We start from the raw sequence: 549,690 nt of genomic DNA on the forward strand, positions 1-549,690 counted from the left end.
CAGCAAACTCAGTTCCAGACCTAATGGGGCAAGCACAAAGTGAAAGCAGGAAGAAAAAAATACTTTTCATGGTCACATTTGGGGTGTGACTGCAGGAACATCTGAGCTGCCATGAAAAGGCAGCATCTGTCAAACACTTTCTTCTCATTTCCTCTTTCCTGCTGCCAGATCTTCTGTCTTCTTCCCTGCTCTGCCTCCCCTTTGTATTGAAGCTGCTGCTTATCAGAGTGCTCTGGTCCTGCTTAGCTTGTTGAACTATATGGAAAACTGTTCATTTTCCCTGTTTTTTTGGAAGGAGGAGTGGAGGGAAAGGTTCATTTTTTGCCAGGCTAGGGAGCCGTGCTGGCCCTCAGCATCATCTGATGAATTGGTCAAGTATATAAAAAATCAGCATGTGACCAGAGATGGGAGAAAGAGAAAAATCTGTGGAATGGGAGATTTACTTTGTCCTGTGCAATTTTAACTTCTGATTTGTGGATTTCCTCCCCTGAAACTGTATTTACTGCTGTGAGGCTCCTTGACTTGCACACAGTGAAGCCTTGGACAAAAGGTGAGGTTTGCCTTTTCCATCTGCAGGTTCTGATTAGCAAAAGCAGTTTGCCCTCAGAGCAGTAACTGGAACAGATCTCCATGGAGAAGGTGGCAGAGCCCTCAGCAAAAGGACAGCAATTAGGCTCTGATCTCCCTTGCTTTGGGATGAGGTCACTTATGAGCACTGATGAAGATATGGACACCACCATTCTCCTAGAGAAAAAAAGATTTGTCCTGATTTGATGTTTCATGCCAACCAAAAGAAGATGCATGCACCCTTTCTGTTTGCTTTGGGGTTTTTCCTGTGTTTGTTTCATTGTATGAGTGTGTGTCAGGGGGGTTTGCTTTGGTCTGGGTTTTTTGGGGGGGTTGTTTTTTTGCCAATGCATCATCAGCTGTCTCAGAGATTGGATTTTGGGCCCTGTCTGTAGGAAGGAGGTGGCATCTGGATCCCAGAGAAAGCTGGAACCCATGCAGTTCCTCTCAGGGGGCTGACACAGAGACTTCCTAAACCTTTTTAAGGTAAACTGTAAAAGCTGATTCTTCCCACATTTCTTAACCTCACATTTTCCTGTTTCTTTGCACCACATTAAGGAGCCATTCCTAGTCCTACAATGCTCCATGGAGTTGCACACAGCATTCCCCATCCTGGCAAACCAAAGAGACAAAGTTTTTACTCAACAAAGTTCATGTGAAAAGAGAATTTGCCTGTTTCTCTGTAGAATGGGACTGGTGGCAAGCTCTCCCTTGATTTACATGTGCTGTACCCAGACAATCCTTCCTGGAGAATGGGAAGTAAATTCTGATCAGCCTGATACACTCTCCTTCCTCTCAGACTGGATACCCAGCTCAACAGGAGAAAAAGAACTGGCTTTAAAATTCAGCAGGTTGTTTCTGTGTTTAAATTGGTGATTTGGATTCCGGTTTGGAGCATAAGGAAGCATAAATTATAACACAAATGAGAATGTGGGAGACAGTGTAGGAAAATTCTGTATTAAAAAAAAAAAAAAGAAGAAGAAGCAGAGAGGGAGCAACATTTGGGGAATAAAAAGTAGGGCAGATTTTGAAATATTCTCAAAACCATTTAACACCATCTGTCAGGGGTTTGTGTTGCTAGGGATTTATCATCTCCTATCTACAAAATCCTCTGGCTAGTGAAAACAAATTTGGGAAAAGATGATTAAACTTCTCCTACCCTTGGATTCCCAGCCCCACACTGTCACCAACCAACTCATCTTCCTTCATGTGCTGGGAGGAGGCATCCTCTGAATCCATGAGTAACCCTATGGAACAACCAGCAACTTTTAGAAAATCCTAACTGATGGTTGCAGCCTCTTTTAAGTTGCCACAGCGTACCTTGATTTTCAGTCCTTACAAAACAACCCCTTCACAAGCCAAGGGTCAGCTGAGCTCTGAATAAAAATGTCCCTGAGGCAGAGGATTGATTTACAGAGGGGAAACAAATGCACAAACCCAAAAGCTTTGGATACAGAAACCTCCCAGGCAACCCCCAGGGAGTTTTTAATGCACATCCTGGAAGGATTTTGACCAAAACCTGCCTTGTATATTTTTAAATCCTATTGATCTCACTCAGTCTGGACGTTGCCTTTTCAAAAGTCCAACTGATGGCAGTCTAAAGTGCTGCTCTAGCTGTGAAATGATGATGTTGTGAGCAAGTGCTCATATTGCACCCATATTGCAGATGGGTGTAAGGTGCAGGAATAACCTCCTTGACTAGAAATGGTTAAATAAATGCAAATTTCAATACCATTTTTATTTCAAATAAGCAATAGAGTCAGTTCCTAATTGCTGTAACACTGCCTTTGGGGGTGAACTAGAACATTATTTGCTTCCACTCTGCAGGTTTCCCTGCACTCCTATATGCCTCAGGATAAAACATGAGGTCTCCTTACAGAAGAGCAGAGAAGGAGCAACGTTTGGGGAATAAAAAGCATTCAGTGGAATCCCAGCCCTAACAAGCTGTAGGAGATGTAAAACCCTCCAGGTCTTCTTTATCCGCAGACAAGAATGTAGAGACAGCTACACTAAATATCCCACAGGGGCATTTCTGCAGAATAAAAGGAAAAAAAGGTAATTTGTATTCTTGTACATTTCAATGCAATGGAAAATAATTAAAAATTAACTGGATTTTACCTTTGTGAAAAGCTTGTTTAAATAATCTAGTTTAGAAAAAAAGTGTTTCAATCATTTTTTACAGACTCTGCCATTTAAGCTGTTCTAATAAACTAGTTATTTCAACTCCTCTTTAGGCATTTAGTAGCCTGCTATAAACGTCTTAGAAATGTGCCTTTAGATTGAATGTTGTTCTTGATGTCTTTTTTCCTTTCTGAAAGCAAATTACAGACAACATGCAAACGCAATAATCAGAGAGGGTTTTTAAATAAAAGTGTGTGTGCTGAGACAATTAAATTGTAATTGTCTGATAACAGAGGCTCTGGAATGCCAACTGAATCCCGGGAAGTGCAATGAAGGGAGCAATACTGCCATTAATTATTCTGTGTGCCGGGGAGATGGGCCACAGCTTGCCAAAGGCTGCATGTTGGTCTGATTAGAGTATGTAAAGGGGGTCAGATCCATGCTCTGTGGTGACATCAGCTCTTCCAGGGACTTGTTTTTAGGGAAAATAAGGCAAAATGTTTGGGATGATGCCGGGGTCTCTCTCTCTCTAGCTGGTCAGAGTGACCCCGAGAAAAGTTGGAAAGTCTCTTTTCCCAGGCTGGTGCTTGAAGGAGGAGTCAGGACTCTTCATTTTTTCGGTCTCAAGGTTGTTTATTGCATCTTATCTATAAAATTCTTTCTCCCTGTCCAGCCAAGGTCCATTCAGCAGGACAGTCAGAGGCACTCCGCCTGCCCCCAGGGCGGTGTTATCTTTATATACTACAAACTACCTGTACAATATTTACAGTTATTTTCCAATACCTATCATCTATACTAGACAGTGAGTTTCTACTCTAGACCCATCTAAAAGTGCCAACATCACCAGACAAGATGGAGGTAGAGAAGAAGAAGAAGAAGAAGAAGAAGAAGAAGAAGAAGAAGAAGAAGAAGAAAGGCTAGACACACCCAAATCCCTCCATCTTGTCCCCAGAAACCCCTATACCAAAAATCCTAAAACCTACATTTACACTCTGTAATTATTTTATTTTTTACATTATCTAAACTGCTGTGGCTTTTATCTCTTCATGTAAAGGTAGTAATTTGTTCCATGGCTCGTAATTGAACCCACTGGTGTTCTGGGCTGTGTGCCAGGGTCTCCAAGCCCCCTGGCAAGGGTCCCAGGAAACGCCAGACTCCCAGAGGGATGTCCTGAGTTCCAGCAGGATGAGGAGCACTGGTAGGTAGAAAGGGCTTTAATTTGAGGAAGGAGTGAGAATGGAAGTAGAAAACTAAAAAAAGTAGGAGCACAGCACGTGGTGGAGAGGGCTGATCTAAGAAGAGGTGGAAGTGGGAGTGGGTTTCCATCTCTAGATGAATTAGGGACTCTAGATATGATTTTTATTGATGTTGTCCCCAGCTAATTTGGGTAAGACCTATTCTCAGTGCATGAGTGTACATTGCTATTTCTGGAGATACCAAAACCTTGCACCCCTGTCTTGCAGTGTGGCCAACAGAGGTTTTCTGCCATTTGGAACCTGAATGTGGCATTCTTGGCTCAGCTGTGATGCTGTTTTGACACCAATGCAAAGGATGAAGTGGTGTGTGTTTGCTTGCCACAAGCCAGACACTCAATGGCTCATTTTCCATTCATTCTGTCTCCAAAGCAAAGCAAAGCTCTGTGTGTGTCTGCCAGACCTTCTTATTTGGGTATCCCTGACAAATGACTTCAACACAGAAGCTCTGTGGTCTTTGGTCATAAACAGAGCTACAGCAATGACACATCTCCCAAAAATGTTGTGCCAGAGTCCACTCAAGGCCAAAAGACAAGGGCCCCAGGGTATTTTTGACTCAGGTGTGCAGTTTTTTTGAGAGCATACCATGCCTGTGACTGTAAAAGACCACAGCCCTGGACTGGAGGAGAATTCAACACCTGTGTGCAGATAAAATAAAGCTGTAGCTTATCTAAAATCCAGAAAGTGAAGGTGAAATTTTTCACTGATTTCTGTGGCCTCACAATGAAATCTGCAGTTCTTTCTTGAGTTAAATGCCAACCAAAAAGCAGGAAAACGTTCCCCAGTGTTTTCTTGCTGCAGAGTCGGCAGCAGACACCTGGATGGCTGCAACCACCCAAAATACCCATCCCTATCTCTTCATCCTGCAAATGATCAGAGAGACATGGCAAAGAGAGAGCAACTGCATGTTCTGCATGGCCACCTCTACACACATCCTAGCAGCATTTGTCCAAAAAGTGAAAGCAAATGAAACAGCTTGTCTATCCCATTGTTTACAGTTTGGAATGCTAGCTCCTAAAATCTCTGAATTTGCTGAACTAAATGCTGGGCTCTGCGTAGCTGTGTGAACTCACAGGAAAATCACTAAGGATGTAGTTTTAATCCTTTTGGCTCTGATGGCTCAACCCTATTATCTCTAGAGGGTTTGGAATTTAACCTTGAGTTCAAAAGCCTGAAAGAGTCCTAACCAGATGGATAGTGAAGAGGTAGACAGATAAGTGCCAATATGGATATAAGCTTTTCTTTAACTTCAAATTGGGGCTTTATGAGGAATGCACACCTTAGCAACCCTTTACTCCCAGAAAGGGAAGGGTTTGAATGCTGGCTTTTAATAATTCATGCAGTGATTCTTGCTGGATGACATGTGGGTATGAATTTGCTTTTCTTCCTTATAAAGCTTACATTCAATTGGGAGAAAAAGATCTAATATCTACATGTGTGAGGATTAACTGACGATGGTGTTTCTGAGGTGAGAAATCTTATTATTGCCACAGAAAGCATTTATCAAATGGGTTTGAGCTGAGGATTTGAAGCTCCCCACAGCTATGAGAACACTGCACAGCTCAGAAAAATGCTTTTCTCTGCGACTGCAAAGTAACTCTGATTCATATCTGAGTCCATAACTGTGCTTGGAATATGCTCTTTAAATGGGGCTTTCAAGTTCCTCTGCTCACCTTACAGAGATCCACATTTCAGTGTTGCTCTGACCCAGCTGTGGCAGTGACAAATCAGTTTCCTCAGTCACTTAAGGGAAACTCTCAGTACTGGGCCACTGGCAGACAGAGCAGCTGTGATGCCTTTAACTCAGAAGTAATGGCTTTTGTCCACTGAAAACTGGATCAATGCACTAAATCCTTTTCACTAAAAATCAGAGGATTTCAGTTACTACCCAGCTAGGCAGGAGCTGCTGGCTCCAGTTTTGCATCACTAAATACAGAGCCCAAAATGCTTCCTATAATTCTGTCTTCTACCCCACACTTGAAATCTGCCTTCAGAAAAGGGTAAATAAAATCATTAACAGAAAGGGTCTGATCACAATAAAAAAACTCTAAAGTTTCCTTCTTGTACAAAACAAAACTTTTGTTTTCCTCTCTCTCAATGATGTGCCATAGGAGAAATATCAACAACTGCTTATATGGAAAGACAAAATGCAGAAACATGGACTTTCTCTTACATGAGTTTTTCATGATTCAGTGTTTTTTGACAGATTTGGTAACTGAGGAATGGAAAAGTTCTGAGGAGAGGTCCCACCAAAACAGTTAAAAATTAGGAAAACATTTAATTTCAAGACTCAAATTGCTGTTTCTGATAAGGCCTGGCTATATGGTTCTCACTAAACCAGGTCAGTTATGTTACTCAAAGGCAAACAGGGTTTCTCCTCAGCAAAGTAAAGACATTTGATAGGAAATCCTAAAAGCATTTTGGATATTCTGAGGCGTGGCCTGTTTCAGGAACTACTTTGTGCCGTGGTTCCTGTAATAATTCCCATTATTTTTCTGCCTGGCCACTCTCTGTTCACTAACACCTTTTTTTCATGTCTGATCTTTGAGTTACATAGAAGTTGTCCAATTTAAAATTATGAGCATGACTTCCAAAGTCTGAAGCTTCACTCAACAAAGACCATGCAGTCCATGTTGTTTCTACAGGAGCTGGATGAGGAATATCTCCGTGGATGTGAGACTAAGTGAATTTCCAAGGGCATCCCTGTCAAGAAGGGATTTGAAAATGGCTATCTGGATGTCCAGCCATCATGGTTATCCTTGGATTTGCCTTCCCAGCTGCATCATCCATGGTAGAAATGGAACATCCTCAGTGCACTGGGGGGATTGGACTAACCTGCAAATGAACCCATTTGCCCTTGAATCCCTGATATTTGTCTCTGAAAATGCAGACTTACCTTGAAATGACAACAATGATGCCTCGGGTTTTAGCTTTTCTGTTTTTCACATTCTGTGCTGCTTTAGTGTGTGGGTCTGGGCTTCCTATTATGGGATGGTGAGCTCTGTGCACAGAGCAGGGAGACAAAACAATTCCTGCTCCAGCTGGGCACCAAGGACAAATGAGCCAAATCCCAGGCCAGGAGCACAAACCCCGTGGGCTGGAGAGAGAAAAACAAGCAGGGTGGGAGTGCCTGGGCTAAAGCTGGGCTGGGACAATGAACTGCAAGGTGGGAATGGAGCAGAGCTGATCCCAGGGAGAGACCCCGGGAGCGCTGGTGCATTTTGGGGCCATTTTGGGTCATCTTGGGGGCAGCCCTGGCTGGGCTCTGGTGCTGCCCAAGGTGCATCCATGGAGGAGATCCTTGGAATTAATCCCTGCTTCCTTCTGGAACTCTGCCCAGCCTCTGTCCTAGCTCAGCCTTCACAAGGCATCAACAGAAACCAAACCTGGCTGGTGCCTCATTGTGCAGTGGGGACCTTTCGAATCATTTCTCCCCACACATTTGTGGGGACCTTGAAGCATCTCCAGTCATTGGGTCAGGTGGACACAATCACATGTGAGTTGCAGGTAAAGTGGCAGATGGAGCTTCTATGGCAGAGATCTTATATTTTGTTAGTGCATATGAACCCTCCCAGAAATAGCTCTTCCCAACAAGTCCACCCATGTGGGAATTCCCAAAGCTTGAGCACTGATTTCCTACATGACCTCATGCAGCATCATGTCTCTTGTCCCTAATCCACTTGTGCTTTGTTATTTATCTGATGTGCACCTAGACAGCCAACACAAGGGACTGCTGTTAGCTGAGAGCTGTAGGTAACCATGGGACAACCCCAACTTAATTAGGATGTATTTGTGTATTCAATTTCTCATGTTCAGAAGTTTATGTAAGATCAAGGCTTAGCGTTGTACCCACGGCCTTTATATTCCCTGCATGGGTAGTAACAAAAAGACAATACTCTTTGTCCAAGCTGCAAGGTTTCTGCCAATATTTGCCATCTGGGACACATTCCCTATCTTTGCTCTTGCCTTTGTGTCTGAAGTAGCATCATCTAAATGGCAAGACACGTTGCAGTCACACATGCTTAGTGTTTGCTGCTTGGCTGATGTTCAGACTCCATGGAGAAACACTCATAAAAGTTGTCCTGATCAAAGGACAGCAGCAACAAAACACTGCAGATGTGCTAAGGACATATCTGGGGCTGGGCAAAGAGTTAAAGTCATTTGAAGGCAGTGTCTTTAATGGATCCATTCTGTGTGGATGCTGGCTGGGATGAATCTGTTTCCATGAACACTTCAAAAGTTCAAATGATTCATTTTCTCTTGCTGGAGCACGCTGGGATTATATTTATGCAGTTGTATAAAATTTCTGTGGGGAAGTTCTTAGGTTGAACCTCTCAGTTTCACATTGTTACCTGTCCTGCAGGCCCTGACAATGCTCCTACAGCTTTGTGGAGACCAGGAATTTATTCTGAGACAGAATGAAAAGTATTGGGGTCTTCTTAGAGGCCAAAATTTATATATTTATTAAAATCAGGTGTTTTTTTTCTCCCTTGCTCCTGTCTAGCAAGGTCCTTCCTCTCTTGGAGCAGGTACAAGGGGACACACACCAAACCCCACTGCTCTTCCCAGCACTAAGGATGCATTGCTGTGCTCCTAAGGTACCCAGAGCAGCACAAGGCCATTGCCAAGAAGAATTAGGTTTGTTGTCAAGAAGAATTAGGTTATTCTGGTCCAGGACATCAGCACAGCAGATGCCACTTAAACTTTGCTCTGAACCCTCAGGAGTGAAAAGGAGCAATGTGATTTGCAGCCAACCTCTCCTGCATAAGTTTGCTGCAGCAAATCACAGCTGGAGTAATATTAAAGTCAAATAATAAGAATTAATTTTTATAGCATTGCAATGTTTCATTCCACCTGCAATTCTTCTGAAGTTTATAGCACAGTTGTCCAAAAAGTACCTCTTTTAGGGAAATTGAAAGTAAAGCAAAAAATCTTTTCGTAAAAGACCTCATTGGCTTCCTTTTTGGTTGAGATCATCCCCTGAAAACTGAACTTCCTTGGAAGCTGGCAGCTCTCTCTGGTTCATGTGCATTCTGTCTCTAACAAGACAAAAACCCTTCCTGTAAAACCTTGCACCCAGTGAGGAGAATTGCCCAGGTGGATGGATAATCCACAGGGGAGCAGCAATGCCCATGGGAGTGCTCTGGTCTGATGTGGTTGTTAGAGCTGGCAGTAAGAGAGACAGGCACACTGTGTCTGCCTTCTTCCAACCCCACTTATCTTATGCTAAACACTCCTCTCCAGTTTCCAGATTCTTTCCTGACTACTGCTTATGAATCCTACAGTCAGAAATTAAGTGAAAACCACAATAAAGCCCTTAGAAAGCTCATTGCTTGAATTCAGGTGTTATTTTTGGGTGTGTAGAGGTTGAGTGTGGGAAGAGCTTTTCCCTTTCTATTTCTTCTTTTTCTGTGGATATAAAAAAAAGATAGAAACAACATCTCCTGCCACCCAGTCCTCACCCATGCTAGATACACTCCATCTTTTCAAAAGCCATCTCATAGCAACTGATGATCCTCTTGCTGGCTTTGAGCAGCATTTCAGGAGCAATTAAAATGCTTGGAGATGTGTCTGGGGGAGAAGAGATTCCTCTGGCCTCTCTTTAAATGAAGCTGCTATTCATTCACCAACATTTCTAATCACCAGCACAATAATTGAAATACTGGAGTCATCTATTTGAGGAAGGAGGGCAGGGGCCAGAGCGATTTTATTAAAGCAGGGGGTGGGAAACTTGGTGCCAATGACAGCTGAGCAAAGGTTGGACTTGATGGATCTTGAAGGTCTCTTCCAACCCAGGGAATCTGTGATTCTGTGAAAGACAACTCAGCTTGGAGGGGTGCAGGCAAAGATGAAGAGGAGACAAAGGAATGGGGCAGGCACAGCCAGGAAGTGGAGGGAGGTTTGAAATAATTCTCTTTATTCCACAGCAGACATTTGGGGTCACCTTAGCCTGTGAAGCCTCAGGGACACTGGTTCCTTCACAGGGATGTCTGTAACCCAGCTGGGCTTGGTGGAAGATGCCATTTCATCAGAATGAGAGATGGAAGAAGGGGTTCTGGATGCTCTCAGTTCTCATGATCCTGCTGGCAGTGAGGATTCAGGAGCTACGGGTCAGGGACAGCCCCTTCTTTTGTCTCTCCACTGTTCTGTTCCCCCCACCCCCTAGACAGGCTGGTGACTCTAAGGCCAGTTCCCAAGGCTCTTCTCATGAGAGAAACAACAGCACAGACCATTGGTGGAGGTTTGACTGTATTCTCTTCCTCCTCCTCCTCCTCCTCCTCCTCCTCCTCCCAGGTTTAAGTTCTTCACAGTCTTCTTCCATGTCTCTGATCATTCCAAGGCCCAGACATCCTCACACTAAACACACAGATGTGTGGGTCTACAGCCAGCTGGGAAGAAGGACATTGCTGGTGGGATGTTGGGTAATGGTTTCCCCTTGATTTCTGGGTGTAGGATCCATAAAAAACAGTCGGAAATCACCCCTGCCCTGGAGAGACAGAGCAGAGGACCTGGGAGCAGGCAGCAGACATGACAACTGCATTGTTGTCACCCTGGTATTACTTTTATTCACAAACTTTTTACACTATTTGTCCTTTTTGTGGTTTTCTCTATGACTCCTGTTGAAACTGAGATTCCCCATGGCTGTTGCTGCCTCTTTTTGCTGCAAAGTCTTTGACTGGGTCACATGAATGTCATTCCACAGCAACAGCAATCAAGGATCTGCTGCAGAAGGTCAGGATGAGGTTGAGTTCATGAAATCAGACATCAAGCTTGAGAGGACACTAGTGAGGCAGAGTAAAGACAGCCTGTAGTGAGTCTGGATGAACAGATGTGCTGAAGAACCAGCAAGAGTGGAGTTTTTACCTTACCTGATTATTTCACCTCTCACAGCACCACCTACACAAGTTCTCAACTTTTATTCCCAGCAGGGAAGTCACTTCTGGTCCAGGTAAAAGGTTGTGTCAGTTCCCATGTCTGTGTAAACTGGAGGATTCAGGACTTGTCACTCCATGAACGAGGTACAAGGCACTGACAATGATATCAAGCACACCTGCAGGGGCAACTTGAGATTTTACTGCCTGCCAAGATAAGGCCCAAATGTCTCACTACACACAGACACTGCTCCCCCCTGCATATCTTACCTGGGTCTTAGCCTTGAGCAAACTTCAGTCTTCTTCACTCATTGAGGCTGAAACCCATGGCTGGAAAGATTTGAGTTCTGAGAAAGGCTTTGGGTGGTTGTTGTAAAACCAGACTGACATATGTACTCCCTTTCTCTAAAGGCTTAAATTCTTAATGGAAACACAGCAGAACAAGAGGCTACAGACAGAGACAAGAGTGCTGTGGATGACAGGCTGATTGAAATCTCTTACAGGAATAGGTTTTGACAGCTGATCTTGCTCATCCTTCCCTTGAGATGTGTCGAGCTGGTGAGATGAGAGGTTCTCAGGTGGATAGTAGATGTGGCACAGTGAGACAGGAGTCACTTCACAGCAACATGCCCCGAGGCCATGCCCTGACTGTGCACACTGACAGCAGAGCTTCTCTGAGCAGCCAGAGACATTTTCCCCGTCATCAGTAATACCAAGATAACCATTAACCGTGGCCAGGTCCTAACCTTGAGAGCAATCATGTGTCTGTGTCTGTTCCCATGGTCAAACTCCAGGCCTGGCATTGATGTAGAATATAAGTCTTTTTTTCCCCCTCACATCTTTGATTGCATTGTTTTCCCCCTTTCCCTGTGTCAAAGCAGCTATGCAGTTGTAACCCCTATTGCGACAATCTCTCCTTTTTTTTGGTAAATTATTAAACTCATACTTGTGTCCAGCTCTAGAGTTTAATACTGCTTGAATGGTAAATGCCCATGAAAATAGCCAGGCCCCTTCTTTAGATAAGAGCCAGCTGTGAAGTCTGGATGTTGCTCCAAATATCCCCCTAGTTTGGGTCTGTGCCAAACTGGGGATGTGGTATGAGCTAATCACTCACAGAAATTAGAGGCTGCTCTGAAAGGCAAGCGGTTGTTGTGCTGCATGCACAATATTAAGATCTTATCTTGCTCTACAAGCAGACTAAACCCAGAATGAATCAATTATGAGATTAGAATTAATCCAATAATCCTCTGTTCTTGTGTGCCTGGAATCAGATGGTGCATCTGTAAAGATAGTGTTAGTTACGGCAAATGAGATCACCGCTCGTCCCATTTTATTAAAAGCCTTTCCCAAGCGTTAACAGCTCGGGTGAGAGGTTGAAATGAAATTAAATTGCAATCTCTTCTCTTTGACTGATTGCCATTGTGCACACATCCTTGGCCTCAGCTGCCCAGAGGGGATGGCCAGCACAGGAAACTGACTGTTGGAATGGGATGCAGAAGAGTTCCTCTGGGGGATATCCACCCCTGGATGTGGCTGCCAGTGTAGCTGGGCTCATGGCAGGGAGGAAGCCTGGAATCATTGCTGACCTCCTTAATTTCCTCCTGCAAACTCCTCTTCCAATGCTGCAGCTCGGGCTCAGGGCAAAAAGCTGAAACGTGCCTCCCTGCCCACCACTGGTGCCTCTCACCAGCCAGGCCTTGCAGGACTTGTCCTCTCTCCCCTTTTCTGCATGGGTTTTACATTCCCATTTGTCCTGGCCTAAATCTGGAGAGGTGCTCTCCTGACTTATATTTTGCATCAGAGACCAAGCACAATTTTGCCATTTACCTGGTTCTGCTATTCAACTTTTGTATTTCAAAGCCAGACTTAAGCTTGAGTATTCCTCACAATTCCCTCTTTTTTTTTTTTTTCTTTTTTTTAAGGAACCAAAATAAACCAAAAAGAAAAGGGTAGTCCAAAGTAAACCTGCTGCATGCAGCTCTAATCACTTCTTATTTGGGACATCAGGGCTTGAAACAGATATTTTTAGTGCTCATATGGTTCTGCCACTGGATCCAAGACATGGGAACTGTCATGAATGACAATAAGGATTCCCATGAAATGCACAGCACTATCATCCAGGGGGAGAGATGTGACTTCAATGAGGGAAGAAGAAGACGACTCTTTTATCCATGGTCCTGCTTGTGTGTCCTTCAGGAAGATGAGTTTGGTCCAGGCCTTCTGCACTGAAGATGATATTCAAAGTTTGGATCCTTCTACTAAGTGCTCTCCCTCTATCACCTTTCAAATCCTATTTCCAACAGAAGCACTCGGAAAAAATTAATAGCAGTGAATTTTCCTTCCATTCTGCTGAAGGTAATCTTGGTAAATTTGTTTAGACTTTTCAAAATAACTCTGTCTGAAGCAGAGATACCTGGATAATCCCAACTTTCACAACTAATATTGTCAAATCTATGTGCAACTGAAAACAGAAGTTGAAGAAAAGCACTTTTCCATGTCTTTAAGGCTTGTTTGTTGGAATGCACAACTAAATAGCAAAAGCCAAATGGGAACAGGAAGGTCAGGATGAATTTTTCAATATAGATAGCTAAGTAAGCAAATTTACACCAACAGAGGATTTGGTCCACTGTAATCAACAGAAATTGAAGTGGAGATTTCCAACTAGTGTGCATTTTAAGCTGTACCCTTGATCTAAATCCCTTCTCTTAGCCCTATCTGGAAAAACAAATTGCAGTCCCCAACAGCAAGGTATAAGCAGCAGCCCCATGAATATGTAAAGATCATTCAGATGGTATTTTAAAACAGCATTCAGTAACCATTATCCACAGTTAACTGACTTCACCAGGCTTAAAAACAGGAGTCTTTAATTACAGTCGTTTATATTTCCAAAGATAGACTATAACATATTTATAAACAATCTGTGCACTTGGTGAGTAAATGACACACGGCATGAATCATTCCCTAACAGTTCTTATATAATATTCAAAGTGGGCATGAATGTTTCATGAAGGCACTTCCAGTGCTGAACTTCATAGGAAACTGAGCTTTCCTCCTTCCGAGGCTGCTTCTTCTGCTCATTTTCCTTCTCCGAAAGCCCTGAAAGACTCAATTCCTGCAAGAAACCTTTGGATTTGCCCAGCTGTTTCCAGTGCTTGGACTGATGCAACTTAGATTTGGAGCATCTGTGCCAGGAGTGCAGAGAGACACACTTTATCACAACAAATTCCCTCTAAAATACCAAAACTCTTGTGTCTCATGATGTAGCACCAGTCCCTTATGTGTCCCGAGGAAATACTGACTTAAACATGTGAGATGCTTAACATGGCACTGCAGAGATGAGAAAATCAAAGGATGGGAGATGAATTTACAGCCACTCAAGGAGTCTAAAGGTTTATTCATGACTGGGAAACACTGAGGTGAAACTTTTGGTGCAAAATCACAGAGATTTAGTAGTAGCTTGAGTGGTAGATAGGATTGGACCAGGCTCCCTCAATGCTAGACATGAAGAAGCCTCCACATAAACCCCAGATCAGGGTTAACTGTGTGGGACAATTTTTGGGCAGTTCAACTCCTCTCCAAAACTTCTGCAAAGAAGTAACAGGCAGCTGCAACAGCTTTGTCACAGGCCTGAAGCAAAGAGAATTTTTACTCTGTCTGTGTTTGTCCAGCACAAAGGGAGCCTGTCTCTAACTGGGGCCTCCAATGTGAGTTGATGCTATGATAAATATGTAATCATGCTTCTAGAAACCTTCTGCTTTGTCTGTTGCACTTCAGATCCCCATGACTATGGATGCTCACCTCACTGAACTTTCCAGGCATGTTGGATAATCATTCTTTGTGTGGACAGCAGGGAACATTGATGTGAACAATCCGTTGTTAGGTGAGTGGCTTTATTGATACATGACAGCTTGGACAGCAGGGGTTACTGCAGTCATCCTCTTCTGGTTTTGCCATTTTAATTTCTCTGCAAGCCCCAAGGGCCAAATGAAAGCATGAATGAATAAGTAAGAAGATATCCATTTGCAATATGTCCACAATTGTTTTCCTCTGAACATTTCCTACCCATAGCCAAGTGTCCCAGAATTACACCAGGCAAATTTCACTGACATCTATTCTTCCTTGACTTTCATTAAAACATGCTGTTCATAGCAGCAATAAAGAGTATGGGTTGTAAATGGACCTAGATTTGTATTTTGCTGCTCAGTTGTTGTTGTTGTTGTAATAAATGACACAGAGACAATTTCAGATTGTTCTGACAAAAATCAGGACTCCTAAGGGGAGTCTGTCTCGTGCACATGAAGTTGTAGCTCTGAGCAACCAGCCAGGAAGATGCAATTAATTTCCCCCTCGTGAGTAAAGCCATTATATAAAATACCACAGCTGCCTTGAGGGCCAAATTGAAGGCACTGAATTATGTATTATCAAAACTGACTTTACAATGATGTCTTCATGGGCACTGCTGCTGCTGGTGAATGGAGAGGGAATGGCAGTCAGCTGCCAGGATCTTATTTCCCTCTTGGTCACTGTAAACAATACCCTGCTCATGTGAAGACCTAGATGAGATGCAGTGACATTGCTCTTTCCCTTGAGGGAGTGGCATGGAAAGGAGAGGAAATCCTGAGAAGTCTGCTTAATTATATGGTGTGCAGTCATAGTTCAGCCCAAGTCCTCTGGTCCTCGCTCAGGACCCAGAGATGCAGAGGTTTTCCAGCCCATTCTCTCCTGTAGGAGAAATGAGGAACATTAAAGACATAAGGTGAGCTGCCACTTCCAATCTGTTGGAGCCACTTTTTGTCTGGGATGAAGGTCTGAAGTCTCAATATCTCAATTTTTGCTCACGGAGTTCTAGAATGCCCTGGGTTGGAAGAGGCCTCAAAGCTCATCCAGTTCCACCCTCTGCCATGGGCAGAGACACCTTCCACTATCCCAGGTTGCTCAGAGCTCCATCCAGCCTGGCCTTGAACTCTTCCAAGGGTGAGACATCCACAACCCCTCTGAGCAACCTGTTCTAGTGTCTCACCACCCTCACAATAAAAATTTCCTCCTGATATCCAATCTAAACCTGCCCTCTTTCAGTTTAAAGCCATTTTCCCCATCCACACACGCTCCTGTAAATGCAACATGACCAGAAAACAGCCCCATTAAAAACTGTGTGGAATTTCATCTCCCTTCCACAGCCACCACACTGGCAAGCAATGTGGAAGATTTCCTTCTATCCCATGAGGAAAGGAGGGCAGGAACAGGGGGGTTAAAATGGAATCAATGCATGTGCCAGCCAGAGCAGAGCCTGTGAGATGAGCCAGAGAGCAGGTGTAAAGTCCAGCAGGTCACACCTGATCAAAACGGGGTTATTAAGGAGCATTTTCAACTGGGCATTCACAAGATACATTTCTACACAGAAAAACATCCTTAGCATTTCACAAAACCAACACCCTGCATGTTATATTTATCCTTAGAAGCAAACAAGGAACAAAAAATTGCAGTGCCTGCAGCAAGATTGGATGGTGGCTCAGTGATAAGGGGGAAGTGGTTTTCATTTTTCATGAGTGTTTTCCCCTCTCCCTGGCTTCTGATCTGAGTCATCACACTGCTGCTGTGAGGCAGGTATTCACATTAAAAGCAATAACAACTTAATTAAACTTCAGGTACTCTGAACTGTTCAAGCACACATAAAAATGGGAAAACATACATATTTCTTTTGGCAAATGGTTGTCAAACATTCATCTGTGATAGAATACATCAGCAGCACAGTGAGACAGGACACATTTTGCTTATCTTACAAATGATGAAAAGCAAATCAAGATTGCTTCTTTCCCTTCAGTCTCACATTGTGCCAGACTAAAAGCATCCAGGAAAGGGAATGAATGTCCACTCCAGGAAAGGGAGCAAGGAATCTTTCCTGGTCTGACTCTGAACAAGCATAAGACCTTTCCAAGCTGGAAATTGTCCTGAGATTTTCCAACAGAAAGCCTGTGACTATTTAAAACATGTACAACTACCCCATGAAGGAAGCAATTATTCATAACAGAGGAAAAATTATTAAAATATTTTCGACAAATAATTTCTGACTAGGGAGATTGAGGAAACTTAGGATCAACAAAAAATCAGTTAATGGAAGCCCATTTCCTCCAACCTTGTCCCTCTTGCATATGGAGCAGTGTGAATATGGAAAAAACCTGAATATTCAACTCTCTCTGAGAGATTCCCACTTTAGTTTCTAATTCAGATTGTCTGGGCCATTTGCCAGCTTCCCTTTGTGCTGCAAAGGCAAATCCAGAGCTTGCTGCCCTTTCTTCTGGTCCTGAGCTGTTCCTGTAGTGCCCCTGTGAGCTGGGGACAGGTGTGACCCAGTGGCACCTCCACACTGAGAGCAAGGTTTTTCCTGTCTGGGCTGGAAAGAAATGCTCCTGTTCCCACTTCATTAATCAGGCTGGGAAAATATAGGCCCTTACCAAAAATTTAAATTGACCTGGACAACAGATGAGCAATTCTGAGCAACACTTTAAATGGCTTTGTCTGAGCCTTTTGGATATAATGTTATCTGGCATTTTCTGTCCAGGATCAAACCAATTTATTGGAGCCACAGGCATGTGGTTTTTTTCCTACCCAGTAGCAAAAATGCCCTTTTGAACAGTGGGAAATAAGAGCACAATGAAAATTATCCCCTGGGTCTCCTTTAAGGATCTTGTTCCAAACAAGAACATGATGGTTTGCAACACAGGACTCTCCTTTTCATTTTTTAAAAATGAAAATACAGAGCAATTTAAAGCTTGAACAAACCTTTGAGGCATTTCTGCTATCTACTCACTAGACAGAAAATTTTCATACCAGGCAGGAAGTTTCACTGGGGTCACTGCATTTTTTAGCACATCCACCTGCAGGAGAACTGACACTGCAGAATGGCTGGTACCCCATGGACTTGGTTTACTGGTTTGGGGCAGTAACTGAGCCAGAATTTAGGGAAAGACATCATATCCCAAGATTTACAGCAGCTTCCTAGACAAAGGCTTGCAGAAACCTCACAGTCCTTAATCCCAGTTTTGCTGCTGTGTGAGCCAAAGGTCTTGGGAACAAAACTCCCCCTGGTTTTGTACTCTAGATGAGAACTTGACCCCATCTGATGCTGGCTGCCTGAAAGCTCAATCTCCTCGTGGCTCATGACTCCCTTTGTAGTCATCTGTAGGGTGGAACTCATCTCGTACTAATGATATTTTTAGATAAAATGCATGAATCACATGTATAGAAGTATTCTCCTCTTTCCACTGGCAATGTAGGTTAGACAACCAGCTCAGATGGGTCTGCCAACGTTGTGACTGGAGGTATGGAAGCCAAATCCCACGCCTTTTTTCCTTCCTTCAGCTCATGAAACAGAGGAAGGGGGTCTGCAGGTGGCATTTAAATGATACAAAGAGTTTTGATTGACTTAACTGAAATGTCACCCTCTGAAACTTTAGCCTTGCTAAGTTGAAAGATGTGGATCAGTCATCTTAAACTGCTGGGCTCACCAAGAACTGGATTCACAGTTGTCTTGTAAAAACATCAATAACTAAAGCAGCACCAAAATTAGTCGTGGAGATTTCCTGCTTATTGATTATTCTTATTGTATTTCATGTTGGAAATACACCTAACCACAGGGGAAAAAAAGGAGCTTAAGATGCAAAAAGGCTGTTGAACATTTCTCACTGGATGAGTGTTCATCACTCTTAAACTTCTTGGATTTGCTTCAGTTCATCTAATCATAATTTCTCTTAAACAAAAGCTGTATTCTAAATTTCTTTTTCATCTTCCAAGTCCCCTTACTCCTCAACCACCCTGCTGGCTTCAGTCAGCTCACCCTAAGAGTGGTGTACTATGGGAAGGGAGGATGCAGCCTGCTCAGAGTGACTAATTTGGATTTCCAACTCCTTTCCTGAAGCTTCATTTTTATTTTTTTCTCTTTATTCCATTATTCATGTCTCAGTCTGTAGCTACTCCAAAGGTTGCATTGTAGTCCCTGACACAGAGATGTATTTTTGAATGCAGTGGGGTCCTTTCTGGGGGATGCTGAGCTGCCCTTTGGAGTTCTGCTATTCTTTGATGATTTGCTGAATCCCATCTCCTTTTGTTCTTCTTTTCTTCCAGAGTGTGCTCACTTCACAGCTGAGCATTTTTGGAACAGGGTGCCTTTCCTGCATAAATCCTGCTCCCCAGATGTGGTGCCCTGGCATTTTCAGGGGTTGCTGTGGGCACTCAGTCTTTTGTTCTGGTTAGAAATTCCTCGCAGCTGACCACTTTGTACCATCACCAGCTCCTTAACTGATAACTAGAAGAATTCCTGAGATGTGAAATGAAAGTCCTTTTCTCTTTAGCACTGAGAGCACCCTGCCCTCTCCATCCTCCATTTCCACAGTGTTCCCTTTTTGAAGCAATAATAAATTTATTTATTTATTCAGAACAAGTTTGTCCTTTTTTTTTTGTAGTGATCCATGCTATGACCCAATTCTGGATGAACTTCACCTACTTCCTTCCTGACATATGCCTGTCTACTCTATTTCAAGGAGTGATATGAGGAGTTGGAACGGGAAAAGGGAAACTATTACTTTGAAGGAGATAAAAAAGGATTTAAAACAACCTGCCTTGGCTCCAGCCCAGTCCTTCTTTGGTTTGTGGATCAGTCAGTCCCCACCAGAGTGCATCACTGTGCCTCTGCCTGATAGCAAGACAGCAGGGCTGGGGTCTTATCACTTTGAACTCCTCTCTGTGTCTTTTTCATCTCAGATTTCAAAACCCCTTGAGGCTGCACCACGGACTTTTTTGACAAGTCAGCAACTGTTAATGTCTTCAGAAAGCAGCCTGAAAACCTGCAAACAGGCACTGCTGCCTCTGACAGCGAGGTGCAATCACAGTAACACCCTTCCCCGAGCCTGCAGCCAAGGCAGGAACCCTCTGAAAGTCAGGAGACAGGCAGCTCTCCCTAACCCTTGCCATCCTCTTCCTTCCCTCTGTGCTGGAGGCTCTTCCCTCCCCTGTTTGTCTGACACACATTTTGCACAGGGAGCAGAAGTTAATGGTTTAGTTCCAGAACTGAGAAGCAGTGATATTTTTAGCGTGCCAAAAAAAATTCCTGATTGAATCGCCCTCTATGTGGTATCACTTCAGCATGTGGGACTGAAAGCCCTGAATCCAGGGAAGCTTTTTCCTCTTCCTATTATTTCACCATCCAGTGTGAGCAATTCCAAGTCTCAGGGTACATTTTAAAATTGCACACCTCGGTGCTATGGATTTGGTAGGAAATTCCTGGCTGTGTGGGGAGAAAGGATCTGGGTTTGCCAGCCAGGAGCTTTGCTGGAGACACACAGCAGTGGATGCTGCTCTGTGAAATTACCTGACTTTCTAAGGGAGTTTGCAGTGGTTGAAAGAGGCAGTAGAGTCTGGCAGCTGTTCATTTTTTGGGCCCAGAAGCTTCTGTCACACAGCATGGACATCTGAGCACCAGGGAGTGAGTGTGTTTTGACAAGATGTTCATGGGCTGTGGCTCTTCTGTCTCTCTGGATTTGTCAGGTCCTTGTGGAAGGGGTTTAAATGGAAATGAATTCATTTTTAAATACAGGATCCAGGGAGGTTTATCTCCACCCTGGGGTGTACATGCAGTGTAGGGTGTATTAGCAACACTAAATGTTGGTGAAGACAAACTCAGCCTGTTCTTTAGCCCCAACTCCACCACTTGCACAACAGAACAGGTGAATTTCAATGTGAAATAATAGGAAAAATGGATGTGTTTGCATTAATCCCACTTTTCAAAATGTGAGAGAACTTAACAGAGAGTCCATGATTAAATGAACAGAGGAATAGAAAAAATACAGGATTTAAAAGAATGGTTAAGAGAAACTCCTGACAAGATGAAAATTCTCAATATTTGCTGTTCCTGTTATGGCAAAGGGGTTGTGGATTTGGAAGGAACAATGAGTAGAGTTTGTCTTCATAAAAATCCTCCTTTGATTATCACATGAGGGAACATCCTCTTGACCACAGGAGGAAGTCAGTCTGTGGCTTTCTATCTTCATGTCCAACTCACTGAAACAACCATCTCAATTTTTCATTGAGTTTATTTGATCTTGACCTCCTCGGGTGGTCAGCACTCTTCAAAAAAATTGCATCCCTGAGATTTCCAGGGGTTTTTTCCTCCATGTATAGTGTGAACCTCAGAGTGAGGTTCACACTATACATGGAGGAAAAATCTCAACCCTGGTCATATCTTTAGAGACAATGGCAAGCTTCAGCTGGAATGTTGGAAAATTCCATTAAAATTGTCTGCAGTGAACACATAAGCATTGAAATACCATTTTTATTTGTTTGCCATCAGCTCTTCACCATTTTTGATGGGACTGGAACCATCTGATCACCGTGACAAGAGCTGGGAGAAGGGGCAATATTTTGGGATCCCAAAATTAGGGATTTAATACCTCTTGGAGGGCTCCTTCTCAGATGAAGGATCATCCAAATATCTTTGGTGATATCCTGTCTCTAGTGATATCAAGAAAAGAACAGTGGTACTTTTTTTGCAGGGCAAAGCACTCAAAATATTTTAAAAGCTTTCAGGTTTAATATTGTTTGTTATTTTATTCATAGAAGTCTTAACAAGATCAGGCCTCCTCATTTTTAAAAAATAAAATATATTAACTGCAAAGCTTTTGGCAACTTAGGAAAACAGTTCATGGTTTAGCAGATGGAATAACCTGGGAAGATGTCCAGATGCTGCAGAAGTTCTTGGTGCTGCTGCTGCTTCTGTGGACAAGGATCACTGATGAAAACATTTCGTAAAAATGTAATAGTCTGCAGATCATATGGCCTGCTCATAAATGCAATGAGGCATTAATTATATTAATATTATATATTAATTATAATATATAATTAATGTCATTGAGGCATTAATTATACTGTTTTGATAAATCAAAACAATATTTTGCATGGGATGAAAATTTCACATAAAACCCCAGAATACTTTTTCCTTAAGCAGGATCTTGCAGATCTGATGGTATTAAAAATGGAGAGGACATTCCTAGGGGGAAGTGAAGTCCTCCACTCTCCCTGTGCCAGCAGATCCTTCAGGCAGCTTCATCCACTCATCTGACAACTTTAGAGTGTCCAAAAAATGCATCTTTTTTATATGTCAGCCTTGGTTCTCTCATAGAGTCAGGAAAATGGAGATCCCTGGCATTTTACAGCACTAAAATGGATTATGGGAGGGAGGATGAGGAATTCTTACTGCTTGTCTTAGAATGTAAACTCTTTGCTGAGGCAGCAGACTGTTATTTTACTTCTGTTTTGGCTATTAGCTCTAAAATTGCATATTTGTGAGACTATCTCTAAACACAGTGGGCTGGGTCACAAAACAGATAGAGAAGAATCCCTAATTAATCAGCCATCAGACTAATAATGGGCCTTCAGTTTTGCCAACAAACCTCGCTAACTAAATCGCACCCTCATTACCAATAACCACCAATTTAGAGTCTGTGTTACTGCACCAGTTTTATTAGTGTCACATTCAGGAGGGTACTCCAGCAATAAACTGGCATAAGGCTGTAAAAAGAGGGTTGTTGTACATATTTATAATGTATTTTACAGGGCACTTTAATATTCTGGATCCAAGCTGCCTGGCTTTATAATCAGAAGAGAAAAAGGCAAGTCAATCAATCACCCTCACCTGATCTGCAGTGGCCACCTAACTCCTCACAGTGATAAATATGGGCATCATATCTTGTTACTAAAATCTTATTATTAAGCAACACTATTAGTTCTGATTTGTTATAATGCCTTATAATAAGCTTGGTAATAAGTTTCTAAGTGATTTATGGGGTGTTTTTTTAAGCAGGCGGTGCCTGCAGTCTCTCCAGGAGATGGGTTTGGTGGTGGATGAGGAGCTGGGAGGGAAGTGGGGGTCTCTGAGCAAGAGGAGAGCACCATTTTAAAGTGGACTTAGTCCAGGGCCCAATCCTTCTTCCAGGTCTTCTCCATGTGGGAAAAACACCTAAAGCTAAAACTTCAGAGGCCCATGTTGAACATCAGAAAATGATTTCTGCATTTTCCATTTCTGCCACATAAGACCCTTGCTTTCACCTTGGATGAGAGAGCTGAATCCCAGTTTAAAAACATTGAAAATCTGTGGGATTTAGGGGTTTAGGGATCTCACTGGTTTCAAGTCTTTGTAAACCAGGCATATTTTATAGCATTTCCCTCCAACACCAGAGTGGTGAAGGAAGAGGAGTTAACACTTGCAATATACTCATATGATGAGAGAGCCCAAATAAACACTTGAAAGGAAGAGTCCTCACCTTTCCTCCATGATTCCATGGCCTTCCCTTCCTCCCTGCCTGACCAGGAGTGGTCTGAGTTTAGCTGCTATTAAATAGAGCTGACTTTGTGTCCTCTGGAAAGGAGGAACAAAGAGCTCATGGGAACCTTCAATAACAAAGAGGCTTGGACACATTAAATGGCACAACACCTTTCTCTGACCATCCCTGGAGCAGAACTTCTTGGGAGCTGGGGTAAGGCACCATGGAATTAAGCCACATCTCCTGACCCAGCATGGTTAACCCAGCATGGTTAAGCAGCAGCTTCCCTTTGCTCCAAATTTAACTTAAATTCGACTTAACTTCAATTTAACTTTAACTTTTTTGCTCCCCTTCTCATGGAGGGATCAGGTGGCTGAAGCAGTCCTGCTAAATCCTGTCCATGACTATGCTCTTCACCTTCCAGTTCTTCCTAGCTTGGGAAAAGAAGATCTCTGGTTCCACTGCCAGTCACAGCTGCAGCATCTGTTCCAATGTGTAGTAAATTGTAGGTCAGGGTGATCTGTCAGAGGACAGCTGACCCAGCAGATGAACCACCCAAACCACCAAAAACACCCAAAGAGTGAGGAAGAAAATGGTCATCCTTGGGGGAGGTACATGGCTCCCCTCACTGCTGTTGCTGAGCTTCAGCTGGGGGTCAGAGACACGAGGTTGGGAGGAGCTGGCACAACCAAGCTCCATGAAGGGTAAGTGTGGATTTGCACTTAAAACCTTGACACTCAGCCCAGGGTTTCATTTTCCCCATGGTGAGATGACTGTTCCTGCCTGCTGTGGAACCAATGGGCTTTTAACTGTGGCTGCAGCCATTAATTTAACACAAAGAACAGCATTTCTGTTCCTTTCCAGTGGAACCTGTCATTTGAGCCTAATGACTCTGATTATGGTCCCCTCTAGCTGGTGATGGACAGGGCTCTTCCCCTCCCAGCAGGCTGAGGAGCAAAGCCAGGTGGCTCCAGCACCAACGTGAATAAATAACTCTGGTTTCATTACTGCTGTGAAGGTTTCTAACCTGGACTAGGTTTACAAGTAAATTGGCTTCTAATTGTAACCTGGACTAGGTCTAGTTTATAACCTGCACTAGATCTTCAAGTAAATTGGTTTCTAATTAGAGAAGGGCAGGAGTAAAAGATGCCAGGAGTCAAGTCCAGGAATGGACTCTTTCTTGGTGTAAAGTGATGTGGTGTAACTTCCATTTGATGGTGTTTAAGGCTCTGTCCTGGTTAAGGACTGCAGAATTCCATGTATGACTAAGATAAAGCAAAGCCCAACTATGACAGGCCTTGCCAAGTTTCCTAGTGGCTTGGCACACTGAAATGTTTATGGGAAAATTACAGATGTCCTAATAAATAGAGTTAAAAATCTCTGCTTTATAGTGGAAGTTTGCTGTCCTGTTGCAATGGCACTGAGCAGAATCTGGAAGAAAAAATTGCAAAAACATTAGCCTGAGGAAAGTACCAGATAATCACCCTGTTAAACGTGTGCTTTGTACAACAGTTTAGCTACTTTACACATTAATTTCCCAAGTATTTCTTAACTGCATTGGATAAGTCATGAAAATACCACTCTGAGTGGCTGCAGAGATCACTTCTGTCAGGTTTACCATAATATATCACCGTGCAGTTGGCTAAAAATAATTCCCATTCAATTGGCTTGTTTTAACTGAGTAACTGAAGTTTGTCTTTTCTAGGTTCACATTTCACTGAAGCTCAGATTTCAGGAGGGACAATGGTAATGTGCACCAGAGCTGCTGAAGATCTTCTGTGTTTAGGTGTGGACAAAACAGGAAAAGGAATGTGAACACAAAGTCATTGCTTGCATGGAAATATTTCATCTTCCCAATTCTGTGCAGGTAACAGTGCAGCTTCCCTGCCCACCTCCCATCACTTGCAGTTTGCTTGGGGCTGGTGACTTTGCAGCTTTGTTTGCTCCATGAGTTGCTAAATCAGGGCAGAGCTGAGTGCTGGGAGGTGATTTTCCCGTGGGAGATAGGTTTGTTCCCACAGGGACAGACCCTGTCTCCTTCATGCTGCCAGAAGAAAGTGAACCAGGATCAAAATCTAATTTAAAAGGGAAAAAGAAGAAGGCTGTGCTGTTATTGAAGGCAAATCCCTGCAGATCCCTGGGAATATAGCTGTTGTCTAATGGAAACCACTAATAAACCAAAAAAAGCCACCTAAAGGGAAACAATCCATTATTTATATGACAGGTAAACCACATAAAGACTCCTTATCAAGTTAACATTCCGGGCCAGGTACCTGCTTTTGTAATCTTCCAAAAGTGGAATAGGTGTTCAGCCAGGGGTGTGTTTTTATTCAGTGTTTTTGTTAGCTGAGTGAGCACCTGCCATTTCCCAAGGAGTCGTGCTCTGCATGATTTACTCTGCTGCTGGATTGTTTGGCAACATTCCTTCTCAGAGAGGCTACCAGCAATAAATTAGCTCTTTTCATGATTTAGGCATTTTTAAGTGTTCCTAATCTTCCTCCCCGCCACCTTTTATTGTCAACAAATTCAATATTTGTTGCGCTGTCAACAATCTGGTGCTTTTCTTTCTCTGTTGCTGTGCCTTCTGTATTTTACAGGAATGTTTAGTTGCTGTGCATGTCACACACTAATAATACCTTGTGGTAGATGTGGTACACCTCTCAGGATCTCAAAATGTTTTGTAAACTTTCATTGCCTCCCAAATTCCACATGCTGTCATGTCAGTGTCGTCCTTCAGGTGTTTTTTCCAAGTGGTCTTGAGATATATGCACTCAAGATTGATAAATCTGTGTGGGAAGAAAAAAAAATCACCCACCCAGTTAAGTGCTTATGATCTCAGGATTTTGTATGTAAAGATAACATAAAATTGAGATTTTTTTTTTCAACTTGTTTTTAAGAGGTTTTCTTGAATCTGATTTATATTGGGGCAAGTTTACATATTTGGTTACTCACTCATGGGGCTTTCACCTTGCAAGTTCCCTCCTTGGATCTCAAAAAGATCATATCCTTCCCTGCAGTGAGCAAAGGAGTGCCCAGCACAATGGAAGAGGGTTGCAGGAGAGCCCAGAGCAGATCCACAGCAGAAACAGGGGCTGGAGAAAGTCCCCAGGGTCACAGGCCCTGTTAGTGACCGACCCTCGTGTCCCCTGGGATGGTGGCAGCCCGTGGCAGTCCCCGTGGTGACCCCTGCAGCACATCTCAGGAGCAGATTATTTCTGATCCACGGCCCAGAAACTCTGGCTGTCATTTCCTGAGCTGTTGTGGCAATTCTCAGGAGACAGGAGGGTGACTCTGGTGGTGATAGAAGGGTAATTTGGACTGAGAGCTCAGCTTCCCTGGAGACAGCTGAGCCTGTGAGACACTTGGGCTACTTTTTGTAATAGACAAGCTCATAGCTAGAAAGAAGCTGTAAAAGAGCAGGACCATAAGAATCAAGAATAAGAGGGTAAATAAAAACATAATAACACTTAAAATGGAAAAAATATAGTAACTTTTAAGCTATTACTATAACTTAGGAGCTCTTAAGTTTTGAATACATCAAGAATAATAAATTCTTTATTGTGATAGCAAAAATATTTTCTCCCTGGCAAATACCCCTGCCCTAAAGTGCAGATTTATTTGTAGAGTGGTTTCATAGTAGCTCCAAACTGTAAGGTTTTTTCTCCTTGAGCCTCTAAGCTCTGTGTGATTTAGTGCTGGGGGAAGAGATCACTGTTTAATTAATTTTTTTAAACAAGCAAGTGTTAAATTTAGAGAGACAAAAAATTCTCCATTCAAGCTCTTTAAGGATGAGCTGTCATATCAACTAAAACACTAAAACCAAAGCAGAGGTACAAGTGGTTTGGAGTTTAGGAGTACAGCTAATTTAATCCCCTGTGTTTAGTTTAGGGAAAAACAGCACCAACAGCTTGATTTACATCTAATTCCTCCTGATGTAATGCAGAAGAACTTCTGCCAACAGAGCAGCACTCAAGGACATGATGCCAACAATTAACCAGTCCACACCATGCAAAGCACAGGACCTGAAATTGACTCCAACAAATGCACAGAACTTCAGGTGCTCTGAACTCTGTGGACCAAATAATTCTCTATTCCTTTAGAAACTGCAGGTCTCATCCCCCCGTATTTTCTAGGTGTGTTTTGTATTTTCCTGTGCAGCCAGGCTGGCTGTGCTTGTATTTTTTTATTTTTCATCACCAGCTCTGCTTTGGTGATGAGAAATAAGAACAGGGACATCAGACCTCCATACACAAACATGGAATAAAAAGGCCCATTTACAGACATCCAGTCCTCAGGCTGCAAACATATCTATCACTACACAGAGCCATGTGGTGAAAACACAACATATGGCAATGTAACCATGGCAGTAAATAAAAGAAATTCTGTGTGTCAGCAGCAGGAGAGGAGCCACCACACATCATCCATTTTTGTCTCACACCAGAAAGGCCAAAGAAGACAAAGGCAGCTGCAATGGGAGCTGATGGACTAAGAGGCTCCAGTGACAGATTTTCATCTTCTTCTTAAGACCTAGAAGAAGAATGGGCAGCTTTTCTGATCTTTTCTGTCTCAGACCAGAGTCTTTATGAGGCTGTGGATGAGGCACATCCATGACTTCCCTGTGGGAGACAAGGAGGAGATTTCTGGAGATGTGTGATGGAAATTGTCCCGAGTCCCACCACTCCACATGGGGTTGCACAAGAGGGGAAGAGTCCTTGAGCCCTGAGAAAAAAAGCAATGACACCTCTTCCATCAACCCATGATGCTCCATCCCCTCTTTTCAGAAGCTCCAAAGACCACACCTTGTGTTTCTCCAGTCACAGCCCACATCCTGCAGGTCACAGCCCATGAGATAGAGTTTGGTTTCACCTCAGAAGCACAAAGCTTTTCACCTTACAACTATTCTGCAGCTGAAAACCATTGGCCTCTTTGCTTCCAGCAGGCACAGGCTGGTTTTGTGTCTTTTTCCACTCCACTAAGATTTTCAGAAATGGGTGCCTGATACTAAACTCTTTAAACACACTCTAACTATGCATATACCTAAAATCTCCTGATTTTTGAGATTTGAGTAGATTGCTTTTAGTTTTCACTGAGACTCTCTCAACTTTGATTAATTATGAAGCTTTACAATGGGGTTTTAGGAGTTTATATTCAGAAATCCAGTTCTGCTTCCAGGGAGGTCCATGGACCATCATTCAAGCAGGACCCTCTTTGGGGTCTCAGTAAAATCCAGTCATGAAGGCCAGTAGATACCACAACAAATTGGAGCTGACAGATGTTTTCTCCAGGGCTGAATTTGCACCAGAGGATTTAGGTAGAAATTCATCACCTCACCCTGAGAGAAATGACTTAAGTATGAAAGGATTAAAATAACCCTGAAAACTCAGAGGAAAAGTAAAGAAGCTTTTCATAAACCTTCTTTTTTTGGTAGAGAATGGCATAGGAGGGTTGGAACACCCCAAAGAAATAATGACATCTCCTCTCTCTGTGCAGGGAGCTGAATTTAGGGCAATCTGCATTATTGTGTCAACCCCAGCTCCATGGGATGGGATGGGATGGGGTGGGATGGGATGGGATGGGGTGGGATGGGATGGCATGGCATGGCATGGCATGGCATGGCATGGCATGGCAATTGAGTGGTCTACAACATTCTTCCTACCACAGAGACCTAACTACAGTCAGCATTTCGGGGGTCACATTAATTGGCCCTGCACAATAGTCACGACTACTTGCAAAGAAATGTTAACCAGGGCAGATCAGGGCAGCAGCTGACATCAGGTTAACATCTGCACTCACAAACAAGCTTTTAATTAGGTAAAAACCAGCATTTCCAGGCCATGATCTTTTCAGATGAACTGAAAAAAGGAAGAAGATAATGTCACAGAAGGAGATAACAGAAGCAGAGGTCCAGGATTGTTGGTGTGTGTGCAACTCAGCACTGGTTTAGCGATGAACCCGGCAGCATTAATGGCTGGACTCGATGATCTTAGAGGTCTTTCCCAACCCTAATTTTTCTTTAATTCCATGATTCTTTGCCCCGAATCCTGTTCCCCGAATCTCAACCTTTTCCCTGGCCGTGCCAGCAAATCCTCATACCTATCCATAGATGGCAGCAACTTTCCAAATCTCCTGCAGATGCTGAGGAGCCGAGATGGGCTCTGCCTTCCCACGGGCAGAAGTGTTTCACTGCAAGAAACGGGGAACAAACTGCACGTGGATTTAATGGTAAGTACAAAGAGCTCCACTCACTCCTAAGGCGGCGTGGGGGGGAATATTTTCTTTTATGTGCTTCTAAAAAGGTTTGGATTGACAGCAGAGACACGCACGGGGGTGGAGGAGGCAGCTGGGAGAAGTGGGTGGATTTCTTTTTTGCTGCTATGAACTGCCAGCTCAGAAATAGTAAAAAAAAAAAAAAATTAAAAAAAAAAAAAAAAAAGTACACCCTGACTGTGATTGTTGCTGGCTCTTAACATATGTCAGGCTCTTATCATTTCAGAGCAGCTGGCAAGTTCATGCAGAACCACCAGGCGGCCCAACGTGGCCAGTAATCAGTTAAGTACAGATGTCCAAATAGATGTAACTTCCATTAAACTTTAAATAAAGATAATTTATGCTGAGTAAACAGACGAGTGAGCACATTTGCCCAAATACAGATGGCACTACCTGATAGCAGTGCATTAGAGGGGTCATTAAACAGGGAGGTTCAATAGCATAGTGCTCAAAGATGGTCTTCTGCAAGGAAAAATAGCTGACATCAGGGGTATAAAGTCTACCTCTGCATTTATATTTTTTGCCTCTGCTTCTTCCTAAATAGCTTAGCAAGTTGGGAGTCTAAATGGGGCATAAAGAGAAACAAATTTTCTCCTGGAGGGACACCCTTGCACCTGTCCAAGGGGGAAAAAAAAGGCATTGTGATCTGTCTCAGTTGGAAATCAGGATGAGTGTGCACAGTTGGAGGGAGGAGAAAAGTCTGAGGATGAAGGCCTTAATCCAAGGCCTGGTGACTTAAGGGAGGGACTTCCCTGCAAGGGGCTTTGCAATTGCCCTGCATCCCCAGGGCAAGGGAGGCACTTTTGTCACATCCACAGTGACACATTCTGCCCTGGAATGGGATTAGATGAGCACTGAACACACACCTTCCTTCCTTCCTTCCTTCCTTCCTTCCTTCCTTCCTTCCTTCCTTCCTCCCTCCCTTCCTCCCTTCCTCCCTCTCCCTCCTCCCTCCCTCCTCCCTCCCTCCCTCCTCCCTCCCTCCCTCCTTCCTTCCTTCCTCCCTCCCTTCCTCCCTTCCTCCCTTCCTTCCCTTCCTCCTTCCTCCCTCCTCAGTGGGGAGGAGCTCAGGGAATTCAGCTGAGGCCCCAGATGTTGGTGTTTAGGCACCAGATGTGGGGGTTTGGGCCCTCCTAGGACATTGGGAAGCTTAGTGAGGAATTAAAAAGTGGGATCACCTTTAGTATGACCAGAGCCATTGGAATCACCTTTCTGATCTTCATTTATTCTGTAATAACTCTCCATCTCCTTGTGTGCAATCACATTATTTCAGCTTTGGGCAGATCATGCAATGGAACAATGCCACCCACCACCTCTTCTGATCACAGCAAGCAAGGGTGGGACTCTTCTTGGCTGGTTCCTGCCCGTGAACAAGTGGGTTTCCATGCTAATCTTGTTATCCAGGCTCCTTCTGCAGCTGGTGGAGCTTCCCAGGGCAATTCATGCTCTGTAAAGAGCTGTGATGGATCACCTCTAGAGCTGCTTCCCTCTACTGACTCTTGAGAGAGTCCAGATGTCTGCACTAAGCCAGATGCCTCATTTTCAGATGGCTAATGTTAGATAAAATAAACCCAGCTCTAAAGGAAGCATCAGCCTGTCTTTATTATTTTTATTTACTGTGTTCTTCTCTTTGCTTCAACTTGCTCCTTGTGGAATAAGGATAAAGATACCTTAATGCTAATATGATGTCCTGCTTATCAAATCTCCTCTTATTTGTGCTAAAGGTGCCCCTGGGACACTTTCAGTGGGACAGCAGGGGGATGATGTTTAGTTATTTCTGATGCATTTTCAGAAATTAAAGCAGCTGGGTTTTAAGTCTTGCACTCATGACCTTGCCTTGGTTTTATTTGCTGCAAAATAAATTATCTTCAAGTATCTGTAGGGTAAAAATCCCTTCTCTCCACATTACAAGATACTGTCTTTTCTTTGACTGCCTCAGAGTTCTCCCCCCAGTGACTCTCATTTTAAACCAGGGCTCTTTTCTAAAAACTCTTGGTCTGTTTTGATCCCATTCATGAAGTTGACCTACACAAAACCTTTCACCTCCCCTCAGCTTTCCTCTCCCACCATTTTAAAATCATCCCTGTTAAAAAATCAAATTTACCCATCAAATTCTGTAACTCTTGAGGCTGATGGTGAGATTCTCTAGCAAGAACATTCATGCTGCTGCAGGCGCTGTTGAAACCTTTTTTTGCCCTAAATTCTCTCAGCAATATTTAAATTAATGGCAAATGGCTGGGAGAGGCACTGAACAGCAGAATCCAATGCTGCCTTGAACATTTCCAACATCATGTGTTATTCAAAGTAGTTCCTTCTTCAGGGTGATTACTTCATTTGACATTTCCTGGCCTCATGCTCATGTCACACCCCAGTTCCTGTGGCTGTCAGATTAAACACTGCTTTATCAGAAGAAATGCCACTGAATTATACAATTTCTTTGGCCATTTAACACCTTTATCTCCACCTTGCCTCTGCCAGGATTACTGGCACAGATTTGCCCTGTCCTTGAAATCCTAGAAAACTCCTCAAATATAAGTAGGACTTCCTGGGGAATATTTTAATTATTTTTATTCCTTTATCATGAACACAAAAGCATGCAAAACCTGAGGTTTTCATCTTTGAAATTACTTAAAAAAAAAAAGTATAGGGCAAACTTTCTGAATGGTGCTGATTTCTTTCCCATTAAACACAAGTGGGGTGAAACCCTTGTTCATGCAAACCCACCTGAAAGCTGCTCCTTGGAGCTGATGCCCTCTTGCTGGAAGAAGATTTAAAAGCACTAACCTTGATGGAGGTGTCACCTGGGACCAGGTAAAAAGAAACCAAAGCCCATCTGTGTGGTACTTGCTGGGGTCCCCAGGATGAGGGAGGAATTGATGAATCTGACTCCATGTTCTTAGAAGGCTAATTTATTATTTTATGATATTGTATTATATTAAAGAATGCTGTACTGAACTATACTAAAGAATAGAGAAAGGATACAGACAGAAGGCTAAAAAGATAATAATGAAAATTTGTGACTCCCCAGAGCCTCGACACAGCTGGCTGTGATTGGTCATTAAGTCAAAATAATTCACATGAAACCAATCAACCAACCACCTGTTGGATGAACAATCTCCAACCACATTCCAAAGCAGCCAAACACAGGAGAAGCAAATCAGATAATTATTGTTTTCATTTTTCTCTGAGATTTCTCAGCTTCCCAGGAGAAGAATCCTAGCAAAGGGATTTTTCAGAAAATGTGACAGTGACACATCTGAATGGTGCAGAGCCCTCAGAGCATCTCCTGCCTCACCCAGGGTGGTTTTTGCTGTTCACACATACCAAAACAGGATGACACCCATGGCAGGCAGAAATGATGAGGAGGACTCTATTGATATCAGAAGGCTAATTAATTACTTTATTATACTATAATATTTTATATTATATTACACTATGTTACATTACATCTAAACTGAATCTGCCAAGCACTCAGCTCTGCACACACTGCACAGGATCTCATGACTCACAGCCTACAGTCCTGACACACACATCCACAAGGAAACAAAACACCATCACTTTGGGCAAACAATCTCAATATTGCATTCTACTTTTGCACAAACACAGGCACAGCAAATGATAAGAATTGTTTTTCCTTTCTCTGAGGTTCAGAGAATGTGAATCCCAGAAATATTCTTGGGAAGAAATGTGCCTTGCTTTTCTCTGTGAAGAGAAATGTGGCGACACACACCATGCACAAAGTCACTCTCCGTGGCTGGAGGGAGCTCAGCAAAGCCACGGGGTCACAGCACGTGGCCACCCCTGTGTGTAGGGTCATTTCAGCCTTGGACAGCCCCTCCTGAGAGGGGTGACAGAAGGTGACAGGCTCTGCTGGGAGCAGGCTGTGCCACATCAGCTGCACAGCTTCTGGCCAGCTCAGAGCGTGACCGCAGCAAATGGAATCTGCTTAGAGAGCATCGTCCTGAGCCTGGCAGGAGGAGCAGCAGGGGCTGCCTGACCTGGGCCTGGCTTTGCTGTTCCACAACCTCAGGCAGCAACCTCAGCCTCCCCCAGACATGAAAAATCGTAGATTCACAGAATAATTTGGGTTAGAAGAGACTTTTTAACATCACTGTCCTGTTTTCAGCTCAGGGAGAGTTAATTTCTTGTCAGCAGCTGTTCCAGTGCTGTGGTTTGGATTCAGGATGGGAATGGTGTTGATGGCACACTGATGGTTCAGGTTTTTGCTTTTGTGTTTATCCTAAGTCAAGGACATTTTTTTCCCCCTGTGTCACATTCTGCCAGGTTCACAAAAGAAATTGGGAGGGAGCATAGCTGGGAGAGGTGACCCAAACTGACCACAGGGATATTCCACAGCACTGGAAGATGGGTTTTCAAAACAGATTTCTTTCTGAGCCCTTGTTCAAGCTGTGATTTCTGGATCTGGCTTTAGGCATTTCTCAGATACAGCAATTATTACCCCTGAAAGGTATTTTGGTCTTTTTGCCTGTCATCAGCAGTAATTTTTTTCCCCTTCCATGTCTCCTTAGGGCCAGCTTGTGCTAGAAATTGTCAAAATATTTACTTGCTTCTCAAAAAAGCAGAGATAAAATATCATGAGAGAGCTTAGCCAAGATGAGCTGTGTCCCTGTTCTGCAGCCAGCCCTCTCAGTCCCAGCCATTCCCACCAAGTGATCCACCTGCCAAATGGGATTCCTTCTTCTGGCTGCCATGATCATTCTGCTTCCAGGAACAACTGCTGAACAGACAACTGAGTCACTGAAGGACAGCAGGCACAGAGAGACACGTGGGAGAGAAAATCAGGGGTTGTTCACAATCTGCTCCTCCTGTTTGAAACCACAGCTAATTGCCCTGGCTTGGCACAGCAGCCTCAGCTCCCTGGAGCACAGCAGAGTGTGGAGAAGACCCTCAGGGACACATTAATGCATTGTTCCATCCATTTGCTGCCTTTTAGATGTGATTGTTGTTCTGACACCTTAAATTCAACCGCACATTCAAGCAATGTGACTGCCACCCTGAGAGCTCCTCTATGTAAAATGTGAGTCCGAGGTGACATTTTTAAATTACCTCACTTAAACTGGTGCAGGATGCTGATTTTGGTTTCAGTCAGGACTTATTTTGTTATTCTCTCTGGTTTATATAAAGCAAGTGGCTTGGGCTGCATTAATTAAAATGGCTCATCCTTGTGGAAGAAAAGCCCAGAGTTGTCAGAAGGAGCCAAGAAGCACAAGGGCAGCTCCATCTCAAGGATGCAAATAGATGTCATGATTTGCTTTTCACTTTATATTAGTTAATGTCTTATTTATTTTATTACTTTTTCAGGCCAGAAGCTTAGGAACTAAATAGCCCATGGCAGAGAAAATCCTCCTCTTGTTTTTAATAGGGGCAGAGAATCATAGAACAGTTAGGGTTGGAAGGCACCTTAAAGATCATTTAGCCCCAGTCTTGAGGTAAAACTCTTAAATTGTTCTGCCAGGATGAGAATCTTTCAGTTCTGAGAGAAAATATAATTTTGAGTGTGACCAGATGCCTCAAACCATCTGACTGATTTAAAATAGGAGGAACAGCTTTTCCAAGAAAAGTTATTAGGTCAAATCCTCCCCTCTCATCCCACTCTGCAGCACACTGATGTCACTGATGCTGCTGGTAAAGGAAATGTTGACTGACACAGCCTGTCAGGAAAAAAAAAGGCTCTAAGAAATGGGTTGAATATTTCAGGCTCTGATTTCACAACCATCTGAGTTAGCAGCAACTTCTATATTGATGGCAAGGAACTCTGAGTGCTTGCAGAGCAGGGGGAAGGTGCTGATAGATCAGATGAGCCCAGCCACAAAGCACTCTTAAAAATGCACATATACATGGCAAGGTTATTCAGCTCCTGCCTTTGGGTGGAATAATTGCCCTGTGAAACATTAGTGAATCAGCATGAATGTTTCATAAGTTTGAATTTATAAAATATTTCTGATTCTCCTGTACACATGCCTTCCAAAGATAACTTTCAAGTGCTTGCTGTATTATGCATCTCACTTTTCAAGAGAACAGCATGATTTCCTTGAAGACATATCCGTTTAGAGAGTTGCCATGGCAATTTGTTCCCACCCCCCCCAAAAATGCTTAAAAACAGATTTTTCCATTGTCTTCTGATTTCTGCAGATTACAACATGCTTTGCTTTTCTCTCTTCCCTAGAGTGGCTCTAGGTGAGAGTACAGAAAAAAAAGAAAGTGAAATCTTTTTTTTTATTTAAATTACCTTCTGATGGGAGCAGAAAGCTTTTCCTTCTAAAGTTTAGTCAAAATCAAGGCAAAATCATTTTGCTATTTGAAACAATCATTTATTAGCATGATTTTTTTTTTTATCCCAGGAGAATCCTGATAAAAAATTGCCTGTGCAAACATAAAACCTCTTTTTACATATGCAAGGTAATTATTAATCCAATTAACCATCTGCATACCAGCATATTTAATTAGTTCTCAGAATTACTCTTTCCCTGTTGTAATTGAACTAACCACCTCATGCAATCTGTAAATCTGACCCAATAAGGTATGTTTTGGTAAAAATGAGATTAATTGAAGAATTTTCCTTATTTCATCATTATTTTTGAGGGTTTTTTTGTTTCTGTCCCCAAAGAAAGGCAATCAGTGATGAGGATTGTATTTTCAAATGCTGGCAAATTATGGCTTTATTTCTGGAGGGGAAAAAAAAGCAAAAAAATTAATATAGTGATATTTTTATCCCTATTAACTTTTTAACAACAATTACCCTCTTTGATCATTGTTAATTGCTTGGTCCCTGAGCAGAATCAGAATATTTTGACTTTAGAACAGACTGCCTTGCTTGTAAACACTCCTTCTTTCCCTCTTTTATTGAAAAATAAAATAGAAAACTAATAGTGTTTGACAAGTCCATTCTTGGTGCTGTTTCATATCAGAGACTGTGCTGTGTTTTTAAAATAATATTGCTCTTTCACAACTCTGCTTTTAATTGCTCTGCTGGGGCAGGTGGGTCAGCACAAAATTCGTGTCCTGATGCTTCTCCTTTGTGCAGGAAACTCTGAATAACTCCAGGAAGCCAAAAGATGTGAGTGGATTTGAGCAGGGAGAGAGAGACCTGAGCTAGTTCCACTGATATGGGGAAAACAAAATAAGGAGGAAAAGGGATGAAGGAAAAAAAAAAAAGGGCTCCTCTGATACCATCTGAAATATCTTGGAGGCACCTGAAATATCCTGACAGGTCTGGTGTGGGGAGGACCTGTGGGAGTCTGTGCTCTCCTGGGAACCAGGCTGGACAAACCCATAAAGGGCTGTGGGTGGTTGTGTTGAGCAGATTGGGCCAAATTTCTGTCCCCTACAGACTGTACTGAGGTTTGATTTCCAGCCCAGGGCTCCTGGGTGGGGGTATCATCATCCATTTGTGTCTTTGCAGTGGGCTGAAGATTTATTTCTTTTCCTGTCTCATCCTGTGGTGGCTCAGTCCTTTCAAGCCCTGCAAGAAATGGTATTTTGCCCATTCTGCCTGGCCTGCAAACCCTGTCCTGGCTTGTCACAGTCCCTGCAGAGGGACATAGTAAATTCCTGTTCCCTGAAGCCAGTTCTCCAAGCCTTGGGGGTCCTTCCCAAAGGGAATCCAAGAGATGACCCTGGCTGATCACTGTACACTTGGAGGGAACACTGATTTTGGAAGCAGCTCTAGAAAACTCAATTCAGTCACCATAAAACCAGTATTTGATGAATTTTGGTGCAGAATTTGAGAGCATCTGGACCAGATATTAGGAATTGTTGCTGAATCTCAGATCCTGATGACATAGCCAAGACATTATGTAGCTCAACAAGTGTGGAAGACTCACAGAGTGAAAGATTTGGTGATTTCAGGGACTCTGCAGCCTTTAGGTTGTGACAATTATTTGCTGCTTTCCCTGTTCCTCCTGTTTGAACAACTTAAGCTATTACTGCCTCAGCATTCCCATTTGCCTCTGCTATTATGTGTTCTGGAACAATGAACACAATCACCCATTTCAGAGCAGGATTTTGACTGTGTGTTTGTAAATAGGCTTCCAAGCAGAAAGGCAGAGTGGGGAAATGAAAGAATTGCTATCTGCTTTCCATATATATATGGAAATACACATAAATTTATATACACATTTATATATATACATACATTTATATAAATATATAAATACACGTAAATAATGAGAGCTTTCTGATGTTTGCTTCTTCCTAGGATGGGTTACAAAAGGATAAACTGGAGTCAGTGGGATTTTCTCTTTTGCCTCTGAGATATATCTCTGGTTTAATTACTAATAATCTGCCTACAAAGTTGATCCAACTGAACCAGACACAATGTTCATTTTTGCAATGCAATGTGCATGTAAGTAGAGAGGAGTTCTGAATGCTGATTTCCTCTCTGCCTCATCTCCATCTGAAGAGGAAAAAAAGGCAAAAAAAAATGTTTGTAATTAAAGATCACCCAGCTGAAGTGAATGAGAAGCTGAGAAGTTGTTGAAATATTAAAGACAACTTTGTGTTGTGCTTATTTTTACCCCGAGCAACATCCTTGCTCTGTCCTTACCTGGTCTCAAAAGGCTGATTCCACTCAGAGCTCTTGGCTGGAATGTGTCTGCAGGGACTGGAATATGGATAGCACAAGAGGAATAGGTGGTAAGGCAAGAAAAAATGGCTTCAAGTTGCACCAGAGGAAGTTTAGGCTGGATATTAAAAAAATAACTGCTTCACTGAAAAAGGTGTTGTCAAGCATTGGAACAACATGCCCAGGAAGTGGTGGAGTCACTGCTCCTGGATATGTTCCAAAAATGTGGGAATGTGGCACTTCAGTGTGGTTTTTTTCTGAGACCCCCATTATTGGAGGAAGGAAATGATGAATCTGACTCCATGTTCTTAGAAGGCAAATTTATTATTTTATGGTCTCTGTTACACAAAAGAATACAATACTAAACTATACTAAAGAATACAGAAAGGATACAGACAGAAGGCAAAATGATATTAATGAAAACTCGTGACTCTCTCTTCAGAGTCCAACACAGCTTGGCCCTGATTGGCCAATAAGTCAAAACAATTCACATGTTGGATAAACAATTTCCATCCACATTCCAAAGCAGCAAAACACAGGAGAAGCAAATGAGATAATTTTGTTTTCCTTTTTCTCTGAGGCTTCTCAGCTTCCCAGGAGAAGAGTCCTGGGCAAGGGGATTTTTCCAGAAAATGTGACGGTGACACTTCAGGACATGGTTTTGTGGTGGACCTGGAAGTGTTGGGTCAGTGGTTTGACTCAGTGGTCCTGGGGGTATTTTCCAACCTAAAAAATTCTGTGTTAACAGCAGATGGCTTTCTGTACATGTACCCCATTGGATGAGCAAGCTCAAGGAAGTTATTGGAAGCAAAGGGTGCCAGATCCCAAACTTTGCTGGTGAATGTTGCCATGAACTTGGGAGAGTTGCATAAAACAGGAATTCAAAATTGCCATTAGTCCTAGAAAAATGAGGAGCTGCCAGCCAGCTTCCATTTGAAATAAAATGCTGTTGTATGTCATGAGCTGGCCCATCTTCTTCCTCTGGCTTGTATCATAAGAGCAAGAAATGAGCTCACCAGGGCTTGTGCACAGCCTCATTCATCTTCTGTTTGACATGAGGATGTCCCAGGAAAAAACAAAATCCATTCAATTATCTCTCTTTGTAGCAAGAAACGAGAGGGAAAGCAAACAAGTTTCTACCTGCCTGTGGATCCTGCAGGGGGTTTGGCTGAGCTTCCCTGGAGCTCCCCAAAGATGCTGTCACCAGACCCTGTAACCCGAACTGATAGCTCCCCATCGTGATTACAAACCTGTGTGGGATTTCCTCTTTAAATTAATTTAATTTTCGCTTCTGATCCTTGAATACAATCAAGAGCTTATGCAGAACCAAGCCACCCTTCTAAAAATCAGCCAAAATATTGCAGTGCCAGACGCCTTAGGCTGGTATGTGCTGATCCTCCAGTCCTGGATTCCTCCAGCAGTGGTTTTTGAGAGATGCTGCACCAGCCAAGCTGTCAGAGCAGCACAAAACTAATAACCAGGCTGAGCTACGTCCTGATGATGTGACAATGGTACTGATGGTGCTTATTCTCACAGACTACAAGGCAGCATTTCTTTGATTGCTTATGGGAACACTTTACAGCTGAAGTATAATTTCATTTATTAGAGGCAGACAGCTTATAAAAATGTGTGAAACACAACAGGTACCAAAAGGAAAGCTTGGGAAGACTAATGAGGCACAAGGCTCGTGCCTTTAAAGAAAACAAAGGTTTCTACAGACAAACAGCTGATGCAGTTTGTTTTTTATAGACATAAATCAATCAAAATATTCAAACCATGTTATCCTGAAGGGTTACAGCAAATGTATTTCATCGAAAATTATTGATGACCTTGCTTTTAAACAGAGGATAGGACCAAAAAGAAAACATGGAGAAAAAAAAATAAAATCTGTCACATTCAAAGAAATATAGCTGGAGTGAAAGCCAATCTAGAGGGGAAAATGTGTGCAAGTAAAATGTTAATAGCATTGTCACAAAGTCTCTCTTCCTCAGAACAGTCTCCCACCCTGCCTGAGCACTGAATTACAACAAAATGCGATGCAAACATCTTCAGAATACATCCAGGAGTGAAAAGTGGTCCAAGAGTGACAGAACTGCCCCAAGCAGCCGCAGGAGGGTTTGCAGATTTGTGTCCCAGCTGCAGAGGGATGTCCCTGCTGAATGACAGATGTGGAACAAAGGTCAAAGGAGCCACTTTCCACTACACCAGGTTGCTCAGAGCCCTGTCCAGCCTGGCCTTGAACACTTCCAGGGTTTGGGCATTCACACCTTCTCTGAGCAGCCTGTGCCAGTTTTTCACCACCATTATTGTAAAAATACTTCTTCCTTATACCTAATTTAAATCAGCTCTCCTCCAATGTAAAACCTTTCTCCCCTGTTCTGTCACAGCATTCCCTGCTGAAAGGTCTGTCCCCATCTGTCCAAGGCCTCTGGGGGAACTGAAGATATTCCAGGTCTCCCTGCAGCCTTTTCTTCTCCAGCCTGAACAGCCCCAACTCTGTTCTCACAGAGAAGGTGTTCCATCACTCCAATCACCTTTGTGGCCTCCTCTGGCTCCACTCCTACCTATCATTATAAGAAATCTTTGGATTACAATCCTAATTAAGGCATTAATGAGTTGAGCTTTGCCAGTTCCTGTTAAGAAACCAACCAAAAAATCTCCTGTTCTGTGAGAGATGAGAATCAGGAAGAAAAACGTTTGTTACCCTTCCCTGTCTCTACCATCATCTCATTCCTCTGATGACATTCTTTGTGATCCATCACACAGACATCATTTCTCATCCAAATTATTTCACATTTTGTGGAATCCAGGTAGGGGTCACGGATCCAGTTCAGTTCCCATGCTTTTGGCTGTGTGGCTGTGGGTTTTGGCAAAACACAAAAGGAAAGGTTTGGGAGTCTGGCAAAGCCCTGTTTTCTTTCATGTGAAAGCCTTTTAGCACCATCAGGGAGGGGGCCTTGAGGGAAGAGTCAGTACCATTCACCTTGCTTTGAAGCCCTGACATGTTCTGAAGAATAATACAGAGACCTGTCTGTAATAAAGAATTGATCTTATGGATGGGAATGGAATGGAATGGAATGGAATGGAATGGAATAGAATAGAATAGAATAGAATAGAATAGAATAGAATAGAATAGAATAGAATAGAATAGAATAGAATAGAATAGAATAGAATAGAATAGAATAGTTTGGAGAAGCTCTCTAAGATCATTGATTTCAACCATTAATAGTGTCAGATCCATCACATCTCTGCAAATTTTGAATACCTGCAGGGATGCTGTCTCCATTGCTCCCCTGGACAGGCTGCTCCAGTGCTGGTGAGTGCCTGAGCTTTACCTCCCACCTCTCTGCCATTGCACCTGGAGCTCCATCTCCCACTGGAATTGAGCACAGCAGTTACAGGGATGCTGAGTAAGGCTAACCCTGAGCCATTCCCATGCCCTGACACACCCTGTATTTAATCCCTCTCACTGATTCCCTTATCCCAAACCTGGGGCTTTTCCATGGGATGCCAAACTCCTTTCCATGCCCTCAGGATGTGCTGAGCGCCTTACCCCTGCTCTGCCCTGACCACCCACAGTCCTCCAGAGTTCAGCTCTTCCTGAAAACAAGGTGGTTGCTTTCATCATGAACCACATGAAGGCTGCACTGACAGACAAGTCTGAATCTGCTTCTCCCCTCTGGATACAACTTCTGCCCCAGAGAACTGAGCACATCTTTCAGAGAGCTGTCCCACTGCTCTGCTACATGAACTCCAGGCTCTCTCAGCTGATGCCAGCAGCAATGAAGATTTCTGGGTAGGGAAATGCATAATCTCAGCTCACTTCTTAAATGCTCTACGGCAGTGTGAGGACAAGGGAAAGAAATTAGATGACCTGGCTGCATCCTGGAGCAGGATGTACAACATCACACCCCTGGTGCAATCTCAGTGCTGAGCTGTGCTCACTGGGAATGCTTTGTTACTCCTGCTCAGTGAAGCCATGGCAGCAGAATAAATGCCATGCCAAGATGGCAACTATTCTATTCTATTCTATTCTATTCTATAAATGCCTGCTTTGCTCCTGCTCCCTTCTCTCCCATGCATGATGAAGAGGAGGTAAAGGGAAGGAAGAATATCCTTTGCTAGTGTAGTCTGGCAGAGAGGGCTCACCTGAGCAGCTGCCAGCCAGCCATGGAATTTCACCAGAGCTTCCCAGATAGAATCTCCTGTTTCAGGGACTGTGTTTACTCAGTGTGTTTAATCTGACAATGAAAACTCCACACACACCAGTCTTTTAAATAATAATAAAAAACCCCTCAGCAATAAAAAAACTCACAGGCAGCCTCATAAGTGGAAAGTTCATAAGTGTCAAAACCAGAAGATAAAATTCTAACCAGTAAAGCAGAAAGGGGGCATTTTACAAATGAAAGAGCATTAAAAAAATTGCTCTGCTGGTTTTCATTCACCTATAATGTTAAATATTGCCATTCAGGATCTCCTTGCCCACCTTCCTTTGGGCAGAGTGCCTCCAAAGAGGGGAGCACTGCTTTGTGCATGCTGGATTTGGACCAATTTCAAGACATTTTGTTTCAAGAGTTCCTTTGCACCCATGCAGGTGTCTGGCAGCCTTTTTTTTTCCAGTTAAGTGAGAAACTTTTGTTGAAGAGAAGGAGAGAAGGAAAGGAAGAGTAAGAGTGGAGAAGGAAAACAAAGGGGCAGAGCCTGTTTTGGAGGTGTCTTCATGTGGTTTTCCAGGGAGATGGGAACCTGAAGAGACACAGCTGAGCTGAGCTGATGAGCTCCATAGAGGCTGTGAAAGGTTGTACTTGGTGCAGTCATGTCACTGCTGCACAGCCTCAAATTTGGAGCTGAAGAAATGGCAGAGTTGAGAGAACCTGTCAAAAAAAAAAAAAACAAAACAAGAGCTGAATGTGGGGCCCCATTAAGAAATCAGTCACAGAGTGGTTTGGATTGTAAGGGACCTTAAAGACCATCCAGTTCCATCCCACTGCCACAGACAGGGATGACACCCACTAGACCAGGTTTCTCACCCTGGGCTTGAAAATCTCCAGGAATGGGGCACCCACAGCTTCTCTGGGCAGCCTGTTCTCTCCCAGTAAAGAGTTTCTTTCCTCTTTAGCAATTCTTTGGTAAAGGATTATCCCTTACCATCAGCTCTGCCTTAAGTGTGGACAAGCCCAGAGACTCACTTTTCCTGCAAAAGCACTAAGAACAGGAATGAACACCCAAATAATCTGTTCAGAAATGCCAGGCTGATGAGGGACAGAGAACTTTGGGACTCCTGGGGTGAGTTATCCAGCAGCAGTCTAAGGAGACAGAGGAGTGATTATGCTTGTCAGAAAAATGCAAAATTAGACCCAAAGCCATACTTTCCATGCACCCTGAATTACTGCTTGCAAGTAACAGTTCATGATCCTTCTGGGAGTCCCCTATTAAAAGCAAAGCATGTGAGGCTGGCTAACAAACTGATCACAGGCTGCATTATTGATTGTGCTATTAAGGTCTTCGTTTGAACCATTAGCAGGGTTAATGAAATGGTCGAACACTTCCCCCAGCACAACCAGCACTGTGTTTCCTTCCAGCTCCACTTTCAGCATCCAGGCCAGCTCACATTGAACCCAAGAGGGACCAGGCTGCTGCCTGTTGCAGAAATAGGCTGGCTGAAGTGTGAAATAAGCCTATGGATGAGATATTAGCAGGGCACTAGCCATGGAAGAGTACAGGAAGGTTACCATGTACCAGTTCATATATAATAGTTTACTAATGAAGTCAGAGGCTGTAAATGTGAGTGTGTTTAATTCCACATCTTTCAGCCAGCTGAGGCAGCTGATGAGTGTTTTTTCTCCCCATCAACCTCAACAGATAAGAATAATTTGTCTCTGTTACACCAGGAAATCAAAGTTCACCTGGACCCCCACCCAAACAGCAAGATCAAACAGCAGGAACATCATCTCCACTTTTGGGTCTTTTTTTGTCATCTTTGTAATATTTTTTAATCCTCCTCAGCACTGTAGGCAAACTGGAGAATGAGGGCGAAATAAGTTGTACTGTCCTGGTCTGGAAGTGGGAATATTCCTCTCTTCCCAGCTACTGGTCCTTTCACTGTGCCCACTCCCTGTGCTCAGGTCCCCTCTGTGTCCCCACAAGGTGACACAAGTCCCACCAAGAGGTAACTCTGCACCCCTGGGGTGTCACAGGCAGGGCTTTGGGTCCAATTCCAGCAGCCTCCTGAATCCAAGAGCTGACCCTGCCTCTCCTTCTCCACGGATATGACCATGAGACAACATCAGAGTGAAAAATCAGCACACACTGGTTTGTGCTTCGCTGCCTTTTAACTTCTGGTATTTTTCTGTGAAGATCCTCAAGAACCACAATGTTTTTTACATGTAATGAAACCTTTTCCACATTGACTGGCAGATCAGTTTAAAAGAAAAACATTGTTTCAAAAGAAAAACTGTTTAAAGGAAAACACTATATCTTTCTCATGCCACTGCTACCTTCAGATTTTAAATGTTCCATCCCAAAGTCATTCTGTATCATGTGTTTAAAACACCTCAAAAGAAATTGAATTCACAGTGCTTTGTGAATTTCCATCAATTGCTCATTCATATATATTGAAAGGGACCTTAAAGACACTGCCACAGACAGGGATGACACCCACTACACCAGGTTTCTCACCCTGGGCTTGAAAATCTCCAGGAATGGGGCACCCACAGCTTCTCTGGGCAGCCTGTTCTCTCCCAGTGAAGAGTTTCTTTCCTCTTTAGCAATTCTTTGGTAAAGGATTATCCTTTATATATATATGTATTTATTTTAAATTTGATTGATTGATTGATTGATTGATTGATTTATATATAACTTAGCCAACTGCAAATGTAATCTCCCAGACAGTCCTTTTCCCATTTGTTTCCTCTGCATGCCAGTAGCTTTTATTCCCCCAATTTCCACTGCTGCCTGTGCTGTCCTCATTCCCTTCTCCACATGTGTTAATTGCCCACAAGCTGGCCCATTTCATAAACCATTTTATCTTCTGTGCACACTGGGTATCTCCCCCACTGGAGATTGTGGAAGCTGGGATCCACCTTTATCAAAGCTAAGTACACATTCCCATTTTAGGAAAAAATATCTGGTACAAGGGGTTCTAATGCTGGTTGTCCATTTATTGGTGGTCACAATTCTTGGTTCCTGAGGATTTGGTGCATCATCCTCAAACAGCCCCTCAAGAGAACTGAGAGGCTCCATCACTCAACCAAATCCTACTCCACTCAACTGCCATGGTGAGAAAACTCACCCCTCACACTTTGTATCAGTTTTTTCTCCTTCTGGACTGAAAATCCTGGTGAAAATCCAGTTCCAGGTTTAAATGGCTGGAGCTGTGAAGAAGTTCAGCTCCAGTGATGGCCTAGGAGATGCTGGTGAATGGACACTGATGATGAGGGGAAGTTCTTCATCTCTCTGCCACTGCAGTGCAGGGACACACAGACATTACAAAGGGCCATGAGCAAGTGAAAAAGGTGATGTGAGGGAAGTAAAATTTTTTGAGGGATTATTGCCCCTCAGCAGAGTAAATGAAATATCAGGATTCATGTGGCTTGGGGTGGAATGGGCATTGTGAAGAGGACAAGTTGAATTAAGGGATGACAGCACTCAGGTCAAGTAACCTTTTTTTTTAAGAAGGAACTTAACAAATTATCTTCTTGCTGACCAGTTCCTCATGCCTTTTGCCTTTTATTTCAATCCATTTAAATTGCAAATAGCTTACTCCCAGGGACTTTCTGCTGACAGTTCACCTGTTGGGAATCTGAGCCCCTGGGTCTCTCTGGGGTCTCCTCTCTGCTCTCCTCAGGGAAGGGGAAAGGCAGCTACATCCACTCATATCTCCATAATTTCATTATGCTTTGTAGCTTCTTTGGCTGCCATTCCAACTACTCCAAGGTCACTTCTGCAGTGAACACAGAAGCCTGGGGCAGGATCCAGAGTTTCACCTTGGGAGGATTCAATCCAGTTGTCTGAGCACTGGGGGAAACTGGGGGTTTTTACTCAGCCCCAAACTTCCAGGAAACCCTGTAGCTCCAAAGTGGCACTTCCCAAACCCACAGGGGTTTCTCAAGCAGCATTTTGTCTGCAATGAGGCTCCTGTCTGCTGGCAAGTGGCTCAAATCTTTGTTGGATTATTGCAATTACAGCAATCAGTGACTACTTTAAACAGCCTTTATTTGAGATGGCACAAGCCAATGGGTTTACTCAACACTGGACCATCTGGCAGAGGATTTTGTCCTACTGCTGGACTGATGCAGGTAGATAAATCTGCACCCCTTGAGCTTTTAATCAGTTAATCAGCAGAGTTTCAATAAGGAAAATATTTATTGTCCCTACTCCTAAAACTACTTTTTTTTCCTCCAACTGCTTTTCTTGATATATCTTCCCTTAGTCACTCAGAAATCCTGTTCACACAAGGGAGAAAGAATGGAATTTAATAGTTTGGCCAGGATTTTTGGATGTCTAGCAACACAGACACAGCAGATTAACCAAAATTACCTCTGTATGTCCCAAAATGCCAGAGATTGATGTTGTCAGGGCAGTGCTTCAGTGCAAGTGATCTGTGTCCTGCAGATTTTGTGCAATGTAACAGATGACCTTGATCCCCACTCTTGGAAAATGCAAACCAAGACCATACGAGTGCATGGATTCTGGTCCAACTTGAGCTGAAAATTCAAATGTTTCTCTCAGAAAGAATTTTTTGGGGAAATAAAAAATACTGTGAAATGAATTCAAGAGGTTGAATGGTTTCAGTTTTAGTTTTGAGCAGGTCAGAAACTTTTCACTTTAAGCAGTCAAATGATAAACTCCATTTTTTAATTTATACCTGGGCAGTACCACCCCAGACAGGGATGTCACTGCTACAGATATTTTTTGTCAAGTATAAGGTGTTAAAAGACAGGAGAAATGTAAATCTTTCAAGGTAAAAGGATATGAAAATCAACCTCCTGTCCCAGTTTCTACAAGCACTGGAGCTTACTGGGATGTTTTGGGTTTTACTGGTCTGTACTGGTACCATCCCTCCCTTCCTTGCAGGTAAAAAAATCTGTGTTACCTGCTCAGGACCACAATATATGTGATTTATTAACTCTGTTTGGAAACAGCTCTTTCACAGAGCACAAATTCTCCTGGATTTATCAGTCAAACCAGAGGCTTTGGAGAGCAATTATTTTCCAGGGAGAACAGGTATGGATGGATGTACAGTGACAAAAGGGGTAGAAGGCTTTGAAAAAGCCAATTTTAAGATGGAGTGTTTCTTTCTGTGGTTCAAAAGAGGAGCTGGATCCTAAAGGAGAAGGGATTATTCCTTAAGAGAGCATCTGAGTTTTGCTATTCCAGCAAGATAGGAGTCACTAGCTTAGCTCCAAGGAATTATATTAGCAGTCCAGCCTCTTTCTTTCCATCCTTTCCTGTGCCTCTTTATGAAGTCCTAAGTACTTTTCAGTGAAGAAAGGAGAGACATGATTTTAAGATGAGTTGGAGTTGAGCCTTGAGGCAGAAACAATGCTCAGAAACTACGTTTTAATGAATACAAAATATTACACCGTGAAAATCAGTGGCTGTTGCTGCTGCTTTTTCTTTGAAGGTATGTTAATTTTTGTTGCTCTTAAATACTCTTGTTGCTGGGAAACCACCTCACACACTGTAATTGAAATTGGTTCTTCATATCCCTTTTTGTTCCTGGCAGGTTTGAAGTATTCTTAAAAGCTAAAAACTCTGCTGAGGAGAGGCAAGGTGCAGCTGATGGCAGATCCATGGGCATTTCTTTGGGCAAAAACACATCATAAAACACGTCCAGAAAAATTAAAGATTTGGGCAGGGTACACACTGGAACTGGCAGGGGGTTGTGGTGAATATATTGTGAGTGAGAAGACTGGGAAGGGTGAGAAGAATATTTAATGGACTGTGGGAGTTAGAGGGTCTATTTCACACAAATCCACCTTGGTTTCAATCATTCTGGCACTCAACATTTCCCCATTTAGGCATTGTAACTTTTGCTCCCAAACTTTTCAAGTCTCTGGTACACAGACACTTTGCAAAGCTCTGACTGTGTAATTAGTTGTATTCTTCCTTTGCAGATCAATTTGGTCTTACTTATGTTTTAAAAGATATGTCACTTTTCCATCTTTTTTTTTTTCCCAGTGACTTGTTTAGCACCTTCTGTTATCTTGCAGGATTTGTACAAGTAGCTGAGCAATGTGGCTTCAGAGTAAAGATCAGCACACAGCTTAACTCTATTTTAAGATGTTTAATATGCACTCTTGTACCAAATCATTGTGTCTCTGAGATGAAAATATACTGGCTGTTCCTCTGACATAAATCCCTCTTTTATCTGCTTTGTTTGGCTCCTCTACAGGGTGAAACTTGGCCAGATCTGAGAACTGGGTCCACAGGGAGAAAGTTAAACAAGAAACACTTCAATGTTATTAAAGACAAAGCTCTTGACTCTTCACCTCCTTGATTAATGCTGCTTGTAACTGTGCCTTATGTGAGGAAGAACAAGAAGCTCAGAGAAACAAAGGCTCTGCTGAAGTTTATGGACTGAATTGCAGCAACACACATCCCATTCCCTTTTTTATCGTGCTCTGCTCCAGCCTTTCCTCTCCCTCAGCCTGCAGACTCCTCTCTGCACAGCTCTGTTGTGCTCAAGTGCTAGTCACATCTTTCATCCCACATAAATAATAATACATCACAGCAATAAAGCAGCTGTTGTGAGTTAATTCCAACCAAACTACAGTCTACCCCCATGCAACAAGATGTCTGCACAATCACTCTGAGTAATAAGTCCTGGGAAATGCTGCACAATAATCTCAGTGCTTGATTAATTTTTATTTCATAACGAGCTGTTATTAATGGGCCAGATGCTGATAGGTTTGCTCATGGTGAAGACTGTGAGAGATGTGGCATTAAGAGAAAGGAAAGCAAGTGCAACTGAGCTAGCTCAAGGATATTTTAGTGCATCACTGCCAGAGTAAAACAGCTAGTGAGTCAAACAAAACAAGATCAGCTTTTAGAAGCAAGTACAATGACTTGCTGCCTCGAAGAGATAATGTTCCTCTTTTAGTTTCTTGTGTCATGCAATAAAAGAACAGTGAAAAGTTCCCAGAATATCTGCGCAGGGAGTTAACATTTCCAGGAAAAAAAAAAACCAACAAAAAACACACACAAAAAAAGCAGCCTTTACAAAAGAGGTTTTCTTTCTTCCAGGCTCTTCAGAGAAAGGCTGTGTAAAAGAAAAGAGCGAGGAAAAAGTCCAGGCGAAGCCAGAAGAAAAACATCAAGTCTTTTCAGCAGGGAAAGAAAGCACAAAGGCAGGTCCGTGGCAAATGTCAATATTTACATGAGTCACAAGAGAACCACTGGCCAAGGGGTAGAGCAGGGAAGGGTGTTCAGAGGAGTGACCCTCTGGCCAGCATGCAGGAGGTTTCCTTTGGCACTGCAGGGTGTGGGGTCAGCATCCACAGTGACCGGAACAAGAGCCACGGGTGTAGCAACAGTTCTGCAGCACTGAAACAAAACCACCCAGCACTGAAAAGCCCCAGCCTCTGGGTGAATTGATTTGCACAGCCAGCAGTTCTCCTAAAAGGGCAAAGCAACGTGAATTGGGTGCAGGGTGTTGAGAATGAGGGATAGATGGGTTTTGGGGGTTGCAGTTCTTGTCGGAATGAGGGAACTGGGCAGTGGTTTCTGCCTCGTACAAATAGGAATGGGATCCTGGGAGGAGGGAACTCAAACTGCCCATAAAAACTGAATAAACCCATCCTACAATTAGCTAGTGAAGTGAAGCTGCCTGGAATTTATCCTGGAAAAGCCCAGGACAAACTCAGGTCCTGCAGAACTGCATTGATCAAGACAGACGAAACAGCCCCTCCTCAGTCATGCTTCAGATATAATCACCCTGACAAACCCAATCCATAATTTCTTCTGAAAATCATTAGTCATCATATTAAACCAGATTATGTTAACAAATTGCTTCCATCTTCATACTCTTCAAGCAAACAGGCAAGCAAGGTTTGGTTTGAGCAAATGTCTTGGCCAGAGCTGATAGCAAATTGTATGCACTAATTGAGATTCTAAATTAACACCATGTAGCACAGTTTGGCTTAATAGCTTTAAAAAGAGTTTTCCAGGGTAGAGCCTTCTTGTTTCCAGTGTTACACTGCCAAAGCTATTCTAACTTGTGAAGTGGAGGAACAGGTTTCAGGGAAGGCTCAGGTGTTCCCTTTGCCCACATTGATTTTCCTCGGTGTTTATGATAATCTCTCTCAGCTGTTGCAGAGCTGCTGTGTGCTTGCTCCCAGGAGGATGTTCTTCCCTGAACACAGATGCAGATCTAACAGGGCCTGCTAATAACTTCATGCCTTATAGATCCAGCCAGGATCAGGCCCTGAGTGAGATCTGAGCACATTGGGAATGGCAGTGCTCTAATGAGCCCCACGCAGGCAAGAGGAACAAGTCACAGAAGGAACAGGGAAAAATCCCACTGCCCTTTTTGCAAAAAAATACAGCTAAAAAAAAAGAGCTGCTCCTCTAGATAATTGTTGAATCCTAATTTAGCCACAAACCACAGATGTGCAGTGACAATTGGAAAGTTGCTGGGAATCAGAGGTGCCCAAGTGAGACTGAGAGATGCAGCTGGGATTTAGGGGAGGTGCTCACCCTCAGAGTATTGCTGGAGGTCAGGAGGATACCCCAGACCACCAAAACCATCATTAGACCCCATGCACAGACAAGTGGATGCCATCACACATTTGCACAGACTCCCTTGGGAATTTACAATGAGAACTTGCACAGAAACACATCCATGGAGACTCTGAGATTCAGATGTGTTAACCTGCAGTGTCAGGCATCCACTGAAAGCTCAAGAAGATTAATCCCACCTCACTGAAACAAGCTCATCATCTCCAGGAACATGAGCAAGAAACACCATGAGCTAAGCTTGGCTTCAGTCTCCAGAGACTCATCTGCAAGTCTGTGTTCCTCAGAGCAAAAATTACAGGTTCCAGGTTGAACTTCACCAATGGAAGTTTGAGCATTAGATTGTGGTAAAATACAAAAGGTTAAGTCCAAATAGCAAATTATTATGGACATGTTTGTATTTCCACAGCTGAAACAGTTTAAAACTTCTACTTCTACAGCTCTATTTCTGTAGGGGTGGTTCCAGGGACATCTGCTCTGGCTCAAACAAAAAAATAAAATAAAAAAAAAATTAAATTCCATCTTAAAAAAACATCCAAATGGAAAAGGGGGCTGTTTCCAAAGTACCACAGATGTAGATATGCCTGCCTTAGCAGGAAGGTTGGATTAGATGATCTGTCTGTCCTTTTGGCTGAGCTATGCCTGCAGAGTTTTTGGGCCCTTCTAATCAGCACCTGCACAAATTAAACCAGGTCAGAGTAAATCACAGCTCCAGGGTGGCAACTTAACCTGCTGTGGCTCTCCCATGGGCACATCCTCCAGCAGGATACCAGCAGCTCACATAAATCTCCTCTGCCTCACACATACTATTTGCTGAGCCTGGTTGTTTCCACATCTGAGCAGACACCACAGGACAGGCAGGAAGCTCTGAGGGCACATCCCACACTGATCCTCTTCTCCATGGGGCTGCTCCTTCTCTATGTAGGGCAGTCATTCCACCACCCAGCACTCTGCATGGTTATTAGCTCCAAAGGCAACACCTACATCCCCCCACAGATGTTTTACCAATTGTACTCCAAGTGCCTGGCTTGGAGATGCTGCAGGAGAATGAATTTATTTGGCACAAGGGCACAGGTGAAGCTGTTACATGCCAGCTGTGGAATATGGTCTGGTTTGAACTCAGCATGTTCTTAAGGTATATCATCAGTTTGTCAGTATCTCAGAGAAACAGGATCTGCAAAAACCCCTGAAGAAGGGCTTTAAATGTTTTAAAAGTTACCCTGCATTATGCCAGGCCAGGAGAGGGACAGGAATAGAAGATTTCATTTAGATTTCAGTTTCCCTAGAGAAGAGGCTGCTCTGACCATGTTTCTGTATGGTTCCTCACATAATACACTCTCTGAATGCACATCTACAAACCTGCACACAGAGCAGAGAGTCCCAAGTGAAAGGACAGGAGCCTGACATGCTGGTTTTGGTGCTGTGCCCTGGGGTAGAAATGACCCCAGGAATGTTTTACAGGTCTCAATTACAGAAAACTACATCAGGAAGTATTTTTCCTAGTCCACAGAGAGCAATGGACATTTCCCAAGCATGATTCATCTGCACTAGTTCAGAACAATTTCTCCCCAGAAAGCCTTATTTCTCTCTTCTGACTATAAAGGTGGAAATGGAGAATTTTACCTCTTACATGTCTACGTTTGGTCACACCAATACCATCAGCTGTGGCAAAGGCACTGTGTTCAGAATGCAATTAAATTTCCCAGAGACAAAGAAGTCATTTGACATTTTCTTCCAAAACCCAGCACAGTTATTGTAGCAAGGTTGAACATGTGCACAATGCCCAAGGTTCCCACAGATGGTGGTGGGCATTCTTTATGATTTATATGAAGGATTGAAGGTGGCTGAAGAGTTCCCAGATTCTACAGATGAATATTTCATCCAGAAGTCTTATTTCCAAAAAAGAGAGGAAGGAAAAAACCTCTGGAAATGAAGGACCTCTAGTTTTAAGTAGAGTGAGGCGGACATTTGTCCTGCAAGAAGACAAAGCCAATGTGTTCCAAAATCTACATCTTCACAGAAGAGTCTTCAAGGTGTCAGGCTGAGTAGTCAGGAGAGTGTTAAACTGGTAAAGATGGAAGGCAGAGAGGGAGGAATGAATGAGCATTCATTTAGCTCGAAATTAAGATGTCAAGAACAAAATTAATCAAGGCACCAAGGGACGTGAAGAGAAGAAATTCTTTAATTGCCTATACTCTAATGCTGGGAGCCTGAGTAATAAACAAGAACTGGAATTGGAGGAGCTCATTTATGAGTATACATCAGACTTCGTTGGCATTATTGAAATCTTGGGGGAAGATTTGCATGATTGGAATATTAAAATCACTCATTATAATCTATTTAGGAAGGGTAAAGTGGGCAAATGCAGAAGGGGAGTGGCATTCAACATCAAATGCAATTCTGTGGGAGTCAGGTGCCTGAGCACTTCTTGTGAAGCTTTTCAAGCATTTCTCTGTGTTTTGCATCTGAAGACACTGGAAAAGATGGATGGCTGGGATTTGCAATGTGGGATCTTTTGGAACATCAGTTGTTGGAAGGTGCTCAATGTTTGTCACTCTTGAAAGACTGTGTCTTCAAAAATCAGACTCCTACAGAACAGAAGAACATTCTGGGTAAATCGTTGCTTTTTTACTCTTCACAAAAACTCAGAGCACTGCTTGAATGGCTCTGAAATTTGCCATAAATAAAATGAGACATAATGAGCTCTGGTTAAATCCTACAGACATTTTGTGTACAGAACCACAGAAACTGAGCTGCTCAGAATGAGCTTTCCTACCTAGGCGTGTTTGACCCTTCCTGGCATGACACACAGAAGAAATCTGGTCTTTTCTATTTTTCAATGGCGTAAATTATCGCTGTGCTCTTGGAAGATGCAGCCTTGGCAGGTCTGCAGAATGAGAGGGGCTCTAATCATCACTTATTCTTCTGCTGTGATTTCCCTGACATCACTTTAGAGTCTCACTCTCACTATACATCCACATGTTTTATTTCCTAGGTAATTTTCATTATTCTCTCTTACACATTTTCAGATGAATGAGCTATTCCCTAAGTACACAAGATTCTCTGAGCCATTATCTTTAAAGCTCACCTTTTCCCTCCCTCCTACCCTACTCAATCCCTATATCCAATCTGACTTTGGCAACAATTTAATTCATCCTAATTGAAAATCCTACGCAGTATCATTGGAGTTCATACTGCCAAGCTAATTTCATGCCCTCATTATTGTGATCTTTATTCTGCTTCACACTACAGAAACCCCCCTCCACTCTGCACCATGCTATCAGAAAACATCTCAAAACCCAAATGCCAGAACAGCTCCAGTTTTTCTTCCCATATGTCAAGAATTATTTATTTTTACCCAGAAGTTCAGAGTTAAACAGTAATAACTTTGAATATGTCTTGATTACTCTGAAAAGTTCTTTATGAGAACTATGTGTGTGTGTTGGAAGGGGAGTAAAGCCAAGAAAAATCACAGAATCAGACTGTCCTGGGTTGCAAGGGACCTACAAGGATTATCAAGTCTAGCTCCTGGTTCTGCACAGGACACCCCAACAATCCCACCCTGTGCCTGAGAGCATTGTCCAAACATTATCTGAACTCTGGCAAGTTTGGTGCTGTGACCACTTCCCTGTTCAGTGCCCAGCCACCCTCTGGATGAAAAATCTTTTCCTGATATCCAGCCTAAGCCTCCCCTGGCACAGCCTGCAGTTGAAAGAGATGAGATGTGCTTGCCTGGAGGAGCAGCTCTGCACAAAGTGGATGGATCACTGTGCTCCCATTCAGGAGCAGTGTCTGGATAGGCTGGGACTCAGGTGTGTGGGTCAGTCACAACTGGTTGTGTGTAGATTCCTCTGTTGTGTGTAGATTTCTCTGTTTTTCTCCAACAACATGTGCTTTTCTGGTGTAAAGAAAAAAAAAGCATGCTTGTGCTGCCTCTGTTTGAGACAGTGACTCATTCTGTCTGTCCACAGCAAAGCAAACTGAAGTCACAGCAGAGCATGGAAGAGAGATGTGATTCAGACTTCACTCCTGATTTTATGCTTGAACAATATTCCTGAGTACAAAGTAACATCAGTCAGCCCCTTGTGCATGTAATGCTGGGATGAATGGAGACACAATTGGGATTAACAAGGTTCATGACTTTGCAAAGCTAAATATATATATATTTTTTTTTGCCCTCAAAACTAGGGTCAGTTTATAAGCTGAATCCATCCAATACAATAGAGAGTTCTTCAGCCAATTAACTAATTAGTGCATGGTTTCCCAGCTCCATCTGAAGCTGAGTTCAAGCTGCAGCAGGCACATTTCCCCTCAAGACAGTACGAGATGTCCGTGGTTGTTACAGCACGGTGTGTGCCTGGATGAACGGGCATCTATTCATACTGACACAGCTCCAGAGGCACTTCCAGCACCTCCTGGGAAATCTCTTTGGAAGCAAAACTCACTGGAATTCATTCAGGGGGAAGCACTGTTCTGGCTGTGGGGCTGTAAACAAAAGGCAGTGTTTGTCACTTAAGACTGGAGCTAAAAGGAGATATTCTGGAGATGGTGTCGGAGTGGAGAGCAGCAGATCTGGTTTCTGCTCTGTAATACTAAAGAAAATAACAGGGGCTGCTCATAACCAAAGTGAGGAGCAGTGGTGAGGGCAGAGAAGTAAAAACAAGGGAGGGGAGGAGGTTAGGAATACCAGCTGGAGACAAAGGGTGAAGAAAAACAAAGTGGGAAGGAAATTTGGGGCCAGATCAGCAAGGTTTCACACTGGAATGAGGCATATGAATGGGATCCATGATATGCAGTGATATGCATGATATGGAAGGGAGAGGGTCCAAGAAGGAGAAGAAATGGCCTGGAAACCAGCAGAGCTGCTGTGAAAAGAAAGACTTGGAAATTCATGTATTCCTTGTCTCAGAAAAGGGGAGAAGAGAAGAAATACAAGAAGGGACAACCACAACTTAACCAAAGGATCTGAACTGCAGGGCCCAGGTTTCACCCCCCAGCTCACAGGGCACTGCAGTCACTCACTCACTCACTCACTCACTCACTCACTCACTCACTCACTCACTCACTCACTCACTCACTCACTCACTCACTCACCCTCACAAAGGCCATTTCAGAGGCTTTGCCAAGGGAAGAGCTGAGAACAAAGCAAAATAGGTCTAAATTCCAGCACACCTCTTGCAGCAACACCAAGACCGAGAAAGAAAAGACATCAGCTCTTCATGGTCATGGCCACATTGGGCATGGCTACTTTGGACTCACAGCTGTCCCTCATGGAGCATTATGTCCCTCCTCATTCCCTCTGGATTTCTGGCCCTGTGCACTGAGCTCTGCTGCTTTTCTGTACAGCACCTTCAGCCTCAGCTGCTGCAGTTGTTTGTGAGGGCCCCACAGTGAGGATTTTAAGACTCAACTAGACAAGAGAAGTAGGAGCAGCAGCTGAGGGATAATTCAGTTTTAATGGAGAGATGCAATTACTGATCTCCTGTTTGGGCTTTTTCCCTGGCTTAGCACACCTATGTCATTTATATTAAGCCATTCATCACTGCAGTGGTACATCCCTGCTCTTAACTGATGGTCCTGCTTAACTGTAGTGTTCCATTTAATTTATTTCACAAAAGACAAGCAGTAACATCTGCCCTTTCCTGAACCCTCATGGAAAGCAGAATTCTTTAATATATACCCTTTTATTAAATTATGCTACTACATTAGATAAAAAGTACAGCAATATGTGTGTGTGTATGTGAATGTACATGTATACTGTAGTTTTTGTTGAAAATAGGGAATATTTTTATGTTTAGGTGGACACATATCAATTGGGAATCCTCTCCTTGGGTTCCCAGCTGTTCCTCTTCATGATTTTAAAAAATATAGACATTTCTTAAAGCAATGGCTGTGTACCAGGAGGTTGCAACTTGGAAGTCCTTCAAATTCAGAGTCATCATGCCTAAATTTGTGTGGGGATCTGAACTAAATTCATTTTTTATCAGTACTCACGGGTCTGATTTCCATCACACTGACAGTGGGAACATCCAAATCCCAGGTGAACAGCTGAGCAATGTAATAATAAAACAAAATTAGTGCTTTTTGGGCAAAGGAGAAGAGGTGTCCCACCAATGGCCATTGTACCTTGTACATGTTTTCTTTCATGTGGAGAAGGAAATTCATTCATTTCCCTTCATTCAAGGAGAATCCTCCACAAAGCCCCAGTTTTCATTTAAGGCTGGAAGAAGCTTTTGTTTCCTGGGAGAAGCAAGCACAGCCTGGCTATTTAAACTCAGCACCAACCACTGCACAATGACATTTCTGCTGCACTCACATCAGAGACCCCTGAAGAGAGCACTTCCTGCAGCAGCTGAGAGGAAAAATAACACCAACATGAATAAAGCACAGCGTGCTTGTCAAGCTGAGCAGCCACATCTCTTCTTGTTCTCAGTGGACACTGGGAGAAGTGGGCACTAAAACAAGCAGGGTGGTGACAGGGTACCAATCCCTGCTCACAAGCTGGCAATTGCAAGAAGCCAAGGTTGGACTTGATGGTCTTGGAGGTCTTTTCCAGACATGATGATTGCAGAGCTATGATCAGCAGCCCTGCCTTTCTCTGCTTGTTAATCCTCCCTGATTTTACTTTTTATCCTCCTGGTTCAAGCTCTGGATGTGCAGTGAGCATTCTGAGGACCTCAGAGGTGCTGCCATTCTCTACACAGGACTTTCATGACTTTATTTGCAAAAGGAATGGATAAATTTGAATGGCAATGGAGTAGCATGGTGAAAGTCTCAGGAAAGCTGTGATGCACCTTAAGGCAACTCCCTGTAATTCCACAGGCTTTCCCAAAGCAGCATCTCTCTGGTATCTGAACACCTCATTGATCTCAGGGGCTGGACACAAAGATCCTTCCTTTTAGGCCAGAGGAGACTCCAGTTTTGGGGTAGAACTCCAGTTTTGGGGAAGGTCTATTGTGCTAAACAAAAAGGAAAAAAAAAAATTGTGTATTTGCATACCCTTGGCAGCAAGACCACAAACCAGTCATGACCAGCTGGCCTGAGAACCTCAGACTGGCCCTTGGATCTTTTTAACCAGGAACTCAAGAGTGTGTGTGGCCACACAAAGCTGGGTGCAAGGATCCCAAGGAATTTCATGGATTCACAGATGGAGAGAATGCACCCATATTAACACAGAGACTCCTCAGGGTAGGATGGGACTCAACAACAAAGGAGGAACATCATGGTGAAGTGATGGCTGTAGGATGGCCACCCTGAGGAGGTGCTGCTTAACCCCTAGTCCAGATCAGGTGCTGCTGGCCCACACAAAACTGCAAAGTGTCTGTCTGTCCTCACCTGTACAACCTAGAGCTCTTCTCCAGTTTGCCATGAGCAGGATGTTCCTCTAGTGCCCTCATGAGAGATGAAAAAATCCCTCAAGAGACCAGAGAGGAGCTGAAACCAATCCATCATGCAGGAAATAACTGCAGGGAGTGTTGCAAGGCTCCTAGCATTAACTAACCCACTACAAACCATGTTTCAGAAGTGATTTATCTTTTCCTCTTAACACTTTTAAGCCAGTTGCCATTATAATTAGCTACAAGAGCAGCCAAAAAAACCCAAAAAAGTCAGTAAAAAAAAACCCAACAGCAAAAAAAAAATCAAAGAAAAACCACAAAAAACCTTCAAAAAAACCAAAAAACAAACAAACAAGCAAACAAACAAACAAAAAACCAAAAAAACAAACGCAGAAATTAAAAATGGGGTATCAATTCTTCACAGTAAAACAGCAATAATTTAGATTTACATTGCTCTGATATTGCTGCATTCAGGTTTGGGCGTTTTTTTATTTTCTTTTTTTCCCCTCTTTCTCTTCAGTGTTTGTCTTCCTTTCATTGATTGTTTGAAGGAACCAAGATTGATGCACCTAATGCTTACAAATGGCTCAAACTTCTGGACACTCTATTTTCCAGTGTAAACTAATAAGAAATTGATTTGTTAGTTGCTGGGTCTTTGCCTTGTTCGATGCATTTTAAAATATTTATATATGTATATTAGTACTAATCAGCCTTGAAAATGATGAAGTGGATGGTTAGAATTCTAATAAACTGAAATTTTGATCAGGCAATATCCAGTAGAAATGATCAATCTAAAATTTTTGTGTCTTTTACACACATATCTGGGAAATATTTCTTAGTTAAGGACTGCTTTTCAAGAATAAGCAAGAATTTTATCACTTTCTTCTGTGATCATCTGTTGTCAGTTCTGTATCCCCCAGGCTTTTGTGTTACTCTTGTTTTGATTTATCATTTGATCTTTTTCATTTTGTCATCTTTGAACACGACTGAAAACCAGCAATGAGGATCATATGAAAAGAAACACATTTTTGCACACATTAAAAGCTGAAAGAATTTAATAAAATGCATTCCTCCCTGTATCTCAGAAGGGAGCATTTACCTGGTTTGCCTAGCTGTTCCTGTGGCCCACTGAAGTCTAGCTCATAACTGAGGCAACAATGAAGACTGATGGGATTGGTAGTCCCAAACGTGGAATAAGCTTCTGGAAGGATCAGTCTGAGGGAAGATGAAGGGCTGGCTACTGGATGGGGCAGCCACAGCTTCTCTGGGACACCTGGGCCAGGGCTTCACCATCCTCACAACCAAGAATTTCTTCCCAATATCCAATTTAACCCTGCCCTCTGCCAATTTAAAGCCATTCCCTGTGTCCTGTCCCTCCATGTCTTGTCCCAAGTCCCTCTCCAACTTTCCTGGAGCCCCTTTAGGCACTGGAAGTAGCTCTAAATTCTACCCTTCTCCAGCTCTCTTACTCTGTCTTCACAGCAGAGATGTTCCATCTCTGAGGATCTCCATGACCCTCACCTGGACTCACCCCAACAGGGCCATGGATCCTGATTTGATCTGACAAATGCCAAGTGAAAATAGAATATTACTCCCCATGAACTTCTGTCTCTATTTAAGCCACTATGAACCAGTATCCCATTCACACTTCAGGCTGCTGAGGGAATCACCTACCCCAGGTGCTTTTCAGACTGTCATAGGTTTCTCAGCAGAGTTTCTAAGGCTGAACATGCCAATACACAGCTCCTGGATTATTTTTTGTCCAGCGTAATAAAAATATGACCCACCCTGTAAACACTAAAACCATCTGGAGAGAGCACAGCTTCTATCTAATGTCGACAGCTCAGGCTGAACCTCCTTGTCCTCAGGATGGGTGGGTTCCTCAAAAAGCCTTGGGCTGCTGGAGTTTCCTGGGCTGGAGACTGCCTTACCTGAATCTGTCACTGCTGCTTTTGTTCCCACCCTGTTTCTGTGATCACAGCACTGCACGGAGCAGCTGCTCTCTCCTCAGCAGACTTCCTGACAGGTGATTACTTTACAATAAAGATTTAGGATAAAACAAATGTTGAGTTGCTGGTGACACCCTCCTTTTCTCCCTCCAGCATTTCAAGTCTGGGTTCATTATCACCTCTTTAATTGGGTAATTATAATAGAGCTGACAATCACTCTGTGCCATCCAACGGCATTTTTGATCTCACCTTTTTTTAAAAATGTGTATATATAGTTATATATTAAGAGAAGAACCATTAAACTTCTTATCCTTTGTCACATCCTTTCCAGGAATACCAGGGAGCCCAAAATCCCTGGATACATGCTAGGAATGACCCAGTCCTCAGCCAATACTGAACCCAAGCAGCACCATGGCAGCACAGATCATCAAAGAAAGGAAGATGAGGGGGCTCAAGGTGAGCAGTATTTAACAAATCAAGTGAAGGATGCTCAGCCTATCACCAGGACCAGCCCAGGATCAGCTACAGTTCCTTCCAGCTTGGCTGTGTTTAAAGGGATGTGGTGGATCACTTCACCAGTCTCACCATGGGAGAGGGAAAAGCAGCAAGATGAGGAAGCTCTTGCTAACAGACTCTTAGTCCCAGGAGTGAGTAATATTAATAGACTGCCTGCAATCTATTAGGAAAAGGAATTAATTAGTATCTTTAGATGAGTTTGTTGTGTGTTTGTTTAATTATGCACACAGGGAAAAAAAAATACCATCTGCCCTTCTGAAAAAGAATAAAAATGCAATCACACAGGAGCAGATGCCCAAAGAAGGCAAGTGGAACTGCAGCACACACAAAGCTGATGGCAACAGAATCCTTAAGCATCGCTCCATTTCCTGTAAACACATTTTAAATGGCCAAAACTTTCTTCTGAGTCCCCAGAGAGATAATTTTATTGAAGAGAACTTTTCTATAATGCAGGGAAATCTATTAATGCTAGAAAAGGGTCTGTTTTGGTAAGAGTGCAGTCCATTTGGGATCAGCTCTGCAACCCTCATAATCACAGAACCATTGAGGTTGGAAGAGGGCATCCATTCCAGCTGCCCTGTTCAGAGCAGAGTCAGCTACCACAGGTTTGCCCCACACCAGGTCCAGCAGTTCTTTGAATATCTCCAAAGATGGATATCCAACCTCTCTGCATAGCCTGTTTCAGTGTTAAATCACCCTGACAATAAAAAACAAACATTTATTACATTCAAACAACTTCATGTTTTTCAGTTTCTGCTCCTTGTGTCTTGTTTAGTCACTGGGAAACTCTGAGGAAAACTGAGCTCCAACCTCTTTATTCCCCTCCTCACAGGTTTATACACACTGATGAGATCCCCCTCAGATTTCTCTCCTCCAGGCTTTTTTTTTTTTTTTTTTTTGTTTTGACAGATGCTGCAGACTCTTAATCATCTGCATCTCTTAATCATCTGCCTGGCCCTTCAGTGGCTCTGTGGCTGTTTCCTCCCACATGCAGGACTCCCCATTTACTTCTGTTGAATTTCATAGCATGCCCCCTGACCATTTTTCCAGCCTATCAAGATAATTTAGAAACCAACACAACCATTTTATGCATCAATCACTCCTTGAAGTTTTGCATCACCTTCAAACTTGCTGAAAGGGGTCCCTGTCCTGTCAACAAGGTCTTTGATAAGGATGGAACTTTGCTGGCTTCAGTACTGGCCTCTGCTGCTCACCCCTTGTCCTGGGTTACAAGATGTGACCTCATCTGTCAGAATTGGGGCAGTTCTCTGCTGTTCCCTTGTTAGTTTTCTTTATCTCTCCCACAGCCAGCCCTCCCTCCAGGAGATCTCTGCTGTCCATGCCCACTGAGTGTCCCTGCAGGGCTGATCAAATTCCACCATCCCATGGGGAGATGCTCCGCCCAGGGGAGGAGCCAAGCATTCCTACCTGGATCCAATCTGCCCTGGGAACAGCCCAGCAGCCTTTGCCCACTGCATTCCCAGAGGAGCAGCTTTCTGCTGCCCTGCATTCCCAGAGGGAGAGCAGGCCCATCTCCAGCAGCCCTGGAGCTGCAGAGGAAAACTCCCCCCTTGTGCAGGATCCCTGCTCCAGCAGAACCACAGCTGGCACTGCAGGAGGGCTGAGCCCCCCTGGGATGGGACTGTGCCACCACCCTGAGCCCCCCCTGGGATGGGACTGTGCCACCACCCTGAGCCCCCTGGGATGGGACTGTGCCACCACCCTGAGCCCCCTGGGATGGGACTGTGCCACCACCCTGAGCCCCCTGGGATGGGACTGTGCCACCACCCTGAGTCACCTGGGATGGGACTGTGCCACCACCCTGAGCCCCCCTGGGATGGGGCTGTGCCACCACCCTGAGCTCCCCTGGGATGGGACTGTGCCACCACCCTGAGCCCCCCTGGGATGGGACTGTGCCACCACCTGACACACAGGGGGCCAGGGCCTGTTCTGACTCTGGCAGTGTTATTTTGTATTACTGCATTTTTTATTTTATTTTTATTTTCTTCCCTAATAAAGAACTGTTATTCCTATTCCCATATCTTTGCCTGAGAGCCCCTTAATTTCAAAATGATAACAATTCAGAGGGTGGGGGTTTCCATTTTCCATGTCAGGGGAGGCTCCTGCCTTCCTCAGCAGACACCTGGCTTTTCAAACTAAGGCACCCCTCGTGCCTGATCTCCAGCTGATCTCACTTCACTGAGACCCTCTGAGTCCAGTATTTCACTTAGTTTTCAATCCTACTCACTGTCCACTTGTTTAGCCTGTATTTCATCAGCTTAAAAATCAGGATGTTGTAGCAAACAGTGTCAAAAGCTTTGTTAAATTATGGAAATAATCCCTGCTCTTCTCTCATCCATTGGCTAATTATTTCCTTGTAGAAAGCTTTGATCAGACACAGTTTCACCTTCATGAATCCGTGCTGACTTCTCTCAAGTGCTTTATTGTCTTTAGATATTTGGAAATGACTTCTAGAAGAACTACTTGAAAGCAGGATATTTTCTCCCAGCCCTTACAGTCCTGTCTGGAGAACACAAAGTATTGAAAATTCCCATATCAAAAGAAATCCAAGAGAAAACTGAGCTCATGCTTTTCCCCAAATCATTGGTGCTTCAACTGTTTCTTTCCCAGGATGGCTCATCTCTCTGTCCCTCTATGGGCACCCTTATGGTTCATAAACAAAGTCCTAAACAGCCATGTTCAACCTGAGAAGATGTAGGAATGGTGACACCCCAACCCTGGAAGTGTTCCAGGCCAGGTTGGATGGGGCATGGAGCAGCCTGGGTGAGTGGAAGCTCTCCCTGCCCATGGAAGGGGCTGGAACTAAATAATATTTAGGGTTCCTTGCAACCCAAATAATTTCATGAATCTGTGGCACTTTTCTTGTTTGAGCTTACTGGGTGCTGAAATCCCCATTTAATGTCACTGCTGTTTTAAATGGATTTTGGAATTATGATACACACTACAGAAATGGTTGCTATATATATTTAATGTGCATTATTTATAAAGAGACAATTCCTTAAGGCAATATGGAGACATACAGGAGCATATATCAATATGTATGGGTTTAACAAAAAAAGAGCTGGAAGGTCTGGACTCAAATAATCCATGCTCCAAAAATGTCTATTTTAAACAATGAAACAACAGTGGCAGCATTTGTCTTTGTTTTAGGATCATGCTGAGTGGCTTAACTGTGCCAGATGGTTTGTTCATGTCTTACGAGTGAAAAGAAATGTCTGTGAGCTCACCCAAACTTGAATTTCCCTCGCTGAGACACTTCTGACATGAAAATAATGAAGATGCTGAGATGAAAGTAACTTATAGGACATTTATTCGATTTCATACTAGATGTACAAAGAATAAAGCAGACAGTGTGTCATGGGAGATAGCAGCAAGGAAGAGATGGAAAAGAAGGAATATCTGGGATCTATACAGCTGCTGCAGGAACACACAGGGTGGGAGCAGAGTTATTTACCTCTGCATCATGTGCCCAGAAAGGAAACACAGTTCCCCAGGATCACACTTGCTGCTTTATGCCCTGCTCTGTGCTGCAGGCTCAGCTCAGTGCCAGTCCTCTGCAGGTGTTGGAGAAAGGGGTATTTTATTTCAGCCTAAGCTTTCTCATGAAGAGCTAAGTGAAACTGAAAAATGTCCCTTCATGGCAAACCCCCTAGATATTTTTGGTCTGTGTTTTCCCCCACATCAGGACAAAAGAAATGTGTGGTTTTATTTTTTACAGAATGGACAAGGGAATGACAAAGAAATTCAATTTGGAAAGGTCAAAACACAACAGATGTCAAATGCTCTTTTTGACATTTTCAGCTGAAGAGAAATGTTTCGACATGCCTGAAATCAAAACCTTTCCATTTGGGTTGCTGAAAGGTTTTGTTTTGAGTCATGTCAACATTCAACTTTGTTTTCTCACAGCAGCACGTGGTCTTGTGGGAACTGTAGTTAAAACAGAAACAGTCACATTTCCCCACTCTCCTAGAGCAGGCTTCCTGCTCATAATAATTACATGCTAATTACTAGTTAATGTAATGTCCATGACAAACCACATTGCTTGGCTGGTGGGAAGTCAGCACAGCTCCTTAGTGGAAGCACAATCCTCTGAGGAGATTATTTTATTGGTGAAAATGAGGTAAAACTGCCAGTCCCATCAGGCTGTATAACATCAGGAAAATGCAGAATAATAATAATAATTTGCTAAGGTGTTTCCAAAAGAAGCACATTATGAGCAGCCCAAAAAGAAAATACAATTATTTAACAAAACTCCCAAAATGTTTCCTTAAAAATGCATTTATATTTAGAAAAGTTTTTAGATTGGAAAATCTTGTTCATCTGTCATTAAAAATGCTGGGCCCCATCCTGGAGAGACACAGCCCTTACAACTGAAATGTAGAATAAAGCTCAGTGTCTGCAGGAGAAAGAGTGTTTTAGGAGTGACAGAACACAAAAATAAGAAAAATTATAAAATTTTAACTTTACCATGTAATGGAATAAATTATTTAATAGCCCCTCCTATACAGAAAAATAATATTACAAAAAAAACCCCAAACTGTAAAGCACCACAGCTGATCCCAGGCTGAGTGACAATGATTATAATGTACATTTGTGAGGGGTCAGTCATCCTCAAAAACTCCCAGATGCTTCCTAAGCCATAAATAAAGAGATCCTTTACCAGATATTGGGGTGGGAGGTAACAGCCACTCTGCATCAGCAAATATACTCACTGGATTTTTTGGGGATGATTTTATTTGCAAGTACAATTACTACTCTAGCAGCAGGGACACAATTCAGGGATAAAATCCTTTCATCAGGATTTCTAATCTAGGACTCTTCTAATCTAGGAATTATAACTAGGGTCTAGAGATAGCCTCATCTTTGACACTGATGTACTCTGGAAACATTCTCTGAGCTTCAATAGGACCTCAAATCCCTCAAAATCCTGAGAACACTTAGCCCCATAACAGGACTCAGATGCTCATAAAATGCCCCTTCATTTCCAAATACCACTTGTAGATAGTGGAATGATCCAGAACCCCATGTCCCACCTTCTCCTAGGGACATTTACTCCCTGCTTTAAGGTCTTCTGGGTGGAAGATGATGGATGCATAACAGAAAATACAATTAGCATCAGGATTTTAGGTCCCAAATTTAGAAGCAATGAGAACACCCCAGTTCTGGCCACAGAATGAGAGAAATGCTCCTTCCAGGAAATTTTAGGAAGGCAAATGGAAAGATGGCAGTCAAAAGAGATAACAAAATTTCCCTTCCCTTCCCTTCCCTTCCCTTCCCTTCCCTTCCCTTCCCTTCCCTTCCCTTCCCTTCCCTTCCCTTCCCTTCCCTTCCCTTCCCTTCCCTTCCCTTCCCTTCCCTTCCCTTCCCTTCCCTTCCTTCCCTTCCCTTCCCTTCCCTTCCCTTCCCTTCCCTTCCCTTCCCTTCCCTTCCCTTCCCTTCCCTTCCCTTCCCTTCCCTTCCCTTCCCTTCCCTCCCCTCCCCTCCCCTCCCCTCCCCTCCCCTCCCCTCCCCTCCCCTCCCCTTCCCTCCCCTCCCCTCCCCTCCCCTCCCCTCCCCTCCCCTCCCCTTCCCTCTCCCTCTCCCTCTCCCTCTCCCTTTTTCCCTTCCCTTGAGGACATTGCCTGAGTTACTGTGAGACACACATAAATATAAAATAAATAAAGAGGAATGTAAAATCACACCCAGAACACAGATGCTGTTCAAGGAGAAAACAGACATCAGTTTGTTTGTGCTGGTGCTCTCCAAAGGACAGATGAATATTTAGGTGAGCATAGAAAAAGAAGCAGAAAAGGGAAAGAAATGTAAAAGACTTGGGGGAAACACAAATCATTGGACACATATAGAGCTTATTTATGGATTTATTCACAGAATAAGTAGAATAAAGGGCTACAGGTAACAACAGAGGACAACTGAGTGAGTGAATGTGATGATGTAAGCACACACATCCTTGAAGGTTCACCTACTAATTCATAGTAAAATCCTTACAATGAGTAATTTTCTGCATTATGATCCTATAAATTACTCTTTTCTTGGAAAGAAAAGCACTGGAGTGAGGCAGACAAGAGAAGAAGCCCGCTGAAAAGATAAATACAAATAAATTCCCTTTTCCTAGCAGCTTTTCTTTCACATTGACAAGCAGAGGAATAAGATGCTGCACAAATATCTGTAATTACATGATTATTACAGAGCATGTTCTGAGTGAGCCATGGAGTCTCACAAGCCTCACTAATGCACTTGGTTGTCCAGATCCTGTCATGGAGAGGAAACTCCTCTTGGATGTCTTGACCCTTGGGTATTAGGTTTTGCTCTTCAAAATGTGTAGCCAACGGTGTAAAATAAGGCAATTTTCACTAAACTACAGTAACTATGGTGATTTGCACCAAATTTGGGACAGGTTTATCAAAGCCACTTTTTCTCCCCATGCTGTCTGTGGGCTGGAGCAATTCACTGGCATATTTTCTTTTTAGGTTTTTGTATGAGGTGATTATAGTGTGGCCTCAAATTCCCATATTCACTCAACTCATTATTATAATGTTAGTAGCATTAACTTTGCTTTCAGATAGACTAAAGGGGCTAATACACAAAATCCCCAGTATTTAATGTAGGCAAACACAACTTTTCCTTCCTGTTGTTTCATTCTGTGGAATTTTCCATGCCTTCAAGTACACTTGGATTTACCTGCAAGAATAATATTGCCATTCTAGCAGGAATTACCTGGCCCCAGTTTGTCAGTCAGGTCTTTCCAGGTCAGCCATGATTTTCTAGAATCACAGACTAGTTTGGGTTGGAAGGGGCCTTAAAAATCCTCTCATTCCAACCCCCTGCCATGGGCAGGGACACCTTCCACTGTCCCAGGTTACTCCAAGCCCCATCCAACATGGGCTTGTACACTTGCAGGGATGGGGCAGCCACAGCTTCTCTGGGCTACCTCTTTCAGGGCCTCACCACCCTCACAGCAAATAATTTCTTTTGAAAATCCAATATAAACCTACTCCCATGTCTCCATTTTGATATTCAGACAATTATTAATTATTGATTTGGGGTGCCTTGTCTTTCAGACAGCTTGAATTGTTCATGTGCACTGAAATACTGCTTAGAGCATAAGGGGGTTGAAAATCTATATCTGAGAGCTGGAAACACCAAGTCTATTGTAGGATAGAGGGAAGGAAAGAGAAATTATCTTATGCATCACAGAAGCCTTTCTAGTGGCTACTTACCTCTAATTTTATAATAGACAAAGCCCAGACAAAAACTCATGTGTCCCCAGACTGTTGTCCCCTCAGGATTTCCAGAACTGGTACTTCTTCCCAAACAAGGAGATCCATGAAAAAATCATACCAATTTTTGGGAGTCAGGTGGCCTTCTTGAATATTGAGCTAAATGAAGGTATTGCTGAAGCCAGGAGAACATTTTTTTCAAGGAGTTTGACAAAGGTTTCCAAATGTGACAAATTTTTCTAAGCAATTTTGTGCAGCAGCTGGAGCTGTCACCTTGTCATGCAGAAGGGTTGCAAGGACAAACCTGTTCAGAACAGCACAAGCATCTGCTGGAATGGTTTATGAGTGCACAGCCTTGAGCAGAGGTGAGGAAAAGTGATTTTATCGTTTCAGAGCTTTGGCTGTAACAATTTCAAGTGGACTGTAGCTTTTCTGAAACAAAAAAGAAACCCTATTCCCTTCCACTGCTTTTTAAGATGATTTAGTCTTTCTTCATTCTATTTATTCTTTTAGGTATGAAAAGATGTAAACTTCCAGCTCTTGTGCTCAGAATTTTGTTATGTTTTCTTGTTATACAGAAATTAATCTCCCCTTGATGTTTTTGCTTGCTTTCAAAAGCTTATTAAAAATAACAAGGAACAAATTGGGTAGAAAAATGAACAGCTGATGAATCATCCTTTTCTGTGTCAATCTGAGAAGACTGAAACAAACTAATCTTTTTAATTGAACTCTTTCAGGCTTTTGGACAGGATGGACAGAGAACTTTGTCTTGGCTGCAGCTTGAGGGCATCTCCTTGCAAGGTATGCAGTTTAAACATCTTAACATCTTGTTCCTTTGGAAGGAAAGCATAATGAGTGTTTGGAAAGTTTATGGACCTCCTAAAGAGAGCGCAACTGCAGCTAAATGCAGCTTTACTGAAACCAGAGACACAACCTCAAATGGAAAATAATTCTACTGTTTTGTACCCATGGTGATAACGCCTTGAGCTAAATATTGTATTAATGGGGTTCATCAAACCCAAGGCAAAATTATGTAACCAAGATATCACCATGACAGAACAAAACATAGCTCCAAAGACATAATTAGACTGCTCACAGATTTGGCCAACAAATTATAAAAAGCAGAGTCAGTAAAAATTCTTAGAAGAGAATACATCTTGAAGGAGATAATATGCCAGGGAGAGCAGTCTCCTTTGCCTCCAGGAAGTCCCTTCTCCTTTCTAGAAAATTCTAAAGTAGATCTCCAATATGGGGTATTTTTTCCCCAATATTTTAAGCACTGAAGCAGTTCCCATCAGAATTCTTATAATGTTTTTGTGAATACCCCTCAGGATGATTTCCCAGACTCTCTGCATCCTTGTGCAGCTGAGGTCCAGCATTTTCCAAGTGGATCATGTTATGTGGCCACTATCAGAGCAATGGAATGGGCTGAACAGTTTCAAAACTGTGAAAAGAAACCTCTACACATATTCAGTAATGAGCTAGAAGTTACTTAACTTCTTCAAGTTAAATAGTAATTTAAATAATTTAAAATAATAATTAACTAATTGAGCCCCAAAGCTGTGAGGAGTGTTTGACTTGGATTGCAGGGAAAGGCATAATTTGCCCAACAGTCAATTGGCTGTTCCATTATGTTCCTAATTCCAGCTGGTTCCTTTACATAACTTTCTTTACATAACTTGTCTTTGTGATTAAAGATGAACTTACTGAGATGTTTGTGTAACTTAGAACTCCCCTCCAAATTTAATGTATGTAAACATACCTTTAGGGACAGGCAATAAAACAACTGAAAAAATAAACCCATCAGTCACACCATCATAGGCTGCAATACCTCTTCTTGCAGAGAAAGAGGTATTTGTACTAAGGAGGTAAAATAATGTAATGAGAACATGAAAATCCTAATCCAAAGTCATTGTAATGGACTTCAAATGCAATTCAAAGGCTTTTTGTGGGACTCAGTTCTCACATTCCTAGGAAAAGTTCAAAGTAATGCAAAACTCCAAAGAAAATAAATAGAATTTTTTTTATGTTTTGCATTTGGTTTTTAATTTATACCCCCACCTGACACCAGCTTCACCCAACCCCCACATCAATGAATAATTTATTCCTAATATCTGATTTAAGTCTACCTTCCTTCACCTAAAAGCCATTAATTAATGGTCTCAGGCTCTCCCTTTTAAAGTCATCATCCATATTTGTGCCCTGTTCCCCCTCAGTACCTGCCTGAGTAGGAGTAAGCTGGAGTTAACTGGAGTTAACAGACTCATCAGTGAAAGATCCATCTCAGGAAAGAAGTGTCACTTCCCCAGCCACTCTGAGTTGTCCACATCATATCAAAATCTTGGCAACAGCAGTGCTCATCACAGATCCTGTGGCTTTTTCTCTGCTTCTTTTCCTCAGATTAAGGCACGTGCCACAATATGAGAGCACACAAGGAGAACAGAGTAATTTGGGAAGCGTTTGCTTTTTGGGGGTTTTACGACAATGCTTCTGATGAGCTCCTGCTCTGCACGCCTTGCACCCTGCTCCTTGAGCTGGCAGCGTGATGGAGAGCTCCCATTACCAGGTCCAGCATGGGGAGGGGATTGCTTTTCTCCATCCAGGCCCAGGAGCAGCTATTCCTCCTGATGTATCAGCGGGAATGCCAACAAATGCAACACTGTAATCCTCCGACAGGGAGGAATGCTGTGCGCGCCAGGGCAAACGAGAATGGATGGGGCGAGTGTGAGTATTCAAACAATAAAATCTGTGTGAGTAAATCATCTCTTATTGCTCCATACATCTTCTCCAGGGATGCTTTCTGTTTCTTAACCAGCAAAGCCTCCCTGGTAATGCTGATTTTCTTTCTGCTGTTCCAGATGTGTTGATGTCATTTTATGCAGCTGGGGCTGAGACAAAAAATGCTGAATGTTCCCCCCTCCCGATGACACACCTCCATCTCCTCCCCATGTTTATTTCTTGAGATACTTTCTCAAAATAAGAATAAGTGTATGGGAAGGAGTGAAGGAGAGAAATATCCATGAAATGGGAACTGGACAAAACATTTCAGCTGCTCCCAGCCAATGGAATTTTTCAGCAGTTGTCATTATTTTTGTTCTGGTGTGATGCTTCACAGAGGCGGAAGCTATTTCTCTTCATCCATTTGGTCTATGTTGTCTTCCACCATGGAGGAAGTTGCTAGGTTTGGTGTCACATTTTGTGTTTAAGAGGACCAGGAACATCAGGAAAATATTCTGTCCCCACCATCCACAGTTTGTGGTTTCATGTGCTGCATGGTTATAGCATTATTCATAACAGTAATAATAACAGTAATAATAATAATAATAACAACAACAACAACAATACATTCTATAGTTCTCCTAGCACCGTTCCAAGAGGTTTAGCCATCCTAATTTAGTATATGATGAACCTAATTTAATATATGATGAACCTAATTTAATATATGATCTCTAATTTAATATATAAGATGACAAACCACAATTTCTTGGTTGTACCATGGAAAAGCTAAATTCCAGACCTTTGCAGACTGGTCCAATTTATAATCCACTAATTCCTATTGTGTCTTATGGAGAAACAGCTGTAATTGGATGGCTTTGGTAGTGCCTTTCTGATATAAACATCAATTCTTTAGCAAAGCTGGTAAAGTTTAGGCCAAGATGTTGATCTATACTGGCTTAGGATATAAAGGACAAGTAAAAAGGACCAAAACTGTGAATTTTCCTCTCCCTGGGACATAGTGTTGCATACATACAGGATAGTATATTGTGGTAAGGCATGTGCACAACCTGCTTTGGAGAGCATCCATGCACTGCTCTTTGTACTGGCTGATCCTGCTCTAATCCATTCATTTCATCATTGCCCTCATTAAACTGGCAAGGAGAGTTGTTTGGAAATTTTCCTATTTAAAATTGTCTCCTTTCAGCTTTTCCAGATAGAGTAACTGACAACAAGCAAGACTTAATCAATCTCACACTCCCCTGGAACAGGATAATCATGTCCTGACATGCTTTACAGCCATAATAAGTCTTTCTCTACTTCCAATTTTTTCCACATTATTTACCTGAATATTAAGGATCTTTGCCTGGGAGCTGACAGATGAAGAGCCTTATCTGTGTCCCATTTACTAAGGTGCTTACATTTGCTGCTTCAAGTATTTAAAGCTGCTTTAATAAATTCACCACAGTTTCTGATAAATGCAATGTAATCAGCAAAAGTTACTAGGAAACTTGAATTTAGCGTCCCCATTTGTCCAGGTAGCAGGGAATGGACTGAATGGTCCCCAGAACCTCCTTTGCTTAGAATGCAGGGTGTCAGAGGTTGCTTCAGGCTTCACTAAGATTTGGGCATGTAAAGCCACAGTACCTCAGATTGAAGTGGCTGTGGTTTGGGGAATCTTGCTTAAAACTCAGCACAAGCCACAGACTCTGAAGGTGCCTTTAATAATCTGGAAAGGTGTTCTTGAAGTTTTGGCTGGCCTCTGCACATTGGGAGGGCAGGGAAGAGGGGCTGTGGACTCCAGTACCTTCTTAGGAAAGAGCTCCCTATGACTTTGTTCCCACTCCAACACAGATCCCACTTTGCCTTCCCAGCTGGAGAACTATCTTCTTGGAAGTTCAGCCACGCCAAAGTGGGATATTGGTGGGGACAAAGGGACATATTAATTGGGGAGCACTGGGGAATGGATTGGGAGGAGGATACTGAGGCAGGTGGGGATGAAGAATCGAGGAGCAGACAAGGCTGGAGCCCACAAATGTAAGATTAACAAAAAAATTCCAACAGAAATTGATTACAGTGGTGAGAAATAAATGCTTATTTCCCAGTCTCATACAGGAAGGAGCCAAATGGTCCTTTATGTCTTGCCTGCCAAGACCTTTCAACAAGTAATCCAGTGCTGTCCCTACTCCAGTACCCTGTTCCCTTTCTTCTCTTTGGACTGATTGTTTCCAGCTCTGTAAAAGCCACTAGTGCCTAAATTTCTTGCCTTTGGGTAACAAACACCCAAGTTTGGCCTCACAACTGCTGTGGCATCTCACTGCAAAGCTGGAATGGGCTCCTGAGCTTGTTCCTCCAGGTGTCTGCCAGAGTTGACGCCCCTGGGGAAGAAGACAGAGACAAAACTTCAGAGCTTATTGCTTAGGTACTGCAGGTAGAATAGATACAGCCCAGTGGATTTCACAGATTTCAGGAACTGCAGGAACACTGAAGAATGCAGGGCCAGAGAGATCTCTCTGGGATTCCTCTGAAAGTACACTTGCCTGAAGACAAATTCTTCTTTTCTTTTTCACCCATGGAGATCAGACAGGTGCTTCTCTACCTCTTTACATCCCAGCCTGGTTTTACACCCTTCTATCTTCTTAACTAAATATGGTCCTGTCCCTGTTAAGAACCTTGCAGACTCTGGATTTAATGTATTACAATGATCAACAATAGCAACCAGGTTTAAAAAGAATATTTAAAAAGGATATTTAGTGAGTTTGTTTGATCCTATCATCCAGGACCAGCAACACATCTGGACATCAAAAGTGAAAATGTTACAAACTATTTTCTTTTCAACAACCTGCACATCATCTAAGCAGTATTGCAGCATGCAAGAATCATGGGGAAGAAAAATTCCCACGCATGGCACAGATAATTAACAGGGTATAGAAGGAAGCAAAAGGAAAGGAGAAAAGGAATAAGGAGAAAGATGGAATAGTGGGGGGGGAATAATGCCTCGGGTTTTAGCTTTTCTATTTTTCAGATTGTGTGCTGCTTCAGTGTGTGGGTCTGGGCTTCATATTATGGGATAGTAAGCTCTGTGCACAGAGCAGGGAGACAAAACAATTCCTGCTCCAGCTGGGCACCAAGGACAAATGAGCCAAATCTCAGGCCAGGAGCACAAACCCCGTGGGCTGGAGAGAGAAAAACAAGCAGGGTGGGAGTGCCTGGGCTAAAGCTGGGCTGGGACAATGAACTGCAAGGTGGGAATGGAGCAGAGCTGATCCCAGGGAGAGACCCCGGGAGCGCTGGTGCATTTTGGGGCCATTTTGGGTCATCTTGGGTGCAGCCCTGGCTGGGCTCTTGCACTGCCCAAAGTGCATCCATGGAGGCCTCCTGATAAATCCCTATTTTAGTCTTCAGCTCCATCTAGTCTCTGTTCAGCCTTTAAGGGCATCAGGAGAATGGGGGGAACACAAGAGTAGTACCAGTCCTTTTAGTGCTTGAGTATCTGCAGGCCTGTTCACTTTTACACAGGGGACTCTTGCCCATCTCCCTCTATCCCTCCTGCATGTCTCACCTGATAAAAATGAGAGCAGGCTCCCGGTACTAAAAGCTGCTTAAAACGAGAGCAGACTCCTGGTACCAGAGTGATTTCAGCATTTATTACAATAAAAACAAAGGCCTAAAGCATAAGGGGGCCCAGGCTGAGCAGGAGCGTTCCTGCTGAGGCTGCTGCAAGGCCTGTAGCAATGTCCCAGATATTCCAGGTGGAGCAGCACAATTCAGTGGGTCAGAAGCCCCTTTTTATCCTGTTTTTTGTCCCTTTGAGTTTCTGTTTGGATCCTTAATTTGCAGGAAGGTTGAAGGCGCTTGTTTGGCCCATTACAGTTCTGTCCGGGCTGGCTGGTTTCACTTAGGGGTGCTGCACTTTACTGAGGTGTAATTTCTTATAACTACCATTTTAACCCCTTTTACCATGTCCAAACTAACAGTACATGTTAAAAACGAGAGCAGGCTCCCAGCACTAAAGTGATTTCAGCATTTATTATAAGGAAAGAAAGGCCTAAAGCGTGAGGGGGCCCAGGCCGAGCAGGAGCGATCCCTCGAGGATGGAGCAGCGCCGGCGCTGGGGCTGCTCAGCAGGGATGGCCCAGGTGTTCCAGATGGAGCAGCACAACTCAGTGGGTCAGAAGCCCCTTTTTATCCTGTTTTTTGTCCCTTTGGACTGGTTTCTGTTTGGATCCTTTATTTGCATGAAGGTTTAAGGCGCTTGATTGGCCCATTACGGTTCTGTCCAGGCTGGCTCGTGGTGCACTTTACTTAGGTGTGTTATTGGTACATTGAGCACCCTATTTCCTACAACTACCCTTTTAACCCCTTTTACCAGATAACAACCCAACTAACAGTACATGCTTAACGATCTATCAACTATTTTACAACAGTTTCTGACCTATTTTTAACATCACCGGTCTGTCCCACCTTTGTTTTGGCCCAACCGAACACCTGCCCCACCACAGCTGCCCCATTTCATGCATGGCCTCCAGCTGCTCATGAAGGTGAGTTTCTCTTGGAACACTGGGCTGTGAACAAACATTGCTGGGACAGGAGCATGTGTTTGCTCCAGCTGCCTCTGCTGCAGGAACAGGACCTGTGCTGGGGAGGAGACTGGAAACACCTGGGAAGAGCTGGTGGTAGAGATATGAGTAGCTGTTAATTGTTAAAAAGTTGTTTATTATATGAATATATTAGTTGAATATATTAGTTAGGTCGATATATATTGTATGTTGTTTATTGTATGGGTATATTAGTTTTGAAGGTAAAGAGTTTAAGGTATTAAAGTTTGTGTTAAAGTATTAAAGTCTTTGTTAAAAGTTTTTTAGCATAGAGTCTTAAGGTTTTGTGTAAGAACAGTAGTAGTAGTAGTAGTAGTAAGAGTTGTTTTTTTGTATAGAGTTTGATGTTTGGAATAGTAGTAAGAGCTACAGGTTTTTTGCTTTTGTTTTTCTTTTTCTTTTGTTATTCTTTTTTAATATTTTTTCTGTTATAGCTATTGCTTATACTTCATTATAAAGTATTTTTTATAAAACATTTAATTAGTTAAAATTCCAATTTAAAAACATTTTTAAATTAATTTTAAATTAATTTGAATATATGAAAAGAGCATTAGTTTTTACTTTAAAAGCTATGTAGTTTTTACTTTAAAAGCTATGTATATATTATTTATTTACATAAATATATTATCTGTTTATTTATTTCTTTATTATCTGGCTGTTTGCTTAGCAAATGCCAGTCAAATATCCAATGGTGAGAAATGATTATGCCCCAGTGATACCCATTGTTCTGGACTTGCATTTGTATCTCCCCATGACAGGTCAGTGTTTTGTCCTTCCCTTGGCAACCCAGCACTGGCTCTGCTCTCACAGAGTATTTCTAGGCACAGACACACCTGAAAGTCACAGAGATCACAGATGCCTGAGGTTCCTGGGGCTGGTTTTGACACTAAAGGTATTGTCATTGGTTAAATATATTTGTTACTGCTCTTGTTCACCACTTCTTTATAACTTTTATTACCTATATTGTCATTTTTGCTACTTGACTGGGATTTTCCAGCTCTCTGGAGACAGACCTTTGTTTAACAGCTCAGTAGCATCAGTTGCTCAATCAGGCTGCAAACATTAATTGTTTCAGTTCTTTACCTCCTTTCAGACCACATGGGCCATGCCTGTCAGGAGCCTCATCTGCCCAAGTGACTCTGTACAGAGAGATATTTGATAGGCAATAATTTCACAGTTACTCAGAACTCATACTGTCACTGTCCAAAGACAAATTTCTCCCATCTCATCATAAAAACAATTCCGTTTAAATCTGAGTGGATGGGTTTAAAGTAGATGGATTAGGTCCTGCAGTGAAACTGGACAGGAAGACAACCCAGTTACCAGATTAACTGCCTTTCTCTTCTAAATAGAACCAAATACACCCATACAAAGTAGGAGAGGCATTATTAGAAATCTTCTATTTTTATGGATAGGAATGAATTTTTATGGAGCTGATAATGCAGATAGAACACACAATTGGTCCAGTCAAAATGAAAGATGAATACAAATTGCAAATCAGCTCCTGAGCTATAAAAATTGGTGTAACCTTCTCAGCAATAACTGATTGTTTAGGAGGCTCAAACAGAGTCACAGTGATGTTTCTTCCAGCCTTATTAAGCATCACAGTTGTCATATTAAACCAATGATGTATGAGTATTTGCTTATTGTAATGAGTTCTGGAGACAGTGGCTGGAGCAGCAATACAAAAAACCTCGGGCTGAAGATTTTGGATATCTTTTTCTCACTCCCTGAGGGAAATATTTCTCTCTTTTATTTCACTAACATCAAAGACTGCCTCAAACCCTGATATAGGCAGAACTCCTCCCAAAGCTAAATCTCTGGGATCTAATGCCCCTTCCCCCTCAATGGACTGTAAATATAACTCCAGATGCATCTGATGTTCTTCTGTATTTTCATTTCCCTGGGAGCAATGGGAAATTAATATTCCTTTGTATATAGTAGGCTAGAGGATCCCAGATTGCTATCCAAGCTTTAGCAAAACTCTCCTGGGAAATAAATTTGGAGGTGTTAGCAGCCATGCTGTTTGGAGGTCAGATTCTTTCAGCAGGGTGAGCTTTGGAGGAATTTAGAGCAGAGTGAAATGGGGCACTCCAGGCTCACCTAAGGGACATTCAAAGGGATGAAAAAAAGACATGTGCTGTTGAAGAAAGATTGGAGGAGCCATCAGTGAGGAGAGGCAGCCAGGTGATGTGTGATTATCTGATATTCATGTGTTTTGTCAGCTCTGGAGCAATTCCACTGGCAGGATAGCAGCACACCAAGGGATGCTGGGTGTCCATGGTCAGATTCTTGGCTGTGGCAGGAGCCATCAATTTCTATATTCCAGCATCTCTGTTAAAAGAAATCAGGATGGGAAGCACACTGAGCATTCCCCTGCTTGGTGCCACAGCTAATGGTGAGAGAATCAAAAAGCCTGTTAATTTCTTGATGAAATTTAGTCCATCATTTCTTGTTCTGCCCCCCACAGGCACAAGTAAAAGTTTATTTTCTCCTTCATAAGAGCCTTACTAAAACTTCCCCTTAAGTCTTTCACCTCTGGCTAAACAACTCCAGCTCTTTCTCTTGTTCTTGCAGACCATGCACACCACACTGATGATCTCTGCTGCCCCTGGGAACACTCCCATTGGCCCAACTATTTTCCTTGAAGGCTGATATCAAAACCAGACATGGGATGCCACTGGGGACAGACAGGAGAATGACTTCCATTGTCTTGCAGGCTATTGGCCAGCTGATAGAGCCAAGCTGTTGGAAAGAGCATGAGCACATATATGCTCGACTTGTTCACCCTATATTGTGTAAATATTGGCTTGCTCTGCTCTGGAAAGGAAGTTGAAGTCAAACTGAATTATCAGCATTTCCTTGTTGCTCCCTTTTTTTCTTTTCAGCAGCCAGGCACTTTTTGTTCTCCCCTAATCTTCTGTATTCACATCATTACAGGAGTTATTTAAGTCCTATCTCGTGCTCAAGACAAATCCCCTTTGCCTCAAAATGCATTCCACCTGCACAGGGGAAGACAAGGGGAGCTAATTCAAGTTGTAGACTCAAACATAATCTGGCCTTCCTTTTCCACTGCTTGTCTTGGCAGCAAAAACCACTTTTACAGAGCTGTCATATGTCATTATTAGAAGAGTTGCAGCCATGAGCTGAATTAAAGCTTTGCAAAACTGGTGCATTTATTCCATATATTTTGCAGATGGGGTCTTTGTCCTCAGGGAGATAAGTGATTGCCAGGATTATATAGGCTACATCCATACAGTGTTTGGGATTTGTCCAAGGAACAGGCCATGGTCCCCAGGCCATGTGGTGGAAGCCGCTTTATGTCTGCACTGTTCAAGTATCAGCAGTCTTTGGAGCTCAAGGTGTGTCATTGCAGGAGAGTTTCAGAGATCTTCCTGCTGTTTTTCATGCCTAGAGAACATGCAGCTGCTCCCAACCCACTGGGGGAAACTTGAGGATGGCTGGAACAGTCTCAAAAGACAAAAATGGCCTGAGGAAGCAACATCTTGTGCAACTTGAGTGCATGCTGTATGTAAAATATGGATTTCAGCATGAGATATTTTCTAGTCTGTGTCATTCATTTTCCAAGCAGGAAAGGAATAATTTCACACTGGAGTCAAAATTGGGTTGAGCTAACATACACACAGTTACAGTTGTCATGCTAAATGAGGCAGTGTTCATGCTGCATTTAATAGGATAACAAACTTCCTTTGAGTGGAGAAGGGAGAGTGGGACAGTCTTCCCTTCTCAAATTCTTCCAGATCCAACAGGCATTTCAGAGATATCTGGAGTAGTTATACTTGTCATGGTGTACCACTGTCCTGCTGAGAGATAAACACCAACCCAGGCGCTGCCAGGATGTCATGGGGCTGTTAATGGATATCAGGAGCTGCTCCCTGAAGTCACTCCCAGTTAAGTACTGGGAGTGTCTTAATTAGTACTAATGAGGGTGGTCCTGAGCAAGGCCAGGAGCTGGGTTTGATAATCTTTGTGGGGCCCTTCCAGCTGGGGATATTCTGTGACTCTGAGCTGCAGGTTGAGGGAGGGGATTCTGCCCCTCTGCCCCACTCAGATGAAACCCCACCTGCAGAGCTGCCTCCAGCCCTGGGGCCCAACAGCAGAAGGACTTGGAGCTGCTGGAGCAGATCCAGAGGAGTCCATGGATATGCTCCAAAGGCTGGAGACCCTCTGCTCTGGAGCCAAGCTGTGAGAGCTGGGGTTGTCCAGCCTAGGGAAGAGAACGCTCCAGGGAGAACTTTAAGCAGTTTCCAGTACCTAAATGGGCTCCAGGAGAGCTGGAGAGGGACTTGGGACAAAGCAATGTAGTTATGGGAAGAGGAGAAATGGCTTTAAACTGACGGAAGGCAGGGTTAAATAAGATATTGGGATGAAATTCTTCCCTGTGAGGGTAGTGATGCCCTGGCACAGGGTGCCTAGAGCTGCTGTGGCTGCTCCTGGATCCCTGGAAGTGTCCAAGACCAGGCTGGATGGGGCTTGGAGCAACCTGGGATAGTGGAAATTGTTCATGGCAGGGATTGGAAGAAGATGATTTTTAAGATCCCTTCCAACCCAAATCACTCTGGATTCTACAATTCTGTGAATGTACACCTTGCCCTGACAGCTGCCATACACTTAAACACACCTGGAGAAAAATGGGATTTGTTTGGTTTATGATCCATTTTAGCTTTGCTCAGAAGGATTTTCAGGTATCATAACGGACTTCATGAGAAGTCACAGTGCTTTCCTGGGTGAAAATGGGCAGCACTTGGCAGAGCTCTTCATCGTGTGTTTTACAAAGCTGGGTTTGCAGTATTTTACTGCTGCAGTGATTGTTCACAGAATGAGAAAGTTATGATCCTATTTGCCTACTTCTTGACTACCAAAGAATGCAGTATATTTTCCATGCAACAGGCTATAAACCAGGTTAAAGATAACATGAGCTTGCATTTGAGTTCCAGACCCCTTTCAGATTATCTCAGAGGGAATTTCCATGACTCACAGCACCAACAAGACTCAAAACATGAAAGTCTCAGTCAGCTTTCTGAAATAAAATTTGGGCTTTAGAAATGATATGATTTAAAAATAATGAAACAGAAGGTTTTATTTCTGTATATTTGCAGCCAGGTGCTCTAGGTTCCCACTTTTCAGCTTTTACCTGTAATGAGAAGGAACACAAGGAAAATGGAAAAAAGCCACTCTCATCATTTTAACACTTGGAGATCTACCAAAAAAAAAAAAAAAGCCCTCACCAAATTCTGTAGTCGTGCAATATACCCCTGGGAATTGCCAAGATCATGTCAGACAGGCAGATTAGAGAGCTTTTGCTGTCACCCTCCCTGGCAAATATTGATTTTAAAAGTGAGCTGAACCTTTGTGAGGGCCCAGATACATGCAAGTTGGTTTATTTGGACAATTAGCAGAGTTGCTACATTAAAACTGAGTCACCACCTGCTCCCCTAGAGTCACCAGAGAACAGGTGACCCTCTGAAGAGCACAGTGTAATCCCTGATATCCTAATCCAGCCCAAGGGGCTGTGTGTCTCTCTGTGATTTCACAGTAGGAGTTTCAAGCCCTTCTTTGAGTGCCAGACCCTGTAGATATTTTACACTGGAGACCCTGAGCAGCAAATTCCCACCTATTGACTGCAGCCTGGCTTTCCCTAGTTGTCTTTTTGGGTTCCCTGGGATGGCTTAGAGGTGGCCATCTCCTCCCTGCCAGCATGCCCAGGATAATGAGCTGTGCCTCTGTTCATTGTGCAGGGTTATATGGGATCAATCCCGAGCTGATTGCTCCCAAAAGGATGCTCACTCTGGCAACCTCCCAGGGAGGCCTTTTCTGGGAAAATTTACACATTTTTGGATGCTCTTCAGTGACAAAGCTTCTTTCCAGACTCTGCAGAGCCAGGAAGCCTGGAGCCAAGGAGATGTTACCAGGCTGGATTGTGAATGTTTAGGATGATTTTGACTTTGAGAGGCGTGGATGAGTTATGACAAAGGGATACTCATGTATCAGGGGTGAGAGGAGAGGTCCATCAGCTGTGGCTGTCTTGGAAGTCCTCTAGGAGACAAAGTGAGAGTGCATAAGGGCAAACGACTTTCCTTGGTTAGGGTGAAATAGGCCAGATTATAGCTAAAATTGGGAAAATCACTTTTTTCCTTGTTGTGTCTGGAGGAAATAAACCAGCAAGGCTTTCCTTTTTGGAGGAGAGGGAGAGGGTTGAGTTCTATTGATAAACATGATAAAAATCTTGATACCATTGACCCCTAAGAGTCTGGCCTTGAAAGAGATGGAATTTCTTCAGTGTTGGTGAAATGTTTCCCTGTGCAATGCCTGGGAATTGTCACTTCAGTGGCAGCTGAAGTGGTGCTGAACAGTGGACTGGAGGCCAGGGACAAATCTTGCTGAGATTATCTCCTCTAAATACAGCAGGTTCCTGGAGGGGGAAAAGGTCAGGATTTCAGTCATGTGCTTTTTTGTATAAACCAAGGCTAAAACAATAATAGGACCTGATAAGGAAAGAAGTTGTGAGACCTGACAGCTTAATTCTTGCCATAGCCAGAACCCAGCAAAATTTTTTAAACCCTCTGCTTTTGTTATTAAATGCAAATTTTTCATGGGCAATCAGTATAAATATGCTTACAGAGGCTAAGAGGCCTTACTCTTGTTTTACTACCTCAGCAAAAAGGTGGAAAAGCCCTCCAAAGTTCTCTGAAATTACTGAAAATCTTACTTTTTCACTCAAAAGATCAAAACCTTTCAGTTCCTCTTGAAGAGAGTCTGACCTGCCTGAAATAAAAGCTCCGGGATCATGAAACTTCACCTAAGAAATGCTGTTAGCTCCTCTCTGACCTGCCAATAATCCCATTCTGAAGTGACTTAAATAAAAAAAAAATTTAAAAAATCAAAGGAGTAAAAAAGCCATAAGGCAATACAGAAAGTGATTTGGGTTTATTTTTCAGTTTGTATCAGCAAACGTTTTGTTGTTGTATTAACCTTAGGGTAAGACTCAGATCTCTCTATTGACTTTGATACTGGGTATTGGGTTGATATTTCTATATTTCTATATATATTTATATATTGTCTTGGGTGTGTAAGAACAAGTTTATCTTCAGCAGTGCCATTTGTTTTGGTTTCTTAGTGGAAGATGTTCTTTGTCAAGATGAAAAAAAATCAGTGAGGCGGACACAAGAAATTTTCAAGACTGGGAAAGTAAATATTTTGACATTCACTCACACTTTTGAGAAACACACATCTGTAGCTGGAGCAGCTGTGGCAGTCTCTTTGGATGGCACCACCTCCCGGTTTTCAGTCTGTTCAATAACTCTCAGATTTTAGAACGCAGAGATTAAATCAGGAGTTTGGGAGAAGTGGTTCTGTAAAGCAAAGCCACTGCAAATATCCCCTTTGCTCCTCCTCTGGGGCACACAGGGGATGGAAAGCAGAGAAAAGGCAACTGACTCTGCAGCCCTGGCAAGGTGGGAATTGAACTGTTTGGCTTTTAGACAGCCAAAATATTCATTTTTTCCCTCATCTATTTCCCAGAAGCACAAAGCATGGTAGATGAGAGAAAAGCACTTTTCTAGCTAGTTTAATCCAAGCATGACACCTGGAAACTTCTCTGAACAGTTCATGTTACACCACAATTCCTACTGAAGATGGATTCTGAAATCCTTTGCTTTTCATTTTTGTGTCCCATCAACAACAGAACAATTTGCTTTTTTTTTCACCTCCAAGCCTCTGCAGTGTGAGGGTACATTCATCCACGAGATCAGCACAGTCCAGCAGGATTATTAAGTCTGTCCAAACTCTTTTGCAACCACTCATATTTGAGGAGAGGCAGGTGGAGGTTGTGTTTTGATTTGCAAACTCTAGGATGCAGCAATTGATTTAATAGTTTAATAATTAATCAGGGAGAGAAGACCGAAGGCATTTGTGAAGGGCTGATGGGAAATCAATGGCAAGGAGAGCACGTTGCTGCTCAGAAATCAGGAGTGCATCAGACTGGGCTGGGAAAAATAATCCTGTGAATATTTAGAGAGACTGGAAATATTCAGTTTCACTTAGAGTAGGGCTTTGGCTTTTTATCTTTGCGAGCAGAAGTGGCTGAAGACACCTCTGGCTTTGTGAGGTGAAAAGAGGAGGACATTTGGCTCTCCAGTGCTGGTGATGGAGGGGAGCCATGGCAAGGTTGATCCTCTCCCTTGATGTTCTCTCTTTTCTGTGCTTGATACCCTGAGACTGCTCCTTCCCAGGGATCGCATAAAGCAGGTTTTGTTAGAAGAAAAAGATATTTTTTAACTTCAGGAAATGGACTCTGCACTGCCTTTTTGGGTGGAACTCACAATCAAATACCTCTAAGCTAAACTTCTGCTAGCCAGTTGTGATTGGGGGAAGAGATTATTAATTAATTTAATTTAAAAAAAACCCAATGCCAAATAAGAAACACAAAGGAAATGGCTTTATAATGTGCTCTGATTTTTCCTCTGCCCAGAGAAAATGTTTTTATCTGACTCATCTGAGCAACTTCAGCTGCCTCTTGGCAACTGAGATTGACTACAGTTAAATAATTTTATTTCTTTATTTTGCAGGTTTGTTTCCAGTTGCACTTTTTGGGGTTAAACACCAGCCAATGAATAGAACATGAGAAGCAGTTCCCTGGATTCATTGTCATTTGAATAAGACACCCAGCAGTTCTTACACTATAAAAAAAAATGCACCAAACTGTTAATTGATTTTTAAAGGAGAATTATGGTGCTTTTAACAAGCCACTTATCTTGCTAAGCATTGCTGGGGTAGTGTATCTTCCCCCGAAATGGCTGTTCCACAATGTGAGTCCCTAATTGCTTATAAAGCACACTGTTTATTGAGTATTAGCTCTGGCATAGCTGTTTATTACAGGAGTGCATTGCTCCATGCTTGTAAAAAGCCATCCAACTTAAATATGCCCTGCCTTGTCTCTTGCCCTCTGATGAACACACGCTCTCCATCCCTAAGTTTGCAGTGGGAAGGTGTCGGGTTTGTTGTTGTTGGAAAAGCTCCCAAGGTATTAAAAGTCTTTTTTCTCAGCCCTGTGCTCAAAGAAGAAGTTGGGATTCCTCCACTCTGGTTCTCAAAGTTGTTTATTTTCTCTTCTCTATGACATTCTTTTTTGGACCTGTGGAGATCTCTCCAGCAGGTTGGGTTGAGGTACACTGACCATCCTTGGGGCAGTGTTATCTTTTTATACTAGAAACTATATGTACTTTAGTTACAATAATTTTCCAATATCTATCACCTATTACAGTCTGTCTCTATTCTAAACCAATCCAGAAGTGCCACCATCACAGCAGAAGATGGAGGACAAGAAGAAGAAGAAGAAGAAGAAGGATGGGACAGGCCCAGATTCCTCCATCTTGACTCTCGAACCCCCATTCTAAATCCCCAAAATTCTACTTTTTCACCCTGTGCCAAATTCACTGTCATTCTACTCAAACTCTTGTGGCTTGTAACTCCTCACACAAAGTTGGGAATTGTTTCCATGTCTAAAAACAAAGGCACAGGTGGTTTTGACTCCGTGCCAAGGTCTCTGAGCCCCCTGCCAGGGTTTCGAGTCCTCCAGGGCAGTCAGAGGAATGTCCTGGGTTCCAACAGGGAGGGAAAAGTATTAGCAGAGCTGTGGAGAGCTGGAGAAGGTTGCCTGGTAACTGTGAGGAAAGGATCTGACTCGGGAGCGTATCGACTATTTATTATCTGCCTGCAATTAACAGGTCAGTGACCCAGGGAAACATTTCAGATGAAGTCAAACCATCAGCTGGACAAATGTGCCTCAAGTCCTGCTGTGTGCTGGACCCATGCAGGAGGGATGAATCAGTGGCAGGCTGGTCCTGCAGCCTCTTGCTCCTGGGCCACGTGCTGTGTTATCATCATGAGACGTGAAGCCTTCGGCTCCTGTGATCTACAGGCAGCAGGGATGCATTTGCCTTCCTATTCCATGGGGATTTGTCACTCCTTTTCCTGGGATGGGTGGTGTTTTCAGCTGTAGGGAGGAAAATGCCAGCAGAGAGAGAACACAAGGGCATAGATATGCTGGCATTGTTTAGTTATAGCTTGTTTTTCAGCCCTGGAATGACTTCTCCGATATGCTGCTCCTGTGAGGAGTGAGGAAGTGGATTTATCATCCCCTGGTCTCCCCTGTAAAACTGAAGCTGGCAGGTAGGAGGATGGTCGAGTTTGACACTCAGCTTCTGATTTCTTCTTCCCCATAAAGTTAGAAAACCTGTTTTCCTGTCAGCAGAACTGCCTGGGCTGTCAGAGTCACTGAAGAAGTGTTTTCTGGGTTTGACTGAGATTGGCCAAACCCAGAAAACACAGGGCAGAAAAATTGAGCAGTGGGGTGGGATTTGCTGAATGAACAACTCTAGTAATCATGTTTTATTGCCCTCTTCAGTTGTTTTTCTTGATCTCAGGATTCAACTTGCACTGGTTTTGTGGTGTTTTTATCCGTGGCCATGTCCCCAGACTCTTCACAAAGGAATGTAACAAGATGGGTTTGGCCTCTTCTCACCTCTTCTCACAGCTAGAGACAGAACAAGGGGAAATGGCCTCAAGTTGTGACAGGGAGGTTCAGGTTGGATATTAGATAAAATTTCTTCACAGGGAGATTCAGGTTGGATATTAGATAGAATTTCTTCACTGGAAAAATGGTTAAGCATTTTAGGCTCCATAGGGAAGTGGTGGAATCACCATCCAGGAAAGTGTTCAAAAAACAAATGTATGTGGCACTTTGTGGTATGGTTTAGTGGGCCTGGTGTTATTTGGTCAAAAGCTGGAGTTGCTCTTGAAGGTCTTTTCAAGCTTTAATAATTCTTTGATTCCCAGAGATCAATCCTCAGACAAAGAAGATCTTGGGGGACTTGGCACTGGAGTTTAATTTTGCATCTTAGCATCTGTGTGCTTCTTGCAAATACAATTTCTCCATTCCTCTGTCCACTGAAGCCATTACAACATTTTGTTGGGAAAAGGAGAATTATATGAGACTGGCATGTCATATTCAGATTTAAAGGCATCCAAGTGAGGTTTGCATAGAGATTTCTGCTGTTTGAGATCTAGTTAGACCTTTGTTGATGAGCTGGATGAATTCTTAGTGTTTCATCTGTCTTGTCAACCTATTCTAATGCAAGATTTCCCCCTGCTTAATCTCTCAGACACTTTATTTCGTTAGCAGCAGAACACAGTATCGTGTTCTTTTGCAGTATTCTCAGGAGCTTTATGAATCCTCCAAAAGACCTTTAAAATTAGAAATTACCAGCCATCTTTGTACCACCAAAGCTGTGTAACAGTCAATTTCCAGACTGTTTGAAATCAAATACTGTTGCCCCACTTAATGCCATGATTTGGATAAGTTGATTTCTAAGGGAGCTCAGGAAGCTGCAGCAACTTTCTTTTAAGTGAAAGTGGCTTTGAAGGAGACCATTTGGGATTTCAAATGGCCTTAAATGGAAAAATCCAAATCCACAGTAAAACTAAACAGGAAGGTCTCTGGAGATGATGTGCTTCAGTGAGCTTCACTCACTAAGCTTATTAAGAAAAATGTCAGCAAATACGACACTGAAAAATCCACAGCGTATATCTGCTACCATCAGAAATGTTACAGTCTGAGACTGCACTGCTCTGTATTTGTATCCACTGGTTAATTAAATTACACAGTGTTAGTTTAACTCACTGGGAAAAGATTTTCCTTTGGTACAAATATCTGAGTTAAATGCTGTGGCTGCAGCACAGAAAAGGCATGATTACGCAATTTATAAATAGAGAGAGATGCATAGACAGATATTTAATTTCAGGTATATATAATTTTTATAGTTTTACAGTTGATCTGCTCCAGATCAACAAGCTGTGCTAAACTACATCTCATTTTGCACACAGATACCAATTCTTGATGTTGGAATATTGTCAATATCAGTTTAATCACTTTATTAAAGTGAAAAAAACAAGTATTTGACTGTGTACTCTCAAAACACCATAATTGTAAATATTTTAGCATTTATTCACACCTTTGTAACATTTTAAAAATTAATTAAATGCCTGTTTGTTGATCTGGAAAGGATTACAGGTTAGGTTGAGTATGAAATCAGCCTGGAGAGGTCACACCAGTCTCAAGGAAGATCCTTCCAGTACCTACAACCAAACTTCTTATCTAGACCAGTTTTACAGTCAGTGGGGCACTGCACTTTCAGGAAATCATTCACATCATTGTAAAATAATTGTCTACAATCAGTCACATGGATTCTAAAGGTGAGTATTTGTGTCCATTGGCTCTACTGGGAGCTGGGTGTTGACAGCTCAAATGTGTGCTGTACCCTGCATAGGTGGAATTAATCTAACACACAAGGGGTTGCATATCTGATCAGCTGAATTCTTACCTGTGCCATCTGCAGTCACTGGAAAACAAAGGGCTCTTCACAGACACTCAAGTCAGCATCTGCTGATGCAACCACAGCTCGTTGCCTTGGAGGTTCAGGCCTGAAAGAAGAAAAGTAACAGAAGAAAGGTGGTGAGTTATCTTTGAGCTTGTCTCTTTTGCACACTCTGGCCTTTTTGCAACTGATTCCTGCTTCTGTTCTGACAGAATCACCAAAGACTTTTGAAGCAGAACTCAGAAAACTTCAAGAACCTAAGTGGTTGAAAACATCCAGAATAATTTATCCTTATTGCTTTTCCCATCCACACCTGGTCTCCAGCTCTTCTCTCTTGATGCTGTGTTGCTTGGGCCCTGCTGTCCTGTTTCCTTCTGAAGACATCAATTGTTCCTGACTAAAATCTTCAACAGGATCATGAGCCAAGTAGGGAAGGACCTTTTAGATCAGTTTGGTTGCATTCCAAGTTAATTGAATTGATCTATCACCTCCACTTGTGTAAGGGTGAAGTGAGTAAAAGAGGTCAAGAAATAGATTCTGTGGGTTATCTTAGGTCACAAGACACTCTGATTAGGCTTGGATAACTTGGATAACCTTGGTGCAATTACTCTGATCTGCCCAATCACAGTTGGATGAGCAGATAATTACCAGGAAAAAAATTAATTACATGGATTTGTTTGAGCTGTGGTCATAATAAACACTGTGGTGATAATAAACTTATCTATGTGATAAGATGTGATAAGATATTAAAAAAAAAAAAACATAAGCTCAACAAGATGAGTTGGGATGGGCTGCAGGTGCTTACAAGTGAAATAGGTTGGAATTATTTTCTTCCTAGATGTCACTTAGCAGAGTACCTGTGGCTCTACTGAGAAGCTCTTGAAGCCACTCTAAATATCATGAGCCCAGGAAGATATTTGGTAAGCAAAGGAACATCTTTGAGTGCCATGGCAGTACAGGTTGAGTTATGATATATTTGCCTACATCCTACCCTGGGTGATCTTTAAAGTCAGTTCCAACCCAAACCATCCTGTGAAACCAATGATTCTACTTTTACCAGAAGAGCATGGGATTTAAACCACAGATCTGGGGTTTTGTCTTACCATTCCTCCTTAAAAATGGCCAGTTCCAACCATTCCTGAAATCCTGTCTGGATTAATTTCCACTGAGAGAACAATAACAGAGGTTTCTTCATCTGGACTGGTCACCTATCCTCTTTTCTGAGTGGAGGCAAGGAGATTTTGTGCACCCCTCATTTCCTCCTAAGGTGACCATCCAAAACAGTTCACACCTGAGGAGTATTTGATTCCTTCCATGATCTGTAAGAGCAGGTGCCATTTCAACTCTAGATTCATCTTCTATTTCAGTGCATGGCAGCCCTGCAGTATAACCCTTTTAGTCAAATCCTTACAGAACAATCCTTTTCCAGCACAATCAGGTGAACAGAGCAGATTTACCAGCTCCAAATAACTTTTTCTCAAACCAATCCCTCCCTTCAGCAAGGCCTTGCTCATGCCATGGGGCCTCCAGCCGAGACTCTCCTTCTTTTCTCTTTTGCCTCCTAAGGAGTTGCTAAAATAACTTGTTTAGTGAGTCTGCTGTCAAAATCATGCTTTGATCTGCCTGTGCTTTCCTCCACAGTGTTGGTATGGATGTAATCAATTTGTAAGAAGGTAATCATGCTGCTTTGCTTCTTTTCCTAAGCCTGCAGTAGATAAATGTATTAATGCTGTGATAACAATCTTGGAGCTGCTTCTAATCCAGTATTAACTCTCCCATTGACCTGTTTGCTGTATTATTCATGGTTTTTAAAGGAGGATATTGAAGCCCAAATTACCATTACTTTGCTTAAATCTGGACACACATCACTGAGAAAACCATGAGACAGGGCAGGGGAGTTGGTCATGGGAGGAGAAGGAATGGTGGGATGACCACAAAGGAAGAAATCCTCACACACAGGGACAGAAAACAACCAACCACATAAACCCAGCCCCAAACTCATCCAACAGAGGACCATTTTTAAATGACCTCAGAAGTGGTAGAAAGGAAAAATTGGTGGGGCCATCCTGAACCCATCTTATCCCACCTGAAATGTTGTCCCTCTGCATTCATTGAGATGTAAAGCCAGAAAAAAAACCCCTTTCTATTTACAAAGAGTAGCTTTTGTAAACACACTTTTCTAGTGATGGCTATTTTATTGTCTGACTGATGCACTGTGGGGAGCACAATTCTAAGTTTTCCTGTAGGCTACATTTTTTTATTTTACAGCCAGATGTCACAATAAAATTGTATAAGAAGAAACGATACAAATAAGATGTCAAATTGAGAAAAAATAATCAGCTCAGGGAGGAGAAAAACACATTTCAGTCTTCAAAACATCAGCAGAAACTCTTATAGTTCCATTATAAAAATAGATTACATTCTTAATGTAAAGGTCTGATATGCTCTGTAATATTATATTGTCCTGCATAGAGTTATTTTGTGAAAAAGCTCTATTATAAATATTCTCTTGCTAAATCTTTTCCACTGTACCTTATAAATACATAAAATCTATTTGCAACTCAGTTTTGGTTACCACTTTGAGGCATTTTGAGGAAAAGCACCATAAGGGTTGATCGTTCTCCATCACATTTGAGGGGTGACTTTTATGTGTTTACCACATATTTTGATAAAGGGGGCCCCAGAGGCAGCTGAATTACTGAAATTCTGCTGAAGTCAGAGCATTAAGAAGGTGCAGTGTTTTAGGCTTAGTATGTGATATTTATATAATATTTAAGATATTGAAATCATTTAAGGTGGGTTTTTTGTAATCCAAAAAACCCACCTTAAATGGGGTGGAAGACCAGAATTCAATTTCCTTGACCTGCAGGAATTTGTAATCACATTCATCCTTTTTAATGGAAACTTTGAGGTGTAACACAAGGAGGAGTTTTGCTCTCTCTTCTTGGAGCCATACAATGCATCTTGAAATCTGTTCAAGGGAAGCAAAAATAAAAATCATATAGGTTGCTAAGTTGGGGATTTTTTTTTCTGGAGCCCTAGGCCACCATGAAAAGTAGGTCTGATGTTTCTTTATGCTATATTTATATGCCTCTACCTGACTGTAGAAAAACCTGTTAGAGGGAACTACGGAGAAGGGAGTGTCCCTTGTGCTCTTGAGTCCCTGCCCTCCAGACCACATCTGCAGCCCCTCTCCAATGCCTGTTTGAACATATTGTGCAAAGCAGAAAGAATCAGACCACAGAATTATAGAATTGTCTGCATTGGAAGGAACATTTTAAGGCCAGCTAGTCCAATCCCAGAATGCAGATGCAGAACATCACCAATCATTTATGGTGCTGGGTTAATGGTTGTACCTAATGTCCTCAGAGGTGTTTTCCAAAGCTAATGATTCTATGATTTACATCCTCCAAGGCAGAGAAGGGCACTGAACAACATCTGAGACTCTGGAGTCTCCAAAACCTCAGCTGTTCTCTTCCCCAGTGGATAAAAATCACCTTAGTCTACTCTCCTATTGTCACAAATTATCAAAATATAAATTAACCACTTTGAATGAAACCTCTCTGCTAATTCATAGGAATGCTGTGTTAGGTGCCCCCCAACCCTCTTTTTTTTTTAAATTTATTTTTAGTTAATATGAAAAAAGTTTATTATTTTTATCTTGAATCAAGTTGAACTGGATGTTTGCATTACCTTCAATTTTGAGGGCGGACAAGGGGCCAGCCCCCAGACAGTTTTTTATTTTGCACAGCCACCAGGATCAGGCACATGGTGCGAGTTTATAAACCAGTGTCATAGCAAGTTCTGCATGAAAACCTGTTCTGAGAGAGCAAGAACACATTCCACTCAATAAAAGAATAATAAAGTGTCAGGTAGGAAATAAATATTGAAATGCATTTCCCACCAGGGAAATCTCTTTGCAGTAACTAATTTAGATGGAGAATAAAACAAAAAGGCCCCATATCTCAACCTTGGCAATAACCCGTCACCAAGCAGCACTCACCTCTTGTCTCTGCTCAGACCTGATGCCTGCATGGGAAGAAGAGGTGACAACTGCTTTGCTGTCTCCCTTTATAAATCAAATCAAATCATATAAATCATAAAGAAAGGAGTTCTTACAAAATAATAACAGTGCATTAGGGTCCCTTGGACATTCTTGAGCAGCAAGGACAAGGTTTTTCCTCTCAGTGCTGTCAGTAATTATGTGAGATACCACAGGTGAAGGGATTGCTTTGGAATTCCATTAAGAAATTAAACTTCTTTCATGGTGAAGGCAAAGCTTTTCAGTTGCTGGTGGTGGTTTTCTTGTTTAAACTTCTCTGGAGATTAAACCTGGGGCTGGGTGAACCATGCAGAAGGGATGGCAGGGTGTTAACCTGCTGGGTTCTGTGGTGGCATAGGCTGGAGACCATGACAAGATGAGTGATGTTTGACTTCTCTGGAAACAGCAGCAACAAAGTGATGGCTAGGACCCACACAGACTGTCCGTGCTGTCCCCTGTGTCCTTGTCCTTCACCTTGTGCTCCCTTTCAGGGACCAACTTCCCACTGTGTCCCTGCCTTTCCCTGCACCACCTCTCGTGGTGGCTTCGTGGGTCTGGCTGGCACAGATACATCTGTGGGGTTACACCTATCCTGGGGATGCATTCTCCACCTGGGATGGGCTGGTATTGAAACCTTTCCCTGGAAAACCAGATCTTTGCCCCTCTGTGATCACAGGGAAGGTCACAGCTCTCTTTTCTTGTCTCCATTCTCCTGGAAGGAAAAGTGGGGTGAGCAGCACAGTGCCTTCACAGCAAATGGAAGGAAAACAAAGAAAAAAGAAAAAGTACAAAGAAGAAAAAGCCACCAAGGATCACTGTTCCTGCCTGCAAAAGCCCATGTCTGAGTTGTTCCCACTCTGGAAAATATTTCTTTCATCCCTGACTACCTGGTGTAAAGAATCAAGGTCTACTCACAGTCCTTCTCTGATGTCACCTGTCAATGTGCAGAATCCAGAAGATTAGAGTGACCCTTTCTGTCACCATCGCATTTTCTGAAAAATCATCTTTACCCAGGATTTCTTCTTCTGGAAAGCTGAGAAGCCTCAGAGAAAAAGGAAAACAATATTATCTCATTTTCTTCTCCTGTGTTTTGCTGCTTTGGAATGTGGTTGGAGATTGTTTATCCAACATGTGAATTGTTTTTACTTTGTTTTTACAGAGTCCAGCTGTGTCGGACTCTGAGGAGAGAGTCATGAGTTTTTCATTAGTATCTTGTTAAGCCTTCTGTAAATATCCTTTCTCTGTTTTTTAGTTTTAGTATAGCAATATAATATAAGAATAGAATAGAATAGAATAGAATAGAATAGAATAGAATAGAATAGAATAGAATAGAATAGAATAGAATAGAATAGAATAGAATTCTAAGAACCTTGAGTCAGATCCATCTTTCCTCCCCATGATAGGGGACCTTGATAATACCACACATTTCCTAAAGACTTATAAGGGAATTTTCTTTAAACACCAATATCTACCCTCCCATATGCTTTGTAACCTCTGGGTAAGCTCTTCCTCCATCATGCCTCTTGGATAACCTCTCCCAACCCCTTCAGTGCCCATTTCTGTGCTCCACAAGTCAGTCCAGGCACAAGGTTGTTGCTCTCATAGACCTCTAGGATTTGGTTGTGCCCTCCTGGGATGCCTGAGATGGCCCCTATGGGGCTGATGGAGGACAGAAAGGAAAGGTTCATTTTTGGAGCAGCACTGGTAGTGATTGGTACATGCTTGCACATTTGAATATTCTGTTTTCTGTATTTTCCTTAAAATATTAATAGAGATCTTCATATACCCATAAATATTAATATATTCTTACATTAATAAAAATATCATTATGCTTATAGAATAGCTTCTCGCTGATGATGCAGGCCTGAGTTTCCACAGAAAAGAGCACAGCTCATCCATCCAATATGAGATAACATATATTTCTACAGCCTGAAAAACAACCTCAAAAACTTGGTGTGCTCTGGAAAGGGAGGAGAATATGAAGGAAAGCAATTTTACTGCACAGGTAACATCAGTCCAGAAATGTCCATGACTGTAGGTGGAAACACCTACACTGGAAGTTGTTACAGATATGCTGTTGGCTACCATGAGAAACAGGGAATTGTAAATGGACCATTATTGATCTCACTGATTTTAAACTTCTGAACTAGTGCAGGACAAATCATTCTATTGGAAATGTTACATGTCTCCAGTAACTTTTTAAAAAGTACAAATATCCCCATCAAGAAAGAAATGTCCTGTCCATCCCTGAATTCCCAGTGGTAATACATAGCAAGAACTGCTCTCACCACTCTCACCCTACACCTGCAGTGAGAGATTTCTTCATCTCATGTTCATTTTGCTCAGGCATCCCATCAATATCTCCTCAGAAGTCCCAGGGATAAGGAAACTTGTCTTCGTGCTACAACTGTAAAGCATGATGTAATTTTATGTGAATGATGCATTAAAATAAACAACTGTGTGTTCCTGTGTCTAAGGGTCTCAAGCCCAGAAAATTAATTGCCCATCTCACTTTACAGCTTTCCCATTGGCACCTTGAAGAAGTGGCTCATTAACGAGTGAAGGAGGATGCAGAAGGGGGGGAAAATCCAATTTCTAGCTTGCAGTATTTTGCTAAAAACGTTGATAACAATTTCTACTATTAGTCTCTGTCAGAAATGCCAGAGTCATTACTGAGCTGGTGTGGCCAGAGGGCACCCTGCATCACAGCTCACTGTGGAGTCTGAATAAACATTGCAAAGCACTGAAAACACTCTGTGCTTGAAAGTTTTCAAGTCCTTAGAGTACTCTGCTCTGTTGGTGGAAGGCAGTTGAGCTGGAAGGAAATCTCACCTTCTGCTTTCCATCTCTGAGCTCAATCAGTGTAGTTTTGTTGTTGTCCCAGGCTGCCTCTGTGCAGGTGTGGCTGACTGAGACATACCTGAGTGTCTGATCCAGGCAGCAAATTCCATCCACACAGGGTCCCCTCTGAGCACATCCCCTTTGGGGAGGGGAATTCAACAAGCTTTCTCCATCAGGAGGTCAGGACTTGGATGTGAAGACAGAAGAGTGCTTGGCTGGCATGCACTGAGCTGTCAATGCAGATCAAAACCCTTGCTGCCCTAAAGCACAGTAATTGTAAGTTGTGAGTGGCTGCCTGTGCCTCCATCAGGACCACATACCTGAGAGGAGCAGGAAAACATCTTTGAAAGTGTTCCCAGTGTTTCAGACAAATCACAGAATATTCTGAGTTGGAAGGGACCCACAAGGATCATCAAGTCCAACTCCTGACCCTGCACAGACACCCCAACAATCCCACCATGTGCCTTTTTCTGCCTTTTGTGGTTTAAAATCCTAGAGCTCACATTGCCCAGGGATTTCCATAGGAGCTGGGTGCTGAAGGGACATCGTGAATCTGGCTTTACACGTTCCTGAGCACAAAAGTACCCATCAGCTGCAGCATCCAAGAGGTTTGAGATCTACTGTCTTTCCTGCTGACTCTGCTCTGTGTAAGTGAAGCAATGATTCACCTTTTGGACATACTGCAAGGATTAGTTAATGTTTGGGGAAGCGTTTTAATGATATGAAGTGTGGTAAAAATGCTAAGTATTATTATTGTTCCACTTTGTCTTCCACTTAAATAGAAAGAGGGATTGTACAGCTACTTCCCAAGTGTCTCCCAAGGGTGTTTCTAAAGCAATTATGTTGGCTGACACTTTCAAGCCTCAGAAAATGGAAACGATTCAGAGGCTGACCAATCAGCCCCTTTACCAGCAGATGAATCTAACGACTTCAAAGCTATTCATTAAGCAGTCCTATGAATTGATTACATAAATTAGCATGCTGCTGACAAGGCAGGGAAGGGAGGAGAAGACAGCAGAGGAGGCCAACATAACACATCCCTCATTTGGCAAAGACAGTGGTTATTAGGAGCCCAGAGCTAATGAAAGAGACAGATCCATTAGGCACGTGTCGCTGGAGGGGATTGATTGCTCCCCCTGAAAAAGGGCTGCTCCTCTTGCTACTGGAGGAATATATTTGTTCTGGCTTGTTGATCCAGGGACAAGCATCACATTTAACAAAAAAACCCCTGTAGTTTGTAAAGAGAGCGAAAGGAGATGATAAACTTGCATCAAAACCCTTATTGAAACCTTCTAAGCCCCGACACTGCAAGGCAGGTTGGTTCAGTTGTTAAAAGGGAAGATGTGTGAAGAGGATTTCCTGTCTGAAGCACCTGTATTTGGGGGAATTACAGTCAGAACTACTGCAAACAGGAAGTTTTTCAGTGGAAATGCTGAATGACAAAATCTGACCGGTGCAGAACCCTGCCTTCAAAGAAAACTAATCGTTCAAGTCTAGCATAATGCAAAATTCACTGCATGGTGCCCTAAGTTCAGTAAGTCTGGACCTAAGGTGGGTCAACCATGAACTGCCAGCATCATCTCCCTGGCAAAGCAAGCATCACTTCACAGAGCAACTGCCTCCCATGGAGAGGGATTGAATGAAACAGTCTGATTTCCATGTGTTATCCAATTTCTACATTCAGGGCTCTCTGAACAGTCCTGACAGTATCTCTCTGTTTAGTTCAGCCCAGAACATGCCTGTGTAACTCTAACCATAGGCATGTCCTTGTATTTTTTGTGAAAAGTAGGTTTTTCATGCATTGGAGCTGCTTTTGGCTCTGCTTTAGGGGAAGATGAGTTGAGTCATGATTTGAGTAATCTCTAATTAGAAGGGCACAAGTGTGTTGTTCAGCCCTTTAGACCATCAAGTATATGCTTAAATTAAGCACATGTTGAAGAGCTCTTCTGAATCAGGAGCCTGAGCAAGCTCAGGCTGAATTTTCTGCTGCATGTGAAAACTGCTGCAATCCATTATTCCAAATGAAGCTCGGGCAATGAAACCAAACAAAAGCTCCTGGAAAAAAGAGACTCAAGCAAAACACATGTTCTGCTTGGTGAGTTTGATGCTGCTGTTTGTCTGCAGGAACAAACACCTTGTCATTTGGTGACTGATGTTTGCTAAAATATTTTGTTCTCTTCAAAGAGGAATTGATCTTTAAAGAAGGAATTACTCGGCAGTTTCATTACCAGAGACAGGAATCCTGGGTGTGACATCCATTCAGATTTCTTCCAAATTTGCAGGAAAATGTGGTGATTTAAAAAGGAAACCAGCTACAAGCTGGAGAGCAAACCTCCCCACAGTTCAGGGTGGCTTGCTGGTTTCAGCTGGAGGAAAACCTGGGTTTGATGGATCACCAAGAAAATCCATTATGGCAACTGAATGCTGATGGCAGCTGCACCAATTTAGAACAACTGACTTCTCGTGTTGGAGTAAAGAATTCAGCAAGATCAGGAACTACCAGAGCATCATTAAATCTGGATATTTAATGGAGCAGCTTTGTGTAACAATTGAACTTCAGAAAGGATTTTTCTGTCCTTCACCATTGAAGTAATTTGGTGGATTTGCTATTAACCAAGGAAAAAAAAAAAACAACTGGGATAGAATATTTTGCTAAGTCAAACTACCTCGGGGTTACACACAGCCTGCTGCATTATGCAGTTGTTCCTTTGCATATTTCATTGGCTCTGGGGAAATATTAAAATTTGTAATTTCCATATTGCCAGATTATCGTACACTCTCCAGTGATTGTTCTCTCTATTTTTTATAATCTGTCAATTTTCACACTATTTAAAAAGACAATTTGGCTGCCTTAATGCCAGAAAAATCTCACAGGGTATTTTCTTTCTTTTTCTTTCCTCAGCCTAGGAAATGCTATTTTTAGGACTAGAAACCTTTCATTACCATTCACTGAGCACCTTGCTTTGCCATTGCAGATAAACACTGAGCTTAACAGTTTTTAGCCCTGGAAAAAAAAAATTAAAATTTTGAATCTGCTTCCAGGAAGTTTTTGGTAAGTATCATGTCACTGTGGAGTGCCACATTAATAGAGAGTGTGAAATACAAGTGTGAAGTCTACGATATATCTATACCCTGTGCTTTGATATGTCATAATATTTAGTTATCCACAGCTAAGGAACTCACAAGATTCTTGAAGTGCAGTAAGCAACACTTTGCACATTTTACAGACAAGGAGATGGAAAAAATACATGAAATAGATGCAGTGGCTGGCAGGAGGTGAGGCAGCTCCTCAAGTGCAGCTCCTGGTATTGATTTGCCATCTTCCTTTCCCATGAACAGCCCAGTGCCTCCAGATTTTACTAAAATATGAATTAAATAATAAGGCTGGATGAGGTAAAAGGCTTGACAAGGGGAGATGCAAAGCTTGTCCACAGACACTGTTTGCACAATAATTAATTGTGGGAATGAAAAGTGGATTTTTCAGCTGCTTTTTGAATCTCAGTGTCAATATCTTCTCCAGGTGAATTGCCCTTAAATTTATTTGCACAAGAACCTGCTGTTGGGAGGCAGAACAGCAGAAGTGGGTGTCCTGAAGACCTGTTTTGGTATGTCCTGCTCCATCCCTGGAGGTGTTCAAGGACAGGCTGGATGGGGCTTGGAGCAACCTGGGGAAGTGGAAAGTGTCCCTGCCCATGGTAGGGGGCTGGAATGAGGGGATCTTTAAGGTCTCTTCCAACCCAAACCACTCTGGGATTCTATGAAAATAATAGCAAAATCTTGAGGAATACTATGGAAGAAATTGAACTCTTCCCAGTGATGTGCCCCTCTGGCATGGTGAAAACACGTGGAAGGGTCAGAAGGTCTGAGCATCCTTCTAAACAAAACTCAGTGGAAAACTCAGCCTGTCCCTGCTATGGAGGAAAAAAGTTCTAGAGCCAGAGAATAATACACCCATCCAAGCTCTTTCAAGGTTTCATTAGTTCCTAATGGAAACTTTGCAGATGGAGTAGGCAGCAATTAACAATTAACAGCAATTAACAATTATTCCTTCAACTTGCTTCCTGCTGGAAAAGGGAGACAATTAAAGTCTCTTCTGCTGTCCTTGTTCTTGTCCCTCTCTACCTTGGGAATTGCATTATCAGGGAATCATCTTATTTAGCAAAGGACCTGTTTTGTCTTGTGGTAAATAGTTGCTCCCTTAGGGACAGCTTTTTAGAAGTGCCTGAAGATACAGCTGAGAAATCCCTTTTCAGGTTTTGGGGAGAGGAAGAGGGAAATCTCATTTCAAAATCATAAAGTTTTTATTTTTAATAGAGCAAAACTATAGTGAGCCAAGTTTCTATCTAAGTGAAAAGTGTGGATGACTGAGCCGTGTAAGACACAATTCTCCTGCTCTGCATGTGGTGTGAAGAAGTGTCTGCCCTTGTCCTTAGGACTGTGGCAACTCCTGTTCCTGATTCCAGTGTAAATCCATGTGCAACTGAAAAAGATGATGAAACTGAAAAAGAATCCATGTGAAACTGAGAAAAAAGGAAATTTCTTTCCATCCCAAGTGCTTCTTCCTCCCACACCAGAACACTGATTGAAAAGCTTGGACATCCAGGTAGATAGACTGGGAAAATGAGCCAGCTGAGAGCTTTTCCATGTGGGTTAATCTTTAACCAGATGAATTTCCCAACTGCAAAAATATTGATGTGAGCATGAGAGAGAAAGGAGGAGGAACACAGGATGGGGATGGGACCACTCAGTGAAGCAGGAATTGCTCCCTCTAAAGCCACAGAGTAACCTTGGCTTGTGGGTTAAGAGCATTAAATTCCTCCTTGTTTACTTTGAGCCACAAACCTATATTTAGGTAGTTATGACAAGTAGAAAAAGCACAGAAGTCCATCCTAACTCTTTCTCCTTCTTCACATGTCTCTGCCCAGAAACTACCAACCTGTTTCCATCCAGGACAGGCTGACTGAGGAAGAGATATTGTGGGATAATACTGGGTGACTCAGTAATACTGATCTGTGAATGCAAGAGATCCCCTGCAATTAATCATTTAGAAACAGCCCATTAATATTCCAAAGTCTGTAATTTATACAACTTCTGTCAGATTTGTTATCCAGATCAGAGGATAAAAGATAGGGGTTGCAAGGATCTGAGAAGGAAGCAGCCCACAAATCTTCACTGCAAGCCCAGCAGTGAGAAAAGCAGAATTAAACTGCTCATCCATCTTAAAGGAGCTGCCTGGACAAGGGTGGTTATCACCCCTCACATCCCTTCAGAGACAGAAACAACAAAGGGAGTGTGAATCTTGCCTCTCCCAGAAGGGACAATGGAAGTCTCCATGTCTGGAGGTATTTCAGTGTCTATGAATGCACCTGGTACAGCCAGGGAAGCTGCAGAGGCAGAAATCCAGGTGGGACATGAATGAGTTGACACAAAATAAGTCTTTACCACTGTCTGAGAGACCTGAAAATGCCACTTCTGCTGCTCTAAGAGGATGTGACTGTTCCTTGGCTTTGCCATCCCATTCATGTCTTGGATGTCCTGGGGTAACACAATCTCCAGCCTTGGCTGGAATCAGGTGAGAAACTCTCTTTCAGGCACCTGAAAATTAAACAATACTTAAAATTATTGCCCAGCTTTGTAGATTTTCTGAAATGTCACCAAATTTTATCATTATTCCAAAATTTATCATTTATCATTATTCCAAAATTGCAAAGTCTCTTTCTGTCCAATTCTAAAAATTACCCAAATATCCACTCAAATATCTGAACAAAACCTGTCCTCACATGCCTGTCAATAATACTAATAAAAAATTCATCTAATGCTTTTTTTGCTTCACGTCTCTACTGCCCTATCAGTAAAAAAATTAAAGATAGATTTGTCTGAAATAAGTTATAATTGAGAATGTCTTTTCCTATTCTACATGAAGGAGCTCATCTTCAAAGCAATCTGCACAAATCCCATTAACAGCAATAACAGAATTTGTGCAAGTAACTCCCCAAACACCACTTTGAACATTAAGCCCTTTACTTAATTCAATATCAGATAAAAACCACGATCTAAGGCAATGCAAAGACTTGATATCCTGGTTTGTGTTTCACAATGGACTTGAGACTCTCACACACAGAGACACACCCAGGCACATTGATGCCACAGCTTAACAACTTTAAGTGAAAACAGAAAAGCTGCTTCTTATTAAAGGAACTAAATTGGAAAAAAAAAAAAAAAACAAGAAAGAAAAAAAAAGCCCCCAGCATCAACCTCAAATAGCAACTTCATTTCCAGAAGAGAAATAAGAGAGAGAAAAGAGAGAGAACCTTCTTTGACTGGTTTTACTTTCCTCCTCCACCTCAATTTTAATAAATATTTGGGTTTGGACTGGTTCTTTTCTACCCTGCCCTCCCACACACAAATGGAGTTTACTCCCATAAAAATTCAGATTTCATTGAGAAATGCCATGAGCAAGGTACCACCCAGCCTCCCTTTTGGGGACACTGTGTTCTCAAGCACTTGAAGGAGAGGGACAGTTATACATTGACTTTTTAAGTGTGTTAGAGACCCTGGATCAGGGAGGAGGAAAGAGATTCCCAATTTTTCACTGCAACACAGCAGGATCATCCTGGCCTGCCTCAGAGGCTCCTGTGACAAGAGAAGACAGCAGGACTTCCCCACTAAAAAAGGATCTATGAATTTATTCCAAGTTCTTGGTTGAAGATATTCTCTTTAATGTATTTATCACTTGTAATAATAGAGGTTAAAAATTAAGTCAAGCTCCAAGGCACCAGCAGTTGTAGATACTGAGCCAGCACAGAACAAAATGAGGGGTTTTTTTCCCTCAGTGAGATGATATTTCAGAGCTTTATTCCAGGGTTAAGTAGATCTTTGGAGGCAGAGAAATGCTCAGATGGTCCAGGTTCCTGTTTTTCTCTCCTTTTGTGCTTCTCTCTATTGCCCTCGTGACATAGCACAAAAACAAGGGGTCAAAGCCTGGCACTGGTGTCTGTGGATGGGGACCCCCTCTGCTCAATCCCTCCTTGGCCAGGGAAAGTCCTGCTGTGGAGGCTCTGAACAGAAAACTGCCCTGCTAGATGCAATTTGGGTCAATCATAAATCCAGGAGCTCAGCAAAGCTTGCAGTTTTCCTGCAAACCTAAAATTTCACAGTTTGGATGTTTGAGGTCCTTCCAGCTATGAACAACAGTGAATTTCAGAGGAATGTTTGCATTTAAATGTGGTGATCTCCCATAGCACACTCCTCCCTAGAGACAAGTGTGATCTCACCTTAAACCAGTGGGAACACAGTCCCTGATTTCTGCAAGGTCCCCAGGTCTTTGTGACAAGTCCATGAAAGTGATAATAACACTTTCTTACCCTAAACAGGCCCTTTTGCTGGCTGTCATCATGGGAGGCTGCCTTGGCAGGGAATCCTTCCTTCCTTCCTTCCTTCCTTCCTTCCTTCCTTCCTTCCTTCCTTCTTCCTTCCGTCCTCCTTCCTTCCTTCCCTTCCTTCCTTCCTTCCTTCTCTTCCTCCTTCCTGTCCTCCTCCTTCCTTCCTTCCTTCCTTCCTTCCCTTCCTTCCTTCCTTCCTTCCTTCTTCCTCCTCCTTCCTTCCTTCCTTCTTCCTTCCTGCCTTCCTCCTCGCCTTTCCTTCCTCCTCCTTCCTTCCTTGGCCTTCCTTCCTTCCTTCCTTCCTTCCTTCCTCCTTCCTTCCCTTCCTTCCTTCCTTCCTTCCTTCCTTCCTTTCCTTCCCTTCCTTCCTTCCTTCCTTCCTTCCTTCCTTCCTTCCTTCCTTCCTTCCTGTGCCTTCCTGTCCTTCCTTCCTTCCTTGCCTTCCTTCCTTCCTTCCTTCCTTTCCTTCCTTCCTTCCTTCCTTCTTCCTTCCTCTTCTTCCTTCCTTCCTTCCGTTCCTTCCGTTCCTTCCTTCCTTCCGTTCCTGGATCCTTCCTTCCTTTCTTCCTTCCTTCCTCCTCTTCCTTCCTTCCCTTCCTTCCTTCTTCCTTCCTTCCTTCGTCCTTCCTTCCTTCTTCCTTCCTCCTCCTTCCTTCCTGTCCGTCCTTCCTTGCCTTCCTTCCTTCCTTCCTTCCTTCTGTCCTTTCCTTCCTTCCGTCCTTCCTTCCTCCTTCCTTCCTCTGCCTTCGCCATCTTCTGCTTTTACTTCTATTAATTGTTACATTAATCACCACTCAGACTGAGCTTTTCAAAATTAAATGACCACTCCATGGCAACATCAGCTCCGTGGTTTTTCCTGGGAATATCACATTTCATCATCCAAATGCCATCACTTTTTTTGTTTTGCACGCTGTGGAAGTGCTGGGGAAGGCTTGTTGCTGGAGGTCTTACTTTGACACCCATCTGAAGGTCAGGTTAAACAAATGCCAAATAGGAACAAGATTTGTCTAATTGGTCCTGCCTTGCAGAGGGAAACAGTCAACCTGACACCTCAAGGTGTCCTGCAGCACTATTTTTTCCTCTGGTTTTAAGATTTTATGACATATTAGAGAAGACAGCATAATTACAACTTCAGCTGAGATGTAGTTATAAAATCAACTTGCTGTAATTGAGTACAGACACTACAGCAAGAGGTGTATCAGTCTTAAGTAAATATTGTAGCAGTAGAGGGACTTGGAGAATCATTAAATTTCACAGAAAGGCATGAATCTTGAAATTAAAAAAGCAATAAAACTGCTATCAACAGCAGCAGCAACAGCAACAACATGGTTATTAAAAACTATAATTATTTGCCTTGAAAGTCTGTCTAGAAACCTTGGGAATGAAATATAACTACCTGCTTTTGTTCATTCTGTATGCAGGAAATAAAATGGTGTTTCCTCAGAGACCTGAAAATATAACTTTTGTTTTGTAGGTGTTTTTGTTGTAGGGATGGTTGACTATTGTTGGTGTTCATACTTCCACTTACGTGACTGCTTGATTGTGTCAACAAATCAGATCAAGTATCTAGAAATCTTTCACAAATTAATTGCACATGAAAAACACTAAAAATGGATGTCTTCAAAGTCTTGGTCTGTGATACCAGAAGCAAGACTGGTTGGTAGGTATTGTTCCCCTCAGAAAACGATATATGGCAACCATATTTTATGTGTTGGTCATTAATTTTGAGGAACTCAGCTGGAGTATCTTGCCAGGGTTTGACTAAAATCACTTCATATTCTTCAAAAATTAGCTCCTTGCAGAGCTCTGAGTCTTGCCTGAGCTGGTACAGAAATTTAAAAACTAGTGTCTGACCTTTGCATTACTTTCAAATGACTATATAATGGGCTATGGGGAGATACATGGATTTATTTTCACCTATGGATCCTTAAGAATATCATAAACAATTCAAGTTTTTGCTCTTTTGATTTTATGTCGCCACCAGATTCACCTCAGAATTGTTTCCTTTGATAAATCCTTCCCATTCTCTGTTTCATCTTTCAGTGAGCTCTTCTGTGTCCAGCAGGCCATTTGTCAGCAGCCAGCAGTTCCCACTGGTCTGATGCTGTATTCCCAAGGCTGTCTGCACAGGTCACTGACCACCTGCACTTCTGTCCCTCCCAAAGCCTGGGCTTTAGGACAGCGTCATAAGGAGTCAGACCACAGGATTATCATCCCAAGACTTGTTGACATTGTAAAATAACAATTTTTCAATGGCTTGATTCTATTTTAAGTCACTCTGCCCCCACAGGCTTGCCCACGGTTGTGGTTTTGTGTGATAGACAATAGCCAGTCTTGATGAAATTGGAGAAATGATGGAACACAGAGGGAGAAGTTTTGGTTTTGCTGTATCCACAAGAGGCATTTAAATAAGATTGATGGAGTGTCACTGTCATATTTCCTGAAAAATCCCTTTGCCAGGATTTCTTCTACTGAGAAGCCTCAGAAAAGAATGAGAACAATAATTATCTGATTGCTGCTCTGGAATGTGGCTTGGACATTGTTTACCAACAGGTGAATCTTTGATTGGTTCCATGTGAATTGTTTTTACTTAATGACCAAACACCATCAGCTGTGTCGAACTCTGAGGAGTCAGTCACGAGTTTTTATCATTCTTCTTGTTAAACCTTCTGTCTGTATCCTTTCTTCAGTATAGTTCCAGCATTCTCTAATATAGTATCATAAAATAATAAATCAGGCTTCTGAGAACATGGAGTCAGATTCTCAATTCCTCCTTCATCCTGGGGACCTCACAAACTCAACAATGGAGCAAAACCAAAGAGAGTCATCCAAACTCTTGTTAGCCAATTCTGTGGACTCTGTGCTCACTTTCTCCCATGCACACATCAGTGGAAGCTTTGGGGTGTGCACCACCCTGCTTTCACTGAGGCAGAGAGGATGGGGAAGGACACCACTGGCAAAACCTTGGTAGCCAAGCCAGACCAACAGAGATCTTTTGATGGCATCTTCAGGCTGCCATTGAGAGGTATGAAAGGTGTCAGGACTTGCAGAGCTGGAATTTAAGCTCAGCACAGCCTCTAAGTGCAGGGAAAACATCACACAAGGCATGTAACACACACAAGGTTTTGTCTGGCAAAGCAGGTATGTCTGAAGCCCACCCTTTGGAATTCACAAACAGCTATTTTTTCCCCACTGCAGAATGGCTTCCCCCATCTTCAATGGCAGCTGTGCACCTGGGGAGGTTTTATTTTCTGTCTCCCTACTCCATGTGCTGCTGTAACTCTCGTCCTGCCACCATCAGCTCTTCTGTGGCTACACCCTCCTTTCCCTGTTGCTCACTGAGTTATTTTCATTCCCGTCTTTCACCCTGCTCCCATCACTTTCTTAAAACGTGCTTGGATGCTGTTGTGTCTCCTCACCACCCACCACCTTTCCTGTTTCATGTCCTGCTTCTGGGAAGAACTTCGAGATGCATAAACCCAAACTACTCAGGTTGGTGCCTACAGAGGGCTGAGCCAGGGAGGCTGTGTTGTACCTCTGGAAGTTTGGGGGCTCAGTGAAGGCAAAACTGATCCAGGCAGTTTGGACACAAAAATACATCAAAACACAGCCCTGTCAAACAAAAAATAACTAGCCTGGAGAGATATATGACTTATTGTTACTTTATTAACAACGTGGCTTACAACTGTTTCAAGTAAAAAGGGATTTCATTCTGAATAAAAATTAAAATATAACTCTGAATATAGATTTTCACTTATTTACATGGAAACATATATACAGAATAGAATCTTACAGCAAACTGACAACATGCCCTTCGCCCTGGGAACTTGAAAAAGTAAAAACACCAGCATTGACTGATTGATATGTATATATATATATATATATATACACACATACATATACACGCACATATATATACATATATATATACACACATATGTATCAACACACCAAAGGGATTATGTACACAAACTTGGAGTCAAAACCTTCAGTACAAACTGGAATGCAGAACAATTCAAAGTTTTCCAACATGCACCACCACGAATGGAGGGTAACTGCTGGTTGTGGAGCCAATTCCTGCTGGTCCATGAGGGTCAGGTGGGCTTAAGTGCTTGCCTTGTCCTACACAAGGCACATGAAAAGACTCAACTGCCCTCCAAGGCTGCATTTGAGGCTTTCACCTCCCTTGGAGCACACAGGGCACCCTGCCTGAGCATGTGAAAGTGTCATGGTACCATTCCCCAGGTGTTTTCAAGAAAGCAGGTCCCTGAAGGTGAAGGCTGCTGGAACAACTTGGCACATCCTGACCAGGTCTGGCAGAACAGGGATTGGGAAACGGAATGCACACATTTACAACGTATAAATTACAGACATTTATATGTCCATAATTTCCAGTGAGGCTGGGGCAACAAGAAGCAGGTGGGGTGCCCTGGGAATGAGCATTTTCATCCTGTCACATCACAACACAGAGCAGAGGGTTCTGCACATCCACAACCTGAACTCAGGGCAGTGTCACCTTTTCCTGTGGGAGAGAGCTCAAGTTTTTGCTTGGTATTTCCTATGGAGGTCTGGAAGGTGCAAGAGGAAAGTCTTCAGGTCCCAAACTCCAGAAGACACAGAGGAGTTGGGTACAATGAAGAGGGACTGATTTTCCCACCTATCCAGCCAAAGAGCCTAGAGGTATCTGAGTCAGATTTCTCTATCTTCACTGGGGAAAAAAAAATTAGAACCTTTCAGTACTGCAGCTCTGAGTCTAGTGCCAGCTTCCTTCCCTCTTCTCACCTGGCCCCTGCTGGGACTAAAAAACCATCTCTGCTGTGAAAAATAAAAGCTTTCAGGGATGATGCTCACAGAACCCAGCTGTGCTCCCATTATGAGAGGTCCCTCTCCACAAAGACAACTCAAGTCCAGAACTCCAGGCTCTCTCCTCTTGAAGGCCTCTCTCTCCTCTCCCACATCCTTGGCAGTGATCAAGACTTACCTTTTTCACTGCAAATTACCATGATAGACTGAAAAAGAGAAAGGCCACGAGTATTTGTAACTATGACCCAGGTTTGTGCAGTTCATGTGTCTTCTGCAAGAGAATTCCTGTGCATGGCACCAAATCACTACAAACCCACTCTTATTCTGCAGGACAGCTGACATTTAAAGCACTGCTGGGCTATAAAATTCTCATCTTTGACGACTGGCTCATATTCTAGATGCAGCCATTAACAGCATTTACACTTCTTGCTGGAGTATTGTACCAAAGAATAAATGAGACCATTAAAGGCTTCTGCTCCTTTATAGGGAGTTCATGAGCACCTAAGGACTTAAGCCCTCTCTCGTGAAGTCTGACAGACTGCAGCTGCATTTCTGCCTGCTAGGAGAAGGAGGCATTAAATTTTCTGTTAATTAAGTCAAGACTTTTTAACATCTATGTGAGAGAAACTGGTGAGGAATTGGTCCCACAACCCACACGTCTTGAGGGCCCTAACACTAACCTCAGTTATTCCTGGATCAAATCCTGAGTAACAGATTCCTTTACTTCTGGGTCAGCTGATGTGATGAAGAATATTATTGAGGGGGAAAATATACATGCATCCACAGTTTGAAAGAATTTTTACATAAATATACTGTATAAAACATCTCCTAAACACCCAGTATTGTGAGTGAAGGAGTATTTGTTGAGTGTATCCAAGTTAAAAAGTGTACAGTCACAAGAAGGAAAAAAAAAAAAAGAAATCTAATGTTCAAGATGTTGCAGATTACAGAAAATATTTCCTGGAGTAAGGAATCAGCTTTGCAATCCCAAGCAATGGAAAATACAGCGTGACATATCTTAGCACCAAAATGGAGCCCTTGGGACTGCATTTATCCATGCATAATAAAGCTGGTTTTAATGGTGTTCAGTTGCAGCATGTTGTTCTTTTTTGGCACTTGAATTTGAAAATGAGAGGAACACTCTGAGTTCAGAGTTTTCCACAAGAACTGCACCAGAAAAGCACAAAGTATTTGAAGTGCCCTGATTGTACAGAGCTTGTGAAACACTGAGATGGCACAGCAGCTCTGCCAAATTTGATTTTGTGCCCTGAAAATACCAAGGCAGGCTTTAAGGTGACTAAATTTCGAGGATGGCAGCCCAAAATTGCCTGGTTTGCCTTTAAAAGGCTGAGATGGGGACACCACACAAACTGGGACTGCAACAAGCTGAAGGTTAAAGCCAAGGAATGGTGACTTTCCAGTTTAAGGCAAATCAGCTGTTTGCCCAGAGTAAAATAAAGGAGTTCAGGTGTCCCACTGAGAAACTTTTTAAATCCCACCAGGCATCCAAATACATCTGTGAGGGTGGGTCAGGCCATCTCAGCATGGACATGCACCTACTGAGTAATTCACTAAGGACAGGGTGTGCCTGGATTTTGGTGTTTTCTGAGGGCACACAGCATTTTTAGGTGGTTTCTGCACCCTGCAGGACCAAACTATCAAGGGTTATGGAATATGGATAACACAAAAGAGCTGGAAACCCTGAAATCCTCCTAGAGCTGAGAAGCCTTCGTGCCTCTGAGAGGTAGGAAAAGCCAGGGTTTGGTCATTCTGGCAGTTGTGTTTGTGAGCTGAAAATTAAGAAAAGCCCTGAAATCAAATACCATTTTTCATGAAGAGCATACATGACAGCAGGAAGAAGGCAGTACAAGTACAACCAAGCAGGAAATCATGGACATTCCTTAAGTTAATGATTTAATCCAATTTCAGAGATGGATGCTTTGGGTCTGAAAAGTGGGAACTGGCTGATTCTGCCAAGGTAAGGGCTGTGAAGGGAGCAGGGACCTGCCATGGATCTGTTCAGCCTGACTGAGTGCAAGCTCCAAAGAAGCCAGTGCAGATCAAGGTGAGCAGGCACCATACACTCTTCAGTTCCCTGCTTTTGTTCCCAAAGAGAGTCCAGGAACACCTGCACAGCCTTCCTGTGGCAGCAAAGTGTCTGTGTCAGTATGCTGAAGGTCAGCATCCAACAGCCCAGAAATAACAGCAGGGCTGCTCCCCAGCCCTTGGCAGTGGCCTGGGGATAACCATGAGTTCAAGAGCTTCTCAGCAGTGGCATTTTGCAGCTGGTAACACAACAAACTTCAGGTCTGGATGCCAAATTCACAACAGGGAGGGGAGATGTGGCTTTACTACTGTTATTAGAGCATCTGTGGAACTGTGGCAGCTCTGAATTTAACTTAGAATCAATCAGGTCTGGAACAAAAAATCCCACAAACTTACAGTGGTTTGCACTTGTACACTGCAAAGTAAAATGGCATTTTACTGCAGCAAGATTGGATTCCCATCCTCTCATCTGAAGTACATTACTCCCAAGCTTTACTGATGTTCCAGAATTGAAATTAAGTCCAGGCAAAGGTAATTAATTCCTTCTGATCTCTGTTCAATCTGAGCATTTTGTCCAGTTAAACTCCACACCACTCATTGTCCACTTGTGTAAGAAATGGCCTAAGTTCAGCTCCAGCTTTTCTGGAAAGCAACCAATGCAAAAGACAACAATATCCCAATCCTATATCTCTTCCCAACCTGCAGGCTAAAAAGAAATAGTAAAGCATTTACCATCCAAGGTACTTCTAGCATAAAGATTTCAGGTTATCAACTTCTCTGAGAGGACAGAAAGTGAAAAATGAGGCAACCTGAAGAGGAATAAAGTGAAAGACAAATAGTGAGAGAGAAATCTGCAGAAATAAAAGAGCCGGCGCGAGATAAAATTGAAACTTTTTTGTTGTTGTTTAATAGTTTGAGTTTTGAATATGATTTAACTTCCCTGAACAACCAGTAAAGATTCCCATGTTCTTGGCTCAATGCTTCACCCATTCCTTGACTGGCCAGCACTAGAGCTGGTTGCTCTCAAGAGTCTGTGTGTGTCTGTTCCCCAGTCATGCCTCCACAAGGAATTAGCTGCCATAGGAATATCTACAGTTACAAGGCTGATGGAGACAAAAAACGACATTTTTGCAGTGCATCCCAGAAGGCATGAAATGTCTCTGACAAATCCCAGAGGCCAGAAACTCCAAGAACATCAGAGCAGCAGAAGAAGATGGGTTTGACAAGTAAAGGATCAGTGCTGGGATGCTGTTTAGCACACAGCCCTTCTGCTTCTCTTCCTTGGAATGTCCTCATGCACCAGTTCTCCTGACAGAATCCTCCCAGGAGCTGTCTCCTGCTGACAGATGTAACACCAGGACTGGGCTGAAGTGAGGAGGAGCTGGGAGAAGCAGGCTTCCTTATTTTCTCAGCTGTTCTCTCACTTTTCTGGGTGCAATCCTTCAGTCTTCAGAGGTGAAACACTGAGCAACACTTTCAGGGGACCCTGAGAGGGATCCAAAGTAGTTACCAAATCAGTTGCAGTGACACATTTCACTATCACCAGGAAATCCAGTCTAAACCCCAGTTTTTTAATATCTGCCCCACTACAGAACCCTGTTTCTGAATTTCTGAAGAACAAAACCACAGCATTTGATGCAGAGGCAACCAATACTGCCTTGAACCAATTAAAACTTGAAGAAGATCATCAGAACAAAGCAACAGCTGAGAACAGATCCAGTCCTGCTCATCTCCCATGTAAGAACATTTCTGATGAAGTCTCAGCATCTGGTCCAGCCTGCAGCAGTTGCACCAATCCCATTCCTCAGTGACAAATCAGGAAACTTGCTGAAAGGCAAGCCAGGAATTCCCAAGTGATGCATGGCAGGGTAAATGCTTCTTGCCTAAAACACCCTTTGGGCAAGATCTGGATATATTCCAGAGTATTTATATCTGAAGGTCCTCTCTCTTCTCCACAGAATTTAAGAAGGAAACCAATGAAGGAAAAGTAGCGGCTGCAGCCTGGTGTTGGTCAGTAGGTTCTTCTGAGCACAGGGGTCAGCAAGAGTCCCTGAACCCAATCTGCTGTCACCATATGGCTCAAAGACAGGTCTTTAAATTGACTTGGAGTTAAGATTTTTGACCTCATGTTCCTGTAAAGAATGGAGCACTGTACAGATCCCATCACAGAGATTTTCAGCTGATTGTGCAGAGCCAGCATGGCTCAGGGTGTGTTGCTGCCCCACCAGGTCTTGTGTCACCCCTGTCAGTCCACTGCAATTTTGTCTGATATCACAGACACCACGGGTTGAATCCCCTTTCAAAATTCAGCCAGGAATAACCATTATATGCCTGGTGTAACACCTTTTCCTTTTGTAAAACCAGAGAGGTGGGGGGAAAAAAAAGATCACTGCAAGATCACCAAGATCAAACTGGCAGTTAAACCCCAGGTAATGCTACAAATGATGATTTACATTTCAATATGAAAGAAGAGTGTCAGAGCTGTCTAAAAGAAATGTTCATGTCCAGAAATTGTCCTAGACAAACCCTGGCCACCTGGAAACATCTGACCCTTCTCCTTGGGAATGTGTCTGCCACTGGTAGGTTTGGTTTGGTGACAAATCACCTGATCCGTGCTGGCCTTGCACCACTGGGCAACGGGTGTGAGAGGCTCATGAGGAGAGATGCCAACAGTCTTTCCATGTGCTTTACAAGTTCAGAAAAGTTAGTTCCATTTGTAGCTTGTCTCTTTCTGTGTTTGTTTTTCTTCCCCCCATGGATTGCTCCCAGTGCTTCCAATTCCACTTGTTCTCAGGAAAGAAAAAGGATTTGGGGGAAGAAAACCTCTTGAACAAGCTGAAATGGTCAAAAAGACAGGGAACAAGAAGGGGGACAGGAAGGAATGCAGAAGTGCAGTCAGTTGGCATATTGTGCATAGAAAGCAACTTTTACTCTCTCGATCTGGTGGCACAGTTTGATGGCTGGGCCCAGCTTCAGCTCCATGCACTCCTGCACCGTGGGCAGTGTCAGCAACAGGAGGGCCTGGCCATCGATGTCCTGGGGAAAGAAACACAGGGAAAATGGCTTGGTTTGTGGACTCTGGAGGGCAGAATGCATAAGCACGTTTAGAGGAATAAAAGGGGTAGTTTGCCCTAAAAATTAAGTTCTTTTATCCTCTGCTTTTTTCTCCCACTTTGATACTGCCCATCTCCTTTCCCTGACATACAACATGATTTTTCAGAAGTTGTCTAGTGTCTCTGCCTAGGTTCTCACCTTAACCCCCAGCTTGGGAAAAGCCTCCCAGCTGCTGAAATGAGGGATCAGCTGAAGAACCTCTGCAGAGCCAACAGAGACCTGATCAGTCCATTTTATGCCTCAGGAACTGAAACAAGGGGCAGGCTGCAGAGAGACACCAGGAGACACAGGAGGGAGCTGAATAGAGAAACTGATGCTGGTCCCACTGCCAAGTCAGACCCTTTCCCCACCTCCTCTGGCCCACGATTTACTCAGCAGAGGTTTATGTCTGCCTTGCTCCATGCCCTGTACCCAGGTACACCCAGGACCTGCCTTGTTCCACTGCTGAATGACCAAGAGAGGGGCCTAGACCACCCAAAGCCCTTGCAATCTCTTATGTCCCACAATCCCTGAATGGTGCAGGCTGCAAAGGAACTCTGCAGGTCATGTCTTTCCCTCAAGCATAACTATGCACCAAACTCCATGAACCAGTACCCCAGACGAGCACTTTTATTGGGAACCTCTGTTGGCTTTATGATCCTCTTCTTAATAAAGAGCTCAAATTCTCTTTATTCTTTAACAGACTGAGATGATCAGGCCACAAAACTGCTTTTAACCCTTTAGGGAGATCAGAGTCTATGCACAGCAACTCACAGCCAACATAACTCCCCAGCACAGCCCTGATTAGGCAGCATTGAACACAAGGAGGATTTAGACACCTGAAGTGCTGCTTTGATCAGACTGTCCACAGCTCAGGTCCATCCCCCACTGAAGGCTGATGGCACAGACCATTGCACCAGGGCTTCACAAGGAAAAGCTCCAGTGATCTGTGTTTGATTCAAGCCACTATAAAACTCTCTGGCAAAGGAGAGACAGGGTTGGCTTCCAAGCCCTGGCATTGCTTCAGTCTGGTTAACAAATGGCCGGAGCTCGAAGTGACACAGCAACTGTAGCATCTTGCTCTGGGGAGTTTCACTTGCTCCAGACTCACCCTCCACCTTCTCCCAGCCACAGCAACCAGAGTCAGCCATGGTGAAGAATCAGAGACAGTTCAATGAGCAGCTGGTCACACCACTAATTAACTACACTTGTTTTTTCCTAACTTCAGCTCGTTAGTGCTGCCCTTTACCCTCGGCAATGGTTGCGACTCATCTGCCAAGGAATGGCTCTTTCCACATAAACTGTACACACTCACACTGGCTTGAGATGAAGAGCACCGGCTTCTGCTCCTGCAAACCTATCTGCCTAATGGGGAGAAGACTGGCATCTCCTAAATTTAGGTCATCCAAGGCCTGACTGGCAGATCTTCAGAGGAATGTAGTCAGGAATTAGGTGTCTACACACTTGGGACATCTAGGTATCAATGGCAATATTCAGACAGGCAGTTTGGGCTTCAAGCAGCACTTTTCTGCTTCTCAGGCCAGTATTTTAGAACAGGATGGAACCCATGTGGCCTGGAGAAAGCCTGGTGTGTACCAGGTAACTATTATCTGTTTTTACACTGAGGTTCCTACCTGTGGGACATCAGTATAGCCCCATGGACCTTGACATGAAAGGACTGAACCTCCTGCTTTCCACAAGGGTTCTTCACAAGGCTACTGAGTTTCTGGACTCTCTGAGGATCTGGCAAGGCTCTGACTCAAGTTTCTAAGAGTTTTCATGCCTTGACAAAATGGGTGTTTTAACTTGGCCTGATGAACCTGAAGTCTGGTCATAGTCTCTGTACCAAATCCCCAGGCCCAGCCAGCAAAGTGGGATGTCCTGTAACATGAAGAGGCACCACAGACATAAAGGGACAAGTGACAAAAGGACTTCTACCTGCTCCTGAAATATTTTGGCAAGGGGTGCACAGTCGGTGAGTTTAATAAACCTCACGACATCAGTCACAGTCCACTCCAGTGGGTTACTGTCCAGGACGAGCTTCTCTTCCTCTTCTTGCTTAATTTCCTGTGAGGAAAAAAATAACAAAGAAAGGTTTTATAATGTGGATGCCAGCCAGCCAGGGAGAGAAAAATGGCAATCATTTCTCCCAGTGGCTTGTGACAATTTTTAGGGAGTTGTAGGAATGTGATATCTTGGTAGTGTAAACAATCTGCAGGTGGTGTTTTTTCACTTTGTTTTCCTGTTCTTCTCAAGGACGGTGCATGAGAAATGTGGTTTTTATTAACTAGCCAATCAAGTGGAATGTATCCTACTGGTCTATAAAAACTGAAGAATCCTTTGTAATAAGCCCTTCTTTTCTTCTCTTGCAATTGGGTCTCTCACCTGTTCTTGTGTCATTCTTGGCTCAAGGGTAACATCATAAAGCAAACTACCTCCTGTGGAGTCTCGGAGTCTCTGTGGTCAGGATGACCCCAAGATATGTCAGAGAGTCTCTTTTCCCAGCCCGGTAACCAAAGAAGGAGTCAGGATTCTTCTGTTCTGGTTTTCAAGGTTGTTTATTCTTTCTTATCTATAACATTATTTTCCTGACCTGCTGAGGTCCTTTCAGGAGGTCAGTCAGTGGCCCACTACCCACGTTCAGGGTGGTGTTACCTTTTTATACTATGAATGTGTACTTTATTTACAATAATTTTCCAATACCTATCACCTATGTTAGACAGTGAGCTTCTACCCTAAACCAATCCAAAAGTGCCACCATCACCCAGAAGATGGAGGCTAGGAAGAAGGAGAAAGAAGGACATGGCACGCCCAAATTCCTCCATCTTGGGACCCCGAGCCCCCATTCTAAAAACCCTAAAATTCTACTTTTCACCATGTGACAAACTAACTACCATTCTACTTAAACTTTCGTGGCTTGCAGATCCTCATATAAGGTTGGTAATTTTTCCCATGGGTCAAAATCAAAGACACAGGAGTCTTGGGGTCTGTGCCAAGCTCTCTGAGTCCCCTGGAAGGAGTTCTGGCAATCCAGGACAGCCAGAGGGATGTCCTGGCTTCCGACAGTGGAGAACCAGAGCAGGGATGCCCTCCTCAGAGCAGCAAAGGCTGGCACTGAAGGTCGAGTTAGGAGGAACCGTGCTACGAAACACACACTCACTTCCTTGGGTGGCGCGCCCTTGTCGGCCTCGCTGCAGGAGTGGGGCTGGGCTCTGCGGCTGCGGCGGGCTCTCTCGGTGGCAGGAGGCCTGTCCAGCTCGGTGCTGGCGCGCAGGGTGACAGCTCTGCGGGGCCGGGCAGAGGGCACCTCGGCCGAGGACGTGTCCGTCTGGTCATCGCGCAGCTCCGAGCTCGTCTCCTCGCTGCCCGTCTCGTCCTCCATCGCGTCCGCCTCGTCCTCCTCGCTCTCCTGCAGGCACAAACAGCATCCAGGAGATGGACACAGCAGCAAATCCAAAGGCGTGGATGGGGGCACACTGCACTCCCATGGCTGTGCTGGTGCGGGGTAGCATTTATTTTAACTGAATTATCTAGTTTTTGTTACAGCGCTAAGTGAATTAGCCCTCCATTTAGGTTTGTTACAAAATGCAGAAGAAAAAAAGGTGTATGGCAGGAAATTCTTCTTCTGCCATACCTCCCAACCTAAGCGTATCAGGTGAAGCCTAAAGATAGGAAATGCCAAGTCATGGTGAACAGGCTAGAAGCCCCTCTTCTGCTTTTTGGAACCCCTCAGTAACCCTACAGGTCACTTTCCTTTAACCCATGCCAACAGACTATTTCTGATCTCCCTATACCGTATATAAAGGGCTGTTTTAGCCTGGTTATGGTAGAAGAGCTGTCACTGGAACCCTTCTCAGAAGATTCAATAACGACATTGCTGTGAAACAGCCTTCTCCTCTCTCTCCCTGTGTCTGCCTGCCTGAACTCACAATGAGCTGATAACCACTAAAGAGGTGATATCACTTAAGCTTGCTAAGGTTGCCTGGGGCTGAGAACTGCTTGGGAACTCAGACAGTCTGTCCCAAAGAGGACTGAGCTATCTGGGCCCTGCAGCCTGCTGGGGACACCCTGAAACCCAGCAAAGGTGCATTACTAAAGGTCAACAGCAATGACTCATCTGGCACAAAATGTTCCTACCCTGGGCTGGTACCTCAAAACTTGTGGCACTACAGATGCACAGGAGGAGAAATGGAAAATACTAAGAGGATAAAATGAAATTCAGGTTGACTGACATGAAACAAAATCAGAAACTTGACTTTAAGCTTTCACATTGCTTCACATTGGTTAGGGTGTTATTGCTCCTGAATAAAGGGAAATTTTGGTGCCTTTTGAAAATGGCTAGATGTTTAAGATAGCACTCTTTTAGTGACACTTCTGCAAAACTCAGAGAGAGAGGATTTTACCCAGATTTTCCTGCTTTCAGCCCAACACTGAACTGCTGGAGGTGAAGCCCTAAGTTCCATTTGAAGTATTATACCAGATTCTTGTTATTTCTGTCACACAGGGCTTTACAAGCACTCACTACTGATGGAAACAGTGCATTTTGAACTTTATATATGTAACTAGCCCAAATGGCTTTGACAGCTTATCTGTGATCCAAGTGTGAGCAGGCACCCAAAGCCATATGCTCAGGTCTTGAGTGAAAGAGCAATTTAGACAAAGATAGTTGTATTGGCTGAAAGGTTGAAAAACTTGTCTAATGGTTGATTTAGGCTTAACATAAGTTTAAGTTCCTTTGAAGCAGGTATAATCTAAGGAAATGAAGCAGAACTACACCTAAATGAGGACCAAGCCATGAAGATGCAGGCAATCAACTGAAAGCTGAATAAAATAACCTACTCTATCTGAAGTGAAGGGAATTTAGGTAAACCAATTTTATTTCACATTGCACAAAGCAGCAATCACTGGCACTCAGCTGAGGAAGTGAAACCACACATGAGCTCTGTTATTGCCACCATGGGAAAAGCCCCCAGAAAACAGCCCACACAGAGCTAAGTCTATTCCAGGTTTGATTTGGACATGAATCTTTGCTGGTGCTCAGAACCTGTTGTATCACATAGCAGACTGGAAAGACTGAGCCCTCTAATTCCATGTATTTGGGACACAAACCTGTGTGCTAAGGCTTGATGTTATGAGCCAAAAATATCAGGAATAGTTAAAAAATATATAAAATTTCTTGAAACCACAATGGCTATGAGCTATTACTGTTTGTTACAATACTTGGAAATCTTAGACATGTATCACAGAGCTCCTTCACTCTGCTAAATGCTGTGCAAAGCATCCAACAGGCTCATCTGCCTGCTTTTAAGGAAGGAAATAAAATAAAGAGATATTTGGCAGCAAGTCAGCCAGTGAGCATTGGAAAGGTGGGAGCAAAAAATTCTGCTTGCTACTTCTGAAATAGGCAAGGTAAAAATCCCCAAAGTGCCCCAAAAAAACCAGTCTGACCTTAGAAGAACAGAGCAGCAAGGAAGGATCCAAAATAGGTGTGCTGAGAAGCCCCCCAAAAGGAAAATGCAGAATGGGGAACCTGAAGAAGGCACCAAGGGGTTTTTGTTGATTTATCCAGTGTGACACAAACCTCTGCAGAGCCTGCAGCATTGGAATCCACAGCTGATGATCTCCTTTTCTTCTGCACAAAGATGGATTTCCGCCTCTTTCTGCGTCTGGCTGGCTTGACATGGCCACTTTTCATGTTGTTATTTTCCCCAATTGGTGGCTTAATGATTTTTTTCCTCTTCCCATAATAATAAGCTGGAGAAATGAAGCACAATGCCCATTAAAAACTTTAACCACCCAAAGAAGGGAACCTTGGCTTGCTCCTTGCTACAGGCTTAGGACTGTACTCTAAGTGCAATTTAAACTTTAAAATACATTGATCTGGGAAAAAAAAAAAATAGTACAGCATAAATAGGTCATGTTGGACTAGCACAGATTGTTACAGCTCTTATGTATCCAGATTTATTGATGATGAATGAAGACTTCAGAATTTAACAATGTGTTTAGGCAGAGCTCAGCAGTGATTTAGAGGGAAAGAGGCCAACAAGTTCCAGATTTGATGCAATACAGTTCTGTGAGAGGTAATGTTCCTTAAGTTTTCAGCAGAGAGGGGAGAGGGCCAGCTAGCCTCAGTCACGTACAAAGGAATGGGTTTTTATTACTTTTAAGTATTTTGTGGTCTAGGTTGAAATTAAGTCCTCTGACCTCACATTAAATGTTTGTATTAAATGCCTTTTGACACACTATGGGGATGAAAGACACTATGGGGATGAAAGACACTTTGATGAGCAAGAGTATCCCAGGACAACTAAAAAGGCCCGTGGCACCCATGGCAAAGTTCATAACTGAACTGAGCCTTTCAGCAAATCAATGGAGTTTTGAGGAAAAATTCATCCAGTCACAAAACCATCAACTTCTGTGATGGGACAACCTCAGTTGGAGCTCCTCCAGCTCTCCATTTGCTACCAGTGGGAGGCTGGACTCCAGCTCAGGTGTAGATTTCTACAGAAACTCATCCCCAGGGCTCTCAGTATCCCCCTGTCTACTGGCACCAAACTCAGGATAATTGCTTCAGATCAATTACACTGCTTTTTGCAACCTTTGTGGAAGAAGGACAGCTCTCACTTCCACTTTCCTGACCTGTTTGACAGTCAATAATACCAATAATACTGACAATAAAAAGCACTGAACACTAACAACAACTTTCCTGAACAGGTAGGATGGTGTTTAAGTATTAAACATTCTGAGTAGAGAGTCAGTGTTCAAACCTGCCAGCACCTCAGCACTGTGGTTCTGGCCTGTGCTGGTGTGTATGTCAGAAACTCTTTACGAGGAGGATTCATCTCACCTAACAAAGCTGTCTCAGATGTAGCAGGTTAAAATCTCTGCTTCCCACTGCAGGTTCCTTTTATGTGCTCCTTGTGTTGACTTTAGATATGAAGAAAATTCAAGATTTCCAAAAAGTGATGACATTCAAACAGATGTATTAGGATGGAGTGAGAAGGACAGTTTTTTGGTACGGGATTCTAAGGGAACCTGTGGTGGCCTCAGGATTAAATAACTGCTCTAAGATGAGATGAATCCTCATCAGTATTAACATACCACACAACTCCTGTTCTTCACCACACACCACCTAACAGATGCATTAGGATGGAGTGAGAGGGACAGTTTTCTGGTACAGGATTCTAAGGGAACCTGTGGTGGCCCCAGGATTAAATAACTGCTCTTAGATGAAATGAATCCTCATCAGTATTAACACATCACACAGCTCCTGTTCTTCACCACACACCACCTCCCACTTCTCTGGTTCCCAGCCAGCACCATTTTTCCAATACTCACTGTACTTGGTTTTGGTGTGGATGGAGCAGTTCTCGGGGCAGACTTCAGCCACCAGCACAGGGCTGAAGAGGTTGGGGCAGCACTCAAGCTTGGCACAGACCCTCCTGCAGAAATCTGCCACCTGGTCCGACGTGCGCACGATCTTCACGGTCGCCCTGTACGTCTTCCCCCTGTACCTAAGGAGGAGTACAGGACCTCACGTCACCCATCCAGCAAAATCCTGTGGTGCTGCAGACCAGACTCTCCTCTGCCAGGGAGAGATCCTCCCCAGGGACTTCTGGGAGAGTGTCTCTCTTGAAAATGCAGGCAGAACAGGTCTACTTTTTTTAGTGGCTCCACTTCAGATGGACTTGAGGAAGGAAAGGGTGTTATAAATTGAAGGTGTGGACATGATTTGGGAAGGAATCTAAGTGCACACTGGATATATCTGTAGATATGGCAAGAGAAGGAAAAAAATCTCAGTAGGCTTGGTGAGGATACTACAGAGGACAGCAAGCCCTTATTGTGAACTGATGCAAAGGTTTTGGGAGAGAGATGCAGCCTCTCTTCATATACTGACCCATGATCAGATGCTTATACACCTTGCAGAGCATTCTGGTCACCACCCTGTGTCTGGACTAAACTCTCTAAGTCCCAGTGTACTTTTGGTTTTCTCCAATGCCATCTTTCCTGCTCTCATATCATGTTCCAGCTCCCAACAATCCCCACGACTCATGGTGCCAGGTGTGGCTATCAGGACACATGCACTGTGAAGAAATATCTGGGTGAAACAACAATCTCTGTCACCCCAGGACCAGATGACTTCACCACTCTGAGACATGGGCACTACAAAACCCGAGGAACTCATCAGGAGTATCTGGAGTTATTTAACAGGGCTGCAGCAACAGGCCCTAAAAACTGATTCCTACAGGGAATGCTTGGAGCAGAAAACCTGCAATGAAAAGTTTGTCTGAAATTTGCTACACCACTAAAACATTTATTTCGGTGTTTCATATGAAGTGTTTCTGAGTGATAAATGGCTGAGAAAGATACAGTTACATCCCTGCTGTACTACATTGTAGATGTGAACCCTGGAAAACCAATTATCCCCGTAATTTATTAAACAGCAGCAGCAAGCTGTTGTAAACAGTGAGATAAGGTTTTTAAAACATCTCTTACGCATGCTGAGGAATGCAACACGAGAAACAACTGAGCCAGAGCCCAGTGCTGGCATTACAAATGTGCTCAGAGGAGGAAAAAGCAACACATAACGAAAGAAAAAGAGGGAACAACGGTGGAAGAAAGATTACTGGATGGGAGGCAAGGAAAGAGAAAGATACAGGCACCAGGAAAAATGAAACAAAGCATTTGTCAGTGTATTAAGATCCGCAGTTTCCTAGCAGCTGCTGATAGATATGGGAGAAGAAGAGGAGGAGGTGGTGAAATAAAGATGTGACCAGAGAGTTAAAACATTCAGACAGCTCCTTCTGAAACAAAGGGGTGTGGGAAAAGGGCTTGAAACTGTGGCACATGAAGCGTTATAAAGGGGAAACCCAAATGAAACTTGGGTCTGAGAACAGCCCAGTCCAACCATGCTCAGGCTGCAATCCAAATTATCACCTCAGCATAAAACCTGAATGAGCATTCCTGCAAGGTTCCAGGCTCTGATACCCCTTTTGGTGCCAGGACAATCCTGGATTCATTCACCTGAATGCATGAATGGCTTCATGAGCCAACTTTTCACACACCCTTAAAGACCTGGACAGATGTAAAAGGAAAAATGTTCCTTTCAGGTACAGAGCACTGTTATGATCCCAGCTTCCCTATGAAACAGCTGCAAAGGCAGGCTGGCTGAGCAGGGTTTGGCAATACCTGATACACCAAAACCACTAAATGCCACAGGCATTTAAATTCATCTACTTATAAAAGTTTTATATTTCTTTTCAATGTGTTTGAAAAGACTCCTGCACTTATTACTTCTCCAGGAGCCATTAAGTTTAACGACAGCCTGGATCGTTTGGTCAGTGAGTCTGCTCTCAGAGATTTCACTGGGCTGCTTTCACCTGGACCCAAACAACTCTGCTTGGACTAAACCAGCACTTCCAGACAAGCACCAGCCTCGAGGGTCTCCCCAGTGGAAGAATCATGGCACAGGGAGCAGCTGTACCTACACCTCATTTTATGTCTGGATGCATCTGAATTTAACTCACATTTATTTGTCCTTGTTCTGACTTTCAGCACTGGGATGAAAAAACTGCATCTGGTTTTGTTTCCCTGCAAAAGCACTCTAATCAAATTGCCTCTTGATCTTCTTTCTTATAAGCTAAGAAAGCTGCCTGATGGGTATTATTCAAGGATGGCTGACTTTTTCTAACTGTGTGCTTCCTATTGTGTTTGGCTGCCCAGGAAGGACCCATTGTACTACAGTGCCTGCTGAAAGGAAAAGATGAAACTAGGAAAAAAAAAAAAAAAACAACTGACTGATTTCATCGTCTGCTTTGAATGCAACACACATTTTAATTAACAGAGAGGATGGCAAAATGGAGATCTCCATGACTGCAGCAGTCTCAATAACCCAAGGTGTTAGCACTGGCCACAGCAGTATTTTTTACATCATTTTGGTCTTGGCAGCACCTCTTTCAACTATAAACCAGGTTCTACTAACATTTTCCATATTCCTCACACACTAAAGATCTTTAACACAGGCACCACCAAATGTAATCTGAGCTGTTTCTAGGACAGCCATGTGGTAGGAGCTCCTTTGTCAGAAAACATTTTCCATTAGCATCTCTCAAAAAGTTACCAGCTACTGATGCTCCTATTTATGTTTTTATACCAGGGCTCCTATTTATGTTTTCATACCAGGGCTCCTATCTTCTCAACCACTTGGAAGCAGAAAGTATCTACATGCACAGCATAGCAGTACTGGAGACTTGGAAAATTGCTGTGTCAAGGATATTATTTTTGGTTTTCTTAGAATCACTGTTCTTGTAAAAAAATAAAAAAAAAAAGATTTTCCAGATAAAACCAAAAGAATTTTTCTTTCCTCTTCCCCCTTCTCTGCCCTCAGATCCCAAACTCAGAGAAAACCTTAAGGCTGGAACTATTTCCATTAAAAATACACTTGCTGATCCATGAGCAAAAATATTAAATGAACAGCACTTTGCAATAGAATTCTTCTGCTGAAGCTCCCTAAAATAGATTAGAGGCTCATGAGAACATAGTGCCTTCTAGAAGCTCCACTTAGGGACTGCTGTGTGATGACACAGAAAGTATTTTGCTGAAAAATTTCAAAAAGCAAGAACATTGAGAACCTCATTTTCAAAAGTCCCATTCTAAGTAAGGTGTTCTGACAATTCTTGAGACTAATTTGAACAACTAAAAAGTCTCCATTTCCTTTTGGGGGACTGAAAACTCCTTTCTATATAGAAAGTAAGAAATTTCTATTTTGTCTGTCTGCCTTGAAGTCTGCCAAACATAAGGAGTTAACTTCCTTCAAAGCTATTTAATCTTCCAGTGGCATTTTGTACTCTTGAACACAGGATTCAGAAAGGGCACTGGAATGCTCTGGTTCTAAGGCCTTGTCTCATTAAGTCTCCTGATTACAGAAATAAAAGGTTTAAATCATTCCACTGATCCTGGCTTGTAAAGCCTTGCTCAAAATGAACACAAATTAATTTCCACTGTTTCTTCCTCAACCCCAAACCAGTTACCTCATCACATCAGGCAAAACTCACCCTTTGCTTCTTGCCAGTCCCCTACTGGTCCTGCATGTTCTCAGAAATGGCTTCCAAGAGGATTTGGCTAACAGCCCTTCCAGGAAAGTTAAGCTGACAGCCTGTAGTTACCTGGGTCCTCCTCCTTGCCCTTCCTGAGGAGGGATGTGATAAATGCCTTTTTCCAAAATTAAGATTCTTCCCTCATCCTCATCAACTTCCAAACATGCCAGCAAGTGGCCTTGCAATGACATTGGCCAGTTCTCCCAGGCAGAGCTGGCTACATCCCAACTGCTTCCATGCACTTGTGCACATCCAGTTTGCTTCCAGGGTTTTTAGATTCTTTTCCACCTACTGTGGGTAACACTTCACTCCCTCAAACAGGATCAGGGCCCTGGGAAGCCCAAGAGCAAACCCTCACTAGCAAAGGCTGAGGCAAAGATTTCAAACACCTCACCTATCATAAGTTAAAGGCAGTCTTCTAAAGCAGCTGCAGTGAAAAGGCTTTCTTTGAAATGCAGCCTCATAAATAAGCAATGATGTCTGGCATAGGGGTAAATATTCCTAGAGTTCAGCTACTGGATTTGAGCAGCTCTCAGAATTTCATTTAATGAAGGAATCAGGAATACTCATCTTTATTATTTTGATCAACTGGACTTCATACAAGACCCAGGAGACAACTTTGTGCACACACTGCTTTTGTTTATGTCCAAAGCTCTGCAAAAATGGGTAAATCCAAACAGTCCCATTATCAGCCCTTAGAAATGAAAACCCTTGAAAAGCATAAAGTCCCTTAAGCATTTTATGTAAAATTGGGAAGGCAAATCAAGATGTAGGCACTGCACTTAAGAGCATCAAAACTATAAGGGTTGAATGCCGACAGCTTCAACTGGCCCTCATGGGAACTGAGGAGGATCAAGCCTGACATTTCTAACTCATCATCACCAATAAATCAGGTTTGACTCTTCTCACATGGAGCCAGCAGCACTGATGGGAAGCAGCTGCCATCACACACTGCAAACACATCTCTCTGGACAATCTAAATTGCTTTATCTTCTTTGCAAGGTGAGCGTAATTGATTCCACAGTGGTCACTCATGGCAGCAGAGTGAGCTAAACACAGGCTGCCCCAGGACTAAGATAATGCATTCCTGGCAGTGCAAAACCTGGCATTTGGAACAGTGGGAAAAGCAGCTTTCTCTTCACCAATCCTTTTGCTCTACCCTACTGCAGGCACTGCAGACAAACAGCACTGCCAAGATCCAAGGAGGTGCCAGTCCACATCAGAAAGAAAGTGACAAGATTTGTCCCATCTCAGCTGGCTCTGGAGATGTCATCCTTAGCAACAGGCAACATCCAGAGCCCATGGAGCTGGAAGTTGCTCTTTACAGGCCTCTGTTGCTCATTACAGGTCTCTGTTCAAGATTCTGGAGCACTGTCACACCTGGTGAAAGGTGTCATGTGCTGTTTGTATGTTCCACAGTTCTTTTTTGCCCCTGAACAACCAAATGCAATTAAAACTTCGGGATGGAGCAACTCAAGCAAACTAAAATGGAAAAAAAGAAGTCCTAGGGTAGCTGACAGTCTTGGGGCATATCAATCCTCTGCCATCCACTCTTAAGAGTACTCAAACTACCCACAGACAAGGTGGCACCACCACCAAGCACTGCTCTGTGAAGAGATCAGCCACAGAAGTCAGAGAGCTGCAGGAACCAGGTGCTGTCCAGCCCCACGAGCTTTGTCTCCTCAGGAGCCAGAGGGCAATGCCACACTGGATGAGAATCCATTGATGCTCTCAGAAGGCACTTCAAAACTTGCTGTCAGGGCTCTGAGCCTGTGATGATCCATTCTGTGGCTTAATAAAGTTGAAAAATGCTGCCTGACTCCCTGGAGAGTTGAGGTGGATGCCTGCTGGGGCAGCCAGCACACAGGAACAGGAACATGGACTGTGACTGGGGGAGCAATGTAAAATACTACCATGGATGGTCAGTTAAACACTTCCCAGGCTGTCTCCCATTAGAAACATGAATTGCAGCAGCCTTAAGAAATAGGTATTTCTGCTTTTGCACAAGGCAGATCCCCACACTCAAATGAGAAACCCCAACACAATCCTACTCAGGATACTGCTGATAGGAAAACTGCCTGTAAGCTCAGTTCCTTGCAGGAGAGGATGTTAAATAATATAGGGCATTACAACTTGATTTCACAATTGCTAAGTACCTGCAGGAGTGAGTTATCTGGTATTTGTAGCACAAGATGTGGGATCCTGGAATCAATGAAAACCAGGTCATGGACAAAGACCTGTTTTAAATGAAAATCTGCATGCACAAAGCTGACTTTTAGACTTCCATCCACAACAAACACAAAAGCCTTACATTCTACATGGGTGAAAGCAGCAAATTAAAAATAGGATGTTTCTAGTAGATTTTCATTTCAGTTTGCAATCTTCCTTCAGAAAAGCAGTTTAAGTGTACACAGAGTAAAAGTTTCTCAACTCCCTCCCTCGACCAGAGAACACATGAACTCTCTGCAATATCTGCATGGGCAAAGAGCAAATACAGCAGCCATCAATAGTGCTGTGTTTGGCAGCTTTTCATATCAAATAACCAAGGGAAAATTGCTTTTCTTTGAAAAGGAGTTACAGAGTTCAGTACAAAGGGTGAGATTCACTGCATTTAACTACAGTACTTAAAAAGTCAAGGTGACCATTAGTCAACAAAGAAAGCTTTCTTCAAAGAAATATTTATTGAGATCCATCTTCAAGTGGGAAGAATTATTCTTCAGAAGGACTCTGGAGAGAGCTTAGGTAAGACTCCCCTCTTTCAGAAAGACAACAATTGTTGAAATACATCCTAAGTATAGTACCCATTACATAAAGAAGACATAAACAGGTAGATTCTAATGCTGGAAGGAGGAATTCAGTATTATTTGGTGCTGTTTAGAAGAGAATTGAAGACTATATTCTAGAAAGGCATCAAATCTTGACCTGAATCTCTGATTTGCCCTAATCACACTCCTGCTAATAAATGTGTCCCTGCTAGTTTGTTTGAACTTTTTTTTGGAGCCATTCATTCTCACCAATTTTTTCTGCATCACCCTGACAAGTTCTAATTTAAAAGCAGCCATACTGCTCCATCCAAAAAGCCAGAAATTCAGTTCATTCAGTAATAGCCAAGCTTATAAGAACAGCTTATCATACAACTCAGGACTTGACTTCATCAAAAACTGGATGGCTGCTTGGAGAAAGACAACAGAAATGAACTGTTCAGGTGAATATTTCATTTCTGAAGTTGCTACGAATGAGTCAAATAATTCAATGAAGCAAAACGATAATTAGAAATGTAAAACTCTCACAATAGAAAAAAAACCTTTTTTGTGGTTTTTTTTCCCCCCCCAGTCATTTTCCTTTCTGAAACCTCCCAAATAAAAGAACACACACTGAAGACCTACTTTGCTTTAAGTGTTTCCTCCTGGAAATTCCACTGAGGGTCTTCCACAAGCTGCAGTTCTCGTAAAACGCTCCCTGGCTTGTAAGCTGCATTGATCACCATGCTGAGAACCTATGGGGAGATAAAACCAACAACAATGATGGCTTTAAAAGCAGTCCTTGACCACACAGGTGCTGCACAGACAGGAGCAGCTTGCTTGTCTGGTGCTTGTTTCTGTCCTGGCTGCAGAGGTTAAGTGCTGGATGCAAGGAGGAGGGGTCCCAGAATGAATCATTGTTGCCATATTATAGGTAACACCTGAATTTGAAAAGGTAACTGCATTAAATGCTGCTATTTAACCCCAAAAATCTGCTAACCAGCGATTTTGTCTTTGTGACAGACCCTCTCACTCAAAGCAGATTCCACAGACTACACCCATCATGGACCAGTTTACTAAAAAAAAATGAAAGCAGAAATAGTTCTGAAGGCACAACCAGGTACAGGTCACGTGCACCACCACAGAGTGAACACTGAAGGGGAAATTCACAAGTTTGAGGTCAGCAATGTGCTTAAGAGCCTGAGAGTTGTGTGCCTTGACTGTATGAACAGAATAGTAATGAAGTCTCCACAAAAAGAGTTTGCAGGAGGTGTGCCTGGAAGGCAGTGTGTGTCCACTCTGTACAAGAGAACACATCTGCCAATCCTTTTAATCCAAAGTCACTGAGAATAAAAATGATTCTTGCTATTGGCTCAGGAAATCCAAGCTTTAATAGCCTACACTTGGCATAGGGAGATAAACACAAGGAAAACAAATCTCTTAACAGCACCAGACCGTGTGTTTGAACACTCTGCATTGTAGCACATGAGTGATCCCACAGTGAATCTGGATTGGTTTTCATCTAATTTAGCTCGTTACCTAACGCCTGTTCTTAATTCCTTGGGGGCCTGCAAATGATTTCAGTATGATGAACATTGAGTTTATCCAGCAACCATGAACAGAGTTCATCAGAAATGAAAAAATAACTAGGTCATACTGCAGTGACCAATGTGTTTATCTTTGGTTGGTTGGTTGGTTTTCTCTGGGTTGGTTTTTTTCCCCCCTCTAAATCCAGCAACCTGAGGATTTGCGAGCATTTTGAAAACCCTACAGGATTAATCATTTTCAGGCAAGGACCTCACTTAATGCTGCAGAGCACTCTGTAAAATGGCACTGGCTGGAGTTGCTTGGATGGTTATTTACTAGAAGCAAAATTTAATTTATCATTGGGCCCTTGGAAACATAACTCAAACACTCTTCAAAGAAGTCCAATTAGAGACACCAAACACTGACAGAGGGTAGATTTAGACTGGATAGGAGGAAGAAATTCTTCCCTGTGAGGGTGGTGAGGCCCTGGCACAGGTGCCCAGAAAAGCTGTGGCTGCTCTTGGATCCCTGGAAGAGTCCAAGGCCAGGCTGGACAGGGCTTGGAGCACCCTGGGATAGTGAAAGGTGTCCCTGCCCATGGCAGGGGGTGGCACTGGATGATCTTTATGGTCCTATACAATCCAAAGCATTTTAAAATGCTATGAAAAGACAGTTTCTGACTGAGCCCTTCAGGCTGCTCACCCACGTCTCTCACCACACAAATGGAGGGGCACTGGCCTGTGATACCTGGTGTCAGGAAGCCAGAAATGGGTTTTCAAAAACATCAAGTGGCTGGGGAGCTGCCACACTCATTCACAGCTCATCAGGTGCCTTGATCAGCAAATCCAGGGAATTATTTAACCCCTGTACAGGAGTTTGTTTGAAAAGCTCTCCTTAAGCACACCTCTACACCCATCCTGCTGGCTGCTGGGGCATCTTGCTGACCAATTTTCTGCACCAGTGAAATGGTGCTTGTATGAGTTGTATGAGAATAGCTGGGAAATGAGCAAGAAAAGAAAAGAAAACCCTGCCCTGCAATACCAGTGTGGCCCTGTCTGGGCGTTCTCCCAGACACCTAATCAACTCCAGCCCTGCACAGGCACCCACAGTGCCAGGACTTTTCTCAAAGCTGGCTTGTCACCAGCAGGACTCTGTAAACTTCTAAACTCAGTTCAAAAAAATGAGTGTTTTGTAAGAACAAGTATTTCCTTTTCAGGGAAGGGAAAAAATATTTAAAACCTCTGGTTTTAAATATTAAAACCTCTGGCTTTTACTCTTCTTGTATCTCAAGTGAGTCACTGGGTTTGTCATTTTACCCTACAGCAAAGGTCCATCATCACAGTAACAGTGGTACCTTCTAGCAACAGTATCACTTCATATTGCACTCTATTAAATGAAAACAAACAGAATTTTAGAAAAAAATTTAACTGTGATTTAAACAAAACCAGTGAAGAAACCCAGACCAGTTTCCAACTTTCTCTGGAGATGGAAAATTACATCAACCATCTCAGACTGGTCAAATTTCCTTTGGCTGGAGCATGACCAATCAGAGATTTTAGTGTTTTAATTTCAGCCCTCTGTATCAGGAATGGTTTGGGTGCAGCCACCTGTGCCTTGGAGCACAGGGGGAATTAGGCAAGCTCAGCCTTTGCTGTTATCCATCAGTGAGGTTTTATTTTGATGCTGCTGACCTCTGGATTTTCAGAGCTGAGTGAGCTGGAGTCACACCAGTGAACATGATCAGGCAGCCCCATCACAAGTCTCTGGCCCACCTCACAAGCACCTGACATTCATAAAGCTCTCCATGTCATGTATTTTCATGTGCACAGGGGCTCTTTTTTGAGTATATCTGGTGTGCCTGATGCCACGGGCAGTTCAGCAGTTTTCTTCCCATCACAGCTCTTTGGTGTTCACACATTTCCCATCTCCATTCCCCTTGAAACAGTCTCAAGTTTTGAGATAGATGAAGTTCCCTTAGGAAAACTCCTAACTTTCTTCCTAACTTTCACTGCCAAGGTACAGCTAAAAATATGATCACAACTCTTTTCTCCTATTCAAGACCTCAATGAGCAGCATTCTTATGAGGAGAAACTCAATTTCCCTCCTCTATCTGAGATATAATCCCACACTCCTACCTAACAAGAGATGCTAAATCCCAGGGTGGCCTCAAAGCAGGGCAGTAAACTTATTTATTTTTAACTTGGAATACTGATGTGTCTGTGGGACAGAGAAAGAAGAGCAGAAGTTATCTGGGATTCTTTCATTAAATGATCAAGGATCTAAAAGGCATCACTTGTCATGGTCCATTTTCTTTTTAAATAGAGGAAGAGCAAAGTGTCTTAAAAACAGTAAAAGCAGTAAGCAATGAAGCCAATTAATCTTTACAGCGTATTTCTCTAAAATATGGGGGTTATAGATCATCTGGAGTCTTAAGAAGATACCTTGTTTTATTTTACAATGTTGCTGAGGAGTTCTTGGCACATATGAAGAACTGTTTGTGCTTCTTAGATATACTGACCCCAGAACTAAAACTAAGGCTGACCATGTATTTATTTTAATTTAACTTCAAGTCAGCCTTTATTACATAGAATTACCTTACAGTCACCACTTTTCAGCCCAGGTGCAACGGCTGGATGGCACTAGCTGATGTCTCCACTGTATTTGGCTCCAGGTTTCAACTTGTTTTCCAACAAAGCACCTCAGAAATGGGGCAAACTTTGCAGCTGATGTCAAACAACAGGCATTGCCACCTCACTTGCCTCTTCCAGTGAAAGAAACCATAATAAACCAGTGATACCAGCAGAAAACTTGTGCTGGCACTGGGAATAATGAACAGTGAGGCTCTAAAAATAAGTTTGGTACTGAATTACACAAGAGTTACTTGTTACTCACCTAAAACTTTGGGATTCAAGGGTACACACAGAGGATGATGCTTCAATGCATCAGTGGTGGAGGTAAGGACAACACCTTGGGTGGAAAGGGCTGAGGAGCATCAGGAACTTCAATTGCGCTGCAATTTTTTACCTCCATCCTGCCCATGGCTCTCTGTGCTGCTGGCACCTCTCTCATCTCAGCAACAGCTACCAGGAATCAGGTCTATCTCCCCTACAGCAACACTCTGAATGTTTTCTTTTCACCCTCTCAAGAATTTGGAACTGGTTCCCATGGTCAGAATGAGCTTGAGTTTATAATAAGCTTGATTTTTTTCTGCTAAGTAACATGGACCAATGCTGGGCCACTGCCATTGTCCTGCTCCTTGGGAAGCTGTTTATGTCTCCAAAACGAGATGCTCATGTCTCCATGACACTTCTATTTGCTCCTGTGTTGATGGCAACCCACACTGAAGTTGCTTCCAACCAAAAGAGCTCCCCATGTTTCAAAAACATCACCTCTCCCATCAATATCCAGAAGGCAAAACCCGCCCCTTCTTCCTGGCTTGCAGTTTGCCTCATGGAAACCACTCCAGGACAATTTTAGCTGCATTGTTTGGAAATTCTGGGTCTGGCAAGCCATGATCCATACTTTCCTCTGAAATCCCCCCAAAAGAGAGCTGGGCCATACCTCCTTGAGGACCAGCACACACTTGCCAGGCCCCACAGACTGAGGTAGCTCTGCAATCCTGCCTTTGTTTAAATATGGACCTGAGAAGCAGCGGTGGTTGATGTAGAGCTGGGGGCAGCAATACCTCCCATTGATGGTGCCTGCAAAGAGAAAGCAGCAGTAAGGTGCCTGCAGCACTTTTATACCATAAATCAAGGGCATTTCTTTATTATTATCATTGTTTTAATGGAAGGGATGGGACTACAGTTGGGTTAAAAACGATTTATTGTTTAAATGAAGATTAGTCTTAGAGGCTGTGAGATTTAAGAGAGTAAGGAGTCAGCTATAGCTCAAAATGGTCTCAAGTTTTTCATTACAAGATAATATATAACTTTCTAATATAATGGATAGCTGCCACAAATTTTATTTTGTTTTTTCTAATTTATCACCTTTACTTACTTCTACTGTAATGTGTATATTTTCATCTAATGGGTTACTACCACAGGTACACACATATGCTTTTATTATAATTTCTAAACTCTTAGCTTATTCTATACAATTACACCTTTACATTATAAATCCTTCCCAATCTTATCAATACAGTTTCTCACTTACTTAAGGCATATTCTTACTTATAACTATCGAAATATAGGTTTATGAATTTTCTGTTTAATGTCTGTGTACTTTATTTTTACATCAATTCAAGATTCTTCCAAGGCTGCAAATTTAACCCTCCTCTGTGTGTGTAAGTTTCTGGTTTTCTATTTTCCACACTTCTTCCTCCTGGATGTGGGAGGAAGGGGAGGAGAATAAAGGAGGCACAAAATTCTACCCTGGGATAGAGGGCAGGGAAGCCTCTGCTATTCAAATCCATCCAGCATGGGAAAATGAATTGTTTTTTATAGTGACTGATTTGGCTGCACACCCTGCTGAAAGGAGGACTGGGAAAAGAGTTAATCCATGACATGAGCCAAGGCACTTCCAGAACTCACACTGCAGGGGGACATGAGCAACTCACTGCAACCTGCCAGGAGGGGATGCATGAGCTGAGCCTCAAAGACAGGGAGTCAGCTCAGGGACACCATTCTCTCAGTGAAGAGCCTTAGAAACCCCTCTTCAGCTCCTGTCCAACCCCACAAGTCCTGCAGTGCCAATCCCTGACCCTGCATGGGTCTAGAGAGCAGTTTTCCCTGTCTGGGGTAATTACTCTGGGATCCTTTATAGACCATGGAGAGAAATGGGAACTTCTGGATGTGGGTCACAAGTGGTTATCTGCTTTATTTGGTTATCAAACCCAAAAGGACTGTGATTCTCCCCACTGGACTGTAATGGGGTGATGGCTGCAATGTCAACATGCGTCCCACAGCCTGCTGAAATAAAGTGAGTTAAATCCTGTCCCTGCTGCTGGCTGGGTTCACACCATTAATTGGATGAATATTGCACTCAGAGCCTCCTACCACTGCTAAAGGGGAGAGGAATTTGCCTTTAGCAGAAGCAGCAGCCACTCCACACAGTCCTGACACAACAGAGGGGACCCATCAGGTCCTGCTGTACCCAGTTTCATCGGTGTCAATTAACAACCTGCACCCACCTCCACCAGAGAGATTCATCAGCCTTGTCTTAACATCATCAAGCTCCAGGGAACTCTGACAGCACCAGCAGGACAAGTGGAGAACCAGACCCTCACCTGCTGTACATCAGGTGGGTTCACTGCACCTTACTCCCGCTGAGGATGTGGTTGCATCTCCCCACCCCTATGAGAACTCACTGCCTTTTTGGGGTCCTCCCCTTCCATACAGGACATGGGTCTTTGAAATATGGATCCCTACCTGTTGTGTCTAGCTGAGGAACTGGGCAGAGGTCATGAGGTATTTTCTCAACAGGCACTGTGGATGGTAACCTGTTAAAAGAGAAATGAGGTGTATTTAATAGAATATTTGGTGTATTTAATAGCATCAGACAGGACAAAGGGCCAGAACCAGTCCCCAGGCTGGACCAAAAGCTACACCAGCAACAGCCTGGGATGGGGAACAGAGACACATCCAGTACAATTCCACTTCCCCATGGCTGATCACAGACCAGGGTATTGCAGATGAAGGAGACAGATCCACCCCTTCTCTAAAAATATACTCTGATGTGTCAGCTTTATACCTCCAGGCTCCAAATATCCTCCCTTAAACCCCTTAAATTCAAGTTTCTACAAACTGCAAGAGCTAGACAGGGAAATACCCTCCTGGTATATGTCCATCTTCCCTAAGCATCCCTTGCTGGCCATCAGACAGGGGCTGTACAGCCCCAGCCAGCAAAAAATTGCTGTTACAGAGACTTTCTAATATGTTAACAAATATTTCAGACTTAAAAGAATTCTCTTGTTGGCTGTGCTGCAGTATCTGAGCAGTAGTTACTGAGCCACACAGCTGCTGTGTATTATCCCCCCTGGAAGACCTGATGCATTCTTGTGAAAACACCACCTTAAATAACTAAAAAAACCCCAAACAACTTACTGTTTTTCTGGTTGCACAACTGCAATTCTCCTCTTCCTTCGCACTGCAAAAATGAAGCAAGAAAGAAAAAAATAGTTTTGTCCCCTTCTGTCCTGGTTAAATACACCCAGAATGCATAAAAAGCTGTGTAAATGCACTGACTATAAAATGACTTTGAACACAATGAAATGGTACTTAATTACTATCACCATCTTTTCTTGGTATTTTTTAAGTAAGTCACTACATCATTAAAACCTACTTTAAGGATGTAATAATACATTTAATCTTTCCTCTGGAATGCTAATATTGTGTTTTATGGGATCAGCATAAAAGAAAAAAATTAAAATAAAAACACAAATATTTTTCCATACAGAAACACATATGGATAAGATTACATTTTACAAGCATGATTACCTCCAGCATAATTTATCCCCAGCAATAACTTGTGATAAGGCTGCATAATGTTGCCATAGCAGTATTCTCCTAAATTAGGCTCTGGCTGCCTGATTTTTAACTTAAGCATATTTAACTCTTTGAAAGGGATGATACATTTTAAAATTTGCCTTTTGGATGTTAATTAATATAAACAATGAGGCAAATTTTTCACCTGGGGGCTTGAGACTGGAACAGGAGAACAGCACCAAGCCACTGAATTCTCATGAACTGCCTTCAAATGCAAATAGAAAGGAAATTTCTCTTAATATGCACTGGAGGCAGGACAAAATACTGTGGGCTTAATTGTGCTGTGGGGGGATTTAAACTGAACACTGGGAAAATCTCTGAGCTGGCAAGGGCAGTGAAATAAGGGACAGATACCCTGGGAAAGGGCAGAAATTCCATCACAGAATGGCAGCAATTATTTCTCCATTGAGATGAAGCAGATCCTGTTTTGGAAAGGGGCACCTAGATGCCCTCTGTATGTCCATTCCACCTGACATTTTATTGGGGTTTTTTTTTTCAATTTGAGGTCTTTGTCCTTAATCCACTCAGCTGCCTGAGTGAACCTGGCTCAGCACAACAAAACCTAGTTTCCCTCTGACAACCCCCCTGAGCAACAACCCCTCTGCAAACCCACAACCCCTCTGCCATCCCAAACAATGGAACAGCCTTCCCCAGCACAGACAACCCCATTTTTGGAGGGGCAGATCACATAGAAAAATACAAACCGCATCATTCCAGTCTGGTCACTAATTAGATTTATTACGATTTATTGCAGTAGACTTCCAGCCGGGTTATTGGTCTGCTGGGTAGGTTGATAGTGTCAAAATGGAATTAGAGACCTTAGGAAAAATCCCTGATATCATCTGCACTGCTCAGGTCTCCTTGTACTTACACACAGCTTTGTGTGGTGGGGTGAGGTTATAAGCATTTGCTTCACACCAGCCAACAGGGAAAATGTCCATAGACTCCACATCAACAATACATTCTGGAGAGGGCATCTGTGAACCTATAAACACAAATTTATTATGGGATTTAGGCATGGGAACACCAAGCTCAGAGCCACCCAACCATCCATCACGAGCCTGGGGAAGAGAATGATGGAACATGTAAAAATAAATCTGCTTCCCTGCACCCAAATTAGGCACCATTTCATCTTCAGTTCTGCACAGACAGCAAGGATGGGGCTGCTGCATTTACAGTGCAATGTGGTTCAGAGGAAAACCCCATTAAGAGCACTTTGAGGGTGTGCACTGAAGCAGCTAAGAGCCAGGGAGGTTAAACATATATACCTTCCCTCAACAAGACAGCCTAGCTGACCCCTGGATATTTTGTGATGTTGCATAACTTACTTAGAAGGACTTGTTGAATGCTTGCTCTTAATGGTAGGAGAGTGTATCCAGGCTTTCCCAGGCTGGTAGTAATGTGAGAGAGAGGCTTTTATGTTCCAGTGCTTCCCTGAAGCTTTTTTGTGCAGCTCTGACCTGGAGTCCCATTTTTTAAGGGTGAGTGGTGGCCACTCTTCTGTCCAGAAGTGCCATGAATTCTCCTAGGGTTCCTCACAGGAAACAAGAGCTGGCCACCCAACAGGAGAGAAGCAGTATAAAAATCCCAAGTGGGACACATGCACCAAGGTCTCTGGCATGATGCTAACTCCAAAACTCCACCTGAAGTCTCTATTTGAAGCAATTATCTCCCAATTTGGTTATTACACCTCCTTTAGAAGACAACCTCCTGTCTTCATTGGTGTGGGTCCCACTCACAGAACCAAAGAATTATTTAGGTTGGAAAAGACCTCCAAGATCATCAAGCCTAACCATTAACCCATCACTATCAGGCCCACCAATAACCCAGGTCACTCAGCATCACATCTATATGACTTTTGAATACTTCTAGAGACAGTTATTCCACCATTACCCTGGGAAACTGTGTTCCAATGCTTGACCACCCTTTCAGTGACGGAAATTTTTCCTACTTTTTTTTCCTTAATTTATCTGATTTCCACTCGAAATCTAATGAAGATATTCCTGCTGGCTTTGAGTTCTTTCCAAAACAACTCTTGTGTCCTGAGTCAAGGCATTATTTAACTACTCCAATTCAAGTTCAAGTTGCTGGTACAGCTGGGCCAGGAACTTCACCTCCTCCCTCTGCCAATTCCACCCCAGGAGAGAGAGCTGCAGCACCAGCACGAGGTGATCTCCTAATAAAAGGGACCAAAGGATCAGCAGCTTCCCCTGCATCACCCTTGCCTTGGCATCTGTTAAAACATCTTTGCCTCCTGCTAAAGGCAGCAAGTGTTTGACTGTGCACAGCCAGATGACTCCAGGGAGCTTCCCACTAATGTGTGCTCATCAAGGGCTTGTGGTGTAATTGAAACAGTAATTGAACTTTGTGATGGGAACAGCACTGAGGCTGAGGTGCAGCATTTTATCAGTAATAAGCCTGCTGTTCTGAGAGTGTGTGGCTGCATGAAAAACCTGAAGGAGGCAGGGAAATAAGTGCTGGTGATCACACTGCTGGAGGAAATGTTTCTGTAGATCCATGGATGTCCTCATGGCGCTTCTCTGAGCCCTGCATCATGTTCATACACTATCCATTGAAAATACACACTGGAATATGAAGAAGAGAATGGGATGAAGGCATAGGGGAGGGACACAACTTGCTGAATACAAGATTTCAGCTGCTGAAACTCCCTGAAAAACCATTTCCCTCCACGAGATAATACCACGTGGTCACTGCTCAGTTTGAACCTGATGAAAGCTCCAGTGGGGAGCTCCATTTTCACCAGACACCACAAATCCAGGCAAGGAGCCCGTGTGACAAGAGTCAGTCAGTGGCAAGACATCCACACAGTGAGCAATCCATGGATCAAGCCCTAAACAGAGCAAGAAATCAACACAGACCCCACTGAAATGTCACCAAGTCTAGGAAAACCAATTAATTCATTAGTGTAATGGTGTTCCTCTAACAAAACAGACTCAATTATTTTGGAGGTCCTTTCTGATCATAATTATTCCACAATCCAAAATTATTATAAAGTAGCCATATGAAACGTATTTTCCTGCTTACAAGCAACTATAAATGAGACATGAAGGGTCTTTTCCAACCAAAATGGTTCTATGAACATTCTGGATCTGAAGTTTACAGCTGCAGCCACCCTGAGGAGCAAGAAAGCAGCACAATGCCTGTTCTCCTGCAGCACCTTGTTCCTCTTGTACGACACATTCACAGCTACTCTGTCCTCCCTGGCACTGCTTCTGCCCTCTGGCAATTGATAACCCTGCTTTCAACTTCCAACATCTTACTGCTTCCTTTGGCCTCACTCACAGAAGTGGAAAACAGCTTTTTGAGACTCATTAGTTTCATCTTTTGCGTTTTATGCCGCTCTCTTCTCAGAGCAAGAAATGTCCATGGGAATTGGGAGGTTAAAGGGGAAAAAAGGAGACTAGAAACAGGGTGAGGAAAATGTCTACCATGAATTTTACAGGATGGTAGAACAGAGCAGCAACTCTAGAAAACTGTAAAAGGGGAAATTACAGGAAACCTCCCTGGAGAAGTGATTAACCAAAGGGTTTTCCTCAAATTCCTGGGCTGTGCAGGGAGCGTGCATTATTACTTGTATAAATTCACACCAGAAAGCTTCAAGCTCTAAAATCTAAAATGAACCAGTAAAAATTAACAATGCAGATGATGAGTAATAAAGTAGCAGAGAGCACAGAGCATCCCATCAGTCCTGAGCTTCTCCTCCACTACGGGGGAACCGCACTGCTGCTCATTAAATGCTCGCCTTCGAGTTTAGGGTTTTGCTACTGTACAAAGTGTGATTTATCACACAGTGTTCCCTCATGTGTAACTCAACCCTGCTTAACTCCTGTGTTCCTGGTTTATGGCTGCAGCCTGGGCTGTCAAACTGGGAAACTGGGAGGGCAACAATGAAAGCTGCAGAGGTGCCTGTGATAAATGGTGGGACCTGAGGTCTTCAGTGAGGGGCTCCCATGGAAGCTGGGGAGCCTTGCTGCTTCCAGAATGTAAATAATCACTCAGAAACAATGCTATATTAATGGAGTCAAAAAAAACCCATGCCACACTTCAAGCCACATTTATTTTACAACTCTGCAAGCAGGGCTTGTTTGGTTGTGGTTTTTTTTTTTTTTTTAATGCCTGCTTTTTTGCATAACACTGTGCATACTGTAGTGATGTATTCCTAGAGCAGCAAAGATTTCTTTCTATTTTCTGCAGCCTTTTGCATCTTTTCTGTTTACGACAGATCATTCAATTCCTGGAATTGAGATATAAACCAAGCTTAAAGCATCTATATATCAGAACTCAAAAGAAAATAGATGTACACAGGGGTTTTTTATGGTAAGCTGTAAAAAAACATCCTTTAAAAAATTAAGAATAAGGGGCAAGAAGAAAGAGATGAGGGAAGGAAGCAAGGTGGGAGTGTGCTGACCTCCTCCTGCATCTATCCACATCTTTGGCATATACAAGTGAAGGCACCTGGTCATTTAAGAAAAGAAGTTCCCAAAATGGGTCAAATTCCTTGATCAGACGGGTGTAAATTCAACAACAGCCTTAGTGAGAATGAAATTTCAAACAACTGTTGATTCAAGCAATTAAAAAAATATATTTGCCCTGTGTCCAGACCAGGCTCCAGATAAGCTCTTGCTACCTTGAGCTAGAAGGCAAACAATTACCTTAGAGTTAAAACCCAAAACCTGCCATTGCACACAGCTCTACCAAAAGCAAACACTTGGGAGGATTTATAATCTTTTGGGTTCCCTGGCAATGTTTCTACCAGCTTTAAGAGTTTTCATTAGAGACCTCTCCTCCTGTACAAACTGACAGGTTGGAAACTGCTGTAGAAGTCTCAGCTGCACAAGTGAGGCAAACTTCTATTCCTAGGAAAGATGATGATGGCAGGGAGGAGGTTGTTATCATAGTGATAAAGACTACATGGATGGAAGGGTGGAGGAACTTGCAGCTCCCCCATAGAAAGAGCAGGTAAATGTAATTCCTCATGACACACAACTGGTCAATGTGTATAAAACTGAAAAGCAGGAGAGAGCAATTTTGTGCAGAGGATGAAGGATAAAATTAAGAGAGAGAGAGAGAGAGAGAGTGTGTGTGTGCAGCAGACAATCAGCCTTTAGAGCATGTACCTTCCAGGTGCAGCCACATCAGCCGTCCTTTCACTGAGGTGATGGAAGCCACACAAATCTCTGCAGGATTCCTGGGGTTCACTGCCTCCAGCTTCATGTTCTTGGTGAAGCCACGGCTGAAGGATGTCTGAAAGAGGCAGGAGACAATGCTGAAACATGGCACTGCAGCACTGCACAACTTCAACCAGACTGTCTGCTGGGAAGCATAAATTTAGCATGGTTTGCTTTCTGCTGGAAGGACAGGATACCCTGAAGAATGCAAAGGCATCCAGAGCCAAATCAGAGCTGTGCTGGTGCAGCCCAGGGTGAGGCAGCTGTGCCCCTGCAGCACATGGGGGTCTGGAGGGGAGTAGAGACCCATCTGCTGCCCCTGGAGGATCCCTGTCAGAGGAGATGGATACCCAGAGGAGGCTGTGAGCCTGGAGAGAGGAGCCCATACAGGAGCAGGCTTGCACCAATGCCCATATGAAAACTCAATGATGAAACGCATGTCATGTTCTACTCCTATTCCTGACCCCTAAGGGACTGGAAGGAGGTTTCTCCACATCAGCTCCAAGGATGTCTGAATGTTTGCCAATGTTTGATCATTTTCTGTTAATGTGATACTACCCAGAGGGTTCCCAGTACTCCTGTGCTTAAGCATCTCTCACCTTCCTAGGAGAAACCTGATAAAGCTAAAAACCATCTTGCCTAAGAAATGTCAAAATGACACCAAACTCTCATCCTATGTGAGAAACTGGAAGCCAGGCTCAAATTCAACCCTTCTCCTATTGGTATTACACCAAGGACCATGGGCACTTCACCTTGAATAACCATTGAGAGCTCTCTGAGAGACTAAAAACTCATGGCTTTGGTCTCTTTTCCATCCAAGAACATGCTGCTACTCTCAAACACACCTTGGACTGCCTCAAGCCTTGCTCAGCACACAGATCAGCTTCACCCTGCAAAAGCTGCTAATGGCCAGGGCTGCAGGAATGCAGGCTGAGTTTGTTTAAATGCCTTTTATGTTGCCTAACAAGGAAATGCCATTTATCATCACCCTGGCTCCTTTCATTCCAGTTCAGTGCTGGAGGCTCATTTATACAAAATCAATGGCAAAACAGTTAGGTGGAGTTTATTTTACTAAGCATTTGGGCATGTCAATCCATTCCATAACTGACTCTCCTTGTTAAAAATCCCTCCTGGGGAAAGAGCTACAGCACCTCCACTGCCAGCACCACATCTGGCTGCACGGGGTGGGAGATGCAAAAAAAGCTTCCATCAAAGAGCCCCTCACAGCCACAATTCAAGGGGACCAGCCAGCCAGGGGGCTGCACAAGTGACAGCAGAACAGTTCCCTCTGAAAAGAATTGTATTATTGAGAGTGGAAGAATAAGAGGCACATGTTCATCTGGTGAATGTTTCCTTAAAAAAAGGAATCAAAAAATGCCCAGACCTGACTTAATCTTAGAGGATATTATGCAGAGACTTTTCTCACGGCTGCCACTGTTGAGAGAAGAGATCCACTACTTAGCAAAATGAAAAGAGATATAAAGAAAAGGTGGGGATGCTTGCAGAAGAGAAATGCAAAAATAGCCCCACTGTACTGGTGTGATGCAGCACTGTCCAGCTTCCCTTAGTACTGCGGGAAATCTTTACTTTACATCCCTTCAGGAAGAGGGGCAAAGAAATCCTTACTCTGGTTTGACTCCCAAGTCAGACTCTGTTCATGGTACTGTGGGCTCATCAATAAAAAATTCACTAATTCACCCTCAAAGCTTCCAAGCCAGGCTGCCCCAAGGCCACCACAGATGAGGAAGGCCATGGAAAACCACAGCTGGTGCCTGTCTCCATTCTGCTTCCACAAACACCACATCCCTCAGTTCTGTGACTTCTGAGCCCAGTGAAAAGCTGTACAATTCCTACAGAAACCTGTCTGTCCATCCTTCACCACACCACTTTATTTTGCAAAGCTTTCTCTGCTCATTTTAGGTGCATCAGTGACATTTAGGTACCACCATCAGGACTATTTTCAGTTATTGATGGGATCTCAACCTCCATCAGTTGATGGGCACGTGAAGGAGAGCACCAGGTTGCTGGAAAAGGCAGAAGGCTACACCTGCCTTTCCCCAAGCAATGAATACCTGTCAGATCAAGCCACACAGGACTGTCATTGCCATAAAACAGCCTGCAAAAGATTATTTCAAAAGCTGTGAATCTTAATGGCATCCATCACTCTCACATCACTGTTGCTGCATCAAGGAAGGACATGAACTGTCCCAAGGACCAGAGCATTCATGAGGGTTAATCATCCTCTCATACTTTTTTAACATTTATCATTTTAATACATGTGGTTTGATTTCTCTGTATCCCTGGGATACAGAGAAAACACCTAAAATGTAAAAAGGGACAAATGTTACTATGCAATTTCTTTACCTGAATTATTTTTAGCAGCACTTGAATTAACAGCAACAACCACATGAGATCCTTTTAGTGCTGTACAAAACCAGAGAGGGGATGAAGAGCAGGATAATTACAGATAAAGACAAGACTAAAATAAGTTTTTTTTCTCTTTTAGGGATGGAGACCTGGAAGATTCCCCCAGTTTCCTTCCTAAGGCAGTCTCATGGTGCTCTGGGAGGAACCCTCAAAGCCTTGCAGCACCTTTTCTGTGCAAGCTGTTTTCTTTCACATGGCTGGACAGGAGCAAAAGGAAGAACTTACATTTCTAAAGCACAGGTGAGGTGCTGCCTCAGCTCCACACTGCTTCTGGTAGTCTGCCCAGTCAAAGTCCTGGCCAGAGTAACCTGCAGGAGGACAAAACAAAAAGAGTCATCAGCCACCACTCCACACCACAGACAGAGGACAAAACAGACCACAAGGAGATGAATATTTGTGTTTCAGCATCTCATCCTGCCTCAGTGACCCCTGCAGTGCCAGCAGGGCCCCTGGTCACACACCATGAGAGCCAATGGCTCCTCCAGCCTCCACTCACACACCTCCTGCATTTCACTGCCAAGTCTCCATTAAAAAGTAGTAAGACTGAATTATTTTCCCTATTTTCCCTTTCCTGTGAGCATCTCCCAGCTTTTAACAAACCCATAACTAATGACAAGTGCCACTGAACCAAATTTCCACATGGAGCTAGTTATGGACTTATTTCTGCTGCTTTTAGCTGTCTAAAAGGTGGACAAGGTCATGGAGCTGGACATGGGATATCTGCTGCTCCCTCAGGAGTTGCTTTTGTTGTCCCTCAGCACAATCAGAAGCTGATCCATCCTCTCTTTCAAAGCAGGAGATAAATTCCCCTCTCTTCATTCATGTACCCTTCCTGACTGGCTCCCCAGCATTTCAGGATGTGTGAGCTGAATCCCATCCCAGTAAAAATGTTACAGAAATCTGGAGCAGAGCAGGAAAATGAATGCAGATCTCCCTCAAACAGCCTCAGCAAGCAGATCATCCCTTCAGCCTCTGCTTCTAGGTGAAATAAAGGGATTTCTTTATATGAGCATCTCTCAAGGAGTCCCATCACAGAAAGAAAAATCAGACCTCTGCTCATCCACTATTCCTACTTGGCAATTTAGGCAATAAATTCTTGGGACAGAAATGTTGAGGGTTTTTTAAATTTGCTTTTGGGGGCTTTTTTCTGGCCTACCTCTTAAGTCCCTATTTTTGCAGTGCTTGAAACCAGTGAGTGCTAATCCTGACCAGAGGCTTGAGGATACTCTAATGACATTACTGCAGAACTACTCTAATTTGAAAGTTTCAGGAGTCACCCAAAGGCCAAATTCTCCCTTCAACCTCCCTTCAAATCTCAGCCTGGCCTCATTTCACAGAACATCCCTAAATGCCTTTTGCATTGATAGTCAAAAAGGAACACTTAAGATCAAATGTGAGTTAATCACTTTTGACAATGAAAATTGTGACTTTTTTTTACAGGCAAGGACTGGAATACTGAGTGTAATCTCCTATAAGTATGCCAAATCCCAAAAATAGGAGGCAAAATTTTTGAAAACAACGTGCCAAGCATCCTGCTAAGATCCAAGTATCTCAGATAAGATGATTTCTAGTCCTAGTAATTGCATTCATGACAAACAAATTACTGAGATAAAGCCTTCAGCTAAGATGCCTGTCTCTGAGGGGCATTAAGTGAATAATAATTAAAAAACTAAACATGCACAGGGAAGGAAAAAAAGGGTAGATATTTATAAAGAATGTTCCTTTTCCATACAAAAAATATCCTTGCATTGTTTTTTAACAATTTCTGCAACAGTATTTTCTTCACACTTTGTGGTGTTTGTGAGGGTTTCTAGGACGAGGTGAGAGATAAGAATCTGATTTCTTGTTTTCAGACAGCTGATTTAGTATTATATTATATTATATTATATTATATTATATTATATTATATTACATTATATTACATTATATTACATTATATTACATTATATTACATTATATTACATTATATTACATTATATTATAATAATTTTATTTAAATTGTTTTACTAGAAAAAGAAAGAAGATACATCAGAAGGTTAAACATGAATAAATAATAAAAACCTGTAATTCCTCAAAACCTCGACACAGCTAGACCATGATTGGTCATTAAATTAAAACAATTCACACAGAATCAATCAAACATTCACCTGTTGGTAAACAAAGTCTAAGCCACATTCCAAAGCAACAAACACAAAAGCAACAATCAGATAATTATTGTTCTCATTCCTCCCTGAGGCTTCTCAGCTTCCCAGGAAAAAATCCTTGAGCAAAGAAAATTCTTCAAAAAATATCATAGAAACAACACTTCAACTCTTATTTTTATCTAAAATTTAAATCCCTCACGGGTGGGGTTTGCATCTTGATTTTAAGCTACACAGATCTTATCAAAGTGGGTGGAACAGGCCTATTAGAGGTGTTTTAGTGAGGTACAAAAACCAGACTGTGCTGTCACCACACAATGGCCCCGCTCAGCCCTGCACCACTGGGACCACTGGAAGCCCTTTTCCTTCAGGCTTCAGCAGGAATGGAACCCAGGAGGGAAGCTGGGGAGGTAAAAAATAAACTCACTGCAGCACCACAGGGAGGATTCCAAGAGGGGAACAGCCAGGAATTGATTTCACATAAGCTCTGATGTGTCTGTGGCCTTTGCACGGTGAAGCCGCACCTTGAGGGCTGTGGCCGGTTCTGGGCCTCCATGGCCACAGAGCAGAAATGGAACCCGGGAGGGCAGCTGGGGAGGTAAAAATAACTCACTGCAGCAGCACAGGGAGGGTTCCAAGAGGGGAACAGCCAGGAATTGATTTCACATAAGCTCTGATGTGTCTGTGGCCTTTGCATGGTGAGGCTGCACCCTGAGGGCTGTGGCGGCTCTGGGGCTTCATGGCCACAGAGCTCTGGAGGGGCTGGAGCTGTCCAGGGAAGGAACAAAGCTGGGAAGGGTCTGGAGAACCTGAGGGAGCTGGGAAGGGGCTCAGCCTGGAGAAAAGGAGGCTCTGGGGGGGACCTGGTGGCTCTGCACAAGTCCCTGCCAGGAGGGGACTACTGCATTTGCAGGATGCCCCAATGAAGGAAGGAATGATGAATCTGACTCCATGTTCTCAGAAGGCTAATTTAGTATTTTATGATACTATAATATACTAAAGAATACAATGCTAAACTATACTAAAGAATACAGAAAGGATACTTATAGAAGGCTAAAAGGTAATAATGAAAACTCATGACTCTTTTCAGAGTCTCAACACAGCTTGGCAGCAATTGGCCAAAGAGTGAAAACAACCCACGGAAGAAACCAATAAAACAACCACCTGTTAGATAAACAATCTCCAAACACATTCCACATGTGAGCACAACACAGGAGAAGCAAATGAGATAAAAATTTGTTTTCCTTTTTTTCTGAAGCTTCTCAGCTTCCAAGGAGAAGATCCTGGGTGAAGGGATTTTTCAGAGAATGGGAATGCCACAGGGGACAGCCAGGGGGAACAGGGACAGGAGCAGAGGGAACAGCACTAAGCTGCACTAGGGGAGGGTCAGGGTGGGTATGAGGAAGAATTTCTTCACTGAAAGGGTTGTCAGGCACTGGAATGGGCTTCCCAGGGAAGGGGTGGAGTGCCCACCCCTGGAAGTGATAAGAAACAACTGGACACTCAGTGCTGCGGTCTGGGGGACAAGGTGGCCATCAAAGGTTGGACTCAATGACCCAGCTTGCCTGGAGGTCTTTTCCAAACTCACTGATCCCTGATTCTGTGATCCTGCTCCCAGCTGCCTCCCTCAGCACACAGGGAGATACCAGGTGCCCAGTGCCTCCATCAACACACAGCACTCACACCCTGCCATCCTGGAAGGCTCAGCCCAAGGGACAGCACTGAGAGCTGCGTTTGCACAACTCCTCAAACATGCAACACCTCCACCATGTTTGCCACCTCAGCTCTGGACATGGAAGAACTCAGCATCAGAAACTAATTCAAAGCAAATATAACAATACAAATGTACTGGAGGTTTTGGAAGTGGGTTTTCCTTAGTAAGCTTTACAACTAGGAACATTATCAAAATGGTTTTTTTCCCCCCACTTAATAATAGCTCATAAAACAGTGATTGTTACTCTAAAGGGAAGTGGTCTATAAATCCTGCTCTAATAAATATAAACAGAGCTTGTTCAATGTTTATACAGCAGCAGTTAATGAGTATTCATTTTTGGCACTGTACAGGAAAATAGTGCTCTCTATTTTGAGTAGTAAATGTTTGCACCTCCTGATCATGACCCATTTACTCTTTGTTTGTCTTCAATAAAGCCCTGATAAGCAAAAAGGAAATAGAGTGGATATCAGACAAATAAAGGACTCCAAACTCAAATATCCCAACCTGGCATATTGTTCTGACCAAAAAAAAAATCAGTAGATTTTGAGATCAAAAAACCTTCTTGTTAAGCCTAAATTAACCAGGGTTCAGATGTTTTTCACTTTCCATCTGCTTTCTTTTTTAGTGGTTTTTGAGTTTTTACTGTGTTTAGTTTGTGTTTATTTTCAAATAACTCATTCTAATATCTGATTAACATTTTAGTAACTCAAAGAACATGTCTGCCCATAGAAAAGGTTTTACGGTGCTAAAATTCAGTTTGAACATGCAGCCTTTATACACAGTACAAAAAAATACAGCAACACATAGAATGCATCTATCTGCCACTGGCTTTATGCCTTTTTAGTAGCTTACCCCCAGTATTTCTGATGTCAGAGCAGAAAGCAAATTTGATTTTCACCATGGGAATAAGGAGAGACTTTCTGCACCTCCTTAGGTGCCCAGGTGGATCCCGATAACCAGGCACCACACAAGATCACAGAACCATAGAATCACAGAATGGTTTGGGCTGGAAGGGGCCTGGAAAGTGACCCAGTTCCACCCCGCTGCCATGGGCAGGGACTCCTCCCACTAGACCTGGCCAAGCTGAAAAATATTCACATGACAGATGCTTCAGATATGCCTTCAAATGTTGGCATCTAAAATAGACTTCACACACACTTGACCCATAAACCACCATCTCAAACAGGCTTTGTGTCAGCATGGATTAGAAATTTTTAAGCCTATGGTCTCTTTCAGTTAATTATCCTGCCTGGGCACGCTGCATCTAAATTTGGGTGGAAAATCCCCAAAATATTCCATTTACTTTGATTTCTAGCAACTTTTCTGGCCAGTATCAGTGCGTGCTTACACAGGAATTACACCATTACACCTGGGTTTCAGCAGGAGAGAGCTGAAGCCCCAGACAGCAGATTTATTTCAGAAGAAGCAGCAGAGCAATCATGGATGCACCCTATGCAGGACTTTGGTAGGAATTTCAAATTACATGTGCTGAAGAAGCACTCTGGATATACATAAGAGGATTCTGAATCTGGTAGGGAATTACCCTTCCCTTCCCTGGGTTTGGCAGCATGATGCTTTTTCCAAAATGAAGGCAAAAGTTCATACACAAAACTTAACTTGATTTTTTTTTTTTTTTTTTGAGGCATTTCTTACTCCCAAGCAACACTGATTTTTGGCAACAGACCAACATCCCAGCCAGATTCAAAACCCTGAAATTCCAGGGAACCAACACATTTTGCAAGCAAAGAAATATTGCTAGGGCACAACAGGTGGTTGTCTGAAGTTGGGAGTAATTAACTGCACTGCTACAAAGTTGAGGAACAACAGGGCTGGAGGCTGTTTCTCCTGGCTCTGATCTGAACAGTGCTTGCAGTGTGCCCTGGGATTTCTTGAGACAGCCAAGGAAATCCCTCCACACTCTGGGCAGGCAGCTGTTTTTAGCTCAGACATTCAGATTTAGGAGCTCTGCGTGGCCTTGGTCTTGTACCGACGTGGATGAAATAGGGTTTGCCTCTGCAGTGATTGGACTTTTAATGCTCCTTTTGCTCTCTACACACACAAAGAGCTGCTAGGATTCATCCCACAGGAATTCACGAGGATTTCACAAGCCTTAATCAGACTTCAAAGCACACAGACATCAATCCACCAGCAAGAAACATTTGTTGAGATGTTCATGGGCTGGTAGGAGCCAGAACAGTCCCAAACACTCCAGAGAACTACTCTGGCTTGAGATACTTCAGCTGATGCTCTGCAGCAACTACCAACACCATTTTAAAGGCAATAATAACAAGCAAATGTGCTTCAGAGTAAACCCAAAAATCACTGAGAAGGAATACAAACCCTTGGGAGGTGTGAGATTGACTCCATTTTTAAGGCACCACTGTATTGGCAAGATCCCCAAGGAATCTGCATGGCAAAGCATTGAGATTTTGCTGGGTTCAGGTCTCAAGTCATCAATGGTCACTTGTAAATAATGATTGTTAAAAACCTAAGGGGTGAAAAAGAAGAGACCAAAATCAGGGGTTAGATTTGCTGCAACATTAGGTAACGTGGAAAGCTGAAACAGCCAAACCTGGGGATCAAACTACTGAAAATAATTTGCTTTCACCGAAACCTTTGCATCAAAGGGTTTCTCCCCAAGAGATCAAAGCCTGAGTTTTAGAGATGGGTGAAAGGAAGGAATGGAAAGTGCTGAGGTTCAGGGTCCCACAGCTGAGCAGCAACTGGAGATGATCCTAAAGACCCCAGAGTTTTCCTCTCTTGTATTTGAGTGTGTAGATTAAATATCCAGCTACCACCTTCATTCAACTGTTTAATTTCCAAAGGTTTTTCAGATGTGCAGGGAAAATACATATGGATGGAGGGGAAATAAAGACAAAAGAGGGTTCCTTTTTTTTCTTTTTTTTTGCTTGCAAGTGGTAGATGAACATGCTCATCCCCCTTGGTTTTAAGTGTATGAAATCAGATGGTGATGTATGTGGGAAAGAAATAATTAATTAGGAACATCCATGAATTTTAAACCTATTTGTTAACGTGCTCTCCAGCCACTTAAGTACCACTCTTTTTTTTTTAAGTACCTTCTTGATTTCCACTACATTTTTTCCTAAATGCAGTGGAAATCAGGAAGGGTTTCCCAGACAGGCTCTTTCCATCCCTCCTTTCTGAGCACTCACCTTGGTCACTGATGCAGGACAGATATGAAATGGCTCCCTCATATTCACTGCCTCCAGCTTCATCCCCACAGTGAAGAAGTGGTTTCTCAAATCAGCATGGTCCTGTGAGAAGAGGAACACGAGGTGACACCAAGAAGCAGCCAATACATCTGAAAATTTACTTTACAAAACCATGTGGGTTTTGTCAACTTAGCTGGTCCTGTGTTCTTTTCATGCCAACCCAGCCGCAGAAAGAGAGGGGACAACCTCAGTCCTAGAGGACACATCTACAGCACCAAGCCCATCATACCTAAAGCACAGGGAATGTCCATCTCAGGCATCCAACCAGAATTTGGTCCACAAGGAGATTGTGCTCACCAAAGTGAGGACATGGCTGAGAAACTGCTGCTTGAAAATCTCCTTTGGGCAGAGCCTCTCCACCTCTGACAGCCACCACCCTCTGGGAGCAACTGAGAGACCAGAGGTGCCAAGGCTCAAACTGAAGGCCCCCAGGGTAATGTACAAGATGGATGCAAACAGCTCAGCATGGCCCTGATTTACCCTGATGGATGTCCAGCACCTGCAGGGCACCAAAATAAGCACTGGGCTGCTCTCCAAGATGGAAATATGGAAAGGTTTGGTTTTTTTTTCCAGCCAGGAAAGTGGAAAGTGGAACTTGGACAGTGAACTCAGACCCAAAATGTGGGCAACCAGAGAACATGATGATAGGAAAACAGGCAGCTGTGTTCAAGTACATCCCCAGCGTAACACTTCCACCTGGGATAAAACCTGGCTGCACCACAGGCTGCACACAGAGGGTTCCCCACAGCAGCTCTGGGCATGCAGGATGCAGTCCTAAAATCCAGAAGCAACCCAGATTCAACTCCCTGGTTTGCCACCAGTTTAGTTTAACACCTAATTACTCCATCCCTTGTGATCCCTATCTAACAGTCACAAGAGCTGCCACCCTAATTCCTGGGTAATGACTGAGTTTTGTGTTCATTCAATGAAAATGTCCCACAGTATTTCTAAACCACTGGTGCATTAGCCAATACAAGCATGAAGAGAGATGATGCTGTATTTAGCACACACTCACAGACTACTGCAAAATACATGCAGAAAGCTTGCTACCTAATAAGTGGTTAGCAACAACAATCCCATCTACATTCATTGCTACACGTGGTATTCTTGCTCTAAAATGATTTTCTATTGATCCAAAGTTGTGTTTCATTGTGCTTTCTTTTCCCAAGAACCGTCTGCACTTGTAAGGGCTTAACAACTTCTATTCTGGGATCTCACATTCTAACTGCTGCTAGAGATAAGGATTTTTACAAGCTCCAACCACAGCTAAATGAATGGTTGTTTTCATCCTACCAACCTGCAGTGTTACAGAGCCCTTTTTGGTGAGAACCAAAAAGCAGAAAAAAACCACCAATGGAACAATAATGAATTTTGTCTCAAAGGAGAAGAAAATACTGATGAGAAAACTGAAGAATATTTAAGAATAATGGCCCAGAGCCCAAGGAACTAATGGCTGAGGATGGAGCAGACATCCAGGAGTTCGAGCATCCTTTTCTTAAGGGCACGCAATGATAGGATGAGGCAGAACGGTTCTAAGCTGAAAAAAGGCAGATTTAGATCAGATATTAGGAACAAATTCTTTACTGTGAGGGAATTGAGTCACTAGAACAGGTTTCCCTGAGAAGATGTGGATGTCCATTCCTAGAAGTGTTCAAGGCCAGCAACCTGGGATAGTGGAAGGTGTCCCTGCCCGTGGCAGGGGAGTGGAAGGAGATGAGCTTTAAGGTCCCATAGAAAACAGCCAACTTTAATACTGAAAAGGCTTCAGAGGGAAAAGATGATGGCTGCAAAATTCCAACATCACCAGCACTGAACTTTAAACCCCTAAAGGAAAAATAGCATTTGGACTGGCGGGCTGCCTCGCCTGCATGAGGATCCACACTCTGATTCTCTTAATCCTTGGGGTGAGGTTGTAAAGAAAAGGCAACTTTGCAAAATGTGCACCTGGAATCAGCATCTCCCCACAAACGTTCCATGATTCAACTCACGCTTGGATCCAGCCTCAATAAGTAATAAGCCAAGATCCACCAAAGTACTTAATCATATTTATCTTTAAACACACAAGTAGTTTAATCAACTTTTAAAGTGATTTGTTGATTGAGACCAAAATATACTGACACCAAACCACACTGCTTCTCCTTTTTATCTGAACCATTTTCTTTGGTGTTTCTCCTTTTATTTGTTTTGGCTTTTTTTCAAAGGGGAAAAATAATCAGATGGGGGGAAAACCACTAATAATATTTGAAAGTATTTTACTTCAAAAGCACTGTGTACCTTGGGATCAAATCTCCCTTGTCTTTCAGTATATCAAGTAAATATTTTCCCCATTAAATTAGTAGCAAGATTGAACTCACAAGGGGAGTTCACAGGATCTCAAGTACGTCTCCCTTTTGAGGGTCAAAATCCTCTTTGAAGCAGAAACATGCATTTCTTTGGAGAAATGCTGTGGAAATAAAAACCCTTTCTGTGTTAAATGTCATTTTTGAGATGGAAAAGCTTTCATGGACAAAAAACCTTTGTGTTCCACCTCTCTGGAAGATGGTCAGGGTCTGGATATTTGATCTGTCTCATATACTGGCTAAAGAGAATCATCAGAATTTACCAAAGCAGCTTTATATTTTTGCAGCCACAAAAGGAAAGAAAAAAGATTCCTGATGCCATTCTCTGGTTCCAGCGCTGGAGCTGCCTCAGCCAGCAGGGAATTACTTAGGATTTGGCATATGCTCCTCTTCAAAACTCCAATTAATTTACATAATTTCTAAGAATAGGTTCCAGAGAAGTGATGGCAAAGCTTTTAATTAGTATTAGACTCAAAGTGATACACTGGATAATGAACTGCTCTCTCTTCCCTTTATTCACGTTGACAGGAACGACGCCTGTTTAATAAAAGCAGCTACAAGGAAAGGACTGGAGGGGTGAGACTTTCTCCTGGTCCCCGCCAGGCTCTGCAGCTGAACAAAAGAAATGCCTGACATGATAATGGGTGGCAGAATTCGACCCTTTGCTGCTATTTCACAGCATTCAATACCACCATCGAGGATGTCACCAGCCATTATTTTCCAGCAACTTCTCCAAAGTGACTCAATTTCCTTTGAAATGGAGATCAACAGGCAGAATAGTTTTGACCAGCTGGAGCATTTTAAAGCCTCATGCATGGTGGGCCTTTACTCCTGCTGGCAGTCAGTGCTTCCCAGGAGCAGCCTCGCTGACCACACACAAGTTTGCTCTGGATATTAGGAAACATTTCTACACTGAATGGGCTGCCAAGCATTGGCACAGGCTGCCCAGGGAAGTGTTGGAGTTGCCATACCTAGAGGGATTTAGAAGTTGCATCCATGTGGTATTTGGGGTTTTGGTTTAGTGGTGGGCTTGGCAGTGCTGGGTTAATGGTTGAACTTGATCTTGGAGGTGTTTTCCAAACTAAATGAGGGCAATGATTCTGTGATTCTATAGTTTATACCAGTGGATAGCCTGTCCTGGGGTTCACAAGCCCTGAGAGGGCAATGGAAACACCCTCTGGCTGCTGAGGAGCAGCCAAGTGACCTGGACTGACAATCAACAAGGATTCAGAAGAGTCCCTTAGAGCAAAGTGAAAAATCATGCCACAAAACATTCAACAAATTAACGTGGCACAGGCACCACAGCTGCTCACTCCAAGGGTCACAGTCTCTAACATGATGGATTACAGCTTAGGGGTAATGAGTGGAGCACTGCAAAAGCCCTCAATGAACGTCTGTCACTCACAGTCCAAACCCACTGGCAACAGCCAGAGCTGTCACAGCTCTCACTATAATCCCAAAAAAGCAATTAAACTCAGGCCCACACTCACAGCTTCAGAGCAGGGGGTGCATTTGCAAATGCACAGGCTGTGACCCTCTGGGCCACCTGAAAGACAGCCCTGCTTTGATACACATCTGCACCATGATTTCCATCTTTACATGGCTTGTATTTCTGTAATTATCCTGAAAAAATTACTGATGGGCTTTGCAACAGCTCACTGCATCCAGCATCACACACAGGGCTGGGAACTGCAACATCTGGAGGTCAACTAACAAGTTAGCCACAGTGCTGGGAGCAGAAACAGGCTCCAGATTCCCAGACTGGGGAATTAATTCCCTTCCCAAATTCCCTTCTTTCTTTAGGGTCTGAGATAGCCACACAATTTTCTCCCTTACAGCTAACAAGCCACCATCAGTGTGGATTTCAAAAATACCAGGTGACATGGCAGCCTAAATGTCACTCCAAAAGAGATCCACAAACAGATTTAGAAAAGCATTGCAACTCTTCAGGATCTGAGTAAGCCTTAGGGAAGTACCTGTGTGGATGACATGCTTAAGTCCTGATAATTAAGTCAGTAAGTTTTAGCTTTAGGTGATGGACTCAAGAAATTTCAAAATCATAAATCATCACTGCCCTTTGCCCAACCTGGTAGCTAAACACCAGGTCAACAATTGTAATTTCTGCTAAAAAATGCCACTTGGGTGTAAATAAACTCAATTTTGTCCATGTCACAAGAGTGGAGCTCAGGTAATTTTACAGTGCACTGGGTAAAGCTGATAGAGCAGGGGGACCTGGCTAAGCTGCTTTTGTCTGTGACACTCAGGGAAGCTGCACTCTGATAGAGCTGGCTGCTCTATCTGTGTCCCCAAACCCAAGGAAGGGCATCACTTTCAGACTGTGACATGTCCATTTTTAGCCCACTCTGCTCAAGACCACTGGAGTAATATAATTTTAAACACAGCAGCTTACACAGTGTATAGAAAAGAGCAAAAGGCTCTCATTTGGGTCTAATTGTCAAATATTCTTAAAAGTCAGGGCTCTTTTGGTCCAGGACAGTCAGATGCACACAAATTACAAAACTGCAACTTCATGCAAAATTCAGAACTAAGTCTGAATGCTGAAAAGCTGCAAGGTTGAGAGGCTGATTAGAAAAACTGACCACTTAATAAATTATTGACCTGAGCCTCCTTTAACTGTAACTTTGACTTTACTCTTGCCTTCAGTCCCATCTCTCTTGGTTTACCCTAATAAAGGACATAGAGAAGAAGGCCCCATCTGGTATAACTGGGAACATATTAGTTGATTTGGTTTTTATTTTCAAAGAAATCACTTCTCCTCCATCTTTTCTCTCCAATTTCTCCAAGAAACTGGCTGTTTCTAATAGCCTAATTTTAATCACAAAGCTCATGTGTGGGAACCAGTCACAAACACAGTAATAGCAGTGCTTAAACTGCCTCCACAGGAATCTGGCATTTGTTTTTTTAATTGAGAGAAAAAAAAAGAGGAAATAAAGAAAGAAACGCTACCCAATGCATGATTTGCAGATGAATCAGTCTTGTTTGTGATTCACCAACTTCCTTTGCTAAACATGGAGCAATTTTCCCTGAAGGTGCACTCTCTGCAGGGAGACAGAAATCCCTGTAAGATGCAACATGTGCAAACTGTCCCCTTGCTCTGACAAGAGCCACCAGAGGAAGACCAAAATGTAGAGATGTGGGGTGGGATGATGAGGAGAGGGTGCTGGGAGGGATGTTCTAGAGACACCAAACCCTGAAGCAACGAGAGCCAGCTACAAACTGCACCTACTGAAGAGCCCCTTGAAAAACTGCAGATGCTTCTGCCGAGGACTGGATTTAGCCCTACAGATTTTAAGCGCCTCTTGTTGAATAAAAAATAGTTACCATAGAAACAGCAACATTGCAGAGTAGCCGGTCGAAATCCAAGCACACCTTCTCCGTATGGCTCGGGCCACCACAGATGGCATTAGGGCAAAGATCCCCTCCCACACAGCACCTGCTTGGCTCTGCCTGGCCACTGGAAGCATGGCCAGAGGTAAAAGAGATGGATATTCATCCATTTGGGGTTTTTTGGTGTGTTTGTATCCTAGGGTGACGTTATGATGCTTGTATCTCCATTTGTGTGTTCTGTTTATGCTGGATATTATGTTCTGTGCCTTCAAGACTGGCTCTGAAGAGCGAATGTTTTGGTTTGTTATCAGCTTGCTCCCCCACGGCTGGTGGGACACAGAGACAGGGCAGTACATAGTGCTGCTTTTGCTTTTTGCTGTGCTCTTGCTTCTGCTTTGCTCCTGCTTTTTGCTTATGCTGATTAGTTAGTTTAGCTAAGCAGTCCAAATTTTTCCCTGGACTGTTTTTCCTTTCCCTTTTGTGGAACCACTTGAACCTGCTCTGGACTGGGACCTGGGAACACCAAGAGTTTGCACCTTGTGGCTGCAGCAGCCATCCCCAGTGTCGGAGGGACTGATAACAGAGCAACCACCACCAGGAGAGACTTTCTGAATTTGTCATCTTTTTCAGAGTGGTGACAGAGTGGTGTCATCTGGTATTGTTCATTTTGTGTGCTGGGGGTGCTGTGCCTGTTAAATAAACAGGTTCTTTCAACCTCTCTCTGAGGAATTCTTCCCAAACCGGTTGGGGGAAGAGGCTGTGTAGGTTTGCTTTCTGGAGGGACCCCCCTTGAGGTTTTCTCCCACATTTGCCCTAAACCAGGACAGTTTGGTTTGGGTTTCTTAGCACTTCAGAGCCACAGCGCTTCACAAGCGTCAGTGAGACCCGGCTGTGTTACACACCCAGGTCCCATTTCATGGAGGGTAAAGTCACACAGAAAGGGTGGCACAGGTGGGAACAGCTACTTGAGTGCTCAGAGTGAAACCAGCAGTGTCTCTGCTCACACCCCCTCAACACACAGCCCCTTGACTGTGAGGAGGGACTGGGGCTGCCCACGGTAGCATCACTGCAGGAATCGTTACTGAGAAATCAAGAGGAATTTGTGAGAGCAGAGAGGATCAGGAGCCCATTCAATGCACAATGTGAATTGCAACCACCCTGAAAAAACAGCTACAGACCACAGCTGCTTTGCTTTTTTTGAGGACATTAATTCATCTTTAGATCATATAACAGCAGACTCATGGAATGATTTGGGGTGGAAGGGACATTAATGATCATCTCATCCCAAAGCCTCTGCCATGAACAGGGACACCTTCCACTATCCAAGGTTGTTCCAAGCCCCAGCCAACCTGGCCTTGGACACTTCCAGGGATGAGACAGCCACAACTTCTGAGCAACCTGTGCCAAGGCTTCACCAACCCTACAGAAAAGAACTTCTTCCTAATATCTGACCTAAACCTTCCTTTTTTCAGTTTTAAGCCCTATCACTACATTGCAAAATGCCCTAAAAGGGGTGACTTTTAGGTATCACCACCCTATACATGGGAGCAGATGCTGCTGCAGGAGGCACATCAGCCCCTCTCAGTGGAAAACACTGCCCAGGGATGTGGAAGGCAGGAGCTCAGGATGTCACAAGCTCCCTCACACCAAGGCTGGATGCAGAGATTCAACTAAACCAGGCTCTTTTGCTGACCTCTCCCCGTCCTAAGAGACTCCATCATGTAATGAAGGAAACTACACATGCCAGAGAGATGAGGAAGGCTGAGGGACCTGGTTCTCACTCATCCCATCTGCTTGGCTTGAACTGCCTCTAGCATTTCTCTCCCAACCCTGACTTTCATATGGTGCTGCCAAACAGACCCTGGGGGCACCTCGGACAGGCCTTGGCTTCACCCACTCCTTGGATTGCTCTCCCAACCCAAATCCTTGCACATCCCTGAACAGTCAGGAGGGGGCTGAAGAGGGTTAGAGCTGTTCACTGCTCACAGAGGTACCACCAGCCTGCATCTCACCCTTTGGTATCAGAGACATCCTGACTCCCTCTGGGGTGTCCCCTGCTTCTTACAAAGATAAATGCTGAGGCAGGAGTGGATCAAAAGGGAGCAGAAAACCAGAAGGATAGGGAAGCCATGTGTCCTGGATTGCCAAGCAAACAGTATTCTATTTCCATCTGTATGGCAGTTGTCTTCTGTTCAGTGGGCAGCTTTCCTTATCTCTTCCACAACCACTCCTCCCTCTGGGGAGACATCTGCTGATAACAGGCTATTGAATGTCACTGCATGGCTGATAAGAACTACAGCATCCCTTTGGGAGATGCTCTGCCCAGAGGGAGGAGCCAAGCATTCCTACCCAGATATAATCTGGAGATTGTGGAATACCAACACTGCTTCTCCACTGGATTTTCCCAGAAGAACAGCAGCTGCCTCTTCCACTGGATCTTCAGAGGAAGACTATACCTTCCTCCAGGATCCCTGGTCCAACAGAACCACACCTGACACTCCAGGAGAGGTGCAGCCACAATTTCAATGGGACTGCTACCAACACCCTGACCCACAGGGTGTCAGGCTGTGTTCTGACTCTGTTAGCATTGTTTTAGTTTACTGCATTGTTTATTTTATCTTTTCATTTTCTTCCCTAATAAGGAACTCTTATGCCTGCTCCCATATTTTTTCCTGAGAGCCCCTTAATTTCAAATTTATAACAATTTGAAGGGAGGGGATTTACAGTTTCTATTTCAGGGGAGGCTCCTGCCTTCCTTAGCAGACATCTGTCTTTCCAAACCAAGACACCATGTACAGGTGTCCCAGCCAGGCCAACAGCAACTGTGGAAAAGGGCTGGAGAGCCCATGGATGAGGAAGAACAGATGGAGTATAAATAATCTGGCAGCCTGCAGACAACTCGTGGGGTATTAAAGAACGGCGTGCCGAGCCAGGGCCAGCCAAGGCAGCAGGGCATGAAGGAGCTCGGACTGGGACTTGGCTTCCAAGGGAAACCAAAGGCACGCTCCTTTCAAGCTGCTGCAGCAGCATGTGCCCATCCACTGAGGGGGGATGAAGACACAAAAACCCTCTTGGGCTTCAAGGCTACTCATGCAGCCAGGTCAGGATTGTCTATGAGCTGATAATCCTACGGGTTTCTCTAATTTAAACTCTTCCAGTATAGAAAACACTCTGAAACACCCACAATGTTGACTAAATTCTGAGAGGTGCTGTCTTCCTTTTTTCTTAAAAAAAACCCAACAACATCTAGGAGAAAGTGTTGCTCTTACTCTCACTACTAAAATGCACAGTTCATCCACTGGAAATAACTTTTTTTTTTTTTTTTGGTAGGAAGGAGTCCTGTTCAATATTTGTCTTTGGGCTTTTGAGTGGAGAACTAGAAGCACCACTCTGTCCTGAATTTCAGGGGCAGCTCTCTTGCTGCCCCTCCATCTGTCTCTTTAGGAGAGATCTGCCCCAACTGACTCTTTCCATGTCATTAGTTTTAGTATTAATTAATACTATTAATTGGTTATAGGAGACATCCAGAAGCTCCAGTCAGAAATAGGGGAACACTGGGCTGGGCACAATAAAGAGTGGTTTTTGCTAGAAAGATTTAAAGCTAGAAAGAACAAACAACAACTTCAGGAAAGGAGGAGAGTAGAGGAATGGGACCAAAGGATATAAAACAGGAACTTCCACCTGTCTTAGGTATCTAACACCTCTCTCTCCTAGGTGCTTTTCAAGCAGTGTATCAGGATTTGGTTTAGGTATGTGGCTGGTAACCCACAGATCCATCCAAGCCAGTCATCAGGATTAACTTCAGAGGAATTGGGAACAAGATGCCAAGATGCAAAATCCATGGAAAGATGAGCACCCCAAATCCTAGGCAGGATTCAGTTGCCCAAACAGAGGTGTCTGAGGTGAGGACCCATGACATCTGCATGGAACCCACAGATCTGGCACAGGAGAATGGAGAAAACAAAATGGGAGGTCAGAGAGGATATCCAGGATCTCCTGCCTGCCCCTCTCCAGGAAATGAAACCCATTCATCAAGCTGCTGGGCTGTAACTCTACTACATGCACTGGTTTGTACTGTGTTTGGAGCATGGTTCCCTCTTAGAGATCACCAGCAATGCCAGCACTGAAGTAAACAACTGAAATTGTTCCACTTAACCTTGAAATCAGGCCCCGGCAACATTTTGACCATTTTTATTCACAACAAGCCCTGATCATTTTATCAGGTGTCACCCGAAACCCAAGCCATCATTTATGACCAGCATCAAACCAACTGTAGGATCATCCCAAAAGCACCCTGAAATCAGAGCAGACATATCAAAGGACACGTCCTTGGGTTGTGCCTTTTGGAAGGATTTGTGCTCCTAAGCCATTCAAACATCCTTGAAAACCCTGTCTGTATTTATTTTTCTTCAAGGATCAACATGTTTTCTGAAAGGCAGGGAACGACAAAATAGCAGGTGCATTGCAAAAAGCTTTTGTGAGGAGGAAAATTTATTCCAGGATGTGCAGTTTGCAAAACACTATGTTTAGTAGCTGCATAATAGCAGCATTTTGTGACAGTTAAACATCATGTTCCTTCTCAAAGGATCCTAAAGCATTTTACAAACACTTCCAACATATGGCCAAGTGTAAAACAGCACCAGGAAAAAAAAAAAAAAAGAAAAGAAAATCCTGTTTGCAGCCTTCTCTCCTGATTTTTGCAACCAGCTCCTGTGGTCTGGTGAGCTCTCCCTGGATGCCAAGAGGGGATCAGGGCTGTGCTTCTGCAAGGGGTTTTTGGAGCTGCTGCTGAAGACCATCACATGCCAAGCTCAGCTCTGCCACGCTTCTGAGCACTGATAATGCTCAGACCCATGGTTTTTGAGTTCTCAGGCAGAACCCAACCCTGTGACACCAAAACTGAGGAGTGTCACAGCTGACAGACCCCTGAGAGCAACCGCTTCTCACCCTGCAAACGTGGCTCTGCTCTGCCAGTGCCACCTCCTGGGGACAGCTTGATGGCACCACAGTGACACTTCCCTCAGTCATGCAGAGCTTTAAGGACAACATGGATTTAAGTCATAATCCAGCCCAGGGGACATGCTCATGAAGAGCAAGCACACACCTACACCCCGCTCAGCCAGGGAATTCTGCAGGGAAATGTGGAAAAAACAGAATGTAACTGCTCAGTGTGCAGTTAGCATGTCTGCCAAAGTAGACATTTTCAGCTTTCCAGAAGATCTCTAAGAGTTGCCAGCTGTCAAACCTTGTCTTTTTTATCTTATCTAACAAACAGCTACAAGAGCAAGGAGCCCCAGGCACAGTGTAGAGACACTACTTCTGTGCTGGATTTGTAAATAAAATTTAAAAATTTAAAATTAAAAGGAAGTTATAAAAGACACCTTTGGATACAACACTCTTTGCTGGGATCTGAAATTCTACTTGAAGGTCCCACACCTTGGCTTTCTTTGCAGGATCAGCTGAGTTTACTCCCAGACAGTCTCCTAAAGCCTTAACTCATGTTTAAGTCATTACTAGAGGAAGACTTGCACACAGGCACAGATGACATCTTGTCTTTTCTCCTTAATTAAGATGTACAAAATGGGGTTGGTTCACCCTAAATGGGCAGAATGAAGTGATGCCCACACACAAAAAATTTATTCAGTCTCCTGCCCTCCTGGCACCAGAACCAGGGCTCAGACAGCACCAAAATCTGAATTCTGCTCATCTTGTGCTCACCTTCCACATTATGATAAACAGAGAAGTCCTACTGACCTAATCATGGACCTAAACATTGACATTTTTGCCACATTTGGCCCCAAAGTAACTCAACTCTTGGGCCATTCAAGCATTCTACAGTTTTGCACTGTCTTCCAAGAGGAACCTCTTTGCAAGCTCCAAGCACACAGCACAGCAACTGGGATTTGCTGAATTCAAATTTATGACCTGCATGCAATAATTAAAATAAGTGGGTATGAGTCTGGCACGCTGGGAAGAGCCAGCAACACAGCTGTTAGTTATAAACTTTTTTTCAAAAAGGATGTTTCATGAGCCTCATCAGAAACATTCTTCACTCTTTCACACAGGCAGGAATAAAATTTACACATCAGAATTTCCCTTCTGTGATTTAATCCCTGCCCCACACAAAGCATTTTTGATCTTGAAGCTGCCAATGCAAACTTTTAATAGAGTTGGCAGATGGAAGCCTTGGATGAGATGAATGGCAGAGACCCAGAACTCTGTGCACACCACTTCCATCCCAGCACAGGGCTCCTCAAGCCCACATCTGTGCCCAAGGCCAACTCCAATCTTCCCTCTTCTCCCAGCACAGCAGAGCTCCCACACTGCCAACGAGCCTGGGCTATTAGCAAAGTGTCCCCAAATTAATGTTGCTAATTTGAGTGCATCCCAGCTGGGTGAGGAGCTTGGATTCCTCATGGGAAGCTGCTGGCACGTCCCTGCAGGGAGGGTGAAGGTGGCACTGGGGTTTTGTGGCAGCCAGAATGGGACATGGTAAGAGACTTAATCCAATTATAGAACCATCAAATTGTTTCAGTTGGAAAAGCCCTCTAAGATCAAAGTCCAGCCATTAACCCAGCACTGCCAAGGCCACCACCAAGTGCCACATCCACACATGAACTGCACCACCTCCAGGGAGGTTTTGGAGTACCCCAGTGCAGTGCTGCTGAAGGGCTGGGAAGGAACCCAGAGGGTCCCCAGGCTGGTGGTGGGGAGGACAGCCTGGTCCACCATGTCCCCAAGCAGGAGGTGACAGCAGAGCTAAGGGGACACTGCTGTGCTCCCACACACCCCCCCGAGCATCCCCTACTGCCCATCCCACGCCAGCCAGGATGGAACTGCTGAAACCAGGCAGGCACAGCTGTAAATCAGGATTATCTGGAGCCACCATGGTTAACAGCAGTGCAGATTTACACAGGAAATTAAAGGCAGTGCCTTGGGGCTGAAGCACCAGGGTGAGAATAAAAAAAAAATTGAAAAAAAGAAGATGTAAGAACAAAATAATCTCTCACTTCCACTACAGGATCCTGAAGGAGGTTTCTCTGCCTTGTGGTTTGTGATCAGGTGAAAACTTTGGTGCAAGGCTTACAGAAATCTGTCCAGTTTGTGTAAACTTTTATATTCATAGCCTTACTATTTCAGTTATGTATGATCTCTTTGCACAGATTTAACAGAATAAGACACAGGAAAAAATAACTGGAAAAATCCCTGCTGGTCAATCACAGCCCCCAGAAAACACCAACCAAGAAATAAGTCCACACATAAAAAGTGTTTTATCCAAACATCTAACTTGTGACCTTCCACGGTTATGTATTATAGCAAAGGCCTTTCCAGAAAAAGTTTAACATGAGCCATTAAACAGGGCATGATATTTATTCATCACAGGTTCCACAAGCCAAGGAAAAGTATCTTTTACCTTGAACACTTCCATTGGAAGAGGAAAATTTGCTGCATCATTAAGGGATTTTTCCAGAGCGCATTTCCACTCAGTTATAGTCTTCAGAGAACAGATATCTAAAGGGATGACAATAACAAAAAGAAAAAAAGAACAACAAAACCAAGAGGTGACTTTTTGGAGATCAAACATTTTTGGAAGACTGAAGTTCTTAAGCCGTATGAATGGACAGAGCAAGTGAAATGAACAGGGTCTATATACCAAGCTGTGCAGCATGGATAAATTCAACACAAAAGCAGCTAGCAGGGGCACACTGGAGAAAGATTATGTTTTATAACCTGGAGTAAAACCCAGGAAAATTCACATCCTTCAAATGCTGCTGAAGGAACGAGAATCATATTATCTCACTACTTCAAAATAGTGAAAAAACTCTCGATTTTCTTTTCTCAAAATGCCTGATGTTTCCTAGTTTGAGGAGCCTCAGGTCTTCAAACAATATTAGTCACATTTGAACAAAACCAATATTATCATTATTAAGACACCTGTTCATCAGAAAGTGTTTGGGTTTTGGGTTTTTTTTTTAATTCAAGGTTGGGGTGGTGTGGGAAGAAACATTTCAGCTAAATCTCTACCCAGACACATTTTATGGCATCACACTCAAACCAGAGCATCACACCAGAGCAAGAACCTAAACTTATGAATTTTCTTTATCGTTACACTTTTAGGCAACATCTTTGTGCAGCTTCACATTGCTTGCAGTGAGTTTCTTTACACAGGTTTAATATTATTAAATCATGATATTAACAAGCCCTTTATGGTTCAGTGCAGTGAAATGCCTATGAATCATCAAAGGGAACAATGTAGGAAACAATGCTGTGATGAGGAACATTATATTGGATTTACTCCTGCCCTAGAAAACACATTGTTATCTTGCACATAACAAGTTATTGCAGAACATTCATATCAAGGCCTCAAAGAGAGAAGATAGGTAGATAGATTGCAACAATTATTGAAATGGAAATGAACATTTGCTCAGTAATAAACTCAAACCTTGATACAGAGTGAAGAGTGTGGAGTTTTTCTTTGGCCAGTCTGGCTCCCCTCATTCACATTCAATTTGGCCCAATTTGCATTTAAATCCTGCACATCTAATAACCATATATATTTACTAGCTAGCAGAAGATTTACTGCTGTATCTTACAATTCTGAAGGAGGGAATAAAAAATATGTGTAAAAACAAAAAAGTAATTGGCAAGCACTGTTTCCACCTAGCACTGATGGTACAAAAGAATTTTATGCTCTGAACTCAACAGATTTAAGACCTTATCAAAGCAGGATTTGCAGAATCACTCACTGAAGTGGATGTATTTATACTTCCACTATATCAGATCTCACTACTTCAGAACAGACATCAAGGATATGCATATGAATTTAAACACACTTGAAGGGGAATGTTAACCTTTCAGGGCAGTATTTTTAATTCCTCAGCTGTCTGGTTATTAATGGGAATATAGATTTCAAGTCTTTGTTTACAATGTGTGCAGTGGGCACAAGTGTTAAGAAGTGCACTCTTTATCTAATGGTTCATTATTTTATAGTTTTGTTGCCCCACTTCTCCCTTGCTTGCAAGAATTGTGATCAGCATGAAGTGCAGGGAGGGGGACGACTCACCTTGTTTCTTTCTTTTTTGGTTTAATTTACAGGAAAATACTCAACACAACATGATTTTGCCCCATGCTGCACCCAGCCTGTTGTTTCAGGTCCAAGTTCAGAAAAACTCTGCCTAATGCTTCCCTGCTGGAAACAGACCCTCATTTTCTACTATGATGCCAGTGGAGCACAGGAAAGTTGAAATTGGCATTTTGGGCAACTTTGGCCAAAATCAGTGAAAACAAGCAGCAACTTCTCTGGGCAGTGTCAAGAAAATTCAAGGTTCAGAGGCACGTCCAGTGGTTTCAAGGGCCAGCAAGGAATATCACGTGCACATTTAATTAGTGGCATCTCACTTATGCTGGCAAGTGAATGGACACTAAACTACATGGTTAAATGAGCATAAAGCATTTTATTTAAGTGTCAGAGCTCCAGGTAATTGAACAAAGTGTACTGTGTCAATTTGTATTAGGGTTCACAAGCAGTGAGCAATTAAAATGACTGGCAATTTGTCTTTAAATAGGAAGTAGCACAAAGCAGGATGATCTCGTCCTGCATAAACAGCTGAGCTCAGGCCATCAGTGGCTCTGTGTCAAGCAGCCTGTGCCAATTTGCACCAGCAAGGAGGCTTATTCCAGACTCAGATATACATCTGAAGGGAAAAATAAGCTATAACCCCTTTGCTTCAGTTAAATGGGCTTGTGAGATGTACAGAGTCCGTTTGAAGGAGACAGCTGAGATGCTGTTTCATAAAACCATTGAATGGTTTGGGTTGGAAGGGACCTCAGACATCATCTAGTTCCAAGCCCCAGAGGACCCTCTTTCACATTAAGTGGGTGTTAGGATGTGGGTGGCTTCAGGAAAGAAGCCAAATATTGTTTGGGTCCATGGGATCTCCTTTATCTGAGATGTTCTGCATCCTGAAAGACTGACCTGGAAACCTGGTCAGGTGCCAGAGGTGGATCAACAGGGAAAAGTCACACCCCAGACACAGAGGGTAATAAATCTCAGGGTGGATATGTAGAATCCTAGTCGAGGATAGCCAAAGCACTGTCACAAGCTGCAGAAGTGAAGTATAAAAAACACTCTTGTTTGATAGCAAGGGGGGACACAGCCTGATTTGGGAGCAGCTACATGTCCTCAGCATCTCCTCAGAGGAGCCTCAAAACCTATTTGATACACAGTCCAAGGCTGTTCCCTTTATCAATCAAAGAGTTGCCTTAACTGGCTTCAGATGTTCAAACTTTAGGACAACCAGGTGTGTGTTCATTGGTTTCAACCCCCATGAGTGAAAAAAACAGGCTTAGAAAGAGGTCATGTCATCTTAGCTATGTTGTGTCTTAGCACCCTCTTTACCCTACCCATTATAAAGACAAGACTTCTCATGCAGAACTGTCTTCTGATGCTGGCACCATGGCAGGTGAATCTAATCCCTGATGAGTAAAAAACAAGGTGCTGCCCACAGAATCTCTCCTTTCTAAGAAGGTCCACACTAGGTCATTCACACAACAGACATCTTCCTAGTCCAAATGCTCTTCCCTAAAGAAGTCACTAGGGGATGTACCCCTGACATAGTCTCCAGGCCTCAGGTCCTTAGCAAACTTCATTTTTTGAGTTTATGGATTAACAGCCTCATCCCTGAGTTTCTTTAGAGCTCTCTGCTGCCAGGATCTCCTCTTCACAACTCACTACTGCTTCCCTGACTGCTCCTTTTGCAGAGACTTGAATTTGAAGCAGATCCCAGAAGATCAGCCACTTGGGTTTTTTTCTGTCTTCTTCCTCTCAGTTAATGCCTCATACACTTCATTAATTCATTGTGCCTCATGGACACATTGGATGGTTGGACAAAAAAAAATCTTAAAGGTTTTTTCCCAACCTTGATGATTCTGTGTTAGGTGGTAATCAAATGACCAGGAGTGGAACAACCAGCATTCCTGCCTCCAGAAACTCCTCAGATTGCCACTACTGACTGGCTACTCCCTGCAGTGCAGTGTCTGACAGCTGGGTCACAAGGGGGGATCAGTGAAAGACCCCAGGAGCAGTGATCAAGACAGGATTTGGGCAAAAACAGAAGAGTTCAGACCTGAAGGGTCTTTTCACAGCAAAATCCTACAAGGCTCACTTCAGGAGATGTAAAATAATGAAGACCTATTTAAATCAGGAAGAAGATCTGGGCATTGAGTCCATTAATAACAATGTTGACTAAAAAGTGAATGACCAAAGAAATGAGAGGAAACAGCTATCAGATGAAAACAGGTAAGAACAAGAGAAAAAAAAGTTAAATCAAGGAGAGGGGAGAAGAAAAGTAAACAACTCCAGCAAATAAAAAGTCCAGTAACAAGTTTAGAGAAAGACAACTGAAAAAAATGAAAAGAAAGGTATGAGGGGTGGGGAATCCATAGAGAAGGATGTACAACTGGATAAAAGCAGGAAGGAGTAGAAAGCAAATGGAATGAACAAATAGGAAGCACAAATCTCCTCTGGGCCATTTCTATATTCCCCAAACATACACAAGCCAAGAGGGTTCAGAGATGGCCAATGAAAAAGTTGTTTCTCTGAAACACAAAGACTCTGTAAAATAACAGTGGGTGATATTCATGCTGTCCAGCATTCACATCTGATCTAGAAGTGATGGGGAACATTGATTCCTACCTACCAGTGAAGAAAAATGCTTCCAAATAGCACTCAAGACCCAAGTCCCAGACAAACTTGTGAATATGAGAATTGAACATGTCGGAGTCAACTCTCCTCATTAGGTGTGAGGGACAGAAGCCACATCAGAAACACCTTCCCAGAGCAGGTGAATTTAATATTCATGGAAAAACTTACACCCACAGCACAAAGAAAATGAGGCACAGAACTGGACTCATTGTTAACCTACACAGGAAAAGGTGGATCAATCTGTGATCCCAGACTGGCTTAACTGCAGGCCAAATCCCTTTCCATCTGAGGTGGTTTGAACACTAAACTCAATCCTAGAGAGCTTCATCTCCAAGCTGTAATATCCTGGTGTTTCATACAGTCTGATAGACCTGCAAAGACTTCAGCTGAATTTATTTAATAAACAACACAGTTCACCTGACCCACTGTGAACCCAAATTAGGTGGATCTCACCTCCCATCTGTGCCACAGCCGGAAACTACTGCCAAAGCAATGTGAATGCTGGGAAAGGACAAAGCATCTCAAAACATCAGCGAACACCACAAACGGAGACAATATTTGGAGACAATATTTCAAGGAGGTTCTTTACCTGCAGGTGGGTCCATTCTGTATTTATTCTCTTGACACCAACCGACTGGTCGAAGTCTGCAATCCAAGTAAAACAACCACTGGTCATAGGATTCAGTCTCCTCCAATCCCACATAGCGAAGGCGTAATCTTCCTCCAACATTTTCAACCACACTAACTATCCAGTACTGAAAGGGATTCTGGGAATCCTGCAGCTCTATTAAGGAATCAACTGTAATGAGGTCTACAGGGTTTTTTCCTCGCAGAGGCTGTTTGAATAGAAGCAAAACTCCTTATTTTAAACTTTATTTGAAGACTTCTCAAGGAAACAGATGACAGCAGAAGATTATTTTTGTTTTTCACACCATCATCCAAGCGATCAGCAAACAGTCTGTTCTTCTTCTATTTTACCCAATGTCTTCCAAGTGCAAATTCAGAAGTAAAACAGAAAACAACAGTTGTGCTAATTTCTCAACCGACATCATCAACAACAACAACAACAAAAAAAAGAATAATAAAGGTGGAACAGCTCATAAGGCACATCCATTTAGGAGGCTCCTGAACTACTCAAAGCCCAGTTGTACTGAAGGATTTTAAACAAATTCTCATTGATTGCAGCTGATAAGAGCCAACCACAGGACTGGACCCTAATATTTACATAAAAGGTGACTGTTTTGTGCATGACCCAGAAATTTCACTCTGTGTACCGATCTCTTTCACCAAAGATCAGCTTTATCTTATTGCTGCTGGCATGGAGAGGAAATTTCCCCCCAGCCATGGATGCAGGAGTCTGTGGGGGTTATTCCAAAGCTCAAAGCCCACAGCAGGTTTGGATCCAAGCCCAATGCACACAGGATTTGTTGGGTCAAGCCACCATGCCCAAGAAATCCCAGTGACCGAGGCTATCTGCTTCCACATGGTTATTTTCTGGGATCCCAGTTTTGCAACCTTTTACACATGTGTAACTTTCCACCTGCAAGCACAGGCATTAAAAAACCACGAGATGCTCTGCAGAACAACCCCTTTGGGGCTCAGTGGTTTTGGTTTGTGACTGTGAGCATCTCTGTGTTCTTAAGCTTTAACATAATGGTTAGATTTCTTATTTTTTTATTAAATACAAGTTTGAATTCTCATGCAAGGTCTCAGTTCCGGGGTTTTAAGAGCAGCATTAAAATGACCCCAAGACTTGGAAGCATTGGTCCCCAAAGGAGATGCTAAGCAAAGGCAAAATACATTAAAAACAAAGACTTTTGTTTTTCCTGTGTGTTTGTCCCACTTTTACTTAATTAAATCATATATACATTTCACATTACTTTTAAAAATATTAATTCTGTAAATCAAGAGTCAGTCCAGGATGGTTCTTTCTAACAGTGGCTACGAAACAAAACAAGGAGAATGCCTTATTTTTCAAAAAGTTATTTTTCCTACTGAATATTGAAAATATTGAAATTTTGAGATGCAATTGATTTTCATACATCTCTCTTAATCCAAAAAAGCAGGCAATAGCATGAGAAAATGGTAAAAAATGCAATTCAAATTAACAAAAAGCTTATCACATGTACAATTTCAAACAAATTTATGTTTAACAGATATTTCTCAGAACAATATATTTGCCATAATAAGCTACTTTTCTACAGTGCAAGCATCTGTATAATCTCTTCAAATATTATTTCATGGCAAAATGCAGTGTCAGAATTTAATAATACAACAGAAATCCACTTTACTGTGGATTTTTTCCCCCTCTCATACAACTGCTTGCAACAAAATATTCTTTAATATGAAACGATGGTGTAATGATTTAACTTATTATAATAAATCCCTGGCTGTATCAAAGTGAATATTGCTTCCCTGATTTGTGTGCTAAATTTTAAGCCAATGGGCTGTCACTTACCCCATGAGAACTGAATGGCTAGGATTAATAATCAGCTTGCATGAAATATTAACATTTACATCATGCAAGAACCCTTCACGTGCTTAGCTGGCACGTAAAAAAAAAAAAGGATTTAAAAAGTAGCATTACATATTGATTGAACAGTCTAACAACAATCTGCAGCACTCATGAACAGCAAATCTGTCAACAGGGGCCAACATACATTGCATGACACAGACAGCACCGAGCACATAAAACACCAGGAAAGGGTCAGAAACTGTTTCAAGCCAAGACAATGTTTTCTCTCTCTGCTTTTCTGCCTGGGGCTGCCTCTCTTCCCTGCCTGCAGAAAGGGGAGGTCTGGCACACACCAGGGATGGGGGTTGGACACCACCAGATTTCTGCATGTGCCACCTGGGAGGAGTCCAGGAATGGGGATGCAGCAGGATGTGGATTATTTGGGGTCTGCAAGGCTCTTCACCCCCCAGATTGGGGGGAGGGGGGGGGAACCCTAATGGTACAATATTAATTCTCCCTGCCAGGTTCATTCATACTGCTTGGGCATGTGGAAAAAGGATGCAGCTGTGGGTGGTGGAAGTGACCAGGGACAAAGTGACCAAAAATGGTGCCTGGATAGACACTGGCTTCCCACAAACCAACGTGAGCACTTTCACAAATTCCTGTATGCCCCTGCTCTCAGCCTAAACACAGAGGGACAGGGAATGAGGGGCTCCTGCAGGACCATCTTCTCCTCTCCAAATGCCCCCACAGCACCCACAGGAGAGCAGGGCAGGCCCTGATGCAAACGCTGCCCCTGGTTTCAAGGTGAAGCTGTGGGATTTTTCTCCAGCATCTCAAGGCACACTGGATTTGCTGCACACACTGGCACATCCCAGTGTGTGCAGCAAATCCATGGGGTGGCTTGTACACTGTCCCAGGTGCAAGCCACCCCATGGATTTGCTCTACAGACTGGGCTCTGGGAGCATCTAAAAAATGAACCATTCTGAGGCCACCTCACCCAACAACTTCCCTGCTTAATGTGACTGCTGGATTTAGGCGGAGGGAATGTCCTTGAGGGAGCACTTCCCATATAAAGATAAACCTGACAGTGCTCCCCAGCAACCTACTAAATCCCCTCTCCAACCTGTGCCACAGAGTCACAGAATGGGTTGGGTTGGAAGGGACCTTAAAGATCACCCAGCTCCAACCCATGCCATGGCCAGGGACACCTTCCACTAGACCAGACTGCTCCAAGCCCCATCCAACCTGGCTTTGGACACTTCCAGGGATGGGGCAGAGATGGACTGGCAGCTCAGGTCACCGGTTTGATGGATCTAATGGGGCACTGAGGGGCTGAGCTCTCCCTTCTGTGGATCCCCTCCACACTCCATGCCTTTTTTGAGCACCAACTTTGTAAAGAACAAAAAGGCAAAACAAACTGCCCGTGTCTGGGTGAGAAGCAGAGCCAGCAGAGTCCAGGCACTGCTGCCATGGATTTTGGGGCAGGGTCAGGTCCCAGGGCTGGCAGACACAGACACTGCAAGCACACAGTGAGGAGGAGGAGGAGGAGGAACTGCAATCTAATACATACACCTTCCAGCAAATTCGCAGGGGCCGTCCTGGCGCCGGTCAGATCCTGGATGAGAAACTCTGTCCAGTCCATGTATTTCTCCTTGATTGCTGGGGGAAGGAAGGGAAGGGAAGAGAAGAAATGCTCAGCACATCAGACTGCAGCAACTTGACATGTGTGTGTCACACAGTGGACCTGGTGTATTTATTAAGAAATTCTTCACTATTAGAGGGATGAGGCCCTGGCACAGGGTGCCCAGAGGAACTGTGGCTGCCCCTGGATCCCTGGAAGTGTCCAAGGCCAGGTTGCACAGGGCTTGGAGAAACCTGGGATAGTGGAAGGTGTCCCTGCCCATGGCAGGGCATGGAATGAGATGATCTTTCACGTTCCTTCCAACCCAAACCATCCTGTGATTCAATCAGAAACATCTCCTCGGATTTAACAGCTCGAAAGTTTTGGATGCAACTGCAACTCAGACAAGGAAAAAAAGCTGGTTTGTTGTCCAGTTCTTTGGGCAACCTGTGCACACAGTTAAATCCCAAAAAAAGGGAAGGTGTTGCTCCACTGTAGCCACTGACAGTGATTTAAAACATTGTGGCTTATCATCCCCATCTCTCCCATTCAGAATTGGCCACTGCCTGTGTAACCACTCGTTTCCTGCTTATCACCTGGGCTCAGATGTGATTTATAAAGTCTCTCTGTATGTTCACTAATGACCTCTGGGAAAAAAAGAAGCTGTGCAAACTTTCAGTTCCTTGACAGGAGACCAGAAACTCCAGGTGTTTTTCCAACAGAGTAGAAAAATCAACCCTGAGAACATCATATATCAGCTGCTGAGTCAATACACTGGCAAGAAGAAAGACTTAAAGTCTTTCCCTTATCAAGAACTTCTGTTTCATTTAGGAAAAAAAAAAAAGAATAATTTCTGAGGTAAGCATTGTGAACCAGCGTTAATTTAGGACATGTATGCAGTTTTATAAGATTTGAACTGAAATATATAAATTTTGCCTCTAGGATTCACATTCCAGGTCAGTTCTTGTTTAAATCAGTGGACACATGAAATCAATAATTCAGCCAATCTCAGCTTGACAGACAGAGATGCCTCTTCAAATGCACTGTGCAGCTGCAGTCAAAAATCCAGAAATTCAACTTTACTTCTACCTGCCTGTAGATGAGAATTAAATTACATCTGAAAATTTGTTTTCTCTCCAAACTAATCTTAGTTAAATGTGAGAGAATCATCAGGAATGCAGTTACATTGCTAACTCAGAAACACCTACAGAAGGGAAAAATCACAAGCATTTGAAAATTTAAACATTTCCTCTGAATAAATAGCTAAATATGTTGTTTAAAGACCATTACCCCATGGTAATCCACAGGATCTGGCATGGATAAAGACACAAGCCATGCCCAGGGCACCTTACCTCAACCTCATTTCTGAGCTCTGCTCCTTCCCCAAAAGCCAGTTCTCCCAGCTTGAGCTATATATCCCATTTAGATATCTAAATTACTTAAAATGTGCATTTAAATGTACTTAAAATTATCAAACCTTGCACTGCTGGACTTGAGCCTCCATAAAATAGTGTTTGAACTTGCCTGGAACCATTCTAAGTCTTTTGCAGCACCAGTTTTGCATGATTTCTGGAAGATTTATGACCTTTGCATTATTTAAGATGAAAGAACAGCCTGAGAAGAATCGGTTTAGATATTCTCTCTCAACACTCCTGCTGTGTACACCTCATCAGTTCCTGTCCACCTACCTCAGGATAAAGAAAACAAGCTGAATTTTGGCACCAGGGAGAGGACAGTAATTGTGGAGTCCCCCTAGCCCAGACTTCTGCCTCCCCCTGAGAACAGCTCTGGGTGCAGCACAGAAAGGTGCAAGTTGAGCTCCATTCTGGCTCATTCCCACAAAGTTGTCAGCCAAATTTCTGAATGCCAGAGCTTCACTACCAAGGAATGACAAATGTGATAAAAAGCACACACTCTGAACTTTCAAAGCTGGCAGGAATGGGGGGGGGGGGAGGGAGATGGGGGGAGAATAGGATTTTCAGAGTTGACAACAGATTAACAGATTTCAGGGGCTTCCACTTCCAGATGCCCAACTGGAGATGTCATAACGATGCCTGATTCACAGATCTGGCTGTCTGTCAGTCTCCCAGTGCCTTTCAGAGAGAAAAAAAAAAAGCAAAAAAGAAAAAACTGTCCTTTTTTAAAAGAATTGCACCTCACAGTTTGACATCTAAATAAGCTGCTCTCCACATTCAGATCTGGATTAGAGGCTTCCAAAGTCCAAAAGTCACAAGGTGTCCTCTGTTTTCAGACTGAACAGGCTCAGCTGAAAAAAAACCTGAGCTATTCTCACTTTCTAGGTGGTTTCAGAACCATCCTTCCTATACAAATCTAATTTCTAGGGTTTTCCTTTATTATGCTTTTGTGGCATAGATAAAACTACTCTGAAAACCTCTGAGAGACAGGAAATTGCACTGGAAGTTGTAGAAACAGGGATTTGTACCTTCCTCTGTGCCTACAGAGCACAATCAGCCTTCTCAGCTTTACAGTTCAAGTCACCACAGTGCAAATATTAATTCTGAGTAGTAATGAAGTGAATCTGAATGATCACGACTTCTGCAAAAGCCTTTCAGCACCAAGCAAAATGTTAAACAAATATATTCAAACCAAGGAAAATCTGCTGGGTAAATGAGAATAGCTGTCAGTGCCATGCATGGGTGCCCAACCTGAGCATCCCTCTCTAGAAATGCTGCTGCTCCTCTGGCATATTAGACTCCTTCAGCACTGAGGACTAAAGCAGTGAACTTTCCATCACTATTTCCCATTTCCCCTCATCATTAGATACAGGAAAAGGCTCTACTGAACCTCTCCTACTACTGGACAGGCTGGGAGAACTCTGCTTTTTTTTTGCAGCTGGCTGGCCAGCTGGTGGGAAGGGAAGGTGGCAAGGATAAGGAATCCTGCTCCATGGTGACCTAAACTCCACTAGTATTCCTGTTTTCAAAGCACTTTCCCCTGCCTTAAATTAATTCAGTGAGTCAGGAGTGGTCCATGGGTTTCAGACACCTGAAAAAGATCCCACATTTCCCTCCCCAATTCCTGAGGAGCAGCTGCAGGGATGAACCAGTTCCCAGACTCAGTGATGGGCTGGTGAAGGTGAACACTCCCAACAGACCTCAGTGAAGTTATCCACACCTGCAAAAGTAAAAACCAGTAAAAAAACCTTGCAGCTCACTGCCTCCTTCCATGAAAAAATGATTATTTCACAGATCACCTTCTAGTTTGGCAAATATTACAGCAAAATCTTGAGTCAAAAAAAGGACCTTTCCAACATTAGGACTCAGGTTATAAAACTGAGTGCCCCTTCCACCAAGAAATGGATCATATCCAATGTCCCTCAACTTCTTCCCATTTTTCTCTACTCTTCCCACTTTTCCCTACTCAATTCACCTTGCCCACAGCATCTCTGACTCCCATTCCTCTCTTCCCTTCTGACCCACTGCCATTTCCTCCCTTTTGCTTGTTGCTCTCCTTTTCCCAAGCTGTGTCCTGAGGCTCCAGGCTGCATTTGGACCTGGCAGCACCTGAGGAGCAGGGGCTGCTGCCAGCTGCTCACTGGCTGATGTGCAAAGCCCCATCAGGATTTATCATCAGCTTTTCCCCATCAGCTGCTCAATCCCAGCCCTTTCCCCTTGCTCTGTGTGTGCTGACCATGAAAACCATTCCAAGAGCAGCTGGAAATGCTGGAGCAAGGCACAGCCCATGCCCTCCAATCCCCCTGAACACATGCCCCAGAGCCAGGACAGCAGCTTCATTCCCTGCAACCCTGTAAATCTCTGTGCCCTGCCTCAGCCTCAGCACATAATGGGTTCAGATTTATCTGCCTCTCTAGAGAAATAAGAGATTAAAAGCACATTCACAGTCCCATGGCAGCACTGAGGCACAGGCACTCCATTCAATGAATATGAGATACTATTATCACATTAGCAACTCTTGGGATTTTATCTCGTTTTCTAGTAGTTGCTGTTTTGCTGAGAGCCACTCCTCTCAGGTTTACATGGAAATTCTCATTTTCCTTTTTTTTTTTTTTTTTTTCTCCAAGAACAGGACACTGCAAAGTGCAGGAAAAACCTTGAAATCTGAAAGACAGACAAGACAATGGGAAGAACAGGGTTGGTTTTTTACTTTTCATGACTGTTTTTTCCCCCCAAGGCGCCCACTTGATTGGCAAGAACAACATTCAGGGATCAGAACTGCTGCATTTGGTAAAATACAGGAATGGTAGCATAAATAACTTACAGGCATACAGAACCTAAAAATAAGCTACTCCTTGGAAACACCTCAGCATGCCCCATGGATCTATGTGCCCAACAAGCAGTAATATCAAATTATGCTCATTTCTGTCCATACCTAAAAAAAAAAAAACAACAACCAAAAAACAACAAAACACTCTTCACATTGGGTTTTTTTTTTTTAATAACCCAGGATCACCAGCAACCTGTCGACACCTCCACTGGAAAATCCCCACTGGAACCCATCAACCTCTAAACAGCAGAGTTTTAATTTTCTCATATGTGAAGAACAGCATCTTAAACAGCTTTATAAAATGGTTTAAGATCTTTCAGATTCATCTGCTAAGTGACAACACTCTCAGTGTGGAAACTATTTTTATCATTAAAAAATTTAACTCTTTCCTAGGACTGGAATGAACAAAAACAGTTAACAAGAAGAATTATAGCTGGGCAGAACTCAGGCAATTCTTTTCCCTCCATTGTGAAACAAACTAAAATACCAGGATCTCATTAAAAGATTAATTTTCTAAACAAATAATTCAGGATATTCAAAATTAAATACAGATATACAAATTAGATATACATATATATATATATATCTACTATATACAAAAATCAGATATACATTTAAGATACATTAAAATAAAGCTGCTGGTGCCAGAAAGAAATGCCCAGATCCTGGAGAGAAGGATCCCAGATCAGCAGGAGAGCACCTGAAGGGCAACACAAGGGAATTCCAACCACTCCATCCAGCAGGGTTAGGTGGCATTATAGTGGGGATCTGCTACAGGTCACCCAGCCAGCAAAACTAAGGCTGGACAGGGCTTGGAGTATCCAAAATCTAGTGGAAAATGTCCCTGTCCATGGCAGGGAGGTGGAAAAAATGATCTTTAAGGTCCCTTCCAACCCAAACCATTCTGTGACTCTGTGACAAGATATGCAGTTTTTTAAAAGCTAAACAGCATATTGCAAAACTATATAGAAAGCTTACAATATTGACATTTTCTTTTAATTTTAAAGCTGTCACACATTCGATGCAATATTTATAAGTTACAAAAATATTAACACATAAATGTTGCAACTATGTTATAAAGGTCTAAATGATGGAGTTGAAATGAGATGTCTTTATATCAAAATAACATAGAATGCTAAAACAATTTGTTTAGACTTCACCCATCAAAACAATTTGTCAAAACTGACATGTTCTCAGAAAATATTTCCATTTTGATAAAACAGCATTTTGACAGGAAACGGTTGAATCCCCACATTTTCATTCCTCTTGCTGAACTATTTACATCCTTGTGAACCAGACTGGATGTGAGAACAGGATGGGGGCTGAGGGCTGTCCCCAAGTAAAGGCTCAGGCTGTTTCTGAGCCCTCCCCAAGACCTTCAGGGCTGGGAACACACTCCACTGCATACCCTACAAAGCCACTATTAAGAATTTCCAAAATAAATCAAGTAAAACCTACATTTAAAAGAAAAGATTACTTAGTGCTTTAATGATATTTTTTATAAAAATGACTGTTTGCTTAGAATTCTTTTGTGGGCTCCCTGAAAAAAAGCCAAATGGGGCTAAAGACATCTTCAAACAATTTCTTACTTAAAACTTCAAACAGTCTTCTGTTCTCACAGCAGCAGAGTTGTGGTTTGAACTGGATCACAAAATAATGCAAATTCAGTCCAGAAAAGAAAAGGAAGTGCATCAAAAGCTGTTGATCTGATTTCCTTGTGGTGCAGCCACAAATATCACGAGATCCCCAACTTCAGAGCTCAGGCACTGCCTTCTATACACCTGTCTTAAATAAAATGTTCAAGGAAAATATTACATGGAGAGGATTTTCATGGAAACCAGAAGTCTTAAGCCACTGTCCATCTAAGAGTGCAGGTGCTCAAAAGACACTTCTGGACCAGCAGTGCTCTGTGCTCCCATTGATGTGAATTTACAACAGGCCAATGAACAGATGCTGGAAGGAAGTGTGATGTCTGCAGGAGAATGTGTAACTCTTGCATTCTCTCAGTAGATGATCCTTTAAGCTGTTGATTATCTGCTTGCTCCTAATTACCTCACTTTTTAAAAAATAACACTGAGTAAGTGCAAACTTCAAATTAATGTTTAGCCCATGTGATCTGCTTAATTTAATAACAATATTCTGCATATTTGCTACATTTTCTTCAAGATATTTGGTGCCCTTTGTTTTTTTCAGGCTATCCAAACCACCCGGATCTCACTTCTAAGAGAAGATTACACTGTAGTTTCTGTGGTCCTGACCCAAGAAAGAGCCAACACACAGACTTTAATCCTTGCACACCCAACTCTGCATGAAAAAGCAGTCCTTGATTAGAAAAAGAGAGAAGAAAAAAAAACAGGTAAAAGCATGAACACATGCTTTAGGTTCTCAACTGAACCCACCGGTTTTTTCTATTAAACTACACTGAATTTCAGTACAATAAGACTTTTATCCTTCCTGCTGCCATTCAGGGTTTCCAGAAATTATCTGCTTATATCCTCTGGGTCAAAACAAGCACGCTGATGAGCAAAAAGCTGCCTCAGTGTCCACAGGACACTTGGCTTCCCAACATCCTTTGAGCCCTTCACAGACATGCACACCATTCCCCTCGGGTTCCTCTAGTCTTTAATTAACTGCTATCTTTTAACAATAAAAAAGCAGCAGGTGGTTTGGGAGTTGCTTTTTCATTTCTTGAAATGAAAAAATGCACTGGCTACGAACTCAAACCCAGCTGCAGGAACTCTGGGTGGAAGAGGTGGATGTGGGATGCTGTGGGAGAAAACCATCAGTGTGTGCAGACAGAGTGAGTGGATGCTATTATACTGATATTATTATGATTATTAATATTATTATTCAAAATCTTGTAAAAGTTTCCCTCCATTAACTCACTGCAGCTCAGGAAGCTGAACAAGACACCTTGTCCTGGCAGAAGGGTCACCACCACCAACTACCGAGGCACTCCCATGCAGCAGGATCAGCTGTCTTCACCCCAAACACAACACTGTGGATACAGACACACTCTTCTGAAATCCCACTCAGTTCCAAGTCAAACTGCCCAAGATCAGGAGAGAAATTTGCCTCATGGATCCCAACAGTGCCACAAAGCCAGACCAGCCTGCCCTGACTCTCCAAGCACAAGAGCCTCAGGTACCCACCCAGTAAATTATTTACTCCTAAGTGCTGTGATTATTTGCCTCCCTTCAGTCAAAGTCAACACTTGGCTTGTACTGAAGTATTTAAAATAAATTTTCAGAAAAGGGGTAAAAAAGAGAGGGGTGCTGATAATGGGAAGGGATTCTGATCCATCGTGGTGGTGTCACTCATCAATTGCAATCAGATGATGTAGATAACAGCAGCAAATCCATCAGCTCCACCTGCACTTGTTTCAAGGCTTCACCCAAGTGTGATCAGCACCAGCCAGCCTGGAATGACCCAGACACAGCACTGCTCTCCCTCAGGATCTGGGAAATGAGGGGAGAGGGATGCAGGTGGGACATGGCAGGGGGAGAGGGGAATTAATCTCTTCCCACCCTTCACCTTGCAGGGATGCAACCAATTCCTTCACCTGGTCCTAAAGCATAATAAAAAGTCACCTGTGGCCATCCAGCCTCAACAGGCTGGAATTTAATGATGAAGCATTCAGCTGTTTAAAGCATTTACCATGTATTTATAGCCAGGTTAATGGCTGGGCTCAGTGATCTTTTCCAAACAATTCTATGATTATTTATTTATTTTTAAGGTGTTTTTACAATGATTTCACCTGAAATACAATTCTGCAATGCTGTCACCTGGAGTAGGTAGCAAAACCCACCCTCATTAACACTAGCAAAAAATTGGGAAGGGAATGCAAAAATATCTCCTATGTTCAAGTGGTTGTTCTGGTTTAGGGAAAATTTTGGGAGGAAACTTCTTAAGTGGTCTTTTCTAGAAAGCAAATTCAAGCAGCCCCTTCCCCAACCAGTTTGGGAGGTAAACCTCCTTCAAGAAAAGTGGAAAAAAACCTGTTTATGTAACAAGCAAAGTATTCACAAGCATAAAAAATTATTAATATTAAAAAATGAAAACTCTCATTGTTCTGAAGAGATGGCAAGTTCAGAGAGTCCTTGTTGTTGGGTGCAGCTCAGCTCACTCAGTCTCTTTATTAGTCTCTCCTGTGCTGGAAAATGCCACATCCCAGGCTCCAGTGGGTCACAGGTGTGAGCTCCTGATGTTTTTCTGGGGTTTCAGTCCAGAGCAGGACTGATCAGTTCCAAGAAGAAGAAAAGCCCCAGTCTGGGGAACTTCCCTGCCTCACCTGTCTAAAAGCCTAACTAAAAGCAAAGGAGAGCTCTCTCCTGCTGCCCATGCTGCAGACAACAGTCTGCCAGAAGGAAAGCTGAAGCTCTTACCTCTGTGGTTTTTAATAAAGCCACCTCAGACATTCCACAGCTTCTCCTTCTCCCCACCTTGGCTCCCAGATCTGGTTCTAAAAGCACAGAACTCAATATCCAGCATAAGCAGAACAGACAGCTGGGGATACAAGCAGCATAAAGACACCCCAGGACAGTGGGTCAGTTATCTGCAGGCATGAATGAAGGCTGATTATTCTGATTTTGTTACAGAATCCAACCTGGCAAAAATGGGCTGATTTTAGTCTCAGTTACCTGTGTGATAAATTAGGAAAAATCCTGAGGTTTTTTTTTCATTTCTTGAAATGAAAAAATGCACTGGCTACGAACTCAAACCCAGCTGCAGGAACTCTGGGTGGAAGAGGTGGATGTGGGATGCTGTGGGAGGTGTAACTACAGAGTCTGAGTGTTTCACCCAGACCTAGTGGTTTGTGCTCCTCCAAAATTTCTAACCTAAACAGAAACTGCACACTTTCTAAAACAGCAGCAGTAACACTGCTCTCTGCCCCATTCAATTCTAGGAACAAGGTAAATGAATTTCATTGTTGCCAACAACAGTCTTAAAAACAAATCAAACAAATCAGGACTGGCTGACTGAAATGATCTTGGATGTGTACACAGAGCTCCTGAAAGGCATTTCTGAGAGGCAGGCAGTGCCTGGATTTTGAAAGCTCTGCACACACCACATAACCATAGGGGTTCTCCCATCATTAGTATCAATGACCATTAGGGTGATGGCTCACTGTGAAAATGAGCATCCAAACTCTGCAGCTCCTGGCACTTAACCCCAAGCCTCCATGCACATTCCCTGATTATTTTTTCCTTCCTTGTGCATTAAGCACCGTGCCCAGGGTTCAGAAGAGATGGATTGAGAGCTCCAGCTCCCCATCTCCAGACCCAGGAGTCTTAATGAAGGCCTTGTGAAATCAGCAGTTTGGGATCTTTCAGGGGAAAGAGGGGGGAACCTGGTATTGTGACTGTAATTTCTATTATCAGTTTTTAGCCCATAGAGACAAAACAATAATAACAATAACACTGTGAGAGTGCTGTTATCCAGGGAAAATCAGCATTTTAACCAATGCTCAGAAGCAAAACCAGCTGACAGAGCTCAGAGTGACTGCATGAGAAGTTTATGAATTCACCTGTATGAGAAACAAGTACATAGACCAGATTCCCTGCACTTAGCAGGCATTTGCATGGCTATTTCCTTCCAAATTGTAACCCCTCTGGGTGAAAACCAAAAAAGTATTCAGTCACCTTTGCAGGCAGAGAGATTTACTGTGGCAAGTAGACAGAAATGCACAGACAAATTGAAGAGAAATTGTAAAATCCCAAAAAGTTTAAAAGTTTCAAAAGTAAAAGTTGTAAAAGTTTTTTAGAAGTATAATTTAAAAGTTTTGAAAGCCATGGGGGAGGATGTTTGTGCTGCTTGCCCAGCCATCAGTCCTGGTAAAGTCTTCCTGTAGCAGTTCACAGCTCCTTGTGCATCAAAAACACAGGAAGAGGGAAAAAAATGTGTCTACAAAGCAAAATGCTGAATTCCTAGATAAATCCCCATCCAAATCAGAATTCCTAGATAAATCCCCATCTAAATCAGAATTCCTAACCACAGCCAGCACTACTGCAAGGCAGCCACCAGCTTGGATCAGAGCTGAATCAGTATTTCTGGGCAGCATGGGCACACACTGGCCCATGCCAACAGTGGGTATGAACTGGGGTCTTTCACATAAAATGACATTGCCACAAGAGTTATTGATGCCCCACAGTGAAAGAAAGAAAACCTGGAGGTTTCCTGAACACCAAACACCCTTCCCTTGGTTGGCTTGGCAATGGACACAAGAGGCAGCTCCATGCCCTGTGCCTTTGGGATCTCACAGACCAGCCCCAAATAGATTTTGTGGCATAACAACATCTAAAATTTATGAGCCATTCCATCCTGGGATGTCACTGCAGTATAAATATCCTGCCCAGGGCTCTGACCTCACACCTCCAAACTCCATCCAATTATCCCCCACACTAAGTGCCTCTTCTCACTCCCACACCCCACAGTCACTTTCTGAAGGATATTATTTGGAGATAGCTCTGCAAAACCCAACAAATTTACAGCAGCACAATGTTCTTACATAAAGCATAAACCAGTTCACTGCACAATTAAGTTGTTTTTCCCTGGTAGTGCCAACAGTCTACAGCAAATACCCACTACAAATAAAAGCATCAAAACACAGAAGACAAACAGAGGGATGTGATGTCCAAGAAATCCATTCTGATTTGCAGTTGGGATTTTGGGTTTCTCTTTTTTTTTCATTTTGTGTATTCTACAGAAAGAGGAGAATGAGTGGGGATGATGCTTGCAGTTTATTGTATGCATTCTACTGTTTAATACACAACAGAAGAAACACCAATGGAAAAAAAAAAGAAAGCACTGAAATTTTGGTTAATGCTTAAAATTGGGGGAGTATTTTTAGAATCACAGCATGGTTTGGACTCTTGTTCCATCCCTACTGTGGGAAGGGACACCTTCCACTAGACAAGGTGGCTCAAAGCCCCATCCAGCCTGGTCCTGAACACTTCCAGGGATGGGGCAGCCACAACTTCCCTGGGCACTGTGCTCCAAATTTTTTTTCCAATTTTTTTCTTTTTTTTTCACCAGCAGCGATTTCAAAGTGAAAAGCAAGCCATTACTAGTTTAACCCTGACACCCCCAACACAAAGATGCATCCCAGAGGCAAGAGGCAAAGGGATTCTTTGTTGGAAAAGTCAGGACTCAGGGGAGGACCTGGAACAGAGACTAGACAGAGCTGAAGGAATAAAGTAGGTCTTTAATAATAAAGACCTTCAAATGATACACCTTGGGCAGTACAAGGGCCTGGCTGTGGGCTCCAAGGTGGACTTGCAAGGTCTGATTTAAGAATCTGCCTGTGACTCTCACCAAGTGACTCTCACTGCTCACCCCCAGAGCTGGGGACAACAATGGAAATCCAACCATTCCCATGACCCAGCACACTCCCAAATCATCATGGAAATAGCAAACAAGCCTCATTCACCACGACTCCAACTTCTGACACCCCATGAAGCAGAAACATATGTTTTCAAAAAACTCCCATCAAACTCATTTCACAATTTACAGGGCGTTCTGTAATTAATCACATTTGTATTGCCAGCTCCTAATGACTGAGTCCCCTTTAATCACTCTGGAGTCTTTCAGCTGTGTGATGTGAGCACCACAAATCAGAACCTGCAGGGCCTGATGAACATTCATCATGCATCCTTCCCAAAATTAATGGTACAGTCAAAGCACAGCCAGGCCCCATGAGGTGCTCAACATCCTATGCAAAAAATGTAAATTCATACCCATCATCACAACACCAGCAAAGAAATACTCCATCAAGGCTCATTTTGTGCTTGCTAAACATGTGTTTTCTTCACTTGGAAACAGAAAAGGGGCTTGAACTATAAATCCCAGGATCAAAACCATCCCCTGAAACTTTGAAGAGTTTAAATCTGAATCTGAGATCAACGTGGAACATTATGCAAGGCAACGTGTGAAGTGAGAATTACAATGTGCTACAGGACCTGAAACGGGAGCAGCTTTTCCACAGTGCTCTAAATTTCCTTTGAATTATAAAACTTTAATTTCTCCATCAACCTGGGACATCCTGACTGGAGATGCTGATGCTCCATTGAACCCAAATGCCTTCACTGCTAAATCAAATATTAGTGCAGAGCCATGGTTCATTCAACTGGTTTGTGAGCCCTTAATCTCATCTTCATCATTCAATGCTTCCTCTTAGGATTTTTTGCCTTCTTTCTAAATAAATTTAGATATTCTGCATGGAGAGGCCTTCCCAACAGATCCACCTGCTGAGAAAGCCAAGCTCAACAGCAGAACTGCTCAGAGCAAAGCAGGGATCTGTGGAAGAGGTAATTTCAGCAGTCAAAACATTCAGGGTGTAGATGCTTCCCATGATTTCCTGAATCTGGAAAGGTTTCCCCTGGATATAATTAACCTTCTACATCAACTCCAGCACTTTAGGAAGTAGTTACATTTTTTACACTTAAAAACGCTGACTTTCCCCTTGTTTCTTCATTCCCAAGTGACAGCGTGGGGAAAGAAGCTTTTTTTAACTACAAACACAGGAGGTGGATGCTCTGCCTCTCAACACAAAATAAACCATTAATCAGGATGGGTTTCAGCATGTCCTTAAGCTCATTTGTGTGTCTGGGTTTTATTCCTTCTGTGACCAAAATCAAATGGAAGCAAGAGCACGCACACAGAGACACAGAAACAGATTATTTGGGAATTCAGAGCAAAAAGTTCTCCAGTGTCATGCAGAAGGGCCAGAACTGACCCAGAATTTGCTATCTGGGTTGGAAGAATTGATTTTTAGTTGTCATCAGGAAAATGCTTTATAGAAGCATCCCTTAAACCTCTGCTGTGTGTTATCAGCCACCTCCACGGGCTCCAGGAGCATATGGTCTGCTTCAGGAATCCAGCCCCTTCCACAGTGACTGGGAGCCCACATTATCATGCATAATGAAGGAAAAATCAAGTGCAAGTCACAGCTGGCTTGGGATCATGCTGGTGCTTGCATCTGCCACTAGCAGCTTCCCAAATTCACTCCGTGCCTGTTCCTCACGAATCCGAGGTGCACCTGAAGGAAAGCTCTGCTGAAGACATGGCACTGGACATGTTGGTTTGTCCTTGGCCTAAAAGAGCTCAGACAATCCTCCCTCAGCTCAGCACTGAAAGGCATCATTTAATAATCAAACTGATCAAAAAAAGGTCCACTGCAGAAAAGTCTACTTCAATTTTGGCATGCTCTGGATCAAATCCCTTGTGCTACTCACCCTTCCCAGTTCCTATCCAATGCACCAAAAATACCATCTCCTTCTCTGATAGAAACACCCAAAACTGTGTCTAACTTTGAATATCAAAGACATGGGGTTTTTTTCTTAAGTCTCCACAGATGTCTCCAATAGAGATTAATTAAGTTTGACCACGCTTTACCTTTTATATCATTAACTACCTAAGTCTAGTCTTACAGTTGAAGTGGCATTTCCATTCCAGAACTCCTCTGGGGAAAATTACAGGAGACTGGGGAAGGGAAATTAAATTCAATTATCAAGAATGACTATTTAAAAATCTCTCAAACTAATAATTTTTAAGAGTATTTTATTAAAAATGCATTTAGCCAGACATTAATTAAATTGACAATTACAAAAATGAGTGGTCTGCACCCACTGTTATTCTTTCAGGGTCAATCATTCCATTTTTCTGTGGTTTCTGGGCTTTTTAGCTCCACAGCTTGAGAGCAGATGTCCCAGGACATGGTGTGAGTGTGGAAGAACAACTGTGGATGTTCACTGCTGGATATTAAAGGTGTGGGGACCTCCAGAGGCATGAGCAAGGTGCACATGTCAGTGGTGTTTGCTTGAATAATGACACTGTAGTCTCCTCAGTGACAACACACCAAGCCTAGAAATGGGGCTGTAATTCCTCTGTTCAATACTGAACAGATTCTCAACTTCTCTGCATTTTGTTTCATATGCACATGGTCTGAACCAAGGAGCTGGATAATGGCAAACTGGTTAAAGCATCAGGGCCAGTAGTTCTGAAACTTGGTTGTTTTTTTTTTTTTTTTTTTTTTAAGGAGCCTCACAGAAGCTAATTATGAAATAATTTCCATCTTGGCACTTAAATGTATTGGGAGGAGAATTTTGCTGTTTCACTCAGTGGATGCAAGAAGCTTTCTACAAGAACTGTCAAAGGGAATTGTTTTCTGAAATGGTCTCAAAAGTACCATCCAAAAACCCACCCTGTTCCACTTGCTGCTAAAGGAGGAGGAAATCTCAGGGAATCTCTACTTGCAGAAGAGTCTGGTGTGTCTCCTCACAGCCTTTTCCTGCGGTATTTCCTTAGAAATGCAGCTTCTCATTCACAGTCTGTGCCTCAAGCTGCAATTACTCCTCTCCTGCCCTATCTCTGCTCCTCCAGCACAACCTGCACTAAACATCAGCCTCAAAACCAATGGTTTGGTCACGGTGCAGGCTGCAGACTGTGATCAGAATCATGAGCAACAGAAGGCAAAGCCATGGGGTCTCAGCTGCTCACCTCAAGTGCTCCAAGCATCCTGAACAGAGCCTGAGTCCCACTGAAATGAGCTTTCCTTGCAGGGGGTCAGGAGCTGCTGCAGGAATTGGTTCTGCCAACATTTTGGGCTGGATAAATCAGTTGTTGCAGCTCAGCACCACTTGCAAGGAGTTTTGCTGCATCAGTATTTGCTGAAGTTTAATGCTTTGGCTGTGCAATGGGCTTGAGCCTTGATCTACAGAGACAGAATCTCACACGTTGCCTAAGAACATTACCAAAAAATGGAACTCAGATCTGTGTGGGTTTGGACAGCAAAACTCCCTCAGATTCTCACACAACCTCTCTACTAATATGTAGCAGAAACCTCCTGGGGCCATACTCCACCCAGCCTAGAGGGATAAATTTCAGTTCCCAAAACCGCCCAGTACAAAATCAACTGGTTCCACAGGAAAAGAAAAAAAAAAGCACTTTTGCACCTTCTCATGGCAAAAGCAGCTAAGAAATGGCTCATTCCATGCAACACCAACCCCATCACTCCATGCAAGGTGTGGGGTTGAGAGGATGCCCAGCTCATGCTGATGTCTTCCCAAAGTTAGCTTTACCCCTCCAATCACCCTTGCTTTTATCTCCCTACTTGCCCCATTTACTTTTCACTTGCTGGTCCAGCTGTGAAAACATCAACTGGCTTCAGTCCTGCTGTTCCCAAGGAGCAATCACATCCCCAAGGATGTGACTTTTTAGAAATTATTGCAAAAGACACGGAACACAGAGCTAACACATACCCTGATTTCCTCCTGGCCATTTGTCATGACTGCCAACCATAAAGAAACTTCACCAGCACAACCTAGCCCCAGCCTTGCCAAGAGCCTGAGCCTGAAGAGAACTTCCATCTCCCTGCATAAATCTCTGATTTCCAGTGCAGAAGTGTCCAAGCCTCACTGGCCATAGGGGGCCAGACTCCAGAGGACTTTGGGCTAGTTCTGGTCCTTCAAGCAGCAGCAAACTGGGTGCTGAAGGCTTCCAAAACCCATAAAAATCCTACTTGCTTTCAATCAGAAATGACCAGCACGCTCAAGTGATTTTCCTGCTGGATAATGACCTCAGCTGGCGTCCTGAAACACCTCCAGCTGTGATGGTAGAGGATGGATGGCTCCTCAGGTTTTAGGAAAAGGAAAAAAGTCAGGAGTTCTCTGTCTTGAAAACCCAGATGCACCATAAGGGCAGGATGAAATGAATCATTCTCTGATATTCAAGCATCTCCCAAACAGCGGAACAGGTATCAGGAGAAAACAAACAGAACCCAGTACAGTGCTGTGTACAGAAAGAAACTAATATCAAGCTTGACTGAAAAAGTTGATTAAATTAGTTTAATTTAAAAGCCCAAACAAACCCTGAAGGAGGTTCTTTGTTTATTGCTTTTTACCAACAGCACACTTTACAGAAGAAGCACCATGTGGGCATGAAATATTCATTCATTAAATCTTTCATAAAGCTCCACACTACTGGTTTCACTCAGGATATATTTATAACTTGTCAAAGTCCCCGAAAATCACTGCTTTTCCTTCACCCCCCTCCAGACTGTTTATAAAAGGATTAGGCTTTCAGTTTTCATTGCAATATCCCTGATCCTCAGCTCTGCTGTTGCTTGTACACAAGGTGCTGCTTCTTTAATCATAACAGGATTCATCACTCAGCCTTCCCTGCAAAGGGAAGGGACCCTTACAATGCTGCAACCCATCAGCTGCTGTGGGAATGGCAGCATCACATGGAGATACAAGTCAGAACAGAGTATCAGTGATATTTTTGCTTGAAGTCTGGGAGGAATGATGTGTCTGACTCCATGGATATCAGAAGGCTAATTAATTACTTTATTATACTGTATTATTCTATATTACATCACACCTAAACTGAATCTGCACAAGCCCCCAGCTGCACAGAATCTGGTGGTTGTCACCTGACAGCCCCAACACACAGACATGGATTCAACTGGTCAGGGATCAAAACACTCACACCAGAATCCAATCATGCAAATTCCTTCAGGTAAACAATCTTCCTCAATGCATTCCAGTTGTGAACAACAAGAGGAGCAGCAATTGAGATAAGAACTGGTTTTTTTTCTTTCTCTGAGGTTCAGAGAATGAGAATCCCAGAAATATCCTTGGGAAGTTGTGCCTTGCTTTTTCTCTCTGAAGAGAAATGCAGCAACAACAGAGGGTCCACCCAAGCGAGGGAAAAGCAGGCAGAGAGTGGATTCATTTCAGCAGGGCCATGTCTGAGCCAATGGCTTTCAAACCTCATCCACTGGAGAACCACTTCTTGAACCCTTCCTTGGCTGCCAGCCAACCTCCAGATTAAACCCCTGCTCCGAGCTGGGTTAATAACACACTAGAGTAAACAGTGTTGCATTATCCAGTGTGAGCTGCAAAACTAAGTAATGTATTTTTTTACAAGGTTTGCTGACTACATGGCTCAGTCCAGTACATGAACAAGGACAGGCTACAGCTACAGATGATAAGTATTTCCACCCAGAAATCTGCAAAAATCCAGGATTTGCATTAGGAAACAACTGCATCAGTGAAACTGTCAACCCTCTAAAGACTTGCACTGACATCTAATCTAGGTGTAGGCTAAATCTGATTTTTCCAAATTATCCTCGGTAATACTCTGTTCTGTGGAAGGTGTTAGAATGAGATGAACAGCAAGATCCCTTCCAACCCAAACCATCCCTGGGTTCTATGATAAACAAAGCACCCAAATACAGGTGCTGAACAGGCACCTGAGGTGCACTGCAGGTTCCTGAGTGGTTCTGGTTCCCACAGACACTGCACACATCCCTGCCTGGCTGGACCACAGGCTGCCTGGTCAGGCCTGCTCCCTTTTCCCTCCCTCCATTTGCTTGTGAGCATAAATAAATATAAATACAGTATAAGCAGATGTTGTTGTCCCTGGAAACTCAGCTTGCTGGGCATGTTTCTGCTGAAACGGCTTCTTACTGGAAAATTAGGTTTTGATAAAAGTGTGTTTCTTTTCTTGCTTTTAATAAACAGAGCCTACTTATGTGCAAGCTCTGGGCTTTCTTTTTTCCACTGGAAAACTAAACAATCTTGCACGGTTTCAGTTCTTCAAATGCCTGATCCTCAGCAAGGGCTGGGCTCCCCTGGCACAAGAGCATCTCATGGGGCATGGAGGAGAAGAAATCTCAAGATAAATGCACAAGGAGAGGCTAAAACCCCCTGAGACAAAGTCTAACCCAGGCAAAAGGGGGGACCAGCACCCACTTCTGGGGTGCTGAGTCTGCTGCAGCTCAACTCAAGACAGTTTTTTGGCTGTTTAAACCCAAAGACAGCCACCCTGATGTTTCTGAGTGGAAAAATGCTGACTTTTTCTTGAAGGAAAATACTGGTGAGTACAAAGAAGAGGCTTGAATTTATGGTTGAATGAAGGGGAGAAAGGAACTTTTCTGAGCCAGTTCACCAGATACTCCAGAGAAGCAAGCAGAGTGACCCCAGCTGATGAGACTTGGCCTCAGGGAAAATGTTCCCCTTAGCAGAGAGCTGAGAGTGCCCCAAGGTCACCACCTGAACCACTGCAGAGCCAAGGCTGGGAGTCTTGTCCACACTCCTAAAGAACAATTCTACTGCACTCCCAAAACACTTTCTAACAAAAAAGACCTGTGTTGAACCAAACATTGTTTTCCCCCTTGATTTTCTCCATCACTCACAGAGCCACAGCAGTGCACACCTCGCATTTCCCTCTCAGGACATGATTTTTTTGTCTGAGTTTCACAACTGCAATATCAGGATAATTCATTTACTCCCCACTCCTCCTTATAAACCTGCCAGCATCTCATCCCTACAAGGCTCTCTGCATTTATGCCTCTGGATCTGAAAAATTCTATTCAAAGGAAAATCAAACCACAAAATGTTGACCTCAAGCCCAGCAGACCTGGAGATGATCAAAACCCTCTGCACTTGATAAAGTCTACAGCTCAAACTTCCTGCAAAGCCTGACCCACTGTGCCACATTTACACAGCAGCTCAACAATTAATTACATTCCCAAAAGACACATGGGGGGCTGTCATGCTCAGTTTACCCCAAAAAGGCCTCTCTTGGCAATATTAAGTCTTCTGAAAGTAACTAAAGTAGCACATGAAGAAGATTTGCAGTTTCACACCACAGTGAAAAGAGCATTTTCCCTATCAAGACAACATTATCCTGATGCCACTCAAGCCATGAGCAGACTCTTGAGTTTTCACATTCCAGGCTGAGGGATCTGACTCATGCCAAGGAAGGGAAGGAAAAACCACTGAGGGTGCTCTAATGAAAATATGTTTTTCTCAGGAGCAAGTCTGCAAGGGGCTACGAAGGGCTGGGAGGAAATGCCAAGCCATGATATGCTCCAGTGAATTCCAGCTCCTGGAAATTCCCAAGATACACCAGAGTCAACTGACCTGACTCCTACTCCAGCAAATTTCAGCCAAACCCAGCATTTTTACCTCCTCTCCTCCCCTTTGCCATCATCAGGAGAGCTTAGGGAGAAAAAAAAAATCTATTTTTTTATGTGCTCGTTAAGTATGATCTGCTAAATGTTCTATGCCAATGCATAAAGCTGCCTACTATGCTAATAGAATATTTAATTGACATTTATTTGCTGACTAGTTATTTATGCTAACGTCATCCCTGCATAATTAATAGTCTGCTAAAGTCGACTTGAAAAGCACACATAAAACACTGCACTAAGAGTCATTTGCAGCATTTAAAATAAAGAAATCCTGCCATCTATTTACATTAGGCTAGTCTAAACTCAGTTTTGATGGAATAATGGGATAAAGATTGGGCAGAGATTTTAAGAAACAGCGCTGTATACTGCTTTAGAAACATCCACAGGCTTTGAGAGTGCAACCTGCCAAAGAAGATTTCCGAGTTTCATTTTACTTGGCTCGAGGGCCCAGTTCTTTGCTGATGTAAAACAGCATAAGCTCAGTGAATGCCTACTTATTTTCTTCAGCCTCAAGCTCTTAGGAAGTAATATTTCAGGTGAAAGAGCTAAACCAGGGCCAGATCTGCTTTCCACACCAGTAAAAAAGGAAAAGGAGAAGTCCACCCTGCCCATCTAATCCCTCTACCTGCAAGTACACTTTAATTTTTACTTCCTCTGGGATGAGATCATCAGGGGGAAGATGACTTTATTTAAAATACAAAACACAACAGCAACAAAAAAAGAAACCCCAACAATATCCATGACTGTGTTTTCTGAAAGGGAATCTCTGAACGCTCTAATCAGAAACATTATCTCTGATCTCTGTGTCCTTCTTTTGAGAACCCATGGACAAGCTCTGCATTCAGCAAGGCAGCTCCAAAAATGATGCTGAAAGCCAAAGGTATGGGCCACACCACCACCACCACCACCCTGAGCTGTAACCACAAAAAAAGCCTTCTGTGTGCCTTGGAGTGACATCAAACCCATACCTGCAACACAGCAGACCATCTTCTGGCCATTCACAATCACCCTGCTGTAAATTTCACCAAGGCCAACCAGATCCATTTCTCCCCTCCTTTACACTGCTGACCTCAAAGAGCAGGATTTTGCTCTGGGATAGATTCACATGATAATATATAAAACCAATCAAACAAAAAAAAAAGCAGTAAGTTGTCATTTGAAGGTAACCCAATATGCCCTGGCACAAGTTTTATCTCCCTTTTCCACCATAGATTCCTCCAGAATCTGACCCAGCATTTGGAATCACAGTGAAATTTCCCTTAATCTCACCTGAGAGCCACATGAAAACCTGTCTCAAATACTGACCAAATGATGGTGTTTGCCTTCACAGAAAGCCTGGGCAGGGAAAATACTTTAGGTCTAGCCCTCTTAATGGTATATTTGATGACTGAACTTCATCAAGCATCAGCACCATGAAAGAGAAGGTTATTTCAATCCAGGATCAGACTTCTGAACTTTAATCCTCCTTGTTTTGATGCAACAGAGAAGTAAAAGCTGCTCTCCTACACAGAATGACAGTGGGACTGATCTTCTTGGTCACCAAGCCCAGGTACAGCCAGTGTTCAGAGGTTTCCCCATTTGCACCAGCCCACCACAAAATCAAAATATAGACCTGGCTCTCTCCCTGCCATGTTCCTTTCCATCTCCAGCCTCCTGGTCAGCACAGCAAGCAGACTCCAGCTCACAGATGTGCACACAGAAATGCCCTGTTTGAATTTCCACCTGTCAGTAGCATCAAAGCAGAGCCACTGCTGCAATTCCAAATGTGTATAAGACAATCCCCTCATCCGGTGTCTTTAGCTCATTCCAGGATGCATTACAACAGCGCCAGGAGAGCCTGGGCTCTGTCAGCTCAGCTGGAAATCTGCAATCTGTACAAAACCCCCTGAGTGTCAATCACAGGATGTCCCTGCTCTTTCACAATGCATAATTTAGCTACTACACTTGTCAGGTTCTCCACACCATTCCTGTGCCCGATGGTGGATGCGGCCATGAACTCACCTGTCACCAGCAGAGGAAAGCAGCACAAGGAAATGAACAGGCTAAAGGACACCTCTTTTCCTTTCACTAGTCAGCTAAGTTGAGTTAGGCTTCAATTTTTAATGCCCAGTGGGTAAAAGGGATGAAGGATGCTCAGTCCAAGGGATGAGGATGGTGACAAACAACTGCACTTAGAGGAGGAAGAGAGTGTTTGGGTAAGACATAGGAGGGGATAAATGCTATCCCTGTTTCCATTCAGGCTGATACAATGGGGAAATTTTAACTAACTGATGGAAAATCTACCTCACAGCCCACCCTTACAGTGCAGGAAACAAAGGCTCCCACACCACCACAGCCCTGCCACTGCCACTGAACTCTGAACCAGGCTGCCCTTCCTCATGTGCATTACAAGTGCTGAAGGGCCTTGTCAGGAAGGATGAAAATTCCACACTCAGCTGCATCAGGCTGTAGTTACCCACTGCTTACACCACAGTTAAAATGCAATAAAGAAGAAATCTCTGTCCCAGGACGCGACATTAGAGCTGATCAGTGCCAAAGCTACAGACCATAAGGACAGCTTCACACTTGCCTCAGCTAGTTCATGAATAAACATCCAATTCATTCAAATGAGTTCTATATTAACTAATTTAAATAATTTTCATTTTGCTTTGAATGGTAAACAGATCTATTCTGCCAGGATAGTTGAGTTTGCAATTCAAATTACACACCGATTTGTAATGAGAAAAATATAATTAATGGCAAAGCTTGAAGTAACTACAATTTTACTCCTTTGATTTCCTGTGTAGGAGGGGGGTGGAGCATGAAGCTCACAGGCACACATACACTCACATCATCCTGTCACAAACCAAGACATTTTATTGCCACCACAGGTATTCCTGATCTGGTGACTGCACCATCACGTCACAAAAGGACAGAACATGACTTGACATTTTACTCACAGGCCACAGGCACCATGATGTAACTAATGTCACCCCATAAATAACAGAGCAGCAGTCTGCAAATTAATCAACTTCCTTCGATTTGGATCATAAACTACAATTATTTGGCAGCCGCCTCTTGAAAGCTCTGTGTGTGCTGGACTTTAAATCAAGTTCTATTGATCTGCTGAACTGAACCAGCCCATTTTGTTGCATCTCTCTCCCATCTGATGAAATTTTTTGTCCCATCACTCCACCCTTCTTGTCTGGCATCACATTTACGAGATGAGCACACATCAGTCCAACTCGTGAGCAGAAACAAAGCATTGTCCCAGGGCTGTCATCCTGGCTGTTAAACAAGTCCATTTTGGCAACTCTGCTTTTTAACCAAGGCCTGCAGCTCCTGATTAAAATCACAGCCTAATGACAGACACCCAGCCCCAGCCATGGTGTAGCCAACAGATACAGCCACTGTAATCAGGATGTGCAGAACTGACGCCTTCAGAACTGGGTCTGTGCAATTTAAAGCTGGTTTTTGTTTCTCCCCAAAGTCTGACAGCAAAATAAAGTGCAATGCCAAAGAGGTTTAAAAAAATCTCCACAGAGTTCATAACCATCAGTTTCTCTTTTACCAATGCATAGGTCCTATGATTCTTTAAGTCCTGAAGGCTCAGATCCTCTTGGGCATTTTAGATGTCTCATTCCAAAATACGAGCCAAGCTTTTAAATGCTTACATTTCTTTTGGAATAACAACCCATGCATTTCATTTCTTCCTTTTGAAAATTATACTGCGACATATTCAGCAAAGTTTACTCACTGAAAACGAGAGTGGGAGTGGGAAAATAAGGAAAAAAAGCCCCAAACTAACAGAGCAGCTGCCCACATTCAACACCCTGGTGTCCAGTTACATCACCCACCAGAGAAAAAGGGATGTAGGGACACACTGCACACTTGCAGTCACTCAAGCAAGGCAATGCATACAGAGTGGCCACGACCCAAAGGGCAAATTCCAACAGATCTGTGAAAAGCAGTTGCCTGAGGTTATAAGGGAATTGTTATTTTCTATTATGACATTCAGTAAATTCTCTTACCCCCCTGACCCTCACTTTTGAGATTTAGTCTGTAGCATTGCACACCTTTCTGGTAATGCTGATTGTAATCCACATAATAAAATGTAGTTTAAGAGGCCAATAAAATAAAATATCTCACCCCTCTCACATCAGTTTGATTTACTGGTACTAAGCCAAGAGATTTCTCAGCCGTATTTATCTTCAAGACTTCTTTTTTTTTCCTTTTTTTAAGCAATCAATCTTGTGTTTATTCAAAACACACAGACCAGAACAAAAAGACAAGTTTAGCTCACAGCTGGGCATATGCAAGGCAGGAGTGTCAGCTTTGATTCAAAGACTGTGTCTACAGCTCACTTCAGGAGGAAGCCAGGAACACTCACTGCAGGAGAATTCCCACGTGGCACACAACTGGCACAGGCACTGTTTCCAATGGCCACACAGCAGAAAGGGAAAGAGTAACTTCAGCAGCAGAGCCCTCAAATGAGACTTTCCTTAAATGTATGCACAAGCTGGAGGCTGAATACTCATCTCTTCTTCCCTTGGTGCAGAATAAATGGGATATATGGCAGAAATACTTAGCAGCAACACTGACAATATGCCTCTGCTTGGAGCAATGTAGTAGCAAGGATACACCACAGCTGCTCTGTTGATGCACATAGCCTATATATATATATATATATATATATATATATATTTATATTCATATGCACTGGGGATCAAATTGTATTATTAACAAACTGCTCCACATGGGCCACTCTCAGGAACCTACAACACTTCCATTCAGCTTTTGTGCACCTAAGAGCTGCCAATCAGGACATGCCCTAACCAATAATGACCAAATTCTGCTGTCTTTAATCACGTGGATCTACCACTGGAATTAAAAGCTGCCAGAGTCTGGCAACGGAAGGTTTTAAATTCTCAGGGCAAAACACTTTTGAGTGCAAAGTCAGCTTCTGATCTTGGTTACACCCAAGCTGATCTTGCTTATTTTAGATGTTCTCACTCTTTAATTTCACCCCTCCTTTCTACAAGAACAGGACAGTTTTCTCCCTAGAGTGAAAATCACAGCATTGCAGTTCAGCAGGAAAAAGACATCTCCCTATGGGAGTGCCTTCTGTTGTCACCGACTAGGGCAAAAACTCCTTGGCTGGAGGCTGACTGGCAAACTGAATCCTGTGGGGACACCACCGTGCCCACATCACCCAACACCAGCCGAGGACCTGCAGTACCCATCCCACGAGGCATTCACATTCTCTGGAAAAATCCCTTTGCCCAGGATTTTTCTCCTGGGAAGCTGAGAAGCCTTAGAGAAAAAAGAAAACAATTCTCATCTCATTTGATTCTCCTGTGTTTTGCTCATGTGGAATGTGTTTGGAGATTGTTTCATTGGATTTCTGTGAGTTGTTTTCACTCTTTGGCCAATTAGGGCCAAGCTGTGTCAAGACTCTGGAGAGATTAATGAGTTTTCATTATAGTCTTTTTTAGCCTTCTGAAAGTATCCTTTCTGTATTCTTTAGTATAGTTTAGTATTGTATTCTTTAATGTAATATAGAACCATAAAATAATAAATTAGCCTTCTGGGAACATGGAGTCAGAGTCATCATTCCTTCCTTCATCGGGGCATCCTGCAAACACAATAATCCCAGACCAAGCCGAAATCTTGGTCTCTGAGCCCAACAGCAGAACAGGGCCCCAACAAAGCAGGCAGAACTCACCCTCTGGAGGCATCAGGACCTTGTTGTTCTGTGTGCACCAGCCCACGGGGTGCAGGTCTGCTGTCATCACGTCACACCAGAAGTCAGCCCTGCGGTCGTCGCCGTAGCCGCAGTAGCGCAGCAGCAGGAGCTGCCCGCACGTGGTGATGATGGTGGCCACCCAGTAGGTGTCTGGGCTGCTCTTGTTGGCCACTTCTAGCTTCATCCCTGGCTGGAAACTGCTCTGAAGGCTGATTTCAACCTTGTAAAAGGAGAAGGGAATGGTGTCACTTTTTCTGCTTGGTAGGAAGGTCCCCTCCCCCGCCCTGGGAATGCTGCCCTTGAAGAGCAGCCCTAGGATAGGACATGAGCTGATTGTGCTTCTTAATCCAACCACCTCCTTGTCCATCTGTCTGGGCAGTTGCTGTCCTACTTCACTGGCTCATATCCCATCATGCAAGTCCCACAGGCTCTGAAGTGCAGGAGTGGTACCTTCAGGTGCACTACATCCAAGAGAAGATTGGTGTGGAGGGATAGAATTTAAGAAAATAAAGATAGTGCAGAAGGTAGTCTCACACCTGAGGAGTTGCAGCTGTAGAATCACCAAAGATTAGGAACAGGCCTGCCCTTAATAAGCTATGGCTGTGTCCAATAAGAAGAGTGCTACAAAAGAGTGGGTTAGCTGGTTGAGAAGAGAGAGATGGAGTTTGTTGGCTGTGAAGAAGTCAGTGCTGTGAGGAGCTGCCCATGAGAAATCACTGAGAAGGTATGAGAGCTTTGCAATATGATGACAACAGACTGGCACTCTTTTTAACCCCTAAATGTCACCAATTCCTTGGACACAGTCAGCATAACTCAAAGGAAGTTTCATTTCTCACAGCACAGCTCCACCAGGCAAACCACAGGGCACAGAAAGGCAGGCATGGAGCACCACTAGGAGTTATGCCCAGCTACAATAATTAGTCACATCACAACACTGAAACACCTCTAGAGGCTTGACAAGCATCAAGGGCTGAATGCTGCACCAGGCAGACCAAGAAGAGCATTTCCCCTGCACCCATCCTCAGCAGCTCAAGCTCAACCAATTCTCCTATGGAAAACAAGGTATGACCTGTCACTGAAAGAAATAAACTGTCTGGGTCACTGTCCTCCATCTGATGGAGATGTGACTTCCACTTATCTCAGTAGTGACAGGGCACCTGTAACTTGCCTCTGGACACTGGAGATGCCAGTGCATCTCTTTTGGGACACTGCTGATGAACACCAGGGCCTGCTCCAAGGACCAGTGGGATCCCTCTAGCTGTTGCTGGTACAGAAGAGGTGGATGCCAGTGCACTGGTTGGGTGCCAGCCTTGTCTTCAAAAACCACCCAAAATGTCACCTGTCACTCCTCAGGAGATATTTAAAGGCAGGTTGTCACAAGTTTCTTAGAACCTTATCAGCTACTAAATCCAGAGGGATTATAACTCTAGGTAAGCCTGTCTCTGACTTCCAACTGAAATGGCAGTTTTAAATGACTCTTTTATTTATATAGACAAATATAACATGGTCTGCTTGCTCAACTGAGGATTTCACAGATGTGGGGATGCCAAGCTGCAGAGAAAACACTCCTCTGGTCCATCAGCAGTAATCCCTCACTCATCCAGCTCCAGCTTCCGATGCCAGGGCTGCCCAGCCAAACCCATTTATCATTTGCACTCCCTGTGCCTTTCCTGGTGTGGGCACTTCCAGCAGAATCAATGCCCAGAGGCACAGAACAATGGAGAGGGACCTTTGGACATGGTGTGACACTGAGGGTGCTCTGTGACATGCACTGCTCTACTCAGTGCTAAACCAGGACCTCAGCAATGCTCAGAGTCCTGACAAATAATCCAGGCTACAGACTGGCCCATGCCCCAGTACATACTGGATCTCCTGGCCTCCTCCCAGTACAGACTGGCAGCTGCAGCTCAGAGCACCTGAGCCTGATGCCTGCAGAGAGTGATTCATTTGCTGGTTTTTTGGGGGGTTTTTGGGGTGTTTTTGAGCCCTGTGCTCACCATAACACCAACAAGGTACTCTGGAAGCCAAGAGCCTTGTGGCTGGAAATCACATCAAGAGGAGAATCAGACAGACAGGTAATACAATCTCCTCCAACAGCTTTCAGGTTTTTGGCCAGATTTTTGAGGATCAAGTTTCAGTCTGTGAAGCAATCACCAAGGACTGTTCCCAGCACCAATTTGTCCCACACTGCCAGTCCAGGACTGAGGTGCTGTGAGACCCTGCAATCAGCAGGATCAGCAGGATGAAGTGGACATCTCCAAACAACTGAAGACATCCTTAAAGGTTTCATGAAGCACAAAACTTCCTACTTTGAGCCTGGAGCAGAAATCTGGGACAAGATGCTCTCTCCAAGCAGCTGCTGGATCAAGAATAAACTCCACAATAAGCACTGCCCTGCAAATCTCCAGTATGGAGAATTGTGGTCCTTCACCTCAGGGTTAACTGTTGTTAAAATGAAAGCAAAATAGGGACTAGAGGATTGTACTGGTTTTACAGACTAGATAAAAGAGGGTTTTTTTTATCACTGCAGCTCCTTCAGCCCTAGAAAACAAGCCATAAAACTACCTGGAGACAAAGGTGGTTGGACCAGGGGATCTCCAGAGGTGCCCTCAAATGCTGCTGGTGCTAACACAGAGCAGAGCACAGACCTGTCACTACCACAGCTGTCTGCATGCTCCATGTTCAGCCAGGAAAAGCTGCACCTGGCCAAGCCCCTGCTCCCCACACTTCTGAGACAGCACCTCCAGGCAGGAGGGATGGTTTCCTCTGAGCCACACTGAACTCTGGTGCTCAGGGACTCTGCCAGGCAGTAAATCAGGCATGAAAAGGAGCTCTGGGGAACCACCACCCTCCTGTGAGATTCATCTCTGCAGGCTGGCATGGACAACAGTGAATGCAGAGGGGAAAACAGGTGAAGAGAAAAAAAAATGAGGGCATTGGAAGAAAAAGGAGAGCAACACAACCCCTCAAAAATGGAGAATGTGATGCAAAGGCAGAGTATAAGGGAGTGGCACAGACACAGAACTCCAATCCGTGACTGCAAACACACCAAGGTCACCTAACACCAGCTGGGGGGCTGCTCCCACTCAGGCTGTCACATCTGGGGAGGGACAATTTCTCCCCAAAATGGGAAGACTCCACTACAGTTCTCCAGGGAGCCCCAAAAAACCAAAAGAGGGAAGGTGTACAACAGCCACAGGGCTCAGAGGGAGCACTTACATGTTTGAAGGAGGTGTGGGGAGCAGCACTGGCTCCTGTTTCCTCCAGGAACTCGTCCCAGTTGAAGTCTGCATCCTCAATGCTGGAGCCCTCATCTGTTCAAGAGAAATAAAAAAAAAAAAAAAATTAAAAAATGAGAGAAAGAAAAGCAGCCTAAAACACAGCCAAAGAAGGCAAAAGTCATGTCAAAGAGTTCAGGGTGAGAATAGCAACCAGTATAAACACCAACAGAAGGGAAAACAGAAAGCTTGCTTGGAGGATCTGTGTTTTGACCAGCTCTTGCTATGAATTCAGCAGACTCTGGGGTTTTAGCAGCCAACACTGAGAGCAGAAATGACTCTGCCTCCATGGCAGTGGGGGCACAAAGCTGTCACACACTGCAAGAGGCACTTGGGCTCTTCTCTTTAGCATGTGGTGACTCTCTGGCTGTGTGGGAGGTGTCTGCCTGCCCACCACCACCAAGGTGCAATGTCCTTGTGCCCTCAAAGTGCTCCCCCAGCCCTGGGGGTTACAGCAGTGCCCAGGGATAAATCAGAAGATGCTTCTGTTGGCTGAGCTGGGTGAGTGAGACCCTTTTTCACTCCTGCCACCCCTTCTTCTCCTTCCTCAGCATCACTGCACCATAAATCTCAGATAAACCCCTTTTACAAACTACAGCTGCTTTCCCCAAACCTCACTAGATCCCTACTGCCCTCTTATTCTCTGCTCCCCTTCAGATTTGGGGCTCTGTGTCCTCTCTCCTCCATCCACACCTCTGCCCTACAGCAAGGGCTGGACATGACCACTCTTTCTTTTCCTCCTTTAGAACCCCCCTGGGGCAGAGCCAAGGCCCCAAACCATCTCTGAAACACACCCAGCAAAAATTAAAAATAAATCTTCTTTCACTTACAGAAAATCAGCCAAATCTGATTGTTTTCTTTTTGTTCCCAAGCAATCTTGCAAGCCCAGTTTCATCCCCAGAGCAAAAATATTTACAGTCTGGCAAGGAGCTCTTTGCAATAAGCATTTATCAGGCAAACTCTGCAAGACCCTTTACCTGCCCCAGCATTCATCAGTGTGGTCATGATGTAATTAAAGTGACTCATGACAAACTGAATTAAGAACCCTCCCCAGACAGTTTTATGAAGAAAAAGGCTAGGTTAATTTATTGCAATTATTGCTACAGGTCTCCAGTTTCCAGGACCAGAGAAAATTATGTTGTGCAAGGGGAAATCTCTCATTATTAAAAGGGGAAGACACAGTTTTTATTTGCTGCCTGTGGCACCAGACCCATGTAGGTGAGGGAGAAAAAAGGGGAACAGAAGAGGGTTTTTGAGACAGAGCTGGTGGAGGGTAAAGATCTGTCTGGGAGTTCAAAACTGAGCTGTCAACACTATTAAACACTTGCATGCTGCTGCCTCAAGTCTGACTCCTTGCCCTAAACTCAAATCATCTTCTCAAATATGAAAATGCAAATCAACACTTACTCCAGTGATAAAGAGGCTACCAGATGACTCTCCAAGGCAGCAAGAAATAACCCAATTCCATGATTACAACCCAAAAATAGACAAATTCATGGCAGAATAAAGAATGGGCTTTGTTTTGATTTTTGCAATAGCTGCAAAAACCTCCAGGCTCAGAGGCTGGCTCTACTTGAGATATCTGACCCAGAATGAGGGGTTTGTTCAACCTTGACTGAATGATAAGCCACAACTTAACCACAAGGTAGGAGCTTGGTGGAAAAATTCTGTATCATGCAGGCAGGCAATTTAGATGAACAGGGATATTTTTCAGCCTTCATGCCTGCAACCCTGCAGAGTTAATGTTACAGAGAAGAGCTGTGTGCAGAGATTTCAAAGGCTGAGCCTCTAAAACCAAGTCCATCAGCAGATATGATTATCCATTCCAGGCTTAAAATTGCTAAAGCAACTTTTTCCCTGAGCACAACCCACCGAAGGTCAGAAGCACCTGACATGAAAAGCTTGAAGTGCATCGTCCCCTGTGCCTCATCTCTCCCTGCTCTCTGTGTCTGTGGGGTAGGGATGGGCTGTTCCAACCATCCCAAAGGCATCTCCACCTCAGGGCATGGCCAGGACATTGGGAACAGGCTGCCCAGGGCAGTGGTGGAGTCACCATCCCTGGATTTAAAAGACACAGAGCTGTGGCACGTGGGGACATGGCTTAGGGTGTGCTCTTGGCAGTGCTGGGGGATGGCTGGACCCAGAGCTCTTAGGGGTCTCTTCCAACCTGAATAATTCTGTGATTCTGTGACTTCCAGGTCAGCCCTGGGCTCTCTTCTCTCCTGATCAGGCACTTCCATGTCAGAGCATTTCCCTTTGGATGCTCTCTGTGTACTGCCAGTTTTTATTCCTGTTTTTGCTCTTATCTCCTGTGTGAGTCAAGGCAAGTCCCTCCTTCAGCACGTGTGTCCTTTTCTCCAGCCTTCCTCAGCAGCCTTACAGGACAGATTCACCCCACAGAGGTTTTCCAGAGCATCATTCCCAGCCCTTGCAAGGAGCAATGTCTCCAGGGGGGTCAGAGTCTTCTCCAGAATTTGGAAAAAGCTTTTTAATAAATACAACTAGATGCTAGCTATGGATGCATCAAGTCCTTCACAACCTTATTAACCCTGACCTACTCTGCCATGGGCCAGCACAGAGACTCTCACTAGCAGGTTATTTCACATGCTGCCCAGCAAAACCCACACCACCACCTGTTTAACAAAATGCCACCCAGATCTCTCCTTTCTAAACCCAAATAAAGAGGTTTTAAGGCCCAGAGGCAAGGCAGAGTGAGAGCTGCAGCCTTCCCTCACTGTCAGCTCATTCCTCTCTGACACATAACCAGCCTGGCTCCTCCACCATGTTTTATCTGCAGACTTTATCAGGAAATTACTTTTACAAGGTCTGTAAAAATAATGTCAGAGTACTCATTTATCACAGCATCACTGGTTTATTTTGCTTCATTTCACCACAAAGGATTCTGAAGGGACTGTATGTTTTCAAAATGGTTTTTCAATGGACTTTGTTCCCTGCTGGAATTCTGGCAGGGGGGCATCCAGAGCAGACACAGAGTGGCACAGGGATGGGACCAGCCCAAAGGACCCAACACCCCCCACACATGCAACAGGGCTGCACACCAATCTCCTCATCCATCACAAAACCCCAACTGCTGAGGAGCACAGGACACCCTGAAAGGTGATAAATCTGCCATTAAACCTATTTTACATACCAGCTCCCTTTCCAATTACTGGTACTTAGGTCCAGAGCTTTTTCTTAATGAAAGAGTCAAGGCTGGCTGCTTTACAACACGGTGATGTATAAACAAGCCCAGGATGACAAATAAAATCAACAAGTCATTATCTGTGAGCCTCTCAATGGCTTTAAAGTGCTCATGCACTGACATTATAAAAATGCAACTGTTCCAGCTGTTAACAGCCCCCTGGAACGTTCAGCTATGGAAAAGAAAAGGGATGAAAGACTCAAACCCTGTGGTTCCAGAAACACTGATTTTTACTTTTTTTTTTCCCCAGGCTTCACTGTAGGAGAAAGTATTTAAGGCAAATTGCTTGGACATCTTATTTATAGCACCTAGATACACATAGATGACTTCTTGAGTGAATAGAGCACTGAAATGCTCCCACAAAAGGTGTGGGGAGACACAGAGACACCTGATCAATCACAAACCTCTGGCACAGCCTTGGGAGAGCCATCAAAATCCTTGTTCCCACCAAAATCTAGGCACTGCAGGTTCTCCTCATTCCCAAAAAAATGTCTATGGTTGGCCAACTGAATCTCACCTTAAAGATTCCTATCTCTCAACCACGGATAAAAATAGACCCAGTGGAGACCAGACCAGCCCAGATGTGTCCACTCTGGAAATCCAAGGATCTGGTGTCCAAGGAAAGAGGAAAATCACTGAGCTGCCACAAGAAGTGAGGAAACTGAAGGCTGAGTGGCCAAATTTCTGACCTGCTGAGGGAGAAGCAGGGAAAACCTTGGCTAAAGAAAGAAAGCAGGTTAGGTCTAGCCATAATGAACTTTTCCATCATATGACACAGTCTCCTCCTGCTAAGGCTGGATATGGGAAGTTAAAACACCTGACTCCATCAGAAATCACCAAAATGTAGCATTTACTTTTCTGCATCTACCACAGAACACCCAAAATTAGCACAGCAGATCTTCACACCTTCAGGAGCCCATCCCAGAGCATTACAAAGCATCCAGTCATGAGCACAGGGACAACATGTGACCAGCTCTCCTCTGCTCAGTGCTTGTGAAACCACCTCACCTAAAGCACTCCAAAAATCAGGGAAGGAAATGAGGGGGAAGGTAAAAACAAAGGAGAAATGCTATAAATTTCTGAATATTTGCTCTGTCTCAACAGAATAAAAAATGGTGGGGAAGCTGGGAGAACACAACATGATGCCTTGGGAAAGGTTTTCCATAGCTGTTTGTTTAAATTTTGAATAGCTGATACTGCAGATGAGGTCCAGAAGAGGAAAAGCTCCTATTTCCCATCAATCACAGGACACAGTCCAACCCCTAAAAACCAAAAAAGGGCTTGGAGATGTACAGCCATTCCCAATGCCTCCCTGGCTCCCAGCTCTACCTGTGAGGAGCTGCAGCAGTGAGGAGTGTAGCAGCTCACCTGTGGAAGCCCAGGGCACTGGGAATATTTCTCTGTCTGCCCTGGGGTGCCCTGACCCCCAGGGGAGCACTGACTTTGATCCTCATCCATGGAGAAAGATTCCCAGATTTCAAGATAGACTGGAACCCACAAAAGTGTGAAATAGATTATAGAGAGCAGGGTTGGTGTGTCACTGGGTGAGAAATTGAGGGTTTGGGATTTTTAGTGTGTTGTGGATGGAAGCAAGATGAAGGCACAGGGTGTCATCCTGGGTTTCTTCTTCATGCTTCTTCTTCCTCCTTCTCCATGGGTTTGGGTGGCATTTTGTAATTGGGCAGAAAAGTCCCCATTGTGAGCTTTGTGGGATCAGTTATTGGGTTAAAAGGGAAAATAATCCGGGTGTCAGCTCTTAATTGGATAGTTCAGTCTTGAAAGTCCTTGTACCAAGACATTGTTGGCCATTTTGTGCCTTCTAATGAAAAGCTGCCAAACTCCCAGTAGTGAGACTGTTTTACTGATCAGAAATAATAAACACCTGAGTCTGAACATGAACTGCCATCTCCAGTGCCTTCAATCCACACCCAGAGAAACCCACAGCTGGGACCCCCACACTCACCTGAGTCAAAGTGCTCCCCATCACCATTGGCTGGGCTGGGATCCTGCTCTGGGGAGAGCTGCTGGGTCTCTCTCATGCTGGCAATGAAGGATGCCCTCGTCTCCATGGCTCACAGGAGGAGGCTTTGCCTTCCTAATTCATCCTGCAGCAAGGAGGACAAGCTGCAAGGAAAATTTCAAACAAAAGCAATGAGTGATTTATTGTACACCAACCCATTTCCTCAGCCTTTCTCCATGGTTTTCATGTCAACCCATCTTGATCCAGATGGAATGAAAGATCTCAGAGGTCTTTTACAACCTAAATAATTCTGTGATCCTCTGATGGAGACCCTTCCATCCTGGTCTTGTCTCCAGCCTGAAGCTGGGGTAGGATGAAAAACACAACAAAGGACCTTAGTGGCAACAGTATCATAAGAGCAACACCAAAATTAATGACAACAGGGGAGATAATAAGATAATAAACAGCATCCAGAGGCTGCACACCTCAAAGTTCCCTTCAGCTCACCAACAGAGAGAGAAGGATGAGCCCACAAAGCAGCACAATCCATACTAAAAAATCCATCTCCACCAACTTCCAGCCATTTCAGCCCTTGATTTACAGCTTTTTGATGACTAACACTGTGAGATACATCTCACTCCATAAATATTCAAACTTCCAAAGGGGGAGATCTGTGACAGTGAAACAGAGGAAACACTGAAGTGAAAATACTCATGAGAAAGAGGCTGGAGTAACTCTAGAAAATAAAACTGAGCATGCAAAATGCAGATACCTTCATGAAATAATGCTGGCTGCAACTGTTTATTGAATGAGAACTGACCTAAGTTAACTGTACCAGTTTCAACATGCAGGACAGGAAACAGCACCTGATTTTAAATTGGGTTGTGTTACCAGAGGAGTTTCTTCTAGCAGGAGTGAGCATAGTAAATTCAAAGTTGAACACAAACACACAGCAATGAAAAACAGCATAAGGAAGGGCACAATGCTCAGACCTTGCATCAGACACCAGGCTAAATGAGAACTGTATTTCCAGCCACACTAAGCCACCAGACAAGCAACACCCCAAGATACACCTTTAGGAGCAGATTAAAAACAACTCCACAGTGAGCTTTTCAGTAAAACTCTGAGATGCTGATGAATTACGAGGTGCCAAAGGACGACTGAAAAAGAGAAACCAAGAGCTGGGGTTATGGGCACAGAGGGAAGCAGCTATTCACACAAGAGATGCTAAAGCAAAGCCAGGCAGCAGGGAAGGTGTGTGTCCAGAATATCTGATGGGGAGGACTGGTCCTGCTTATTAGAGGAGCCTCCAAATCCTGCATGACAGAGAGGACTGTGCCAAATGCTCTGCAAAATGTGTGACTAAAAGTAGGAAAGAAGTTTACTGCCAGAGGCCAGGCAAAGCAGAACGTAATAAGATTGTAAAAATATATGGGATTTTTTCAACTTTTACTACTCTGGAGGCATATTCTAGAAGACTAGATATGATGGTTATAAAATAGAAAGGAGGAGAGTGTTCTGCTGTGGATTTCTCACTCCCAGTTTTTAAGGCAGCTCCTATGGTAATTTAAAAGAAGAAATGGATGTGTGTGAGCAGTTTTATCAGAACTGAAAAAGGTGAGGAGCATGTCAAGTGCCTGATATCCATTAGCTGGACCATGGTGGAAATGTCTGCTGGAGCAATCACAGCTGCAATTAAAACCTCCAAAAATGGGTGTTTCACCAAAAAAAAATCATTGATGGAAGCAAATCACCAAGGCAGGTGATTCAACCCCCACCAAAGGTTCTTCAGGCAAAGTTAGAAATATTTGTTCCCCACCCCAAAGGAATCTGCTAATGAATGAAAAAAGGAGCATTTTTGAAAATGAAAATCATAACCCAGCTCAGAGCAATATGGTTGTTGGTCTCTTCACAGAGTGCTCAGCAAACTTGAAGTACTCCACAAACATGACCCTTTTCCCACTGCCACAGCACTACATCTTTATTCTCTGTTGACATGGGACTTGCTAATGAATTAAGTGTATTATAGACTCCGAGTATTCAGAGTGCAGCTAACCTCAGAACATACACATCACTCATCCCCAGTGTATATTAAGTTTCAATTAACCATGAAACTAGGAGCAGTCAGTTTACTGAAAATGAAAAAAAAAACCTACTTCTCCTTTGATAGAGACACTTCTGTAAATATCATTAATAATAAATTAGCTAAGTATCAGGACTTTACATCAAGCTTGTTAAATATCAGAGGAGGGGAGATGCTGAAGCTAAACCTTGGGGGGATGTGGCTGTTTTATTTTCTGCCAGGGACCAGACAAGGATGGAAGATAACCTGGGTCTACCAAAAAGAATTCAAAGAACAGAGAGAAACAGAGGCATCAATTTAAACACAACAAATCCATCATCTTAAAGAGAGCTCAGGGTTAACAATATAAATACCAAGAAGAAACATAATCCTCTCAGTATTGTAGTTAAATCTTGTGATGCTTCTATGATGCTGATAAAACAGAGTTATGAGCTGACAAAAAGCTGAAAGTGCCCAATCAGACACAAACAGCAGTATTTGCTTTTTTTTTTTTTTTTTCCCCACAGAGCCAAGCCCCAAATCTGCCACCAGACCCATGAGAGGGACTCAAACCCCTGGATCATGGAATTTCCCACCAGAAATGGAAAGTGGACGGGCAAATCAGCAGGAACCTGCCCAAGGTGTCAGCAACACAACTGGACCCATCCTCAGTGGCCCTTTCTGGGACTGGCTTTGAGCCCACTTCAATTAAAAGGGGGAAATGCAGAATCTCTGAGGCACATTCAGCAACATCATCAACACTTCTGGAGTTTTAAACTCTATTTTAATGTATTTTTTGCTTAAACTATGGACAACTTACTGGTTTTGAAATGTTGAGAGCATGCACATCCCAAGGAAACTGGATCTATCAGAGGCCAATACCTGGCTTATTTTGGGAATAACAAGTTTACCAGTTAAGGTAGGAGAGCACTTCATGTGACAAGGAGACCAAACTCTTATGCAAACACCAGCCTCAAAACAACGCTGAGCTTTAGTGTTGATACAACCAACAAGCAAAGAAAGCTAACACAGGGTATTAATTTTTCACTTCTTATTAATTGCTGCTAATTAACACTTCAAACAGAGTCCCCAGCCATACTGTTAACAGCAGCACACCGGCTGGCCTGCAATCACCAACATCACACACCACTGCACTCCAACTCCTCTGCCAGTGTGAAATCCACTGGAAACCAAACCAAGGTTTGCCTGGGAACAAAGTGATGGGAAACAGCACCAAAAAAGGCTCAAGGTGACATTACACCAGGCAGCAGCACAAAGGAAAACCCTATGAAATGCATGTGAAGGAGCAGGAAGGGGGGAATCCCCTGGTTTCAGATCCCTTGCTCATTGTTTCTGCTCAGTGGTGGCTCAGACTGATCTGATTCTTCCCCCCACGCAGCTCCCATTCCCTTGGTATTTAATTCAGATTCAGGCTCTTAACTCACAGGCAGGAAAAGCCAGGCAATATAATAAAGAATCTCTTTTATTTCCTTCTTCCCACGGCTGTCAGTCTCAGCCCTGCCTTGTCATCTGTATCAATATTGGCTCTTTGTACAAGCACAGCATTGGCTTCCTCACACCATTTTCCACTCCTCATCTCCTGTCAGCTCCATCCTGGTTTTTCTTCCTTTGGAGTGATCCTCTGTAGGGAGAGGTCCCTTAACCACACACAAATCCAGCACCCCTTGGGCTCTTCCTTAAAGCTACTCCAGAAAAACTTATTTTCTCCCTCCAATGCACGTTTGGTTAATTGGCATTGACACAAGGAAGACAGAAAAGATCCTGCAGCCTGGAAAGCTCCAGCCTGAACAGTGAACCAGGTGTGCCAATGTAATGCTGAGTCCTGAATGATTTCAATCCCAGTGATCTGGGACTGATTTTGGCCCCTCCAAAATCCAGCAAGAAGCACTGCCTGGAGATGGTCTCACCGCTCAGCACGGTGACACCTGAGAGTGACAGCAGGGTCAGAATGTCCTGAGTTGGAAAGGACCCACCAGAATCAAAGTCCAGCTCCTGGCCCTACACAAGACAACCCCAACAATCCTACCACGTGTCTGAGTTGCCCAAACACTTTATGGTCACAGGCTCAGTGCTGTGACCAATTCCCTGGGGAGCCTGTTCCAGTGCCCAGCCACCCTCTGGGGGAAGAACCTTTTCCAAATACCCAGCCTAAACCAAGCCAGGAGAAAGCACATCCAAAGGATGACTGCCTTGATTTCAGACACCTGAAATTCAGATGAGATGAACAACCCTCGGGGGGTTCCTGTTCTTGCACAGCACCTGCTAATGTTTTCAACATCCAAATTTCCCAGCAGACAAGCTGCATCAGTCATAGGATAGTTTGGGCTGGAAGAGGCCATAAAGATCACCTGGTTCCAGCCCTGGTGCCATGGGCAGGGGCACCTTCCAGCAGATCAGTGAAGGGAGGTGCTCAGATGCCAGGTGGTCCTGGTGCTGTTTGTGGAGCAGGACAAAGGGGATCTCATCCTGTGGGACATGATCCAGTGACAGCCTGCCACAATTCTCACATCCCTGAGCATCTGCACAATGCACTGGAATCTCATTCAAAAGGGATATTCAACACATCAAGTAACAGTTTCACCTCCTAGAAAAAGGGACTGTCTCTCCTCTCAGACAAAGTACCAGTTGGAAACCTTTAAAGGACCTTTTCTTCCAAATTCCTGAGGGTTTTTTATTATTTATTTGAGAGCTTCCCTTGCCAAATGTTTTCACTTATATCAACTGACAATTTCTCTTTCATATTGAAGACCCCACAGGATTTTAATAAGGGAAATTTACTGCTTTGAACAGCTCTGTGTTGCACTCTGGGGTGGAAGAAACAAATCCCATGTACTCTGGAGAACCAGGAATGTTCACAATATTCAAATACATAAAAAACAGCTGAATGGGGAAAGAATATAATCTGTTTTCCATGTTCTTGGTGGATTGAAGAAGGCAGCTTGGTTGAAACTGCAAGGGAGGGGAAACAATTTGGGCAAGAGAAGAAATCACTTATAATGAATTTGGTGAAGAAGTGGGATACACTGTGGGAAGGGCACAGAGCTCTGCCTTTTGGAGGAGTTAGGATGCTAATGTGTCCAGAAACTGATCTTGGTAGAGATAATCCTGCCCTGGGGTAAGGGATGGTCAGTCCAAGTCCCCTTCCACTCCCCCTGCTCCACTCAACAGGGCTCATCTTTCTGCTCTTGAAATCAACACTTGTGCAGAAGAGAAAATAAATGAGTAAGCCTGGAGGGAAAACATGTAAAAACAGGAAATTAGGGAACCACCATAGCAGGGATGCTCTGGATTGTCTCTCTCCAAGTCAGAGAAGGAAAGGAACCAAACTCCTCTGAAGACACATGGTGGAGAAGGGATTGTGCAAGGTGGTGGCAGCCCCTGTAACTCAGCTGGTCCTTGCTCTCCTCTCTTCTTGCACTGCTGCCAAAAGCTTCACACTTTTGATGCCAACAGAGACAAACCTGCTCCACAAAGCAATTTTCTCACCCTCCCTACCTGGCACACTCCTGAGTCTGGGATACACACAGAGATAAATGGTAGTAAGATAAGATAACAGAAAGTAAAATGAACCTAATTAGGGACTGTTAGCTTGTTTACAGCAAAAAGCCCTGCAGTATTAAGGAAAGAAAGAGAGAGAGATGACAGCCAGACACCCAGGCTTGGGTACACATTACCCTCATAGCTGTCCTATGTGTAAATAAAACCCAAGGACCTAGAGATGGACTCCAACACCTGCCCCAAACTTCTCTAAGGACTAGATCAAACCTCAAAAATTAAAGCACTTTTTCATTCAGTTTTCCTTCTCCTGAGCGAGTTGGACATTTTATAAGCAGGGGCAAGGGGGCACTGCTGCCCTACCTGTACTCCTGCCACTGCCCCTGGGAACCCTGGACATCCCCACCTCCAGCACCCCACAAAGCATGTCACCAAGGAGAGGGAGGTCAGCACACACTAATCCTTCCTGTTTCCAGCTGCTCTGTCACCTAAGAGGTGTCTGCACCTCCTTCATGACTCAACAGGCAATTCCCATGACATTGCCTCCCACTCTGGTAAAGCACTTCCACCCATGCTAAGCACCCAACATTCACCAACTACTTGGAAATACAGCATATTTAAATTTGGGCATCTTCTAAAGCTCTCAGCTGAACCAGGGCTGTGAAGAAGACTGGGACAATGTCCTTGATGCCCTTTATAGCAGGAAAAAGAACTGCAGGGAAGAAGCACAGACACAACCATGGGCAACACTCTGTCCTTTCCCACCTCTATGTTTGAAATGCAGCTGAAACATCTGAGATGGGTAACTCAGACACAGAGCTGCTTGATCATCCTGAGACATCTCATCTTGTTAGGCAAAATCACAGAGCACACTGGAGTGGGCTGGAAAGGACCTTAAAGATCACAGAGATCCAGCCCCCAGCATGTGATGCTTATCACCTGAGAAAAGCAGCCACATGGACCAAATTAATCAGTCAGACCCCCTGAGTGGGACCAATCAGCCCAGAGACAGAAGTCACCCAGCAGGAAACACAAAACACTGTTTTCACAGACTTAATTTAGAGCCCAATTCAGAAGTCCCTCATCAACCAAACTCCCATTGTCCAGGGCAATCAGCTCTGCCTTCTGTGTCTTTGCAGCAGTCAGAGTCATTCTCAAAAAAAAGAAAAAAAATACAAGATGCAAACCAGAATCCAGGAAACATCTGCCATCTGATTCCAACACTTTTTAGGAAAAAAAAAAGACATTTTACATCTTGGCACTGCTTGGTTCATTTAAACAGCACAGCTGATCAGCACTTGGGCTTAGTCCTACACACACATCCCTGTGGGTGCTTCACATCCAGAAACAGCTTCACTGACTGGCAGGATCTGCCAAAAAAAGAAAAATTTCAAGAAGATCCAGCCCTCACAACCATCTCCAGCCACCTCCCAGCACAGCAGCAGGAAGAGGAGGACCCTTCCCTTTGCCAAGCACAAGTGAGGGCAGCCAGCAGAGCCCTGCCAAGCTCCATCCAGAACCAAACTGCACAAGACATCTTAACTCATGGACAAGTCACTTTTACAGGGCTAATTCCACCCCATTTCTCCAAGGTAAAACAAACTGGACTCCCTTTCATGAGAACACGAGAACTCCTGCAAAACATCCAGGTTTGATGCCTCACCACCATCCCAACAAAGCATCCTGGAGCCTGATCTTGCACTTGCACTGAGCTCCCATGCCCAAAACACCTTCCAAGAACCAGTTCCTTTTTGCTTTTTCCTGAACTTTCTTTAAAGGTGTATTTTTGGTGCACCTAGGAGAGTTATGGCTTTCTACCCAAAAGTCTCCACAAAGGACTTAGGAGCCCTTAGACTTTAAGGATCCTCAGCCTGTGGTTGTCCTGGCTGATCTCCTACACAGCAAGGGCAGGCATAATGTCACCTCCTGGATTTTAGGAGGGAATTCCACTTCCTTGCCAAGCAAATAAATGCAAGACTTTCTAATTAACTTTTATTCAAATTGAGTCTCAGATCTTTACCCAAGAAAAGATGGCTCTTTTGCACAAGCCACCCAGTGATGCTAGGAGTATTAGTCATGAAAGCAGGAACTGGGAGTAAAAATAGCAAGGATTCTGCACATACTTTTTTTTAAGCCTCACACCTACTCAGAACTGATCCCTGGGTCAGCTGTCAAGAGCTGCTTGGTTTTAGCCTTTTTTTTTCTTCCTTTTTATTACTATTTTATTTTAGATCAACACTTCTGATTCATAGAAATGGGAGTAACTGTGAACACATTTTCCAAATCAGCCTTCACAAGAATGCTTTGTTGAGGTCTTACAAAAGGCCAATCTCAAAATAAACTTTTTCAGGAGTTTTTTAAATGTCAGAGGAGAAGTCTTCGCTCTTATTTCTGTATTTCCTTATTTTGCAACTCCAACATTTTTAACTGCTGTAGGAGTCATACACCAAGAAACAGAAAATAAAGGAACGAGAAATCTTTTGGCAAAAAAACCCATAGGATGGATTTGACAGGTTTCAATGGGGTCTGTCATGCAAAGATCAACAGTTTCAAAAGATGAGTTTTAAATATTGACAAGGTACCATCAGCTACTCTAATCCCAAAAAAACCCTCTGCTCCTAGGGGCCAGATGTTACAATGACAGAACAAACCCATATTTGCAGGTGGCATCACAGCATTTCATTTTCAGCACTGAGGACCCTGCTGCACCAGCTGATAGACTCTGCATCAATATTCATAGTAGTAAAATACTTCTGACTCCTTCAGGTCATTTAAATCATGGACCCTGTGGCCACCACATTATTTTATTTTTGTGAACCCTCATGAACACACCCCTGGTTCCTCTGCTTCAAGTTCTGGCTATCTGTCACAAGTTCTGGAGTTTTTCACAACTCCTTTATTTTACCACTTGGACACAATCAGGGACAAGCCACCTCCTTCACCCATCACCATCCTTGCAAACCCCCTCAGATGCTCTCCATGCCTCTGCTTACCCCACACCAAGATGAATGTAAGCAGTGAAATGCCCTTGAAGACTCACAGAAACACAGAATGGTTGGAGCTGGAAGGGACCTTAAAGATCATCTCATTCCAGCCCCCTGCCATGGGCAGGGACACCTTGCACCACCCCAGGTGGCTCAGAGCCCCATCCAACCTGGCCTTGGACACTTCCAGGGATCCAGGAGCAGCCACAGCTTCTCTGGGCACCCTGTGCCAGGGCCTCACCACCCTCCCAGCCAAGAATTTCTCCCCAAAATCTGCTGGAGAAACAAGGTGGCACCTTCTCTACCATGTCCTGTCCTTCAGTAAGGTTAACATCACATGCCCTCACTCATCTCAGATCAGCATCCCACGGCTCTGAAAGGGCAGAAACAGTGACCCAAAATACCCCAGCTCAGCACAGCACAAGCCAGGAGTGGGGGAAAAGCATCCCCAGTCAAAAGTGTTGGCAGTTGTGGTGTTTACCCTATTTCTAGTAACACTTCCATAAAGTTTTAATAAATGCTTCATTAAAACATCAACTGCCTGTCCAGCCAGTCAATTATCACTCATAATCACAGCTATATAACTGTATACTGTCTTCTGCAGATGTTCCTACATCTGTGCAAAACACACTCTCCACCTCTGCCACATGTAACATCTGTTGAATATTTGCAAACATTTTCTCAATATAGAACTGAAATTATACTGTCTTGCTCATAATGTATTTACTGTCCCACTACCCTGTGCACCCCTTAAAAATCATTAAAAAGGTATTGCCTTGCTGTGTACAAGGCTCCAATCTCTCAACAGCTCTTTGCTGCTGTTATTTAAATGGCTTTTAGATTTTCACTTAGTAACAGATTACACTGAGCCTCATCTTATCACAGGAGTTATTAGGACCTAATCCTTTATAAGCACTGGAGTTATTAGACTTGTGAGGATATTTTCTTCCCTTTCATAAATAATCTGTTGGAGAGAGGAAATAAATAAATAAATAAATAAATAAATAAATAAATAAATAAATAAATAAATAAATAAATAAATAAGAGGAGGGAAAAAGCCACTTGCATCCCTGCTCACCCAGGCAACAGTCCCAACCCTGGGGAAAGAACCTGCCTCACCTGCTCTTACTCTGCCAGCAGCAAAGGAAATCAAATTTGTTTTCATCTAAAGGCTTCTAGAAGGGGAAAACAAATTGCACTGAATCCTACTGAGCACCCTTCCCTGTGTAAGAAGAAGAAACTCCTTCCCATTCCTTGGGGAAGGTGGGATCTCCACAGAGCTTTCCCAATCCCTTCCATCTCCACATCCCCAACACACGACCAGGTGAAGCTGCTGCTCTGCTCACACACAAGGTCACCACTCTGCTACCACACCTTCCTCCCCAGAGCACCAGAGGCACAAACTTGGACATCCTGTCCAAGGGACAGCAAAGCTGGGGATTGGGGAGATGCATAGGGGACAGAGAGGGAAGATACCTTCCCCTTCTGCAATGGCTCCATCCCTTCCCACCCCAAAGAAAACCCCACTGCAGCTCTTGCATTTTGCCACTCAAATCCCAGCACAGCTTGAAAACTGCCTTCCAAGCCTTTCTGCTTATAATTAATGCCATTTTCTGCTATTTTGGTAAGAAATCACAATTTCACCCCCATCTTCTCCCCTGCCACCCTCCCCACCACTGGTCCGTGCAATGTGAGTTTGCTGGATCCCTGAGCCAGCTTGGTCCTTGGCAGGGGCTGGAGGAAGGAGGGGGAAATGGGTGGGTTGATGGATCAGAGCCCTTTTGGAATGGGAAACCTCACCTTGCACGACAAGGTGTGCAAACAGCATCACCAACCAATAAAATAAAAATAAATAAAACCAGGTTTCGGGCAGCATCTCCAAGAGGCACAGGGAAATGAGCAGCAGAGCAGCTCCTCAGCCACTCCTGGATTCTCCCTGGCTCCTCCGTCCACACCCAGGCACTGACAGCCCGCGGTGCTGGAGCATCCCATCCCCTCCCACTCTTCAGAACGCGGATGCTCCAAAATTAACACCTTACAACCACGGTGGAACAGCAGCAGCACACCCAAGCGCTCCCTGCACAGTATTGGGGAAGTTTTTCCTGCCTCTCAGGCAGCCTCACTCCTCCACACCCCTGGAAAATGCATTTGGAAAAGGCAGCCGGGAAGGGCACCAACAACTCCGGGAGAACTCTCTGCAAACTCCGTCCCTCGCTTTGCAAAAGCTGCGATTCCATCCCCGGGGGTTTCCAGGGTCTCTCTGCAAGAGAGATGCAGCTCGCACTGCCCGAGCCGCCTGTCTGCCGCCCCACTTTCCACGTGGAGCAATTCCAGAATGGTTTTTTGCCAAACAAAAACATGCAAAAAGCGAAAAAAAAACCACCCCAGCCATCCCCAGCTGACTGCGCCCAGGAAGGTTTGACAGCTCCAACAGGACATCTCATCCCACGACATGTCTACAGCTAATGCAAAATAAATCAGCGCTCCGTCTCCCGGAGAGCATTATTTTATTTTTTTTTTTTCCCCTCTCATGGCACGCCTGCGATTTTGGCATTCAAAGGCAAATCGGCCGCGGTTCCAACTCCACACGTCCCTTCCCAGCACACAGAAATGCCCCGGCGATTTTCCCACCGCCGGGTCCGGCGGGGGGAGGATCCCGAATTGGGGATCCCATCCTCATCCCTCCGCACTGGATCCTCATCCCTCCACAGAGCGCACCTCCCCGAGCAACAAAAGAGAGTTGAACCAAGCGCCTTCCCTCTTTTTCTCCTCTCAAAATGTTTATTTGCAGTTTTTGAAGACACCTTAACCCGCCATGTTGAACAAGCTTTATAAATATTCATTTACCGCAGTTCGGGAGCGCTACGGGAAAATATGTCTAGATCAGGGCTCTGCACATTTTGGCACAGCTGATTGCTTTCTTCTCTTTTCTTTTTCCTTTTCCCCCTTCCCTCTCGCCTCCTGCAGCAGCTTTTCCCCCCCACCTCCTTTTCCCCCGCAGATTCAGAAGAAACCCACTCGCACACCCAAAATAACTCTTTCCGAGAGATGTGCATGAGCATTGTAAATCTGAAAGGAGGTCGCACGAGCGTTTGGCAGGAAAGCAGAAAAACGATAGGTATAACTTTAAAAAAAATTTTAAAAAATTTAAAAATAAGGGAATGAAACATGGGGAAAGGGAATCATAGAAAAAAAGAAAGGAAAAAGAAAAGAAGGGGGAAAAAAGCAAAAGAAAAGGGGGGGAAAGCCAAAAAGGGAGGAAAAAGCAAAAAAGGGGGGGAAAAGCAAAAAAGGGGGGAAAGGGAGAGGAAGAAAGGAAGGGGAAAAAAGGAGATGAGAGCATCTAAAATGCGATCTGCCGAGGTAAAAAGCAAGCTCCGCACGGCTGCGATGTACCCGAGAGGAGGCGCGGAGCCTCCCGGCCCGCGGGGCGCAGCCGGGCAGCGGCAGCCGCGCTCCGAGCGCCGGTCCCGGCCGGGGGCTCAGCCCCGGCACGCCAGCACTTCCACAACTCCACCGCGGGCTCACCCTCTGGAAAACGGGGGGAAAAAATACCCTCACCCATCTCTCGCGCTTAAAAAAAAAAAAAAAAAAAAAAAAATTGAAAAGAATTTTTAATACATCTTGGAAAGGGGAAAGCGACCCTCTCCACCCAAGCGCTGCAAAACCCGATAAATAAAATAAAGGGAAATGCCAGCCGGGAGCGTTTGGGAGGAGTGGCTGCGGGGCGCGGCGCCTTACCTGTGCGAGTTTGGCTTATTTTGGGGTGTTTTTCCCGTTTTTCCCCCCGCGGAGCGGTGCGCGGTGCTGCGCGGAGCGGAGCCCGGCCGTGCCTGCGCCCGCACCCGCGGCAGGCTCGTTCCAATATGGCATCCGCGCAGTGCGCATGCCTGCCGCTCTTTTTAGGGCTTTTTTTTTTCTTTCTTTCTTTCTCGATGCTTTTTTTTTTTTTTTCTCTTTTAATATTTAGCAGCCAACTCCTTCGTTGACCTTTTCCAGCAGTTTCAAGAAAAGGGATTTTAAAAATAATAATAATAATCACGCGCGCATCCCAACCCGCACCGCCCCGGCTGCTCCGCGCCCACGGTGCCTCCGCGCCTTGAGCCGCGCCTCCGCCGCGGGTTTGGGCTCCGCGGGCGAGGGCAGGGATGGAATCCACGCGTGGAAGCGATGCCGCGGTTCGGCTGCGCTCCGCGGCGCGGGGCAGCGCGCACGGCATCCCGGGCTGGCCGCCCGCGCCCTAAATGCCATAAAATGCCATCAAATACCATCAAATCCAAGCCTTCAACACCGGAGCGCTGCCTCCCGGCTTGCACTCCCCACAACCTTTTATTTCGCTTTCCCTCCTCGTTTCGCGTCGCCAAGAAACTTCCAAGGGAGGGAGATGGGGGAAGAAGATGGGGAAAAGACGGAAAGCAAAAAATGCGGCTCATCCCTCAGCTCGCCCGTTCCCTCCGCTTCGCCAGGCTCCGGCATTACCTGCTTATTCCCTGTCGCGGAAAATAAATAAAATATATCACGAACAGCCGGCGATCTACAAGGCGGGATGTAAAATCAACTGGTGGGCACCCTCCGCCCTCCCGGCGCGCAGGGACACGCACAACTTTCCCTGCTTTGCTCCTCGGGTTATCGGATGGGATTTTTTTTCCCCCTTTCGGGTTATTTGATGGTTTTTCCTTTCTTTGGCGAGTGCGGGGGATTCGCGCTGCACGCCGCTGCTGCTGCGGGGGTGTTCGCACGTACAGCCACACTGCGGGATTTTTCAGATTGAATAGATATTCTGTTCTCCCCGCCCGAGAAAATCAGCCCTGCTGCAGGACTGGAAAATCATACCAGACACCACTGCCCGTGCCCCCAGTCCGGCTGGTCCTGCTCTCGGGGAGGGGGTCAGAAAAATCCCCTGGGGTGGAGGGATGGGGATAAATCCTCATTTCTGCAGCAGGGGTTTCTCGGGATGCTCTGACCGCCCGCAGATCCCAGAGCTTTCCCCACCCCGTCTGCTCAGCAGCGGGGCTGGGGGTGAATTTTGCAGGATTTTTGCCCCCCCCCCTTGCTGCCCTGCTCAGGGACTGTGTAAAGCATCTTTGATGGGGATTTTTGGAGCCCCAGCTCCCGTCTCCCTGCAGGCGCGATTGGTGCGATTGAGGATTCAAGTGGATGCTTTTGGAGCATTCTCCGAGGTGGGGGTTGATGCAGGGCACATACATTCAACAGGTCTGGAGGACAGCTGAGGGAAAGGACATCCCGGTTTTGAGGCAGCAACCAGTCCTGGACTTTGTCCTTTCCACAAATTCCTTTTGGAATTAACCCCAAACGCTGCTGTGTCCATCCCCGCGCCCGAGCTGCCAAATCGACCTCACCCCTCATGCTCAGATGCAACTGCTGTCTCCATTTGCCTTTCTCTGGACATTTCTGAGCCAAGGTTTGAAGTTTCTAGGTTGATTTTGTGAGCATCCCTTCTTGCAGGAGCAGGGAGGGTGATCTCACATTGGGGAAGATCTGGTTTTTTCCACAGGTGACCGCAGCTCTTCTCTGCCCTATTGCAAGCACCAGCACCCTTTTCACTGGTTCTTGCTGGGACTCATCACTGAACCTCCCAAATCCCTTTCCCTTCCATTCTCTCCAATCCCTTTCTCTTCCACCAGCCTCTTATGGATTTTGTGCAGGAAAACAAGTAAGGGGTGGAATAAAGATGAAGAAATATTTTGATTCTGGAATACATTTGAGAAGATAGCGAAGACTGGGAAAGAAGAGCAAATATTGCAGTGTTTCTTCAGCACAATCCATGTTCTTGCCATTCTCACTGCAAGAGGCCACAGGCATGGGCTCAGCCTCTCCTGTTCCAGCAGATTTCCTGGAAAACAAATACAAATACAAATACAAATACAAATACAAATACAAATACAAATACAAATACAAATACAAATACAAATACAAATACAAATACAAATACAAATCAAGCAGCTCCTTCTTTCAGAGTTTGGGCTGGATGGGATTTTAAAACAGCAAGAGAACACTCTCAGAACTTCAAAACATGGCCAAAAACCCAACTAGATGCCAGGAGAGCATTGAAGTCCTGTTTATCCAGATGATTGTGGGTGACATTTTCAGGACAGTGACATTTCAATTTTTCCACACAGTTTTGAAAGGAAGATGCTCTGCAAACACCATATCTGTGTTCTCTCTCTCTTTTAATCTGCTCTGAATTAGGTTACACTGAGATTCCTCTGGCTGCAGCCCCTCCTCATCTAAAGCTGGTGGCATCATCCAGTTCAGGGACAGCCACAGCCACAGTGGCTCTCACAGCACTTCAGGTGTTTCTCCATCTCCTTTCCTTTAACACTAGATGCCTTTGTGCTTTATTTCCATTCAGGCCTAAGAGGCTTTCCCAGAAGTTTTGGCTCCACAGTCTGCTCTGGAACTTCTTCTTCCCTCTTCACCTTGATTTTCTCTTTTAGTTTCATTTAGAGACTATTTCTGAAGCACTGATGGTTCAATTGGCCCTGTATGGAGAGATGTGGAAGAAAGCCTTCTAAGAGTTTGTGATCTAAATTAGGTCTGTGGATGGCGTCCAAAGAGGTGGTTTGAAACAAAAAAAAAAAAAAAAAAAAGAAAATAACAGTAATTAAAGCTGAGGAACAAAATTCCCTTGGAACTTTTCTAAGTGGCTGCTACTACAAAGCTCTCAGTTATGAATGAAAAGGTGCAGATTTATATCAGGGCTGAGCTGGAGATGACTCTAACAGCTCCTGTTGGCAGCAAAGACTTTGCATCTTGCTCGTTGCTGAGAATACAAATTGGTTTAGTGGACGTGAACTGCAGTAAGTGCTGAGAGATTTCATTCTAATAGTAGCTTTGAGAGCATCACTGGGGAAAAAAGAAAGTGCTTTGAGAAATACTGAATTGTGCCAGTGTAGTATCCCAAGATGTAAAACAGATTTAAGCCCTAGCAGAAACCCACCCTGAGATCAGCTCCAGTTTCAGACTCAGTGACACTCAGGGATGAATCTTCCACTGATCTAAAGCAACTCCATTAATTTCACTGCTGTCCATGCTCCTTAGTGATGCACTTCTTGGCAACCATGACACCTGATCTCGTGTTTCAAGTTAGGAACAGAGGTTTCACATCTGAATTTTGTTGTTTTTAACTAAAGCACTTTTCTTCAAGTAGCACTGATAAAAAAGATTTACCTGAGCACCAAGTACCCAAGCTGTAATGAACATCCATCTGCTGCTGCCTCTGATGATCACTCCCAAAGGATGTAACTGTTCACATTCCAGACTTTCCATAGCTGGACACACAAAAACTGTCCAACCCAGTGAAGTTCAGAGAGTCCCATTACTTCAGATCAGATATTAGCAGTTCCTGATCTGCAGGATAAGATAACTAAGACACAAAATTTTCCCATTTTACAGGCTGTTGGCTTCAGCAGGTTCATGTTTTTGGAGGATAGGTGGAGATGTAAAAAGGCCCCTACCCAAGGAGGCACAGACAGAGATGTTATAGCATTAACACTCCTAATTTTTCTCTTTTTTCCTGGCTTGGGAAGAGAAATGCTCTGAGGGACACTGTGGGATTTGTAGGTGGTTGTGTGTTTGGTTATCCATTTCTGGCCCAAATTTAAGCAGGTGCCTGAAGGACCCATAAGCTGAACATGGTGCTGAGATGACATTTGTGTTCATGAGTAAATGGCATTAGCCTTGCAGACAGCTACTGGGGGGGTCTGAGACAACTTTTCTACAGGTAAAATGGCAAAGCTGAGGCTCTGGAGCTTCATGTTTGATTAACACTGTGAGACTGGGCACAAGTTCCTTGGTGGCAGCCAGGTTTCCTTTTAGCCCAAAGAATGGGGTTATCTCCACTTTTGGAGGTATTTGCCTGCTTTTGGGATGCTGATTCCTGCCCTGGAAAGGGGCAGGGCTGTGCAGCTGGCACTGGGGAATGCTTTGGGGCTGGTTAACAGTGTCCAGCCTGAGTGAGCAAAAGGGTGGAGGGTGTCTAACAGGAGCTGAGTGTCAGAGAGGAGACACAGGACATCACTGGGGCCACCTCCACTCTTAGGTGCAGTTCCTGTTAGTTCCTCTGCCATACTCATCTCCTGGCACTGCTCCTGGGCTCCCAGCAAAGCCTCTCTGCATTTTCCCTCTCCTCTCAACAAACTGTTCAGTTTCCTTCAGCTTCCAAGTTTTCACCCCACCTTATCACAATCTTTACAAGAGGTAAAGACACCATCAGGCCCTTATTTCATGACAGCTCATGGGCCAGGGCTTTCACTTCTACCTTTGTCTTGTTTTTATCCATCAGCCCTAATTCAGAAAGAAGTTGGTTCCTGAGAGGTGGCATTGGGATGCTGAAAGACTTGTTTCACAGTGCCATCTCCTGGAGATCATATTTAGGCTGAATTTCTCTGATACCTTTTTCTTTTCTGTGTATCTGAGCTTTGAAGGCAGGTGTTTAAGGCATGATCTAAAGAAGAGATTAGCATAAGTGAAGTTAATCCAAAATTTAAACTCCCTCTTTATGCTTCACAGTAAAAGTCCTGCCTCCTGAACGCTGGGAACAGCAAAGGAATTGCTGGCTTGGGATTCATAAAATATTCATTGGGTTATGGTCTCACAGGCTTTGCACCTCTTGGCAGCACCAGCCCTGTGTGCAGTGATTGCAGAGGCAAAACATCCCCTGGGGAGGTGAAAGGGCCCCTGGTGCAGCCCTTCTCCTGCAGGAACTCAAGGAATGCCAGGGAAAAGGGCTCATCACCTCTCAAATGGGAGCTCTCAGGGCCAGGCACCCCCACAGCCTCCAGCAGCAGCTGCCCTGCACACTCTGCCCCAGACACAAACCCCACGTGGAGACCCCCACACCACCTCCATAGCCCAAAGCACTTTATTTACCCAGTTTTCATTTATTTTTACTGCCTGTTGATTAGAAATTGCTGCATAGGGGTTGTGGCTATTCAGCAGAGGGGCAATGAGTGGCTTTAATATTAACTGGAGAATCTGAGCCAGTACCTCATGCCTGCAGCTCAGGAATGCCCAGAAAGCGTGGTCTCTGTGCTAAACAATGCTCTCCCACCTTAGCAGTAAATGAAAAGGAAGCACATGTTATACCCAATAAATCACAGGGCTGAGGTTCAATACTGAGGCTCACAGCTATGAGCCTTATTGATTGTGCCAGCACTACAGGAGGGACCCACTCTCATATCAAAAACTTGCTCATTTCTACCATTTACTAACAGCTTCTTCATTTATTTCAAGTGTTTACAGGCTTTGCCTTGGCAGGAAAGCTCCTCCTGGCTTTTAGCCTTTACCAGCTGGTGTTGGGAAGGGAGGCTGGGGAAACTGAGGCAGGAGGAGCTCTCACACACAGATCTGCAGGCCCAGGGAAAGGCTGTGACAATGGAAATGGATTTACACCTCAGATGCAGCACTGTGGTTACAGCTTTCACTTAACAGGAGTGTTTCTGCCAAGTTCTGTGGTGTCAAACAAGTAAATTCTCCATTTCCCTCCTGTTTCACACAGGAATACCCACAATGGCAGAACGAGACCAAAATCTCTCACTGGCAAGGATGACCAGGAGCTCATGTTTCATTAAAGTGCAAGTTATGCACCACATCTGCATTTCTTGTCATTGCTGCACATGGAGTGAATTCTGTGTCATAGCCTGCAAAATATTGAGTTGGTCTGGCTCTCTCAGTGCCCTCCTTGCATGGTGGGCTCAAAACCCAGCCCAGGCATTTCCATGGTTTTGGTACCTAATAGGATTTAGGAGCTGGACAACTGTGGGCAGAAATGCCCTGGCACATTCCCACAACAGCCCAAAAGCCCATCCACAGCACAATTTGTGCCCAAAATTTCTCTGGCAAACATCTCACCATGAAGCAAAACCTAATCTGGCAATTGCCCATTTGACCTTCTCCTCCCTCCTTCCTGCCCCCACTCAGCACCACCCCCAAATTCACAGCAAAGTATTAAAAGTACTAATTACTATAGTATTATAGTGCTAATTACTAAATATAATATACTAACAGTATATCAGTACTTTGAGGGATTTTTTTGGACAGTACTAAGATGAAAATGATGCATTTAGAAGTGTCTCTCTGAAGCTGACTATGAAAAGGGCTCGTGGATGGCTTTTGCTCTTTTAATGGCTCTTCCTGTATTAAGGAGGAAGATTAAGAACAAAATGCCACTAATTGCACATAAAGGGCCTCAGCTTCCACAACAGAGTAACTCTACATTGTATTCAGCCTTATCTCCATCTGCCCCTAAGAGCATAATTGATTTTTTATTTTAATTTGAAGAGGCTGACACTTCTACTTCTTCATTGCCAGGTTGCTAAGCACATTTAATAAGGATGCATATGAGTGGAGGAGTCTGCAGTATGCCATTAAAGGTAATAGGTAACATATTTAAGGTCATAATGAGCTCAGGACTGAGTATCTCAGTGCAGGGATCAGGAGGGGAGGTGTTTAAATACTTTTCTTACTGCAGCTCTGCTGAGCAAGACATGGCTGTGGGCTAATAAGTATGGAAGGAAACAGAGGGTTTTTAAATGAAGTGAATTTTCTGATCTCATTTCAGACCATGCTCCCTTGGTAGTCCATGTCCTGCCTGCAGGTGACCATGGTTTTACCCTAGACTGGCTGAGCCCTGACAAGTGACAGCCTCTGGGCCTCAGTTTCCCCACCCCTAAAACAAAAAGAAGAATAATGCCCCCATTTTATAAACTGCTGGAAGAATTCACTGAAAAATGTCAAATTCTGTACCTTTTAAGCATCCTGTACTTTGTCTTAGAAAGGAAGCACTGTACAGCTGGGAGATTGAAATCTAGGCAAATTAAAAGCCAGGTCCATAAAAATATTTAATAATTTAAATCCCTCTTGGATTTCCTATTGCAAATTATAGGTTTTAGGAATGGAGGGAGATTTTTAAGAAGCTCAAAAAGCTGCAAGCAGCTTTGGACATGACTCCAGGATCAAGTCAGTTCCTCTAAGTCCTTACTTTTATTATGACATTGATACCATTTTCTCCATTTTTAGACTCTTTTAGACAATAAGCCTGCCCAGGACACGTCTGGTTACCTTCAGGCACCCCCAGGAACCTCAGGAAGATTTGGTCCTTGAACAGCATCTGCTCTGTTTGAGATTCACACCCTCCCTAAAATCCTGCAGAGAGACTCAGCTCCTGCGTCTGTCACAAACTTGCAGCCAAACCTCCCAAAAAATTCAAGCTTGGAAAAAAAATTGTAACTGCTGCCACAATAGAGAGGGTGAAAATCCTCAGCACCCACCCTGGCTGCTCAGAAATTCCTCTTAAGGGGATGAGACTCAACTTCATCCCCCAAACCCAGGACTCTTACCTGAGTACCCCATCAGTTTAAATGATGGGATTTTAACCATTAATGCTCAAAATCAGTTGCTTAAAATCAAATTATTTTAACCATCATTTGGATCCCAAACTTGGGTTTTGGTGGATCCCACTGGGCACAATAAAAGCTGTATTTTTTCATAATTCACACACAGGAAGGATCCCAGGAAAAAAGAACCTGGATTTTGGCTGTTTTTGTGCAGACACCCTCAGACAGAGTCTCAGTGCCAGGAGAAGAACATGCCCTCAGGCACCAACTGTGTCATCTGAGTCAGCCCCTCTGATTTATGGGGTGGAACTGATCTGAAACCCTAAAACACAGCACGGGGCATGCTGACATTTAATGAGACAGAGATTTTGAGCAATTCAACCTAATTGCTGATTCCCTTTTGATTTTATAAACTGGCACTGCTTCAGGCCAGGACTTACAGGCCAGGATTTACTCAGGACAGGAGTCTTTTCCAGTGGGAATCTCCAAACATCTCCTAAATTCTGACATTCATGCCAGCCCTATTTTTCTGTGTGTTCAGTTATAACATGAAAAAACAATAATTCTCAGCTTGTTCCTGTGACACATTCTAAATATTAACCATCTTTCAGGTTTTCTTTTGGCTTGAACCAGGTTGTTCCCTGATGAATCCAGGGTGCATTCAGGGGTCACTTGAAGGATTTCCCTTTGCCCACAGTGTGACTGAGGATGAGTTTATCCTCCTGGCTCTCCAACACTATCCCAGCAAGGCTCAGCCTCAAGAACACTTAGGAGATTCTGGCAGGTTCCAAAGGGAGTGATGTGCCACCTCAGTGCCACCCCCATGGGCTGTATTTTCAGTCTTTTTGTTCTGCAAATTACCCTTTTTCTCAGGGATAGAGAGATGCCTCATTAATCCCAGAAGAGACCAAGGTGGACACAGCCACCTTGGGAAGAGGAGAGCCATGAGCTGGATGGACAAGATTTGTCCTGGAGGCTGGAGATCTGCCCTGGCAGCAAACAACACTAGCAGGGGAACATTTCACTAGCACTGGACAGGATTTTCAGGATCTTCCCTGGGGAAGGTGTGCTTCCAACAGCTAAAATGGTTTAACTCGAAAAAATTATTCTCCTTCCTTGCTTTTTGATCACCTCTCATTATAAGGTATAAATGTAAAAGCTTCTTGGCATGGTGTTGAGAAAATAATAGGTTTTAGTGCTCTGAAAAAAGTTTTTGTCTAAAGGAACACAACTCTTTACACAGGAAAAATCAGAATTTTGTTTGCTCTCCACAAACAACTGCTGCTTTCTTGCTCACACCAACAATTTCACAATGTAAAATGAGAGAAGGCTTTACCCTGACAAATCTTCTTAGTCCTCATCTCAATGTCCTTTAGATTGCCTCCTTACAAACAAAAGGATGTTGCACAGTCCTGTCCAGAGGAAATGCTTGCTGACAAGCACTGGATTTAAAGTCCTGTTTGGGTAAACTAATCATGATTGCAGTCCATTAATTGATTATGTTGCTGTCTATGAAATATCCCATTTATCCAAGTTCCACAAAGGCAGCTCATTAGCTATTAGCATAAACAAAGAGTGAAGAGCAGGGGCAAAGGCAAAAGGGGACTTTGGAAGAGTCAACAAGACAGGGAGAATGATTTCTGTTTGAAAAGCAATGTCAGGGATGAAGGTTTGTGTGAAAATGCCTTCTAAAACTGGCCAGTGCAGTGTCCCTGTCTCATATTTGGAATTCCTCAATGGATGTACCCAAGACTGCATTCTGAAAGATGGAATTGGGTTTTTCCCCTGTGGAAGTATCAGTATTTTGGGGATATTTCCATGCTCTATCCCTAGAAATGCTCAAGGCCAGGTTGGATAGAGCTCTAAGCAACCTAGTCTAGGGAAAAGCATCCCTGCCCTGGGCAGGGGATTGGAATGAGATGATCTTTGAGGTCCCTTCCAACCCAAACCATCCTGTGACTCTGTAACTTTTCTGTTCCTCTATTCCTGTGCAATGACTTGTGCCCAGCACAGTGGTAGGATGGGAGCAGTGAGAAATGTCCCTGGAGACTGATCCAGATCTGATCAATGTGACAGCACAGGGCACAGAATTCATGCTCCTCCTCTCCTGAGTAACAACAGGTGTCCAGGTAAGAAAGGACTTTGATTTTCCTCACATCAAGTTTTAAAATTAATTTGATTTTCAGCCCCGGTTTTCAAAAACTGGGGCCAGGAGAAGCTTTTTGGACAGGAATGGGATCACACTTCCTGGCAGAACAGGCTCCAAAGGCTTTTCTCCAGCTCTGCCACAGAAAAAAGGCAGAAAACTCAGCATGCAAAGTCATTCAAAGGCATTTGCACAGCAAAGGCAGCACTCTCAAAGGAGACCAAGAAAACTCAGACCCAGCAGGAGAGGGTCAACATTTCCTTTGGACTGCCTGGAAAATCCTCCCTGAGTGTGCTCAGAGAGGTGGCCCTTGTGGGGGCAAACCAGGCAATTCCAGAGAAATTTCCCCAAAATGATTAGTGCCAGTGCCAGCAGGTTGGAGGCACAGAAAGGTGACTTCCCCACGTGACTGGTCACACTCCCAGATCCATCCTAAGGCCGTCCTGCCTCCCCATTTTTCATCTCACCAGGTAGTTTTAATGCTAATCTGCTTAACTGCCTTTTGAGAGCTGCTAGCTGCAGGCTGGCTGAGTGAAGAAACCTTTACAGCTGTACAGTTTACAGGGCTGCTTTAAGACATGGCATCTATTATGTATGAAGCCTTATAACAACCATCCCTATCAGAGCTGATGGAGAACATGAAAGCAATACAGCACTGCTCCTTCCTACAGCACTTTGTTACAGGTGACAAGAGATAGGAGATCCAAAGGCTCAGTAAAACTGGAAGCAGGAAATTATTTTCCTAAGAGACTTCTAAAGGATTTAATGATAAATAAGACTTTCAGAGCCACAGTGAGACAAAGGGCTGCTTTAATTAAAAAGAAATCTGATCCCATGAAATGTTGAAGGTTGTATTCATCTGTCTGAGCTAGGAGATATTGAGATAAGTGCAGCTGAAGTATTAATCCCCTTTGTAATTGGGGGGAGAAATCACTGCAGGGACCTGGAAAAGAAATTCATCTCCCTCCAGGGTAAATATTTTATCTATGCTTGAGACTTTCAAACTTCCACGTTTGAGTATTAACCACAATCTGTCTCAATGAAGCAAAACTGGTTCCAGGCCCAAAGCAGCCTGTGAGACACCTTGGTCTGGACCTTTGGGTGAGAAAAGTCCCAAACCCAACCCAAAGCCAAGAAGAACCCTGGTCCCAGAGATTCCAGAAGGGAGCAGAGATTCCCCACAGGATAACTCCTTGTATGACAAAGTTTTGCAGGTACTTGTGAGGTTTGCTCCCCTGGAGCTACACTGTTTTGAACTTCTTTGAATTAAACCCTGCATGAGTGTGGAAGCTGGAAAGATTTTTCCTTCTAGAGTACGGATCAGAGTCTGCAAAACTGTATTAAATTCAATGTCACTGTAATCCTTCCCAAAGCAGACAGAAGTTTAAATCATCCTGCCCCCTACCCCAAAACAAAGCTCTCATCTCCCACCTCCATTTCAAGGCTAATTACAAACAGAAAGTCTTGCCCCTCCTGGAGTTTAATCAGTTTTGCTTTCATGCCAAAGCCAAGCACAAAAGTTGAGTTTCATTCTTAGTGATTCTGGGCTTTTTCATTCTGGAGAGCTCAAGAGCCAGCTCCTGTAAATAAAACCATTTTCAGCACTAAATACTTCTCATTTTCACCCACAGAGCACCTGGGGCAGCTTTTCCAAGAAATCCATTTGGGTTCTCACTCCTCACCATGACAGGGCATACACAAATGTGTATAAAGGCATTATAAGAAGTTCATGAGAAAGACACGTGGTGTAATGATACTAAATGAAAATAGATGCAATGAAAGCTTGGAGAGAAAGCATTCACACACTGGTTACAAAGAGCTAATGTCCACTTTAAGTGGTATCAAGAGCTGGAGCAATTGAAAGATAATAAGGAGAAAATGAGTAATGAATCAATTTTATTGTGTGCTGTTGAGCAGTCCTTGCTGGAAGAGAGTGTGTTGATACTGCCTGATAAAATGGATGGATGGGAGCTGACAGCAGCAGGGACAAGTACTCCCACACTTTCTGAAGAAATAAATGATTTCTGGAGTTATTTTTGCCTCAGCCAGTAGGATCCCACTGGAAAAAAATGGGATGTTTTCTTGTGGAGATCAGTATAGACACAGCAATTGAGCAGCATGATATTTATGGAGAGTGAAAATTCCAGCTTTAGTGGAGACACAAACTCACTCTGCATTTTCCTTGAATGTGGCTGTGCTGGCTCCCCCAGGAGAAGGGGACACCTCCCAAATCTCCCTGTGGGACTCACCTCTGCTGAACATCTCTCTTTTTTTATGCATTATACAAAGCCTAGGCCACCACTTTCCACTTCACCTCTTTGGTTTGGTATGGGTTCCAAATTCATGCTTGCCTCCCTGGACTCACAGAAGGGTTTGGGTTGGAAGGGACCTTAAAGACCATCTGGTTCCAGCCCCCTGCCATGGGCAGGGATGTTTCCCACTATCCCAGGAGTCACAGCCTGCTGCAGGAGGTGAGGCTGGCTCAGGTTCTTGTTAGTAGCACTGGGGGCAGGTTAGAGTGAAATGACACCACACACACACAAATTCTCTTCATCCCCCTCTGGGGTGCAAACCTGGCACCAGCAAAGCACAGAAGGGCAAATGTTGGAACCATCCCCCCTAAACATTTCAGTGTCTCAGCCCAGGCTGCTCAGAGCCCTGTCCAGCCTGGCCTTGACCTGTGCTGCAGTCACACTTATCCAGAAACCACAGAGCTGCTGTAGTACATTCCCTGTTGAAAACAGAGCAAAATGAGTCCACACAGGCATTTCTTCCTGCTACAGCAAGACTGATTCCTGTAACCAAGCTGATTTGGGTGTCTTCACTCCAGTCTGAAGGGTGGAAATCTATTTGGCAACTGTTGTCTTACTGATGCCTGGCTTTCAATTTTTTCATCCCTTTTTAATTCTTCATCAAAGCACCATTTATGCTTAATTGTGGAAATCTGAATCAGTTCTGAATCTCACTGACTAATATTATTTCATCCATGTGTTAACTTGCAAACATCTGTGATGGCAAGCAGATGTCTTCTGGCCTTTGGAAATCCCAGGGCATTCAGGGGTTTGTATTTCAGCTGTAACATCCAGAAGTGAGGAGATGGGGAGGAAAAGAACATATGGCCTACATCAGCATCAAGCTAAGAGGTCACCTGTTAAAACAGCAGCCCTTGATTAAGGCAAGGTTGAAAATAGGAAAAATAGAGTAGAAGAAAATAGAAACACCGTTTAGGTTGAGTCTGAAATAAATATTGGGTTTAAAATATTTTTTTAATGAATGGTACAGGCCTATTCCTCCCAGACAAGGAGGAAAAGTCTCAGGCTTGGGACCTCCACTTTGAGCTATGCCAGAAGCTAAGAACTCTGCAAAACTCATGTGAGTCACTAGGCACAAATCTCCTTGAAAAAAAATTAGCTTTTCAGCCTGTAGAGTTACTGTTCTGGTGCAATAAGTAAAACTTAGGCCAGTTAAAAGCCTTTTTTCAATTGCATGTTACCAGAGGAAGGTGATTGCAAAACTCCACCCCTTCTCTGGTACAACAATGTCAGAAAAACTTTCTAAGAGCAGATCTGGTGTCAGACACATTGAGTGACTGGGGGTTTGTGCCTCACTCTGTAAAGCAATTTTCTAACCCTTTTTGTTTTAAAAAGAACATGTAGCTGTGCCACAGACTCATGGAATCATTCAGATTAGAAAGGTGTGTCTTGCCCATGCAATTACAGAAAGCAAGAGCAGGCCTGCAGGGTGGGATGGATTTGTAGGATCATCTCTAGCAGCTGCTGTCTTGCTCCTTCAAATATTTTTCTCTTCTCCTGCTAAAGATGGAAATGCAGTAAAGATATGGCTCCTCTGGGATGCAGCTTCTCTGGGATACAGCTGGCAGGCATTTTGTACAGCTTTGCATCCACACAGGGCTGGGCTGCAGAGCCACAGAAAGCTTTGTCTGCAAGCTGTGCTCATGTGAGCCCTGGGACTTCTCTGTAAATAACTTTAAGGATCCTTCCAGAAGCTGAATTCAGGCATGGGGTGAAGAGGCACGATTTGAGGAAGGTTAGAAAGCCAGTTTTGCCTGCAGGGCTGCATCTTAAAGACCTCAAATCAACAGACCCAACTCCCTGCAGTTCCAGCCTCCCCTCCAGTGCTGAAGGAGGCTCTGAGCTCAGGATGTGTGCAGATCTAAGCTGCAAAAGTTCTGCCTGAAAAGGAGTTGAACATTGTGGCATGTGTCCAGTGTTTGGGAGCTAAAATGTGAAAACACAGCTCTGGTAAATGGATTTTTTCAACTGAGATTGTTTTGTATCAGGTCTCATGTAAGGGTGAGATTTACACGTCTGATCTAAGGCTATTGTATTTGTAGGGATCCCCATGGCAGGGAGGAATGATGGATCTGACTCCATGCTCTCAGAGGGCTAATTTATTGTTTAATGATACTGTATTATATTAAAGAACACTAAACTAACCCATACTAAAGAATACAGGAAGGATACAGACAGAAGACTAAAAAGATAATAATGAAAACTCCTGACTCTCTCCAGAGCCCTGACACAGCTTGGCCCTGAGTGGCCAAAGAGTCAAAACAACTCACAGCAGAATCCAAAGAAACAATCCCCTGTGGGATAAACAATCTCCAAACACATTCCACAAGCGCACAACACAGGAGAAGCAAATGAGATAAGAATTGTTTTCCTTTTCTCTGAGGCTTCTCAGCTTCCCAAGTGAAAAATCCTGGGTGATGGGATTTTTCAGAGAATGTGAATGCCACATAAGGCCAGCTGGAATCAGGAAAAAGATTCCCCTTGAATACATAAAGCACAGGGCTGACCAAAGCAACCTCAGCACTTGCTGCTTTGGAAAACCACTGGATATTGTAGTGTAAAACAAAATAATAACAGCAAAGTTATTATCACCATTATTTTAAATGAAATGCATATTTTAGGGCCAAGTGTTTTAGTAACCACCACCAGATCTGAGGCTACCCATCACAGGAGAAATGAGCAATCCTCCCCTTGGTGGTTTTTTTGTGACTTCTGTTCCTTGCTTAACTAGATGAAGTCACTAAGAAGGGGTTAAACCAAAAATCAAGATTCCTGCAGGTCTTCAGGCAGAACTGGCTTAGCTGAGCAGATCTCTGTGCCTTCAGCAGTGCACACCCAATGTCTGTTCATTGGATAATGAACTGAGGTGGGACCCAAATTGTCTGATTTCCTGGGCAGGATCCTGAGGATGCTAAGGAAAGTAATGCACAACTCCTTGCTTTAATTCCTCCTCCCATTTAGTGTCTGTGGCTGACACCAGATCAGTTTTTCTGACATTGTTTTACCAGAGAAGTGGTGGAGTTTTACAATCACCTTCCTCTGGTAACATGCAACTGAAAAAAGGCTTTTAACTGGCCTAAATTTTACTTATTGCACCAGAACAGTAACTCTACAGGCAGAAAAGCAAATTTTTTCAAGGAGATTTGTGCCTAGTGACTCATATGAGTTCTGCAGAGTTCTTAGCTTTTGGCATAGCTCAAAGTGGGAGACTTTTCCTCCTTGTCTGGGAGGAATAGGAATGCCATTATGGGCTTGTGTGTGCATTTTCTCATCAGAGACCCTCTAGGCGAGTAAAAATCAAGTTTTAAGACAGTTTATTTAGCAATCCCTGGGAAGAAACACTGTAGGTATCCCAGGGGCAGATTTGGCTGAGGTTTCTAGGCTGGAGACAATCTTCCTCCTGAACCTTGAGAAGGTTTGTTTGCTGCAATACTTGTTGCACCATTTCTAATCCAAACACTATTAACACCCCTTTTCTTCCACATCCAGGTGTGGGGTTTTTTTCTCATGGAAATTCATCCATGTGAAATTCAGCCAAGGTTCAGCTCTCTTCTGAAAGCTTTTTTTTGTACCTGTAAGAATCCAAAAGGCTCCTGACCTGTGGTTCTGCAGCTGAGACTGCACAGAAATGTGAAATTGAATCCTTGAGCAGGTTATTACTTAAGGTTAGCAGCATGTGCTGTTTTGGGAACACCTCAAGAGAGGAAGCTGAGGTCCCTTCCAGGACGATTCTTTGCAGCCTGAATGGAAATAATATCTCTGCTGCAGCTGTAAAAAATGCATTAAAGGGAGAAGAAGGGATGTCTCAGCTATAACATTTATAAAACATCAAGGGTGGCTTGTGAAGGAACCTGTGGTTTTCAAGTGCTAATGGAGAAAGGCTTGGGAACAGGGAATATTCTCCAGGTCTTGGCAAATTAGCATTTTATTTCAAGGCTCCCAATGAGCAATAGAGCTCAGGGAAAAATAACCAAGGTCCTCTCTGGTTCATGCTGCATGAATGCTGTGAATATTTAACATTTCTCCAATAGGGTAGGTCTCCATTTCCTAACTGATCTTTTTGCATAAATAGTCACCCAGGCTGTCAGATTCCAACATCCAGACCTGAAAGGATTCATCCAGAGCCACGACTGAGCAGAGAAAAAAGCTTCCTCTTTCCTGAGGCAACCTCAGGTCTGCCAGAGAGACAGAGAGCTGTAAGGAACAAAACTGTATTTGATTTTTTGATTGGATTTTTTCTCTCTTTACCCTTTTTTTTTTTTTTTTCACCCTGAGGAGGAATCTGATCCCCCTGAACTGGAAGGATGTTGAGAGGAGTAAGATCTCCAAAAGCACAGGATTGGGATACCTCCTGTCTGTTCAATAACCCACTGCAACACAAGGTCAGGCTGGAGATACAGGCTGGCAAAAGGGAGCAGGGCAGCCAAGAAAATGCAGTTCATGGGCAATTGAGGAGATCAGCTCACCAATTCTCCAGGAGTTACCCAGCTCTCCCTGAGAGAAGGCTATTGGCTGGACTCAATTAATAGTTGGACTTGATGATCTTAGAGGTATTTTCCAACCTACATGATTTTCTTAAGATGGATATTCTTAAAATTCTCCAATGGCAGAATTTCTCCCTCTGCACTCAAAAAATTATTGCAGCTCTTAACTAGCCTTAGTCCTGGAAAAGGTGTCCTGATGCCAGCCTAAATCCACTCTGTTGCAGTTCAGACCCAGGGAATTTTTGCCCAGGTCTCAATGACCATAAATTCAAATGTACCTTAGGCTTGGAGGAATTTGCATCTGGCCATTCTTACATAAGAACAACTCAAGTTCAATTTTCAAGGAAGAAATTGATTGAAAAGAGCAAATGCTGAGCCTTTCTAGCAGTTCTGTCCTTGTCCAAACAGTCACAAACCCAAGGGTCATCTTAGAACCATGGAATGGTTTGGTTTGGAAGTGACCTTAAAGGGGATCTAGTCCAACCCCTTCCAAGGGCTCACCTCTGCAGGAATGTGGGTGAAACATGACCTCAAGGGAGTCAAATGAAGCAGGGACAGCTTTTGTATTTGTGGGGTGCCCCATGGCAGGCAGGAGTGATGAATCTGACTCCATGCTCTCAGAAGGCTAAATTATTGTTTTATGATACTATATTATATTAAAGAATGCAATACTAAACTAGACTAAAGAATACAGAAAGGATACAGACAGAAGGCTAAAAAGATAATAATGAAAACTCCTGACTCTCTTCAGAGTCCCAACACAGCTTGGCCCTGATTGGCCAAGGAGTGAAAACAACTCCCAGCAGAATCCAGTGAAACAATCACCTGTTGGATAAACAATCTCCAAACATATTCCACATGTGAGCACAGCACAGGAGAAGCAAATGAGATAATTATTGTTTTTCTTTTTCTCTGAGACTTCTCAGCTTCCCAGGAGAAAATCCTGGGTGAAAGGATTTTTCAGAGAATGTGAATGCCACAGACATCATCCCAAAGGTTGGTGGGACCTGTGAGGGTTTCCCTGGTGCCATTATAGGAGCTCCCACTCTATCCTGGGTGAAGGGATGGCCATGCAGAGGAGTGGGCTGTGCCCAGGGGCTGGATTGCAGAGTTGGGGTGTTCTGAAGGAGGGGAGGGGGAAAGGGAAGCTGAAACCTTCTTCTTTCTGAATTTCACAGCTGGGCTCATATCAGGTTTCTGTGGTTGAAATGACCCCTGAGGTATTAAAAGTCTCTTTTTCCCAACCCTGCTCTCTAAGAAGTCGAGATTCCTCAGCTCTGCTTTTCAAGGTTGTTTATTTTCTCTTATCTGTTCCATTCTCTCTCTGCCCTGCTGAGATCTGTCCAGCAGGTCGGGTTGTGGCACAGTCCCTGCCCTTGGGCTGGTGTTGGCTTTTTATACTAAGAACCACGTGTGCTTTATTTACAATCATTTCCCAATCCCTATCACCTGTGTTAGACAGTCTGTCTCTGCTCTAAACCAATCCCAAAGTGCCACCATCACAGCAGGAGATGGAGGACAAGAAGGAAAAGAAGAAGTACAGGACAGGCCCAGATTCCTCCATCTTGCCTCTTGAACCCCCATTCTAAATCCCCAAAATTCTACTTTTTCACCCTGTGACAAATTCACTGTCATTCTACTCAAACCCTTGTGGCTTGTAACTCCTCACACAAAGTTGGGAATTGTTTCCATGGCTAAAATCAAAGGCACAGGTGGTTTTGACTCCATGCCAAGGTCTCTGAGCCCCTGCCAGGGTCTGGAATCACCCAGGGCAGCCAGAGCAATGTCCTGGGTCCCGACAGGCACAGACCTGCAGGTGTCCCCTGCCCCTCTGGCAGGGTGAGCAAGGCTGGCAGTACTGGGGAGCCTCAGCTCCAAGCCAAGCACAGCCAGCCAACAGTGCCACAGGCCCTGTAAAGTGGGAGATTATTCCCATCCATTCAGAGCAAGACATTGAACATCTCATAATAACACAGCTAAAGCACTTAGTGAAAATAGAAAAGAATTACCTTGACAATTACTCCTTGGAGAATCCTGCAATACAAAGCCCTGGCTTATACAAAAATTGCTGTTGGCCTCTTGCTCTTGAATATACCCTGGAACTGATTGTTCAGTGTGCTAGGCCTTGTCAAATGGGTAATTCAGCAAGAATAAGGTCCAGCTACTATTTAATCAGCAGGGATCACTGCTGCTGGCAGCATGAATAAAGTCTGTTCCAAGTATCTGCTTAAGGAAGTTTTCCCAAGAGATCTTGTTTTCAGAAGTAATTTCTTCACCACGTGATAAATAAAAGCAGATGAATAATTTCCTTGAGCATCATCCTGGAAAGGGCAGCTTGGTGTGCCCCCTCCAATCTACCACAATAACCCTCTGCAGACCTGCCACTGTCCTTTCCTCATCCCCACCATCCAGCTGGGGACTCCGGGGGTACAAAACACCTGAGTGTTTTGGGGCAAGTGAGTTGAAGAAAACAATGCTGGGCTGCTATTTAAAAAAAAAAATGGAATTGATGCTTTTGTGGCTCTTTTCTGACTTGAGGCCATTGCTGAACTGCCTGGAGCTGGAGCAGATTTAATCCATCTGACCAGGATGGACAAAGGAAGATGTCCTGAAAGAAGTTATTCCTCTCCACTGGCTATGAAAGGAGATGTCTCAACAAGGGACATCTGAAGGTGGATCCCACCCAAAAGTAACTTGTGCAGAACAGGGGTGGGATTTTTCATCCTGTGACCATACCAGGACTGTACTAAGGGCATCCAAGGCCTGGCAATGTTACAAGAAGGAGCAGACCTAAAATAGAGGATCCCTCTGGATCCCAAGGCAGCAGCTTTTCACAGTTAAGTGCCCTTGAAGTGAGGAAGCCTTGAAAAACCTTGTCCTCCTCTCAGGTCTGTTTTGAACCCAGGCCCAGCTGAGTGTGAGCAGGTACCTGTGCTGAGTGTCAGATATGGGCTGGACAATTTTCCCAGTGCTGCAAAACACTTTTTATGTTTTGGAAACAAAAAAAAAAAGAAAAAAAAAAAAAAAAAACAAAACTGACTTGTCTTTTTTTGAGGCAGAAAAAATCCAATAACTTTATTAACTTTTTATAACTGTACCAGAACAGTTTTGCCACAAAGCCTGCTCCTCCAGTGACAGCTACTATTTCTGCAGGCTTTTTTCTGGAGGAGAAAATATCCCATTTCCTCTCTCTTTTTTATTTTCTCAAATGCTTTCCATTCTTCTTTGCTTTCTCCAGACTCCATCACATCTTTGTGTGATGGCAGAACTGGGCTGAGCCCAGCACTGCCCAATTTTCCTACAAAACTCTCCAGATCACCTCCTAAAACAGGGAGGTGCAACATTCCTCATTGCAACACCTTTTGTGTTATCCACTCACATTTTGTCTGCAGGACATTTTCATCTCCTGATGCTCTCTCCAGCCACTTTCTGCCTCCTTCCTTCCCTCCCACGCCCTGCCTTCCCTTCTGTTGACTCTGGAACCACCCCTTTGGTTTAAGGAAATAATTCCTAATTTCCACCCTAAGCTCATGAAGGCTTGCAGACTCTTCTAGTTGGATATTCAGCTTCAGATGCCCCCCTGGAGCCATCACACTGCTCCTGATGCTGCAGCAAACAGATTTTGGAGCAGCTGGTGGGGGTTTGTCCAGAGGTGATGCTCCTGCAGAACTCATGGGTTTTCACTGGGGCAGCAACACAAACCTTCTCCAAGCCGAGATACAGCCAGTCATCCTCTCAGAGCAGAAATAAATCTCCCTTGACATGATTTATTCTAGTCAAATCCACATTGGTTGGTTTTTATTACATTATTTTCTGCTAGGTGCTTATACATTGATTATTTGGTAATTTGTACCAGTGTCCTCCTGGATACTGGAATAAAGCTGGTGGGTCCCAGGTTCCTCATTCCCCTCCTCACAGCATTTCCCCTTCTCCTGTGATAACACCTGAGGAGCCAAACTTTATCCTGCCCACTTCTCAGCTACTTTTGCTTTGTTTGTTCAGGCCCTTGAATCCATCAGTCTTGATTCCTCTCATCTTTTAACCTGTTCTTGTCTTGTGCTATCACTGCTCACGTTGTTTTAAGTTAATTTCATTGCTAATCCTTTTTTGGAAGGATGGGAAAATTAAGGTGTATTCTGTGGTTTCCTTTATTTGGTTTTTCCATTCTGTCATAAAGTAGAATACTGTTCTTATAGAAAATTCACAGATTTCCTCCATCTTCATTTTTTCCCCTTGTACTTTCATAAATAGCCTGGGTTAGTTTTTACATTCCTTATCACTGGAGATCACGTTGGTGTTTCTGATTTTATCCTTTAACACATGGCCTAATATTTTAATTCATTTTTCTTTTTTTCTTTTAATTATTCATTTATTAAGTTCTACTTCTTGCATAAGTGCTGACTTGACTTGCTTTTTCTTTTGCTGGGTGTTTTTCAACTGTTAGAAGCATGGAATGGTTTGGGTTGGATGGGACCTTGAAGATTATCTCATTCCACCCCCTGCCATGGCAGGGACACCTCCCACTGTCCCAGGTGGCTCCAAGCCCCATCCAGCCTGGCCTTGGACACTTCCAGGGATCCAGGGGCAGCCACAGCTTCTCTGGGCACCCTGTGCCAGGGCCTCACCTCCCTCACAGGGAAGAATTTCTTTCCAATATCTTATCTAACCCTGTCCTCTGGCAGTGTGAAGCCATTCCCCCTTATCCTATCACTCCATGCCCTTGTCCAAAGTCCTTCTCCAGCTCTCTTGGAGCCCCTTTAGATAATGAAAGGGGCTCTAAAGTCTCCTCAGAGAGAGAAAAACCTCAGAGAAAAAAAAGAAAAAAAGGCAATAAGAGGCAGGGAGCCAAGTGGTGAGGCATCTTAATTGCCAAAATCCTTGGGTTAGAATTCAATAACCAAACTCCTGGACTCCACTTGGGATATAGACAAAACTTCAAAACTTCTTGCATGGGCTCAGAAAACACAAATATTTTGAAGTGCAAATGGTGCTTTTGATAAAGCAAAGCTGTGTTTTCACGGAGGAGTGTGGAGCACCAAGAGGCACTGAGGGATATCTGCCCCTTCCTGCAGGGAGGGGAAATCAAGGCTTCCTGCTCATTGCCCTCCTGGTGCCCCAGTGCTTTCACACATGGGAGGCACCCTGCTCTCTTGTAAAACCATCAGCACCTGGAAATAAGGCCTGGGATAACTCTGATAAAGCAGCTGGGAGGAATCACCATTAATTGGGCTTGAAGAAAGGGGAGGAGGCAGCACTGGCTCTGAGGGAGCTTTTGAAAAATTGTCCCCATGGGCAAGACCTGATCTATCACAGATAATTTGCAGGTTATTCACAGAAATTTAGATTTTGTTAAAGAAATACTCATCTTGGTTAAATGTCTTTTTTTTCCTCTCCTTTGTTTTCTGTTCTGTACCTGGGCAAATAGAGTCCAAGGCACCTCCCAGGGGAGAAATTACCATCCAGCAATTCTTTACAGCAGCAGCCTAGGAAATCTGAGAAAATGCAAAAAAAAGTTAGAGCTTGAAGAAATCTCTGTTAAAGTCTTTACTTGCTTAATAGATGCTTCCCCATACCATGTGTTCAACTGGCTTATATAAAAGTATCAACTTTAATATTTGATTTAGAATTTAATATAAGGGCAACTGACTGCAAAACACAATCAGATTTACCAGCTCAGGGGAATGAACCTTTTTATGAAACTAACAATTGCACATACAAAATCAGCTGAAAATGAGTTAGTGAGATGAAACTTCCACCTTCCTGGCTGAAGTTGTGATTAAACCCTGATTAAAGTCAGTGAGCTAAGTGAACAGCAATCAACCCAAGATTCAATTCACCCTTGGAAAAATAAAAAATAAAAAAAAATAGGGACTATTTTTGTTATTTCAGTGATGTGCTGAGTAGAGGAGGGACAAGGCTCCAGCCTAAGCTGCCTGGCACTAACGACCTCCCCAGAACAGGGGATTCCCAAGCCCAGGAACAACACAATTCCCTCCTGGTGTTGTAAACTGGACCTATTTGGGAAGCAGGCCAGCTCCCATGATTTTCTTTTCTCATAACATTTACTGCTGTTTCTAAGGCCATCCCTCAGAGTCATATGACAGGATTTGCAGCAGCTCTGGTTTTGTAAGTAAACACAAGCTCCTACCCTGCAAAATCAGGGAGGGAAATTTCACCATGTGACCCCAGTGCTCCCAGAAGATGGCCTCAAGTGTATTGAAAAGAGAGAGAAAATGAAACCAGCCCTGTGGGGAGGAGGCTGTAGAGGGGGGGTGACAGCAGTGTTACACAGGGGAGCAAAAACTGAGATTTGAGGCAGCAGTTTGAGAATACAACCCCATCAGCAGGCCCAAAATCCCACCAGGACTACCCCCAGCACTCTAAACCCTGCTGGGATCCTCTCCAGCCTGGTACCCCAAACCCTGCTGTGACCTCCCAAACCCAGCACCCCCATCCCTGCTGGAACCCCTCAACCTGGCACCCCAATCTTGACCATTATCCCTACCAACTCTCCCCAGTCAAGCATCCCAAACTTTGTGAGGACCTCTCCAGCCAGGGCAACCCAAACCCTGCTGGGACCTCCACATCCTGGCACCTGAAACACTTCTGGGACTCCCTTAGTCCAGCATCTCAAATCCCAACAGGACCCCTAACCACCCTCCCTGGCCCAGGACTCCCCCAACCCAGCTCTCCAAAGCTCAGCACAATTTACCCAATCCAGCACCCCCGTTCCCTCCAGGACCTCACAACCTCATTCCCATCATCTCTGTCCACCTCTATCTCTGTCCTCATCCATGCCCATAACTCCTGTCCCCATCACTGTCTCTGCCTGCATCTCCATCCTGATTTCCCTCTTCATCTCCTTCCCTATCCTAATCCTCATTCCATCTCCAACCTCACCTACATCCACATTGTCATCTCCATCTCTGTCCCTGTCCTCATCTCCACCCATTTCCATCTTCATCCCCATCGCATCCAACTTACCACCCCTTCCACATCCACCCCTCCATCTTAATTTCCATCCTCATCTCCATGCCTCCCTCTGTCTGCCTGCTCCCATTGCATCCCCATCTCCATCTCTGTTCCCATCCTTATTCCCTTCCCTATCAGCACACTCCTCCCCATCTCCATTCCCATTTCCATCCCTGTCCCCATCTCCATACACATTCCCATGGCTGCCTCTGTCTCAATGTCTATGTACTCTGAATCCCCATCTCCAACCCCTTCCACCTCCTCATCTCTTTGTCCCCATCTTTGTCCCTGTTCCCATCCCCAACTCAACTCCATTTCTATTCTCATCCCCATTCCCGTCTCCATCTCTGTCTGTCTCCATCTCATCTCCAACTTTTTCCATATCCCAATCTGTCTCCATCCTCGTCCCCTTCCCCATTCCTGTCCTGATCCTCATCCCTGTCCCCAACTCAGCTCCATTTCTATTCCCATCCCCATCTTCATCCCCATCCCTCTGCCTCTCTGTCCTCTTTGTATCCTGATCTCCAACTTCTTCCACATCCCTATCCTGATCCTCATCCCCGTCCCTAACTCCACTCCCATCCCTGCCTCCATCTTCATCCCTATGTCTCTGTCTCTCTGTCCCCTTTGTATACTCATCTCCAACTTCTTCCACATGCCCATCCCCGTCCCTTTTCCCTGTTCCTCTCCCCTCCTCCGTCCCTCCCCTCCCGCCCCGCCCCGGGCGCTGCTGCCGGCGGGGCGGGCCGGGGGGCGGGGGCGGCGGCTCGGGGCCGCCTTTGTGCGGGGTCGGGGCTGTCCCATCCCCGTTCCCATCCCCGTTCCCGCTTCGTTCCTCTCTATCCCGCACCTCTCCGCACTTTCCCGTCCCACGGCATGTCCATGGCCGCCCCCCGGCCGGCGCACGGCTGCGGCAGCGGAGCGCTGCTGGGGCGCTTCGGGGTGCTGCTGCAGGCGCTGCTGGCTCTCTGCGCCTTCAGCACCCTCATGCGTGAGTACTGCGCACCTCGGGGCAAACCCTGCCCCCGGGGGGACCTCGGTAGGGTGGGGTGGGTGCCCGTTCTCTTCAAAAGCACCGAGTTTTGGCTGAGCCGCCGTTGGGTTCGGGAGGAAGGGACGCGCTGGGGATGTTCCCGAGCAGCAGCGCCAGATGCTCCTTCTTCCAAACTCCCTAATCTGATGGTAATGAAGCTCCGCGGAAGGCGAGGCTGTAATCTCTTAAAATTGGCCGCGCTTGTGTGAGCCATTGCTCAGTCACTTAGAAAATTTTAATGAGGGGTAAAAAAAGCTTTTGGTGTGACCCCGCGAGTTGCCGGGGAGGAGCTGATAATAACGGGGCGGGTGTCCGACACGGCGCTGCGCGCTGAGGGTGATTTAATCGCGCTGTGATATTGTTTTGTTGAATTTTCGCTCAAGTTTTAGGGCTTGAGCGGCTGGGGAAGGAGGTTACAGAGAGAACGTGTTTTTCTGGTTACTGGGAAGGGGTGGTAGTAGGAGAAATCAGCTGAGGAGTGAGAAATATCACCCGGGGTGTGATTTCCAGAGCCGGAGAGAACGGCCTCAAGTTACGCTGTAGAAAGTTCAGAGTGGATATTTGGGAAAGCTTCTTCTCCGGAAGGGGAAGGCATTGGAACAGGCTGCCCGGGGCAGTGCTGGAGCCTCGTCCCGGGAGGGATTTAAAATACGTGTGGATGTGGCACTTGGGGACGTGGTTTAGTGGGCTCTTGGCAGTGCTGGGTTAATGATTGCACTTGATGGTATTAGGATTCTTTTCCAACCTCAGTGATTCTGCGATCCTGTGAAAAGGTGCGGGACGCTCAGGCTGAAAGAGCCGTGAAAATTTACTGTTGTTCTGTGCCGCAGCTGTGTTTTGCTCAGAGCAATGTGTGTGTTGCCGCTCTTCAGGGTTAAGTGGTTTAGCACAACTTGAATCAACATGCCAGAACTCGATCTGTTTTCCTTGTTTAAAAGCCTGTGGTGACAGTGAACCGAAATCTCCAAGTTTTCTGGCTAAGTAGCTGCAGATTTTGAGGTTCTCTTGCCCCCTCTGCCTTTTGGAAACCACTTTCAAAGGCTCCAGCGCTGCGGTTAACGCCAAGCTGCCTGAGAAAATTGCAACAAGTTCTTCCAGGGATAGCTGATACCTTCTTCCAGCTGGGGCAGCCCAGTTGCAACATGCCGCTGCTTGTGTTTCACCAAATATTTTCAGTAAGAATAGTGGTAATTTCTTTTTCTGTTCCGGTTCCCCCTAGTGATGTGTGCATGTGGGTTAATTTTCCCATAAACGCTATGGGGTGTCCCATAAAATCGAGGACTTGAGTAAATCATGTTGGAATACCTCTGTGCATGAGGCTGCATGATCCCTGCCTGAAAATCAGCAGCTCTGGGCTAGCTCCTGGTGCAAGGGCTAATATTCCTGTGAACATTAACAACCTCTTATTTAATGAAGAGAAACTGAAAGCTGATCCTGTGTGGTTTTGTTGTGACTCAGCTGAGGAGGAACTGCTGCCTGGGACCCCGAGGGCAGATGTGTTTACAGCCCTGGGATCCCAACCACAGCACCTCCTCTGGCTGCAGCTGGGCTGGGGGTCCCTAGCCCACCCCAGCTGGTCCTTACCTGTGCCCCAGTCACACACTTCCAGCTGGAGGCCTCCTTGGATCTGCTGGAGGGGCTGTTTGTGTGCTGACCCTTAGCCCATGGTGGTTGTGGGCTCACCAGCAGTTTTGGGCGGCAGCTTGCAGCTTTTGGGTTGTTTCTGTGGCACATCCAGCTGGCAGCCTTCTGGGAAGGAGAAGGCTCCAGTGCCTGGGAGGTGTGGAAGCCTCTGGAGCTGAGACAAAAAACTTCCTGGGAATTTTGGTTGCATCTTCATTTCACCCAGCCAGGCAGTCCCAGCTGGGTGACCACATCATGTAGGATTTAGGATCTTGCTGTTGTTGGAGTCAGCCCTTTCCTTCAGTACTGTGATGTTCTTAGTGTGTGTTTCTGTTGGTTTTATCACTGTGATTTCTTCTTTGCCAGGATGTTGCAGGCCATGGGTTAATAAGTGGAAACAAGGTGTGGCTGCCCCTGGATCCCTGGAAGTGTCCAAGGCCAGGCTGGATGGGGCTTGGAGCAACGTGAGATAGAGGAAGGTGTCCCTGCCATGGCGGGCCGTGGGCGATAATCTTCAAGGTCCCTTCTGACCCAAAACCATGTTACAGGATTCCTGTCCAAACCCAAACCAATGCCTTTTCTATTTCTTCTACTTTAAAGTACCAGCTCAGCTATAGGAACATCTGGATTTGGATAGATAAAATTTTCAAATTGTGCAGATACTGTTCAGAGCTCTTGAAAACATGCAGAGGAGCTCAGGCTAACAATAATGTGGAAATCTGCAAAGTTTTGCAGGTGTGTGTGCATGGATGTGCTCAGAGTATCCCTCCAGAATGTAAATCCCAACCATGGCCATTGCAGGGAGGATAAATTTGTTTTTATCAGAGCAATTTGCATCATTGAATCTGTGTTTCTTGGGGCTGTGGAAAGATTCTCTCCTGCCAGCCTCGTAGGGAAATCTAATGGAGGAGGAAATCTAATGGAGGAAGAAATCAGTCTTGAATGATTGAGTGGGGTGGTTGCTCCCCATTGCTGTGGATTCTGTGAAATGGATCCTTTGAGTGGTAAAAACAGGACCCAGAAGTAAATGATGCCCAGCCTTGGCAGGGAGTCAGGACAGCTGTTTAGTGGGGTTTTATTATTCTGTCAACTCCCATGAGCAATGGTGCTAACAGTTCATTTCAGCCTACAAACACTCTCTTGCTTTTCCAGCAAGGTGTTTATGGCTGTAGCCAAGCCTAATCCCAGTATGACCAGAGCTTGCTCAGGTTGCAGCTTTGCCCCATTTAGCAGTCAAATGGCAAAGAGGTGTTACCCTGTCCACCTGCCTGGGGTGGCAGTGGAGGCTCTTTGGCTGTAAGGACAGTCCTAGAACTGAACACAAACACTTGCAAGCAGAGGCAGAGGAGCCCAGCAGCTGTGAGTGTGTGGCAATCTGGATTCCTGTGCAAGAACCTCCCCTGGGGAGGTCATGGCCCTGAGGAGTGGGGGTAATTGTGCAATCCCATCTGAAGCAGTTTGCAGTGCTTTTCCTTGAGCATCCCTCAGATGGGTGGAGAAAGCTCGTTGCAGTTATCTCATCTGCAAGGGCTGGGTGTGCTTTTGAGGGCTGAGCCCCTGCAGTTGCTGCAATTCATTGAAACTTTTTTTTTTTTTTTTTTTTTTTTTTTTTTTAATTGAGGAAGGGGTTCTAGACTGGCAAAAGTTGTCCAGGGCACAGCAAAACTCTTTGAAATGAGGGAAGATCTTTTGTACAAATTACATCCATAGCCTTCTTTGTGAACCAGCTAGAGTGGAGGAGAGACAGATTTGGGGAGCTGAAGAATTTTTGTCTCCGTTGTGAATGGAAAAACTTTTCCCTGGAGCTGGTATACTCATTTTCTACTCTACCACAAACAGCATTGAGGAAATGCACGGACCTTTGTTTTTCTTCCAGCTTTTTCTGAAACTGTCTTGGCAGCCCCCTGAGCTGCTGAGTGAGGTGTAGTAGCACTTGTGATGTTGGTGTAGTATATGATAGAGATAATTCATGCTTTGTAACTGTATAAAAATTATAAGATCCAGCCATGCCTCTGACCCCCATGGCCAGAAGCAGGGCCTTCTTTCTATTCAAAAGATTTCCCAGACTCGCCCAGATAAAATCATGACTATTAACGAATGATTGTTTCCCAGGAATGTCCAGAACATTCACAGAAAGGCACCTGGAAGAGATTACATCGAGGACCTGGTGATGTCCTTGCTACGAAAGACCATTTCAAGGAGCCCAGACAGCCATCCAAACCTATGGACTGACTTTTGTACGGCTCTGAATCTGTATAGTCCCCATTATACATATGAAGGGACATACAGAAATCTGAGGTCATTTCTGCTCCAGGCAGAATAAACTGTATATAAGCTGGCTACCTGGAGCAGTTGGGGTGACACTCTGGGGAGATGCTGACACTACATCAGTCTGTCCCAAGTTCACCCAGTGTCAAAGTCTGGGGTTGGCACTGTCTTGGCTGTGGTGGTTTTATAATATTCTATTTGGTTGTCCATCTAATAAATTTATAAAAATTTTTATAAATTTGGCTGCCAATTTGATCATTTACAACATTGGTATGAAAATAGATGTTGCTCTTGGAAAACACTCCTACTGCCAGGCAAGGAGAGCTGGACTGGACTGAGCTCCCACAACCCCGCGGGAAATCTGGTTTTCAGCTTTACTTTTGAAAATGTCTTGATCCTGCCTTGTGTGACAGCAGTGTCCCTCTCTCCTCTTGTGTGTCACTGCTGGACATGCTCTTCCAGCACATCTTGCCTTGAGCCTAGCCTTAAGAAGGCTCAGTTTGCAGTAGGGACCCTGGTGCTGACTCCCAGGCAGGACTTGGAGCTGGAGATGCTCTTCTATCTCCTGGGATGGTGTTTTAGACACCAATCCAAATAGCTTGTCTTGAGGCAGAGCCACAGAATTGGAATTTACCAGACTTCTGTAAAAGAAATAGTGTCTCTGTGGTAGAAAACAGCTGTTAAAGAACATCAGAAGTATCCCCTTGATCTGTGGCCTGTGTTTTCTTGATCCCTGTGGATTTTCCAGCTGAGCTTTCGATGTTGATTTTCTCCTGCATGGTGCAATGGGAGAGAGCATCCTTGTGTTCAGAAGTGTCTGAACTTTGAGAGGAACTCATGAAATCTGTTGCACTCATCTCCACTAGATTAATCAAACTTATCATTTTTTTGTGTCTTTTTACTGGGCCCTGTAGTGATAGGAAAAGGGACATTGGTTTTAAACTGAAAGAGGATAGATATAGACTAAGTACAATAGGAATTTTTTTTACAATGAGAGCACTGAAACAGGTTGCCCAGCAGGATGATGGATGCCCTGTCCCTGGAAACATTCAGGGTCAGGTTGGATGGGTCTCTGACCAGCCTGGTCTAGTGGAAGGTGTCCCTGTCCATTGGGTTGGAAGGAGATGACCATGGAAGGACCCTTCCAACCCAAACCATGCTGTGATTCTGCCCCAGTGCTAAGTTCAGGGTGGTTGCTGCACATCGTTTGAAGTGCAGTGCTGTCTCTGTGCTTCAAAAGATTCCCGAGTGCTTTCTGGTTTGTGTTTTGACTTTACACTGAAAATTCCTCATAAGGGTGGGTCAAAGTGTGAATCCATGTCAAGAAAAAGAAGAAATAAATGCTAGAGCACTTGATCTGTCCAGTCTTCCATTCTGTTCTGAAATACATCTGCCCAAGACACAAAACCACTGCAGGTTTCCCATGCCCAAAGCAGGCTCTGCTGCCTTTGCTCGCTGTCACACAAGTGCATAACTCTGTGTGATTTTAATTGTTCGCTCACAAGAGCATGCAAATCCCAACTTCACCCCTGTAAATGCTTTTCCCTCCAGAGAAAAACAAAGCCACAGAGGTTAACTGTGTCTGGCAGTGTGCAGCCTGGGTCCTTGCTGATTTACATGTAGGTTTGTGGGTTAAGCAACGAGCTGCACATGGCAGGACTCTCAGCACGTTTCTCTTCTGCTTCAGTACATCTGAAAACTGGATGAGCTGGAGAACATGTGTTGCACTTTGTGGGCTGGAAGGTCTGTGCAGCACTCAGTGTGCTTCATTAAGCTGCACACAGCTTTCCACAAAGCTTTAGAATTGCAGCTGTTGGCTGCTCTGACCTTTCCTTGGCCGTCGCCCCTCGAGCGGCCGAGCTGAGCGGGGACTGGGAATGATTTATTAAAGAAAAAAGGATATTGATCTAGTACCAATATCCAACTGTGATGGACAAAAGCTCTCTAACAGTTTAGAGTTAGAAAGTGTGTGTTTATTGCGACAGGTGATCACAGAGTCCTTTTATCTATACAACTACTGAATACCCAAAATACAAATTCATATTTATAACTTTGGTACATCCCATTCCCCTCTCTGTGTGGTAATTAGTTCAAAAGCTATTAAGCATTTGTTCCTTAAAATGGGTGGGTGGTCCCTTTCATGGGGAGGGCTCCCAAAATGAGGAAGTAAATGAAGTCTTCCTCATTCTGATCTTTCTACCTGTTCAATGCAAATATGACAAATGAACCCTTGGTAGGACTCCTACTCCCCGTCTTCAATTGGTTTCAGGACAGAGGAGGCCCACAATTGTCTTATGTCCCTAAAAGCTATTTATCAGTTTCTGTATTCTTCATTATAAACCCAGCTAACCAAACACTGCATTGACAAGCAATCAGCTATTAGTCAACTACTAACTCTTAACTTCATCAAGGCCTACCCATTTATTTTAATTGACTCCAATAAAGCTTATCTCTAACTAAAATCATAGCTCCTCTAAAATCTCTAAATTCATTAAAGTTTGTCTCTCAGGAATCTCCTGGTTTCTGAGAGAGCAAAGGCATTGGGGAAGATGAGAAATGAGCTGGCAGAGTAGAGCTCCATGAGAAGTTACCTGTGCTCCACAGGCAGCTGAGCACCTTGCACCTGGCTGAGTTGGTTCTGCCATGTGTGGTGAGCAGTTGATGTTATGGGTGACTTAACAAGACCAAAATCTGTACAGGGAAATGAGTATTTTGTAATTATGAGGTGGAGCATGCAAAGCTTTAAGGAACCTCTTAAATTTACAGCTTGTTTTTTTTAAACAGCATTTGTAAGAAAACTGAATGGCAGAGAGACTTTAATGATAAAAGTTGGGTTGGCATAAAATGCTGCTTTTAATGCTAAAAGGGAGTAGAAAGTAGATGATGGTTAAGGTCCCTTCCAACCCAAACCATCTGTGATTCTATGATAATTCCTTGTGCATCACTTCATTCTTCAGCTGGTGTTCCCTTAGTGATCTTGGATTTTATTGCCTTTTTACCTTATTGCCTACTTTTATCTTTCCCTGTCTAAATTCCATTTTCCAAGGGACAGGCTTGCAGTGCTTTATATGGGGAGTCACAACTGCCTCCCCAGGATGCTCTGCATTGAGTTGGAGCCCAGCCTCAGTCCAGGTGTCCTGTAGGACCTACTGTGCCACCAAATAGTATGTTCTGTTCTCAATGTGCAAAGCACAGCTGATGGCTGTTATCTCACAGCTTTGCTTGGTGACCACCTGGCACTTGGCTAAAATAACAGCTTCAAAAATCTGTGTGAAAAATAAGACACAAAGGGTAGAGCTTAAGGCTGAGAGCCATGCCAGGGTCCTCAGTGGCCTTGATTGGGGCAGTTGGAGTCTCCAGAAGGATGAGTGTTCCAGCTGAGGCTCCTGAACAGCCTGCTCTGGTGGAAGGTGTGGAGGGAGTGGCAGGGAGTTGGAGCAAGATGTCTTTCAAGACCCTTCCCATCAAACCATTCAGTGATTCCATGAAGACAATCTCAATTTCTGTTCCTTCCTCTGCCCCTTTTGCTGGAGGTGCTTTCATCCTCCTAATGCTGGTTCAAGGCTCCCTGGCAGGGAATGACAGAACACACCTAGTGCAGACCTGAGGGTGGAAGTCAGCAGCAGTCTGTGCCATCAAACCCCTGACAGCTGTTTTGAGGAGGAAAATCAGGACTTTGGCTGCTCCCTGAACTGATGGGGGATATAATTTCACACTTTTCTGGCTGCTCTCTGCAAACAGTGGCTGCTGCTGCTTCCTCCCATTGTGTCTGGGGTCGAGCTGTCTGAGTGGTGCATGCTCAGGCTAAGAATAGTGCAGACCCCAGGGTTTTGGCTCTGTATCCTGAATGTTGGCTTCTTTCCTGCCTGGGGCTTGGAAAGAGCCTGGGAAAGGGTGTGTCCTGCAAAATAGGTTGAGATGTGTTATTGGAGACTGTACTGCTGAAAATAACACAGAGGTTGGGCAGGGGAAGAGCTGCTGTTTCCTCCCTGGTACAGTAGCTCTGAGTCCTCTTTGGCACAGGCCAGAAATCAAGTCCTGACCCTCCTGCTAGTGGGATGTGGACCTGGAGATGGGGTTTATGGCAGTCCATTTAGTCCCCTCCTAAAAGCAGGTATCACCAGTTTGGGGCATCTCAGACTTTATTTTTGATGAACCTTTCCCAGTTTAGGTGTATTAATGCATCTATAAGTGCTTTTATATCAGGTTCATTTTTCAGTATCCATCCCCCAGGCCTGCTGCTGAGCCCAGGCTGTAAATCAAATCCCAGCAGTTCTGTCTGTTGTGTCAACACCTCCCTCCCAAACCTCAGCTTCAGACTCCTGGGGTTGGTTGCAGTAAGATTTGTCCGGGAGGTGGTCTGGCTCCCAGCCAGGCATGTCTAACCATATCCCAGGGAGATAAGTTCCCCCTATAATTTTGTAGAAACCTGTGGAAACCCAGGGAATATTTCTCTGTCTGCCCTGGGGTGCCCTGACCCCCAGGGGAGCACTGACTTTGACCCTCATCCATGGAGAAAGTGTCCCAGACTTCAAGATGGACTGGAATCCACAAAAGTGTGAAATAGATTATAGAGAGCAGTGCAGGTGTGTCACTGGGTGAGAAATTGAGGGTTTGGGATTTTTAGTGTGTTGTGGATGAAAGCAAGATGGAGGGCACAGTCCTGGGTTTCTTCTTCATGCTTCTTCTTCCTCCTTCTCCATGGGTTTGGGTGGCATTTTGTAATTGGGCAGAAAAGTCCCCATTGCAGCTCTGTGGGATCAGTTATTGGGTCAAAAGGGAAAATAATCCAGGTGTCAGCTCTTAACTGGATAGTTCAGTTTTAAAAGACCTTGGAACAAGAGATTGTTGGGCATTTTGTGCCTTGTAATGAAAAGCTGCTGAACTCCCAGTAGTGAGACTGTTTTACTGATAAGAAATAATAAACACCTGAGTCTGAACATGAACTTCCATCTCCAGTGCTTCCAATCCAGACCCAGAAAAACCAATAGCTGGTACCCCCACACACAGAAATCTGACTTGGTAGTCTGTTTTGCTGATCAGCAGCTGGTTGATGCTGCAGCTAATTCTGGTTGAATTAAGGGGTTTATACCTGTGCTGATGCACAAATCTGCAGCAGATCTGCCTGAATGCAGTGTGGGGTCAATGGGGGATGCAGGGAGGATGTTCCAGCATGGGTGAGGAGCAGCACAAGGGAGTAGGGCTGCTGCTGCTACTGTCCTTGTCCTAATCAATTATTAGAATCAGAGAATTTGTTTAAAAGCAGAAGTAGGCTATGGGACCCTGACTGTGACAAGCTCTGGTAACTTCACAGCACTTGTCTTTTGTAGGACAGCAAAGCTGTCTGTTCCCTTTCAAGAGAACATAATGAATATTAACCTCTATATTACACTGGGAAAAGAGTGAGGACAGCTGTCATTGTGCTTTTATCTTTTAGCTTCCTGACTATTTCCAGATCTATATTGACAGACTCCAGCAATTTTTTTTTTCTTTTAACTTTTCACAGGTTCTCATTCAGCTTCCACCCAGCCTGGTGGTTCTGAGGGGATTTCAAGCATGTATGATCTTTATTGTCCTTGGCTGAAGAGGAAGGGCTGGGAAGTGTTTTGTTTCCTGCCCTCTCTCTGCTGTGGTCAGGGGATCTCTCAGCTTGTCACTCATCTTCCTTCCCTTTTGGTTCAGCCTCACAGCTTTTTGTCTGGAGCCAAGCAGGAGCAGAGTGGGAGCAGGTGAGGGCAGAGCCTGCAGAAGGCAGGCACCATCCCAGTGGTGCTCAGCTCAGGAGAGACCTGGGTCCCCTCTCCTGGCTCCTACAGAGTCTCAGTCATAGAATGGTGAGCACAGCTTGGATCCAGTGGTGGATCCAGTGCCACCCCCTGCCATGGCAGGGACACCTTCCACTACCCCAGGTTGCTCCAAGCCCTGTCCAGCCTGGCCTTGGGCACTTCCAGGGATCCAGGAACAGCCACATCTCCTCTGGGCACCCTGTGCCAGGGCCTGCCCACCCTCAGAGGGAAGAATTTCCTCCCAAGATGTGCAGTAGCATTGCTTCCTTACACAAGGCAGCTTGCTTTGCACGTGGACACAGCTGAGAAGGGAAGCAGCATTAAAATATTCAGTACTGTGGTTGGGAAGACAAATTCCTGATGCCTTCTGATATAGAGCAGCTACATTTCAGTCTCATGTTCAAATTGAAGGGGGATTCTCTTCCATCTTGTGCAACCCTGTATGCAGTGAACTCCATTTTTAATTTCTTTCAGGTGTTTTTATGGAGTTTGATTTGGTCAAACTAGAGCTCAAATATCACTTTTTTTTTTGTCCTTGATGCATGCATAACTTCCCTTAAAGTAAATATTAAGGATGGACTGATCTGTCTGAGCCAGGGTAGCAAAAACCCACCTACAGCTGGTGGAAAACTGAGTGGACTGCAGTGACTGGAAACCCATTTTGAGAAGAACAGAGGAGATTTTAGCCTTTCTGCAGCTTGATCCAGCTGAGCCTGTGCCTGTGCATGCCATGGCTTGGCTCTCTGTAGCACTTGGAAGAGGGGAGGGAAGCTTTGCTGTCGCTGCTCAAGTCTCCAGAGCCCTGCTGTGCTCACTGAACACAAAGTGCTGCTTTATGGAGGGCTCCATCATCTCCTGGAGTCTTCAGAGATGTGGTGCTGCTCCTGTGGATTTAACATCCCCCCCTAACCCCGGGGCACAGCGACCAAACAACTCTGCTCCCTGTTTAAGCTCTGGTAATCTTGGCTGGATTTCTGGTTTAATTTGGAGACAGCCTGCTGCAGCTCTGCACAGTAAATGCCCTATTAAGCAGCTAATTATTTCTCTATAATACTAGCTTTTATCTTTAATACAACAGTTTTACTGTCTCTGATAATTACACAGTCTCAGATAACTCTCTTAAATCTAATGAGGCATGACAAGCTGTGTTCAACAAGGCACCACACCATTAACTTCTTACCTCTTACTTGTCATCTTATCACACTGAATTACTGTATTTCTAGCCTGAGTGGCTGTGGATACATAACATGTCACTTCTCATTAAGAAAATAATGAAAGTCACCCCTGGTGCTCCTGTGGTTGGGCTAGTGGTCAGCTGGCTGGCCTGGTGGCCTGAAGACCCCTCCAACAGCTTCTCTGCAGCATTGTGCTCTTTGCCCCCATCAGCTGAGGGTTGCTTTAAACACTTCTGGCCCCTTGGTTGGTCCATGGCTCTGATGCTTGTGGGTAAGTGGAATGAAAATTGGCTTTTGAAGGACATCAGTGATGATAGGTCTTGTCTGAGCTGATGGAAGTCATTGCTGCAGGAATGTCTCATGGTGGGATTCAGCTGGATGAGGGAAACTGGTGGTTTTTCTGGACTGGGGTAGGACAAGCTGCTGCAGCAGGGTCTGGTGTGGCTTGACTGGTGCCTTGTTACTCCTTAGTGGCAGTAATGGATCAGGTGGTAGCAGTGCTGCTTTTCTGTGGATTTGAGACTGGCACCAAATCCCTACAGGTGCCTGACTAAATCCTGGGATTAGGGGAGATCACAGGGCTGGAGAATGGTTTGGCTTGGAAGGGACCTTACAGACCATCTTGGACACTTCCAGGGGTGGGGCAGCCACAGCTTCTCTGGGCAACTTTTTCCAGTGCCTCCCCATCCTCACAGTAAAGAATTTCTCCCTAATCTCTCACCTAAACATCTCTTCTTTTAGCTGTAAAAAGTTCCTCATTGTCCTTTTACCCTTGTCTTTTCTCCTGTTGCCCTGTCACCTTGCCAGTAAAAGCAGTACAAAGCTGCACTTTTGAAACGTCAAAAGCATTGCACCTGTCAGGGAAGTCCCTGCATCCTCCCATGTTGGATCAGGAAGGCATTTCCCAGAGGAAGGAGCCCAGGCTGCCCTTTGGGGATATTGTATTTGTGGGGATCCTTGTGGCAGGAAGGAATGATGAATCTGACTCCATGATCTCAGAAGGCTAATTTATTATTTTATTATACTATATTATATTAAAGAATACTAAACTGAAGAAAACAGAAAGGATACAGACAGAAGGCTAAAAAGATAATAATGAAAACTCCTGACTCTTTCCAGAGTCCTGACACAGCTGGCTGTGATTGGTCATTAAGTCAACAATTCACATGAAACCAATCAAACAACCACCTGTTGGATAAACAATTTCCATCCACATTCCAAAGCAGCAAACACAGGAGAAGCAAATGAGATAATATTGTTTTCATTTTGCTCTGAGGCTTCTCAGCTTCCCAGGAGAAGAAATCCTGGTGAAGGGAATTTTCCAGAAAATATGACAGTGACACCTCTGGTTGCTTTGCTCCAGGCCAGAGAACAGAAAAATGGAATCATTGTGACTGGAAAAGCCATCCAGGATCATCAGGTGCAACCATTAACCCAGCACTGCCAAGCCCACCCCTAACCTGTGTCCCTAAACACATCACCTGTGTCTTCTGGACACTTCCAGGACAGTGATGCCACCACTGCCCTGGGGAGGTCCTTTGGCTTTGCTCACCTTTAAACTTGCAAATTCTGAGGGACCTGTGTCACTGTCATATTTTCTGAAAAATCCTCTTTGCCCAGGACTCTTCTCCTGGGAAGCTGAGAAGCCTCAGAGAAAGGAAAACAGTATTATCTCATTTGCTTCTCCTGTGTTTTGCTGCTTTGGAATGTGGCTGGAGATTGTTTATCCAACAGGTGATTGTTCGTGGGTTTAATGTGAATTGTTTTGACTTAATGACCAATCAGGGCCAAGCTGTGTCAGGACTCTGGAGAGAGAAATGAGATTCATTATTGTCTTTTAGCCTTCTGTAAGTATCCTTTCCCTTTTCTTTAATATAGATATAATATAATATGACATGTAATGTGACATGTAATGTAATGTGACATATAATATAATATAATATAATATAATATATATAATATAATATAATATAATATAATATATATAATATAATATAATATAATATATAATATATATAATATAATATAATATAATATAATATAATATAATATAATATATATGCCTTCTAAGAACATGGAGTCACATTCATTCTTTCCTGCCACAAAGAACCCCAGAAAATGCCACAGCCCTGCAGGATTTTTGGACTGCTTTTGCAGTGCAGGTAGGTGCAGGCTGCACACCTGGAGGGTTCATCTGGGTAATGGAACCTCTCTGATTCTCTTTGCAGTGAAACGATTTAAGGAGCCAAAGGCAGAGAGGCGTCCCTGGAGGATATGGTGAGATTTTTTTTTTCATTTGAAACTTGAAAAAACTGTGTTTGTAACATTTTTTTTCTCTTATACTAACAATCTTCTTGGCCCCCTGTGTATCCTATATGACATTTAATTGTTAAATTAAATGTGCTGCTGCCTCCCAAGGAAATCTCCATAAAGAGAGATGTGTTCCCTAGAAATCAAATTCCCTGCTTAACTCCTTTAGAAAATCTTGGTTTTTCCTTCAGGTTTTATGATACCTCCAAGCAAGCCATAGGTGCCCTCTTCATCCACTTTGCCAATGTTTTTCTGTCTGATCTCACTGAGGAGGACCCTTGTTCTCTGTAAGTACACAAGGCACTTGCCTTCATGCCCTACCTCTGTCAAAGGGAGAATTGTGTTGGGAAGGGTCATGAGCAGTGGGAATGGATCCATCTGAAGCACTGCATGGGGATAAACCCTGCTGAGCTTGTTTTTGTGGTCTCTGTTGTCTTCTTTGCTGGTCCTGTTTGGGGAATTTCTGAACCAAACTTCAGACTAAACGTAGAAGTGACGCCTTTACTTCAGACACTATGCAGATAAAAATTTAGTTTCAGCATTAACCTCATCTCATTTTGAGAAACTCCTTTAGACTTCAAAATTCTCCTTAAAACCTTCTGGCCAGTCTCCTTTTTTTATATCAAAGTTCTGCACCTTGATACGTTTCTTTAAGCAGACAAAAGTTTGGCTGGGGCTGCACATAACCTCTCAAATGACGTATTGTTGTTTTTTTTTAAACAGACAGTGTTTAAAAATAAACCCTTTCATGCTTGTGCTGTGCCCTTTGGGTGTGTTGTTTATTTTTCATGTGTGTTTTATGTTTCCCTGCACTGCCTGACTTGTCATCCTGAAGCAGGCAGCTTAAAACCCTCCAGCTCTGTCCCTGGGCTTTGAGGCTCACACTCTGTGTCCTGCCCAGAATAAACCACCAGAGCTCCATGTTTGTATGGAATGCTCTGATTTTCAGCAGCTGGAAACTGTAAAAAGCCAGTCTGAGTTTCTGGATGTAGAAAAACTTAATGTTAGGCTTTCAAAGTGGATATCAAAAGCAGATTGTTGTTTTCAGTTTCTTGGTTCAGAGGCAGAGTTCTGGAAAAGGAAATGTTCACTGCTGTAGCTTTGTGCTTGGCATTTTCTTCATCCTGGAGAAATTTGGCAGAAAATATTGCAGTAATGGAAAACTGCATAAAAAACACATTAGTCTATGTGTTTTGTTTTTTTTTTTCTTTTTGGAGTTCATTAAGACACCAAGCCCTGGATTAGATCTTGGACCTTGCAATCCCCAGAAGGTCCCTGCAGGTCTCCTGCCCCTGGCACTCTGCCCAGGGACACTTCACCATCCAGAGCTGCAGAACTCAAATCCATTGAGCCAAAATCTCCTGGCAGGGATGGGTTCAGCTCCTGGATCTGCAGTGGGACCTGAACTTGAGGTTTTTGGGACCTCAGGATTCTTGCTGCTGAGCCAGAGCCCATCACCTCTCCCAAAACCTGCCTCTCAGTTGGTCTCAGTTTTTGGGAGCCTCTTGCAGCTGCTCAGAAAAATGGACTTTGTGCCTCTTCTGCTGCCAGTTTGTAGAGCAGCTGTGGTGCCCAAAAAGCTGCCATTTTCTTGTGTGAAATTCTAGGAACAGTTTGGTTCTGTTTCTTCTGAAACTTGAAATTTCATTTTTTTAATTAGAAAAAAAAAAAGTAAAAAGTCTCCTTTTTGTGGGGTAACTTTTAAGAAGTATTTATTGCTATGTGAATAAATGAGCAGTGCCAGAGAGTTGGTGGAGCCTGTCCCTTCTCTCCTGAACAAGCTTTTAAACTAAGAAATTGCTGGTAAGGCTTAGGAAAATGCAATCAAAGAGAAAGGAAGCCAGTTTGGATTTTTAAGCAGGTTTATTTAAAATCTTGGGTTTTTTAAAATTAATTTCCATTATGAAATTAAAGATTTTGAGCAATACTTCAGAACACAGAAGCTGAAACCTGCATTTTCCTCTGCTCTTAGCTACCTTATTAATTTCATCCTGGATGCCACGCTGGGGATGCTGCTGATCTGGCTGGGTGTGAAAGTTGTCTCCTGGATTGTTCAGCACAAGAAATACACATACCTGGTCTTTGGGGAGTATGGTAGGTGCCACCTGCTCTGCCCAGAGGGGGTTGGTGTGCTCCCACCTGGGAGTGGGGACAAAAATGGCAGGAGCTGCAGTGTGGGGCTGAAATGGGAGCAGCTGTTCTCCCTTCCTCTGGGTGAGTTAAATGCTGGAAGCACTGGAGTGCAGCAGGGTGGTGAGGAAAAGCTGAACATTTCCTTGCATGTAGAATTATACCCCAGGATATCTGTGTGGTACATTAAGGTGTGTAAGGTTCTTTTCTTGGGGTTCTTCTGTGGGTTTTTCACTATCACCTCCATTCAGAATATGGAGTTTTCCTGCATTGGCCTTGAGCTGTGGTGGGGGATCAGCCAGGCACAGTGTGACCCCAGAAGTTGAGTTCTCAAGTGTTGCCTCTTTCTCTTTAAATTCCTGCCTTGAGATGGAGAAAACATTCCCAAAAAGCTGCTCTCAGCCAGCCCCACTAGAGGGTAGCAGTTCCCTTCCAAAAGAGCAGAGCCAGCTTGCTGGAGAAGCTGCAGGAAAGGGAAAAATTAATGCTTTGCTTATTTTACATTCTATCTAATGTACAGATGAATTCAGTACTATTTCAGAAAATACATCTTATTCATTAAAATTGCAGTCTTACCATTAAGATGGTAATCATGAAGCCTTTTCTGAGGTTAGTCTGGTTTCTTTGTGTTTTTAGTGGCTGGTCTGGCATCTGAGCTGGTGAAACTTGGAGCCAAGTGGAATCAGTTTGGAGACCTCAGTGCCCTGTGAATTTCCTCAGGCTCTGCAGATGGGTCATGGCAGAGGGTGAATGGCCTGGCTGGGTTTGTGAGGCAGCAAAAACAGCCACAGACTGGGAATGAGATGATGTGGGCAGGGCTGGCTCTCCTCAAGCCTGAGAGGGGCTTTCAAGGCTGATCCCCAGAGCAGATTCAGCATCCTGACACAGGCACTGGGTGGGGGCAATGCCTTTTGTATTTTCCCCAATAGCTCCTCCTTTATAATAGATCCCTAAACTTAGATGAGACAGCAGAAGAATGCAGATCTTCTTAGTTCAGGACCTGGAGTTTTTCCCCTTTGGAGCAACAGGAACTTGAAGCCCAACCACCTCAGGACACAGCTTCAGCTTCATGTGCCACGTCTGCAGTTGAGCAGAAGCAAAAAACATGAAAAGTCTGTTGGCAGGGCAGGGATGAACTTCTGCTGAGCTGTGGCTGGCCCCTCATTAGGGCTGGCTTAGACCACAGAAACAGCTCACTCCTTTGAGAAAATCTTGCTTTCATGAATGAAAAACAAGTTTGTGCTGTTGCTTGAATTCGGTTCTTGGATTGGGGGTTAAATATCTCGTCCATCAAGTACAGTTTTTGGTGCAGGTCTCTGGCCAGAGTGACCCCAGTGGAAAATACAGGTGGGAGCCAAGTGACATGTCCAAGGCAATCCTGGGGCAGGGCTGGGGAAGGAAAACACTCCTGCCCTCATCTCTGGTGTTAAGTAACTTCCAAAACAGTTGGGAAGACACTTGTAAACTTTGTACAGTTTGATGCAGGCTCCAGGAACATGATTCATTTCTGGGCTAATTGCTGTACCAGACTTCTGCTCCTCAGGAGAATTGAGGGAAGCAACATAACTCCTGCAGAGGAGAAAACCAGGGGAGCACAAAATCTGTGTTGCAAACAGCAGTCAGTGCCATTGCTGCAGCATCAGAACAGAAAGGTTGTGGTTTTGTCCAGTAGAGCCAGTACCCACCTCACTGCATCAACCTGGAGGGGGAAAAAATAAATCTGTCACAGCTGTGTCCTTCCAGCAGCCCTGCAGCTGATGCAAAGCCCTGCAGTTGTCCTTTGGTGTGGGCTGCAGCAGTTCCTCCTGCTCTGTGGTTGCTTCTCCTGCCTCCACAGCCCTGGCTGGCTCCCCCTGTGCAGCTGCAAGAGCTGCATTAATGGGGAAGTAAAGTAAAGGGGAGGGAAAGCACTTAAATCTATGCTGCTATTTTAAGCATCCAGCTGTCCAGAATTGTTTAGAAAAATCAGTTATTTCCATATTTCCAAAAACCCAGGAACAGGCATTCTGAGATCAGCCTCTCTTGTGCCTGAGCTCATGGCCAAACAGTGCTGCAGCCAGGCATGACCTGTTTCACAGCTAGTGAGGAATCAAAGGCTCCTGTTTGCTTGTGTTCTTCCATCTTTTGCCCAAGAGCTCTTGGTTATTCTCTGAACTGCCTCTAAGCACAGGAAACTGCATCTTGGAAAGTGCTGTCTCTTCTCAGGATGCCTGGCTCCTGAAATCAAAGATTGGCAAGTGTGCTCTTGGCACAGCTGGGCTTTGGGGAGTGAGGGTTGCCTTACACCTACTCAGAGCTAACAAGCTCCTACCCCTGGAGGTGTTGAAGGCCAGGTTGGATGGGACCCTGAGAAACTCCCATGGCAGGGGGTTTAGAACTAGGTGATATTTTTAATGTCCATTCCAACCCAAACCATTCTGTGATGCTTCTGTGAAATTCCACAAATGCACCATTGCTGTGGCAGGTCATGGTTACAGGAGCTGTCCCTGTAGGGAACCATCACAAGGAGGAGAACAAAGCAGAGTTAAACCTTCAAAAGATGTGGGAGATGGAGGCCAAAGTTCTTGGGGGTGCTGTTGGGCTGGGACAGACTGAACAGGGGATGTGCTGGCTCCAGTCAGGGTGTGCAGATCAAGCCTGACTGAGCTTTGTGCCTCATCTCCAAACTGGTCCAGCTCTCTTCTCCCTCCCCATGGCAATGAGCAGCTCCCTAGAGAACACCTTTGTATGGCTGCAGTGCCCTGACATTTTAATTGTGTTCAGTAATTCTCCAGCATTACTTTGGAAATACCCCAGTATTTGTTTTAAGGAAGCAAATGCAATGAATTTGCATTGAGAGAGAGATTTCCTGCAAGTCAATTTTTCTAGAGAAGCATTAAGAAATGAGAGGGTGGAAAAGTGTTCTCAGTGGAAAATGTCCCTCTGGATGCCCATCTGGATGTTGACTTGTGGCTGTGGTCACTGGCTATCTAAGCCTGATGCTTTGTGCTTCTTCAGTGTCTGGAAATGGAAAGGCATCTTGCTTGGAGGCCTTCAAAGTCTCTTTAGTGGCCTGTTGAACTCTGCTGGTCAAATTTAGTTCTAGGAGAATGTGCTCTGTGCCAGCTGCTGAGTTTAACTGAGGACCTGTGTAGGCTGCTTCTGGCCCCGTGGTGATGTTGTACAAAATTTCCATAACAAATATTCCCACGTCCTGGAGCAGCCAAGGGAGCTGGCTGCTAATGCTTGAGGAAATACTGCTGGAAATAGCTCTAACCTGAGGGGCTGTCCTGTCCTCAGCCTGCTGGGCCAGGGGGAAAGTGAGGAGAGGGCTGAGGGTTCTGCTCAGGGATTGAGTGTGTGGTTGGGTGCCTTGCTCTGAGCAGGGGTGCACCCTCTGGATGTGGATGACAGCCACACTGTTCCCTGCAGTTTGAATATCCACAGGGAGCAGAGATCCAGAGCAGGGACAGATTCCAAATGTGCACTCCCTTTTCTCTGCTTCAGCAATGTGACAGGGTGTCCAGGGGAGCTGGGAATGCCCCATCCCTGGAAGTGTTCAAGGCCAGGTTGGATGGGTTTTAAACAGCCTGGTCTGCTGGGAGGTGTCCCTGCTCATGGGGTCCCTTCCAACCCACACCATTCTATGGTTCAATCATTTTAGTTCAGGTGCAGAAAATGCCAGAGAGGGTCTGGGGTGTCCACTGGACCCATCTGGCTGCTGAAGCATCACATTCCCATCTTTAAAAAGCTGGGTTTGCCCTCCATCTGAGCATTTCACATAATTCAGAATTTACTGCTATTTCCTACCCTCTGTACTTGGCACTGATAATTGGATCCCTTGCTTTTGGAGGTACCATTTGTGTGTCTCCTGAGAAGTTTTTATTGACTTTTTCTACCCCCACCCTGTCACCCAGTACAACTTCCACTGCTTTCAAATGCTTGCCTCTCCTCAAACCCCCTGAACCCTCCACTTTGGCTGTGAGTGAGCTTTTTTCCTACCTGCTCTGTGCAGTCCCCAGAAGAGTGTAAATAAAGCTGTCTGGCAGTAACATGTGGGCTGTGCTGACAGCTTGGTGCATTAGGCAGCCTGGATTAAAACTAATCCTGTTGGGTGCTAACAGCTCCAACACCTCAGGCACTGCTGCTCTGCTCCCCAGCACCAGTGGAGTATGAGACACATTTCTGTGAGGTTGCCACAGGCTCCAGGGGTTCTTGGGCTGCTCCAAGAAGTTTTGCTGGTGGTGGGGAGCACTAGGAATGCTGCTGGAGGAGAGCAGGCATCATTCAGTGGGTGCATCCCAGGAGGATACAGATTTCTATGAGGATGGGAGATGGCTGCTGGAAGGTTTTAGCAGAGGCTGTTCTCTAAGCTGGAGGTTTGTGGTAGGCTCAGTGAGGTAGAGCTGAAATGTCCTGGGTTACCTCCCAGCTAGAACCAGGGACAAGAACCTGGAAGGGTTCAGAGGGAGTGTGATACGTACAATCACCCAGCAGGTGGGATGTGGAGGCTGCAAAGGTCATTCAGGCCAATTCTCAACCCTGCTGTTTTCCTTTCCTTGTAGGAAAGAGGAGGACATCTATTTTATTCTATTTTTTTTTAGTCTCCAAGTAGCAGATTCATTTTTTTGCTGGCTGGCAGCACAGTGTGGCTGAAAGTCTTGTGGGCTCTCCTTGAGATTTGTGCATAGAAACACTTCCTGTAAGAAGAATCCTTTCCCACCCACAGACCAGGGCACCTCTGGGCAGCTCTTGATCCACCAGAGGCATCAGACTGAATCTGAGGATGCCTCTGACCAGCTTTCTGTAGGAAAGCAGCACTTACATGAGCTCAGCTCCAGTCTTCCAGCCTTTCCTACTGTGGAAGGAGATGGGGCAAGTCTGTCATATGGGCTTGTCACACCAAGGGCTTCCCTGATGAGGTGCCAGAAAATGTTGGTTGGGATGTTCCTGTTCTTGGTCAGAGTTAGGTGAATTGGAGGTGTTAGGTGGTGGATTAGTGGATGATGGACACTGGGATGGATCAGTGGTCCTTGGATGACTCCACACCTGCTGAGGTGAGAAGCAGACAGCTGCATTCCTTGGTGAAGTGGAAATGAGCTGCTGTCTCTAAGTCACCTTTGCAGCCCTTAAGGCCATGCTGCTGTCTTGTTTTCACCTCTGTCTTGAATTATTTTGGTACAGAGCAGCCTCCTGTCCTTGGGAGGTCAGGATGCAATAAAAAATAACAGTGGAAACAGCCTCAGATCTCCCTGCTGGGTGTGAAAGTCCTGAGTACCCAGATCAATGGGTAATACTTTCAAGTATTAGGGGGGTTAGGAAGCAGGTTGTCTGTCCTAGGGTCTGTGTGAGGTTGCCATGGGCTCCAGTGGTTCTTGGGCTGCTCCAAGGAAGTTTTGCTGCTGGTGGGGAGCACTAGAAATGCTGCTGGAGGAGAGCAGCCATCATTCAGTGGGTGCATCCTTTGGGGTGAAAGAAAATATTAATTTTTCCTTTCTCTTCTTTGACCTGGTGAGCCAAAACCTGCCCCAGGCTGTGCACAGAGTGCAGAGCACAGAGCCATGGTTGTGGTGGGGAGTGGTAGTGACCTGCCCCTGCAAGGGGGCAGGTGTTTGGGAGAGATCTCAGTCCTGCTGCTGCTTTTTGGGCGAGCTGAGATGACAGAGGGAAGTGCTGTCACAGAGAGCCAATTCACCAAGGGTGCCGTGGCTTCAGTCCTGTCCCTCCACGGGGGACAGAGCACAGCTGACAACACACAGCAGAAGGGAAAGAGTTCACATGCAGGAAGGATACAACAGATGGGTTTGTTTTCCTGTTTTGTTTGTACTCAGAGCTCTGATGGGTGCTGATAAATGTGGGGGTTTCTGGGAGAATTGGTTTGTTCTGGGGTATGGGGCAAAAATGTTCGCTAGACCCAAGGTGTGTGCCAAGGACAGCCAGGCATCCTAATTTATTGGGAGAGGCTTTTAGGAGGATCAAAGCCTCTCTGACACCAGCCTGTGCTGCCAGCTGCCTCTAACACTGCTCCCATCTCCTCACAGACCACCCATTAAGCTGCTGCCTGCCAGAGAGCAGAGATTCCTCTCTCCAAAATCTCCACAGGCTCAGCTGGGTGTGCTTCCACATAACCTTCCTGGCTCCCTGTTCCTGCCTTCCCTCCATGCAGTTCCTGCTGGTTTGGCTCTCTCTGCTTGCTCTCCTCACCCTTGCACCCTTGACTTCCCTCCTTCCCTCTCCTCTTTGCTTCCTTCTCATGGCTTGAGCAGTTAAGGATTTGGGGCATGAGGGGATCCTGCCTTGGACACCACCAGGATGCCTCTGCTTTTGAGCTGTAACTTTTCCTTGAGGCAGGTGTTTTGGTATGTTGCTAACAAATGACAGAATAAGGACAAATGTGCCTAAAATCCCATTTTGCACTTGCTGGGAAGCTGATCCCCACAGAGCTGGGGCTGGTTGGACACCAGCTCTTACCAAATCCCAGCATGTGGATGTGGAAACCTGCTGGTTTCTGTGGCCAGAGGTTTGTACTGGTGTGGATAAATGTGCCTTTGCAGACTGCTGGTGTTGTTTCCCCCTCTCAGAATTATGCTGAAAAGTGGGGAAAAGTGGTCAAAAGTGAAGCAAGGCTCCCAGACTGCTGCCATCTGACCACATTGAGTGTTGGCATCTGTCTGTGCCAACTGCACAGTCTCCCTTGCATGGATGGAATTCCAAATTCTGGGCAGATTATGCTGGGAACAAGTGTTGCCAGGGGTTATCTTTGTCTTTAAGTGGTAAGAGGAAATGCTGCAGCTTTCCTGAGCCAGATAGAGTAGCTCAGTTTTGCAGACCTGAGATATTCTGGTGAGCCAGGGGAGGTGATAACCAGCTGGCAGGGTGCTCACAGAGGGCTGAAGCAAGCACATGTAATAGATACAGAGCCATTATTGTTGTTAACAATACAAATATGCTTTTCCTCATCTCTTGGTGAGCACCCCATTGGAAACATTCATATTTAATTAGCATTGATTCTTTTTGAGTGAATTGCTTTAAAAGCTAGGGTGATGGAGCCCCTGTCTCTTGCTCAGACAGTATCACATAACCAGCCCTTCACTTCATCAGCACAATGAAATAATTCTGTTCAGGCCTCAGGAGTTATGCTGCTTGTAGTAAAAATGGTGACTTGAAATTTTCTGGTAGCTCTGTGGGTAAGGCTTGGCAGGGAGCACATTGCAGATTATATTTTTAATGACTTATTTGCATTTACTTTATTTTATAGAAGAGTGTGCAGGTACTGACTGGCCCTTGTAGAGAGGAGGGTCAGTATCAAGCATGAGGCAACTTTTCTGCAAGCCTGTCTCCTCCTGTCCTCTGTCCCTGATTTAATATTCTGTTTTTCCAGGTGACCCTCCACAAGCTGCTGCCTGGATTGGCCAGTGTATCCTCTATTTGCTGATTATGGTTTTTGAGAAGACTGTGATTAGCCTTGTCCTGCTTATCCCTGGCTGGACAAAGGTAAGCACTATTTTTCTAGCTGTAGCTGTTGTGGTTTCTTTTTGCTTTGCCTGATTCATGGTTCCCATTACTGAAGGCCTTTAATCCTCACACTTATTGACATCACTCTGTAATCATTAGCTATTACTTACATTTTGGGAAACATGACTTTCATAATGGTTTGGCTTCTGGTGCATTCTCTTGCTAGTCAAAAGCTAATGGAATAAGATGATGCTTTAATTTTCTTCTCCATTCTTGGAAGGCTAAAATGGGCTGGGCTGGCAGCTGAGCTCCTTCAGTTCTGCCAGAGGATTTCTGTGTTATTCTGTCAAGTCAGTCCATGTTGGTGTTTCGTGATCCTGTGCTTAAACTGGGGGATTAGAGATTCATTTGAGAAGTGCTGTATGAGTAGTGTGTTGTCTTTTCCTGCTCAGCTGCTTCTGTATGCCAGCAATGTTAATTGTGTTGATCAGAAGTTTATCTTTAAAAAAATAAAAATAATAATAACCTGTGGGGCTTTTAGCCACTTGCCTGTTGGCAGGTAGATGTGATGGGTATAAAAACCTAATTCTGAGAGTCAGGGGTAACTCCAGCTTGGAGTCCTCTTCCAGCAGGCTCTGAGGTGCCAGGCACTGTGTGTAACTTGACTGAGGAGGTATCTCCAGCAGTCTGGGAGCACTTATCTCTTCAAGGGCTGTCCTTCAAACCCAGTAGCCCACAGTGCTCACACTTGGATGTGAACTTCTCCAGCAGCACCAACCCAGATCCAGAGAAGCTGCTGGACTCCAACCCATGATTCCTGCTCGTGGCTGGTGTCCTTGTTCTGCAGATGAGCTCCAGGGAGCCAAGTGAAGTCCCACCAGTTGTTGTCATGGATAGTTACACTGAAAGACTTGTTTCTGTACAAAATCATGTGCTTGGCAGCTGGGCTAAGGGAATATCCTGTGTAATCTTTTAAGAGCTGGGTTGAAGCACAGGCTGCAGAGCTCTGGCTGCTCATGTAAGAAGACAAGCAGTTTTCATCAAAAGTCTTGCAACAGAGCTGTTCAAATAATGCTATAAAGTGTTCTAAATAATGTTCTAAATAATGTTAAGTGTTCTAAATGTTTCCTCCTCTGCAGCTTCAGCAGATCCTCCTGGGTTACATCCCAAGCCCTCAGCTGGAGCTCGTCCTGGTGATGTTTGTTGTGCCTTTCATAGTCAATGTGAGTGGAGCCTCTGCAAGTGCTGGGGGCTGGTTTGGAGATTACAGTGCACCCTCATGGGAGTGCACAGGGACTGGCTGGGGGCAGCCTCAGAGTGCCTGGGACAGGGTGGAGGGGTGTGTAAAGAAAGCTGTGGGTCACAAATCTGTCACTGTTTCTGTTCCCAATTGCCTTCCCTTTGTCTGAGCTGCTGTGGGGCTGACTCTTCACCTCTTGGAATAAAGCTGGGTCTTGTTAGGTGAGAGCTCATCTCAACAGCATGGGGATGCCCAAAACACCTTAATGTCCTACAGGATGGCTTGTGACCCTGACAATCCAGTCATTTGGCTGCATGTCAGATTGTATTACAGCAAGATAAGGTGCTCAGGGTTACCCAGAACTGTTGTTCTTCTCAAAACTAGTTTGTCAAAACCTCTTGAAAGCTCAGCTCTTTCCTGGTTCCCCTGACTCTGGGTAATCCTTGAGCTGCCCAGTTCCTGCTAAGGTGGGAAGTGGGAACAACATGTTACCTGGACAAGCAGGGAGCTGAGCTTTGAGCTTTCAGCTCATCCCAGGCACATTTCAGTGGATGCAGCACTGGCAAAGCTGGATTGATCTGCCTCTCTCCACCATCCCAGGCTGCATTTCCACATTGGAAAGCAGATTCTGGTCCTCAAAGAACTGACCAGGCACTGGTTCAGGCAGAGGAGCTTTGGGTGGAGCTTGGGTCAGGGGTTATGTTCTGGTGGAAACTCAGCCTATTGTGGTTTTATTTAATCTGGAAACAGTAGGACTTTTGTAAGAAGGGACTTAAGGAATTGGGCTCATCCAATCCCCATGGACACAATTGATACAGGGTTGATTTGGATATGAAGTTGATCAAGGCTGGATGTCTGGAGAACCCAAGAGGAGAAGAAATATCTGTGATTGACTGACTCTGCATTTTGGTCTCTGCAATCTGTTGATGTAACTTCTTTCTCCCCAAGGCCATTATGTTCTGGGTTGTGGACAGCTTGATCATGAGGAAATACAAGCAGAAGGATGCCCTAGACATCAATGGATCCACAGAAACCCCTCGGGCCAGGAGGACTGAGGAGTCTCAGGTAAGACCAGGGATGCAAACTTGTGTTTCAGACCAAGATGCAAATTTGGGATGGTCTGTGTGTTTTACCACAGCCCTGTAACAGAACATCACACTGCCTGCACCTGGGGTGGTGCTTCATAGATGTGGGTGATCACCCTGCAAAGTCAAACTCGCCCTAACCATGAGCAGTGTCACAGCCCAGGAAATGTTGCTGAAATACTGCCCTGGATGATGACAATGTCTTGGGGGGATGAGCTGGCTTCTGCACTGATCTGTGTGTGCAGGTTAAACTGTCCCTCTGAGCTTTGCTATGTTTAATTGTAATTAATTTTGGCTGGGAAGGGCTTACTTTCCTCTCTGTAATTGTTAGCATCCCTTTTAGAGGACAAGACTTAGCTGAGAATCCTATTTTTGTCAGCATTTGGTATTTGTTCAGCCAGATTATTGTCCCTTAGCTGGAGGAGGCTGTGTTTTGGGTAGTCTGAGCCCGACAGCTGAAAGTTATGGTGGGGGAGGAAATGCAGCTCCAGCAGACTTTGTTCTTCTTCATCATGTGGGGTTTGTTGGGTACGTGGTGTCTGCTTCTCACTGACCTCTGCGCACAGTCCACACTCTTGGTCCCTGGGAGGAATTCCCTTCCTTCTCCTGGCACCCAGGCCTGGTTCCAGTGTGTTCTGTGTCCAGCTGCTGATATCCTGCAGCCCACTGGAGAGACTTACCAAGATAAGATAATTTCTGGCAATCACAGCCTGGCTCCTGCAGGAGCTCCTGCTGAGGAATTTAGGAAGAACAGAAATAGCTCTTGCTCTCTGAGGGTTCTTTCATGAGGAGTAACTCAGCTCTTGTGCTGACAGATGGGCTGGCCCATCACTGGTGACACTGCAGCACACACAGAGGTGGCAGTGCTTTAACAGGGCGGGTTTGGTGCAGCCCCCAAGGCTCCTGTGTCCCAGGGGTGCAGTGACAGAGGAGTCCTGGCTCAGGCAGGGAGGGCAGGCAGGTGGGAGCAGCTGTTGGGACAAGAGGGTCACTGCTGCTGGCCCTGGCTCTGGATGAACAGCTCTGGGGAGGTCACTGGTGGCCAAGCCCTGCCCTGCTCCCTGGATGTGCTCCTGAAGGCCCAAGCTCTGTCAGAATCACACCAGCTCAGGAGCAGAGCTGAGGAGGTGACATCTCTCTTTGGGACAAGGACCTCCTTCACAGCTGCTGGAACCAAACCTGGCAGCATCCAGGCTCACAGAGGGTGGCTGCTGTGGATGTGTCACAGATGGTGTCACAGGTACTGCTGCTCCATGGAGGGGGAGTGCACCTGTGCCTTGGTCCTCTAAGACACTGCAAGTGTTTGGTGAGCTCTCTGGACAGCATCAAGGGCTGTGAGGATCAAGCCTGAGCATATTCCTCCTTGTGAGGGAGGGAAGTGTTTTGATGCCCACTTCAGAGCTGAAAAAATTTGGAATTTACAGTCCATGACCTGCCTTTGCTCTTGGGGCAGCAGGAGCACAAACTGTTTTCCCAGGTCCTGTTCTACTGTATTAAATTCTGTGGTTAAACTCTCAATTTCACTGTGGGAGTAGAAGCCTAGGGTCTGTTCTTGCCTTCTACCAAGTGTGTAGAGACTAAAGAACATCAATGACCTTTAATTTTCCACTGAAATTACTTATTCCCAACTTCTTGTTAACTGGTGAGTGGCCCTTTCAGTCACCTGGTAATGTGAGCCTGTCCAGCAGCATAAAACACACACAGCCTTAGCTTCAAAGCTTGATTTATCTTGGCCAAATGAAAGCTTCACTGCAGTGCTCACTGTAAAATATTTATTGTGAAATAGATAGCTGGAAGGAACAATACCTGCTAATTTCCAGATGCTAAGAAAGCCTCTTCTGGCAGGTCAACAGACAGGAGATTTCATGGAGTAGAAACAATTCCCACAACCTGCCACTTTCTGTCAAAGGTTTCTCTCAAGTACCTGGCTGCTTTTCTCTGCAGACTTCAGCAAAAATTCCACGATGTGCAGTTCATCTGTTCATCCTGAAACCCTCTGATCCATCACTGCAGTACCAAGGGGACTGCTTTCTCCTCAGAGCTGTCTGCAGGGATTGTCCTTCATGCTCAGGCATGTTCCTGTGCCTCTGGCCAACAAATATTTTGTGTAGAAAAGGAAGTTTATGAAGAAATACAGAAGTGTGTGACCTGTTTTCCAACTCTTTCTTGGCACTGGGCCTTGAGGAATAGCCTTAAGCTCCTGCTTCAGGTGTCAGCCTCTTAAGCTGTGAACTACAGATCATGTTTGCCTGAGCCCTACAGCTGGATTGACTGGAATTTAGGCTCAAAAGCAGCAAATGAGCATTTGCTGGGCTTGTTGCTGCTAATCACCTGTTCAGATGGGGGAATTTCATGTTTCCCTGCTGCCCAGGGGAGAGGAAGGGGGGCTGAGCAGAGCTGATGTGTCCCCCAGGTTTATCAGGGCTCATCGGGGCTGTCTCGCTGCAGGCGCCACCAGCTCCCAGCTCCCTGCTGGCTTCAATTTCAGCCCTCTGCCTCTCTCACCAGTGGGGTGTCACTATTGTCACATGAACCAGCAGCTTGTGTTTGGAGAAGGAGGGGCAGAGATAGCAAGGAGAATGGGAAAAGTGGGCTGGAGTTAACCTGTTACAAGCCCACGCTCTGTGCTTTCTCCAGGGGCAGCAGGAAAGCTCAGCTCTGTCTTTGGCTTGGTTGGGGCAGCTGGGCAGCCAGAAGAAACCCAGCAGCAGCAATCCTGGAGGAGGATTGTAGCCTCCTGGAGGAGGATTCTAGCTAGGTGGGGATCAGTCTCTTCTCCCATGTAACAAGAACAGAACAAAAGGGAACAGCCCCAAGTTGCACCACAGGAAGTTTAGATTGGATATTAAAATTTATTTATTGAAAGGGTGGTCAGGCACTGGCACAGGCACTGGCTCATCCTTTGGTGAACCAGAGGATGAGTTTTTGCTACTTTTACAGTGAATCCCTGAAAGGGACAAACTCCCTCTTATGGTTGGAAGAATTTCATCCTTCTTTCCTTCCACAGCAGTCTTATGCTTTGTGTTGTTTCAGTCCCCTGCCCTGCCTTGTAAATGTTCATGGAGTAATTTTTTCCCCCCTCTTGTGGGATAGAAAAGGATCTCTTGAATGCCAGTTTGCATCCAGTGCTGTTCAGCCTGGGGAAATTAATTCATCTGCAAGGCCCTCATTTTTGCTTTGTATGTGTCCTGCCCTTGACCCGAGGCTCTTTTCCCTTGCCCTTGTAACTCCCATGAACTTTAGATCTTATCAGTGATTTCTTTGTTTCCTCCACTCAGGAAAACAAGTCAGTTTTAATAATGTTTTATTTGATCTTTTTTCAGTTGTTGTTTTTTTTTTTTTCCCCCAGGGAGGTGGATGAGTTTCTGTTCCTTTCCTGAAGGCTTGCAGTTTTAGAGACAGCCCTTAAAGCAAAAGTCCACTAACAGTGGTACTTGTGAGAAAAATTATGGTGAAATTAGAGGCTGGAAGGAAAGTTGATATACTGCATGAGGGCCTGCCTTTGGTCAGGATGGAGTTCAGCACCTGCCCTCATTCCCTTCATAAGGAACTCTGTATTTTGGCATTCATTGGATGAAGATGCTTATAGACACCACTACAGTGCTGCTTACTTATATTGAATAACACTTAGAAAGTCCAAGAGCAAGTTGGATTTTGCTGAGAAACAATTTTTTTTTTTTTAATTTTTAATTAGCTGAAACTCATGGTGAACTCAGGTGCCAGGTCCTAACAGGGAAGATAAATGAAGGTGGACACAGAGCTGCTTCTGGAAGGGAACTGTCCCACCTCACAGTCCTCCTGACTCGTGGCAAATCCCTCTGTGGAATGTGAGGTGTTTGAGGACTGCTGAGTGAGACAGCAGCACATTGTCCCAGCTCTGGGAAACCATGTCCCAGCTGTGCCACCAACCCTCTGTGATCCTGACCTGGAGGCATCTGCAGGGAAAGAGCCTTGTCCAAGCTGTTCTGAAAACTCCTAAATCTGAGTGAGGATGCTATCTGAGGGTGTGTCATGGCAATGAGGTGCTCTCTCATGGTGCTGCTTCCTGGGGAATTGTGGAAAGGTTCTGGGGGACTGTTGTTGCTGCAGCTTCCTGTAAGTGAGGTGTTGGGGCTGGGTTGAACTTGATGATCTGGAAGGTCTCTTCCAGCCCAGTCATTCTGTGAGTTCTGAGCAGTGTTTGATGGGCAGGTAGCAGCCTGGATGGGTCTGGATGCACAGCACTGTGTCACCATCCCTGCTTGGCTGCAAGGGGTTTGAGTTTTCAGCTGAAAGCCACCCAAATCACCAGTTCAGCAGGTCCCACAACCTGCCTGTCAGAGCTCAGGGAGTTCACAGTGCTGCCTGTCAGTAATTACACATTTCTTCAGGTCCAACAGCATCACATTACCAATGTGATAAACAGAGGAAATCTTCACGTGAGAGAGATGGAAACTTGCCAGTGTGTGTCCTGAACCAAAAAAAATTCCTTGAGACCAATGAGGGGGACAACAAGAGAGCTTAATCTGCTCTGCTGCTGTCCTTTGGGTGTCTGACTGCGAGGAGGATGGAGGGGCTGGGGTGTGGGTGAGGGTGGGGAGCAGGAAATCTTCCCCTGCGGCTCCTCTGCTGCTTTGAAGTCACTGACTCACTGGAGTTGTGTTTTTCCTGTTTAGTGGTTTTGTTGCTGTGGTGACTGGCCCTGTGGTGCTGCCTGAGTGCTGACAAGTGGAGGGCATGTTAATTCACAGCTGTGTGTGGAGATACAGATAGGAGTGATTCCCCCTGCTCCTGGTCTTGCCCAAGGGATGCTGAGCTCTGTTGGGAATGGTCTGTGTGTGAGCACTGGGCTGGAAGTCCATGAACCATCCCTTGACCTGGGTCTTGGAGCTGGAAGGCTGCTGGGTCAGGCACAGGGAGATTCCATGGTGACAGTGCAGCTTCTCTTGCCCAGATGTGGTGTTTGAGGATTTGGGGTTGAGCAAACCCAGCCTGGTCTGGAGCACAGCTCTGATGAGGAGCAGCTGGGGGAACTGGGCATGCAGGAGAAAAGGAGGCTCAGGGGTGACCTTACTCCTCTCTAAAACTCCCTGAAAGGAGCCTGTAGCCAGGTCTCTTCTCCCAGGTAAAAGGGAGCAGCCCCAAGTTATACCAGAGGAGGTTTAGATTGGATATTAAGAAAAAATCCTTTACTGAAACTGTGGTTGGGCACTGGCACAGGCTGCCCAGAGAAATGCTGGAATCACCATCCCTAGAAGTGTTGAAGAAACAAGTGGATGTGGTGCTCAGGGACATTTAGGGTTACTGGTGAGCCTGGCAGGGCTGAGTTAATGGTGGGACTCAGCCAGGGAGGTCTTTTCCAACCTTGAGGATTCAATGATTCTAACCTGTCCAGCCATGAATACTGGACATGCACGCTGCTGGCTGGCTGGCATTGGGTTTCAGCTATTCTGCAGTCAGTGCAGCCATCTCCTGGATGAAATCCAGCCTTTTTTCTCTTCCAGAGGATGTGGCTGCCCACATGTGGCTCCATCTGCATCTTGCAAATGCTCCAGGCTGGTGGCAGCCAGTTCAGAGCAGCCCATGGTGGCCTCAGGTGTGGAGTTAACTACTGAGGCTGTAGTGTTCCTTTGGGTCCTCCAGCAAGAAAAAATGTGGTTTTTTACCTCAAACCCCAGTGAGAGGTGTCACTGCTCTGCTTTGGGTCCCACCACTGAGACTGAGCCAGGAGCTGCTGTGCCAGGCAGAAATGAGGTGCTGCCAGGCCAGGACAGCCCTCCTGAGCTGGCTCCATGGCTGAGGCTGAGCCTGTAGCCCTGCTTGCCCTTCTGGCTGAGCTGTAGAGGTGACAAGCAGCTGGGGACCTGGGAAAAGGTCTGCATGTGGCACAGCTGTTCTCAAAATATGTGGCCTTGTTTTTGAGGCTTTAGCCAGGCCTGGACATCCATGTGTGAGTTCTGTCCCATGGGATCAGAGCCTGTTCTGCTCTCAAGGAGGGGCTGGGACACCAGATGGTTGTGGTGCCTGTGCCCAAATCTGTTTGGCTGTTGTTGGAGAGATGGTCTACATGGCCTTGAAGCCTTACCCTCTGCCAGAGAGGATTGGATCTGGCAGCAGACCCCTCAGTAGGAATGTTTGATTCGTTGGGCAAGCAGAATTGAGATCTGAGACCTTTGACTCCATCAGCACCTGTCTGTTCTCCTTTCTAGGTATTGCTGTCTCCAGACATGGATTTTGATCAGTCTGAAAGTGACCAGGATATTCCAGGGCTCTGGGGAACCAACCAGAAGATGAAGCAGCCCAGCTACCAAGTGGTCATCTGATAGCAGCAGGACAGTGGAGCTGGAGGAAGGAGCAGCACTGTGATCCTTGAGCTGGCCAAGGAAGGGCAGGGTGGGGACTACTGGGTGACCCTTGTGGGTCTGCAGAGGTCCTTTTGCCTGCCTCATCTTGGGCCTGTCCTGTGGGTGCTGTCTGTGCATCCTGTGCAGGATGAGCAGTATCTGCTTTCCCTGTCTGCCCCACACGCGGGCACGTTGAGGTTGGGGATACAGGGATGGATTTTCCCTGGCTGGACAACTGGGTGTGACTTTTTTTTTTTTTTTTCTTTTGTCAGGGCTAGAGACTGGAATGAAAATATTGTCTGGTTTTTTAATAGAAAAAAAAAAAAAGCTCTATTCTGTAGTACCTGAACTGTGACACTTTTATATGCACAATACTCAAAAGAATTGGTTTGCAATATGTATTTAAATGTGTTGAATGGGGAAGCTTTTCCCTGTGGATCTGATTCTTCTTACTGTTTTATAAGGAATCCAATAACTATTTGACCTAAAATTGCTTCATAGATTAAATGCCTTCATGTGCCTAATGTTCTGCACAACCCTGATGCTGTGAAAGGGAAGAAGGGGGGCTGTTGAAATCTTTCCTGACCAGGGAAGATTGTGTTTCTGCAGCAGAGCTGGTCTGGTAAACCTAAAGATGAAGAGCTTGAGCCACAGAGCTTGGTTTCTGTGGTTGAGTTTTAGGAGCTGCTTCAGTGCAAAGCCTTGATGCTGCAGCCTCAGCCTGTGCTGGGCTCCAGAGCAGACTCAGAGATGGATCCCAGTCAGCACCTTACAAGGGAGTGTTTACTGGAAGCTGACAGCTTGCCTTTTACTCAGTTTAAAATAAACAGCTGAACTGTCTGCAGGATCTGATTCAAGCTGTGTCTGGAGCCCCATTAGCCAGCCCTGTTTTGGGGGTAAGGAAGGACCTGGGCTGGTACAGCTGCTGGAAGAGACCCTGGCTCACCCAGGACTGGCACTTTCTGCTCCAAGTGAGAAGTGCAGGGCTTTGCCCTGTTTGCTTTCCTTGTAGCAAGCTGTATTTGTCTATAAACACAAAAATGCAAAACACTTTGCAGCTGTCCTGGGGAGAGAGCGAGCCCAGAGCAGCTGCACCACCCCAGTCCCAGGCTGGATGCAGAGACACAGCTGTGCAGAGAGCCAGCCAGAGTCCAAATGGGGGGACAGTCCTTGGAGCAGGGATCCAGCATCCACTGGGCTGCCATCCTTCATGGAGCCTTAGACAGGCTGTGCTTCTTGCAAGACAACTCCCCTTAAGTGATGGATGGGAACGTTCTTTTCTTTTTCCTTCCCCCCTTGTATTTTTCCCAAGAAAAAAGCCCTTGTTTAGGAGTAAAAATTAAAGGAGTTGGATTTTCTAACCTGGATGGATTTAGATGCGAAGGCTGAGCTTGGACCATGAGAAGATATTTGGTGGGGGTTTTTTGAGGGTTTGGTTTGTTGTTTTTCTCCTGACTTCAAAGTGGTTTGAAGCCTTAGATGCAAATCAGAGTCTCAGAGGTTTGAAGCCTTAGATGCAAATCAGAGTCTCAGATGCCCCTCAGTGAACGAGACACGCTTGGCTACACTTGCAGCTGTGCAGCTTTAAACTGTTTTTCTGAAAATTAAGTCTTTTTTTTTTTGTTTTTCTTCCTTAATGAAGGGTCAAAATCCTACTTCTGCTGGCACATCAAAAGGCTTTTGGAACACATGGCACACAGCTCTCTGAATGGATTATTTATATTGCTCAGTGCAGTTGGTTTCACAGCACAACTTCTGCTTGTCTGGGGGGTTCTGCACTGGTAAGGGCTGGAATAAGTCCTGTGCTGTGCAAGGTTTTGACTGGAAATAGATGAAAACTTCCCTATGGGAAACTTGCTCCCTGTTTGAGGAATACTGGCTTTTTGGAGTTTTGCTCTTGCTATGGGGCTGCACATTGCAATCCTGCAGTGGGTGAAGAGTGCAAATTTGGCCAAAGCAATGTCCTTGTCCTAAACTGGACTGTGAGTGACATGACTTTCATTTTAGCTCTCAGTTGAGGCTGTCTGAGAAGGTTCACAATTGGCAATAGCAGGAGAAGTAAAATGTGGGGGAAGGTTCTCCCTCTCAATCCCTGTGCTGTTCCAGCAGCCCTGTTCCCTTCCCATCTCTGAAATGGGGCCATGCAATTGTTCCCATTGCGCTCCAGAGTGAGTGCTCAGCCTCATTCCTGAGCTGTCTGAGCAATGTGCAATCACTGGACACATCCCTGTGAATCCAAGTGCTCTGTGACACTCTTGGAGATGAGAACAAATGCAACTTCACTGCAATAACTGCATGGAGGTCTGGGAGCTCTCTGGGACAGCATCAAGGGCTGTGAGGACCAAGCCTGAACATATTCCCCCTCATATTCTCAATATTCTCATATTCCTCCCCATATGAGAGACGGAAGTGTTGTGATGCCCACTTCAGAGCTGAAAAAAATTGGAATTTACAGTCCATGACCTGCCTTTGCTCTTGGGGCAGCAGGAGCACAAACTGTTTTCCCAGGTCCTGTTCTACTGTATTTAAATTCTGTGGTTAAACTCTCAATTTCAATGTGGGAGTAGAAGCCTAGGGTCTGTTCTTGCCTCCTACCAAGTGTACAGAGACTAAAGAACATCAATGACCTTTAGTTTTCCACTGATTCCCAACTTCTTGTTAACTGGTGAGTGGCCCTTTCAGTCACCTGGTAATGTGAGCAGCATAAAATACACACAGCCTTAGCTTCAAAGCTTGATTTATCTTGGCCAAATGAAAGCTTCACTGCAGTGCTCACTGTAAAATATTTATTGTGAAATGGATAGCTGGAGCCTTCAGGAGACCTTGAGTATATTGCTCCAGGTGCTTCATTGGACTTGATCCTTGTTGTCTTCAGGCTCTGAAAGAAAAGTGTTTCCTTGGCTGGAGGAGGAGAAGGAGGAGCAATGATGAATTTTTAGCAGTAGGTGTGTGTTTATATATATTATCTACATATCTATATACAGAGGAGATGAGGGAGAGCCTGAGCCAGCCCCTCCTTTTAGCAATACACATGGACAGCACAGCGTGGGAGGAGAGGGGAGGTTTCAGTGAGGACAGTATGGAGACACCTGCCAAACCCTGGGGTGGGCAGAAATCCCCTGCCACTTTCCTGTTTGTGCCACTGGAAGGGGAGATTGTTTGGGTGTGGGCCCTGGGTGATCTTCCTACTCTCTTCTTGGGCAGAGATGTCAACTTCACAGCTGTTCTTCCTCATCTCTTTCTAGCCCACAAGCAAACTGCAGAGCATTAAACCTTATTATTATTATTTAGTGTTATTATTCCACACTCAGGGCTGTGCTGAAGGTTTTGCCTTCAGCTCTCCCTGGCAGGGGAGCTATTTCTCAAGACAGCAGGGCCCAAAGCAGTAGTTTCTTCTTTATGTTCTGTTCCAAAGTACAAGCCTTGGCACGAGTTTGGTGCTAACTGAGCTCTCTGTAAGGATCTTCCAGAGTGCAGTTAAATCTTGCTGGCTGCTTTTGGCTGTTTCCAGGCAGCACATGGTGTGAGTAAAGAAACCATGCTTGCCACCTGCTCTGCTGCCACGCTGCTTGCAGCACTAATGAGCTGATCAAGCAACTGGAAAATCACCTCCCACCCCCAGCAGCTGGAGCTCCAACAGCAACAATATGATTTAATTGTTAAATATGAAAAGAAAATTAAAAATCAGTCAAGATTGAACCTATTTCTGTGGGTCCCTGGCAACTGTTTTCTCCTAACACATGGATATCATTTAATTCCTGGAGATGCTTCCACACCCAGCCTCCCTCCTTTTCAATTCTGGAAAGGCAGAGTATTCATGAGCTCAGTTTGGCCTTGCCATGAAAATGTCTTTGTGGTTGTCAAGTCCCCTTGGGACAAGTTCTTAGCTAAAACTCCCCTGTGGCTGATCTGCAGCATTGCTCAGTGATGCCTCACTTTCAAACACACCACAGCCTTGCAGTTTTGGGTTTGGAGCACCACCTGCAGTGGGGGTGGCTGGCAGACCCTTCTGTAACCTCCTGCTGCCAAATTCCTGCTGCACACAAATTCCTGCAGGGTAAGGAAGGAGAAGAAGCCAGGGGAAATCGGGATGAAAATTTTTTGACAATTTGGAATAAATAAAGACTTCCTCCCTGATTACAAAAGCAGCTAGAGGCGTCTGGTAGAAATTCAAGAGGCTGCTTTTTAGGCTCACAAGCTGTTATGGGTGCTGGGTTGTCATCCCTTAGGGAATTTTAATCTTTGCTTAGCAGAAGGGCTGAGAAGTGCAAGGACATGGCAGGTCTGCTGGAAGCTCACAGTGGAACTTTGTTTCTTCCTGGGGGAGTCAAGACTCAAGAAATCACTAACCCTGCAATGATATTTAAACTGATTTATGTTGAATTAACTGCTCCATGGAATGGGAGCCTGCACCACTCCTGTTGCTGCTGAGGACCAGAGGTGCTTTTTCAGCACACAGCCTGTGCACCAAGACAGCAATAAACCCAATCAAGGTTTTCACCACTGTTTTAAGGGTTTGTAGTGGTTCAGGGAGCATCATGTTTAGTGGCAAATCCAGACCTCATCCCACTAACCAGGAAAGCAATACCTTACTGTGGCCTGTTGATTTAAGATTTTGATTTTGTTTGATGCTAATGGGTTGCTGCAGTTGAATATCCACCCACCTCTCTCTTCTCTCTCTTTTTGTCTTTCTGTCCTTTTCCCATGAACCAAGGTTGGAGCAGGTGCTCCAAGTCACTTCTTTGCAAAGCCTGTCACCTCAACAGGCACTGCTCTGTATGATCTGCCTTTTGTGGGGTGACTCACCAGCCCCAGGGGGTATTGCACAGATCCTGCATGGGTTTATTTTAAGGCCAGCAGCCTCTGCACTGTTCACTGGCTTATTTCTCCCTCCCTTCCCACTGAGAGAGCATCAATCATGCCTTTAACCACGTCCTTTCCCCCAGCCTTCCTTTTCTTCAGGAATTTGATGAGCGTTCATTTAGCATGAAAGGGATACAGCTGATTTCCAAGGACAAAATCCTCGGTTTCTTTGGCACCAAAAGGTAAGGAAATACTCATAAGTTGCCTAGAAAAGGCTTCAGAAGGGACCTGCTGTCCCACGTGCTGCTGCAGTGCATTGCTGTGACCAGTCCTAAAGGCTGTTGATTGTCCCAAAGCTGGTCCCTGTGTCGAAGGGATGGGAAGCCAGATAGTCCTGGTAGCTCCCATCGATCAGTTTGTCCGCGTTGTTCTTGGCAAACCAGCACTCCACTTCCTGCTGGCCATTGTAGATCCTCCTCTGCTTCCACACCACAGGAACCAGCCTCCCCTTCACCTTCAGGGTGTTTGTAGGGTTGGCCTTCAACGCCTCCGTTTGGTTCTGCCCGGCCTCCTGATGACTTGTGTTTAGGGATTCCTGAAGAAGCTTTACTTCATGGCTCAAGAACTGACCTGCAAGGCAAGATAAAATAAGAGTCCATGACTGGCTGATTTGTGCCTGTTTAGAAATTGTTGTGGTTTGGTGGTTTGTTTTGGTTTTTGGGGGTTTTTTTGGTAGGATGCATTTGAGGATTCTCAGCCTACCGATCTTCTCTGCAATAGCAGGATGAATCTTGTTCCTGTGATTCATTTCTAAATCCCACAAACACAGAGGTTAGAATAAAACCCTATTTATTTTTTTTTCCATGGGTCAATAAAGAGCTGAAGAGGTTGTTTAGCTGCCAGTAGTAAGTTCCCTTCTATGGGACATGGTTATTAGATGTTAATGACCCACACAATGTCCATCAGCAAGCAAAAAGTCCTAGGCCTGAAGATTCAAATTCTGTTCCCTTGCCTTCTTGGCAGAAAGTTCTTCTAGGCCAAACCTAAGTCTGGATTTAGAGGTTTGTCCATGAGAGTGGCCTGAGTCCAAAACCCCACCCCTAAGGGATCATCTCCTCCTTCATCTAGGGGTGTCTGAGTGGCACAGAAACTATGGAAAAAGTTTTAGAGTTCTGCACCTGAACATGACCAAAACCATCAATACTTCATTGGCTGAAAGAACACAACCATCTGGCCATCTAAAACCTAGTTCCTTCAAAAGGTAGGGGTGGCTCCTCTTTCATTTCACATTTGGAAAAAAAAGGGGCCAGAAAAAGTTCTTGGGGAAGATTTGGTTTCTGTCTATACTTGGGAGAATCAAGCACGTGTATTCTAATAGGAACTGTACTGAACAATCATTAAAAGGGTGGAAATGTAAAAAAGGCACAGCTGGGATAGGGAGAGATAGCTCCTACAGGAAAAGACAGGAGAGGAGTTGGAGGTACTAGAAAGAGGGAAGTTGTTTGAGCAAGGATGTGAAAGTCTCACCTGGGAGCTTAATCCCCTCCTGCCTTGCTCCTTCCCTCCTGTCTCCACTCAGAAATATCATTTTTGTCTGATTTACAGCTCTGAACCTGAGAACCTGCCACCTACCCAGGAGCCCATGGGAGTCAGAAGAGAGGCCTTTACTGTTGGAAATGTAGAACCCCAGGTGATTCCTCTGGTACGGGGCTGGCTTCTTGTAGTGGTGGATGAGGATGACGAAACTGATGGAGTCCCGGATGGTCACGGTGATGTTGGAGTAGGCAGAGATGGACACCTCCAGGCTCCTGCTCCTCACAACAGCACTCCGGCCACAGGACAGGACAAGCCTCTCCCCATCATCCAGGATGACCCTCTTGGGTGTGATCTCCAGGTAAGACCTCTCTGGCTTATTGCTGAGGATGGTGATGGTGCTGAAGTAAGTCCGGTGCTTCTTGTGGCCCTTGGGTGGTGCGGGAGCTCCAATTAATTGTCCATTCACAGTTACACCTTGCAGGAAAACAATCAGTAAGTGAAAGCTGGAACCCAGGATCACAGAGCCACAGAACAGTCTGAGCTGGAAGGGGCTCAGCAGGAACAGGTCTATTGTCTCAATGACACAAGCCTTGTGACTGAGGACATGCAGGCTCGCCACCTCGTGCTCAATTATTTCACTTACCAGCATTCAAACGAGTACAATCAGTCTGTTATGGAATTGTGACCTCATACAGAGCACATAAATTTACCCAAGCTCAGAAATGCTGGCCTTCTCTGCAGGCAAGTGCCCCCAGTCCCATTAATCACAGTGTACACAGTGTCACAAAAAGAACCACTTTTGAGTATTCTAAGGTGCAGAGCCCACTGAGTCAATTAAAGCCTAAAAGCCCACAGTAAGTTTCCAAGTCATTTTAATATTTGTTGTGACCTATTGTCCATAAGACAGTGACTCACTTCCCACAAGCCTCTGAAGACTGACAGATAAGGAGGAGGCTTGTTGCTAACCCAAGCTAAACCCAAGCCATTAACACTGAGATTAAATGCCTCCATATCCCATTATTCCTGAGGGGACCTCTCATTTCTGTCTTCAAAGATTCAAGGCTCTTGAGCTACAGAGTCTGTTTTCCTCAAGCTCATTCTGCATTTGAGCCACAAAATCATTCAAGCAGTAGCACAATAAAACAGTCTCAGAAACAAGTTGAAGGGAAACATTGCCTGGAGCTGTATTTTGTATTTTTAAGGCACACATCAACACAGAAATATGGGGGCTAGACCACTGCCACACAGAACAGAATCTTACAAATTTATTGCGGGGTTTTGTAAAACAAGCCTGTGAATTGTCTCCGGTTTTGACACCCCTTTCTGTCCCACTGTTGCCCTGGGCAGGACATAATCTGCTTATTAGCTGCCCAGCTTAGAATTCCAGATGGGATCAGACCACACTTTGGCTCAGATTGGCTTGGGTAAAGCAGATCCTGAATCATGTGGCTTTTCTCAAGACTGTCATGACTCTACAGCCAGTTTGGTGGTTTCTTTACTAAAAGAGCCGTGGTGCTTGGGTACTTTGCTCTGTCCTACACCAAACAGTACTGTGAATAAAGAGGGAAATTCCCACAGCAGAGCAATTTTGGTGAGTCCAAACCTTTTATCTGCAAGCTGTGACTTTGTAACTGGGTGAAGTTGAACTGTAGAAGAAACTTTTTCTAATTTCCTATCAATTTCTTGCCTGTGAGGCACCTTGGTGCTTGGTCTGCTGCAAGGCTTGGCCTTACACTTTGATTTTCCTCCACAAGTAACTGCTTGACTTGGCTGCTCACCAGATTCCTTGTGATCAGAGACCAGCCTGAGAATGTCCCCTGGTTCTCCATCAATATTGAAGCAGACAGAGAACTTGCTGGAGGGAAAATCAATGACGAAGTGAGGGTCCCCATCCGCTGAGAAGACATGGAAAAAGAGACAAATGTGAGAGGCTCACACAAAACTCCAGTGTCCAACAGATTGCAACAAAACTGCTGTTTAAAGTGTGTTTGTCCCTGTTTTTCCTAAGTCCTCCTGGTTTGTTGTTTTTAGAGGGTCAGATGGAGTTTGCCAGGAAATGCCAAGTTTTGCTTTGTTTTTCGCAAAGATTGTTTTGTTTTTCTCACAGAAGAGGTTGGGTTTTCAATGACAACTCAAAACCCAAAATAGTCGAGATGAAAATCAGGATATTTTCTTCCCGGAACATAATTTTGGTGATTTATGGGAATTATCATGTAGGTCTTTTGAACTCTTCTCCATTCTTTTTTGGCAAGATACATCCCCACAGCACACAGAAATGTACTTTCTGACCAAGAGCTGCTGCATGGCTCCACCTCACACTGACCCCTCCTGGCCCTCCGTATCATATTGGAGCAGTCAACAGCAGCTGTTGATCCCACAGTCCTAATTTTTCAACAGTCCGTGACCTATCATCAACTATCAGACAGCTGCATTAATTAGGCAAGCCAAAAATACCAGTTTCTAAGGTAAACCTGACCCTATCAAGAGAAATTCAAATCAGAGTTCTTATTGGACTTATTCTTCAGTGTTTAATGTATGAAAAGTTAAGTAAAGGTGCAGGACAAAGAGGAAAATTGTAAAATACTATAGAATTTTCTCTTTTTTCCATCTTCAACAACTTTTTTTATATTTCAGCATTATTATTTCAAAAAGGTTTTTTCACTCTTTCTATTCTAGTACAGTGTTTCTGTTTTACCCTAACCTGCAGAAGTCTCAAACATGAGGATCAAGAGTTATGGATCATCTGCCTTGGCCACACTCTTTCTCATTACTGATCCTCTCTGTATTTTGGGGTTGTTTTCATTTTCTTCCCTACTCTGTAGGTCTGACAAACAGAATTTTGGCTGGTCACTTGCATGGTTATACCACAGTGATATGCATCTGAGGTTTCCATAAATCAGTCACTGTTGTTTTGCATTATGAAAGGCATGAAAACAGGCACTGACCTGAAGTTTTGGAGATTTTAATCCTCTGTTTATCTTGCCCTCTGCGTATACCTAGAAGTGGGGAAGGAAGGCTGTTACAATTACTCTCTGAGCAGCAGAAAGAGACATATTATAAAAATGTTCCCCAAATATTATTCAGAGAGCTTATGGGATGTATATTCCTGCAGCCACTTTAAGTTTCATGTATAACACCAATTTTTCTCCAATAGTTTCTACAGAGCAGTAAGTCCTTCAAGGGGGTGAGTGAGTGGCCTAAAAGGTTTGCTAAAAGTTACCCAGCCCACAATTAGCAAAATTAGTATGAAAATCTCAGCTTTACCCTTCAGTTCACTGTCTAGATCACCCCTGTGCCAAAGTCAGCCATGAGGCATTGCCCAGAAAGAAGATTTTTTTTACCAGGACAAGGTTATTCTTCTCCCATACCTGGTGGGGCCTTGTGCCCCTGCAGGCTCTGCACCTTTTCCCCGATGCCATCAGTGGAAGGGCTGATAAACTCCTCCTGAGGTCGCCCGAGGGGAGTCCAGCCTCTTTCATCTTCAGAACAGTGAAGGGGGTAACAAAATTGTAAGCCAGGGCCATGGACTTGGCTTTCTCCATCAACTTATCCTTTTCCTGAATGTCATCACTCTTCAGCCGCGAGTTGAGCAATTCCTTGATGGTGAGGTAACTCCACGCCCTCTCAATGTAGTTGTTGCCACCTTTGCCATCCTCCAGGCCAGGGACACCCCTGATGTCATTTCTGCTGGGCAGGTCAATAGCCACATCTGTTTTGAGCAGGATGTACTTCTTGGAATTGCTGGCAGTCACCTCCACGTGGAGTTTATCCGAGGTGCGGTTGATGAGTTTGCCGGCTATGATAATTTCAGAGCCATTGAAGTAGTTGGGGAAGAAGTTCTGGGTGACCTGCTCCACATCATCTTCAGGGTAGTCAACACGGATGTCAGAGAGAAGGGGTGTCCCTATTTCATCATAAAACCTTAAAGCAAAACACGTTTTTCACTGTTAGCACTGTGTAAACACACTCTTGCACTTGCACACCAGTAAGGACACAGTCAGGTTATCTAAAACGGCTCCTAAGTTGTTCAGGGGCAGTTTGAGCCATCAGAAACCAAATTTAACTACCATGTCCACTCTAACTTGGCCTAGAAAAACAGGGTGGGGGGCTGTCTGCCCTTAGGGCTTTTCAAAACCGGAGTGGACAAAGCCCTGAGAACACTCATCGAAATTTGACATCAGCTCTTCTTAGAACAGGAGGTTGAATTACAGGATCTCCAGAGGTCCCGGTCAACCAAAGTTATTCTCAGCCTCATTTTAGTCTTCACTGTTCCTTAGGCACCTAAATAGAGTCTCAAGTATGTTCAGAACCATCTCAACGTGGCCTGGAAGTCACTTCCACTATAGTTCTAGATCTCTGCAAGGAGATATTTGTGACCACTTAAAAGCAAATTATTGTCTTCCAAGGTTCACAGAAATCACCCCAGTTATTAAAAAATGTACTTGGACGAGATGGTGTTACCCACAGGTTTCTAGAGGTGTTACACATGGTATCCCAGAGCCAGAAACTGTAAGGCCAAAATGTTAGGTCCACCAAAGCTGAAGAGATTCCAAACCAAAGCCTCTGAATGTCTGAAAGACCCCTAGATTGGGTTGGTCAGTGTAGGACAGGGCAACAGAGAAAGAAAATCAAGAAGGAATCTCATCATGCCCCCCTGCATTTGAGGGCAACAGAGAAAGAAAATCAAGAAGGAATCTCATCATGCCCCCCTGCATTTGACCCTGTTATGGAATTGTGGATAAATGAGGATATTTCCAAGGAATGGAGGAATTCTAGCTGCTCAGAGAGAGCACAAGAGAACTCACTTCCTCGTGGCTGATTTTCTGTTGGAGCAAGGCATGGCTTTCCTGGAACCAGGGAGGTTAACCCTTTAATGCCTTGTTAACGTGACCAGCCAGGCTTGTGAGAACACCTCGCACCAGACAGCCAAGAAAACCTCCCAAGGCTCAAAGCCCAAGTTTACAGTACTGTGTTTTCCCTACAGCAATGTGCTTTTGAAGGTTCCTCCCAAGCTGCTCCAAGAATACCACATTTCCCATTCCAATGCCAAACTGCTCATCTCTTGGCAAGTCATTTGAGTTTAATTTGGTAAATAAACAAAGAATTGGCCTCAGCCCTTTTTGTAGTTCAGGCTGCATTTATTTGACACATCTGGTTAAACAGACTGTCTGGAAGCTAAAGTCACACTTTCTGCTTTATTCTCTCTCCAAGAGAACCCAAAGCCTGAATTGGTTGACTTTATTTTAAAGTCTGTTTGAGCACTCATTGTCTTTCATGCGGAGACCTCACCAGATTTAAAAATATGACTAAATTAAACTTGAGGACTCTCTGTAAATTAACTTCTGAGTTGTAACAAATGGTGGAGATACACAACCTGTCTTAGAGTACAATTCAAGGAAGTATCTGTATAAAAATACAACCCGCTGAGCATAAAAAAAAAATTAAATTGGCACCCATTTAGATTTTCCCTCCAACTGAGATTTGAATTGGCCTCCAGCAGTGATTGTGTTTTTCTGTATAAATTTGGCACCAGGTGCCAAATGGGTTTGCCATGACTGAGCTTGATAAACAGGGAGCTGTTCATCAGAGAGAGGTGTTTGAACAAGTACTTGGAGCACTGGGCTCCTGCAGCCCAGCCAATCAGAACATCCTCTATCTGCCAGGGAATGCCACTTACTATCCAAAATTCATGTCCTGAGGAGGAAATAATATGGGTGGAGTGACAGATGGATCTATAGAATTTAGTTTAGAAGGAATTTTTGTCCATGCATTACTGCCACAGATGGCAAAGCCCTGGTGGAAAGTGCTGGATTTATTGCTCCAGAGGAGTTAGGCATGAGCCAGGACAGAGATCAGGACTTAATCACCTTCTCTTTTCTGTTTCTGTGGTTAAAACACTAACATTTTGGGAATGAAAACCAAACATATTTGGAAACATTGAAACGTTGCTAAACATTTTGGTCAGAGATCTGGTCACACATATTTCTGCTGTTCATTACCAGGGTCTCTCCTTGGACTACAGCTCCCTCAGCACAGAAGAGGAACATAATCTCTGGTCCTACTGAAGCATGAGGATTTCAGGAAACTTATGAGAAGTTTGGGTCACAAAGAATAAGGAAATTGAGTGACTATATGGTCATCCCAGGAATGATCTTAGTGTGTTTTTCCAAGTCAAATAATTTTGTAACTTGGGCAAAGGGTTATAATTTTCAAAAAATAAAGAAATTATTTTTTTGCTCCAAATTGGAATCTTCATTCCTGATCCCCTCCATGCTGTTTATGTTGTTGATTTGATGTGTGAAATGCATCCTCTCCTCCTACCATCTCCCTGTGAGGAGGTGGGACCTGTGGCCCCCAGCTCAGTGGGTTTACATGTCCAAAAGAATGATCTGAATTAGGGAAACAAATTCTGAGGGGCTGGGAGCTCCAGTACATCTCAGGGGGTCTGCAGAAAAAGAAAAAGGAAATTTTTGGGCAGCCATTCAGAGTATCTGATCATACTCTGCCTCTCCCAACCAGAGCTGAGCCTCAGGGAAACTCCAATTTCTCATTAAAGTCCATATCTCATTAAAGGATATTCCATCCCAAAATGCTTTCCCAGAGAACCCAAAGAACAGAAAAAGCAGAACAAACCCCTTGAGGTGGCTGGCTGCATCCTCATCCTCCTGGAAAAGCCTTGTCATGCCACAGTTCTCCAGCGCCATCCTCTCCAGCAGCTTGTGGTCCACGTCGTTGCCAATGCCGATGGTGAAGAGGCAGAATTTATCCCTGATGGCCTCCTTGGTGTTGCTGAGGATTTTGGAGGACTGGGTTTCCCCCACAGTTGGCCTCCCATCCGTGAGGAAGATGATCAGGGACACGCTCCTGGCATCGATGTCGTTCTGAGCGATGTAATCATTCAGCAGCTTTGCCCCGGTCTGCAGAGCCCCGTTGATATTAGTCCCTGGGAAGGTACCAGAATGATTAGAGGTCAATTCTCCTTCTAAGAGTGGTGTGGATAATTTCCCTGAGCTCCCTTCAGTGAGGTGACATCAGGATGTCCCTTTCTCAACATGAAGTTGCTCTAGCCCTTGAATTCAATTCTACTCTGTTACTCAGAGTGAGTTTGGCACAGCTGTTTATGGTCTTATGAACTGAGTTATGAATTTCAGTTTGTCATGTGGAATTGCTGTTGAATGTCTCAATGTACAACAATCAGCCTGGTAAACAGTCACACTGTGTCTGGCTGGTACAAACAAAAAGTGTTAAATTTAATTATGGGACTCTCCCAGATGATATCTGGACTAGGAAATGTTCTGCTCATTTTTTTTCTGAAGGGCACAACACTTGGAGTCAGGAAAAAAGCCCTCAAATGGGAAAACAAGTGGATGGGCTCCTTCTTCACACCCCAGGGGATACAAAGTTTAAAGGGAAGAACTTGGTTAGCTGAGGAGTGTTTGCACAAAACAACTGGGTAGCGAAGAATAAAAGAATAAAACTGGCTGAAGTGGGGTGGGAAGGAGAAAACAAAGTAAATGAGAGATCAGATGTATCAGAATAGACATGAAAAGGATCCAAGCCCACTGTGTGTTAAAAAAAAAAAAATAAAACAGGGAAATGAGTACAAGTATTCCCTTTCTCCATGTATTTCTGGTCAAAGCACAGAGGGATTGGCTGTGGCACCTTTGCAAAATCAGCACATTGGGATTAAAAACAGCTCTTAGAAAACAAAGCAGGTGAAATGGGTTAAGAGCCATACACAGCTGACTCTGGGGGGGTCTGGAAAGGGAGATCTAGGAAGGTCATCAACAGGATGCGATAGAAAGTCAGCACAAACCTAGAAACTCAATTTGCACAGCTCCGGTGACTGCAGCAGGACAAGGAAGAGGAGAGCAGCAAAGACTTCTGAAAAGTCCTCAAAATCCTGATTCTGTCTTCTGCACAGTGGTTCTCAACCAAAAAAACTGTGCCCAAATATTCTAACTCTCTCAATCTCCAGGCAGTTCCAAAATTTCAGAAAGAACTTTTTCCCCAAAGCCAGAAGAAAACCACGTCTCATAGCAGAGTGTGTAATTTTATACTCAGTTGTATAGAACTACCAAGCACTGAAAACTGCCTTTAGCCACATGCTCAGGTATTTAGCAGCAGGATTTTTCTCCCATTTCTTTGGTGTGTAAGTACAACACAGGGGTGTAACCACACCATGTTATTTGTGTGTGTTCATGTTCAGTGGAAGATCCTCAAGGAATAGCACCTTTATAGAGAAAACACAGATTTAGCCAAACCTGAAAAAAGCCTGAAGTACCTGTGGTGGAGGATCACAGTCAATAATTTCCTTTTACTTTTGTTCTCTGGCAGGTTCATGGGCAAACCCAGCTGGTTCCTGCACAGCTCTCTTGGCACTTCAGGAGTAAAAGGCTTTGTTCTCTGAGTTTAGTCCCAATTACTATTGGTAATTGTTTAACTGGGCAGGTCCCTTCACCACTTCCTAAGCAATTCCTCTCACAGCACAAAGAGCAGAGCCAACCATCCTGTTTGCTGTGCTTTTCCATCAGAGGGTTTCCTCTGCTAGGAGTGGTCCCTGCTCAGGGGCAGCCATGGGAAGGCCCTCCCTGACCTTCAGCCAGCTGTGACCACTTCCATGGGGAAGGGTTTGAATAGGTCCTTTTGCAGCTCTCTGGGCACAGCTGCTGGAATATGTTTGATTGTAAACCTCACTGTAGTTGGAGATTTTTTTATACTACTGTCCACAGCCTCACAGGAGACCTATGAATCAAATTAAAACTCACACCTGCACTCTGCCACTGTTCTGGGGTTTTCTCTGCCTGCTTCCCTGCAGGCGACAAGGCACAAGCAAAAAGGGCTGAGAAATTCCTAAAATATCATTTTGGCTGTTCCTTGGTAGAGACAAGAGGACAGTACTAGGTGAGAAACTAACTCCTGGAGAAGACAATCCCACATCCCACAGCATGTGCTCCATCCCTGGGGTTTCCAGCCCAGACCAAATCATGAGCCTGCTTTCACACAGCTTTTCAGAAACTACACAATACTGGCACTGTGTGTCCTTTGCCAGGCTATGTTTTCATCTGTGTCCTCAAGAAATAACCTTGGAAGCTTTCCCATTCTGAGGGTGTCACCAGATAAGCAAGAGAATGGAATCAAATTGGGTTTAATAGCTGTATGGAATCACAGACTAATTTTGGTTGGAAGGAACATTCAAAGTCCATCTTGTCCCCTGCAATGGGCAGGCTCTGAGGAAACCTTCCCACCATGTGTATTAATAAAGAACACATAACCCTGAGTGGAGATGAAGGGACCCCCTTGTCCCATGACCTAAATCCCAATGTCTTTTTATCCCATATGCTCCAGGACCACATTCCCCACTCTTTGTTTAGTAAATTGGATAGCACAGTTAATGCCATCTGTATCTCTGATCATACCTCCAGTGGGTGACATGTTATGGATGTACTTTTTGGCATCCCTGATGTTATTTGGAGTAACTGGCACCAGCCTGTCCTGCTGCCAGACCTTGATTCGGTTGGAAAAGCCAATGATATTGAAGTGGTCTTCAGGCCTTAGGTCCTGGAGAATTGTGAAGAGAGCTTCTTTGGTCTAGAAAGAGAAAAGAGAGCAGCTGTGGGTTTCTCTGGGTCTGGATTGGAGGCACTGGAGATGGCAGTTCATGTTCACACTCAGGTGTTTATGATTTCTGATCAGTAAAACAGTCTCACTACTGGGAGTTCAGCAGCCTTTCATTAGAGGGCACAAAATGGCCACAATCTCTTCTTCCAAGGTCTTTTAAGACTAAACTATCCAAATAAGAGCTGACACCTGGATTATTTTCCCTTTTAACCCAATAACTGATCCCACAGAGCTCACAATGGGGACTTTTCTGCCCAATTACAAAATGCCACCCAAACCCATGGAGAAGGAGGAAGAAGAAGCATGAAGAAGAAACCCAGTACAACACCCTGTGCCCTCCACCTTGCTTCCATCCACAACACACTAAAAATCCCAAACCCTCAATTTCTCACCCAGTGGCACACCTACACTGCTCTCTATAATCTATTTCACACTTTTGTGGATCCCAGTCTGTCTTGGAGTCTGGGAATCTTTCTCCATGAATGAGGGTCAAAGTCAGTGCTCCCCTGGGGGTCAGGGCACCCCAGAGCAGACAGAGAAATATTCCCAGTGCCCTGGGTTTCCAGATGCAGCAGACACAGCTGTCAGTGTTTTAGTGGGTGAGAATTTAGTTTTAAGATGTTTACTGATCTTTTAGATATTTGTACACTGCCAGTTTGGCTGATGAAGAAAATAGGGATGTCCTTCCCTGCCTAAAAGCCTGATCTCTATGGTGCCAGGGGCTGGGCAAATAGGAGATGAAAAACAACCCTTGCCCAAAAGGTCTTGTGAGGCACATCTAGACCTAACTAAGCTTAAAAATCTGGCTCCACAATTAGGATCAAAGCTCCCAGTGACTGGGAGAACCATGTTCTGAATAAAGGGATAGTGAATAATAATGACTAATAACAAACTCTTAGAGTTTGTCTGACACCCCCTAGACTGGCAGTGAGCTGCAAGTGGCATATATTTAAAACAGGTTACTTATAAGTTAAAAAAACAGTAAACATGTCAAAGGATGCACATTCTCTGTTCAGAATTAGGACATTATTTGCTACATGTACACTCTAATGAGTAGTGTCAGCAATTAATAAATGTTTAGGTTAATATATTCAATTTACTAGATATAAAAAGAAGTCCTGACTAGTCATTGCAGACTCTACCTGCCAGGCAGTTTTGTCCCAGGCATATTATTTTTAATCAATATGCCAACTGTTCACCATCCTATATAAACACAGGCAACAGAGTGAGGAAAGCTGGTCACAAGATAAGTTCTTAGCAAAGGAGGTTAAGGATCCTGGGTTCTGGAAAAGCCAGACCACTGAGGAAAAGGCAAGAGGAAGACTGCAGAGGAGTCCAGCTTGGATTTAGCAGCAATGCAGCTGTGTTCACATGGAGACAGACTTCAGCTGAGTAAGACTCAGAGAAGTTGCCCAAAAGCAGCCTCTGTCCATGCAAACATACCCTATATTTGGATGCAAAACACATGGGAGGAATATGAGGCAATATCTAGGCAGAGCAATCAGCAGATTCTCAGCTCAGCCCCTTCTTGGCCTCCATTAAGCCTTCAAATTCCAAGGAAAGCTATGCAAGAAATTATATTGTGGTCTCACCAGCATTTAAAGGTTCCTCTCATGCCTGTAAGGAAAATACGTGAAGGGTTTGTCCAGAAGAAATGTAGAAGTAATCAGCAGTGCTGGAAACCACAAAAGCCTAGGCCTGGTGTTGCTATGTAAAGACAGTTTGGAAAAGGGCTCAAAGGACTGATCAAGCTGTGTCATCAACATCCCCCTGGATTCTGCATGGCAGATGATGATGCAATGATGCAAACAAATCTAATCCTCACAGCTGGTGCCTTGGCTCCCAGTCCACCTGAAATTAAGGGGAATATTTCCCATAGCTTCAAACATTCTGGAGCCAGGTCTGGAGGCTTTCCCTGCCTGTTTCTGTCCTCTGTACAAATCATTTTCCTCTGCAGGGATCTCAGGCTTAATCCCTCCACTTGCTTAGCTGGAACATTCCCCCACGTCCCACCACTGTTTCACAGACAAGAATATTAAAGCAAGTGCTGGAGGAAGAGATTCTTTCAAAGAGAAGGGGAGATTCCCATCAGGTTCACATCATGATGTGCACCAAACAACCCTGCACAAAGGTGAATTCCTGCCCCAAACACAGAGGCTGCCTCCAGTCTAACAGTCCACAGAAAAAGGAAATTTGGGTGAAATAATCAGCTATTTGAAAAAGAAGGAAAGGTTTTATTCTCTCTCATCTGCTCTTTTACAGCACCCTTTGTATTGTAAAAATGCTTCAGCTAATGCAGGACATCACCCTCCATCAACATCCCATTCTACAGAGAGGAAAACCAGGCTACTTTTGTAATTATGCCAAGGTCAGAAAGTGGGAGGTTCCCAAAATTGGGGTTCCCAGCCCTCAGTTCAGTCAGCCAAACCATCCCACACGTGCACAGGCAGCAATCACACAGCAGAGAAAAGGACTCTTGCATTTATTCCATAATAACAAGGTTGGCCCGAGTATTTGTCCCTCAAAAAATGGATCAAAGTAGGCAGAAAGTGAAAATGGAGAACCTTCCATCCTGTGTGTGAGCAGTGCAAGCTCTGCTGAGGGAAATCTGGGCAGGGTGTTAAAGCAAGGAGCAGTGAGACCACAACAACTCCCTACATGCACATCCCACAAAGGAGAGGAACAGAGGTTCCTAGAGGCAATCATTTCAAAAAAAACTCCCCAAATCTCATTATCTATATTACAGCTCTGATTATAATTAACACTGCTTGACCTCTCCCATTACAAAACCCCTCTCTTCAGGCTTTTTTTTTTTTGTCCAATTCTGTGAAACTACATTTTTCTCAGAGGGATTTATTGGGCCCAAATAAGCTCTGCTCTTTCTGACAACAAGGCAAGAGGAGAAGTAATCTTGCTTTGGCCTACTTGCAGAGAGGCTGCATCTCACTTCCCTTGTGCTCACAAATTCCTTTTGACATTCTTGCCTGTGTTCAGCCAAAAGAAAAGGAAAGGAAAAAGTAAAACAACACAGAGCAGAAGTAGCTTGGTGTACACAGCATCCAAGAGAATTGCAGGGAGGTTCAGGAGGGAACTGAAACACACATTCCCAGGAAACCCAGCACTTCCCCACACCCTCTTACAGGGGCCAAATGTGGGGCTAGAGCCATCTCTCTCTCCCCTTCTTTCATTTCCTCTTTGCTTTTTGTCTCATTTTCCTCACTCCACGGAGTTTGAGTCAATTTTTCCCAGGAAAAAACTTCTGCCATATTTTAATGGACATGCACTGACAGCCTGGATTCTGGCATCTGTATCCTGTGCTTGCCTCTGCAGCTGAAATGAAAACCCTTTGAATTTACGTGGCATGCACACAAACATATGTACAAGTGTGTGTGTGTGCACATGGTTTTGCTCCAAAGCAAACAGAGTGAGGGAGGCCACATGGTTCATTCTCCTGCAGCTTTTACTCCATCCTCAGCAAAAAAAAAAAGGGTGGGATTCAGCTTTGCCAACTCAGTCATCAGAAAGCTGGGCATCACATCTAACCCTGCTCGAGGCAGGGGAAGCCACCTCCAGGGAATAATCCATCCCATCTGTTTTGGACAGGTTTTAGGGTGGGCTGAGTCACTGTCTGGAAGTGCCTGACTCCAGGCAAGCAGAGAAGGTGGGACTCACCTCAAGAACTAATCCTGCCCCATCCTGAGCATTCTGATTCTTGCTGGAGCCAAAAGGAGCTGAACTGTCTCTCCACCTCTCCCAGAGTGCTCTGAATCCTCTGTCTCTTCCTATTTCCATCTCTCTTCCCAGCTCCTAAGGACTCCCAGGTGTGTCCTAAAGACCACAATCCTCATGGGGTGGAGAAATGTGCTTTGATATCTACCAGCCTTCCTCACCCTCTAATGGTTCATGAGAGAGGTGTGACTTCCCCCAGAGTGCTGGATAAGATTCAGCAGCTGGCAGCTTTTAATAAGGAGAATATCTTGGTAAAAGGGCACTGCTGGAAATCCTGAAGGACTCAGGATTTGAAGCACAGTTGGTGCCCAGCCCTCTCCCCCCATCTCCACCAGAGCCCAGGTAAGGCTTTGCAAAGCTCTTCTGGCTGCAGCTTCAGCTGGGATAGAGCAGCAGATTTCTGCTCCTGTCCTTTGTCCTTGCAAGGCCACAGCTGGAACTTCTGGCTCCAAGGAGCCAAGGGCTGTGGCTGCCATGGGATTCCCAAACTGCTCTGCTGAAAATGGTAGTTCCACTCCCACCTGGCCCCACTGAAATTCCTACCAAAGAGGCAGAAAATTAACCCTTTATATCCTGCTGAGGGCCAGGTTGTTCTTCCATGGCTGTGCACATGACACTGGTTCATTTTGGAGATAAGCTGGACCCACTTACACTGAAGAAAAATGGTTTGGAGGTCCAGTGCCTCTGTTCCAGGTGCTGCAAGGTGAAATGCTTTTCCCAACACGTTTGCCTGGGGAGATGCATTTGGAGCAAGGATTAAAGCAGAGGATGGCAGGAAGTAACAATACAGAACAGCTGAATAAAAACCCTTTTTTACCATTTGGGAATGGTTTATACATGTTAGAGTCAGGTTTTAAATGAGTGTTTTAAAAGGGGATAATTTGGTGGGGGGAGATTCCTCAATTTCCCTCAAATTAGCATGGATAAAATTGAGGTGAGAGGTGGAGATGGAATTGCCACTGCATTGAGATGAGGAATTGTGCTGGTGAATGAGCTGCCAACACAGCAGGAACCTTGGGACTGAACCAGCCACCTCCAGGGCAACGAAATGTCACCCCAAACCTGGAGCAGTACAGCCCTGGTCTACACCTGGGGACAGGTGATGTGACCATGACTGCCAGGGAGTGACCAGAGTTCATGTCAGTGCTTTGTGAATGATGAGAGAGGAGAGAAGAGGAGCTCACACTGCCTAAATTATTGAAGTGCAAACAATGTCTGCTCAAGCCTACAAGGACAGAGACAAGCCAGGTCCCAGCCACCACCCTGACCTTCCTTGTCACCTCTGCACTGACACCTGGACATGCAATATTGTATTTGTGGGATGCCCCAAAAGGAAGGAATGATGAATCTGACTCCATGTTCTCAGAGGGCTAATTTATTATTTTATGATACTGTATTATATTAAAGAATACTAAACTAAACTATACTAAAGAATACAGAAAGGATACAGACAGAAGGCTAAAAAGATAATAATGAAAACTCCTGACTCTCTCCAGAGTCCTGACACAGCTTGGCCCTGATTGGCCAAAGCGTGAAAACAACTCCCAGCAGAATGCAATGGAACAATCACCTGTGGGTGAACAACCTCCAAACACATTCCACATGGGCACAGCACAGGAGAAGCAAATGAGATAAAAATTGTTTTCCTTTTTCTCTGAGGCTTCCCAGGAGAAAAATCCTGGGTGAAGGGATTTTTCAGAGAAAGTGAATGCTACATCACAACACAGCTGCTGCCTGCCTGGTTCTTGCCTTTCTGCAGGTCCTGCATCACAGCCAAGGTGATTCAGAGCTGTACCAGCCCCAGCAGGAAGAGCAGAACTCCTTCAGCTACGCTCGAGTTTGGCTGTGATTTGTCACCCTTGTAGCCAGCCCTTGGAGTTAGCTCTGACAGACCTCATCTTGCTTAAACACTGGTGGAGCAAAGCATGGGATGACAGACACTCTTATGAGAAAGCTGAGAGCCTTCAGCCTTTTTTTGGGGTCAAAGATCTGCCTCAGAAACATCTGGGATGATATCAGACCAGCTGGGCACCTTCAAGGAGGAATCTGACATTTCTTTCACAGTCCCTTGTTTGTCTGAGGAGCAGAGTGAGGGTGAAGCCTGGCTACCCTGAGAGCTGTGCAGCTCATAGGGACACAATATGTGGTTGTTAGGAGCTGTGGCACTGCCAGACATTGGCCCTGCTGGCCAGCAAGGGGAGAATTCAAGCACCTCATTAAAATGCATATCCCAAGCCCACATATTCACACTTTCCATTGCCTTAGGAGCACTTCTAAGGGTTTCATCCAGCCACCCTCGCAGCAGCTGGGCAGCAGGACTTCATCCCCAGTGACACAGCCTCTCCCAGCTCAGCCAGCACCAGGGAACTGCCTGGGCTCGGGATCAGCCAGCCTAAGAGCACTGCTAGAAGAGGGGAAAGCATTCCCAACCACAGCCTTTGGAAAACAGGACCCACTGACAGGAGGAATGCACAAGAACAGCCTGCAGAGAGCAGATCTGGGGCCATCCATGTGCTAAAAGATCTCACAATTAAAGACAAAATTTAAGCACCCTTTGTCCTTCCAGATCACTTGTGAGAAAGCAAGTTTGACCAAGAAGGGAGCTCAGGCACAAGATGTAAGCTCAGAGGGAATTAGGAAGCCAAAGCTCTGTCCAGGAATGAGTCTGAGAGTGCAGCAGTGCAGGGAAGGGCTCAGAAATGAGATCTCCTACAGCAAAAAGGAGAAAAGTACAAGTGAATATATTGCTTGTCAAAAGATTGCAAGGAGATACAGGGAGAAAAATCAAGAGCTCCTTCTTTGCCTTAAATATCCTCTGTGCTTTGGTTCTTCTCTTTCCCTTTCCAAACATGCAGAGGCAGCTGATAAAAAGGTCCAGAGTTGTGGTTTTCAAGCAGCAACAACCAAAGCTCATCAATGTCCCCATGGTCTGTCAGAAGGATTAATTAGTACTGTGACTTAAGGAAAGGCTGAGTCACAAAGTCACACCTGAAATGGTGCAAACATGGCCAGACAAGGTGCTGCCCTCGGTTTGGTTTGGGTCCAGAGCCAAGGGGAATGCAGTGGGAGCACCACTGCCACATTGCAGGGAGCAGCTGAGGCACAGGGAGAGCAAAGCTTTGGGCAGTGTTGTTGCTGCTAAGGTTGGAAGCCACATCACGTGAGGTTTGCTTTCCTCTGTGTCCCAGTGTCCCTTCTGCCCACATAATGCTGGTCACATGTCACCTGCCAGCAATAGGGACCTCTGCTCCAAAACAAGGGGTTAACTCCAAAGTGTATCCCTGGATTGTTCCACCTTCCTGCATCCCACTCTCAGAGAGGACAATTGGCCCTTTCTGCCTCCACAGGGAATGTCCTGCAGCTGAGGAGCTGCAGTGCCCCTCTCCCTGTCAATGTATCTTTGTGCTTTTCTTCCTGGCAGGCAAGGACGGCGTAACCAGGGAAAACTCCTGCGCAATCCTGCACAAGAGCATTTTGTTCCATACTGACACAAGCCTGCCATGGGAAGCAGTTTGAAAGGGGAGTTCTGGACAATAAAGGTCTGTCTCCAGTCCATGGTCCAGTCTCCTCCTCCTGAGCATCCCAGATCCTTTGCTGGTCACTTGAACATTGCTGACTCCCCATATGGCCTTAAAAAAAGTTGCTTTGTTGTTTCCCAGGCTGAAAAACAACAATCCTTTAGAACAAATGTTTGTTCCTATTGAATTTTCTGAAAAAGGTTTTCCACTTAACATTGAGTAAAACATTTAGCTCCACACCCATCCAGGACACTTAAGCACTGAATTTTTGCTCAGTCGATGATAAAACAGTGTTCAAGGATGTGATCAGTTGGGATAACTCACTTATCTAGTAAGCATAGTGAGGAGAAATACATGAAAAACTAATCTGATGATCAAAAGCTGATCTGATTTCTCAGGAGCTGGAATTCCATGGGTCCACATGCTCAGTCTTTGCAATCTCACTGCAGCACTGAGGATGTGAATAAATGCCAGTGTGAAGATTTAAGGAGGAAAGTTCTAATCAGCACCAAGCACTGTTACTTGGAGCCCTTATCCCAGTGCAGAATGGACTGCAGTTGGAGCAGTGAACAATTCTGTACAGTAAATAAGGCAAAGGGAAAAGCTCAAGGGCTGTCCCAGAGTGCTACACTGAAATAACCCCACTGGAAACAACGGGGCTGCACAGGCACACAGCCAGACTGACACAGCAGTGTCTGAAGGCCACATTCTTGTCTTAGCTCATTTCTTCATTCTTCTTCATTCTTCTCTTGTGCTTAGCTCATTTTAAGTGGAATCAGATCCCAAAACATGCCCGTCAGACAGTCAAACCCCCACCCTGCCAGCATGACGAAATATTTCCATGCAGATAGCAGCAAAAAGGTCAGCACCAAGGGAAAAATGCCCCATGCCCTCCATGCAGAGCTTGACATCTCTCTCTCTGCCCATCCTCAGAAGATGGAGTTCATCCCAGGGCACAGAACTGTTCCAGCAATTGGGTACTGTCATTTTCTGTCACAAAGATCAGCCCCAACACAATGCTGGGAAGAGCTGACACGCCCAAAAGCTGCCCACAACACATCCCCTCAATTTCAGCAATCAACTGCTGTGTTACAGAGCAGGACTTGAGCTGAGACACAGCTCAGCATGCTCATCACACTGATTACCACCATCCATCCTTCATCATGCAGCCACTCTCACAGAGTGGGAGTCTCAGCAGCCTGCCAGGTTTGGAGCTTTGTAGACCCTGCTCAGAACATCCCATCCATGGGTGTGCCCTGCTGGGAGAGAGGTGCTGCTCCTCCCTTGGGACTTCCCCATTTGCATTTCTTTTCACAGGACAGGCAGTAGGAGTGCCAATGACAGGACAGGAGGGAGTGGCTTTAAACTAAAAGAGGAGAGATTTAGGTTGGATATTGGGAAGAAATTCTCCATGAGGGTGGTGAGGTCCTGGCACAGGGTGCCCGGAGTAGCTGTGGCTGCCCCTGGATCCCTGGAAGTGTCCAAGGCCAGGATGGACAGGGCTTGAAGCAACCTGATCTAGTGGAAGGCGTCCCTGCCCATGGCAGGGGGTTGGAATGGATGATCTTTAAGGTCCTTTCCAATCCACACCATTCTGGGATTCTCTGATCTCCAGTGAGTGAGGGATGGTGACAATGGTTTGTTGGTTGAAGCAAAGACCCAGCACTTTTGCTCAGAGTTAGCATTAAGCAATGCAAGAGCACTAAATAGTTCCTTAAAAAAAGCAAATTTGCCCGTTTTCCTACCTAAAAGTGTGCCACAGGGCTCTCACAGCCCTCCAACTCCTGCCCCCATCCAATTTTCACCATTTCCAAACCCCCTCAGCATCTCCAGGTGCAGGATCCCCACTCCCTCCTGCACATTTCTGCCTCCAGCCCTTCCCCTGCCCACTCCCCTCCTAAGCCACTGCCTCAGGCACTGCCAATTCTTCACCCAAAACTCTGCAGAGAAGAGAGCAGATGTTTTGGAGAAGATCATGTCACTGCATCAGGGGAAACTATCCGAGCAAAAGCTCTCTCCTCATGACACAGCCTCACATCCCTGTTCCTAAGGGACCCCAAAGCACATCATGTGGACCTCAGAGCTGCCTGTGAGCACTGTCTGATGACAGCAACACAACCTGGAAGAGCTCACTCCAGCAGGATTCCACGAGAGGTGCCACAAGCACTTCTGAGCTTCAGCTGCTCTCCACAGCCAGAAACAAAAGGTCCCAGTGGAGCAGTGTGTGGGACACACCCTGGTTTAGGGGGAAGGGGTACTGGCCTGGAAACAGCAGTGTTGCTGCAAACAGTGCTAATCTAATAACTGCAGTCTTGACAAAGGTCTGGTGTCTTTTAGGCTTGGGGGATCTTTGTACAGCCATAACCCAGACATGGGTTTGCCAGCTGGAGAGACAAGACTCTGCAAAGAGACAAGCACAGGCAAGGGAAACGACCTACCTAAATTCACATAACAGATCCATGATGAAAACACATGTAGAAGCCAGGTCTGGCTTCCAGGTGTTGCTCCAGCAGCTGGAAAAAAAACCCCTTTTAATTCCAGCTTGGAAAGGACTACTAAAGAAAAATCTTTCACTTCACTGACTTTTATGCATTTGCCAGAGCCTTGAGGATACCAAGAGGCTTTCATGGCTCTGCCCAGCCCCAGCTGGGGCCTCCACCCACTCTCCTGCCCATTGAAGCACCAGCCTGGGCCCTCATCCCAGTCTCAGACCAAGAGCTGTGCTGTCTGTAGCTCTGCTACATAAACCTCAATGACCCCAGTCCATGGAAAGACTTCCCAGCTTCATTTAGCCACTTCCATTTCACTTCACCTTTGTCTGGGGGTCACTGGGCTGTGTCTGGCACCTGTTTCCAGCTCATCCTTTGATGAACTCAGTGATGGTCCAATTGAAACAACTGGGAGAGCTCTCAGCATCTTCAGGAGTTTTCAGTTCAAGCCCCAGCAGCATCCCCATGCAAACTCTGCCCTCACCTTTGCCTCCTATTTACTCCAAACTCAATTAAAGGACTTGCACTTTATAGGTGGTCTGGGAACTTCCTGGGAAATTTTGTCTCTGCTTCTACTGCCTCAGCATGAAGCAAAATTGGCTGTAAGTCCTAAGGCCAGAAGCAGATGCTCTGTGACCTGGACACCTGAGAGCTTGTTGCTCTGAAGGCTGTTTCTCTGAATGACCCCATCATTATTTAGTACTTTTAGGGTTAGGCAGACTGTTTTGCTTTGTGACAAGTACTTGCATTTCTCTTGGAAGAGAAATTTTATTTTTTCTTTGAGCAAATAAAGTCTACATAGATCTGATGTCTTATTTACTGTGGTGTTTCTTATATCCCAAATCCACACCTCCAGAGAGGACTGAGATGACTCTGCTGTGGTGTATTCCTGAGCAGGAGGCAGCTGCATGGGGCTGTTGGTGCTGCAGACAGCTCTTCTGTGTGCTCTGGGCTTGTTTCTTTCCAGCAGAAATGGAAAACCTGACTAAACCTTCCTCCTCACAGTAGCTCTGGAGGCTGGAATTAGAATTAGCATTTTTTCCAGAGCTCCCTGGCGATTTCAGGTTGTTCTCCTGGGCAGGAGCTGGACTGACAGACAGGCTCACAGCCAGCTCTGCACCACCCAGCAGAAATCAGAGGAGTTTGGAAGGAGAACATTGAGTGCTCAGGGGCTTGTCTGCTCCCTCACCACCCTGAAACTCCTCGGGGGTGTTGATGCTGAGGCTCAGAGGGTGAGGGTTGGGCACACAGAGCCCTCAGATGGGCTCCAGCACTGTGGGTGACTCAAGGGTACCAACAGTGTCCCTTGGACAGGCACAGGCAAATGAACTGGAGCCCTTGCAAATCCCCAGCAGGTCCCAGTTGCAGCTGGGTGCCTCCAGGAGCAATTAACCTCAGAGAAAATTACAGTCTGGCACACCACCACTGACAGGTTGCCAGGCTTGTGGTGAAGCCAGCTGCTTAACTGAGTGTGTGGCATTTGTTGCCTGTGGGAAAGGTAAGGTGAAACTAATCTGTGGTTGAAACAACTCTATTTTACATCTGCAAAATACCTGCAAACTCATCCTCTTGTGGAGATATTCACAGCTGGGAAGGTTCTTGTTCTGTAACAAGGGTCTTTTCTCACCATGTTCAGTGAAGCTGGCTGCAATGATGGTAATCACAAGGTGCTGAACTTATAACTGGCCCCTTTTTCTCCTGGTTATACCCATGTAAAGCTGCTATATCCCCTTCTACCTAGCCAAAGGTACCATAAAATCAGACTGCTCAAAGGCAGTCATTTTGCTTCATATTTGCAAATTTTTGTCATTTTTGCAAATCATTTTGCTTCCCAGTAAACCCTGCAGATATAACCTCTTCCCCAGGCTCTCCTGGCTGTTAAAAGCAACTATTCCACACAGAACTTGCTGTCTCTTTGCAAATGAAGGAACAAAGTTCATGGGGATTTTCCTTGCCAGTGGGACAGCAGTAATGATGTGCAAAGCCTTGAGCACATTAATATTTTTTCCTCATCATGCTCAAGAATTTTCTATTCATGAACTTCATCTCCCTGCCAGTGCTAAGAGGAGACTGCAGCAAAGGCTCAGATTCTCAGGGGAGTTTGACTGCTGCAACACATATGAGTCTGCTGGACATCACCAGAGCTCAGAGGCTGTGAAAACAGAGAAATACCTTCCCCTCAAAGCTAGTACATCTCTTAGTGATGTGAGGAAAGTGTCTCAGGGGTCCTGATCACAGAACCAAAGAGCTGTTAAAGCTGGAAAAGACTTCTAAGGTCATCAAGCCCAATTATTAACACAGCACCACTGTGCTCACCACTAAACCATTGTCTCCAAGTGCCACATCCAGATGCTTTTAGAACACCTCCAGTGATTTGATCCAAGCTGATCAACCAGTCTCACTCAATGTGCTTGCAACTGCACATTTGTTGCTTCAAAGACTGAGATATCACAGGAAGAAAGGGATGGCACCAACAGATAAAATTTCACATTGGAAAAGGAAAACCTTGGGAGAGGAAAAGATAAATGACTCACAGCTGGGTTGTGGGAACTGCAGGATGAAATCCTGACCCCACTTGAGTCACTTTGCCATTTGCCTTGTGAAGGCAGGTGACTGAGGAGTCCAAAATCTCCTCCAGTTGCTACAGAAAAAGGTGCACAGCTGATGTTTCCTGTCCTTGCTTCCACAACCCTAAAAACTGTCCTTTGCCACAGTCACTGCAGCTGACCCACAGGAGCACTCTTTACAATTGCTGACTGTATTTTTAGCTGACCTTGCATGTGACTCAGTAGAGAGAAATGAGGAAAGACAATCCCATGGGATTCCCCAGCTCTCTCCACACCATCACAGAGCTTCACAGCTGTGAGAGTCCAAGAGAAAAGACAAAAAGGAGATTTCCTCTGCTCAGATGTATCCTGCCACCAGGGAATCTGTTTGTAATTTAATAAACATCTCAATGACATCAACAACTGGTAAAAAGGACACCGAGCAGACATGGCTGCAACTGATCACACTTTCCTAGAGAACCAAGAGAGATTTATTTTTCAGCCAGTCCTAGATTTTGGTCTTTTCTTATTTAATCTGTGTGGGGGTGTTATGATTCTGATCTTAACTCCATGAAGTTCTATTTTTTGGAACAGCTGGAATCCAGGGAAGATAAGTGCTTCCACCCCATAGCGCTCCTCCATAGTGTACCAGTGGTTCTCCGTAAAAGGAATATACTGAGATAACAGACCAAAAGTTGGGTGTGGAATTTTTGTTTGTATTTTTTATTTTTGTTGAGGTTGGGGTTGAAGGTACTTGAGATAGTATTTCATGTTTGGACTTAGATGTTTATTATTCTTTATTAGTGTAATAGCTTTACAACTATGAGTTTTGTAATCTTTTATTAGTAAGGCACAAAATGGCTAATTATCTCTTGTTACAAGGTCTTTTAAGACTAAACTACCTAATTAAGGAATGATACTTAGATTATTATTTTTTAAATATAATAACTGGTTCTTCAAAGCTCATAAAAAACCTTTCCTGTTTAATTACAAAATACTACTTAAACTCATGAAGAAGGAAGAAGGTGAAGAAGAATAATTTGCCTCAGCTCTAAAACTTTCATTTTGCTTTATATTTATTACGATATTCTAAAACTCTGAACTTTAAGTTTTCTATCCTGTGATATTATACACTTCTAATTTGTAATTTTAGGGCTAGTAATCAATTTTGGAAGTCTTCTCTACATTCTCAAGTTAAATGTAGTGCTCTCCTGTGAGTCTGTGCCTTTCAGCACAGAAAGTTTAAAATTCTCAGTATCTAGGATTTCAACAGTTGGGTACAGCCTCCACCAAGGCTCTGGCTCTGACACTTCAGGCTCAAGAGGAACCTCTCTGAGCTGATTTGCCTGAGATCCATGTTTAGCAGCACAAACTGCCCAGGCTGTGAACTCAACCTTTAGGGGTCAATGGCTGTGTTGTTTTTAGTAGGTGTAATGAAAAGAAACTCTGATACTCAGGAGGAGAATAAAAGCTTTCATAGTGCAAGGTTAATCTGCTGACTACTTGTGCAGCTCACTAAAGCACCAAAGCCCTTTGGAGTTTTAATCTGCCTGGTTCAGCACGTGGTCACTGGCTATCTGCTTCCAGCCTGCAGGACTGGGGGCATTTGTGCCAGAATTGTTTATTCTGAGAGGCAGGGGGGTCATTTTTCAGCAGGAGGATAACAGAAACCCAAGAGCCAGGCTCTGTCCAGGGGTTTTTTTACAGATTCAGAGGCATCTTGATTTGAGACCTCATTCAGGACAGGACAATGATTGCTTCCTAACAACTCTTCTGATGAGCCACCTTCTTCCCCAGTCGCCGGGGAAGATAATTTGGATCCATAGAATTCATATTCCATTTATATTTGATGTCCCCTTCAGCTTGGTGTGGTGGCTCACATTAAGGTCTATGTCCTGGAAAAACATCTGAGATTTGTTCTGAAAGACTCAGATTCCCAAAAAGGACAAAATGACTTTTCTTTCAGCAGAACCTCTTGAGTTGTACTTCACTGAGTGTTTTGCCAAGGTAATTTAAAGGCAGCAGTGTCTTCTCTGCGCTGTTAGACTGGATACAAGAGTCTGCTGAATGCACTTTGCTGGGAATTCTGCCTGATCTACCTCTCCTCAAACTGCTCAGAACAGAACCACCCTGAACAATCCTATTCTCAATTTTGGCAGCACTGACCTTTACAGAGTGATGAATCCTTCTACATTCCTTGTTCCCATCCCATTCCCACTGACACGATCATTTCTCATTGCAGGTAGATCACCTCACCTTGAGGTGTCTTCAGAGCCACCTCTCACCTCAGACACAGCACACATTTTGCAGAAGAGAAGTGGTGAGACAAATCTGAGCCAAGCTTTGCCTCCCCAGGGCTGAGCAGCCCAGAGCAGACACGAGGAGGAGCTCACCTGCTTCAGCTTCGTGCCCACCATGGAAGCGCTGCTGTCCAGCACGAACACCACGTTCTTTGGCAGGGGAGGAAGGTCTGTGGGGGCGAAGTAGTGCACAAAATATCCATTGAGGATCTGAGGAAGAGCAAGGCAGTCAGGAAATCAAAGGTGGATCGTGGTGCCATGTTCTACACACGTCAGTATGGGATATCTGGATATTTGGGTGCTTTCAGTGGCTGTGTCTGCACTGGAGGCTGTGAATGCTCCTTGCAATCCCTTTTAATTCTGTTTCCAGAGACCCTTGGGATCCCCCCTAAATTCAGTTTATCCAGACTGGATGAGCCAACTGGATCTCTTCATGGAGAGATCCATGGAGATCCATGGTTGACATGGACCTTCCATGGTTGACATCCAAATGCAGTTTGAGTCATCCAAATGAGTTTCCTTCCAAATGCAGCAAGGATGTAACATATGTGCCCACAGATCAGAACCACAACATGCACTTGAAAAACTGCCCTTGTATCCAGATATGGACAGCCAGTATATTGAGAAACTGGAAAGCAGACACAAAAAAGAAGCTCAGTGAAGTTGGGATTTAAGTCCATCTTGTGGCTGCTGATTGACTGGTTTTATTTTGGATAGTTCTTACAAGATGGAGGAGTAGCCTTCACTCAGAAAACATTTTCTAGGAATTTGAAGCAGGCAAAACAATTGAACCATCTCAGGTACAGTTAATAAAACAGAAAAGATGAATTGTGTGTACAGTACCTGAACATCCCCAACACTCAGCTCCCTGCTGACATCATATCTAATGATGAAGTCTCCCAAAATTCCATTTCGGGCGATCCTGGTTTGCTCAACAACACTGGGGTTGAATGTAACCTTAGCTAAGGTTTTGGTGTGCCCAATGACAGTAGAGGGAGGAGGAGACACATCACCTGTTGAGATAAAACCACAATATTACAGGTTTCTCCCACTGCCTTACAGATGTCAAAGCACAGCACAGGTGGTGCTGCCATGGAGCCAAGTCAGCCAGCAGAGTGACTTACTGGGATTGAAGATTCAGTGATTAAAAAAAGAGAGATTCCAGGGAAGGGTTTTATCACAGACCCAATTTTACACAAGCAAATTATAGTTAAAGCACTTGGACTTTGAAGCAAACTCCTCAGCAAGCCTTGCCCAAGGTGACTGAATGACAGAGATCACTTAGTTTCAATAAAATCAAGAACTGACTCTGCATCACAGCTTCTCTGGGAGAGCTCCTGTCCATCCATCCTGATGGAAGCAGAGAGGGAGGTCCCAGCCAATACACTGAAATCACATAAGGACACGAGTTTTGTATCTCAGAAGGGGCTTATAAAATGATTACCCAGAGCTTTGACTTTTTTTCTAAAATCCATGTACAGTTCAGATTTCTCCTGGCAAAGAAAAGTTATAAATCAACATTGCTGTAAAATTTTACCTCAGTCTTGATCTGTTTTTATTTTTATAGCTGCCCTTTGATCTGATGAATCAACAGATACAATATGTTTTTAATACAAAATGCATCAGATTTGCTTGTATCTGCCTTCTTGAATTTTCCATCTGTCTTCTATTGCTTCCAGAAATCCTATTTAACTGCCAGTGTGGGAAAAGCCTAAAATACATAGAAATGGCTTTAAAGTCCATTTATAATTTCTGATCTGGGGTTTCACATTACTTTTGCTCAGCTGCTGGAAGGAAAGCCTGCTGTGGGTCAGGCTGCCTGGTCATGTCACACTGGGGCAGTGAGAATCAGTCAGAAGCTCCCTCCTCATTCCTCCTGCATGTCCGTGGCCTTTGGGCAGCACTTCCATGTTTCTCTGCCATAAACACAGTGATGGGTGAGGCCAAGGAGCTGTGCCACAACAGCATGAGCTCCAGCCTTAACATTTCTCTGGACCATTGGAAATCAGCTGATGTAGGCAGCAACTGCCTGCCTCAGTTTCCCCACCTGTTAAATGAGCATAATCACACGTAACCTGTTTCTTAAAGCAATGTGGAATCCAGGTGGATCACATTGCCTTCCTCTATTGCTCCTCAGAACACTCTCTGGAGGTGATAAATGTCATCCTTTCTAACACAGACAGTGCTTTAGGGATCTCTGGAGAGGAAGTTTTCAAGGCTGTCTCACACAGCCATTTCAAGTGGCAAGGATTGCTGAGGAATCTCTCCCATCCTCTTCATAGCCACTCATCTCCATCCCTGGGACAGAAGTTAAAAATCAAAAAATGGTCTAATAGAAAAGGTCTAAGGAAACTTTTTTTCCTGGAATAACAAAAATCAGGTCTGGAAGGTAACTTATCTAATTCATGTTCTCAGACTGAATCCCTTCCTACTTAGTTTTTTGATACAATCAGGAAACACTCCAGTAATGGAAACTCAGTGCCTGCACTTGCCAGTCCTTCCCAGAGCTGCACTTTTTGCACTGTTGAACATTTTCAATGTCCAATTTACATTTTTCGCTCTGGATTATAAACCCATGACTTTTTTTCTTTTTTTTTCTTTTTTTTTTTTTTGTTATTGACACAGAAGCCACAGTATCCTTTTCCTCCTTGCAGCAGCCCTTTGTACTCTTGAATACAGCTCCTATGACTTCCCCCAGGTTTCTTTTTTAGGCAGCACTTGGTATCTGGATCCCAATTAGTCTCCTTTGTTTATTGGCCTTGTTCTTTTTAAACAAGTGGCAGAGAGAGAAAAATCTATGAGATATTTCAGAGTCCAGAGCATGGATGAGCTCCAAATGCTTGGGCTGGTTTGTGCTCACACTGAGAGAGTTAGTAGAGCCTTCAGGCAAACTTTCCACTAAATTCAGCTGAAGAAGTAAACAGAGCAGGAAAAAGCATTTTCCAGATGAAACTTTCGTCCTACAAGAGGAACAGTAAAACCTAAATTATTTTGGATTTTGGCAGACTCAGGATTAGAGCTCAAATGCAAAGTTCATCCTCCGCTAACCTGTGGAAACTTCCAGACAGCTGTTATAAGAAATAAAAAGCTTTCTGAGACCTTTGGCTTTAGAAAGAAAGTCATCCTCAAGCAGTCTACTGTCTCCTGCCCCAGCCCTAGTTCTCACACAGCTACACTGCAGGAACAAGATTAGGGCAACATTCAGGACAACAATATTCAGAAAGTGGCTCCATTCTGAGGTCACCAGAGAAGGTCAGGATCATTGGCCCCAATTCCTCCTGTTTTGGGGTTTGTATGTGACAGAAGTCAACACCTGCACATGCCAAAAGATCATTTTCCAAAACTCACATGCCTAATGCCTTCCTTTGGGGAAAATACAACTCCCAGATGGAGCCATGTGCACAGGAGTAACTGCACCAGGAAATATCCTAGAAAGATCTGTCATCACATTGTCTCTGCTCCCTGTTCAGGGAGGATGGACACAGGACTTTCTGAGAGACAAGAAAAGGACATACCCACAAGTGAGACTGGGAGAGACACTGGGGTGCTGGTGGCTCAAACTCAGGGGAATCTGCCCATGGGCAAAGCACCCACCCAGGTGCCAGGGGCAAGCTCAGCCCAGCTCAGCACCAGCTGGTGTTGGACCAGATAAGGAAAGAGCCAACCCTGGGAGGTGGGAACTTTGTCCTTATCAAGTGAACTCAGCTGTGATAACTCCCCTGCCCAGGGCAGTGTTGGGACATTCACACTGAGCCCCTGAAGGTGCTCACTCTGCTGGTGGCACATAATTGACAACAGCACTTATTTAACAGGCAGCTGTGTCATCTGAGAAGGTGTAAATGATTCCCCAAGTGTCCCATGATCCACAGCATTCCAACAACCATTACAAGCTCCCCACCCCTGGGCAGGTACCTGGGCATTCCCACCTGAGCCTGAGTGAGTATAAACCCAATAGATTGTGCACTCTGTGGGTTTCCCTAAGATTTTCTTCACTACAAACTGGATCTATCCTGTGATCACCACTTTGACCAATGGACATTGAAATTGCAACAACCAAGTCTCATCACAAGTCTTTCAGGCGGTGAGATCCTTCTACTCTTATACATTTTCTCAAGTGACATCTTTATGGTTCTATTTTGTCATATTACTGTAGATAATATGTACATATATGTCTATATATACTGTAGATAATATAATATTATTTTGTAGATAATAAGAACCAAAGACAATTGTAGACAATATTATTGTAGACAATAAGAACCAAAACATTTCTGTTTTCCTGTGCAGCCAGGTTGTTGTAAAATAAACCTAAATGTGTGTATTTACAAACACTGATGAATCAGTGTTACCCTCACCTTTTGGGATGGGTTGTAACAGCTTGATGGCACAATACATTTCATTTCCACTACTCTCAAGGTAATTTGTTAATACTTATCAAAATCTCATATTTTATATTTAACTGTGAGATAGTTTAGACATAAGAAATAGAGGAAGAGAGCTTTAATGACACTTTCAACCTCAAACCAGTCAGGCAGTACCATTTTCCAATGTTCCAATGTCCAACCAAGTGGTACTGAAGAGTTTTAAGCCATGGGAATCCAAGAGAGAGCAGAACCTTTTTTCTGGTTTGCGTTTGAGCTCTAATCCTGAATCTGCCAGACTCCAAAATAATTTAGGTTTAACTGTTCCTCCTGTGAGACTGATAGTTTCATCTGGAAAATGCTTTTTCCTGCTCTGTTTACTTCTGGAGGTCTCACTGGATGTGCACCCACTTTTTGGGTGTCATATGAGCAAGAAGGCTTCTCATGGAGCAAATAATGGCTCTGATGGTTTGGTTTTGGATACATCTTGAGAGGTGACAGTCAGCTGGAATATGTGAACAACCACATGGGATGATTCCAGACAGAAAGGGTGTGAAATGGAGTTCTGAACACAGATAAAGCACAGGGAATCTGAGCTTCAGTTGCATTACCCATCCTGCAATGGAACACCTATTTTATATACATTTTATTGGCTAGGGAGGATTACAGAATCCAACAGCTCAGGCCCATTTTTATATGAGCTCTTTCAAATCTGAAGCATGATGCCAAGAATGTCAGTGCTCCCAGATTGCCATTTGGATAGAGACTTACAGGAGTTTTCCCTGTATGTCATTTACATACAGGAATTTCCATCCTGTGCTGGACCAGCAGTGTGTCTGCTCTGCTCAGTCTGTCTCTACCCTTGATCAGTGCCAGATGTCTTGCAGGAAACCACATGCCAACAATTCCCTGATAGGTGAAAATGGCTTCCTGCCTCTCCTGATAAGGAGCAGAGCACATTTATCACTTGGCACGTGGATGTAGGACACTGAGACTAATGAGGCTTGACCTGAAGACAGCCCAAGTCGCTGAGAGCCTTGATTTCACGGGATTTGGATTAAATCAGTAGGATCCCACTGAGCAAACAGTTTAACTCCAGTTCACATGCTTTAGGATCTTTCAGTGGCAGATATGAGCAGCTCCACTGATTTTGCTGGCACTGTGTCACTTGGAGTGACTGAGGGTCAAGTCTCAAAAGACCCTGCATCCTCCTTCCATCCTTCTTTTTTGGTGTTTTTGACAACATGCAGCAACCACAGTATCCTGAGCTGTTGGTTTATGCCAGAAAGAGTTATATTTACACTGTCTGAACAGTGAGCAAGGATGGTTAGGGGTAAGGGCAGATGCTCAGATCGCACTTAGCACTTTGGCAAAATATGGATTTTCCTCTTGGAATTTCCCATGTTCTGAAGTGCAGGATTTCCTATCTTCCTTGGCATGGATGGATGGAAAAAACAATTCACTTAAAATAAACAGTTCCCAGGAGATGCAGAGGCCAGGGAAGAGCCTGCTCCAGTGCTGAGCAAAAGGCCTGAAGGCACAGTTCAAAGCCCTTCCAGACAATAGCAAAGAAAAGAAACCCTATTGAGATGAATGGGGTTCATCTGTATTCATTAAGCTGTATTCATTAAGCTTCAAAGTCCTCACAGGCTGAGGCACAGATACCACACAGACACAGTCAAAGAGAGAAAATAGATCCAGCACTGCCAGGCCCCACAAATAACCATGAGAACCATGGATCACAAAGTCTCTCCTTACCTGTGGGGGTCCCAGCTGTGGGTTTCTCTGGGTGTGGATTGAAGGCACTGGAGATGGCAGTTCATGTTCAGACTCAGGTGTTTATTATTTCTGATCAGTAAAACAGTCTCACTACTGGGAGTTCTGCAGCCTTTCATTAGAGGGCACAAAATGGCCAACAATCTCTTCTTCCAAGGTCTTTTAAGACTGAACTATCCAATTAAGAACTGACACCTGGATTATTTTCCCTTTTAACCCAATAACTGATCCCACAGAGCTGCAATGGGGACTTTTCTGCCCAATTACAAAATGCCACCCAAACCCATGGAGAAGGAGGAAGAAGCAGCATGAAGAAGAAACCCAGGATGACACCCTGTGCCCTCCACCTTGCTTCCATCCACAACACACTAAAAATCCCAAACCCTCAATTTCTCACCCAGTGGCACACCTACACTGCTCTCTATAATCTATTTCACACTTTTGTGGATCCCAGTCTCTCTTGGAGTCTGGGAATCTTTCTCCATGAATGAGGGTCAAAGTCAGTGCTCCCCTGGGGGTCAGGGCACCCCAGAGCAGATGGAGGAATATTCCCAGTGCCCTGGGTTTCCACACTCACCTTCAGCTTTCCCATTGCCTTTCTGCCTGCTGTTCCTTAGGGGAGGCACCTCCAGGGACACAATTCCTGAGTTCTCCAGGATGTTCACCTCCACCTTCAGCCTCCCCACCAGCTGCTGGGGCCGGATGCTGACGGTGTACTCGTATTTCCCCAGCCTCCTCTGCAGGAGCTCCTCGTAATGCAGAATGAACCTGGCCTGCATCTTGCGGGGAATGAAGACAGAGGCCTTGAATGTCTCATAGCCGTTCTCCCTGGAAGGAAAATCCAAAGACAGCTTCACATCCCATACATATCATACATTACCTCCTCCCTCCCCCAATGGTTTTGCCCGACCCTGTTCCCTGTACTGAACCTTCCCATTGAATCTTGTTGAACGCCTGTTGCATTTACCATTGAATTTTGCTGATTTATATAAATAAAGTGTATTCTTGTTTCCCTCTTGAGTGAAGAGGATGACTCTGTTCGTGACAGGACCCTAAGCTTCCTTTCTGTTATTCAGGAAGTAACAATAATTCTTTCCCCCAGTAGTACATCCTGGAGCATCTTGGAATTTAAAAAGTTCTGTGACTGGGTTAGAAAAGGCCACATACAATTTTTCATGGCTTGGAGTATAGGAATGACACCGGGCAGTGAAGATAACATTCAGTTTAGTTGCTTCTTCCTATAAATCCATGGATGGGCACGCCAAGGCAGCCAAGATAAAGATGGCAGGAGAGTGCATCACCTCCCAGAACACAGCCAAATGCACAACACTCACCTTCCTTCTGTGGGGCTTGGAGGTTTCTTTTGCCTTTCTTTGTCATCGGTGCCATTTTTATTTTCCTTCCCCGTGACCTCTCCATAATAAGTCTTGTTGCCAATGCTCCTGGAGAGATCAGAGGTGTCAGCATGGTCACCCTGCACCCACGTACAGCGACAGGTGTACATTTGCTGCAGGTGCATTCACAGACTTGGATGTCAGAAGAATCTCAGAGTGCTGCTGGACTCTCCTGAGTCCACCCAAGTCTCTGGGACAGAAGCCAACTCAGAAGTTCCCTGGCTGGAAACACCAGCCCAGTACAAAGGCAAAAGTCTCTTATTCTTCCTATTCACTCTAGGAACTATTTCTTACAGAGTGGGTCCCCTATCCCTTTTGGTCAAGTCTGAAGCTGTGGCCCCAATATCTATCTGTAGAAGGGATCTGAGCATGATCAAACCAAATATGTTTGAGACCCAGAGTTCAATTTATTGGTCATTTCACTATGAGGTTTTTCTCTATTTGATTAATCATTCACACCTCCAGTAGTGTGAACCTATCTGCTGTCTGGAGTTGACTTCTGCTCCAATGTGGAGAACATGAAATAACAAGAAGATTCTTAGGCATTACAGTCAGTCAGGTGAGATAAATATATCTGCCAGTGTTGCTGAAACTTTCTCCAGAAAGGTCTTAAAGGTCTTGAAGAGTTTTCTCATTCAAATCAGAGAAAGGAGGAGAAGAAAGTGGTTAAAAGACACTCAGAGGAGAAACAGAATAGTTTAGAATTGTTTCCATCCCTGTTTACACTGAGGATTCGAATTTAGTATTGTGGCATCCATAGAACTGGTCTGTGCATTTCTTACTTCTCAGGACTTCTGCTGCTCAGAGTGACTCTGAGATGCATACAAGTCTCTTTTCCCAGCCCAGCAGTCAAAGGAGTCAGGATTCTTTTGTCCTCATTCTCAAGGTTGTTTATTATTTCTTATCTATAACATTCTTTCTCCGACCCGCTGAGGTCTGTCGGCAGGTTGGGTTGAGGCACACTGACCACCTTGGGGAAGTGTTATCTTTTTATACTAAAAACTAAGTGTACCATACATTATTACCATACATTATGTATATATTGTATACAATATATACATAATGTATATACAATATGTATATAATGTACATATTATTATGTACATTATTTACCATAACTTCCCAATACCTATCACCTATGTTAGACAGTGAGTTTCTACTCTAAACCAATCCAAAAGTGCCACCATCACCCAGAAGATGGAGGCTAGGAAGAAGAAGGAAGAAGGACAGGGTATGCCCAAATCCCTCCATCTTGGGACCCCGAGCCCCCATTCTAAAAACCTCAAAAATCTGTTCTTCACCCCATGACAAACTATCATTCTATGTAAACTTTCGTGGCTTGCAGATCCTCATATAAGGTTGGTAATTTTTCCCATGGGTCATAATCAGAGTCACAGGGGCCTTGGGCTCTGTGCCAAGGTCTCTGAGCCCCCTGGAAGGATCTTGAGTCTTCCAGGGCAGCCAGAGGGATGTCCTGGGTCCCGACACTTACTTACATGGTAAAGTTGGAGATGAAAGCTGCAGCTGGGATCTGCATCTCAAACACAGCTTCCCGTGCCTCGGAGCCGCTGTTGACCATGGTGCAGGACACGGTGGTGAAGGCATAGCGGGAGATGATCGTGGACCTCACGTGGAACTCAGACATCCGAGGCCTGGTTTCCTGTGGGAATCAAAAAGGTCACCCCTAAACAAGCAGGTGGATAACTCAGCCCTTCAGTGCTTCAATGGGTTTAGGATTTAATATGGACTAGAAGCTCCCATGCAATGGCTATTAGACTTCCTGACAACAGCAGGCAAGGTGGCCTTGTCCTCAAAATTTCAGGTGAGCTGCAAACAGTAAATCAGGAATGTGCCTTTGTTCATGCACAGAGGCCACAGACATTGTCCAGTGCTTGGAAAAGGTCTGAGAGCAGTGCTCATGCCAGCCTTTAAGTTGTGAAACACCCTGACAAAATCCATCTGCATCCTAAACTGAAGCCTTCAACTCTGACTGTGTGAGAGGATCAGGATTATTCCCTTGTGGCCTGGCAAGAGAAGCCCAAAAGATGTCCCCATGGGATCCAGAACTGTGTCACAGACCCTGCTCTGTGCACTGTGCACAAGAGCAGATGGAAGATTTCTTAAAAGACTGACATCACCATTTATGAAGAAGCACCTTCAAATTCATCCAGTCACATCCTGAGTTATGTAAACAGAGAAACTGCTGTCAATGGAGTCAACTGAGTCTTCCTCTGCTGAGAATCCATCCTGGAAGTCTGAACCAATGGATGAAGAGACTTAATAAAAAACATTGACAGTGTGACATCTCAAGCAAAATATTTTAAGCTTTTAACCCACACTGGACTCCTTCCAGCAGAGAAGCAGCAGAGACAGCAGTGAATGACACATGATGTAGCAATGGAAGCTGAAAGCCAATTTCTGATTCTTGGGAATGTGTTTTCGTGCACAAGTCCTGAGTTGGAGCATTTCTCCAGACTAATGTGTTTTATGACAGCAACATCTCCATGGAGCTCAAATGTTTTCTTCCTGGAATACTTCAGTATACTTAACTGTAAGCAGCCCTTGAAAAAGAAAAATCTGTGCATTGACTTACACAATCAAAGACCAAACCCTCAAAAGCAGAAGGGAGATAGAGGGTAAAATGCACTGTAAATACAGAGCAACCCCACTGAGCCAAATACAGTGAGACTCTTCCTACTGAGGTTGGTAGCAGCTCACAGTCACGTAAGAGTTGTGAGGACAAGAACAGGCTCTTCAGCTGCATGTCCAGGCTTTCTTTCAGAACAAAAATAATTTTGGCAAACAGCTTCAGAAAGGGAGCAAGTGTTTGTCTGTGTATGAAACAAGAACATTTCTGCAGTAGCTGATGGCATCAGGAGTAACTGAGCATCCAGCTAACCAAGCTGCTGGGCTTGTGAATTCCAGGCAAATGGAAGAATGAGGATCCACTGGAAGATCTAACGAGATCTACCAACAGACTTGGCATAAAGCCCTGCCTGCCTCCACTTGGAAAGACTGATAATGTGTCTCAGATGAACCTAGTCATGATAGATATCTTTAACTTTAATTTTAGGCAGATCATTGCAATGGATCTGTGGATCTAGGCTAGAACACCCCTGCACAGACCTAATGCTTCACCCTTAGACCACTGCTTAATTAACTGCTTTTAATTAGAACTAGATCCTGCTGTTCTCATGACCTTCCCTGATACATGGGCATGGCTTCCCAGTCTCATTATCCTAAGGTGGAGAAGATGGGGAGTTTTGATTGAAATAGGGTTGTAGGAATGTTTTCAGATATAACGAGCTGATGCTTCATTCAGACTTCCATGATACTGATTGCCTGTGGCATAGCAAGGTAGACAGAGGATTTAATAACACAATTATAGAAAGAATTGAAAACTACAGAAAATTCTTTGGTGTCAGACCTTCTGCATTCACCCCCACGTGCTGCAGCTCATAAAAAACTGTGGGTTTATATGTAGCTGACAGATGAGCAGCAAAAGAGGATCAAGCCCTTTGCCTTTCACTTGAGATACAAGTGGCTCTGCAGTGACCTGCCTGACACTGAGAATGCACTGATGGATTCACAGGAGCTCAGGAAGTCTTTCAAATGTGACAGAGAGCATGAGCTTGCCTTTGTTATGACAACAGCAGGAGAATGGTTGTGTTGGGTGAGAAAAAAACAGTTCTAACCCTGTAGCCTGTCACTGGCAGAGACCAACAGCACACGCTTAGAGGAGAGTGTAAAATCAGTCCAACCTGCACTGATGCTACCCTGAAATATTCTCAGTTTTCAGTAATTTGTGGCTGAAGGAACTCCAGGGTCAAGGGTGGTATTTTTGTGCTGTATTTGTATTCTATGGATTTCACTTCTATTACTTTGCACAGCTGCTTTTTGAATCCATGTAAACATTTAGCATCCACAACATCCTGCTGCAAGTTCCGCAGCTCAGTGGTATTTTATCTGCAAAAAAGTCACTTAGGGTTTTTTTGCTAAAAACCCTCCTTGCTAGCTTCGGCTGATCTCTGTTATAAAATCACAGAATGGATTGGGCTGGAAGAGACCTTAGGGCCCATCCAGTTCTCACCCCTGCCATGAGCAGGAATACTTTCCACTAAACCAAGTTGTTCCAAGCCTGGTCCAACCTGGCCTTGGACACTTCCAGGGATGGGGAAAATACCTCTATCCCACTGAACAAGCTCCAGTTCTGACATCCTTACAATCTGAGGAATGGCAAAAAAGCACAACAAAAAAAGACATTCAACATCCCTCCCTCTTCCTGGTGGGTGGGAGTTGCTGTTGGGAAAATCAAACACGAGTAAGGGCATCACACAGAGCTGAGGATGAAAGAATTGGTTCACCCTCCCATCCCTGGAAGGGATCTGCAATTCCCTGTATATAGAAAATGTAAATGTTGGGGCACAGGCCATTTCCAAACAGATTACTTGGTCAGGCTGGGCAGGCAGCCCGAGTTCTACTCTGTGATTCCTGTGCAGCATTCCCTGGAGCTCTTGCACAATCCATCAGTGCCTGGTGCTCTGACTTACAGCTGCACTAATGTTTTCTGCACTTTTTGTTGAGGCCTTGCCTTAGGTTGGAAATGAGGGTGTGCATTCTATTCAATTAGAGCTGGGCAGTTATCTCTGTTCCTGGGTTATCTCTCCCACAGCCCATCCTCCCTCCAGGAGATCTCTTCTGTCCATGGCCCTGAGTGTCCCTGCAGGGCTGATCAAATTCCACCATCCCATGGGGAGATGCTCTGCCCAGGGGAGGAGCCAAGCATTCCTACCTGGATCCAATCTGCCCTGGGAACAGCCCAGCAGCCTTTGCCCACTGCATTCCCAGAGGAGCAGCTTTCTGCTGCCCTGCATTCCCAGAGGGAGAGCAGGCCCATCTCCAGCAGCCCTGGAGCTGCAGAGGAAAACTCCCCCCTTGTGCAAGGATCCCTGCTCCAGCAGAACCACAGCTGGCACTGCAGGAGGGCTGAGCCCCCCTGGGATGGGACTGTGCCACCAGCCTGAGCCTCCCTGGGATGGGACTGTGCCACCACCCTGAGCCCCCTGGGATGGGACTGTGCCACCAGCCTGAGCCTCCCTGGGATGGGACTGTGCCACCACCCTGAGCCTCCCTGGGATGGGACTGTGCCACCACCCTGAGCCCCCCTGGGATGGGACTGTGCCACCACCCTGAGCCCCCCTGGGATGGGACTGTGCCACCACCCTGACACACAGGGGCTCAGCTCCTCCTCTCACTCTAGCAGTGGGTTGGTTTCTTTTTTCTACTATTGCATTTGTATTTTTAATTTTCCTATTAAAGAACTGTTATTCCTACTCCTATATCTTTGCCTGAGAGCCCCTTAATTTCAAAATTATAACAATTCAGAGGGAGGGGGTTTACATTTTCTATTTCAAGGAAGGCTCCTGCCTTCCTTAGCAGACACCTGACTTTTTAAACCAAGACAGCCTTCAGAGGATAAGAGACAGCTCAAAGGGAAAAAAAGCAAAGCAAACAATTTGTTTAATGTTATTATTACCATGACTTGTCATCCCTATTAAAAATTAAGTGAGGGAATGCCAAGGCAGCAGATTAGCACACTGCCATGAGGCATGTTGGCTGGATGCTTTGTGGAGGTGTCCTGGTCATGATGATGAACTGGCAGCTGAGATTTTCTCACCAAACAAATTATTTTATGCTCATTTACATTAAATATTGGGAAGAACAGTAAAAAGAGCTGAGTATATGAAATCCATTCAGTACTTTTGCCTTTATCAATTACTTTCATCAAAAAAAATTGACTGTCTCTCAGATTAGGAGTAATACTCTGGTAATAAGCCTGAGAGTTTCTCTCTAGGCTGCTGATTCCAATTTGTCAAAGATGAAGGGGACCAGAAGCTGTTTAGGTGATGGCTGCTCAGTGTGTGAAATGAGTTCTGCCACTTCTGGTGGAACTCATGAGTTTCCCCCAGAAAAGCCAGAAAGATAACTGGCCATGGACAGCAATTCTACTAGCTGCCTCTCTGCATCTAAATTTTAGATTTCTGTGCTGGATTTTGGCTTCCTTGTTTTCTTCCTTTCTCCAGGAGATTTTGTCAGAGAATGACAGAGATCTTCAAATTCCAAAGCAGACTCCCTCATCAGGCTAATTCCCTGTGCCATTAAGGTTGGTAACATTAGATGTTCTTCCTCCAAATCTGGGCTTGAGAAGATGGATTGGGAAATATTAGAAGAACCTGTACCTGTTGCATTGATCAAAATGAAGTTTTCTTTTTTCAGAATCTCACTCTACCATCAAATAGTTCATCCCTGGGCACTGGGAATATTCCTCCATCTGCTCTGGGGTGCCCTGACCCCCAGGGGAGCACTGACTTTGACCCTCATCCATGGAGAAAGTTGCCCAAACTTAAAGATGGACTGGGATCCACAAAAGTGTGAAATAGATTATAGAGAGCAGTGCAGGTGTGTCACTGGGTGAGAAATTGAGGGTTTGGGATTTTTAGTGTGTTGTGGATGGAAGCAAGGTGGAGGGCACAGGGTGTCATCCAGGGTTTCTTCTTCATGCTGCTTCTTCCTCCTTCTCCATGGGTTTGGGTGGCATTTTGTAATTGGGCAGGAAAGTCCCCATTGCAGCTCTGTGGGATCAGTTATTGGGTTAAAAGGGAAAATAATCCAGGTGTCAGTTCTTAATTGGATAGTTCAGTCTTAAAAGACCTTGGAAGAAGAGATTGTTGGGCATTTTGTGCCCTCTAATAAAAGCTGCTGAACTCACAGTGATGAGACTGTTTTAGTGATCAGAAATAATAAACACCTGAGTCTGAACATGAACTGCCATCTCCAGTGCCTCCAATCCACACCCAGAGAAACCAATAGCTGGTACCCCAGCAGGGATGCACACAGACACACACATATCCATATCCACATATCCAGCTACACTGGATAGCTCCCATGAGGTAGAACAAAGACAGGGTGTGATACATACCAGCCTCTGCAGGAATTTGGCCTGTCTTGGGACTCGGCGAGCAACCTGCAAAGAGTGAAGGGAGTGAGTGGGTTTTGTTCAGCTTACAGCAGACATGCCACTTGTGTAATCCCAGACACAGGGCTGATCACCCATGGCCAGGTTCAAATGCTCCTCTGGTTAAAATTAAAACCTGAGTCTCTTCTGTATTAACAGACCCACTGATCAAAGCTCAGCAGTGGAATGTGGCTGTCTCAGCAAGGAGCTGCTGGGTGTTTGGCCAGTGGTGCTTGGCAAGGGACCCTCTGTATGATGGCTATTGTGTTTGCAGGGTTCCCCAGACAGAGGAAAGAACTGATGAATCTGACTCCATGTTCTCAGAAGGCTAATTTATTATTTTATGATACTATGTTATATTAAAGAATGCTATGCTAAACTATACTAAAGAATACAGAAATACATACTGCTAAAAAGATAATAATGAAAACTCCTGACTCTTTCCAGAGTCCCAACACAGCTTGGCCCTGATTGGCCAAAGAATGAAAACAACTCACAGCAGAATGCAATGAAACAAACACCTGTGGGTAAACAACCTCCAAACACATTCCACATGAGCACAACACAGGAGAAGCAAATGAGATAATTATTGTTTTCCTTTTTCTCTGAGGCTTCTCAGCTTCCCAGGAGAAAAATCCTGGGCAAAGGGATTTTTCCAAAAAATGTGAATGGCACATGATGGCAGGAAGGTCAGACTTTAGCCCTGGCCCTGGATGCTAAGAACATCCCTGGAAGTACTGAAGGCCAGGCTGGAAGGGGTTTTGAGCAGCCTGTTCTAGTGGAAGATGTCCCTGCTTGTGGCAAGGGGTGGGGACTGGGTGCTCTTTTAGATCCCCTCCAACCCAAATCATTCTATGGTTCTATAACTAGTTTAAATTAATGCTACAGCTTCAGCTGCATGAATATTATCTCAAGAACAGATCTAAATACTCTAAAGAGTAGAGTATAAGAGTATCTGCTCTCTAAGAGCAGATCTAAATACAGTTGTCTAAATACTCTCCACAGCTACTGTGTATTTATTGTGCAGTGACAGAAAAGCACTGGTTATGTGCAAAACAGGAATAAAGATATTTAAATTCAGCCACAGACATTATTATGAAACAAAGGGCTTCACCTATGACAGTGCAATTGTGCTCACTGTCTCACCCTTGTCATCAACTCCTCTGACTTCTTCTCACATGGTTGCTCAACAACATCTCCAAATCAAGTCCCTCCCCAAAGCAAGTCTTTTGTCAATGAGGGAAGCCAAGTGCCATCTAAAAATGTCAGTGGAACCCCAGAGAGAAGAAGAATGTTTTACCTGGTTTGCCCTTTCAGTTTATTTACTCTGAAATAGCAGCAACCCTTGCCAAAGAGATGATTTTATGTCTGTTTATATTGTGCATTGAAAAGCTCAGGAATGCCCAACGGGGAAATTAAACTTTCATCCACGAGAATCTTTACTATTTCCTTCTGCATCATTTTAGCCAACATCTTGTGAAATTAGAACCAAGGGGAAAAAGCTCCCTTGGGGGAGAGGAGAGGAGAGGGAGAGGAGAATCGTTTGCACCTTAAGTTTTGCAAGAAACTTTCTGCCTGGGTCTATTATCTCAGACAAGTAAAGCCCCTCAGGAGCCTGCTGTGAGAGGCTGCAGAGTCTCCCTCACTGCAGGTTCTTCAAAACAAGGCAGATAAATGGGTGTGAAATTTGCCCTGCTTGGAGCAGAGGCAGGGATGAGAGATCAATAGCCCTCAGTATTTTTTTACTGAAGGTTTACCTTTTGGAACAAATCCACCCGTTGTTCTGGTCACAGGGGTTTTCAAAGACTAATCAGTGAAACTGGAAACTTGGTCCCTATTTTTATCTTTCCCCACCAAAACCCATTTTGTTTGCTTGCTGAATTGCATAAGAAGGCTCTGTGTGACTTCAAGAACCACCTTCTAAAGTCTTGGGGACAGTCAGTGAGGAGCTAAGGATCACCAGATAGCAGTGTCTTGTTTTCTAGGACTTCATGACCACTGCCAGAACACTGCTGCAGGGTTTGTTGCCAGTCCATTGGACTGTTCCAGTCAGACAGCTTCACTGGCATCATCTAATGGAACCATTTCCAAATTACCATCAACTTTTAGCTTTGAAGCTTTCCAACACCCTCGTTAAAGCCAGATAATTGCTAGTAGTGGCCCCGTAACTCAGTGCCATCTGTTAGTCCCAGCACAGGGTATGGGATATAAGCTGTGCAGTGGATTTGTTTCCAGGGCAGTGTCTCAATCTAGGGCATCACCTGCCTGTCCTCAGCCTTGCTCAGGTGTTCAGGGAGGACACACAGATGTCCTCTTCCAGGTCTAGCTGTCCCAGATCACCACAGCTATTCACACATCCCTGCTTTTCTGGTGGAAGTAACTGCTGCCACTGACCTGGCAGCAGCACAGCTCCTGTGAAAACACCCTCATGTGCCTCAAGCAACATCAGCCAGGTGACTCCAGCACCGTGAGCCAGTTCTTTGAGCTGTGCAACTGATTTTCCCCCTAAAGCAGGTGAGTGGTCCCAGGTACCATTCCACTGGCAGTGGTGGAGATACTCTCTCCCACTTGGACAGTGTTGGTTTGTGGCTGAATTCCCCAAAAAGGAATATGCATCCATAGCAATTGGGATTGAAAACAAAGTTTTTGGTGTCTCCATAGGGGAGAGATGTGGATGCTTCTGGAGACAGATTCCTTCTATTCTTGGAGGGATAGATACAGATATTTGTGAAGAGTCTCTCTCTTCCCACCTGCTGCATGGCAGAAGATGGCAAATACAGACAAATACTGACATTTTAGCCCAACTGGATTATCCCACCTGACCTCCAGCAAGTCACAGGTATTCCATAGTTCCTGCATTGTACCTCAGGTGCTACAGAGCCTCTCAGATCTGATCAAATTTAGGTCACTGATGCCCTAAGTGACCCAAAGTCACACATGATATCTCTTATGGACCTGATAGATGTGAGCACAGACCTGAAACCCTCTTTTATAGAATCTGAGTGGTTTGGATTGGAAGGAACATTAAAGATCATCTAGTTCCAGCCCCTCTGCAATGGGCAGGGACACTTTCCACTTGAAATAGATCACAGCCTCCCAAAACACCACCCAAACTCTTGCAAAAAGTTCATTGCTCTTTCAGCCCCATTTCCTTAGAAAATCTAAGCCACACAACAACACAACATAATAGCCCTCACTTGCAGAATTTTTTTCCTTTCATTGTCAAGAGACCTTTTAGAAGCTGAAATTCATGTGCTTTGTTTCATCCAGCACGAGTTAAAAAACAAGTACAGTAAAACCATCGGCAGAAAAATCTATCCCCCGAGCTTGAAATACTCGGGATTACTCAGACTGGAGCGTGGCCAGGACACGGCGTTAGCTCCCCTGTGCCTGTGAAAAGCCTGGTTAGCACAGCCTGGGGATGGATGGGGGTCAGACCGAGCCCTCCCGGGGCAGCAGCCCCAGCAGGGCAGGGTCATCTCCAGGGTGATCTCCTGGGTTAGCACCTCCAGCACAACCCCATGCTGGCTGCAGCACCTCGCACACAGCTCAGCCGCACGGACAGGTGGAATAAAGGCATTTTTACCATCCTGCCCCGCTTGCCAATACAGCTGCCGAAGAGATGACAAGCCAGCCGCGGCCACCTGATGCTCCCGAACCAGCTCCGCCTCCAAACCTACCTGCTCCACGATGCTGTAGTCGGCCAGCAGCTGCTCCTCCAGGTACCTGGCCATCAGCTCGGAGTCGGGCTGTGCCGCCGAGCGGGAGAAGCCCCAGCAGAGGCACAGCCACAGGATCATGGTGCCCGGGAGCGCCGGGGCTCCTGCCCGCCGTCAGCCTGCCGAGCCTGACAGGAGACACAGCGAGCGAGCGACCCACCCTCTCCTCCTCCTCCTCCTCTTCCTCCTCCTCCTGCCCAGCCCGGGACCGGCCCCTTTTGCACGCCTCCTGTGCTGCAGGGAGTCCCTGCAGGACTCGCATCCCTCAGCCGTGCCCGCCGCGCTCTTCCTCAGCCCCGTCTTGTCCCCCGAGGTGCTGCCACTTGTCATTTCGGCACTTTCAGCCCCTCTCAGCGAGGGGGACGCTGAGGGGACAGTTCCTACAGCTGGCTGGGTGCCGAGGAAGGGCCAGGATGGTGCCCCAGGGTCTCTTACCTTAGGGAGCACAAGCCCGGGAGAGGCTGCAAGGCTGGGGCTTTCCTAAGGGCTGGTAAAGCCGATCGCCGGCCGGGGGCTGTGTACAAACCACCAACGGTGGGGAACGTGCTCTTTTATTTTCCAGCATCAGCCTCATTACATGGTTATGACAATGGGAAGATGCCATCAGCTCTCATCCCAGGTACCAGACCCCCAAGTTCTTCTTGGCAAAACCCTCTGGTTCCACCCTCTGAGAAGGGAAAGCTTCTCTTACTCGCCCTCTGGGGAGCCCTGGCTGGTTCAGAAAAGCTGCCCCCAGGGCTGGGCAGGGCAGGACTCCCTCGCACCCTCACCTTGGCAGCCACCGACCACGAAGGCACTTAATTCCACCACCCTCTTGCCATCCAGACTGTGTTTCTCAGCCAGACAAACCTGGGGCGACCTCCTGCCCTTCCTTCCGTTCCCCAAAGGCCCCAGGTGAAGGTGGACTCTGGTGGGACAGGCTGGATTCTGCCTGCCAGCTGCCAGGGACATTCCAGGGCAGGACTCTGCCAGCTGGCACCGACCTGGCGGCGCTCACCTCCGGGCATTCTGGAGCTCACCTCACCCCAAATCAGGCGTGTTTGCTACCTTGTTTTTCTATGACAACAGTAACTTCCAAACAAGCTGACACAAACTTCCTCTTTTTGCTTTGTTGTTGTTTTTTTGTTTGGTTGGTTTGGGTTTTGTTTGGGTCTTCTCTTCTCTTCTCTTCTCTTCTCTTCTCTTCTCTTCTCTTCTCTCTTCTCTCTTCTCTCTTCTCTCTTCTCTCCTCTCCTCTCCTCTCCTCTCCTCTCCTCTGCTCTTCTCTTCTCTTCTCTTCTCTTCTCTTCTCTTCTCTCTTCTTCTCTTCCTCTCTTCTCTTCCCAAATCTTCCCTTCCCTGTCAATGCTCAATGTCTCTCTGGCCTTTCTGAAGCTTTGTGTCCTCCAAAGGAAGAGATCTCACAAATGTTTTTGAGATGCTCTCCTTTCAGAAGGGAAGAAGGCAGCTGGAGATGGAGCAAAGGGGAGGTCCTCGTCAGCATCTTTGGAACTCAGTTATTAGCAAATGTATGTCTCAAACTGAGGCTGAGGTGACACTATGTACACACACGAGGCCCTGCTGGCATTGCCAGCAGGAGGGAAGGAACCAAAAACCTGTCCAGTCCTTTTCCCACTGGGACCCCTGGCAGCTACAAAGCTCCTGTGGTGGCCACACCTCAATGGGAGCTGCAGAACTGGGCAGCACTGCAGGGAATGATGGAAGCCTGATGTGGAGGGGAAGAGAAAGCTGGAGGGAGGCTGGGACAGGACACTTCAGGCCCCCAGAGACAGCCCAAGTGGTTCCTGTACTGATTTGATCCCTGCCAAAAAAAAATTGAATGATTTTCTTCAGCTCCTCTCCATTTCAAAGTGCAGGGGAAGAGGTCTTAACCATCCATTTGGGAATCAGTGAAGACACTGCGATGGTTCAGGCTGAGACCTGGTTTAACAACACACCAAGAGGATGGTTTTAAGTATTTTTCATCTGTTGCCAGTAAATCCCATATGTCTTGCCTAGCTCAGACAGAGAAGTGCATGGGAGCAGCATGGGAAATAGGACTGTAGCCTCCTGTGCTCTCACTACTGACATTAGAGTGGTCTCAACCTGCTCTGTTTCACTACCCTGGGGACACAGATGTGTTAAAGTCCTGCAGTGGATGTTTAGAAATGCTGAAAACAGGCATCCAAACCAATACAAATAGCATGATTTTCCTCCTGTTCTGGAAAACCTCAAGGGAATCAAAACACCTCTGTAAAAGCAAGGCAAAAGCAGCCTGCTAGCCCTGGGGGTAACAGTAGTTTCTGGTCAGGAAGGGGAGAGGTTTGCCAGTTTGGAATGACCATTGCACAGTCAGGAGGCATTTGGAATGCCATCCACATCTCACCAGCTGCAGCATTTGGCCACTCTGCATCTCCCACTGCCCAGGTGGGCATCTGAGGGCCAGGTGTGTCAGAGCAGTGAGACTCTGCAAAGATGTTGCAATAAAGCTGAGCCTAAGCACACCTGGTGAAAGGAGGGTATTCGTGGCAGAACAGGATCCTCCAGCAGGTACAGGATAACCAACAGGCATGAGAGAGTGGGCTGGGAAAAGCACTGCCCTTCCTAAAGGGATTAGGAACAGCCAGTTCTGCCTGTGCTCCCCTCAGCAAGGGCACCTAAGGACACAGCACGTGGGTAAGGTGTGTTTTAATGTGGTTCAGATGCAGTCAGGCTTGCTGAGTGAACATTGAGCCTGGGGTCTTGATTGTTCACATTATCCCCTCTTCCTCCTCCTGGGAATACATTCTCCTGGTGTGGGGTGTGAACGTGGCAGGCACTGTGCTGGGGATGCTGCTGGAGTCCAGGACAAGCAATTACTCAGGTGTGCTCACATCAGGCATGTTCAGTGCTGACTTCTGCAGACTTAGCAAGAAGAGCAGCTGTTCCTTGGATGGGGGCTCAGCAAATTAAATTTCCTGATGTGCCTGCAGCCAGCTTGAGCAGAGGCAGCAGAGAGAGGGGCATGATCCAACAGCTGAGCTCTCACACACATTTCACCTGGAACAGATCATTTTATATCAAGGGGTCTCTCTGTGTTGACACACAAACATGAGCACCTTGGTGACCTCATGCAGGGCTAAATGCCCAAACAGAAGTGTCTGAAACAGCAACTAAATGTACCCAAAGCACCAACAAACTGTACCACTTAGTGGCATTCAAAGCCAGCAATTGGACCAAGAAATTGGCAAGAATCCCAAAGGGTTACACAGGTGTAGTCATATAGAAATGTCCAGAGGTAAAATTAATTACCATGAAGTTCAGGGAATTGCATTCCATATTTTCCTTTAGGTCTTAATCTAAGCAATCTCCTCTGAAACATCTGGATGTGATCTGCTGGTCTCCAATTCTGACACTACTGAGAGGTGCCTGTGTTCCTGAAAGAATCATAGAATGCTCTGGGTTGGAAGGGAGCATAAAAATAATCTAGTTCCAACCCCCCTGCCATAAGCAGGGATGCCACCAGGTTGCTCCAACCTGGACTTGCACACTTCCAGGGATGGGGCATCCACATCTTCTCTGGGCAGCCTGTTCCAGTGTCACACCATCGTCTGCAAAAAGAATTTCTGTCTAATATCTAACCTAAACATCTTCTCTTTTAGTTTAAAACTGCTACCCCTTGTCCTGTCATGAAGTGTCCAGGAAAAATCAGAATCCCTGTTTTTTATAAGCTCCTTGTAAGTACTGAAAGGCTGCAATAAAGTGTCTCCAGAGCCTTTTCTTCTCCAGGCTGAACACCCCCAGCTCTCCCAGCCTGTCTCCATAGCAGAGGTTCTCCAGCCCCCAGAACATCTTTGTGGCCTCCTCTAGACCTGCTCCAACACGTTTTTGTCATGTTGAAGGCTCCAAACCTGGATGAAGCCCTCCAGGCAGGGTTCCATGAGGGCAGAGAAGAGTAGAAAGGCATTTTCTGGGGTCCCATTGTCTGCTGGTCTCCCTGCTGCCATTAGCTGCGTGCACCATGGCCCAGCAGAGCATTTCAAAGCTTCCAAATCTGGTGTTATTCTGATGAAAATCACCCAAATTCTCTGCCAAAGGGCCTTGGTTCTAGGAGTGTCTGACTGTGTCTGGGGCACTGCTGTGCATCCATATCTGTAATTTCCCAGAATGGCTGGAGTGTGGTGGGATTAATGTCAGGGCAGTCACACCAAGTCTGTTCCTTGCAGGTACACCCTGATCTTACCTGGGTCACTGGAAATTTCCAGATAGGAAATGCAATATGAGAAGAGGATGCTGGACACCTCATCAGACACAGAAACTGTGACATTTCTCCCCAGGTGCAAGCCAAACCAGCAAAATTCAATTATTCTGAGGGACAGGCCCTGCCCAGCACTAATTCAGGTGGTTCAGGGCAGACAGTGCAGTAAAACTTCCTTCCAGAGGAATCCCAGCCATGAGAGGACAACTCATGGAACAGCCCAAAGGACACCTAGCACAAAACATCCTACTGAGATCCTGTAGAAAATCCTCGAGAGGTTCAGCTAAACTGATGGTTAGGGCTCTGAGCATCCTCAGCACTTGTTTTTCCAATATAATGTTTAGTTTGAGAGTTTTCAGCTTTTTGGGCTCTTTTGGGCAGTATATTTGAGCAGTTTGTGCCATCTAGTGGTCAAACTAATTTCCCACTCGATATTTTTACCAAATTAAAAAAAAAAAAAAAAAAAAAAAAAAAAAAAAGAAGAAGAAATTAAAGCACATTTAGTGGTTGAGAGATGACCGAAATAAGGGGCTGCAAACTTGATTTTTAAAGTGAACTTTGTTCTAAAGGGATTTTTTTAATCTCTTCAGAGCAGTAGTGATTTGTCCAAAGGCCCAGATGACTCCAGAAGAGCTTTAAGTTTCTGATGAGACAGGACTGGTCACCCTAAACTAGGGGCACAAGAATAAAAAATGTGAATAAAAAATAGAAATAAAGAATAAAAAAATCAGTTTATATACAAAATTAAAGCTAAAATAGGTACCATCAACACAGCAAAGACTGGCTGCCCTGTCCTGCTGCTCTTGCAGCTCTGGAGAAGCCCTGCCAGCCACAGCCACACCTGCACTTATTGAGGGTTTTCCTAGGCTGGTGCTGAGGTAGGTAACTTAAATACTGCCAGGCTGTACCACAAAGAGTGGGGTCAGCAGGACAGGGCAGTGGCCATCCCCCTGAATTTGTCAGTGGTGAGGCCACAACTTGAATCCTGGGTTCAGTTTTGGGCCCCTCACTATGAGAAGGAAATTGAAGCACAGGAGTGTGTCCAGAGAAGGGAACGGAGCTGGGGAAGAGTCTGGAGGAGCTCAGCCTGGAGAGAAGGAGGCTCAGGGGAGAAGTTCTCACTCTCTACAGCTCCCTGACAGGAGGGTGCAGCCAGGTGAGGGCTGATTTCTTCTCCTGGGTAACCAGGCACTGGAGCAGGCTGCTCAGGACAGGGGTGGAATCACCATCCCTGGAAATATTTAAAACACACATGGATGTGGAAGTTGAGGATCACTGTGGTGGACATGGCAGTGCTGGGGTGAGGGTTGGACCAGATGGTTTTGAAGGTGTGTTCCAACCTAAATGATTCTATGATTATTGGAAAACCCTGCTCCCACACCCTCTGTTCCCCTCCTGCACACTCCCCTCTTCCAAACACATCATTCCTCCCACCCCTCTCACCTGGCAGAGAGCTGAGAGGCTCTGCTGGCATTCCTTGTGAGCTCCTGCAGGAGAGTTCAGGGCTCAGACTGAGACAGTCAGTGCAAAAGAAAGGATGAGTAACAGCAGGCTTGAGCCACAGAAATCTTTTACTGAAACAGCAAAGTGTAACATAACATAAGGGAAGGTAACAGAATAGCATTAGTATTATGTCTTGAATATCATATAACACAATATCATATACAAGATAATGTAATGAACTGTCATGGGATAATATAATATAATATGATATATAATATAATATATATATATATATAATACTAATATAATATACTATAATATAATATATATACTATAATACTCATACTATACTATAATATACTCTACTATACTATACTCTCCTATCCTCTACTCTCATCTCCTCTCACTCTCCTACTCACTAATCTCCTCTCATCTCATCTCCTCTCCTCTGCTCTGCTCTGTCTCTGCTCTGCTCTGCCTCTCCTCTGCTCTCTCTGCTCTGCTCTCTCTGCTCTCCTCTCCTCTCCTCTCCTCTCCTCTCCTGCTCCTCTCCTCTCCTCTCCTCTGTCCTCTCCTGTCCTCTCCTGTCCTCTCCTGTCCTGTCCTTTCCTCTCCTGTCCTTTCCTGTCCTGTCCTGTCCTCCTCTCCTCTCCTCCTCCTCTCTCTCTTCCTCTCCTCCTCCTCTCCTCTCCTCTCCTCTCCTCTCCTCTCCCTCTCCTCTCCTCTCCTCTCCTCTCCCTCTCCTCTCCTCTCCTCTCCTCTCCTCTCCTCTCCTCTCCTCCTCCTCTCCTCTCCTCTCCTCTCCTCTCCTCTCCTCTCCTCTCCTCTCCCTCGTCCTCCCCTCTCCCCTGTCCTCCCCTCCCTGTCCTCCCTCCCGTCTCCTCTCCTGTCCTCCCCTCTTGGCTCCCCCCCTGCCCCCTCTCCTGTCCTCTCCTGTCCTCTCTCCCTCTCCTCTTCTCTTGTCTCTCTTCCCTCTTCTCTCCCTTCTCTCCCCTCCCCTCTCTCTCCTCTCCCTCCTCTCCTCTCCTCTCCTCTCCTCCCCTCGTAGTATACTGTACTACACTCACATGTAATCTACTGTCCTCTATGCAATCTAATGCCATATAATATCATCATATCATATCATATCATCATATATATTTGGCTGCTGTTTTGTCCCAGAGTTCACACAGTAATTCTGTCATTTGCATTGAAGCTGCTCAGGTGTCTCCAACAATCCTTTCCTTGTGGAAGAATGGAAGGGATACCCCAACAACCTTTCCCAAAAGGCATCTTCCTCCCTGCTTTACCCCTTTTTCTTTGCTCTCTTTTTCTCATCTCTTTCAGCACCCAAAGAACCAGGGAGGAAAAAAGCCTGTTTCAAAAGCCCCCAGGAGCAACGTGCACCTGAAAATACCATCAGATGTTCTCATGTGACTGATTTTGGAAAACTGGAACTATCACACCACCAGCCATGATTTTTTTCCCCCAGCAGAATGGAGAAGGGCATTAGTGTGGGTCAGGAGGCAGCCCCAGGGTCTCAGCAGCCCCTGTGGGTTGGCTGGCCGGGAGAGCCCTTGGAGGAGCCCAGCACTGCTGCCTCCATCCCACTGAGAGCCAAACTTCTCCTCGTCTGCTACAAACAGGCAAGCTCTGGAGCTCTTGCTGAGATCTTTTGAAGTTTTTGGACACTGCAAGCTCTGTGCCCAGCAGGAAATCAGTCCAACATCACGGGAAGCTACAAAAGCAAGGAGTGAGCCTATCCCAGCCAGGGCTGTTATCGAGTGAAGACACTATTTGGATAACCCTTGCTCAGGCACCACAGCTCAGGCTTGCGTTGCAAGGCTAATATTTACCCACGGCCTAAACAAAGTCAGCATTTCAGAACTTTGCTCAAAATGCTGCACAAACCTGGGCTGTTTCCTTGAACTTGTCTCAGAGAAGGGAAGAACTTGTGTCTGTACCTGTGTGAGCTGCTCTCAGGAGGAAACAAGCGGGAAGAAAATGAAGTGTCTGAGCAGCTTCCTGGTTTTGTTCCTCATTTCTGGAGTCAGGAGCTTTGATCTGGTGATTGGGGACATCCCAGATGTGAGTATTTGGAGGCAGGGCCCAGCTCTCCCTTCCCTGCTGAACTCTGGATGGAAGCAGCAGTGGGAGCAGAACTGGGTCACTGCTTCACTATTCTCTTCTACTTTTAGCTGTAAATGTTTCTGATAATTGGTCTTTATTTGTCATTTGTAATGCTGTTTTATTTTTTTAATATTATTAAAGCTTATTATTATTACTAATTAATATTATTAAAGCGAGCGTGTGAGCATTTCAGTCCAAGCAGTTTCATATTCTTACTTCAGTGTTGCCTTTTCTGGTGTGGTTTTAACCTTTAAACATTTAAGTGGGCTTCTGTACTCAGATCTTCAGCATATTTTACGCCCTGTTTTCCTGGAATAAGCAGAAACAGGACACCTAAACATCTTTGTGAATGGAGCCTCCTGTGTGGAACACTGTGAACTTCAGCAAAGCTTTGTAAGGAATTGGGTTTATGTTAACAGGAATTCAAATATAGAGTGGATATCCTATTGACTTTAAATATAGAGTGAATATCCTATTGACTCTACATTCCTCAGCAGAGGGATGGCAGAATTTGTAAAAGAGACCATCAGTTATTGGGATAATACTATGATGAAAAGAAGTATAGTTATAGGTTTGACTCTGAAACTGAGTCTAAATTTAAACCCCCAGGCTCAGGTGAACTCAGATTTTGTGTTTACACCCATTTCCACGTTGTTGTTTTGAAATACTTCTGTGAAGTCAGCAGGGATGACATGAGGCTTTCTTTTCCTTTGCAGGATCAATAAAAATCTTCAGTGAGCTGGGATATCCTATTTTTCTTTATTTTTACGGCCATTTTCTTGAGTCAATGAGATTTTAAAACTGGGCTTGTAATTCCCAGGAAAAATATTCCAGACCTGCATTTCTTTCTAATTGTAGATGCCTTATCAATTCAACATCAACATGCTTAAACAATTTAAATTAATTTTGTGCAAACCTTTGTGGCTATGCTATCACATAAGCTGGAAAGGAACTCATGAACTTAAACTTCTTCTATAAATTAAACTCATAATAAAATTTAATTAAGAGTGTGGCTGTGGTGTGAGCCACACTTCTAAATGAATCAGTGCAGCTTTGCACTTGGAAAAGACCTGATGTTCTTCTGCTGTCTTTGGGGGAAATTTAATTCTCAGGTATATTGGTGTGAAACCACAGCCAATTTCTACTGGTTTGAGCAGAAATTCTCTGAACTTGCTTTGAGTGAGATCAGTGTCTGAAATGCTGGAGTTTCCATGGCTAGACCCATCCTGCTGATAATCATCTGCCTCTTGCTCTTTGTGGTCATTTTATGTTAAATATTACTCCTTGTTTCAGAAGGAAAGGCTGTAAAATGATGGTAAAGGTCATGATTTTACAGGAGTTTATGGAGCTGGTTGGCCACTGAGGGAAACTGAATGTATGAGGATTTTGGTGTGAGACAGTTTGTGCTCCCCATTAGCATCCAGGGGAGGTAAATTCCCTTTGGAATTCTCCTGTAAAGTGCCAGTCAATAATAAATCAAGTGATAAATCAAACAGAAAGACAGCAGCTACTCTTTCTTCTTCTCCCTCCTCTAGGAAGTGGAAAACCTGATTGATCTGGAAATGGATGGATTTCCCTCAAGCTCCAAGGCCAGAAATGGCAGGTACCAGGTACAGTACCCAGAAGTGCTTCAAACAGGAGGGAAGCCAGAATGCCTGGGAGCTCTCTCCAGGTGTCTTTTCCCATCTCCAGGGCTGTGAGTGTACAATCATGTGGGACCAGCTGGTTTTTATAGGCATTGAGATTTCCATGTCTCTGGCTGGGACAGGACCTGCTGCTCTCCCTTAAGCACAGCAAGGCTTTGTTCTGTATCTGTGCTCCTGAGCTGATAAACAATGAGATATTTGTCTAACTTCAGGTCTGCGGAAAATCCCATTGAAACAGGAGAGGTTTTTCCATGAGAAAATGGAAAAGGACTTCAGGCACTGGCAAGTGCAGGCTGTAAGCATTCAGTCCATGAATTCATATTTAATTCTGGTCAGAGAGTGACACTCAGTGATGAGCTGGAGGCATCTGAGACCTGGGAAGAAAATTTGTTTGCAGCACACTGATGGGTTGCAGATTATTTTGGTCTGTTGGCTTGGGAGACAGAAACATTTAGAGCAGCATTGAAAGAGTTTTTCTGTGTTTTACTTGGTAGCAATGAATGGTAATACTCATGGAATCAGTTGTTTGAATGTATTAAATTTTTCATTACACTGCATGAAAGAAATGATGATCAGAGTGGACCTGGTCCTCCACCAAGCTCTGGTGCTGCTTTTCTGGAGCACATTCAATGTAGTGAAAACAAAAGATCCTCTTGAGTAATGTTGGATTTCCCAGAGTCTTTGAAATCACACAGAGGCAAACCTGATTTTCCTTTATCCTAAGGCTTTGGATGGTACTTATTGATACCTAAAGCCTGCATAACAGTGGAAGAAAATGGTAGATTTTAGCATGAGTATGAATCAAGCCTTGTCACACTTACCAGTCCAGTATTTAAATAATTGAATCATAATCCAAACAGAAATCTTTCCTAGCTGCAGTTCTTCAGGGCATCATTTCTTTCCAATATGTCTGTATCAGTGCCATATGTATTATTTTTGCCTCAGTTCCCACAATTTCTGGATATATAGAGGCACAGACATATGCATACAGTAATTTACAATTCCACCATTGGTTTCATTATACCAGTTATTGCTTTTATTCCCATACATTATTTCCCCTTCTTTACCTATCAAATAAATCTTTGCAAACCAGTGGAACAAAGATCCCAGCTATTTTTATATTAGTTGAGTCACAATAGCATATAATAAATTAGATTAAACTGAACTGTGCAAGTCATCTTGAGAGAGGAGCCTTTGGCCAGCAGCAGGCACAGAGTTATTTCCTGTTCATCACTGCAGGAAGGCTGTCTCCCAAATTATTTGTTCAGCCCTATGCTTTTCTGCAAAGAGCTCACCAGCTCCCTGCAGCCCCTATTGACTGGCTCTAAACACAGAGGATGGTCTTCTAGGTACAGATAAGGTATCCTGCTTTTTGCTCCTGAGCAATTCCCAAATGCTGTGCCTCAGGTGTGTGCATGGTCCTCGTGACCACAGCAGCAGAGTGTTCCATGGGCTGGAATGCAGGTGACCTTGTGAACCTCTATATGGTGGTGCTCAGCTCTTATCTCTGTTTGGGAGACAGATAAAGTGTCTAGACCTGTGAGGCACCCTGTGAGGTGGGATGTTCTGCAGCACATTGCCCAGATCTGGGTCCTGATCTCTGCCTGTCCAGAGGTGGGTGAGATCTCAGCTTTTTCCTTTTCTGCCTGCCTGGCTTCCCCTCCAAGAGAAGCAGCACAGGAAGGATTTATGGAAAGAGATGGGCTGGAATGATAGAATCATGGCATGGTTTGGGTTGGAAGGGAGTTTAAGGCTCATCTCATTCCAACCTCCCTGCCACAGGCAGGAACACCTCCCACACCTTCCACTAGACCAGGGAGCTCCAAGCCCCACCCAACATGGAACACTTCCAGGGATGGGGCAGCCACAACTTCTCTGGACATCCTCTGCCAGGCCCTCACCACCCTCACACTGAAGAATTTCTCTCTAAATCAGCTGGTTGGAGACTCCTCCATCTGCCAGGGTGTAAATGGAACCAAACAGACAAGGAGGCTGCAATGGATTTGGAGTGTGTTAAAAACTGCTTAGCAAATTACAGGAAAATAGCTGAATTATAAGGGAACATCACCTCAAAGAACTGGAAGGGCATTCCAGGTAGATCATCAAATCACAGAAACATGGAATGGTTTGGCTTGGAAAGGACCTGAGAGATTTATCTAATTCCAGCCCCCTGACATGTGCAGGGGCACCTTCCAGTTGACCTGGTTGCTCCAAGCCCCATCCAACCTGCCCTTGAACACTTGCAGATCACTTCTTTCTGGTTTCTCCTGTGGGACATCTGCTTTTCAACATTTTTCATGCCCCAGTAGAAAAGCAATTTCTGTCAAATGCAGAACATCTGTTACTGTGCTCTCCTTATTTTACTAAATAGTGCTATGTCCATGAAGAGTGATTTGAACAAAGATCATTGTGAAGGGTCAATATCCACATCCTGCACAGGTTGCAGGAGAAGATGCATCTCAGTATCTGAAGACAGAGCCCAGCATCTTCAAACAGGTCCTGAGGCACATGTTCTCTTCATTCTGATTAGCAATTTGGCACACAGGAGATATGGCTCAAGATCCTGGTTTTGTGCAGTGATCAGCAGGTCTGGATGTGGTTTAGAAGCCAGGATCAGCCATGAATCCCCGTGCTGGAAATAGTCTCAGGTACCACAGAAGTCCCTGCTCTCAATAATCACATCAGCACTCAGGCCTGAAGTAGGACCTTCAAGGCCAGGTTGGATGGAGCTTGGAGTAACCTGATTAGTGGAAAGTGTCCCTGCCCATGGCAAGGGAGGTGGAACTGGAGGATCTTTAGGGTTCCTTCCAACCCAAACCATTCTGTGATTCTGGGGTTCAGGTGCCTGAAGATAAAGGTACAGCTCTGTCCTCCTGGCCTGTAGGACTGTAGGAGTGTCTGCCCTCTGCAACCTCTGAGTTCCCAGGGGTATGGCTGCCCCAGCCCATGTCTGATCTCTAACAACAGCCATGGCAGTCACTACATGTGCACTGATAAGCTCCCTCTCCTTCAACTACCCCCTCTTCTGCACCAAGAACTATCAGGAGGGAAACCTGGGCATCCTGGAAGCTTTAAACACCATTCCTAAAGTGGGTCAGGAGCCCTAAGCTGAGAACCAGAAAAGTACCCCCAATAAAACAAAAACTCTGTGTTCTAAGGTCTTGTTCTTCATCTTTCCAAAATTAAATTTGTTTCAGTTGATGTTGGCTAAATCCTAATTTGTATTCAAGCTGGTGATGCTCCCTGTGCCATAGGTATGTGTGGGGCCAAAATCACTCTTTGTGGTCTGGTCCTTTATCAGGTGTGAAAGTCCAATTCACTGTACAATGAATTGTGTGGGTGTGACAGGATCGGTCTGCAGAGGGTCTCCAGAGAGCCATAAACTTCCATATCCTGAAATCCCAGTCTGAATGGTTCAGGCAGAGCCTTTAGAGCCAGAAAATGAAAACCTGTGTTTGTTCTCAGGTAGGGAGAAATCCTCAATCCTCTCCATCTGCCTTTAAAGGGTCCTTGAAATCATGTCTTTAACATGAACTTGCTATGACATCATCATCTCTTATACTGCACAAGATTTCCCTAGAACAGTATATTTAGCTTCAAATGAATTTAACAATTGCAGAGCAATCTTCCAGTGCACCATGGGATTAAATTATGTTTTCATGAGCATCTTCTGTGGGTTTGGGTCCTCTTGACCCTGGAGAGCTGGGCTGGCCTAGCTGTGATGATAACCCAAAAAGTAGATCTCTGCATTAAAATTTGCATTTTGGTGAGCCAAGTTTCCTTTCAGGGGATTAACAAACATTCCTTATGTGGGGGAGATTTTTTTGGGAATTAAAGCGAATTATTTGAATGGCCACAAGATGTCAGCATCTTGCCACAGGAATTTCCAAATGGAGCAATTCATAGGGCAGGGGGAAAACCACAACCATTAATGAGCAATTTCGTCTAAGTAATGCATGCATAACTAATTTCCATAGGCACAAGCATGTAAATGTAATCTTGATTACACAATGAGTTTTTAAATTTATACTTATTGCTTATAATACATAAATATTTTCTAATATAAATGGCTACAAAGTGAGCTAAAGAAGTCTGGGGTTTACTTTTCATAGAAAAACAAAGAGAACTATTCTGTTGAAAACAAGGGTGTCTGAGGATGACTTTCTGCCAGCGTGATTTGCTTTCAGGAAGAATGTTTTTCTAAAAGAGAATGTTTTCTTTAAAAATAAAATAAAAGACAGAGGAAAAAAGCTGTCCTGTTTATGATAGGTTCTAAGGCACAGCTGGGAAATCACATGCTCCAACATCCCATGTAGAAATACATGAAATAAGACAAAAGGAATAATCACACTTTGGGAGCTCAGATTAATTCTCATTCATGTCCAGAGAAGGGCAATGGAGCTGGGGAAGGGAATGGAGCACAAGTCTGAGGAGGAGCAGCTGAGGGAGCTGGAAAGGGGCTCAGCCTGGAGCAAAGGAGGCTCAGGGGGACCTTGTGGCTCTGCACAAGTCCCTGCTAGGAGGGGACAGCCAGGGGTGGTCAGGCTGTGCTGCCAGGGAACAGGGACAGGACAAGAAGAAATGGCCCCAAGTTGTGACAGGGGAGGTTTAGGTTGGATATTAGGGAACAGTTCCTCAATGAAAGGGTTTTCAAGAATTTAAACAGGTTTCCCATGGAAGTGTTGGAGTCACTATTGATGGAAGTATCCAAAAAACCATGTAAATGTTTAGTGACCCTGGCAGTGTTGGGTTAATGGATGGAATTGATCTTAGGTGTCTTTTCCAAACTTAATGGTTCTGTGATTCCCTATGATTCTATGATTCATAATCTTAGAAAACAGGTTTTAGACACTGATCCTTGCCTTGAAACAGCCACTAAGTGTTTTAGCTTTGCTGAAATATCCCCTCCATATTTCTCTTTTCCAGAGGAGCACATCTGACTGGGGGTACGATGGAGATCTGGTGAGTATTTTTCTTCCTCTGTGGTAAATATTACTGAACAAAGTGTTTTTCTAGTTAACCATTTTTTTTTTTGAAATCAATCTCTCTGTTTGTTCAGTTCCTTGTTTTTACTGCTGGTTGGGTATTAACCCATTTTCTTTAAACAGGGTGCTGTTTGCACAATACTATCGATGCATCTGCTCTTGGAGGGAGAAGAGTATGGTAAATGTGAAGAAATAAGCATCAAAAATTAGAAAAAGACAATGTCTTAATAAAACACTTAAATACTGTTATCCCCCTGCTGTGGTTTAACAATTTACAACACTAGGTCAGTAACCAGTGCTTCAAGTCTCCTCTGTTTAGGACTTCTATGGAAAGTGTGATCTCTCTCCTCCTCATCATATGATGTTCAGGATTACTGTGTAGCTTTCCATGCTGGATTGTACTCACAGAGTCATTCCAAGGACTGGCTGCAAGGTGAAAAGCAAGGAAAATTTTCCTGCTTTAAAAAATGCCTTCTTTCAGCTGAAAGGTTATAATGAACTATATTCACGAGAATATCCTGCCACAATTTCCAGGTAAAACATGGAGCTGTTCTGAACTTGGGCTCCTGTCCCCTCTAGCTGCCAGGTTGTAAGGAGCAGCAATTAAAAAGAAGCACTGAGAATATAAAAATGGTTGATACTGTCCTCTAGGGTGTTTTTTCCAGCAGTGCCCTAAATTTATGGAGTGGTTTTGTCAAATGCAGGTGGAGGATGATGACAAAGTAGGTCTTTACAGCTACAAGGTGCAATCCACCATCACATCCAGGCTGGCCAACACCATGATCCAAGCCAAGATGGTGAACAACGCCAGGAGGCCCCAGCCCATCATGTTTGACGTGCAAGTCCCCAAAGGAGCTTTCATTGACAACTTCACCATGTAAGTAGGGGTCAGGTGGTGTTAGAGTACAAGCCTCTCTGAGTTCCTCAGAGAGAGAGATTAATATAGGAGTTAAATTGAAACCTTTAAAAAAAATAAGAAATATTAAACCACATAAATATAAAGTTTAGGTTTTAATTTTAAGTAAATAGAAGTATAAGTTATAATTTTAAATAAGTAGAAATGCATTTTAAGTACCTTTAAAAACTGTGTTAACTAGTAAAGGCCCTAAGGCTAATTTTAAAGTTCAATTAATTAACTCCAAACATAAAAACATAACAAAACTTCACTTATATATCTAAAATAGACAGAACTATATGCATAAATAAATAGAACTATTCACATAAATAAATAAATTTGTATATGTAAATTTTAAGTAAGAAAACAATATAATTACATAAATAAGTAATATTATATACATAGTTTTTAAAGTAAAATCTAACACTACTTTCACACATTAAAATTAAGTTTAGATTAGTTTAGAAAGAATATATTAGAATTGTGCTTTTAGCTGATTAGTTGTTTTATGTATAAAAATCCCCCTGCATTAGAAAAAAGAACAACAAGAAGAAGAAGAGAAGAAATAAAAAGAAAAAACTATAGCTCCTACTACTACTAAAAATATCAGACTCTATACCAGAGAACAACTATGACTACTACCACCACTGTTCCTACATGGAACCTTAGAACTCTATACCAGAAGTTTTTAACACAGACTTAAATACTTTAACACAGACTTTAATATCTTAAACTCTTCACCTTTGAAACTAATTGTCATAGTCATTGTCATATTCATACAACAAACTTTATAACAATTAATAACTACTCATGTCTCTTTGAAGACCCAAGGCCTGACTAAAACTAAAGGTATCAACCTCATCTTCTGGAAGCATTCAATGGGCTGGGAAGGAAGTATTTGTGAACAAAATCTCTCCTTATTTTCCAGGTTCAGTGTAATTTTTGCAGACTTTCTCAGGAGGTTCATGCATCAATCTGCCTGTCTGTCCAGGTCCTCCTCTCCTGTAATTATGGAGCCATTGGTCCATATCAACAAAAATGGACAAAAGTCTCAAATAGACTAAGCCTTGCCAGATCAAGGGAGAGAGACCCAAATCAGAGCCCTCACTGAACAGAAACTGGCCTGGTTCAGAGTCCATTCAGAGAGGCAGCAGCCAGGTTGCTGGTCAGGAGATGTCCTGATCCATGTTCCAAACAATCCATGACATCAGGAGCTGCCTTCCCTGCCCAAAGCATGGGGAAAGTGTGAAGGAGCTGGAGGAGAGCAGATCCTCCTCAGAGCACAATGGTGCTGGCTACTTGAAATACAAATCAGGTAGGGAAAAAGATAGAGCTCTAGTGAAAATCAGAATTCATTATTTTGGGGTTAAATAAGAACCTTGTTATTTCATTTCCCACCAGCTTAGATTTCACTGATGTAAACTGAAGAAACAGTCCTTGATTGTAAAGTTGTTTCTTTTGCAAGCTGACTGTGTTTCTGCCTCCTAGGGATATCAATGGTATCACATTTACCAGCCATATTCGGGAAAAATCTGAAGCCAGAAAAATGTATGCTCAAGCAAAAGCCAAAGGCAAAGCTGCTGGAATAGTCAGGTATAAACACTCTGGCATATGGGGTTTGTACTGAATTTACTCTCAGGAGAACTGAGATGACCCATCCCAGGAGGGGATAGATGAGGGGGGATCCTGGAAAGGAAAATGCTTGCTTACAGCAGCTCTGCTATTTAATTGTCAGGGACTTAAGCTGTGTTTCAGCTTTCAGCTTGCTAAAACACCCTGTGCTAGCAGAGAACTGCAGCTCCCTGGCAGAGGCCACAGTTAGAATCAAACCCCTCAATCTAAACCAAAGTGCAAAGTAGCTTTTCCTTCTCCTTGTATTTTCTCAAAGTAACCCCACAGCTGATTTTTCAGGAGCAATGCCTTGGACATGGAAAACTTCCAAACCGAGGTGAATGTGCCCCCAGGAATGAGGATCCAGTTCCAGCTTCACTACCATGAAATGATCCGAAGGAAGCTGAGCTCCTATGAGCATGTCATCTCTGTGAAGCCAGGACGCCTGGCCAAGCACTTGGAGGTAAAGCAGAGCTGGGGTGTGTAGGAAGGACCCCACAGGTGAATCCTTGCTGAGAAAGCACCCATGGGTTTCAGGGAGGTGTTCCTGCTCACGGCAGGGGGCTTAGAACTGGATGAACTTTAGGATCCCTTCCATCCCAAACCATTCTGTGATTCTAAGACAAATCATGGCTCTGGAGGGACAACCAGAGATCATCAGCTCTCATAGGATACTACCTCATGAAGTTGAGGTTTTTGTGAAAAGCTCTGTCCAAATAAATAGCAAGTGCTGTTTGTTTTCCTTCAGTCAAGTTTACACAAGAGTATAAAAATGTCAAAGCTTGTTTGGTCCTGACATGAGTCAGTCACAATTCAGGAGATTCTCAGCTGTGTGTACGAGTGGGGACAGGACACATTTGTTCCTCACTAGACCAGGTTGCTCCAAAACCTGTCCAACCTGGCCTTGAGCACTTCCAGGGATGGAGCACTCCCCACAATAAATGCCCTCCCTTCCTGCCCTTAGGTGGATGTCCGCATCATTGAGCCGCAGGGACTGCGCTACGTGCACGTTCCTAATTCACTCGGGGATCACTTCAATGGAATCACCACCATCTCCAAGGGAGAGAAAAAGGTAACCACTCACAGACTGGGAAAAATACAAAATCTTCCGTTTTCACTCTTACTCTACACAGTCCTGGCAAATTTTTGTACCTGCTGTAAGCATGCAAAAATGTGGCAAAATCTGTCTTTAATTCCATAGTAATATGCCATGAATTATTGTTTCCTGATATTCAAATTCACCCCCATTCCTAGTTTAGCAAATTATTTCAGAGGTACTGTGTGTCTATATTAAGTCTTATCTTCTCAGGCAATTTCAAGTTATCCAGTTAAAACAGAAAAAAATACCATGAAGTCTGCATAATCAATCATGACTAATAAAAATGTTTCCTACTACTCAATTCACAGACAAATGGCAATCCTCTTTGTTTGGGGTGGGGGGGAAAGTCAATTAGAAACCTATTAAAAATGTTGATAAAATTGTGGGTCATTTCAACTAGTAAAATGTTAACAAAACCCAATGTGTTGCTTAATAGAAATGGTTTGCACAGCTATAGTTGAAATATTGGTACTGTAGATGGGTCACGTGATTTGAGTCACAGTTGCTACTACTGAGTCAACATATCCAGGCAAACCTCAGTGCTGTTTTTCTTCTGAAGTGACAAAGTCCATTTTCCACAAATAATGAAAGCATGAAATCAGTGAAAATCAGATAATTCATGAAGATGTGGAGCCTCTTTGTGTCAATCACCCCCTCTCCCACAACACCTGGCTGACTGATGATCTCTCCTCATTCCAAGGCTCACGTTTCTTTCAAGCCCACGATGGCTCAGCAGAGAAAATGCCCCAAGTGCTCGTCCACGGCCGTGGATGGAAATTTTGTGGTGCAGTATGATGTGAACAGAGAAACCACGGGGGGAGAGCTGGAAGTAAGTGTGGCTGCTCAGCTGGGACCAGAGAGCTGTGAATAAAGGAATTGCTGTCCTTCAGCAAACTGTGCTAAACTTCATCCTTCAGGGAAATAAGCATGAGGACAAGCTCTGTATCCAATTGAAAGAACAGAGGGATTTTAAGTGGGCAGAATGGATTTATTTAATTTATGACTAAGACATGGGCTTACATATAGTAGGAGAAGATTCCTGTCATGTCCAAAAGCCAATGTCTTTATACCTGGCAGCACTCTGGTGATTTAATGTAGAATCAGAGGATGGAGTCATTGGATGTTGTACCAATACATCACAAGGAGACAACCAGAACATCACTATTTTTATGTTAACATGAAGCTGAGTTATGAGGTTGAATTATTACAGGCAGAACAGTCTTTTTCAAAGCATTTTTCATTCCTCCCTATGCTAGGGCATAGAAGTTGTCTGAGAACCAGGCTCTGCTTTTATTGAGTAAAAATTGTGTAAGGCTGCAGAGACGTGCAGAGATGAAAGCTAGAACGGGCCAATAAAGAAGAGAAAAAGACAAAAGGGAAAAATAATTAGCTCATTAAGAATTTTCTGCTCTGTGGCTGCCTTGAGTTTTCTGAAATCTTTGCTATAACTAATTTCACTGGGATTTTTTTATTTTGTTTTTCAGATTTTTAATGGCTATTTTATTCACTTCTTTGCTCCGGAAAATCTTGATCCACTGCCCAAAAACATTTTATTTGTTATAGATGTCAGTGGCTCAATGTGGGGACTAAAAATGAAACAAGTAAGTGTTTGACCTCTGTTGCAAAATGAACGTCCTGCCAACTTTCCCCAGGTGCTTTACTATGCAGTTCTGTACCACACTGAAATGTAAAATTAGCAGCTTAATTTTGAGACTATTTGAAACCAAAGACTTCATGATTTTACCCCATTATTTACAATGCTTCTTCCACGTTTTAAGGGAGAGGTGGTGCCAGATTTTAACTCTAAATTTAAATTTTAATGGACAGATCACAAAATATTTTGCAAAGGCTCTGACCCCCTTTCTCTCCAATGCTCCATACTGAATCCTGGGAAAGTCTCAATGGGGATACTGCATCCCTGCTTTCCAAACATGGATGAATTGTTGACAGCCCTCTGAAGACCACTAAGGATTGTTTAGACAACATAACCCTTAAAGGGGAAAAATGTTAAAATAAGATATTTTAGTCTGCAAGAGAAAATGCTTGAAGAAAGATAATCAGCCTCCAAATATGCAAACATTTTTTCTGAAAGGGAAACTCATCAACTGATTTTCATGCCCAGACAGGGTAGAATAAGATGGAATCAGATGGATTTGCAGCAGGAGAGGTTTATCACATATATTAGGGAAAACCCTGTAGGTCTGAGTGAGGAGTTTGGGAGACTGTACATCATGTGTCACTGAAGGGTTTTAAGAACTGACTGGACAAACATCAGCTGGGGATCATCCAGGTGTATTTGAATTTCCTTCAGAGCACAATAGTAAGGCTTGGCAGGTTGCTTCCTTGGGGAAATCAGTGCTGCAAAACTTGGATACAGATGTTTAAATCTCTTCAAAGGCATGTTAGCAAGCCTGAAACAACTGCATTGCAGACAGAGCTAAGACTCCTGAGCTGATCCAAGCAGTTGTTCTCTCCTGAACCGCAAATGTTTCTCCCTTTTACTCCACTCTGTGTTAGCAGGAGTTAAGCAAGTTGAGCCATGAATTTATCCTTCCTAATAGCAAGTTGAGCCATGAATTTATCCTTCCTAATAGCAAGTTGAGCCATGAATTTATCCTTCCTAATAGCAAGTTGAGCCATGAATTTATCCTTCCTAATAGCAAGTTGAGCCATGAACTTATCCTTCCTAATTGCAAGTTGAGACATGAACTTATCCTTCCTAATTGCAATCATTCTGTGTTTCTTTGGTGAAAAGTTCGACATTATGCAAGAAGTGCAAAAAAAACAAAAAAAAAGAGAGAGTTTTGGATAGCAGATGTTAACTTGGATTTCAGTGCTCATGTGCTAATTCCTCATAGGCTTATATTTTCCTGTGGTCACAAGTTAAAAAGAGGGTTTCATAAGCAGGAAGCATAAGCCTGTCTTCTCTTCAACTTCTCCTCAGACCATCGAGGCCATGAAGGCAATATTGAGTGAGCTCCGTGCTGCTGACCAGTTCTCCCTGATTGACTTCAACCACAACGTCCGGTGCTGGAGAGACAATCTGGTCTCAGCCACCCCAGCACAGGTGGAAGATGCCAAGAAGTACATCCAGACCATCCATCCCAACGGGGGTATGAGGTTTTGATTGCAGGGTGCTCACAGAAGTTGCATCTTACAGGAATGGGTGGCTCAGACATCCTTCAGACTGTCAGAGTATTCCTAAAAAAAGAGTCTGATTCCCAAAATAGAAAAAACATGCTTAAAAGAAGAGCAAGAATTGCAGTTTGTTGTGTTAGGGGATGGGATAGCATTTCCTTCTATGGCAGATAGAACACAGACCACAGAACAGCTGCCTTTAATCTATCTTACCTCCCACCTCAGAGATCCCAAATATCACTGAAAGATGAAGTCCATCTCATAGGACTGGATGAACAGGCAGATGAAATATTCCCTAAGCAAGGAATCACAATCATTTTTCCTGGGCTAGCAGCCAGCTGAACAAGAGCCAGCAGTGTGTCCAGTGGCCAGGAAAGCCAGTGGTGTCCTGGCTGGGATCAGCAGTTGTGTGGCCAGCAGGACCAGGCCAGTGACCCTCCCCTGTGCTGGGCACTGGTGAGGCCACACCTCCTGTCCCATGTTCAGTTTTGGGCCCCTCTCAACAGGAAGGACATTGAGGGGCTGGAGCATGTCCAGAGAAGGACCACAGAGCTGGGGAAGGGGCTGGAGCACAAATCCTACAAGAAACAGCTGCAGGAATTTAACAACATGCTTTAGCTGGGGTTAATGGTTGGACTCAAACTTAGAGGTCGTTTCCAACATTAAAGATTCAGTGATTCTATGAACTACTAACTGCCATATGGGCAAACTGTTTATCCTTTTTGTGCCTTCATTCCCTGTCTGATAAACAAGGACAGATGTATTTTTCATTTGCACAGGTCATTGGAATGAGCTTTCATGATTTTAATCTGCCACTCTCTGAAGTGCAGTTCTGGATTTGTTATTCATTTATTTGTGTATCAGCAGTGTGGAGAGACTCTCCCTAACATCAGAGCCTTCTGGTGCTGTGGCACCTTCATCTCCAGAAGTTTTCACTACAATGAACATGAAGTTATAGACTTGTCCAAAATCATCAGTGTGTTGGAAATAGGAAACCAAGCTCTATATATGAGTGACTGACTTTGTTACCCCAAAAGAATTGACAGATTAGCTTAGAGATCAGCTCCCATCCAGCAAAGCCAGTTTAAATGCAGCATTTTATTATCTTGTCTCTAGAGCTCCTGACTTTTTTTCTTTCTTGACAAAAAAATACCTATTTCTGACTGCTCAGCCTTCAGGTTTCTGTTCCTCTCATCCTGATTTCTAACTCTGCTACTTCTGAGTCACAAATCAAACCTTAGATAAACTCAGCAAACATACACCTCTTCTTGTCCAAGGAATGGGCTGATGGCCAGAACAGGAAGTTTTTCCAAGTTCTCCTTCAATCACCTGCCTGCAAACCCAGTAATTCTTCCCACACCAGGTAGTTCCCAACACCACAAAAGGTCACACTGGAATTAGTGAGAGGGAGTGGAGGAGCCTCATGAAGAAGACAGCCTGGGATGAAAAAGGGAACCAGAGTGCAGAAAGGTGTACCTAAACATCAGAGAGGAGGGCTTTTGCTGCCTTGATCTCAGCTCTTGTCCCTCTTAACTCCACTAGAATCTTAGACCTGATCTGGATTCAACAAGAATAAAAAACTTGTTTTCTTTATTGTGTCTTTGACAGGCACAAATATCAATGAAGCTCTTCTCCGAGCCACTTTCATCCTGAACGAAGCCAAAAGTTTAGGCATGTTGGACCCAAACTCAGTTTCCATGATTGTATTGGTATCTGATGGAGACCCAACAGTCGGTAAGGATCCTGCTTTGGGTGAGAAGAAAGGCTGGTGGGGTAAGCCTGAGAAAAGCAACAAGTTGACAATTTGGCAGTAAGTTTAAGAAGTTCATTCATCTTTCTTCCAATGCCTTTTGCTGCCCTTTTGCCAAGGGTTAGAAGTGCCACAGGGCTTTGCACAGAAGTTTTCAAAAAATGAACAGCTGGTTATGCAGTTTGTTTTTTGGTTTTTTTTTTTTTTTTTTTTTTTTTTGCGATTTACAGAAGTGCCCAAGTTCTGTAGGACAGGAAAAAAAACCTTAGAGAAATTGAGCACTGTGGTCTAGTGGAAAGTGTCCCTGCCCATAGCAGGGGGCTTGGAACTGGATGATCTTTGAAATTCCTTTCAACACAAACCATTCTATGATCCTATGATTGTACAAAAATTTCTCCTCCTATGAGCTTAGCCCACACAGATCTATGGAGTCACAAGCATAACATCAAAAGCAGGAAAAGAGAGTGGAAAGCAAATTAATTTGGACTGAATTTGGTACAGGTCAAAGCAATTGCTGACTTGAAGATGTCAGGTCCAAAAATCTGCCATTAAAAATAAGCCTTAATGTTCTCTGTCATCCCAATGATGACAGAGAACATCTTAAAGTAAAGTAAAATCTTCATGGCAGAGAGCTTGAATCACTAATTCTGGGAGAACTCTAGATGTGCTAGAATTGCAAATCCCTCTAGGAAGTTACTAAGAGCCCTGGATATACAATGAAAACACATCAGATATCAAAAAAAGTGTCCAAAAGGATCATCTTCAGTGCAAACACTTTGTTAATATCTATTCAGGAGAAGCTCAAATGTTGCTATAGGCAATGGAAATGTGACACTGAGCTTGCTGTCTGGATTTCCCCAATACCCAGAGAGAACCAGAAACACAGGGAGAGCAGGAATGTGCTCACCCTGATGGAGACTTTCCTGTTGCTCAGGTGAATGTCACCCTTTCTGTCTCCAAGGTGAGCTGAAGCTGACAACCATCCAGAAGAACGTGAAGCAGAGCATAAAGGATGATTTCTCTCTCTTCTGCCTCGGGATTGGGTTTGATGTGGATTACGATTTCCTGCAGAGGATTGCAACCGACAACCGTGGCATGGCCCAGAGGATTTTTGGAAATCAGGAGACTTCTCTCCAAATGAAGGTGAGTTTCTGCATCATTGCCTCTGAAACTCTCCTGTTCTGTTCACAGCTGTAGCTCCACTAGCAAGAAGTTCTCAAAACCCATCATTTCTTCTGGACAGTCCTGCAAGATATAAATCACATTTCAGCTCAAGTGGTCCTAGTTACAGTTTTAGTAATATCTATAACACATACTTTACTTCCTTGTGTAATATTAATATTCTATAAAACAGTCTTGACTATAAAAAAAAAAGATTTTCTGAATTAAAATTAAGGCCTAGATGTTACTTTAGGCCATTTCATCACTGTAGATATAAATGCTAAATGATAATCCAGACTTAGCCAATGCAAGAAAAAGTTCAACTCTAGCTCTGGCTCCAAATCAGTGAGCAGGAATTGCTGCTGATCAAACTCTGACATTCTTATACTGTTACTGATCCCTGATTTCACCATCTGTACAAGAATTAGATGGGAAGTAGCTGTGTGTCTTCTACAGTAGCCCAGAGCTGTGTGTGGGATTCAGGCCCACACACATCTGTGCTTGAGACTTTTAGGTCTGAGAACAACATAACCCATGGACTTCTGACCAACCTTTGACTTTCACAAGACTTGGACCAGATATTTTTGCTGTACCCCCTTAAAAGTGCACCAAGTATGAAGAAGTCTGCCTTCAATGAGATGAGGAAATCTGTGGTATTTGCTGGGCTCCCAGGGTGAAGGAGGAAATGATGAATCTGACTCCATGTTCTTAGAAGGCTAATTTATTATTTTATGTACTCATATCATCATATCATATCATATCATATCATATATCATATCATATCATAGAATGCTATACTAAACTATACTAAAGACTAGAGAAAAGATACAGACAGAAGGCTACAAAGAATGATAATCAAAACTCGTGACTCTCTCTTCCAGAGTCCCAACACAGCTGGCTGTGATTGGTCATTAAGTCAAAACAATTCACATGTTGGATAAACAATCTCCAACCACATTCCAAAGCAGCAAAACACAGGAGAAGCAAGTGAGATCATATTTTTTTTCCTTTTTCTCTGAGGCTTCTCAGCTTCCCAGGAGAAGAGTCCTGGGCAAAAATAATTTTTCAGAAAAGATGATGGTGACAGAAATTCCCTCTTGCTCATTAGGGCTCCAGGCTTTGTCCCCCACTGTCCTTTCAATAAGAGTGGCCAGTGTGAGAGAGTCACTTCAAACTCACTTCTCTGCCTCCTTCCCTCTCAGAATTTCTACAACCAGGTCTCCACCCCACTCCTGAAGAAGATTCAGTTCAACTACCCCCAGGAGTCAGTGTCAGATGTCACCCAGAGCAGCTTCCACAACTACTTTGGTGGCTCAGAGATCGTGGTGGCTGGGAAGGTGGACACGGAAAATCTGCAGCACTTGGAGAGCGTCGTCACAGCCACTGCAGTGAGTGAAGGTGTCCCTGGGACACCTGCCCAGGGGATTTGGGCTGCTCCATTCCCTCCTGTGTGCAGTCTCCCTGCTGAAGGTTAATGCCCAGTGGAGGGTTTTGTCCTCTTGGGCTCTGGGTGAGAATGTAGGGATACTCATGGGGAGATTTTTCCAATAGTGTTTCACAATAGCTTCAAGTACAGCCAGGAATAGTCACTCCCTGTAGCCTGCCAGAGGAACTTCCTGCTGATAAATGTACCAAAAACATTAAATCCAGGCAAAAGTATGGATTTTCCTTCATGCTCTGTGGAGATGCAGGAGTAATTCCCTAAGGTAACTCCTTTCATGACTGAACTTCCCACTGTCAGGGAGTTCAAGCTGGTGGAGCTACAGCATATCAAGACCTAGCACTGCCCTTTTTTGTGTGATGAGCCTTTCCCTAGGTTTTCAGAGCTGCTTTTCCAGGTGGAGTGGGGTGGGAATATTATACCAAGACCCTTCTTCCTGAGGAGGAATGGAATTATCTGCGCTCTTACTGGGCTTTGGAGTTATCATTTGTCAGTTGTTGGAAAAAACCCAAACATCTTCAGTATTTTTTCCTGCCAAAGCACAGTGCAGTCCAAGGGCCTGTGTGAGAAAGTAGAATTTGGTTGGTGTTCTTCAGTGGAATTGGATGTGAAAAAGCCTGAGGAGAGGGTTACAGAGCTCTGTCAGGAGCCTCATTTAGCATGAGGTAGCACCTCTTGGGCTGCTGCTAACAGCTCCTTGGACTACTTTAATCCACTGCCACAGAAGTGTCTTTAGCAGAGGGACCTCCTGCTGCTCCTTCCCTCCCTATTGCAGTCAGGCCAGCAGTGCTGGGACTTTCTGATCTAGAAGTGACCAAGGGCAGAGCCACAGCGGGTCCTTAACACCAACCAAGAGAGGAATTCAAGGCACCCTGTTCCCCTGGTCCCCATCCCTCATCTTTCTCTCTCTCTGCACAGGCAAACGCAGAGCTCGTCATGGAAACCCTGAGAGATGTTGAGGAGCTGGATGGATTCATGAAGAAGGACAAATATGCAGATCCTGAATTCACCAGGAAGCTGTGGGCCTATCTGACTGTCAACCAGATGATGGCAGAGAGGTGAGGAGAAATGTGCTCAAGCAGGTCTGGCTGTGGGGCTGAGGGAATGAAATGATGGAGATTTACCTTGTGGAGCCTGAGTGAGAGCCATGGAACAGCTCAGGATTAACCCCCTCAGCCTTTCCTCTTGGCTCTGTGACCCCTCCATGACAGAATTGCCATGGCAGCTGCCATGTAGAGCTGCTAACCAGAAATTCTGGTCCTGTTTCCACCCAGAAACGCAGCCCCCACCGCAGCTTTAAAGAGGAACATCACCAAATCCATCCTGCAGATGTCTCTGGACCATCACATCGTCACCCCCTTCACGGCCATGCTGATAGAGAATGCTGAGAAGGATGAGATAATGCTGGCAGACCAGCCCAAAGACCCCAGGAAGGGCTGCTGCCCAGGTCAGTGTCTCACTCTGCCCATTACTGTGTCTCTCATGTTGTGTGAAACAGCCTCTGGTCTGAATTAGGGACGCAAGGATGAAGATGCTGACAGAGATAGGACCTGTGCAATCTTCAGCCCTGCTGTTCTCCCCAGCTCCTCTTTCCCCTTACTCCTCTTCAGAGCAGGGTCAGCTGATGTGAATGGCAGCCCAGCACATCAAACAAACCAAGTTTCATGGATTGTTTAGGATCATGTTGCTTCATGAACTGAATGGGAGAGAGACAGGACAAGTTACTTTGTGCTGTCTCCATCATGGCAAAGGCAGAGACAGCTCTAGTCCAGAGGAACATGATCACAGATGTTAAATTATTGCTCTTCTCTGAAACCTTTATTCATATGGGTCATCCCAGAGCATGCAAAAAGAGTCCTGTCTTTTCTCAGGCACCTCAAACTCAGGACCCAAAGCTTTTACCATATGCTGAATTTTTAAAAGTCAGCTTTTTCCTTGGTAAAACACTTCAGGCCTTACATTGGAGGCTTTGCTAAAGTGGGAGCTGCTCTCATGAATTAGAGATAAAAAGACAGGCTCCATTTTTTCACTGATAACTTATGGTGAGCTATCTACCCTCATAAGTCATATTTCATTGGTGAAGACACTGGAGCAAATCCAACCTTATGACATTACACAAATCCATTGTAAATGGTGTTGCATCTGCTTTGCATTGCTATAACAACATCAGGCTTTGATCAACTGCAGTGCCCTAAAAATTAGACTATTAAATATGTCAGCACTTACAGAACCCTAATTGTGACTGTCATCTAACAGGTACCCTGGGATTAACTCCAAATGCACCCAATAACAACAAAGGGATCCCAGCCTGGGCCAATGTCACAGCTGTGCCAGTCAGCTTCATGCCTGAGCAAAGGAGCCCACCTGTGTCCTCTCTGAGCATCAACAGAGGTAAAACCTACAGCATTTCTCTGCCCAGAACACCAGACACACCAACACTCAGCACCACTCAGCACCATCCCTGAAGTGTTTCAGGCCAGGCTGGATGGGCATTTGAGCAGCCTGCTCTAGTGGAAGGTGTCCCTGCCCCTGGCAGGGAGCTTGGAACAAGATGCTCTTTAAGGTCCCTTCCAACCCAAACCTTTTCTTTATAAATCATGGAGTAATTTTGATTTAGAATAGATGAACCTGTAAAAATATGCAAGGATGAAACTATTTTGGATCCTAATAGGATCTAAAGTGACCTCATAAGCTCCTGTGTGCTTCCCTGAGGTTGGGGCTATTTGCTGAGCTTAACTTTAGCTTCTCTGCAGTAGCAAAGTTGTCTCCATTGTAAATGACAGATGAAAGCTATTGTGGAGTTACTGCTGTTGTAAATGGCAGATAAATGTTCCGTGGTAGATAAAAATCTCTGAGTGCACTGGTGACTGATGGATCCTGTTAATTCTTGGGCTTCTGCCACTGTTTGTGGCAGTTTATTTGAGCAAGCCAGCTGTGAGAACCACTGCCCATAAACACGGTGTTACTGCAATAACTCTCTGTGAGATGTGTGTATTTATGCAGTGATTTCACAAAGAGCTCTCAAACTCCTCAGCACAGGGAAATGCCAAACACCACCAGCCCAGCAGGAGCTGGGCAGAGCTCTGCACTGCAAGACAAGGCTGGAAGCAGCTGCCTTCCGTGATGGGTGCAGCTGTTTGTCTCATCGGAGGGAAATTTTAAGGGGCATGTGCATTTCTGAGGGGCCCAATCCTGTCAGGTTGTTATATATATTGTGAGAACCAGTCCTGGATTGTATTCCTCAGTGGGATTAGTGGGCAGGATGTGTTTTTACCTGGCATCACTGCATTTGGCAGCTCTCAAACCAGGAATGTCACTTCCTTCCCTTAAACCAGGGAATTGTTTGAGGAGGAAGTGTCTAAGGGCCTTTTGTGAGGAGCATCTGAGAACATTTTAGCTACCTTAAGGTGGAAAGGGCCCTTATTTTACTATGAAGAGTCCCCAAAAGTGCTTCAAAATCCTTTTGAAAAGCTTTTGTGTCTCTCCCCTCTAGTGCAGGTGCTGACCTGCTTCTCACACTTGTTTGTTTCCGTGTTTCAGTGGACAATGACCCACATTTCATCATACACCTGCCCAAGAGCCAAAGGAACATCTGCTTCAACATCAACTCAGAGCCTGGGAAGATCCTAAACTTGGTTTCTGATCCTGGCACTGGTAAGGGAGGAAAACATGGCTTATTTTACAGCACAAAGTTTTCCTCTTGGGTCTGAAAGGTATTTGGAAGGACCAGGGGAATTGTCTACAGGGGGGACTGTGTGCTGGCAGGAGTGTGAGCAGCAAGCTGAGGAAAATGGTTATTTCCCTCCACACCTGGAGTATGGTGTCCAGTTTGGGCCTTGCCAGTACAAGAGAGATGTTGGCAAACTGGACTGAATTCAGTGGTGGCCATCAAGATGATTTTGGGTCTGGGAGCAGAGGGCAGAGAGGGAGAGGCTGAGGCAGCTGGGTTTGGTCAAGCTTAGGAAAAAAATTTGTGGATCCATGGTGGGTCTTGTTGGTGTTCTCAACCACGTGATCAGAAGGTGAAGGTGAAGCCTTGAACATCTCCAAGGTGCACAGCTAAGGGACAAGAGGCTGCAGAAACAAGGTGAAACTCAGAGTAGAAGCGAGCTACTGGGAAAAACCCTTTCACTGTGAGGATGGCCAAACACAAGATCATGGAGCCAAGATCATGGAATAACAGGACAGCTGAAGTTGGCAAAGACCGTGAAGATGATCAAGTCCAAGTTTTAACCCAGCACTGCCAACCCCACCATGAAACCATGCCCCCAGGCATCAAATTCACAGGATTTTTGACCATTTTCAGGGATATTGACTCCACCATTTCCTTGGGCAGCCTGTTCCAATGACCACCCTTTCACTGAAGAAACTTTCCCTAATGTCCAATCTTAATCTCCCATGGCACAACCTGAGGCCACTTCCTCTTGTCCTATGCATCCCTTACACTACACCTGAAGGGGTTTTGCTCGTACTCCCAGCAAGATCTAACAGCAATTCCCACCAGATTATTGTGCTAAGGGGTGAACAGTAGCATCAGGAGGCAATTTAATAAATTATTCTCTTCTCTTGGCTGGAAAAATGAGAAAAGCAGGGTCAGAGGGATTGATCCCATGGTTCTCCCTGTGGAGATCAGAACTCCAAATCTCCAGGCAGTGCTCCAAGACTGAGGCAACGTTTCCTTCTCTGCTCTTCACAGGAGTTGTGGTCAATGGGCAGCTCGTCGGGGCCAAGAAAGCAGAGAATAAGAAACTCAACACATACTTTGGCAAGATTGGGTTTTATTTCCAAAAGAAAGGCCTGAAAGTGGAGATAACCACGGAAAAGATCACGCTGAAAGATGGCTCATATGCCATCACACTGAGCTGGGCTGACACAGGGCACATCATTCGCAAACAGTGAGTTGAGCATTTTTCACCTGCTCCCACCTAATTCTGTTTGAGATCCCCTCAGGGCTCCTGCCATGCCATGACTCCCATCATCCAGGAGAGCTTCCCCTGCAGGTTAACAACTCTCAGCCAAGCTGGACATCCTACAGCCCTGTTTGGGCAACAGGACCACATCCAAAATCTCTGCTCACTGTAGAAAATTTAATTGAGTTTAAATTTGATGGGGAAATTAGGTTGCCTCAACATGGGTGTGAAGTGTCTGTTTATTAGGCACTGTCCTGCCAGAATGCTGGGTACCACTCCCAAGGCTCAGGGCTTTTAATGGATCCTCTGACATACCTGCCATCCCTGTGGGATTGTTCTGGATGCCTGAGTGAATCTCAGTGAATCTGAGTGAAGGGGCTGGGAGCTGTTGTGTGGGCAGATGAACTGACCCTGCCCTTTGGTCCTCTCTGCCAGGCTCCTCATATCTGTGAAGAAAGAAAGCAATGTTACCATCTCTGTGGGGGAGGAGATGTCCTTCATGGTTTTGCTGCACCGTGTGTGGAAGAAACACCCAGTGAATGTTGACTTCCTGGGAATCTACATTCCCCCAGAAAATCAGTTCTCTCCTGCAGCCCATGGGCTGATAGGTAAGGGCTGGGGGCCAGGCAGTGGGAATGGTGGGACATTAGGAAGGGCTTTTGCTAGATTTTGGAGGGAGTTTTACACAATCACCGACATAAAATATCCTGAGTTGGAAGGGACCCACAAGGAGTCTAGCTCCTGCACAGAACATTCCCAAGAATCCCACCATGTGCCTGACAGCATTTTCCAAATGCTCCTTAACTCTGGTTTGGTGCTGTGATCACTTCCTGGGGAGCCTCTTCCAGTGTCCAACCACCCCCTGAGTGAAGAACCTTTTCGCAATATCCAGCCTGAACATCTCTGGGCACATCTTCATGCTGTTAATTTGTTGGTGACTGTGTTCTGATGGAAAAGCTGTGGAAATTATTCAAAATATCCTGTAATGTCCTGTAAGCCCCAAGGACATTGTGGAACATCAGGGACCAGGAGATTATTCCTTATTCCAGCTGGGAAGTGTGTTTTCAAAACAGACCTGACTAGATTTGGTGACACTGAGACAGGACTTTCCCTGCTTGGCTAAACTGCTGCATGTTGAAAATAAAAAGACTGAAAGAAACTCCTCAAAACTTTCTGAGGATATTTCTGTACAACCATCTGTAATCAGCTGCTCCTTAAATGACAGCCCTTTTTGGCAGTGGTATAAAACAAAAGCAAGGCCTCAGTTCATAAGGCAAATCTACCATCTGAGTCCTGGACCCACCCAGAACTCCTTTTGAGGAGCAGAGGCTGTTTTCCCAATTAGCTAGAGACAATGCCCCATGATCCATGCAGGATTGGTTGGCCTGGTGGAGCTAGTTTGATTTTCCAAAATGCCTGGCAGCAGCAGACATGGAGCTTCAAAGGTCAGGGCACACAAACAGCTTTAAACTCTCCCTGACCAGGTCAGTTTGCGTCTGAGCCAGAAGTGTCAATCCACCACCAAACACCTGGGCAAGCTCCAGAGAAGCCACAAGCCATCATGGAAGTGAAGGGCAACAAGTTCACTGTTACCAGGTAGGAATCATGTGCTTTATTGCTTTCTTTATAAATCAGTTCTGTCCTTGCAGCTGCCCAGCCTAGAACCCCCCAGAATAGGCTCATGAGGTCACAGAGCTGTGAAATTAATTGCATTTTGTGGTTATTTCCACTTCCTGCTGGTGGAAGACACCTCTTCCCACTTTGGAAGAACAGCAGCAATATTGAGCAGGATGTCTCTGTGTCTCTTTGCCATGCTTGACCCTCCTTTGGGTGTCCTCTCCCTGCAGGGGTGTGCAGAAGGACTACAGGACAGACCGTGTGCTGGGGACTGACGTGCTGTGCTGGTTTGTGCACAACAGTGGCAAAGGCTTCATAGATGGCCACTACAGGGATTACCTGGTCCCCCACCTCTACAGCTTCATGAAGAAACCCTGAATGCTCCAGTTTAGTACAAAAAGTTCCCATCTGCTCTTTCATGCCCAAACAACTCCTCTGAGCAGCAGCTGTCAGCCTGTCACACCAGAGTGACTGGAGGCAACCCCGCCACTGTTTGTTTTGTTTTCTTGGTGTTTCAAAGACATGTAAACTCCCTTTTCTGCTGAGAAAAAATAAATCTGTAATAAAGTGACATGCTGGGTTGGAGGAGGTGTCTTCCTCTTGCTGTGTCTGATTTAATGGGCTGTAAACTCCATTAAAAATTTCTACTGTTTTCTAATTTCCATTTCATAGTAGAGGTGTAACAGTGTTGTGGCTTCTGCAGTGTGGGTAACACACACAACCAGATTTAATATGTATTAATATAATATTTAATATGTATTTAATACTTACACCTTTATGTTTCCAGACTGCTGGGAAAATATAAGTTCATACCATGTTGGACTGGGCAAAAAGAAAGATGTGCATTAAGTAAAGGAAATCTAACAGAAAAGGAACATGGGTCTGGAATGGGTGTCATAAGCAGTCTCCAGTATTTAAAGATGGATTAACCATGGTGAGGATGGTCCTTGAAATAATTGTTGCTATATTGGCAAGAAATTAATTAGATGAGTCTCAGACAGCCTACAGCCCTTTTGTGAAAATTCAACATCAGAATGGGGCTTCACACAGATACAAAGCTTTGAAAGCAGAAAACATTCAACTGTATAGAAATAATCATCAGAACTAAAAGTTTCCCTTCCAGGGGGCTTAGCTCCCAAAAGATCACTTACTTTTCAGGAGCATTCAGCAATGAATGAGAGCAGTAGTGAAACAAATACACCTGTGTGTGTACCAAAAGCTGGATTTCAAACTTTGCTTTTTGAACACCTTATTAAAACACATTGTCCTTATCCTTTTCAGCAGCCCTAATTTAGGAAAGGAACTCAAGTAGGCTCCTTGCCCTTCCCAACTTTGGTTTCCTTCACTTAGGCACTAAAAGCTGGTAGAGGATATTTCTTGCAGCTCTGCCAGGATCGATGTGGTTTTGAAATGTCTCTTCAAAGTTCCTCTTGGAAGTGTCAGCAGCTTCCTACAAATGATTTATTGCTTCTTTCAATTCACCCCTCAGTTCTGGTCTCCACAACATCCTGCAGCAGCCACATCAGTGAGACACCATTCTCTGGTCATCTCTACACAACTCATGACTTGTCTACTATATTTACTCTAATTCATCAGGTTGCAGAATGTCAAGTGTAATTATTTTCAGTGATACAGAAGCTGCTCTCTTCTGTCACTTGCCCTCATTACCCTCCCACACACCTCCTCTCTCTCACTACCTGTTCTCTGGAAGAGGGCAGTGCTGTTTACACAGCCCAGGCTGCACTAAGAGCCTGAATTTACAGACAGTGTTCTGTGCCTCCAGTTTTCATAAGTCTCCACTCTTTATGCTTGAGAAGACAGCTGATGTCCTGTGTGAGGCTGTTCCAGGCTACCTCAGACAGCAGCTGTTCCATCAAACCTCTGCTGACTTCCAGGTTTGTTCAGGTTTCCCCTGGAAACCACAAATCAACCTTTTGAGGCAAGGAAAGGGAAAGGGTTCCAGAGACACACAACCTTCAGGTGATGGGTTTAGCTTGTCCAGGACCACCCACATTTTTGGGTTTTTTTACCCAAATAATGTGGTGCACCAACCCAGCACTTCACTGTGCTCTCTGGTGGACTTTAATCAACAGCATTGGAAATGTTGGTAAGAAACACACTGGCCTAAGAAAGGTTTCTGTTTATTCCTGAAGTGCCTTAGAAATTAAACATTGTACAAAATGTGACCCTTTTAAAAAAATAAAATAAGTAATGCTACATCATTTAGCACGAGTAGCAGAGCAACAATGGAAGAAAGGAAAAGGCTTTGGAAAACCAAAGGAGCAACCCCCAATTCATTTCTGCCCAAGCTGCAGCTGGCATCCCAAGACACTCCACAAGTAACAGCCATGGAGCATCTCCATATAGAGTCCATATGAAGATAAATTCCATATCAGTATTATCAGGGGCCCTGAAAAACCTGCTGGAGTAATGAATTGCATTCTGCTATCACTGATGTGCTGATCAAAAATACACTGGTGACTGCACATAATAAACCAGAGCATTCTTACAGCATCCAGGAAATAACCCCTTGCAGCACTGGAATCTTCCTGCTATCCCCTCAATCCCACGCCTTGGTCATGCACTCAGAAGTCCATTTTGGCTCTGGATTACAAAGTGTGTTGTTTAAACTCCTCTGGCTCCAGCACACACTGCCTCCTGTAGGTAATTCTCTCTTCAGGACCTGCCCACATACTCCAGTTTGCAGATCTCTGCTACATTTTACAAAAGGAAATCGAAGCAAATATAACTTTGATATAAAATCAGATGAAAAATTTCCACTGATAGTATTTCCATAAACATTTTATGTAACAAATCAAGAGCTATCTTTAAATAAATCAAGTTTGCTGTTTTTTGATGTCTATATACATTATAAATACATACACACAGAATTAAAACCCTGACATGGTAGAGTCTTGTGTCTGCCTGAAAGATGTCAGAAAGAAGGTTTTGAGAACCAAAGTCTTCTCTGATGCACAATTTAGCACCTCAGGCAAGTTTGGAAACATCTTCATACTGGATATCTTCGACTCTGCGCCCTTTTAAAGGTCCCTGGAGAATGACAGAAAAAAAATGTAACATTACAACATAAAATTGTGTCTTGAATTCCCAATAGGGAGGTTATAGTAGGAGAGATAAAGGGGATTTGTTCATAATACAGTGTTCCTTGATTCATAATTTTCAGCTTGACCAGAGAATGTGGCAGGGCCTCAACACCATCCCAGAAATCCTTTCACTTTCAGTTTGCTTTTACTACCAAAGTTCCTCCTCTCATCTGCACAGTCTCTTCCCAAATCTTCCAGAATCCAACCTGGACTGGGTTTGTGCAGCCCTTCTTTGAACTGCAAGCTGTGTTTAAGAAGTTTGACTTTGAGCCAGTATCATCTGTGCCTTATCAATCAGTTTAAAGACTGGTTTTGCAGAGCAGAATAAAGAAAGAGCCACACAGACATGGTGGCATGGACTGATTGTTAACCATAACTGTTAACCATAAACAAGACAACAAATGAGCACATAAAGCCCCACATTCAGTCTGGAAAGGCAGGAGTAAATTCACATCCTTGCATATTTTGCATTTTTTACCTTCCCACAAAACAGTACCACAACAGCTATGTTCAAAATAAACACACAAAATATTTTCCAAATCTCTTGCAAGTTCAAAATTTGCTAAATTCAGGACCCTATTATCTTTTTGAAGATTCTCTGTAAACAGTAAAGAATAAGCCTGTGATAGGTGGGAATATGTGGCTGTTGATAGGTGGGGAGTGTCCACAGAACTTTGCACACCACAAATCCCACCTGTAAGGCAGGATTAAGGATAACATGTTTCTTTCTGAAAGCTCTCTGCAAATAAGAGCTTGCAATGTTTGGTACTTACTGAGTCAATGGTTATTGTCACTGAAAACCTCTTCTCATTGATGGACTCCAAAATGCCTTCATTTCCCCTGTACCCACCATTTAATACCATCACTTTCTTGCCTGAAAAAAAATAGGAAAAGAGTTACACAACTCAGCAGGGTTCCAAAACTCTGCTGAAAAGTTTTCCCCCCATCTTTCTTATAAACTCCCTTTAAGTACTTTGAAGGTGCTTTTATGTCTTCACAGGCTGAACAACCCAAACTCTCTCAGCCTGTCTTCTCAGGAGAGGTTATGGTACTTTCAAGTGGATGAATTATAGTTTAAAAGAACTGAAATGTAAGTTTTGCAGTGACAGAAGCTGAAAACAGAAGGAAACAGCTGTACCTGGTGCTGGTATTACAGTTTCTAGATGTGTCTGATCAAGCTTCAGCTTGTCCCCAGAATCAATCACCTTGACAACTGCTGTGTATTTGTCAATCACTTCCTGTTTTGAAAGGCAGAGACCAATCAGAAATACCAAACATTGTTCTCTAAATTTACATTTCAAAGTTAACAAACTTTGGCATTGTGACTCTGCAATTCTGCAGTTTCAAAACCAGCAAAATGCAAGGGCTCCAGCCTGGAGATTTTATGTGCAAATGAGATCCTGCAGCTTAAAATATCAGTGCAGAACTGACTGGTCTTGGGTTAAAATCCAACTGCACTGCTGTTGTCACATCCCATGGATACAGGGATTATTCTCCGAGATGGATGTGTTAATAGGGACAGGACAAAGCTGTGCTTAAGAAAAGATCATTGAATAGATGCCCTTAAAGCAATTCAGAGGCTCATTGCCTGTCCAGAATAAGTCCCAATACAGGTGAGGTAACATTTCAGTCCTCAACAGCATTGTCGTAAGGCTGAACAACCTGCACAATGAAACAAATCTTCCTAAGTCACCTAATTCCAAAAAAGCCAAAACAATGCCACATGATCCCCATGGCCACCTTACCTTAACAACTGCCTTCTTCTTGTGGTATTTCTCTCCAAGCTTTTTTGTTACAATTTTTACAATGATTTCCTGGGAGATTTGAAAGGAGACAAAAAATAAAATAAAGTGCCAAAACATGCAAACAACTCTACAATCTAAATTATTAGTACAGCACAGTGCAGGAAGCAACAATAGTAAAGATGTGCTTTCAGGAATTCGTGTATTTGACAAATTACTGGCTCAAAGTAGCATCTCTCAAGACTTTGGGTTTCTTTGACAAATACAGTTACACTTGAATTCATGATCTAATGTGACAGCCCACAGTGGGTCAAGACAGGAAAGGGAAAATAACTGTGAATTTAGTTTGCAATATGCTTTTGGATCTTTACACTAATCAACAATGGCTTTAGAAATGCAGAATTGGGTGTATTTGGTATAATAATACTTTTTAAGTCACTTACAGGCTGTAACCAGTAGTCTCTTCGAGATGTTCTTTTCTTCTCCTCTTCAAGCTAAAGAACAATAAATAATCACCATTTACTTCCTCCTTCCACTGCAGCTTTACCATGCCTTTGAACAGCTTTGAACCAATTCTCCAGCCCCATGTTATGTGGGGAACAAAGACAATCCCCAAACCCTAAATTAGGGTCAGTCAGTATAGTCTTGCCTCATAAATCCATTTGATGAATCCAGGAACTCATGACAAAATGATGGTGATTTATATTTTTTTTTGTCAAGTGTTTCTAGGTATTTTCTTCTCTTGCAAAATCAGTATTACTTTACTTCCCAACATCTCAGTCATCTGGGGAATAGGCAGAGTTGAGCAGCCAGTTTTATCAAGAAATGTAACCAGTTTTATAGGGAAATGAAATTATTTTGCCTGGTAAGATGTGAAAGTTGGAATTCCATATGAACTGAAGGTCTGAGGTCACTTCAAAGGTGAAGTGGACATTGTCACTGGCACAGGGGTACACAGAAACAGATCCTGCATGATTATTACCTCCATGATCTCATCCAGTGCAGATTTCTTCTTTTTCTCTTTGGACTGACCAGAGCTATGAGCTACTTCTTTTCTTTTAACTGCTCCCTCCACCATCTTCAGTGCATTCTGTCCAAGGACACTGCTGGAAAAGTAAGATGGTGTTTTCACAGCAGATCTTACATTTTTTTCCTCTACCAAGATGCATTTGAAGAACTGGTTGTGCTGGTCTGCTTGATTTCAGTTGTCCCAGTCCCCTTGCAGACCCTACAAAGCTCCTCCTCTAGAACTGGTCTCCTTGGGGTGCAAATTCCATGTCCACTGAGGGTCACTGCTGGCAGTCCAGCCAAATGGACACAGCCCCATGACCAGTTCACCACTGCACGAACAAAAAGTTGATCAAGGACCTGAGTTCAATAAAGAAGACAAAAGCTGGTCTGTAAATAAGGTTTCCAAATTTGAAAGCACAAACTTTAGAGAAGCCACCTGGACAAAGGAACTCTCAGATAGGGCAGATACCTAGAATTCCTTCCAGACAGAGATATTGAGCCAATCTGGCAATGGGAGAAAACACCCTGGAATCTGTAGAAAAGAATTCCACACTCAGCAAACAAGTGTCACCTTCATAACCATATTCAAAACAGGCAAACAGCCTAACTGTGGAAAATAAAGAGCAATCAGCAGAAAAAATTCCATCTCAGGGATGAGGGAACATCTAGGTAAAGTGAGAACTGCCCATGGGTAGCTTCATTTCAGCCATTTTTATAATAGACATTTGAATACAGTAAAAAAATTTAGGTATTGTGTCAACCCAAAAGATGAAGGCAGCTGCTCTGAGGTGAACAGTGATACAATAATTAACATGGCCTTAGGACAAATTGCATGTGCTGCCTGTGGTGAGGATGTTGGATATACTCCCACAGGGAAGATACACCACAGGAATGAAGAGACAGGAATTGCAGTAGAAACAACTTTAAGAGAAAAACTTAAAACTTCTTCTTTCATAAGAAGTCTGAATAATCATAGAGTTTGAGAAAAAAATTGCACATTAAATCACAAATCAAATAGCAAGTACTTAAAAATAAAAATCTCATAAAGGGCAACATACAATTAAAACATAACAATGTTATGCAGTGTTCATATTTAAGAAGACAAACATATCCAGTGAACTTACTTCACTACCATTTCAAAGTATACAGATAAGTATTTCGTATATGCTGTGAAGGAATTAGACTACTTGATATATGATTTCACATTTGGCCAAATTTTAGCAAGGACCTGAAATATTCCTCACTGAAACTATTCAAGAGAGAGTCTGGATTAAGTTTCAGAACCATCTTAAGCACAGCTCAATGCTTAGGGATAATTTACAAGTTTTCCTTAAAGCCTGCAATCTGTCTCTATTATTGCAAAGAACTGCTTTACTGTCTCATTTTCTGCCTGGCATATATCCCATCAGATACCTTATCTAAGAGCTGAGTGAGATGAAGGAAAAGCTTTCTTTTTACCTGAAATACATTTAATTACAATATTGCCTTACATGAGAAGATGTACTGCTCATCAAACAGTTCCCCAGGCTGCTGTAAGTCAGTATTATTTGCATTATTGATCCCTTTTGTCCTGCATTGCTTGTGGTTACATGATGACAATTAAATTCCAGAGCTCTGGGAAGATTTATTTCAGGCAGATTTAGCTGCTTAAACGATGGCCAAAGAAAGTATTGTCTCCAATTAGACAAGGCAATCAAACCTTTTAGGAACCAAAATTAACAAGTCAGGAATATCTATTCATAGAAGGCAGCTGGGCCTGGATGGCATCACTGCAAATGCTTTGGCTGGATCCCTTTCCCTCCCTCCATGGAGGAACCTGTGACTGCCTTTTACTTTATGGACATCTGCCATGAAGCACAGAGAATTCAAGAAGGCTCCTCACAGCTCACATTTAAGATACACCCACTCATCCATTTTAAATACAAAACCAACCATGAAGTCACCTAGGCACCCTTCTGAATACCAAGAGAGGATGAGAGATTAGACTCCAAATATTTCAGGACAAGACAAACCTTCCTGTTCATACATAGAAGTGCTTTGTAACAGTAAAGGTTGGCCTTAAATTCTTTTCTCACCTTGTTTTAGAAGATGCTGCGACTGAAGTACTTGCTCCTTTGTTTAAATTAAATGTAACTAAAAAATAAAGAGACATTACTCTATTTCTATATTTTAAAATAAGTGCATTGAAGGATGTTAACAATTTTTAAAATCTGCAAATAGGAAAGAATCATAAATTTGAAAATATTTACTAATCTATATTTTGGTTTAGCTTTTTAAGTAAATTAAACTTTGTAATACAAACTACTCTGCATTTCCACATTCCAGTGCTCTTTACAACTGATCTCGAAGCACTTTATGAAGCTTCACTTTATGTAGCACCAAGCAGGCTTTAATGCTATTTCATTTAAATGAAAAAATCAGCTCCAGTAGGTTCTAGAAAACTACATCCATTAAAATCTAGTTACCTTTTTCTTCTTCGTTTTCTCTATTCAGTTCAGTATAGACTGGCATTTCCTGCCAAAAACACAAAGCACATTTAAAGAATCAAACAGAAAACTGAGTCAAGATATCATAATTATTGATTAAATCAGTTTTACTGTAATATCCTGTAATATTCAACCTGGCTTAACACATAAAAGATAAAAATAGAAAACATCATCTCATTACAGTCTCCTGTGCAAAACTCTCCAATTAACAGAGATGCTGCAAAACTCTCCAATTAACAGAGATGCTCTAATTAACAGAGATGCTGCCTAATCTTGCTCAATTTCAGCATAAAAGCCAAGTGGCCTTGCTGCAGCAGTTTTCTCTATCTGAACCAGCATGATCTGACTGGTTTCTGGACAGACTGATAACTCAAAGAAAGACATTCTGGTATCTTTCCAATTTTTCAGCACCAAAGGCTCAGACTATTTAAATTTCAATTAGTTTTAAATTAAGAAGCAGGTAATTGTTTACAACTGGATTTAAATGTACCCATCAATACCCAGGATCAAATGGAAGATTTTAGCCCCAGGCAACATGTATGGGGGTCATGGCATGATGCCAAGTAAACAGATCCCAAATAACCACACCAGCAGCACCAAAATAGAACTTTTCACTAAGTGAACTTGATTATGCCAGATCCCCCTGGTTATTTATCTCAGCCTCCTCAGTGCACCAGGTATTTGTTATCTGCAGCCCTATTAGTTGTGAAATACCATAAATGAAGACACCATGCAGCTTAATGGATTGTTTGCTCCCCCTTCCTAAATTCAAGAGCGATTTTTAAATCACTAATCACTGGAAGAGCTGTAACTATTGCTTCCTTATTACTACTGCAAGCTGGGTACAATGTAACTCCAAGTTAGGAAGCAAAGGAAATACCAGTGCAAGGATTCCAGCAGCATCAAATTCCCCCTTGACTTAACAACAAGGAGCTTTGAGCTGAAGGTTCACACACAGTGCAATTTTTCTCACCAGTTCTTTCCCCTCCAAACCTCTTCTGACTTGTTGCTCAATGAATTTAGCAGTTTTTTCCTCATCATCAAGGTCCTGCTTCTTCTTCCTCTCTTGCTCTTGCTGCCGGCGAATGGTCTCTGGGTCCCGGTCAATGTACTGAATGTACCAGCCCTTAGGGGTCTCATCAACCTTGCAAAGACCTAAAAAGTCAAGGCAAAACAAAATAAGATTAGTATTAACAATATCAAGATCATTTTTAGTCCATGTTTGTGGGAATCCTTAAAATCAGAGGGTTTTGGGAAAGCAGCAAAAGGCAGGCCTTAGGAACAGCAGAATTGTAATTAGAGCTAAGCAGTAGCCTTAAGATTTGTCAGCAGAAAAGTTATATGAGATGTAGAAAGTAAGGACAAATAAAACTCTGTATTAATTCGTTCACTGTAGCAATGTACATACCTACCAGAGACAACACACCCTTTACTGAGCTACTAAAACTGACTTGGAATTATCTGTACCAAGTGTTTCTGCCCTCAGCTGCCCAGATCTGTTTGGACACAGGCCAGTGTACGTCACAAAGTGCATGAAGTGTTCTACAATCCTTTCCTTATTGGAGAAAATGTTTCCTTCCCACTGTTTTAACAAGGAAGAAGACAGAAATCTAACATGTATAAACGATACACACTCACAGTATGGTACTAAAGGAAATACTGCAGCACTGTGCTATTGTTACTGACTCTGGCTAGAGTGACTTTGTTACTGCTGGATGTATCCTGCAGAACAGGGGCATCCAGAGCCAAAGTAAACTTTCTGTCACACCACAGAGAGAGAGAGAGAGCCATTTAATCTCTCTTCCTCCCACTAAACATAGAACTGCAGATCTCCAGCTTTAACTCTTCCACTAGGCCAGGAATGAAAATACCTACGTGCTTCTTGTCAGATGTGGAAAGAAACACTAACTTTTAAATGGCAACTGTTAGAAGTTGATTTAGAATTTAGCAATGTATCCAGTAAATACAGACCAGGTGATGAAACAAGGGGTCACATCTGGTGTACTCATTCCAGAATTCTGACATTTTCCACAAGCAAACTCCTAATGGTTAGCACAGAAATACATTTGGGAATCTTTTCATGTATATACAAGAAGGGAGGGGAACAAAGAAAAAGAACTAACATAAATATTTACTATCAATTATCAGGAATTTAATTACCCAATAATTTTAGGACTTCCCAGCCCTGAGCAGGTACACTCACCTTCTCTCCCCAGCCATTTTGTAAAATCAGTCAGTGTCTCCCACTGTGTGGCATTCATGTGGATGTGCTCTCGATGGCTGATATATTCATTGTACACAATATTATTGTGCACTCTCTTTGTTCCTAAAATACAAATTATTATTACTATTACAACTGCTATTACTATCATTATGTGGCTTGCACTGAACCAACAAGACACTAAAGCAAACAAACAAACAGCAAAATATTTACCGAATCTCCTCCTGAGCAATTCTAGGAAATCATTTCGGAATTCCCTTGGGAATAAAAAAAAAAGTATTTTTAGTAAAACTTTAACAACTAGGAAGCAAATTTCTGTTGTCATTAACAATTAAACATATGCAGTATAAACCTGATTATTCTTTTGAGCTGAGCATGACAATATTCAGACACATTTCCCTTTTTCAGTAGACCGGGATTAAATACAGGATGAAACACAACATGATACATGCACACACCTTAAATATCCAAGAGAGTAACAGGCTCTCAAAGGGATAAAATGGAGCAATCTCAACACGTTCCAGTAATTGCTGGCATTTGGTTACCACGTGTTCCCAGGCTGACTGACACAAAGCAAAGGGCAAGACAAAGGGCAGAGGAGTGGATGGACAAGATGGATCACTCATCTCCCTGCTAATTCCAGGGCTGCAGCCTAATGCCTCACTTCAAACTCCTGCTGAGGACAGCTCCAGTCATCCCAGCTGCCATGTAAGTCAGCTGGACAAAGGCCTGGGAGAAGTTGGGGGATGTCAGTCCCTCCCCTGACTTGTTCTCTCTCTGTTATGTCTCTTTTAGCTCGTGTGTGTGGCAGTCACTCAGTGGGGACAGAAAGGTGACGTATTTGTAACACAGAGCAACAGGATTAAAACATGAGACAAAACTGTCAAATTTTACTAAAAATCATGGCTTCTTGAAATCTCCTGCCTAAAGTTTAAAGGTGGCATTGCCTAAATTTCCTTTACAACGAGAACTGACACTAACATGTCACAATAAAGTGTCTTCAATGAGACATTATTGGGCCTTAGGCGTGTGGCTGTGCAGATCTGATACCAGCATGAAGATCTGGGTAAGAATATACAGAAAACTTACTCAGAGAAGTAATCCATGAATTGCTGAGGATTTTCAGAAGCCAGCAGCAACTGCCTCTGGTGGGACTCAGACATGCAGTGACATTTGAAGCCATTCTATAAAGCAGAAATAAATGCTTGGCTTGTCTTTGTCTCAAATTGCAACACTCACAAATGAAGAGAGTACCAAAATCCTACAGGTGTGATCGCAGCTCCCATAATGTTCCCCTCGATAGCACTGGGGACATTTACAAGATTGATAGGACAAGGAACAATGACTTTAAACTGATAGAGGGCACGGTTAGGTAAGATATTGGGAAGACATTCTTCCCTGTGAGGGTGGTGGGGCCCTGGCACAGGTTGCCCAGAGCAGCTGTGGCTGCCCCATCCCTGGAAGTGTCCAAGGCCAGGCTGGATGAGGCTTGAAGCATCCTGGGGTAATGGGAAGTGTCCCTGTCCATGGCACGGGGTTGGAAACGAATGATCTATAAAGTCATCCCAACCCAAACCTTCCTGTGATCCCATGAGATCGCAGCTGTCACAAGAGCTGAGCCCAACCAAGGGGCCCTGACCCCGGGAGAACTGGGACTGAGCGTCCTCAGACGGAGACCGGAGCCGCCCGAAGGACTGGGGACCCCAGCGCGCCCCCACTTACCTCATCGCGGCACTGCTTCTGGCACATCTGGCAGTACCAGCGCAGCTTCTGCAGCCCCTTGGACTTGATGCGGTTGGCGATGGCCTTGGGGCTGAGGAAATCCGACTTGCCCATGATGCCGACCCGATCCCGACCCGGACCCGGCGCCGCTGCCGATCCCGCCCCCTCCGGAAATGGCGGCAGCGCCCTGGAAGCGGATCCCGGCGGGCGGCGCAGGCGCGGTGCGGGCGCGCTGACCTTCAGCGGGGCTGTGGTGGAGGCGCCGCCATGTTCGCCCGGGGCGCCGCGGTCGCGCTGGTCCAGTCGCAATGGTACCGGCACGGGCTGGGACGGGCACTGTGGGGACGGGGAAACGCGTCCCGATGGCCGGGACGGCTCTGCGGGGTGAGGGGGGGATGGCTTCCCTCGGCCGTGCGGCGCCTGGGAGCGGCGGGGTCGCGGCCGCGGGCGGCCCGTGAGGGGCTGTGGGCTCTGAGGGGTGGTGGCGGAACCGGTACCGGGAGATGAGGGCAGCGGGAACTCCGCAGGGATGGAGGGTCCGTCCTCGGTGGGTGGGAGCGCTCGGTCGGGGTGGGTGAATGGGACAGGCAAGGGTTAAAGGACAGGTTTGTACATGGAAGGAGACCCTGCTCTTGTCAGAAAATGGTGCGGTCTCCTCTGCTTCATTTTAATAGTCTTTAGAAACGAATTGCATTGTATGAAGCTTTGTTTAAATTATTTTTTTATTTCCAATTTGCCCTTCTAATGCCCTCGTTTGTTCCATGTCATTACCCAAGGCGGTGGGTAACGCGTTAAACCTTTCTCTGTGCTCGGCACTGCTAGCCTGAGTCCTGGGCCGGTTGGGGGCCCTCAGTTCAGGGAGGACATTGAGGTGCTGGAGCCAGTCCGGAGAAGGGCGGTGGGACTGGGGAAAGGAGCCCAAGTCCTCTGAAGAGCAGCTCCGGGAGCTCAGCCTGGAGAAAAGGAGGCTCGGGGTGACCTTTTCACTGTGCAGCTCCCTGACAGCAGAGTGCAGTCAGATTGGAGTTGGCCTCTTCTGCCGGGCAGCCAGCGGCAGGACATGATTATAGAGGGTTAGCTTGTACATTAGAAGCAATTTCTACACAGAAAGTGTAATTAGGTATTAGAATGGGCTGCCCAGGGAGGTTGAGGAGTCACCGTCGTCCTTGGAGTGTCTGAAGAAAGACTGGATGTGGCACTCATTGGTTTAGTTGATAAGGTGGTGTTCGGTCATAAGTTGGACTTGATGATCTCAGAGGTCTTTTCCAACCTAATTGATTCTGTGAAATTATACAGGTGAGGGAAGGATGAAGGTGTGCAGACAAGCCACAGGTCAGAGTGGTTTCTCTCTGTCACAGATCTTTTTTAAGAAACAGCAAATCTTTGAATTTTCATCACTCTGAAAGGGACTTGCCCTTGGCAGTTTGTGGAGAGCTAGTAAATTATCCTAATTTCTCCTTCATTCCTTTGCAGGGGCCAAGTCAGGAATATGGCAACTCTAAAAGACAGTAAGTAAAGCTTTTCTCTGCTCCTGAGAGAGGAAAAATGTTGCAGGAAAACCATATGTTAAAATATAATTCTGTTTAGCCTCTGTTGGCTAAAATGATTGTGATACATAACAATGATATATAGGCCTGAAGTGCTAATTACGTTAAACAAGTGTCCTTCAGAAGTGGTTTTAGCAGTAATTTAGATGTCTTTTTTATAGTTTTATTCAAATATATTTTAAAAATACTTTTATTATATGTGCTAAACCAGATTTCTGCTCACCTCTAAGAGTTACCTTAGTTTCTCTTATGTTTCTTTCCTTGTGCTTTTATGCAGCATTTTGGGGGGAAAAGGGATTCACTGAATGGTTTTAATGTGATAATACTTTCTTAAGCCATCCCTCATAAGTCTTATATAGGGATATTGCCTTGCAATTGTGCTTGTCAATGGGATGCCTGTTATAGTTTCTTTTTCCATTAGTGCTTTTATAGATGTAATTTTACCACAGTCTAAATAGAGGAGGAAATTTATTCCGTCTTCACACTATGAGGACTTTTTTGTTTATTTTCTCTGCTTGTCATCTGTGAAAGATGACATTATACCTCAAATAATACATTTGTGAAACAGGTAGATTTGGAGGCAAAGAGAATAATAAATAGGCTTCATGTTGGGATAAATGTTAAATGAATGTTATGTCTGAAGGAAATAACATCTCTATTTTAAAGACGAATTTGTGTTAGCTACATTCTTATACCGAAGTCTCTTATGAGGTTTATTTGTGTGCTGTTTGTTTGTTTATTTATTCTTCTTTGAGGAACATGGCAAAATATTTTTGGTTGACTCTTGCTGGCATTTTGTTGTTTGGGTTTGAGTCATTATGCCCAGTACAGTCTGTGACCTAGAACTCTTAACCTTGCAGTCACCAGGCGTTTGAAGTCCATCAAGAACATCCAGAAGATCACCAAGTCCATGAAGATGGTTTCTGCAGCCAAATATGCAAGAGCTGAGAGGGAGCTGAAGCCTGCAAGGGTCTATGGAACAGGAGCTCTGTGTGAGAGAAAGATCTTGCACTTAGTCATGGGGGAGCAGAAGAGGAGCTTTTCATACTAGTGACAAAATGCTAAGGCTTTTTAACCTTCCAGTAGTCTGTTTCCAAAAGAGTTTGCACAGTGGACTTCACTGATCTGATCAGAGCTGTGACTAGCTTTGAATTGTTTCTTGCTCACATCTGGTGTGACCATGTGCAAGGTTGGAACAATTGCAAAGGAGATAAAATTAATCTGGCTGAGATCTGGAGCCCCTTTGGTATTGGTTTTAGTTAGACTAATTCAGAGCATTTTTTATTACTTACTTGCTTTTTGGGCATCTTTGAAAAACCTTTTTGATTTTTTTTTCAGCTCTTTATGAGAAAGCAGAAATAAAGGCACCTGAGGACAAGAAGAAGCATCTCCTCATTGGTGTGTCCTCTGACCGAGGCCTGTGTGGTGCTATCCATACATCTATTGCTAAAACCCTGAAGAACGAGATTACCAACCTCTCAAATGCAGGGAAGGAGGTTATGGTCGTTGGAGTAGGTGACAAGATCAGAGGCCTGCTTCAGAGGTAAAAAGGCTGGGGCCCAAAAGTTCAGTTTGGAGTTTTGTTTTCTGTGGTAGAAATTACAAGACTGTAAGATTGTGTGTCATTGGCAGGAAATTGCATTTAAGGGAACTGTGTTAAATTCAAGTTCCTGTAAAAAAAAAATCTGCAAATACCTGAAAGTTGGTTTTGATACACAATTTGGGAAACTGCTACACAGCACTATTATATTCTTGAAATAAAAATGTGTGATAGCTGGCAACTGGTGCTGTTAAACATGTGTGTATTGTGAAGCTATGGTAATTTAACTAAAGGCAAAGTTTCTTTCAGACCCTAATTCAATAAAATGTTTCATTCTGAACACTCCTAGGTTACAGTCAGTTACTTCTAGTAAGTCTTACTGCTCATTGTACTTTAGAGCATCTGCTTGGTTCTAACACAGGTTTGTTGTTGCTGCAGGACACATGGCAACTATTTCCTGCTGACATTCAAAGAGGTGGGACGGAGACCTCCAAGCTTTGGAGATGCTTCAGCCATTGCTTTAGAGCTGTTAAACTCTGGGTATGAATTTGATGAAGGCTCTGTCATCTACAATCGATTCAGGTAAGGTTGAACTGAAACTGCTCTGGAAAAATACTGGGCAGAATGCTTCAAAGAGCATATTGGCCCAATGAAGTTTTATGAAAGCTGAATATAACTGAAAACGGAAAGTAAATATTTGGACTTCTTGATTTTGATGCGTGTCAAGAACTGGGCTGTTTTTTCTAGTAGCTGTGGTTGGAATTCCCTTTTAACTTCTGTATGGCTGTTGTATTTACAGTCAACACATCATTATATCCACGTGGTATCCAAGATCTTTTCATCAGGGTTATCACAAAACTTTGTGGCATTGGAAAGCCAGAAGTTGTCTATTCTAGTTTGATTTGGACCATTCAGTTTAGAGTTAGTTGAACTGAAGAGCCTATTTTGCTTTTTTTATGCAGGTCTGTCATCTCTTACAAGACTGATGAAAAACCAATCTTCTCCTTTGAAACTGTGGCTGGCTCAGGTAAGTAGGGAGCTAGAAACCACCAGTTACATGCAGTGATAAATCAGAAGAAAAGCACTCTGAAAATGGGAATATGATATTAAAATATCTTATTATGGTGCTTGTATCATAGCTTAACAGATGGTTTTATCTTGGCCTAGATCAGTCCAAGGCTGGCTCACAAAGGTGCTGTGGAGCAAGGAGATTAAAAGGAAAGGTGATGCTAATTCTGGTTTGAGATTCTGTCTCAAGCAAGAATTATGCACACATAAACTCTTGTCAGTTCCAAAATTTTCAGCACTGAATAGCCTGAATAGTGAGTGACTTCTCACTGCTCACTAAAAATACCCCAGAATGTTTCTGCAGCATTGTATGGGAAGGTTAAACATAATATGGCAATAATGTATTTTGCTTTGGTCTGACTTTCTAATATTAAATTGAATTAAAACATATAAAATAGTTAACAATTATAACTAACATAAAGATTCTGAAGGTACACATAATATGTTCAGGAAATCCCTCTGTGCTGCCTTAAGTAATCTTAATAAAATTCAAACAGCCCAGCCAAGTAATCTTCTCCATGTCATTGTATTTTGCTGGAGGTAGTAAATCTTGGATGTTTCTAAGCCTGCTCCTGCATGTTTTGCAGAAAGCCTAAGTATCTATGATGATATTGACGCTGATGTGCTGAGAAACTACCAGGAGTTCACGCTAGCAAACATTCTGTACTACTCCCTGAAAGAATCCACCACCAGCGAGCAGAGCGCCAGGATGACTGCCATGGACAACGCTAGCAAGAATGCTTGTAAGCTATTTCCTGGCTTTTCAGGATTTCAGCTATTCAGCAGGAAAATGCTGACCTCCCTTTGTGTACACTTCACTTCAAAAATCAGCTATTTCCTATCTTAATTCCACTTCTAATTGTTTTTTTGAGCCAGTTCAAAAAGTTTCTGTTGAGTTTCTGTTTCAGACATGAACTGTATTTAGTCCCTGGAAAGAGGGATTGCTGCCAAGAAACAGGCCTAAGACTGGAAGTGCAATAACAGATTATTTAAAAGGCATATAAAATACTAAACTAATCATGTAATGGCTAAATATTCTCTATGCTCCTTTCATGTGGCTGCTCTGAGGATTTCCTGAATTTTTATAAATCTGTACTTACTCATTCACCAAATATAATTAGTGCAGTGCAATTTAAAGGTGGGGAAACTTGAACAATAGTTAAATACCATCTGTCATGGAGCAAGTAGAGAATATGTAAGTATGCTTTGGAAGGATACTGGTGTTAGTGTGAAGCTGATGTGATGTGCAGCTGGGCTGCCTGCAGTGGTAGGAATGGCTCTCATGACCAGCTTGAGATAAAGAGGTGATAGCTGCTGTGTTTAGAAATAATTGAGAAAAATCTGTCTCCTTTTGCCACAACTTGAAGGAAAGAACAATGCAGTTAATTGACAGTGAAATCTAATTTCAAAGCTAATGATGCTTGCTTGTGTTATGTTACAATAAGCTATGTCATGCCTGGTATTTACAAGTCTGCCAGCTGTTCTGCAGATGTTTAACTGACAAGCTGAATTCTCAGGTTCCTAGATTGTTTACTGGTAATATTACCTGTAGGGAAAAAACATCAGGTGCACTAAGCCTCTTGGTATCTGCAGTAGTTTACAAGCCACTTGGATATTGTGCCCATAGAGCTTCTCTGTATGTGCATTTAAACACATTTATACACTCATTTTGTGTTTAAACTCCAACCTTGCCTTACTGCAGCTGAGATGATTGACAAGCTGACCTTGACCTTCAACCGCACCCGTCAAGCCGTCATCACCAAGGAGCTCATTGAGATCATCTCTGGTGCTGCTGCTCTGTGAGTATTTGTGTGAAGGTGCAGTCATGTGCTGCTTGTGTGCCAGGGTAACAGGCAAACTTTGGGATTGTGGGCCCTGAAACCAGAGGGAATGCAGTCCCTGGCATGGCTCCCAAGCTTTTCAGCTTGCGCAGTTCTACTAACCAGAGCGAAATTTGGCAGTTTTTTCTGATCAAATAGTTTAAAAGCTGGTAAAATAGGTATTCAGCCTCACCATGCATCCTTGCCTGGAGAGGTAAGGTTTTTACTCCTGGCCTTTGGTGGATTTCCCCCCTCCTCCTTTTTACCTGGACATTTCCTACTTTGCCTGGTCAAATAGCCCAGTAGTGTTGAGTGCGGGGAGAGCAAATGGCATGACTGAAATGCTTTTGGATAAATCAGGTGTTCAGAAGCTGAGAGTTTGGGGCTGGGTTTGCAAGGAGGGAATTTCCAGAATATTTTCATATGGAATATATATTTTACTTGAAGTTCAGCATTTTGCTTGTTTGCCTGAGGGATGAGGTTTTGTGCAGGTGTGTGCTGCAGGTTACAAATGTGTGGCTTAGGCCACAATTTGTAACTGCATGTAGCTCATTGTGTATTACTGTAACAGTTAAAACTTTGTGCTCTGTATGGAAATACATCTGTTCATATCCTGTGTATTGACAGAATGCCTGGAATATGTACTTTATATGATTTTTGGTGCTGTATTGTGCTCCTCACAATACATTTGTGGTCATAAATCTCTGCAGTTTTGCCTGAATTTGCATGAGTTGCTTCCTAACCTGCTTGTTTTGTTTTTTCTCGTAATACTATAACCAGGGATTAATCGGAAAAAGAGGTTCAGCCAAATCCAAGAGGTAAAGTTATGTCATAGAAACTGGATTGTGTTTTGGAATGAATTAACACAGAAAGTATGAAATCAGATGAGGAAGTCAGAATTGAGTAGTCTTGGTCAGACCTTTTCTTCCTAAACAGCTGTGAAATTGGACATTTTTAATTTGAATTTGTCCAGATAAAGAGTTCCTAATTTTCAGTAATTTTAAGGAAAATATGTCTGTGGGAGCATAATCCCATATGAATTATATTTTTCTGTGTTTTTGTTTTTTGTTCTTTATTATTGGATTAATTTGCAATTACTGTTTGAAATTTTGCATAGTGGCCTGACTTAATGCAATTGCTTAAAAATGTCTGTATATAAGACATACCTAAAGAGGTTTCTGTACTAACATGAACATATTCAAAATGTAAAATGTAAGGAAAATTTTGAAATTTAAAATGTAAGAAAAAATAGATTTGATGAATAGTTGGGGGGTGGTAAGGAATATTAATGAAGTATTCAAATTGGAGAAGATAGCAGTTTAAAATAAATACATAAATAGATGAAAGGGTTTTAATTTGTTTCAATCTTCCTTACAGGTGAAGAGGAGAGCTTCTGAGCATATGTGAAGAGGAGCTCTTCTGAGCATATGTGGTTTAGCCTGCCTGTGTCTGTGTTGAGAAGACTGCTCTGTTATCTTGTGAAGAAGTGAAAAGCCCCAGAAATCTGTAAATTCTTAAAATAAACCACCTCCATGAAACAGATCCTTTTGCGTGTCTGTGGAGCAAATGCTCTTGGAGTCTAAATATCTGGGTTGGGCTTGGGTGTGCTTTGAAACTTTATTTTTTAAAAGTCTATGCTCTACACTTTTAATTAATTTGCCATGTGAAATATCTAAGTGGATGATTCTTTTGAAGAGTGGAAGAGATTTTCTGACTTCAGCCTGTCTTTGAAAATGAAGTGACCTATTTTGGGAGGTACACTGCATTGTGGGCTGAAGGAGGAGACTGGAATAACCTCTGCATCACACAGCTGGAACACTGATCTCTCTTATTTGAATTTTGTATTGCTACTGTTGAGTTTTTAAAATTAACTGATGTGATTAGGTGAGTCACTAAATAACAGAGGTTATTTAGAATGCACAGGTTATGGTCAGTGTGTGTATAGAAATGTAACTGTGAGAGGGCTGGGGCACCTCTGCTTGGAGACACCCTGAGAGTTTTGCCCAGCCTGGAGAAGGTCCCAGGGGAGCTGGGAAGTGACTCTGGATAAGGGCATGGAACAACAGGACAAGGGGCAATGGCTTTAGACTGATGGAGGGCAGGGATGGATTGGATATTGGGAAGAAATTCTTCACTGTGAGAGGGATGAGGCCCTGGCACAGGTTGCCCAGACAAGCTCACACTGGTCCCAGTGGGGAGCCCTGAGGGGCACCACCCCCAGGCCCTTGAGCTGTTAACCAAACCAGGAGCTTCAGGACTTTGTTCGAGGTTCAGGTCCTGCTCTTCAGGCTGCAGATGTGAGATGTGAATGTGACTGATACAACAAACTACTCATGAATCAAAGTGCTAATTTATGAACTAACTAGGTTTTCATACTGGAGTTCTGTTATATACAGTTCTGTCCTCCGTGCTCTGATTAGTTACATGCAACTTCTTAGTTTAGCTCCTGTGTATCTCCACAGCCACCACTGAGTAACAGCTGTGCTGCTCCTCCCTGCACCTCCTACACCACTGAGTTACTGTAAATTTTGCTTGTGGATCCTTTTTGCCACCAGGGTCCCATCCTTTTCCTACTTTTTTTTTTCCCCCAACTAATCAACTCACCCAGAAACACTTTTTTCCTCATTGCTGTCAATTTGTTGTTCCATCCAGCTGGAAAGAAAAAAAAGAGGAAAAAAACCTTCCTGGCAGCCTGTTCCAGTGCTCTTCTGTGTAAGGAAGTTCTTCCTCATGCTGAGGTGAAACTCCTTGTGATGTGGTTTTGTTTATGGCCATTGCTCCTCATCCTGTCACTGGACATCACTTGGAATTCTGAGCCTGGCACCATCCTCTTGACAGCTGTCTCTGAGATACATTGAGATTGTTTATACTGAGAGATACTGAGATTGTTTATAGAGATCACAGAATCACGGGCTGGTTTGGGTTAGAGAGGACATTAAAGATGATCTTGTTGCACTCACTGCGATGGGCAGGGACACTTTGCACTATCCCGGGTTGCTCAGAGCCCTGTCCCACCTTACTTTGAATACCGCCACGACTGGGGCATCCCCCTGGGCACTCTGTGGCAGTGTTTCATCACCCCCACAGTGCAGAATTTCTCCCCCACATCCCACCTCAAACTCTCAGCTTGAATGCGTTTGTCTCGTCCTGTCACTACCTGCCCTTGTAAAGAGCCTTGTCGCATCTTTCCTGGGAGATCCCTCCAGGCACTGGGGGACATTTAGCGGTGCTGAGCTACCGATATTGATACATTTACCCTCTCCCGACCCTAACGAGGTACCTATATTGATATATTTACCTTCTGCCGACCCCAGCGAGGTACCGATATTGATACATTTACCTTCTCCCGCGGTCCCCTCAGCGGCGGGACGCGGCCTTCGGGCGCTCCGGGCGGCGATCCCGCGCTCCGCCCCGCTCGATGCGCTCGGCGCTGGAGCGGCGCTGCCTGGCGGGGGCGGGGCGGCGCCAAGATGGCGGCGGCGATGGCGGCGGTGGCGGGCGGTGCGTGAGAGCTCCCGCGGCCCCCGGCCCCGGCGGGATGTGCGAGACCTACTCCCGCTGGCTGCTGCGGGTGTCGGTGGCGCAGATCTGCCAGGCCCTCGGCTGGGACTCCGTGCAGGTCTCGGCCTGCGACCTGCTCACCGACGTACTGCAGCGGTACCTGCAGGGGCTGGGCCGGGGCTGCCACCGCTACTGCGAGCTCTGTGAGTGCGGGCTGGGGCTGGGCCGGGGGGATGCGGCTGGACACGGTCCTCGGAGGGCACTGTGAGTGGCCTTGCTTGAGCAGGGTCCGGGCTGAGTGAGCTCCCTGAGCCCTGCCGGTCTCGGCCATCCCGCCAAGGAAACAGCGCTGGGCACTGCTGGGGTAGGGCAGAAGCACGGGAGGTGGGATTAGGGCAGGGCAGGAGGGCACAGGGTGGCGTTTGGGGCACTGCTGGGGGCTGGGGGCCAGGGCAGGAGGGCACGGGAGGTGGGTTTGGGCAGGGGTCTGGGGGACAGGGCAGGAGGACACAGGGAGGTGGGTTTGGGCAGGGGTCTGGGGGACAGGGCAGGAGGGCACAGGGAGGTGGGTTTGGGCAGGGGTCTGGGGGACAGAGCAGGAGGGCACAGGGAGGTGGGTTTGGGCAGGGGTCTGGGGGACAGAGCAGGAGGGCACAGGGAGGTGGGTTTGGGCAGGGGTCTGGGGGACAGGGAAGGAGGGCACAGGGGGGTGGGTTTGGGCAGGGGTCTGGGGGACAGGGCAGGAGGGCACAGGGGGGTGGGTTTGGGCAGGGGTCTGGGGGACAGAGCAGGAGGGCACAGGGAGGTGGGTTTGGGGTAGCACTGGGGACCCTGGGTGGGGGGGAAGGCTGCGAACTAGCATTGTCGAGGTGCGGGGAGGGCAGCTGGAAGCTGCTGCTTGTTGGGCAGTGCCAGGAGCTGGGGATGCTTGGCAGGGGAGGGTCGTGGTGGTGTGGTCATTTGGGCAGGGTAGGAGGGTGCAGGGAGGTGGGATTTGGGCAGTGCTGGGGTCTTTGGGGAGTGAGTGCCTGGTGTGGGTTTGGGGAAGATCAGCCCGTGGGCTGGGGGCTGTGGGGAAGGGGAGCTGGGCCTTGGGGCAGGGCACAGGACTGGGAGGATGGGGGGGAAGCCATGGGGCGGCTGGGGCAAGGGGATCCTGGTGCCAGGGAGGACTGTGGGACAGTGGGTCTGGGCATGGGTGAGGAGTTGGGACTGTGGGGCTGGAGTTGGAGAAAAGGAGGCTCTATGGCAGTGGGTCTGGAGTGTGGGGACATGGGGATGCTATCCCACTCTCTCTGGCTACAGGGTGCTGGGGAGGGGAGACACAAGTACAGGAGGGGAAGAGGGGACTGTTGTCCCCATTGCTGGGATGTTCTGAATCTGGGAGGGGGATGAGCTGGAGGGAGAAGAGGCAGCCAGCCTCTTTTCCTAGTGAGATGTGTACATGGGAGGATGTGGTGCTGTGTTCTCGTGGCTCATCTTTGTGCCATGTGGGGCCAGTGCTGAGGGGGCTGTGGGGGCCCACTGCAGCTGGAGGTGTATATGGGGTTCACTGTTCTGGCACAAGGGGAAGTGCTGAGGATGGAGGGTGCAAGGCTCAGACTCCCTTCAGCCTGGGGAGGGAGTGGTGTGCCTGGAAGTCCTGCTGGAGGGGGAGGCAGTGGTGCTGTGGGACTGGGAACATGTGTATGGGGGATGTGGGAAGGCAGGGATGCAGTAACATGTGTTTTGGGGGAAGTGGAGCTGTAGTGCACAGGATGTGGGAGTGTGGCAGGGCTGCACATGGGAATTGTGGAGTGCAGAAGGGGTGGATTGGGGCTGGGGATAATTTAGTGTACATGGCATGAGGTGGGGGTGTCCTCATGTGGATGCAGAGGAGGAGGTTTGGCTGGATATGTGGGAGACTGGAGTTAGCCAGTGCTGCCATTGAGGTGGTACAGAAGGAGCTGGAAGTGATGGTGGGGGCAGTGGAAGTAGAAGTGATGCTCAGGGCCTCACTGGATTTGGGGTGAGGTGGTGCTGGGGTGGGAGCATGGAAGGGCTGAGTTTACAGCAGGTGTGAGAAGAGAAAGAGGAGAGGCCTGGGAATCAGTGCCAAGGACTGCTGGCTGGGTCAGCCAGGAGTGTGGGATGTGGGTGTTGATGGGATTGGGAAGGGAGCACCACTGCTAGCTCTGTGCCTACTCTAGAGGATGCAGTTGTGTGTCCCTTGGGATTGTCAGTGTCCCTGCAGAGCTTGCAGTGGAGCTGCTGAGGGGATGCATGTCCTTCTGGTACCTGGAGAACATGGGGGGTTGGAGGGTGGGATGTCCAGTTGCTGGCTTGGTCAGTAGTGCTGCCAGTGGGGCTGAGAGGGTGCTAGGGGTGTGCTGGGTCTGGGAATGTCAGGAAAGGGTGCTGGTGGGTCAGGAAGGGGTGGGGAGGTGACAATCTGCCTGCAGGGTGAGGGAGGCTGTCAGGGTCACTGCCAGCTCTAAACACAGGAAATGTGGGCACTGAGGAGCAAGGCTCAGGCTGTGGGTGTGGTTAGAGGGTCATGGGTCTGTGTGTGGAGGCCTTTGCTGCTCTACATGGGCAGGGAGGGTGTCATGTGGCAGAGATTTGTGTGCAGAGATGGGGCTGCTGCATCCGTGAGTAACAGGAAGGAAATGAAGGGGGGTCTCCATAGTGGAGGGACTTGGAGGAGTAGGGGTACCCTGGAGAGGTGGATGTAGGCTGTGTGCCTGGGAAAACAGGGCTCCTTGTGGCTCCTGTGCCAGGAGGGACATGTTCCCCCTTCCTTTGGCATGCTGGAGAGCTGTGGCATTGTGGGCAGCTGCTGCAGCTGCTGCTCCATGTGTGGAGGGGAAATCCTGGAGGGCCCCTGGGGCAGAGGTCAGAGTATTGGGTCTGGCAGGAGTTGGAGCTGGGATGGATAATTGATTGCCTGAAGTGCTGGGTAGGGAGATGGTGGCTCACTGGTGGTGGATTTGGAGGCTACTGTGGCCACCACCAGTTCAGAGATTGTGCTGGGACTCGTGGGAGGTTGCTGGAGAGGTAACAGAGATGGGAGCCCTGAAATGCACCACTGGGAATGTTTGCCAGTACCTCTGTCCAAGCTGTGGGAACTGTGCTAATGAGGTGTCAGCCACAGGTGAGAGGAACATCAGAGGCATGTTGCTGTCAGCTGGTGGTGGATTGGGTGCAGCATCAAGATCCAAGGAACTGTGGGGGCTGGGTGTGTTGGATTTGGAGAGTGTGCAGAGCTGGGAAGCACACAGTGAGTGGCTTGGTCAGGAGAGGAGCAACCACAGCCTGGAAGTGCTGCTGCTGGAGGTTATGTCCCTTCTCTAAAGAAGGGAAGAGAAGTTCTCACTGCTGCTGGGATTCCCCATGAAGTAAAGTGATGAGCTGAGTGTACCTGGTCCTGGCTCTGCTTCATTGTTTCAACAATAATTGAGATCAAGTCTGGCAGTGCCAGTGTAACCAAGCTTAGGAGCAACTGTGTGCTGCAAACTGAATTTCTCAGGTTGAATAGGTTCACTTGTACAACTTTCTCCAAATTTGAGAGCAAGTTAGTGTAGAAATGGGACTGTGCAGTGTTAACCCATATATCCCAGCAGAACAAGTGGAGCTCTGAAGTTTGTATCCCAATCCACACAGAATTTATCTTTACAGCAATTAAAGGGGACAGCAGAGAGAGGGTTTAGGAGGATGGAGGTGTGAGGTGGAAAGGAAGTTCACCTAGGTTTGGCCTGAGTTATCCTTTCATAAGATTTTTACAAATTCTGGGGAAGATGCTTGTGCTATAGTGTTTCTAAGACTGTGAGGAAAAAACATAGAGATGATGCAGATAAATTTTTTGGTGCTGAGGACTGGAGTTTGTAGAGCTCAGGTATACGTCTCTTGCTTTGGGTTTGCTTACTGAAAGTGAGGAAAGGCATTTTTCCCCTCTATGAATGGGGAAGGAGGTACCACAAGTATCACAGTCTTTTTGTTTGGTGTTTTTTCCTTATTTTTTTTCTTTGAGGAGAAGGGGAATATGCTGTGTTTGTGCCAGTGATGTGCTATTTTTTGTATTATGTCTCTTAAAACGATCCCTGTATTTCTTTCTTTAAAAAGGTTTGTAAAAGGACATCTTAATACTGAGCTGACATCTCCCTGCAATTTCAGAATTGTTTCCTTTTGCTCCTGAAATAAGTTACTGTACAAACCCAGCTCTGGATGAATGAGCTTAATTCTGCCATGGTTTTGCATAAGTAGAATTAATTAAATTCCAATTGTAGCATCTTCATTGTCAGGGAGTTATCTCGGAGTCAGACCAGTGGGGTTTGAGTTAGCAGGGCTGTCAGCTGAGGGACATAATCTTTGTGTTCCAAACTGAATGGATTTGCTCTGACGTGGTTGAGACACCATGGTATGGCTGTGAAAAGCCTGTCTTCGCTGCTCACGTGTTCCCTCACTTGCAGAAGAAAATCATGGCTCTCCCAGCTGGGTTAGATCTTTGTTCCAGCTGTTACATCCCATTAGGAGAGCTACATTCAAGATTTTCATTACTTTTCTGCTGTTGTTTCTTTGCATTTGCAGTAGCTGTAGTTGATGAGAGCTTCTATGGCTGCAAAGAGAAGGCAAAAGGATTTGCAAAGCGGGTTTGAGATGTGTTTGATGCCGTGAAATGCTTCTGAATGCTGTGTTGGGGGCTGGAGGAGAGGCTGAACTTACAGGGAGAAAATCAGGGTTTTCCTCTTAAAGTACACCATATAATGCTGCTCAAATTTGTGGAAAGCTTGTCAAAGGAACACCATTCAACATGCTGGGAGCTATTTCATCCTAAAATTTAAATTAAATATTTGAAAACCAGTGTTGGAGTATGTAATTAAGGTATCAGGCTCCAAAACAAACTGATGTAGAGTGGTTTCTGAGAGCAGAGTTCTGCATTGTTGGTTTTAAGCAGAGGTGAAAAGGGAAAGGCTCCCTGTTAGGTGCCACTTTGTTTTGCACTCCTGTTCCACGTGGTTTGATAGAGGGGTGGCAGAGCTGATGCTTTGATTTATCTGCTCTGGGTTGTGTAGGTTGTTTTTTTTTTATACTGGGGAGCTGTCCATGAAGACAGATCAGAATCTGCTTTGTTTGCCATGAATTTACCTAATGTAGTTTGGCAGTGGGTTATAGAGGTGCAAATATGTCATGTTTTACCTCTTAACACATACAGTGAGGGAGTTCAGTTTCCAGTCTGTTTATGTGAGTGGTGCAGGGATGACGGGGGGAGCTGTGGTTCACACCCCATAAAGTCTCTTTTTTCTGGTACATTGTTCTAAAAACCAGTCAGATGGAAGCTACTTAACTTCTATCAGTGAGGGCACCTGGGCATATTTCAACAGGACAAATTTAGGTTACGTGCTGCTACAACTTGAAGTGTAATAAGTTGGATAATTAACTTTTTCAATGTAGAGGTGTATTTTCGTCTGCTTTCCTTCAATTTTCAGTGTTGAGCTTATGCTTGGATAAACTGTGATTTTATTTTTTTTTCCTTCTGAAATATGCTAACAGTTAGGAAATAAAGTTTAAAAATTGGTCTTTAGTTTCATATTATTTGACTGGTTTTTTTTGAAGATAATTTTTATGCAAACATGGAACTGTAGCATGTCTCAAGTTGGAAGGGACCCATTCCCTGATCCCAGTGATCCCTCAATGGATCATTGAGTCCAAGTCCCTGTTCCTTGGAGGACTACATACTAATTATATATATACATAAAAATATTAATGACTGTATTGAAATTGGTATTATTTATGCAACTGTTTTGTTGTTGAAAGGCAGATTTGATCTGGTGAGCACATATTATAACTGGAAGGAAAAATTGCCAATATTGCAAAATGTTTTCCAAGGCAGAGCTGGCTCCAAAACTGCTCCAGTATCTGCACAGTCTCTCCTATAAACTTCATTAGATCAAAGGGAGAATGCAAACAGCAGACCAGTATTTTCATTGGTAATTACCACAGAGGAGAGGATTCACCTGGCATCAGCCAATTTTTTATTTTTTTATAATGTCAAATTTACCTCATGTGTTTTCTTTGGTTTTGGTCTTTTTTTAGTTACTTCATTCTTAACCACTACACAGTAATAATCTCTATCAGAGGATTAGATTGTTGGTGATCACTTTAAATCAGCTGATTCTCTCTGCTGGTCCTTGAATGACTTTATAACAAGGATCTGTCCTGGGCCTCTAACATTCATTATAAGTGGACATTTCATGTCCTGACAACCTTAAGTGATGTTTTTGAGCTAATTAACTTCTTCCTGGCTACTAATACAAAGAAGGACAATGTGGTTTTTTTGAAGTTACTGGGAAAAGGAGCAGACTCTGAGCACCAATAGCAAGAAGATGCTTTTGCCCTGACTGGTACCTACATTAATAGGACCCTTTTTTCCCCCACTTAAGTGCATTTAAGTAAGGCATCTAAACTTATTAAATAACCTATTCTGCATGCTTATGACTTAGCTGGATAGAAGCTGTGTTGTCTCTATGAAACAGTTATCCTGGAGTGACTTTGTGTGACATGCTGGAGCACAAGGAATCTGTGATAGAGCCTGTAATTAAAATACCAAGGAGACATACCTAATAATTTGCTGGTTAAAATAAAATCTAAAAAAAAAAAAATCTCTTTTACAGCAGCCTTGAGGGGGAATGCTGAGCTATTTATAACACGTGTACATGTTGTATGGGTGGTGATTCATTAATTTTTCTCAGTATATTTATTAAAGAAATGTTGCTTCCTTTAAGAAACCTGGCATGAAACTAAAAGCTCTTTTGTTCTGAACTTACTTGCCTGTTAAATTTTCACTCATTCATACAAACTTTGGGCCAGGAAGGAGGAGGTGGAGGGGGTGAATTTGACAAAAGGAAATCAGCTATTCCTGAGACTGAATTTAAGGCAAGTAAGACAATTCCCTAACTCCCACAGAGCCCTTCACAGTGCCTTTGGATGACATGAGCACGGGCCAGCTTGTTTGCTGGAGGAATTCTTGTGACTTTTGCAAAAATAACTTGGCTTTAGGAGCTTCTAAAAATTCCTTTTCCTCACAACACAAACCCTTGTTTGTAGGGCACTTTAGTGCTCTATCCTCATTCTGTTTGACTGGGTTTCCCTTGTGGGTGGGTTGGTTCATCTGCAGGTGATGCTGAGCACTGGGGCTGAGGGCTGGATAACTTCCCACCCAAATCCTCTGCTCTGCCTGGATTTTCTTTGCCCATCGCTTCAGTCCAGTACTTTTTTGGGATGCAGTTCCATGTGCAGATTCCTCCTCACCTGGTGCTTTTTCTATGCTCAGGGAAGCTGAGATATTTTAGCTGCATGGCCATTCCCACAGATTTCTGGTGAGCTGTTTTGAGACCAAATGGTCTCGATTTAGCTCTGCTGCTGCCACAGCTTTACCACTTTGGGAGCACAGTTCCCATTCAGGGAGATAGTGCAGCTTAAATCTTGTGAGAAAGGTATTTTCCTAGTTCACTGTTCATGGGACATAAGGAGGAGAGGTGTAACTTGCTGATAAACTATTCCCACCTGATACAATGATAGTGTTTAAAGTGTTGTGGTATAAAGAACAGCAAGGGACTGGAAACCAAAGCTCTGAAGGGTCTGTGATCTGGCACCGACTTGCTGTGTGACATGAGATTAATTATTTCACTGGGAGGCTTCAGCATCTGAATTTTTAAACTGAGGATAGCACAGATATGTGGACAATATTGAGATAAGTTCAGTATGCATAGATTAAACTTCTTTTCTTGGCATCATTTGCTCACAGAAAAAAGCCTAAGACTAAATGAAACACCAGGAGAGAGTGTGTTACATGTTTGTCAGCATTCCCTTTCTCATGTCTGGCTTCTGCTATTTTACTGATTGTTTTTTATTAAGCCAGAGAAAGAAGAGAAATGCTAAACTGTTGAAATAAAAGTGTAAAGTCTTTATTTGATGAATAACCTGAAAATACACTTAATGCCTTTTTGTGCTGTCATAATTTCCAGTTGATAACTGGTTTGATTTTAAATACAGATATGAATACAGACCTGAAACTTTTTTCAAACACTTTTATCACTGAGGACACTCTCTTGAAAAGAAGGGTTAACTGCTGCATCCTTTCATCCCTCTGACAGTTGCAGGTTTAAACATTATTTTTAGCTTTCAATCAAACTTTAAACTTGGCATTGTGTCTTTGGAGGCAAATGTCAAAGCTGTGAGAAAATTGAATCTTCTTTGGGGTTTTTTGGTCACCTTTTGAACCCACTTTCTAATACACATAATTGTTTCATGATACAGTTGTTAAATATTTCCATCCTTCAGTTACACATAGTAGCTGCTTCTCTGCCACGTGTTCTTAAAAAGCACTTGTAGAAAGAATTCCTTTTTAGCATTTATCACTTGCTAATCATGTCAGCACACTTTTCTGGAAGTTAAAAAGATCACGTGCAGATCTAGGAAAAGGCCTTTGAAAAGTTTTCCCCAAGTTTTCCTTTTCAGCTGTCTGTCAAACTTGTACCTGTTAAATCTTGACATCTTAGTGAGTTCACAGTTACCTTCATAGATGCAGAGCAACTAAAAGCAACAACACAAAATTTCTTAGTGGTGCCAATTGCCTGAATTTAATTTTTTAACCATAAAGCACACTTTTTTCCCCCTTAATTAGTATAAAGATCTCATAACTACTCTGAAGTGGTGATATCCTCATGTAATTATGTGCATGCAAGTCTGGAGTTTGCAGAGCAGACTGGTATTGCACTTACACAAACACACAGGTATTACACAAACACAGACTGTGAGGTGCTTCTCACCCTGCAGAGTTCACATTCCAAACACAGGAGGGTAAAACTGGCAGTAACTAGGTCTGCTCTCCCTTTTAGCTGTGAAAGAATTAAAACACAAGGAAGACTTGCCCGGAGTCACACAAGAGGCCAGTGTTGGAGAGCTGAGAATCAACCCCATAATCTGAGTATTATCCTTATCTTCACCACAAGACTTAAGAAGGGAAATTCTAGAACAAAATTCTCATTTTCTAAACGTACCTGCAGGCGTGAGTTGGCTGGGGGGTGGAATTCATGCAGTGATGTGAGAACCAGCTGCCTTGGCTTCAAGATAAACCAAGAAGAGATTAGGTTAAAGGACAAACAAAAGAGCATCCCCCCATTCTCTGGAGCCAGGGCTCCACAATAGCTATTGTGTTCCTTCAATAAGCACTGGCTGCTTTTCCATAATTACTTTTTAAAGTAAATCACAGCTTATCATCATATAGGGATGTAATATCTTCATAAGCCAATTCTACAGAATTGTAATAATTCAGGATATCATTTTATTGAATTAAAAATCATGTTTGGGGTTTATAACATTGTTTTTGGGTTATTGTTGTTATGAAAAGTCAGGAGTAGACTTGAAGTGGTGCCTTGGCTGCCAAAGCCAGGTGCCCACTTCTCCCTCCAGAGGCCTTTTGAGGGATTTTCCTCTGTCAAGTCAGGGAAACTGAGGTACTTGGACTTCTGCAAGCGTAATTTAAAGCTTTGAGCCAAGTTAATTGTATAGCACAAACTGCATCCTCTGTTGGACTCTTTTCTTGGAAATCCTATTAAATAAATATCCCGACTGCCTGGCCAGTGAGGTTTCACTTTGCCTTTTGTGAAGAAAGAAAGATTTTTGCTGGAGAATCAAACTTAAGTTGCCCCCCCAGGAAATCAGCCCCTGAAGTGTAATATAAAATATTCTCTCCTCATCAGACCACTACTTAATATTCTTCTTTTATCCAGGAGGTGTAGCTAACCAGTGGATGAAGTGGCTCATAGTTTATGAAGCCTGTAGATTTCTTCTGGTGGAAAGATACTTTGTGAAGGTTTTTTTTTATATCAAGAGATTATTTTTTTCTTTTCTCTCTGTAAACTACAGTCAGTTCAAAAAAATGAAATAATTCCTTTTCTAGGTTGAGAAATAATGTTTGATCTGTTCCAACTGATAAAGAGCACTTTCTGCATATGGGGTTGTGTGGTGTTAATTGACTGTTGCCAGGTAAAGCTGCCTGTTGTTGCTTCCTCCTTTGTGCTTGATTTGCTTCCTGGAGTGCAGCTCTTCAATGTTATGATTTGAAACAAAGTGATGGCTCAAAACAAAACCCTTCTGAAAGTCAACCTGGTGGAAGTGTGGGGGATTAAATCCATTTCTCTTACTGATAGGGTGAGCTGGGGGACTGTAATCTCTAATCTTCAGGTTGAATTTTTTAACCAGGATTTCTGTGAAAATATTGTTTTTCTGTTGTTTTTTTTGTTCCAGATGGACGCACAGATCCAATTTTGGATGACGTAGGCGATGCCTTCAAGCTTATGGGGGTTAACCTGCATGAGCTGGAAGATTACATACACAATATTGAACCTGTCACTTTTGCACATCAAATCCCTTCGTTCCCTGTCAGCAAGAACAATGTCCTCCAGTTCCCCCAGCTGGGAAGTAAGGATGCAGAAGAGAGGAAGGAGTACATCCCTGATTACCTGCCACCTATTGTCTCCTCTCAAGAAGGTGCGAAATCAATCCTTTGCTTTCACTTTTGGTGTATTTGGGTGTTTGTGGGCATCCCCCAGCTGTGCTGCCCTGTGGCAGTGGCTCAGGAAGGGGACTGTGGGGTTTTACCAAAGCAGGGTTGCCAAACAGGTAGCAGTGCTGTGACAGGTTTGTTCACTGTTTTTACTTTCCTTCCAGATTAACTCGTGCCAAAAATTCACTGTGTTATGTCATGCTTCAATAATGCATTCTAAATTTTAAGTTTCAGATGACAATAGGAGTAAATGCTTAGCATTACATTTTATATGTTACCCTCCCCCTCATGCATCCTGCAAGAGCTTCTGTAATTTGGTGAAGGTAGAAGAAGGAAGGCTGGTGAGACTGGCACAGCATTTCCTGCTCCTTATAGCTATTTCTCCTTACTTGTAACAAATTTCACCAACAAACCCAAACCCAACCAAACAGAAAAACCTAATTTTCCAATTAAAATGAATTCCGCTTTAAAATATGTTAGTAAGAGTATTTTGGAGGCATTGTACTGCCTTTTAAGTCTCTTTGCTAATGTTGGGTTTCATCATCACTGTTCCAGTTGTTCCTTCCTTTTTTTGTCCCACAGAGGCAAATGTTGAGGAAACAGTGAAACCAGCTATGCAAGTGCTATGAGATGCAGTTGACCTGAGAATTTTAACTGTGGCAGTGGAAAAAGCATACTTGTTTTCTCTATTTTTCGGCTATATGAGACTTGATTGCTAATAAGATAAACCTTTAAGAAACATGACCTAGTCTGACTTGCCCTTTGAATAGTGAACAGCACACAACTGTACTTTGTGTGAAGATGAATATATGTAGTGGGTAGAAAAGTTCCAGACAGAAGGACTGAATTTTGCAAAAGAGTGTGATGAACAGGTGCAATCTGCACAAGATAATTTAGAATTTTGTGGGGACAGAATGGTTATCATGCTCTATTGTGCATTTTGCCCTTTTTTTAAGAACTAAGGGCTCAAAGTCTGCTTGGTGAAATGTAAAACCTCTGCCCATGTGAGGATGAACATAAGCAACATCACCTTGTTGGGCAAAGAAATCCATTGCTGTGCTACAAGTGTGGCATGGGGCAGTATTCCAATGATTTGGCAAGCTCTAGGAAATGAATGTTCAGGCTTTCTTACATCATGTTCAGCTAAGATGCAGTTGCTGTGTACTCCAGTCAGAGCAAGTGAAAGGAGCAGGTATCTGAGGAGCAGGTGCTGGGTTTGGTGTGTTCTGAACAAATATGCTCATTCCAGTATAAAGGTGAGGATTTATTCATCCTGGTGAGTATTACTGAGGCTCTGTAGACTTTTAATTTTGTTTCCTCTTGTTGTGTTTTATAGACAATAGCATTTCAGTGTTTCTTGCTTTAATACAAGCCAGGAAATGAAACTGCTGTTCAAAACAGAAATACTTTCCTCAGTTGGTAAGGAGATCTAAAAGTGTCACCCTTGTGAAGTTTGTTGAAAGGGTTACCTTAAAAATCTAACAATGCACTCTCTCAAATCAGGAAGAGGCAAACAAACTGTGAATATCAAATGTGTAGACAACATATATAAGAGTACTGAGGAAGACTTTGAGAAGTGAATGAGGATTTTAGCTGCCCTGTTCTGGCTACTTGCTTTAGCCTGATTCTTCAGGAGGGAAATAAACACCAACACCATTCTGTCAGAGAAATCCAGCATCTTTGAAGTGTAATAAGTTGCCCAGCAGTGTTGTAGTTGTTTTGGGTTTTTTTTCCCTGGGAAAATTATACTTTAAAATATGCAAGAAAAGTCAAATCCAGCAAGGCTCAAAGCAGCTGCAGACAAATATCTGAGCCTGGGGAGGGAGAGAGGAGAGTTACAGACTCAGCCTGGCAATACACGGCATACAAAGAGAGGCTAAAAATTGAAATGAGGACAGTTGTGCTTTTTCTTTTTTTTCTGTATGTAAGTTTTTATACTCTTTCTCTTGCAAGTTAGATCCAGGAGTTAGATTTTAGCAGTCCTTATAAATAATGTATGAATCCTTTTAACACCTGAAGCAAGAAGATATTATTTCCAAAGTTGGATGAGAACCAGGAAAACTTCTGATGCCTAAGGGTAGTGTATCAGAGGACCTATAGACACACACTTGAAAAAATGAATAAAATATTTTTTTAAATAGAAATTTAAAGGAAGCATTAAATACAGTTGCTGAATGCAGATTTGTTATAGTTGATTTAAAATATTTACAGTTGAGAACATTTTAATTTTGAATTAAGTGTTTTCTGAAAATGGTGTTTATTTTTGAAAGGGATGAGGTGGATCATAAAACTGCTGTATATGTTCTACATTACCCCAACTAAATGTTCCATATTATTCCAAGTAAAATTTGGGAGAAAAACTTACTTTTGGAGACTAAAGGAATGCATGGTAAAAATACTGAAGACTTGCAGGAGTCATTTAAATACTTTGCAATATTTTATAGTGTAGAAAAAAAAATGAGGCTGCTCAGATTGTTCAGTCTAAAATATTTGAGTTGCTTTGAGTAGGCAATAATTAGCAATGGAGGAAGGCTTTGTGCACATTAGGGTGTGGGATGTGAATCTTTCAGTGACTTTAAGGAATCATCATCAGGACTCTTCATGTCCTATTTTATGTCAAAGCCTAGAGCTCAGCTCAGTTATGAATATTTATTTATTGTTGGGGGTCAGAAATTATGAGTGCTGATATATTTCAGCAATGATGTAGGCATGACTTTTAGTAAGAAAAAACTCTTTTTTCAGTACTGTTAATTTAAAAACCAAACCAAAGCAGTGTTCAGTCTGCGCCACGACCAGTAGGTGTTGCTGCCCTCCTTCCCAAAAGTCCTTTAGCTCTGCACATGTAATCAACTTCTTATTTCCACTTACTCCAGAACTGGTGGTGGTTCAGGCTGTGCAGAGGCTGCCCAGCAGCTCGAGAGATGTCTTAGTTATCATTGCCAGAGAATCCACAGGAGCAGAAAGCCCTTCCAGCCTGAGAGGAGCCATCTCCTTCATTGTGCTCAGCAGTAAGAAATTCTGAAAGAACTCTCAGTGATTCCTGAAGTTGTGGGGGAAAGGGAGGAAGGCAAATAAGTTTTCAAGATCCTTAATTTGTGTCAGTCAGAAGTTCAGTTCAGTGATACAGGTTTTGTTCCAAGGAAGCAGAAAATGGTTTCTTGCCTTAAATATGGAGTGCAAGCTCGAAGCAAATGCTTGAGCTGTGAGGATCTGCATATATAATTCTATATATTATAAAACAATCTGACTCAGTATTGCCATGGAAAATGTTGGGTTTTTAGCAGTATTTTTACAAAGGACACTGAAGGGGTAATTTTATGCCAATGTATCATGATGTTTGCTGTCTGCCTATTTTTAATTAGTCTCCTTTTTGTTTTTGAGTTAGTTTAGCACTGTTGTCACTAAAATGTCATGGTAAACTTGTAAGACAGATTAAAAAAGGAGAAAAAAATAAATTACTTACAAAACATGATGGTCATGCTTTATTTCTTGTGCTTTAATGCAAGAGAACATACATTTTGCAATAATAAATCAACTTCATAGAATTTGTTGATTGCATTTGAAGGAAAACAGTATGTGCTGAAACTAGGCCAGCTGAGAAAGCCCAGATTTTTCTCCACAGCTAATAATAATCACTGTTACATTTTGTGATAGTGTTGAGAGGCCTGAGTCCTGATGTTGTAAGAACATGTACCATTCTCCATGATTAAAACAAAGAAAAGTGAAGTGTGAATCCTGTGTGTACCACGGGATCCTTATTTTTAAGCTTCCTGGAATTAATCTCTACCTGCTCTTGCTGCCTTTTGTTATCACTTCATTTAAAAAAAACAATAACAATTTTTTTTAATAACCACTTTATGTCAACTGCTCTCTTTTTGTGACTTTTTGAAGTCACAGTCAGTCCATCCCTGCTTCTTTGTCTAGAGAACTGAAGAAAACACATTGTGTGTGTGTGTGCATTGTTCATAATCTGTGGTATTTGCATTAGACCCTTATTCCTCTCTTACACTCTAGTTGTGCTGGTGCATATAAGCAGGATATGAAGGAGAAGACAGGAGAGGCTCTTCCACTAGTTTAGATATTCTGTGGGAAGAATGGTAGCTTTTAGAGAGTCGGATTTTCTCTGCAGTTCCAGCTGTATTTTTTTCTGTCCTCCGCTTCATACCACTTCACTCCCACTCCTCAAAGTTCAGCTCCTTTCCCTTGAAAATGATCTGGGAACAAATGTAATTTTTACCAGGCATTAAATTTTGTTGTCTTTCATTCCTGGTAATGTGTGCTCAAGAGTGGCATTGTATTTCTGATCATTGAGTCAGGACAAGTTCTTGGCACAGTTTACAAATTCAGATTTATTTGTAGCCGTTTCTGTCAGAGCATTTTATTTCCCTGTCAGATCAAAGCCTAAAATTGCTGATCTTCTTACAGTCCTGCCTTTTCCCCTCTTTGCTGCTGATGTGATGTTAGGACCTGTTACCTACCAAAACCTGGTGCTTCCAGCCACCTGGAAGCATGGAAACCCAGCTGTCAAATTGCAGCTCATCTCAGCACATCTCTAGTTTGGTTTTTTCATGCTGTGGTAGCTGCTGCAAATCTTGTTGGAATTGATGAAAATTGGGGGTGTTGGTAAAGCAAGAACACATTTTTGTATTTAGGTTCTACCAGTGCTAGAATTGTATAAAGCATTAAGCATCAGGGTGACAGAAAGCATTAGTGTTGAGCTCCAGTGGGAAATAGATCAGAACTTAAAAACTGTCACTGTCCCTTCAGGCTGGCAGTGCTTTCTGTGGCCATGGTCCAGAAGGGAATGTAGCACGTCATGGATCCCACACCAGGGTGATTTCAATCTCTGGTTTCTTTCAGGGTTAAATCAGAATGTGATGGGCTTTTAAAGGGATCCCTGGGTATGCACTTTGCCATTTTGGTAGCAGAGGTCTTGCTATTGCCATTTTTTGACCTTTCTGCCTTTTCCCAGCTATAGTTTAACCCCACAGACTAACCTTCCTCATTCTAGCAGCTGCACCAATGACTTTAAAACAGCAGTGATACTTTTAACAGCTTTTCCAGTATAGTTGGTTAGGAAACCACCTCTCCTCAACAAAATTTAACTCTTCAAGCAGTCTGAAAAGTTAAAGCCCTGCCAGAGTGTGAAGATTTTGCTGCTGGCTGCTCCCTGTGCCTGGTTGCTGATACTCCCAGACATCCTTTCCCTGTGTGTGCAGTGCCCTGAGAGTCAGACTCTGATAGCTTTTGTGAGGAGGGATCCTCACATCTGCAGCAGCCCAGCAAGGAAGGAGCAACAGGAGAAAAAGACAAAATGAGAAAAGCAGCCGAGCTTGAGATGCAGCCAGAAGAAAGGCATTGGGAAGGAGCCAATAGGAGAGGCAGGTTTCAAAGGAAAAAAGGAAAATATGAGACAGGAACAAAAAGAAGTGTGCAGAAAATGTGCCTTGTTTAAATCTTGCCATTAGACAGAGAAATATTTTTTCTGCAAGGTGTGCTGATAAAGCTGTAGTTGGGAGGACAACTGTATCTCTGCCTTTTCTTAAGAAGTTGTATCATAATCCAAAGCAGAATTTCCAGTGAAATCCTGCAAAAAAGGATTTAATGAAGTTTGTTTTTTTTAAATGAGGAGTTAAATAGATTTTTACAGGAGAGCTTTTTTAATTTGCAGCACCTGGAGAAAAAAATACTCAATGTAATAAGTGCCATAGTAAAACTTTTTCTGTGGCAGGAGCTAACTCACATAGCTGGGATCCGTAGACTGTGAGGACAGACACATGCACTATTTTATATTGTCTAGGAGACTGGTACCTAACTTCTAATAATTCATGTCTTTGGAAAAAAGGCCCAAAACTCTTGCTATTTTTTAAGAAACTTAATGGCAGCTGGAAGTGGGGAATGGAGGACACGGATTAAAAATGGTTTGTTTTTTTTTAATTGTAGCAGAGGCTTGTGATAAATTTTCATGTTTTTGTCTGTTGGGGTCTTTTAAGGGTTTTATCCTTCAAAATAAATGAACCAGGAGCAACCTGGCTATACATGAAGAACCAAATCAGAAAATAAATTTTATAAAGATGCTGCCTCCATTTTTTTACAAGTAATAGCAAGGAGTTAGTAAAACTAACTACAAAAATTCAGCTTTGTGAAAATTTATTTGTTTAGTTTCTTAAGCTATCTAGTTTTATTTGCTGCATATAGCAATTGAAATGAAGCTAATGTGACTTCAAGGGGATATCATCCTTTTAAAACCTTCTCACAAAGATTTTTCTGTTTTTCAGACCTGTTTCGATAACTTACAAGTTAGTGATTCTTAAGGATTCAGAAATAAAAACTGCAAAACACAGAAGTTGCCTGATAAAAGCCAGCCTTTTGCAGTAAATTATTTACATGGAATGGGAATGAAAGTCATGGATCCTTTCACTGCATTGTGATGTGCAAATTGCAATTTTGGTTCGAATAAAACTGGAGGAGAAAATGGGACTTTGTGATAAAAGGTTTCTATTGTCTTGTGTATTTTGAACAGAAATGCTGTCATGATTTTAATTTCCTACTGATCCTTTTTCAGCAAAACTTTTGTCACTTGTCTTGACTCGTCACGTCAGATCAGTTTTTTCCCTTTTCTGACAATGTGTGACTTTGTTTAGTGCCTGTGTTGCTTCCTGCACTGTCTACTGCAGCTATGCTCGAGGATTTTATTTCAGCTGGATCATCAGACACCTTTGTGCCTTTGGAAGCATAAGTTTCTAATCAGGTTATCCTCTGATAGCTGGGTGTTACTGTTCTTGGGCCTTTCAAACTTCCCCTAACTGCTCTGAGTATTTCTGGGGACTTGAGGGAAGAGAGTGAGAAACGGAAAGTCTGCCTGATTCTTTCAGCAGGATAAAAGAGAAGCACAACTGGCTGATTTTAAGGGCTGACCTTGTAACTTTATTATTTTTCAGCATTTTCGCTTCATGCAGGAATGTTTCCAATTTTTCTTTAATCAAATGCTTTTCTTTCTTTCTCTGTCTTCTGCCACCAAGGATGCTTTTACTTAATGAACATGTTAGTGATTGCTAACAATTCCTGGCACTTAAAAAACAAATAAAAATCATTTTAGCTGCTGGGAGCGAAGCCACAAATTTGATCTTTACCTCCCTGCATGGGAATTTGTGCCAAACTTCTGGAGAATCATCTCAGTCCAAGCAAGCCTTAATTTTTTACGAGAATGTAGAAGTGGAACATGTTGGTTGAGACCTCCTACGTGTGTCTGATTTTGAGACATGTGGCCTTAAGCATCCTCCTGCTGCTTAATAGCAATGGTGGCATTTACATGGACATAGGGAATGGTTCACACTTGGAATTCAGGAGCTGGCCCTCCAGATAGTTGTTCTGAATAACACAACTGCCCAGAGATCTGTTGCTTGGGGGGTAACTTTTCTCACTTGAACACCTCTGAAGTGTCTGAAATGTTTCTTACCTCCTGCGAGAAATATCCATGCTTGGAGTTGTTTGGGCACAGATATTGCTTGGTGTTTTGTGCACATTTTCAAGCATAGCTGAGCCTAACCTTGATCTCAGCATCAGAAAAAAATGTTGTCTAGACAAAGATCATGAGTGGATTACAGGACCCTGTATCTCTCTTGCATTAATCAGGGGAATGACTCATAATAAGCTTCTGCATGTGGTACAGTCCAGGTTAAGTCTAAGGAATTCTGCCTTCTAATTTTTAAAATTATGACTAAGAAAGCTCATTTGAATTGTCTTTTGCCACACACAGATAAGCACTTTAACTTAACCATGCAGCTCTTGACTTCAGTGTCTTCTTAGAATTAGAGTTGGAAGGGACCTTTGAGATCATCTTCTTCCAGACTTCACCTTTGGTAAATGCTCTTGTTTTCTCCAGCTCTCAGCTAAAGAGAATGACTGGGTAAGTCATTAGGAAGGGATAACTCATTTTTGTGTGTAGGCAATTCCAGTTAATTCTGGAAGACTTGGAGAAATGCAAAGTTGGATGGATAACAGGAGAGTTCAAATGCAAAGGCATTTGGAGACATGACCTTGGTTCATGCAGCCAGATGCTTGGATAATTAAAGTTCATCTTTAGCTGTGTTTTTTCGGAATCTTTCATTTTCATAATTGCACTCATTAGAAACATTAATGGTTTTCTGATGACTTGACAAGACAGTATTTTTCTCTATTTCTCTAGTTTGGATTCTGTTTCTTTGAACAGAGTGACTGGGTAAAATGTAACCCCGTGTGCATGTTGTGTATAAATGTGCATTGTTTGGGTCGGTTAAGCAAAGCCTACCATAGCATACCTGTGTTTTTGAGGAGCAGTGTTAAACTTGAGCAGGGCTGGATCTGGCTTGTACTTAGCCCAAGGCTGGAAAACAGTGGGTCTTCAGGTGGTAACACAGTAAGTCACAAATTTTTCTGACTTGGTTTGAGATTAATTTTTTGGTGATGGTTATAAGCGATGACGCCACGCTGCCAGGGGTGGTATTTTATATGGAGAGATAAACTGAAGTTCAGCTCTGCGTGTGTGTGTGTGTTTGAAAGAGGTCGATAACAACTTAAATGGCCTTTCTTCTGGCCACTTTTCAATCTGCAACATTCTGCTTAATTTATTTTCTTTGGTGAACTTGTTTGCCCTCTGCATTCTCACTGTTGATGTCTGCTGCTTTCCCATTCCAAAGGGTTGTGCTCAAGGAAGACTCTGTGTTTCATGTGTATTCCTACAGTTGGGATGGAGCATACTTTTCTTCAAACGTTATGAGCTCTTTTCCCTGAGGGGAGGAGGATGGTACAGATTCTGGGTGTCTGAGCAGTGCAGCTTAACAGATTGGACAAATAATCCATCCTGAACTGGAGAGTGAATAATTTTAATACCCCTTATCTTGCATAGATTTTTATGGATATTCATCTCAGCAAACGAACTTTGCATTTCTAAATATTTAGAGCAGCATGTTCGTTCAGGCACAGCATATTTGAATCTTAATATTCTCAGAGTTTCTCCACATTTCTCTGGGTTTCTGTGCATGTGGGACTTGGGTTCCAGGCTTATTTAAACACGTATTTTACACTGGTGTGTGGACAACGCTAATTACGTCTGACAGTCACAACTGGGAATAGCAAGGAGGAAATAATAGTTCTTGACCAATCGCTAAAACACAGGAAGTCCTGGTGCCATAGGAAGGGAGAGAAACTCACTTCTCATTTCCTTTGGAGTCCAGTGTGTTCAGATTAACTTTAAAGGGAGCTGAGGTGCAGCTCTGAGGATTTAGGCTTCAATCGTGTGCTCCCTTCGTGTGGAGCCCGTCTCAGCAGGCAGCAGGGCACCAGCCAGGAGAGCTCTCACAGCTCAGCTGCTGGGGATCCTATTGCAAATTAAATATGAAACAAGGATGCATTGGGTTTTGCATGGAAAACTTTTTAACACAGTCACTCACGAGGCTTTCTCTCTGCTCTGAGTATTTTAAATCACAGTACTGCTGGAGGTGGTAGCTCATCTGTAATCTTTCAGAAATAACTTGTTTCTTTTGCTGTTTCAAAGAAAATCAATGATTTTTTACCATAGAGTTTTACTTTTCTGTGTTACAGGCTTTACCATGTTCAGAAAAGCAAAGTTTACATTCAGTTACTTTTTATTGGGGTGTGTATAAAATATTCTACAAATATTTTTGATGTGATCAAAACGTGTACACGTGTTCTTTGGGGTCTTTTAATATAAAAGGTACAGTTAAATTGAATATCCTTGGACAGGGTTCTTGAGTTGGGATATTTTGGGGGGGGATTTTAAGAAGCTTTAGAATTACAAGTGAACATCTTTTTGAATTTTGGTGAGATTTAGCCGTCTGTTTATCCTCCTGTAGCGTCAGACCTTAACTTTTCTTTCCAAAGTCCTTAAAACCAGGATATTAAATCAAACTGGTTGTGATGAGCTGAAAAAACATTGTGGAATTTTATTGCTGTGGTGTTGCTGTATAGTTCAGTTACACTTATAAACTCCAGCATGTGAAGGATTTGTCTCAATATTGCGTGTATTGACACAATTCAGTATTTTTTTAGGACTCTTGGGAAAGTAACCTTTGCGTGAATTAAAAAGTGATAAGTATCTTAGTGCTGATATTGCAAACAACAAACTTCCCTCAGATGAGCTGATTTTCTCAGAATACAGTTTTTGCTTAGTATCTGTTTAAAATTTCCAGTGATTCAGGCTGAAAAACCGAATTTCCTCAAAACCTCAGTTTTAGAAGGAGCACATCTATTTAGGGAGCATTTCCTTCACACAGATACTGCTTCTGACATGAGCTCACCAAGCTGAGCTCCTTGCATGTATGTTTGGACATCTCTGTTGAGACAAGCTCCCATCACATCTCCTAGATCTCTTGGTGGAATGTCACATGGATGGGATGCCTGGGTACAGCTGTGGTCCTAAAATCTAGCCCAGCTGGATGACCAAAGACAAAATGTTCCCACTGGTGTGGAAAGTGAAGAATGTCAGATGAAATTGGAGGTTGAATTTTGCAGTATCGATGTTGGGGGCTAAGATTTTCCTAGGTCACAGGCTAAGCCAAGCAGGGCTGCTGCAGGACTCCTCACAGGAGACATCCAAGGCAATCCAGAGAAGCAAGAAACTGTTGATTAATAGATGGCAGTCTATAAGAGGCTAGGTCTGCTGTCGAGCCTGGCATATTTCAAATGAGATGAAAAATTAAGTCCTTGCCACTTGTGGTGATTAAAGCCTTGGTGGCTCACTTTTCAAGAGCAGCATGTGAACCCTGCTGGCATGGTTCCAGTTGGGTTATAGAGTTCTGCCAACCTAAATGCCCCAAGCAGTTTCAAATTCGTGGAGGAGAAACAGCTCAGTGCTGTTCTGTGCCGCCAAGTAGCCGCCACATCCTCCCACCACAATTCCTGTGTTTCAGCAGCAACTGAAGGGATGCTGTGCTAAAGGCAGTTCCATTCACTGAAAGTATCCAGCAAGCCTCTATTTATTTTTTTTCAGGGTAAATCCAGCACTGCATATGTGTTTTCTAACTTGGTGTTAGACCTGTGTGTGTGAATGAAGATAAATAAGTGCAAGGTTGTTAGGTTCTTTAACAACAGGGAGTAGAACCCATCCTGCTGTCAAATCTATGTTTGCAGAGGAGAGAACCATGTTTGATCCAAAGGTGCTGCCATGACAGTGAATAAACTGAGGCAAATAGAAATGTTTATTTTTTTGATATCAATAATTTCTTTCTTTCTCATGTATATAAGGGCTGATTCTGTGCATAATATAGAGAGTAATGTCCATGTAGTATTTTTAGCAGCCAATGTGTAGAAAAGGTGTGGACTCATAGAGTGATTAAATGCAAAGAGCCAAGCAGAGGGACAGGACAACTGGTTACAGTCTGCGTGAAAGAAAGGTGTGGGATGTGGGAAGGTGATGCTGAGTACCACCAGAAGAATGCATGTTGGGGTTAAATAACTTCCAATAGGATTTGTATAAAATGGAATTGTTCATATCAGCCCCTGGTGGAACGGCCAACCCTCGTTGTGTTGCTGCTCTCAGACTCCAGTGTTACACATGGGCTTGTGCTGTGCAATAGCTTTGGCCTTATCTAAATGGAAAACCCTTTCCAGCTTGAGAACAACTTAGCAACTTTTTAATATCAAAAAGAGCACATTATGCACAACACATGTACAAGATTCAAAGGAACATGTATGCTGCCTAAAGTTTTTGGAGCTGGCGTGTGTGTGCGCTAATCTCCTGAGAGTTCATTGCTCCAAGCTTTTATCGGGAGCAAAGGGAGGCAGAGCTGAAGACTTCTGTGCACTGCCACTCCATCTGAAAGAACCAGCTCCTTTTTCCTTAGTTCAAGGCAAAGAAGTGTGTGTACATCGTTCCTATCAATGCAGTCACAGGACTCTGACTTCCTTTTTAAGTGGAAATAAATGAAAGTATTCTCACTCTCTATTGTTAAGTGGCGGAGGAGCTTTCTGCTACAGTCTCATTGTCTTAGATCTGTTTCTCAGTGCCGCACATCTTTGCATTAAGCTGTTATTACCTTTTCATGTCATTTGGAAGGGATGAAATATACTGGTAGTGTCTAAAAGGGAAGACTCTAGATGCTGGTTTTTTGAGGAAAAGCTTAGATGTGGATTAAAAACCTGCTTGCTTTTTTGCTTGTCTCAAGCTGACTGCGGCTCAGGCTCCTCGGAGTTACTGCAGCGTCTCCATGTCCAGTTTTGCAGTTTCTTTGCTGCCTTAATTGGTGTAAGTTTGGCTTTCCCAGATAATCTTTTCTGAAAGGACAAGTGAGATGAGGTAACAAGGAGCTCCAGAGGGAGAGATCCCAGCAATAAATTGTGTCCACTTAATATCAGTTTAACAGGGGGAGAACAGGACAGTGATCAGGTAACACCTACACTATTCACCTATACTATTCACCAGAATTAGATGACTTTGTTTCCTTCCCTGCATTTGTTGTCCCAGCATCGTGCAGAGGTCAGGGTTGCTTTTTGAACAGCTGCATTGGTGCCATTCTCTCTGTGAAGAGTAGGTCATTCTTTTCTGTGGCATGAGGAAGGAGCTGTAACCTTGTCATTTTAATGAGCCAAAGCTTTGTTAAACCTGGAACCTTTCCTGGTCAGAGGTACATGGTACATGAACATATCAAAGGCAGTTCAGTCTCTGTAAGAAAGTCTGTGAGGAGACTTGCTTCCTCATGCAAAGAGACAGATTCCTAATTACCACAGAGCTGACAAAGAGTGACATTTGGCAAAAATCCAGAGCAATATTCAGCCTCATTGCCTCCTGCTGCAGAGTGAGACACCTGAGCTGTCCTGTCATCACACCTTCTGATGTTATGTGAGGAAATTCATATAAGTGGAGATTTTCAAGATTTTTTCCCTCACATTTCTATTGGAGAGCATTATTGCTAAACTTATCCAGAATTTATATTTCATTAATGCTAGCTCTCTGTATTGAGCCACTTACCTACCTGCACAGTGCTGTATCAAAGCTGCAACTTTTATTCTGCAAAACCCAAGTAATTCCTCTCCAGTTTTTATTTTGCCTTTTATGTTCATGTCTCATTTGCAGCAAAACATGTGTTCTTTAAATAACAACAGCATAATCTGGTTACATATGGCAAAGGAAATCATACAGATGAAAAATCTAGGCTTTCCCTAGTCTGAGTCCATGTAGCACTTTATATTGCTATATGTTATGTGGCTATAAATTGCACTGCACAAGTGGAATGTTTTCAATTATTATATATATGCAATTAATAAATTATTATCTATTTTTAAAAATTCAGAGCTCTAAAAGATTAATAATGTTTAATTCATTTTAATTAAAACTGATTAAATGTGTTCATTTCTAAGTTTACGTGAAATTGCTTAGCACTCAAAAAGAAAACAAAGGAGAGCAAATATCCAGAGGGAGGGATTACTTGCTCTCAGAATGGAAACTTCAGAAGGGAAGCCGAGAGCAGCCAGATGAGCCCATGCAAGGAAAATTAAATGTTTCAGGACAGTCTGAGCAGTGGAGATCAGGTAACTACACTCGTGGTGTATCTTCTTGGAGGTGCTATTAGTAGTTCCTCTGCATTGATCTCTACTGAAGAACAAGAGCTTGGTGTGTGATATATGTGGCACAATTTGGAGCATGAGTTCCAGGGATTTGCTCCTGGCAGTCCTTGGGAGATAAAGGGGCTGTAGCAGGTGCTAGAGTTTGGGGAAAAGGAAAATAACTGAAGCACTAATCCACCCTGTGGGGTTGAACCAGAGCCATCAGGGCAGTGTCAGTGCCCTTCCTGTTGCAGCTCTGGGCAGGGCTCAGCACCACAGTCTGCCCCCAGCTGCACCCTAATCAATATGGGGTGCTGAGGATGGGGTGATGCTGGGTGACAGGAGATGAGAGAGCCCAGCTCTTCCCACAAAGTTGTTACAGTAGTGCATGTAAGGATGGCTGCTTGAACCTCGTTTTTTAGATGCTACATCCACATTTCTTGCTCAGTTTTCTTTTCTGGATCACCTAAGGAAGAGCAGGAATCTCTGCTGAGAAGCAGAATACATCAGTCCAGGTGGAATGTCATGTTAAAGGGCTGCTAGCTGAGCAAGAATTTAGGATACTGGGATAACAGTTTAAATGGGTTTGCAGATGTCATTTCTCCCTGCAAAACAAGGGATTTGGTCAGTGTTAGTGTCTGTTAATGAGCCATTTGCACAGAAAATCTCTCTTCCACTGTTTTTTCTCTTCATTGATCTTCTAGATATCCTGGAAAATTAGATGTTTTCCTCTTCCCTCTTAAAACTCAATCAGATGAGATTAGGTGTTTTCCAAAAACACAGCTGTGGTTTTTTTCACCCTAGTTGTTATATCTGATTTGCTGCTTAATGCAAATTCAGTGATCATTCATTCTTATACACTGAGTTTTAACATCAGTGTTTTAACAGTAATATTTTACACATCACTGCAGAAAGGTGTAAGATTGCACTCTATTTTCAGAGGAATTTCCAACTTGAAAGTGTGGTGAGCTTTTTATGAGCTAGAAAATCCCAAGGTGTAAAAGCCCAAAAGGTCTCTATCACTCTTCTCCCTTCAGTTAGCACACGTGCAAAAATTTTACAGCATCGTTCCAAGCCTCAAGTTGAGAGAAGTTCATGACTTAAGGCTATTGGACATGGAATTTTCAGACAGCTGCAAGTTCTGCTATTTTTAAACCCTTCTTCACATGCAACAAAAGGCCTGGTTATTATGCACAATGACATATTCAATAAATTTTGATTTAAATAATTTTTTATGTTTTAGCTGCATTTAGGTAATAAAAAAAAGAAGAATGTGGAGGAAATATTTTGAGAGCTTGAATACCTTAAATTTTGTGGTAACTTCCTCCCAGAAATTCAGCTTTTAAATGGATTCCAGGCATAAGATGTATTTCTAATAGTTACAGTTGTCTTTGGGTTTTTTCCTCTGAGAAATACAAATGTTTGAGGCATGATTAAAAGTGGAAATAGCATTGGAGCCTTCACTGTTGTGTCACTGTGTAATTTGGTAGAGTTAAACCATTCAGGGAGATGAAATAGATTCAGTGGAGCTATCAGATAGGATCTCACAGCCTTTCTGTTTAAATGTGCTTTACTCTTAATGGAAAGAGAGCACTATATATGTGATATTAATGAAATGGACTAAAGAGACTAAATAGTGTTGGTGCTCAGTGAGTTTTAGTTTCTCTATTAACCTATGTTTTTGCAAACCTCATGTGTTCTTTCCCCCCTCTCATGGATTACTTTGTGCAGCTGGCATTTTTAGGGTTTGGGGGTTTTTTTAACTCCTTTAAGTTCAGTCTTTCCATCATTCTGAAATTTCTAATTTTCCTAAGCTCCTTCCAGTTTGTGTGCTATTTTCCCAGTTGGAAGTGGAACCTGGTTTTGACAAACAGTTCTATGCTGTTTCCATGCTCTGTTGTGGATCTTCCAGTACTGACTGACCTAAATGCTATGGTCAAATGTGCTCTGCCTTTTCTCTGCCAGAGCCTTGTACCAGTACTTCTCACTCCTAAGTATTCCATTATTCTATTCCTAATAAACAAGTTTCTTGAAATACACTAAATATCTTTGTCTTGCATGCGGAGATCAGCTTACATTGTTCAAAGCACGGTAGTTTATTTATAGGTCTGTTTCTCAGAGCTCTCCTTTTCTGTGAACATTTGTGCCACCTTTGCAGCATGACACTTTCTGACAAGTTCCATTCAGTGGGATCACCCTTGTTTTTGGAAAATGCCACAATAAAACCATGCCTAAATGATATTCTTTCAGTCCCTTCCTAGCTCTCCCCACTTGTTCATTACCACTTCCCTGCTTTCTTTCAGCGTGTTTAATTTTTTGTCCAAGACTTTTCAAGTAAGATTTTGTGATACTGTCAGATGTCGAACTTTAAAGCTTCTATTACAGTTTCCAGTTATCTATTATTTTTGTGGTTCTTTCAGAACAATCTGAAAGTTGATCAAGTTAATTTTTTTTTTGTCTAATCTTGTAGTGGGTTTTTTTTCTTAATACATCCTCATCTGTTGTGGGTAGAAGTGGTAGTTGTTAGGGTCATTCTTCTGAAGTGTGACTATATTCTGGACTTACTGATAGTAGTAATTAGATACATGTAATAACAAGTAGCTTTTGTAATTAGTGAACTCCTGATAGAGACAGCACAATAGTTTGAGACATTAATTGTCTCAAACAGAAAGACAAAATGATCCAGATGCTCTTTGTTTCAGTATTAAAGGAATGTTTCGTGCTGTGTACCTATTTCCTGGGTTTGGGATACACATATGTGATACCAACTGGCTTTTCATAATTCTGAAATATGGTAGTGATGGTTAAAATCTCCAGCTACTGAGAGTGAATAAAAGGTGAAACAATAATAAAATATATTGGGTTTATATCACTGAAAAAACTTTTCTTCTCTGCAAGTTTTATTACAGAACTTAAAGGTATTAATAAGTGAGCAGAAGCAGTTTTCTCCCAGAAAAGGAAACTGTTTAAGAAGTTCTGAAAAGTCAGCATAAGGTGCAGAGAAAGAAGGAGGCTTCAATTGTTTGCAGTTTGTATTTCCATCCCTGTTTGCTGCTGGGGAAGCTTGCCCTGGGTTTGTACTTGGGACCAGATGTGTGTGGCTGTAACCCGTGGCTGCCCTTACATAGAAATATTTTTCTCTGAAGTTCTTGCAAAAGAATAAAAAGAAAATAATTTTCAGTCTATTTACATTAGAATTTCATTTCATTTCCAGAGTTTGTGTTTGTCTGAAATGGTAAAAGGGTTTTCCTTGCAGAGCTGGACAGTGCAGGAGTCTTTGGCTGTTAATTTTTCTGTCTGGTTTTACACCCTAACTCGATGGCTGCTCTGACCCAGGTCTGAGAAGTTTGAATGTTTATGTTTCCTTAACATGAAAAAAGTTTTGACATGGTTGTTGACACTGTTGCATCAGTGCTAACTGCATTTTTCAAAAATCAAATAACAGATTTGCTATTATATTCTATTATTTTTCCCTGTTAAATGTGCTTATCTTGGCTTACATACCCCTTATCCTTTCAGTAAGATTCATCAGTTTCCTTAGTAAAGCCTGATGTGAGATATTGAGGATCCAAGGAACAAAACTAACAAGGAAGAATAGCTGAAAATGCTGAAATGTCATTTTTAATGGAAATAAAATGTTACAGCAGCAGATGGTTTTGTTGTTTTCTTGTTTTGTTTTTGGTTGTTTTTTTTAAATGAACATCTGGCTTAATTTTTATAAAGAACTTTTGAGCAGATGGGTAGAAGGAAAGAAAAATGTGACGACTTTGCCAGTGGAGCAGCCTATTTAATCAACTCAGTCAGGTCCTAGATGAGCTTTCTAAGGCTTGGATAGTAAGAATGCAAAAGGCTGGATGTGTCCTTCAAAGATTGATTTCACCTTGGTGCTGATGATCTTCCCTGAGCATCTTTTCTTGCTGTTCTCACTGCATCTGCAGCCCTGAGAATAGTTTGCTCTGATGAACAGACTGTTGTTAACAGCATTTGTTACTGCTGTGTGTAAATCTAAAAGGACAGATATAATATTAAGTTACCAAAAAGGCAAAATGTTCATAGTAAGTGCCTCTTCCAGCTCTCACAGTCACAATTAGTTTTCTCTCTTCCATTTACTTTTTTATATTTGTGATGATTCTTCTCTGTTTTCTCAACTTGCAGATTTTTTTCTGAATCTTTTAGAAATCTTTCTCAGAAGAATGGTGCAGTTTGGATCTGTTTGATAGCCATCACTATTTGTCAAGAGTCTTCTACCTATAGATGCAAGTTATTTGTACTCTGAAATGAGCATTTTTGACGTTATAGTTTTTTCTAAGTTTGGCTAATAATTTAATTTGAAAATAATAGGCTATTCTAGTTCCTTTTTATTAGGTATCCTGTTTAAGGCTGAGTTTTTTCTGGAGGGAGGAGAGGTGAAATTTCAGTGAATTTCAATAATTTTTAAATCACCCAACTTAGAGCATCTTTTGGGGCTAAAATTACATACATAGAGAAAATTTTCTTTTCCTTACTGACCAAAGTTTAAATGTGCTGACTCCATTACCTTTTTCAGGAGCAATCTGTGGGTAAAAATTTCTCCTTTTAGTGCTTGTTAGTGATACACTGTTTTGGGAAAAGTTTCTTATATTCCTTTACTGAATGTGCAGAATTGTTTCTTGAAGATCAACTCTAATACTGATTTCCATGTTATAAAAAATGCAACTAAAAAATTAGTTTGAGGCAATGCATGAATTTCTGGTAAAAACCTAAATTTACTTGTGGAAAAAAACCCTGCTTTTCATTTTTGAATCTGAATTTTTCATCCCAGTAAATATTAATAACAAAAGCTACCATGTACATCCCAGCTGTTGGCAACTGGTTGTTTATTGAGGTACCTTACACACAGAAATTAAGTCATTCTTTCATTTTCATTGATCAGAGAGCTAAATATCCTGATTAAATGCTAAAAAAAACACTTTTAGGGGCAGGAGTTTTGACATAGGGAGAAAACTTCTTTGCAGAGTGCCTTTTGTGTGCTGTGAAATCTGTGCCGTAGGTGCAGCAGTGTGGGGCACTCAGGGGAAGGTGGGTTTGTACTCCCCAATTTTAGCTGTACATCCTCTCTGCCTTTTCATAGGAATCTGTGGGCAGATTGCTTCTGAGTAAAATATGGTTTAATTTTTTTTTCCCTGATTTAAAAAAAAAATGTTATGTTTGTTGGGGGAAAAAGAAAAAAAGATTGTTCTTGAAATGGACTCCCTTGTTCTAGAAATGACTTGAATTTGCAGATAGCTTTGGGTTTGTTTGGGTAGCACTGATCATTTGGGGGATGTCAGGCACTGCTGCCTCATTCTCCTTCTCCTTTTCCCCCCTCTGCTGCCTCCAGAATTCCTTTTCTCCTTATTCTATTGAGGAAGGGAGAGAGCCTGGTGTCTCCCAGCATGGATCTCAAAGTTCAGGGAATGTCCTTCTGTGGCATCTGAATTGAAAATTCCTTAAAATCTGGATTTTCAGATTAGTGAACGGATAGATCTGCAGTAAATTGATTTTTTTTTCTGTTTTGATTATACTAACCTGCTTAAACTCTCTGTGGGGACAAAAGGTGGACAGATCTTCCCACTTTTAGCTATCATGTTGCTTAAAAAATTCCTAATTTAACCCCAAATGCTTTTTGCCTTTATTGCCTGCTGCATCTGTGTATTTTGCGCCCTGAACTGTCTTCATTATTGTGATTATTCAGAAGATTATGCAGTCATCTCTGAAGGTTTGTTGACAAGGAGATGATTTTATGCCAGAGAACTTCTGTGAATCAGAATGTGTTGGGTTTTCTTAGAAACACATACTGAATTTAAAAGTCTCCCTTTGGGGAATGAAAAGGAATAACTTAATGCAGTTAATCACTCCTGGCATTACCTGTCTAAAACAACTGGCAGGCAATGGATTGAGATTTTAGATTGTACAACTGTCCTGCAAAATTAACATTCCTTTTAGAAAGCCAAAACCAAGCCACCTACAAGCAGGATATTGCTTTAAGGCTACAGATTTAAACAGGCAGAAAATGGACCTTTAGGATCCAGCAGCAGCAGTAAATCTGCCTCATTTGCATTGTATTTTGAGTAAGCAAGTTGTTAAATGTTTTTGTCTAGCTTGAACTTAGGGTGATGTTACATATCCTTGATATTGCTTTATTAATATGTGTTTTTTTTATTGTTGCTACTGCACTGATGTGGCTTGAAGTAATTTTATCACCTCCATGTAACCTTTGGTGTGTGTTACTCTTAAGTATATATACTCATATATGTGAGTGTATATATATGTATATAAAAATGCATATTCTTATATAAACTCAAATATATGAAGTGAGTGAAGGCTCACCTGCAACATCTGTGCAGTCATCTCTCTTGAGGGGGGTAGGGAAATTTATAAAAATTATGTTCACAACACAGATTTGAAATTGAAGTGGTGTGTGAGGAGAGGTGCCAGACTCCTGAAAAAGACTCACTTTTGATCTCAGCCTTTTCTATACTACTGTGTTTAAGCAGCTAATTTTTCAACACAGTTATACAAAATATTTCAGCTTTGCTGACATAAAACAGAGGCCGAACAGAGGCAGAGCTGGATGGAGGAAGCCCGGGGTTTGTCACAGTGTGTAGTAAATAAAAAGGCTGTTGGGACTGCTAAGAACTCACATATTTCTTTGAAACTAGCAGCACCTTTAGGTACTCTCAGCCCTGGATGTTTGCACCCAGTTTTAGCAGCCCGATTTTGAGCCGCTGTGCTTGATAAATGTTGTGAAAATCGGTGTCTGTGTCAACAGCTGAACGAGCATTCTGCTCCCGTTCTCCAGCATCACCAGCTGGATGAGACTCTCATAGTTTGCCTCTTCCCAAGGGACTTGTGAGGTGGTGGAAAAAGTTGCTGTAATCTGCAGGACGTGCTAAAAAACCTTACCTCAGGACTGCCAGCCTACGTTTGGTTTTTACACTGAACGCTCCCTGTTATTTAAAAAGTGTAAATGTAAGAATCCTCAAAAAATAGGGGAGTTTTTTGAATTTCTAATTTTAAAATGAAAGGAAGATTACCCCCCAGATTTCTAAAAGGTGTCACTGAGGTAGAAAGATGTGAGTTTTAACTGAGTCTCTTTGCCCCTTGCTTCTCTGAGTACTTCTCTGAGAGCGCAGAGTCTGCCGCTCAGAGGAGCCGAGTTTCAGGGAGCTGCTGGTATGAAACATCTTTATAAAAATTCATGGCCATTTTGGCATGTCTTCTTCCTGCAGCCATAAAATTATCTGAATTCTATGGCTACAATCTAATCTAAATATCTAGGAGCTTGTGGCTGCAGTTTTTTCAGGTGATAAAGTATTCACCAGTTAATCATTAGAGTTACAGAATAACTTGTGAATTTGGGGAAAAGGCAGGGCTCAGACTTTCAAAAGTGTGGTTCATTTTTATTAGTGGAAGTTTTAAAAATTTGGTCAAAGAAAAAGAAAACATAATCAAGTGAAAAGAAATAACTCTTCGCTATTTTTATTCTCCCAGGTTAAGGTAGGTAAGCCAAGGGGTGACTTAAAAACAATTGTGTTTTCTTTAGAAAAAAGGAAGGGTGAGAGAGCTGTCAGGAATTTCTATGCTACACTTTTCAGTTGTGCTAAGATCCTTTGCCTCCTGTTTTCTTTCCCCTTTCCCTTTTTCACTTGGCTACCTGAAACTGGAGTTTTGAAACACATCATCCAGTCTTTCCTCGGTGCCTAGGACGGTGTTTAGTTCACTGCTTTGTTTTCAGGAGCCAGACAGCAATATTTTGGGATATAGTTACCATCTGAAAAAAATCACACTAAAATGTATTGAGTAACAAATCAGATTTTTTGGTTTTTGCTTTAGATTATTTCGGAGTCTGTCTTCTTTCAGAGGTGTTTCTGGTATCACCCAGTGTTATCTATCACAATGCAAAAGCAAACTAAGTGGATTTTAAGAATAGCAGTGCTTTAGTACTGAATCCTAAACAGATTCATCTTTGGGAATATCCTCATTAGATGCATCTTGTGAGACCGAAGCGATTCAGACCTCAGATGTTGCTTTTTGGATGTGTTTGAACAACTACAGCAATCTTTGAAAATACTCATTGCCATCTCACTGCAAAATGCAGTCTGACTGCAGTGCTGCACTGCATATGTGACATATTCATCCTGCAGGAAGTTGGCTGAATTGGTTTTGGTGAAGTGCTGAATTTTAGGCAGAAACGGTCCCAAACTAGCGATGCCTGCTTGTGTGTGGTGTTCGGTGCTGGAGCAGTAATCCAGCACTATTTGGGAGCCTCGGCAGAGGGCACTGTTGGAGCATTAAAGGCACTTGAAAGGCTCATCTCCAGCTTTTCTTGATTTTTTTTTTTCCTGTTTGGAAAGTGTTTAATGTTCTCCATGTAATTAAATTCAGTTCCCTGTATAATTAGCAATGGAGCCTTATTCTTTGTGCCACTGCTGTGGATAGTATTATTTTTGTCTCTATTTGCCCTCAGTCAATGCAAAATACTGTTGCCTATCAAAAGGTAGAAAGTTTTATTGCTATCTCCCAAAGCTAAGCAATATTTAAAGGTAGAAATAGAAAACTGTAGAGCTACTTTCATTTAGTTGTTCAGAGTAAATAGGAAACCTTTAAAATTCCTGCTCATGGCCTGGGAAGGAGCAGGAATTTTAGGGAAGGAGCAGAGTTGATGCACCACAATAATTTTACATTTTTATCCAAATGTGAATTATAGTATTTTTGAATTGGCACTACTTGCAGTTTGTTAAAAATATATATGAAACATGTAATATTTAACTCTGTGTGAAACTTCTTGATTTTATTTGGCAGATTTTGTTTTCTTCTTTAGTTTGTTTTCCTTCGGATCTTTGCAAGAACTTGTATTGCTGCTGTTTAGCATATTGAAATATTAATTAGAGTGATCAAGCATAATTATTTTTCATTAATTGCAAATGCAAAGTAATTGCTGTGACCTAGAAATAGTTCTCTTGTCCAAATTCCTATAAACATCCGAATTTTTTTTAATTTATGAGGACCAGCTACAAAACATTGTGTCAGAAAGAAATAATTTAACACTGACATTGCATTAGACTTCTCTTACTGCTTGTAAAGGAGAGATATTTGGAAGATGGAAGTCTGATGTGTTTGGCTCTTGAATTGGCAGATACACAGAGCATTAATTGCAAAAAACACGTTGTAGGTTTCTTTCAGAAAGTGCCTCTTTGTCCATAACTGGTTGAGTTACACGAACAACCTGGAGAAGTTTGCGTTAAAGATCAAGGGATACGCTCTGCTGCCGACTGGCAGGACACTCTTGCATTCATTTCAAAATCAACCACAGAATCTTCTCCAAAAATCTGTTGCCTTAGAAATAGCAGGGAATAATTTTTTTTTTCCCCCTTCTTGAAAATGTTAATTAAGTTATCGGCAGCTGAAGGCAGGCGGATTGCAAGGGAAGGAGCACCAAAGAGTTTGAAATGAAAGCGTTCGGTGTGGATCCGTACGGCTCTTGGCTTCCAGGGGAAATCCTGGGGCTGCAGCCTGATCCTGATGCTGATGCTGATCCTGATCCTGATCCTGATCCTGTTGCTGATCCTGCTGCGGGCTCTGTGCCTTGCTGCTGTTGTAGAATCCGTGGGGATGGCAGTGCAGGGTCTGTCCCTGCCTGCAGCGGGATTCATGTCTCAAGGCCAATGCCGCTGTCTGCAGTCACCGCTGGGATTGCAGCTGGAAACAGCAACTTTAAATAACAAAGGCAAAAGTTGGTTGGGTTTCTTCTTAGTGCAGTGCAAGACAGCTGGTTTGGACTTTCAAAAAGAGAGGTGATTGCCTCCAAAAAAAGAGGCACACTCAGGAATATTGCCATGCAGCAGGTTGTAACCATCTCTGTCGTGTATTTTCTAAGGGGAGTAATCCAGTGCCAAGAAGACTCTAATGAAATGTACATATTTGTTTTTTTACAGCCTTCTTTCATATCATTTCCTATTAGTGTCTCCTTACATGAGCTCGGTAGGGTAATATGCAGGCAAATTTCTGTTTTGTCTGAAACATTAATAGTGATGTTCTGCTCCTGTATCATCCCTGTAGCTGTTATCTGCTGTGTGTTTTCCCCACGAGAGGCTATCGCAGGTTTTTAGTCCAGACTGTTTGTATTCGACAAGGTCAAGATAAGTTTTATCTCTATAGATAAGTCAAGTGCATTAGGATCGATACAGTTACAGTAAAATACATTGGCAATATTTATTGCCAAGATCCTAATGAATTTTTAAAGCTTGGAAGACTGTCAGTGGAGTGAGGATGCCCTAAATGGTTGTTTGTAACAGGGCCTGTATAATTATACAGTTAAATACTTTCTGAAAATAAAAAATTGTACAACTTCATGGTTTTTGACAAGGTAAAGCTTTATGCTCATCCTCCCCCAATCTGAACAGATTCTTAGGACACCATCAAAATAACTCTTTACTTTCCATTCACTTGGGTGTCTGTATAGGGATTTATGAGGCTTGTCCCCTACTTACTTGTTATGATTATAAAATTGCTATTTTTTTAGCACACTAATACTGGGATTTTTTTGAATTTTACCTTCAATTTTTTATTGACAAGATAACTGTCTTTGTTTTGGCTTTGACAGAGTGGCTTTGGCCAGTTTCATTTGTGGTATAAATTTCCCTCGGCACATATTTATGCAGTTAAATCAATAAGTATTTCATAATCTCTCTAAATACTTATGTAACTTAATAATTCCAGCCATTATGATGCATCTGCTTAAATATGTATTTTATGTAGGGGCATTTAAAAATGCAAATTATAGGGATTATTTTCCTTCAGGCTTTGTATTCTTCTGTTGCATCAGATAGAGAGTAAGAAAATTAACCCACAAAAAATCCTGCTAAAGTAATAATGAAGATCTGCCTTCTATCTGGTAAAGATAATTTCTTGATAAGACTTCATGGCTTGCTTGAACTCATTTTGCTTTCTCTGCTTTCTGTAGTTGATCTTTTAAGCCACACAACACAACCATGGTAAGGGCTAAGTTAAGAAGAAAGTTTCCACCTTTATAGCAGCCACTACTTTTGAGTCTTTTATTAATCTGTCATCTTTCATAGGTCTGTTTTCTACCCCTCCTGTCTCCAGAGCACCAGAGACTGCTTATTTTTATTGTTAATACTTTGAGATTCAAAATCAGGATTGATAATACCGTGTTGGGAAGCTGCTGTGTAGCTTCTCTTCGTCTTTACTGTGGAGGTTTGATACCTGACACTTTTAATTTAATTTAATTAGGGAGGCAGAACCCCATCTTGGTGTTCATTAAGGGGATTATTCATCAAAGTTATTGCTTCCTTGATGGAGAATAACAATATCACTCGCAATAGCTGCTGTTGCTCTCATAACTGTATTACTTTCTACTATTTTTCTCTCCAGGGCTTTGTATTTAGTCTCTTTATTTGAAAATTTTAAATTGAGGGAAGCATAAACTTCTGGTACAGCAAATTCACCAGGGTCACATTTATTTTGGTCTAGTAGCTTTATGTCGTGTAAATGCTTCGTGGAATATTTTTTTTCTTCTTTTTATTGGTTCTCTGCACTGTCTTTAAATATTTGTATTTCTTTCAAGCTTAGCTGCACTTCAGCTCAGGGCCTGAGGTTTCTGGCTGCCTGTTTGCTGATGTAGCTGAACTCTGCCATGCTGAAATCCTGCAGAGATCGCTGTAGGAAGGAAGCCTCCACGGAGCAGGGAGTCACCACAGGCTTTGCTGGAACAGAGTGAAACTCTAATGTAAAATTAATAAGGGGGGGGTTGGGAGAGAGCAGACTGTTTGCAAAAGTTATCTTTTGTAATGCAGCCCTCATCAAATATTCAGAAAATGACAGCTTTAAAAATAGAACAATTGTCCTTTTAAAACATGACTAGTTTGGTTAATTTACCCCCAAGTATCCGGTGTCTGTGACTCTGAAAAACCCTTATCTACTAAGGGGGGAAAAAAGAGCACTGCAGAAAAGGTGACAAGTTTTCACCTCTTTCCTCAGAGAACATTTTAATTCCACTTTAATCAGCCTGCCAATAAAAGAGTACTTGGCTTTCAAGGGGAAACAAATCAAAATATGCATTTATCAGTCACGAGGCAGAATTCAATCGCTCACAACTGATGAACTCCAAAAGGAATGAAACTAGTACTATCACGCTGCCTTGGTGGTTTGCTTTGTACTATCAAAGAACTGGTACTATCTTTTCCTGCCACATCCACTGTTTGTCTGTCATCCCTAATTATGGCCTTTCAAAAGCAACGCTTCATAATTGCTGTTAATGATTAAAATACAAAAAAAAATTCGCATCTAGATAACTAAACTAGTGTTCTGCAGTGTGCAGATTTGTGTGTTCTGCAGATGAAAAAATAACTGAAATTTTAAAAAAATTAGCCAGAGATAAGGCAGAGGAAAGAGAAAGAGGTTGCCAAGTCATATTGTCAGCGTTACCATACTGTGCTCCTACAAGGGCACGTCACAGACCTGTCTTATTAAAATAAAACTTTATTTTCCACTAGGAGAGGAGACTGAGGTTCACGTTGCGCTGCACAGGTGGGCTCTCATTTCAGACTGCTCTCTGCCTCTCTGCTCTGGTTAAGAAAGAAGAGCCTGAAGTGGAAAGAAGGGTTTTTTTGTATCAAAGCAGAGTTGGATGCTGTTTCACGTATGGGTGTTTCTAGGTTGTGGGAATTGGTTGCTCTGGGTTTTCAGCTCATTTAGCATGAGGCGAACACATTGCTCACTTTATTGATATTAAACAGAGTTGTCCTGATGGTTCCAGTAGTTAGACTACAGCATTATACACAAAGCTGAATCTTTCTGGTGAGAGAAACTGCATTCTTTGGGCTTATCTTGCTCCCTGCGCTGGAATTTACATGCGTAACTACCAGTGCATCAAGATGAGTTTTTTGCCTTTGTGTGGTTTGCATCGCAATGAGAGTGGAGAGGTTCAGTCTATTTAGCTTTCCTTCCCCTGCCTTGAAAAATGCTTAAAACTCACCTCCTACTTTATTTATGCTTTGTTCCATCTGACTTCTCTTCTGCAACTAAGGATTTATGAGGCCAGAAAGCAAGAGCCACCCTGCTCTTGTGTTTCATTTTCTCCATTCTTGTCCTTGTTTGATTTCTTGCTGATTTTTTGTGCCCTGGCTGCGGACCCCTTTAGGGCCAGGCTCAGGCAGCTCCTGAGATCCTCAGCTTCCCTAACACAGCCCCGTTCAAATCCCAGCCTCGACTCCGGTGTCCTGGGATTGCAGCCTGACACTGGGAGCACAAAATACCAGCCTTGGCTGAGTTTGATGTGCAAAACCACCAGGATCTGACCTCTAGTCTCTCCTTTTCCCCTTCCTGTGGTTCCACAGAATCTCACTTGTGTTGCCTGGGTCTGGGGAGCTTTCTGCTCTCCTCTGTCCCACTGAGCTCCATCCTCTCTTCAGATCTCACCTCCTGACCTCTTTTTTTTTCCCCGGGAGTCGATCAGACAAAGGAGGTATGTTGTCATGTGGATGGGATATACAAATAAATTGCATTGTATTTTTTTCTCTTTTACAGTTGTTTTTAATCCTGTGTTTCAAAAGTGTGCTGGTAGCAGTTTCAGGTGAAAGAAATATAAAGTAGAATTGTTCAAGTGCCCTGTTTGGGTCACAAATTTGTGGAAATGAATGTCTTGGTATTGCTTGAATAGGCAGGACAACTTGTGATACTCTTAAAATTAAAAAGCAGGAAGAAACAGGGTAGAAATGTGATGGGGTGAGAAACTTTTTTCTTCATTCAGCAGTGGTTTACATCAGTCATAGTGTGGTAGGAGTAAAGGGGTTTCTGTGCTCAGCTGTTCATTTCAGGACTGCTTATATTTAATTGACATGTCACTAAGTGTGCTAGATTTAAAATTTATCTTGGAAATCTTTGGAAAATGAAGTTTAAGAAAACCAAGTAGTACTGTAAATAATAATAAGTTTATAAAAATGCTCTAATGGCTGCAGATAAATGAATTAGGATTATAACTTGCTGCTGCTTAAATAAACAATTGATCATATAAACAACAGATAGTACAAACCCCCAAAGTTTTCAAAATAATTTTTATTTTTAAGTGAGAGCAAAGGATGAATATGAAGCTTTGCATGGAGCTTCTCAGATTTCACATATTCTTGTGCCTTCATGGTTTTGTCAGACAGAGCTTCACATTTTTCACACTCTCATACATGTTGCTTGAATTCTTGCCCCTGTTGTCTGAATTCCCAACAATGCACTGCACTCAGGAAATATTTATGCATTCACTGTGGGAAAACATGGGAGCATTATTTGTCTGAATAATCTGCTGAAGGTGGTACTGTGTTATGACCCAAAATACTTGAAATATTACACATACAGTCTAGTAAATGAAACTGTTCATACTGCTGTGTATGATTATAGATAGTTCTGTGCTTTCTGGAGAGCTGATCAGAAAAATGATAAATCATTAGGCAGAACTAAAGAAGGCGTGTTGCATGAAGGTTGGAGGAGGAGGAGGAGTAGGATGTGAAGGATGAGTCAGAAGGCACCAAGTTCTTCAGAATTTGGTAATTAACATAAGTGAAAATAGGAGTCATCAGGAGCTGGAATGACAGAAATCTGTAACTGCTTTTAAGAATGCAGAAATCCAGGTGTTGTAATGTTGGGTCTGTATCCTCATAGAGGATTTGGTATGTTACCCTCTGTGTGATGGGTAAATTTCAGGTTTATCACAGAACAGTATGAAAGAATTTCAAATGTCCTTTGAAAGGCAACTGTAGAGTATCCTACCCCCCAAAATACTAGTGTTTTCCTCTGTAAGGCTTGCTGAATCATAAGGACCTAGAAATTTTATTTTTATTAGAGCTTTGGCTGATCTTACTAAATATCTGAAATTGTGCTCAAGTTTTTAATGAACCTTAGAGGTTTTGACAATACATTTCCAGCATACAGTAGTATGCTTTTCGGATGGGGGAATTAAAGATGCATTTTTATATCCTTGTCTCTGTGAATTAAATGCCTAATTTTGTTTTATTTTTCTCTGTACCTCTACCTTTACAGCTCTTTTTTTGTCTTTTTTTTTTTTTCTAAAGTAAGCATGTAAGAGAACCTATTTTATTGTCCTGTTTTCTACTGTCATGTAACAGTCACCTATTTTTTTTTTCTGACCCTCCTATAAAGAGAAAATACAATAATTGAAGTGGCCTCTGATTCTGCAGCCCTTTCACTGGGTGTGTTGGATATGTTACTTTAGTATTTTTGAGTAATTTTTATGACACTTGTCATGGTCAAATCTTGTTTTCTGTAAGATCAGTAGGAAATGTCCCCCTTATTTCTTCAGGGGCAGATCTTGCTACTGTGCATTTATAAAAGATGACAATAAACCTCTGGTCCCAGTCATTGGAGCAAAACCCACTTGGGGTGAAAGGTCAGAAAGAGGTGGAAATGCTAAGAAATGTCTCTGAATGTCAGAATCAATTAAAATATTACTTTATTTAAATTACTGATTTCATGGCATTATTCTAATTCATGGAGCCTTTAAAGCCATGAATTCTCATTTGAAATATTAGCACTAGAAAGCATTGGGTGCCTAAAAGCTGTGGGTTTAGGGTGTGTTATTACTTTTTTTTTTAGGAGATGAGTCTGTCTGGTTTATGAAAGCAAAGATGTAAGTCATGAAAGACAGACTCACACACACATTTTTCCTTGCTGCTTTTTAATCTGCTGCACTTACTGTACATTCTTAACCCTGTAAGTAAGAACTAGCTGGAAACTCAACTATCCCCTAAAAAAAAAAAACAAACACAAAACCATCAACTTAGATGCCTTGGTTTTCAGTGAGAGATGCCCCTGGCATCACCTGCAGTGTGGGGGTAACCTGGGGGTCAGGCAAACTTGAACTGCAGCATTAGGGCTGTTGTGCAGCCCATCAAGCTTTTCCTGTGAGCTGGTGCTCCCCAAGCTCCTGCCTAGTGCTTCTGTGCTGCTGCTGCTGCTGAGTTTTCCAAGCAGCTCCTTCCTGGTGTGCTTGGCAGGGAAGAGAAGAGGGGAGCTCATCACCCACTGGATTTGCCTCCTCTGGGCAGAAAGAGCTTTTACCTTCTTGTTTCACACCACTGACAACTTTTCCTGAGCTGTTGTGATGGAAGTAATGCCATTTGAAGAGAGACATGTTTAGGCATGCCAGGTTCATCTTACCATAGGAGTTGCTAGTGTCTAACATTCTAGCCTGTTTTTATCACAGACTAAAAAGCTAGATGCAACATTTCACATTTTATTTGATCCAGCAAACACATTTTTGATGCTCACTTAGTGTTCAAATCAGCTTTCTCTAAGTAACTGTCTGCTCTTAGCCTCATTCTTCTGATTGTGGTGCTCCATACAATCTAGTCTTTGCAGGAATAGCTCTTTTACAGCATCCATTTACTAAACACATCCTTGATTCAAAAAGCTACTTGAAAAACTTGGGTGATAAATGACCTGAAGGACAGACAAATTGTCTTTTTAATAATTTCCCCCGGTATTGCTATTTAGGCTTACTTAAAACTTAAATTAGACAAGAAGACCAGTAAAAAAATAAAAATTTTGTGAAATATGAGCTTTGGTTTCTGAGCATTACAAACCCAAGGATGCATTTACACTTTGGATTTTACAGTTGTGATAATGCACAGGGTGGTTCAATCAGACTGAACCTGCAATTGGTATCATGGGGTTGTTCTTTTAAGCCAGAGGAATCATTATGATATTTATTTCAACCTTCAGTATAACAGACTGTAGTTTTCTCATAAGCTTGCTTTGTATGGAGTCCAGGATGTTTGGAATTTTAAATCTTATTTTCCTCTTTGGTATTGCCTGTGTGAAGCTCTTGCAGCAGGCAAGTGCTTTCCCTGGCAGGGCAGCTGAGGAGCACTTACTGATGAGGAAAGTGACAGTGAACTTCAAAAGAAACCAAACATCAAGCCCTAAAACACACAGTGTTTGGAAGTCTGACCCCTGCTAACCTGACCCTCTGTTTCAGGGCATTTTGTTTGTTTTGGATACCAAGGGGTGGCTGTGGGTCTGCAGCAACACTGAGCAAGCACCAAACCCCATAACTGAAAACTTCTCAGGGATTCAGTCTTGATTATTGGGGAATATCTTGGTTTTTTTGTTTGTCTTCCTTTTTGAAATTCTGGATGTGCTTAAAGCACATTACATTGATAACTATGAGAACTGGGAAGTGCACTGACAGCCAGCATCACTCATTCAGTGTCACAGACCTGCACAGAAAGTCTATAGAGAAATGCAAAATGCCCCTTTTTAGAAAAAAAAAAAAAAAAAAAAGAGAAAATGTAGAAAATGCCTTTATGCCTTTCCCCCCCCCCCCCATCTGTTATTTCCCTTAATTTCTGGAATTAGGAAATTTGGTTGGGACAAACCAAATGACTTGTATTTGTAATATTCTAACAGACCATTTACAGAATCAGAGAATGAATTATGTTGGGAAAGGCCTCTGAGACCATTAAGTCCAACATATGACCAATCAAACTGAACCTGGTGCTGACTGCCATGTCCAGTCTTTCCTTAAACACCTCCAGGGATGGTGGCTCCACCACCATTCACACCCTTCCAGGGATTTCTCAGGAATAGCCACCCTCCTGCAAGTTATTTTGGGAGAAATTTCTTCTTTCCAACTGTTGGAGCAGGAAAAAAACACAGATCCTCTGCTTCTTGCTGCCTTTTTGCTCAGCAGGGTAGGGAAGGACCAAGAAGGAGAAGGAGAGGAAGCAGCTCAGGTGTTGGGAGCAGGGGATGGAGGAGATACTCACTGTGGTTCCAACCATAAGGGAGGGTTTGGGTCTAAGCTGAAAATGCTCAACAGCAGCACCAGTCTGATTACTTCTGCCTCCCTTGTGTGAGGGTGTTTTATGCAACAGTTTGTTTAAATGAAAACAAAAGCAGCATTTGTAAAGCTGGAGAAGGAGTAGTGATGTGTAGCAGGACATCAGACTAGAAATTTCTAAGTGTAGAAGGTAAAGGAAGTGCTGGGGGTGCAGGTCGCCTAATCTGCCAGAGATCTCAGAGCAATGCCAGTTGTGTTTGGGTTTGTGTTTGTGTGTTTATTCCCTGCATTGTCAAATGCCTCTGCTGATGTAGGAGTGGGGCTGCTGCAGGAGCTCTAGAGGTATGAAAAACATTCCTTCTAAAAATACTGGGAAGCTCCCTCCACCCCCATTGTTTATTGGAAACTTTTCCCCCTTTAAGATATTTGATTATGGTGTAATGCAGCTAATTTAAGCATCTGTTTATCACTGCCTGGCTAGACTGAATGTGAAATTTCAATTGAATTACCTCCCAAGAGAGCTTTGAGCTCTGAGGGTAAAACAAATCATTTTCTCTCCATTCCCCTGGGATTGTCAATAAAAAGAATTCATCTAAATAGTTTACATGCGTTTTGAAATGTTGCATCTACCAGACTTGGGTTTGTTGTTGGTGGAAAATTGCCAGTGTGTGTGGAATATTGGCTTTAACTCGACTATGGCACTGTTGTAGCATGGTGGAATGTGGTCTGGAAAGGCAACAGCTGTGAAGTCATTTGCATTTAATTCATATTTGATCAATAAATGTGTGTGCTTTATTTTAGAGCAGAAGAGAGAGTATAAACCTAGCTTATTACCTCAGGAAGAAGACATCACCAACCCACTAACTTAAAATCATAAAATATCCTGAGTCCATGGATCATTGAGTTCAATTCCTGGTCCTGCATAGGACAGCCCCAGGAATCCTGTTGTCCAAAGCCTTCTTGTGCTCTGTCAGGCTTGGTGCTCTGACCACTTCCCTGGAGAGCTTCTTTGAGTGCCCAACCACCCTCGGGGAAAGGGTTATTATCTTTTCCATAATATCCAACCTGAATCTCCCCTGACATCTCCATGCCATTCTCTCAGGTCCTAAGAGCTTCTCTAGCCTTTCCAGTTAATCTGTTACAGTGAAGTGAATTATTGCTGTGGGCTGCTGGTGGGGCATGGGAAGCCCCTCATCATCACCTCAGCTTTGTCTGCTCCTAAATATTTGTGTGCACACACTGTTAAACATATTTTCACTTACACAAGAAACAGTAGGTTTTCTTTTTTATTTGTCATCATGTCAACAAAGATCTGGGAGAGTGCAGAGTACAGGTTTTTCTTGCTCTGCAAAAACAGCACTCACTTTACATCTTCTCTGTTATTTTGGTTGTGTGAAGAGAGGAGATTTTCCTTCTCGTTTTCATTACTTGGGTCGGAAGTGAAATCTGCTGCCATCCACCTGCAGGAGACCTGCAGGTCTGATCTGTAGGTGCTTTTACCCTGGACTAGGCTGCTCTGCTTAGGGCAGGTGGTGCCTTCACTCCAGGTGGGATGTGTGGACATGTCCATGAGCTGCAGGCAGCAATCCATCTGCTGGTGATGCCCCAGTGCCTCCCCACTGCTCTCCCTGGAGGACAAGCAAGTTCCTCTCAGCTGAGTTTGCTGATTGGGCAGGAGCCCTAAACTCTCAACACATGAAACTGTGAGATTTTTCCACATTCCACAACATTTCCAGATGCAAAGGAGGACACAAAGATAAGTTTTCCTTATAGGAATGTCCACACCAGCCTTTGTGCCCTTCACTTGAGTCTCACCAGTGGAGCTTATTTGGAGCAGTGTCCAGGTTGAAGGTAATTGGATACAAGGAAGAAATTTTTTACTGTGACAGTGGCGAGGCTCTGGCACAGGGTGCCCAGAGAAGCTGTGACTGCCCCACCCCTGGAAGTATCCAAGGCCAGGTTGGATGGAGCTCTGAACAACCTGGTCTAGTGGAAGATGTTCATATTCATGGAACAGGGTTTGAAGTGGATGCTCTTTAAGGTCCCTTCCAATCCAAATTCTTCTGTGATTCTCGGATTTTCATTCAAGCAGGAAAACTGCAATCCAGGACTCAAATTGAAATTAAATTGAATTATAGTGTGAGTGTTTGTACCCCACACCAGCACGTGAGTAACTTGCTCAGTGAGCAGACTGAAGGGAAGTGGATGGCAGAATTTGTCTTCCTGGCACTCTGCTGTTGCAAACAATTCAGAGAAGGTCCAGGTGGTGGTAGAAAGATGCTTCACCTTTACACCAGGTTATCTTTTATGATGCAGATAACTTAAAATTTGCTTTTACACAGATATTTAGGCAGTGAAAAAAACTTCTTTAAAGATCTTATAGTAGTGATAATGGAACTTGGAGGTGGCTGTGCAGAGTGAATGCCTGTAGATTCCTTTGCAGTGGAAACGTGCTCAGACCTGCAGGAGCCAGCCAGGTGAGCAGCTAAACCATGTAATTACCCTGTCACTCTCTGAGACTCCTGTCCTAGTTCTGTTTCTATTGGTGATAAAAACCATCTCTTTATGTTAACTCAGATAATTTTAGATGGCACAGCAGTTGGAATGAAAGTCAAAAATCACAGTCCAAAATCCATACAAACAGATGAAAGCTTAAAGAAATTTTAGAGTTCCCTTGTTCAGGAGTTTGGTGTTTCTGTGGTCATTCTTATAGTTGGTCATGTTTAATGGCAAGGCCCAAGCAACTTAAATACCACATATGTAGGCAGTACATTTTCTGACAGCTATAATCAGCAGTAGTTCCTGCAGCCATCACAGGGAGGGTTTGAAGAGAGAGGCACAATATTTCTTGTTTTCTTGTCAGTATTTTCTTTACTGTAGGGTGCTGACTGTTTAAAGACCTTGTTTGCAGAAGCAGTAAGTTACTCACAGATGGCAACAGCATGGGAACGATTAAAGTTTTAACTTACAGCAACATTTCATTGTAAAGAGGAAAAGAATAATTGTGGTAAAGATAATTCTGGATTTTTATTCCAAAACAGTAGTAGACCAGAAGTCTGTAGGTAAGCTGAAGCTTTGGCCTGTGTTGTGAGATGCTAATAGTCCATATTTCCTTTCTGTCTCTAAATATGGAACTGTTTTGACAGTTTAAGTATACTGTAAAGCGATTAATCCTGACAGGGTTGATAGTAACTTAAGAAAAACATTTTTAAACCCCAAAACTGCAGTTTATCTTAATGAGTAGCTCACACTGTCAACAGCAAAGCCCTGTTACTGTGTGTAATAGGGTTTAGAGACTATCACGATGAGAAAGGACAGGTCTTGTAATTTGAAAATACATGACTAGAGGTAGAGATAGTTCCTTCCACTGAGCCTCCAGCCCGAGGTGCTTCACCTGTGCCTCTCTCACCTTGCTTCTAAACAATGTTAAGAACAAATTTATTTTTTAAGATCCTGGAATTAAAATGATCATCTCTTAGGAGAGGTGTAAAGATACCAGCTGCTTAAGATAGGATAGATGCAAGAGTTTGTGTAATGTTAAAAGTGAGCACCTACAGGAGAACAATCTTGGAGCGTTTCCAATTACAAATAAGTCCTGTGCCACAAAAAGTCAGAAGTCTCCCTTGAATGAAGATCATTACCCTCAGGGTGCATGTTGGTCACTCTTTAAAATTCTTATAAAAACAAAGATATTAATTATCCAGTATAAAAATGGGACATACGTCTCCTGGCAAACATTCAATTAACTTTTTAGTGCTTGCTACTTAATGTTGTGTTTGACCACTGGAGCATTGAGAACGACTTTCCTTTGAGAGGGAGCTGGGGTGGAACGTGGCATTGGGCTGGAGCTCTGCTCCACTGGCCAGTCGGGGCTGCTCATCAACATTTTTCCCATGATCGTTGAGTGTGGAGCTAGTTATGTTTTACTTATGCATATGAGATGTAATTTGCTTTGGGACAGGGTTGTTTTGGTTTGGTTTCTTTTTTTTTTTTTTTTGAAGGCTGGATGATGTTTTATTGAGAATATAATTTAGCTAGTTTTGCAATCATAGACTGGTTCGCAGTGGTTGAGCATGAACTACCAATTAAAAGCAACTGTATAATACTTATAATTCCCATGACTAATGGGCTGAAAATATGGAGCTCTTTGACCTGGATCCAGTCCAAGCCAAAGATGAATTATGCCACATAGATCACATTTTCTACTGTTAAAATATCCAACAGTGCAAGTGTAAACCCCAAACTTTAGGAAATGTTGACTTCTGAAGGAAGAGCTGACATGATGACGAATATATTTTAAGAATAACGCATGAGAAGAACTTTAATAACTGTGTTTTTGTAGAACTTTTACCTATTTCTGTGTCCATTGATATAATTTATAATCCCCTTTCATCATTAATCTCCTGCTGCTTTACTAACAAGTGATTATGTACTGAAACAATTAGAAGGAAAAGATTCTCTGGGATTTTTATTGTGTGTGTGATGTTCTTTAGATTGGCAATAAAAATCTGCTACAAGGTAAATATACATATTAATTTTTTTAAGTGCATCCGGTGTGTAAAGATTCTCAAATTGATGTTTGATTGTTGTGCATGACTTTATTGTTTTTTTCTCAAAGGGATCACTAACGCTGTGAAATTTGGCATTAAACTAAATAGCTGAGTTTTGTTGTTCTTGTAGCCGAAGAAAATTAAATATCTGTGTGTTAAACTTAGTTGGTTGAGCTGCTAAATGGTGTATAAATATGCAGGGGCCAAAGCTGATGTGAAGGAAAGTGCTCTGCTCGTCAAACGAGGGAGTGATTGTGTGGCAGGGCAGTAGGAGTTCTCTTGGAAACAGGGGAAATTATCAGAGTACCAGGACAGAATGCAAAGGTCGATCTGCTGAATACAAATAAAGTATTGAGCACCAGGTTCTGCCTCATGGAGCTGGCGCTTTTGGAACTGCTGTGATAAATGCACTGATAAATTCAAGGGAATGAGTGCTATTGCAAAAGCCTGATGAAGGCTAGAAAGTGTCCAGCTAGTAGGAATTGCACTGCTTGGTCAGGCACAATGAAATTAAATAGAATTTGCTTTAGTGAAATTGCATCAAGGATGATTAAAGGTGCTGCTGGGAGAAGGTGGCGATCACCTTCCACTGAAGCCACTTCAGTGATTCCGTCGTTTACTCCTTACGTGTTTTGGCTTTTTCTCATTTTTTGCTCATTTCCTCTGACTTCAAGGCTCCTCTCCCCCCTCCTGGTCCTTTCCACCTTTGTGTTGAGTCCCTGCTCTGAGCCTGAAAGCGACACCAGGCTGCTTCAGAGAGCAGAGAGCTCATCAGCACCATGCCTTGGGTCCATGAGTTTGCTCAAATACACCAAATCCTGCACCCCCCCCTTACTCTACACAGCATTCTTCATTCTCCTGCTCTTTAATAATTATGTTTTGGGTCAAGATTTGGCCTTTTAGCTCCAGAAAGCTGATCCATGTAGTGCAGCACCGTGTTCCCTCCTCAGCTGGGTGAAATGGAGCTGTGCAGGTGGGAGCTGCTCCCTGCTCTGCCACAGCTCTGCTATTGGGACCTGCAGTCAGGATTCCGCTCTGTATCTCATTTTCCAGCTAAGTTTCCAAGCAGTCTCTGATCCTGAGCTGCTGAAACCACCCCAGTGTGGTGTCACAAGAGTCTCACCTCAAGAGCTAAACTGTTCATTGGATGTTTCCTTGAGTAAAAGCCTGCAGAAGAGTCTGAGTCAAACTCCCCTTGGTTTTGCTTTGGTATGTTCTGCATTTTGCATTAGTGTTTAGAGGCCTTTGGCCTCACGGGTGTTTAAAAATGAATTGTAAGAGAATTAACAACTTTCCAGTTGTTTTACTTTCCTAAAAAACAACAGCAGAGCAGTGCCCAGGGCTGCAGGCAGCACCGAGGCCTCGCTGTGCCCTGCTGTGTTTGCAGGGGAGCTGAGATACCAAATGTGAAGTTTGAGTGACTTGAACTAGATCTTTCCCCAGATGAGCTGACAGTGTAACCAGTCTTTTATGGTAAAATAAAACATGTGCTTACAGAAATACACACAGATATATATATATAACCACATGTAACATCCCTATGTTACCAAGATGAGACCATTTCATGACTGTTTTGTTTCCATTTGACATTGAAATGATGCTCTGGCAGTGGGAACAGAGTTCCATATTCCAAATAAAATGAGACATCGTCAAATTCATATAAGAACACCTCAGCACTGTAAGTGAAGCTTATTTCCTCAGTGTATATATTTTCTTGAAGTATTTGTCATTTTACCTCTTCTGCTGCTGGTTAATGCTGCGCTAAGGAGTGTGAGGAATGTTTTTCATGATTGCAGTTGTTGGAGCAGTGCATGTGCAGAGCTGTGTTCGGTCATTTATTCCCTCTTCATTTTTGTAGCAATTGTAGCATGAACTAATTATTTTCTCAGCTTGAGATGTGTGGGAGTTGCATTTGATAACTGTTTATTTTACAGAAGAAGCTTTTTGAAGGAGTGACCTAAGCATGGACATGGGGTGCTCTGCTCTGCTCCCTTCAGAGGCACAGGGAAGATTTGCCAGGGGCAGAAAAGCTTGGACAGTAAATTGAGGCACCTCCTTTACCTATGTCTGAAGATCCAGGTGTAAAGTTAATGCTGCCACAAATGAAATCAAATTTCTCTCCATGCTGGCATGTCCCTTGAATTGCCCAGACCACAGCATTGGTAGCCAAATGGAGCCATGTGTCTCAGAGGAGGTGTGGGAAGAGAGAAGCAAAGGTGTTTTGAGCAAAGAAATCAGCACTCTATTGGGTTAAACCATTTCTCTTTGCATATCCTGGGAAAGCCAACAAAATGCCACCTTCTCTCTGCCATTGACTCCTCTCCAAAGGATTTGCTATTAATCTGTATGAAGGGACCTTAAATACACCACAGAGCTCGAAACTGGTGCCAAAATTAAGTAGTAGTAGTAGTAGTAGTAGTAGTAGTAATAATAATAATAATAATAATAATAATAATAATAATAATAATAATAATAATAATAATAATAATAATAATAATAATAATAATAATAATAATAATAATAATAATATAGAGTTCCAGTTTCCTCCAGATTGAAACTGGCCCAGTAAACTTGACACCATGTTTAGTTTCTGAGGTGATAATACATCAGATTACACTGTGTGAGTATTTTTGGTGGCATGTCAGTAAAATAGAAATTAATATTCTGTACTGGCCTTTCTGAAGGTGTTTTTTCAGAGGATGAAGCTTTCAGTGGGGATTTGAAGACTGTTACTGTAAATGTGACCATTCTGTGTATTTTTCATTACATGCAGCTGACTTCTATTATAGACAAAATGTTAATAGTTTAATATTTTGGTTTAGAGTTAGAGGTGGTAGAGTTTCATAACATAAGTAGATGTTTTGTAGGGAAAAAAAATTAAATAGCACTTGAAAGAATTCATTACCTCCATATTTTCATAACTTCATTAGTTCCCTAACTAAATGCTCCAGCAGTGTTTGTTGGGTGCTTTGTGCACAGAAAGGGGCAGGTTTTGCCCTGAAAGCCTCAGTCTTTGGGTATCAGATGTTGGATTTGATGCCCCAAGACTGCAGGGAGCAGTAAACAATGGCCAATTCTGAACAGTTTTAACTGTAACAGCTGGTTAAGAAGTTTTAGTCTGTTCTTGAACAGAAAATGAAGTTCTCAATTGCACTAATACTTTCCTTGAAACAGCTTTTCCTTTAGAAAACTGCCTTTTTGTGGTAGACCAGAAAACTTTTTTTTTCCTCCTTATAGGGAAGAGATTTTGCATAAAACCATTTTCTGATATTTTCTGGGCTTTAAAATGCAGAGATAGCAAAGACCACTTAGAGTTTTTTTCTCATCACTCCTAAGGAAACTAAATACTAAACTATCACCATTATTGAAAGCTAGAAATGGTCCTTGCTGTTTTATCCTCTCTCCATACCCCAGAAGAGGAAGAAAAGGAAATAAAATATATATGCTAGGGTATTTTTGCCTCCAGGCTTACTAGTGAGCACTTTAGCTGCTTCAGTGCTTGCCTGCCTCCTCTCTGAAGCCGTGCTTGTTGGTCCCACTTGCAGCAGCAACCTAAAACGTTTAAAAACATCTGGGGTAAGAGGAGGGGAAGCAGGAGGAAATTATATTGGCTTTTTCCAGGAAATTGTGAGTTTTGCCAAATATTGATACAGCAAAAGCTTTTCACAGGAGAAACCAGTTTCCTTTTGGAAATGCTGCTGTGATATAGCTGGGTCGACTCCTGTGCCTTCTCTTCCCCACCTGGGTTCTCTGCATGGAATGCATTCCTTTCCTCTCACCTGACCCTAAAGAGCACAATAATTGGTGTTTTCTTAGGGGCTTTAATAAAGAAAAAATTAAATTGTGTATTTTTCATTTTGGCAGTCATCTGGTCAGAGCCTCTACCCCAAATAAGCAAAATCCAAATTATAATAGATCAACTTTGTTGGGGTTCTGTGATATTGGCAGCTGCTATAGCAATGGGCTGCCACAGATTTCCCTCCAGTAGCTCTGGTGTGGGCCTGCTCTCCACGTCCACATCCAGCCAGGTTGGAACTGCATACTCCCTGGAAATGGAGATGGGAAAAATGTCTTAGCTACACATCCACCATAAAATTGGGTTTTCATGGTACTTTCAATGGTGAGAGGTATATGTCTGTGTGCTTGGGGTTTTTTCAATAGCAGTACAAAATATCCATCAATTCCTAGAAGTTTGGAGTTGGGGATAACTCCAGGTGAGGTATTTTTTTGTTACATTATCCTGTGCTTGTCTGGCTTGTGCCAAAGCAATGTAGCTCTGTCACTGTGGTGGAGGAGCCCTTTTTTTGCAATGTATTTTTAAGACATCAAGACTTTATTTGAAGGGCAGAAGGAGAATTTGGAATCCACTTCCTTATTATTAACCTCAAAGTCTCCTCTCTGAGCATTTTGATGGCATGGGGTGTTTTATCTTTCTGGCTCTAAAAAGTGGCTTTTCCCAATTTTTAGCCAGTTTTTCACTAATTCTAAACTGTGTATATACTGGCTGCTATTCATGCCTATTTCCCTCCTCAGCAAGCAATATCTTTTCATGTGGCCTATAGATCTTCCCCTCCAGTGTGAAGGGAGCATGGCTTTGGAGTGCTCAGCACACCAAAATTTTCCCCATCTGTGTTTATTTCAGTGTGTGAGGACACTTGGATGGAGCCTGTGCCTCCATTCCAATTTCATGTTACCCATTCAAATAAATTATGTCAGAAGAGCTGATCAGTAAGAGGTCAGACCCTTCCTTAGACAGGAGGAAATCCAGTGGGAAATTTCATTATTAACATGGTGCAGTAGAAATACAGAGACAGAAAAAGCAGGAAGTCAGGCTTGGGTTTTTGGTAGATCTTTTAATTTGGCTCCATAGTTCATAAAATGTCCACAAGTTAAATTGTGTGCTTTGGTTGTAACATGAATATAGGTTTTGGTACACCAGACTCTGGAAATCTGGTTTTGGTTGTGGAAGAGCCATGCACAGAGCACAAAACATTGGGAATGGATAGATGGGGATGTGCTGCCAGTACAGAAGAGTTCACGTTGCAATTGTACTCAAAAACTAACCCAAAACAAAGTAATTTCTGCTACAAAGTGTATTTTCAGGTCTTGGTATGGTTTCTTGCCTATAATCTCATTAACTTTTAAAATTAAACATGTAGGCAGACTTAAGCTCTGACTTTTATGTCTAAATATTAAAAAAAATGAATCAAAATGGAGGGGGTTGGTTCAGGACCTGCTTTAAACATGTATGGGAATATTTACGCTGGCTAACACAGAAACTGAAGTTATTTGACAAGTCATTCCAAATAGGAATCAAAGATCCCTATAAATCCATTGAACAGACAGGCAGACACCTCAAGGAAGATGATTGAAAATGCTGGATATCTAAACTGGATGCCTAAAGAAATGTATATAAATGCCTTGGGTTCTCTCCTCTTTTCTTCTCCCTGCTCTTCCAACAGACATTTATACTAATCCATTAGTTAAAAAAAAGGGGCTTTTTCCTACTTAGTTTTGCAGATGGTTTTGGCCTTAAACACTGCACAATCTACAGAAATGCAATTATTTAAGTCTTCATTTTTAATGTGGCTCATCATTGCTAAATTGAAGAACCCAGGATTAAAAAAAAGCACGTAATGTGAATTAAATGGTGGTGGTGGCCAGCGAGTGTTTGTGTTACAGCAATAGTATCACAGGTTCATTTCCTTTGTATATCTTACTTTGGTTTTGCAAACTAGGATGGGGTTTTTCCAGCTTTTTCTGTATACTTTTTCAGGGCCTTTTGTTTCCAGAGATGTAAATTGAAAGAGATGCCATTTCCACGCAGAGAGATGAAATGTTTATTTTAAGAACACACAAGGACTCTGTTACGATATAACTTGTTGAATCCTTGATGCCAGACTGGCTTTCCTTGGAAGATGAATGGGAATTTGAAAAGGACCCTGTCAAAGGAATTGGGCTTTACAGTTACTCCTTTTAGCCAAAGCTTTGCTTCGTGCTCCTCTGTTTTAAGCATGAAGGAGCAACATGTAAGAAAACAAAAAGTTTGCAGCCTTGGTGCATGTGTTGGGATATTTTTTTGGTTTATCTACCACTTTCAAGCCTTCCGCTGTGCCCCCTCCCCAAAACAAGGGAACAAAACCCTCCATACAAGCAGAGAGGGAAGCAAAATGAGCAAAATTGAGATGAGTTTTCATTAAGGTTTTTTTTTTTCCTATGACAATATTGTAGCTAATTTCCAGCTGGAGCAGCCTGTGGGGAGTTGTGCTGAGCTCCCTGTGGGCTCATGGATGAGGATGGGGATGGGATGCTGGGACTTATGGGGTCGGGCTGCAGCTCTCTGGCTGGGCTTTCGGTCCCCAGGCACAGCAAAAATCGGCTCAGTTGTGCTCAGCTTGTGTAGAAGAGGGAACTGGTTGTTTAAAAGAGGCTGCCATGATTTTCATTATTTTCATTTCACACTGTGCCTTCCTTCTCTGCCGAAGTTTTCCAGAAGCAGGGAGTGAGAATATCCTCCTGCCACTGGTCCGAGGGCATTTCTAAACCTGCACGTCAGCCTAAATCGGAAGAGCAATAAAACAAGGGAGCAGTGCAAGGTTCAGCTGAGCTACAGCAGCAACTTCTGAGGGTGCTTAACCTTACATATTTTATTTCCTTTTGGTCTGACTGGTGTATCTGTAGCTACAGACAGTGTGCTCTTAATAAAATTAAAGGTGGGAATTAAATATGGTAGTACAAGGTGATAGGGCAAAGCTGAGAGTTCCTCATGCAACTTTGCTTCCCTCTGATCTTTTATTCAGCGTTTAGAGATGGCAGATCTGCCGTCCTTTGCCTGGCGTATTTTTTTAATACCAGTATGCTTCTTGCACTCTGCTTCCCTGTTTGGATTTCTATACTGCTGAAATGTTATGTGGACAGGCAAGGGTTCATAAATATATATATGTTCCCTGACGGTTTCAGTTCCTGCATGTGTTAATGAATATATATCCCTCGCTGGAGTTTCAGTTCTGCGGCAGACGCGATGGATTTCTCCTTCTTTATCAGTGGCACCATTAGTAGAGATAGAAATGGAAACTTTTTCAACTAAAACCAGCTGGGATATCATTGATCAAGATACAGTCTAACCCAGGAAAGTGGGGTGTAAGTAGTAATTGGAGCTGTAATGCAGCTGAAATGATGTTTTTTTTGCTGTTTGTTTTTAGGATATTTCATGACCTGTTAATTCATTCATTCTCTGTCTCTGTTTTCCCTTAAAAATATGAATTTCTCAAAGCTGATGATAAAAAGGGGTTTAGTGCTGCTGAAACAACAGATAAAAATATCAGAAATATAATTTTATTCTTTTAAAAATATTTAAAAATGTGTTACAGGTGTGTAAAAGAGGTAGTATGACATTCTAAGGAATTTTCAAATCCATGATATCTTTTCCCTTTAACGTGTTATACTTAACATTGCTGTTTAAAAGCGTGGAACAAGACTTCATAGGTTTGTGTTTAAAAAAATAAAACACAAACAAACCGAACCAAAAAACCCCAACCTTCCCAAGACACAGGATTTACATTTAAAAAAGAAAACAGGTTACAAAGACCCTGCCTTTAACTGTACAGAAATGAGCATTTGATGCTGGGTTTCAAAGGAAGCAGATTAAGTGATTCACAAGTGCTGTGGCGTTTGGCACACATGGGGATTCGAGCAGTAAGTCAGAAAGGCACAGATGAAAAACTGTCAGGGACCCGGCTTTGTTGCATCTGTTTTCATGATGAAGATCTAATTTTGAATTATTTTGACAAACTAGAAATGCGGCAGATATTTTCTCCATCAAATTTAGAGTCTAAGGCAGACAAATTGACTTGCCTTTGCTGTCTCCCTTTCAGTACTTATTCTCCGCAAATAAGTTCTGGAGTCAGATCTGAAGACTGATTGACTTTGCTTTTGAAAATGCATTTTAAAGACAAAACCTAAACTGTATTAAATATTTACATGTCATCAGTGACTGTAATTACCACAGTGGTTACATTCTGTCTGGGAGAGGGGAGGGAGGTGGTCATGCCACAAACATCAAGAAGCAGCTGATATTTAGGGGACAATTTCTATCATAAGCGTGATCACCGTGGGAATATGACTCTGAAGCAAGGAAATTCTTTTTCCAGTCAGATGCATTTTATTAGAAGATTCAGTCCTCGATTCTGCCTTGCAGTTCTCCTTTCTCACTTGGCTGCTTTGATGTTACTGGTTTTCACCACAGGTTAGCACAGATATGGCCCAGATTTTCCCAGTTTCTACTCTCTGGGATTTTTTCCATTCCCTCCTTCATCCCAAGTAATTCTTCCCTGGATACACCCATCATTTTTGTACTGTGTGTAGGAAGGTGATATTAAAACAATATTATAGCAGCCCCTAGTAAATGTAGAGTCTGTGTGTATTGGTTACATGGGATTAGTGATTGCAGATATGCAGACACATAAAAAATAGTTGTTGTACATCTCTGGCCACTTGACCTTGCTGCTGATCAGTCTCCCATTGGATTTGTAGTATTTAAAAGTTCTGTAGCAAATTCAGAAAGTTGAGTTTTAATTACTCATTATTCAGGAAACAGAAAAATTTCTTACCTTTCTCACTTGATTTTGGAAAGATCTTCTGCAGTTCCTCCTCTCTGATGCAGCAAAATAATGTTCATTCCTATAGCAGTGTTGAGGGTTTGTGTGTGTTCTGACAGGACATTGTTTGGAAGGGGTATGAATCATCAAATTTGAGCTTGTATAGTTCATGATGTATCAAATACTGATACACAAAAAAAACCCCTGTTTTCCTTTGAATGAAATTTAAAAAAATAAATTGTAGCAGTGCAAAAAGCGTTTCTGTCTGTTACAACTTTGACAGTGACATTTGGCTGTGAACAGCTAGGAGAGATTTGAAATGGTCTGAATCTTTATTTGTTAAAGCTAAAGTATAATCTTTATTTCTAAACACACATACAGCATCTTAGTTGTGCTTCAATTTTTAATTTCACCCCAAAAAATACATTCATCTCACATGAGGCCAGGAGAACTGTTACACAGGTGGTTTTTGTGTGTGCGTTTGCAGACATTAATCACGCACGTAGTATCTTGATTTTATGCTGAGGGAATCCCAAAGCTATGGAAAGTCACACCTGAGGGGAGGTTACATGTAGAAACAGCAGAGCCACCCCTACGAAAAGGAACAGGTAGAGAACTCTGTCCTCCTGCATGATGGCACAAAGAACTTTCTCTTATACACCCCAGTGCTGTGAAAATAGCAATATTTTGATCAAAATAAGAAAACTTGTTTATTTATGCCTTATTTGCAGTTCCTTCACTCCTGCATAGATGCATCAAGCCCTAGAGCAGTTATCTTGAGGGTGAAAAGCAGCTTGGAAATCCCTTTAGGATTCCACACGAGGGTCTCTGAGCACTCCCCAGCAGCAAAAAATCTCAAACATTTCAGCGCAACCCTTGGGATTGTGGAGGCAGCACCGCTCCTTGAGAGACACTGGGACACTGAGTGGCTGTTCCACCTTCTCTGAAGTGAAGTAGTAAGAGATTTTTTTTATCCATAGGAAATGCAGAACCATGAGACCAGATAATTGGCATTTGAAAGTATTGCCAGGATCATGTAAAATACTGCTTTATTTTCTCATCGTTCAGAAGAGTTATTAATTAAATTCTTTTTTGGTGGTAACAGTTAGAATAAATGTGCTAGTATTACAAAAAACATAATAATATATTGTTTATATGGGGAAACAAAGCTCCAGAGGAAATTATGGTTTGATTTTGTGCATATTTTCTGCAGTAAACATTTTTGGCATTCCCTTTTTTGTTTTTTGTCTTTTTTTTAGTACTTTATTTTTCCTGCTTGGTTTAATGCAGCATAACCTCCTCTAAATTTAGTGGGAAGTGTAAATGTATGTAATGCTTTTTCTGTGGTTAGAAAATACATGTAGCATTAAGTTATTAAAGCTTGACTTTAAACTATGTCTTGGGCTAATGATTTTACAGTATAATTGCTTTAGTTAATTTGAAGGCAGGTATACATACAGCTTATTCCATTTTGGCACTATAAAGTTTGCCATTGGTATTATACCTCATTTTTTATATGATTTACATAATTTGTGAAACAGATTTAATACTTTGTATGTGAGCTAATTAGTTTCTGGTTTAGAGCCTTATTGTATGTTCATTGGGTTCTGAACACCTTTTACAGTAGCACAGAAGGTCATTGTTGGATCTAAATTCTTTGTAGAGCAATCAATCCCCTTTTAATAAAATAAGTTGCATAATTTTTAATGTAATTAAATTGGGTTCTGCGGAATTGTTTTCAGCTGTAAATTTGCTGAATTGGAAGAAATATGTGGTGATGTGTTAATTACTGAGTTGTGCTCTTTCCCTTGTTATGGCATAGTTTGAGATTACTGGACTTTGCATGAGTGTAATTTTACATTTTTATATTTACCTCTGAGGAGCTCGTAAGGGGTATCCAGCTTTTCTGGTAGAAGGAAAAAAAAAGAAAAGGAACATTTCTCTTAGAATTTCAAGAACTTCCTGCCTAACTTTCAGAATATTCCATGTTAATATATCCCTAACATTTATTACCAATTGCCAGATGACAGCAATACCAGCACTTGCCAAGCACTGAGCTCTTCAGCAGATGACGATGACCAGGTTGGGTGGGTGAACTAAATGTCCCTTTTCCAGGGAAATTGAGCCCCTTCGTGCACAATAAGCATCTTAAAGTCACGTCACACACCAGCCCAAAGAAGTTTTTTTCCTCTGGAATGTGATTTTTACATGAGGGCACATGCTGGCTGTTTTCCTCTCCAAGGAATTGTTTTCTTGGCTGCCGCCATCCCGTGTTGAACAGGACTGTGCAGCTTTAACGGCTCCAGCCTTATTAGGAGTCTAAACAGTCTCCTGTATCCTTTGTGTCAAAATGAGTGAAGGCTTTGGAAATCATTTTGGGATTCACTGAGCAGGAAAAGGAGTTGCTTAAAAGAGGCAGACCCTGCAGAAAGGCTGGCTTCCCAAGTTAAAAATGGACAGCAGCAATTCCCTTCTGAAAGTTTTCTGCATCCACTCCCAGCACTAACTCAGAATTTTAACTTAATCAAATAATTTCTGTAGCTAGTTATTTCTAATTTGGGTTTTACTTGTCTGTTTCTACCTCACTTTTTCCCTGTGTAGCCCTCTCATGCATGCCTGTGCTTTTTAACTTGGTGAAGTAGTTGTGTTTAGTACAGAGATAAATTAAAGTTAATGAGACAGAACCGGAACACGGCACAGGTATTTACCTTCCCTGTGTTTGTGTGCTGTTAGGAACTGGTTCTGGGATTTTTGTACTCTGTGTATAACCCTGATCTGCTAAACACGTTTTGTGGGAGAAGCAAATATCACCAGTGCCTTCGTGCTCTTGGCTGAGGCGCAGCTGATTTCATTTAGCAGCGCACACAAAGTCTCTTATGCAGAACCACCATCGAGGGGTTTTGATTATTTATAAGAACCTCTAACCAAGGCAGTGTTTTTCCGATGTGTTTGCATGTATACATAACTATAAAAAAATAAAGAACAGGAAAAACTGACTTTTTATTGTTGTATTTGCAGCCATTCTCGCTCAGCGTAGAGCTGTTAGACCTTTGCAGTACAATTACACCGTGGAAGCCTTTAAGGCATTTATTTCTGAGTGGGAATACCGTTTCTCCTACTTTAAACAATTAGATGAAGTGTAATCTCACTTTCTTCCTGTGGAATGCCACATTTTTATTGCCATCATTTATCAGTAGCGAGATGCAAATAAGACGTAAGCTTAGGAGCCTGGCTCAAATAAAACCAGATTGTATTGATTCTTGTGTGGTACAGAATGAAATGGAAAATCATCTGACAGCCAATCAGTGCTCATCAAAGCAATATTTAAAGAATAAAAGCTGAATACGTACAACATAAATTCCTTATCTTGTTTACGTGATGTATATGTGCAGTTTGAAAGTCAGAAACCTGATAAAAATTGTGCCTAATTGCGTGAGATCGTACCGGTTATTTTCATTAGGGGTCTAAAATGTGAGGTGTGGCTTGGGCTAAAAGCAGCTTCAGAGCACACAGAAACTTTGGAAATCATAGAATCACAGTCCTGAGTTGGAAGGGACCCACAAGAAACATAAGAGTTCAACTCCTGGCCCTGCACAGGACAGCCCCAACAATCACACCATGTGTCTGACAGTTTATTGATGGAGACCTAAAGATGAAGAGGAAAAAAACCAAACAAAACCCCAAAACTTTCACATCACTGACAGCAAATGAATGAGACTGAAAAACTGAGGTTTTGTCCATGTAGCAAGTTAATGATTTTGTTTTTAAAAAAAAAAAAAAAAAAAAAAAAAAAAAAAAAAAAAAAAAAAACCCAACATTTCCCCATCCCCCTGCTCAGGAGACAAGACGGCTGCTGATTTCTTAAAGCCTTAAAGTTAGCTGACCTCCTTGCTGAACCCGACTTTAATGTAAACATTTTCTTGAGATGGTTCGTAGCAGGGCCAGCAAATCTGGAGAATATTAGTGGCGCTATGTTTGCGGGAAGCTGGAATCCCTTGGTAATTCTCAGGAGCTCTTTTCCAGGCCAAGGCAGCCTGAGACACAGTTGTGTTTTCAGTTTTGCAGGGTTCGTTGGTAATGCCCTGTGTATCTTTCTAAAATGTAATTAGTAAAACACATAATTAGTTTTTGCTTTGAAGTCCAGTTTTTCTTCCTTGCTTTCACTCCCTTAAAACTCTTTAGCTCCCCCCACCAAAGGTAAATAATTTGATAGCCCAATATTGGTGTTGATTTAGTTGTCGGCGTTTCGGCGTTGGTTTATGAATCTAAATAGAAGAAAGAAATTAGAGCAGGGCTTCCTCCAGATCACCTCTTTGCAGGAATATTAAGTTCCTTTAAATGTTCCATGCTTAAGTGAAACACACAGCTACTGTCTCAACCCTGGTATTTTGAAGGAAAATTTTATTCTTGCTTGCATTCCTTCTTTACAGTAAGAGCTGGTTTCAACGTGTGTCACCATGTGGAGTATTTTGCAGGTAGAAATATTGCTGCTGAATTTCTACATTTTCCTTACCTGTGTGCCCTTTTTTTTTAGAGATACATTGCATTTATCATAAGCTTGATCAGCTGCTGAAATAAGATATAATACTTAGCAGTTCTTGCATTTCAGCTTCAAAGCACTTTTCACGCATTAACTGATCTCCCCAGTGTCCCAGTCTGCCCAGTACTCGCTGCTGTACAGCGTGCCCAGAGTGGGTGCACAGGTGGGTAGCAGCCTGATGGACATTAGTCAGCAGTGCTTATTATCCCCTAGCACGTGTTAGATTTCACTAGCTATAAAAATCTTATTTTTACCTGCAGAAAAAAACTTGTTTGCCCATAAGAAACCTGTGCCTGATATGGGCAGTCCTTGCTGTCACCGCATGTTTTGTGTTAATCTGCTAATTGGGCTCAGTCTCTTTTCCCAACAGGTAAAAAACTTGAGAGAGTAGACAGTCTGATGAAAGGAAACTCTGTGTGTAGTTGATTTTTTTTTCATTCAAAAAAAATACTTCAAAGTTGCCTTTTCGTTTTGGAAGGAAGCTTAACAGTTCTGCTATTAAAGCGTCTGAAATCCAGTTTTCACTTTCAGCACAGGGCACAGAGATGCAAAACTCCCTTTAGATCTCTCATTTAAATTAGTGAGAAAACTTGCAGAAAAGAAAGTTGAAGAGGGAGAAAGTAAAAAACTGATGTTTTCTGCTTTTACATTTTAATTTAGAAATATATGTAAAAATTCCCATGAGCAGCACAAAACTGGTGCTTTTGCAGAGGTAGAGTAGGACCCTGCCAAGATATTGTCAATATTGGCTGGTTTTCCAAGATGAGCTACATCAATTAATTGTTCTTTCACCCTCACTTTCTGTAGTCATGGACTGTGTCCCACATTTTCTGGAGCAAAGATTCTTTTAACATTTATCTTTTTTGGAGGTTGTAGGGTACATTGAGCACCCTGGACACTGTTTGGAGCATTTGCGACTTCCTGAAATAGAAATAATAGTAAAGGCTTTATATTATTACATAATAATTTGGTTGGCATTTCTCTAAGTTTGTTTTTTCCAGGTTTTGATCACAGATATGTTTAATTGCTGTTAAAATTGGCTGTTGTGTGTGTTGGTTGTCGTGGCTTGTTTAATACCTCCTGTTTGCAGTTGTCCTAGTTTTACCATCTTGATAGATGGTTTCTATTTAGTTCCCTTAATGTTTGCTACAGTTTGTTTTAAAACCCACAAATTTAGCTGAAGTGTTTGTTTTTTTACTTAAGAATGTTAACTTTAGAAATAAAAGATTTCCTGTTTATCAGCAAAAGTGTTTCTTCCCACTTGCTGGCATGATTTCGGAGACGGATTTTTTATTTCCTTCTCTTACACCACATTTCTTTCTTGTGCTAAACATAATAAACCCTGAGCTATGATAAAGCTTATTTAACCCAAGTATACCTGCCTCACCTCAAATAAATACAAAATAAATTGGGCAAAAGAAAGAGATAATATTTTTGAATCAGGACACAAACATCACTCTCTGTAAGATATTCATTGTACTGCAGTAAATGGGGAAAATATATTGAATTTATGCACACATGATTGACTTTTCATACAGTGAACCCAGGTTAAACATCTTGAATATGGAATATGAATAGAGCTAACATTTTCATATGAAGCAATAATGAAAATTAACAGAGCTCCATTTCGACTGATAGCAAAGAACATTTGATACTCCAAGGCATAAAAAGTGTTTAGTACTTGGGTTTTGTGAAGCTTGACAGAAGCCAGGAAACGGGATGGTACAACTGCAGCATAAAGGCTGCTTCTGTACCCGATGACAGGCTCGAGGATGGAGTTGGGGGAAAACAATAACACCACCCAGCCACCCCTCATTCCTTACAGTAAGAGGAGAAGGCATTCATGGCTGTGTGTCGTCAATGGGATCGTCTCTGACAGCATCCGTCCTTGGGACCTGGGTTTTGTTCCCTGGCGCCAGGCTGCAGGCACAGGAGGGAAAAAAACCTTCTCCTTGTGGATTTTACAGGAACAATGCATCTCCTTTTGTATTTTTTACCTTGTTTTGTTCCCTAACAGCCCTGGATGAAATGGGGTTTATTCCAGGTAACAGGAAGGATATCCTGGTGCTTTCCTGGTTTTGGGAAGTGCAGGGCTTGCAGAGCAGCTGCAGCTGAAGGGGAGGTTGAGGCATTACCTGCTGTGGGCTCCTAACCCTGGTGTTCTGTCCTTCTCCCTCACCATCAGCATCTTCTAGTCGAGCTGCTCTGACACAGGATAACAAGCCTGCACTTTGAGGACATTTTTTCCTGCAGAGATTTCAATCCATGTTGAGAGTTACTTGTTGAGTCTGTATTTGTGACCGTTTGATAGGCAGAAAAATCAGCAGTCTAAGTACACGGGTCAGGGCAAAAACTGCCAGAAACTTTCTTTATGTTCCCTTTCCTCCCAGCTCTTTCACCCCCAGCAGACTCTCAAATTGCTTTTCTCTTGCAGCCTTATAAATGCACTTGTTTCCTTAGTTGTAACCCTATAAATGCTCTTGTTTAACATGGGCTGTGTTTGAAGAGTTGACCTTTTATTTGGTTTTAGTGCTTTAAATTAGAAGTTTAAAGGTACCTAAAATCATTTTAAAGAAAAACGTGGCCCAGCAATTAAGGTTTGACATCTGAGCCTCTCCAGCTCCTGTGTTCACGCAAGGAAATTTTCCTGAAGAGTCACACAAGGGAGAAATTCCTCTGGTCAGTGAATACAAGGCCCATAGCTCTGGAGGAAAGCTTGACTTCCACTCTATTAAAGGTTCTTAATTGGTCCTGTGCTAACCCAAAATGGGAGCTTTTTGCTTTATTTCTGGGAGATTGAGACAAAAAAAAGTGAACAAGGACACCTGTGAGCTTCCAGGCTCTGGGTGATTTCCGACTGTCTGCTGAAAGGGCTTTGTGATGCTTGTGGTTTAACCGTCCATGATGATGATTTACAGTAGCAGCTTAAATCCCAGTGAAACCATAACTAAACCTCTACCTAAATTCCTAGGACTGACCTAGAGTATCTCAGAATTGTGTATTTTAAACAAAAATGTTGTATTTAAAACATTAAAAAACTCTATTCAGCATCCAGGAGAGTTTAGAGCCACTGAAGGGGCAACTGCTTCTGCGCTAGCCTAGAAATGACCTGTTTTGCTGTTCTTCATCAGCTTCAGCCAGTGTAAGTTGAAGGTCTTGGGACAGTTAGTTTTGCAGTGACTGTTTTCTGTTGTGTGGAACCTGTTAAATGAATTTTAAACAGGTTTCTCTGCACATCTTGCAAGTTTATTATTGTGAATAGAATCTTACTTCAAGAGCTTCTTGAATTTGTGTCAAGCCTTCAGCTGATCCAGCAAACAGCCTTCTTGTATCATTTAATCTCAGTTTGTTCACCTGTGAAATGGTTGTTGTAACAGCCTATGTGATGTAATACTTTAAAAATGTACTTAGTACACCAGTATATCCTGCAAATTAATAGAATGTTATGTAGTGAGAATTTGCTGTTGGGTGGTCGGACAATGGTATATGCTAAAATTTTTGAACACAGTGTAGAAGGGACAGTACAGTTGTGTTCTTAAGTATTGTGTGAGAATAAACCTTTTTAATCCACCATGAAGGATAATGTACCTCATTTTAAAAGTCCTTTGAGGTCCTGCACAAACTTTTGGAGCTGTTCTTTCCTTGCTGTGCCAACTCCTCACCTCAGGAGGAAGACAAAGAACAGTTTGCAGTTAATGGACTGAGATTCAGGACATGGGGTCACACTTGCTTTGTGACCTTAGCTAGGTCAGTTCCTCCATAAATCAGTATTATTACAGTAATATTTCCTGTCCTTCAGCTTAGGTATGTCTTCCATATTTGATTTGTAAACTGTTCTGACTGAGGGCTTTTCAGGTTAAGTCTGGACAGCATCTACCACAACGGAATTCTGTTGTTAGCTGGGGTTTCCAAGATGCCTCTTTAATAAAAGCCATCATAAATTCAGTCATACTACTAGGTTACATCCATCTTCTAAACATTGACACATATGAGGTTGCACTTGTTGAACTCAAAAATGTTCAGGTGAGGCTGGACATAGAATCCTCACATGTCATTGCTTGACAGTGTTACCATCACAATTTATTTTTTCTAGTGCATGTATCATTAATATTTGACTTATCCTAACTCTGCAAACATGAAATGATGGTGCATGAAGTTCAGCACTCAGAGCACCTATTTGCTGGAGCTTGCTTTGGCAAATCTGGATCTACAAAACTACAGTACATTAATTTTGCTTGGTATTTACATCCTAATGTCTACTTTAGTCCTTGGTGTAGTTTTGTGGGTACTTGTACATATATGAGATTTTTGTCTCCTTGAGTTTTACTCACTTCTGATGTTATACCTTACATGTGCATTTACATTATACTTTACAGTCCAGAGGAGCATTTTAGAAGAACAGTAAACATTTAATCAGTGTATGTCATGTGAAGGAACCATGATTGGTTTTTCTGATCTGGCAGGACATACAGAACCAGCAGATCAGCAGTTGAGCCCATCCACTGTCAAAGCTCCTCCAGTCTTTTAAGAGTTAGCAGACATCCCTGTCACTGTCTTGGGATGGTTTAACTTTAAATTTGTTGAATAGTTAAAAGAAATATGTATGGAGAAAATGAATTTTAGCTGCACACCAGCAGATTGTCTCTTCTGTATGTGGCCAGAGTTGTGTCTTGCTTCAAAGCTTGTATGGGTGGGGAAGAGGCTTACTACTGTAGCAAAGGCCATGAGTAGGAATTTGAAATTGCTGCCACAGATGATTTCTGCAGAGTCTAGTTGTGTTCACTTGTGCTTGATAAAGAGCAAGGCACAAATCCCAAAGCCTTGAATTTTTGAAGTGGGAAACCTTGTTAGTTTATGGAAGTGGGGCCAATTAATTTACATTTATACCTGGTACAGCACAGCTTCAGCCAAGGCCAGGCTGGATGGGGCTCTGAGCAGCCTGGTCCAGTGGAAGGTGTCCCTGCCCATGGCAGGGGTTGGAATGAGATGATCTTTAATGTCCCTTCCAACCCAAACCTTTCTAGGATTCTTGGATGATGCCCTCTGTTGATGGCATCATCCAAGAACCATCCTTTCTAGGATTCTTTGATGGTGCCTCTCTGTTTCACATTGTTTTGACAGTCATGTAAATTCTCAATTATTTTATACTTTATCAAATAACATGAGTGGATTCAGTGACACCATACCTATTTTTCACCAAAAATCTCCAAAGCACCATTAAGAGAGGGTGCTCAAGTATTTTTATCTCTGCTTCATCAGTGGGGCGGCAAAACTTCCACTTTTGTTACTTCCACTTTTGTTCTGCTTTCCCATGATTTGAGCAGTAGTGAACAATGTGGCCTAAAGTTTTTTTTTTTTCCTTAAGGGCTATGACAGGCCAGGCCTGATAAATTTTAGCATGATAGAGAGGGAAAGCTATAACCTGCTGACACTGGGGCATATAATTAAAATGTGTAGGCACCCTGAATTACAGCTGTTGCAAGTGTTCCAGCTATCTTAATAATTGAAGACCTTTTAATAATTTTATATGTTCTTTACTAGCTTGGCCTTGAGCTTAGGCAGGACTTCAGTTTCAAGATAATTTTCTTGTCCTCAAAAGTTAAATTGCTTTCTTTAATATAAAGCATACAATAAGGAGTGCAATTGAAGAGCTGCATGCCCACTGAACCTGCTCTTTCAGCATGAGGCTCCACTTGTTCGAGGCAGATCCAGAGGAACAAACACTCTTTTATTATTAGATGATAAATCCCTGATGCCGTATCACTGTTTTGGCTTTCAACCTTATTGAACTTTCAAGAGAAATGCCTCTGTTTATAACATGAACTGCCCAGTAGCATCCAAGTATCTGTCACTGCACTGTGGACTTGAATTTTTATTTGGTGAACTGTACTGTGCTGTGTTGTTCACAGTGTGTCTGGTGCTGAACAGCTGAAGTCTGGCTCGTACCCTGATGAAAAGCTGATGAGATGTGGGGGTTACTGTTTTTGTTACAGAATTCTGATTGCAAGTTAGAGCTTTTAATAATTTTTAATTATAGGAGTTGACAAATTAAGGTACGTTTTTTCCTGTGTAAAAAATAAAAAATAACATTTTTGCTGAAAATTGTTGGGATACTTAGTCTTAATTTACTGGTGTTTGTTGGGCTTTTTTCTAAAATATCACAAAATGTACATAAAGGGGGCTTACAAGAAAGCTGGAGAGGGACTTCTCACAGGGCCATGGAATGATAGGACATGGGGATTGGCTGTAAGCTGCAGGAGGGTAGATTTAGATTGGATATGAGGAAGAAATTCCTTACTGTGAGGGTGATCAGGCCCTGGCACAGATTGCCCAGGGAGGTTGTGGATCTCATCATCCCTGGAAGTGTTCAAAGCCAGACTGGATGTGGCTTTGATCTGGTGGAGGGTGTCCCTGGCCATGGCAGGAGGGTTCCAACTGGATGATCTTTAGGGTCACTTTAAAGATCCTATGAAGTGCTGCTGAAAGTGTGAGTTCAAAAATATCTGTGCTGATGGCAAAAATTCCCTGTGCTTTAGGAAGTATTATTAATTACCACATAGAAACATCTCAATAAAAAGTGACATCTCTAGCACCTGACTTTGAATGGAAAAGCAATTTGCATTTCTGTATGTGTATTCAGCAAGTTATGTTTCTAGGTTTGATTTTGAATTCACCATTCTCAAGTAGCTTCTCCAGCCTCTAAAACTGGGGAAACTGAGGCAAAGATCTGCATTTATTTTGGAGATGACTTCGTTTAGAGGTGGCTGTAGTGAAGCAAAGATAAAAGCTGAAATTCACTGTCTCCTGGATCAGTGTCTCAGGCAGGGTTGCTGAGTTTTTTGCCTCCAAAATTTCCTTTGGGATACCCAGCCTGTTGCTACTAGCAGCAATCTACTTTTGACACAGCAGTGGGGTATTCTGCCAAGAAACATTGTTTGAATATTGATATCTTAGCCCACAGCACTGCATTTAATATTTGGTAAGGTCTCAGCTGCAACAATCAACTAGCAAAAATTTTCTTCTTATGGGAGCTTTCTAGTGAGTTCTAGGACATGGTCAAGATCTGATGTTTTGTAATGCCAAGATGTGCAGCTAAAAGGCTTTATAAACCATCAGGCTCTAAGTGGTGCTTTCTCCTGCAGAGTATCAAATTGATAGTCAAACATAATTTGGTTTTTAAGTTTGGCTGTTGAATGAGTCCCAATTTGTATAGATAATATATTGTGTGTTCAAGTGAGTGCTCTGCTTTTGTGCATTCCCTTCCATTAAGAAGATGAGACCTTGGATAACTCGGAGTTTGAGATAATGTGGAATCAAATACGTTAGCAAGTAGTACTGTAACAAATCAGCACAATGACTATTTTATGTTTGAAGTGGAGATCGTGTTTGGAGTGCCTGTAAATACCTTGTTGGAAAAATCAATTCTGAGCATCTCCTTTCTCCACATTTTGATTCATTTTACCTCAAATGTATTTTGACACCAAAGTTTCAGTCTGCCCACATGCAGGGTTTAACTCTCCTGGCTTTTTTTGAGCTTACTCCAGGGTTATACCACAGTGGCTGAAAACAACTTGTGATTTTGAAGGGCACATTCATAGTGCTTAATTACTTTATAGAATCATATAGTTCTTAAGGTTGGAAAAAACCTTTAAGATCATCACATTCCCCTGGCATTTGACTGGTAAAACAGCCTAAGAAAAGCATGCACAGGAGGCAGCTGAAGAAGAAACTAAGCAACAAATCACACTTCTGCTTTCTCAAGTCATCCCACTAGACCTCAGACTCCATCTTTTTGGGAGACTTGCACCATGTAGAGTAGTGCTGGATTTACAGAGCCTGTCATATTTGGAGCAGGCAAATGAATAAATAAGGCTTCTTGGTACACTCAGGGAGCTCAAGGCACTTGGGGAAAATATCAATAATCCCCATTTGATAGAGGGTGGGAGCCAGGCAGGGAGCTGTGTCTTGTCAAGCACTGCCAAGCTGGTCACTGGCAGAGCAGGGCCTTCAAATCTGCTTGAAATAGGAAAGCTGATGAGACAGAGAGATATGGGAGGGCTCCTCCAACCCTCTAAGTCAAGGAGAGGGCTTATAGAGAGATGTAACACATTCCTTAGTTTGATTTATTTTTTTTTTGCTAAGGAGATAGTCTGCAGTACACAACATTAGATAGTCTTTGCCCTGGGTGCTCCAAGCTTTTGCATTTTCTGAAGGGATATATTGGTAGTATTGTGAAAAAGTGACTGTGACCTATTTAGGCGGGTTAGAGTGGGGTACAAATCTCTGCACTAGGAAGAAGTATCATTTTCCAGCTGGGCAGAAAATCGCATTTATTCTGTAATAGAACACAAGAGCTCATTGAACACCGGAGTGGAGTGGCTGGGCCCTCAGTGCTCCACCGGGGGAATGAAGTCTCCGCTTAAATATTCCATCAGATAGCAGAAATCCTGGGAGTCCGAAGAACAGAATTACTGCCCTCGCTGGATGGCCGAAAAGTTCTTCTGTCTCTCAGGAGAGGTTGTTCAGCTGCAGTAGAGAATTGTTTTTAGAGGAGCTGCAAGACACTTTCTGTATGTGGTCTCCTTGCTGGTTGTCAAGGGCAGAAAATAAAAAGGAAATTATTATACATAGGCATAACCCCAGACTGATGAGGAGGTGCCGTGCAGAGATCCATGCACATTTAAATGAATCTCTCTAAGAAACAGGAGAGAGATCCATGCATATTTAAATGAATCTCTCTAAGAAACAGGAGAGAGATCCATGCACATTTAAATGAATCTCTCTTAGAAACAGGAGCTTTTCAATCAAAGGCTTCACTTTCTCAGAAAATCAACCATTTGACCTAAAAGCTCAGAAGTTGTAGGGGACTGCCCAAAATTATCAGGGCTGGAACAGTCCAATATTTGTGTTGTTAATATTGCAGCCAGGATCAGGCAGTTTGTAGGAGGAGGTGGGATCTCCTCTTACACAAGTTATTCTGGTCAGGAAAAAAGCAGCAGTACATGATTCTCTGTCCTGGCAAATAGTTTGTGCATCCAAAATTATATTTGGTCTTTCCTTTTGAGTCTAAGAGGAAATTGCTTCCCTTATAAACCTAGAATTTGCTGCCTTTCTTCAAGAAATACTTAAATACAATGGATTTTTAAATTTCTGTAAAGAAGCTTCACAAAGTCACACTGTAATAAAAATATTAACGTGCTAGACAGTGAGTTTGGGCAGTCAGTGTCACTTTGTTAGGTTTGTGCAGGTGCTCTGAAGTGCTTCTCAGTTATTAAATTCCACAATGCAAGATGGGCAAATCTTATCTCTGCCTCATGCCAGCCTCACAGCAGCAAACTTGTTGAATTCCCCTAAGTTATGGAAATACCTGGTGTAGAACCTAAACTGTGTATTACAAGTTTTGACACAACTCCTTTGCTACCAATGGGGAACACATATTATTTTCTGTCCTTCAAAGCTGCTTTTCTGTAGAGATAACATTGGCAAGGATAGCTCCGAAGATAGGCACTCACTCAGCAGAGGAACATTGCTGTATTACTCACAAAGATAAGGAGGTATTAAGAACTTCCTTGGAGTTCTTACCAAAAATCAATTCTATCTTTTATAGTTCTCCAGAGATAATTCATCCCTCTCCCCATCCTAATCCTTACTGAGCGGGGATGGAGGCAAGGAGAAGGATGTGGTGCAAAAACCAAAGGTTAAAATCTCACAGTCCTTTTGTGATTTATTTTGAAATTAAAAATTATACCTTTTCTGGATGGGCATCAGCCATAAAGTGATGGTCATTCCGAAATCAGCTTTAAGTTCATTGCAAGGAATTAAACTACTCTTTCTGTCAGGAGAAACCAACAGTTTCAGTGGCAGGAGGAGCATCCCTCTCCTAAGGAGAGATGTAGGATCCTAATGCAGATGAACAAGGTGTCTCCCTAATCCAGCAAGAGACATGGACTCTTTCCTCTTCTGACCATATTGAAAATATCTGATTAGCCAGATTTCACCTTTTCTAAAGTAAAAGGCAAGCTGGTAGGTTCAGAATTTGATTTCCAAGCATCCTAGACTTTGAATTTTCATCCTTGCCATCAGAATTTTGTGTGACAATGACCATGCATTAATAGCTTATCATTTCTGAGCCCTGCTTGTTTTTTCCGCTGTAGATGAGACCTGTGGTGTAGTGGAAGGTGTCCCTGCCCATGGCAGAGGGATTTGAACAAGATAATCTTCAATTTTCAACCCAAACCAATCTATGATCCAATGATTTTGGATGTGCAAATTCTTTCCCATCTGTGGATGAAGAGCCTGTTAAAATATGTGGCCATGCCCTGAGCAAATTGTCCTAAAATACCTGGTCTCAGTAATAGAAAATTCCCCAGACAGTGATTTGGCAAACATCTTACTCCTGAGTAAGAATGAATTTAAACTTTTATTCTGAATTGGGTATCTTGTGTCCCTAAAAACCTGCTATTCTTGAGCAGTCAGAGAGCTTGTTAATCATATTGCTTATGAAAAATGATATTTTTGGCCACTCTGTCATTCAGCATGTCTAGTGTATGTCAAAGGTAATATTCTCTTGTGATGCTGTAGCATATTTTAAATGGAAATAATATCTTTACAGTTTCTCAGGTATCCTGACTAAAATTGTAACTTGTCTTTTCTCCTCTCAGTTCCTTATGCTTTTGACCATTTCTTAGTTTTTCCTTTTTAATTTGTGGAAGGCACAGATGCAAGTCCTGACAGCACACCCTTCTTACTTAGAGGATTAGGACAGTGTCCTTGTTTATGCTTGTTATGGTTATATTTCTTTCTCCCTGTAAGGCATCTAGGTTTTTTAAACAGCTTTCTGTGCAGATAAGTGAAATCTTAGATTTAAGTAGGAAATCTTAGTAAACCTTAAATTTTTGTAGGAAGCCTTTATTAGCCAGAATACAAGATATTTATCCTGTGGTAGCAGGTTGTGGCAAAAGGAAACAAGTTGTTACCATGTTAAAATTCCTCATGCTTCATTTTTCTTGCTACTTCATCCCACGGTTCTGGAGATCATTTTAGTTGAATTTAATGAGTTCCTTTGTGTACACAGAGCACACCAACCTTTTGAGTATATTTCTCTTGCCCAGAAATGGTGGAGGAGAGGGAGAAGCTCCAAAATACAACAAGAATCTGCCAGAGTCTTATTTAGAGCTTGAAACAAACTCAGATCTGTTTCTGGACTTGAAATTCCTTATAAAAGGCTCTTTTGCTCCCTGCAGAAGAAGTGGTGGCAGGTCTTCTTTTGTACATTCCAATGATATTTCATATTTGAGAGAGATTTCTAGGCATTATCTGAAGCTCTGCTGTCTTTCTTGCTACTGGGAGCAGTGACAGTTTGTGGTGGGGGAGAGAGAGGAAAGGGTTTGCCATTTCCCACTTTATTAGAGAATAATGTGGTGTAAAAATAATCAAGGGATCCATAATGATCATCAAAGTCCAACTCCTGAAGAGAGGAAAAGAAAAAATTTAGAAGGTGAATTGAGAAGTGATCTCTGCTGAGTCAGAGATGCCATACAAGAAAAATAAATGTATATCCTACCCCAGCTGGAAGAAGAATCCTCTGCCATACTGCAAAGTCAGAGATCTGAATAAGTCTTCTACTTCTTAATAATTGCTGAGCTATGTCACGTATGAGCAGCTTTTTACCTAGGAGTATCCTCAGGCAGTTATTTTATTTTTCTGGATGTGCACAATAAATGAAGCCCCAGTAACTACAGTGACAGGTGTGAGATGGAAGAAGAGATGGAAGAGACTCTGCCTAAAAAAATCCCTGAGGACCAAAACTTGCAACATTTAAGCATCATGTGATGGAAAAAAGCAAACCAGCAAACAATTGCTGCCCATTTACATTCTGGTTTGTCCCACAGCCACTTTGAGCATGTGTCTACAACATACCTGCTTGTCCCATCTTCCTTATTTTGGTCTGGAAATGTTTATTTAGTGTAGCTCCTCTTTACCTCCTCTCCCTCTTCTTACAGCTTCTTATAGTTCCATATTTCATGGGCTTTTGGAGTGTTTTGTCCTTTACCTTTTGCTTCAGTCTGGCCTTTGGCTATCAGTCTCCTCCATGAAAATATCCTGGGTGACACGAAAAGCAAATGTGTTCTGCCCTCTTCTAGTTTTTGTCTTCCTGCTAAATGCTAGACAAAGAGAAAGCTCAGGAAAGCTCAGAGTGAGGGAGAGGAAAAAGCAGAAAAATTCTTTAATACAGAAAACCTGTGATTTTCTGGGTTTTGGAAAGAGCAGTTAATGAATTGTAAAATAACAGAAACCTCAAATGGTTTGGAAGGGATTTTAAAGATTGTCTAGTTCCAGCCCTCTGCCACAGGCAGGGAAGAGGTGAAAAGAGAAAAATGCAACAATTAAAGAAAACGGAAAATCAGAACAAAAAGAAAAAAAAGTGAAAATCTTCAGTGTTTTTCTGTTCCCAATTTATCCAGGCAGCAGTGTGGGTGAAGTCCCTGCTTTACAAATCTAATTCAGGTCCCTGTCCTATGAACTTACAGCTTGAATTGGGAAGTGGGAGAAATTAATGGGGAAAACCTCCCTCATTTCAATTTATTTCTGTGTAACGCATCCCAGAGCATATTCCATTTTGGGGAGAGGAGGGAACGACAGATTGTTGTTGCTAATAGGATTTGGGTCAAACTGCTGCACACTGTTTGGCATGTAACTAAATTAAGAGGAGGGTGTTCTCAGAAATGACATGGCACAGCAGCATGATAATCCCCTCCCCACCCAGCTCCAAGTCTCCTTCATCAGAGATGTTTGGCTGAGTGTATTCTGCAACAATTTATCCATTAAAACTCAAGCCTCCCTACCACTGCCTTTAATCCTGGCTTGGAAGGAGCTCCATCGCCACGGCTGAGCGCGCTTCATTCTGCCTCAATCCCAAGAATACCAACAGTTTGTGCTCACTCCTGAAAATATATCTCCCCTCCACCCTCCAAAACTCACAAAGACAGGGGTGGTAAAGGCCTGAGTTTATGGAGCAGGGGGTTAAAAAGAGTGGCAACAAGCAGCAGAGTAAATAAAGTTACGGATGAACTGCGTCAGCTGCAAATGCTTTTGCAAGGTTTCACGAGTAAGGGAAGTTTTGGATCTGGAAATGAAGAAGTTGTCTTCAGTCTCTGCTTCTTTGGGGTCTTTGTGGACCATCAGCTGGTGTCCCTGGGAAGTGCAGTTCCCTCTCAGCAGGGAGTCACCTGGTAGTGAACCAGCCTGAGGTCCATGAAACGGGAAGGTTACATGGGAATCTGACAACTCTCAAATGAAGGGGTGTTATATTTTTTTCTGTCTGAGTGGAAAGTTAATGTTACGTAAAACTGCCTACTGAAGCCAATTCCTTCACTAAATTTGTTTTCATTGGATTTTTTTCATTCCTTCCATGTGTCCAAGAAAAATATTACTTAGCTAAAAGGCATTAATTCAGTTTAAATCAGAGTATCAAGCCTTCTGACTCTAGTACTGATGTGTGCACAAGTTTCTTGTTTAAATTAAGCCTGCTGGTTACTGGCTTGTTTGTTTCTCCACTATCCCTGCTTTCCCTATATTCAGGATGCTTATCTCATAAACTAGAAAAATAATGGCTGTGTACCATTATTTAAATAATTCAGATGGAAAAGCAATATCCTGCAGAATTTCTGTAATCAAGTATGTACCCAATCCAGCTCGTGTGGAAACTTGATCAAAATAGATCCTTAACTCCTGGTTAAGCCTAATTAGGATACAGAGTTCAATACAAAGCTACTTCTCATTTTCCTTTGTAATCAGCACATCATTTTTGTTTTGTTAAAGGACACAAGTTGCATCCCTTAGATAAACAGCTTGGGCAAGCTCTGCAAAACAATTAGTGCATCTTTCACATGGTCTAAACTTGATTGAATAATTACTCAAATAATGGTCAGTAATGGAATACATAGGGTTATCTTCTGGCTAATCCTCAGGTAATGGAGTTGGTGTATCTCTGATTTTTCTCTTAGCTGTTCCCAGTATACAGGAGACTGAGACAAAAGTGATTATGGGAAGTGGAGGGAGTCACTGGAGGCCAACAAGGAAAAGGAGGCCTTATCTTAAGCAATTAATCAAGAAAACTCCTATTGTGGGACAATTATTCAAAGCTAATTCTAAAATAGCTTCAGAGCCTGAGGTCCTGAAGGTTTTTTAGTGTGTTTTTTTCTGTTTTGTTTTTGTTTTGTTTTTAAGAGTTTTGCCAAGGTCATTGGGAGCATAGGGGCTGCCCTTGCATTCAAATGAAGGCTGCAGCATAAAAGGGGGTTGAATTTAAAGTGCAGCATCACACAATGTGGGCCTTGAGGTCCTTGTCAGAACTGTGAGGTTTTATTTTTAAAAAATGGGTTGGAATGTTTCTGAAGAGAGGGAATATTCTAAAACTTGCTTAATGCTTCCACAAAAGTCATAGACTCAGAGAATTATTTGGGTTGGAGGGGATCCTGAAGCTGCTCTTGTGCCGCTCCCCTGCCATGGACAGGGATACCTTCCACCATCTCAGGTTACTCCAAGACCCATCCAGCCTGGCCTTGGACACTTCCAGGGAAGGGGCAGCCACAGCTTCTCTGGGCAACCTGTGCCAGAGCCACCCCACCCTCACAGTAAACATTTTCTACCCAATATCCAATCCAAACCTGCTCTCTGTCAGTTTGAAGTCTTTTCCCCCTTGTTCTATTCCCTACATACTCTTGTAAAAGGGTCCTCTCTTACTGTGTGTCCTTTGCAGGTGACACCCCGAGAAGTATTTCACAATCATTTCACATCCGTGCCCAGCTCTACTTCTGCAAATGCAGGACTCTGATATCTCTGAATCTCCCTTTTATTTTTTGCTCTGATGTTTTTCACTGCTTTTTGCTTAGCTTAATTGTCCTACAAAGCCTTGCAGCAACCTCAGAAGTGTAGGATTGTTTTGTGGCTGTGGCCTTATAAAAGCCCTCAAGGTCTTTCCAGTTGTCTCCCCAAAAAGCTCTTGTCCAGTGAGAGCATCTAACTGATTCCTGTGCTGTGTTTTCAGCCCCTGAGCTCCCTCGAAAGTGAGATTTATTTGAAGATGTTGCTGTGATCCATGAGGTCCTACGGGAAGAAGCAATAGATTTTAGCAGCTGCCCCTGAAAAATTATAAGGTCACCGGAAAAAAAGCAGAGGTTTTAAATTGGATGTGGTTTAAATTTTCCTACAGCCTCCTGAATCGGGCTCCTTGCTGGAGTAGGAAGCTGCCCACAGAATTATTGCTCAGCACAGTCACCCCATGCTCTCAGAGCAGTTTTTTCCCAGCAGTGCTGACAGCAGCAGTTTGAACCCTTCGTGCTGCCTGATCCGGTTTCACATGGCTGTGGAGTGTCGCTGGGGAAGTGCTGCTGGCTAGGTGATCCCACTGCCCTGATTAGTTCTCCCTGCCTATGGGCACCTTTTGCAGGGCAGGGTAACAGGGGGAGCCTGGACACACATGTGCTCCCATACAGAATAAAGCAGAGAGGCTGGAAGACAAAGAGAGTCACTAATTGGATTTGTAGCTGTAAGAAAAAAAAACTCTTAAAGTAAACATTTTCCTCTCTTTAAGTCTCCGTGGCTTCTTTCGTGAAGACCGCTTGAAAGTATCTGTTTCGGGGGTGAACCCTTCCAAGCAAATTTAATTTTGAGGCTTGTCAAGCTTTATTAAAACCTTATCATCAGTGATTTCCTTCTCTGCTAGATCAAGAAGATTGTATTTGTTATAGGATTCGTATTGTAGCTCAGAATTCATCCCAGCAAAGGAGTGGGGGGTTCACAGATGTACCAGGACACACAAGTGCCAGTTCAGAGCACTGAAGTCCTGGGATGAGCGTGGTCAGCACATCTTCCTGAAGGCTTTGGATGCTGTTTAGACACAGTTGGAAGCTGTAACTGCACTTCTGTTTCTGAGATAGCAACTGTGGATATAAACTCATTGCTCTGCATGTCAAAAGCATTCATGATTGCTGCTGGTATCAGTAAAGAAATGGGATCCCAACATCTGAAATATTCCCAACCCCTTCCCAACAGCTGGAAGATTTGGTAAACACTTTGGGGCATGGTGTGTATACATTTATTAAGAGAGAGAGTGAACATGTACCTTTTTTTTACTCTTAAGTAATTCTGTTTACATTAGTGAGAGTTTTCCAGTCAATTGCAGAGCTTTTTAATTTATTTTTAATTAAATTTCTGTGACTTCTCTTAATTTGTGCCACTACGGATCAATACCAAGGATCAGGATTTCACCTGACAGGATAGACGGAGCTTTTTCAATTTATTCTAGAGCACAGGCCCTAGTTAGCTTTTTCTATACCTCTCCATTCATCTGTTTGAAAATAAACTTCTCCCTACCCCAGTCTTTCTCTTTTTTAGAAAATATTTTTGAATTGTTGAGAAAATACTGAATTTCCCTTTTTTACCTAATGAAGACAAAAAGATGGATAGAAGAGTGTCTTAAATACATGCTCTGTTTGTTTTTCTTATAGTGCCAGAAGTAACCAAAGTACTTTGGAAAACACAGATACAGTTCTTGCCCTGAGCAGCTTATCACTGGGATTCAAACATGCCCTTGCAATTGCAAGTGATGCACAAGAGGAGGAGGAGAGGCAAGGCAATTAATGGCCAAATGAGTTGTTGAACTAAAAAGTTACTTGAAGGTGATTTAAAGACTCAGAGCCTTTTTTTTTCACAACAGCAAAACTGCATTTGAAATTGCATTTGCCCTGCATAGCCAGAGTCATGATGCTCTTTAAGCTGAGTTGAGCCAAGACTTCCTTCTGGGAATGCATTTTTGCAGAAGCTCCCTCATGTGAATAAGAATATAAAAGATTAAGACTCAAAATAGCCCAGGTCTACCTTTGAGGGAGTAAAGGAGTCAAAGGCAGACACAGGTGATTGTAGCTGGTCACACACCTTGTCTGCCAGAGGAATTCTCTCTCCATGTGGATTTTGTGCCCCACCTGGCAGTGTCTGTGTTTATCCTGTGAACTTAGAGATGAGCTCATGATTTAATAGGAGACCACTGCCATCATGTTGCCATTTTTTCCATGCCAAACATCTTCCCTGGGCTGATCCACAACCTCCCCTCCCATCTCCTCTACCTTGGCCACAAAACCAGTAACAAGTTGGGTCACTCTGGGCTGAAGGACACCTTAGCTATTTTTAGCAGCAATATAAGCACAAATATGCTTGTTAGTACAATCTAAAGTAGCCCATCGTGCCACTGTGTCTGCCTCTTACTTGCTGTCACTGGAGCTCCTGAGGATGAGAAATGTGACTCTTCAATTCTAACACCTGGGCCTTAAACCACATTTCTGCTCTCACTGTTGCATTACACGAAAAACCCCAGACTTTTTGGAGTTAAATTTTGAACTTCTAGGGAGAAAGAGTGGGACCTGAAGTAATATAGTAGAAGAAATATGTGATGTCTATGGGACAGTTAAGCCTTCCTGTTTCTGGAGTTCGTTAGCTCAGTTGCAAAATAAGACATTAAATAATCACAGTATTTTCTCACTGCTGAATGCAAGTACCCAAATATATATGTAGGTTCCAAATCCATGAAGGACTAAAATTCTGCAATGCCAGGTAAAAATTATTAATATGTAAGAAGTACAGTTACCCCAGTGCAATAAATACCTAGTCTGTTCCTTTGCCAGGAGGTACAAATAGTTGCTTCCTAAAATATTTGTAAAAGCCTGGGGATTTTCAGCCTAGGATTTTATTGAAGGTAGAACAGTGTATTTTCTTATACAAGACTGTAGTATAGAAAGGGAAAAGCACTGTAAAAATCCTTCAGATGTTTATATAGGTTCAATGTTTTTGTTTTTAGCAAGATTTGTGATACTTGAAAAGCTGGTTTGGAAAGCTCAGCCAGGAAGATTAGATACAGAGGTGCGAAATGAAAAGACTGATGGTCTGCTTTCCTTTTCTCAAGAGAAAATACATATAAACCCCTCTTATTATATCTGAGAATTATTAGATACAAATAATACAATGTGGATTTTGAGTCTTTAGATGGTAAATTTGATCTTTGCAAGAGGAGTGGTGCTGGATCTCAGTTGTAACAGAAATTCTCATCCAGGAATACTCCTGGGAAGATTATTAAAATACTACAGGTACTGACATCGGCTACAAAGATCTACTTGTGCATATTTCTTTAAAGGGGGGGAAAAAACACCTTAATACACAGTATTACCATAGCTGGGCCCTATTATACCATTGTAATCATAGCTGAGGCAAGAACGGTGATTAACGATGGCAATTTATTGTATCTGACGAGGGGAGAAAATAGGAGATGTTGTCGTTATCATAAATCATATCATAAATAACCAAAGAGAAGCACTCAGAAAGCTTGTGTGGTGTCAGCAGCAAGCCCTTTCAGGCACGTTAGCCCAGGATGTAGCCATAGAAACCCCAAAGTCATATTGTTATCTTAGTCTTGCTGCAGTTATGTGATACAACAGTATTAACATATAGATTAGGCCATTTATAATACTAGGTGTCATTTCAGGTTGGCTTGCTTATATAGCATTTTAGTTTTTTTATTGTGCCGAATGTTAGGGAAACGCTGCATTTTTACAGGTCAGTATAGAGCCATTTATAATGCATCAGCTTCACACCTCTGTCAGTCTTGCTAATGTACTCTGTTATTGATTGGTTGTACTCTATGGATTGTCATTGCCTAATTACCTTGTCTTTGCTAATAATTTTATTTTTTAGAAGTCAAAATGTTCCTTTAAAGAGAAAACCTCTGCGCCTGCACGCGTACTTTGGGACAAGTTCTCGGTTCTGTTAAGGATCAGACATCCCAGAGGGAGTAAAAAGTGAAATAAAAATCATGGGGACAACACCAAAATTTGATTGTAGAGGTTTTCTGTGCCTGGCTCTATGTTTTGATCTAACTGCAGTGGTTTTCACATTACACTCTGCAGAGTTCAGGGGAGAGACTCAATCCCAAGTAATTCAGAGCAACACCAAAGTGACTGAGGCAAGGCTGCCCTGCTGACAGGGAGCTGGCTGGATCTCACACATTTCTCATTCCAACACTTCCTAAAGATGCTTCTGGGGTTGTTTCTGCTCTCCAGACCCATTAGCCCAGCACTGCTGTGTGTTCGTGTATTTGTGCATGAGCTACAAAAAATGTTGAGACGCTGCTTAAAAGTCAAAGCAAAAATAAAGTCTCCCTTGTTGTATTTAAACAGAAACATGTTTTTGCTTGCTGTAGCAGCACAAATTCTGGACTAATATTTTGTCAGGTCAGACAGAGATTGCGGGTGTAGCAGATAACCATCTGCCAACTCTGTTTTTCTGTCTTCAGCAGGGAACTAGCTGTGTCATTTTAAGAATCCTGTGCAATTTGGCTTCAAAAAATTCCATATTTTTAAAAATATTTGAATGAGGGCAGCCACTAGTAACTACTTAGAAGAGTTACTCTCATTGCATCTGGTATCCTAAAGCAGCATTGGAAGCCAAAATCTCACATTATATCCAAGATCTGATGCCCAGAGTGATGCTCCTCACAACCCCCCCCCTTTTTTTTTCCACTTCCTTATGCCTGTGTGATCCTGAGGTGGGTTTTTTACTTTTCCAGCTGGACATAAAAATACTTTATCTTTGGGGTTTTTTTCTTCCACGCTCATACATTTCCATTTGAGTTATCCCATTAGGTCACTCCTAGCCCAAAACAGCAGATAATCTTCCTTATTTTAGCCTTGATTAGTTCCACATTCTCCTGCACAAATGCTTGAACCAGGACAAAAGAAAGGATGAAACAGTTTCCATTTAAATGTAGAGCTACAGGTTTGGGAGTTATGGTTTGTTTTTGGCAAACTGTCAATACTCTCTTCTCAGACTGGTGGTCATTAGTTCATCTCCAATGATTTCACTCCAAGATGGGGAGGATGGAGAGGAAACTGAATCAGTCTGGAAACTTTGGAGTCCAGAACCTGTTTATTGCTATCATACATATTTCCAGATGGTTGGATGTATTATGTCCTTAGGGATGGAGGGCTGTTTTGTTGGCCTCTTGTAGCTTCTTGGGCAGGTTAATAAGGGTTTCTGGAGTGATTGATAAATGTACGCACCAAGTCTCAGTCCTGCTGAACACCTCAACAGTGGTGACTAATAGCAAGGATTGAAGGCACCACCCAACCATTTGGGACAGCATTTTCCAGTGTGATTAACAAGTTGAGATGTTTAACTTCAAGCACTTTCAGGTCTTCCAGTGTTTTAGTTATTTATGTAAAATCACTTGCCATACCCTAAAGCTTTTTTTTTTTTTTTTTTTTTTTTTTGTAATGTATTGGTGGTTTTTGCATTTGATACTGAGAAGGCACTGCAATGATGAACTTGCTGACGATGTCAGTGGAAAAATCTGAGACACATGGAAGATTAAATCCTTGGTGGTGCTCTCTTCTCAGCTCTCTTCCCATAGGAAGTATGAGAAGATGTCAGGAACTGGAAGATGTCAGGGTTTGGTAATAGGTTGGTTGATCTTTATAAAGTAAAGGAGAAATCTATTGGTTTTTTGTCAGTTTGGTAAACAGGTCACATCAGTGATCAGTTGTGTTCATACAGCAGAGAAATTATACAACCATAAATATAGATATGTGTAACATATGCACAAGTATCTGTATAAAATCCAGTATTCTAAGCCCCACATGTGTCACAGGTATCTCAGTGTGTTCATTTTGCATTAAGGTATCAGGATATTGGCCTGTAGGATATCAGGATTGAATTTTGTCCCTCTCCCATTAATTTCCTTTATGGACTACAAGCACACTTTCTGTTTGTTTTGGGAAAAGGCCATTGTTATTACAAGTTAAAGAGATAAAACATATCATGGCACAAGAAAAAGATTTCAATTTTAATAGAAATCAAAAGCTTCTGCTTATTAGGATATGATAGGGATGTAAGCTCTTGACTTAATGACTTAAAATTTCCAAAAACTTATCTTTGGCTTCATCTCATGCTTTAACTAGGCAATAGGAAAATTATTCTGGAAGTCTGCAGGAAGATTTTTTCTATTTTTTTTTCTCACTAAAATGTTTCATATGTTGGGTGGGAACAATCCCTTCCTTCCTTATATTTGAGAGGCTGAGCTGGCTGTGTATAAAACCATCAGCCTTGATATCAATGTGGTCCTAGGGAGGATATGCTTGGAAATGAAGATGGATTGAAGATTTCAGTGCAGGCACTGCCAGATCACTTCCTTTCCCAAATCCTAATTTTCCTTAAAAAACACTGATGCTTCCAACTCCCATTCTCAGGTACTTGGTACCATGCAGTGCAGAGGAGCAGAGAGACTGATCTGAACAGAACTATGTGTAAAAGAATTCTGTAATCTACTGACAGATCGTATTTGGTCATTTTGCATTCTGTTAGAAAAGAAAATGTTCAAGTTCTGTTTAAAAAGAAAAGGATTATGGAAGAAATTTAATAGTTGAAAATAGGCATGTATGAGTTGGATGAAAACATCTGCTTTTTGAGAATTGTATCCTTAATGGGTTTGCTCTGATAGCTGATCCTGTTTATCTGCCATACTGCTGTTAATATCAAATGCCCAATGCCTAAATCTTACATTATTATAATAACAAGAGTTGGCTTCCACAGGAACTGTTACCTCCCTGAGCTTTGTGCAATCCATACATGAGATGTAGCATTGGAGGTAAGAGCTGCTGTTACTAAAATTAAGTTACTCTTTCTTCAGCAAGTGGTGTCCAGTTTTAGGCCAGCATGTCTGACTGCTTCATCTTGTACGTAAGAAATATTTATTTATTCTTAAATCTGCATGTATTATCCAGTTGGTTTTATCCTGTCACCACCCTGTGACAGAGTGAAATGTTAATCCAGTTTTCAGAAGAGAGACTGGAACTTTACTTAAATTAAATGCCAGCCAGCAGACTGGGTAAGTTTTTGGCAGGAGCTGAGCAGAGATTTTGTCTGTCCCAATCTGTGACATGTCCTCTAGAACACCCATTTAGCTGTCAATGCTTTTGTTTTTTCACTGAAGCTACCAAGTAAAAAGTCGGGTGATGACCAACATGATGACAATTTTAATTTTATAATATGATAGTTTTCTTGCTTGAAGAATGCCCATACATAAGTGCATTTCTACTCAATCAGATGAGTTTTGCATCTGTTTTTCCTGCCTTCACTTTTATCTGACCTGTTGTGCTGTATCCTCTGACAGGGCAGCCAGGTGAGCTTGTTAATGTGGTACATGTGATTGCATTTCTTTTTCTTCAGAAAGGCAGAATTTCTGTTCCTTTGTTCCCACATGTCAGTTTCAGGGACAAATAGTCCCTCAGTTTTCATAAACCTGGAAATTCATTACTGAAGTGTTGGGTATTGCTGTCCTGAAACCAAGCTGTGGCTAAATTAGGGTATATATTCAATAAACCTTTGGTTAGGGGTCCCTGCTGTGCTACAGGGATGTGATGTACCAAGAAATAGAGTTTGAGCTTCTTTAGTGATTTTTCCTTAAAAAAGGTACAGAAATTTCAGTTTCTTGCCTGAACTGTTCAGCTTAAGACATTTTTCAGCATTTGAAGTGGTGACAGATCCCCACAGTTTGCATTTGGGATTCTGATGCTTTCTGTCCAGATGCTGCATATTTATCAAGTTCAGCTTTTCCAGCACCTCTGTGAGATGGAATCATGATCATTTGTCAGGTGGAAAGGTTGCAGGACATGGAGTGACCTGCCCCAAATCAGCCTGTAGACCTGTGTCAAGAAAGAAGTGCATTCCTTCCTCCCCAGCTTCAGAATCATCCTTTCATAAAAGTGAATTTGCCTTCTGACATAGACTCAGGTGATGTTGTTACCCATTGAATCATTTAGGTTGGAAAAGCCCTCTGAGATCATCAGGTCCATTTACCCAACACTTCCAAGCCACCACTAAATGCATGTCCCCAAGTGACACATCCACATGTTTTTTGAACAATTCCAGGAATGGTGATTCCACCACTTCCCTGGCACAGCCGAATATTCTCGAGTAAGAAATGCTGCCTTTCTAACCAGATTTCTCATAGGCAGCATGCTGACAGCTCTCAGCTTGTTTTATTTCAGTGATGGACAAATTCAGTGCTGCAATGGCAGAACTCATCCCTCCTGTAACCCAGGCTCTGCACAGGGGGCCTGCTGACATTATAAACAATTGCTCTCTATAGCTTTTGTAATGTGAGCATTAATATTGATCCAGCACTGACTTCTCTAACGACCAAAAAAAAATGTATCTGTTATCTTGAGAAACCTCCCAAACAGCTCCAGTCTCCTTTCATTACAGGGGAGAGTTATGAGGGCAGATGGTTGAGGTGATATCCATTTGACCTATAGATGCTAACTCGGGCTGGATCATTAATAAGGTGGCTGGAGATGGGGAGAAATGGCAGTAAAGAGAGTTAAAGAGCAATCCTGTGCACAAAGGATGGTGCATCCAGAAGTGCAGGGTGGCAAATGAGATGGACAAGGTGAGGAAGTGGCCACGTGGTTGTAAATGCTCATCACCAAGTCAGGCAGCAAACACTTAAAAGCTGATGTTTTTCCATGTTTAGTTCCTGCTCTGGTGTGAATCCTTTGGGAGGAAAAAGAGCCATAGGTCTTGAACTCAAGATAGAAATTTCACTTTCTCTAATTAACTAGACTCCCCCCACACCAAAGAAATAAAATAAAATAAAAAAAAAAAGTGCTTCATTGTTTTCTGCCACAGCTGTGGTGGCTCAGGTTTGAAAGCTGCTGCCTGGCAGAAAACCAGTCCTTGCTAAGGATCAGACTGTGGCCTTGTTCCAAGAGAAATTTGGATTTCATTTGACCACGATAGGATTCCAGATTGTCATCTGAGCATGTCTGAAAAGTGGTGAATGTGTGTCAGTAGTTAAGTGCTCATGAACTTCCTTAGTCCCTGGATTGTTCAGGACTGACCCAGGCAATTTTTTCCAGATGTTTTGGGGAATCCAAGTCCATATAAAAGGGATGGTAATGCTTCTGCTTCCTTACTAAGTTGTCTTTGTGGCTTGCAGGAATGTGCATGAAAGCTGGAGCCAAGACACCCCGATTTCTTGTCTCACCTTTACAAACTGCACTTTAACCTTTCTGCCCTTCCCTGGCACCTCCACACAAGATCACAGAAACTTTGTGGGCCTGCTGCAAACTTTACTTGGCCTTATTAAAAAAAAAATAAGCATTGCTCTTTTTTTATTGTACAGAACTCCGGTCCCTGTTCTCCAAAGCTCCTCTGAAATTGTTTTTTTGCCTTTGATCCAGCAGCTGCTGGTATTCTGCAATCCTGAGTAGGTAAAACATGAGAAGCACCTTGGGATGGGAAGGAGTTATAAAAATATGAAATATTGCAGTGCCCTTCTGTGAGATACAGTGTAAGCAAGGGGCTGTTTAAATGGACACCGGACAGAAATCTTTAGCAAATACATGTTCTGATTTTTCTGGTAAATGTAAATTTTTTACTGTTGCAGTAGTTTATTTTCCACTTTATTGACTTTTTTATCCCTGTGTTTCCTGTATAAAAATGGTTAATATTCCTATCTCTACTCTAGTATTTCTATTCTATTCTAAAGTCTGTATCATCAAACCCTATCTTTCCTAATATTTTAATTTGGCTACACTTTTCATTTGTGGCTGAAGTAGATTTCTCTAAATCCCAATTTTAAAGTATGAGATTTGTTTTAAATTTTATCTCCTACTTTTAAACAAAACCAAACTCTCAGTTCTGAAGTAGGTGGAATTGGGGTTTGGAGGGAATTGCTCAGTAGCAAGCAGTGCTGTGTGACATCTGATGAATGCTGATTCTTCATCCCCAAAACCTTCTGAGCGGGTGAAGGCAGCTGATTTCTGCAGCAGCTTAAACAGAGATTGAAATTACTTCCATGATGGGGAAGGAGATTTTTTTCCCCCATAGCAGGTGCAGGCTCAGTCCAGAGTGATTTCTCAGTTATACTCTAACTTTGCAGTTTAAAAAATTCAATGTCAGTGCCCAGCCAGGCAAAACCTAACTCCCTAACATTTCTGTTTTTCATGGAAGGCTAAGACTTTATCCTCAGGCAAAGTCTCCTCTCTGGGCTGGCTGCTGTAAATCCTCTGGGCCCTGGCAAAAGCCAGACTTGCTAGCTCATTTTACTTAATTTGTGATGCTGGCAAGATTTGTGCTGCAGCCCAGGGCTCTTGACTCAACTCTCCTAAATCAGAGCATTGACACATTACAGTAGAGAAACACCAGCGTAGAAAACCTGAAAATAAACTCCTTGAAAAGAGATATTTCAGAAAGATGCTGTCTTGCTGAATTTTAAATAGTATTTAGTGGAATGTTTCAAGTTTCTTGGTGCTTTTTTAATTAAAGCCACCTGCTCATTAGAAAGTTGGGTTTTGGCCACTGTCTTAATAAATGTTTTTTACTACATATTTCATGTGAGAATCTTGGGGCACTGGATATCTTTCCTCAGAAACCCTGATAGACAAAATGTCTTGAGTTTTTGCAGGTGGGTAAACAGAAACTTGGGGTAAAGTGGAATGAGGTTGTCTGTGCAGGAATGTTAACCAGCAGAGGTGTAATGATGTAATTACTCCAAATACAAATGTGTCAGGTTAATGCCTGTGTAGACATTCTTATTCAGCACTAAGAATCCTTTTTCCTGCTCGGATAATTCCATTTTGAAAATGAGGAAGTGTATCAAAGAGGATAAAGTGCTTGGCTGTGGTTGTGGAGATCAGAGGTTCTCTTTTTAAATCTACTGTGGATTTGTTGGGAGATCTCAAGTGGATTTTCTCCTTTCTCTGCACCATAATGTCACGTGTGGCTCGGAAGATGGTGTTGTATGTAGGGAAAAAAATAATTGTTATTAAACAAAAAAACAGAGCAATCACACAGGTGATATCCACACTGGTTTGGAATAGTTGATGTCTGATGTCTGCACTGTGTAGATTTCAGGTTTATCTTGTTTTCAGAAGCTGGTTTTTGGTCTCACAGCCCAAATGCCCACTTGCTCTGAAGTGTGCTAGGTGAATTCCTCCTTCATTTTGGTTTCACTGCTGCAGGAAGCTGGCATATGCACTCCAGGACTGTCCCACAATGCAAACAGAACAACAGTGAGGGAGATGATGGGAAAATGCATTTCAAAGGCATGTTCCTGATCTGAACCAACGCACACACAGAGTGCTGGGGTGTTCCCATAAAGTCATAACAGATAATGTCCACCTGCAGCAGCTCTTAAGATAGTATCAAAGACAGAACCTGGCAGGTGAATGGGCCTTACTCCTCTGCTTTAACCTTCAAACTGTGCTGCTTCAGGAAGAATAAACTAGGTTTAGGAAGATGTTTTCCTAGTAGTTAATCTGCAGTCAAACTTGTATGAAATATAGGCAAGAAAGACAGTTCTGGTTAATTTTACTTTGACACTGCTTTGACACTGTGTTACAGCAAAAATGCTTCAGCCTCTTTCCCTTCATTTAAAAATGAATGAAGAAATTATTAGGGTGGTTTTGGGTAGAACTGACACTTTGGACCTGCTCTGCAAGCTCTGCCATTGGTGAGCTCTACCCTCTTCTTTGCTCATGGGTTCAGTGTTACACTGCAGTGAGGACATCTGCCAGTTCCAGTGGTGGCTGATGTGACACAGGAAGTGCCACATGTTCCTCCAAGCAGACCAGTAAGAAGCCCTTAGGTGGCCAGTTGTCTCTTCTGGGCTGAACTGCACATGAATATTTGTTGTGGTGCTTGTTTGTTTCTGTAAAACACATTTTAATTATCCTAATGCTTTTCTAAATGTTCTTTGTTGCAGAAGAGGAAGAGGAGCAGGTTCCTACCGATGGAGGTACATCTGCAGAGGCCATGCAGGTCCCACTGGAGGAAGAAGGAGATATGGAAGAGGATGAGGCAATTAATGATGAGAACTACTTGAGCAAGAGACCATTAGAAAGTCCTGATGCTGAGGAATTCCCACCTGTGAAAAGGCCAAAACTGTCTGTTTCCAAAGGGGACCCCTTGGATGGAACTGTGGAACCACGTGAGCCTCTTAGCTCAATAAATACACAAAAAGTACCACCAATGCTTTCTCCAGTTCATGTTCAGGATAGTACAGACTTAGCTCCCCCTTCTCCAGAACCACCAATGTTGGCTCCCATTGCTAAATCCCAAGTGCCGACCCCCAAACCTTTAGAGGCAAAGCCGTTCGTACCCAAAACAAAGTCCAAAACAAGTTCTCCAGGACAAAAGACAAAATCACCGAAAACAACACCCTCACCAGTGGTAGCTGGGAGTCCCATTCGTTCACCAAAACCTGGATCCAAAGAAAAAAAGTCACCGGGTCGCGCCAAGAGCCCAAAAAGTCCCAAAAGTCCAAAGGTTCCTGCTTACGTTCCACAACCACCTGTGAAGGCTGAACCACCGAGTAGACCCCCTCTGGCTGCATTGAGTGAGAAGATAGGAAAGGAAAACATCCAAGTGAAACAGGGACCGACACCACCTGAGCCTGCCCCAAAGCCAAATCTGGACAACCAGGTGAAGAAAGTCCCGGTCATGGACAAGACCATTGATGATTCAATCGATGCTGTGATCGCTCGTGCGTGTGCTGAGCGAGAGCCGGATCCCTTCGAGTTTTCCTCTGGCTCTGAATCAGAAGGGGAAATTTTTACCAGTCCTAAAAGACTTTCTATTTCAGAGTCTACAACTCCTAAACCTTCTGTTCCTGCAAATAATGCAAATAAGGCAGGAGCAACTCCAATACCTGCCTCAGGTGGGACTTCGAGTTCAGACATTTCATGGACAATGGATGACTCAATTGATGAGGTCATTCGGAAGGCAAACATGGGGACACCTTCTAATCCACCTACCAACTTCACTTATTTCTCCTCTCCTTCTGCTTCACCTCCAACTCCAGAGCCTCTTCTCAAAGTCTATGAGGAGAAAACCAAGTTGGCTTCATCGACAGAAGTGAAAAAGAAATTGAAAAAAGAGCTGAAAACTAAAATGAAAAAGAAAGAAAAACAAAAAGAAAAAGATAAAGAGAAGAACAAGGAGAAAAATAAGGAGAAGGAAAAGAACAAGGAGAAAGATAAAGACAAGGAAGGAAACAAGGAAGCAAAGTTTCAGTGGAAGGAACTACTCAAAGAGGAGGATCCTGATCCGTATAAATTCAAACTAAAGGACTTTGAGGATGCTGACACAAAAGTAAAGTTGAAAGATGGCAATACCAAAAAAGAGAGAGAAAAACATAAAGATAAAAAGAAAGAGAAAGAGAAAGGCAAAAAGGACAAGGATAAAAAAGACAAAGAGAAACTCAAAGATAAGAGTAAGGAAGATAAGATAAAGGTGCCATCAGCACCTCTTGTGTTACCTCCCAAAGAAATGTCTATGCCCTTGTTCAGCACACCATCTGCCATGAGGCTTCCCAGCATGTTACCTTCCTTGTCTCCCATGCTACCTGAAAAGCTATTTGAGGACAAAGAGAAACCTAAAGAGAAGAAGAAGGACAAAAAAGAGAAGAAGAAAAAGAAAGAAAGGGAGAAGGACAAAGAAAAGGAAAAGAAGGAGAAGGAAAAGGAGAGGAAAGAAAGAGAAAAGAAAGAGAAAGAAAAGGAGAAACACAAACATGAAAAGGTAAGCTGGTTGGATGAGTTGAGATGTTACACTTGCTTGAGGAATCCACATGGATTCCTGTGTTTTTTCCAATGCTGAGCATTGTCTAAGAGCTTTGAGGAGAAGTGTGGTTACAGGTTTGGTGTTTCTTAATAATAACAGCTCCAAGGAAGGTGTCCACCAAGCGCTTCAGAGATTGTCCCAAAACTTTGGAAAAGAAAACTGGAATTCTAGTTCTGTGAATCTGAAATGTGAGATTGTCCTGGCTTTTCTCAACCTTCTTTTCACTTGGAAAAGCTGAGGCTCAGATGCAACAACAACACACAGATGAGAGATGCAGTGTAGTGCTGTAGAAAGTTTGTTGTTCTGTAGGTTTCCTCTAAAAGGGCTGCAGCCCTATACCTTTCATATAAACTTTAAATTTTGTTTCTAAAAATCTGCTGTTTCAAAGTATGTAGAAGCCTGGAAAATTCCCAGGTGGACAGAAATGAGAAGCAGACTGCCCTCAGATAAATGTTATCTCACATGCTCAAAAGAGTTGCTGAGTCTTCTCTTTGCAAATCTGCCCCCTTGTTCCTCCAATTTGTTTGAAGTAAGAAAATTATTTTCAAATTATGCTCTAAGTGTTCAAATGTCACCTTTCTTTGGAGTCTTATGCTTGAGAGACAGAAGGGGAGAGCTAATTTTCAAGGGGTTTGAGCTCCTTCCATTCCTGGAACTCTTACTGATTTACATCAGCCAAAGATAATTTCTTCTTTCCAATATCACCTAATCTTGAGAATATATTTAATATTTAAGAAATGAAACCAGCATATTTGCATGTTATCAGATTTCAAATCCCATTAGAAGCAGCTCCCCTAATTCAGGATTTGCTCTAATTTTTTTGTCACTTCACCTTATGATACGCATTAAATTCTTAATATTGAAAAGAAAGAAGAAAAGAAAGAAGATTGTCTTCCTTGTGATAACCTTGGATACAAGAGCTCCTAAATCTCTATCCTTAGCCTTAGGAAGCACTGTGTGAGTTCCAGTTTTACCAAGATGCTCTTTACATCCTGCTTTGAGTGTAATACTTGGTTTGTACAAGCTCAGGTTTGGGACATTCCTCACTCTCCTTTTGTTGCCACTCTTATGTACCTGCTGGACTTGAAACAAAGTGCTGATTTCAAAACTTTATCTGTTTTTTAAGTTTACAAATGAGTTTTCCATGCAGAATCTGGGTGATGTGGAGAACTAAGGTTTGTCTGCTGTGGATGAATTTGTGATCCACAGGGTGGTGGCCCAGTTGTCCATGATAATTTCATGTCTGGTTTTAGACTGCAGCAATACTTTCACACATTCCCCATTTTATCTGTCTGCCCCTTGTGCCTGGGCAGCTTTGGCAGTATTTAATTGAGAATTTCTGCTGAGATTTCTTTTTTAAGTTAAATATGGGTGTATGTAAAATAGAGGCAACGAGTTTCTTGTTTTCCACATTTTCAGTTTTGCATTTCTTCTGCAGTTGTCTGTGTCAAGTTTTCTTTTAGAGTGATAAACAGACACATAAACAAATACAAACTGGTAAAGCTTCAGTATAGACTCACCATATATATATATTAGGAAAAGGAGTTCAACACTAATAAAAACTTGGACAAATTAAATTGACAGAGCTGCCCATTACCTTGGCAAAAAGTCCCTGTCAAAAGATAAACTTTAAAGCTAGAATGCATGAAAGAGTCCCCAGATAGAATTAAAATTTGAACTGATTCTTGAGAGATAAGCTTTTTTTAAATCCACCTCTTTGCTGCAAGTCAGGATTTTAAAAATAAATTTCCCCTTTAAATCTCTTGAGCGATTTTCATTTTTTGCAAGGCCGCACTGCTGGTGTCCTGGAAAAATGGAGAGTTAGAGCTTTATCAGTTGGTGCCCTGAGGTATGTGGCAAAGAAGCTAAATCCTTGAAGATTAGCAAAAAAAATGCAGCACATGGCAATAAGGGGCTTATATGACTACTAGTATTAGTTCAGGTGAAAGAAGTATTGCTTATACATAAAACTGGACAAATCCACTGACAATGTATTTTTAGTTAGCTACAAAGGAGTCTTATATTGCTGGACTTTACCTCTTTGGTGATTTGGGAAGCTTAGTAATCCACTGTAAATGCTCTTCTGCTGGCCCCAATTCCCAGTATTACTCCAGAATGCTGCTCTTTCCTTTTAACCCCTAAAAGTACATGTTTCCTTAATTTAGCTTTAAGATCACACAATGACTTATTTAGGCAGCAGTTGTGCTGCAAGGGCAAATGATCAAGTTACAGCTTGGACATTTAATCTGCCACAGTGCATCCACCTCAGAGGTGTAAGCACAACCTGGGAGATGAGTTTGTGGGCTCGCTGCAGTTTCAGCTCCTGATGGCCAGGAGGAAATATCAGAGTCCCATGTCTAATATTGCTGTAGTTAAACAAAAACTGACTCAGCTGTAATGTTCCCATTTCTGAGCCTTGTTGTAGTTATTACCTTTGTGCACATCCCATCCTCTTGGGTGATTGAAGCTTTTTATCAAGTTTTTCGTGGAATTTTTCCCCAGGCTGCTGAAAGGTACAGAGCAGCAAACAGAACACTGCATAAATGGCAGAAAACAGAAGCTGTAGGCTTCATGCTGGGAGTGTTTGGTGATGGCACCAAGGAGGAGAAGCTTTGTCTCAGGGCTTGCCTGCAGCTCCATGCCCTGCAGTGGTGTTGGGTGCTGCCCATAGAGCCAGAAAAGGAGATCTGGGGCACTGCCTTGTGAGCTCCAGCAGATGAAAAGCAAACACTTGGAGCAGTTACACCCCATTTGTACTCCAGAGATTACCAGGCATGCTGTAGGAGTGACTGAGCAGCTCAGGGAGCAGCTGCTGACCCAGTTTCAGCTAACCTTAATAAGCTGAGCTGGAAACTAAAGTAGTTGAGGAGCTGCTTCAAGAGAAATGGAGCCATCCTTGCATCAGGGCAGGGCTTGCCAGAGCTGCTCCAAAGTAAGCTGCCCTTGCTCCTCTGTCAAAATCCTGTCATCAGTGTAGAGGGAGGACCAAGCTCTGCAGGATGTAACTGTGAATGCTCCTTAGTTTTCTCCCTGGTCTAATGATGTAAACCCTACACACAAACCCATGTTGTAGAAAGATGCTTCCTGTCCTCTTGTATCAAAGGAAAATATTTAGCATTCTGGTGGAGCCCTGTTCTCCTCTCCTAGCAGACTGTGATGTTGGTATCTGAGCATAAAGAAGTGGTTTATGTGCTTTTCTTCTGCCCCATGAGCACACACCACCATTGTTTAGAATGGACCAAGGACCTCTATAAATGATGTGGGCATCTCTGTGTGCTGTGTGCTGGAAGCTGCAGCAGCAGTGCCTGTCCTGAGATGTTTTGTATTCCAAACAGGCACTAAAGAAGGAGGAGAAACCTGCAGGAAAAGGGGCAAGATAGGCTGTGCAAAGCCATAGTCCTGAGCCTGCAGTAGCCAGGGTTCAGTTTCAGTCTCTAAGCAGTGGGTGATGTTGCAGGTTAAGATGCTGGGAAAACAGAGAAAAGACTCACCTGTCACCTATGGAAGACGGCAGTGAAATTGTTGCAGGCATTTGAAGCTTCAGAGGAAAAAAGCTCTTGCAACACTCCAGGGGAATGATGTAACAAAAAATGGTTCTACATAAACAAAGAGTGCAGAGAGGCCTGTGAAATCAGCTAATCCATATCCATGGAGAGCTGTACTGCAAAGCACAGTTCTCTGTGTCAGAGCAGGAACACCACTCAGGCTGCTCTCTTTCTCTCTCTGGCCTAGACATCTCCTGGAGAGCAGCTCCAGTTCTTTTGCCAAAATGTGTGGCATGAGATTTTGTTCTTACCTTTTTCAAAATAAGTCCCACTTGAGCCCTCCCACTCTGGCCTGCTCTCTCCTATACTGCATTCTGTGCTTTACTTTGATTGTTTGCCCTCCCTTTTTCCCTGAAGGCTTTATGAAACTGGAAATTTGTTCAGGTTTCCATTTAGTTGTATGCATATTAATTTTGTCTAAGTTCCTGGAGCAGATTCAGCCAAATGGTTGTTTTATTAAATATGGTGACACACATGCTCAAAATGAGATCAGTCTCCATCTCTGTTTTTATATGTATATCTCTCTATATGTAATGTATATACACTTGTCATATATGGACATAAGTTGAGTAATGAATGCCTGGGGAATCATTACAGTGTCAGCTGTAGCATCTGTGGTCATACTGGACAGGTTTTGCAAACCAGCCGCTCAATGGGAGTTGGTAATTTTGGCATATACTGGTTCCATAAGTTCAAGGACATATTCAAATGGTCTAAACTCCACCAGATACCAAGATTGGAATCCCAGGCCTCTTGAAAAATAGTCATTAAAAACCTCAGCCTAATTGCAGTAAAATGCAGTGGCTGTTATGCCTGGTGTGGATAAGAACTTTCATAAAGTATTCAGTGTTGGTGAATTCAGCTTGGAGTTTATTTGCTTCCTTTGTCTCTCCTTTTGATTCAAGAGAGTCATGGTACATTTATGTCATGAACCTGAGAAATAATTGAATTTAAATCTCATAAAAACGTGCAAACACCAATGGGTGCCTGACAAGTTTGAGTACTAAGATCAAAGCATTTCATGTCATTGTTTAGAAACAAACTGGAAAGTTTGATGTCTCTAGAAAAGTACTTAATCGGGAAGAATTGCTAACAAGTTGTATCAGGAGGTACAAATGCAGCAAAATTTCAAGTTGATTTTTTTAGCTTTGAGTTTGCATTTGTGAATTTCTACAGCTGGGACTTCCTGCAGAGACCCATCCATGCCATGGGACAAAGTGTGAGAGAGCAGTGATTAGTCTGTCACAGTTTTGTTTCATTAAGTTGATATACACTGGTTAACTCCATCAGTGCTTTCATGTAATTAATATATTTTGGGAGTCTGCTTGCAGTCTTTGATTGATGATTGTGTTCCCCTGTACAGATAAAGGTGGAACCAGTTGTTCCAGCTCCATCACCGGTTATTCCTCGGCTGACTTTAAGAGTGGGCGCAGGCCAAGACAAGATGTAAGTACAAATAAATCCATCTGTGAAATGTGTGCTCACCACAGTCTATCCTCTGGGAGCTCTGCTTTTCAATGGGAAAAGCTTAAAAATTAGTGGCAAATTAAATTTATACAGCAGAGTGAGACCCATCACCTTCCATCCATCCTACTGTGTGTCCCATTCCATGTCTTTCTAGGGCATGGATTGCAGCACTCCATCTGGGCTGGCATGATGCCTCCAGTGACATTTAGTGAGGTTTCTCTAATGGATGCTTATCCAGAGTGTAACCTACAGCTAAGTTTCACAACCCTCCCCAGCTAACAGTTGTTTTATGCTTTAAAACATAACAGTTGGATTCCTTTATACACATCTGTTTTATTATAACTGTTGATGATTATTCATGAGTGTGCCTAACGCACTTCAAGTGCTGCTTCATTAGCTCCCTAATTATTGGGTGCTGTTGTACAAATAATAGTTACTTTGTACTGGATGAGCATAAATAGGGTGATCCCTATCCTGAGATCATCCAGCATAAACAGGAGGCTGGAGAGGCTGGGGAAACCATGCCTCACCAGGCTTCTTAGGCTGCTCCTGTGTTGCATGTGAAGGGTTTCTTTTGATCAGGTTTTTCGTGTTGATTTCATGGCACAAAGCACACTTTCATGTCCAATGGTAAACATGAACACACACAGATCTTTCATTTCCATTCCTCACATTAAATACTGCTAATGCAGTTGTTTCTCTTATAAAGCCATTGTGAACCAAACCCTCTAATCACTCATTTTTCTGCTCTAGAAGTTAAATGGCATTTTAATGATAATTTTCTTTTTCTCTGCTGTCCTACTTCTTCTCAGTAGGTAACCATGGCTTTTATTGGTTTGAAGCTGCTAAGGGACTTCAGTCATTCCTTGGTTTCCAAGGGACACCCACACCCCAGTTATTAACCATTTTTGCTTTCTTCCTTTCACAGTATTTGAGTGTGATCTAAAATTTCTGTGCCTCAGGTTGCTGTACAAAGTTCCAGCTCTCTCAGAATACTTGTCTGTCCTGCTGAGCATGATTTGAATGTGCATGGCTGGACATGCTGTCCCTTGAAAGCCCACAAATCCATTTCCCTCCTGGAGGAGACATGGATACTTTTAAACTCTGCTTTTCCAAGGACTGTTGAGTGTTTATATGGGGGAAATTAACTCATATTTTCAAGGCAGAACTTCTGAATTAAAGTTCTGAAGCCATATTTTAGCACCAGTTATCTTCCAACCTTATCTCTCTGCAGTGTTTCTCATACCCACACACATTTTTAGAGGGCACTTCAGGCTCCATCTGTGTGCTACAAATCATGTGGGTGCATCATTGTCATCCCTGCCAGCCCTTAGATCTGAGATACTGACATCTCATTTCATGGGCTTTTGGGAAACTCACTTTATTTCCAGATTCCTTTTTACATCTTTAGTGGTACCTTAGCCCCCATCTGAGGATCTCAGAACAGGCAGAAAGAAATGCTTTTTAATGTGTTAGAGTAAGGGAAAGTTAAACTTATGTTTCATCTGTGTTGGTAATGAGGTTCTAAATATCTGGCAATTATAATATAAAAATGTTGTGTTTCACTTACCTGTCTCTGGAGTTAACTGGCATGGGATTGTTTAAGGATACCATGAATCTCCATGGAAAGGTGCAAGGAAAATCTTTAGGGATTCCTAGAATTTGATATGAGTAGAAACTAGATGGAGAAATTGGTTATTTCAATTTCTCTGTTAGAGGGAAGAGCTGTTTGGAGGCTTTTGGAAGTACTCAACTACCTGTTCAGTTGGAAGTTAATTTGCTTGGGGGAATGTCATATAGAACTTCTTTAACAGAAGCACTTACAGATCTTCATGGGGCACAGGGCTTTCAGGAGTCTGAAGCTAAAGTGTCAGATTGATGGTGCATGGAATGGAGATTCACATCACACCATAAACTCAGCACAGCCCCAGCACAAGGTAGCTGAGTAACACAGCAAAATGCCTTTGCAGTGCAGTGAGCAGTGAGGCTCTTCAGCCTGGAGAGGTGAAGGCTGTGGAGAGACCTTAGAGCCCCTTCCAGTGCCTAAGAGGCTCCAAAAAAGCTCCAGAAGGACTTTAACAAAGACATGGAGTGCCAGGATAGGGGAGAATGGCTTCAAACTGACAGAGGGCAGGGTTAGATGGGATTTGAGGAAGAAATTTTTCCCTGTGAGGGTGGTGAGGCCCTGGCACGGGGTGCCCAGAGGAGCTGTGGCTACCCCTGGATCCCTGGAAGTGTCCAAGACCAGGTTGGATGGGGCTTGGAGCAACCTGGGGTAGTGGAAGGTGTCCCTGCCCATGGCAGGGGGTTAGAGCTGGATGATCTTTAAGGTCCCTTCCAGCCCAAATGATTCTATGATTTTGTAATTTTACTTCTGGACTCCTCTGCTTGGACCAGTGTACAAAGCAGTGATGGGAGCAGCAGGAAAGTCTTTTCTCTTGTGTTTGTGAATAAAAGTACATATTTCCCCCAGATTCAAAGTAATACCTGCATTCAGGCTTGTCTGGAGTGCAAATGTTCTTACAACATGCATCAGCTCAGAAGAAGTGGCTATTAGCAACATTGGGTTAATAGACATGAAAATGCATTATTGCTGAAGGATGGACAAACCAATATTGGAAAAACTGTCCCACTTAAGAGTTTTTTTGCAAGTGTTTTAACTGCACAGTAAAACAAGAAGAAAGTAGATTATTATCAAAGCATTTCCATCTTAGTTGTAAACAATTACAGCAATACTTGCATGGATGCCACATTAGAAGAAATTTACTGGATTCCATTCTAATGCAATTAGAGCTAATTTTGTTCTTTAAATGAATAAAAGGTCAGCTAGTAAATCTAGTTTATCTCAAGTCCAGGCTTCAATAAATTGTTTTATTTAATTTGTTGTAAAAGATCTTATCCCTAATGGGCCTTGCTCTTATTGGTTTGCTTGGGTTCTAAAATATTTATGACCCCTTTTTTAGATATGATTTGAATGATATGTTGGAAGGGTTTTTCACTTTTTTTTTTCCATTCCAGTGTTATCAAGGTAGATTGCTAACTGAGTTAGTATAGGAAGGAACTAGTGATGCTATCTTTTTTCAAAACAAAACAACCAAAACAAAAAACACAGACTTTTAAATTTTAAATGAACTGCAAATGATGAGTAGGGTTTAATACTTTAATTCAATTATGTCATGGCTTCTTTTTGTCTTGTTATTTTTCCTAAGCACTATCATTTTTCATACACATAAGTTTTTTTAAATTATATCTATTGATAAGGTGTTGACATTCCAGATACTACTACAGCTGACATAAACTTCAGCAAAAGTACATGCTGTAATGTTTGATACTTCTGATAAATTTATGCTACATTTAAATACAGCTTTTAAGAAAAAACACATGGCTGCTGACACTGATGCCAGACCACAAAGCGCAGTTCTACTCACTGGGTGCTGTTTCAGTGTTTCTGTGCCCTGGAAGCAGGATATATGTTTTTTGTGAAATCAGGTCTCCAAATTTACCTTAAAATTTCAGACTTTTGCTCCAGACTCATATCATAACTCTGCCATCCGTAGGGAACCTGGAAAGCAGACAGGAAGAAGGGGAAAGACAGGCATTTTAACAATGTTTAACTGGTAAACCTGACCTGCTGCTTTAATGAAATTGCCCCCTGTCTTCTATATGTTTTAAGTGAGTAGATACGTGACTTTCTCCAAAAACAAATCACACACGTTCTCAGATACCTATGTGTGTGTGCCTATAGAAATGTATATAAAATAACCTGTGGATTGTAAGATAAAATCATAAAAGGATTAAGGGATGATAAAAGTTTTGTTACCAAGATACTTAATTGGCCCCACTAAAAATCTTTTTTACTTGATAGGATATTATCAGTCCAAGACCAACTAATTTTTGTGTGGAGGCTCATTGAGCTGCATGATACCCCCACGACAAAAGCCACGAGCAGAACCAGCTGACATCCTGTGTAGAGGATCTCAAAACCAAGGGTCAAGATAGAGAAATTATCCTGTGATCATAGATGTGACCTCTCTATGTAATATCAGTGACCCAGAAGAATATTTTTGGGACTAGAAGGACAGGAAAACCTAGTTTATTACACCAAGTTTCTTGATTAGATTATCCATCTAAGAACTTCTACAACCCCCACATGGAAGAATTTTTTCCCAATATCCAATCTAACCCTGTCCTCTTTCAGTTCTATTTGCTCAAGAATTTGTTATTTTAAATGCAACATGAAATTTTAGTAAATCAGTTCTTCACTCATACTTTTTGAAATCCCACAGAACTAGAGAATGTCACCTGTAGCATGCAGAGTGCCACCAAGTGTATCACCAAAACAGAGATGCCTTAATGAGGGATCTTCTATCTACAACAAGCTTAATTTACAAAAGAGTTGAGTTGCAAACTCTCCAGAGATTGAATTTTCTTGGGGAAACTGCACACACACATACACAGTCAGACTTTAAAAGGTCATAGCACCAAGAAAGGAAATAAGAAGATCCATATGCTTCTTATTGACCTGGCTGAACAAAGAAATTAGACAAGGACTGTGTCGGTGCTCCCCAGAGCTCACTGGGGATCTGAGTTGCTGCTGTATCATGAATATTTGTTCTTTTAAAACTGTTCAAGCTCTGTGTGAGTTTGTGGAAAAAAATCTGGGTATCCAAGATTTTGCTGCAAGTTTGAGTCAAACTAGAATCCTGCCCTATGCAGTTTCCAAGAATGCACCTGATTGTTGCAGAATCATCTTTGGTGTATATTCAGGAGCTTCAGTTTTTAATGGGGTTGTTCTCATACAGATAAATCAGCTAAGAAACTTTTGAACTTTGGGTGCTATTTAGTGGTGCACTAGTCAGACTTTGATAATTTACATTATTGTCTTCATAGTGTTTGCCCACAAAAGCTGAATAATGGGGTTCATTAAGCTCCCTGTACAGGCATATCCAAATTGTTTGCCTCCAGCCTTGGCTCCCTACGTGTGGCTGGGGAGGGAAGGATTGGCTTTTTATTGACTTGTCAAGCCTTAGGTTTGCATTACCAGCCAAGTAGCTCATGACCCATTCCATTTATTGCACTGTTGTGTGGTGGGGAAACAGGTAAATGAATCCTGCTGGAAGCCCCTCCCTGTGCACGTTTGGATGAATAAGGGCAGTGTTTGGAGCAGCTCAGGCACCGTGACCAAAGCCTTGGACAGACGGAGTGGCAGCAGCGTGGGGCCATTGTGGGCCACAGCTGTGGGTGGTGTTGGTTACCCTGTGAGACCTTGCTTATCCAAGAGAGAGCTCCAGAGGAGAATTCATTGAGGAATTAAAGGGGGGGGGGAAGAAGTGATACTTCAGGGAGTGTTGTATTTTCTGAGACCCCCCGTCGTTGGAAGGAATGATGAATCTGACTCCATGTTCTCAGAAGGCTGATTTATTACTTTATGATCTATATTATATTAAAGAATACTAAACTAACCTATACTAAAGAATACAGAAAGGATACAGACAGAAGGTTAAAAGGATAATAATGAATCTTGTGACTCTGTCTCCAGAGTCCAACACAGCTTGGCCCCCATTGGCCAATAAGTCAAAAACAATTCACATGAAACCAATGAAGCAATCACCTGTTGGATAAACAATCTCCAACCACATTCCAAAGCAGCAAAACACAGGAGAAGCAAATGAGATAATATTGTTTACCTTTTTCTCAGCTTCCCAGGAGAAGAATCCTGGGCAAGGAGATTTTTCCAGAAAATATGACAGTGACAAGGGAGAAAAATGGAGAAGGGCTAACCACAGTTTGGGAGAATTAAACAATAGAGCACAAGCAGTAAAAGTCTGTGTTTATTGCTGTGCTAATGGGCATCCCAATTATTTTAGCAGGAAAGGCCATGTTAACTGCATTGACAGAACTGCTGCTCTGGGTGTCAATCCAACTTGTGCTGTGAAAGAGCATGTAATGGTGAAATCATTTTTGATATGATCAATAGACCACCTAAGTGAGGAGGCAGAGTAATGAAAAATGATCTTGCTCCTCTCCAAGGTGTGCTGAAGGAATTCCAGTGATCTTTACAGCTTTCATCAATCTTTGTGAGTGTATTTACTGACATACCCACATTTCTCTCTTCTGTGGTCTTTTAAATTATAAGAGCTGGAGGACTGATTTTTGGTGCCTTTTGAAATGCTGAATGTATTTTAATAAAGATACTGTCTCAGCTATGATTCATAGCCCTTTCCCAATTGTTCTTTTTTAGTGTAACATATTGGCCCAAATCCTGCTGTAAAATCCCCATGTGTGGTCTTGCATCCATCCAAAAGGCTCTTTCACTTTGGTGGAGGTTCCCCAGCCTCTCCCTTGCTGCAGGATTGCAGCTTTTACCTGAAAAAAAAAAAAAAAAAAAAAAAAAAAAAAAAAAGTGAAGAATACCATATCCCTTTTATGAAACCAAGTAAATGATCATTTTTGTTTATATTTCTGAGGTGATTTAGCACAGCTTTTTCTTCCTTGAGCATGAATTAAATTTACAACTTCAGATGTAGTCTTTAGGTTTTTTCTTCCTTCTATTTTATTTAATTACTGAAGCCACCCCAACTAATTATTCATCCTGTTTATGGTAGGCAGTAGTCTGTGGCAAATTATTTTCATTTTGCTGCTGGCCACATTGAGTGATGACTCCAAAAGTGAATCCATAAAAAGGCTTGAGTCATTAGAAAACAAAACAACTTACTGTGAGATTCTTTGATTTTGCTGCTTATTGCTCAAGAGTAAAAAAAAATAAAACAACTTGTATACTGTATACCACAATTAAAAAAAAATACTTCAGGCAGGTTTAGACACATGAGGGAATTGCTTGTGTAAATGGTCATGAGCAGCTGCCCTTATGAAGCACAACAGAAACTGATCAAATATGTGTGAAAGATTAGAAAGGCAGATGGGTATTTGTTTCAAAAATAAACTTTCCATAGAGGATGTCTGCAAGAGAAAGGTACTGATTTGTTCTTGGCTTTGACAGAGTTGCTTTTATTCACTCTTTTGCTGAGGTTTTTAAACAAAAGTGAGGAAACCCCAGAGCCAAGGATTTGTGGGATGGTTCCTGGGAGCTGGATGAGGACAAGAAGACCATAAATAGCTCCAAAAGAACAGATGGTCCTACCTGAATTTAGTGCAGTTGTCCTGTTAGCAGTTGATCTTTAGCTGTGCAGAATCTCCAAGTCCAGGACCATCTGTCTTACTTGTTTCTTTCAAAAACAAGTTTGGTAACAAGCTGAAAATTACAGCTTTAAAGATTTTCTAAACCCATACGGGTACAACTTGCTGCTGGTTAATACAATTAGTGTTCTATACCAGTTCCCACCAAAAAGGGTGGATATAGGACTGGTTTATGGGCAAATTCCTAGATCCTGCATCCCATAACATTTCCCAAAACAAATGACAATAAAAGGCAGTTTGCTGGGAACACAGAAGAGAAAGTTTGCAAAGAGCTCATTGACATAAACATGTTTTACCAGGTTCTGGTTTTGCTCTTGAGAACTCAGCAGAAGGGGTTGGTGCCAGGTGGTTTTAACATTGAAGATGTTTGTTATTGATGATAAGGGAAAAAAGAAGATGAAAGATACCAAGACGCCACGCTACCAGCTCAGTTTTGTTTTGTCAGACTGGCAGTGAACCATCCAGAGGTGTAAGTCAGAATGGTGAGAAAATGGGAGGGAGATTTAGGAGTCATCAACTGAAAGGTGCTTGTGGTTGTTGGGAGAAATACTCTGGGTGTAACAGATACAGAGGCTGAAGGCCAAGGGCAGAAATCTGTTTCACTTAAAGTAATGGGAAAAGAAACAGTAGAAAACTTGTAATTCAATTTCAACAGTGTCTGTGTCCATGAAGGAAAGGAGTTAGCTGGAAATGTCAGCAGGGCTGAATGTCCAGATGTTTGTGGGGCTTTGCCATACTGTTAGAATAGTAGAATCATAGAATAATTTAGGTTGTAAAAGACATCTTAGATCATCAAGTCCAACCATTTACCCAGCCCTGCAAAATCCGTCACTGAACTGTGTGCAAAGTGTCACATCTATAAGTCTTTTAAATCCCTCCAGGGTTGGATGATTCCACCATTGCCATGGGCAGCCTGTTCCAGTGCTTCACAACCCTTTTCATGAAATCATTTTCCCTAATATCCAATCTGGACCTCCTCTGGCTTAACTGGAGGCCATTTCCTCTTGTCCTTTCACTTGTTACTTGGCAGAAAAGACCAACCTCCACATGGCTGTACCTCCTGTCAGGGAGTTCTAGAAAGTAATAAAGTCCCCTCTGAGCCTCCTTTTCTCCAGGCTGAGCCCCCCAGCTCCCTCAGCTGCTCCTGGTGCTCCAGACCCTTCCCTAGCTCAGCTGAAATGGAGAATGAGCTGTTGATCTCCATGTGCACCACTGAAGGTCAACACGCTTTACCTGGGAGAGGCAGGCACCCAAAAAGCACTTGGAATAAGTGCTCAAAGTTCATTTTCCTTGAAAGAGAAGAATACCACATGGCAGGTGATGTTAAAGTCCTGAGGTCTTTTCACTTGCAAAATTGCTTGGGGCTTTGTTGGAGGTTTGGTGCATTCTGGCACTCCACAAACTCACAGGTTGGTCACAGCGTGTGCTTGTGGAGCTTCTGTTTGCCAATATGACTTCTTTGCACAAAATCAAATATTCAGTAGGGCATGAAACAGCAAATAAATTTCCCCTTGTAAAAGTAATATGGGAATTAGCCTACATTACAGAGCTTAAATCACACTGATTCTCCTCCAGGGCTGGAATAAAATTTTCAGAATCACCTCTTATCTCTGAAGAATCTAAACCATATGGAAATTTCCTGATTTCCTTAGGTGTTTTTGACACTCTTACCCATAGGTCTTAGAGTGTTTAGGTTTTTTCTGGTGCAACAATCTCAGTTCCAGGTGTGAGATTTTTCAGAAACAAAATAGTTACATCACTTTCTAGCATCAAGGAATTTGTATCAATTAGGGAATATCAAAGCTAATAGATTATGTGATGATTGATAATCCAAGTGAATTGCACCAGTTTCAGTTATGTCAGTGCAGTTGATTGTGTCATTTTCCTAGACACAGAGACCCATTTAACTCCTTCTCCTTGCTTGAAAATGGCTCATGGGTTTGGAAAAGAATTAGGGCTTTTCAAATGTTACTTTTTTCCTCTGGCCAGAGAAACAGCTTCTTGGGAGTTCTGCCTCAGAGAAACAAAGATTACTGTGATTTTTTTACTAGACCTTTGGAAGTTCTGATGCAGCATTTTTTTGGAGCTCATTGCCCATAGCAATCATTCTGCCCTGTGGCCCATGCCCTGTTTTTGAAAAGCCATTTCCTTTTGGTGCACGTCTTTCCCCTGTGTTTAGGTGAAGCAGTCAATGGGGCTTTCAGCCATAAGGATCAGAATTAAATCAAATAAATTACTTCCAAAGATAGGAAACCATTTCACACCTTGGAGCTTCATTTTGCTCCAGATGTAGCATGTTACAGCTCCTGCCACCTAGAGCTGATTAGAAACCAACTGACCTGTTGCAACACTTCAAATCTCGGTAGAATTTGCCCTTTGCCTGCCAGCTGACACTTGGTGTTCAACCTCTTTGAGTTTGGAACTATAACTGTGAACAGGGTGATTGCCCTGGAATGATGATTAAAAAGGGTTTTTATTCCCTCTACCCTCCTGAGAAACAGAAAAACTTCACTGAAGTTTTCTTTTCTTCCTTCCCCTTGGAGCAGTGCTGGACACAGTTTTAAACCAGTTGAGAAACATTGAATCTTTACAGTAAGGGTGGTGAGACACTGGCACAGGGTGCCCAGGGAGGTGGTGGAATCCCTATCCCTGGAAGTGTTCAAGATCAGGTTGGATGGGGCTCTGAAAAACCTGGTCTAGAGGAAGATATCCCTGCCCATGGCAGAGAGGTTGGGGCTGGAAGATCTTTAAGGTCCCTTCCAAGCCAATCCATCCTTTGATTCCATGAGATCTGGCTCCTCAGCTGAGATTCAGATATTACACGCGGTTGTCTTGGCCCCAACACAGCCTTGGTGGAGATGAGCAGAAATGGCAATGGAAGATCTCATTAAGTTCTGATATTGAAATGCTCTTTGCACTGGTACAGATTGTGAGAAGGAAAAATAACTTTAAAATGCCTTTGTCAGGAAGCTTTAGGCTCTGCTCTTTCAGCAAAGGGGTTATAAAAAAACAGCATGGAAAAATAATTTGTAATTGTGGTATTTGAGGATTTCTCTGTCCTTCTGTCCTTCCACTTTAAATTTCACATGCCTTAGGTATTTCCCCTTTTTATTACCTTTTGATATTTTTTCTCAGTTACTATCAGGCACTCTATGACAAATGAGTGCATGTGTTCAATGATAAATACACTGAGGTGTTGTGAACAGGACAGCTCCTGCTGGCATTTTATAAGAAATCCTAAGTGAATTTAGGTTGGACACAACCAAATACAGAGTGTTTACATTAATTCTGGGGCTTTTTTCAAAGGAAGTGGTAACTTGTAGTCACGATTTATGGAGGCTCTTATTACCACATCTATTCCAAAGGTTTTCTCACACTTCCTTTATTCTGGAGGAACTGTTTGGATTCAAAAACAACTTTTAATTGACCTTTTATCTTTCAGTGTAGAATCTGTTTGTGGTGCATTGCCAGGCAAGCAGCCTGCTGAGAAATTCAATTCTTGTCTCATGACTCTGATTGTGGTGGTTGATGTTCATTTGTGTTTGATATCTGCTAAAAGTGCTCATTTAGCCTCAGTTTTAGAGTTTTTGGATTGCTGTGGAGGAGGAGATGAAAGTTTGTTTTATGTAGTATTGTACTTGCACTAAGTGATGATTTTGGACACTGAAAACCCATTTGGGAAAGAAGGTAACAAAATGTGTATGGTGATGTCCCAAGGAAGAGTTTAAATCCCAGCAGGACCCAGGTACCAGGAGGATCAAGGCTCTGCTGCAGTGAGAGCCGCCTACTTGCAGTGAGCTCTGTGCCTCAATTTTCCTGTCTATAAAACAGAGCTCATAAATCTTGCCATCATTTACATAGTGTTTTGATATCAGGTTTCTCTCCAAGTCTGAAATAACAGTAATTATTAGTCGTGGGACTGCTATTTCCCTTTGATTTCTCCCCACCTCCATATTCCGTGTGTGCAGCCCCTTCTTCAGGACAGGCTAAACCACCCTCGCTGAGATTACTCCATCACCTCTGATGGTGCAGCACAAAACCATTCATTTCTCCACTCTGGAGTCTAAAGTCTCTGAACTCCATTAGCCCAAGGGAGTGGTAGGCCCAAGCGTGCTCCGAAATGCCGATCTCCTGTTTTGATAAGTGAACTCTAAAATCAAGATAAACAAGCTGCCCTATATACTGAACATGTCCTAATTGCACACTCGAGGCACGCCAGCCAATCCGTGAGCGCGTGTCGCTCGCTAATGAATATTTGTGCTTTTGAAAGATTTCACATGTGGTGTTCCTTACTGCTTCTGCAGTTATGAACAGAGTGGCTTCGAAGACCCTGTGCAGGAGGAGAACCTGGCTTTAGACCAAGAAACTCTGTAATTTAATTTCGTGTGTTAGCTGGGCATGGTCACTCTTATTCAAATTGTATTAGCTAATACTTCTTTCAAACTGTTTACACTGTGTGCAAAGTTGTGTTTAAAGCCCTGTTAGCTAATACATCTCCTAGTCTAGACTTGAGGAGGGTTGACTCCCTGAAGAACTCCTAGCAGGACTTTGTTTACTTGTAGGAGGTAAGAGAGGGTGGCATGGAAAGAAGGGGCAATGATATTTGAAACTATCCAAATGACTTCTGCTGTGCCAATATTTTGCTGTCAGTCCCTATCCTCAGTTTTATTATAGCTAAGAGTTTGTTTATTGAGAGATGGCTCTCCAGTCATGAGGATAACTTTGCAAACCAGGGGAGCATTGGCACCAACTGAGGTATTAGGCATTCAGCACTGGGAGCCAGGGCTGTCTGTGGAATGGGGAAGACACAGAAGAAGCACCTGAGTTGGGTATGGCAAGTCTGGCAGGAGCCACACACTGAGACTTTCACTGAACCAGAAACACATCGTGAGCCAAAGAGAAAACTTCCTTGGTGAGAGATAACAGTGGGGTTTTGGATGTTCCCCACTAACAGGAGAAGGAGGCTGGTTTTGATGCGTAGGTTGCTCCCAGGATGGCCTGATAGTAGAACTTCCTTCCTTCTCCAAGTCACAGACAACATAAATTAAGACTCCTGTACTTTGACTCACAGTCTAGCACCTTACTGACACATATACAGAGCCTGAGCCCCACATTAGGTACCTGAAGCAATCACTGGAACATTGTAGTGTGAATGTGTTAAGATGGAAGAATCATCTACCACCCTTTAGATTTCATTCTTTGATTTTCTTCTCCTGTTCACTCATAGAAGGTGTGGTGCTGCAGCTGGGGGTTAAGCAGGACTACCAAGCTCATTGCTCTTGTTTCCTTTTACCAAGTATGTTTTTACTACAACTCGACATAGTTCTGATTTTGTAGTGCAAGTGGCATACCTTGTGAGGAAAAACACCATTATCTCAGCCAGGCATTACATTCTGAATTATTCCAAGCCTTTCTCAAATGATAGCTTGGAATTTTATTGACTTGATTTCAGACATTGTCTCCAATCATAGTGATGCTGCCTTTGGAGTTGTAATAACCTCTAAAGTTGAACTTAGAATTCACATTGACAGTGGAGCCAGACATTCCTGGTTCTCAGGAGTCATTGCAATTTGATTTTTGTCATGGTTTCTCTACTGATGTCTCAATTTTTTACTTTCTTAAATGATTCTTGTCCCTGGAATGTCTAACCTTTCTTTAAATCACCCTCTTCTTACAGTCCTGTGACAAATCAATCACACTCCCACAGTTATCATTCAAATATAAATAAATTAGTTAAATGATTTACCAAAATGTGGTAAAACAAATCAACCTATCTTGTGTTTTGTTTGAGGTTTTGGTTGTTTTTTGGGTTGTTTCTGTTCTGTTTTTTTAAAACATCTTTTTCCTTCTCTTTATGTTTCTAACCTAGAACCTTGTAGTAAGGGCTTTTTCTGGCTTGTCTGTGAAATTGCATGCACATCAATAACACTGTGTATCAACAGTCATTAATAAAGGCTGGGTCCTCTATGTATCCCCCTTCCTGAGCAAGATTGTTCTATACACTGTATTTACTAGAGCTACATCCTGTCTACTTCAGCTACTCGAGTAAGTAGCAATATTTTAACTGCTGAGGGTATAGTGTGCGTCATTTATTTGTCCTGACTAGATCCACTGCTGATTTCATAAACATTTGGGCAAAGACATACCAAACCAGCAAATATTTGCAGAACCCCCTAATGTAGGATCTTAACAGGATGATATGGTCTCTCAGTTTGAAGATTAAAATCAGTGCTGTTCACAGCTGATTAACTTTCCTTTCTTATATTTCCCACAAATTGAGCTAATGCAATAAAACTTAACGAAACAAGGTTTAGTAAAGCCACAGAGAATATTTATAAGGCAGTGAGGTACAGACTGGCTCAGGGTGTCCTGGCATTCACTTTGTAATGGCTCTGTGCTTTATCCTGTAAATGGATGGGTGCAGCAGTGACAGCAGTACTTGTGTGGGGTTGAAACAGCCTCTTCGGTGGCTCCAGGGTGACATGAATTAGCTGCTCTATATTTTCTTTCTCTCTAAAGGGTGATTGATCATTGCTTTCTCTCCCATCAGCTCTAACAATTCTCAATGTTGCTCCTGCAGAGTCATCAGCAAAGTAGTGTCAGCTCCAGAGGCCAAACCTTCCACTCCGGCGGCGCGGCCCAAAACACCTCCGCCTGTGCCATCACCGGTGCCAGCTCCTGTTCATGTCACCCCTCCTCCAGCTCCAGCTCCTCCTCCTCCACAGGCCACCATCTCACCTGTCCTCATCCCACCACCCTCCCCAGCCGTGTCAGCAGCTGGAGGCTCCAAAGCTCCCGTTCGGAGCGTGGTGACCGAGACCGTCAGTACTTACGTGGTAGGTGACACGTGCCATGCTCTGTCCCAGTGCCAGGGGCATTCCTCCCTGGAATTGGTGAGCTCCTGGGTGGCTCATCGTCTCAAACTGATGGTTCCTGGATTCCTGATGTTGCTCTCTGTTAAATTGCTGTTTATCCTGCCCTTGTTTCCTCACATATGTTTTGAGGGGTTAATAACTTAATTGAAACGCTACAACTTGGACTGAATTTTTCATTGGTTCCCAGTTCTAAATTTAAGTTCCTTCTAACAAGTCTAACCATGTCCCATATGATATTTTCTGCTAACTGAGCTAGAGCACTTTTTTTTGGAGTTGGAGGTTTTTTATAGTTGCTTTCAAAAGTGCTGAATTGAAACTTCAAATGTCAGACTCACCATAGATTTTGCTGTCAGTCAGGTGGAGTACAAAACCCTCATACAACATCAAGAACTTGACTTAGCCCTCATTTGAAATGTGTAGAGTCCACTAATCTCTTTCCTGGTTTCCTGGACATACAGAAATTGCAGATGTTTGTGCATCTCAGAAGTCTGTAGATTGTTCATTAGTCTGCACTTCATTTGTGTGTTTGACACGTGCTCTGAGCTTGGCCTGTGTCTGGCAGCATTCTTCATTCTTTTAGAAAAGTCTCTTAAGTAACATGGTGTAGGAACTGCATTCCCTAAAAGAATGTGGATATATGTCTGGATAGGACAAGGCTTGCTGTGCTGCTGAGAATTTCTGCTTTAAATGCTGTGTGAAATTAAGTCCTGAACATTCCTGATGCTTGAACAGCAGCACAAGGGTAGCAGTGTTGTTATCCTCCCTGTCCTGGCTGAATTCCAGCTTGATTGGTGACACCTTGCTTAGCTGCAGTTTAAAAATCTCACCATTTGAAACACTTAAAGCTTACTTTAATTACAGAGTTTGACGTGCTTGAATTGCAACATTTTTTTTTTTTTAATTTTTATGAATCTTGATTCAGTATTGATTTCTAATATAAATCCACCCTGCATTTCTAATGGAAAGGTGCTTCCCTGCTGGACTTAACCTGCTGTATCATGTTTCTGGTCTCTATTTAAACAGCTGCTACATTTCACTCCTGAGTTAGTTACAGCACTGGACAACGTCACACAGGTTCTGCATATCCTTAGGGTGCAGGACACAGCCTCACCTCTGGTATCACAGTGTAAACCCACAGTCACTCTTATTATTACAGTCACTACTACTGTTGTCATTGTTCTTATTACAGTAGTGCCCACAGGTTTCAAAATTTACTTTAAGAGAAAAACATTTCCTAAATGCTCTACTACATCCCATATAGTAATTTTCTTCTGTAATTGTGAAAAGAAATAATTGAGAGATTATGTTAGTTTTGAAAAGAAAAACCTAGCACTTAGCACCTTTATGGAGAATTCAGAGGATGTGGAGGCTCCAGGTCATTTTTGCCTTTCACAGAACCATAGATTATCACAGAATAGTTTGGGTTGGAAGGAACCTTAAAGACCATCTTGATCCAATCCCTCTGCCACAGGCAGGGACACCTTCCATTCAACCACGTTATCCAGAGCCCCATCCAACCTGGCCTTGAACAATTCCAGGGGTAGGAAGTCCACCACCTCCCTGGACAACCTGTACAGTGCCTCACCACCCTTATTGTAAATATTTTTTCCCTAATATGCAATCTAAACTTATCTCCCTTCAACTTAAGACCATTCCCTCTTTTCCTATCACTCCAGGCCCTTGTGAAAAGTGATGTTTTACAACATTATAGGTGAAACCTATGCTTTACTGCATTGGGACCCAACTATGTGCACCTGCAGGGAGACACCTGATGTGACAGATTTATAATTCAAAATGCTCAGAGAGAGGTTGGGGAAGAAGAAAATGAGTAATAATTATTAGCCTCTTGTATGAAGGAAATCCAGGAGACAAAATCATTTTCCTTAGATCACATGGGAAAGCTGTTCTAGAGATAAGAGTGGAGCCAGTGTGACAGAGGTGCCCAACTCCCTTGTGCAGGGGAGGAGAGGAGAGTGTTTTTATAGTTCAAAACAGAAAGGATACACATCTCCCTGATGGATAGCATCTCAGTGCATGTGCTCTGCTCATTAACTCTCAGTGGTTTGTACTAACACAGCAATCAGCAATCCCACTCTGTGCCTCCTTGCATGACCCTTGGCTCATTAAGGAATGAGAAGTTATGCAATATTTTTAATATCCTTATTCAGCAGCCCAAGTTCTTGTTTAACAAACAGGCAGAGGTGATTACAGACCACCCTGCCCCTCTCCAGCCCCTGAGAGCCTGAGGCAGGCATTCTGCAGGGGAAGAAAACCCCTGAAAAATTAAGTTTGGAAAAGTTGGGGTCTATTTTCTGATGGGGCAACATCTGGCAGTGCTGCCTACACCCAAAACAGGCAGCACCAGAAATGAGGTGCCTGTGCTTGGTGATGGTGGGGGTGCAACCAGGTGTTCAGGCAGGTTTTTTAGCCCTCAGCCCAACATCCCACAGCATCCCTTCTCTGCAGCCCTGTGGCACAGCATCCCCTCTCTTCCCATCAGGGTTATCCCACCAAAATACCTCTGCACCTCTTCACTCTGAGCCCAGACACTTCACGTGGGGAGCAGATGCTTCTCCAGTAACTTAAAATGACTCTGCAGATGTGAGATTAGATGGTAGATATAGGAATGATTATTGCAATCAATCAGCTTGGAAATTGAGTTAATTTTATGATGGTGCCTATTCCGTATCTCTGTTGGGAAGGGATTGTTCCCTGGTTAGTATTCCTGAGACTTGTATTTTTGAGTTTTAAACCACAAAAACATTCAAGGCTTTAGGAAGAATCAGGGAAGAGTGATGTGTTGGTTGCAGCTCTGGTACATTCCTATTGATTTTTCAGGAAGTGGTGTAAGATGTACAGACCACCGTGTAGTGGCTTTTTTTTTTTTTTGCTCAGAACATTTGGGGCTTTTCATCTGCTACTTTTTAATATTGTGTTTGTAAACTGTACAGATAGCAAAAAGTTATTGCCTGAGATATGTGTAAATGCACAAAAGCTGAGAACAAAACAGTTTCTGCTTTTGAGATTCAGCGATAATGTGCAAATCTTCATAAAGGAGTGATGGAGTCAGGGTAATGCCCCAGACATTTTGTACTTTGTGTTGTTAATTGCACTCCTTTAGGTGGATTCTGTGACATTTTGCATGTATGTTTTTAGCAAAGAGCTGTTCAAGAACCACTGGAAATGTAAAAATACAAACAATGGGTCGAGCAGGATATAAACATTAAAAAAATGCATATGATGAACCCGGTGAGCAGCTGCCCACTACTGTAAATGATCTGCCTTTCTTGTTTCATTTACCCTTTAGTAAATTGTACTGCGACATAAATGTCATAAGGGGAATGGAAAGTTACTCAGTAACAACTTTTTTTATATCCTGATCTTATCAGCTCGTTGGAGTTGAAGACTTTGGCTAATAAGTAATGCAGCAATATATACACACGGCGCTGTATATTTTACATGCACATAAGAACTGTTATCTTACACAGGAGGCTGCCGTGGCTCCTGCTTGCCATTAACAGGGTCGAATTTTAAAAGTATAGACAGAGAGGGAATTGTGTCCTTAAGCCCTGGCTCTGTGTGTGAATGCCTGTGCTTAGGTTGGGTGGTGTAACTGGCTTTACTGGTTTACAGGACAATGCAGGAAAATACATGATTTTGTCGTCATGAGAAGTGTAGGAAAATCAATTAAGACGTAACACTGAGCTCTTATGATCAGAGAATTCACACATAACAACAGGGGCTGCTGAATGGCTTAGCCAGATAAGCAAGAAACCTTTTTTTTTGTTGGTTGTTTTTTTTTTTTCAAATGTCAGTTTTCCTGCCTGCTTAGCCCTGAAAACCAGCTAACTTTGCTTTTCTTTGCACCAGATCCGAGACGAGTGGGGTAACCAGATCTGGATCTGTCCTGGCTGTAACAAGCCAGATGATGGCAGTCCAATGATAGGTTGTGATGACTGCGATGATTGGTATCACTGGTAAGTTCCTCTCATCCATCCTGCTCTGCCAGTGCCTGGCAGATTGGGGCTATATTATTAAAAAACCTTTTTTTTCTAATAGTTCATGACGTTGGGAATATTTAAATAGCTTTACTGTGTCCAATTTAATAATCTGGAAGATATTTTTATCTCTGTTGCTCTGAAATTTGAAAAGGCAGATTTTAAGCTGTGAAGGAGAGTTACTTTTTAATTAATGGGCATTGGTGATAACGGTTGTTTTTGAAACTGCTGGGAAATATTGCTGATTCCGGTAATTTTGTGAGAACTACAGGATTATGAGCACAGTATATACAGATAGACAGTTCAAATTATGAAGCATTGTGTGACCAGTAATATAAATGTCAGCTCTTATAAAAAGGTTAGGGGAAATTAATCACTTTTTGGGCTTTTTTTTTAAAAGCTACATAAAATCATAAGGGTTTTTTGCAGATGCGTTAAAGAAGCATTTGAAATTATTTTAAATCTAGTCTATTACACCTGAAAATGCACTCATATTTTCTACTAAAACAACACTTTTTATCTGAGTATCCTTTTGATACTTCTCTTTTGTTTCAAAGCAAGAGTTCTAAGGGTTTTGATCATTATATTTGTTAAGATAATTGCTGTATTAATTCGAAGGTCAGATCCAGTCTCCCACTGGCAAGTTGCAATTTTTGGAGTAAGGCACGAAAGCAACGTTACTCCACTGAGATGATGTGATATTTTCCTGTCCTTCACAGGCCTTGCGTTGGGCTTACAGCTGCACCCCCAGAAGAGATGCAGTGGTTCTGCTCCAAGTGTGCCAACAAAAGGAAGGATAAAAAACACAAGAAGAGGAAGCACAGGGCACACTGAAGGCTTGGCAGGGACTGAAATCGTGCGGTCACCGTGGCACCTCCCGCCCCAACTTGGCTGCAGGAGGGATCCACCCTGCCAGGGTCGTTTGTGTCCCTGCAGTGAATCAGGGGCGAGGAGATGCCCTTGCTCAGGGGCTCTTGGGTCTCACAGACCATCCGAGCCCAGGGCATTGGATTTTGGTACATTCTGATGCTGTTTCTTCCCCCTGGCAAGGGGAGTTTGCACAGAGCACCGCGAAGGCTTCGGTGGTTCCCGGGACCGCTCCCGCTCCTGTGGCTCGGCAGCAGCACGGATGAATGTTGTAAATACAGATATCTGTCCTATTCTTTCTCGATTTGTTATTAATCCCTCTTGAACCTTTGCAGTAAGGTGCTGAGAGGAGGAGAAAATGTAAATTGCAGTAAGTTGTAAACTGAGACAACCTTCTGGAATGATTTCTGTAGTCTGGATACACTTCAGCCTCGACTCTTGCTGAGCCAGATAATCATAATGTGGAAATAAAAAGTGGCTGGTAAATATTTTTGTGATGAGAATATATGAAGCTTTTTTCCTTGATTTTTAGTACTAACATAAAATAAACATGTTCAAGCTTTTGTGATATATCTTCTATTTTTTAAAAAAAAACTTTCTATTGTGTCAGTTTTTTTCTTCCGTGTGAATTTCTTTCGGTGGACCTGTAATATATTTTATACTTTGATTTTTAGTTTGTTGTTTTGGTTTTTTTTAAAGTCTTTGTCAACATAACTTTTCATTGCTTGTACATTTCATCAACGTGTAAAAACACTTCCCATTAAAAGATTTTCACACGTGTAAATAGCTGATATTTATAAAGTAATTTTTTTTTAATTATTTTTTAGGGCTTGAGGATTTTTGTTGTCATTTGCCCGAGAATACAAACCTAGCAGCTACTAAAAGCCCGTGTGACAAACGCCTGTCCTCATGGCTGTGAGGGATTGGTGAGCTCTGCCCCAGCTGTGCGTGCACGAGGAGGTGGCCAGCACCATAATTAGGCCTTGATTCAGATACTTAAACATGTGGTAACTTCTTAAGAAGTGAGTAATCCTATTGCCTTCAAGGAGCCTGTTCCCACACTTGGTTATACATGTGCTTAAATGCCTTCTGAACTGGGAGCTTAGGCCAGGGGGGCTCTGCACTTCTGGTGGCAGCTACAGCATATTAATCTGTAGCTGGAATAGACTTTTTTTTTTTCCCTTTTTCTCCTTTTTTTTTTTTTTTTTTTTTAAGCAAGTAGTTTATGAGTTTGCCAAAAGCATCATATTTAGGTAGAGGAGATGCAGGTGTGTTCCTCTGCTTTGTGTATCCCCTTGGAAAGACCAGTAAACTGGATCCCAGACACATTCCCCCTTGAAAATGTGAGGGAAAGGTGCAGAGAAACTGAAATAAAAGTCAGTGTTAGATATTGTAGTGCAATGGGTCTCAGAGTTAAATAAGAATAAATCTTGAAAACAATTTATGCCTTTTGTTTTCTAATCAATTTTAGATTGCATTGGTTAATTTGGGGATATTTGTATTTTAAACCAATGCAGTGAGAACGTCTGATGTTGGAGAAACATGACCCTTCAGCCGTTGTGCAGATATTAAGAGTTATTTTTTAAATGCATCCAAATTGATATTAATGAGAGTGAATTAGTCATGTTTTTAAAAGTACCAGTCTAGTTAGGGAAATGAGGCTTTGCTGATAGAACTGTTAAATTGCAAATCAGTGGTGATATGGATGAAATTGGTTTATTAAAAGTGCACTGTTACCTGCTTTGTTCAATGCCATCTCGTTTATATTCCGTCCCTGTTAATTACCAGTCAAGAAAGTTCTTGGATTTGATTTTTTTATTCTATTTTATTTTGAATTGTTGGATGTTGCAATGCTGATTTTTGGTTTTTTCCACATGTAATGTGCAGACATACGAAATACAGCGTCTTTGGTCATTTCTGGTTGCAATAATAAAGAAATTAGCTTTTGGTAAGTTGTTTATGCATTTTCTCCTCCTCTCCATGAATCAGAACTTCTCACATTTAATCAGCTGAATTACTCAGGATGCCATGGGAGGGCTGAACTTGCCCCGTTGGATGGCTGTTCAGCTCTTTCTCTGCATGCTTGGCCTTGCTGCTGCTGGGTTGGTTTCTTAACCAGGCTTTTATGATTTTATAAATGACCCCTGTGGCAATAAAACCAAAGCATCATTTTCAGGAGGCTTGTGTGGCTGAGGGGATTAGTAACAGGAGAAGGGGCCCTTCACCTCCGGGTCATCAGTTTGAAGCCATGCTTGGTGCTGAGCCTGCCTCCCTTTCACTTATGCTGCTGTGGATCAGGAATCAGTGGCATTAATGAATAATCATTCCAGAAATGGTTATCTCTGAGCAATGTGTGGATTGGACCTTCTTTACAGCCCCTGGCCCCACCCAGCCCTGAGCAAGCCCTGCTCCTCCCCAGACCTTTGTATTTGCTGCTGGTAACTTCATAGGTTGGATGTCTTCTCCTTAAACTTTGTGTAATGGAAAATGAGGGAGCAGTTGGGGCTGCTCCCTAGAGTCTCTGCTTGATTTTGGGGTGGGGATGTGAGTCCTTTTATGATTTGTATTTTGGACACCACCATCCATTAGAAGGGGGCATGGTGGGTGGGCTGCAGGTTGGTTTGCTCACTGCATGCCATGGGAGAGCATCCAAGTCTCTGAATGGTTTTCCTGCCTGGAAATGCAGCTTCATCAAGGGAAGCATCAGTGGGTGGTTGGAGTAGAACTAGTGCAGAGTTTAGAAAGTAAAGAATTGAAGAGTTTTCAGTGAGGAGACAACTCACCAGCTGCTGCACTAGAAAGTGAACAGGTACAATTTTCCCCCTTTATGGATGCACCGTGTGTAGTGGATTCAAGCAGGACAGTGAGGATGGGTCATAAATATTCAAGAAAAGAGCACAAAAACTATTCCGTGAGAAAAACTTGTTGAATCCTGCCATTACTCTGGGGCCAGATTTTTATCTGGAGTCAGCTGGGAGTCAGTTGGAGCTGTGTCAGTTTACAACAGCCCAGGAGCTGCCCACTGGCACGGCCGGTGTTGGGGCTGGGGAGCAGCTTCGTTTGGAGAATTTTTCATCCTTTTTATCCTTTTCATCCTTTTCATGTTTTTTATCCAGGGCAGCCTGTGCCTGTGGGTCGCTATGCTGGGTGCTGGCTGTGAAGCAGGTTAGTCATTAGGCAAAATTGCAGCTTGCTAATGAGTTTTGCATCCAGAAAAAAACATGGAGTTGATATCGAGACAGTAAGCACAAAGTTAGAAATGGAAGAAACTATCTTGACTGCTGATTTTTATTGGAGGACATTGATATAAAAACAGAGCATCCATCCCTGGAGTAATGGGAATGCCCTTTTCCCAAGATAATCTTCCTTTGGGTCTGTATGTTGTGCTCAGAGCATCATTTCTCTGCTTGACAAGGTGTTTCTCTTCTGAAGGTGTCCACAGCTAAGTACAGTGGGGATCTTTATGCTCTGCCACTGATTTGTGATTCCAAATGTCCTGGAAGAGAAAGGGAATTTAAAAAAAAAAAAACAAATCGGAGGGTATCAGAGCCTGCTGACTTTGTCTGGGCTTTAGAGAGATAAAATATAGTGTATTACTTCACTGTATCACCTAAACCTTCTTTGTTCTCCTTTCAATAGGACGATTAAACAAAGACCTACTAACCAAATTAAAGTATAAAATGAACACTGAGATATGGAAACCTTGCCAGGAAGAATGTTAATGAATGAAGTTCACTAAAGGCATGCTGGCTAAGTTTTCAATACAAATAGTTTTATGGCCAATCTCTTTAGATCATAGCAGTTTTCTTTAGAAGTTTTAAGTCTCAAAAGTAGATGAGTTTCCTTCACTGGGGAATGAATTAGATAATGCTCTGAATAAACTCCCTCTTCGCCGTCTTGTCAGTCATGCTGCTTAGGAAACTTGCCCTTTCTTCTGGGGACTTTTGGATCAGCTGTAACCTCAAAAGTAGAAAGCTGCTATTAATCCATGTGTGCTGGATGGCAGAGGAGGCTGTAACGGGAGATTTACAGCCAGCAAACAGCTCTTGTATCTGGCTCTTGTGAGCAGAAACCATTAGCTGTGAGCTGGGGCAGCTGAGCCAAGGGTGCTTTCCCTCCAAGGTGCTGCTTCAGCCTCTCCCAGGTTTGCAGTGGGTGAAGGAGGGGGTCAGACTTTTTATTTAACAGAGTCTGTGGTGGTAGGACAAAAAACGGGAGGGTTCATTTAGAGTAAGTGTAAGGAAAAGGGTTTTTATGATGACAGTGGTGAAACACCATAACATGTTACCTAGAGGGATGGTGGACGCCCCATCCCTGGGAACTTTCAATGTCAAAGTTGGACAGGGCTTGGAGCAACCTGGTCTAGTGGAAGGTGTCCCCACACATGGCAGAGGGGTTGGAATGAGATGATCTTTTAGGTCCCTTCCAACCTCAGCCATCCTATGGTTCTGTGATTCTAAGATGCTTCTGGAGTGACCTTTTGCACCAGGACTTTAAATCCTGTGATACTCCTCACAGTGAGAGAGGAGAGCTGAGGGCTTCCAGACCATCTGTTCCCCCTTGGAAGTCACCCCTTAAATTTTCTTTCTAGTCCTTGTCTGCTCCAGAGTTCTGGCCCTCTAACTCAGGTGTCTGGTGGCCCATGCCAAAGCCAACACAGCTCAGCAGCTGCTAGGTGCCTTGAGCAAGTGGGGACTCCATTCCAGAATGGTGACACCAAACGTGCTCACAATTGAAGTTTGGTGCAATGTTGGTTGGAAATAGATGATCTTTAATAGATGATCCCTTCCAACCCAAACCTTTCTATTATTCAGTGATTCCTGCCTCAAGCTTTGAACAAGAAGGCAAATTTCCTTCAGAAAACAAAATGTGAGGTAAACCTGGGATAGGTGGAAGATTTTCCATGCAATTTGTAAAACACAATGAGAAAATCATTTCATGTGAACACAACTCCCTGTTCTGTTTTCAATACGAATGCTCCCATAATGACTACAAAACAGCTTTACAAAAACAAAGAGAAAATAATTTGATTTGATATTTTATTGCCTAAACAAGAAGGTGACAGAGAAGTGGACTTGGAACATATTTACAGAAATTTAGGTTCCATCACCTATCATGAGCAGGAATTTGGTTTACAAATTCCAAAGTCTTTCCTGTCAATTCCTCCCTAAGCCAGAATCTCACTGTGCCTGTCATTTGCTTGCTATGGGACTAATGACAAGTGTGATGGCATGTCACCAGCCCTGGTGTCACCTGGGGCCTCCAGTGCCACTGCTGCTTAACTGTGCGCAGGTGACCTTCATCCTCCTTCCTTCAAGGTGATCCCTCCCCAGGTGTGGGACTGGGCACTGTTTGCAATGGATTTTTTTAAATTTGTCATCCAGATTTGTAAAAAAAAAAATAGAATTTTGATTTTCCTTTTACATAAATTCATTAGGAAATAGGGACAGGAGATAGAGAGCAGTTGTTTATTTTTAATTGAGTTGTCATTTACAGCACTTTTTGATAAATCCTGTAAGAATTGTCTTTTTAGGGATATGCATCTCCTTGTGGGTTTTTCTTGTCCACATGGTCACCATTGCATGGATTCAAAGGGAGAAACTTGTTCTTGCTACCAGGAAAGCTGGGCACAGTTCTCAGCTCTGCCGTGGTGTGTTTAGGCACAGGATCAGAGCGTGTCCCAGTTTCCATCCACAGGAGGAGGATAACGTTTCCTGCTCTGTGAAGCCCAGACCTTCCCATGGTTTAAATAACAATAACACCCTTCACAAGGGCTGGATAAAACTACAGAGCCATTGGGAGCTTCCCCAGTGACAGAACTGTCCTTGAACCTGCTCCTCTGCTGAAAATGTGTTTTTATTGAAGTTGGGAACTGGAAACCATTTACAGCCCTCCAGAACCAGAGATCCTTTGGCTTTGCAGGCTTTACTTGACCCTCTTCCAATAACTTTTCCAACATGAAACCAACTCTTTTCCTCCACCGATTTCGAGCTTTTCTGAGAAAGGAGCTGAGCTGAGCTCACATTAAGGCCTTATTTTCCTACTAGCTCTTCTTTGCTTCCAGGGATATCTGGTGGAGTTTATCTGAGAAGCAGCTTCTTGCTTAAAATTACTTTGGGGACGTCAAAAAACGCCTCTCATAATTCGTACAATAGCTGCCTTCTCTGGGCCTTGTGGGCTGTGAAATATCTGCATTGGTGCTTGGAGCTGGCACGTATTAAGATGCTGTGGATGAAGTGATGCTGTTGTTCTCTATATTTTCTGCAAAGACAGATGCTCAGTCAAGCCCAAAATCCAGGACTTTGCCTTGATATCTAATAACCCGACCCAACCATTGGCTCTCAGTGCCACCTCCTCTCTAAAAGGCTGGATTTGCAGTGCCACAGCTCAGGAGGAGCCACATTCCTCCAGCCCTCACAGTCTTGTCTGGCTAAATGCTGCATTTCTTTGTTTTCAGGATTGCTGACAAAAAAAACTTTCCCAAAGCAAGAATGTTCATCGGTTTCATGCTGAGGACTCCACTGAAGGAGTCGTAGCTCTCTAATACATGAGATGATGTTTAGGGAATATAACCATGACCTGTGGTGTTTAGGGAGTATAACCATGATCTGTGTGATGTCTTGAGCTGAGCCAGTGAGAGGGTCAGATGAAAACGCTTGAATTTGGGGAAGCTTGCAATGGAGAAATGTCTTCCAAATTCACTGAACGTAAACTTCATGTGCCACAAGCCCATCCTGTCCGGGGTGATTTTTAAGTCTACCTGGAGGTTCCACAGCAAACATGGCAAAGCTCAAGCAGCCATTGCTGTGCACCCACTCAACCTTTATTGGGACTTAATTTACTTATATTAATCATATCACAAGGATCTATTTTGCAAAACCCTTGTATCCATTAGAATTGGGAAAAACATCTGCCTACCAACCTCTTTAGAAGCAGGTCCTGCTCCATTTGATTCTCTGTGTCTGTGCTTTCTCTCATCTGCAAATTTTGGCTACAAATACACTTCTGTGGGGGCCATAAGGATGGGCTGGTTTTGCCCTGTGCACCCAGGTCACAGTGATTCCAACTCAGATGTGTTTAAGATAATTATTTAGCTATTTGGAAGATCACAGAATCATAGAATATTTTGGGTTGGAAGGAGCCTTAAAATCATCTCATTCCAACCCCCTGCCATGGGCAGGGACACCTTCCACCATCCCAGGGTGCTCCAAGCCCCATCCAACCCAGCCCTTGAACATTTCTAGGGGGCAGCCACAGCTTCTCTGGGCAACCTGTGCCAGGGCCTCAGCACACTCACAATCAAGAATTTTCTTCCTAATAACTAACCCAAGTCTCTCCTCTCTTAGTTTAAAGCCATGTCCAATCACTATCTGTGTGTCCATTTGTCTCTAATTAATCTAATCAACATGAGATATTTTCATTCTTTCGAAGAGCTTGTATGGGAATAGGATGAAGGGGAGAGCAGAGGGTGAAATGTTTTAAGCTACTGAGAAAACACAGAGTAGATGTGCTTGTCCAGCTTGATTCCACCTTCACCCCTCTTCACCTCCATTTCAGGCTTTGGTCTTCATCATTTGCCAAGTGCAGGGCCAGACCTTCCTGCCCAGCATCTTTGGAAGACTTAATTCTTTAGAGTAAAAGCAGGAGCAGTTTGAAACTTCCTGCAAGCACCTCCCTGGGCAGATCCGCTGCTGCTAATGCGGCGAGGCCCAAGGTGAGCTTTTGGCTGGTATCAAATCCTCGTCTCAAGCCAAGAAGTTCCCACTACTAGAGAGCAACACTATGGTCTACTTAAGTTTTGTAAGCCCTTAATGAGTCACTTGATATCAGCCGGATCAGCTGGCTTACATGGAAAGGGCTCCTGTTTCTCCTGGTGGCGTTGGCCGTGGCGCGGAGAGCGCGGAGCTCCAGTGACTGATCCTTCCTACACCCATTGCACAAGGATACACACAGCGATGGGCTCATCTCGGATTCCTGCAGGAGGTGGTGACAGAGCTCCACCTTAATGAGTTCATCGCCCTGCCAGCATTCTTCCCACACCCAGGTGCCCGTGTTGGCACAGCTGTGCTGCACCGGCTCGCTGGAAAGCATTCCCTGGGATTTTAACAGGGCACAGATCTTGGGATACCCGCCTGGCTCCTCGTTTTCGGTTGGTCTCGGTTGGTGGTCTGGTGGTGTTTACGAGCAGAACCAAGTGTGCTGGTTTGGTGTCAGGGAAGGAGGGTGGTGCAGAGACACGGGGGGGGACCAGATTAATTTCCAGAGCTCCGACTAGGCCAAGTTTTGTACAAGTCACTGAGTGTGCAGGTGGGTGGAGGGAGGAGCCAGTGCCTTAGCCCGTGCCCGAGGCTCTGGTGAGTGTTAAACCCGCTCTGTTTACCAAAGCCATGCTTAAATGGCTGCAGAACTGCATCACATCTTTGTTTTTCTTCTGTCTTCTGTATGGCATGCACTGGTCATGGAGTTAACACTTGCCAAATCACATTGCTCAGGCCTCTGATATGAATCCAGCCTCGGATGCACACCTTGCAAAATAGTTTCAGAGCTGAACACGCTCTTGGCATTGCCTCCCCCAAGGTACTCTGATTTTCTGCAACAACGTAGTCATTTAGCTCTTTACTTCCATTCTGGGTTATCCTTTTCTCAATCAGAAATGTCCTGCTGCTTGCAATGGGTCCCTCACTTTCACTTGTCTGACACCACGTCTCCCCTCTGTGTAAGACAAGTGCCTGTTGCCATTTTCTGGAGATAGATCTTCCAAACTTTCTATCTTGAAAGAGGGTAGATTTAGGTTGGATGTCAGGATATTATTCTTGACTGTGAGGTTGATGAGGCACTGGAATAGGTTGTCCAGAGTATGAGTTGATGACCCATCCCTGGAAGTGTCCAAGGCCAGGTTGGATGGGGCTTGGAGCAACCTGGTTTAGTGGAAGGTGTCCCTGCCCATGGCTGAGGGTTGGAACAGGATGACCTTCAAAGTCTCTTCCAACCCAAACCATTTTATACTTATTTTACCCTAGATATCCAGTCAAATTTCCCATCCTGGTGCAGCACATCCCCTTTTGCCATTCCCATAGGTGCGTTTGGGCAAGGCAGCTGGATGTCCCTGTGCCTGCTGGGAGAGGGTAATAAAACCAGGTAACTATCCAGCATTGGAACTTGTGTAATGGCTTAGGGACTCCTAAGCTGTGGCAGTTCCCATCAGATGTGCCTGGAGAAATCCTGGGGCCGGGCGAGCATCACTCACTTTCTGTGAACAAGGACTGATTTGTTTTCTGCTGGCGTTTCGAGCAGCGAAACCAAAGCAGGGCGGTGACGTGATTTGTGCCAGGTCACAGAGCATGTCAGGGGCACAGCCACGATGGCAACAGGCACCTCTGAGCTCCCCACAGCCACGATGGCAGCAGGCACCTCTGAGCTCCCCACAGCCACCATGGCAGCAGGCACCTCTGAGCTCCCCACAGCCATGATGCCAACAGGAAACTCTGAGCTCCCAAAGACACCAAGCTGACCACTGCTGCCAGAGCTGTCTGAGGCCAAGAGGGTCAGTGTCTGCACCTGATGGCACAAGAAGGAAAATTTTCTTCTGCTTTCTAAGCCTGAGGTCCCCTCCAGCAGCTGATCCTTGCTTTAATAATGACATTTGTTGCAGAATATACCTTTGAGGCTCTCTCATCCTTGGGTACCTGTCCAGGTCCTTTTCCATGCACCTTTATATGAACATGCCACTGGTAGCACAAGTTTACATTGAGTTTTAATCCCAAAAATAGGGCTCAGCAGCCAAGATCTCCCTGTAACAGACATGCAAAAGTCTGGATCCCTCTGCAAGGTCCTTCCAAACCTTCCAAACAAAAGGCATGGGGAGATGTCTGTGCATGGGCTCCCCCCGAGGCTGCCTGATGCACCTCCAGCCACAGCTGGGATACACTGCAAGGAGAGCTCAGCAAAATCCTGGCAAGAATTGGGCAGGAAGTGGTGATCTGGGATAAAATCAGGTTTATTTCTTCCTGAACCAAAAGATGCACCTCTTCAGAGACCCCAGTTGCTTTGTCACAAGTGTTTGCACAGACAAAACTGTGGGCTGGTGAGCAAACTGGAAGTGAGAGTCTCCCAAATCATTGCAATAAACTCTATCAGTCAACACATATCTGAGAAAGGCATTTCCATTTCTGTGGTCCTGGGTGAGGATAATGTGTTTCTAAATCCACACTTGCTTTTTCTTTAGGTTGTTGTAACCCATCTCTGAGTTGAAGTGGTTTAGCTGCCTTCACTGGGTAATTTTCCATACTTGGAGCCTTTGGATTTCTTTTCTTAAGTCTCACCTTAACTCTAAATTTATTCAAGTTTGTTTTTGTTCATATGATAATCATAACATTCTTTTGATACATTTTTTTGTCAGCCTTGATTTACTGAGATTTGCTTCCAACCTTCATTCCAGTTTACCATTTTTTGTGCGTGGGGATATTTTAAATGAATATAATTATATTTAATAACATATGCAGGTACTAAAGCATCTTTTGATTTGAGTCCTAACTTTCGTTATTACCCCCCACACACATACACACCTTTTTAGATATTCCCTGTTTAACCTATGCCTAGAGATTAATTAAAGTGTCATTAAAATGCCTTTAGTACGTTTTGTGTCCTACATGCCTGGAAATACTTTTTTCCCACAGTCAGAATTGTTGTGCTTGTACCAGCAATAACTGGCATGTGGCTTGTTTTGTAGATCATCACGAGATATGACGAGCACTCCTAATTAGAAGAAAACACATTCATTTTTTTGGGTGCCTGTACAAAGTTGTCTCAGGAAGATCCACTTACTTTTCATTTACATCTCTCCCTCACTCTGGGCTGGCTCTGAAGCCCAGCACAGAGTGAGTCCCACATTGCATGTTGTTGTGAAATGTAAATTTAGGATCTTCCCCATGAGTTATGGGGCAGAGTTTCCACCCCATCCATTGATTTCCAAGCTTTGAGTATTTAAATGTGTATAGTCCAGCCTTGAGTGCAAAGTTTCTATCCTCTTTCAGTGTTTCTGCTTGGGGAGAAGTGTAGATTTTTCTGGATTTAAAGTGGGTTTGGCATGGCCCTGGTTCTGAAGCAGTAGAAATTAGCAGCTCTTGGTCTCTCCCTGGGCAAGGAGCAGGGCTAGTCCAGGTATTTTAAAAATAATTCAGGACACCACACAAACACAGTTCAGGGCTTTCTTCTCCAGCCCTTCACATCTCCTTAAAAGTTTTAAAAACCCCCTGACAAATAAATACCCATGTGAGCAGCTGGGATACAAAAACAAAAGCCAAACTGTACAACCTCCTCACAGACCCAGCCCATTCTTAAGTGAAAAGCAGGAGCTCCTCATTCCCTGTTCCTAGGGAGCCAAAACATGACAGCCAGCTGGGCATCAGAGCTCTTGTGCCAAACCAGCAGCAGCTTGGGGCTGCCATGGCTGCTTTTTGCTTTCCTCTCCATCAGAACAGGAGCTGAGAATCACAGCATCCCAGAGGTTTTCATCCATGGAGTCAAGCTTGAAACCTTCCTCCTCCTCTTCCTCAGCAGGCTGCACCAGGAAGGCACCAACCCAAGGCTCATGGGTGCTTCTAGCATCAGCCCAGTGCAGCTCCTGCAGCCCCCTCTCCTAAAAGTCACAAGAAGGAGGAAACAAGACATGAGACAAGCAGAAGAAAACAAACAAAAGGGGAGCAAATTACTGACTTGTCAGGGAAGATGGTGCAGAAGATACTGTAATTATAATCCTTTCCAACAGCTGAGAGGAGCTGGGGTGTTTCATGGCCTGGCTTCCAAACCTGGACAGGTTTTGCAGCTGTAGGCTTAGGAAGCCTGGCTGAGCAGCTCTCCCCCTGCTGGGGATCTGTCACTGGCCTTGGCAGGTTGGAGCATTCCTGGGGACACCTTTGGGACACCACTGGGGAGCATCATGGGCAGACCCCGTGGCTCCTCCAATGACTCAGGGCCCCCCCTTCACCTCTCAATAACAATTCTGTCTTTTGTAAGAGGGCTGGCAGTGACCCACCTTGCAATTAGCAGGTGGTTTGGGGAGAAGTGCTAATAAGCACCCTGGGCAGGCAAACCTGGGAGGGAGGTGGGTGCTGCCTTGACTCAGCATCCTCCTGGGCTGGGAGGAGAAGGATGCTTGGGATCTGCTCCATGGGATTTTGCGACACAGCCTTGCTCTCCCTCCATTTCCAAAGATTCTTGGTGCATCCCATCCTGGATGAGCTGGTGAAGAGCCTCAGAGGACAGGTCACCACTGATCTCAGACTGGTGCCACCCAGTGCCACCTTCTCCTTGTAAATTTTTGTATTCTCTCTGCTTCCATATATACCTTATTACCAACATCTTTTTCATTCCCTGCTTTTCTGGTGGGTACCACCTTGCTGGGATGTTGCAAAAGCCATAGCAGGCCACCCTCAGTTCAGAAAAAAATGGTTGCCACTCCAAAAAAAACCCCCAGGTTTCCACTCCTGTAGCCTTTAACCCCTCCATCCCTTCTCACAGGTCAGTGCCTTGGGTTGGAATTTGTGCTACAGTAGCTCCAATCAGGACCTGGGGTATTATTTATCGCACTTAGTACCTGCCATCAGTCATGAAAACTTAACAAAGACCCTATTTGGTTTATCTATAGGCAGCTAAACAAACGTATCTTGCTCTCCTGTTATCTTCTTGTTAACAAAACACTATCAGGATGTTCTAAACATCAGCATTTACTGTGCAAGAGCCCTTTATCTGGCATGATATATAGAGAGCCCATCAATTAGTGCAGGGGGCTTGCAAATACCTGCCACGCTTCGCTCAAAAGTCCCAGCACCATCCCAGGGCTGCATCACAAGTGAATATCCTTGTGCAGTTTCTGGCCTCAAGCATCCCTAAATGAGATAGGAGAGCTCATTATGAGCAGAAATCATGATAAATATTTTTTTTCACTCCTGTTTTTGATATCAAGGCACATATGCAGGACACTTCCCGTGAAAGGAGTGATGCAGCAGCTGCCGAGGTGCTGGATGGGGCAGGGGTTTGGGAAAAGGGTCTAACAGGTAACAGGCCTTTATTCAGAATGACTGGACATGGTTTGGAAATTCAGGATGGGAAGATGATGAAGGGGAGAGCAGAGGGTGAAATGTTTCAAGCTACTGAGAAAACACAGAGTAGATGTGTTTGTCCAGCCTGATTCCACCTTCACCTCCATTTCAGGCTTTGGTGTTCATCATTTTCCAAGTGCAGGGCCAGACCTTCCTGCCCAGCATCTTTGGAAAATCTAATTCTTTAGAGTAAAAACAGGAGTGAAAAGTGCCATGAGACAGTGCATCCTCCTGAGAGGAGGTATTTTTAAAAATAATTCAAAACATCTTGTCTGCAGGACCAATCCCTCTCAGATCCCCCCCTAGTGGAAAAAAATTCTCACTCTGGCTCCACATCAGCTCACAAAGGTGGAAGTGACAGGCCTTGGACACCAACATCCATGGATCAGGGCAGCTGCTTTCTTCAAACTGTGCTAAATCAGCCTCTCAACCGAGGAGCCACTTCCTACCATAAACCAACCTCCCATGTGCCAGCTGGACCAGCAGCGTTTCACCCCCCCTCTGCAGTGGTTGTACCTCAGTGGGAAAGTGATTCTCCAGATAAATGGCAGATTAAACTCCTGTTTGTCTCTGACTACTTGAATGTCTTGCAAAACAGACACTTTGTAAGCAGGCATGGGGCTGGTTTGGAAACCACTGTGGCTGCCTCCAAGTGATGGTTACTCACAGAAGGTGTTTGCCTTTAGATGCATCTCCAAGCACAGGACTTATTTCATACACTTGCAGAGGTTGGGCTCTTGTGGACTTCCCATTCATTTAAGCATCTCCATGTATCCAGGAAAGCAAACTGAATGTTTAAAGGTTGTCAATTTATAATTTTTTTTAAATTTCCAAACTGAAAATAAAGGGAGGAGCAGTGGAATAGCCAGGGCTGGGCTTTGAGGAGGTGGCATGGAGCATTTAAATGAAATAGGCGTTAAAACCAGTGAAGCCAGTGATGGGAGTCAGAGAGGGCAGATGGGATCAGGGCTTTGGGGCAGGTCAGTGCAATTAGGAGTGTGTTTGCACCAAGCTGAGCAGCACTCTGTAGGAGGGAGGCCAGAGTGGTGCAGCAATACAGAGAGATAAGAGCCCAGAGCAGAGCTGGAGCTGTCTGGACAGGGAAGAGTAGGAGGCACCATAGAAATTTCCTGGGAGCTTATCACCGTGGGCCATCTTCTCCTCCTCTTTCACATCCGCAGCAGCCCTGGTGCCGCGGGACCGTCCGAGCAGCCGCCCAGCCCAGGCTGGAGACCCACCAGAGCAGGGGGTGGGGCTGGGGAAACACACACTCCAGGCATCTGTAACATTGCTGAGGTTGTCTCCAATGCTAAATCCACGAATTCACCACGAGGCATTTGTGCCTTCAGCCGTGGCGCTCCCGGTGGGAAAGGGCTGCTGGCTAAAAGCCGTCCCCAAACGTCGCATCGCGTTCGGTCTCCAGGGGAGAGGGATGGGGCTGAAATAAAATCCAGCAGCCTGGCCCCATATGGGCAAAGCCTCACTGGTGGGGAGGGACACCTCAGGTTAGCAGGGGGCCTTTACAGCAGCACTTTTACTCTGCTCTCATAGAGCCAGAGCTGGCTTTTAATACCCTGGGACCAGCTCCACAAGACAGACCCCCTTCAACTCATTCTCCTGGTAAGGAGCCAGGCAGAAATTAAATTAAAAGAGGTGGTCATTGCTGATGGTTATTCGGCTTTGGGAGGTGCTTGGTTGTGCAGGGCAAAGCTCTGTGTGGGTTTTACATTCAAATATTCACCTCACACTGCTCTCATATCATTGCTGTCGGCTGTTTTTCCTCCAACTGCTATTAAAGTTGCTATTTGATAGGAGAATAAAAGACAAATAGGAATCATTGGTTCAAAACCTCACCATCTAAGCATGATCTTTCTAGACCAGGAACTCTAAGCCCCTGATCTGTGTGATATAGACTTTGGGTACAATAATATCTGCTGCAGTTATTATTACCTATATTACAAAGATCTCAAAAAAAAAAAAAAAAGTGAGAGATATTGTACATATGCTGGCTAGTTTCTCTGTTAGGGGGAGGGAAAAAAAAAAAGAATAAAAGTTTAATAAACGTGTGCTGTGTTGTGGATGACTTTGTGGCGACCTTTGTTGCAAATGGCCTATGCATGCGGAATAATGGTCTCCGTGCAGAGAGGGAAATGGCTTAGTGCTATCATCGTTGCCTCGGTAACCATCAGAGTCTCCATCTAGCAGAGAGAAATGAGTTATGAAAAGGCTTGAGTGAAGAAGGGATTAACACATGATCCCAGGGACAGCATGTCAATCAAAATCAGCGGAGAAATTACACTGCTCTATTTGAGAATGTCTCCGGAAACGCAGCCTCGGTGGGTGGATGTGTGTGGATGGATGCAGGCGTGGTGGAGGGACCCATGGCTCTCAGCCTCCTATGGAATACATATATTTATGTATATATAAGCCACAATATATCTGAGATCATGTTGTGCACGTGCACAGCCCCCCCTGCACACACATTCCCTATACATTTGTCTCCAAACACCCACATGAGGCACCTCTCTGTTGGGACACACTTTTGTGATGCCCACCCTTGTTGGGTTCCACACTGCCCCAAGCAGCCAAGTCAATGAAACCCGTTACAATTATTTTTTCTTTTTCTTTTAATAATCCAAAATGCATATTTGATCCTGACATTTTCTCATCCTCTCTCCTGTCCTTACCAGGCTTCATTGAAATGTCCACCATAGCATCCCTTTTTCTTGTTGGGGACTGAACCCTTTGAAGTCTTTCTTGTAGCTCCAAAAGGGAGAGCTGAAAGAAAAGTTTCACCTATAATGCATAGAAAACGCAAAATCCAGGGCAATATAAAGACTCCAGCTTTATCCTGAGAGCCCCAGTGGCTTCACCTGAATTTCTTCCTCCAGTGCCACACTCCTGAGCTCTCCAACTTGTCTGTGAAGGTCATGGGAACTAAACCCTCTTGTTTTTAGCTAAACTCTGTGCTGGTTCCAAGGGCTGCTGCTGCTCAGCCCTGTGTGGCTGTGCACACATTTCCGTGGCGATTGTTTGCCTTGGTTCAGCTGATGAGCTTTACATTACCTGGGACCAGAGTGAGTTTTCTGCTAATGTCAGGGGCAAAATGTGATTGCTGGGAAGGGAGGACTTGGGTGGCCTCCGAGCTGAGGAGTGTGGCTGGCAAAGACCTTGAGTATTTGTTCTGTTCATTGGACACTTCAGTAATAGAAAAGTTTGTCTTCCAGGAAATTCTTTGTCTGTTGTTTTTTTTTGTTTTGGGGTTTTTTTTTTGGTGGTGGTTTTTTTTTGGTTTTTTTTTTTTTTTTTTTTTTTTGAGTAGATTATTATTGCAGGCAAAGTAGAATTTGGCTTTGGTTTCTTCACTGCTTGCTTGGCCCTTGTGCTGGGCAGTGCAAGAGCACCCAGGTAAGGGATTTGCCCCCCGAAAACATTGCTGGGCCACCCAGCTCTTGAGAGCTCCAGGTTTTCCCTGTGCTTATCACCCAGCACATCCTTTTCACACCTGGCCCCACACATTGGTCCTGCATCCCTGCACAGCTCATCCCACAGCCACAGCTCATCCCACACCCCACAGGTACAGCCATGGTCACTTTATCACTTTACAACCATCCCTCTATGTTCCATCCATGCATGGACTCTTCTCCTGCCTCATTCTGCCACTCCATAACCACAGGAAAATACTCCTATGGTCTCTCTTTTTCCTAACACCCTGATGGTGTTGTCCTACCTGGGCATTGTCCTACCATGCCCAGCATCACCCCCAGGACCACAAACCCCACCCAGGCTCACCCTTTGCACATCTACTCAGCTGCACCTGTGGGGTTTTCCCCCGCACAAACTCAGTGTGACCCCCCCCAATCACACACTACAGAACCCCCCATGTTTCCCACCCCCTGTGGCTGCACCCACTCCTCTGGGGTGCACCCACCCACACCCTGCAGCTTCCCACAGAAAACACCCAGGAAAGCAAAGCCCAAACGTGGATGCCATCAGCACTCATCCATCACCCAAATGCTCCCAAAGATTCCAAATGATGGACAGGGACACCCCATAGCAGCCAGGGCCACCACTAAACCCTCCACCCAGGCTTTCCACAGCCCTCCACCACACTGGAACCCCTGACCCTGCCTTTTTGGGGGGCTCTCTAAGCCGCCACCTTCTTCCTTCCCCCTCCTTGCTTTCACTTCTCTCGGGTTTATTTCCCCTCCGCTCCCGCTCCTTCCCCCCTTCCCTTCCCTCCCCCCTGCCACGTCCCCAGCCTCCCACACAAGTTTAAAGCCATCAGCCCAGCCAACGGTTAACCAAATCGCCTTGACCTCTCTGCTATTTGATATTCGCCTCCTTGACACTCATTTAGGAGCGCGCAGCGGTAAAGCAGACATTGGACAAGTCCAGCCTGAAACCAAAGCCCTATGAAAGGAGGAGAGAGATCAGAAGAACCTGATAGCTAGGAACTTGTTCTCTCCAAAGGCTTTCTGGACATTTTAGCCTGGATCAGGGGTCCGTGGAGCGCCAGTTCGTCGCCAAGCAGGGTGTAAACGTTAAATGTTAGCTATTTGTTCCAGAGATTGGCATGAAGATCGAGCCTTTCTGCCTCCTCTCCCCCCGACCCCCCTCCCGCAGTCTCTCCAGCCCGTCCAGAGTCTCACAGACACTCATTCATTAGCGGTTTAATAACCCTCCCGACGTGATAACATCCTTTACTCCCGGCTCTGCCAGCGGAGGTGACCCTGAGGGTGGGCTGCTCACTCAAGGTGCTCCTGGGGGCGGGGGTCGGGGGGTGCCGGCTACTCCCGACCCAGGCGTTGGCTGAGGAAAAGCATCTTCCCCACACATCCCCCCTGCCACACCAAAAAAAAAAAAAAGCTCAACTTTGGTGCTCGTGTCCCTAAAAGTCGCCAGGGCTCCACCTCCGGGGTCCCCGAGCCTGGAGGGGGACACGCACACGCTGCCACCCCCAGCCCTGCAGCCCGTGTCCCCAGCCCGGCTCCGCCGCCGGAGCCCCCGGCGCCCTTCTCGGGTGATGCGGAGATGCTGGAGATGCTGGCGGTACCTCACCTGATGGAGCCCTGTGTTATTTGAAATGGCTCTAATTTCACCATTTATCTCATTTGGCCCCTAGCTGCGGATTCAGGCATCTGAAACAACCTTTGGAAACTCTGATTAGTTCAGCTTCGTTCAGTGCCTTTTCCTCCCTCTCCTTTCTCCCCATTTTTTCCCCCTTCTCACTCCCTTTCTGCGCGACTTTCATGCGCTGCAGATAAGATATAAAATGCTCTATCGGGATCCTGTAATATTAAAGATCAAAAGTGGCATCAATTGAAGACCAAACGCGCGGAAAACAAAGGGGAAGGCTGGGAGATGTTCATCAGCTAATTACAACTGCAAATATTATGCAAATTTATCTTGGCACAGAAATGGAGAAAGCGAGTTTAAGTGTGGAGATAATGCTGGAATATTGAATGTTCAGCTAAGGGTGGGACGCGGTCCAATAAATTCATCTGAGGAAGAACCGGTATTATATATATGTATATTCCTATCAAATCATCTACACTCTAGATTGGGGGGGGGGGGGAATATCAAAAATTGCGGTTATAATTGATACTTGAAATTCCTTGACAAATATTGCACAGAATATACGGAGGAGGAAGAGGAAGGAAGCCGAGATTAGCGTTTGGATGGGATTTGTGAAACACCGCGTGTGACACGATGAATTCTACAGCGGGGAGGGGGCGGCGTGGGGTCCCCCCCACTCCAGACCCCAGGTGGGAACCTTTCCCTTTAGGCAAAGGGGGAAAACAAGTTATTTTTCAACCTCGTTTTAGAAGCGGCTCTCACTTCCTGGAAAAAAGGACCGTGCTAGACCTGGTTAATGATTAAACACCGTCCCTGTGCCATGAGAGCCAGGAAGGGATGAGAAGGAGCAAGGGAAACTTAAACCAAGGCAGAACAGAGCTGCCAGCACCTGTCCCCAGAAATTTTAGCATCAGGGGTGGCTGCACACAAAAGGAAAAAAAAAAAAGGAAAAAAAACCCACCTAAAGCAAAAAACAATCGAGAAGCAGCAAAGTGACCACGAAGAGGATTTTAGGCACCATTTTCTCAGAGGCGGGGATGCTCTAGCACGGGTGGGGAGCATCCCCCAGCCCTTCGCAGGGTTTTGAAGGTGTTATCCCCTCATCGGGTTTGACCCTCGCGGTGATTTTTGCTGTGATCAAGTTTTGGGCAGAGTTGTCAGTGGTGTGGGAATCCCTCCCTCCTCCCCTCATCCTTCGGAATGGAGCAAAGGGGGTTTATTCGCCACAGAAAATGTTTGAAATGCAGCTTTTCCCTGCGCAGGTGAGGAGGCAGAGCCCGGCTGCTGCTTCCCTTCAAGGATTCAAACGAATACATTCAAATCCAGTAAAATATCAGCAGATCTTCCCCTCCTCAGGCACACGAATATCAATAATTTCAGGTGTCTGTTTCCCCCCACCCCGCCCTCCATCCCCTGTTTCATTTCTGCAGCCAGAAACACAGCGCAGCGTTCATTTGCATACAAAGCAACGCGCGGAGTTTCTCCAGTTTATGAGAAATGCCTTAAAAAAAAAAAAAAAAAGGAAAAAGAGGCAGAGACACAGGAAGAGAGAGGGGAGAGACTCCTCGCAGAAATCTTATCGATTTTTTGCTATGCGTGTATTTATTTGGCAACGGGGAGGGGAGGAAAAAAAGAACGTTATTGGCAGCCCTCCCTTTCAAAATAAAAAAAAAAAAAAGGGGGGGGGAAAGAAAGAGAGAGATGCAAATTATATTTTATCTTCACCCGGCTCCGTGCTTTATTCAATGTTTATGATGCATTATCTCCCCCTTAAATAAAAAATAAATCATGTAAAATTAGGATCTCGGAGCCACCGAGAGGAGAAGCTCCGGTCGATTTTCTTAATTTCAGTCTGAAAGTGACACACTAATTAAAGCTCCTCATCATCCCCTTCCAACTTCTTTTTATTATTATTATCAGATTTACCTTATATTTTCCCAATTAAAAAAGAAAAAAAAAATCAGTTTCTCTGCCCCCAGGATGAAACTAAACTAAAATAAGGACCCACGAATTTTTTTCCCCCAACGTTGCCCATCGCTTTCCGCCATCAGATTCATTGTGATGTATTAGATGCAATAAATTATCCCATGTAACAAAACATTGGGAGCTGAAAGGGTGATAATCTGGAAAGCAGAGATAAGGATTCATTATTCCGAATCATTATGAATCCAACGTTGCCTCTGACTTCTTTCTTAATCAGCTCCTCTGATCCTGGATATGTGAGCAGCACAGATAAGGAAAGAGTCATTTATAATTCTGTACCTCGTCTAATATTTAAAAAAAAAAAAAAAAAAGTCAGAGGCAAGAAAACGCTATAAAACACAAGCAAGAGGCGGGCTCCGAATGAAATATCACTTCGATGTTGTTAGAGCCGCAGTAAGATTTAATTAAAATTCTCCTCTTCCACGTGCTTCATATATTTTTATAAATATATTTTGCACCTTGGTTGTAACGGATAGGAATTTACAATCGCGGCTGTTTGTTGGGGTCTGGCTTTTACTTTATTCCCAACTCCCTGATCTGGGTGAATGGAAGATGTGGACGAAGGGGGAAAGGGTGGGGAGGGGGCGAGTATTTTAATTTCCGAGGGTCCCCCCCGGCCCCTCTGTCCCTCCCCAGCGCTCCCACAAAGTCATCGGGTCGATGGCACCGATGTAGGCGGCCGCGTTTAATGGAAATCGTTTTAAAGCGAATATACTCGGCGCACACAAAGCGCAGGATCAATGCCAAAGCGCCTGATTTGGGGAGATCAAGACCGAGGGGGCTTTCTTCCCCTCCCTGGAAACGCAGATTGCAAAAGTGATATTAAAAAATAACCTCCCCGAGACTCTGTTTTCTCAGCCGGAGAAGGGGGAATTATTGATTATTGGCAACTTTTCCCCGGGGTGGGGGCAGAGCGGGTGGGTTTTCTTTCCAGAACACGAGAGGCAGTTTAATTATAGCAAATAAAACATCCCCAACCTCCTCTCTGCAGCCGGTTATCCTTAACAATAACGTATGGATTTTATTTAGGGAGGGTTCCACTGCAAATCTTGGTTCAGGCGGAGCCGAAATCGATTCTGTGTGTGTGTGTGTGTGTGTGTGTAGGTATTTATTTCGGTGTATACCCGTCTAAATGTGTGCCAGGAAGAGAGCAAGAGGTGGGGTCAAGCACATGCAGTGGGAGAATCACAGGCTCCCCTAGCAAGTTGAAAAACAAAAGGAAAAAAATTATTCCATGTATTTATAGAAGGAATATATATATATATATATATATGCACACGCACACGATATCAATATTCCACATAGATATATTGCATATATATATATACACACACACACGGAAAAATGTGTGTGCATTTTTTTCCCCGTGTATTTATTTATTTAAATGACCCCGGGTGTCTGACTATTGCTTTGAATGTACATTCGGACCTCAACTGCAGGCATCGAGGCGGGTCTGTGATATTTATGATAAACCCCGGGTGCCATTTAAAGCCTCATTAGTTATGTTTAACCTCTGAATCACCAGCCATCGTGGCTAGAAATGAACTTGGCGGTGCGGGGTGGGTGCGGGAGGGGGGATGAGTGTGGATGCGCCTGCGCCTGTGCCCAAATTCCCTCTGTCCCTTCCCGTCCCCCAGCAAGCCCCAGCCGGAGGAACAGAGACAATAGTGCGGGGTCTCCATCTCCGCGGTCCTCCCAGGCGGTTTTTGCAAGAGGATCCTTGATTTTTCGTTTCCCCACCTCGCCCCCCCACCCAGTTCCACGGTTTACTCAGACAGTCCGGATCCAGCTCCCTCCCCCCACCCCGCTTTTTGATTTTTTTTCTTTTTCTGGGCAGTTTTGGAGGGATCCGGCATCATCTTCCCGGCTGATCTCGTCTCCCTCCCGCAGCAGTGTTTTGGGGAGCAGAAGATTCCGCAGGGATTTTCCCAGCCCTATGATGAGGAAAACACCCCCTGAGAGATTTCAGCTCTATTCTCCTTTATTTTTTTCTTATCCCACACCCCGCAAGGATTTATGCCCGGCTCGTCTACACGGCTCAGTCCAAACCACACAAGCCTCGTGGCTTGAAATCCTCTTTTTCGAAGCCTTTCCTTAGGAAAAGGCACATTTCTTGTCGATGGTAGATGCGCTCAGCCCATCTCCCCCCTCCGTTGGGGTACCCGAGCTGTTTCCATCAGTGTTTGGCGCTGGGAAGGTTCCCTTCGTGCCTCTAATGAGCTTTAAGTTATTACCTTAATTGAATGTGTTTTCTAAAGATAGAATTGGGAGGCGATCGCGTTACCTTTCACCTCGCAGAGAGTCACTCTAGAAGGAGCGATAGCGAACTCCCAACGTCAGCAGAAAAACCCAACAATATCCCTCCAGGACCAGGAGGGTGTGTATATTCATATATATTTATTTTTTTCCCCTAGGTGACCAATTCTCGCCCCACTTTCCGCAGCGCCGGGATGTGTCCGGGGGTCTCCGCCGGGTACGGCGGAGCGGGGCCGGGCAGGGTGGCTCTGCCTCCCCCCAGCGCCGCCGGGACCCCCGCTCCTGGGGCCTGGGATCTGCCGCACGCACCTGGTTTAGCCCTGGAAATAAAGCTTTATCCCAGGCTGATTTCCCAGGAAGCATCTTCACCCCCAGGGTGGATGTGCAGCTGGGGGTGCTCTTCCCCCTCCCCACTTCTCCCGCTCGGAGGTGCTGCCCACCCCGGTGGGTGAGAGGGGCCATTCCCGGACGTGTTTTCCGTGGATAAGCCCCCTCCCGCCTTCCCCAGGCTGGTCCTGCGTGTCTTGTCTGGTTTTGGTGGCAGGACACCCACCCACCCACTCCGAAATGAGCACCCAGCCCTAGCGAACAAAAATATCATCACCGACACCTGGGGAAGTTTTCTTGTGAGCGAATCGAGGATCGAGGCCAGCGGGGGGAACACTGAGGCTGCAGCAGTGGGTTTGGGGCAGTCACATGAGTGGGGGGATTAAATGTGGAAAATCAGAACCCCCCCCCGTCGGTTCCTGCATCGCTGAAAGATCTGGGGCATCCCCCGGAGTCTGCGGCGTGGCCACAGCCCGGCTCCCCGGCTTCTGCTGCCCATACAGCACTTTAGGGGGGTGTTCATCTTCCCTCCACCCCCAGCCAAAACTCCCAGGTGTTCCCAGGGGAAGGAGGCTGAGGAGCGGGCAGGGGGCTGCAGATCCCCTCGGGTCGTCCCTCTGGCTCCGCATCGGCCCCAGGTTCAGCCCGTGCTGAGGGGACAGAGAGGGGGACACCCAGGACCCCCAGGTCTGGGGCTGACCCCTACGATCTCCCTGTAAAGGTGCTGCGCTCCTGCCCTCGGTCGGGAGCCTTCCTCGTCCCGAGGAGGATGAGAAAGGGGGAACAGCCCTCGTCCCACCCCGCTCTCGAAGCGCCAGGCGATGCGTGTCCATTATTATTTTTTTTTTCCTGTCTGTATGGTGGAGCCTTACATAGATACATATTCAAAATAAAATTTAAAAAAAAAATAAAGACAGAAGAATAGGGTCATTAAAATCCCCCCCGGGAGGAGAAGGGGGTACGGAGGAGAAGAACCAGCCCCTTGTCGCTAATGTCACCACTTTTCCTCGAAAGCTTTCGATGCAGCGGAGCGAGCCCCGGCGTTATTTGTATGATCATACGCTTAATTACATTTTCCCCCTCTGTTCCCGGCGTTCCCGGCTCCCGGCGCTGACAGCAGCTCCCGGGACGGGTTACATCACGCTCACACCGCTGTACCTGGCGCGTCCCCCTGGCCCTGCCCCTGTCCCCCCCACCCCCGCCTCCCCGCCCCATCGATGGGTGTGTAAAGGAATGGCCCATCATATTCCTCTCACTCCTGCTCTGCCCTTTCCCAACCCGGAAGAGCTCTGATCTTCAGCCCAGCCCGGAGGAGGAGGAGGAGGGCAAGGGTGGGCGTTCGGAGGATGCGGCTCCCCCAGGTTTTCCCCCTCGGTGAGAGCTTGCGACATGCCAGCAGCGGCTCCGCTCCTCCCGCACTCCTGCTCTGAGCGCTCCAGCGGAACCGGACAAAACCAAAAGCATCTGCCCAGGTCAGTGAATACCGATTCGTGTGTCCCTCCGGTCCACCCGCCTCCTTTTTTTTATTTTTAATTATTTTTCTTTTTCATTTTCATTTTTTATTTTTAAATTTTTAATTCATCCTCCTTTTACTCCTTCTCCACGTGGAGGGCATTAGGACGGGGAGCTCTGCTCCAAGGATTTAAAACTCATCCCCGACTCCCCTTTATTGCTTGGGTGGATGGAGGGGAGAGCCGAGTTTTCTCGGTGACCTTGGGGAAAGCCCCCCTGCTCCGTGCGGGAGCGAATTTTGGGAAGCTGGGGAGAAGAAGATGTGTTTTACCTGTGGGTCTTGGGGGCAAAGCAGTGAGGCTGGGCTGGCAGGGGCTGGGAGATGGGACACGGCATTGACATAACTGGGATGAGAAATATTAATCTCAGGACGGGAATGGATTTATATGTGAGGCATATGCGAGGCCTTCCTGTGCCTTGTACCTATGTGCATATAAATATATATATTTGTGTATATTTATATTGTATATCCGGACCCACATACTCTGTGTATCACTCTGTGCACAGCGATTTTCATGCAGGCAGACGTGTGTCGATGGCTGCGGGTTTGTGCTCTTCTCACAAATAATTCCCATCCGATTCGATTCTGTTAGGTTGATATGTGCTGTATAATATAAAATATACCCTGCATATGTAGAACTCCGTCTTCAGGCTAAAAATATCTGTATATCACGCATAACAAGAATGCTTTTAACAGAACCTACTTGGGGCGATTTCACGCAGGTATTTCTCATTTTTTACCTTAGAAACGCAAAGCACAGCTAACCTAGAGGTGCGTGGTTGAGGCAGGCTGGGGTGAGGAGGGAGATGGCTCCACTCCGGGGCCGGACACGCTCCTTCCCCGTGGCTCCTGGTCCCGGGCCAGGCCGGGCCGGGCTGGGCCGTCGTGAGCTCCGGCAGGACTGGGGGCCCAAGGGCGAGAGGAGAGTTTCCTCTCTCTCCCGGCATCCCTGCATTAAGTCTCTCTCCTCCTTCCCCGCCTTGTAGGAGAATTTTTCACCCTCCAAACCGTGCGGAGGATGTTTCTGGAGGGAGCAGTGGGAATGGCTTTTGCTGTCAAAAAATCCACATTGTCTGTCATGGGGCGTTTTGAAAGCAAAAAGGGGAGAAAATCTATATCTATCTATCTATCTATCTATCTATCTATCTATCTATCTATCTATCTATCTATCTATCTATCTATCCATCCATCCATCCATCCATCCATCCATCCATCCATCCACCCCAGCTCCTCTTACCTTCACGTGTCCGTACACAGGCAGCGGGCTCCGGGTGACGGATTTTAATGAAAGCGGATAATTAATAACCACCGGCCCTGCTTGTTTTCTCCATTATTTATGGGCCGCAGGTGCGGAGCGGGGGAGCCGGGACCTGTCGGTGCCGCGGGCGGGGGCTGCTCCGGCCGACACCGGTCCCACCTCCCCGGCTGCACGGGGATGCGGGACAGACACCCCCGGACAGACAGGAGAGACAGAGAGGGTCCCGGCAACCCGAGAGCCCCGAGAAAGGAGAAACAGGCTCTGGGAAAGGAAGGAGGGAGAGGGAAGGTTTACCCCCACCCCGCCGCGGCATTTTGCTCCCGGCTGGGGCGAAGCGCTTCCTTCTCCCGGGGACGTGAATTTCTTTTTACAGAGTCGAGGGAAGCGTTTTAATTTCGCTGGGGAAAATAAGACGAGGAGGTTTTTCCCGGCAGGGGCAGGTAGGGAGCAGGATGCGGAGGAGGGGGAGCACCCGAGGGGTGCTGCTCTCGCCCCCCGGGACGCGGAGGGCATCGCCTTGTGCTCGGACGGGGGCGGGACAGCATCTCGGCGTGCCTGTGCTCCTCAGGGGAGTTTGGGGTGCGGTAGCCCTGTCTTTAGAAAAAGAAACCGTGTGCGTTCTGACACCCTCGGTACTATTTGAATTTTGGAGGTTCTGACGGTAAACGCGAGCCCCACATTGACCGAGTGGGCTATGACCGTGCGGGGTCACAGCGCTGGGGTCTGTGGGCACGGGGGGTTTGGTTTTGGGGGTTTGTTTTGGGGGTGCAGGGACTGCTCTAAACTGACAGCAGCCGGGTGCCAACCGGAGTAAATCGCTCCTGGTTTAATCCGAGGATTTGCCCCTGCGTCTCACCGAGGAGCTGGTGTTAATTCTGCCGCCTCCTCTCACGCCAGCCGCCGGGAGATTTGTGGGGTTTTTTTTTTCTTTATCTAAGTCCCGGGGTGATTTGTGCTTTCGAGTAAAAAAAAAAAAAAGAAAATAGGGAAGAAAAAAAAATAGACAAAAGGAATCCTTAAAAACGTCGGCAGCTTCACTTACTCCGTGGGCTGCGAGGAAAACTGCTCTTGTCGGGTTTAAAGCCTGGAAGATGCTTCAATCTATCGCTCAAAACTGTTCTGGGAGATAAAGCAAAATCGAGAAACCCGAAACAAACCGGCTCCCCCGACTGCCTCATTTTTATATATTTTTAATTTTCTTCCCCTTTATTGAGCGCTTCTTTTAACCTCGCCGTAATTTGGAGTGGCCGTTCCGGCGATTTGCTGGCTTTTTCTTCTCTTATTTTTAAATTCGTGGGCTCGAAGCCTTCCGGGAGCGCTGCCCAGCTCCCTGCAGCGATAGCAGGGACTCGCTCCAGGGTGGGGAGAGGGGGTGAGAGGGGAGAATGGGGTAAAATGGGGAGGTGCAATGAAAGGGAGAAGGAGACCCTCTTGCCAAAGCGCACTTTAGCTGTCTGAGAGAGGAAAGGCTGGGGGGGAAGGGAGGAAAGGGACTTACCGGGCTGAGCTCGAAGCGGGGCTGTCTCTGGCAGGGCAGGGTCCTGCCGGCCGGAGCAGGACGGGGCACGGGCAGCGGGGGTGACACGAGTCCCCCTCCCCTTGTCCCCTTTGCCCGGCTCCTCTCCGCGCACTTTGGGGAATGTGTCAGGGGGAGAGGTCGCCCCTGGGACTTGCGGAGCCGGTTTTTGATCTTTCTCAGACCTTTTTTTTTCCTTTTTTTTTTTTTTTTTTTTTTTTTTTTTTACTCCTGCAGTGTCCCGGGGCAGTCGCCCTTCTCTCAGCTTCAAAGAAGGGGGGGGGGGAGGAGGGAAAGAAAAGTCCCGTTTCTCTCCTCCCAATTTTAATTCTTCGAATTTCTTTTCTACGGCAGAGCAGGGTTTTCCCCCGTCTCTTCCCATCCCTCCATCAAATAGCATCATTTGCGCTGAAAAAAAAAGAAAAAAAAAAAAAAGAAGTGTGTGCGTCTGTGGTGGGTGGTGGTGCAAGAAGGGAGAAAAAATTGGACCCGGTGTAATCAGCCGATGATTTGTTCTCTCTTTGAATTTGCATGGCTAGGCACTTCTTTGTGTGCGTGTTTACGTTTCCTCCCTATCTTCACGAAGGGGAGATAACTGAATTATTAGAAAAGAACGGAAATACGTGTGTATATTTAAAAAAAAAATAGAAAGAGCGAGAGATAAAAAAAAAAAAGAAAAACCACCCATGTGGCTGGTTTCGAAGTGGAAGCGAACACTCATGTGGGATGGGAAAGGGGAGAGGCAGAAATGCCAGTCTCTCTTTCTTTTTGACTACTGTTATTATTTTTATTATAATTATTAACAATAATTTGCTGCTCCTAGCTGGACGGACGCTGCTTACCGTTTAAATGATAAAGAGGGGATGGCCCTGGGGAAGTAGATCGCAATTCCTGCCTAATTCACGAAGGGAGGAAAAAAAAAGAGGAAAACAAAATATTCCCTCTTCTCTGCGCCTTTGTTTAACCCGAGATTATCTCAGCAGCCTGACCAGGGCTCGGTACCCTCCCGGCGGGGCCGTCCCGGGGACTGGCAGGCTCCGTGCCCCGGGAGGGGCTGCCCCAGCCGGGGAGGTGGCAGCGAGCTCACAACCCCGGGTCTCTCTCCCCCGGCAACTTGCTGTACACAGGCAAAAAAAAAAAAAAAAAAAAAAAAAAAAAAATTAATAATAATCTTCGGAGCTCTGCCCTGGGCCTTGTCCTCTCCATAACCCCCCGATTCCTCGCTCCCGGCTGTTTGTACAGCTTTACCTGTACTATTCTGGTACCCTGGAAAGAAAAAAAAAGAAAAAAATAAAAAGCCCAGCCCGACAAACGTAACTTAATCCCCTTTCAGTCAATTGTCGTTTAGAGGGGGCTAGAGGAGAGGGGGGAGCAGGGGGACGCTGCCTGCCCCGCCCCGAGGTGCCAGTGGCGGCCCTGGGCAGCAGCGAGGCCGGAGGAGCGGCTGGCCCCGGGTCCGGCTCCAGAACAACCTCGCCTGTGCCTATTTTGCAGGAAGACCCGAGGGGGATTAAAAAAAAACCAAAAAAACCAAACCAAACCACCACCACCAACCACCAACAACAAAAAAAAGAACCAAAAGGGTGGCAGCTTTAGTGCCCTTTCATCGGTCATTTTTAGGGGAGCGGGCTAGGCTGGGGGCCCGCCCCATCCCAACAAATTTGGGGTTTTGTTGTTGTTGATTTTATCTGGTGATTTTTGTGCTTTTTTAATTTTCCCTGAATTTCCCTCTTTTTGGGTGTCTAGGTGACAAATAAAGTGTCCAAAGCGTTTCCTCGTGACCCTTTAGAGGCAGAGTTATCCCCATTCCTCCCATCCCTCCCCTAGCACGGAGGGATGCCGGAGCCCCGCTCCCCGCAGCCCCCTCCCCCCAGGCAGAATTAACCCCCGAGCCCCCGACCCTTATCTGGCGGCTGGTGGCGAGCTTGGGGCTAATTGCTCCAACAATGGGCTCCTATTAACGCCGAGCTGTCACTGCAAACCCTGCTGGGGGCTGCCGGTGGGGGCGAGGTGATGGATCTGCAGCCACAGCCTGGGAAAAGGACGGTCAAGGCCAGCGCTCCTCTCAACCCCCCCGGGATCACAGGATAATCCGAGGAGACGGGGAAAAATGATGGGTTTGCCCTTTTTATTTTTTTGAATATTCCCTTTTTTATTATTTTTACTTTTTCTGGTAGGGGGTGTTTTTTGCACTCCTCACCACGACTTCCTCCCGGCTGGGAGGGGGCTAGGAGGCTCGAGTCTATGGAGGACGGGTGAAAATAAAGGGACAGCCCAAGCAAACTGGGTTTGAAAGTGGGCGTCCTCCTCCCGCAGCCGGGGCTGGGGAACAGGGTCCCGCCGTGCCACCCCCTGTCGTGGCAGGACAGAGCCCTCAGGGCTGTCTCCGCTTCTTTTCCCTTCTGCTACTGATGGGGCTTGGCGTAGCTGTTGATTTTTATTTTTCACTTTATTCTTTTCATTTTGCATTAATAATTCCCTGCCCTCCAAACAGCTGAAGGAAAGCGGTTTCCTCACTACCTCCGGACAGGGCTAAAGGCACGTTTTAAAGTGGTTTAGCAATTTTGTGACCTTTGGATGGAAATTCCCCTCCTGCGATCCCACGGCTGTAGGTCTCAGGGCAATAAATGCCGGAGGGAGCGGGGGTGGGAACCTCAGCTCACCTGCCCAAAGATCCCAGCTCGCATTAGGCCCCCCCCAATGTTAAAAGACAAAAAGTGACTTTTCCAAAGTGTTGGAAACATCTCTGGCCCTCAGGATGTGCTTGGGGTGCGAGGAAATTTGGGGAGCGGGTATGAAGAGGCAAATCCCGGGAGACACTTCCCGCTAAAATGCTCAGAGTTGGGGAGGGGGGTGGCGGGAAGAGGAAAATTTGTTCTCCTGAACGCTGCTCCCCTCTTCAGCGTCCTCCTCCTCTCCAAGGAATCCCCCACTCCAGGAGGAGGAGGGGTGGGCAGGAGACCACCCTGGTGCTGGGGTGCCCCGGCCCGCACACTCCGGAATCCCGGAAAGTGCGTCAGGACAGACAGACAGACAGACCGCGCCGTTCTCCCCTCCGCTTCCTCCTTCCAGTTCTCCCCAATTCCTGGAGTACGGAAAGGAGGGGAAATAAAACCCCTGCAGGCAAAGCGACTCCTGTGATGGGACAGAGGAAACACGAGATTTCCAGAGCGGGTTAAAGCCCCCGGTTTGGGGAGGGCCCTGAGCATCCCCCGCTCTCCTCCTTCCCCCTGGTGGGCTGCAGGGAGCGCTTCCCACTGCCCCGGGCTCCGCGCTCGGCCCGGGCGGCGTCGGCGGGGCTGAAGAGCCCGGGGGAGCACCGAGCCTGTCCCCAGGCACTTCGGGGTGGGGGCGACCTGCCACCCCTTCCCGGCTCGTCCGTGCTAACGCGTGGCTGGTTCGCGGCTCTTATACCAGCCCTGGCCGGTTTCTTAAAAAAAAAAAAACCAAACAAACCATATATATATATATATATATATATATATTGTGTATTTTGTGTGTGTGTGTGTGTGTGTGTGTGTGTAAAACCTCTGTCCCCACACCCAACGGCGATGGGCTGCACCGGGGGCTGAAACTCGGGCTTAAAACGGGCGTCCTCGAGGATCCGATCCATCCATCCATCCATCCATCCATCCATCCATCCATCCATCCATCCATCCATCCATCCATCCATCCATCCATCCATCCATCCATCCATCCATCCATCCATCCATCCATCCATCCATCCATCCATCCATCCATCCATCCATCCTTCCCTCCGACGGGCGGCTTGGCTCCACTGGCCGTCGAGGAGCGGAGCCGGTTCCCGGCCGCAGGTTGAGCCCAGCCCGGCCCCGCTGACCGGAGGCGGCCCTGGAGCTGCGGAGCCTCGGGATTTAACGGGACCCCCGGTATAAAAACCCCGGGGAGCCGCTTCCTCCCGCACCGGGGCTGACGCGCTCTGGCCGGTGTGCGGAGCACGCAGTGAGTGACTCGTTCTAGTGCTTTTAAAAAAATTAATATTATCTTTTTTTTTTTCCCTCTCCCATCATTCTATCCTATTTTCTGTTCTTTAGCGAGGGGAGGGCGGGGCGGGCGGCGGGGCGGGCGGGGCGGCGGGAGGCGGGGGGCGGGCGCGCGGAGCGGCGAGGGAGGGGGGTCGGGGCGGGCGGCGGCGGGCGGGCGGGTGCGGCGGGATGCTGGCGGGCGGGCGCTGTCGGCGTATGTCGTTCTTAGGCGTCGGGCGTAGGGAGTTCTGTCATTATCTTATTCTTCTCTCTCTTTCTCTTCCCTTCTTCCCTTTTTTTCCCCCTCTTTCCTTTCTCTCCGCGCCTTTTGTCTCTCTCTCTCTCTCCCCACCCTCTGTCCCTGATTCTCCCTTTCCCCCTGCGCTGTCCCTGTCCCCGCTGTCCCCCTGTCCCCTGTCCCTCGGTCTGTCCCGGTCCCGGTCCGTTCCCGCCGGGATGACCCCGGGGTGCCGCTAGGGGATGCCCTGGCTCAACGCAGCGCCCGCTGCTGCCGCCGGCCCGCGGACCCGCAGCCAATCAGCGTGGCCGGGGGCCGGCGGGGCGCGGGCTCGCAGCCAATCAGCGCAGCCCAAGGCCGGCGCCCCAGTTCCTGCTGGCCGTCCATTGGCCGAGCCGGTGGGGGGGCGGGGCCGGGCGCGGCGCCCGGGGTCCCGTCGGTGCCGGCCCCTCCTGCCCGCCCGGGTCCCCAGCGGGACAAGAAGGGGGAAAAAAACCCTAAAACCCCCTAAACCCCCCCAGATCGAGTGTACAAACTTGGCCGCTGCCGTGCGCTTGTACCCTTCAATATAACAATCATTAAAATCCCTTCTGAGCCGCGCCCCTGGAGGAGGAAGCTTTATTCCAGCGGGGAGCCCCCCGGTCCCGCACCTGCCCGCACATCCCTGCTCCCGTGGGGGCTCCCAGCCCGCTGGCATCCCCCGGGATGTCCGCCCGAGAAACCGACCCGTCCCCTCCACGCACCATCTCTCCGGGCTGGCCGCTCTCAGAGTTCCTGGGACAGCGGGAAAACTTAATTTCCCCCTTAAAAAAAAGTAGAAATATTTCAAAAATAATTAAAATTTAAAAAAAAGTTGTGTGGAGGGGACGTGGAGTAAAGTTTGTTGCCGGGGGGTTCCCGCGGGGGCAGCGCGGGGGCGGCCGGAGTGCCCGGCCGGTCCCCTCCTCAGGCTCCGCCTCCCCCGGGCTTATGACACTGGAACCTCCTTAAGTTGCGTCTCGCCACAGCTGTCTGTAAGCACTGAGCCGGCTGGCGCCATCCTGCTCCTTTCAGAAAGAATGCCTTCCCTGTAAAAAAAAAAAAAAAAAAAAAAAAAAAAAGAAAGGAAAAAAAAGATTTAAAAAAAAAAAGGGAGAGGGAGAGAGAGAGAGAGGAGGAAAAAAGTAGGGAAAAACATAGTGCGAGCGAGCACAATCTGATCTGATCAAGCACTTTCAGCTTCATCCCTCCTGGGTCACATACTGCTTCTCCACCAAGGTTTGTGCGGAATTTCTTGAGCAACTTGTCGCTTTTTGAATTTTTCTTTTTCCTCCCTCTCCCCACCCTCCTTTTCTCCGCGCTCCTTCCTTTCATCCCCCTCTCTTCTCCCATGGCTTTACCCCTTCCCTCCCTTCTCTTTTCCCCCCGTTCCCCCCTTTCTCGGTTGCATAATAATTAATGAGCAGAGTGACTCTGGGCTGCGCAGCAGCGAATGGCACAAGTTCTCACCGGCTTAAGCCACTGGAGCTTCTCAGGTGCAAATGGAACAAATAAAAAAATAAACAAACAACCGCGACGACCAAAAAAAAAAAAAAACCCAAAAACCAAAAAAAAAAAAAAAGAAAAGCCAAAAAAAACCACCCAAACCCAAGGAAAAGTAAGAGTTGGGCGGTAGGAACGCGGTGGGAGCTGCTGGGCTCCGCTCCGAGCCGGGAGAGAGCGAAAGAGAAAGAGGCGCTGGGAGAGGTGGGTCCAGGGCAGAGCAGGCGCTTCCCAGGGATGGCTGCCGAGGGATGGGATGGGTTTGCTCCTGCCTAAAAAGTCAGGTGCTAAAGTTCAGAACTTCTCAAGTACGTTTCTCTCCCTGCCTCTCCCTCTCGCTCTCTCTCTGCTCCTTCCCTTTCCTCTTTCTCGTTACAGGTGATCAAAGAAGAGAAACATCTGCAACAGAGCGGAAGAAACGAGGGGATCTCGCTTCGTAGAGAAATTTTTCCCCCGCGATTTTTGTTTTGTTTTCCTTTTTTTCTCCCTTTTATTTTATTATTCCCACACTTTTTTTTTTTTTTTTTTTTTGGAATCGATCGTTTATCACCATACCCCCAACTCTCCCTCCACTTTAAACCAAACCTAACCAGAAACATCCCCAAACCCGCCGAGCACTTTTACCCCGCCCTGCACAACTCCGGCAGCGTCTCCAGCTCCCATCTCAAGAAGCCCTCCGCGCCTTGCTGAGGAGGAGGAGGAGGAGGAGGAAGAGCAGCGGCAGAAGATGGAGGTCTCCACGGACCAGCCGCGGTGGGTGAGCCACCACCACCCGGCCGTGCTCAATGGGCAGCACCCGGACTCGCATCACCCCTCGCTTGGCCATACCTACATGGACCCCACGCAGTATCCTCTCGCCGAGGAAGTGGATGTACTTTTTAATATCGACGGACAAGGCAACCCCGTCCCGCCGTATTACGGCAACTCCGTGAGAGCCACGGTGCAGCGGTACCCCACGGCCCACCACGGTGAGTGTCCGTCTGTCCCCGGCTCCCACGGCCGCCCCCGGTCGGTCCTGCCCCGGGGCCGGGGGCTCCGCGCTGCCCCGAGCCCCCCGCTGCTGTCGGGCAGACCCTGTCCTGCCGGCGGGGAAGCTACGTCACGGGTGGATTTTGGGGTTGGCTTATTGGAAATAAATAAAAATTCAGGCTTCCTTCCTTTCTTCTTTCTTCACTTCTTTTTTTTTTTTAATATGTTTTCTTTCTTTCTTTCTTTCTTTCTTTCTTTCTTTCTTTCTTTCTTTCTTTCTTTATTTCTTCTTTCTTTATTTCTTTCTTTATTTCTTTATTTTTTCTTGTTGTCTTCTTTTGTCTTCTTTCTTTCTGTCTTCTTCTTTCTGTCTTCTTTCTTCTGTCTTTTTTTTCTGTCTTCTTCTTTCTGTCTTCTTTCCTTCTTTCCTTCTTCCTTCTTTCTTCTTTCCTCCCTTCTTCCTTCTTTCTCTCTTCTTTCTCTGTTTTATCCTCTCTTTTTATCTCACATCCCTCTTCCCTCTCTCTCTCCTTTCCCTCTTGCTCGCCTTCCTTTATTTCTTTCTTTTTCATCTTCCTCTTGATTTCTTCCTCTTGCCCCCTTCTCTTCCGCTTTGGTTTGTCCCCCCTCTCTTTAATTAGACTAACAGTTAGTGTTTTCATACTGTGTTTAGTTTTTGCACGATTAAGCTGCTCTGGGGAAGCAAAGCAAGCTGGAGAGCAGGGGTGTGAAAATGACCCCGCTGTCCTCACGCTTGGGCTATTTAATTCACACTTGGTGAGCTTGTTAGGCTTGGGACGAAAGTTTTGCACACATACCCAGGGCAGCACCATGGCGTGGGTTTAAAATGAGAAAGAAACTAAAATATAAAATATATAGCCCCTGGTGTAATTAGGGCTCAGACCTGGTGTGTTGTCCTGAGGGTCCTGCAGGAAGGTAATGATCTGCAATGTGAATCTTGTTCCTGGGTCACAGCTCTCAGAAAGGAGGTGAAATACCTGGAGCCGGTGGGGCCCAGGTCCACGGAGGGATGAGTACTTTGGAGCCATCTTTTATAAAGAAGTCGAGAAGTTCAGTATTTATAGCTGGAGTTTACCTGCATGGTTTAAAAAATAAGGAAAGAAATACTAAAAGGAAAAAAAGGAGGGAGAGGAACAGAGGGTGGTTTGTGAAGCCGGACAGTGATGTCTGTCATGGCAAAATCTGAATCCCCGAGTTTTGCAGTGGAAATAACCCCAAAATCATAGAGAAAATGGGATGAGCAGAGTGGAGATGGAGCCGAGCGGGTTCAGGAGGCTGCTCCAGCCCTCAGCAACTTGTTGAGTGTGAGCCTGCATTAGGCTCCGCTCAGTAACTGCATTATTCTGCTATTAGTCCCTTTAAAACAATTAGTTTTAAGGATCAGCAGCCTTTGTCCTTTCTTTCTTTTCTTCCCTTTTCATTTCTTTCTTTTCCCAATATATCAGCAGAAAGTGGAAATGCGGTCTCTCTGATCTAGCCTGAATATTATTTACTATGCTACTTCCTGGAGAAGATAATGAATCTTGACCCTTTCTATTCGTATAACCCACCTTCCCTTCCTTTTGAGCAGCGACTTTCAGTATTGTTCACGAGTGTCTGGTATGGTGAAAACCAGTTTGGAGCTTTTCTAGACACACGGGAGCTCCCCATGCAAACACATGTGTCCACCCTGTAACTAGCTGTGGCTCTATACATCTGTGTTTGCAGCTCTCCTTCTGTATGTTCAGCAGTCTCTAACACATATCACAATGCCTACAGAGGTTAAGGATCTCTGGGTGTCAGAGACTTCCCAGGGCTTTAGCATCAGACACAAACTTGCTCCCTTCCAATTGAATAACTGTTTTCCATCTTACAGCCATTCGCTCAAGTTGCTGTGGATTTGGATAGATTCAGTTCTTAGGATTTTTCTATTTGTTTAGCAAGGGCCGAAAAAATTTAAAATATTAGGTACAAGCCCTTAGGAACATTTAAAACCAAACGGAAAAAAATTGACTGCAGAAATCTAGTGGAATTTTTTTTCCACACAAAGTCCAGGTCTGTATTTTAAAAGACAGGTGAAGTGTTCCTTGTCACAAAAAGGGTATGGAGCGTTTCTTTTGAGGCAGCTGGTACCCTCTGCGTGTGCCATATCATCACGAAAAAGCCCTCTAACATTTCTGTGCTGTCTCGTGGAAGAAGAAAAGACAAATGGAGTGGTTTGCAAAGTTTATCAGCCTTGTTGCAAAGGTCATTATCATGTCTGTGGGCATTTTCTGGTCTTCTTCGTTTGACCAGAGAATTCCCAGGGTTTATAGCTCACGGCTCTGTTCGGAAAATCATTTTCCAGCTAAGGAAAAAAAATATTTCTGCAGTCGGGACTTGGCAATTTCACGCAGGATCTTTGCTTCAAAGTCTTCGTGGGATTGCCTGGAAAACGGAGAGAGTGAAGCAGAGCTCTTCAAATCCCGTGTCACAGGGTTGGCACCCTGCTTGGAGGGTCCCGACCCCAAAACTGAGCACGGAGCTGCCACTCCGTGCTCTTGTAGCTTTTAAAATTTATTTTTTAATGAGGAACGGGGTTTCTCATCAGATGTAATTTTCCTTGCTCCCCTCGCATGCTAAGCTCTTTGAGAAGGACGAGGGGTGGTGGTGGGGGAAGCACGTCCCGGGACCCCGACGGGGGGCTTTGCCAGGGTGGCAGAGGGATGTGACCGACGTGTCTCCGTGTTTTCTCCGAGCAGGGAGCCAGGTGTGCCGCCCCCCGCTGCTGCACGGCTCGCTGCCCTGGCTGGACGGGAGCAAGGCGCTGAGCAGCCACCACAGCGCTTCCCCTTGGAACCTCAGCCCTTTCTCCAAGACCTCCATCCATCACAGCTCACCGGGACCCCTTTCCGTCTACCCACCCGCCTCCTCTTCCACTTTATCCGCCGGCCACTCCAGCCCGCACCTTTTCACCTTCCCGCCGACCCCTCCTAAAGATGTGTCCCCGGATCCGTCCATCTCCACCCCCGGCTCCACCGGCTCCACCCGGCAGGACGAGAAGGAATGCATCAAATACCAGGTGTCCCTGGCCGATACCATGAAGCTGGAGTCCTCTCACTCTCGGAGCAGCATGGCCTCTTTAGGAGGAGCCACCTCCTCCGCTCATCACCCCATCACTACCTACCCACCGTATGTCCCAGAATATGGCTCTGGACTTTTTCCCCCCAGTAGCCTCTTAGGAGGATCGCCAACCGGCTTTGGGTGTAAATCGCGACCAAAAGCACGGTCAAGCACAGGTAGGGCTTTTGGCTTCTTCATCCCTGTTGCTCGGGAGAGGAAGCTGAGGGAGGGAAAAGTGGGGGGCGAAGGGCTGGGGCTGAGCCCTCGCTCCCCCCCGCACGCAGGGACATGTGCTCAAGCATCCGTGTGATGAGCAGCAGGGGCTGAAGCCCTCGTGGGGAACGCACACGAGGCTTCACCTTCGCCACAGGTTGCTCTGCTAGGTTTATAACCAAATTCCCCCTCGTCCAGCCCTGGCTGGGGATAGAACCAGGCCCAGGAACCCAAACCACCCACCCGGTGCCGCGGGGCTCCAGTCCCGGGGGCGACCCGGCCCCTCCAGTGCCCACGGTGCGCTCAGCTGCGGCGCCCGGGGAGGAAGCGAAACCGAGGGAACCGCAGCATTAGTGATCTCTCTGTATTTTAATAATGGTGCTAAATCCCGGCCAACTTCCCCCTCCCGCCCTCCGCCTCGCTCTTCCCAGGGCCTCTTCCCATGCGGCGCCCGGGGATGTGGGGAGGGTTTTCCCCGGGGCGGTGCGGGGAGTTAACCCACGCAGCCCCCATCCCAGCCAGCTCCGTGCCAGGGCGTTTGGATCACCCACAAGGACAGTCCCCACAAGTGTCCCCCTGGCCGCCTTTCCCGGGGCAGCTGGAGGGCCCCAGCTCTGTGCGCTCCCCGCGGGATGGGCTGAGAGCGAACTCCGGCTCCCGACGGCCGAACGCGCCGGGCTTGGGCGTTTGTGTGCACGGAGGGGTGGGAGTGAGCCCAGGGGAGTGTATTTGTGTGCAGAGGAAAGGGCGATTAGTCAAAACTCTTTTCCCCCTTTTATTTTTTTTTTCTTCTCTATTTTGTTTTTCCGACGAGGCTGCTGCGGGGTTGCCTGGCATGAATGAGATCAGTTTTCAGGGTTTTTCCAGGGTGACATTTACTCTGTCTGTCTGAGCAGGGACTGTCTCTATTTAGCTGATATGTTAAAGCTAATCCAATTATTTTCAGACTGCTGCACGCGACAGTTGCATTGTTTATCCAGCGCCAGGAACTTTAATAGAGTCCGGATGCGGTTAGAGTGACAAAAAACCCCAGACCTGTATGTTTTGTACATGAAAGCAGGAGAGAGAGAGAGAGATGGGGTGAAACAAAAGAGAGGGACAGAGACTCAAACAGCCCGGGAGCGGCTGCCCCGTTTAACCGGAGGGGAACAAAACGACCTGGGTATTAACGGGACCAGCTCCCCGCCTGGCCCCAGTACGGACCGGGTGCTATGTCCGGGGTAGGGACGGATTTATTGTCGCCCCGGGCGGTGCTGAGCATCCCCCGGCCGCCCCGGCGCCCGCCGAGCCGCAGCTCCCGCCGGGGCACCCACCGGCTGCGCGGTATTTTCAAACCGTCTCGGCCCCCCTCCACCCTCCCCTCTTGTTTTCCTTTTGCCACTTTCTGTTACTTTACCTTCTAGAAAGACTTCTGCGGTTCGTGATAAACCAACCCCAGCAGCAACACCTATTTTTTTTTCCTTTCTCTCTCTTTATTTTTTTTCCCCTTTAGAAGTTGATCTTAGCAAGCTAGGACCTCTCAGACAAAGAGGGTTAGAGCTGGAGGAAAAGGAGGAAGAGGGTGATTTTTCAGGATAGAAGAGGGAGAAGCGGCTGCAAATGTATTTTTTTGTTGTTGTAGTTGCTGGGGAGGTGTGAGAGAAGAGGGGTTCAGTGCGAAGGCTCTGGAAAAACGGTTGCCGTTTGTGGTTAGGGCACGGATGCCTCTTGCTCGAAGGCAGCACGGGCTGGGGCAGCGGGGAGCCGGCGCTGTGCTGAGCTGGCTCTGCTCTGCTCTGCCCGGCTGAGGTCTGCCACTGCTCTCAGGTGGGCCACCACTGACGTTAGGTACAAAAAAACTTCCCCCACTAAAACAAAGTCGTAACAAAAAACCCCTCAACCCTCTGAAAGCAGCTGAGAGGCAGGGGCTGCACCCTCCCAGTTCCCTCCTCCAAGCTGGGGACTGGTGAGCTGTGTGAGATATCCCGCTGCAATAGCCAGGGAGAGGATAAAGAGATGCCCAAAAAGAAGGAGAAGACGGAGGGAAAGAACTGACGAGGGAGGCTTGGGACTGTTTGCTATCCCAGATAGCCAGGATGGACCATCAGGCTGCAGATGTGGTGGGGAAACCAGAAGGGCTTCTGAAAATTTTGATGGTGGAAGCTTAATTTCCAGTTAATCAATAGCAGATATTGTCAGAGCTGTTATGCATTGGAGCTGGGGAGATGTTTTGGGGGTTATCTGGGATTATTTTGAGGGTCCTCGGTGTGGTTTGACCTGAGGCCAGAGGAGGAGCCCTCCAGGCTCATGAATGCCCCTGGGAGCTGGAAGAGTGCTCAAGGAGTGACACTGGGGTCCTCATACGTGTCAGAAAGGGGGTCATGAACTTAAATTCTGTATCCGTTATTTTGGGTGTAGAGGGCTGGAGGCTTCTTGCATAACCTGCCAAGGTTTTTCTGGTGCCCATGGAAATGTGGGGTCTCCAGAGTTGTAGAAGCCCTTAATCCAGAAGTGAGGGGAAATTGTCAGCCTCCCCCACTCCCCCAAAGAGACCATGAGCCACCATGGCATTCGGGTTGTCATTGTCACCATCCCTCTTCCCTGCTGCCTGGACACAGGCCTGATGCTGTGTGTGGAGTAGTGCTGGGGAGGGGAACAGGGTCAGAGCCCACCAGACTGTGCCAGGGACATAGTTCAGTCATGGACCCTTTTTTGGAAATCCTGAGCTTTGGGGGGACTGGCAGAGTCTGGCATGGCTGGCTGTCTGGGGAGGTTGTGGGTATTTTTTTGGGGAGGGGGGCTTTTCCCAGCCCCTTTTATCTTGGCTTTCCCTAAGTGAACCTTGTGCTCTCTTGTTTCCAGAAGGCAGGGAGTGTGTAAATTGCGGGGCTACCTCAACCCCTCTGTGGAGAAGGGACGGCACTGGGCACTATTTGTGTAACGCCTGTGGACTCTACCACAAAATGAACGGCCAGAACCGGCCCCTGATCAAACCCAAGAGAAGACTGGTGAGTCTCCTTCTATTTTCTTCTCTTTTTTTGCAGCTTTTGCTTCCTATCTGCAGTTCAGGATGGACAGGGTACCTCAGCCAGCTCCCACTGGTCCCACTGTGTCTGAGGGCTGGGAGGGAGGGATGCTTGGAGAGGTGGTCCCAGCTGCTGTGGTCCTCAGTTGTCTGATCCTCTTGCAAACTGCAAAACAGGTTTAAAAATCAAGATCCAGGGCTTCTTGCAAACCAGAACGGAGTTTTCAACTCCACACGATTCTTCTGGATGGTGACCCAAGGGCAGTGACATTTTCCAGGGCCTAAGGGCAGGATAATAATTTCCTGGTGACCAAAGAGATTATCAGGAATACAGGATTCCTCCTGGGCTCTCCAAACTTCTGCCCTCCACTTCTTAATGTGTCTCTATTCCCCTGGCTGGTGGTGTTATGGAGAAGGGACCCAAACTGGATCCCAGGTGTCACTGGGGTGTCACTGGTCCTGCAAAGAGCTGGAACCATCAGTTCCTGGTGCCACTGGTGTGGTCATTTATGTCTCTGCCATCTGGGTCTCAAATGGTGTCACAAGGACACTGGGCAGAGAGGATGGTGAGCGTGCAAAGCCAAGTGTGTGTCCAGGCTACAGTAGTTGGAGGAAGATGAAATGAGTGGGTAAATGTTTGAAATAATAGTTACAGGACTGGTGACTGTTCTAAGCCCAGGCAATACGTTACAGCATCCCCAGCGATCTGCTCATGCATTTCCCTGGAAGCCACAAAAAGGTCTGGAAGCTGTGGGCATGGCTAATAAATGTGTTAAAGTGTATTTGCAAATAATCAGGCAGACCACAAGGGGAAAAAATATATCAAGTGGGGGAAAAAATTATGGTCCCTTCTTGGGAAGTTATTGAATGTTTCGAATCGAGGCACGTTTGGTTTTGTCAGGATTAAAGACGTGGAAAGGCTCCTGGGGGCTGCTCAAAATGTGGAGGAAAGGTGGCTCTAGCCTCTCTGTGGAATTTCTGAGTGATGGATGGATCTGGCCAGTTTGGTGAGGCTTGTGCCCGGCATGGCCAGACCCTGCAGGCAGGACAGGGCTGGTTCATTCGTGTTCCCCTTGAAGGTGCTCACAGCTCTTAGGTCGGGATCAGCTTCCTCAGCTGTGAGACACCCATAAAATTGTATCATCTTTGCTCCCTCTGGCTCTGGGAAGCATTTGCAGGGTACATTCCCAGGAAGGGCTATGCTCTGAGGGGCATCAGCAATAACTCTGTCTGGCTGTGTGAGTTTTGGGGAAGATGTGGGTTTGCTCCTCTACCCCACCAAACTTCCTGCGTGTGAAACCTCTCCGTGCCCTCCTGTACGGGCTTTTCCCATATAGGAAAAGGTTTGTCTCTCTCATCTTTCATAGCCTTGTTAGAAAAGAGGAAAAGCTTTCTAGGGAGGGAAGTACAGGCTGGAATTTTGATTTTTTTTGGGCAGCTCTCTTTTTCTCTTCTCCTCCACCCCCCCGGCTCTTCTGTCTTAAACACACAGCTCTCGTTTTCTTTATTTTTTTTTTTTCCTCGTTCTCTCTCCATGTGTAAAGTTAACTTCCTAGGAAAAAGCTGCCGGATATCTGAGCCCTGGAGATAACTCCTAAACAACAGCTCCGTTTCCCCAGTCCAAACACACAGGAGCTTGAGCATATCCAAACAAGCAGAGGGGGAGGCAGAATAGGAAAGCGGCTGGAAAGAGGGGGAGAGCTTTCAAAAAGTGTCTGATGGAACCACGAAAGAATGTCCCGAGTCACCCTGAGCCCGGCACATGTAAAATGAACTATATAAATAAATACATAGTAAAAGGTCATTCTTGGGGAAAAAAAAAAAAAAGGAGGAAGAAAAGAAGTAAAGAGAGACCTTGTCTTGCATTATCGCTCCAATCTTTGGGCATTTCAGTTAAAGTTACAAAAAGTTCCCCTTCTTTAAATGCGGCCTTTGCTAAATGTGAAATTTGATTTTTCTACTTCCCCCATCCCCCACCCCCAGCACTGCCTGAGAAAAAGAAAAAAAAAAAAAAAGAGAAACATCCCTAATGCTGTTTGCACCTATATTCCCTTGCTAACCTTTGAAAAAAAAAAAATTAGTCAGAAGACACCAGAGCTGGGCTTGCATTTGCACTTTCTGTGCCTGGATGTGGACGTGCATGTAGCTGTGCCTTGGCTGGATCTCTCCTTCTGTGAAGACAGGAGGGCTGGGCAAGGCTGTGGATGGAGGCTCAGGGTGGGGATCCAGCTCCTTCCCTCTGCCACAAGGTTCCTGAGTGACCTCGGGCAGGTTTCATAGGCTCTGATCACAGCTGCACTGAAACTAATGATAGGATTTGATGGGTGGGAGAGAGGAGGCACAGAAATTCTTAGATGCTGAGAACCCAGCCCAAGCCTTGTTAAATTCAATGGGTGTCTTTGTGAAGCTGTCCTTTAGGTGACAGGGATGAAGTCTTGCTGGCTGAGGGGGCCCAGACAGCTCTGCTTCATCATGAGAGGGAAGGTGGAAGACCTTGAGGTGGTCTTAGGGGGATCAAGAACAAGCAGGTGGTACCACACCATCACTGCCTGAAAAGTCTTCAGCCCTCCTGGAGGCCATTCCTGTCCCTGTCCCAGGCAGTGGCACCCCCATCGCTGCTGAGATAAAATCTCCCTTTAGTTTTTTCTCCCATTCCCTGCCCATGCAGATGTAGAGCTCTCCGTTTCCATGTCAAGCCAAGCTGGTTTTGGAAGGATTACAGCCAATTTCTCAGCAGGCCCATGCACATGCAGTCTTATTTTAGGAAAATGATGCTTGGAGCTTTGTGGGTGAATGCAGACACTGAAAATGCCCCTTAATTAAGCATCTTTATTAGTACTTGGTTCCACCAGCCTCCTCAATTTCACCTTTTCATCACTGCTAGCGCTTCTGAAGTTGTGCCTTTGCTCACCAGCAGCTGTGCCATGGGCTGTGGTCCTGCAGATGATATGGGGCAGCTAATTAGTCATCCCATTACTGCCATGGCCAGGGCCCTAGTCGTTGATGAGCGTCAGTGGATGCCATTGCTGGGAGCTTTACAATAGCGTTATTATTCATTGTTTCCTGCCCGCTGCCTGTGTCTCCGGTAGAAGTTGGTACAGCATAAAAGGTGCAGCCTGGGACCGAAAGAGCTTAAAATACTCAGCTAATGATGCTGAATTTTTTGCAAGTGAAACACAGTAGTTGGAAATAGTTTAAGAGAAGACAGTAGATGTTGTGATTTATTTGCTTATTTAATGTCAGAATTTGTTTGAAGGCGGCGAGGTGGTGACCAGGCGTGTCTTTTGAACGCACTTGCTGCAAGAGAAATTACGGCGAGCGCTGTGTAGAAACCCCAAATATCTTCAAAGGGGATGTTTCCCCTGTGTGGGCTGAGCCAAATATCACTGGTTTTTAGAAATTTCCTTAGGCTTGATTTTTGGGTCTGATAAAGGCAAAGCTGCCACCAAGAGACTCAATCCAGCCTCATGCCCCTCCAAGCCACGCGCGCCGAGTGTCAGGAGTTGGGGGGCAGAGAGCTGCAGACTCTTCTCCAGCTCCTTAGTGAGAACCTGGCTTTGCAGACTGTTGTCTCCTTGCAGCTTTTGGAACACATTCATTATTTCATTATCCTGGTGATTTTGAAGGCAGCCCAGTTTGGGTCCATAGCGTGGACAGGAGGTGTGCGTGCAACACGCACCTCTGCTTTTCATGGTGGGATGTTTCATCTTCTCTGCTGACCCTGGGATTTTCCAAGTCCCATGTGCTGTCCCCAACTCCTGCTTGTCACCAGCACAGAGAAGTTGGCTAAAGGCCTCCTTGGGACTGGCTTGGTTCAGAGTGGTTTATGGTCAGGCAAAATGGAACTATCCTTATGGGCAGCCTGAGAGAGCCACTTGCTGTCGGATCAGCCACTTTGTGATGCTTCCTAGTGCTCATGGGCATTGTCTTATTTATTTTTTAAACAGTCCTTTTTGTCTAATTAAAAGAATAAAAAAATCCTCCCCTATCTAAAGCAAAACCAACCCGTCCTCTCTCCACCTACGCCGCATTCAATTATGATTAAAATTGCAACATGACCTAACAAGAGTTGGTATTAACGCTACGGCTGTGCCAGTGTCCATGTTTGCATTTTGGGTTTGTTGTACAGTATCCAAAGATGCGGTATTTTCTTTCTTTTTTTTTTTTTTTTGAATGTTGGATGTGCTACAGTGTGCGGCTGTGTGGGGTGAGGGGTAAATTTGAAACAGTAAGAGCACAAAAGAGAGCATTAAAGGCTCAGTTCTGCAAGGTGCCAAGCATTGCTATGATCTGGCAAATCGCTTAAGCACATGTTTTAACTTTAAGCACATGAGCAGTTCCATTGAAAGCAACGCATTGGGATGAAATCAGAGCTCTGGGACCATGTCATATTGATGAAGAATAGATAGGATGGGGATCTAAAGGTCCTTTTTTTTTTTAGGAGCTGTAGGCATTTGCACACACGCAAGCGTGCATACGCGCTCACACAGCAGTCTGAAAGCTCCTGTTCCTCCTTCAGAGGCAGAAGCACAGTTTGCTTGCTAAAGTTGCAGTTTTTAAATGATAAGTACGAATCTATGCATGTGAAAGAAGAGCAACTTTACTAAATTTGACTTTGCTAAGTCATTATCGCAGTTGACAAAAAAAGCTTCCGTATACACTTTGCCATGTAGATGTTTTCTCTTGTTCCTACCCCTTTATGAAATGGTAAATTCTTCTTTCAGGCTTGTTACCAATCCTTAAATAAACATGAAGGTTTGGGCCGAGAAAAGGGTGTAATTAAAAAGTTGGGATTCTTGCTCCTTGCCACGGTGTTATTTCCGATCTGGAGCCTCTCTCCTTTGAAGCTGAGCTGAGTTTACGGGACCGGGCTGTGCTTGCGGTCGGGCCCGGCGAGCAGCTGCCCACCCTGGTCTCACCCGGCGCTCGCTGGAGCCGGAGTGACTCACGCCCTTGACTCCAGCAATTGTCAGTTCAGGCCCTGACTGCAGAATTAGACCCCTGGAGGGTCTGGGAGAATTAAGATGGAAAGACATGTTGGCATTTAAATAACATTTTCCCCTCTGGAATGGGCTGTGCCAGTGCTGCTAATTTTGATGAGTTCTATCAGAGGTTTAGCACTCACTTTTAGGATGCCCTTTGGCACCTGATTCAGTTCACATATAATTTGGGATTAAAGTACCTTGGGGATTTTTTTCACAATTATTATTTGTTCTCACAAGTCAGTTTTTGGAGGCCTCTGCTGATGTGCGTCAGTCTTGCAGGGTTGATGTTTTCTTTCTCAAAAATTTTGCTGATTGCATTTTTTTTTTTTTTTTTAACACGGGTGTTTTTCTCTTCCTCTCCTTCTCTATCCCTCCTTCCCACAGTCTGCAGCCAGGAGGGCGGGCACGTCCTGTGCAAACTGTCAGACCACCACTACCACCCTGTGGAGGAGAAATGCCAACGGCGATCCTGTCTGTAATGCCTGTGGGCTCTACTACAAGCTGCACAATGTAAGTGTGACTGGAATACTCAATAATGGGGCCTCAGCTTTGGTGCTCAATGATCCAAACTCTTCCTTAACATGAGGATTTCCAGTCTCGGGTGTTGCTGAGACCTCTGTTACCCCTTTGGGGACCTTGGGGTTTGGAGCGATGAGTCGTCAACCTCTCAAACGTAGCCTATCCAACTTGGGGAGGTATTCCCAAGGCTGTCCATGGGTAATGTTAGAGCTTTTCCTTGCCTGAGCCAAGAAAGGAGGGGTGGGTCAACACAGAGAGACATTATCTGCTGCTGATTGGGCTCAGAGAGTTGGAAAAGACAACCCACTGTCCTGCAAGCCGACACCCCTCCTATGCGTAGCTTGGTTCCTCCAGCAAATACAAACTCTGGAAAAAAAGAAATACGTGCCAGAAACCATTTCAGTCATTCTTGGGTTTGTGGCTGCCTTTGTCCTGTCCCCAAAGATGATTTATTTAGGCCCTGTGTTTGTGCTGGTTGATGCAAACGTGTCCCAAACCAAAAAAGGACTTGATTTAGCTAGCGGGTTGCAGTCTGCTCAACTTGTAATGTGAATTTCAAAGCATCTGTCATGGAAGGGAAGGAGAAATGAAATGAAATGAACTGAAATGTAATGGCTGGCAGATTTAATCTAATATCTCCATGCAAAGCCAGCTTGCAGGAACCAGGGATATCTGCCCCAGGGAAAGAGCTAAAGGGACCTGAAAAGTCTTCTACTGAATAATACTGCTAATAAAGGAGACTTAAGGCTACTTCTGCTTCTCTCATTCCACTTGTGGCATTAGAATAATTATTATGTCAAAAGAAGGAAAAGACTTCAAATTTCCCTGCTTTGATATATATATTTTTTCCACTAGTGGTTGATTGCTTTGTGTTTGGTTTGGAAATCTGGGGCTATGTTTTGCCCTTGTGTCCACCCATGGAAACACATCAAAGACATATTGGGTTTCATGGGGCCTCCAACCCTTGTGGTATCTCAGTCCCTTCCATTTGTTATTTCAACTGTTTGGTTTCTTAGGATGAGTAAACAAGTTTGGATTAAGTAGGGCAAAAAAACCCCAGCAAACGACCCGGCTAATTTTTTACCTGTTTCATGGGAGGCATCTCTCTTGGAAAAATGGAAAATATGTTTACCTTTAGTGGGCAGGTGTCTCAGCATGCTTGGAGTCTGATGTAGCAAGTAAAGCTTGTCATCAAACTCTCAGTGTGATCACTGCAAACACACTGAGTTGGACACAGAGTGAAAACTCTCAGAATATCACGAGAAAATATTCTCTTTGCTATTTCCTTGGCTAGAAGGGATCAAGGTCAGCCAGCTTCACTGAGTGGGGGATCTATGCTTGTGCTCTATTTCCATTTTGCCCTTGTAGCCACCAGCGGTAGGACTTAAATCAGGTAGTTTGGGAAACCTCTAAGGAGCTGCTCCTCCTGTAGCCAGCAAAGCCCTTTGAAGAAAATAGGCTCTTCTCAGTTAATGCTGGTGGATGCTTGTGTTTTAATGGGGTGACTTCTACCCTTGAAGACAGTGTAATTCCTCCCCATGCCTGCAAAAGATGGCAGGATGATGAGTTACAATGTGCCTGATTCCATTGTAGACAACTGACTGGAGAAATCTCCTCCTGAAGTGTTTAGAATGGTGTCTGAGCGCTGAGGTTCTCCAGAAATGTGCCTGCAAGAGCTTATCCTTTTCTTTTTTGCACTAACATTGCAAACCTAGTTGGCCTGAATTGACCTCTAGATCCAGTGTTTAGGGAAACGCCGATCCAGCTGTGAAATTTGTGACATGGGGCAGGCCTTGAGCACATTGGAACCATTTTCATATTCATTAAAAACACCAACAGCTGCTTAAAAGCTCAGCACAGCTACTTACCAAATTCAAGTAGTATCTTGCCTTATGAGCAACACCATTAATGGATCCTGCTTAAATGAAACCCCCAGAGGACTGAGCTCCTGTGTGCAGCAAAATAACCAGGCAATGATACTAAAAAACAGATATGAGTGGGTAGATCCTTTAAAAAAATTTTCTTAAAGTACTTAACAAAGTATTTAGTAAATTATTTAGTATTTACTGAAGTATTTACTAAAGTATTTAGTTATGACTGTGGCGAGAAGTGTGGTCCTGCTCCCTGTGTGTATATTATCTTGTGATTTCCATCAGGAGAGGGGTCAGAAATAGAGAGGCTGATTGTAGCATGTCCCTCCCAAGCAGCTGTCAGCATGGATGCTGTGCCAATGCCAGTGGAAGGTCTTTGGATGCTTGGAAGTTGACTTAACCCTGTTTTAGGCTAGACTGTGGCAAATTCCTCTCTGCTATTTTATCCACCCCCACTCCCCATTTTTTCTTTTCTTTAGGTTTAATGAAATTTTCTGGGACCTTAACATCATTAGGCTATTTTAATGGATTGATCTGCAGTTGAAACTTGCCCAGATTTTATGTCCACACCGGGAATGATTGCAGTGAAAAGGCGAATTTTTTTCCATGGTGTTAATTTTTTCATGGAGCTATATCAGTTTGTTTTACTGTTGATTCCCACAGCTTAAGCAAACCCATTTGTCAGTAGGATATAAGCAATAATCATAATAGTCTTGGGGTGCATTTAGTGAAGCTGTTGGCATTCCTCCCACTGACTTTAACAAGAGCTGGCTCCATTAACACCAGTATTAACAATGACTAATATTTCACATTGATACGCTGCCTTTCATCCCATGGTATCCCAGAGTGCTTTCTAAGATACAGCCAGCCTGGAAGATTAACCCAACGTTGTAATGACTGTGTCTGAAGGATAAATCCACTTCAGTGACAGGACCTTATTGAGGTCAATGGCAAAATCCCATTGTCTTCAGTCAGAGCAAGATCAGGCCTATAATGGTTAAGACTATCCCCTGGATTTGATCTGTTGAATATGAGGTTCTCATCCTTGTTATTTTAGTCCTTAGAAGTGGGATGAGCCTTCACACACTTCAGGGATGGGTGGGAGTGTACCTTGCTGGAGGTGCACAGCGGGCTGGCCTGAGCCTGTAGAAGTCAGAGGTTTGCCATTATTTTTGGTAAGATTCATCAGAAAAGGCCCCTTTCACAATAACTAGAGCAGGCCTATGTGTCCCGAGAGCAGAGCAGTCAGTATTTTGCATATGATAAAACAAAGAGCATAATTCCTGCCCATAATTAATTGGCTCCATCTGAAATTAATGAATTTCATATACATGCGTTGGGCTGGTTTAATTTTAATTTAGCATGTGTTTGTCATTTTTATCAGAATGAATTTTCACGGAGAAGGTCTTCCCTCCGGGTCTTTCATTTTTCTACCCCAGAAACAGAGATGGGTCCTTAGCTTTGATGTTTTGGGGACCACTTTTACCCTGCTGTGACTGGTCTTTGAAGTCACTGGAAAAAATTTCCAGCTGCTGCTTTGATTGTGCAGGTTCCTGACATTTATCTGAGACTTTATCTGTTTGGCTCTTGGGTTAGTTACCTGCTCAGAGTGTGAGACCATTTACACTGGGATGAGGTGGCCAGATAACAGCTTGCATGGCAGCTCTGACCCCAGCTCCAGGGCTGGCCATGGCTTTGTCACTATCCTTTAGTTTCACATCAAATCATGGCCTGGGCCATCCTGTTCTTAGACACTGAGTGCAACAGGAGAGATGTTGCTTTAGGGAAGTGTTCACTGTCCTGTGGGACATGACACCAGGCAAGGGTCAGGACCCTGTGCTTGTTCCAAGACCCAGAACAGCCACAGTCCCACCACCAGGCTTATGTCACTTTGTCACAACCAGCTGCCAAGCTTGACACTTGGCTGCTTCAACTGGAAATTGGTTCTGGCTGCCCCTGAGCCTTTGTATCATGATAAGATCCTGATTTGAAGCTGGTGGGGCAGGGGCTGTGTGTGCCTCCCCAAATCTGAGCTGGATTTGTCAGGGATTGGCACTTCCTGGCCTCCTCTGATGTTGCTGCCTGGTGGGGCTCACCTGGGACTTCTCCCTGGCTTTGAACCTGGGCAACACATCCCTGTTAAAAACTTAAAACAGGCCAGGCAAAGCTTTCCAATCCCAGTCTGGAGCAAAGGGCCATCCCTGTGTGTGCATCCCCATTCCCTCAGTGAGGACAGAAAACCAGGGAAGAGGGTTATGTTGTGTTTGGAACCCACAATATTTTAAATTTTGCTTGTTGCTGATGCAGGGCTGTTGTTGGGCTGCTCGTGGGCAGATTCTTCCTCCCTACCTTTAGCTGTTGGCAAGCAGGGCTGCTCTCTCCAGCTCCCTTTATCCAGAGGCAGAGGAATCAGCTTTTTATTCACTCATTTTTAGGTGAGGTGAAGGTTCTTGTCACTGCTGGTAAAAAGAGCCTGGGGTCACAAGTTCAGACTGGAATGACAAACTCTGGGATGCCTAAACCAGAGATGAGCCTGGTCCTTCCTCTCTTCATAATTCCATCTTTGCATGTAACAGGGAGCTATTTTTATCCTGGCCTCCCCAGGGAGAGAAATCCAGGAATGATTCTTATGCTGTGAAAAGGGACCAGAAAGGGGCTGACGAACAGCAAGTGAAACTTTGCTGTGATGTGGAAGGAGGGATTTCTTTGTTTCTTGTGGTGATTTAAGGTCTTATGGACAAAGAGTTGCTCAGGATCTTTGCAGGGACATCTTTTCATTGTCCTCTACAGTAGATCCTGGGGGACAGTGGATCCATTTTTTCTCCCTTTTTCAGAATGGGCTCACATTTATTATGAAAAATGGTTCAGCCTCAGGGTGATTTGCTGCCTTCTGCTACAGGTGAAATCCTGCAGAGGAGCCAGAGCAAGACCTATTTACATTCTCAAACCTAGGTTTTTTAGTTTGTTTAGGGACACTGGAGTCATAAATCCCTTTCCAAGAGTGGTTTGTGGGAGTTTCATGTCACCTGTGCTAGTGCATGTTGTGATGCTGGCTCCCTATGCAGCATAGAATGACAAAATCATGGAATATTCTGAGTTGGAAGAGACCCACTAGAATCATCAAAGTCCAACCCCTGGCCATGCACAGGACAGCTTCAAGTAATAAGAATAATAAGAATTTCTTACAGGGTGTCCAAAAGATCTTTTGCTACCATTTCCTAACTCTGATGGATGCATGGATGATAATTTCTGCTGTGTAGTTTCAGGAGGAGATTTTAATGTTTATTTTACCTACAGATACATTTGTATGCATGTAGAAAATGCTTTGCTGGTCAGCACAGATACCTGTTTTAGCCCCCCCAAAAAAACCCCAGCCTTTAGAAATAAAACCAGATTAGCTAAAGAAAACCAGAAAGCATGATCAGAGGAAAATCTTTGGAAAGAAGAAAAATAAGACAAAATCCTGTGCCTTTTGTGGAGAGTTGCCCAGCTTCCTAATGGAGCTGTGGAAGCCTGAGACCCCTCACAGCACTGAAATCCCAGCAGTTCTTGCTGCTAATGGTTTTAGATCAGACAGGAAGCCTCAGGGTGAGATGGTGTCTGTGGGGAATATTTCCAGGAGGTAATGATTGGTTTCATACCTAAACACAATGCAATTACCTAATGTGCAGATAGCTGAAATTTTTCAGCTGCTGTGAATTATTCGGGTATGTTTTGCTCCTGTGTGGCTCTGCCAGCAATTTTCTGTCGTCTTGTCTTCAGAAATTTCAACTGAGCTTGGGATTTCCTGGAGGAATCTGAATTTTGGGATGGAAATGAAGAGGTTGGGTAGCACAGGGTGTGTACAGGGGAAGAAGGGGGCTGTCACCAGCTGGTCCTGCTGGGCTGGGGCATGGGGTACACGGATCCCATGGTGATATGGGGAGAAGGGATGGAAGCACAAAAAAATAATTGATTTTTGTTTAGATTAACAGACCCCTGACTATGAAGAAAGAAGGAATTCAGACCAGAAACCGAAAGATGTCTAGCAAATCCAAAAAGTGCAAAAAGGTTCATGACAACCTCGAAGACTTTCCCAAGAGCAGCTCTTTTAACCCCGCAGCCCTCTCCAGACACATGTCCTCCATCAGCCACATTTCACCTTTCAGTCACTCCAGCCACATGCTGACCACACCGACACCGATGCATCCTCCATCCAGCCTCTCCTTTGGACCTCACCACCCCTCCAGTATGGTCACTGCCATGGGTTAGCAAGAGACTCCCCTGCTGAATGCTTACAGTCTCAAAATGAGATTTACTTTATATACTACTTGCATTTTTGCAGGCGTGTGGTTATGGGTCTGACGTCCCAAATCAAATGGGAGAGGGGAAAAAAAAAAAAGAATAAAAAAAAAAAATTAAAAAAAAAAGGTTATTTGAAGGCATAAAAGAGAGAGAAAAAAAAATTAAAAATGCAGAAAAAAACTACAAAAAGCACAAAAAAGGAAAAAAAAAGAAAAAAAAGAAAAAAGTAGAAAAAAAAAGTTTTAAAAAAGTGATGTTTGCCACTTTTTAAAGGAACTCACTATGGCGTCTATGTATTCTTACTCACTGAATCTGGATACCATTTGTGAATAAGCCATTCAGAACTTGCATTCCCTATTGGACAGGATCTCTAGTGCTGTGAAAAAATAAAATAAAATAAAATAAAAAACGCTGAACATTGCATATAACTTATATTGTAAGAAATACTGTACATTTGAGGAAGACTTTATTGCATCTGAGGAGCTGTAAAGAAAAAGGCATGAAGGACTCCGAGAGAATTTTTTTAAAGGAAAAGAAAAAAAAAAGAAGATGGGAGGACAATTTAAATACCAGAAAAACAAACAATGCAGACCAAGAGGAAACGCGGTCTTATGAACAAATGGACCAACTGCCAGTCATGTCTTCTCCTTTTATTTTATTTTTATTTTGGTTCTTTTTTGGTTGGTTTTTATTTTGGTTTCTTTATTTTTTTTCCTTTCCGGGGAGGGGGAGGGGGCTGGCTAGAACGGTTTTGATGATGCATTAACTAACTAACTAACTAAATACCTAAATAAATAAAACCTGTAGGGAGATCATTCATTTTGGGCCACGGGCCCTTTGCATAGGAAGTACCAATGGTGTCAGGCAATCAGTGTTAACATGCGGACATTGCCAACAAGGGGGTTTCAGATAGCCATTCTCCAGGTCTATATGCATTGTGAACAAGTTCCTGTAATTGTTGTTTGTATGTATAATTCAACGCACCAAAATAAGAAAGATGTAGATTTATTTCATCCTATTATACAGACTGAATGGTTGTACAAATTTATTTACTGCTAGTGATAAGACCTGCTCTTTTTTTTTGTTTTGTTTTGTTTTCATATTTTTTCCTCTTTTTTTTTTTTTTTGGAGAATAAACTAGATTAAATTCTGTTGACTTAACAGTGTTTTGTGCTTGGGGGTGGGGAAAAGAATATTTTTCTTTCTTAATTAATTTTAGCATTTGTTTGGATGGTATTTATGACATAGTTACCACGGGTACGGGAATGTCTGTCTCTGCGCTCATGCTGACAGCCAAAGCAATGTTTGCAGTGGCTTGATTAAAAAAAAAAGATGAATCACAGAACAAAGGAAAAAAACCCTCAAAAATAAATGGACTGCATGTTAGTGTAACCCCACTGTCCAGTGTGTGCTCCCTGTCCCTTGACTCGCAGCCCAGCCGCTGCCCCTGCGTGATTTCGGGCTCCCAGGGGGGATGGGTCCCTTTGGGTCTCAGGCAGCAATGACCAAACTGGTGTTGAGGACAATTTGGGGCTGGGATAAGTGCAAAGGTACAGCAGGGTCTTATGATCCCTGCTGCTTTTGAAAAAAGCAAAGGTTTTGGACAGGAGCTGGAGAAGCACATTCTGCTCTGTCTCATTGGGTACTCAGTGATAGATAAAACCAACAGCAGTTGAGATCTTGATGTGAAATCAGGATGGAGCAGATCTGCCCTTCTCTTGGAGGGATAGGCAGAATCCATCATGAAAAGCTGGATTTGATGAGAGAGGCAAATTCACTAAAATTCAAAGGCCATTAGCCAGTCCTGTCCTGCAAGGACTCTCTTTGAAACAGTGCAATTTTAATTATTATTGCTATTGATAACAGCAGAATTTGGCTCTTATTGTTTCATTTCCGGTGGTTTAATCCTTAGGAATCCATCCTTCTTTCAGTTCTCAGAGTTTACTCATCCAGCTTTTTATACTATCATAAGGACTGGGAATTCACCTTCCAAATGAAGGGTTAAACTTCTTATCAAACCTCTCCATTTGCTGGAGATTTAAGCTCCGTGTGATAAGACAGAGGTTACCAAGGCTGTGAGAAAATGCTTGAAAAATCCCAAACAAAAATACAACCCCCAAATGTAGAAAACCTCAACAGACGTGACCTGCAAATTATTTTTATATTTTTAATGCTGAGTGAAATATTTCACCCAGAAATATGTGTACCCCTGCCTTTCAGTGCCAGGTGGATGGAAATATACCATCATATCTGTCACAGCTGCTTGAACCCACTTTTTCTTGGGTGATCTCTGGTGGGGGGGCTGACAATGGCATGATCAAATCTGCTGCTGCAGGATGGTTCACACCAGCGAGGGTTTTTCATGTAAGGAAAAAAACACTTCAAAACTTTCAGGATGATTATACAGAAGTCAGATAGTTGGGATTGATTTGGGAGTGGGGGAGGAGGGGCAGAGGACTGACCTTTATTTGGGTTCTTTCTCCCCTGTTTCAAAATGAACCTGGGTAAAGTTTGTCTACCATAAAGGAGAATTTGGCAGATGGAAGCAGAACAGCCAGTAATCGTTTTGTGATATTGTATATTCTTTCCTTTCTTCTCTGTTGACAAAAATATGTAAAAAAAAGTCAGAACAAACGATACACATTTAAAATCTTATGTTAATCACCTTTCTGCTTTCTCAATGAATATTTCAAGCATAAAGACTAAATGTTGAAATAAAACAGAGTGAAGAATTACCGAGATGCAAATGGAGATCTTGTTGGCTCCTAATTAATCATCTGTGAACGATAAAGCTATTTTCAATTAGCCTGACAAATCAAAGGAAATAATCATCTTTGCTGATATTAAGCTTGAGAGATTATTATTTTTTAATTCGCAATGCTACAACCTTTCTTTCCTTTCGCTCATCAACAGATTGCAGTTGGACTAAAATATTGATTCCAGGACCTCAGCAATGGCAAAAATTAGAGGAGGATTTTTTATTGTGTTTTTTTTTTTTCCATTTGCTTTAGATGAAACTGGCTCCTGAGTTTCTCTCTCTAACTCCTTTTTCCTCAAAAGTTCTTGAAATACCTTCTTGCAGTTTCCTTCTGATGTCGTTTCACAGGTCTTAGGGGCATTGAGTGAAATGAAGCAGGATTGGGGCCAGCCCAGAAAATGAGCATCCTGTAAAGGACACAAATGGAGACACTCTGTCTGCATATACTCTAGGAAATATATACATTTTGTCTAGAGACTTCTTACATCAATTATCTTATATTTCAATGTCAGGAGGAGGATGAACAGAATCCCTAAGATCACATCCCCCCAACTACCACATAAGATGCTAAAGTAACATTAGTGTTCTATCAATTTCTCAATTAATTTTTATTTTTTAAATTGTATTAATTGTATTCTCTTTGAGCAAATTTTAATGTCTTGAAGAGTTTTGTTTGTATGTTTGTACTCATGCTTTACATTTGCTTTGTTTTGTTTGCTTGGGTGGGCTTTTATTCCTTCTTTTCTTCTCTCTGACTAAAATCTGGTTTACAGAACAGGCTGAGAACTGTTGTTCTTGGGCAAACACCTCGTGAATGGCCACTCTGCCTTTCTTCATTGCTGGGATTGCAGGGAAGAGCTGATGATGGGCAGGTTGGAGCAGGAAAACCCTCTGAGTCATGGCTCCACTTTGGTAATCTATATTGTGCAGAAAACACCATGGAAGTCATTAGTGGGGTCAAATCTTGTGGTCTTTTTGCAAGCAAAATTCCTTTTGGGAATTTGAGTGAGTAATAGCTGTTGTGCTGCTGTGTCTGTTGCAGCTGCATTTTATCCTGAGCAAAAATCCACTGAAATCAGTGGAAAGATTCCTAATGAGTAATGCAAGGAGACTTGAATCAAGACATCCTATGTATTATTTTCAACATTCTCACCTTGATTTACCCAGCCTACAGTAGAGGAGATTGAGGAGAGGCCTCAGAGCAGTGTATGGCTTCCTCACCCACAGGGGATGTGCAGTGGCAGGAACTGATGTCTCCTCTCTGGTGACCAAGGACACGACCTGAGGGCATGGCCTCAAGCTGAGTCAGGGCAGGTTTAGGTTGGATATTAGAAAAAGGTTCTTCACTCAGAGGGTGTTTGGGCACTGGAGCAGCTTCCCCAGTGGTCACAGCACCAACCCTGACAGAGTTCAAGGAGTGTTTGGACAATGCCCTCAAGGCACAGGGGTGACTCCTGGGGCTGGGAGTTGGACTCAATGGTTCTTGTGGGTCCCCTCCAACTCAGGGTATTCTAGGATTGCCAGGATCTCAGTTAAAATTTTAGCTCTACTGTTCCCTTAGTGGCACACACAGTGCACACAGCTGTTGTGACATTGAAGGGATATTTTTAAGTTTACCAGCCTCAGTGCTTTGAGGTTGAAGAAAATAGAAATGCTGCAATTAGTGCAATCTGCAAACTTTTAATTTTTATTCTGTGCTTTTGAATCACAAGTTGACTTAGGATGCATCTAGGTTTGCATTTAAGTTCAGGTTAGCAACGTGTTTTTGAAATTATTTCCTCCAAGGTGGTAGTTTACCTTGGCTCATGAATGAATAACCTTGGACCTCCCCCTACTACACTCATGGCAACTCAGGCCTCAGGACCAGAATAAAACTCCACTGAAGTTACCCCCAAAATATGGTTTTTGAGTCTTCAGCATGAGTTGTTTTCCCCTCAAGAATCACTTGTATTTCTAAAGTCCACAGACTCCTAGACCACAAGTTCTCATACTCCTTTTGGTCACTGAGACTCTTGGCTCACTCAAGACTTGTTTCAATTTAGGGAAGAATCAGGGTGGGTGATGAAGGGACAAGAGGGAACCTGTTTTGTTTTTTGTAAAGCTTAGGAGGTGTTTGGTATTACAAACCAAAAGAAGTTCTTATTGAAAAAACCCTGTAAAGTAAGCCTTTAAAATGTCCTATTTACTCCTTCTATAGAGGTTCTGTATGGCACTGGAAAACTTAGCCCAGTCTTGTCACATGGAAACAGGTACTAAATATCTGATCATCTTTAAGATACCAAATTTCACACCCTGAACTCTGCTTTGTGGGTGCAGAACTCTCAGTGGCATCTAAAGCCAGAGAGTCTCATGCCTGTATTTATCCTTCAGAATATCAAATATCAAATTCTCTAAAAGTACAATGTTCATCTCAACCTGAACTGCAAATCCAGTGCTTAATTACTTCCATTTCCTTCCATCCCTAGATCTGGGGAGAAGATATGTTATAGGATAAATCCATCACTTGTGCAGAGTTTGGATGCAGGTTGATGAGCACCATGGAAAACCCACCAGCTTTGAGATGTCTGCAGGACAGCAGGAGGGAGGAGTGAGAAAAATACAGGTCCATGGCTCAGGAAGGGCAATGTCCTCCCTGAGCCCTGGATGAGGCAAAGGAAAAAGCCAGGTGTGACTGTCATATGTAGGAGGAACAATAGAGGAGGAGAGAGCGTGAATAATTCAGTCTGGTGCTTCCTAACATTTTGGTGGCTGACTTTTTAATATTCACACTGTTTTTTTTTTTTTTTAATGCAATTTTTGGTTGCGTTCTTCTGTAGAAATACACATGTACAGGTGTTGGTGGGTGCTTTTGGGTGGTATGGACTCCATGCCTTGTCACAAAGGAAATGGAGTGAGTGTTGTGCCTGTGCTTAGGTGTGTCTATACCCAGAGACCTGGAGGGCCCCTGTGTCACCTGTCTGTCTGTGCTGGTTCTGTGTGTGCCTGTGTGCATATCTGAGCTACAGCCCTACAGAAACCAAGGCACAACACAAAGGTATAGCAAATTTATACCTGTTTCACACAATTCCCTGAGGCTATGCAGACTCCCAAGTGCATGTTGGATCACTCTATTGTAGAAGTATATTTCCCTTGTTATAAGTTTAAATTAAGGCTTTGACCTGAAGCTCAACTCATTTTTTTCTCTCAAGGTACAAAACACCTGGTTATTTAACCTGTCCTTTTACATTTCCACTCTGGGTTACTGTCGACTGCAGAGGCACTGAAATAATTAATGAAAACCTGTCCTCTGGGAAGACAGAAGGGACTGAAATGCTCAGGGAAATTTTGCTTGAAAGCCTCACATGCTGGTGTTCATGCTAACGTGGATAATTAGTGAACCACCTGCATGCATATTTAGACTTAGCCCATGACCATTTTAATTCCCAATTATTATTGCATTGTAATATTACAGTGCAACCGTTTTTTTCACTTTGTGTTAGAATCACATTAACCTTCTTACACTTCTTGAGTGGATAACTCTTTTCCTGCCAAATCACAAATCACCCAGTGCATAACTCAGGGTGGTCCCATGGCTGCAGGTAGCACTGCTGCCTGCAGACCTGCATTTCTTTATTCCAAGTCAGAATACAATCCTTCAGCTCCAGCTCTGCTTTTAATTACATTCTTCCCTGTTATTCACCGGTCGTAGAGGAGCTTCTTCTCCCTGCTGCAACCGTTGTGAAAAATGAAGAAGTCAGAAGGAATGGAGAAGTCACAGCATGGGCTGCTGTGAATGCAGGGGGGTGATGATGACTTGTTTTTGACACTGGTGGTTCATTCCCCCACATGCCAAGACTGCCTACAGTTAGGGCAGGCAGAGGATCCCTCTCTGCAAGAGGTGAAGTTGCCTCCCTTGCAAAACCTCCAGCCAGCTACAGAAGGTCATCCCTCTTCTCCATGCATGCAGAAATGATGGCTGATGAATTTACTTCCTGCAGCGTCGCACTGGAGCAGATTTATAGATTCTGTGATAAATTTTAAACTATATTTAGGGACTCTGAGGAAACAGTAATGAATAGACACAGGTCCTGAACTGTTATTCTTGATTGCAGCTGCTTCATAATAGACTTTTTTAAAAGTATCAGTATGGGACAGGAAGTGGAGGGGAATATAAAATTATGCTGAGCCCAGAGAAAGGAGGATCCTCAAGTAGGAATTGAACAAGACCCATGGGAAAGCCAAAAATGAGGAAGGAGGGACTGAATATATGATGGATTTCTGGGCAGTCACCCAGGGTCTTTCCATTAATAGCAGGCAGGATGTTTTCCTTTATGAAAACCTGATTAAATTTGTCAGACACTGATAACCTTTCTATAAGGATTTTCATTCTGGGTACTGGATGCATGGACGTAAAAGGGATATTCTTGCATATTAATTTCCTAGGGTGACTTTTCTATAAAATCCTGGACATCCAAAAAGACTTATGCTTCCATCTGCTCTTGCCAACCTTATTTTTATTTAGGAGACCTTTTCCAAAGGGGTCATGGGAGAGGAAGGTGAAAGCCTATGGATTTGATAATGCATATTTGTCCCTGTCATCTCTGCATAGGTACTTCACAGATGTCATATAGGAATTGTTGTTTTTTGTTTTACAGAGTTGTCCTTTTGCATCAAGAAAGGTAAAACCAGGCTCTGGTGGGGACATCTCCCCTTATCACTTCATTGGAAAATTGACTGGAAGTTTTATCATACAAACCTTGAGCAGCAAAGTCTCAATCTCTGCTCTGAGTAGCTGTTTCAGTGTCCTGTCTCTCAGCTCTTGCCCTTGGAGTGGACAACACCCAGGTCTTCCTTGGCTACTGGCTTTAGCAGCAGGTCTCAGATTTCACTTGCCTGTGGTGCAGAGAAAATCTGCCCTAACTCTTCCTGACCTGTCTGAGTGGAAGGAGTTGGTCTCTGGAAGATTTTTTTTTTTTAAAGAATTGAGACAGAAGACAGATAGGAGGCAACAAGCTTTTCAAGCCTCTTGCATTCTCAAAGATCTCAGGATAGCCAAGCATTTAAGTACTCGCTTTACTGGAGTATGATAGGTCAGCACAGAGTGACTAAGCAGCTCAGACATGATTTATGGTGTTTGGGGAGATGAGGAAATCCCGTGTTTTCATGGAATTTTCTTTCCATTCCCACTGGTCTACTTGATCCACCTCTCTGACATGATGTTGTGCGTCCTCACTGTGCATGTAGAGCCAATAGCTCCCCAAATCAAATGTGTCTTCAGACTTTGATGACCAGGTCTTCATGCCAGTGTGGCTAAAATCAGTTGCCAGGTCTCATTCTCTGCTCACTCTCAGGGACTACTGAATTCTCTCTTCAGGCTATTGGGTAACCAAATTTTCTCTCTTCTCCACCATAAATCTCATGGCTTAAAAATGAGCTATTTTTCCTTCAAGGCAGTGGAAGCCTGTAGTCACTGAGAACCCAGGCACATGGAAGGGAAAACATCTCTCATGCCTATAGAAGTTTATTGATTTTGATAAGTGCTCTGGCTGAGATTGATCCATATAAACATATTCCTCCTGTAACAGGATAATCAGAAAGATTTCCAGGTGCTTTTAGATAGCTCTGTAATATAATTTAAATGTAATCTTTGACAATTTTTCTGTTTGGTGGCTGACTATGACTTAGGAGCATGGGTAGTTTTGGTAACCTAGGTGGGGGATGTACCCTCTCCGCAGTTTATGGATATGAAGGTATTTATGTTCCCATTACCTGCAGTATGGGATTAGGAGCAGTGTGAGAGATTCACATGTGAGTCTACAGGAGTTATAACACATTGAAACATATCAGATGATGGGGTGAGCACCCACAAACATGATCAGATTGACTTTCAAAATAATTTATTCTGCATCCCCTCTGCTAAACCAAAGTGAAACCTTTCCTGTGTATAAAAACACATGATCTCACTTCAAAAGACCCTGCACTCAAGTGTCTGCTTCTTAATTTCTGAGTCTATTCCCATCTCATGTAATCCATCCTTCTGGTCTCTAGTCTAGGCTAGATTTGTTACTTGTGTTCAGCAATGCACCTTGAAGCATTAAGTGCAGAAGGATAGATTCTGATGATGAATTCAGAAATATGAATTAATCCAAATCCTGATCTTATGGAAGGGGTGGCTTCCGAAAACTCCCCTCCTCTCCCTTGAGGTGTTGATGGAAATCCTCCTGCCTCATGTGTCGGCTTTGGCAGAGCCCTGAGTGAAGGCTGGATTTCCAGGGCTGTCTTGGTCCTCAAAGGAACAGACAACCTGCTACAGGTGATCAATAGATGCCATTGCCTGCTCTGGTGTGTGAGACTTTTCAAAAAGGAACTCCCAGGAGGAGATTCAAGCCTGGGATGTACTCTTGACCACACTCAGTTGACATTTAGTGAGAGGCAGTTTTGAAGGTGGAGTCTTCCTTCCAAATGTTCACAGCACATGTGCTTCAGACAATGAAAAAACAGATGAAAAAGAGTGGTCCAAATCCTTCTCTGCCACTATTGTTTTCTTTTTCTTTTTTTGTTTTGTTTTGTTTTGTTTTTTGTACCAGTATCCCGGTATTTTTTTCCCTCCTTTATACCTGGGAAAAATGGAATTACCCCTGGACTGGAGCCATCATTTGGTCTCGTCTTTTAAAATTTTAGGTGGTCAGGAGAAGTCTATCTCTGCCCTCTGTTGTACCAGTGTAAGTGGTTTAGGTGGTGTCAGAGGTGTGACACCAAGGATGGAATTAATCCAGAAAGTTATGCCTGAATTATACCTATTAGTTGAGCTGCATGAAATAGGAACAACATTTGTGTTCAAACTAACTTTGCAGCGAGTATCCAGTTGTTCCTGGTTTTGAGAAAAGGCTCTTATTTAGAATCCTCTGATCCCCAAAACCTGCATCAGTGCTTGTGGGAGCTGACCAGTGACTCACTGGGACACTGAAAAAAACAGAGGTTTCTTCCTGAGGTGTCTTGCAAGAAATTTCTGACTGCTCATTACCAGAACCATTTTGCTTGTTACTCCACCATCTAGGCTTGGTGTTAGGTCCTTAGACCAGGCTAAATGTCCAGCTGGAGATATGACCTTTTCAGATATTTCTAATAAAATATGCGTCCTCAGGCTTAGGGCTTTCCAAGGATGCAAATACAAGATTTACTCACCAGTAGTTGTCTGGAGCTCCTCTACAGCAAGTAGAGAGAAAAAGGCACTTGTAAAGTTTTAATCTTATACATGTTTTAGACAGCCTTTTTAGGATGCCATCCACATCCTGGAAAGGTTCATTTCTTTCATGGAGCAGCTTTACTGAAGATGAGGTCTGGAAATGAGAGAGATGAGTCCCAGACAGATATCTGGAAATGAGAGAGATGAGTCCCAGCCAGAAGTGACTGCATGCAAAGTAAGGATGATTTTGCTGGGCTTTGACCTTCCCACAGAAGATTTTCTGGTTAGTTTGGAAGTGGCCATGCACTGTTTAACTGCAAGAGATTTTCCAAGGCATACAGTGGATAGGTTAGGAGAGAGACTCCTACTGCTCCTCTTCTGAAAACTTCCACCCAAAATGGCATCCCAGGAAAGCCTCTGAGGGCCAAACCTTTTCAGATCTGTGCATCTTTGTTTTTGTGTCAAAACTGTGCTCAGTGCTGCAGTGATTCTTCTTTATGTTTATTATGATCAACTAATTTGCATTAATCAGGTTTTTTTTTTTTGATATCAAAAGGGCTCCTGGCAGCAGCAGCAATAATTATAGACACAAACAATTTTAATATTTATCTTATCTAACATCTGAGCATGTATTTGGAGGGCACCCAGACACAGCAATGATGTTAAAGAAGCTTGAAATGCCATTATATAGGTAAATAAACAAACACATAAATACTTTGATTCTCAGTTACATAAAATTAATGCTTCACACATCTTAAAGGGATTTCATTTCATGGTAAAGCATTGTTAAAACTCTAAAATCAAATCAAGACTACTGAGGCCTATTTTAACTTGTTATTTTAACCTATTGTAATATTATGGTCAGGTAGACACAACCTATGAGGTGGCTCTTAAAGTTATATTTATTTTTCCTTGCTCACATTAGCTTTGACTTTATTTGAGATGGTGTCAGAGAGCTTTAGGCTCCAATGTCTAATTCTGTAAATTATTAGGTTCTCATCTTTTTGTACATCTGAAAAATGTAGCTAATTAGCCTCATGTCATCAAACATTGTGAAAGCATTTGAGATGCAAAGTATTGTATCTCCTTCATTATGCAAGAATAACAGTGCACTTCTGAAGGTAAGGCTAAAAGCTTCAAAGCTAAAAGAAAAGAGTAAAGTCATTGCTAAAACAGTACCAACCCCATCCAACTCCAATGAGTGACCTCAGAAATGCCAAATGCTTCTTTACAATAAACCTACTATTGCACTACTCTGACATGGCAGGAAAAAGGTCATACTCTGAAGAAATTTTGTTTCCTGAGATTAAAATCCTGATAGATCTTCTAAATCTGCAGCCATGCCAACACACAAAGCATGGCTGTGCAAAGAAATCAATGGTTGTCTCAGTTGTCAATCTTAAAAAAGTTTTATATTAATAACATGAAAAATAATTTTGGCTATTTAAGACTGTTAGATTGTGGCACTGCATTGGGTTCTTCTCACAGGAGCTAAGTTCCTGGTGAGTCAAATAAGTTTGTAGCCTCCCTGAAGCTGGGTTTTGTTTCAAGTCAGTTTTAATTAAAAAAATAACATGTGAAAGGGATGGAGACTCATTTCAAAACTGAGCTTGAAGGTGACTGAAAAAAACTGTGGGGAAATTAATCCCTAAATATATAATTTCTACATTTTCAAAATATTTCTCTTTTGGAAATGTATTTACTTTCATGCTTAAAAAGCAAAAACTTTTGATATTTCATTTTATAAAAGCATTCTGCATATAAAAGGGATTTACTTAAAAAAACCCTAACAACTAACCAACCAAAAAATATATTAATAAGGCAAATTAATGTGAAAATTTTAGGGTCAAAATGAACAAAATATTTTGCCTTAACTTATAATGCATTTAAAAATAATTCAGCACAAAAT

General features: G+C 43.8%; 8 protein-coding genes and 1 long non-coding RNA gene across 16 annotated transcripts; 5 read left to right on the top strand and 4 right to left on the bottom strand.

Annotated features, from left to right (window-relative positions):
• Positions 1–105,372: 105,372 nt before the first annotated feature.
• On the bottom strand, positions 105,373–215,518 carry SFMBT2 (Scm like with four mbt domains 2). 2 transcript variants are annotated; one of them, XM_050969872.1, is made up of 21 exons: positions 215,383–215,518; positions 203,083–203,243; positions 197,859–197,953; positions 194,619–194,859; positions 169,642–169,730; positions 166,202–166,448; positions 161,323–161,420; positions 148,162–148,263; positions 147,329–147,476; positions 141,359–141,441; positions 138,656–138,782; positions 134,389–134,502; positions 133,077–133,119; positions 132,402–132,472; positions 130,594–130,733; positions 126,151–126,260; positions 119,007–119,182; positions 117,250–117,422; positions 114,829–115,077; positions 113,607–113,735; positions 105,373–111,611 (listed from the first exon to the last, which is right to left on the bottom strand). In XM_050969872.1, exons 2-21 carry the CDS (start codon positions 203,186–203,188, stop codon positions 111,471–111,473), a joined length of 2,682 nt encoding a protein of 893 aa, XP_050825829.1. In that variant the 5' UTR covers positions 203,189–203,243; positions 215,383–215,518; the 3' UTR covers positions 105,373–111,470. The 2 variants fall into 2 exon arrangements, with proteins under 2 accessions (XP_050825829.1, XP_050825830.1); XM_050969873.1 differs by lacking the exons at positions 194,619–194,859; positions 197,859–197,953; positions 203,083–203,243; positions 215,383–215,518 and having other exon boundaries at positions 166,202–166,257; positions 169,642–169,681.
• Positions 215,519–239,674: 24,156 nt separating this feature from the next.
• Positions 239,675–271,843, top strand: LOC103813583 (store-operated calcium entry regulator STIMATE-like). The gene is made up of 8 exons (XM_009086913.4): positions 239,675–239,903; positions 253,026–253,074; positions 253,299–253,394; positions 255,080–255,201; positions 262,598–262,710; positions 263,811–263,894; positions 264,860–264,976; positions 271,185–271,843. Exons 1-8 carry the CDS (start codon positions 239,789–239,791, stop codon positions 271,296–271,298), a joined length of 810 nt encoding a protein of 269 aa, XP_009085161.3. The 5' UTR covers positions 239,675–239,788; the 3' UTR covers positions 271,299–271,843.
• A 4,295-nt stretch (positions 271,844–276,138) lies between these two features.
• ITIH5 (inter-alpha-trypsin inhibitor heavy chain 5) lies at positions 276,139–320,298 on the bottom strand. The gene is given in 15 exon segments (XM_018910399.3): positions 276,139–276,752; positions 277,755–278,132; positions 279,437–279,553; positions 280,604–280,654; positions 281,027–281,108; positions 281,111–281,579; positions 284,292–284,601; positions 287,078–287,249; positions 301,955–302,071; positions 302,705–302,874; positions 308,576–308,826; positions 309,333–309,440; positions 310,889–311,052; positions 316,372–316,416; positions 320,088–320,298. Coding segments are annotated over 15 exon segments (2,853 nt in total). The 5' UTR covers positions 320,208–320,298; the 3' UTR covers positions 276,139–276,453.
• Positions 320,299–327,602: 7,304 nt separating this feature from the next.
• ITIH2 (inter-alpha-trypsin inhibitor heavy chain 2) lies at positions 327,603–352,732 on the top strand. The gene is made up of 21 exons (XM_009086912.3): positions 327,603–327,852; positions 329,430–329,504; positions 334,467–334,502; positions 335,230–335,402; positions 336,909–337,013; positions 337,332–337,494; positions 337,996–338,103; positions 338,831–338,959; positions 339,615–339,731; positions 341,075–341,243; positions 342,877–343,002; positions 343,980–344,161; positions 345,382–345,567; positions 346,539–346,678; positions 346,895–347,067; positions 347,877–348,011; positions 349,161–349,274; positions 350,317–350,515; positions 350,966–351,138; positions 352,015–352,126; positions 352,378–352,732. Exons 1-21 carry the CDS (start codon positions 327,769–327,771, stop codon positions 352,523–352,525), a joined length of 2,847 nt encoding a protein of 948 aa, XP_009085160.1. The 5' UTR covers positions 327,603–327,768; the 3' UTR covers positions 352,526–352,732.
• A 1,535-nt stretch (positions 352,733–354,267) lies between these two features.
• KIN (Kin17 DNA and RNA binding protein) lies at positions 354,268–364,602 on the bottom strand. Of its 2 annotated transcripts, none has more exons than XM_018910394.3 (13): positions 364,434–364,602; positions 363,801–363,895; positions 362,925–362,968; positions 362,694–362,816; positions 361,464–361,645; positions 360,470–360,518; positions 360,080–360,137; positions 357,976–358,096; positions 357,437–357,487; positions 356,997–357,065; positions 356,390–356,489; positions 356,025–356,125; positions 354,268–355,198 (listed from the first exon to the last, which is right to left on the bottom strand). In XM_018910394.3, the coding sequence occupies exons 1-13, from the start codon at positions 364,545–364,547 to the stop codon at positions 355,136–355,138; spliced, it is 1,170 nt and encodes a 389-aa protein (XP_018765939.1). In that variant the 5' UTR covers positions 364,548–364,602; the 3' UTR covers positions 354,268–355,135. The 2 variants fall into 2 exon arrangements, with proteins under 2 accessions (XP_018765939.1, XP_009085159.1); XM_009086911.4 differs by having other exon boundaries at positions 357,976–358,099.
• A 42-nt stretch (positions 364,603–364,644) lies between these two features.
• Positions 364,645–371,950, top strand: ATP5F1C (ATP synthase F1 subunit gamma). 2 transcript variants are annotated; one of them, XM_018910395.3, is made up of 10 exons: positions 364,645–364,744; positions 365,907–365,941; positions 366,841–366,972; positions 367,319–367,523; positions 367,959–368,102; positions 368,483–368,547; positions 369,176–369,331; positions 370,291–370,387; positions 371,189–371,226; positions 371,786–371,950. In XM_018910395.3, the coding sequence occupies exons 1-9, from the start codon at positions 364,701–364,703 to the stop codon at positions 371,193–371,195; spliced, it is 885 nt and encodes a 294-aa protein (XP_018765940.1). In that variant the 5' UTR covers positions 364,645–364,700; the 3' UTR covers positions 371,196–371,226; positions 371,786–371,950. The 2 variants fall into 2 exon arrangements, with proteins under 2 accessions (XP_018765940.1, XP_050825706.1); XM_050969749.1 differs by lacking the exons at positions 371,189–371,226; positions 371,786–371,950 and having other exon boundaries at positions 370,291–370,391.
• LOC127059100 (uncharacterized) lies at positions 367,456–373,828 on the bottom strand. Its single transcript, XR_007776552.1, has 3 exons — positions 373,707–373,828; positions 373,013–373,252; positions 367,456–367,567 (listed from the first exon to the last, which is right to left on the bottom strand). It is a non-coding gene; the product is annotated as an uncharacterized LOC127059100 (long non-coding RNA).
• Positions 373,829–373,863: 35 nt separating this feature from the next.
• TAF3 (TATA-box binding protein associated factor 3) lies at positions 373,864–487,343 on the top strand. Its single transcript, XM_009086906.4, has 7 exons — positions 373,864–374,112; positions 384,197–384,439; positions 460,327–462,143; positions 467,094–467,176; positions 480,975–481,230; positions 485,140–485,246; positions 485,987–487,343. The coding sequence occupies exons 1-7, from the start codon at positions 373,947–373,949 to the stop codon at positions 486,099–486,101; spliced, it is 2,787 nt and encodes a 928-aa protein (XP_009085154.2). The 5' UTR covers positions 373,864–373,946; the 3' UTR covers positions 486,102–487,343.
• A 22,795-nt stretch (positions 487,344–510,138) lies between these two features.
• GATA3 (GATA binding protein 3) lies at positions 510,139–539,014 on the top strand. 5 transcript variants are annotated; one of them, XM_009086904.4, is made up of 6 exons: positions 510,139–510,351; positions 519,290–519,879; positions 522,622–523,158; positions 526,037–526,182; positions 531,569–531,694; positions 537,541–539,014. In XM_009086904.4, exons 2-6 carry the CDS (start codon positions 519,639–519,641, stop codon positions 537,823–537,825), a joined length of 1,335 nt encoding a protein of 444 aa, XP_009085152.1. In that variant the 5' UTR covers positions 510,139–510,351; positions 519,290–519,638; the 3' UTR covers positions 537,826–539,014. The 5 variants fall into 5 exon arrangements, with proteins under 5 accessions (XP_009085152.1, XP_050826181.1, XP_030093735.1 ...); XM_050970224.1 differs by lacking the exon at positions 510,139–510,351 and adding an exon at positions 516,736–517,129; XM_030237875.2 differs by lacking the exon at positions 510,139–510,351 and adding an exon at positions 518,457–518,647.
• The last annotated feature ends 10,676 nt before the right edge of the window (positions 539,015–549,690 follow it).

This window comes from Serinus canaria, chromosome 1A (assembly GCF_022539315.1).
Source record: "Serinus canaria isolate serCan28SL12 chromosome 1A, serCan2020, whole genome shotgun sequence".
NCBI classification, from domain to species: Eukaryota; Metazoa; Chordata; class Aves; order Passeriformes; family Fringillidae; genus Serinus; species Serinus canaria.

Excerpts from the sequence above, each read along its gene's own strand:
- SFMBT2 (XM_050969872.1), bottom strand. The coding sequence starts at position 203,188 with ATGGAGACGAGGGCATCCTTCATTGCCAGCATGAGAGAGACCCAGCAG. Across the intron at positions 134,503-138,655 it reads GATGTGGCTGCACCTGGAAG|GTTCACAGATGCCCTCTCCA; the intron begins GTACATGCTCTA and ends TTGTGTTTATAG. Across the intron at positions 130,734-132,401 it reads TCCTCAGCTAGACACAACAG|GCACCATCAATGGGAGGTAT; the intron begins GTAGGGATCCAT and ends TTCTCTTTGCAG.
- LOC103813583 (XM_009086913.4), top strand. The coding sequence starts at position 239,789 with ATGTCCATGGCCGCCCCCCGGCCGGCGCACGGCTGCGGCAGCGGAGCG. Across the intron at positions 239,904-253,025 it reads CGCCTTCAGCACCCTCATGC|TGAAACGATTTAAGGAGCCA; the intron begins GTGAGTACTGCG and ends TTCTCTTTGCAG. Across the intron at positions 253,075-253,298 it reads AGGCGTCCCTGGAGGATATG|GTTTTATGATACCTCCAAGC; the intron begins GTGAGATTTTTT and ends TTTTTCCTTCAG.
- ITIH2 (XM_009086912.3), top strand. The coding sequence starts at position 327,769 with ATGAAGTGTCTGAGCAGCTTCCTGGTTTTGTTCCTCATTTCTGGAGTC. Across the intron at positions 350,516-350,965 it reads GGGCACATCATTCGCAAACA|GCTCCTCATATCTGTGAAGA; the intron begins GTGAGTTGAGCA and ends CCTCTCTGCCAG. Across the intron at positions 351,139-352,014 it reads TGCAGCCCATGGGCTGATAG|GTCAGTTTGCGTCTGAGCCA; the intron begins GTAAGGGCTGGG and ends CTCCCTGACCAG.
- KIN (XM_009086911.4), bottom strand. The coding sequence starts at position 364,547 with ATGGGCAAGTCGGATTTCCTCAGCCCCAAGGCCATCGCCAACCGCATC. Across the intron at positions 361,646-362,693 it reads AAAATGGCTGGGGAGAGAAG|GTCTTTGCAAGGTTGATGAG; the intron begins GTGAGTGTACCT and ends TTGACTTTTTAG. Across the intron at positions 356,126-356,389 it reads AACTGTAATACCAGCACCAG|GCAAGAAAGTGATGGTATTA; the intron begins GTACAGCTGTTT and ends ATTTTTTTTCAG.
- ATP5F1C (XM_018910395.3), top strand. The coding sequence starts at position 364,701 with ATGTTCGCCCGGGGCGCCGCGGTCGCGCTGGTCCAGTCGCAATG. Across the intron at positions 366,973-367,318 it reads CTATGGAACAGGAGCTCTGT|CTCTTTATGAGAAAGCAGAA; the intron begins GTGAGAGAAAGA and ends TTTTTTTTTCAG. Across the intron at positions 368,548-369,175 it reads TGAAACTGTGGCTGGCTCAG|AAAGCCTAAGTATCTATGAT; the intron begins GTAAGTAGGGAG and ends CATGTTTTGCAG.
- TAF3 (XM_009086906.4), top strand. The coding sequence starts at position 373,947 with ATGTGCGAGACCTACTCCCGCTGGCTGCTGCGGGTGTCGGTGGCGCAG. Across the intron at positions 467,177-480,974 it reads GGCGCAGGCCAAGACAAGAT|AGTCATCAGCAAAGTAGTGT; the intron begins GTAAGTACAAAT and ends TTGCTCCTGCAG. Across the intron at positions 481,231-485,139 it reads AGACCGTCAGTACTTACGTG|ATCCGAGACGAGTGGGGTAA; the intron begins GTAGGTGACACG and ends TCTTTGCACCAG.
- GATA3 (XM_009086904.4), top strand. The coding sequence starts at position 519,639 with ATGGAGGTCTCCACGGACCAGCCGCGGTGGGTGAGCCACCACCACCCG. Across the intron at positions 523,159-526,036 it reads AAAAGCACGGTCAAGCACAG|AAGGCAGGGAGTGTGTAAAT; the intron begins GTAGGGCTTTTG and ends TCTTGTTTCCAG. Across the intron at positions 526,183-531,568 it reads TCAAACCCAAGAGAAGACTG|TCTGCAGCCAGGAGGGCGGG; the intron begins GTGAGTCTCCTT and ends TCCTTCCCACAG.